This window comes from Thermobia domestica, chromosome 2 (genome assembly GCF_964235325.1).
Source record: "Thermobia domestica chromosome 2, izTheDome1.hap1.1, whole genome shotgun sequence".
Lineage (NCBI taxonomy): Eukaryota > Metazoa > Arthropoda > Insecta > Zygentoma > Lepismatidae > Thermobia > Thermobia domestica.
This window is the reverse complement of record NC_137455.1, coordinates 77,121,414-77,698,129: the sequence shown is the minus strand read 5'-3', so window position 1 is coordinate 77,698,129 and position 576,716 is coordinate 77,121,414. Positions and strand designations below refer to the sequence as shown.

At 35.2% G+C, this 576,716-nt stretch overlaps 3 protein-coding genes and 1 pseudogene across 6 annotated transcripts; all 4 read left to right on the top strand.

Annotated features, from left to right (window-relative positions):
* The first annotated feature begins 2,842 nt into the window (after nucleotides 1–2,842).
* On the top strand, nucleotides 2,843–82,806 carry LOC145672968 (uncharacterized protein C05D11.1-like). The gene is made up of 18 exons (XM_081742240.1): nucleotides 2,843–3,059; nucleotides 10,150–10,290; nucleotides 11,288–11,388; nucleotides 14,452–14,661; nucleotides 16,242–16,364; nucleotides 23,793–23,947; nucleotides 29,826–29,925; nucleotides 38,157–38,426; nucleotides 43,117–43,371; nucleotides 45,306–45,479; nucleotides 47,549–47,785; nucleotides 53,033–53,213; nucleotides 59,393–59,666; nucleotides 62,639–62,819; nucleotides 63,999–64,142; nucleotides 65,493–65,653; nucleotides 73,922–74,074; nucleotides 82,236–82,806. Exons 1-18 carry the CDS (start codon nucleotides 2,888–2,890, stop codon nucleotides 82,294–82,296), a joined length of 3,093 nt encoding a protein of 1,030 aa, XP_081598366.1. The 5' UTR covers nucleotides 2,843–2,887; the 3' UTR covers nucleotides 82,297–82,806.
* Nucleotides 82,807–91,276: 8,470 nt separating this feature from the next.
* LOC145679083 (protein GVQW3 pseudogene) lies at nucleotides 91,277–91,762 on the top strand (annotated as a pseudogene).
* A 22,218-nt stretch (nucleotides 91,763–113,980) lies between these two features.
* Nucleotides 113,981–454,238, top strand: LOC145672973 (long-chain fatty acid transport protein 4-like). Of its 4 annotated transcripts, none has more exons than XM_081742263.1 (13): nucleotides 113,981–114,070; nucleotides 359,224–359,480; nucleotides 417,391–417,541; nucleotides 426,854–427,091; nucleotides 428,881–429,115; nucleotides 433,370–433,571; nucleotides 438,449–438,641; nucleotides 440,252–440,395; nucleotides 441,611–441,748; nucleotides 443,108–443,174; nucleotides 445,687–445,777; nucleotides 449,322–449,475; nucleotides 452,361–454,238. In XM_081742263.1, the coding sequence occupies exons 1-13, from the start codon at nucleotides 114,032–114,034 to the stop codon at nucleotides 452,513–452,515; spliced, it is 2,064 nt and encodes a 687-aa protein (XP_081598389.1). In that variant the 5' UTR covers nucleotides 113,981–114,031; the 3' UTR covers nucleotides 452,516–454,238. The 4 variants fall into 4 exon arrangements, with proteins under 4 accessions (XP_081598389.1, XP_081598397.1, XP_081598380.1 ...); XM_081742271.1 differs by lacking the exon at nucleotides 113,981–114,070 and adding an exon at nucleotides 246,888–247,045; XM_081742254.1 differs by lacking the exon at nucleotides 113,981–114,070 and adding an exon at nucleotides 247,112–247,591.
* Nucleotides 454,239–481,749: 27,511 nt separating this feature from the next.
* LOC145672960 (long-chain fatty acid transport protein 4-like) lies at nucleotides 481,750–575,202 on the top strand. Its single transcript, XM_081742227.1, has 12 exons — nucleotides 481,750–481,943; nucleotides 531,431–531,581; nucleotides 534,805–535,042; nucleotides 536,024–536,258; nucleotides 539,163–539,364; nucleotides 541,701–541,893; nucleotides 547,225–547,371; nucleotides 547,820–547,957; nucleotides 561,704–561,770; nucleotides 564,881–564,971; nucleotides 571,153–571,306; nucleotides 574,508–575,202. Exons 1-12 carry the CDS (start codon nucleotides 481,789–481,791, stop codon nucleotides 574,657–574,659), a joined length of 1,923 nt encoding a protein of 640 aa, XP_081598353.1. The 5' UTR covers nucleotides 481,750–481,788; the 3' UTR covers nucleotides 574,660–575,202.
* The last annotated feature ends 1,514 nt before the right edge of the window (nucleotides 575,203–576,716 follow it).

Sequence of the window (576,716 nt, the reverse complement as noted above, 5' to 3'; positions counted from 1 at the left end):
AAGGATGTCTATATTATCAGGCTGAATTTCTTTAAGGAGTTAGTTTATACTTACACTTACGTCTTCCCGAAAATTTTATTTAACGTCTAGTTTTCACGTACAGGTTTTGAACTAATTCTCTGCTGTGTAACGTCACAATATAACCATCAATGCTAATTTTATGAGGACAATTCTGCCAGTGGGGTTTAGAATGTTACAACCTAGAGAACGCATCAAACGTCAGAAAATTGCAAAATGACACACGCAATATATTACAATGTGGCTAAACTCAGAAAGTGGCTATAGAAGTGAAAAGCATATGGCTAAAAAGCCACTATTGGCTCTTTGGAAATTATGTGACTAACGACGTTCTCAAAATGGCCAGATCTCGTCACAAAGTTTCTAAATTGGCAACCCTAGTCGCAATACGAAACTTACGCAGAACCATGCCATGGTACATGGGGTATGTGCCATTCACATTCCTCACATTCCAGTGAAGCATGTAAAAGTACCTTTCAAGTGTCAGAAATTCCTCGAAAGGCACGTACCTAGCGACACGTGCTATGCATATGAAATGTACATTTTTCAAGTACCAGGTACGTAAACGGTACATATGGAACTTAAATGGCACGTTCCTAGAATGTACCTGGTTGGGTGGGTAAGTATTTTCGTTTTCTTTTTAAGTTCATTACAAATTGTGTGGAATTATTAGTTTTGAAACATTATTATCTTTGGGATTTGTTGACAATTTTGGATGGCACTTCCTTTATTTAGTTAAATTACTCGCATCACATGAATTTTGTCACAGGAGTTGGACAGTCGACAAAAACTAGGGGAATTTTGGTAAGAAAAGGGGAAAAGTTTTGAGTCAGTCGAGGGAAATTTTCTTAATAAAACCTACGAAAACTGTTTCACTGTCCATTCAGTTCATATGAGATATTCTTCTTCTGCACCAATTGACGCTCCAGGCAAGAAACAACTTGACAGTTATCAAGTTGATTTTGTATATAATAAATTAATAAAATCGTTCTACGTAGTAAAATATTAAAAGGATATAGTGGAATAGTATTAGATGGGTGGCGTTTCCACTTTACTCGTCATCACAAAATTTTTGAAAGATTTTTGGTGTAGTTTGGGAACTCAATAAACCTGTTTAATTTTTTTCGTGTTTTACCCTTTTAAATAAACTCCACAGTAATCGATACTGTGATGGATCAGTTTTTAGAAATCCTTTTTTTCTAAGATAGATATCGGTTGTCTCAAGTATTATATAAAGATGTAATCATGCGGTAGAATGACTATTTTCGTGCAGGTCAAGTTTTGGCACTCGAAACAATTGATAAATTCACTTATTGTTCTCCAAATTCAATAATTCATTCACTAATTTCCTTCTTATCGTCTTCCAAATGATTTGTACTTGGAGATATATGAACTGATACTGAACATAGATAAGATTCAAGGGTCTCATCATAAGTAATTCTTGAAAAATTACAATTATTTTACAATTTACGTAAAAATATGACATAAATCCGTAAGTATGACATAAATACTACAATGCAAAAACACAAATAATCTCTGGTAGATGGCTACTAAAAGGACGAACGCTTTCAAACTGAAACTGGGCAGGCCGTAGCTGTGAAGTGTGTTTCCGAAGGAAGCAAGCGCGTCAGCGAGATTGAGTGTACACATAAGGAAATGTAGCGGAAACAAGTGGATTTTAGGAATGATACCAGAGAATTTTCACATACCCCTAACACCTTCCCTATGATAGGTGATATCCCCCTGGCAAAACAGGCCTATACCCCAACGGGGCGTGCGTACAATTTTTTATATTATTACTATCATTGGTATATTCAGAACGATGACGTGAACATGTAAGCAACTGCAATTTGCTTAGCTATGAACATGTAAGCAAATTTAACGAAAATATGTACAGAAAGCCCCTGTATGGTAGAACAGGGGTCATATTCACTTCGGTTCTGAAGAAAAACAAAGGCTAAATGAACTGATAGATAAAGCTTGCGACATCTCGTTAAAGCAACCTCGGCGTAGAAAGATACGTAAAGAATGAATGAACATGGTGCAAGTTTGGTTGAACAGAAGATATGTATGAGGGCAAGTTTATGTCTGTAAGAGTGAGAATAACGAAATGTGCTCATATAATAGCAAATAAAAGTGAAAGGAAAAGATTTTTCTTTTCTTCTAATCATAACTAAAGCAAGTAATTCAATCCTTTGCCAATGATATGCTACATTTGTAATGTGCATGTAGTATTAAGAAAATATACGTTTAAGAACTTCTTTTTTATATAATACGTGTTGTTACAATCAAGGATGTTATGGTTACAATTCCCCCCCCCTCTCTAATTCATTACTCACTCCCAAAGTAAAATTTCTGGCAAATACCTTGAATGATACGAGTTTCAAAACTATTTATCATGGTTTCATACTAGTAATTCTCTCCTTGTAAACACAAAATATAGCTTCTGTAGACTGCAGAAATACATCGCCAGTAGAAAATAGTATCTTATAGAGTTATCTTTCAAATGTTCTCAATTATTTTATCCGTAGTACAGCACGTGTAATGATTTTACACAAGAAATCTTAAATTTGTAAACTAAAACATTGCTGTATTACTTTGTATTTAATTCAGTCTCCTCCAGAAATTTGTTTCTTATAAATATATTTTTTTACGCAGAGTATTGAATTTTACTGTAAATTTTCCAAACTGTGGTGTATTGAAACTTTAGCAGCACCACTAATTTGTCTTGGTATACATTTTCTCTTTTGAAGTGATCGATTATAATTACTGGAAGAGTGTTCTCTTTTACTTTTACATTCTGAAGAAGAAGAAGATGAAGAACTGGTAACATTGGTTCGTATCTAATAACCGGAAGAAAACATTGAAAATGGCACCAGTGGATACGTCTCCAGATTCTCGGGGCAATGGAAATTACGAATTAATTTGTGCATTAAGAGCTAGTGAGATACCTGTCTATAAATTTAAATCCCGTAGGACGGGACTGACAGTTGTGGTTGCGGAAGTTGAAGGACCAATTGTAAATGGGTACTTTTGTCTAGGTAGGTAGGCTTAGCGGTATGTTCGTGAACAATAGATAGCAGTTTAAGTAACGTGAAACTTCTTTGATTTTAGCAATCATGCTTAAAGTTTTAGTGTAGCGAACCAGTAAGAATTCGAGGTGCTTGCTTAGTTTATGGATCCGTGAATTTGTGCAGTGTATAGAAGAAATACATCTAATGTTTTTTTCAAAAGAGGAGTGGAAAATCGAAAATTAAAAATGGTCAGGAAGACCAGGGAGAAATTTCAAGTTTCGTCAGATGTTTTTGTTTTGATAACAGGAGAACACTTAAAATTAATAAAAGGTTAATCTTCCGGAGATGGCTTCCCGGATAAGGCACTCATTAACTTATTTTCAACGCTGTGTTACTATTAGCCTGTTCTTATTTTAGTATATCTGTATACCGGCATGTAATTTTCCCTGTCCTGTTAATAACTAATGTTATTTTCATGCTTGCTTTGCTCTTTGCTACATTCTTATTAATCTATATGGCATTATAGCGGAAAATTAGTAACCTTCAGGTGTTAAGTGTTGCAAACTACGTATTACTCAGAGATTACTAAGACAATTACAGTATTATGTAAATCAACTTTGAGAAAGGGGGGGATCGAGATGGTGCCTCCTATCAAACGTATATCCCTGGGGCATAACAAATACAAAACTCATACAAAGAAAACCGGTACTTGTTTTCTGTGCGCTATCTTATTCTATGGATACATACATACATTCACGAAGAATGCATTTCTTTCAGAATGATACGCACTATATTAGGAGCTCCATTACTACTTGCAAATTTACTTCAGGAGAGCTGGTTTTAAATAGTGTGGACGCTTGGCATAAAACACGAACTAACTTCTGCTAGGAGGCCACTAAAAGCACAAATGCTTCCTAACCGAGTGAGGGCAGGAGCGCAAGGGTACTCGAGTGGAAGCGAGGGAATGCGTGTGCAGGAAGCAGGCGCTTTAGTGGCAGTGGATATACGCATAAACGAGGCTAGTGGAAAAGCACTTTAGGCCATATATGGTCTTATGTTTTTCACAGCTTTGCTACACTCGTATGATCACTTTGTATACTGCCTTGGCATAGCATTTTATTTCATTCATATTTTGCTTATGGAGTACTATGTGATAAAGATCACGCTTTCCTTTTCGCATTTCTACCTTAGTATACATGTAAGATCCCGATGTATATTCATTACTTGTGCAAGCGTGTTGTGATATCAAGTATTTCTCCGGTGGATTTTAGAAATTTACACCCCCTTTTTAAAATGGCATAGCATCAAAATTTTGTCTCATTTCATTGCATTCGATTGAGATGCAATTCCCTTCTTATTAGTTTCCGCTCTAATTTCCGTATTTCCCTCCATTACAGCAGCATATACGTTCTAGGTTAGTTAATAAGATAGTGGGTGTGATACGCTCATTCTCTGTTGCTTGTATACCATACCTAATATCGCATCAATCCACAAACTCACAGCTGACATTTCGTCGGATTCTATTCATTTCTCCATGTGCAGCACTTAACCCTAATAAAAATGTCTTTCGAACTGTCCTACTTTATGGGGACATACGTATATTCATGAAATATGAACTTCTCTTAGCGGGAAATGCATTCTTACTACCTTAGTGTTTTTTAAGGTAGGAGTTGCATTAATAGATGCAGATTCACTTTAGGTTTGCTAAGTGTAAAACACGAACTAACTTAGGAAACAAATACCAATTTTTTGTTAGATTGCGTCTAAAAAGTATGAATACCATCTAACCGAGTCAGGGAGTAAGTTTTTTTTTTTTTTTTTTTTTTTTTCACCTTGGTGTTATTAAGCAACAACCAGGTTATGCTGGAAGGGGCCACATAAGCTTGAAGAGGAATCCAAACCGCCTCTCGGCGTACATCCGAGAGAAATTGTCGTCCATTTGAACTCGAAACCGGGATTAATTGGCCACAAATGCGATACGTCTGCCGACTCACTCACGAAGGACTCCTGATAAAAATACGTTGTACTGATCTTTACATACTTAATATAATTGTCAAGAGTCTTTTCAGAAGGACAAAATGATAAACAATTGTACAAGTGAAAGCATTATACAGAATTAAATATGGACAATTTCAAAGTACTGCAGAGTACAAAAGAAATAATTTAGTCCAAGTTAGTTTACTACGACTTTTATTAACCCAAGTAAAAAAAAAAAAAAAAAAAAAAAAAAAAAGACTTAATTTGAATATCAGTAAGAAAAGTGAATAAAGATACGAATTATTTGAGAGCACTTTGACTCAGATCCATTTATACATAAATAGATGCCAAAGGTACTTCTGATTTCAATAAATACCTCTCGTAGGGTTTATATGACTCCCCCCCCCCCCCGCAAGAAAAAGTACGGCATTTCGATGTATTTTCTCAATAGTAAATATTATTAAAACGAAACAATATTTAGAATTTTTCTTGACTGTAATTGCATAACAATAATTACAAATTATAAAAAAAAAAAAAATCACAAATGGAACTTATACAAAAAAAAAAAAGTTGCTCTTGTAGTATAATCTCTTTGAGTAGTGAATGGGGAATTTAAGTCTGAATATAATACGAATAATATACGGGAGTGAAACGTGATAACCCACAAATGTGTGTTCATTAAGATTTTACAAACACCTACACTTTTGCGAACGCTTTTCGTATTTTGGTTTAAACTTTTTTTTTTTTTAATGGTTTAAACCTGCCAACCGAGACAGTAATATGACAAAACAAACGTAAGTTCCAGTGAAGTTTTCACCAATCCTTTCTTCTTTTCTCTGCGCCTTTTCGCTAACAAATTTTTTCTTTCTTTTATTTCGCGTTTCTCCACAGTGCCGAATTAAGCTGTGAACTGATTCGTTTTTATTAGAGTCTACATTATGTTTGAGTAACTTACACTCTTGCAGAAATATGATAATGCATATGAGGAATTGAAGATTTGTAATTCCTTGAAATCCTAACGTTTTATGCTTTCCCACGTCAAATAATTTAATTTTCTTTGATATTTGCGTACGCACCTTTGGCATGGGAGACATGGATTCAATTTGTGGCGGGGACTCATGTGGTTCTGATTCCACATTAAGCTGTATTAGGATTCCACGTCTCATATAACCTCGCTGCCGAAAGGGACGCTAAACTGAAACCAATTCAAAGTTTATTTGATATTTGCACATGATATCAGTCAATTTCGCCATAACTTGGTACCTTTGTCGGACATGATCAACACTGCTAGTACGTCGCTTCAAACTGTTCACTGGTACGAGTCGAACATTTTTTGGACACCTTTCGGAAACTTCGATCTTTGAGGATCACGACTTACAACACTGCCTATTATCGCTTCAAGTTTAACAGTGCATTTGTAATCGCTTTTTCACGAAGCTTTGCAGCCCTTGTAAACAACGCAGACGACAGTGTGTAAATGTTGCCAACTAACAGACTAAAAAGTTTATAGAAAACCTCGAGCTAACAAGTTAAGAAACAAACCGAAGAGCGGGAGATTGAAAATGAAATGGCATGGACTTCTGATATATTACCAAGATGCATTTTCTTTCTCCTGAATCTTTGAAGTAGCATATAAATATAGGCACAGAACACTATGAAGCATGGCTACCCGCATTAGGGAAGGGGGAAAGGGGATGTTGCCTCCCTTTGTTTTAAAAGGTTTTTGGAAGTGCATGTCAAGACATACTAATTTGCTTACTTAAATGTTGTAACATTTAATATATTCATATTAAATACTATAGTATCTGGTATTATAGATTATTTACTTTAGTTAAAAAGCATACGCGCGTAAATAACTGTTGTTTTACTTGATGTATTATGTGCCCTCGTGTATCAAAATATTGTGTATTCGCGACTGAGTTTGTGTGTCGGTCTTTTGTCCTCCCCTGGAATCGGTATTTTACCCCCTTGAAAAAGTCCTGCGGATGTCCATGCCTGGAAGCCGGGCTGAACAATCTCTTAAATTTTCCCTGTAACTGCAAATCATGGCTAATCGTGGTTGACGATAAATCCTCGTCCTTTGATATCAGGGAGTTCGCATTAATGGTTCAAAATATTCAATTTATCACTACTAAATTTTATTTAGCCTGCCCATAGCGTCAAGGGATAACATGGAAAATTAGAATCAGAGCTATTGGATCTTACTATGTTCTCTAATCTCTGTTGTCTTACTATGTTTATTAGCTTGACTAGCAGATCTACTAAAACATATGCTCTTTACTCCTGTCCATTTCAAGACTTTCGGATCACTACGTAGGCCTAACTCTCAAGTAGACGCAAGAGAACATGAGGATCAAATAATTGTTCATTTAAAAAAAAGCGAAAGAGTTTATTTATTGAATATATTACAATTTTAGTATCCCTTGAAGATTTTTTCAGATATTTTGTTACTCCTGAGAACGGACAATCATTCTTGCGACTCTTAAATGTTCATTTAACCCTTACCGCACCAAGCCTAACTCGTCAACGTTGTTTACAAAGCTGGGGTCTTCTGGCGACCCCAAGTATTATTTTAATTTCTCAACATAGTATTGTAACTCAAATTATTATTATTATTATTTTATGTCTAAAAGCTTACCTAATTTAAATGAGCATTGATGACATCAAATATTATGTTTACTTTAACAATATTCAGTTTTTCGTTCAATTTTATACTTTTGTGTTCGTAAATCTGAAATACAAGTTTAACAATGGAGCTTTTACATTTTCAAGTATGTTTTTATTTTTTGTATTTTTTTAACGAACGCATCGTTGATCTAATTATGTAATAGATAGTATATCCCAAACGGATGCAGGACACACATAAAAATCGAGAATAAATTGATTCTTATAGTTGCAGCAGTATCACCAAATATCACTCTCTGGGGTCCCTAGAGGGTATGTTAAGGGTTAAACCCGATCGTTTCTTTTAATCGATATGCGAATTATAACCAGGGGTAAAATTGTGGGGGAACGCGGAAGAACGCCATCCCCGACCTCGGAAAAATATGTACGGCGTCACCCAGTTCCTAAAAAAATAAAATGGGCAAGGATAGGCGGGGGGAAGGCGTGACGTCATGCCGCTTGCTACCGTCCCCCTACCTTTTCAGATCCACTTTTACCCCTGATTATAACATACAGAATTAACATCAGACGTTACGCTACTTCGAATCGGGGAAATAGCTTTTATCTTTCTTTCTTACTTATCTTTAAAATAATAGGCCTACAACTTTTTATATCCAATTATCCGAAGTATAATGCATTTAATATATTAAATAGACATTTAGTACAAGGGCTCAGTTTTTCTTTTGAGTAACATAATGGACTCAACTGCCCAGTTAACTGAAACTGACTAAACAGTCTACGATTAAAAAAAAAAAAAAAAAAACGAAATATAATCAGAAGTGAGCAACACTGACAATGAGCCAAATGACCATTATTCTTCCATAAGAAAATAGTCCCCAAGAAATTCCACTTGTTCAACCTAGGTAGCAATTATTGTATTTTTAAATCACACTAAGAACATTTTAGTTTCAATTAAAAGCACATCCCTACATTGCAATTGATATCTTACACAAAAATATTAAATTTAACAAGAAAACAGCCACAACCACTGACAAATACGCAGTGCGCGCGCTATAGTTGATGATGGTCATGCAGGCAGGAAGGTTACCAGTGAAGGAGTACATGCACGTGCAGAAGCAGAAATATTGCGGGAAACAGACGAAGCATTTTCTCCTGCACCAATCACTGAATACTCGTCCGCGGAGTGATACAAATTGAGTTACGCGGTTTGTTTTTGAAAGGTGCAAAGGTACGTGAAAAAGCGAGTATGTACTTACAAGTACACTTTGTAGTAGACATTAACGTGTTTTATGCATGCTACAGGTAAGATTCACGTATATTCCGATTTACACGTTTCTCTTTCGAAATCAGAATTTATATTTCTTTCGTAAATTTTACAAAACTATCTGTCTATAAAATAGGATAGCACCATACCTTTAACGTAATATCAAAATTCTATGCACATAATACCACTATGTATCATTAATTCATTGTTTCAAGCGCGTGAAGGTATTACATATTGTGAGTTCGTAGGTTACGGGATACCTGCGTTGAGTCTGGCTTGCTTATGCACTTTTTATTTTTTATTTATTTATTTATTTTATTTTATTTTTTATGTTCGTTTTTTTTAAAATCCTTTTCTGCCCAATGAATAAATAAAATAGCTGTTTTCCAGGGGTATGTTGTTTATTTGGAATCCTCTGCTATCTATCGTCCTCTCCCATCTTTATGAGAACTTCCTCTGGACGTTTTTTCGTTCTTTCTTTCTCACAGGAATTCTCAACTGCTACTACATCATCCTGACTGGTTCTTAGTATACAGTAGGTGAACAGATGCCCCCTTTTACCAAAAAAAAAAAAAAAATCGATGTCCCGATAAAAATTTAAACGGTACGGAAAATAAACTTTTAATAAGCATCCCGATTTTGGCTCATTATTACATGGTACCACAAGAAAGAAAGAAAAATTACGCTTGAACTCCTATACTGACATGTATGATTTTGTCCAGCTCAATGATGTCTTCTTTCTTTCTTTCTTTCTTTTTAAGGAGAGATTAATTCTTCTACAATACGTCCAGTCATTAAAAGTGTACAACATTCAGGTGACAATCGACGCCCGTAATTCTGGTTCCTGTTAAATGTTAAAAGGTTATGTAAAAATTAAAATTGAATAAGATTAAATAAATAAAAGTCTGGTTATTTACAAAAGCGAGAGACTTTCTCACTGGCATGAATAACGAAAGAACAATGACTGTGCCTAGGTGGGTTGTCAGATTATGCCCGATTGCTAAGTGTCTGTTTTCTTATTATCTAGATGTGGTTGTTCTAGTATACAGAAATACAAAAACTCTACTTTAGACCTTAATATGTACATGATAAAGCTGTAAGATATCCAGAATTCGAGAATCCGGACTTTTGAAGTACTGAAAATCAGCCAAATTTTCAGTTTTACCATGTATTTTTATTGTTTGTTGATTGTATTTTGCATTATGTATTGAATTTCGGAAAGCACTTATGATGCTTGGTATCTTTTAACAGCAACAGAAGCTCATGATGATGATGGTCTTCCACATACTTTGGAACATTTAGTTTTTTTGGGAAGTGAAGATTATCCATATAAAGGAGTTTTGGATCTTGTGGCAAATAGATGTCTTGCATCTGGAACCAATGCGTGGACGGGTAAGTTATTATTTTTTTATTACAATGTCAAACTCTTGTGCAACATTGAAGCTGGCAACGTACGGTATCATCCATGCTATTACTATTATGTATGGCTGCTTGGTTGACAGATTGTTCCACATATACACGATGGTAGAAGATAGTTCTAATATTTTTGCTGCTAAAACTAAAATTACACAACGACAGTGATGGTTACACAGATCATAATTCGAAACCGACTGAAGTACGCATACCTTTATAGTCATTAGGATTTATAATCTTTATCTTACTCAATTTACGTTCTTTTTAGCGGTGAAACTTAGAAAACATAATACTCGGGTTTGCGTCCGAGAAGTTACCCCTCCCCTATCTCCACTTGGGATCAAATCCAGGACCATGCATATACTGAAAGAAGGTGTATTAATTAAACTAAGCAAATTTATTTGCGTGTATGTTACACAGATTACTTGAAAACCAGGCCTGCGTTGTATCTTTTCCATTATTATTCAAGTTTCATCAGTATTAGAACTTGCTTTTGAAAATTACTTCTTTCTGTACTGCCTAGTAGAATAGGTGGTAGTTTGCCTGGAATTCTGGATTCGATCTTAGGGCCCGGTTTTATCCAGTTTATTATTATTAGTTATTCTGCTTACAGGCTTATGCAATTTCTGAATACCACTTGCACTTTCGAGCTTTCAACTCTTCTGGAGTATTAATCACGGAGGACGAAAACAGGAGACAAAAATAAAATATAAGGGAAGGATAAATGCAACGGCCTTACCAGCGTAGAGAAGTGCTGGAGATTGTCAAAACCATAGATCACATCGGATCTCCAGATAGTACGATGTCCAGTCCATTTTCAGGCCAGCTACATTTTTCTTCATATTTATCCTCCCTGTTTGTTTACATTATTAATTTCATAGATTAGTTTCCTCTTAAAAAAGAGATATTACAAAAATTCAGTGATGGATTTTCATTTCTATCTGATTTTCTATAATGTTCACTTATTTCATTTCAGACACAGACCATACATGTTACACAGTAACAACTGCTGGCAGTGAAGGATTTTTGACGCTGATGCCAATTTATTTGGACCACGTTCTGTATCCTACTCTGACTGTAAGTTCAGTTAAAATTTCGTATCATGTCTTTATTATTATTATTAAATACGCATGTACCTACTTCCTGTCTTTTGAAAGCCACGAACTTTCATGCATATGTAGAATTGTGTCAGATGTATCACTTAAAAAAAAAAAAAAAAAAAAAAAAACCTTTGTAAGGAATTAGAGGAAATTCCATGTTATATCGTCTGTGCTCACACCACCAACTTAGAATTTGATGAAATTTTGTAGATAGAACTACAGAGAAATATTAGAAACTGTATTTTTAGTTGTTTATTTTTTGCTTTCTATATCACCTATAAACTTCGAGACGCGTCTTCATAAATGTAACCTGTAATTTTTTGAATGCAGAACATTCTGAGAACAGTGACAATTTCGTAAATTAGAGTTCAGAGTTTCAATAGGAGTTCAAAGAAACTTGAAATAATAGTTTCTATTTCTATGGTTTATTTGTGTATACTTTTATAAATTTGTGTAAGATTTCATGTTTCAGTAAATTGGCACGAAAGTTCAGTTAGATTTTGAATTGATATTTCAAATACAGGAGAGTCATTATATTTGGTATCTGTTTCATGTTTTTGATTCTGACGTATATTTGTTTCTCTTTAACATACCAGTATATGTCGGAAAACAGCCGTAAGTGGTTTAGTTAACTTTCTGATGTATCCAAAGGAGAATTATTAAAGGAATTTTTGTAACATTTCAAATAATAAATAACAACATTGTATTTTTAGATTTCTAAATTTGCTGTGTATAAGTATCGAAAGTCTTACAGTACGACTCTATTAGTCGACAGGTATCAGTGCTAAACGATAAGAGATATCGATTTTTTTCAATCTATTCAGCGTCCCAAGAACAGGTTCTATTTCATAGGTTAACTCTATTGAAACCAGAAGTATTTGAAATTTATCGGTTTCGACATAGATCGCACTAGAACGAGAAAGGTGACATCTAACGAGAAGCGGTTTTTTGGAATCGATTCAACTCCTGAAAAAAAGATGCTATTTTTACCAGCATCTCTCTACTAAAACTAGAAGTGGTATCCATTTAGGCTTACTACTACTTCTGGTTTCAGTATGGATCTTCAGAGAACAAAATCTGTAAGAGATACCGGCAAGCGGTTTTCTAGAATCTATTAAGCTTCCCAACAATAGTTTATAGCGTTCAGTTTTTCCCCTACAATATTTTGAGTATTCTGTTCATAATGTTTTTGTCTGTTTCCATTTGTTTATGTAATTATTATTGTTCACTCTTCTGGTTTAGTGTGTTTTAGATTGTTTAAACTAGTGTCTTTACAAGTGTCAAAATTAGTCTTTATAATTTGTATACTGTGCTTTTGAAAAGAATTTCCGTAAAGAAAGAGGGTAAGTGGAACTGTTCACCGTCCAGAATTGTGCGGCAAGTAAGGCAGAGAGATTGGAGCGTGTTACTTATCTAATAATTAGTCTTAAAACTCATAATGCATTAACAGGATAAGTATATCTTTTAAGGAAATAGAACATTTAAAATACAACATTCCTTGTGAATTTTAATCTTCAAAGTTATGAATAAAAACTAACGGAAAATCAAAGTGAAAAAGAGCAAACGGGTATTGATATCATTATAGTGCTGCTAGCATGTGGTTTTTGCACTTATAAATAATAGTATTATTAAAAAAAATCGGAAAATACTAAAGACTCATCTGCATTCTTTAAGTATTACAGCACAGCTGCAAAGTATTACAGGTGTAAACTTACTACGGTAAGATTTTCGGCGTACAGTATAACCTGTACAGTAAGTGTTAAATAACTGATATTTTATTGTCCTTCAGGAATGACCGCTAGTATTTTTTTCAATGACTATGGTTCAGATTTAATATAAAGTGTCATGTGGCAACGAAATTATAATAGCACAAGTCTTGAAGCAACGAACCTAAATACGTGAAGTAAAAATTAGTTCTTTGATAAATTTTTTCCTTTTTTTTATAAGAAGTGGCGACCCATGCTAAAAATATAAGTAGTATTTTATGTCTGGGCTAGTACGTTTATAAATAATAAAAAAAAGACAACGCAAAAACAGAATATTGCCAAGCGTTTTCCAAATTACAATTTACGTAGCAGTACAAGTTTTCGTGTTAACCGCTGTGCAAACCAGAAATGATAGAAATTAACCTTTTCGTTTCAACATCGCTCGCCGTGGAGTAAAAACGGTAATAGGTAGCGAGAAGTAGTTTTCTCGATTTGATTAAGTGTTTCAAGAGTAAAAGCCACCTCTTCCATCATGTGCTCTCTAGTAAAACCGGAAGTGATCGAAATTTGTTACTGCTTCTGGTTTTAATTTTAATTTTCTTAGTGCAGAAAGGGTAAGAAATAGCGAGATTTTTTTTTTTTTTTCGAAAAGATTCAACGTCTCAAGAATAAGTCCTGTCACCTCAACCCTCTATTCAAATTGGAACTAGTGGAAATTAGCTATTTTTGGTTTTAACGGTGATCGCCATAGAGAGAGAAAAAAAACAACGTTTAACAGATAGGGAGAAGCAATTTTTTGAAATCTTCCTGAAATTTCTTGATATGGATTCAGTACCGCAAGAATGTAGTCCATCTATGAACTTATCTCCTTATTACAGATGAAAGTTATTGATCTACCACATCTGGTTTCAGTATTAAGTTCGCATAATTTGGAACTCTATCGTAGTTTTACATTATGAAACTAAACTCACTTGTTATATGTATGATTATTATTATTATTGCAAGAGGTATTAAAACACTTTTTTGCTGTTCCCTGTATGTCTTATTTTAAGAAGGAGAACTATTTTTCGAATTTGACAATGTTCTAATGCTATAAGTAGGAATAATTTGTCTGCGTATGAAATTCGTAACTGAAATTATTTATGTGTAAGTTGGATATTTATTCGTTCCTATTGAAAGAATGTTACATGATGGTAAATATTTTGATACAAATGGATGTATAATTTAAGAGTTGTTTGTAAAAGATGTCTGAAAAGAAAAGAAAGAAAAATAAATAAATAAATGTAACTGTTTTGTTTGTGTGGTTATTTATTTATTTTTACTTCTGTTTTTAGGATTCAGGCTTTATTACGGAGGTTCATCATGTCACTGGTGAAGGAGAAGATGCAGGCGTTGTCTATTGTGAAATGCAGGGCAGGGAGAACACAGGGGAATCACGCTCGTACCTTGCAATGTTGCGAGCTATGTACCCAGGAGTTTGTGGATACAAATCGGAGACGGGTGGTATTATGAAAAATCTAAGGGAAAGTACAACAAATGTAAAGGTTAGTATTTTTGTAAATTTAATTCAACACGTTTGATGGTCATTTGTTTATAATAACAAATTACATATTCTTGTTCACGTCAGTTCTTCAAGAAGTAGTTCTATATCCGAGGCTTCGAGTAAATGTGATTTTTTTTTTTTTTTTTTTTTTTTTTTAACTGCACTTACGATATGCTGAACTAGATACAGGAAAGCTATAGTCCCGTTATTTTTCCTCATTAGGGTTGCTCTTTTGTTGTCATGAGGAGATATGATTAAAATTTGACAGAAAACTTCAGGATTAAGTACTAAGAAACAAATTCAGAGAAAATGAATTCTCAAATGTCAAAATACGAATAACTTGGAAATAAATTTACCTTACCTTGTATCTGTGAAAACAAATTCTACTAGACAATTTCGTTGCTTGATGACTATAACTTATAGAGTGGTTCTCTCTTCTATGTGGATTCCTTTTAAGAGAAGAAAGTAAATGTAATCTGTGTTTCAAAGCATGGCCTCTTCATAAAGGTAGGAGATAAGTATCACTCTTAATGTTGAGTTTAATTTTTTTATATGCTAAAATGATTATTAGCAGAGTGTTAAAATGGTGGAAGAAGAAAGGAAGACATGTAAAGAAACCTTGGTAAGGGTATCAGAAAAAAAATGTAAAAGAGTACTTGACAGAAGAAAATTAAACTCACTGCTGAAATGACAGAATACGACTTGAAGGAGTGAGAAAACAATGAAACTTGGAGAGAATGGCTAAGATATCCAAATACTGAAGAGTGAAATGTATGAAAATAGTAAAACAAACCAAATGAGAATTTAGTTCAAAGTTGAAAAGAAAAGTGATATGAAAGAAACGCTGTATGGAATGATAGTGTGTGTTTGAACAAGGACCAAACAGTGAACTGAAGGCAACAGCAGCAAAGTGGCCACATGATCGAAAGATTTTAAAGATGGAATGAAAGAATTACTTAGCATCCATGCTTATATTTCGAGAAACTGTTAAACCGAACGAAACGGGAAGATAGTGACTAATTAGGCTAAGAGAATTTAAAAAAAAAAAAAAAAAAAAAAAAAAAAACACCTGGAAACGTTGTTTTACAGTGTCATATGTGGTTAATATGCATGCTTTCCTCTGGGCGCACAAGCAGTGACTCAATAAGTTAAATTTGATACAATCGATTTACTTACTGTTTCATAGTATCTATGCTTTTCTCTGGACGCACATGCGCTATAAACATTTTCAGATGCGCGTGCGATTCTACATTAGCTAAACATTTTTAATTCCACATATGTTTCTTGCTTGAAATGTTACTTTGGATTGAAAAAAAAAAAAAATATATATATATATATGCAGTGCAAATATTTTCCCGTCAAAATTGAATACAGATAAAGGGCGCGTCTTATATGGCGCCAAACGCGTTATATTGTGATGAACCTCCTTTGGAGTAAGTAATATCAAGGAGATATGTTGCTTGAGAGTAGGATTTATGTTACGATTATTTAATGAAAAATATGTGTATTTACTGTAAGGAAGATATATTAACAGTTCTCCATGTGTCCAAAGACAAATCTAACATTTTTGCTTTAATTTAGGTAAGAGATTACCACAAGAAATTCTACCGACCTGAAAATTTGACTTTAATTATAACTGGACAAGTAAAGACTGAAGATGTGTTCAAAGCACTTACACCGTTTGAAGATAAGATCGTGGCTAAGGTAAGTTTCAGCTACATTTGTCTTCGTTTTATTTTAATTTGAGTTGACTTGAACGTCCCGTTCAGCAGCACGACTATATGAGACGTGAACCTATTGATTAACGTGGAATCCAAACCACATGAGCTCCGCTGGGAATCGAACCCGTGTCTCCCACGCCAAAGGCGCGTACAGTAGCCGTTTAGCCACGGAGGAGCTCTTTTATTTTAATTTACGACATTCAGCTTAAAGCAAAATTACCGTACTATCCATGTTGTTTAGTAAACCTTTAAGAGGAAAAAAAGTGATAAGAGTAGCAGATAAATAAGGTAAACACCAGGAAGAACTTTAAATTTTAAAGAAATTACCAGCATTTATTTACAAGAGCATTCCTGTTTATTATTTTGCTGTAATGGATTTGAAGCCGAATTTTCATCACTTGGTCAGTCGGTAGTTTTGTTGTGCCCTTCTGTGAACATTGGTTTTCTTCTATCATGAAGCCCACTGTACAAGCTTGTCTGAAGTTCCAAAGCCAAGCCTTCTTCAATATGTTGTTCAAAATTTTTGCTACAATGTTATGTGAAGAAATTTCTAAATGCTCAGAAATGCATAAACTGATTTTCCGATAGTAAAAATGTTGTTTGATTTATAATACCTGCTATTTTATTGCGAAACGTTGAGCATAAGGGCTTTTGTAAATAAATAGTGGATATTTCCTTAAAATATATCTTTTTTTTTTTTTTTTTTTATCTCATTTTTTGTGTTACCCAGTCATTTCCTTCGTTCTTACAAAGTTGAAAAGGTGATAATATAAGTTGTAATTTTGGTTCTTAAATTTACTTTGATTAATTCTGATAGAATTGAAACAGGTAGCTTCCAGTTACTCCAAGAGTTTTATTCAGTAATGTATTTTGTAAATGAGATATAATTCTCGAAATCTGTGTGGAAAGTATTAACTGAAAATGAGTAGGGAATACAGTACTCCAAATTAGACGTTTATGTGAACAATTTAGAGTGTGATGCAGATAAAATATAATCAGTAGTTTTTATCGGATATACAAATGCTATAAAATTAACTTGCCTCAAATTTAGGATCAGTTGAAACCTGTTTCTTTTGCAGTAACGGAAAAGAAGTTGATCATGGATATAATAATTTAAAAGTCGTTTTTAAAAATCAGTTTATAAGAAGTTTACCACATTTTTCAGAATCTTTTTTATATGAACAAAAAAAGGTTAACATTTTTACCCGAATAGCGCAATTCCTATTTTATTTCAGCAATAATTTCTTTAACCCTCGAGAAGTCGCGCTGAAAAAGTAACGCGAGTAGTCGCGCGCGGTCAAAAGGACCGCACGAACATAATGTGTTGCAAATATCGTTTTAAATATTTTTCTTGTATTAGAAACGTAATTTTATATATTTTCTGATTAAGAGGGAATAACATTTTTATTATAATAATAATTTTTACAGTAATAACTATTAGAGAAACCTACAATTAGACATGTCATTTTTTTCTCATTTGGAATAAAATGTTTTTTCGTTACATATTTCTTTAGATAGATAGCTACGCACTGCTTTTATTGAAAATTCTAAATCTGATGATGATCTTTTGTTTTTGCCAACTCTGGTTCGTCTAAAATTAGAGATGCAATAGTAAATTAGTTAAAAATATACTATATAAACATAACACTAAAACAAAGCTTCACACCGCATTTTACATTGAATTAGAGATCATTCATAGCTAAGCGGTTAGCATACACGCCTTTGGCGTGGGACTTCCGGCTTCGATTCACGGTGGGACCTCATGTGGTTCGGATCCTTCGTTAAGCAGTAGGTCCATGTCTTACATAGCCTTGATGCTCAAAACGGCGCTAAATTGAAATCAAATCAAATTTACATTGAATTATTTTATGCTCCTGTTATTTTGAAACTTCACCTATACAGCACTACATTGAATTATTTTAGCTTATCTTCAAATTTACACTGTTCTGCACTTCGTCGTCGCTTATTTCATCCTCTCCTGTTCTGAGTACATTCTGGGAATCGCTGGTTATTTCTGGGTTTAAGATCTTCAGTTTCGCTCGCCGACTCCTCACTTCATCTTTCGTGTTCACTCATATATATATATATATATATATATATATATATATATATTTGTTATGATCTTCCTCAGACAAAGCTTCCACGAGATCATCTCGGCTGACTTATCCAAATAGTCCATTCTTAACATTTCCCTCCGTTGCTTTAATTTGTTCACTTCTAATTTTCTCTTTTTTCATACTTGGTATCAGTTTGTTAACACTGTCGATTTTTTTTCCTTTCATTAAAATAATATTTATGCTTATAAAGCTTAAAACATCTCCAAAGCAAAGGTCACGTGCAGAGCGAAACACTGAGAAAAAACATTACACGGTTAGTCGCGCGCGGTGGAAAGCACCGCAGAATCACTAAACAATCACTAGTAGTTGAATTAAACAACGGATAACGGAGTGCTTGAGCAGGAATGTTCGGGAAGGTGAGGGGGAAGATTAGCTAGACGGAGAAGTCTGTCGGACAAACAGAATGGACACACGATCGAAAATAATTTTTCTGCGGTGCTTTTGACCGCGGCGCGACTAATCGAGGGTTAAGTAATATAAGGTTAACATTTTTACCCGAATAGCGTAATTCCTATTTTATTTCAGCAATAATTTCTTTAAGTAATATAAGGTTAACATTTTTACCCGAATAGCGTAATTCCTATTTTATTTCAGCAATAATTTCTTTAGCACAAGTCTTGCTGACTTCTTCGGGTTGATTCTTCAAAGTTGTGTTGAAGAATTCTTCTACTTTATTTCATCTTATTTTGACTTCTTAACTTGAACTATAAAATATGTTGTTATTCTTGACCATCAACCAACCATGCTAATATAAAGGAATCAAAAGTTGAGAAATCTTACAATATTATTAGCGTAGAAAAGAAACCGAATATCTAAAAAGATTTATATCAATCGATAAATCTTCCAGAGTTGAGAATAATATTTGGGTGAGTATAAGCTCTCATACGTAGTTTTCCAAAAGATCGAGGAAATTTTTTTTTTCGTAAACCTAAAAATTGAGTCTACTATAAGCACGCCACTTAGTGGATGAAACTGATATTGAAATATACCTTAGTTCAGGATTTTATTATGACATGGCAAGAGGATAGTATACAAAAATGAAATGAAATTAAGTTTTGCGTCCCACGATTATGCCGGTGAGGCTAAAGGAGACGGTAATAATGAGAAATGAAGGAAATGGTGCATGAAAAAAGTGGGAGGAAACGAGAAAACCCACGCACACGATGTATGTCCACCACAAAACTCAGTTGGCGCGAGCTGAGATCGAACCAAGGACCCCATGCATCACAGGTGAACGCTCTACCACTGAACTACCACGGCCCCCAGGTTAGTATACGGTATTTGTTAATGTGATATATCTCGAAACTATAATTAATTCTTAAGCTTTAAGTTCTGTTTAACAGTTCATAGATCACATTGAGCTGATTAAAATTACATACTTGCGGGTAAATTCTGATGCTTAGTTTTCGAGAAAATCGACAAAACTAATTTTTATGGCGCTAAAAAGGTATTACGTTCGATGCTAGTGCACAATGATTGATAGTGTTTACTCTGATGGAACAGATTATTTACTTTATAGTAAAAAAAGTCACTGTTGAACTGGCATTTTGTTAGAGGTTTTCTTGATGCTCAATTATTTTCAAACCGGGGAATTGAACTTGGAACCATTTCAACACATTGCAGTGATATACTTCTCTTGTGCGCACATGTGTCTTAGCGCAGACTACTAGTACAAAGACACTTAGAACATTCAATGTGAAGAGATTACAGAAATATCGTAGTTTTCCTTGGATCTCGCCACAATGAATACCAATAAAACACCAAGCACAGGATATTACTTTGAACTAATATTTCAGCAAAAGAACGTATAACAGAAATGTTCTGGGTGGTATGGAAACTCTACACACCTATGTTTAGTGGAGATGGGAAAAATTGTGCATTCAAATCGTAGTCCAACTGATCCACCTCTAACAAAAATGCATTTACTTTGGCTTTTCTCAAATATTCCATACTTACATTACAGTAAGATAAATATAGTATATAAAATAGCATAATGAAATAAATGGCACGTTTGTCATTAACTATGCATAATATAACAGTTCGACAGTCGGCTGCAATCTGGGTATCAGTCCTACTCTTTCATGGACCATTAGTCTTAAACCCAGGATGATTTTTGGTAAAAGTTACATTCTTGAAACCCTCAAACATTATATTTTTTTCACTTACGTCGTCTGCAGAAGGGCTTAGTGCAGTTCTGCTGCTCTCAGCTTAATTGCTGAAAAACTCGTTATTAAAAACTTTCCACGACTTAAGGGACAATTTCTTACACGTGGTTTGGAATGCCGAAAATTTATACTTCTAACATAATACGATTATTGAACACATCCAGTCATATAAAGAAAAACTATATTAGCGGACAACGAAGATTTATTGAAAATTCCATTTTTATTTATTTACTTTTTGAAAAAGAAAAAAAAAAAGAGAGAGAACACGACACAAAAAATTTTCGTAAAACTTATAGGTCACATTATCAAAATAATAATTAAAAAAATATTTCACGACTTTCAATTAAATGCCTTCTTTATCGTTTTTCATTTTCAAAATCACAGTTTTCCACACTATATTTCAAGGAGGAATAGGAGCTCCAAGGGTTTATCTCCTGGCGAAGATGCTGTTATAGATAAGAATTCTCCTACAATCCATAATATTCTTGAGATGCTACTTACTTCTGAATTTACAATGCGTCACAGTTAACTACCCTTGTACTATAATCCAATCTTAGTATGAATTTTTCGGCTCATAGAGTGTTCTACAGAAAACAATCAGTCGAGGTTGCTTATTTGAATTATAGATATGCATTGAAAGTTAAGAGAATGGTTTTTCAGAGCGGCCGATGCGTTGTTCTTCCAGTCGCGTAATTCCCGAAGGGTTGAGAGTAGTTCTTTTAAATACGCAAAGAAAGTAAATGCAGTTGCGTATATAAAGTATATTCAAACTATGCTCTAACGTAAGTAAAATATCCAGTTTCGGCAACATTGATTTTCTTATCGGAGAACTACGTTTCGTGAGACGATTGCTGATTATACTTTCTCAAGCATGTAAAATGTTGCTAACTCACTACATAAAAATGCCCAAAAACCGTAACGCCGTAGTTAAAAGAGTGTTTTAGTTCAATAAATTTCGATCAGCAATATTGTCGACTGGTGCCTGCCCGTTTTGGCTTATCTGATGCGATGAAAATAGAATTGCAAACAAAAGATGTTTTGTTCTGTGGGCTACGACGACTAAAGGAAATTGGTGTCTCATCATTATTCATCAACATACAGAGAGATTTTTCTTTTCTTTTCTTTTGAGCATACAAAATATGTTAAAATAAATTTTTCCTTAAGTTACCTTGTGTATTCGGGGCCAAAATAATATATGTAACAGGAAAGCAGTTATAAATTTTTTGCATTGAGCATCTGTCATGTTGTCCGCTCACAGGGAAAGTACTTGGGCTCGAAGGGTGAATACGCACAAAAAGGAAAGCATGTGTAATATTAGCACCCCGGAAGCAAACAGTGATGTCCGTTTTTTTGCAAGATAGTGTACACATCCGTGAGAGCAGGACAAAGTAGAGGACGTCTATAAAGCCTGAGCCCGGGCCATTTTTGCGGAAACGATTGGGTGGATGGAAACCTCGGCGCACACGTATCCCATTATTTTTCAGGACACATATTTTGAATGTAAAAGTTTTGTCACACGGTCCCCCGAAGGGTTCCAGACAGGGTCCGACTCACAATTTTCAAATGGTAAGGTGGAACAAGTAGTAAGTATATCGTTGGAAGGTATGTGAAAAGAAACAAGATGAAGCAAGTCCCAAGTCTCTACGCTCACCATGTACAAAATGGTAAGCAGTCAAAATGTCAACACAGTTGTCATGAAAGAGTATGTGACCACCATTTTGCATAGAGTGCGTATACAGACGCGGGACTTGTTACAGCTTGTTGCTTTTCATAATACCTTTCAAACGATATATTACTTGACCCCCCCCCGCCCCTTACCATTTGAAACTTTTGGTTCGATACAGTGGCGAATCTAGCCCGGGGCCGGGGGACCTAGACTCCCAGTTTTTAAGTAACAAAAATAATTTAAGCTAATATTTATATATTTTTGAAGGTTTATAGTAAATTCATGATACTCCTATCATAGTCTGGGTTCTGGTTGGCCCCCCAGTTTTTACCTTCCATATCCGCCTCTGGTTGGGCCCTGTGGACCCTCCGGGGACCCTGGAATACAACTTTTTCATTCAAAATGTGTGCTCTTAAAACAATGGGATACATGTTCGCCGATTTTTCCATCCACCCAACACTTTTCCGCAAAAATGGCTCGGTGTCATACTTTATAGACGCCCTGAAGTTATGGCACATGCTCTACTTTGCTCTGCTCTTGAGGACTTTTACGCATCTTGCAGAAAAACGGACATCACAGTTTGCTTCCGGGGTGCTAACATGCTTTCCTTTTTGTGCGTATTCACCCGTTCGAGCCCAAGTACTTTCCTTGTCAGTGCAAACAATTCTAATGTAAGTACGTTATTTCTCAAAGCTTGGTTCTTTTATATTAGTACGATTGATGATCCACAGTATCAGCACATTTTATGCTAAGAAGACGTAAAATAGGATGGAATGAAGGAGCAGTCAATAAATACCTTTAAACTAATCAATCCGAAGAAGCTAGCAGGACTTTAGATAACGAAATTATTGCTGAAATAAAATAAGAATTATCTATTCAAGCAAAGATATTATTCGTATATTACACAATAAGCATTAATTACATTCGTTAAGATAATTAAGGTTTGTGAATGACCTAAATTAACTCATGCAAATAAAGCTATGATGCGAGTGGTCCCGGGTTCGGTTCCCGGTGGGGGCACTCGGTCGAAAAAGAGTAAAAAGCTTTTTCAGGCGAGCCACCCTGAATGAGGTTCTCCTCATTCAGACTAGGCAATTGCCGGAATGGTCCCAGGCCGCTTTCTTTCTTCTCCAATCCTTTCTTCCTTCCCTTTCCTCAGATAGTGTGCTCGCCGAGGGACGTCATCCCTCATACGTGACCGTCTAAATGGCCACAAATACCAAAAATCCAGAAATCTAAATCCTTAGCCTTAAAGCTGTGATGTACCTCCTGGCCAAACAACATGTTATTGGCTTCAGTGTGGAAAATCCGAGTTAAACATTCATTGGTGCATGCGGTTTGGAGCTCATTTTTAGGTACGTATTTTCACACCTCGTAACTTTTTAAGTAGTCTCAGCACTGAAAAGAACTAGAAGCATACACAGGGTAATTTTGACACATTAACTTTGATATATTCTTTGCAGGGTGACAGAGGATCTTTCCAAAGACCATGGCAATCTCCTGTCCCGCCTTTATCGCAGCCAGTAGATGAACTCGTTCCGTATCCTTGTGATGAAGAGACTAATGGTATGGTATATATAGGTTGGCGAGGGCCGTCTGCGGTGAAAGAATTATATAGGTAAGAAGTGATTAAATAACAGGATCTACTAATTAACTTCACATTTAACTTTCATCTTTTAAAATAAAAGTTACAAAACTTTCCCATCTGAGACAGGTTAATCCATTCTGTTATGTTGTTGCATATCTGTCAACTAATCTGCATTACCTCACACCTTTAAAGCATTTCAGCCATTCTACGCCAAAGTAAACATTTGAGTGAAATTTTAATTTTGTTTGTATTAATTTGAAAAGTACCTGATAAGAGCGATAAATATTCTAATTATTGAAATAGAACTAAACTCCGCTTATTTTATTTGTTTTCTGAATGTTACACAGTCTTACTTAACATGGAGCCTGAAGAGCTTTTTCTGAGACATGTAGGGAACATTAGTTTGCGACACTGTTATTCAGTCATGTGACTGAACTTGGAACTGACAATTTTGGAGGGAAACAGTCATTCTGTGTTCTATTGCGAAACAATGTTGTTTGCAAGAAAAAGGCTTGTAATTCTCTTGGAAGTAACTCCGAACTTGTCTCTGCATTTAATGTCCCGTCCGTAAGAAAAGAAGCAAGAAACTTCATTTTACATATTATAAAATAATAATATCATTCTGAAAACATGTAAGCAAAGCAAATAACCTAATATCAATTTATACACGAAGTTTAAATCAACCAGTTGGTCGTTCTTAACAAATAAAAGGCTTTTGAAATTGTGTCCCTTCCCTAAGTATTATCCGGCATTAATAGAATTGTTGTTCAATTACATTTATATCTGCCTCAAGAGATTGGGCTTTTACTTTTAGTGCCTTCACTTTTAAACTTCAGAAACCAAATGTAATACAATGACCTGAAACCAGTTGCTTTTACTAATAGATGGCAGAAGAATCTATCTTTCTCATGTACTTTCTTGTGTCTACGAAAAATCAAAATTGCCCTTACAAAATTTGACCAAGAGAATTCAAACTTTCACAGAAGAACCTTCAAAGCCAATCGTACCGATTTGTTGATTTTACATTTTCTCATTGTTGAATGTTTACTTGTTCAGTGAAACAAGTAAGCTATTTCAACAATGAAACAAGTATAAAGTCAAAACATGTAACTGGTGAATGGAGTTTCTGCAACCTCACACGGGAAAGGAGCGGTCGCGGGATAGATGTCACATTGAGGAGAATGGCCTCGGAAGTAGTAAGGACCGGCAAATGGATGTTTTCCCAGCAAGAGATTTTTACAAATGTTGCAGTGGACTTTGTAAACCTCAAGAAATTCAACTCTTCTTTGTTGGTGACGAAACTGTGGGTGAACACCGGAAAATATTAGAATAAAGGTGAATTAATGTTCATTCTGAATACCACTCATTCTAGCTTTGGAACTTGTATAAAAGACAAATTCTGATCAAAGCATATATTAACTAATAAATAATAGCGTTACAGTTTCGGCAAATTAACTTTGCCTTCATCAGACACATTATGAAATACAATTTCTAAGATTACAGCTTATATACTTCTTAAGATGAGAGGAGGTCATTCCATGAACCAATCATATTCGTCCTTTCCTTTAACAGTTTTTAATTAATACATATGCAACTTTTAATGATCAACTTTCACTTAAGAGCTAAACTTTTAATTGGCACACTTGTGTATGAATAACTTTCACTTTTTGAAAAACATAAACTTTTAATTGTCTATCCGCTGTTCAATACACCTGTTTTTACCTCTTCTTCTCTGTTTTATGCAATATCTTTCTCCATACATCATGTATATTTAGTTCGCTATTCAATTCATAAGTTTCTCGCGTCCTTCCTTTCTTATCCATTCTGCCTCTTTCCATTTTCTTATAATGCTTCTTTTCTTCCTTTCCAGCCCATCTACGCCTTCCCAGTCTATTTCATGTCCTGTCTCTCTTACATGTTTATATATAGCGTTACTATCTCTCTTCAATCTAACGTCGTCCCTGTGCTATTTAATCCTTTCTTGTAACCTCTTTCCTGTTTCTCCTATATAACTCATATCACATTCTTTGCATTTAATTCTATATACAACCCCTTCATCAATTATTTGTATCTCTGTTAATCTTCCTTTTCCTCGTTCCCAACGCATCTAACATTCTTCTGCTACCTTTTCTGTACGTTCTTACATCTCCTTTTCTCAATAAGTTTTTTAAGACTTCCGTTTTTTCTCGTATGCCCTCTATCCCGAACCATCTTTTCTTTTCTTCTTCTCTATCTTCTCACTCCCTTCTGCCCTCTTCTTTCTTGCTATTCTTCTTCAATCTATCCTCACTATATCCATTCTGCATTAATAAACTGTAAAATTGCTCTATATCTTCTTTTCTCTTCTCGTATGTATTAATTAAAAATTGTTAAAGGAAAGGACGAATATGATTGGTTCATGGAATTACCTCCTCTCATTTTAAGAAGTATATAAGCTGTAATCTTAGAAATTGTATTTCATAATGTGTCTGTTGAAGGCAAAGTTAATTTGCCGAAACTGTAACGCTATTATTTATTAATTAATATATACTTTGGTCAGAATTTGTCTTTTAATTTAATGTTCATTCTATTCCGCAAGTTCAGTCTCGACATTACTTTCGCCTGTTGATGAATATCACATTGAAACCGGGAGAACTGTTCACTCTGAGAAACAGTGCACCGTGTGGAAGCACAGCAAGGAAGTATAATAAGATTCAGACTCTATTGACGATCACCTTTAAACAGAACGGATGAGAGTTAGTAATGTTTATTTGTACTCTAAAGAAGGTGAAATTGTACAACATGTTTAAGCAGGGTGACATTAGAACATTAGAAGTTGCAGAGTTAGTGCAAATGCAATTTCACATGTAAATGATGTGACGCAATTTTTGTAAGACGTTTCGACTGTATAATATCATTCTGTAATTTAATTTTAGAAGTATTAAGTGTAGTTTTACTTACTTTTAGGGTAACAGTTAAGATAAATGCAACAAAGAGCACGTTAAAGGAGACTTTATGCATTCAATTCGTTTGTCCCGTCCGTAAGATTAGTTTTTTTTTTTTTTTTTTTTTTTTTTTTTTTTTTTTTTTTACAATTTAGTAAAAGTAGTTTTTTCAGTTAAACGTTGGTCAATATGTAGGAAAATATGTTCCACAAATAAAAAAAAAAAAAAAAAAAAGCCTACTACGATTTTATAACTCGCAGAAAATTAAGCTAAAATCAGTGCGTAACAAAACGTATGTCATAAAAATGTCCCGTCCGTAAGATTAATTACTGATCATTATAAATGTGGTAAAATATTTTCGTTATTAATAATAAAATGGCTGTAGCTGCAAAATGTCTTTGGTGATTACTCTGAGTTATCTTAATTGTACATTTTAACAACTATCAACAATTTTTATTAAATGTCTCGCAGAACTATAGGCCAGAATGTCCCGTCCGTAAGAATGGAATGGCTGATTTTTTTTCTCTTCATTGTTACTTTTTGTTAATAGCCTAAAGTTTTTTTTTTCTTTCTTTTAAGTGTGTAAGTGAATTCCAACGGTTGTTACGCGACAAAATGATTGAAGTGTTCAAGGTGAAATTTTATATATATATATAATTTTTTTTTACTTTAGCTTATGCTTTATGTATTTATTTTCTTTCTTGAATGACAATTCAAAAAATTCGTCTCTCATTTACAGAAAAAAGTTCTTAATTTCTAAATACATTAGCAAATTAAACATAGATTTCTCTGTTGTAACTTAAATCAGTTTGTCTTTAAAGTATAAAGAACTGTTTGCCAATTGTTGAAAAGGCCATCTATAGGAAGGGTATTGAGTGAAGTTTATCAGACGGAATGCAGTTTCCAACATTTCAATATGAACATTTACTTTTGTGTGAATATCCTAAATTCTAATTGGTTATCTACCGTAAGGAACACATATTACAGAATTTGAAACATGCTCTCTTTTTTTACATTTTAGAAATTGTGCAATTTTTAGATACAAATTCGCCTATTCTCAGGTGAAATTAGTTGTTTTAAAAGCCATTTTCTATATAAAGTGGATGTAATTATATTTTTCAAAAACGATTTTTTTCAACAACCTAGTTGAACAACTGCGTAACAACAACTTTTTTGTACTTATGTATATAGATTGGAAAGAAAATTGAATATTTTATTTTTTGTTTCCATATTTTTGGAAATTGGTACACATTGTTGTCAGTTTATTTTGCAACCTTCCCTTTTCATAATTGCGAATAGCTGATTGCTTTTAGCCAGTACATATAATTAGGTAGTGATCGTAAGGAACACATATTACATATAATTACGTACAGAGCATAGGGAACATCTACTGTTCCTTTTAGTAGCCAAATACTTAATAGCTTCTAAATACTCTGAAAAGCTGCTTACCTATCCTTCAACAGCAGACCAAGGCTTCTAGGTAAGCATGTGATAGAATAATCTGTCGTATTAATTCCTGAATCAACTTTTAGTGGAATTATGTAGGGAATATTTTATCAGAAGTTAACTCGATCTTAAAATTTTGTTTTCTCGTGTTACATAATGTAAATCTTAGCTTTTATGTAGTTTCTTCTGTGGTGTTTCGAGGTAGAAACGCACGCCATCCTTAGTCAAAATTGTGTACTTTTTACAGAAAAAAAAGACGATAGGGGCATTTCTCCCTAGAAGTATTGTATAAGAAAATACTCAGATTTCTAGAATTATAAGAACAAATTTGTTTTGAATTATACCCTTTATATTCTCTTTAGTGAAAAGTAGTTCAGCTTTCGTCTATTTCACCAGACTACTAATAATTTGACATTGATGATACCATTTTTTGTTATATACAGGAGACTGTAATGTGGCGGAAGGGCAGGCCCGATAACGAAAAGCAGGATAGGCTGGTGTTCTATAATTACTCACTTCTTGCTCTAGCCATACTACGAAAAACACGCTTTATATGCCAAAATCTGCTCTTAATCATATTTTCTGTCTCTATTTCTTAATCATATATAGGCCAGTACTTGATAAATGTTTATGCATTGTACTGTATTGCGAGAAAAGTCAATCCAAAAATAAAAACATTCTACACATTTTAAGATAAATTTTGTAATGTCCACTTAATTGCAGGGAACATAAAATAGTGTACATTGTACAGTCAGCAACAAAAATTCTTTCCGTTTGATGAAATTAGTTTCGCAAATAACTTCAGAATGGAAGGACAATTTGACTACCATTTTCAGTAAATTGTAAAGATTGTAATTTTCTGTACGTTCTAGCCTTACCACAGTTATTTCAAAATAATTTTACCAGACGAAAAGAACTTTTGTCGCTGACTGTCCATACATACAATTTTTAAGTAAATTAAACGTGAACTTAGCCCTAATCCTTAAATGATTTAAACTTGTTTTACTGTTCATTCATAAATTATTACACAAATGTGAAAAGTTAGATCTAAAAGAGTCAAAACTTGTAATTAGGTTTTGAAAAAGTCCTTGATTGATGATTGCTTTTCCTTAACTAAATCTTGTTTTCAGCAAGACGTTACAAGTCGAGTAAATCATTCAAAAATTTTGTATTCTTTTTATTACGGAGTTTTTCTTCTTTTTTTTCTTTCTTTGTTGAAACGAGCCCGGATAGTCGAGAGTCTACTATGTATATATATGTATGTATTTGTTTCCAAATAAAGTATAAATGATAAAACAGGTGTTGGTCCATTCTTCCGATTTACAGGCAGTAAAAGAGGTAAAGATCTGTGTGACAAGTGGATTAATGGACTTATTCACGGACTTCGTTAATACTTTATAAAATCGGTATCGAAGACATAAGACCATAATTAAAAGTTCTGCATAATGATATTAAAAGAGGGATATCTTATACACTATAGGATAAAATTTCCTTTTAGAATTAATTTGTGTTTAAATTGTTCTCTTTCTATATCATAGGATGTGTGCCTGTTCTGTGCTTCTCAAATATTTGACTGATACAGCAGTTAGTCCTTTGCAGAAGGAGTTTGTAGAAATCGATGATCCGTATGCTAGTAAGGTAAGAAATAAATTAATCTACATTTACACTTCTGTGATACTAAAGTTCTAGATCTCAGGTGTTCAAACTAATAATTAGAACAGTGTAGTTTTTCTGTATCCATTCAAAGGAGCCTTACACATACATTTTTTTAATGGTATGGTAAATCTTATCAACTAAACCATTATTTTATATACGAGTTTGGTTCAACTTACAGCCGGAGTTCTGTGTATGTATATTCATCAAAATAATGTAAATAGCAGCGAACAGACACCATTGAACTATTCTCATTGTTATACGGCACATGTTGCTGATTAAATTCGATGTTTCTCAGTTATGGTATGCACCGTATTCAACTATTACATGTTATTAGTGTAACTGTTTCTACCGTGGTATTGTGTTGGTGCTCACTTAGCGTGTCTGTGACAGTAGTTGCACATGTCCTACGCGTATAGTGAGCGTACAATATAAGTGGAAAATACCTTTTCTATGAAACATAAAAGTGGACGAAAAGCAGAACTCTCAAATAGGAATGGGAGCTCTTAAAGCGGGTTCATCACCGAGAGGAAGAGGATAACTAGCACGAAAGTGACCTCAAAACTCAGCTACGACGTAGAAAATTGCGTTTACATGAAAACGAAAACAGTTTATGGGAACTTCATAAAATGAATATTCATGGTAGGGCTGTAGTCCAAGCTCACGTGGGGGGCGCGGTGGCTCAGTGGTAGAGCGTTCACCTCCTGTGGTTGGGGTCCCTGGTTCGATCCCAGCTCGCGTTGTGTGGACTTTGTGGTGGACAAACACTGTGCTCGTAGGTTTTGTAGGGGTTCTGCCGTTTCATTCATTTCTCATAATCACCGTCTCCTTTAGCGTAACTGGCATAACCGTGGGACGTAAAACTTAAAAGAAGAAAAGATATTTTAGGAACTTTCAATTTTTGTGTAGTTAAAGAATAACGTGAGAACTTCTTTATTTGCGAAATGTTCTCTCAATTAGTTTCAAAGCGGCTGACTAATATATCGAACCCTTGTAAGAAGAAGTAAAAATATGCTGGAATTGTGCTTCAATAGGTTAATTTTGGGGTTATTTTTTTGTGGCAATTAAAACCCAATTCTTGTAGCTTTCTTAACTCCACGCGAAGACAACCAATACGTACTCACGCAACGGCAAATATATGGCACCGTTTTCTGTATGAACCAGTAATACATACAAAAACTTATCATTTCCAAATGAAACTATATACCTTAATGGGCTTCTTCAAAAAAGTGGGGGGAACTGCTCCCCTTTGTCCCCCTAATCGCCTCCCATGCACACCCTCCTTTATTTTGAACAACCCACTAACTAGGAAAGTTTGCGGGGTGTTACTCTGACTTCATATCGATACTATGCTCAATTGACTCCTTTTTATATATGAAACAATTTCGCAAATCGAGAAATCCTCGATCGCAAATATGTTTGAAATACAAGGATTAAAAGTTCGAAATTGAACAGATTTTGCAAAAAGTTCGAAGAAACTATTTTTGAGATGGACGTTTTATTTTTGGTATTGGAGTGTTTTCTTCGGGCGGTTGGGCGCACCGTGTCGAAAAGTTAATAAAATGTATTTGTTACCCCTATTCGACTGTATTATTATAATATCCCGTTCCTGTATGGCCACCTTCAACTTGAACAATGACATATGTTTTCGAAACACTTTGCCAGGCGTGAGAAATTCAATGAAGAACGTCATATTATTCATATTTAATCTTGTGATAATCTATATTCCGATGATCTTGCGTTTTGTAGGGAGGAGTGGGACTCATATTTTCTCAAAAGACTCTGTCACCAATGTGTTTTGCCCGGATCAGCTGTCCAGCAAAAGATTTTGCACATTGCACACTACAACATAGTATCATATGTGGGAAATAAAGATCAGTGTAAGGTTAAAATGAAGTTAAACTAAATAAATTATCCACCACAGATAGGCTTTGACAGTGAATACGAATATCAGTTTACAACACCGTCATTTTATTTGTAGTCAGTCCCAAGGAACTGTCGCTTCAAACAGATCGCGCAGCGCCAGATGACTGCAGAACTATCCTAAGCGGTACTCCGAACCCTGTCGACCTATGCTTATTCATTGCGGAAAACGGTGTTTCAATACATTATCGCTTGCCATTTTGTTTCAGTGAATTGAAATGACGATTATGCGAAAATATTGATCAAACTCCAGTGAATATTTGAAATATTTAGCTAAAAAATTTTTGAAAGAAATGAATGGCGGGAATGTACACTCAAAGTTGTGAACGAGGTGGCTTTTATTCTGGAGAAAAATGATGTTTGCATACATCGTCGCTAGCTGATTGTTTGTTTCTTAGCCACATTTATCGCCGAATATCGTGAAATATTCCCTGAAGATTCGGCACTATTTTCCAACAATCGCCATTAAAATCCGATGAAAAATTTTAAAAAAGAAAAGAAATGCTAGAGATGAGATATTGAAACTCTTGTCTTCGAGAATGCATAAACAGAAGCCGACTGGGTTCATAGTTTCATTCTCGTTAGTTCCCCGGCCAAGAGTTTTGGAGGCAAATGTCATTGTTCAATTTGAAGGTGGCCACACAGGAAAGTGATAATTGAATTAAATGAATATAGTGGAATGGGGATGGCAAATACATTTTGTCAGCCTATCGACCCGATATGCCAAACAGGAGGCAATTTGCAAGTTGTAAGACACTATTACCCTTCACCTCCTCCCAAATAAATGTTCCCATCTTGCAAAATGTGTACGTTTTGACCTCAACAATTGTGCTGGGCATGCTGGACATTCAAAAAAAGCCCCCCGATACCAAAAATGAAGCGTCTATCTAAAAAGTAGTCGTTTCAAACTTTTTGCAAAAACTGTTCAATTTTGAACTTTCAACACGTAATTTAAACACGCTTGTGATCGAGGATTTCTCCGTTTGCGTAATTGTTTCATATATAAAAAGGAGTCAATTGAGCGTAGTATCGATATTAAGTCAAAGTAACACTCCGCGACCTTCCCTAGTAAGTAAAAGTTCCTGGTGCTCGTACTGATTATGTCGTGTGATACTACCGTGAATACCGAGATGGTGTCAAATAAATCAGCCTCAGTGGAACTTCTTTGCATATCCTTTCTCTTATTGTAGCTATATATTAAAGATACAAAACCAGAGGACAAACTTTGCCCTCTCCTGCGAAAAATCCCGTTGATGTTTTTTAAATCAAGCCAGGAAAACCGAATATATACTAGTGCATACTGAATAGATGGCTGCTTATGAAGGTTTATCTTCTAACTCGAATAATCCAATGGAAAATGTCATCCACCTTCCATCAGTTCTTTAAGGTTTGTGATCGTGTCATCACCATTTCATTGTGTCTGCAGTCGATAACGATTTCAAGCTGATTATACCCTTCATAAGTAGCTACCTACAATGTTTTCACTAGCATACATTAGGTTTTCCTGACTTGAATTCTTTTCAAAAAGATACAGCTGTTAAAAAATCTTGTAACCAACGAATTCATTTCAATGTGCATTTCGTTATGTCTTACAAATATAAACTTACGGAAACATAGACTTCGCCATTGTATTTCTCGTAAAATTCTAGTCCAATTTGATATATTACATGACCCCAATCCTATTTAAAATAGGAGAGCAAGATACAAGATGGCCGACTTCAAGATGACGGCCATGATAATCATACCCTGAAATAGATATCTGCTTCCTCCCAGTGTCGGTTAATGTGTTTTGTATTTTTCATCCTTTTGCCCGTTTTACCAAAAAAAAAAAAAAAAAAAAAAAAAAAAAACTTTGAAACACATTAGTTTTTACTGATCAATCAGGTTTTTGACCACTACGGCTGTCTTTATAGACGGAAGCATTTTAAATTTTGCTTACGCTCGTTTCTTGATATTCCACACTTCTCTACCTAGTTTGGTCAAAAAACTATATTTCTAATCAATAGGTTTATTTGTAAGACAAGAAAACTATTTAATACTTGCACAGAACCGTCTTGATAAATTGCGAGGCATAAGGGTGAAATGTATTTTAAAATCCATTCGCTGTCTGTATTTCCATTTGGATTATTTCTCTGAAAAATTAGCTGGTATAAGCAATGAACAGGGTGAGCGTTTGCACCAGATAATTTTGCAGATGGAAAAACGTTATAAAGGGAAATGGTTATAACTACTAGACCAGCAAGCGTGCATGAAACAATAATTGGCAAGACTGGGAGTCCATTTTGTTGAACCAAGTGAATCCAAAAATATTTAGAAAAATAAATCTTTACAATAAACTCTTCATTTGAATTTCGTCAAAAAGAACCCTCTGTTGGCGAGTCACGAATAGAGCCATCGGAGTTTAACTATAAATTTATCTTGGTAATAACTTTAAAACAAAATTTATACAAATACCTAATTAATGCTATAGTTAAAAGAGCTTGAATGGACAGTAGTTTGTGAGACTTATTTTGTTATGTATAATTCCTCCACTAACATGTGAAGGCTTAAAAATTACATTAATTAAATATATAGTTACACCAATGGTGTATTTTACAAATAAAGGGCAAATAACTTTTCTCACAGTCCCTTGTGAGCGCCCATATTTACTGGTTTACCTTAATGAATATCTGGTTCACAAGGAATGGACATGAACGTGTCATCCGGACATCCGAATCAAACCTAGTCCATTCGATAAACATAACAAAGACATATTTATGTACAAAAATTTAGGTGCCATGGACAACGGAGTAAGTCCCTGGACCCATTAACCCTGTTACTGTAAAGAAAATCGTAGACTCGCAGTGAAATAGCTATTGCATCAACACTGTTCATTGGAAAGTCATGGTTTATAGTTCATTCTCTTCAGCATGAAACAAGCTTTCTAGAGGTGCTATGTATTGGGGCCCATACGTACTTAAACAGGAAAAATTGGAAAAACACCGGGAAAATTCATTCCAGAAATCCCTTCCATCAACTTTGGACCCCTCTGGAGTGGCCCCGGGTAAAAGTACACAATCCAAATTTATCTCGAAAAATAATATAGGATATAAGAAATATGTGTACCAAGTTTTATATTGATAGACAGAATAGATATGAGGGAAAAGCTTATATACCAATACACGCTTTCCTCTCATACCTATTCTGTCTATCAATACAAAACTTGGTACACATATTATATACCAATACACGCTTTCCTCTCATACCTATTCTGTCCATCAATACAAAACTTGGTACACATATTTCTTATATCCTATATTATTTTTCGAGATAAATTTGGATTGTGTACTTTTACCCGGGGCCACTCCAGAGGGGTCCAAATTTGATGGAAGGAATTTCTGGAATGAATTTTCCCGATATTCTCCCAATTTTTCCTGTTCAAGTACGTTATGAGCCCCAATACATAGCACCTCTGGAAAGCTTGTTTCATGCTGAAGAGAATGAACTATAAACCATGACTTTCCAATGAACAGTGTTAATGCAATAGCTATTTCACTGCGAGACTACGATTTTCTTTATATTAACAGGGTTAATGGGCCCCAGGGACTTATTCTGTCCATGGCACCTAATTTTTTGTGCATAAATCATCTTTGTTATGTTTATCAAATGGACTAGGTTTGATTCGGATGTCCGGATGACACATTCATGTCCGTTCCTTGTCAGTATTTGATGCTTGGAAATTCTCTATTATGATAATGGGTTCTATAAATATGACTCACTGAATTTTCCTGCATTTAGAATATAAGAATGAATGTACGTATGCTGTGCTAATTATGATATTTGTTTCTTCTGAATAATTTTAAAATGAAAATGATTTGTTTTATTTTAACGAGACGATTATGCTCTCTAGGCTAAAGGAAACTGATTAAAGTGAATGGTTATGTAATGAAAATTTAGAAAACTGGTGAACCCCGAGGAAACCCTCAGAACCATAAAGTTACGGAGTTTGACATCAGAGGTTCCTCACAACAAGGGTTATCACTCGACAGCATGTATAAATCGGCCAAAATAATGATAGCTTATTATTGTAAGTTACTGACTAAATAACCAGCTGTAATTATGTAGTGAATCAATGTGTGCTATAAATCTCGTGAAAGTTTTGTGAGAAACGAATTTATATTATGGTGACGAGCTAACGCGACTTAATTATGCCTAAAAATTTCTTAAGAATTCAACTTCAAGAGGTAGATGAAACTTCCAACAGATATAAGGAAGGAAGTAGTAATTCACTGATAAAGCATTAAACCGGTCGGAAGTCCAAATGCAGCGTGTGAAGCTAAGTTTTTAAATTAAAAGACACTCTTTATCTTATAATTGTTTGCCAGATCAGAATCTAAGAAGAATACCAGACCAAGCATGTGAGATACTAGAAATGTATTCCATCAAACTTACTGTGTATTTCTGAATCCAAGATAAGCTTCCCATTTTTTAAACAAATTATTACAAAGAAAAATATCTACAGCACATATTAGGTATATTCTCTGAATTTAAAATAAAACTGCACTAAAAATCAAATCAGATACAGACTTCTTTAATCTCCTTTTCTGAGGGCCCACTGAATCTTCAGTGTTATTATGAGCTTGGTTTTCTTCCCATAGAAGATCGTCTTCAGTCCTATCTAATCTGTTTGTTACACAGCACTTCTTAAAGCCGTTCACAATCGATTCACTGGATATGCGTGTTCAAGCAGTCAGAATCCACTCCGCAAGTAAAGATACTTGAAGGCTTCTTCAACTTCCCTATTGAAGTCAAAATTTGATCACTTTGAAGCAATCAGTTGCTGTAGAGCTGTTTCAGGTAGTCTTTAAATGACTTATTCACCACCATATCTAACATTTGTAGTTGTGAACTCATGCTTTCTGGAATGATAAGATGTGTGTTTGATTCCAGAATTTCTTTCTTCACTGCTGGTATCAGATGCCTCTTGAAAGCTTCAAAAATCAACATTTCTTCAAAAGAGTGCTTTGCCTCCTGCTTCAGACTTACACAGAGGCACTATATAACCAACTCATTGTTCATCTATCCTTTACCGTGGTAACGAAATGTGAAATCAGGCGGCAGCTTTTCCTTTGGCATAGTTTTACGATTGTGGATGACGTATAGTGGTTTCTTTGCTCCATCTGCAAGCACGGACAGCACGGTGATTCGCGGAGTTCCTCGTGGTTATATGCTTAGCATATACGTCTTGAGCGCGAGAGGCCCAGTTTCGATTCCGGCGCGAGAGTTCACGTGGTTCGGATCCCACGTTAAGTTGTGATTCCACGTCTCATATAACCTTGCTGCTGAGGGACGCTAAACCTCATCTCAACTCATCACAATGATTCGCAATTTCTCGTTGCATAGAGCGTGATAAAGCAAAAATAGATACAGAATTGAATTTCTGAGAAAACTTCAGATGAAAACAAGATATCATAACGTATGGTTTCCATTTAAGAAAATTAAAGTGAATTCAAAATGGTGGATTTCAAGATGGTGACCATCAACATCACAGGTCCTAAAAGTTTTTCCCCTACCTGTACTACTAACCTACAGTGTTATTTTTGCAATTCTTTTAAATTCTCTTTTTTTTTTGGGGGGGGGGGGGTCACATTTTTGGACAATCTTGTATAGTACTGTGTATCACACTTCACTACCAAGCTTAAAAGTGAAATAAATTTTTTACCATAGCAATCACTACTTTCGTGTAACAATGGGTGAGTAAACAATGCTCAAGGCACACGCGGATGTTCAATGCTAAAACAACAACCAAGGAAGAGGATAGAGCGTAATTGAAGCTTGTGATTCTGTTCAGCAAAGAAAGCTCTACATCATATATCGCGAAATCGAGACGATTCCGTATTCCAGAGCACAAAATCGTACCAAAAGCCTCGTCTTGGATTCAGAAATATACGGTATTTTGGTGATTGCTGCTCATTCTGGCTTAGGAGTTACGTATAACTTAAAAGTAAAATGTAACGAAAGGGAGACTTAGTATTGCTGATCTGTGTCTGATGAAGATAGTGATGTATTGCCGAATGTGTAACACAGATTAGTAATAATAAATGTTTGCTTTGGTCAGATTTTATTTTTATTTAAGTTATATTTTAGCCCTTATGTATATTCCTCCTTAATAATTCGTAGTAGAAGCACTTGGCGCGAACGTTAGCACGTAAATTTCTTAATGAAATGACAGGGAAGCCAGGATGGTAATATTTTGTGTAAATTTTTATTGTTTATTTCTCATAGATTTAAACATCTTGCTTTCACATTTTCAGGTGTGTTATTCCTTGATCGAGAATTCTGAATCGACTCTCTATCTTATGTTCGAGAATGTTCCCGTGCAGAAATTGGATGCTGTGAAGCCTCGTTTGATGGAAGTCTTTGGAGCGTTAGTGAGGAAAGAAATGAAATTTGATATGAAAAGAATGAGAATTGTGGTGCATCGTCAGATACTGGAAACTTTAAGTCATTTAGAAAATAATCCTCATGACAGTGTGGCATTTATGGTTATAGGTGATATGTTGTACGGAAACACCAAAGAGGATGTAAGTATTTTTATATTTAAATACTCTGTAAATTGTTTTATATGTTGAAGTATCTATATATTAAAATGCTAGACAAGTTTGTATGTTTGTGGCCAATCATTTCGACAGGAGTTCTCGGGAACCATAGGCTCTAGAAAGATATCGTTTTCACTGATCGATTGCAAATTTTGTGTAGATTGTTCAGTTCTAATTGAATATTTTTAAAAATTGCCGTTATTTCTTTATTACATTTTTAGGGCTACACTGGAAGTGTTGGAAGTTTTAAAAAAGTAAAGCATCATATCCTACGAGTCATTTTCAAACACCACATATTTGTATATAAGGGTTGCATAGCTCTCAGGTATTCGTTTAATGGCCAAATCATAATTAAAAACGAAGGATAATCATTTCTCCAGTCTAAGATAATTCTTCATTGTTCGGAGTGTTTTGCCCAATGAGTCGACTTCAGATCGATATGCACTAAAAAAAACTGCAAAATATGCGGAAAAATGACGAAAATTTGCACTGAAAATATGCAAAAATGCACTAAAAATTGTAAATATGCACCATTCAAAAGCTAAAGTTAAATGAGAATTTTATTATCTGTAGAGAAAAAAGGTGCATTACATGAACTACTTATACTTGGTGTATAACTATGACGCATTCATGCTACAATACACAACAATGTAGTTTTCGGTGTTTTCTGGCAAAAACCTGCATTTATCAGTCAAAACATTACTGTACATGGAAAATGTTCCTTCCATGTCACGGGTCGTTGAGAGATAGTATTTCAATGAAGCATTGTTACTTGTCAATAAATCTGAAATTCGTGCGTCGTTGTTCCCAAGAACACTTTATTTACATTAGAGACAAGAATTTTATGCCAGGAGTTTTCGCGTCTGTTGACTGCGTTTCGAAAAAAATGCTTGTTCGATTGGTCTTGGTGGTATTTGTTTCGTTATTGAATCAAACCGTTCTAATACACTACAAAGTCCTAATCTCGTTATGATCTTTGAAATTGAACTGAAATGAGTATTGATAAACGCAAGGTCGTTTTTAATGTTTTTAGCCCCGTAAGCGTCCAAGGCTTCTTGAATATATTTGATTTCTTTGAGTTTAAACAGTTCATAGTCAGTATGTGAAAAGTCTACATCTACTTATATAACCTATATATATAACAAATGAAAAAGAATGCGCCAAGTATCTGTCAATAAAGAATAAATATACTCAAAGAAATAAATAAACATTTCTGGCATAAGCATATAATATAACCTACCTAACGAAATTGAACAGCACTCTCAAAAATTTCCGTTAAAGGTTTTAAAGTTAATGAAGATAGATGTAGTTTTAAAAAATTAAGTAATGTACATACATATAATGGACATAGTGAGATAAAATAAAATGTTGTACATACGCATACAGTATTTATGTGTGCTGCGAATTAATACACATAAAACTTCCAGTGAAAAAAAAAGTACTACCTACGGTTTGAAAGGCCAAGACAAAAAGTAGATCCTATGCCCTTTTCAGCGCTCCTCCCACTATTGTTGGCTCCCTTTTAAACTATTGTGTATATTATGCTCCTTGTTCCTTGTTTCTAAACCAGCTAGAGAACGAGTTATTGGTATTTGGAAATTACTATGTCAATTGCACTTCGTACAGAAAGTCGCATGGTATCTTGGGCCTTACATGGCGGTGGATTAAGGGTAATATATGTAGGGTAACAAGTAAACGAAGACCTTTACAGACAACGTAGTTCATATAGCTAACCTCTTACAGTATGTCGAAAAACTTTCTAAGTGCTACATTCCGGGACTTGAAAATTTCCGTTAAAAATTATATATTTTAACATCCGTTCTTCGCAACACAGGTCTGCCTAATCAAGATAATTTAGCCATGTTCTTTCACCTTTAAATTCATGGGACCGTGAAATATTTCCGTTTAATAAGGGACCTGTTGAAGGCAGTTTTTACTGTATTAAAATCCTGTATTCAAAAACCTTATGTCCTTGTGTAAAAGAAAATAAATCCACGTGAAATTACTTTTTTGTATCCAATTATATGTAAATCCTAGAATATTTTCTTCTAGCGTAACATTGTCCGTTTCAAACAGTAATAATGTACAATGTATAATATTGATACTTTTAAATGGAATAAAATGGTTTGAACGAGACATGGAGCATAAATGGAAAGAAGGTAAAGTTATCGAAAACGTAACAGAAGACTTAGTAGGAAAGTTACGTTTCCATAAACCGAGATGTGTATCAAAGCGACACAAGTTTATATTTAAATACTCTCATAAACTCCTTAAAGGAAAACTTGGGAACTTATCTTAGAAAGTAACTACTGTGACAAGTTTTAGATTTTGTAAAGCAAATATTTTAATTGATTTAGAGCTGATTTACAAAGGGTTGTTCATTTCTTCCCGAAATACATTCTTCAACGGTTTCTTTCGAATGAACTCTGTCGAGTATGAGAAAAAAAGTCACATCTGGGTTGTTTCACCGTTGTATAAACTCCTTATTAAACTTGAAACTGCTGTGAAAATATAAGAAGGCCAAACAATTGAGCGCTGCTGAAGTTTGAGCTTTTGCTGTCGAAAACATAGAAATATCCTCTTCTGAAATCAAGCTTGCTTACTTTGCAAATATTACTTGTTTAGCATACACTTTGCATGATATATTTTCTTCTTGAATTGTTAACGTCTCTCAATTTTAATTCATTGTTTCAGAAGATAACTTTTAGAAGATTTTTCGGGCCCATTTAGTTGTAGTGTGACATCTTTCTCCAATTTTTTGCCCACCCAAGAAAAAAATGTGTACCATTCAAGTTAACAAAGGAGGGACACTTCAAAATTTGGTCACTTCGATCACCTGTAGTGCGACATCTTCAAATTCTAATTTGAACTAGCTCAGAAACCAAGAAAAAATTTTATGGCATTCAAATAAATGACGTGAAATTTGACTACGTGGGAAACCTTATGTCAATTAAAGTAAAGTTCATATTAAAAATGCAAATGTAAACCTCCGTGGCTCTAAGTTGTATAGGTAAAACAATTTTTCAGGTTAGCTTAGAGGCTAATTGTTGAATGAAATGCTTATGGGTACAAAAAAGCAGGTGATGAGAAGTATAGTGAAATATGTCAAATTGTAATTAATATTTGTAAATAGTTGTGTGTAAATTTATCAAGATACCTTTAAGTTTTGACGTAAGTATATGTATGTGATCAACAATAGTTTTAAAAAGGTGATAGTGTTTTCTTCGAAAAGGACTAGGCTAAATAACAAGTCACGATTTTTGGGCAGTTTGCGTTCCTCAATTAGTGTCTGACAGTCGATGTCAATAGAATTGCTTGTCGAAATTATACTAGGAAAGTAACTATCCAATTAGGATTCCCATGGCCCATTAATAATAATAATTGTTAATGTTAACAATAATATGCCAGATGGTAAATCTTCGTTAAAGTATGTCTGTATGTAGAATAACTTAGATATAAACATTCTTTACCTTGATCCGGGGATTTAAATAAATAAATAAATACGTGTGAAAATATAAAACTTTTCGATGTTTACTGGCATGTTTGTCAGTATCGTCACATTATTAAGAACTTCGCTTCAACTTTTGGGGGCGCGGTGGCTCAGAGGTAGAGCGTTCACCTCTGGTGCTTGGGGTCCCGGCTTCGATCCCAGCCCCCGCCAAGTGAACTTTGTGCTCGTGGGTTTTCTCGGGGTTCTCCCGTTTCCTCCCACTTTCTTCATTCCACCATTTCACTCATCTCTCATCATCACCGTCTCCTTTAGCCTAACCGGCATAATCGTGGGACGTAAAACTCAAAGATTTCATTTCATTTTCGCTTCAACTTTTACGAATATCCAACCTTCAAATTGTGAAAAATTTGTCCACTATGTAATGCCAAAATATAAATATATTTCCAAGATGCCGAGTTCAAGTTTTGTGATAACCATTTCATTTACTTTTTCTTTTGTAAAGGATTCCACAAATAGGCAAGAAACAACCTGCACGTCACCAGCTCAGCAGCGAGTTTTGTGTTACGTTTATTTAGTTATATATATGTTTCATCGGTTTTCGTACTTGGAGCAACCGGGTGAGAAAAAAAAAGTGAGCAGCAGCGGTTCTCGAAATTATTTCGCTGAAATAAACACAGTGATACTGTAAGATTACTTATATCATTTAGTTTAAAAATCTGTTCTGGACGGTGTTCATATTTCATCTTATGGTATGCTGTGCTTATACAGGTTTTAACAGACATTCTGATTTTGATGTAAACAATAATAAAACTATTGTTTCATATATAAATGTAGTAAAAGTTTTATATATACCGTTTGTCATGAATTTGTTTCTTTGTGAATGAAGACTTTGGATGATTCTCAGTCAAACTCATGGGTGTAATTTGTATTCTCATTGGTTGGAATCTAGTGCTGTATATAATGAGTTACTTATAGTACATGTGATGTCATGTAGTTGTTAAAATGATTCTATGTATGACACACATCGTAACTTTTTGGGATAAAAGTTTGGAAAAGATTACGGTATTCCTTAGGGAAACTGTATAAAATGAAGGCATTATTACATTCTCAACTGTTGTGTAACTTTTCTCCTTTTGCGAAGCAAACTGTTAAAAGCATAAAATTATAAAATGTATATGCTGTTTCGAGGTAGTTATATATGAATATTTTGTTCTCTGCTTTTAGTTGGACCACCGACTGAATCAAATAAAAGATTTGGAACAAATGGAGAAGGAACAGGAGGATTTTTGGATTAATTTGCTAAAGAAGTACTTCGTGGATTCTCCGTCTGTCACCATCCGCGGGATGCCAAGCTGCGAAGAAGACAAGAAAATGACAGAAACTGAAAAGGCCAGAATTGAGGAGCAGAAGAACCGTTTGGGAGAAAACGGATTGCAGGAAATGTCAGTAAAATTGTTGAAAGCAACTGAAGAAAACGAGGTATGATTTTTTTTCTTCTTATGAAAGATATTACTATTCTTTTGAGCACCAACTATTCTAATGCGTTTAACGCTCTCACACTGGGCAGCTAACTAGGGACCATATGCACCAAAGGCGCGCGCCACTAGAGCAACAGGGAGGGGATCAATTCTCGATCGAGTCGTGTATTTTTTATTCTTCGTATAACATGGAAGGAATAGGAGTTTATATGACAATGATATCAATAAACACCGTCTTTTTTTCATTTCGCTAAAGCAGTTGAGTTGAGTTGAGAAGCAGTTTGTGATTTCTATATTTTGATTACATATTAAAAAGTGAGAAATTTTACTGTTGATATATTTTGTAAATTTGTAATCCTTTAGCTAATGAAAAAGGGGGCTTACAGTGATTTAAAAAAAAAAAAAAAAAAAAAAAAAAAGCTTTCTGACTAGGGTAATACATTTTATTTCAGTTTTAAGAAATGTGTTACTCTGATCAGAAAGGATTTTAATCATCGAATAAGTTCCAGAATCGTAATTAATAGTGTTATATGAGTATTTCTCATCGAAAAGATCTTCTTTGTTGTGTGAGTGTATTACCAGGTAAGGAGATAATTGTTTAATAAGAGGGAAGATAGTTTCAAGTACAGTTTTGTTGGATATCAGCTAGATAGGGCAGTTAGAATACATTCACAAGGAGACAACTATCATGAAATGTGAAGACAATTGGGTGAGGTTTTCAGTTTCATTTGTCATATGTCTATGGATAAAATACAAGTTATTATTAGATACCCAATCTTCATATTTAAAGACGCCTTAATGTCATAAATTAATAATAAAGTAATAAATTAGTTATCTTAATAGTGCTAAATTGACATCTTTATTTCCCACTATACTTCTTGCCCCTTTAAACTTCATCTTTATTTCTTGAAAAGGTGTTGAATACAGCCGAAGTATTGAAGAAGAGTCTTAAAAACCAAAGAATATGAGTATTAATTATCTTGTATTTTCTTGTATCCTCAGTGCATGCAAGAAAAATGTTCTTTAAGAAGGATGTTTGATTTCTTTTATAGTTCTTTCAATGTGTGTGTGTGATACATAAGTTATATATATATTGCAGGGCTCATAGGAGTCACTTTTTTTTAACTAAAAGTTACTTTTTTTGGGGAGGTAGAGTGACTTTTTCCTGTCATTTATGTTTTGCATTGGCAGTTTTCTAAGAAAAATATTATAAAAATAGATGGAAAAAGACAGAAACTTGTTACTCATTACTCTTCTTAAAGCTTCAGTACTTGCAGCCACATGTGAAAGAGTCAGCTTTTATTCTTTCTAAAGCACAGTGGATGGTTGTTGGATGCTTAAGCTCTCAAGGTGGGGTTGAGAACCCTTCTGTGTGTATTCTTTCTTCTGTCATAATAGTCTTTTAGTTTTCTTTCGTAATAGTTAACGCTTCGCTCAACGTTGTGTGTGTGTGTGTGTGTGTTTGTGTGGTTCATCATATTCGTCTTATGTTATGCTTCTTGTATGTTCTTAAGAGTAGGTGATGAATTTGAATATTTCATGGCTTTGAGAACTCACAATGCTAAGTTAAATATAGTGTCTGTGATGAAGAAATTCGGAAATAGGCAAGAACTGGTTCCACTTACTCAGAAGCTTCTTACTTCTGCTAAGTCTGCTTCCGTAGCTACAAAGCATACTTAGAAAACCTAAGAAAGAAGGAAGCTCAAAAAGAAAAAGTAAAGAAGGAAAGATGAAACAAAACAACGAACAAAGAGAGAGATAATGGAGAAATTGACAAAGAAAAAAGGGGCATGATGAGATTTTGGTCACTTTTTCGTGTGCTGGTCACTTTTTAACTATTTAGAAGAGACCAGACCACTACGAGTCCTGATATTGCATATTTCGTAAGTTATATATGTTTCGCTGTATATGATTATAATTGTTTATATATTTCAGAGGCCTCCTCCAAAGGAAATGATAACATCTGTTCCCATTCCAAGTATATCATCAATTAACTTCCACCCTATAACAAGCTATTCCACGGACTCAAACATTCAGCATGCACAGTTTGATTTGTCCGAAGTACCTGTGTTTATTCAGTTGGATGATATCCACTCTAATTTTGTTTATGTAAGTAGCATTCATAATTAAGTATGGTTAACAAGTCTTTTGAAAAGCGTAATTCCGAATGAACTGTAAAAAAGTTATATATATATATATATATATATATATATATATATATATATATATATATATATATATATATAAAATATTACTAATTCATTAAGTGGTTAAATATGACTTAATGGTCCGTTTTAGTGTCAAAGCTACTAAACATTTTATCTGCAATTTGTTCTTGAGCTCCATTTGTGAATAACTTAAAAACAGTAGAAAATATCAAAAATCTAGAAATTGAACCTGATAGTATCTACAAAGCGCTATTAAATGAACCAAGAACTGCTTTGTATCTGTTATATGCCAGAAATCTGAGTGCATAGTTTTTGACGTAATACTTGTCGAGCTCTCAGATTTCTGCAATATAATACCAAATTGAAATGAAATAATAGTCGTTTTTTGTTAACCGTACACAATTATGCGTAGTGAGGCATAGAAACATGGTAAAGTGGATAGCAGTTGCCTTGCACCATTAGACCAATGTCGTAACTATCGCACAACGCCTCAGAAGGTCTCGTATAGCAAGTACGAGTTGTTTGAGTTGTTATTGTAGGTTAAAAAGAAAAAGGTAAACCAGCCCTGCTATGTGTTTGTGGTAGAAATATGCACTATGCACTACGTAACGGTGGTTCAAAAGGTTTAAATGTGGGGCCGCGGTGGCTCAGTGGTAGAGCGTTCACCTCTGGTGCTTGGGGCCCCGGGTTCGATCCCAGCCCCCGCCAAGTGAACTTTGTGGTGGACAAACACCGTGTGCGTGGGTTTTCTCGGGGTTCTCCCATTTCCTCCCACTTTCTTCATTCCACCATTTCATTCATTACTCATCATCACAGTCTCCTTTAGCCTAACCGGCATAACCGTGGGACGTAAAACTCAAAGATTTCATTTTTTTTCAAAAGGTTTAAAAGAAGGGGACACCAACCTTCGAGAAAAACACATATAGGACGTCTACCTGCACCTGTTGATGGAACTAGAGTGTGCCGTAACAAGGAAACCAAGGACAGACGTCTATGATTATAGGTTTTCTCAGCACAGAACAGACAGAATTTGGACTAAAGGATAGTTTGGGTCGCTTTAATTGATAGAACGATGTCTTTCAGTGTAGTCAGTCACCGAGCCCCCTTCCTCCATGTGAGCGCTCAAATACAGAATAATTGATTGTTGGGCACAGCTGTACGTTTATGCGTTGCTCTCGGATGATTGTCTCTGACATATGCTCATTTCCGAGAATTTCTTCAATGGTGTAGGGGAAACTGCATTAGTGAGGCGAAACAAGTGGTATTCAGCGATGAGATTCAGCGTGTATGCGTGAACGATCACCGTGTACTTGTCTATAGATGTACAGGTGAGTGAGAAAACTAGTGAGTGTTCGTACTCGACTGCAGTACCCCAGTAGGTATGAAGGACAAGAATCTACACATCTCACTAGTGTGACTAGCATGACTGACGGTATAAGTTCGTGATCGACGCTTTTCTTCCACTTCTTAACTGTGCGGGACCTTATCATTCAGCATGATAATTCGCGTTCTCATAAGGTCGGAGTAAGGCAGTTAGTCGGACTTCATATACGCTTTCTACCCTGGCCTGCTAGGACTGCAGATTTAAGTCAGAATGAGCACATGTAGAACAAGAACGTTACCTGGCCGTCAGACGAGTTCCGGCAATGACTACTGCTCAGCTACAGTAAGCGTGGTATACCATACTACAAACAAATATTCAGCATCTGCATGACTGACTACGTGTTTAAACAATTACTTGTTTGGGCGCTCAAGGTGGGTACATGTACTATCAATATGTGAGTTCTGTGCTTTTGGACATTGAAAAAAGAGGTTCTAGTTATCCCGAAGGCACTATGTTGAAATTACTACTATCTTCTACTATATCAGGTTGTGTACCAACTTTGAACCAGATTTATAAATTCCTACTGAGTGTTCTTAGATGCATTTCCTCTAGTGTATGTTGACTCACTTTATCATCTTTTCTTATGTAAATGCAGATAATAAACTTCCATATTTGTAATATTTCAGCTTTTTGTACTCATGGATACATCTGCTGTTCCTCAAAAATTAAGGCCATATTTACCGTTGCTTGTGGAAACTTTGAGAGAATCGCCAGTGCGGCGTGATGGAATTGTTGTTCCTTACGAGGAAGTTGTTTCCGAATTAGAGGCTGATACAGTTAGCACCGGCTTTGGGCTTGGTCTGGACGGAGAATCAAGGTTTCTTTGTGGGCCTTACTGTCAAACTGCTTGTCTTTCCTTACAGGTAAATATTATATATTGCTTTGTAATGCTAAGTCAGTAATGTTTAAATTGTTTTACAATATATATGAGTTTTCTTTTTATTTAAGTTGGTATCTCTATACAGGTATTTTTGATACTTGATAATTATGTATTTCAAGTTCATTTTAAAATAAGTATCAACTTGATAGTTATTCGTGGAGCTACTTCAAGGGAAAGTAGTTATTGTTAATATTTACATTGTACTAGATCTTAATTCAGAGGTTGATCCATTTCCTTCTGAACAGGTTGCATTGGTGACATCTATCAAACCTGGCTCCACATACCATTACAACTCTACGCACATGTGTCGGCGGGAGCTCATGTGGTTCGGATTCCACGTTAATCAGTAGGTCCACGTCTCATATAGCCTCGCTGCTGAACGGGACGCTAAACTAAAATCACCTCACCTCACCTCTACGCACATGTGTGTCAGTCTCTCAGCTGTTGTACAGAGGTTATTCAGTCTACATTTGGCCAATTTCGACTTACCTGAAAATTTAGAAGAATCCATGGCGCCAGGTCCGTAAGTGCTCGATGTGTTTCCCTTGGTTCCTAATAATAGCCCGACAGCGTAATTTCCACTGTAATAGGCTTCTCTGAAGAACTGGGGGGGGGGGGGTTGTCCCATTCCCTTTGCACAGCTTTCCAAAGTCCATCCACAGTTGTCACGCCGTTTTCCTAAAGCCTGCTTCAGCAATCCAAATCCGCAATAGTCCATAGGACTTGCATCTGGAGATTTAACAGGTACCTCATTGAAAGGTATCACGTGTATACCACTTACCTCCTCCATCTCCCTGTAGAATGCGAGGGATGATCGTGAAGTATGATGAGGCCTTGTCCATGTGAATGCGCACCAAATTGGCATCATTTCCGTACATTGTTGGAATCTCATGCTCGTAGATCGGCCGCATAATCTGCTCCTGAAAATACTTCGAATTTATTTTGCAGTCCTTCGCCACCCTACAAATCTTCAGTTTACCTCGGTAGCAGTAGCCAGTAACGACCATGAACCCTTTTGAGAAGGATTCTTTACAGACACGGACCCACCTTCTGAAGTTCTTGGCACCTTTCTCTCGGTACATGATGGCTCTCGGTTTGCCGCAGTCGGAAAGGTAAATCGAGCTTTACGACGTACATCTACCTTTGTTTTGCCAGATGTCGTTCGTACAGTTTCCGGGCGGTACACTTTCGTTCCTTTTGGTGGGCATCCGTGAGAAGATGGCCGCGATCTTTCATGACTTTTTCCAGCTTGAGTTGATGGTGTAACGTCCAGCTCACAGTCCTCAAAGACACGTCAAGACGATTAGCCATACACCTTTGTGTTAGCGGATTTTATTGCATTGCCATTTTGCGAAGTTTCCTTTGCATGGTGGAGGTGGCCTTGGTGCATTCCCGCTTCCTAGGCAACTTAGTTGGTGATCCAAATGGGGGAGCTTTGTTGCCCTTGTACTTTTTAATAACATTTTTTATTCCACTTAAACTGATGTTGCAACCATTCTTCTTGCACTGTTTTCTAATGACAGAAACACTAAAGTGGGCGTCATAAAGAGCCGCAACATAGCCTTCCCAAAACCGGCTTAGTTTGGGCGGCATTTTGGTCACAGAGCGGAAACCCACACACTTGAAAACAAATTTAACACAACACTCACAACAATGGTCCTGTTATGCGTTATTGTCGTCCGCGCGGAAAAACAACTCCGTTCCCAGGAAGCCACTGCACAACACTGCAGGACGCCACGAGCCAGGTCGGGTGATCCATTCTGCCCGGGAGGGGGAAGGAACGAAATCGGCGAAACGTAGGCTGAACAACCTCTGTATAGTAAAGTGAAGGTATTTTAGGGGGCAAAATGCCACCGAAAAAATCACCTTTGGAATATCAGAACAGTGGCTTTGTAGTAGTATTAGCCATTATTTGTGTTATAATTTCGAGGTCTGCGCGGATATGGGTATCCGCGCCATTATAACTTTTTGCGGATATATTAGTTCCTGTGCGAATGGCGGGTAAAAATGCGGATATTCGTGAATTTTAGTGTTCGTTCTTCTAAACACTATTAATTATTTATATCTTGTAATGAAGTGTGATTACCCTTTCGGAACAAATAACCACCAGAATAAAATTTAGTTTCGGTAATTATTTTATTTTTTATTTGAGGGGCGCGGTGGCTCAGTGGTAGAGCGTTCACCTCGGGTGCTTGGGGTTTCTGATTCGATCCCAACTCGCGCCGTGTGGACTTTGTGGTGGACAAACCGTGATCTTGGGTTTTTTTCGAGGTTCTCCCGTTTTCTCCCACTTTCTTCATTCCACCATTTCACTCATTTCTCATTATCACCGTCTCCTTTAGCCTAACCGGCATAACCGTGGGACGTTAAACTTAAAGATTTCATTTCATTTTTTTATATTTTTTAATTTTTTTTTTAACCTTATAATCAATATGAAATGCTAATCTGATTTTATAGCAGCTTGTGTGAGGTTGCATATTCTTCCTCCTGGCAGGTCTTTTATCTCCATTTTGCCTATCCGTTCTAAGTAAAAACACTTATGTATTATCAGTTAGGGAAAACAGAGACAAAGAATTTGCTCTAAAATTAATTGACAGATAATGACATTACCAGCTTGTCAATTTTCTTGTTAGAAATCTGCAGTTGAGGGAATGTTATGTAAGTAGGTATATTTCCATTCATTTCGTATTTCTGTTTGCATGAATTTTATTTGGTGTAGTTGAATTACAATAGGAAAAAATAGTTTGGAATATTTAGCTTGAATTCTATTGATATTATATCATAGAATTCACTAAACTTTAAAGGAGATATTTAGAATTGTTATAGTGGGAATTATTTCCGAAATCGTGATTATCATAGAAGAAACAAGGTTTATATATTTGTTATCTCATTTGCGGATGCGATTTGTAATATTCGCGCAGACCTCTAGTTATAATCAAAAGTTATGCACAACATCCCCCTTCACAATTTACATCACCGACGAAATCACACGCAAAGAGTGAACCTCGTAAAACCTGTGCTAAAAAAAAAAAAAAAAAAGACCGAGGATATGGTAGTCTCTGAGAATCCTCCATCACAACGTATTATGGCCAAACGATTCCATGTGTCCCGATCAACAGAGGATCGTGCAGTGTGTTACAAGGCCAGGATGCATGCGTTAACACCAAGGCATATTGCGGAGCGAAAGAACAAAGATGATGGGCTATACAGGTGCTACCTAGCTGGTAACAGCTCGAAATTTGTTGTGGGTCTGAGATTAGTGGTTGGGAGTCTAAGTGCCTGGAAAGTTCGGACCACCACCTAATGCAAAGAAAGTTTCTTTTCGAAAAGTTTTATGATTGTTACTAAATTTTTCCAGGGAAGGAAACTCAAGATTCGGAAGGTTGAAAGAAATACCAAAATCAGTGTTGCTTAGTATCTAAGAACATGTCCTGTTCCCAGTTTACACAGACGAAATACCAGCAACCACACACATCGTGTGGACTTGCACGAGGACAAAGTTTCAAGTCACACAGCCAAAATATCACTGGCCTTTTACTTACGCATGATAGCTTCAATTGATATCTATGCGATTCCATTCGAGAATATTCCCGTTGAAAGAATCCAGATGTGCGTAGAGTTAAGAGAGTCTTGTGGATTACTCTGCTTTTCGACTTCTCAAATGGCGCCCTCTATCACGCCTGGGTCGCATGGTAATAGCATCTGGGAAACTTGCAAGCAGGACTAGGACAATGTACCCTGGTACAACTGCAACGAAGTATGCTACAATGTAAACTGCGATGTTGTGCAAAAGTTCTTACCAGTTACCATCGCATCAATATTGTTGGGGTAGAATCTCTTAGGTAAACAACAACTTCAATTTGTTCGTATGGAAAATGACGCCTCTGTAGTCAGAAGACAAGAATGTTATTCAAAATTAGTCTTGTTGAAATAAGTAAATTAGAATTTAAATAAAATTTTAGGTCTTGGCCAGAAACGCCCGCAGAATTTTTTCCCAAAGGAAGGCAAAACCGACACATCAGCGAAGTCGCGAATATATACATTTTAATACACACATTTTATGTAAAGCAATTGTTATTGATGCATATTACATAACTTTATTAACTACAATCAATATTGTAGTGGGCAGTAGCGTACGCAGGAATTTATTTCGGGAGGGATCCAAACTCAATATGAGGGTATTTTATATTAAAATTCTTAAGCTTGCCCCTGAAATTAGAATAAATTTACACAAAAGTTGAAATTTCGGGGGGGGGGGGGCGGTGACGAAGATTCTTACCCCCTGCGTACGTCCCTGGTAGTGGGTGACGAAGAATGTATTTCGAAGAACTAAACGCATGTGCATTCAGATGATGCTCAAACTATAGGAGTTTTTTGCAGATGGCAGTCGAGGCGTCAAGTACACTTCTTTTTTTGGTGGATCCATTGATTTGTCGTAACAATTCCTGAGTAAACTTGTCAACTTTTCGCCATCCTTGTTCACTTGTTAGAAAAAACAATGAAATGAAATCTTTAGTTTTACGTCCCACGGTTATGCCGGTTAGGCTAAAGAAGACGGTGATGATGAGAAATGAATGAAATGGTGGAATGAAGAAAGTGGGAGGAAACGGGAGAACCCCGAGAAAACCCACGAGCACGGTGTTTGTCCACCACAAAGTCCACACGGCGCGAGACAGGTAGTAAGATATCATACAATGCAGCAATATATATGTTTATCGTAAAGAATCATTGACTTACCAATGATGTTACTGCCAAAAAGCCTTTATGTCTGAGAATTATTAATTGTCAAAATAAGGCTTTATATATTACAAGATATCGTGTGTTTAGTGAGATCACTTCAATAGCAAAAATATCGTGATGTGTTTCGTAATTTTTTTTCCTCAGAGAACTATTGGGACCTTCTTTAAGGGCAGGAACGTAGCTAAGGGGTGACCGAAGGGAGGGGTGACTATGAACCTGTTTAAAGGGTTGTAATTTGTTCCATATATTGTTGGATAGAGTCAGTAGAAATATGCCGGCCCTAGAAGAATTATTATCTGTACTATAATAGGCTGGCGGTTCCATTGGTTCAAATTCTGTTTAGGATATGGATATTATGCTTTTTCTTTTTACCATTCATTTCATTATCATAATTGATTTCGTCTATTTTTTTAACCTGAATAACCGAACCATGGGACATAAAACTCAAAAATACTATACAATAAAATTTCAAACGTGTTATTTCCTGCAGGTTGAACCTGGCAAATATGAGAGAGGAGTTCGTTGGATTCGAGAGTTGCTATTTCAGACAGAATTCACTCCAGAACGATTGCGCATCATAGCAGCTAAAATGGCCAACGATGTTGCTCAACTAAAAAGGAAAGGCAATAGAGTAGCTGGTGCCTTAATGAAGGGTCTCTGCTTTAGTGAAGGTAAGGATTTCACGTCTGAAAATTATCTTTTAATCCTAGTTATTTAGAATAAAGGAATCCTAAGTTTCAAATATGAGAATCAAAGCGAAAGATACTCAAGTGATTTCTTTAGAACACAAAAATATTGAAAGCTCTAAATAGACGTTTAAATTTAAAGTTTCGAACAGCTTATGGACGACGTGTAGAGAACAGAAGAGAGAACAAATAGAAATCTAGAATGAGAGATAAAATCGTATGTCAATCAGGGTCGGAATTTAAAGAAAAAAATAAATAAAAGTGTGTTTAAAACATGAAAAAGATGTTCAGAATGTTTTAAAACACACGAAAGAAACATGTGTTTTAAACATTTTGAACAATTAAAACATAATTTTAAACATATATTTCAAAATCGTATAACTTATTTGTTAAGACTTTTTGCTCTCTACTTGCAACCGATTTTTTCATTTATTTTATCCTAGTTAAGACTACACTGTGTTGGGTACATAATATTTCACTATAGGTGAGTAATTCTCAACTTATTTCATACCACGAGCCCATTTTATTACACTTTCCTCCCAGTGGCTCTCATAAGTACTTTCTTGGTTGTAATAAGTTTTTTAGGTAGCTTTTAAAATCTACCTACTATGGAGATTCCACACAATCTGTCAATATACATGGTGAAACAAAAGTCCTCACCACTCCTGTACGTTGAGAACTGGTTGAGGGAGAATGATGGAACTTGGAAGTAGTCTGACACATCAGATGGTGCTATCAAGCATCATGGCGGCCATCTTTGATTGGTATTCGAAATTGCAAGTACAGTCATTTTACATGTTTTAAGGCTAGAATTTTACCAGAAATACGCTTGTGCGGTTATTTTAGCCCCAAAACAAGTCATTTCGGAGTTACTGCTTAAAGCTTCTGGAAGGTTCCTAATTATGCCCTTAGGGGCTAAGCTCGCGTTTCGTGGAAGCGGGTGAGATTATAGTTGTAAAATTTGATTACTATTTCAGAACACTGATGGTAGTAAAATTATTTTAAAATAATAAATTTTCGAAAAGTAATGTTTGAAGCACACTTCATGTTGTGCTAACTTTAAAATATTTTCTTCAAGCCTGTGTAATTGGTTGTTTTTTAAGTCATAATTTATTGAAGAAGAGTAATATTTGGGTCATTCAGAATACAATGGATCCAAGTCCATTTGCCATAAGGTTCAGATTTGCTCAGCAAATGAATTGTATTTCAAAACGTAATATCTTCACACTCAAGAGTCCAACATAAATGTAACTAAAACCACGTGAAATTACGTAGGATAGTTTCATATGACAGCCGCTGGACGGGCTTCAGTGGGGCAGGAGGGCAGCCGCTCCCACCTTCATCCTGAATTTCAGATTTTGGGGGGCAGTAAGGTAGTTTTAGAAACCTTTTGATAACAGAACAAGTTTGAGGTCCTTACACTGAACAAATACGGAGGAAATACAGATTTTCAAAACTGGAAAGTTGCTTAGGCCCAAGTTCCAGAATTTTAAGCAGGTCCGAAACCAGAAAGCCACCTTTGGAATCCTTGGGCCAAAAAATATACAAGAGAGCAATATAGGCCTTAGCTCCTTGCGGCCAATGGAAATGGATTATAACTGATCAAAATCCATATTTATTCGGTGTAAGGACTTCAATTTTTTTCTGTTGGACTTTGCTCAGCAAAAGGTTTCTATATATGCATTTCTGCCCCCAAAATCTGAAATTCAAGGTAGGGGCGGATGATCTCTAAACGGATGCCCCTCTAGCGGCAATCATATAAAACTAGATTGCACCTTGTCACGTAGTTTTTCTTTTTTTCATTTCGGATTCGTGTTTGCGAAGATGTCACGTTTTCCATCGGTGTATTCTTTTTGACACACCCTACATTTATTTAACTTAATTATGCGTCATTGATTATGGCATTCGGAGCTTGACTTGTTAATCATTCCCACACTGCAGCGTACACAATATAATGTTAATGTCTTAAATTTATGAGGAAGGAGGAGGAAATTAACCCCCCTGTTATTCCGTTCCATCGACGCCCTTGTCTAGCGGTTGTCCTATGAAACTCTAGCTCACACCCTTTCATGTGGTTTTTGTGTCATTTATTTCGTTCTCTTGGCTATGAAGATACTACGTTTGCTGAGCAAAAGTGAACCTTGCTGAAAATGGATTTCGATCTCTTGTGCTCTGAACGTCCATATCTAAAAATATTTTTAAACAACTGCGTTGGAGCCAAATTTATCCTGCAATCTAAGTTTGTTCGAAACGCATAAAGTTAGTTTATTTAGTTTGATTGATTACAGTTTTGCATCAGTAGCAAGGATATGTGAGACAGAACTTATTGTTTAAAGTGGGATCCGAACCACTAATTTTGAAATTTTACGTTGAATCGCAGTCAAAATCTATTCAGCAAATTCCGGACGTCTCGTGCCTCTACCTTTAAAATTCAATGTTAAAAGACCGAAAATTGCGCTCTGTAGCGTGGTGCATACATACTGACAGACAAACAAATGTAGATCAAGTCGTCCCAGGAGCCTCACTAACGTTTGACAATGATATGACAATAAGTATCACGCTTTAATGATAAGTTAGGCGGGTGAGTGCCATACCTTGCGCTTTCTTGCGTGGTCGCTTCATACAAGCTATTCCAGGGTGTAAAGTTTTTAAGAAAATTTAGGACTGAGGTAGGGGAGAGAGACGAAATAAAATTTTCATAATATAGTGAAAAAGAAATTGGTGATAAAAAATTCTTACCTGAAGTTCCCAGTTGGATCTCAACCACATCACTGACGTTAGAATCATCAGATGCAATTTTCAGATCAACACTTCTACCATTTGTTTGGGTTTATAGTTTTCTTTCACAGCATTGCGTTTTTCATAATGATTCTTCATTCTTTGAACTAAACCAACTATTTCTGTCTTACACGTTTTTCAGCGAGCTCGTATGGTCGGTTTATATATATATATATATCTGATAGAGTTTGAGTTACCTTAATGAATTTTCTCCAAATGATGTCCTTTTTTCCTTCCCGTAAAACTCATGTTAAACGATTCCAAGTTGTACGGAGACTGAGAACCAACATGTACTGTATCAACGAATGCCTGCGATATTTTGATTTCAGAACCGCAATGTAGCAAAGAACCCTTTGTTTGTAATCTGAATACAACACAAAAACTTGTTTCCATGATAATTCTTTTATTTATTTTTTAATATCAGTTCTACAAGTAGTACGACTTTTGACTACGACACTTTCTTGCAAGTTAATTTATAACCATTTAAACAATACAATGAACATTAAAAGCAAGGGGAAAAGAGACAAAATAAATAGTAGATCACCACATTGATCTGCCGTAGCCGCGAGAAATCCAGACATTCACATGGGAAGAAAATAGTCTTCTGAACGAGGAGCATTTTTTGACAATTTTCTTTCTCTGGCAGATTTTTTTACAAAAAAATAAAATAAAGTAAAATAAACGTGTTTAAAACAAGTCTTAAAAATACACGTGCTTAAAACAAAATATTTAAAACTTATATAAAATTTGTTTTAAACAAAACAACCCTGATAGCAATGTGAGCCATTTTAATGACACAACTTTGTCAGTATCACCTCTCTGTTCATTTTTTCTTTCTCTGAGTACTTTGTCGATAAATTGCTGCAGGTTTCCAGGCTTGAAAGTAGGGCTGTGATATTTAGATTTGGATATCGAAAATCAATACGGAGAAAATAATGTGAGGCATTTTGAACCTGGCTCGATATATCGAAATATTGATTACTAATAGTTTTTTAGCATCGAGTTTTCGATATATGAAAATAGCGATCGCCGTATTTCAAAGCTGAATGTACGATATCGGTTTAAATAATGTCTTTGTATTTGAGTCATAATTAATCATATTCCTTTAAAGCATGATGTGATATATCAATGTATCAAGTAGAGAATCGATGAAAGTGCCATAATTCTAGCCAAGTTGTGGTTTGCTGTAGACTTGTCTTTTTTAACGAACAATTATTCTGGTCCATAGATAAAATATTGTTTTTCGTATTGTGAGGTAGATTGAGATAGCAAATAAATCATAAGCCAATCATTTCTATCTGAATACTCTGGGACACCAGTTTGCTGCTTCATTTTTAGGTAAATCGCACGGAGAGGGAAGGAGTTGGTAGGTAATCTAACATAGGTAAAAGACAATGGTGATAGGGTTAGACGATAGTTTTGCCGATATGTTACCCTTGTATCCATGATTACTGATGCACTACTAATACCTGTTTTATGTCATTCTGTTACGTCGAATCCTCCCCTCCTTTACTCCACCTACTTCTCATAGCCCTTTATCCGATCATTCAGTCAATGCTCTTACGTCATACATTGTTGAATATGTTTGCTACAAACCTTTAATAAAGACTTTTAAAAAAGCCATAGTCTTTCAAAAATTAAACACTATCTGTTCGTATTTTACTTTTGTATCCAGTTGCATGAATTAAAAAAAAAAAAAAAAAAAAAGTAATCTAAAAGTATCTTTGTTTAATGCAATTATTCATACAAGAAGAGAAATTAGTAATTTTGAAAGAACAATATTTATGGAAGAAGGTAAACAGATCGAATGCATTACCTTCTAGCATCTGAGAAAGCGTTTCTGCGCATACCATTTCGATCTTGCCGTTATAAATTTATCAGTGCAGTCGTAGGCAGTTGATCCCATCGTTTCTTTGAGCTACCCCAAGGGTTTGTAATAAGACTGTCAGAACATCACAAGTATTTTGCTTTGGTTTCAAATAATCTTTTTAAAAGTATCAAAGTGAATGATCTCTTAGAGTATATTTTTTAATATTAAAAGGAGAACCCAGAGCTTTTCCTAATACTTAAAATTATGAAAAGAATACTTCTTAAAATAAAGAGCCAGGGAAAATTTTATTTACATCAGTGAATAATTTTATTGGTGGAGAAACTTACAATTTAGTGTTAATGTAGAAATCTGGCTCACTTGTAGTTAAACAATGTAAAACTCAATTCTAAGAAGTGAAATGAGTTGTACGTGAATTGCCCAGATCTGTTGACAGATGTGTCTAGAACAGGGGTTTTCAAACTTTTTGCAGTTGAGACTCCCCTCAACCACCAAAATCTGAACGCGCCTCCCCTGTCAAAAATGAAATGTGTCAACAACATAAATACATGTATCCCTAAAAGAAAGACTATCACTATGATAAACTATGTTTCATTTGTTAATCACTAATGGAAATATCTCATTAACACAGGTGATCAACATTGTACACACTGACTGCACCTTATAATGTTATTACCCGGTGTTAATAATTATTAATTGAAGGGGTAATTTGGATAAGGGCGTATCGACCTATTTCCGGTAAAATGAGATATACATATTTTCTACAATTTTAAGCATATCCGTATGTGTCTGGATGGTGTTAAGGTAATATCTCTGATCCGGAACGCCTGTCTCCGAAAATAGTGTGTGAATACGTTGGTTAATTGGATAAGGGCGTTTGTTTTTCTGCTCTCCTGAAAAATTTAAGAGTTGCTAGTTACGCCCTTATCCAAATTTACCCCTCAATTGTGATAAGTCAGATATGTGAAAATTGAAAAACACGAGCAGAGAGGGAATTTAAATAAGAAAAACCGACACATTTAAATATTCAGCAAAGTCAATGGGATAGTCCATTATGTATTATTAAAAAAGAAGGGTATAGACTTTAGTATGCGTGTTGCATTATAAATATGTTCTTTTGTAGGATATTTTTTTAAAAGTCCTCGTGCCTCCCCAAGAGGGCGCACCGCATAGTTTGAAAACCTCTGGTCTAGAAACACCTTGTCAGTACAGTTAATAGTGTAGGTTGATGTGAAAGAAATGTTCGCTTTGGCGTTAAATTTAAAACTCATCTTAGCAACACAACATAGGAATGGACTAAGGTCACAAAATGTGTACGTGTCCAGCAAACAGGCTGGAGTACCCAGGCAGTCAAGAGGTAGTGTGTTACACTTTGAAGTTAATGTAGTTAAAGCAAAAGTTGTCTCTGGTGCGAAGGTCCCTGGTTCGATCCCAGGGGATGTGAGTTTGTGATATACATGTCTATGGAATTCGAGTATTGTTGATTGCAGAAAACACATTCTGTGACACTTTTAATGGTCTTAACAACATTTTTAAATTGTTTGTGTTTATTTTGCAGAGAGTAATCATTATACATCTGACATGATTAGGCAGCATAAATTTTTGACTTCGTTGTTGGAAAGTCTTGACCCTGCTCACAAGAAGGGTACCTGTTGTTCCACGGAACAGTGCAATGTAATGGAAGACATAAAGACAGTTCGTGATCTTCTAACTTCACCTCAAAATATCGCTATTCACATGGCAGCCAATGTAAAAAATATTGCCCAAATCGTGGACCCAGTGCATCCGTGGAAGAATTTCCTTCCTGAAGGAAAAGAGTCTGTAAAGAAAAGGTAAGTCGGTGGCTGCGTGGCTAGTAATAATACGAATATAATAAGTAATTAACTATAGGAAAATAAATAAATAACATGTACACAGTCTGATCAAAAGTGTTGTCCCAAACATCTGCGAAAAATGACAGTAGTTAGAAATGATGTATGAAAATAATCTAGCACTGTTATAAAACCTTGATATTAGTTGAATTACAACACAATTATTGTCCTTTGTTTCGTGAAGAGTGATGATGGAGTGGGGAAAGAAAGAAGATCGTGTTCCAGTTTTGTTGCAGTTTTGACCCTATACAAGCGCGGACACCCTCCGACAACTATCTTTAAGTTGCTGCAGAAACTGAATATTACACAGAAATTCGTTTATCGCATCATACAGTGATATCATGAAACATCATCTGTCGAAGATCAGCGTCACAGTGATAGACCTCGCTTCGTCAGGACACTAGGTGTCATTAAGGCAGTGAAGGCTAGAATCACTAGAAATCCGGTCCGTAAGCAGAAACTTCTGGCCCTGCATAAGAACATGTCGCTATCATCAATAAAGACTTAGGACTGCATGTCTATCGCAGAAGGACAAATTAGCAGTTAAATCTCCGCTTAATGAAAATGCGGCGTGACATGCTCTTGCAGTAGTACGCGGATAACAAATGTCGACAAATTTTGATCACAGGTGAGAAATTCTTAGCAGTTAAGGAACACCTCAACAGACAGAATGATAGGATGTATGCTACAACCAGTGCTGCAGCATGTGAACAAGCTCTCCGATTCCATAGAGCGTTCACCTCTGGTGCTTGGGGTCTCGGGTTCAAACCCTGCTCCCGCCAAGTGAACTTTGTGGTGGACAAACACCGTGTGCGTGGGTTTTCTCGGGGTTCTCCCGTTTCCTCCCACTTTCTTCATTCCACCATTTCATTCATCTCTCATCATCACCGTCTCCTTTAGCCTAACCGGCATAACCGTGGGACGTAAAACTCAAAAATTTCATTTCTCCCCGATTCCAGCGAGGCCATCACCCTGCATTAGTGATGGTTCGGCTAGGTGTGTTGTACCTGGGTCCCACTGACGTCCATTTTTGCTAAAAGAGTGTGAAAACGGGGGCCAAAATGTACCAGGAGAACATTCTCGATAAGGTGGTAAAACTTCTTGGCACCACTATGTTAAAAAATAAGCCTTGATTGTTCCAACAGGACTCAGCACCAGCTCTTAAGGCGAAGACGACATAGGGGTGGTTTCGTCGCAATAAAATTGCGTTTACCACCACCGAAGAATGACCCTTGTCCAGTCCAATTTTAAATCCTCTTGACTACAAGATCTGGTCCTATTTGGAGGAGAAGATGTGTGCTCAACCTCACATGACTGTGGACTGCTTGAAATCTGGTATAGTGAAAGCAGTGGTTGACATAGACATGAATGTTGCGCGTACTGCCATTGGTGATTGAACGCGTCATTTACAAGCCAGTGTCCTGGCATAGGGGCGACAATTTGATAATTGCTGTATCAATTGATTTGTCACTTACCCTTGTATATATTGCATTACACATTTCTTTCTCTCCATACGTAGTTTCATTTTTATTGCCTGCTAACCTTGAGACAGAACTTTGGCCAGACTGTGTGTGTATATAAATGAAAGATTTTTGTAATAAGTTTACATTCTTCATCGTCTACGGAACTTACGAAGTTTCTTGTGATTGTAGCAAAAACATAGCATAACTAGCGTAAGAGATTTGATAAGTTCTCGAAATGATCTACAAATGAAAATACTAATTCCAAACCACGCACATTATTGTTATGACAGTCTTGCTTTATGTCTGGATCAGTTTGTTTTAAAGGATGACACTTTTGACACCCAAGTGATTATTAAATACTTAATGATGAAGAAATATATAATAATATGAAAAATACTCCGAGTGACTCAGTTTTGTCACTTAAGCTGGTGCCAAGCGAACGTCTGAGTTTAAACACTGTCGTGAAAGTCTTTTAGGTAATCTGCGAAGTGTAGATCAAAATTTGCCACAGCACCAGACGTTATTGAAAGAGTGTGCTGTGTGGTTTTCCAAGGTCGAGATTTAAGGTGAGAGATATTGCAGCTCTAAGCATTTCAAATGAATTAACATTGAACTTTTCACCAAGGAACTGTACATGGAAGAAACTGTGTGCAAGATAGGCATCGTGACTGCTGACACATGACCAAGAATGCATCAATATGCCAATCTTTAAAGGTAACAGCTCATTTTAAGAAACATCCAACTAATTTTATTTGTCAGTTCATAAACATGGGTACATTTCGCCACTCCACAAACGAAACAGCAGTAAAAACAATGGAAGTTACCTCCATCTTCAAAGGAGGCCATATGTATAAAGCCTGTCGGGAAGGGTTTTTTTTTTTTTTCCTAAATGCAAAAGATACGTCTATCTCTTGTACTATCTTTCGCGTGATACAACCATCATCCCTGAATACTATACAGCTTTCAGATCAACTTGAAGAAAAAAATCAAGAAAAAGACCGGGTATATATATATATATATATATAAAAGCATCACGACAATGCTCGTTCCCATACAAGTATCGTTGCAATAGAGAAAATAAATGATTTACTGCAACACTCGTCTTACTTATCATATTTGGATCTACCGGACTTCCACTTCTCAAAGCTGAAAAATATGTTGATAAACTTCAGTTTTCTTCGAAGGTAGAGATTAAAAATCAGTGGAGGAGTATTTTGCAGGCATGTCACAATGAGGTTACAGATTTGTGTGTCATTTATATGGGACGACAGTGTAACATGAGACATCCACATGCCTTAGTTTCTTTGCCATCCTGATCGGGGTGTATTTCTTGGTTATTCACAGCTAACCTTTATATCTAGAGGTCGTTCCACTATTCGCCACTGTATTATTATTATTATTATTATTATTATTATTATTATTATTATTATTATTATTATTATTATTATATGTTTATATATTTATTTAAAGGGTTACAGTAACACCTGATTGGACTCTCCTAACGGAACAAGCAAGAGTACGAAACTGCGTTGTTGGACTTGGTTCAGTTGAGTCAGCATTTTTATCACATACTGCCCAGTGTTTGAAAGATTTTAATGATCCAGATCTTCCTGCCTTGCTAGTGTTTCTGCAGTACCTAGGACAGCTTGAGGTAAGAAAAAGAAATGTGACACTTTAATTTTATTGTGAAAGCTGTCATACAGCAAATTAACTTGAGTTGCAAAAACCAGGGTGACGCTAACGAAAGTGAGAAAAGTCGATATGATGTTTGAATTAGATTTGTGAAAATTTAAGTGAATTTGCAGTTTCAAATTTTTAAGTGAAACGATGTGGTGTTCTTTACATAGCTAATTTCCAATTTGATAATTAATTAGGAACTTTTAAATATATTTATACAATAGTAAATTTGAAACATCCTTAGAATGGCGTATATCGAAAGTTTGAAATTTTGGAATTTATGACTCAAACAAAAATATACCTCGAAATTAAGAGAGAGAGAGAGAAATTGCAAGTAGGCTGAGAATCAAACCCAGTCCTCGGGCGTACGGTGCGCTAACCACTACGCTAATTAATTTTTTATCGGACCAGTCACACATTTTGACTCGGCACTGGTGCTTAGGTATTAACGCTCTGACACTGTAAGCTAGAAACACACTTGCAATCTTAAGCACGGTGGTGTTTTTGTGTTTTTTTCACACTTATAATCTCATTGAATTTATATATAATATAAAGAAAGTGTTCGTAAAATTCGGTTATTTTCCATTATTTCTCAGATTACATTAAAAGTTTCAATAAAAGTACTACGATAAGTGATTTACTTGATTCGTCAATTATAACAGTGATTAACTTACTGCGAAGTCCGGTGGACTAAGTAATTACATTTTGGCTAGGAAGTTACAAAGCAGCTAGCATGAACAAAAGAGGACATAAGATGAACAATAAAGACCTTCCTGATATTTGATATTGTCCTACACAGAATTAATTCTGTGACTAAAGAAAATTATTTTTTAAATTTTTCTCCGTGTTATATATGCGAGCTACTGGCGGCTTTTACCTACCGAAACTAGGGTGCACATAACACGAAAAATACGGTTATAGCACAGTAGTCCATTTTTTAAATGAAACAAATCAATTCATTAACTTAGTGTGGATTTAATGTTGACTTTCTTGAAGGTTTCAAATTATAGAATGTCAAAAACTTGGATTAGATAGAAAATAATTATCATGATTCTGTATTTGTAGTCGACGTAAAAATTTATGTTCATATTTGTTTTGTGTTCATTTGTATATATTATGATCGTAAGCATTGTATTCGTTATTTTCCATAAAGGGTCCTATGTGGCGTCAAATACGAGGTCTTGGATTGGCGTATTCATTCCACGTATTTCCTCGACCTAATGAAGGCCTTCTTCACTTGACCTTGTATAGAGCAACGAATGTCGTTTCTGCGTTCAAGGAAGCAAAATCTATTATGGTAAGTTCATAATATTTGGTTATGCTACTTTAGGGTGAAAATGCATCTATATTCACTTCATAACGTACTTCTACAGTTACAGTTTCGAAATAAACTTTTCTGTCGCTTTCATTGAACATTCAATATTAATCTGTTATGTACAGAGAATCAATATTATACAATAAAAGGAAACGATCTAATAATACCAATAACTTAGTTTATCACATATCACTAGAGCAGTGCTTCCTAACCTTGTTTACCTGACACCCTCTTCGTAAACGCTCATACTTTTGCTTCCCGGTGGTTGGTCTAATAAACCCTTTTTGTGATTTCAGATGCAGCATGGAATTCTCATATATTCAGTAATCATAATGATATTTCCATGTATGTATTTTCACCAGGACTTCTGCCTACCATTGTAGTGCAGTATTATTTTTTTTTTTTTTTACAAGCTTTGTTCTTAATGAAACCACAGTTCTTAGTAGTTATTTTGTACTTGTACGGTATGTAGAGTAACGTCTTTTTGTTACAACATTCGTTACTTTATAAGTTAGAATGGAGTTTATTTCCCAGTAGCTTGCCCTCCTCTCTAAGTTGGGAATCACTAGAATGTTTTCATGTTTCAAAGTGCAGAGATCATCAGTGGCATTATTTTAAGAAAAACGATTGGGGAAAATAATAGTTTGATAAATTAACTACAATTAGTGGATGTAAACATTAATTAAAAATGTTAATATATTATACATACAAAGCAAAAGTTTCTATTCAGAGTTTTTTGTTTTTAATCTCATTTCATCTTTCTTTGGTTTTATAAATACCTGTTGAAGGATTTCTTGTCTTTCTTTCCTTTTTACTTGTTGTAGCCAAAACTTTTTGTGAAAGCGTTAATGATTTGTATTCGACTTGAATCAAATGGTCTGAATGAGTATTTATTATTTAACTGTACTAGACTCAATAAATATAAGTAAATACAGTAAATATTAGACTCAGTAAATAAAATAGTACGTTTACAAATTATTGTTGAGTTGAGTTGATTTTGAGTTTAACGTCCCGTTCAGCAGCGAGGCTATATGAGACGTGGACCTACTAATTAACGTGGAATCCGAACCACATGAGCTCCCGCCGGGAATCGAACCCGGGCCGGGCCTCCCACGCCAAAGGCGCGTACGCTAACCGCTTAGCCACGGAGGAGCTCTACAAATTATTGTGACAGTAGTTTGATAGATATAAGTATTCTGGTTATTTGTGATGATACACTATTTTGTTGTGATGGTAATTATGTAAAATTTCAATGAATGCTCAGTATTTTTATCAAATAACCTCTTAATAAAGAAATCTTGATTTTACGAAAAGTGTTTTGTCCATTTTCAGGAATCATATATGTCAGGTACAGAAGAATGGGAAACTTCTTTATTTGAATCAGCCAAGAGTTCCATAATATTTGAAATAATCGAGCGAGAGAAAAGTGTAGGTGATGTTGTGGACCAATCCTTATTGTCTTACTTTAAGGGCGTGGACCATAATTATAATAGGTAAGAGTTGTATCGGGTAAAACAATAGAAGACATTTAATTAACTAACTAACTAGCTCTATGGCGTATGGAACCCGGAGGTTCAATGCCGCGTTCATAAAAGCTCTCCACTACTTTTATTACTTACGTGGCTAACTGCATCCAGTTTCTACTTTGTATTCCAATCTCTGCGAGATTCATCTTAATATTGTCCTCCCATCTGCGCCTAGGTCTTCCTAATGGTTGTTTTCCGATTGGTAGAAGACATTTAAGAAATCACTGATAGAATTGCGAAAGTAATATATGCCATAAGAATGGGAAAATAATTGAACTTACTTTTTTAAAATTTCATTAGAGTGAGTGTCATAAAACTAACATATAGGAAGGTTTGTTACTTCCTTCATTAGTTGAAACAGCCGAAGCTTATTGTTCACTCAGGTATTTTATGTACAGGCATTTCTCATCTTGACTTATTTTATCTTGGTAACAGCATCGTAAATGCACATTATTGCCTATTTTGGCCGTGTGAAACTGGAAATAGATGTTAAAAGTAGCATTGTCATTTACAGCTTTAATCCATGTATTATTTTGATAGGTTACTTCATTGAATGTTACATTGTTTATAATTATTATTAACGGAATTATGCTTAAATTTAGAGATATCTTCTCCGTTCAATTTAATTTGCGAAAATCCAGTCAGTGAAGTTTTTTCCTCTTTGTGACAGCTTCCGTCCATTTAAAATTTATTTATTTTTACTCATTACAAGCTATTATGTTTAATCCATAGCAGTTAAGCATACTTGAAATATTCACTAGAGGCAGTATGGGTGTTTTTTTTTTTTTTTTTTTCGATTCGGTATCAGTTCTGTTTGCATTCTGTTTCAGTACAATGAAACTTTCGGTTAATCTCATTAGTTAAAACAATAAGTAATCCGGATAGCCATAGAAATTCTAACGAAAACATAATTATTCAGCATTGTAAAACAGTTTATTTTTTTATTGTATTCACCATTTATTAACTATTTAAAAAACCGTAATAATTTTAATTACACTATAAAAGTTAATTTTTGTAGTATTCTTTATGACACATGTTTAAGTACTGTTTTATTTAAAAATAAAATAAGCATTATCATTACTTCCATCTTAGTTTTACAAACTTGCTGATGATTGGTACGTAGTATGTTTAGAAACATACGCTGTCAAAAAAGGACTCAAGGAAACGAAGAACATAGAAGAGTTTTAGACAGACAGATTGGTATTCAAATTGTTTGTACACGAATTAAATATTACGTATAGTTAAACAGAGAAAACTGTGTAAATAATGTTGCAGTTCACTCCAGATAAGCGAAAGTCAGATTAATTAGAAATTCTGATATATTCTTCATTGAATCTTAAAGATTATATTTGTTATGAATTCTATTGAGACGCTCTGAAATTTATATATATAGTTAGTCTGGTCAAATGTTTTGTCCCAAACACACATACGAAAAATGCCAGTAGTTAGAAATGATGTATGAAATGAATCTAGCATGGATGTGAAACCCTAATGTTGGTTGAACTTACACCACGATTATTGACCTGTTTCTTTTATGGTGAAGGTAGAATGGGGAAAGATGATGGTGTTACTCTTTTGGTCCTACACAAGTGCGAACATCCACCAACAACTACCTTTAAGTTACTGAAGAAACTTAATATTACAGAGAAATTCGTTTATCGCACCATACAGTGATATAATGAAACATCATCTGTCGAAGATAAGCATCGCACGGGTAGACCGCTCCATCAGGACACCAGGTGTCATTAAAGCAGTGAAGTTAACAAATGCTGGAAATCCGGTCCGCAAGCAGAAACTCATGGTCTTGCAAATGAATATGTTGCGATCATCAATGAAAAGGATTACTAATAAAGACATAGGACTGCATACCTATCACAGGACAGGCCAGTGGTTAAATTACCGCTTAATGGAAATGCGACATGACATTCTCCTTCAGTAGTATGCGGATAACAAGTATCGACAAATTTTGCTCACAAATGAGAAAATGTTTACACTTAAAGAACACCTCAACAGACAGAATGATAGTGTGTATGCTATAACCAGTGCTACAGCATGTGAACAAGTTTCTCGAGTCCAATGAGGCCATCATCCTGCATCAGTGATAATTTGGCTGGATACGTCGTACCTGGCTTCCACTGACATCCATTTTTGCCAGAGAAGTGTGAAAACGGAGTTTAAAATGTACCAGGAGGAAATTCTCGACAAGGTGGTAAAACCCGTGGGCCACCACTATGTTCAAAAATAAGTCTTGGTGTTCCAACAGGACTTGGTTACAAGGCGAAGACGACTCTGGAGTGTTATTTTTTCGCAACAAAATTGCGTTCATCACCACCAAAGAATGGTCCTCGTTGAGTTGAGACTGAAATCCTCTAGATTTCAAGATCTGGTCATATTTGAAGAAGAAGGTGTGTACTCAGCCTCACATGACTATGGACTTCATGAAGTCTACTATAGTAAAAGCATTACAGACGAGTTCAAATTATTAGACTCAACATTCAGTTTCTGAATATTTTACTGTTCTTAGAATATTACATGAGAAAATACGTTCGAACTTAGTCCAAATTACTACCTTGTAACTCTTTCCTAATTTCTAGTGGGTGTGGAATATGCTTTTTAATATCAATAAAACAGATGCGTTCATGACATTCAAATTTAATTACTATACAGTGTGTATATCCAAATTGGAAATAAAAAGTGAAATGGAATACTTACAAGAAAATTCTCTCACACACAAAGATTAATATTTCGTATGAAATTCCTTATTCTTTATTAATTCTTCTATCCTTTGTGGCATCCTATGTACGAGTTTAGCACATTTTGCCTTCAATTCAGCATCATGATACCACAAATTGTTGATCTCCTCGATCAATTGATGTTTGGTTGTAATGTGCTTCTTCTTTAGCTTTTCCTTCATGAACCTCCAAAGATTTTCAATCGGTTCATATCAGGGCCACGGAAGAACACTAATTTCGTTGTCCTAGAAGAATTTTGTCACAGCTTTGGCACAGTGACGTGGGGCTTTATCATGCATAAAGATGAATTGTACATCAAATCAGACTGCAGTCTGAGAAAGCAGTTCTTCTTGAAGAACTTGTAGATATTGGTCGTGCTCCGTTGTCCCCCCTACTATATACAGTCTTCCAAACTCGAAGACAGATATCGCACCCCAGACCATGACTAAAGTAGGATGCGGTTTATTAAAGACATTCCAACTTGAATTCCTCCCAGGTCGACGTCGCACATATTGTGAACATTCATCAGACACGAAGACACATGATTCATCAGTGAAACACACCATTCTCCAATCGTCATCAGTCCAATATTCTAGGCCTCGTGGTCATTCGAGGCGCTTCTTTGCAATGATTGGAGTAGACTCTAATTTTTGTTTTCTTTCTTGACCGCGTGCTTTTATTTCCTCGGCACAAAGAATCCTTCGAACACTTTCAGGCCAAATGTCTGCGCCGTACTCAGCCATTTTTATGCTTAAGTCTATCAGAAGTTTCACTTCTGTTTCCCGAAGCCAGTCTTTTTAGTTTTCTCATACCTCTTAGCGATAGCTTTGGTTTTCGCCCACACTTCCCAACTCTACTAGTTATGTGTCGCCGTGTATATCTTATTTCCACCAGAAGTATTTTTTTAACTTCCACTTTATGCGGAGAAAGGTCCTTTTCCTTTTCCCATTATGCTGCGATTACAGGACTTTACAGAATAAAAGATTGTTTCACGAAACACGTCATGATCATTTTAAACTGGCCCCTTCGAGCTGTCGAACGCTTTGAATGTTGTAATTTCTTAGTGTGTGTAACAGCAACCACACTACTTCAGACTGTAACTTGTTGATAGGAACCACAATAGCTATCTACAACTGAAACATCACTTTCACTATTTCCCTCCGCACCAATGCCATCTGCTGTTCAACAGTAATATCACCACTTCAACTGTACAGTAAACAAATGAAGGATCCGATATTTGTGGTTTAACCATTAAATTAAATGTTCTAGAACTCTGAAATTAGGACTCCTACATCAACTTTGCGTTTTTCGAGAGTGAGTCTAATAATTTGAATACGTCTGTAGCTAACATAAACATAAATGTAATGCGTGCTACCATTGATGGTTGACCGCGTCGTTTACGAGCTTTTGTCCAAGCACAGGAAAGATAGTTTGAATAACTGCTATAGCCATTGATTTGTCACTTACCATTATATATATTGTATTACACATTTCTTTCTCTTCATATTTCGGGTCATTTTTATGGTCTGTTAAACTTGGAGACAGAACTTTTAACCAGACTGTGTATAAGTTTCTTTTGTTCAGCTTGCAAGGAATGTATTCAGGGTTTACATTCAACTTGAAAGTCCGTTATAACTTTTAAACTAATAGGCAAAAAGCCACGAAATTTTTGACGATGCAAACATCTACAGGGGACATTGTTTGACATACTCCGCATTACAATCAGATTAACAGTGTTGCTACCCAACACAATTATTTTTTTTTCAAATGGCAGTATGTTAGATTATTACATATGTCAAATCTACATGCTAAACGAAAACTTACAAGACCATATTTTATTGAGTGTTACAAACTAAGGACGCTACAGTATCACAATTAATCAAACTTTGGAAATCTATAGAACATTAATAATCCAAGTGAGACGGGCAGGTCAGTACACATTTATAAAGTACTTTATTTTTGAATATTATGGTCATAATATGACTATTTCGAATAAATAAGCGTAAAATTAGAAAAGACTGATTTTTTTCAAAAGGTTTGATTCTACTATTTAGTTGAGTATCACATCTAATCACATAGGTGATTTTCAATACACATAAAGATCATAATAACATACACAACTCCCATAAGTGTTTGATATATCAAGCCGTTCCACAGATATGAAAAGCATTAGTAAAGGTCATAATACTGCTTAACATTATAATTGCGAGAACTTGTAATTACAGTTATCAGAAACTGTTTTTGCTATGATATAAAAGCAAATGATAGCACCAGCTATTATAAAAATGTCCCACAAATACGTCATTTAGGGCCGCGATGTCTCAGTGGTAGAGTGTTCGCCTCTGGTGCATGGGGTCCTTGGTTTGATTTGAGCTCGGGCCAAGTGAACTTCGTGGTAGACAAATATCATATGCGGGGTTTTCTCGGGGTTCTCCAGTTTCTTCCACTTTCTTCATTCCACCATTTCCTTCATTTCTCATCATCACAGTTTCCTTTACCCTAGCCGGCATGACTGTGGGACGTAAAACTTAAAGACTTAATTTCAAATGCGTCATTTTAAGCAATATCTTTATTTTTCATATTTCCGGAACGGTTTGAGACGATACATTACTGCAACGATAATACCATTTTTACATCTTTTGAAAACTATCCATGTTACTAAATTTTATAATATCCTAGCACTTTTTCCAAATAAAGCGTTTCGAAAAAACTCAAATTTTCGTTTCCTTTTAACTTCGGGATATGCATAACTCCGTCAACTTCACTTGCGTTATTACTATTCTTAGAAGGCTCCAGAGTTTGTGTCTGTGATATTGTAGCGTCCTTAGTTTGTAACACTGAGTAAGTATGGTGTTGTAAGTTTTCGTTTAATATGTAGATTTCAAATATGTAATAATCTGACTTAAAGAAAATACAACTTTATGTTAGGTTCACAACACTGTTACCGAGGTTGCATTATAGGGTAACAGTGTCTCACCGTTGATATTTGTGTTTCAACATAAATGGCCCACCCTGCGTATGTGTATCATTCTATTTCTTTACACTATTCCCACTTTTCTTCGTTTTTTCCATTTCCATTTAGCTTGCTATAATGTTTCGCACCATATATATATATATATATCGTCGATCTACTGCCGAAACTGCGAATGTGCTAAATTTGACTTTGAGCTATAAGAATTTTAATATTCAACTTACCCCGAAAAATCAGAATATAGACTTAGGTACATGTTTTAGGAATTGACGATAACTTCAATGTACTCATACTTCATAAATGGGACTTTGGTATTGGAATCTGTGTGCACCAAATAACAAAACTGCACTTAGATGAAAATAGCAAAATTTGCACATTCGCGGTTTTGGCATTGGACCGACGATATATATATAAAAAAGTGAAACACGTGATGGGGTTTGAACACGGATCACATGATTACCACTTACGCATGTTACCCCTAATTCATGCCAAACAATTTTAATTTATCTCTGTTAGAAACTTATCTTCAATGCGCCATGTGGTGTTATCGCCATATCTTTACCAGGTCCTATCGTCGAAACAAGGCCCCGGAGGTTAAAGACTATTTAAGTTTTTCGTCTTTTTACATCTAGCAGCACCCCCTTCATTTAGCATAAATATATATCATGCAGCATATCTAGCGCCCATGCTCATAGAGGGGTGAGATGGTGCTAGATGTAAAAAGAAGACGAAAACGTAATATGCTCTTTAACCTCTGGAACTTTGTTTCAGCGGTAGGTTCCGGTGTGTGTGTATATATATAATATGTATATGATGTGCGAGACTCGGGTTCAATTCCCGGCTGGAGCTCATGTGATTCAGATCCCACGTTAAACCGTAGGTTCACGTCTCATAGCCTCATCGCTGATAGGGATGCTGAACTTAAATCAATATCTATCTATCTATCTATCTATCTATCTATCTATCTATCTATATATATATATATATATATATATATATATATATATATATATATGCACTATGTGATCAAAAGCCCGGATCACTCCCCAAAACATACGTTTTTCATATTAGATGCATTGTGCTGCCACCTACTGCCAGGTACTCATTATCAGCGACCTCAGTAGTCGTTAGACATCGTGAGAAAGCAGAATGGGGCGCTCCGCGGAACTCACGGACTTCGAACGTTGTCAGGTGATTGGGTATCACTTGTGTCAGAAGTCTGTACGCGAGATTTCCATACTTAAACATCCCTAGGTCCACTGTGTCTGATGTGATAGTGAAGTGGAAACGTGAAGGGACACGTACAGCACAAAAGCGTACAGGCCGACCTCGTCTGTTGACTGACAGAGACCGCCGACACTTGAGAAGGGCTGTAAAGTGTAATAGGCAGACATCTATCCAGACCATTACACAGGAATTCCAAACTGCATCAGGATCCACTCCAAGTACTATATAGTCAGGCGTGAGATGAGAAAACTTGGATTTCATGGTCGAGCGGCTGCTCATAAGCCACACATCACACAGGTAAATGCCAAACGATGCCTCGCTTGGTTTAAGGAGCTTAAACATTGTACGATTGAACAATGGAAAAACGTTGTGTGGAGTGACGAATCACGGTACACAATGTGGCGATCCGATGGCAGGGTGTGGGTATGGCGAATATCCGGTGAACGTCATCTGTCAGCGTGTGTAGTGCCAACAGTAAAATTCGGAGGTGGTGGTGTTATGGTGTGGTCGTGTTTTTCTTGGAGGGGGCTTGCACCCCTTGTTGTTTTGCGTAGCACTCTCACAGCTTAGGCCTACATTGATGTTTTAAGCACCTTCTTGCTTCCCACTGTTGAAGAGCAATTCGGGAATGGCGATTGCATCTTTCAACACGAACGAGCACCTGTTCATACTACACGGCCTGTGGTGGAGTGGTTACATGACCGTAACATCCCTGTAATGGACTGGCCTGCACAGAGTCCTGACTTGAATCTTATAGAATCCCTTTAGGATGTTTTGGAACGCCGACTTCGTGTCAGGCCTCACCGACCTACATCGATACCTCTCCTCAGTTCAACACTCCGTGAAGAATGGGCTACAATTCCCCAATAAACCTTCCAACACCTGATTGAAAGTATGCCTGCGAGAGTGGAAGCTGTCATCAAGGCTAAGGGTGGGCCAACAGCATATTGAATTTCAGCAGTACCGATGGAGGGCGCCACGAACTTGTAAGTAATTTTCAGTCAGGTGTCCGAATACTTTTGATATATATTATACATACATATGCAGTTTACAGCATTCAAAGCCATAAACGTTTATGTATATATTAACTCATGAGATGTACTGCTACAGTAAATATATAATCAGGTTCCTGGTTGAACAGAAATGAAATTTACTTTCAGTGCTATTGACTTTCACAGTAACTGTGCAAAGAAATTTGGATAATCTTAAGCTTTATTATTATATTATTATTATTATTATTATTACTTTATTTCTTTAAAATTCATATGTAAGAGTGTATGTTATTTCCATTTCCATTTGTTACAGAAACCTAATTAAAAAGCTAGCTGAAGTGACTGTAGAAGATTTGAAAAAGGTAGGACCTCGTTATGTAACCCCATTATTTAATCCGGAACAGTCAAGAACTGCAATTGTGTGCCATCCATCGAAGGTGGAAGAAGTAACATTAGGATTTAAAGAGTAAGTTGTGTTTTCACGTTTTAAAAATTAATGCATAGTAGAAATTAAGCTTTCAATAGGAACAACAAAAGTATTGTTTTCACATAATCTAATGTCAAATATTTCCTATTATTTCAACCTTCAGTGAAAGTCATTCTGAAACGTATAGGACAGCGTTTCCCAACCTTTTTCAACTTGCGGCACACTACGGGTGTTACTTGGATTCTCGCGGCACACTTATAGATATTATTATTTGTAAATGTAAAACACAGTGGTATTTTTCTGTGATTATTGATATCCTTCTTACAGAGAAGACAGCTTTATCACTGGTTTTTCCCCGTGGTAAATCATTATGCTTATTTTCCATTCTAATTTAAGAATAGAAAACAATTGCAATGAAATATTGGACTCAGGTTTTTAAAAATACGCTTTCTTTTTAAAAGCTGTATCCAATCTTTTACTAAGAAGGAAGATCACTAAATAACGAACGAATAAACACAACTCTTTTACTTTTAAAAGACAAATGTGGGTAATTTGTCGAAAGGATTGAATGATATTTTAAATTTTCAAGTTACGAAATAGTCTGCAATAATAAAGAAGCAATAATGGTCATAACAATGATAACCATTTTTTTCAACATTAGAAATATACAGAACAGTAACCTGGTATGAAACTTAAAATTGTAGATTCACAGTAGAGGTTTATATTAATGTGAAATACAAATATACATTTTTCCCTACGTTTTGCAATTTGATTACTATAAAATTAATAATTTTGTTTCGATTCCTCGCGGCACACCAGCTGTATCCAATTCACGGCACACCGGATGGGAAACGCTGGTATAGGAGGACAAAAGGATAAGGAAAAAATAATTGTTAGGAAATTTTAACTTTCATTGACATTTCATTTCTTAGCTGAAGGCTTCATCATAGGTCCACTAAGATAGGGCATTCGAATATGTAAAGTGCATAGAGCTTTCAGAAAGAAACTACCCCTTGAGAGCCACTCCATGTCAAATGAACACACAGTTTCGGAATGACCCTTACAAATTGGGGTGATATTTTATATTCTGACCGCTATCATCAGTGTGAGAAACAGGCGGAAAGTTGATTTGTAACCCGGTTTCGAAATAACAGACTCCAAGTTCTCAGAATTTACGAAAAATTGCTTGAGTGATATTTGTTCAATTAACTTTTACAGCTGACTTAAAGGATCGAAGGAGTTGGTTAGTAGATGTGATTTTGAAGCTTACGAAAAAAGCCTTCAGATGGTATATAACACCATAGCGTTAAAAAAAAATCGAAATGTCACAATTTTGAATTTGTCTCAAAAAGCTGTATATTGAATATTTTCAAAATAAATATATAAAACCAGTGGCGGATCCAGGATATGATCAAGGGAGAGCCTAAACCATAGTTTGCCGCTTTATCCCGTGTAAAGCAAGATTGAAGCTCATTTTATACAGTGTATACCTGAGCATCGAGGGAAAGAGGCTATAGCCCTCCCCTTGGATCCGAGCCAGTATAAAGCAATATACAGATAGTTATGAATGGTGGCTTCCATTTCAATTCAGGAAGAGCATGTACCATCACCATCTCAGATATTGTTGAAACTTTTTTTATAGCAACTACACATGTTTTTAAGAGACCCATATTTTTTTGTTTTATCGAAAAAAATTTTCCCGCCAAGTAATGGGCCATCAAAGACGGGGAGTACAATTTATGAATTGTAGAAGACATGGAAAATGGGTCAACTTCGGAGCCTCACCATTCGGCTATGGAGACAGGTAGAGTTATAATTCTTGTTGTGGTATGTACATAGGGATATAAATAAACTATATTGTATCAGAGTTTGGTTTGCGCATGCGTATCTTTTTGTACATAAATTAACAAATAAACGTCAATTTATCTGAAAAGTCGGAGTTTGCGAATTTTTTTCGAGCACTTCCGGTTCGAATTTTAAAATTCTGTTTTCGCGGTTGGTAAGACCTAGCTACCCGCTTTCCGAAAAAAAAAAAAAATTGTATCGCTTCTGTGTGCAACCGTTTTGTCGTAAAAAAATTCGAGAAATTGTAAAATTTTCAAAAATCACCATTTTTGGGCGCCATTTTCTCGAAAACACCATCTTTTAAAATTCTGAAATTTTGTCAGATGGTTCAACTTTACATGAATAATAAACACACCAAATACCATTCTCGACCAATGCTTCATGAATTAACTGCAGCTTTTTGAAGTTAGCGAAGTTTCGTTAACTTTGATGTCACAGTTAGCAACACTGGGAACAATAAAAGTGCAATGATTTGATGATGTTTGTGTTTCATATTCATTAAATGAAGAATAAAAACTTTTCTTGACTGTTTTTTTCATTATTTTGATCAAGAAGGCTCTCTGAAATAGTAAAATAAGCCTCCCCCTACTCCTCCGTTTTCTTAAACCGAAATAATCTGAGGTGGAAATTACGATTACGAAACACACAAATTTTAAGTTTACTTGAAATGATCATCCAATAAATTCTGATAATCTACGAAAAGCCTGAACATATACCTCAGTGATGATTTGGAATGCTCCAGACAAAGTCTCAATTAAATGCGATGTCATTACAGTGATCGAAAAAGGACAAAAAGTTTAAAAAAATCGAAACGTTTTCTTACGCGTTCCAAAGAAATTTACTGACTTTTTAAACAGAACAATCCCAATACAAGAATGGGTCACTCGGAATTTTACAGTATTCGACTAAAGTGGGTCAGTCCGCAACCTGCGAGGGAAGTGTGTATATATATGTGTGTGTGTGTTGTACAAATTTTAAGTTAGCTGCTACTGCGTTGCTACAAATCAAAGGTGCAGCCTGTATTGAAGCTGTCATGAGTGACATATTTCCTTTAGTAGTATGATCCGTAGAAAATGACAACTGTCTTCTTCAAGAATGTGGGGAATGTCCTGGAGTGGAAGGAATAAGTGTAGTCTTTAATTATTGATCCTGATGAAAATGAAACTGTTACGTATGCCATATGGGAAAACAATAATCTCGTTAAAAAAACTGTGCGACTTTTTTGTTTTCGTATGGTACATTGCTGGATTAACTGTAAGAATTGTAATTCATGACTACATCAAGAAAATCCAAAGAGAATTAATTGCTACCGAAAAGCACCGTATAAAATTTCAAGATACAAATTCTAATTTACTTCATATGGACTTCGCTGAAAACTGAACTGTTATTCTGCAAAGTGAAATTCAAAGTTATCACCGGAATATGAAACAAATGACAGTTTTGTTGCTATAAACGACGATAAAACACACGATTCGGCTCATGTACTCATAGCCATAGACAAGATTCTAAAAATACTCGAAGAAAAGCGAAAATATATTTTATAGAAAAAGATTTGAATACGAGAAAATAAGTGTCTACAATTTCCCAAACCGTGTCAGTGATTTCTGACGGTGCTGCATCCCACTTTAAAAATCGCTTTCAGATGTTCGAGATGCAGACAGGTCCGATAAACCAGTGGTTTTGCAGTGAAACCGGCCATGCAAGGGTCTGTGTGACGGTATTGAGGGGGGGGGGGGAGGTGTAAAGGATGTGGCAACGCGGCATAACCTTAAGCAAAAACAGATACACAGTATTAAAACCGCAGAAGAAAAAAATGAAATCTTTAAGTTTTACGTCCCACGATTATGCCGGTTAGGCTAAAGAAGACGGTGATTATGAGAAATGAATGAAATGGTGAAATGCAGAAAGTGGGAGGAAACGGGATAACCCCGAGAAAACCCACGAGCACGGTGTTTGTCCACCACAAAGCCCACACGGCGTGAGCTGGGATTGAACCAGGGACCCCAAGCACCGGAGGCGAACGCTCTACCACTGAGCCACCGCGCCCCCACTAAAACCGCATAAGAATTCGTGAGTATAGTGCAAGTACAAACTCCGGGTATTACTCTCGTTTTATTGCCTGGAACTGAATTCGACGACTTCCGGAAGAAAAAAAGGGAAAGTATGCGACCGGTAACTAATATTCAACGAAGTCATCTTTGGCTTTCGGAAAATGGCGAAGTTTTGATGGCAGTAACGGGTCACCATGAACTAACTTCATGCTTCCCCCAAAATCGAACTTGTGCAATTCAAAGTGTAGATTTAAGAAATCTCCAAAAAGGAACTTTTGTTACATACATATATGTATGATAACCAGTGGTGCGTAGCAGAAATATTATGAACAAATCATAAATTACGTGAAGTTGAAGTGCTGTTTATGCTTCCACATGGATCTTCAGCATTTGTAACTATCGACAATGTGCTACGCAGGGGTGGACCCAGGACGGACTTCTGGAAGGGGGGGGGGGGTTATACTGCTACTTAGAGTTACTTTTAAGAGCTCCAAACTCTGAGATTGGTTTTATTTATAAAAAAAAAATTAAAAAAGTTTCTTCCCCCTAGATCCACTCCTGGACGAGTTGTGAGCCAACATCTATTGGAGCACCTGCAAGGTTACATGCTATTAGCGAAGAAAACACCAACCAAGCAAATGATTGGTCCATGTAAAAATAATAATAATAATAATAAATAAATAAATAAATAAATAAATAAAAAATCAGTGAAATTTTGTTTCCGAAGACCATTTTAAGTAAGTGAACTTGAAATGTGTGCGTTTCGTAATCGTAATTTCTACCTCAGATTGTTTCGGTTTAAGAAAACGGAGGAGTAGGAGGAGGCTCATTTTACTATTTCAGAGAGCCTTCTTGATCAAAATAATGAAAAAAAAAAAAAAAAAAAAACAGTCAAGGAAAGCTTGTGTTCTTCATTTAATGAATGTGAACCACAAACATCATCAAATCATTGCACTTTTATTGTTCCCAGTGTTGCTAACTGTGACATCAAAGTTAACGAAACTTCGCTAACTTCAAAAGGCTGCAGTTAATTCATGAAGCATTGGTCGAGAATGGTATTTGGTGTGTTTATTATTCATGTAAAGTTGAACCATCTGACAAAATTTCAGAATTTTAAAAGATGGTGTTTTCGAGAAAATGGCGCCCAAAAATGGTGATTTTTGAAAATTTTACAATTTCTCGAATTTTTTTACGACAAAACGGTTGCACACAGAAGCGATACAATTTTTTTTTTTCGGAAAGCGGGTAGCTAGGTCTTACCAACCGCGAAAACAGAATTTTAAAATTCGAACCGGAAGTGCTCGAAAAAAATTCGCAAACTCCGACTTTTCAGATAAATTGACGTTCATTTGTTAATTTATGTACAAAAAGATACGCATGCGCAAACCAAACTCTAATACAATATAGTTTATTTATATCCCTATGTACATACCACAACAAGAATTATAACTCTACCTGTCTCCATAGCCGAATGGTGAAGCTCCGAAGTTGACCATTTTCCATGTCTTCTACAATTCATAAATTGTACTCCCCGTCTTTGATGGCCCATTACTTGGCGGGAAAATTTTTTTCGACAAAACAAAAAAATATGGGTCTCTTAAAAACATGTGTAGTTGCTATAAAATAAGTTTCAACAATATCTGAGATGGTGATGGTACAATTTTATATTTTTTTGCCTGAATTGAAATGGAAGGCACCGAATATATTTCCAAAATTTTTATTTTGAGTTCTTCATGGGCTCATTTGTTACAAGTATTTTTACTTCCAAACGTGGAATTGAAAATCATGTTAATTTTAGTTCTTCATTAAAAACAATTATCACACAAAAGAAGGAAGAATACATTGAAATCAAATTAATAACATACTGCAGTATCAAAAAAAGAACATTGACCAGGTTTCTGTCCGTATATTCTAAAGTTCAAGTTTCTATTCGTATGGAATATAAACAGTTCACAGTAAAATCAGAAACTTAAAGAACTAATTAGTAATTAGCAACTAGTTTCTCCGCTTGCTGACTTCTCCAAAAAGGTAATAAGGACTTAAATTAATGCTTTCGACATCTAGTCCAGTGTGACGGTCGGCTTGATCAAACATGACGCCAATACAGGAACAATAATAATTATCGAAATTCCACAATTTCTTTTAAATTTTTACACGTCCTTTCTTCCATTATGAGAAGAGGTCTTCCATTATAAGAATATCTATTTGATAAAACTTTAAAATTACATTTTTCAGCAGCGGGTATATGTTATGTTAGCACTCGTGCCCGAAACTCGAAAACGTTACAAAGAGATTCTCTATAATAGGAGAAAACTACCCTCCTCTCGGGAGTGAGGAACAATCAATCTTTACTTCTAAATTGAAGTATACGTAGATTAGTTGCTACGCCAAGACTGAATAGCCAATAGGATGTTAAGGATTATTTTCGAAAACCAATAATCAGAATTTAGGTTCTTGAAAGTAATTTAGGAGAAGTGGAATAGGGTAAAATCGATAAAACGTCTCTTGAACCCGAACGAAAAATTCTAATAAAGATAACCTAAGATATGATGCCTCTTTGGTGTAACAGAATTTTATTAAAGATAAAAATACACTAAGCAAAATAGAAATATGAACCTTATGAACCAAATTAAAGGGAAATAGATACAGTTTGTAAAAAAAAAAAAAAAAAAACGAAAAAGAGGATTTTATGTAAAGAAATGCTTACATATTAAAGAACAATTTATAAGGAAAATTTAGTAGTCATATTCAATCCCATAAAGGATTTCAAATAAAACAAAATTTATAATGAAGATAAATTTAAGAAATAAATCGCAATATGTCTTGTAAATTTACTAGGGGTACTTTTAAACAATCAAACTATTACAAAGGAAACCGTAAAATTTACAAATGGGATATTAATGGTACCTCAGTTATAGGAATTAAATGTGGAAATGCTAACAATTGAAATAATATTTTACTTTTTCTGTTTCTCAAAACAACATACAACCTGGAAAGTTGATATATTTGGACAATAAATCTGTCCATCTTCACAAGAAGGCAAAAATATAACAAGTAAAAGGATATACTGAATTTTACTTACGAGTATATATTAATACAGAGAAGAAATAAAAGAAAATACTCAAACTTAAAATAGAACAACTTAGACAGGGAGTATTGTAATACATAAGCGATACGAAAACTTCATTATGTGTCGCAAGCTGAAGCAGAGCAGGTATCATATTTTATTCTATTTTATTCCATATCATGATACCGAACAGTTTTTTGACACGCAAGAAAATTATGTCACTATGTCGACTTCTTTTGGGTTTTGTTTGCTTAAAAAACCTGCTGACACAAGAGAATACGTACCAGCTAGCGGAGAGAGGCAGGTGCGAAGCACACAGGACTATGTATCTATTTGTAGCATTTCTTCTCTTGTATTCTATCCTGATGTGTTTATTGAAATACTTTTTATCTGATACTTAAGAAGAGAGCAATTTTTTATTTTATTATTATTATTATTGCCATTACTATTCGTATTATAAATATTTATTTATTATTGCATTTCGAATGCACCCCTTTTCTCCCTGTCTATGATTTCTGTTTTCTCTTGGGAAGAAAAGGAAGCTAGTGTCGTAGCCAAATGTAGTTTAGGCGAAAGAAATCAAAGAGGAGAAGGACTGGTCATTTTCTGCAGACAAAATTCATTAGTAAAAATTAAGTACCAGTCTGCTGCTGTTGTTTCTCATGGACGGTCTTACTCTGGCCTCTATCACACAAGGGGGCTGTGTAACCCCCTCCCCCCTTTGTGTCTGTTTCGCCTGTGGCTCTACATGGCATAGATTCCACTATACCATGCTGTGGCGACACATTAGTCCTCACATTATAGTGGAACATTACTGGGGTTCGATATGGAGTTTTCGTTTCATGTCATACCGTTCAATGTGGTTAGTGTGTGCGCCTTTAGTGCGGTGGTTTTAGATTCGATTCCCGGTGGGAGAGCACAAAAATTTTAATTTCATAGTCAATCTCTTTTATTAATGTTCCGCATTCTTTAGCCTAAGGGACATAACCGTAGGACATTAAACTAAAAAAATATCATTATACCGTTCTGTGAATCATCTGACGTCATACCTGGTTCTGCCATACCTATAATCCTATAAATATACAGTTTGTTAAAAGAATGAACAACCTTCGCAAATATATTACTGTTGCCCAATTCAATTTTATTGTGTCGAATTCGTTTGCTCTCGTAATTTCTGACAAATGTATTCTCTTCGATACAATTTAGTAATGATTACACTTTTTCTTTCCCTTTTCAGATTGGGTTGTAACTTAACTGTGTTTGATTCATTAGAAGAAAGCATTTTGAGCAAATGGTAACGAAAGTACTTTTTATATGAATCGAATGATATTATTGAGTGCAGTTTGTGAAGAAAAACATGGGAAATTTCAACTGTTGGAAAGAGAGTGCATCACCATTACTTTGACAGTTTAATGATATATTTTGCGTGCAGTGAGAGTTTTAAGTGAATAAACTGATGATAAACTATTGTTTGTGTCACCTTTCTGTGCGAAAATGTTCATGGTGATTTTAGTATGCTTCATTAATACCTCAGTACTTATTTCTTACAGAATGAAAACAAAAAAACTGAAATAAAACAGCTAACAAAAGAATCCGTTTAAAGTGAAGGGTTTTATGTAATTAAGTCTAGCAACTGATAAGAGTTCACACAAAATACCTTGCCTTTGGATGTGTAAAATTGAAACGAAAAGAATCCTGATGCCTATTTTTATGAATGTTAGTATTGATTTATTTAATGTCTTTTTGTTATTATTTTTTATAGAACACTTTAACAATTGCCAGGCTTTAAAAAAAAAGTCACAGTAAAATGTTTGTTTTATTTTTCTGTTTCCTTTTTTATTATTATTATTATTATTATTATAGACTTTACGTGTATTTATTTGTTTGTTTTCCGGAACGTTTATCACGTTATTGGAAGAAATAATTTTCTTTGTTATCTTCAGCATTAGTTACCAAGTGTCTTAAGCAAGTCTTTTCATAATTTAAAGATGACCGATGTATTTAGGAGGCATATTTACATCGAGAATCATCATCCGTAGAACTGATAAAACATTGAACGGGTTGTTAAATGACTATCAGAGGAATTTCTTACTCGAATTTCTCGGTGAGACACTGATAACAAAAGATTGCAATATATGAGGGCGTTTTCTGTGCCACTACAAATAGTTGATTGGATGAGTATTTCTAATCGAGAAATAAGAAGCAAAAATAAATTGAATACAGATCTAAGTCTTTTGGTTTGATACATCTTTTCTTTTTTTTAAATATTTCTTTAAAGACTCAGTTTACTTTACGAATCCCTTACCATCGTAAATGGCAGTCTATGTTTGTGCGTTGATCGTAAGTGATACTGTTTGTAAGTAAGTTAATGTATCTATCATTAAGATCTCGCAAGAGGCCATTCAAACAACTATGAATATCGTGTACCTAACACATTTAATATTTAAACTTCACGTAGCATCCAACACTATGCAAGTCGAAACGTAGGAAACTCACGAATGAAGTGCATACAAGAAATTTGTACATGGAAAAACTTCACAGGGTTGATTGACCGAGGCTATGTTAACGTGGACCTACAGGTTAGCGTGCGATCCGAACTACGTAAGCTCCGACCGAGAATCAAACAGGTCTCCTGCTCCCAAGGCGCGTACGCTAATCGTATACCCACGAGGGAGCCCGACTACACAGGAGATTGTAGATCACGAGTGACTATTTAAAATTGTAACTTTCGAGCTTCACGAATTGCTTATGTTATACAACAATTTCTCTGTTACCTTTTCTCCTTAATAATGCTGTACACTTCCCAGTGAAAATAAGTTTAAATATCGATTTAGGAGAAGTTTTATAGTATACAGATTAAATGATAGTTATGATTTAAATCGAGTAGATGGAACACATTATAAGAGCTTCTTCGTATATAGAACACGCGGAACCAGAGGGACACCAATCCACAGTATTTGTCAGTCTCGGCATCTGTTGTTGGTTGATGGTGGATGCCGACGATCTCCTGTTGTACTTGCTTGTACCACTTCAGTAATTAAGATTTTTGAAATCAATTTTCTGATCCAATTTTAATTAAATATTGAATTTCCTAATTGAGGTTACCCGGGAGGTCTGAGAGTAAAAGAGCTTTCCTGAAGAAGTTTTTTCAACCATTTAATTTCTGAAGCCATGACTGTGATGATTTGAAATAAATGCACTTGGTACCTGCAGAAGGTTTGCAATATACCCAAGTAACAGACTTGTTAGCAGGTACAACAGGAGACCGTCGCACCCACCATCAACCAACAGATTCGGAAACTGACAAATGGATTAGTGCTACTCTTTGCTCCCTGTATTTCGACAAAAATTAAGAAGATACTGCGTTAAGGTTGCAGAAATTCCTCCTAAATCTCTAGAAAAATACGTAACAAATTTTAAAGCATTTTTTACTGATCCTCAACAAAGTAGTGACGTTTATCGTGTTAAATGTCAATGTGACAAAATATACCTAGGTATATAGGTCAAACAAAAAGGAATATTTGTACCAGAATAGCTGAGCACATCTCGTAGTTTACAACCACTATCTGGATTGGCAGCGCATCTTAAAGACAATAACTAATTCATGTTTGATAGAGAAAGCAAAAACAGCAACTGAACGAAAAATTAAGGAAGCCTATTACATTCATAAGGAGAAACCTACGCTCAGTTTAGCTAAAGGAAACAAATGCGATATGGAGCAGCCTTTTTACTACTTAATTCCGGCGTCTGGAAGGTAATAAAAAGCCGTGAACAACAGTGAACAGTGACAGTGGCCATTAATATTAGTTCATTTCCGACAAGATTTGTGCTTCGTATTTCGTAAATCCTTTTTAACCATTTTTTATCTGTCCACATCTCTCCCCCATCTTTTTAAATCATCCGCGAACTGTGTCTAGGTTGAAGATGGAATAGAGTTTTCCGAAAGCACTTGCTAGAGTAATACCTTTTTTTGGGTACTAGCCTTATATATATTTTGTTAAATATTATAACCGGTCTCAGTACTGTGATATTCACTTTATATAGTTTATAAGAATATCTGTTAACCGGTCATGATTAAGCTATGAAAGAACCGGTGGTATTAAACACCAAAATAACAAAAATAAATTTGTAAAATTGATATTAACAAATTCGTAAACTCGTAATCAAAAGAAAATTCCTGCATACAGAAACTACTTATCCGCCATGATACCCAGATATTTCCTAAAATAGTTTTTTCAACTGTCTGAAGAAATTATACATACTGATAAGTTCTGGTTGGTTTAAACATTTTTGTATTAACTGGTGAAAAAATTGAACCTTAAATTTTATTTACTTCGTGTGTGTATCGTTATTATTCATGTATTTCGTTTTATACCAATTTTTTTCCAAATTTCCTTTTCTGATGTTCATTTTTCAATTTTCAGTGCTTTTGTAGAAAGCCTCGAATATACTTCTGTCAATGAAAAAGACCGTCCTATGCAAAACTTGTCAATTTTGAATGTTATACTATAAAGAGTTAGAGGACTCGATAACCCTGACAATCTGCGTAGTTTCTCGTATGCTCTTCGGCTCTACTACCAATATATAGTGTTTTTTGACTTTACGTGTATTTATTTGTTTGTTTTCTGGAACGTTTCTTACGTTATTGGAAGAAATCATTTTCTTTGTTATCTTCAGCATTAATTACCAAGTAGCTTAAGCAAGTCTTTTCATAATATAAAGATGACAATAATATTGTTAGTTTTGTCATTCACACTCATATTTCACTTTATGTGCACCAACACTATGATGAATTTTGTATGAAGTGAGATTTTTTTTTCCGTGTTTATAAGTGGTTTCAGGATAAACCGTAAATCATATTTTTAGAAATTTTAGATGAACATGAAAGTAGGGTGAAGGAAACCTATTTTGAAAACAGTATATTTTTTTCAGTTTTGCTCCTTGTTACGAAAGACTTTGAGCTAAATTGCGCCATTTTTAAAGAATAATTTTTTCATAGCTTACGGTACCGATTTGAATCAACTCCTTTCTGTGGACATACATATTACATGCAGTTGGCTTCGTCTAAATTGTGAAGATAGATTTGGTATATATTTTTTTAATGAACTACTAAATATAGGAAATTCTATGCGTTACCCTTTTCATATCTGATCGTGAATTTTAATCTTAAATCAATTTGGTTGAGATAAGAAAGCAAACATTATAACTAATCTTCGTCCTATAAAGTATGAATGTGTCATCAGCATATCGATGATATTTTAAGAATTTATAATGCTCTTGTGGCAAACCTGTTTCAAAATGTTGGCTAACAAAAGAATAACGGACTCCCCATCACCAAAGCATCTAAATTATCTAATTTAAAATCGTTGGTCTCTTTAAACACAAGTCCAGAATGTTTGCTATTTCATAAATTTTGGAACATTAAACTTATTGTTCCTGAGTCAAGTTTAAGTGCATGATATAGTAGACCAGGAGGTGAACATGCCTGCAATGTCAGTAGAGCCAATTTCAAATTGTTTGCGTTCACTAAAGTATAAATGTCTGATTTTTAAACTGTAACTGTTCTCTACAGTGTTTTCTGCAATAGTATAATTTCTTCATAGATAATTGAAGCTCTCTTCTAGGAAGCATGTAGATGTCATGCGAGATAAGTAATTTCTTTGTAAGAAATTCTTGCATGATTATAAGTTTACAGCTCTCTTAATATGAAGCGTTCCAGGTAGTAAGTGCAAACTCTATATCATTATTTATTTATTTATTTACATAAAGTAGTAATAATATTAACAAATTTCAACAATAATAATAAATAATTGGTAGAGAAACATTTTGTTATTCACCTTTCTGGCCGGACTGCTTCATATCGTTTTTATCAATAAATTTTTGTCATTCAACTGTACATTGTACATTGTTAGTGCTCGTGCATTACTGTATTGTGAACGTTCATTACCAACATATTTATTATCTGTGCTTTCATTAATTTTTATGTTACACCTACAAGCAGATACGCTAGGGAAACTATAACGTATGAACTGATTAACAAAATCATATTCGTCAATGGTACGAAATTTTGTTCTTTAATGTGATTATCAATCACTTGTTCTAGACGTAGAGAAGAAAGGAGGCAGTAATATTTCAAATAGCCAGGAAAAACAACAGTGAAATTTGAAGCATCCTTGTAAACACCAAATTTAGCTGTAATATTTTTATTTTAATATTATAATATTTTTATTTTTCGAGAAGTTTACGTTACTCAAATAGTTATCAGGACCATTTTTCTTAGAATTAATGTCAATCGATTTTAAAAACTAATGTTTTAAATTGATTTTACTAGTGCGTTTGTATATACCTAAAGCATTTTCTAAGGTTTTCTTTATATGGATCTCAGGTATACTTTATGTGTATTCAAAAGGAAAGTTCTTGCGTCAGTATGAAGACCACGGGAAACCATAGTTCACGGAGATTTACAGCGATAAATGACCTGCCAATGATTGCAGAATGATTGTGAGATATAGTGACTTATATTCGCTTAGATTTCATCCACTATTTGAGCAATTCCTCGTAGATTCTTGCTGGAGGCTGTAGGAAGTTTGGATAAGTAAAACTGAACGTTAGCGTCCATAGGCATTGGTGTAGATTAAACTAAATGTCATCACACTTTTCGTCTCAATAGAATTGTGTTGCATCTTTTTACTGCCTGTTGTTACAATTGAAATTAAAGTATGAAAACAAAACATACATTCTTATCTTCATTCATTATCATCTCGCCTGTGGCATTCTGTAAACATAATCGTTTTTTTGAAAATTTCAAGCCCGAAATCATTGACCATTTTCATAATATATGCATTAGTTCAAGTATTTGGTGAGCGACTGCCGAAATAATACAGGACTATAAAAATAAACCAATGGCAATACTAATTTGCAACATAGTAATTTGCAACAAGTATAAAACATACTCCACGTGTCGATGTCAGCATTCTCAACACACTTTCGTCCTGTGAGTATTCCGAATACCCAGTGCTGTGATTAATGTCTTTCGGAGATACTCGAATTTTGTATTTTTACCATATACACTCCAGGTTTTCAAAGTAACACATTTTAAAATTCAAGAACCTGAGGTCAAATTATGGTATCCATTCCATGAGCTTCCTCCTAATTCAATCTCCAGGAAAGAAATATCCAAGCTATTGCTTAGTATTGGTGAGATGGGATCACTGGCTGTACTTATATATTGTTTTCAGTTTGTGTTGGAATTGCCAACATTCTAGCCGTACTGGAGTACAGATTCTCATAAAATCAGTTAAGTTAAGCAATATTGGATCAAGTTAGAGGAAAGATGAGTGGAGATGAGTAGAGATTGATACCGACCAGATGGTTTTAACATTGTGGCGTCCATCTAGCGCCGTGAGGACAGTTTGGGAGCTACTTGAAAGAAATAGCGAACTCGAGTATAGAATGCTACTAGTATTAACAGCGACGGGAGCCAAAGTGCTGACCACACATCACCACGAAAGGTAAGAGTACTACAAACCCGATAGTTAGCCCTAGCCTCCCTGGCTAATATACAAGCGATGAGTGAAACTAAAAGTGTAGCTAAATAGCCTTCATAACTTTAAAGTGCTACCAGTATTTGTAATTCAGTATAAGTAGGAATTCCTACTTGAGGCAAATACTAGCGCAGTCAAAAATAAACCAAATTTGTATATATTGTAGTACAGGGCGCAACATTTCAAAGTCAGACGCACTCGCCAATCCAAAAATGATGGTCGCCAATATATCTCACGTACAAATTATGAGAGCCCTCACACACACACACACACACACACACACACACGGTCTTTGCTTTAACAAAGAAAGAGATTACATCAGGGTATAAAATTTTAAAAACCGACAATTAAATTCAGGATAATCAATTTGAATTGGACAACTCATATACATGTTTAAAAATATCTTACCTCAAGACTTCACGTTTGTGTAACGGTCTCTCTCTGCACAGAAATACCAGTTGTCGATTGCAGTTTTCGGATCAAAGTCCTTAAGTGAAGGGCCACTGATGGAAATTGTGAGCAAATCATCAGTGTGTCAGTCTTAAGTGGATTCCTGTAGGCAGTCAACTCTATTGAGACTGCTGAAACCTCTCACACATGAAGCAGTACTCATAGGTAAAACTGCACAAAATGTGACCATTTCAATTGAGGGTGGGAAAGGAGGGGCGAATTACAACGTTGTGAAGACTACTTTCCATGTCCGTTGTGAAGACTTCACACTCCATGTTTTCTCCCACTCAATGACAATTATTTTTGTGCGAAACACAAACTGCGCAGCCCTATGAGTGCAGGCAGAAATCACTCCTACTGAACAGTGGTCGCCAGCTCTAAATTTCTAGTCGCCAATGGCAGCCTGATGACTGGAAATTTTGTGCTCTGTTGTAGTATATAAATGACAGAGGAGAATGCAATTGAAAGGAGAGTTCGACAGGATGCTGTCTCTCGTCAACAATATTTAATAATCTAGAGAAGGTAGTGGAAAAGAGCCTACAAAATGCACACGGCATTTTAATAGGAGGTAGAATGATTAAGTGTATACGGTTTGCAAATGGCGCTTGTTGAGAATCTGATGAGAAAATCAATAAGATTTTTGAAAACTTGGGGAAAGACTGTGAAGAATATGGGATGAAAATAAATGTTAGAAAGACAAAAGGCATAGTGATTGGAACGAAGCGAGCAGTGTCAAATATAGAAGTAGGAGGGGAGAAAATAGGTGACTAGTTTTTGATATTCAATGAGTACTATTATTAATGATGATATGAAGTGCGAATGTGAAATAAAAGCAAGGATAGAAATGGTGGAAGAAGCCGTTGGACGGCCATTCCATCATAACGGGTGTTACATTTGGACGAATAGAAACTGTTATAATAATGTACTTACTGGGTCAAGATATATCAAATTGCCTCGAAACATCACCGTTTGTCTGTATATTTTAATAAACACTAAATTCGTACATATACATGATAACACAACTCAGTAATAGCGAAAAATGTGGCGTAACGGGCGTTACAGCAATTGAACATGCACTTTCAGGTGTATGTAAAGTTAAACTAAACTCTGCGAATGTCGAGCTCAAAATTTGTTTTCAATTATATGTGCACTTTTCTGAAGGCATGATGCTGTAAATATTGTAAACAAAAATTCCATAAGTTAATGGCTTTTATTTTAAAAATTGTTCAATACTGTAACGGGTGTTACACAATGCGAATGAACTTAAACCAACTTCACTTTTAATGAACATATTATGTAAAGAACAAAATAATACAATGTTAATAGATAAAAAGTTACATATGTAGTACAGTGCAGGAAATAAAAACACAAAATAATATACACATAAATCAGAAAAATGTGGAAAGTTTCAGTATTAAACATATAGGTCTGTTCATACACCGATCATCAACAAAAGTTATTCTTCATATGCTTCAGTAACATTAACTCTGAAACTAAACTGGTACACAACTTTACATTGTTTTTTAATTTTTGTAATCGGATTTGGCAGTTTACCAATCTCCTCATGAACATAAATTATACTTTCCAAACTTTCGCGTAGTTCGAATTCCTTTTGCCACAAGGTTTGAAGAACATAACTCTAATATCACTATTTTCATCCACAAGTCCTTGACAGGTTCCTACTTGACGATAGTTACTTGTTTCATCTTTCATTGCCACTGAGACAAACAATTAAAAAAAAAAAAAAATCTTTCAGCAAAGAGCTGATCACAACTTCATTCGCAGAGTGTATTTTATCTTCGAAGTCTGTGTACATGTGATTGTAGTGCAGGGTTTTTCTGGTTTCTGGATGGTAACTGTTTTGCTATTGTGCCATTTTCTTCTGTGTCAGAAGTATCATTTCCATCACTTTTATTCTCTGATTATGAGAAAGCAGTGTTCTTCTTTAATCGATTGAGACGGACAACAAAATAAATGCTCTAATTAAAATGGAACTGATATTTTGAGCATTCTGTTTTTGGGGTTTCTAATTTTACTATGCTTTTCTGAAAAATGCAAAATGTCATTTCGCCTGGAACTGAGCAACATGTAAACTACGAGATTTGTCCGGAAAATACGTATAAATGTTGAATAATAACTTTATTTTACAGGTTACAGTCACCGCCAGGTGGCACTACTGCTGTAGCCAATCCCATCAACGCTCAGTTCGAGTCAGAGCGCTCTGCGTGTCAGTAGGAGTGTGTGGCTGCTTGTTGAAAGTTACCCTGTTTCACCTGCCGTCGGCATGGAGCTCTCTCTGATTGAGGAACAGCGCATCAACATCAAGTTTCTTGCAAAGCTAAATAAGAATGGCCGTGAGATTTTAGAGTGTTTGAAACAAGTGTGCGGAGACAATTCTCTGGAGGAACCAACCGTGAACAAGTGGTTAAAAAGGTTTCGGGAAGGCCGAGAAGACGTGAAAGGAGACCCTCGCCCAGGACATCTGTCGACATCGAGTTCTGATGAAAATGTTGAACGAATTCGGACTTGTGTTCTTAAAGGCCGTAGATTGACAGTCAGAATGATTGCTGACGAGCTGTCAATTCCCAAAACAATCGTTCACGAAATTCTGACACAAAAACTTGAAATGAAGAAATTGTGTGCGAAAATCGTACCGAAGCTCTTGACTCCAGAACTGAAAGCAAAGAGGGTTGAGTGCTGTGAGGATTGGTTGGAAGCAGAGGAAAGAGGGGACTTTCTCAACCGAGTCATCACTGGAGACGAGTTCTGATTTTCAGAACTCGATGTGGAGCTCAAATCTCAAAGCAAGGAATGGAAGCTACCAGGAGAACCGAGAACAAAAAAGTCGCGAAAAGCAAGATCCAATGTGAAGACAATGTTGATTGTTTTCTTTGGTTCTAGGGGCATTGTTCATAAGGAATTTGTCCCTCCCGGCCAGAGTGTGAACGGGCAGTTTTACGTGGAAGTTTTGAGATGTCTCAGAGCTCGTGTGCCCCGAGTTCGACCGGATTTGGCACAAGGGGGCAGGTGGATCCTTCATCACGACAATGCGCCCACTCACACGCCGCTCGTTGTGCGTGAGTTTTTGGCCCGAAGCTCAATCATCGTGACAGACCACCCGCCTTATTCACCCGATTTAGCCCCTTGTGACTCCTTCCTGTTCCCGAAATGCATAATGGTGCTTCGGGGGCGGCACTTGGGAGATGTGGAAGCCGTCAAGACAGAAACGACACGGCAACTGAACAGCATCCCAACTGAAGACTTTCAACAATGTTATCAACAGTGGAAACTGCGTTGTCAAAAGTGTATCTTGTCTAAGGGAGAGTACTTTGAAGGAGACCATATTGTAATACCTGAATAATTGTAAAATAAAGTTCTTATGCAACTTTTATACGTATTTTCCGGACAAACCTCGTACTCTGCTACAGTTGCCATCTAAATTAAATTATGTGCTGTTTGATTCATACATACCGAAATGTGACCAGTTTTGCGTTTGTAATAGATAGTATGTCTACCGTCTGGATGATACTGAACGAATGAGGGCTGATCCTGTTTGGTCAATTAGCTGTACTAGTATTAAATTGCACGCATACGTATTTCTACTAGAAAAATACTATCAGCTTTGAAAATCTGTCGTATTGGAGCCCCTAATGATTTGCTAAACGAAGACTTTCAATAGCAGCGTATTGGGCTTCTAATGAAGTAGACTTCTAGTATGTTATGAGTACTCAATTGAAATACAGAGCTTTTATGCTATTTAATCACTACCCTGAGTGTGCGACTTAACGGGGAGATGAGAGGGAGTCCCTCATCCCACGATATCTCCTAGATGTATTTTCTCTTAAGTGCATTTCATCACCTCCGGTGCAACTGTCCCTTGATTCTCACACTGCTCACCTTACCATAATTCATGTCTTCAGAAGAGGACCCTCTAATAACTTTACTATAACCTCAAATTCCCTCTTTAGAGCCTTAGAGCTAGCCTATGTGCACAAAATACCACTGTTAATCCAACCTAACAATTCACATTTAACACCCGTTACGCAGTTTTTGCCTATTAAATTAGAAATATAATGATGATATTTTCTCTGTTGTATTGCCCATGTGCTCGATTTTACTTTTGCAAAAGATAGACTACTGACTTTTAGTACAAGTTGTATAGGAAAAAAAAAAAAAAAAAAAAAAAAAAAAAAAAACATCTGTATTGTAACAGGCGTTACATAATTACATTGGTACCAAAAGTAATCAAATAGTAGACTAAATATATTTATAGCTTTAAAACTTCTGAGCTTCAGTTCCCAAAATGTACATGCTTGTTTACACCGTAGTGCAACAGAAACAAATGCTTATCGCGTAATAATCAGGGTTGTCCAAAATTGCTGGTAAATTCTCCCTTTGGCTGGCTTCGTGCAGCATGGAACTTTAATTGCTTAAAAAGACAAAAACTAAAACTTTTAAACAAGAAATCGATCTGCATTTAAAACAATTTTCTGCCCTTAAGCTCATATTTACGTGGAATAGCCGAGGAAGAAAATACTATTTTATGGAACCATGAGTAAAGAGTTGAGAAAAAGAGTTTAAAAAAATGCTTCGTATGGAGTATTGTACTGTCTGGGTCAGGAACGTGGACATTATGTAAAAATGAAAAATGACTGGAAGCTTTCAAAATGTGCGTGTGGAGAAGAATGAAGAGAATTAGCTCGGTCGAGCAGAAAAGTAATGAGAGGAGGAGAAAAGAACAATTTTAGATATTATTAAAAAGAGGAAGACAAACTGGTTGGAATATTGGCTAAGAAGGAACTGTATCATGAGAGACGTACTAGAGGGATGGTGGTAGGAAAGAGAGGAAGCGAAGGAGAACAATTAATGGACGATATCAAAACAAAAAAAAAAAAAAACGTGGAAACGAACAATATTTGCATTGTTTTTATTTTATGTATAATATTTCAATATTACTTTCACTAGAAAAATGGAATCTTCTGCACGTCTTGAAACATGGCAATCCTTCATATGCATCCATGTTTTTCACCCCTACTCTTTTCAGCTGCCTTCCACCGAAAAACATTTTGCAATAACTTTTCGACTGGTAAAATTGGTTTTACTTTTCTAGATGAAAGGAGAATGATACGGAAACTTGGAATTATTCAACTTATCGCAACCGAAGGATTCGTCGAGAGCGGATCGAATTATTGTTTGGGGACAAACGCACCTACAAATGTTTGTTGGGAGGAGTCCAAAGTTTGGAGAGGTCCAGTACTACACGACACACGTCTATTAAAGCAATCGATTTAGTCGATACTCGAAAAGACAAGTAATTGTTAAGTACTGCTGCCTATATTCTCAGAAAAAAATTATATAACTTCATTGTTTTTATAAGAAGAGTACAAATAAAGACTTTTTTTTTTTTTTTTTTGCTGTATCAAACATTTCTATGCTAAACAAGTATAGTTTTATTAAGAAAATGCACAAATGTATGTCGAGTTACGGAGATTGAGGAGGGGGTCTGGACCTCCCGCGTGGAGGGGATCAAATTGAAGAACGAAGGAACTTAGAATCATTCAATATTGCGAAACCAAAGGATTCGATCCGAATGAACGAATTCTTGTTTGGAATGGATTGAAAGGAATCGATTCCGGAAAAAGGAACAAACTACCCACCAGCAGACCCAAAATGGCCCAGGGAGCCAGACAGGGCTAAACCAAAAGAGGGATCAAATGAAAATTTTAAAGAGAGAAAAAACATGTGCGACAACTATTCTTGTGAACAGTCACGGCGTCAATCTGCATACATCAAGCTCTTTCAGCGTTTCATTAAAATTTTGTTGCGACTCACATCCCCTATAAAGTAAGAATTTTCAGAATCATGTCGGTTGGTGTAAGCAAAAATCCAACACGTTTCCTATCGCGGAATATAAACGGGAGCCGAAAGTATAGTGGCCTGACAATACAAATCTTGAGAGTTTAGTTTCTTGGCCAAGGAAAAATAATAATTTGAAATCCAACAGGAAGAGATCTGAGATCACTTCCGTGATTTATGACATCACGACGTCGTGCCGTCGCCTCTGTAACAAAATCCCTTGATTTTGGATTGTTGAGTTACTCATGAGTGTTTGCTTTCATCTTTCAGTAGTTGCCAATTTTATTAGCCAATAAGTCGAGCCGCGGTCAGTTATTCAAAGTCTGTGTTACTGTGAGGTAGTCTATCTGTGTCCTTATCAGTCGTTTAGAAAATTACCGTGGGAACGGAGGCTAGTAGCTATTGTTAGGAATGGATTATGAATTTGTACTTGAATCTATAGCATTAGTAAGTGAAAAATTATTAAATTCTCTGTACGAAGGTGTTTCTTTTAGATAAAACTTCAGCTGCTGTTGAATCCGGCTTCACGGTTTTGTCGTTGTGGAGTTATTCGTATACTACAATTGCTATTACAGTAAGAGCTGGATATACACATAAGTTTTGAATAAAATTACGTAAATCGAAATGAAACTTCATTTCACCATTTTCTGGTAGCAATATTAAGATTTACTATTGATAATTTCTTTCCTGATCTTTTATCGCATCGCAACAATAGTAGGTACTTTCATTACGACCACCCTGTAGGCCTGTATGTGCACACGGTTTGTATAAATCCACCCAATATGAGTACTTGACATAATTCGAGGACCACAAGTGCTTACTGATATTCATGTCCTTACGAAAATATTTTGTCGTGCTCGTTCCGGAAGGTATATACCCGAAAAATATTTAGGGCTACGTGCAGAAGGCACTGTTTTGCAGTTTATCGTACCAGGGGCGTCATTTCAGACTACACTTGAGGGGGGGCAAGAGCACCACCGACATAAGACTTTCACGTTTTGTACTAGTATATTAGTAGACAATCGATTAAAATATATATATTCCTCAAACTTTTGAGATGGGGCAATTGCCCCCTCCTGCTCCCCCTAAATGACGTCTCTGTATCGTACCCCTTGTTCAGGAATACTGAAACTGTTAGTGCTGACTTAAAATTAATTTGTCCGAGTTCTTTATCAACAAATCACAAATTTTAGCCATTCCAAGGCGGGCTGAAAAAAAATATCCTAATTATTATTAATTTACTTGTATAAGATAATGTTTGATTTGATAAACTGGACAATTTTTCACACGCTTACATAACAGAATATACATGCCATATTAATTTAGCTGATTAGATATTTCCATTTATCTATGTATTAAATACTAGGTTTATATGTTTGTCCCCAATCATTTCGAGAATGAGATCTCCAAAATCACAAGTGCTAGAAATAAGGATGGCCACGAGCGAGTTTTCTTTGAAATTCGACTCGACTCAAAACAAACATCTTTGAGCTCGACTCGAGAACTCGGCTCGAAAAATTTCCTCCAACTCGACTCGAATTCGGGTCGAGTTTCGAGTCGAGTCGGGCCAAAACGAGCTAATTCGAGCTAAACCATGTGTGTAGTTCCAAGTACTCTCTTCAAATGTCCCACATAGACGATATCATTATCAATGATACTACTACTACTACTAAACTTATTATTATTATTATTATTATTATTATTATTATTATTATTATTATTATTATTATTATTATTATTATTATTATTATTATTATTATTATTATTATTGACCAATTCCATTTCAAATCGTCCAGGCAAACCACAATTGGTCCCCATCATAGTCTCAGATTTAGTTCATTTTTTAAAATAAGAAACTACATACAAAATTATTAGACCCATATTTTTTCTTTTTGCTGAAAAAAAAATATTTCTTCGATATACAGCCTTCCAAAATGGCCGCACTCCTCTCGGATTGCTCGAAAAACTGAAAAACATGTCAAATTAAAACTTTTATTGTAGAGAAACGAGTGTACTTAGTAACGTAATCGCAATAGCAGGAAGAGTATAAAGTTGTATGTTTCGTTGGAGGGCCAAAATTTGTCTATTGGTCCAATAGGAATCGCGCAATTCACTCGCAATGTTGCCAACTTTGATGAAATTTTTGCTAACTTCAAACATTTTTTTTCTGTCCTCACGAGCAATATCAACCATCTGCTTCTAGCATCGAAATCTACTCCATAAGGTCTCTTGAAAATGTAAAGGACTTACGTTTCTGATTATTACATCCCACGTTATAGCATGATGAAAAGCTGAAAATTTCATTAAGACGCCATGTTTGGACGCCATTTTCTCAAAAAACCCACCTTTTAAAAATCTGAATTTTTTACATGTATTGGAGAAGTACCTAAGTATTTAATATCCGTTAACCGTTCATGCGGCTACAGCCCCTAACATTCGCAATTAATTATTGAAATTTCGATTTTTGTACTTGCAATGTAAATATTTCCAATGGGCATTTAGGTCCTATACAGAAGGCGATTTTAAAGGGAGTATGAAAATTTTGAGAGATGAATCCTGACATCAAATCCAGTAGAAAAGTTCCTATAAACATGGGTCGAATTCCGCTTAGTTTTCGAGTTACAGGGTTTCCAACTCGGGACCCAAAATCGGTTCGGGAAAATAGAAAATAATATATATATATATATATTTCGCGTTAAATCAGAAACTATGTGTTAAAGCTTTGATAAAGTTCAGAAAGTTGATTTGTATCAATATGATATTTTTACGGGTCCATTTAGTTGTAGTGCGACATCTTCAAATTCGAATTTTAACTAGCTCAGAATTTTGTCCAATTTTTGTCCATTTTTGTCCACCCAAGAAAAAATTTTGTACCATTAAAATAAACGAGGGAGTGCCATTTCAAAATTTGGGGCACTTCGATCACCTGTAGTGCGACATCTTCAAATTCGAATTTTAAGTAGCTCAGAATTTTGTCCAATTTTTGTCCATTTTTGTCCACCCAAGAAAAAATTTTGTACCATTAAAATAAACGAGGGAGGGCCATTTCAAAATTTGGCCGAACCATTTAGCTGTAGTGCGACATCTTCAAATTCGAATTTTAAGTAGCTCAGAATTTTGTCCAATTTTTGTCCATTTTTGTCCACCCAAGAAAAAATTTTGTACCATTAAAATAAACGAGAGAGGGCCATTTCAAAATTTGGCCAAACAATTTAGCTGTAGTGCGACATCTTCAAATTCGAATTTTAAGTAGCTCAGAATTTTGTCCAATTTTTGTCCATTTTTGTCCACCCAAGAAAAAATTTTGTACCATTAAAATAAACGAGGGAGGGCCATTTCAAAATTTGGGGCACTTCGATCACCTGTAGTGCGACATCTTCAAATTCGAATTTTAAGTAGCTCAGAATTTTGTCCAATTTTTGTCCATTTTTGTCCACCCAAGAAAAAATTTTGTACCATTAAAATAAACGAGGGAGGGCCATTTCAAAATTTGGCCGAACCATTTAGCTGTAGTGCGACATCTTCAAATTCGAATTTTAAGTAGCTCAGAATTTTGTCCAATTTTTGTCCATTTTTGTCCACCCAAGAAAAAATTTTGTACCCTTAAAATAAACGAGAGAGGGCCATTTCAAAATTTGGGGCACTTCGATCGCCTGTAGTGCGACATCTTCAAATTCGAATTTTAAGTAGCTCAGAATTTTGTCCAATTTTTGTCCATTTTTGTCCACCCAAGAAAAAATTTTGTACCCTTAAAATAAACGAGAGAGGGCCATTTCAAAATTTGGCCAAACAATTTAGCTGTAGTGCGACATCTTCAAATTCGAATTTTAAGTAGCTCAGAATTTTGTCCAATTTTTGTCCATTTTTGTCCACCCAAGAAAAAATTTTGTACCATTAAAATAAACGAGGGAGGGCCATTTCAAAATTTGACCGAACCATTTAGCTGTAGTGCGACATCTTCAAATTCGAATTTTAAGTAGCTCAGAATTTTGTCCAATTTTTGTCCATTTTTGTCCACCCAAGAAAAAATTTTGTACCATTAAAATAAACGAGGGAGGGCCATTTCAAAATTTGGGGCACTTCGATCACCTGTAGTGCGACATCTTCAAATTCGAATTTTAAGTAGCTCAGAATTTTGTCCAATTTTGTCCATTTTTGTCCACCCAAGAAAAAATTTTGTACCATTAAAATAAACGAGGGAGGGCCATTTCAAAATTTGGGGCACTTCGATCGCCTGTAGTGCGACATCTTCAAATTCGAATTTTAAGTAGCTCAGAATTTTGTCCAATTTTTGTCCATTTTTGTCCACCCAAGAAAAAATTTTGTACCATTAAAATAAACGAGGGAGGGCCATTTCAAAATTTGGGGCACTTCGATCGCCTGTAGTGCGACATCTTCAAATTCGAATTTTAAGTAGCTCAGAATTTTGTCCAATTTTTGTCCATTTTTGTCCACCCAAGAAAAAATTTTGTACCCTTAAAATAAACGAGAGAGGGCCATTTCAAAATTTGGCCAAACAATTTAGCTGTAGTGCGACATCTTCAAATTCGAATTTTAAGTAGCTCAGAATTTTGTCCAATTTTTGTCCATTTTTGTCCACCCAAGAAAAAATTTTGTACCATTAAAATAAACGAGAGAGGGCCATTTCAAAATTTGGCCAAACAATTTAGCTGTAGTGCGACATCTTCAAATTCGAATTTTAAGTAGCTCAGAATTTTGTCCAATTTTTGTCCATTTTTGTCCACCCAAGAAAAAATTTTGTACCATTAAAATAAACGAGGGAGGGCCATTTCAAAATTTGGGGCACTTCGATCACCTGTAGTGCGACATCTTCAAATTCGAATTTTAAGTAGCTCAGAATTTTGTCCAATTTTTGTCCATTTTTGTCCACCCAAGAAAAAATTTTGTACCATTAAAATAAACGAGGGAGGGCCATTTCAAAATTTGGCCGAACCATTTAGCTGTAGTGCGACATCTTCAAATTCGAATTTTAAGTAGCTCAGAATTTTGTCCAATTTTTGTCCATTTTTGTCCACCCAAGAAAAAATTTTGTACCCTTAAAATAAACGAGAGAGGGCCATTTCAAAATTTGGCCGAACCATTTAGCTGTAGTGCGACATCTTCAAATTCGAATTTTAAGTAGCTCAGAATTTTGTCCAATTTTTGTCCATTTTTGTCCACCCAAGAAAAAATTTTGTACCCTTAAAATAAACGAGAGAGGGCCATTTCAAAATTTGGCCAAACAATTTAGCTGTAGTGCGACATCTTCAAATTCGAATTTTAAGTAGCTCAGAATTTTGTCCAATTTTTGTCCATTTTTGTCCACCCAAGAAAAAATTTTGTACCATTAAAATAAACGAGGGAGGGCCATTTCAAAATTTGACCGAACCATTTAGCTGTAGTGCGACATCTTCAAATTCGAATTTTAAGTAGCTCAGAATTTTGTCCAATTTTTGTCCATTTTTGTCCACCCAAGAAAAAGTTTTGTACCATTAAAATAAACGAGGGAGGGCCATTTCAAAATTTGGGGCACTTCGATCGCCTGTAGTGCGACATCTTCAAATTCGAATTTTAAGTAGCTCAGAATTTTGTCCAATTTTTGTCCATTTTTGTCCACCCAAGAAAAAATTTTGTACCATTAAAATAAACGAGGGAGGGCCATTTCAAAATTTGGGGCACTTCGATCGCCTGTAGTGCGACATCTTCAAATTCGAATTTTAAGTAGCTCAGAATTTTGTCCAATTTTTGTCCATTTTTGTCCACCCAAGAAAAAATTTTGTACCATTAAAATAAACGAGGGAGGGTCATTTCAAAATTTGGCCGAACCTTTCAGCTGTAGTGCGACATCTTCAAATTCGAATTTTAAGTAGCTCAGAATTTTGTCCAATTTTTGTCCATTTTTGTCCACCCAAGAAAAAATTTTGTACCATTAAAATAAACGAGGGAGGGCCTTTTCAAAATTTGGGGCACTTCGATCACCTGTAGTGCGACATCTTCAAATTCGAATTTTAAGTAGCTCAGAATTTTGGCCAATTTTTGTCCATTTTTGTCCACCCAAGAAAAAATTTTGTACCATTAAAATAAACGAGGGAGGGCCATTTCAAAATTTGGGGCACTTGACCAACTCATTTCGAAGAATTAACAATATCAGTGTCATCTACGAGTTTTGCACCCTCACAAAATGTCGATATTTCATTTTGTACCCTCACAGTTAATGAGAAATCTAAAATTCAAAACGTCGAATTACCATTAACTTTTAACGCCACCAATTCGTATTAAAGAATTAAGAACATCAGCGTTTTCTACGAGTTTTGCTCCCTCAGAAAATACCAATATTTCATTTTATATCCTTACAGTTAATGAGAAATTCCGAATTAAAAATTCCGAATTACCATTAACTTGGAACGCCACCAGCTCGTTTCAAAGAATTAAGAATTTGATAGTTTGTATGATTCGATGTCGTGAACATTGTCCTAGTGTTCCCTGGAACCATGAAAATTGTTTACACTGGTAGCATGGCATTGTAGTGCACTAGTTAAGTGTTTGTGTGAATAACAATGGGGAAGTCCTATTGCAGTAAGGACTGTATTAAATGTGTTGATTATGCTAAAAGCCGTAAGATGATTGTGCGCACAAAGAATTCTAAACAAAAAATTTATCTTGCGGTAAAATATATGGATTGCGTACTGCGTGTCAGCCCAAACTTACTATTAGGGGAGGATTATTATTTGTGTCTTGTATACAAGGCGATTTGAAATGCAGTATGAAAAATTTTGAGATCTGAATCCTTCACCGTAGTCTAGGTGTCACCGATAACGGCCGTTTTAATGGGGGCACATTCATGTTTAGCATGTTAACTGTCTGGTTAATGGTTTCCAAATCTACATTCAGAGGAACAAATTCTTTATCTTGCTGGTGCATAATTTCACATTTAAATCTTCTTTCGTGATCACCAATATATCACACACATTCACGTTGTTCACGGTAAATATTCAAAGCACCCTTTACACGAATAATCAATCTCTCCTAATACTACGTTTTGGCAGACGCGCTGCACGCAATACATATATTTTACCGCAAGACAAAATGTTTGTCAAGAATTCTTTCTGTACACATTATCTTATGCCTTTTAGAATTATTAACCCATTTAATACGGTCCTTACTGTAATACACTGAGAAAAAATTATTTCTATAGTAAGCAAGAGGATACCGTATATTTGTACAATATACCGCTGTACGGAGATCGTATTTTTCTCTGTGTAAAACTTCCCCATTGTTATTCACACAAACACTGTAACTAGTGCACTACAATGTCATGTTACTAGTGAAAACAATTTTCATGGTTCCAGAGAACACTAGGACGATGTTCATGACACCGAATCACACAAACTATCAATAACGCACGAGATAAAACCTTTTAATGAAATACATGTGTTTTCGAAAACTGTGGTAATGTGAGGGAAAATTGTGCTTCGTGTGATGTTTGCAATTATTAATGAATACCAAATATCAAATAAAATCCACGTAGTGTCATTTGAAAAGAAAAAAAAAAATAAAAATTCTAGCAAGTTGGCAACACTGCCAACTGAATTGCAATGCACGTAAAAATCATCATATTGATACAAATCAACTTTCTGAACTTTATCAAAGCTTTAACACATAGTTTCTGATTTAACGCGAAATATATATATTATTTTCTATTGTCCCGAACCGATTTTGGGTCCCGAGTTGGAAACCCTGTAACTCGAAAACTAAGCGGAAATCGACTCACGTATATAGGAACTTTTCTACTGGATTTGATGTCAGGATTCATCTCTCAAAATTTTCATACTCCCTTTAAAATCGCCTTCTGTATAGGACCTAAATGCCCATTGGAAATATTTACATTGCAAGTACAAAAATCGAAATTTCAATAATTAATTGCGAATGTTAGGGGCTGTAGCCGCATGAACGGTTAACGGATATTAAATACTTAGGTACTTCTCCAATACATGTAAAAAATTCAGATTTTTAAAAGGTGGGTTTTTTGAGAAAATGGCGTCCAAACATGGCGTCTTAATGAAATTTTCAGCTTTTCATCATGCTATAACGTGGGATGTAATAATCAGAAACGTAAGTCCTTTACATTTTCAAGAGACCTTATGGAGTAGATTTCGATGCTAGAAGCAGATGGTTGATATTGCTCGTGAGGACAGAAAAAAATGTTTGAAGTTAGCAAAAATTTCATCAAAGTTGGCAACATTGCGAGTGAATTGCGCGATTCCTATTGGACCAATAGACAAGTTTTGACCCTCTAACGAAACATACTACTTCATACTCTTCCTGCTATTGCGATTACGTTACTAAGTACACTCGTTTCTCTACAATAAAAGTTTTAATTTGACACGTTTTTCAGTTTTTCGAGCAATCCGAGAGGAGGGCGGCCATTTTGGAAGGCTGTATATCGAAGAAAAATTTTTTTTCAGCAAAAAGAAAAAATATGGGTCTAATAATTTTGTATGTAGTTTCTTATTTTAAAAAATGAACTAAATCTGAGACAGTCGTGTGGACCACCCTGGACGATTTGAAATGGAATCACTCTATTATTATTATTATTATTATTATTATTATTATTATTATTATTATTATTATTATTATTATTATTATTATTATTATAACACCGTGTATAATCATGAAAGGTAGGCGCTTTTTTTATCTGAATACTGAAAACTAGTTGACTGTCGATCTCGGTCGTTGAGTGGTCTTCAAGAGGCAAGGCCATCAGTCACGAGGTTCTGGGTTTGAGTTTCGGAGGAACAAGTATTCGGGCTCGAGCTAAAAATTGTTAAAACTTATAGGGCACCGGCCAAACATGTTCAAAACTGCTCCGCCCGGGTCTAGGGTTGTCAACTGCTCGAGCGGCTCGGCTCACAGCTCGCTCACTATCGAGCCGAACCGAGAAGTGACCCGAGCCAACAGCTCACCCGACCGAGCTAGCTCGAACCGATGGCTCAACAAAGGCGAACCAAATTGAGCTGATTGCTCACCGAACCGAGCCAGTTCGAGCCATCGACTTAGTTCAGCTGAATCAAACCGAGCCGATGGACTCATTTCAACGGAGCTGGCTCGAGCCGATGGCTCACATGAGACGAGTCGGTGGCTCATCCCAACCAAGCTGGCTCGAGTCATGGGCTCAATTGAGCCGAGTCGATGGCTTATCCCAACCGAGTCGATGGCTCATCCCAATCAAGGCATCACGAGCAGTTCGCTCAGTTGAACCGAGCCGAGCCGGTTGACATCACTGCCCGCGTTGGGCTTCTGCTTGGGCTCAAAAATTCGACCGTGCAAGTCTCAGCCTTGATGGTAAGAACTACATACTTATATTGGTGCTCACGACGTCTCGTTTGAGGCTATCTCGTTATAAAAATCTATTGTCGTTTCGTTATCGAGACGAGACGAGACATGTTAGAAGTACCCCACAAAATGCTGTAAAAGTACGAGACGAGATGCACCCCTATCGTGAGCAATACTAAAAGTATTCCACATTACTGCTTATGTTTCTCATAGCTTTCGCTTTCCAGCCTAATTAGGTCATGATTTCAAAACGAGCTGAACGAGCGAGCCATTTATCAAACACTCGAGTCGAGTTTTAGCTCGACTCGTGCCCATCCCTAGCTAGAAATGTGCCGTTTACACTAGTCGATTCCAAATTTTGTGTAGATTATCCAGTTCTCATTCAAATTTTCAAAACCGTGTCGTTATTGTTCTATTCAACATTTTAGGTGTGGTAGACAAACACCATGTGCGTGAGTTTCCTCGGGGTTCTCCCGTTTCCTCCCACTTTCTTCATTCCATCATTTCATTCATTACTCATCATCACCGTCTCCTTTAGCCTAACCGGTATAACCGTGGGACGTAAAACTCAGAGATTTCATTTCATTTCAATATTTTAGGGGCCGTTTTGAGCCCATTCTTGCAGGCCGAAACTACGGTGTTAGGCAACCATATAGAAGTTACGTATGGCGGGATGACGGGCAATACAGGCGCTTTGCTTAAATCTGATTGGCAAAACCTATTGCATGCTGGCAACTTCAAAGGCTTCGAGAGACGCAATGAGGAGTACTCAAACGAATATGGATTTATTAGAAAAATATTTGCACTTGATATCGTGTTACTTCTACAAATTTGCTACAAACTCACTCCAACATCTATACATAGCAATTCACTTGCTTTGTGAGTCTCCTATCCTTTACTTGTGTGAGTAAGGAGACATGCACAGTGGGAAGGAGATTCATGGTCATAACAGAACGATGCGCTGACAGTGAGTAGACAGCACAGGTTCAGCTAGTATATAAAAAAAATGGTAATGGTGGTTGGGGGAATTGAGAATTCGGGGCCAACACATATGTCAGCCGCCGGGTCCAACAAGTAGCCAGTTCGCCCTGCCCACCACTAGTAGTAACTGTCCAGTTAATGTACTTATTTATTAGACTTACTTAGAAGGGAATTACCATTGCGAGAATAGCAATTCTGTAAAGTTGTGCTATCACGTGATTATTACATACCATTGCGTAATGATTATAATATATAAAAGATCTGCTTTACGTAATATCAAAAGATTTAACTTTTTTAAAACTCTTCAGTAGGTAACGATAATTCAGTAAATCTACCGAAAAATCATTAAGGTTAGCAACACAGAAGGGAAGGAATAGAAACATTATGGAGAGCAGCTTTATATATATTGAAAATTGATCTGCATTACAATACAACTTGTCTTGGAATTAGTTGAAAGGCGGACGATGCTACTGGGGGACCCAACTCCATTGCCCCCTCAGACGACGTAACTGATTTTTAGATTGTATCAGTAGCGGCTCAACAAGCTAATTTTTCGCGTTTGATTCCTGGTGGAATACGGCCATTGACTATGATAACAAAATTCAAGAGACGCTTGAATTAAGGGGATGAAAACTTCGGTTAACAAAGTCAGGAATAAAGGTTATGAATCAACGTGCTGACCCACATCATCTAGCTAAGAGCTATCTGGCTGTGTCTTTGGAGAACTGATTTTATTTATTGAATCAATACATTTTAACTCGTCCTTCAGACATTATTATCATTATTTCTTTCCCTCTCTTCAGTTTTCGGCTTATCTGCTAATTGCCTGAACGCAAGGGACATATTCGGATCTCTCGACGTCAACTTGGAGACAGCACAGCTAGAGATAACCATTAGCCTGAACAGATTGAGACGTTATCCTAGTTATTCCAAAGAAATACATGTATTTGTTTACTGTTTGTTGAAAGTGGACCTCGTTTCCCGACTTTGAATAATGCCAACACTACTGGCTGCTGTTTACCCTCACAATCACTAAAATAAATGTTATAGACAAGTACCAGCGTCACAGTGTACATCACGTGAAGGAATTTGATTTCCTACAGTGTACACAACGTGAAAAATTGAAATTTGCATTTTTGAATGCTCCCTTACCCTCCTTTTGCAACTCAAAAACGTAAGGTGAAAGTTTTTAGATTTGTCAAGTAGAAAGTGATTTAGTTACATTTTAGCGTTGTGTTCCACGAACAGATTAGTATTTTACATCTGAAGCATTATACTAACCCACTAATCTCAGTAGCCCTGTGAGTAGTCTATCAAGCAAGGATAACCGTAATTACTTCCATAGATTTTATGTGGAACCAACTTTAGATTGTCCCAGTGATGCCAACCTGTGGGGAAAATCCCATCTTGTGAGATTTTTTGACAAGTTTTCGAACAGGAATAAAGGAAATTTTCGTCAAAATTGGCAGCACATATTGGATTTTTTCATATATTTATTTCATCGTCGCTGCCAAATTCTCTATGAGCGAGAAGTAGACTAATGAAGCTTGAATAAATCATCTGTTTATTTCAAGAATGATATAACTCAAAATTCCTAACTTTTCAGGAGAAGCGTTTAAAGTTTCGAAACGCAATGAAAACAAATGAGCGTAAGAACGACAGAAAGTGCTCTCTAGCGCTCAGTTTTAGAATCACATCTGTGAAATTTTTACCAGAGATAGACATCAAGATTAGCTTTCATTTTCTGCCCATAAGTCAATAAGGGCGATTTTTGAGTTATGTCTTTCTTGAAATAAACAGGCGAAATGTGAAATCAATGCTGCATGTCGAATTTTGTTACTAGAAAGTGCATTTAAGTGTGAATGCCATTTATACAGGAACTTGTGAATCTCAAAACACAAGCAACAAGGTACGTAAATTGTATTCTGGAGGTTTTATTTTTATTGTGAATGGAAGAAAGTAAATTACGAAACGATAAATAGCCAATTTCTAAAACGTTCCATACGGAAAAATCGGAGAACCAAATTCGTCTAATTTCATTATGTTCAGTTGAACATTATGGTGTAAAAGCGTAATGGAAATATTAAATTCTGACAACAAAGTGTGCTTGTTTTTATCGACGATTCCAATAGTGTATTTTAATTAAGGAAAATACTTATTAAGAATTTAAAAGATTGACATTTACGAATAATTCACTAAAATATTGGTAAGTAACATGCAAAAGTTTCAGTTTTCATATTTTATAAATTTTTGAGAATTTTGTACTTAGTGTAGCGGGTAGGAAATTAAGGAGCAAAATGGGAATTTCTGCTTTTCAGGATGGGATTTTATAAGTTTTCAGGTTGGTACCACTGGCATTGTCGATATCTTGTGATCAACGTAATAGCATGTTCATAAGCAAACTCAATTCCTAACTTTTGAGCTTTTACACAGGCCCATATCCAAAGGGGAGGTCTAAGGGGCCGCCCCCCTAAATTTTTACTGGCCCCCTCTAAAATTTTCACGACAGGCTTGCAAGTGAACTATAATATGATGATGAACTATAATATGGTTGGATCGGGCCCCCTTAACTTCTACCAGCCCCCCTTACATTTTAGGGCTGGCTACCGGCCTGCTTCTACGCCCTGACCAAAATTGATAGTGATCCATCAAGTATTGTTGAGATTTTGTCACACACACGAACACGTAGAGTGATTCTACGCACGAACAGACAGAGTAAACTAAACTCTCTTATAAAACAAGTTTCTTTTCTAACTTTCAGTAATGGTTGAATAAATCTGCCGAAAGGGGAAACAAAAATTGAGAAAATATCTTTTTTTTTTTCTGTAGTCCGTAATGCTTTGAAACTACGGAATATACTCGTACATAGTGTACTTTTCATTGTGTACTGTTTATTGTTTTGTGATTGTTATAGTCGCTCAGAATAGAAGCCATTCGTATTCTTCGTGGCTTTTAGCACTTCTCAATCAAGTTTGCCCTTCAATCTGGAGATAATAAATTAAATTAACAACAATCTGTCAAGGTCAGTAATTGTTAAAAATCCAACTGCTTGATCATCAGAACTTTTATTAGATGATACGAAGGAAATCTTTCTAGTGGGATGTAGCAGAATTACGTCAAAACGCCTTGATCCGCAGGTCAATAATACAACAGTATTAATCAAGTTGGAATAATTTCTGCGTACAAACTGTGATCACAACTTTGTTGTTATTTTTCGCCTACTAAGGGAGGAGAAGAAAACATAATTTGCGTTAAGTAATGTTCCTTTTGTTTTGAAGAGGAAGTTATGACACGATAAAGATTCCAATTTTCTACTTGCATACCATACACAATTCAAAGTATAGTAAAAGTATAAAAGACAGCGTTTCCTATTCAAAATTATAGCAATAATCATAATACTAGAATTAAACCCATCATATCACAAAATAAGAGTTACGAAATTAATGATTCTCATTTTAAAGGAACATGATAGTTAAACATCTGGCTAGCTTTATAGACGAGTTTTTCAGTGTACGACAGTATTGGCGTACGCAGGATTTCTTTTCTAAGGGGGCTGTAATTGTAAAGTGGATCCTAATAATTAAAGCAACCCACATTATGCTTTATTTTTTGTTTAATTATGCTTTATTTTTTCCAAATTATGTGTTATTATGCTTTATTATTAATTTCAATCATTGTTTTACATTAATCGTGTATAATGTATTATATATATAATGTATAATATTTACTATACATTAAATATTCTAAATATTTTGATCTCTTTATTAAGATTGTATGCAACCAGTTTCTTTCATATTTAATGAACTTTCTACTTATTGCACTGTAAAGAGATGCTTTACTCAAGTCATTTTTTTTTTTTTTTCACTTGGTGCACCTTAGAGGTGTATATATACAGAAAGGGACAGTAAAAGATGCCACCAAAAAATACACAATGTGCTCAAGTTCAAGAGGTGCACAAAACAATATAGTGTGGAGTTCTTGTGTATTATTCATTGTTGGCGGAAGTTTTTTTCTTCTCCTTTTTTCTTTTCTCCACATCAAAGGTTTACACCGAAAAGTTTACAGAAACAAAAATAAGCTTTTCATTATTGCATTGTTTTTCTCAATGCTTTTGTATTGTAAATATTGGTTTTAAAAACTATTAATACAGTATGTTAAACTTGTAGTTAAAGAGATTTTTTAAGAATTCTGCTATATATTTTAAATTATGCTTTATGCTTTATTTTCTAAAATTATGATTTATTATGCTTTTAAAATTAGTTTTTTCTGGACCCTTAAACAACCACAACCATGTTCAAGGTACCAACCATATGTGTATTGCTATTATGCTTTTTATGCTTTGGGTTGCTCTACTAATAATCCTTCGAATCATTTGTCGTAACGCGCTAGAAATCTTTCATCTTGCGAAGAAATAATATCTGTGCAAGAAAATATTTCTTATATTTGGGCAACTTATTAAACCCATTCTTATAGTATAACTAACTTCTTAGAAAACTTCAACATATTTGGTCTAGGAATTAATTCGTGCGGTTGGTACGCACACATTGAAGCTGTAGTACAAACACAAAATACATAAATACCTTAAGAAAAATATTGTCCATCGCTAGCCACCACTTTCGCCCATCTGTCAGGCAATGTACGGATTCCGTGGCGAAAGAAGTCCTCATCCTTGGAAGCGATCCAGTCAGAGACCCATGTTTCGATATCTTCTGAAGAAGTAAACCGCTGTCCAATCAAATCGTTGTTCATGCAATCGAACAAGTAGTAGTCCGAAGGAGCAACGTCTGGTGAATACGGCGGGTGGGGTAAAACTTCCCATCCGACATTTTCTAAATAGGTTTTGACCGGTTTTGCGACATGTGGGCGAGCGTTATCATGTTGAACAATAAGTTTATCATGTCTGTTCTCCCATTCTGGTCGTGTTCTGGCCAGAGCTTGCTTCAAACGCATTAATTGTCGTCGATAACGTTCTCCATTCATAGTTTCACCCGGTTGCAGCAGCTCATAGTACACCACACCTTTCATATCCCACCATATGCACAGCATAACCTTTGCACAGTGAATATCTCGTTTTGGTTGTGATGGACCTGGTTCACCTGGTTTCACCCAGGCCTTTTTTCGTTTAGGGTTCTCGTAATGGATCCACTTCTCATGACCCGTAATAATTCGATGCAGAAACCCCTTTCTGCTCTGTCGTTGAAGCAGCAATTCGCAAATGGTTTTTCGTCTTTCAACGTCTCTGTCTTTCAATTCATGTGGAACCCAATGTGACATCTTTTGAATCATTCCCATGGCTTTCAAGCGTTTGGAGACTGTTGTTTGATCAACGCCTAATGCTGCTGCAAGTTGTTCCTGCGTTTGACACGAATCCTGCTCGAGCAATGCTGTCAATTCTTCGTCTTGAAATTTTTTTGGCTGTCCAGCTCGCTCTTGGTCTGCCAAGCCGAAATCACCACTTCTAAACCGTGCAAACCACTTCTGACACGTTCGCTCAGCTAGAGCATGGTCACCATACACTTCCACCAAAATACGGTGACTTTCAGTCGCACTTTTCTGCATGTTAAAGTAATGCAGCAGGACACCCCGCAAAAACACTTTATCAGGCACAAATTGCGCCATGTTCACTTAACTACAAACTGGTGTTGTTGACGCTTTGATCCACTGCCCTATACTACGAACGATACGCGATGACAGGGGTTTGCAACACATGTGTGGATACACGGAACTGTGGGACGCTCCGTTCGTTGCGCCATCTCTTGTCCACCCGCACGAATTAATTCCTAGACCAAATACCTCACAAAAATTACTTTCGTTGAAATTGTACTTTTTAAGAAATGCATACACATATTTCTTCTACAAAGTACAAACATCAGCATATTCGAAACAATAGCGTCATTTCAGGTTTTGCTTTGAGGAGGGGGGTCAAATCGACTTCATCGACATAAATACAGGGTGCGGCTGGTATTTGAAAACAGTCACGTCCGCAGGCAATAAGGAACGGTACATTTTAACGTGTTGTACTGGTGATCATTACTACAATGGACATTGAATGAAACCAACGTCAGCTGCAATAGCAGTCTCTATACGTTGTCTATAGCCTACCGGCTACAGGCAGTAATAACATGGATCTGAAGAAAATTTCTTCACATCCGCCACAACTGCTCTGAGATCCGAACAGTGTTATATGAATACTTATTGGAGTTCCACTGCACTCAACCACATCCCATACGTAATAGTCCACTGAGTTACCATCTTGGGGACTGGTTAACATCTGGGAGGCCATATATTAGTGGAGTGAAATGGTCATGAAAATTGTCGACCAGCCATCCTTGGGTGGTATGGGCTGTATGGATTGGAGCGGAGTCCTGCTATTAAAAAAAAAAAAAAAAAAAAAAAAAGTCCTCACATATGCTACAGTAATAATCCAGGGCTATACAACTGTGTTTAACACCTCGGTGTAAGCAGCGATGTTGACTCTGGCACTTTGACGTAAGAAATGTGGAGGCATCACGTCACCTTCACGTTCACGACCCGCATAACCACCGTTGAGGCTGGGAATTTGTTGTGCCTGACGGTCGGAGCTTCTTCGTGGCTTGTACACAGCCACCAACCATTTCTATGGTTCAACTTCTGGTTCTGACCAAAGTTTGTCTCATCGAAGAAAAACCAGAGTATTCCGAGTTCTTCCAGACATTTCAGCTTGTTCAGGAGGCTCTTGGTTCTGCCAATTTGTCCTGGTTCTCTCGGACAAGAACAGCTTTCTCCGCATAACGTATGCTTTGTAACGAAGGTTCTCATGAACCACACATCGGATGGTGGCCTCGTCAATCTGCAGACCGCATTAATCTCCCATGATCCCCACCTATGGAAGCTTAGACAGAACGGACGAAGACTGTTCGGCATTACCCCGGCCTAAGCTTGGGCTTAAGTGTCATAGGGTTTAGCACCCAACAGCTAAGCGGCTCCTAAAACATAGTAATCGACTATGAACCCTGATGAATTCGACAGTAATCTCAATTATCTTAGGCATTTTATTTTCCAGCCCGTCTCACTCCCAATATCGATAGGGACTGAATTTGGATTTTAACAGTTTCTGAAGTGTAACTATTCATCTTAGTGACCCGGAAAACAATAGATTCGGCACTAATATCTGTCGTTTTTGATTATTTTTGTTTATCACTCCCTTCCCACTTCTTAAGTGCTAATGAGTTGGACGTGAACTTATACGGCATTGGAAATATCTATTCACCTCAACTACCCTGAAAACTAAGGACTGAACACTAATACATTTTTATTTTTACATGTCCTCCCTTTCTACACCTCCTAGGAGCGCTACACTGGGAGCTAAACTTGCACTTAAACGGCAGCAGAACTGTCACCAATTAATTTAAAGTTCTCGAAAACTATGGACTCAACACTAATATCGCTTGTTTTCGATTATTTTTACATGTCACTATTTCACTCCTCATACCGATGGAGACTGAATTTGGACTTTAACGGTATCTGAAGTCAACGGCGCCGACTTTCCAAAATTTATATGGGTGCATGTCAATGGCGGAACGTGTTAGCCTATGTTTTCGTCTCGATATTTGATTGATTTATTTTTAGTTAAAATCTTTTATGAACACTGTCATAAAGGGCTGTGCTGTGTTAAAGTAAAATATGCCGGTACTATAAGGGTAAGTTGGGGCTGCCCTAGCTCAGTCGGTAACACGGCTGATTTAAACGCTAGAGAAACGGGTTCAAACCGGGGTCCAAACTAAAAATCTTGTGGGTGTTCGAGCCCCGGAGCACCCACATTGTCGGCGCGCATGTCTGAAGTGTGACTATTCATCTAAGCGACTATAAATTTGACTCTAATATCAGTTTTTTCGATTATTTTACGTGTTACACCTCCCCTCAGGCGTGTTAATGGAGACTGAACTTGGACTTTAGTCCCATCGGGTGTGTCGGGAGCGGGACTAACCTCCCCGAAAACTATGGATTCAACATTAATGTAGATCATTTTTAATTATTGTTATAAATCATCCTCCGACTCCTCCTTAGGAGTGATAGAGGTCTTTTACCCCCCACAGTGTGCTAGACTTGGATTTAAATAGCATCGGAACTGTCACCAAATAACTTAGCAACACTGAAAACTATTGATTCGACACTAGTATGTTTTTTTTTTTTTAAGATTATTTTTACATGTCACCATTTCATGTCTTTCCCCTGGGTGCTAATGGAAAGGAGAGAATTGGATTTAAACGGCATCGGGTGTGTCACGATTCATCTCAGCGATCCCGAAAACTATGAATTCGTCTCTAATGTCGGTCATTTTTGATCATTTTTATATATCATCCCCTCCTCCTTCCTCCTACGTGTGCCAAGGTGTTTCCCCACAGTACGCTGGAACATACATACACACAGTGGTGGATCCAGATATGATCAAGGGAGGGTCTAAACCATAGTTTGTCGCTTTATCCAGTGTAAAGCAGGATTGAAGTCCATTTTATCCAGTGTATAACTGAGCGTCAAGGGACGCTGTAGCCCCCCTTGGATCCACGCCTGCATACGCATATATCATACGTACATCATATATGTAATAACTTTTTTTGGAAATTGAACCGAAAATAGTGTTTTCTATCCAAAAATTTCGACTTAAGTAATAATATTTTAGTAGGAAGAAATACATTTTAAAAATTAAAATTTAATTGTGAATTAATGTTATTTCTCTGTTAAAGGCCGTTTTTATCTCTCCGAGACACTGAGGTCAAATGATAAGATTTTTTTTCTCGGCAAATGTACTAAATTTGAACAGATAAGTATATTATAGTGAAATTTTTCTGCGAGTGTTTAAGAAGTGTGTGTGCACACTGTTGTGTTTTTAATGAGTGAAACGAAGACGGGTGGTTCTGGCGCTCAGCAGGTAGGAATTGCTTCATAAGTAACGTATTCAATAACATCATCAATCTGAAGTGAAATTATAAATATGTTGATTAACTATTTTATTATTAGACCCTATCATTTGAAGATTATTGCTACAGTTAACTGTTTACTCATAGATATGAATTTACAGAGAGGAGAAATAAGAGAAATTTTCATTTCCAAAAATTCTACAAATGACCAATTGTTGAGGTGTTTGAAAGTTATATGATCATAGCAGTACTTAAATTTTCGAAATTACGATTTTACTACCCAAAGAGTCTATGGTAGAGATGCAAGGGCTCGGAAAAAAACCGGATTTTTTGGAAAAAACTCGGTTTTTTCTGCTTTGCTTTTTTGCTTGGGAAATTTTGGGCTTTTTTCAAAATACTGCTTTAAATTGATAAAACAGACTTTGTATCGCTTCTCTATAACACAAAAAATCATTTAATTAGTGGTTGATGCTGATAATAATATAAAACATCGAAAATAAACTATGAATTTCGAAAAAATATTTCAAACAATTTTTCTTCAACATATTTACATTATGAATTCCACAGGATTAACCAATGTATATAATAAGAATTTTTTAACCTCCTATATACAAAAGTAAGCAGAGTTGGCAAAAACCATGGTTGTTTTTGAAAATGCCAAAAACCCGTTTTTGGGGGGATGTTTAAACCAGGCTTTTTTGGTTTAAACCAGGCTTTTTTGGTTTAAACCAGGCTTTTTTGACTTAGATTTTTTGCTTTATGTATTTATATTACATATTCACAGAAATAGCCTAAGTTTGTTTCGCCTTGATGTTACTATGCAACAGCGGGGTTATGCCGGAAGAACTCCCATAAGCTTAAAGAAATGCGGTCAGTAAATTTCTTAAGTTGAGAATCTCCCGCCCTAGCCACTGGGAAAATCCCGTCATTACTTGAAATGTAAGACAATAACGGGAAAATCCTGTTATTGCTTTGCATGTAAAATTTAAAGGTCAACGTACCATAATCAGTACGCTAAAACTGAGGTATTAAATTACAAATTTAGTACCAGTACGTAGATATCATTGAAAGTCCAATCCAAGCTAATGTTGGAAGCTACGTAGGCAATCGATAAATTTTGCCAATTTCTATCAATATATTTAAGCAATATTGGCTTCTTTATAAAACAACACGCATTTAGGCATGCAGAAATATACAATTTGGTTTGTTTCGTATATTTAGGCTTAACATCCTTACGAAATACCGAGGTTATCAAGGAGAAGACTTTCGCTTAAACTGACATCCGAACCGCTACTTGGGTTACGCATGAAAGAAGGTTTGTGGTTCGACCGAGAATTGAACATGGGACACCTTGATTAAAAGGTGAAAGGGAAATAAAACTATTGCAGGTGGTTTGATATCTGGAAACGTTACCATGAAGTTCACACGATTCGCATTTTTCATTCTTTTTATTTCTGTGGTTTAAACCAGTTATTAAAAAAAAGTTGGTGTAAACCAGCCAACCCTAAAAGTAAACACTTCTTTTTAAAGAATACACAAATAACTGGCAAAATAGTATGTAGTATTTTTACTTCAAAATGTTCCATACCCTCTTTTTGAAACAAAATAAAATTAAAATAAAACATAAGAGAAATACTTAGATTTATATGATACACTTAAAGGCTGCACATCTAGAACTTTTGGTTCTGTATATTCTTGAAATTCTACAGTTAAGTTTTATAGAACCACCATCACAGTTTACCCAATCCTCAAGTTTTCTGAATTTTTAACAAGAGGGATTCAACATATCATTACGGAACTCCCCCCCCCCCCCAAAAAAAAAAGACTACGGAATATATTTAAGTTAAGCTAAATACAACTGCACAACAAACATGACTGAGTGATTAGCTTTTGCGCTTCTATCGGGAAGTCCGGGATTCAACCAGCATTCGACCATTCTGACAAAGCTTTTCTTCATTCCATCTATGAATGTAGAAATAGTGTGTGTACTGTGAGTTGGGCGACTTCCTTTTTTATTGTTTTTAAATCGTTATTATTACTAATTACCAGCAGTGACGGTTTTGCGAAGGTTAGGGGGGCGGTCTTTCGGACTGAAGCCCGTTCCCCAAAGTTACGGAATGTCTGCAACAAACGAAATATCTATCATTTATGCCTTTACTCATAAACTTTAAGCTCCCGTCAAATAAAAATTACGAATGTTTAAAAAAAACTAAACATTAGTAAGAAACCCTTCCCAAAATACTTTTCTAAATCCGCCACTGATTCTCAGTATAAAATGATTTTTAAAGTTGTATCCGAAAGATTATTGCTAAACATATAAACGAAACGAAATATTAGTTATGCCTGTACTCATAAACTTCAAGCACTTCCCAAATAAAATTACGACTTTTTAGGAAACGAAACAATCAGAAAAAACCCTCCTAAAGTACTTTTCTAAATCCGCTACTGATTATTTGTATAAATTGGTATTCAAGGTTGTGTCCGGAAAATTATTGTTAAATCACTTCACAGCTACAGTATAACAGAAATGTGGAAGTACGGTTTGACGGATATATTGAAAAACGTACGCTTTGACGGATAAATAGAAAAACGGGCAAGTTTAACTTTTGCGCTAGAAGCTAGAGTACTAAAAGCTCTTAGAAATGAAACACGGATGACAAACTAGAGAAGAAAAAAGATATCGATAACTCAAAAGTTAAAATAAAGTTAAATAGCCTCTAAAATTACCCTCAAATACTACATTCTTCATGTTAGCTTTAATTCGTAAAACATGTGCACCATCCATCTTGATGGTGAATTTCAGAGCGAAATATCACATTCAGGTCATGGAATTTTTATCTAACTATAGAATATACTATAAGAAAGCTATTTAGATAGAAAAATCATGAAGTTGAAAAAAGCCAAAATTTCCAAAATTCTCGTTTTTTTCCCAAAAAAGCCGGCTTTTTATGTAAAAAAAACCATCGATTCAAAAAAGCCGGCTTTTTTGCATCTCTAGTCTATGGTGAAGTGCCAAAACACTTTATAGCATTATAAGAATATTTACGAATTCACAAAGAAAAAACTAGTCATCGACGTGACATTTTGGAGCAATTCGCTCACGAAGATAGTCCTTATTCACAGACTACACTTTGAATTTTAGCCAGGGGCGCACCCAAGAGGTCTGCTGGGTCCAGACTCCGCCCAAATGTTCTTATTTTTTTAATGATAATATACTTGTACATTATGTGCTCCAAGAGCTCATTCACAGGAGATCCTTTTGTACCTCCTCCAGTCTTGACTTTGGATTCCTCAATTAAAAAAAAAAAAAAAAAATTCTTTGATGCGCACTTGGTTTCAGCTATTTATACACGAGGAAAACTTTCTTTTTCTTATGGATTTCCTCAAGCCCAGGGAAATTTTCCTGCAAATAGATACAGTACTTCTAGCTTCACCACTTGTCTGTTGAAGACAACAGGGGGCGGGCACTACGGATATAACACTTGATTTACGAAAATTCTATACAATGAACATATGTATAATTTCAGGCGTAAATTATTTCTTGTCTTTTTAAATGTATACATTTAAATTAGCAGGGCCGGTTCTAGACATTTCTTAAGTGTAAGTAAACAATATTTAGGCGCTCCCACCTAAATGATATGAAAGAGTAGAAAGTTGTAACAGACAAACGTCCTTCAAATAATTGTTGCAATTGCACATTTTTTCAATATATGTAGTCTCTCTGTGAATATTAACGAAATTATAACTAATTGACTGTGGGTGAATACTCAACAAAGTTCTAATTTTAATAATTAATAACATTTTTTTATTAAATAAGCACAAGGCACAACCAAAAAATGTACCTAAGATGTAGTTTGACAAGTACAATTGAAGCACAAAAGCCGAAACAGAATAAAACTCATGAGCTTGAAGTCTAACATTATCCCTAGAAAGTATGTGCTCGCTTCTGCTACGTGAAGGACCAAGGAAAAGGGGGAGGATCAAATTTGCCCGCGCTGGTTTTAAGTAGCTTTGAGAGTATATTTGTTTAATTTGAGTTAACGTGTTGAACTAAATTTCAGAAAAGAAGCTTTTTAAGGAATTGCGCTTTTTATTTCTAAAAAAAACGGGCTAAATACAGTGGGTAAAACTGCTTATGTATTATACTAAATTTCTTATAATACTATGCAGAAAACCAGTATTATAACTAACACTCGACAAATTCTACGAAAGCCTAAGTGTTCATATGATGCAGTATATTCCAGTTGAGAAAAAGCTAAAAAATGAACCTTTCATCAAAAGGAATAACAAAAAAAAAAAAAAAAAAAAAAAAAAAAAGAGAGAGAGAGAGAATCCTGAATACATATTAATCCATATAAACTCAATAAAAAAAGAACTAGTGGCCAAAATTGACCTCCCTTGGTCTTTCTAAAGTTAACAGAGTTTTGATTTTGGCAAAGAGGAATGATCTTATGCTTCATTAAAAGCATATTTACATAGTATTTTCTAGTGATACGATTATGGTAGTTAGCTTAATTTCTCGTTTTCTTTGTTACTGAAAAGTTCATGTTATAAAGACACTTTTCTGCCCTTCAATTTGGCAAAATCTCCTATTATTGCATCCGTATCCATTTCATTGAGTATAACATTTTCAATGGCCATCAAAGCTAGTCCATTTAATCGTGTTTGAGATATAGTTGATCTCAAGTAATTCTTTATTAATTTTAGCTTAAACAAATGGCAAAAGTGTGTGCCTTAATCGATACTTAATTGTCTTCGATCCAGTGTCGAAACTACAAAATTAGGCTCCCCGCAAAAATTCGTTTCAGAGCTCCTTGAGCCTATAAAACAATTCAGTCCTTCCATGTCTCTTTCCAACATAGACATTCGAAATCAGGCAACAAGTACCAATGTGAACACAAACTGGCACACCCAAGATTACTCTTTTGGGTCCAAATATTTTTCGGAGTAGCATACAAAATGTAAATAATTTTGTGTATTTGCCCTTGAAATTGTGCTAATTAAAAGTTCTGGAGGTTCCAGACTCTTGGACCACCTCTGTCGGTGCATCCCTGAGCACAAGTAACTAATAATCAAAACTGTACTTTGCATTAGGACTATTACCAAATGTTAAAAAGTATCACTCCATCTAAACTCAATATGAGAGAATGGATTGATAATGATTGTTGTTGATGATTTTAATACAACGAGCATATGTACGAGGGTAAGTCAACTGAAAACCATAAAAGTAGAAATAAAAATCCGCATATGGCGCTAGTGAGCTCTAAGTTGGCATGCCTGTTTACGATAGTATGCCGGATGTCTCCTAAGTGGCAGCAGCCGGCAGATGCACAAACACCGGCGCAACAACAGTTTCAAAATGGCAGCCCCACTAGCCACATGCACCAGCGAGGAGCAGCGTTCTGTGATTCGGTTTTTGCGAAGTGAAGGTGTGAAACCGATTGACATTTTTAGGCGAATGAACGTTCAGTATGGAGATGCGTGTTTGTCACAGCCACAAATCTATGAATGGTGCCGGAAATTTGCAAATGGTGTTACGTCTGTGACCGATGCTCCACGCCCCGGCCAGGCTCGGCGCGTAGTGACTCCAGAGACCATTGCAGCCGTTGAAGCCATCGTTTTGGAAAACCGCCGTGTGACAATAGACGAAATTGCAGCATGTGTACACATGAGTCATGGATCGGCACATCATATTGTGAATGATGTTCTCCAGTTTTATAAGGTGTCTGCAAGATGGGTGCCCCGACAACTGACGCCTGAACTGAAACAGCGACGTGTTGATGCATGCGAAGACCTTTTGTGCCGTGCTGAACGTGACGGTAATGCCTTCCTGTCACGAATCTTTACTGGTGACGAAACATGGGTGCATTACCATCAGCCTGAAACAAAGCGAGCGAGCAAGGAGTGGGCGGCAGGAAGTTCCACTCCGATGAAGAGGTACGCAACGCGGTGCACGAGTGGTTGCGCCGTCGCCCAAAAGACTTTTTTTCTGCAGGTATTCAGGCTCTTCCGAAGCGCTGGCGAACTTGCATTGAACGAGGAGGGGACTATGTTGAAAAGGGATTTACTTCTGCACCCTGTGTGACCAACAAATAATATTTAAAAAAATAATTATGGTTTTCATTTGACTCCCCCTCGTATATGCAGCTGTAATTTACAGTTAGAGTTCTGAAAAGAAAATGTGTTACTTATAATCCTAATGACCTTTCAGTTGCAGTTTTGATTTCGATTACAGTTACCCTTACGAGTTATATACGCATATACTGCGTAAAAATTAATTGTATTCAAACAAATTTTGAAATACATTCAATTTAACTGAGACCTGTAGCCGAAGAGGCCGTATCCATTCCATTTTAATTTAACAATTAAATTACTGCATTCAAGTAAAATAAACTTACAGTTTCAAAAGTTTGTCGACTTGTAAATGCTTCGTTAACAGTAACTATTATTGAAAACTTACCACCTGAACATTTTTAAGATTATCACTTTCAAAATTTTGGCCGGAAATCGAAAGAAAATTTTTAAAAAGCCTTCGCTTGCCTTTAATCTTCTCTCAAGTTTCGTAGCTTTCTTTTCTGATAAAATGCTCCACTTGTTTTTGTTTATCATCGGCCATTATTACTACATGAAAAATAAAGTACTATTGAAAATGAAAACACACATCATTATTAATAATAATAATAATAATAATAATAATAATAATAATAATAATAATAATAATAATAATAATAATAATAATAATAATAAAATGACAGGATAGAAACTAAAATGTTGACGAATGATTGATTTGATTGATTGATTGATTTTAAGTTTAGCGTCCCGTTCAGCAGCGAGGCTATATGAGATGTGGACCTACTGATTAACGTGGAATCCGAACCACATGAGCTCCCGCCGGGAATTGTACTGGGACTCCCACGCCAATGTTGACGAATGACAAATGGACTATTACACATTAACAAAGTGAGCATTAAACAGTGAGCAGCGATTGTGAGCGACTGATATTAGGAACTTAAATTAGAATTTCCCGTAGAAATCATCAAGAATTCCATTTCTACATCCTTCTTTCCTTAATATTCGCTCCCTCCCTGTACCAATGGACAACAAAATCCTAGATGCTTGAACTTCGATAATGTGCATTTCATTTACGATTATCTTTCTCAACCTTTAACTGTGGTCATTGAACCGAAGCATTATACTGTGACACTGTTTATGATAAGGTGGAGCACCCTCAAAGACATTTCTTTCTACTGTGATAGTGCCATCCAGTCCATAAGCATCACGTGCAGTTGACTTCCTTTTATTTGTTGATCTATTTATATTTCAAAGACATATTTGGCAATTATATTCTCTAGCAAGATCTAGGAAGGGTTGTTGATAGAGAAATGAAGAGTCTCTATATTTTGTGCATATGGTGGGATTGTGGAAAGAATGCCGCTATCTTTTGTCGTACTGCTGTAGTGCTTAATATAACATCTATTGAAAAGCTAAATTTCCCCATATTTTATCTCATATTCGTAAAATCTCCTTATTTTTTCTCTTTAAAAAATCTTTCCTAAATCTCCCTGCGCAGCGGGAATTTTTTCTCAAACTAGCATCACTTGTGAGTGTGTCATTGGCGCCAACTGATGTACAAGGCCGCTTGAATTCTAAAGAAATGTTTTACAGCCAACCACGCAAAGATTCAACTTGATTGTCCTTTCGATGTATTTGGTCTAGGAATTAATTCGTGCGGGTGGACAAGAGATGGCGCAACGAACGGAGCGTCCCACAGTTCCGTGTATCCACACATGTGTTGCAAACCCCTGTCATCGCGTATCGTTCGTAGTATAGGGCAGTGGATCAAAGCGTCAACAACACCAGTTTGTAGTTAAGTGAACATGGCGCAATTTGTGCCTGATAAAGTGTTTTTGCGGGGTGTCCTGCTGCATTACTTTAACATGCAGAAAAGTGCGACTGAAAGTCACCGTATTTTGGTGGAAGTGTATGGTGACCATGCTCTAGCTGAGCGAACGTGTCAGAAGTGGTTTGCACGGTTTAGAAGTGGTGATTTCGGCTTGGCAGACCAAGAGCGAGCTGGACAGCCAAAAAAATTTCAAGACGAAGAATTGACAGCATTGCTCGAGCAGGATTCGTGTCAAACGCAGGAACAACTTGCAGCAGCATTAGGCGTTGATCAAACAACAGTCTCCAAACGCTTGAAAGCCATGGGAATGATTCAAAAGATGTCACATTGGGTTCCACATGAATTGAAAGACAGAGACGTTGAAAGACGAAAAACCATTTGCGAATTGCTGCTTCAACGACAGAGCAGAAAGGGGTTTCTGCATCGAATTATTACGGGTCATGAGAAGTGGATCCATTACGAGAACCCTAAACGAAAAAAGGCCTGGGTGAAACCAGGTGAACCAGGTCCATCACAACCAAAACGAGATATTCACTGTGCAAAGGTTATGCTGTGCATATGGTGGGATATGAAAGGTGTGGTGTACTATGAGCTGCTGCAACCGGGTGAAACTATGAATGGAGAACGTTATCGACGACAATTAATGCGTTTGAAGCAAGCTCTGGCCAGAACACGACCAGAATGGGAGAACAGACATGATAAACTTATTGTTCAACATGATAACGCTCGCCCACATGTCGCAAAACCGGTCAAAACCTATTTAGAAAATGTCGGATGGGAAGTTTTACCCCACCCGCCGTATTCACCAGACGTTGCTCCTTCGGACTACTACTTGTTCGATTGCATGAACAACGATTTGATTGGACAGCGGTTTACTTCTTCAGAAGATATCGAAACATGGGTCTCTGACTGGATCGCTTCCAAGGATGAGGACTTCTTTCGCCACGGAATCCGTACATTGCCTGACAGATGGGCGAAAGTGGTGGCTAGCGATGGACAATATTTTTCTTAAGGTATTTATGTATTTTGTGTTTGTACTACAGCTTCAATGTGTGCGTACCAACCGCACGAATTAATTCCTAGACCAAATATTTTATCTGTATCTTTGTAGAATATTTATTTGAAGGTATTTGGAAATCTTTTCATCATAATATTTTCTCTAATAAATATTCACATTTAAAGCACAAAATTCATTTTCCAGTTTGGAGCCCTCTTCACGTGACGCTTCCTGCAAACGCGTAGCTCGCAGAATTCAAGATCTGGCCCTGTAAATTAGAAGAGACCAAAAATAACTAGATACTTTAGACGCTAGCTTCTTGAGATATTGACTAAGTATTGGTAGCGAAGATTCCCATCTCAGATAAGTAAAGAGAAATATATTTAGAGGGCTGTAGATGAAGCTAGTGTATTTCCTTGAGACGCTGAATCGATTTCAAAAAGGCAGTTTTGTCACTATTTGTTACCATTTTCGTTCGATAGCAATCAACGGTTGAAACCGGAAGTGGTTAATTTAAACCATTTCCGGTTGAAACTAAGGATTCGAGAATAATGTCGGTAATTTTGAACATGTTATTCCTCCGCCTCTTTCATGACGATGGAAACTAAACTTGAACTTGAACGGCGTCGAGAATATCACTATTCACTTCAGCGATCCCGAAAACTAATTTGATACTAATATCCGTAATTTTGGGCACATTATTTTTCAGGCCTTCCTCCAAACCCCCATGATGATGAGGGTTAAAGTTGGACTTGAACGGAGGAGTAGGAATGTTACTATTTATCTCGGCGACCCCCGAGAACTATGAATTTGACCCTAATGTCCGGTTTCCCGAGTGTTTATCATAAAATTTTATGTGTACATTTTTACCCCTCTCCGTAATTTCTCCGAGCTAAAATTTAAGAAACAAAGCTTCATAGATTATTACATCTCGTAAAGATCTATCTATTACAAAATTTGATTACCATGTCACTCCTTTCTATGCGAAAACTTAATGACACCCCCCCTACACACACACACATACACACACATTATTTTAATATTATTAAAGAAGATAATGTGTGTGTCTGTGGACAGAATTTTACATAGAAAGGAATCACCTAAAGGTTATTTTTTTAAAGAACGCCCTGCTTTATATACAACCCGCATTATATATTTGTTCTGCGGGCTTACATAACATTAGATGATAAATATTCTGGCAATAGAGTAGATAGTCATCTTAGTCTCTTTTTATCCAGATTCTAAATTAATACCCGGCAACCACAGATGCTTACAGCTAATAAAAAAATAGTAGAAAAAATACAAATTTAGACCAAAAACACACGAAACAAAAAGCTCGTAGCGTCAGTTGATTGGGGGTTAATTGAACACAATTTATGAACTACTGAACGGTCAAAGAATAACATCACCGGTGGTGAGAACCATATCGATATCTCTATAGTCATATGTACACAAAGTGGATCGAAATGCACAAATGTAAGTAAGAATTTCTGTCACATTTTGAAAGCGTTTTGGATAAATTGGCCTCCTATCATACAATGCGTTCCTATCTGTCCCATAATTTGTAACTAGTTTTGCTAATTTGGCGTCCCATCATATAATGCGTCCCTATCTGTCTCATAATTTGTAAATGGTTTGGATAATTTGGCGTCCTGCCATATTATGCATTCCTATCTCTCCCATAGGCCTAGTTTGTGAATATTTTGGATAATTTGGCGTCCCGCCATGTAATGCGTCCCAATCTATCCTATTTTGTAAGTGTTTTGGTTAATTTGTTGTTCCGCCATATAATGCGTCCCTCTTGGGCGTAATTCGGGACACTGCAAAATTTAGGAACTCCCGCCTAATTTTGGGAAGGTGACGCAGACCCAAATATACGCACTCAGCTACATGGTAGGTACAATGTGTTTTGCAACCAAAATCCTTTTATTTTTAAAGGTAACCAAGAAAGTTCTGTCGCTTTTTGTGGAAATCTATGTTCCATTGGCCCTCACACACAATGGGCGTGAGATGAATGCGAATGGAGATAACGAGAGAGTCTTGTTGATATGGGTATTTCCAAGATACTACCTGGTTATGGCAGTACATTTACGCCCTGAAATTGTATAAGGACAGAGTGAACAGGGCACCTCTATAGAGCGTCATAAGGGCATGTATGCTGTACAAGTTCAAAATGTTGTCAAATACCACTGCAGCGTGGCGGAAGATATGGCAGGACTTTGGTGAGGATGTCGTGACACGCGAACAGTGCAACGTGGTATAATAAGTTTAAGGACGGTGACGAAACACTCGAAGACGCATCACGTGCAGGAAGACCAACACATGTACAAAATGAAGTTCTTTAGGTAGCAATTGAGGCAAACAGTATCCAGACATGTGACTGGGACTACAGTTCAGTGTGAGTGGAGAAACCATTCGGCAGCACCTTCATCAACTTTGGAAGCACTAAAAGTTTGGATGATGGGTCCCACATGATTTGATTTCGGGCCAGAAGGCACCGCGAGCAGATACTTGTGTTTGTTTACCGTCTCGTCTGAGAAAGGAGCCATTTCTGGACAGGGTATTGACATGTGATGAAAAGTGGATCCTGTGTGAAGCTCCACGGCGCCATCATCATTGGTTAGCATCCCATGTACCGGTTCCAAACAGCCGAAACCAGCACTGAACCAGATGAAGTTCCTCCTGTGTGTTTGGTGGACTGCTTGCGGCATCGTGCATCGGGAACTGCTGCCAGCTGGTCAGAGCATCAATGCAACTGTGCCGTGTTCAAGAAAAACTCAAAACTTTGGAGCCAGCACATCTGAATTACAAAGGGGTCCTGTTACAGGACAAAGCTAAGCCCCACGTGTGTCTAGGATGACCCGGGACACAATTCTACGCTTTGGATGAGAAACAGTATTGCATGCACCATACTCCCCGAACATTGCAGCGACCGGTTATCACCTGTTCAATTCCTTGGACAATCACCTTAGAGAACGCCAATTCAAATCCTTAGTATAGGTGCAAAATGCACTTGATACCTTCTTCGCTGTACGGCCCACCAAGTTCTACCGCGATGAAATACATGGCCTTCCAAAACGTTGGTAGAAGGTCGTCGATGCTGACGGCGACTATTTTTGATCTTCCAGGTACGTCTTAGGTGATATATCGATGTTCGAAGATAGTGGGTGAAAAAGGGACAGAACTTTCTTGTTTACCTTTATATTTTATTTTTTCTTCAATAGGAATACACAGAGAACGGGACATGCTTAATACTAAAAATTTTATGATAGTAGAGCTGTACCATAGAAGATCCACTGCGTGTTGTTCACCACTGCTAACGTCGTCAGACTTCGTTGGAAACAATTTCCGCAAAATTGATTTTTCTAGTACTTCCTATTTTTTTGGAAATTAGAAACAAAAAAACAAAAGTACGCAAATTTCCTGCTGTATAGAACTTTGAATCTTTGAAATTTCAAATCTGTAAACATCGTCCAAAGTCAGGTTATTATAACCAAGTCATTATGTATACTATTCTTTGTAACTATATTATCATGTTTATTTCACATAGAACTTTAATTCTCAACTATTATATCATAGTTCTTTACAAGGGCGCCGATCCTGGGGGGCCAAGGGAGACCGGGCCCCCAAAGCTCATGTGGGCCCCCGCATTGTATTTATGAATATACAATATTTGGCATAATTTGAATGCAATTTGTCTTAAAATCCTCATATATATACCTTCTGCATCTGAATGGGCCCCCCAAATTTACAGAAAAATCGGCGCCCTTGGTTCTTTACTACAATACGTTTTAATTTTCTGGAATCGAAACAATAGTTACTGCTGTGCTATAAGAGGTTCATCGCGTGCCGTCTATCTGCATCAGCATCACTTCATTAGTGGATCCCGTTAAATATCACATTTTTCTGAAAGTTAGAGAATTATAGCTGTAACTATATTCAAAAGTACTATAGAAAACATTTTTAAAATGAACCTGTAAAAATCTCAAGAATCGGAAAGTTGGAAATCAACTAGTAAGGCGCTCTTTCCAACGTTTTATAAATGAAAGTAAACCTTCAGCATTCCAGACTTGGCACCAGATATACTAATTGCTTACGTCCCAGATTCAAGTCCAGGAACACGTGAATTTGTGATGGACAACGTCGTGCTAGCGAGTTTTCTTGGAGTCCTCCCTTTTGCCCTACACTCTCATTCCACCAAATATTTCATAATCATTCACTTCCATTAGCCATGCGTCTCCTTTAACCTAATGGGTTTAACTCTGGTACTAAAACAAGAAGTTTCACCTCATTTTTTCAGTAATTATTTACTGCAGTACAAGGTTTAAACTTTCATAATGTTAGGCTATGATGCTGAGAAGTGTCCAAATCCATCAAAAAGGGGAGGAACGGTTGAAATCATTTTCAATTTTTTAAATAATGTGACTTATGTTGTTTCACGTATTGATCACAGTCTATGATATATTTGCCATAAAATACACTTGATTTGAGTGCAACAGACTTCGTTTCCTTTCATTTTTTCTTCTATCTTAGAGGCCAATTCTAGAAACCAGGCGTACTAATATATAATACAAATCCAATTTGATGTACTCCTAAGAGTTTCTTCGTGGCTAAGTAGTTAGCGTACACGCCTTTTGCGTGGGAGACCCAAATTCTATGTAGTCCGGATTCCACGTTAAGCTATAGGTCCACGTCTCACATTGCGTCGCCGCTGAAAAGGATGCTAAACTGAATATAAAATCAAAATCATATTTCAAACCCTGATACGTTACTGTAAAATTTGGATGAAAACTCTCGTGCGACTCACAAGAAACGGACATCAACGTGTCATCCGGACATCCGAATGAAACCTAGTCCATTCGATAAACATAACAAAGTTATATCCATACTCAAAAAATTAAGTGCCATGGACAACGGAGTAAGTCCCTGGGGCCCATTGACCCTGTTAGTATAAAGAAAATCGAGTCTCGTATCGTAAATCGTATATATGAGGAAAAAAACTTGTATACCAATACACGCTTTCCCTTCATTCTTATTGTCTATCAATACGCTTTGTACACACATTTCTTATTCCCTATAGTATTTTTTGAGATACATTTGATTTGTATGCTTTTACCCGGGGCAACTCCAGAGGGGTCCAAAGTTGATGGAAGAGATTTTTGGAGGGAATTTTCCGGACCTTCTCCCAATTTTTCCTGTTCAAGTACGTTATGGATAGCAATACATAGCACGTCTGGAAAGCTTGTTTCATGCTGAAGAGGATGAACTATAAACCATGATTTTCCAGTGAACAGTGTAGATGCAATAGCTACTTTACTGCTAGTCTACGATTTTCTTTATACTAACAGGGTTAATGGGCCCCAGGGACTTTACTGTGTTGTCCATGGCACCTAACTTTGTGCATGAACATATCTTTGTTATGTTTATCGAATGAACTAGGTTTGATTCAGATGTCCGGATGACATGTTCATGTCCGTTTCTTATCAGATTTCCAGAAACATACTGCTCGCGTGTATATATAACGTTAAATTAATAATTGCTAGTTTTAATACATATTAAGTGCATATTTTGATATTGTAAGCAGCACAAATGCATATTTTAAGAATTTTTGTTCGATACACATTATGCCTACGTAGTGAAGATTCTTTGATTAGATAATTTCGTCCTCTTTATCATTAAGTAGCCCCACAGATATCTGAATAATTTCCTCGTTTCCAGTGGCTTATTTTGTGGGCTACCGGGCCTGCAGCAGAAAGAATCTCTGCGATCAAGAATCGTGTAGCTATGTGCGCATTCCCCTTCGCTCCACCTACACCTGCAGAGTACGAATGGCCTACCAGGTAGAACTAGTTGCCTCTAAACAAATCGGTTTCTTGGGCGTGAGCAAAGACTACAGGAAAGTTAAACGAGTAATGACAGCGCATTTTGAGGTCTCTGGAGCCTCGTTCCGTACTGGTTTGCGTCAACGCAATTCAACATTTTTGTTTTACCGTATTTTGCGAGAATCGGCATAGCTGTATAATTACTTGTTTCATTATTTGCGTTACGTTGCGACGGCTCTTACAGACTGAGCCTCCTTCATTGACTAATCGCCTATTTTAACGTTCTTTATTGCTCGCACAACTTCCATATACTCTGGAGAGTAGGGTTACACCCTATGCAAAGCATAGGTGTAACTAGAGGGAAACTAGGCTAGCTAGCAATTACTCATTATTCCAAACAGGGAGAGCTATTATTATTATTATTATTATTATTATTATTATTATTATTATTATTATTAATAATAATAATAATAATAATAATAATAATAATAATAATAATAATAATAATAATAATAATAATAATAATAATAATAATAATGTACAGGTGTTATAAAAGGTTAGTGGTAGCCCAAGCCAGCAAACCAGTATACGCCACTGCTCGTTTCTTTACAAATTATATAGTATCTTTCTTTACAAGTTCCCATTAAACCTTTATCATCTTTTCTTTCGTTATTCGTACTTCATGCCTACTTCGTACTTCATGCCTCTTGCTGATGTCATAATAATTTACTTACTTAATTACATATACATACCATGCAAGTGTGTGAACTATGCTTGTTTCTCTTATTACTTGTGGTAGAATAGGCACGAAATCGTTACATAAGTGTGTGAATGTGCACTTTCTTGAAGAAGAAGAAGAAAGAAAGAAAGAAAGAAAGTGTATGTAGAGCAGTATATGTAAGACTACTAAAAGATTAAAGACAAAAAAAATGTTGACTTTTAAAGGGCATCCAGGAAGAGGAAAGTCATTATCTCCGAATTGCTCGCTCGCAGTGAAAGCAGGACACAATTACCAGATCAACGTGATCATGATAGAGTACAACATCGCCCTTTATTGTGATAATATTTTTTTTTTTTTTTAACCTTTCGTTTCCAAAAGTGAATGTAATTGATATGCTATATTGAATATGTCAATATATAGGGAACATATTAAAAAAAAAAAAAAAAAAAAGCAGAAAGGAGTAGTACTAATAAACTTTTATTCGCGTTACGTACGAATCATACTTCTCATTTTGCCCTTAAGCTCAGATTCATAATTTTCAATTCTACGTTTATTCTTAAACCACAAGGGAAGGAATCTGTCCATCCTACCCTAGTTCTACTGATCTAGTAGTTCAGCAGCTCATTTAGCTATATTGGCTAGATGACGTAGAAGTAGAATACCTTCCTGCATTGCCCACGCTCACACGCATCACTCCCTCCCATATATACATATAAAATCATTGAAACACCTGAGCAAAATGCAACTTACTTCATTCATATGGCGTTAGACTATACTCCAGCTTGAATATCTTTCGCAGAATTGAGACATATAACTGGTGAATCGTTTCCAGAGGAATAGGGGAGAGTACGGTTACTCAATAGTAGAGCGCTTATCTCTGGTGCTTGGAGTCCCTGGTTCAATCCAGGCAAGGGCGCCGATTTCTCTGTAAATTTGGGGGGGGGGCATTCAGATATATATATGAAAATTTTAAGACAAATTGCACTCAAATTATGCCAAATATTGTATATTCATAAATACAATAGGGGCCCACATGAGCTTTGCGGGGGCTCGGACCCCCTCGGTCCCCCTGGATCGGCGCCCTTGAATCCAGAACCGCAACCAGAGGGGGCTGGGGGACCTGTCCCTCCTAAACTTTTCGTGCCCCTCCAGACCTCAGTACAAAAAAAAAAAAAAAACAAGATATTTGTAAGAAAATTTTTAATGACTTGTTTCCCTAACATATTCGTGCCCCCCCCCCAAACCTCTGTGGCTGGTTTCGGGCTTGGTTAAATCCCTGGCCAAGTAAGTTCGCAGTGGACAATATCGTGTCCGTGTGTTCTTTTGGGGTACTTCCATTTCATCGCACATTCTCATTCCATTGATTTTTCCGTCATCATTCACTTGCCTTAAATCTCTCGACCAGAATTGTGCTACAACCAAGCCATACATGTGAGGATACAAATGTAAATTTAGTATTCGTTATGCCTTATTCTCCACGTGTGAAAAACGGAACATCTAGTTAATACATAATTCACGAAGGAGATTGGGTACTACTTACTTGCTTGTGTATATTTATCCGAATGAAATCTTGCAAGGATAAGTAATGTTCTATGCGACCTTGACACGTGTATGAAAGATCGTGCTTGAGCGCAATAAGGACTACTATGTTCGGTAATATAATACTTGCATACATTTGAATTGGGAGAAGGGATACACGTATTAGATGGAACTACCAAGTTAAATTAATGCGAATTGTCACAAATAATTCCTGTTTATTTCCTCATCCTAAACAAACTTGAACGAATGTTCAATTTTTTGCGTGAAAGTAGTAAGCCAGAACAGGTTTTTGTACAATTATCGTGTTCGTGACAATTGACCAACAAATTTAGTGTTACCAACTTTGAAATTGTAAAACTACCGGCAGCTGCTCATAATCCTCGAAACAGCTTTAAAATAATTGTATTAAACCTTGAAATATATAGTTGAGCGCCTAACAAAAAGTACCAGTCAGCGGATAAAATACCGGTCAGTTGACAACTCATATATATATATATTAAGTAAACAAATTGTTTATTGAATCATAATGGATGTAGGGGGAGTACACTCTGGCTGATACAATAATGAAAATCTTCCTCTATGAGAATTCCTTTAGTAATATTTACTGTAATTTTACATTTATTTAGCATTAAATTTTAGTATAAGATTAAAAGAGTAATTTAAATAAAAATTACTAATATTATAAGTTGATCCTTTATCATAATTTGTGCGCAGTTCCAAAGTACCTGTAATGTACTGTGTAGAATAAATAATATGGATTTTAAGTCAAGTACTCAAGATACGCATTTTACCTGATATTGAGGCAATGTATACCGGTACATATAAGAGAAATAAGCGCATCTGAAAGACAGAATATTAATAAATCAACTGATATTGTAATTACAAAATGGAGTATGTGTAAAATAGAAAACAAAATGTGTGGGTGAGATAGGGCAGGTACATGGAAAGTACGTTTAAAAAACTTACCTATGCACACTAATGTTGATAATAACGAAATGTAATGATAATGTGACTATTACACAGAAATTCATTTTTCCCGTATGAGCTTTTATCCCGTATGCGCATTTCGCCCCAAAATACAATATATAATTTTAATAATGATCAAATCATGGGCTTAGTTTAAGGATACTTAATCGAAAGAGAGTAATTTAAAAGCAAGCCAAACTTAAACGCCATATCCTGCGGTAAGAATAAGTACACCCTAAATACTCATATGTAGGTCTAGAAGGACTTCTTTGAAGATGAACGTAAGCTTCCGACACGTAATGCAAGTTTTACATCAAAACATAATGATGTTGTCTATCACAAAATTTACATGTCTTGATTTGAACAAGGAATCCCTTGCACTAGAGGTCAGGCCCGTAGCCAGCCCAAAAATGTAGGAGGGGCGGCTGAAGTTAGGGGGGGCGATCCAACCATATGATAGTTCATCACCATATTATAGTTCATTTGCAAGCCTACCGTGAAAATTTTAGGGGGCCAGCAAAAATTTAGGAGGCGGTCCTCCTAGACCCCCCTGGATACGGGCATGCTAGAGGTAAGAGCTCTATCATATTAATAATCATAAGCATCATTTCCCTATATTATTAACGAAGTTTTGGAATGTATTAAAATACTGTTTTATAATGCATTATTATCACTTTGCTCTCAGTGTCATTACGTACAAAGTGGTCAACAGTGCCATCATGTCTCGTCTGAAGTCATTTTTAAATAATTTGATTATATGAAATATATATAGGATGTATATGGATTGTAAATATTGTCATTATTTTATGCGGAAAACAGTAGCAAAATATTTCATAAATGAACTGTGCATGATTTTTTAAAGTTAAATGCTCGTGTTGGAGATTTGTCACAAATATTTTATGTAAATAATAAATTTACCAAGAAACGTAAACTTTGAAGATAAAAGTAATTTTCTTAAGATTAAAAAACAATATTTCAAAATAACACCTACAATCACTGTAGCATAAATACTTCATGACATTTGGGTAACTGATTGATTTTATTAGAGATAACAAGACTGAAGTTACCATTTCCTTCCATCTCGCCTAAAGGATTATGAGCCACTGATTTCTCCAAGATAAGAGTTTCCACAGTTTTAGGCGAAATGGGAATTCCCATCTTGCCTAATCTCACCTCGTCTAAAATCGCGACAAAAAAATCTGTACTGAAAAGGGAATTTGTGTGTTATAAGTTACCAGCACTACAAAGTTGTGAAATCATGTAGCGAGATCATTATAATTCATTGACCTTTCATTCGATGATGAAATATTGCCTGCAAGTTATAAGTAAGGACCCAAATAAAAATTGTAATCGCTTGGATTAATTAAAAATAAATATTATAAAATGTATTATATTCGCAGTCTATTTACAACGCAATATTTTGATATAGTCAAAAGAAACATAATACAAATAGTGTTGTCGACGAAACTAGACGAAAAATAAATCTTTCTCGTCTCGTCTCGTAAATTTGTCAAATTCCCGTCTCAATTTTCGAAGAAATGTTTCTCGTGTGGTCTCGTTTTGTAAATCTATGTACAAAATTTATGCTCGGATTATCTTCTTTCCGCGTCACGAGTAATTCACTCGTATAATGTCATTTAATCCATATTTATTATTGGAGCACATTGTGTAATAGCTTGCATATTTGACCACGTTGATAAATGCTCTTCATTGTATTCGTACAATCACTTTATCAGTTTATAGGTTTTTTTATACTATGGATCATTTGAAATATAATAGTTGGAAGAACTAGTGTTGTCTACGAGACTTGACAAACTTCTCATCTTGGGTCGAAAATGAGATAACAATTGTTGTGTTTCTCGTCACATCTCGAATTTTTCGAGACAAGACGAGAAATTTCTCGTACAAATCAAAACTTAAGATTGATTAGAATTGCAAGTACTAGTTACAGTTGCATATATTAATTCAGTTTGTTAGCTGCATAATATCAACTTACACTGTTAGAAACTCATTGACTGACTTTCAAATCGTTCAACGGGTTCAAGCGAGTTCAAGGGTTAAGTTCTCCAAAATTTAGAAGTTTCCTTATCTAAATTATATGATAAAGTAAGTTTCCTAGATATTTTTTTACATAAATTATTCTATTTTGATGCAATATGGCGTATATTTTTCCTGAACCTTTCCAATAATCCCCTCTGCTTAGGTGTTAATGTCTGTCAAAAATGAAAGAGCAAATTTACTTCCCCTCTATCCGCCATTTGACAATGTCTTACAAGATAATTTTCATTAAAAAAAATGATATTCAAGCAATATGGAGGATGTTTCCTTTGAGATTTCCCAATAACCTTAACTGCATGAAGGGAAAATCAATAGAGAATAAAGGAGTAGATTTATCTTTCACCCAATTAAAAAGGAATATGTTCCACAGTAAATTTTGTAAATAAAATATTCGATTAAAAAAAATATATGGGATAATTTTTCCTGAGGTTTCTCAATCATACACACTACTTGGCTTTAAAATTAGTCGAGAAATTGAGAGCAAATTTGACCCCGCTCTCTTGTGATCTAGGAAATAATGTTTCTTTACAGTTTTATTAAAAATGATTCGATTTTGATAGAAAGGGGTTATGTTTTATGGGGCTTTTCCGTGGCTAACCCCTACTGCTTGGAGTTAAAAATCAGTCAATAATTTGTGAGTTAATTCACTCCGCTTCCTATATATACCTGACAGACTTCCAAAGAGGCATGATCGTTGGTGCCCGTCTGGTTGGAGTTTCAGTGGCAACAGTGGCGAACATTGTAAGGGTATCGAAAGGCACTGTGTCCTAATGTCACGAGGGCATACACAATTCATTTGCAAACGACGTCTGCAAAGCACAACACTAGTCGAAAGACAATCCTGTCAGATAGCGACCGGAGGGCATTAAAACGGATTGTAGCAGCTAAAAAGACCACTGCAATGAAAATTACGTTTGAACTCAATTTCGGCCAACAGAACCCGGTTTCATCGAAAACAGTGCGACGGGAACTTCATAAAATGAAAATTCATGAAAGGGCCGCTATCGCCAAACCACTGGTCACAGCAGTAAATGCGAAGAGGCGTATCCAGTGGTGCAAGGACCACAAGGCATGGACTCAGGAGCAGTAGAAACACGTAATGTAGTCCGATGAATCGACCTTCACCTTGTTTCCAACAACCGGTCGTGTTTACGTATGGAGAACACTGTCGCAGGCCTATGATACAGACTGTCTGCTCCCAACTGTAAAGCATGGGGGTGGTTCTGTTACAGTATGGGCAGTGATATCGTGGTTTTCCGTAGGTCCCATCATAGCCCTGCATGGAATGATGAATGCTAAGGCGTATGAAGCCATTTTGGGAGAGCAGGTTCTACCCATGGCCCAAGTATTGTTCCCTGTTACTGATGTAATCTACCAAGATTTGGCAGCCTGTCACGCTGCAAAAACTGTGAAATCGTGGTTTGAGGAGCATGACCAGGAGCTATCAAACCTCCGCTGGGTCCCACAATCACCAGATCTGAACATAATTGAGCCATTGTGATCTGAGTTAGAAAGGTGTGTTCGGTCTCATTGCCCTCCACCAGCATCCCTTAAGGAACTGGAGCATGTTTTGGAGGAACAATGGTACAAAATTCCACACACCAACATGGGCTTGACCAGGATGGGGATACTCAGTGGTGTGTTCATGCCCCTTCCGAAACATTCAGGCCCAGTCCACCACTGTTGTTTTGGAGACGCATGCATCACCGTACACGTCTTTCATACGCCGGAACACTTCAGCTGGTTGACAACCTTCTGCACTCAGAAACTGGGTGACGACACGCTGGTCCTGTTTGAACGGATTGGGGATACTGAAAGCCATCTTTCACTCGTTATACCTGCAAACGGAAACACGTATCAACAACATTCCTACACCCAGCACACAGGTACATTAGCCATTACACTAAACAAACAATATCCTCCTACACACTATACCAATAATACATGGGACGAACGGGTTCCAGTTGATCGCCCCTTATATAGTATATGTATATTGACGTATTCGTAAAAAAAAATTCTATTTACATAAAACATAGTGATATTAGTAGCGTAAGACGATAAAAATCTTCAATAATAGTAAAAGAAGAAGAAGAAGAAAATAACTATCACTTGCTTCCATAATTCACGGCATCACTGGATTTCAAAGAAAATAAAAATTTCACAAAGTACGTAAAAAAAGCTACAGAGTTGGTCAATCCTAAAATGCAGAGAAACACTGTCTTCAACGGTTTCTCCATCGTCTCCTCTATAACTTGCAATAGATCTCAATCAACATATTTGCGAATTTCTCACTTGTTCCTTCTGAACGAAAGTAAGAGAGATGATAGTGAACAAAATATAATTCGACATTTCAACTGATTTACATGTTTCATATCCTATACATGATGGAAATGTTATTTTTGCTGTCTGTCTGTCAGTTCGTCAGTCGCCTACTTTTTCGTTCGCTCATTAGTATGTATACATCCCAGATGACAAATCTTCTCGAAGTTCTACCGATTGATTTTTCGACTTTCACCTTTTTCTCCAAGAATAAAGGTGATACTCGAATACTGTAAAGTGAAAATCGAAATTCAATTTATTCGAAAGAATATATTTAAGAAATGAATCTTTTATGCTACCTGTATTTGTGTAGCTGACTGAAATTGTCAATATTGAAGTTAGGTTATTGTTTTTGACATGTAGCTACTATCCCTAATGTTTTTGGTTAATTATTCGTGATTTCACAATTTTGTAAAGTTGATGGTTGATAATAATCTACTATGGAAATTCGCTCATTAGTACAGAAATTTCTTCGTGCCCATTCTAGATGAGATACGATTAGGCAAGATGTGATTCCCCATCTCATCTAAGAGAGATCGCTGACTAATGAGCAGTAGCATCATTTCAGATTTTGCTTTGAGGGGAACCCTAGATGTAAGTAGATTTTCATATTTGTTATTGGTATAGTATTATCTTATGGATTAAAATGTTTACAAATGTCAAACTCAGGGGGAACAATTACCCCCTGGATCCCCAAATGAGGCCCTGCTGATAAGCTATTAGATGAACTGGTATTAGGTGAAATGAGATTGTTTCGAAATTACAACCAGCACTGAGTTAGAGTCATTGAACTGAAAACCAATTAGACCCTACATGGAAAGGGCGACGATTCTGGGGGGGAGCCAATGCTCATGTGGGCCCCATGCATTTTTGAATATGTATTTTTATATGTACTTTTTATTATTGCGTCTATGTTATATGTAATTTTGTGAATATTCAATATTTGGGATATTTTAATTCAATTTATCTTAAAATCCTCATATATGCCTTCTTGGACCCTTGTCTGCAACCACACACACATCTGAATGCCCCCCCCCCCCTCCCCAAAGCTACAGAGAAATCGGCGCCCTTGATTACAAGATCTACATTTTAAAATCATTTTTAGTTTTGCCTTTGCTTACTTAAAGTATCGTAATTTGATATAAATTGAATTAAGTTCATTTACTGTAAGGAAAAGAAAATGTATGATGACTCCCGCGTGAAGCAAAATTTTCCTCCACGTGGAATATAGCCACGTGTAAAATTGCATTTGCTGCCATTCAAGATTTGAATTTTAAACATGTATTGTCTTTTTATTTCTTCTTCTTTCTTGTACCATCCTCAAGTCTTTTTCTTTAGCGAAATACGTATCTTCATCATTGCTTGCTTAAAAACAAACAAACAAAAAAAATCTAAAAATCTGGTTTTAATGCCTTCAAGGACAAACAGTGACCAAATAAAAGTGGAATTCATTTACAATTCGCTTCCTTTGCTTCCGTAAACAAAGCAAACAAATAAAAGTACGATGAACATTTTTCTCGTGTTTCACTTTTTGGAAAGAAAAGGAAAAAAAGAAGCTGTAGTTGCAAATCAAGTTGGTTATCACCTTATTTTTCACAGGTACCGTTATCCGTTTCTCGACGAACAGTTTTTATGTTCCTCAGAACCAAGCAAGCTTAACAAGTAGGTATTTGTAGGTTAGGAGAGCGTCCTCTAATGATGGTATACAATTTTACTTCTTCTAATCAGCTGTACTCATCATCACAACCATTACCAATTCTTTATAACTTGTTTGACAATTGCTTAGGGAGGTAAGGACTAAGCGTCAAGTAGCCTACATAATCCTTCGAAGAAAATAAGGAGATGCCAATTCATGATTTCTTTCTCTAATAACAAAATGTGAAAATTGAACTTCTAAACACCATTACTTTGAAGTTTGAACACTATTAAGAAATCAAATATGAGGAAAAGTTTTTAAAATATTCACTAAATTTGGCACATGTAAATGCTCAAAATAAATGCACAAATTGAGCAGATATAAGCAGTCACCGATCCAGAAGGCGAAACGGGGGACGTTCCCCTGAAGGGAAATATAACTCTGTCTCTGGTATTTCAACGAGACGTGACAACAATAGTTTTTTTTTTTTTTTGTTACTATATTAGCAAATCATCTCTCGTTCTATTTTTATACAAAGTAGTTAATATACCTAATTATAAAATAGTTAATATTTTGGGCCCCTTCTGAACTTTCCATCTATTTGCGCAATAATGAAGAGATAAATCATCCGTAACCCAGTTACAGGTCTAGAAGAGACGCCCGTCCCTCAAAGAAAGATGTAACTCTTTTATGTCTTTTCAGCCAGACGAGACGAGACGACCAGCTCTCAGTCTATTTTTCGTACAAGTGTTGCAGCGCGTAATATTTTACGCTCCCTTCGAATAGACAATCGTTTTGTGCACGAATGAAGAAATATAAATCTTCCGAAGCCGAAGGTCGAACTTAAGAAACTAATTCTATGACCTAGGGAACCAGAAGGTTCAACGTCGCGTTCATAAAAGCTCTCCATTGACTTATGTCTTTAGCCAATTGGATCCAGTTTCTACTTTGTAGTCCTATTTCTGCGAGATCCATCTTAATATAAAGGATATGTTAATCTTAATATCCGAAACCGTTATTATAATTTAAAATAAAGTGTGTTTTAAGCTTTGGTCAGTGTTTCTTTTGTTAATATTATCGTCTCATCTTCACTAAGGTCTTCCTAATGGTCGTTTTTTTATCGATCAGATTTCCAGTTAAAATTTTGAAAGCGTTCCTACTTTCTGGCATTCTGGCTACAGGACCTGCCCACCTGAGCCTGCTAGACTTGATGACCCTAACAATGTTTAGAAAACGGTATAAATTATTCAGTTTTTGCTTATGAAGTTTCCGCCATTCCCCATTCCTGTTCCTCTTGGATCCGAACATTCGCCTTAGGATTTCATTCTCAAATACTTTCATTCTGCATTTTCCCCTCAAACTAAGCGACCATGTTACGCAACCATACAACACAACAGGCATGGTTATCCTTTTATATATTTTAAGTTTCAAATTCCTCGACAGAATTCCTGACGATAATAGATTTTGAACTGAATAATAACACGAATTCCCTACTTTCAACATTCAGTCAACATTTAATTTCTTGATGGTTTTAATCTTTTAATATTGATCTTTGTAAAAAGCATTATTTGATATAGTGATGCGTCCATAATTTGCATAAGAATGTAGTACAATGTTTTCCTCCTAACCGAGTCGTAGGCCTTTTTAAAATCAACAAGTGAGTATTGTTTCACAATGTGAAATTAATACTTCCATACTATGCGAAATCAATACTCAAACTTAAAGTAGTGTACCTGTGATAATAATAATAATAATAATAATAATAATAATAATAATAATAATAATAATAATAATAATAATAATAATAATAATAATAATAATAATAATAATAATAATAATAATAATAATAATAATATGTAAATTGCAAAAAAATATGAGCATATATAAAAGTTCTCCAAAACGATAGTCAATTTTAAAACTGAGCAGATATAAATGTCAAAAACTGGGCACATGTATGAAAAACGAAATTTGGGGCGTGATAACTAACATCGTGGTTGAAGGAGGAGTCGCCTGAACTTAGCAAAGAGTGATAATGAAATATCTACTACTAATTGAAACTGTAAAAATTTTCTAATAAAGTAAATTTTGAATAAATTATATTATTATTCTTAGTCTCTGTACATATTCATTTTAGAGGTAATTATCCCAAATCGGACTTCCGAAGAAACTAATCGAATCGAATTTATTGACCGTGCTGATAGCGACTACTCCCAGTCACGACCTAATTAGTTTTTCAGTTTTGTTAGAAATAAGAAAAGAAAGAGTGAGAAGGGAAAGGAGGGGAGAGAAGTAGAAAGAAATAAGAAAAGAAAAGGAAAAGGAGAGGGAAAAGGAAAGATTGAGGATTTTAAAGGAAAATGGATTACTGGATGATTTAGGAGATATAGTAATGAATTCGAATGGTTATTATCCGGTAAACGTTACAAATACTATTAGTGGAGAATCAATTTTGAAGTGATGTGGAATAGACACATGTTCCCTCATACCACCCAGACCTAGCTCCAGGCACCACGTTCGTGGGGTTGCCCAGACCTAGACCTGGAAATGAGAAAAGTGAAATTATTCTTTGTACTGTTATTCCAACCGGTGATTGATAACCATCCAGCATCTGAACTCTGTTCTCTAGGATCGACCACACATATGAATTAGCCAAGAAAAGAAAAAAAAATCAAACTTATGAACTCAATATAAATTTATGTATCGTATCAATAAGAATGTCAACTTCCTGGAAGAAAGATGTCGTATTTAGGCTTATCCTGTTATCTTTATTTCACTCTCAGAGCCGATTTAAACCATTAGTAGCGGTCCTTCATGACCAAGGTTATTTACCTTAACACATATATTAAAACATGACACATATATTATAGATATTAATACAACAAATGATATCACTGAAATTACTTAAATTAAATCTATCATGCATTCACACGCTCACTCACTCAGGACAGTGTATATATGTTCAAAGGAAACCAACTAACTACAAAGATACAAATAGTTTATTACATTCATAGTGAAAAGGAAAAATAATTACAAAGAAAATCTTAAAAGTACAAGTTCTTGGTTATATATTAATAGAATACATAGAGTTATATTCTAGTAAATTCGTATATATTCAATCATCTCGACAAATATAAAAAAAATAATTACATGTATTATATCTTAGGCATGCTAAAGCAAAATTATGATTTGCGACATACGCAAAGAAACACTTATTTCACTTAAAGAAATATATATATATATATATATATATATATATATATATATATATATATATATATATATATATATATATATGGACAAAGAGGAAAGAAAAGGGGAAAAAAACTTTTAGATGTATTAGGATTTATATGAGTCTCTACCTCACATTGAGAAATAAAATATTAATAATTCTGAGCGTTCAAATCACAAATCACGCACTACTCGTAGTGTCCAAAAACATTTCGCTCCATTTAACTTAGTTTGTGTATATATATATATCTATATATGTATATATCTATTGGTTTATAAAAACCATTCATTGACTATATTTAGTTTATAACTTTTAGCAGTTTATATCTGCACTCGCACACTGCGACGTTTATACCCATCTTGGGATTTCAAAAAAAAAATCACTTTCGGCAGAGGATGTTTCTCCTCTTAGATAATCCATTCACAAATTTGTTAATCGAATAAATTCAAGTTATTTGTTCCACACTGGGACACGTCATGAAACCTTTCCTTAGGATCACTTTTGTATATATGTATACACGTTTCGGATTTGAAACGATCTTCCACAGGTGTACGGAGTATGATGGTTTAAATTGAGGAAAAAAAAACTGGTCAAGTCACAGGATACATATGCAGGTGAGAAGGATTCAAGGTACACTTTCCACAATGGTTTTAGGTTGGTAGTTCAGGGATAATATTCATTATTATGTGGATTACGTTTAGACCTGCCGTTACTTTTTAATACATGCCAGTAAATAATTACATAGGTTATCATTTACATCTATTCAGAAGAAAAGGAAAATTACGTGAGTGCACGGCGGTATTCTTGACAAAATCTATATTCTTATACTCGTCGGAAAACTTACTGGTAAACTATAGCAACCAATACACGTTTGGGGGGACAGACACGAGCGCTCTTACATATATTCATATAATACATTTAATATCATACTTTTACTTTAAAATCATATTCACATACTAAGTACATATACATTTCGACGTATTCATTTCTCTCTCTATATATATATATTTATAATAAATGCGCACACATTTAAATTAATCACCCCAACAATAATTTTTGAAAAGGTTGCAAGTACAAGAAAACAAATGACTTCCGACATTACATATGAAAAAGAAAATTGATTTTTTACCTGATACCGCGCGTCTATAAATTTCAACTTTTATATAATCAATTCGTGCTTAAATAATAAAAAAAAAGAAAACTTTGAGAGGCAGGCACGTAACACAGAACATTCCTAAAGATATAACTAGATAACCTAAAATACAATTTCTGGGCCCAGGTCAACTACAAGGTAAACGAAAACCAAAACAGAAAGGAAAGTGACCAATGGATTGAGCAAAACTTAAAAGGGACGACGGTGAAAGAACGTAATTTAAGTGTCGTCAACTACGAAGTCTTTGTTCATTTCGGCGATAGGTCAAAATGTGATGGAGGACCCAATCATTATCTACTCTATCCATGAATTTTGTATTGCAACATCTCAGCTGGTAATATCAGATCAGAGTTGTACGCTAAATAAATCGTAAGCGACAAGTTCAAAATCGGGAAGGGGGGGAAGGTTGAAATAAAAAAAAAATCTCGAAGTAAGAAGGAAGAAAGAGACAAGAGAGAGAAAGCGGCGCCAACGAAAGGAGAAAGATTAAAGTACTACTCACTACACAGAAGAGTGATCGAATTTAAATATATAACAACTCATAGCCAAAAATATTCACATATGCCGAAAGAGGGTAGTTTACTTAAATACGTAAACTAGGAGGGAGTCCCTGCTGCCAAGGATGCAAGTTCTGTGTCCATCAGATCCCAATCCCACAAGAGTTTGTTTGTAAGATTGAAATCCGAGCCCCGTATCCGGCCCAGACCAGCAGGATAAAAGGAGAGGGGGAAGGGACCAGGTAACTGCGTCCCCAATTTTGAAATCTCTAAGTAAGAACAAAAAAAATATTCGACCCCTCAGAAGAACTAAGAAGGTTCTAGGACAGTAATGAAACTAGAGTAAAAGTATTAGCTAAGATATCCCTAACTAATGATTTGCCGAAAATAAAAAAAATTAAATAAACTGAATTTTGGATCGGTGATTTCAATGACCAAACATCACCGATAGCTCCCCTTCGCAGAATGCGCTAAATTCTGAGGCATCGATTAATTTCCATCACTATCTAGTTTGGAAACTAAGAAAAGAAAACGAAAGTACTTAAGGGGGGAGAGGTCGATGCCCGGGTACGGGATAATAAATTTCAATAACTAATTGTTTTGATTCTGTAACCCTGTCAGAGCTGTCGCCTCCATGAACATTGTAAGCTAGCCCGAGTAGGTAACGTGAAGGAAAAAAAAATCTCACGGAGCAGGATATTCTATTTTAAAACCGACCAGAAAATATAATTCACTACAGCCCTGTTGTATAACTACTATTGTCTTTTCATAATTTATTATTCAATATGTCTAGTCAGCGGTTATATGATGCTACCTATTCTATCAGACGGTATTACTATGGTTGATTAATATTATAACACATAAAACTACAAAGTATTACCATAGTCCGACTATATATCGCCCTCCGGTCCGCGTGATATTATGGTGCAGGGGTCAGAACCTGAGATGTTTGTAGCTACACGTATCTATTCAATATTTATATATCAACACGCGGCGAAGTATTCACTGGGTTACTATACATTTAACTATATGGGTGTCCTATCTTCTATATTCATTTACTACAATATTCATATACTTCATATTCATATTCGTATTAACATTTATATAATATTCATGTCATCATCTTTTTCATTTACTACGTCGCTATATTCCACAAACACCCTGTCTCCTCTATCTACGCCCAGCCTATATACACATTTCATCATAATACTTTAACATCTATAGTCACTACAAACATTTCCCATTCCGATCACCGCACGACAACCTCACTCGAACTCAAGACTCTTTCACCACACACACAAAACTATGTAATACCTGGTAGCTTTATTAAGAACGGAAAAAAATCCTACGTATGTTCACTGAAAATAGAATTATCTGCGATAATATTTAATGTTTACGAAAATTCTGCAGCAACAATGAAATTCTGCAGCCACGAAGAAAAATGAACATTTAATATAATTTCAAAGCGAAGAACTAGCATCATATCGCCCGACTCCTGTTAAAAAATTACGTATTGTTTATTTACTTAAATATTTCGACTTCTCGACTAAGCAGAATGTTGAAATTTTCAGGATATATTGATTTTGGGTCCGTTAACCTAACTGTACATCCATATAGGCTGTGAATTATACCTTCTAGGTTTTATTTCGAAAAGAAAGGTCAATTCCATGAAAACTAAATCACTAAGCACGTCGACATGAGAATGACGGTTAGTACTGACTTTCGACACTAGAGGCTAGCGATAGTATGATCAACCCTTGAACAACTGAATGTGACCTTGTACACGGAATTATTGTACTATATTACGTTCATTTTTAAATATTGTGTATGAGTCCATTTAATGACGGAATAATAAAAAATATCGCATAGTAAATACTACACTGTCCATATTTAATTATCTCACACACTCTTTCATCACTTAACTACCACAATTACTACTACTAGAAAATGTTTACTACATTACAAATATACACATACATGCCACATCCATACTACACACTACATTAATACATGTTATACTAATAAATATACACAGAAAACATTCAGATTTTACCATTTTAAATCGGCTCTATGCAAGGTAACGAAAGGAAAGGGAAAGAAAGGAACAGGGCCAACTGGCCCTTGTATTTACTAAATCACATTCTTAGGCTGTTTAGTCAATGCCCCCGAGGGGACATATCAAAGTGTTGACTAACAATAGGACCCCTGCCCTGAAGGGGCAGGAACCCGAAATAAACTACATGTTCAACTCATTCCGCTGGAAGCCGTACTCCCAATTTGGGAGTCAGATAGGAGCCCTTACTGTAAATTTACACGTGCATTATTCCACCTATCTTAACTACAACAAAATTAAATACCGCCATATGTGTTAAAAAAAAATCACTCGCTACCTACATAAACAAATCTATATACGGACAGGTCTTATAACCGGACAGGTCTTATAGCAGGAAATTTGGAAGGTGAAAATATCAGGGGAAACACTGATCTTCAGAACCGGTTTTAGGAAAAGAACAACGGAAATCACACTACTTCTGAATCCTGTCCATAGCGATCAGTAGATGAAATCATGGCGTCCCTATATTGCACTTCCTATTTCAGCTTTTTAGTCCAGTTTTCTACTATGAAATTTAATAGTTCATGGCTCCTCGAGACTTCCAACGATTTTACATGTTAATAAAATTCAACTGTTACCTTTATTTGCAGCTTTTCTAACTCCTTTTTTTTACTTTCTGAGCTGGGAAGATCTTAGTCCGGCGTCTTCAGTGAAATTCTTGCAAGGAATGGGAATAATCGCGCCCTAATATCATAGCGTGGGTTTATCCTCCAATCAAAACTAAGCATTTTGGCGGTGGGGCTTTGAAACGAATAAAATTTGGTAAAATCTGGATTAAACTAGATTTTAGAAGGACCTAGGTATCTAAAAGAGAGGTGACGGGTGGTCCTGAAAATTCTGTCGAATTTTAGATTGGTTATTTGATCTGAAAAGTTCCGTCCAATAGTGGACCTATGTTTTCAGATAGCACTGACACCGTAAGAATTGTAATAATCCATTTACATATCCATATACAAGACTTATAACTAGTTTAAAATATAAATAAAGGTATTGACTCCCAAAACTATAATTCCTAATATTTTTTTTTTTTTTACAGTTTTCCATGTTAATTTGAAATAGAATAACAAATAAAATTACGAATTATATGAACAGCCAGAAATTTTTTGTTAAACGTCAAGTACAGTCGGTGCAAAAAATTTCGGGCACCCTCCTATTAAAAACATAATCTCATTAGACTGTAATGGCATATTACATGTAAATTATCAAAAGTGAGTAAATTTATTTTAAATTTCAAGCAGTATTCACTAACATGAAACAAATTTGAGTACCAAATACTTGCTCATATTTGAATTTCTTTAGTCAGCGTTAGAATTTTTTCCTTAATAAATTTTTCCAACACTGAAATTTTATGAGATCCCTGTTCAGACACCATGTAATAAATTAAACATTTAAATAAAAAAGAGAATTTAATCCATTCTCAAGGGAAATATCAGTATTACGCCCTTCGTCCATAAGTTTCAAATTAAACAAAATCTTTCTTTACTTTTGAGGGCAATTGTTTAAGCTTGTGTGCAGTGGCGGCGATTGGACGTTAAAAGTGGGGGGGGGGGCAAGACATGATCTGAATATTTGTATATCAATGTTAATATACAAATTTCCCTGGTTGAAACTATATACATTACAGGCCATTTCAGAAAAGTGGGGGAGGCAACTGCCCCCCTTTGTCCCCCCTAATCGCCGCCCATGCTTGTGTGTAATGTTTAATGAATGAAAGCAAATAGAATTTCGTCTTTAAAAAATGGTGTACTACTAATTTGAACTATTAAACTAAAATACTGGACCAATATTTAATTATTACTAAATAGTTAATAGTTATTAAGCTCTATAAACAAGCAGGTTAGGTTAAAATCAATGTTATTTATCTTCAGAAACAAGTATACTTCTCTTTTCAACTGCAAAGCAGAAATTTTAAGAATTTACGCATATTTCATTTAACATGTTATCTTTCCCTCGGACATTAATTTTCTTTCGTTTTCATAAAAGATAAAACGATTCAATGTAAGACAAACATATAGTAGTTGGCTTTATCAATGTTGCCAGTTAGTTAAAATTGAATTTAGCGTCTCTTTCAGCTCTGAGGCTATATGGGACGTGGATCTACTATTTAACGTGAGATCCCAACCACGTAGATCCCCACCCATAGGCGGAGCTATGGAGGCATTGCCCCCCAACTTTTTGACAAAAAATAAAAATGCCACCTATAAGATTCTTTAATTCTCATTTGTATTTACCGTGCCCCCCAGCAGACAAAAGGTCTGCCTCCCGAGGAGACAATTCCTAACTCCGCCCATGTCCTCACCGGGAATTGATCCTAGGTCTCACGCACCTAGATATCATCAATGTCGTCAATTTTATGACTACAGATTTACATTTGATTTAGATTTGATTTGGCAAATGTTAAAGGAATATTAACCCATTATCAGCCATTGTCCCTTTTTTGGGACGGTTCTTTTTTACTATTTTTTGAAAGTGTTTGGAAAGATATTCTTCAAATATTTCATTTCCTTTCATTTGTTTACAGTCTCCTCTGCATGATACAGAAGTTACTTGCAAACTTTTAATAATACGATGGCCAAGATATGGCGCCACGTTATGTCGAATTTGCATTTTTCAGCTGTGCAAACGTTTTTCCGTTTTAGCTTAATATTTGTACCGCATATTCAATAAAATAACGTTTGTTCTATGACAACATGTATCTCAAAGTAATATGATCGTCATCTATGCAACATAAGTGCATTTAGTTAAATTTCTCATATATTTTTTCAAGCGTCCCAAAATTGGGACATTGGATGGTTACGTTAGTATTGTTTCCTATGTGAGTTATAATTTAGTCTTATCCAATATTGGTAATTCTAAAGATATTATTAGATGTTGGTGCTAAGTAACGAAGGTTGTATTTCGTAGAACACTGACATTGTACAGTAAAACCTGCCTTCAACGGACCCTTTATTAAACGGAAAACTGTCTTAAACGGAAATATTTCACGGTCCCATGAATTTTGGAGTGCAAAACGTGTAAAAGTTCCTTCATTAAGCGGAAACTGTGTTATGCGGACAACGGAAAGCAAAATAAATCTTTAACGGAAAATTCAGAGTTCCAGATTACAGCGTTTAGAAAATGTTTTGACATTCTGTGAGAGGATAAATATATAAATTACATGTCTGCGATAAATTCTTCGTTCTTTTGTTAATTTTTTTTCTGGGCATTGTTGACCTTCCCCAAGCACTACTCATATTCACCCCCACAATTTGTCCGTAGTCCCCTCACCTTAATCAAGAATGAAACGGAAAGTCGGAGGAGAAGATGAGGTGGAGGAAGAAGAGGAATACGGTACCGAGTTTGAAAAAGAGTGTAGAATAAAGACGTATCAAGATGATCTGAGAAGTTTAAAGGAACTGCAACAATTTGCCTTACGGAAAAATGACTCTCATTTACGTAGTGTAGTTTCTCAGGCTAAAGTCTGTACGGAAAGTAGAACAGCTAAGCAGAAATGTATACAGAAAACTCAGCTTTACTACTGAAATAATAAAGAAAGCATGTGCATAGCATATTTTGTATTAATTTTAAACTTTTTGTGTATTAATTCGTAGAAAAAAGAAGCATTGTAATTGAAAAAGGTACGTACAACGTACGTAGAATATTTTCTCAGTATGTCCGTTATATGCATTAATTAAAAGAAAGACATTGTCTACCTCCATTAAGCGGAAACCTGACTTTAACGGAAATTTCTGCGAGTCCCGCTTGATTCCGCTAAAGACAGGTTTCACTGTATAAGCCTGCCCTCACAGTGCGTGAAATTGTGAATTTATTAGAAAAGTAAGATAGTGATGAGATCGACCCCTGTCCTTTGATGAACAGCAATCAGATGGGGAAAGAAACAAAATGTGGTTTCATGGACCAAAGATTTGATAAATTAAAATGAAATTCTCATTGTGAAACGGAATCATAACGGAGATGAATTAGCAAATGCATAAAGATAAGTGCAATATAAGTGTATAAACTCCTTTAGGATAACAATAAAGTAATTTAGAATTACATGTTTGTAAAACAAATAAGTGTGCAAATGTGTATTCATTTGGAACAATTTCATAAATTTCCCAATTTCAAGGACATGTGTGAAATCTATATATATAAAAGAGAACGCACAAATCCTTTGTTACCTCATCACGCTAATACGGCTGAACCAATTTCTTTTATTTTTGGGGGGTTATTAGGATTTGGACCCTAGATGGTTTTTATCATATCACTTTAATTTTTAATTACCAGTGTCTTGAGATAATTGACCATTCAAGTGTCCATAACGTACAAATCCTTTGTTAGCTCATCATAGCTAAATCTAACCGTATTTATATGCAACCCACATGACCGTGTCACTCGGCGGGTTAACATAAATGACAGGCGATATAATGTTAACATTTACTCCAATCTTCTATGGTTTTTATCATATCACTTGAAAGCGAAAAAGTAAAAATTATCTAAGTAACAAAGTTTATTGCGTTCCAGGGTGACCGCAGCGAAGCGGGGTGAACGCTGCTAGTACAAATATAAAATGCTTACGTATTCTGCCATTGTCCCAAAAATGGGACAGGTTGTATTTCCTGAACTATATCGGCTATTTCTATTTTAATACTAATTTTCTTTATATCTCACACGGTTATTAATAAAAACATTTTATGGCATTAACAACGATACAAGAGTTTTGGCGGGTAATGGGTTAAATACTCAACAGACAGCACGTTGTAATAAACATGAAATACCAAATTAAGCTTCAAAGTTTCTAGATTAATATCTTACTTAAAATTTCAGCTTCAGTTCTCTGTCAATGCAAGTATTAATAGCATATTTGGCTCTGAGAGATTGTGATTGCCTATAATAATAATAATAATAATAATAATAATAATAATAATAATAATAATAATAATAATAATAATAATAATAATAATAATAATAATAATAATAATAATAATAATAATAAAATTATTATTGTCGTCCTAATAATGAGTTCCCTTAGTTTGCGCGTGCCAAATTGCAAAAGGAGCAACTTGCATTAATAAAATTGTAATTAAGGCTTCTAATGAATAATTAGATTAATCACTCGTTTAAGATAAGTAATCTGTAGGGTAATTACTTTATATAATAACATTCATAAACATACACATAATTTTATAGGTTCTGCTTAAGCTTCAGGTCCATATCAAAGATATAAAATCATAACAACAGTAATTACCTCTTAATAGCATTTTATTCAATAAATTGAGAATCTTTTAGAAATGACTCTCTAAATAGAGTATTTGAGAAATACAAATTCTTATCTCTAAATTCTCTAAGATATCTTCTATGTTTTTGTTTCTCTAAAAATTCTCAAAATATAGGGGCCTGTAGAAAATTGGAAGCTTGGATTTCATTCAGGGCGCCTGCTATTCTTCTTAGTTTTCTAAAGGATTTCGACTCACTAAATCAAAATCCTAGCTTAATCCTACTCAGTGTCTCCCTTATATTGGAAGAAGCACTTTCAAGGGGAATCCATCTAAACTTTAATGAGGATAGTTTAAGTCAGATAAAAAGTTTGGCCTTATGTAGCGAGAATCTTTGTATAGATCCAATAGGTGAGGTAAACATGAACTAATTCTCCCTTATATAGGAGATAGATTCAAAAACAGCAAGCTATCCGTAGTCTCGTAAATAAGACTACTTCAGTTGAATCGAACCCAGTACATTGGGTTCGAGATCAAAACAACCTACTATGTTCTTCACTAAAGGAACCATGCCACACGGCTTAGGGTATTTAATTCGATATCTTTAATGTGCCTAAAAGAAAGGAGTCCCTATATCTTAGTACAATATCCACGTAAACATGGAGAAAAGCTCTATTGGACGTAAACATCCATTTCTTTGAACTAAAAAGAAAGGAGCTATTCCTATCATATTTGCACTTACTAGATGCAAAATAGGAAACACAGTGGCTCAGTCCTTATCTTTGGTGCATGGGATCCCTGGTTTGATCCCAGCCAAGTAAGTTTGTGCTGGACAACATCGTGCTTGTGGGGTTTCTCGGGGTACTCCCGTTTCCTCCCATTTTCTAATTCCACCAATTCTTCCATCATCATTCACTTGCTTTAATCATAGTCTCCTTTAGCCTAACAGACATCGTGGAACGTTAAGCTCAAAGATTTCATTTCATTTTCATTTTTATAGAATGAAGAGAAGCTCCTTGATTATCTCTTCACCTACAAGACCTAATATAGTCTTCGAGCTAGAGCTAAAATTACCCTCTCTCAAATGACAATCGCTCCAGTTTATAAGCGTGAGAGAAAAGGAAACGAAAAGAAAAAAGGCGAAAACGTGTGTTTGTGTGAGTATATATATATATATAAAGGTATGGGTATGGAGAGAAAAAAATTCATTACGTAAAGAATCGCTGGGACACCGTTACTCAAAGTAATGTTTCTAACTATTTGACTAGCTATCTAGATAATAAGCAAAAGAATTTTTTTTTTTTTATTTTAAGTATGAGAGTTAACTATAAGAATATAAATACAAGATAAAGTTAGCACATATAAGAAATTACTAATATGGTTCTTAGCATCTAGACAGTTTAAATATGAATTCACTTTAAAATAATCAAACCAGATCTGACCTTTTCACCCAAAATATATACAATAGCATATTTACATACTCGATTAACGTAAGTACTATTACTATGTTTAAATAATTAATTATTCATAATATAATATGGTATATAAATATCACAAAAGATATTAAATACCAGCAAGTGACCGGAAGAGTCACTTTCAAGATGGCTTTATTAAGTGAAAGCAATTACTTGAATCGTCAAGCTTTTACAAATCAGCTCGAAACAAACTTTTGAACTCTGATATAGGAAGCTTATGGCAGTTCGAATTCTGGTCAGATTTCTATCGTAGCAAGTCTGATTTCCAAAAGAATAATCTAATACTAGTTAACATAATAATAACCAAACAATCTGAGGATGAATGTTTCGGAGTTGAAATGTCATATTGCATTTTTACTAAAACATTGCATATATATATATATATATATATATATATATATATATATATATATATATATATATATATATATATATATATATATATATATATATATATATATATATATATATATATATATATATATATAATCTTTACTCTCAAATTTCCGTATAATATAGGAGGGTTATTTTTAAGTCAGATACAGTATGTTTGTGTTCAAATTGCACATGTCTTTGAGAATGTGTGCGCATGCAAGTTCTCGGCATATCTTGCGTACAATTGAACACCACTTGATTCATTGGGTCAGTCAGTCAGTTTGTATTTCGTAATGTGATCAGTCATCCTGTTCCTAACAGGAAGAAACATTACAGCTACAAATATTTATCACCTGTGGTGTATGATGGCAGGAAAGTGCGTGGATGGGTCATAACAATGCAAGGTCGAATGCTGCTGCTCAAATTCAAGATCCGTTTAAATGTTTTGACTGGGAGGAATTCGGTCTCTATACAGTCCAGAATCTTGCACCTATTGATTTTCGTCATTTGTGCGGCACCATTTAGACGCTGATGTGATGAAGAATTGAAAAGGATCTTTAAGAAGTGGTGTACGACCTGTACCTCCACCGGTTCTCTGGGAAGGAGGATAAATATTTTTTCTCCATTACTGTTTATGAGGCATCAGACTACTATTTGAATTTAATAATAACGAACTCTGCTTAAAAGGTGATATTTTGATCATTCATCACTAGTTAAAAGTTGTCTGTTTAAAAAAAAAAAAAAAAAAAAACCTTTATAGGATGTAACCCTAAGGAGACTTTAAAAAAAGACACAAACCACCGTTATTTTTCAAAAGTATAGAAACATTTCTTCGTACAGTCTTATTCAAAAAGTAGGGGTGTGTGATAAGGCTGAGGACTTACCGAATTTCGGGAGTGAAAATGTATCGAGTTGTTATCGGTTACGCGAAACAGTTCAAGTATTTGAAATTATCGAAGTCTTAGGTATTATCGAAAGTTCGAGTATTATCGAAGTTTTGAGTATTATCAAAAGTTCGAGTATTATGAAAGTTTCAGGTTTTATCGAAAGTTCGAATATTATCGAAGTTTTAAGTATTATCAAAATATCTAATATTATCAAAGTTTTGGGCATTTGAAACTTCTAGTCAGCGGTGTTTTCAAGGGGGTATTCCGGACTTTACTTTAAAACAGCAAAAGGAGCTAATGGTATTCTGGATTTAGACAAAATTGCTTAAAACCGTGATATGTTGTAGATATTGTGATTCTGAGAAAAAGTTTTAATGGGCACAACTACCAATCACTGACCGTTTGGCCACTACAGGGCCTTTTTTTTTTTTTTTTTTTTTTAAAGCAGAGAAAACCGATATTCTGGATTTTGGTGAGAATGACTGAAACCGTGATATGTTGCAGATATTGTGTTCCTGAGGAAAAGTCTCAATGGGCACAACCACCAATCACTAACCGTTTGGCCACTACAGGGTCACCTTTTTTAAAACACCTATGATAACTTCGATTGCATTGTTTCTTCCAAACACTCCGATAATCCCAAACTTTTCAAAACATTCATACGATTCGATAAATTGCGATCATACTGAGATCTTTCAGTATTTGCTGCATTCAAACAATTCGAGACTCACGAGTACCTCGAACACTTCGAGTGTCTCCAACATTTCGAGAGTCTCGAACACTTGGTGTGTCTCGAACAATTCGAGAGTCTCGAAAGTTCAATAATTTGATAAAATTAAAATTCTTTATCAACGAAACGGTTTTGAAACTTTATCGAATTGTTATCGATTACTCGATTATCGGAACAGTCCTGTCAAACAGTCCTAGTCATTTGTCTTTCTTTTAAATGCTATATTTCTTGCAACCGTATGTGTAGGAACTTTTAATACTTTGGCTTCAAATAGAGAAGTCAGTTGAACCAAGAAGATGTACTTTTTATTCCATTATATAGCTCTCTGAAGCTATAGAAAAGCGTTCTTCCCTTAGGTCAGTTCTCGCATGGCTGTTAGCGTGTGCGCCTTTGGTGTGGAGAACCCGCGTTCGATTCCTGGCGGCAGCTCGTAGTTTGGATTCCACGTTAAGCTGTAATTTCATGTCTCATATAGCCTTGCTGCTGAAAGGGACGCTAAACTCAAAATCATTATCTTGCTCTAACTCGTAGCAATATTTCTTTTAATTTTTTACTTCCCTCAACAATCGGCATTGTTCAAAGAGTTGTGGATGGCCAGTGTTTCTTTTTTTTAAGTATGACTACTCGAAATAATCATAAAAATAAGAAACGTGTTTTGAACGCAAAAAGAATCGCGTTCAATCTACCGCAAGTAACTGCTGTTTTAATTACATGTTCGAACAATTAGAAAAATAAATATCATGAGAAACAAACTTTGCCCACATCTATTAACAGCTACATTTAGTTACTGACAACTAATGATTATCCACTTCTTTACGTCCCTGAGTGTCTATTTAACAAGTGTTAAAATGCTTAATTAATTCAGTGGTTAATGAAGATACTGGATGGTTCCCTCTTATCTTTATATCATCATGGAACACACTTTTACGCTTCTTCAACGTTACACATTGCAACAGTGCATAGAAAATCAAGTGCAGTTTCTGGTTACACAGGGCCATATATCTTTTTATTTTCTTTCTTATCTTGCAAACCAATTGAGTTCCTAACGGGATGAATTAGAATTAATGCTCTTGCACGCAATATAACGGTGGTATTTTTTTTTTCTAATTTATTCTTTATAATCAGACTTAAAGTATCACTCCTTAGAATATTTGATCAGAATCATATCTTATATCGGCTCAAAAAATTATGGGAGCGTTACGAATATAACAATTTTGAAGAATGTGCAAATATCAAGAGTTCAATTGATTGTTGTGTAATTGATCGAAGTCATAAGTATGCTTAGAGCTCTGGTGACGCCTAACTACGAACCGAAAGCCACTAGATCTAGGTCCAGTGAGGACAGGATTCTTTTCTCATTATACTCTTTCTTGTTCCAATGTGACTTAGGGGGGTTAATCCGAACTGAAATTTAAAAAGCTGATTTTGGTCTAGAAAATCCAGAGAGGCAAAATTTAACAGAATTCTGTACCACACAAGATTTTCTGTACCATATTTGTTTGTTGCTTGGCCAGAAACAATCTGTGTAGACATAAATAGATGGAAATAATGTTGTCGTCCGAAGTAGTATTATTTTAGGTTTTGCTAGGGAGGAGGGAGGAGTTATCCTCCGACTTAAGGGTTTCACGTTTTTATAGTATAAAATTTATTAAAATGCACGTGTTTCCTGAATTCAAAGGGGGGCTCAATTGCTCCTCCTACCCTTTCCAAACGCATGGCCTCCCCCAGTACATGCAGGATACAGAAAACCATGGTTATGAACTACAATAAATATTATCTAGTTAGGTATGGACACTACACAGCCCCATTCTTATGTACAATCTAGATTTTTCTTCTGGCCTAAAATATGCGTAAGAGAAAAAGAATTGAGTACGAAGCAGCATCTAGAAAATCTATACGTGACATATATTCAAAGACAAGAAATACGTAATAAGAATTTAACTTTGGATATAGAATTTTACATTCCAAGAGTATAAGTTAATTTTAGATGACTCAACTTTCCGTTGAAAAAGCTATCTGGTGAAAAATTAGGTTTGTCATTTATGTCCCCATGTCATAAAGGCGACGATATAAGCTCATAGTACAATCGTTGGAAAATAGGAATATTTATTCCTTAAGTTCCTTACCACTAACGTCGAAAGGAATGAACTAATTTATGAATGATTTTCAGTGAGCTACAAAAATTTCAATTTTTCATTTGTTTCAAATTTACTATCAAGAGAAAATGAAAGAAAAAGTATCTGTTTTGATTGGTCACTGTACATACACACCATCCAGTCTTGACACGTGAGTCGTGGCAACGTCACTGCGAGCTGTCAGAGACCTCTTGCTGGTTCCCCTGTAGGACGCTTGATGATCTGCGAGAGATCCTTCACTTGTGGGCTCCTGGTCCTCGCAGAAACCTCACCACTCTCTAAGACCCCTGATCTTTGAGTTCTTTCCTCCTCTCTGGGATGTTCAGTCTCCGAGAGGTACCTTGGTCACAAGAGGCCTGGATTCTGTCACCCTAGGACTCTCGGTCTCTGGGTTCCTATATCACCAACAAAGCACCAAATATCTAAGAAGAACTTAGTATTTGAGACTGTAGTTATTATTGCTGTGCATAGGAGAAATGTTTATAATAAAAGGTGATTGGGGAAGACTAAAATTCCCGTGTACCACTTTCAAGCTAAAAAGAGAATTTTACAGTATTTGAAAGCTATTTTCTCTGTTGAAAACAAGTAGTTTTTACACTTGCTGCACATATTATATATATATATATATATATATATATATATATATATATATATATATATATATAGTCTTTTTATGTATTCTAATATATTCTATGTAACTTTCTTGTGATTTTACTGTTTTGCAATGTCTCCGATTAGTCTTGACGAATGCTTTTTAATATAAAAATATAGAATACGGAACATTTCGTAAAAATATTTTTTCAAATTTAACACGTCTTTTAGTCCCATATGTGTTGCATTATACATGTATGACTCATAAACATATATTTAGTTGTTCTTTGAGGGCAGTTCAGAATCTAGTGCTATTATTATACGAAAAGATCTTATACATATTTTATCTAAATACAAGACAAACCTTAAGCTTAAAAAAGTAACTTTCTTGTAAGCTATTTAAGGATGTTATTATATCATACTTGTGAATTAGCTTTCGACATTAGAAATTACACACAATATGAGAAATATATATATAATAATACTTTCACAGACGACTGTCTTTATTTGAATGAGTACAACTAAGTTTACAAAGAAGGAAGAATAGTCAACACAGAAGTCACGATTTGTCCTTGAAGGATTAAACATTTTCTTTACTTTCGAAGATGTAAAAGAACTTCCCTTTCTGTGAAAATGCTTTCGGTCAGCAAAAGATGTCGTTTATTCAACATGGGACACTCATAACAGATTTTTCTTGCTTGTGTGTGAAAATTTAACAAATTAAGTGAAAGTATGTGGGTAAACATATGTTATAGTCCTTCATATGCACTCGCTTTCATGCAATACTAGTACAGTGTTTTCTTTTATTTTGCTGGTTCTATATTGTACCCAAACCAGGTCGTTTGCTTTTTTGATATTTCTGTGAAAATTAAGTGTCTTTATAGTTCACATTTTACTTTGGCTTTATTATATTACAAAGGTATAGATATATATTTTAAAAAATATTAGTTAGATTGACTTTACATTGAAGAAATGCTGATTGACTTGTTAAAGTGATTGTTTGTATAACGAAGCCATAATTATTTATTTCTTGTATACATAATATCTCTCATCTTAATTCTCAATCATCCACTACAGATCTGGATGTAGCTAGGGGGGGGCATTTTCCCCCCGCAACTTTTTGACAAAAATAAAGTTATTCCTAACTCCACACCCGTCTAGGAAGTATTCCACAGGTCCGAGACTGACCAAAAGGTCTACCCCCCCACCCCGCAGACAATTCCTAACTTCGCCCATGACTACAGATTCTAATTTCCAGTTTACCAATGTATTTTTGAATTACAGGGGAAAGAAACTGGACATCTTATGGCGTCTCTAGCTACTAACGTTGTAGTAAGAGAGCTAGAGTCTGACTTCAAACAAATGGCAATGCGATTCGCGATATATTCTTACAATCAACAGATAATTATTTATTTGTCCTAGCAACAGAGATTATCCTCTCTCGTTTCCACTTCAAATGCTTCATGGAGACTATATCTACCCTAATTTCGATTCATAGGATGATCCTTACCTGGTTTACTTTTCAAATGAACTAACTAACTCTATGGCCTATGGAACCCGGAAGTTCACAAACGCTCTCCATTGACTTCTGTCCTTAGCCAACTGGACCTACTTTCTACTTTGTATTCCTATTTCTGCGAGATCCATCTTAATATTGAGCTCCCACCTGCCCCTAGGTCTTCCTAATGGACGTTTTCTGATTGGATTTCCAGTTAAAACTTTGAAAACATTCCTACTTTCTTCCATCCTGGCTATAGGACCTGCCCACCTGAGCCTCCTATCCTTGATGACTCTAACAATGTTTGGAAAACCACATAAATTATGTAGTTCATCGTTTTGAAGTTTACGCCGTTCCCCATTCCCGTTCCTCTTGGGTCCAAATATTCGTCTTAGGATTTTATTCTCAAATACTTTCAGTCTGCGCTCTTTCCTCAGAGTAAGGAAACATGTTTCAAATGAAATTATTCGAAATTACTTTCGTGAGACCATATGAATAGGCTTCCCTACAGAAAATTACGGGGATAGGGAGGGAGTTGCATTATATATATATATTTATATCAAAGAAAAGTGAAAATTTGCAGCCTTCCCCATCAGGATCCTGCCGCCTATAGTCGGACAATTTGTGCATGCCGACCAGATGCCGCGGTCGGATTGCCGGCGCCGGACACCGGCGTCTTTCCGCTCGATTTTCGACCGCGACGAGCAAAAAGAGATTCGTTCACCAATAGGAAACAAAGAGAGTTAGAAGGTAATTTGTTGCTTTAAAATACGAATTAGGGCTTATATTTCCCTCGTATAAAGCTTTCGCGAAACAGTCGGCAGACAGTCGGACGACGACTGCAAAAAGAGACTGCCGGCAATTCCTTGAAAAGCGACGTCGGCACGACGTCGGCGAAAGTTGCAATAACGCGTACCAGCGGCAAAGAGTCGAATTTTGGAAAATGAATAGAGCCTGTATCTTCTTTAATGATGAAGTAAAAATTGAAACTGTCCGAAGGTTTTTCTTGTGGGTGGGCACTAATTCCATAAAATATGTCTTGTGAAAACGGAGTCGGCAGAAAGTCGGCATACAGCGGACGGAACGACAGCGTCAAAGGATGGTTGTAAAGACGTCGAAACGTTGACGGCGTGCCAACCACGAAAAAGGTAAATGCATGAAAAGAAATGTAGTAAAGGGACTGCACGTAAAGGGTATATGAGAAGTAAATACTTAAAATAAATTACAAGTACGAGAGGATCCTTGACAAACATTTTGCAAGGAGACGGCAAACAGCGGACGGCGACCGCGGCAAATATTGTCGGAAAGACGCCGAAACGTTGGCGGCGTGCCGACAAGTAAAGGAGCCGAAAGAAGGTCGGCAAACAGCGGATGGACCGACCTTGAAAAGATGCTCGGACAGGCGCCGAGCCACCTTTGCCGCTGAAGAGCCTGATTGCAGAAATCGTAGTCTGGTTGCGCTGCCTGTATGTTCGGTTCGCGTTCTTCATTTGTCACATTGTGATGCAGTGTGGGTAAAGTCCTTCAAAAAAAATTCGTTGAGATAAGTTTACAAATGGGGAAAATAATGTTTATCATAAAAATATTCATTCATTGGAACTGTACGCAGTTGCTGGTTAAGCAAATACCACGAAAACATGAAGTGAGAGAGTGGTGAGTTAATTTAATATTATTCATATACATTTGCATATATTATTGCACTTATTATGCATATACATGGGGTGAGTTAATTTAATATTATGCATATACATTTCAAATTGTCATGAATTTTATATGTTGTGTTACATATGTTAGTTGTTGCTGCGCATGAAAAAGATTCGGTTATAGTATGTTCCCGCGCACTGGCGTCTCTGGCATATAAAATTTTTTGGGGGCGGGTATCAAAGAAATTAATTTAAATGGTACTACCTAGCCCAACCTGTGTATTAACTTCGATTCTATTTGTTGCCTTGCTGCTTACCTTCACGAACCCCCTAAGGTATATCGGCAAGTCATTACTTTAGGCAAGGCAGTGACAATAACCAAGTCATCTGAACTGGTTCCCGCGATTATAGTTACAGTTCCCAAGAAGGAAACACAGAAAACAAAGTGCCCTGCGGGGCTCTAACCCGCCTTCACTCGCTAACGCTCGTTCGGCAATACTATGTACTGACAGGATATCATTGCCTTGCACAAAGTAAAGAGTTACTGGTATATCAAGAACTCGCTTACAATTGTAGGGTCCGCGCTGGCTCAGTGGTAGAACGTTCACCTCTGGTACTTGGGGTCCCGGGTTCGATCCCAGCCATCGCCATGTGAACTTTGTGATGGACAAACACTGTCTGCGTGGGTTTCCTCGGGGTTCTCCCGTTTATTTACACTTTCTCCATTCCACCATTTCATTCATTACTCATCATCACCGTCTTCTTTAGCCTAACCGGCATAACCGTTGCACAAAAAACTTAAAGGTTTCACTTAATTTTTATTTACAAAACGAGGGACAGTTAAGAAACTGTAGTACATTATTTTCTTCTTGAAATTGCAAAAGTTTACATGTCTTAGTTTTTAAGATAAGTGTCTTCTAACTCAACGCCAATGTATTTCTGCACAGTGTACGAAAGCTGTATTTTATGTTTACAACTGAAGCGTTACTAGTATGAAACCATAAAAAGTGATATTGAAAAATGTATGATTACCAAAGCCCATATGTTTTCACTACCCTCGCTTACGCGTATACCCACCGTCGCTGACGCACTTCTTCCCTTCGGACACACCCCCGCGCTACCGCACAGGCCCATCAGCGTTGCCCTGCTCTGACTCAGTTATATAGAATTCGTGCTCTTTAGTGGCCAACTAGCACCTGGTGCTAAATTATCTTAGAGAAACGTGGACAATTTCTCATAATGCTTGTGCCATGACAAGGTTTGTGTTCCTTTAGTATTCTCTAGTATTTAGTGTATCTTTAGTAACCTAATAAGATCCACTAGATTATATACTGCAGGACTTGTTTCACATGTGAGCGAAAACTTCCAATTAAAAAAAAAAAAAAAAAAAAAAAAAACAGGAGAAATGAGGTAGTGGTTAAACGCTCTTGTGTACAGGTTTACTTGTGGCGCAATACTAAAAAATAATGAAAAATTATAATTCTTTCACCAGTTTCTTTTTTATTGTCCCCTAGTCGGTTTCAAATGGGCGGAATATATTTTACTTGGCATAAATAAAATTCAAGGGGACCTCTAGAAGTAATTGTTGAAAAATTATAATTCTTTTACTATTTGCGTATAAATAAGGCTTCCAGATGTCTAGCATAAAAACAGCGCAAAAAAGCACAAAACAATCTGTGCTGGGTGGCCACTAAATAGCACGAATGCTATCGAACCGAGTCAGCTAGGGCGAAGCTGGTGGGCCCGCGCGGGAATACGTCCGAAGGGAGCAGGCACGTCTGCGATAGTGTGTATGCGGAGAAGTGAGGGTAGTGGAAGGAAGTGCGTTTTGAGAATAATACAAGTTTCAACAACACTTGTTGTTGTTTCATACTAGTAACTCTCCATTTGTAAACAAAATACAGGTTCTGCACGCTGTGCAGAAATACGATGCCGGTGTACATGGTGCAGAAATAAGCCGCCCGTGGAAAATAACATCTAATAGAGCCATTTTTCATATGCACTCATTTGTTTTATTCGTCGTAAAGCACTTGTAATGGTTTAACATTAGTAAACGTAAGATACAGTTGTATTACATTGTATGTAATTAAGTTACCTGTAGAAATTCGTTCCTTATAAACATGTCTTTTCATGGAAAGTATTGAATTTTACCTGTAAATCTTCCAAAATGTAGTGCACCAAAACTACACCTGCACCAGACTGTCTTATTTTGATTTTTTGCTGGCCGCGGTGGCTCAGTGGTAGAGCGTTCATCTCTGGTGCATGGGATTCCTGGTTCAAACCCTGCTCCTGTCAAGTGAACTTTGTGGTGGACAAACACCGTGTGCCTGGGTTTTCTCGGGATTCTCCCGTTTCCTCCCGTCAAAATTTCATTCCACCATTTTCATTCATCCCTCATCATCACCGTCTCCTTTAGCCTAACCGGCATACCCGTGGGATGTAAAACTCAAATATTTCATTTTCATTTTCCGAGTGTTAACCCTTTCTCCTGACACTGTTTCACGATGTGTAGGTACAAAAGCTTGGACATCGGAAGTTTGAAAAAAATTAACAATTTAACATTAACATCTGTAGAAAACCATTAGCGACTACTATTAAAACTTTTTTGAGGAGAAAAGCTCATCAAGGAACGAGGGTTTGAAAAAACCCGGGCTTTTTTGAAAAAGCCAAACCCACCTGGGCCCATTTTCTCGAGTGTTTTTCGAGTTTAATTGGTTTTTTTCGTGTTTAATCGTTTTTTTTTTCGAAATATTTCAATGTCTTTGGGGTAAAAGTGTTAAAATGTGATTTATATTTCAATATTGTCATTGTCACAACTTGCAACAATTTTCTACTCACTGCCGTTTTGAAAAAATGGCCGCCATTTTGATTATTTTTTTTTTTACATTGGACCGCCGAGAAAATCTACACAGCAAATTTAGCATATCTTGTGCTTCTACCGTCAAAATTTCAACTTAAAAGACTGAAAATTGCGCTTGGTAGCGTAGATACTCGTTCATTTGACAAAATGGCCGCCATTTTGATATATTACGTTGGTATGCCGCCAAAATCTAAACAGGGAATTTAGAGTGTCTTGTGCTTGTACTCTGAAAATTTTAACTTAAAAGGCCGAAAGTTGAGTTGATTTTGTGTTTAACGTCCCTTTCAGCAGCGAGGCTATATAAGACGGAACCTACTGATTAAGGTGGAATCCGAACCACGTGAGCTCTCTCCGGGAAGCAAACCCGAGTCACCCACGCCTAAGACGCGTACACTAACCGCTCAGCCATAAAGGAGCTCGGCAGACAAACGAACAAATGTAAAGTTATAGTTTTGTGATTTTTTTTTATAGCGTTTCTCAAAGTTATGTTCATTCGATTGAATTCTTATTACAGATGGTTTGTGTTTTAGATATGTTACTCAAATTGACTCCTAGGAGAACATAAAATGTATTTGTTTTGAAACTTTTAACATTTTTGCCCACCTGATCGATTTTACCTGTAGTTTATTTAAGTATATGTGCATTTTATTTGTTCCATTAACAAGGTTTTATTTTAAGATGTAATATTTTGTATTCAGCCGAATACAAAATTCTCAATTGCCAATACAATAGTGTCGCAAAACCCTGACGCGTATCGAAGTTCTATTTCAAAGTAATATAATGCTATCTTCACTAAATATAATATTCTATTTCAATACATCTTTTTGTCTGGTGAGGGACTTAGGGATTTATTGTTTAACTTGCAGCTTCAAGGTAATGTTTCAAAGATTTCTCAATAAACTCAAATTCCTACCATTGGATATACGGCAGGATTTCTTTTCTTTTCTGATTCTCGTTTGGGGTGGCGACCGTACTGTTGTAATAAAGATTAACCTTTTGTCACTCGCGCCAAATTTAGTAACATAACTACTCGCGCGTTTGCTTTTTTCCAACATTGACATTTTGAGATACAAACAATATATTTAGTAAACTTATTTGAAGTAATGCATGCAATTGTTGAGTAAATACTTAGGATATTTGGAATTGTTGCTATAGTGCTGTCAAAATGTCTTGATCCGTGGCAAAAATGCGAACTAAAGTTCAAACCATCGACACATCCACGCGTTGAGCCAATAAGGGTTCAGCTGTTGCTAAACGAGAGAGCCTTGGCGAAAGGGAGTGAATTCCTTCAGCCGATAGCAACGCTTGGAACAGAAAACTAGGTGTCAAGTCAATGTGGTATATCTATAGCTTGTCAATATCTCTTCTCTGAGATCGGCTTTCGAAATCATCGAATCTAATGCCCTGAGTAGCAGTAAAAAGCTCGTGTAACTCATTGCTGCTCTTATGATTAGAATTCCTGTTCCGTCACATGTCCACAGTGATCGTACATCATCACGTGCTCCTTTCTTTTGGCAATCAAATAAAGACGTCGAAATAAAGTCATTAATTTTGCTCTTGAAGTTGCTGTACAGTTGCAGTGCGTTCTTCGCCGAAACTTGTTCGTAATTTATCCAAATAATTGTTAGTACATTTTACAATTTCATCAATCACGGCTATATCGATAAATTTCGAAAAAAAAAAAAAAAAAAACTGTTTACTCAGTGATACCCTTAGCAGTAAACTTCGGTTCTAGCATCTTTTTCACAATGTTTTTACACTTTGTCTTTACTGATGCTGCCAGTTACTATTTACATTTTGTTTTCCTGTCTTTCCAAATGAAACAATATTTTCACTGTAACTGTAATTCACATCCATATCGTTTGCATCTGAATCTGCATCTACACTGTTCTTATCTGCTTCACTATTATGATCAATATCATCTTCATTCACTTTTTCATTACTTCAATTCGCATCACTTTCAGCAGCCACTAATTTTCGATAGTTAACATCAGACTCATCATTAATATTGTCAAGCCACTTCTCTATCTCACTTCTATTCAAGAAGCGAGACGTTGCTTAGAAAAACAAAACTTCACTCATAAACAATAATTATCACCTTAACGATCGCGCGTTGGAAAATTTCAAACTCCATAAAAATATATGTTTGCTAGTGTTATCACGGAACTACTCGCGCGTTTGAAAAAAGCAAACGCAGACAAAACTATTTCCTCAACCTGTACTGGAAGCTACTACAATTGCAGCACGTCAGCGAGCTTTAGGGTGAAAGAGGGGAAGGAGCCACTTGAGGAATAGCAGTGAGGGTGACTCCGCTAATGCGACCCCATTCGTAAAAATAATTAGTCTTTACTCACCTGTTTGCTTTTTTCCAACAGCGCGAGTGACAAAAGGTTAAGTAAAAGTTAACTGTTTCGACGTAATTGAATTCTTCATCAGTGACTATAGTTTTCACTACTCTTACAGGTTTTCTTGTAACATATAGCGTTGAAGCCGGTTCATTGCAACAAGGTCTATTACACTGTGTAGTTTGGTTTGGTTTTGGTGTGATGAAGTATATTTTCGATTGTAATAAATATACGTGATGTGCCAACGCCGTACACATTGAAGAGTATATTTTACAAAGCATTATATTTGTTCTATTTTAGATAGTTCATTTATTTCTGGAAGCAAGGGGAAATGTTGCTCAAGAAATACAGAAGTGTTGCAATGGAAGAAGACCCACAGAGAGCAGTAGCGTAGCCAGGATGTGTGTTTGGTGGGGCAAGTGCTGTTATAGGTACATATGGAACAATTCCAAACAAAAAATATATAAACATAAAAATATATAAAAAATTACAAACATCAAACTACATTGTCGGACCTCTTTGGGGGCCCGGCCTCTCTGGGCCCCCCTTCCCTACGCCACTAACTGAGAGTATTGACAAAAATCATATGTACTAACATCCTTAAAGATATTTGTGAAGAGTGGTAGGATATATGTGGGACTACAGTTTTTTTTTTTTTTTTTTTTTTTTTCCTTTTAGAACGGGTGAATTTCATTCAATCATAACATTTGTAAAACATTTCCCATTTTCATGCGGTTTATTTCAAATCACACGGGAATTATGGTCATCACTTACCTTTGAAGCGAATATTGAGAATTACGGCTTTGAAATTGATTTTTGTTTTGCCAATATTACCTTAGTCTTCCTATCCCAGTTTTTGTCGTTAAATTCTTTTTTTATTATTACTTCATCTTTTCTATGCAGTGTTGTAAAATTTTCTGTATCTCTCTATATTCTCACAATGCTGATTCTGAGCTATTTAAATTCTACATTGCTATTTCATAGGTTTGAAGTTTTCTTCAATTATAAAGACAACTGTTGTTTGATATTGTTCTTAACTTTTTTTTTTTTTTTTTTTTTTTTTTGGTGGAATCAGTTAAGAGAGAAAGTGTAATTATATTTCTCAGAGTACAAGCTCCTTAACGGTGAGGTTCAGTACCATCGCCTCCTTTCTTTTCTATCCCATTGATTTGTAGGGGAAGTATTCTTCCTTTTCTTTGAAATGAATAAAATTTTTGATTTCTGATTTTACTGATTTCTTCTGAATATCTATTTAAATGTCCCTTGCTTTGTCAAAATGATCTTTTAGTATATATAAGTATATTATTATTTAAATTAGATGTCATTTATGAATATTAAAAACATACAACACAGAATTTTATTTCCACAAAGTAAGAGACATTTAAATAGACCTGAAGAAAAATAATAAAAAGTAAAACCCTTAAAATCTCAAAGAAACAGAGGAAGATTTCCTTGTATATATCAATGGGCTAAAAAAGAAAAATGGCTGAGTTATTCAAGACAAAATATGGATAACAGGAATTCTTTAGAATAATATAGTGCTTTTTTGAACATTGTAATCACTTCATATATATTTGCTTTTCTGATTTTACATACTGTATGAAGGCTATCTGTGTTAAAACTCAATGTTATGGAATGCTACAAATTTCTGTTTAAAAAAAAAAAAAAAAAAAAAAAAGTAGTAGTACATCCGAAGGTATATTACATATAACTTCTAAATGATGATAAGGTTCATTACATAGGCTAATGTATATAAGTTAATACGATGTGCATTGTATTTTCTTAATACAATTTGGTGTGTTTTTAGTGCTAATATAGACCAGAAAAAATTGTGATCTTCCCTTCATTTATTCTCTTAAAGAATTCCTTTAAAACAAAGGATCTTTGCAAAGTATTATGTTAAAACACTTCATTTTTTATGTAAATGACTTCATTAACCTTTTTTTCTCTATATAATGGGTATGCACTATGAGTATACTGTACATGTGGCTGTTTCATTTACGATATAAATTATTTTCTCACATTTTTCTGTTTCATTGTATACAATTAATGTATAAATCATATAGGAACGCATTAAATGAACAATTAGTTACCTACTTAATTGTTATTTTATCTTAATATGATTTCCACTTTTAAAGTGTATTTAAATAAATATTTAAGGCATAGAGTTAGAACTGACAGCTTAGTCGTTAGAACTTGTGTTTAGTGCATTTCAGTGTTTGGTTTCTACGAATATAGTCATGGGTGTAAGCAAATGATCGCTCCGGCCACCTCTTTTTTTTTTTTTTTTTTTTTTTTTTTTTTTTTTTAATACCAAAGTTACAACAAATGCAGAGACATTTTGGCTTGGCTGCTTGGATACACGTCTCTGTTTTCCATATATTGACAAACTAACATGGTTACTGTCCACCTTTTTCTTGTTTACTTTAACCTTTTTTTTTTTTGTTTGTTTGTTTTTTTGCGTGTAGGCTCGGTTTGAGTCTCTCCGCCACCACATACCTTTTATTACAGTATTTTTATTTATAACTTTTACTTCATTAATTTTCATTTAAATCTTATTTTCCATGACCCTTGTACTTTAAAAAAATTTAGAAAATCATTGACGTTTAAAATCCTTTTCCAATAGTTGATGGGAAAACGACAACCTAAAAAGACCGTATTTCCGACGGTTTGCTGCGGCTTTTTTTTTTTTTTTTTTTCGAAGAAAGCGTTTGCAACTAGCAAATTTTGATTGCATAGAACAGTGTTGTTCCTAGTGGTCGTGATAGTGAAAGATGTGCTTTCAGGGGGAAAATGTACTGACTGTTATAAGTTTTTCACATTAGGCGCACAGACATGTTAATTGAATTATTCTTAACGTTCATTATTAGCTGTTCAGTTGTTATTTTTAGTTCGCTTTTAAGCATTTGTAAGTCATTCCCAGATACTTTTCCTCTATATAACACTTAAATCGTACTGAGAATTGTAGAAATGTACTGCGTATGTACCGAGTGCAACATTACTGGTGGGGGGGGGGCGCGGTGGCTCAGTGGTAGAGCGTTCACCTCTGGTGTTAGGGGTCTCGGGTTCAAACCCTACTCCCGCCAAGTGAACCTTGTGGTGGACAAACACCGTATGCGTGGGTTTTCTCGGGGTTCTCCCGTTTCCTCCCACTTTCTTCATTCCACCATTTCATTCATTATTCATCATCACCGTCTCCTTTAGCCTAACCGGCATAACCGTGGGACGTAAAATTAAAGATTTCATTTCATTTTTATTACTGGTGGGAATCCGCCAATATTTTTCATTGCAGTGCTACGCATCTTTTCTGCTGTCTGTCGACTAGTCGGAAAGGCAACTTTCCACCGGCGGCGCTGGCGCATTTTATGCGCCTTTCCGGTTGTTTGCCGACTGCTCGAAAGGACCTCTTTTCGATGTCAGCTTCTCAATTCTCCCACAGGCGGCATTCGACCTCTTGCCGCAGTCGAAAAGTAGCCCTTTGCCGACTGGATATCAACCCTTCAGGAAGGCAAAATTTTCACCACTTTTTAGAGTAGCTTTGCCTAAGTTTGCCTCCGTGCTATGATTTCTCATGAAGGGCACAATTGCTAGTTCTGAAAGTATATAATACTTCCATGTCCCATTCAATTTCTTGTTTTTTGGCTGAAAGTGCTGCAAAAAAGCAAAAAGAACAAATTTTGTACTGGGACACACAATAAAATGCAAGTATTATACTTCAAGAACTTCCAAGGGTGCTCCTTGTCGAGAAATCATAGCATGGGGGAAGACTTAGGCAAGACTAATGTAAAAGCTGATGAAAATTTTGCCTTCCTGAAGCGTTGATTTCCAGTCGGCAAAGGGCCACTTTTCGACGGCGGCAAGAAGTCGGATGCCGCCAGTGGGAGAATCGGGAAGCCGACGTCGAAAAGAGATCCTTTCCAGCAGTCGGCAAACAGCCGGTAATTAGCATTAAATGCGCCGGCGCCGCCGTCGAGAAGTTGACTTGCCGAGCAGTCGGCAAACAGCCGGAAATGAGCAGTAAATGCGCCGGCGCCGCCATCGGAAAGTTGCCTTGCCGAGCAGTCGGCAAACAGCCGTAAAGGTGCAGTAAATGCGCCGGCGCCGCCGTCGAAAAGAGGCCGGCATAAGGAGTTGGCAGAGGGTCGGAAAGAGGTCTTTCCGACTGTTTTGCCGACTCTGGCGGTCGGCAGCAGTCGGCAAAGGGCATTATTTTTTACGATTTTCGACCGCTTGCCGCCTCGGCAAAAGGTCGGCAATTTTGAACAAGTAGATCGTCGTGCCGCCGCGGACGGGTGCCGGCTGCCTACCGGCGGCCTGCCACCGTCGACGGCGGCAATCCCTCTTGCCGACCGCGGCATCCTGATGGGGTTAGCAAGGTTGGTCTAAGAAAGGACATAACGAATGATCTTTTGAAATTACGTGCTAAACAACGTGCTCTGCACAGGAGTGAAAACGACAGTTTCATTTATCTTAGCTCCAAGGGGCAAGGCTCTGCGAAAGTATGCGGAGAAGAAACACTGCATTTGAAACAGTAACGTCAGTTCATGTTTTGATTCGGGGGGTGGGGTGGAAAACTCTACCTACATAAATAGTTTTTCACATTCTCTATTAGTGTATTGCTATACCATTGATTAATTGATTTCTCAAATTCAGGCGAAGCAAAAATGCCCTTTTCTGACGTCCTAAATGAGTTTCCTGGTCTGAAATCGATAAACCTTATCATCGTTTGAACCTTCTCCTAAAGAAGAAATTAAAACCAATTTTTTCTGAATTTCAAAGAGCTATCAAGAAATTGGTATGTTGTACGTAGGGAAAATTAATTCAATTTGCTCTGCTGGAACCATAACCTTCCATCGGCAATCTATACTCTTGCTCAACCCTTTAACTGCCACAATGTATTAGCAAAAACTTTATTCCTGGGGCCAAAACGTAATTTTGATTTTTCTCATTTTATTTTGATCGAGTCTGCGTACTGCGTGTGTATAATCTTTGACAACATAAAAAAAGTTCTTCATTTTGTGTACTTTTATATATTATATGTTTTTTTTTCTGAATTTAGATTGTATATTCCACTTTGTAGGGGTAAATGAAGATTGCAATGTCCATTTTTCAAAGTATATTGAAGACTGGAGTTTGGGCTTTCTTATATTTGTAAAACCAAAGAAAGAATAAGTTTGTATAATAGTGCAATAAATGTACTTGGAACATTCGAAATTCATATGTATTACAACAAGAATTATGTCATAGTAATATACACTGTGAAACCAATACTGTGCCAAATATACAGTAGCCAATTACATAAATAGGTCTACGGGGCCACTTGCTTAACATTTCAACACATTAAAACGATTCCCGTGGGCTTTCGTGATACCACATAGCATACGAAAGCAATCAATGTGAGGCATCCATAAGTGTCACGCGGCACAAATTTATATAAAACAATGAGGCATAGTGTTGATGCATGATTGCGGTTAAAAGGTTAAGATCCCGTTCGATTACAGAGTTATGCCTTGGCCTTAACTTAAACCAATTTCGTCTGTAAGAATTTTGACTCTAAAAGCAAGGAAATGATGAGATTTGTAAACCCGAAAGACTATAAATAAGGTATGAAGTTCGGCCTTGACCTGCGAAGTATGGAAAGAGTGCTCACTTTTATCTTAAATTTCAAAATAACAGGTAATACAAACAATATACGCAGTGTGGCAATTTGAAATCTAGAAAGTTTCTTACGTTGGTTCATTCATACAGTGTTGCACATTGTCTAGCAGCGCATGGAAGGATTCCTAGAATTCGTTTTTTCGTAATGATGTTTAAAACTTTTGTCATAATCAAAATACGAACTTTTATATATGGTTTTCAGTTTAGGAAATAATAATAATAATAATTTTAAAAAGTGGAGCCAGTGAACCAGTTCCAGTAAATAGGTAGAATGGGACAACACATAGCTCCCTTATCGGGCAAAAGCTCCTTCACAATCAAAGCTTTGTGACTAGGGTATTGTCATGCAGCAGATACCAATTGCCATCACTCTGATATTGACCTTACACGCGCTATTCTTTGCCATCAAACGTTTCCTTGTTCACTTTAACTCTCTTCATTGAAGATTTGAAACGTAGTATCTCAGTTTTTAGCATTGATTCTGCACACTTTCTCAACCAATTCTAGTGTTGTCACTGTCCTTCCGATACCCGAATGCTCTCTGTCTTTACATAATTCTTTCCCGGTTTTTTTACTGAAACGCCTGTATCATTTAAATACATATGTATGAAATAAACAATTGTCCCCACATACTTGCTGTGACATGTAAAATGCGTCCGTAGCAGTTGAAACTTGATGTTGACTTATTATTATTATTATTATTATTATTATTATTATTATTATTATTATTATTATTATTATTATTATTATTATTATTATTATTATTCCATGTTTGAAACCAAGCCGAGCCTTTATGACACGTGCCCATACTCAGTACCACCACACATGGCAATATCGCTCAAAGTCAACGAGTTTTGCATCGATTATGGCGAGATATCTCTCACTTCTTCGCATCACAGAACGCCAGTGTAGTTACCTACCGTGAGAAAACCATCAGTCTCGATTTAAAATTGCCGCATTGTGTATATCAGTATCGAATATTGATACACTTTATAAAAATAAAATGGCTAGTGCCTTTGAGATATACTTTATTATGAAAATATGTCTATTCGTTATCTATATCATTAGAAACACTTGGCTCATGACACGCTCCAGAATTTCATTTGACACTCCCTTGAAAAAAGAACTAGTTGATCTTACACTTATTGAAATTTCCTGATCTTAAATACCCTGCCCCTGTCCATGAATACGGCCTTAATAAAAGAATATTATTCATGTATTACTAGTTCCACATATATTTACGTAACTTTTTAAATTTCTGACTAATTTTAACTAATTTCCTCTCGGCATCCTAAAATTCCAATGGCTCACTTTACGCCATGTACTCCTATCCTCATCATTAACAGCAATATAAACCAATCGGCAATAAACAATATTTCAAAAATAATTTATTACTTTGCTTCGTAGAACTTCGCAACAACAACTAAAATTCGTCTTGATCTGAAATTAGGGTGGTAATTGAAGGGAAAATGGGATGGAATCCCCGGAAACTTTTGAAGTACTTTCTTTAGGTATCTTACTATCTCGTTAACTAACTTAATTCATTTCATTGAAAATTACTTCAGTGAGTGTCCAAGGGATTTTATAAAACGCAAAATGAATATAGTCAAAGGGCTGAATGGACCTAAGAAACAAGATAATATCTTCAAATGCGGTGGGACCCAGTGATAGAGCATTCACCTCTAACGAGCGAGATTTCTGGTTGGACCGCAGCTCGCGTCAAGTGAGCTTTGTGGTGGACAAATACCACGAGCGTGGGTTTTCTCGGGATTATCTAGTTTCTTCCCACTTTCTTCATTTCATTCATTATCACGATCACCGTGTCCTTTATTCTACATAGTATAACTATGAAACTTAAAACTGAAATCTTTCTTCTTTTGAAGAACACTGAAAATACAGTGGGACATCAACTCTATTGTTTAGGAATAACGTCTTGTATACCTATTTATATTTTATAACTAGCTGAATATACCCATTCTTCGCATGGGGGCTGTATTTGGAAGTCAACGCCTGTGGGAGTATCATCATTCATTTCAGCGACTGCGAAAAGTATGGATTTGATACTAATGTCGGTCATTTTGGGCTATTTTTACATGTCTCGGTCCCTCCCGCTGACTCCCGGCCCGCATTCAACGGTAGCTGAATTTGAAGGTCATAGCTGATGGAAGTGTCACCATTGATCTCAGCGACCGCGAAAACTATGGATTTGACACTAATATCGATCATTTTGGATTACTTTTACTTATCGCAGTAACCCTACCCCCGCGCTTATTGTATAAATAAATACAATATTTAACTCTGGTTTGAAATAGTGCTCATTATCTTCAATTTTTGCTACCGAAATGTACAGGATGTCCCGGGAGAAAGTTGCAATACTTTGGGAAATTGTAATATGAGTGATTTTAAGTATTAAAAAAAAGTTCGTATGACCATGTGTCCCACGATTGGGATGGTATCACTAATTCCCAAATTTCTTTGAATAATTTCCACAAACCCACAAACTTCCTATCCTCATCTTAGAGTTTCAATTACAACACTGCCTACAGTTACGATATTATGCATTTTCCCCTTAGTATTAAAATTGTATGAAAATTGAAAGTTGACTGAGGCGATATACATTTTAAAATTAAACATTTCATTCGTTGTTAAAATTCATCGACAGTTCTACTGCACAAAGCATATTAAGCACAAAAATTACTTCATTAAGAATTAGTATTTTACAGCTGTTAGAACTATACATTGATCAACAACAGAATGTCCTGTAGAGAGTAGGCCTTCATTAAGAATCAAGAGTGTTGCTGATTTTAATTTCCTTTCCCTTTTAAGTGAAACCAGATTGTTAAAAGAGACACTCATCATCCATACTAAAACAATATGAAGTAAAAACCTTGGTGGATTTGTATACGAATTGAATACAATGACATTGAGAGACATGCAAATCATCACTTATTGTCTTTTAAACCGTATATACACATGATTGGAACCGTTGTCATCACTGTTGCCAAGTTTCAATTCATCACGATAATAATCGGATGCTTGTGCGAAGTGTTTTAAGTCACAAAACTCCATTTTGCACTCACTTCCAGTTCAGTTTCATTATGAACTTATTATGAACTTGTGTATTCTGACGTATCTCAAGAAATCATAAATATGCTTCAACTTTTAATTCAATTTGGTCAAGTAAATTTGTGGTGGACAACATCGTGTCCGTGAGTTTTCTTAGGGTACTCCCGTTTCCTCCTACCTCCTCATTGCACTAATTTTTCCATCATCATTGACATGCCTTATTCATTCCTAAATGAAATAATCGTGAAACGTTAAATTGAAAGACGTTTCAGTTTTTCAATTTTCCCCAAAACGTGTATATATATATATATATATATATATATATATATATATATATATATATATATATATATATATATATATATATATATATATATATATATATATATATATATATATATATATATATTTATTACTTCAACAAGCACCCGGGAATTATGTGTTGAACTGTTAAGCTCCAATGCTCTGTTCCAATAACTGTAAAATTAACTCCACGTAGTCAAGAGATCTGATACATTTATTAGATCTTATAACTATAAACTAGGTATGGCTAATGAAGGAATGAAGAAATAAGAGAAAACGAAATGATTATTATCGGATAACATGAGTCTTAATGGGCATATTGAAGTTGTAATGTATTATTACCTAAATAATAGAAAATTCCGTAAAGAAAGCACAAAAATATAAATACCTTAATTTTAGAATATGCAAGAAAAAATACTACTTGTGTAAAATCCTTCTATAAAAACATATGAATAATCATATGTAAGATTTATCAGAGAAAGCAATCCTTTATTTAAATGGAGACCAATTGAAATAGCTGAAGAGTTTGCAACACAATGTAAATCGATATTTATGAAAACATCCTTTTCTCGTGATTCGATCTCACACAAGATCAATTTCATTTTTATATATTTAGTTAAATTGCAAGATGTTCCTGTGTAATGACTTGCGTATCCTTAATATTCTGGTGCACAATATACCTATACTTGTATTTATTACAGTACAATGAAGGCAGGTTAACATCCAAAATATAGCATCACATGTTGGACTGTGTGTAGTTACCTTCCTGCTAACTCCTCGATTGCACATCGATAACACGTCTTGTTCTTAAAAGCAAAAAAATGTCAGTCACTGTTGTTCCATCCCTGGAGGCGCGGTGGCTCAGTGGTAGAGCGTTCACCTCTGGTGCTTGGGGTCCCGGGTTCGATCCCAGCCCCCGCCAAGTGAACTTTGTGGTGGACAAACACCGTGGTGGACAAAAGGTTTTCTCGGGGTTCTCCCGTTTACTCCCACTTTTTTCATTCCACCATTTCACTCATCTCTCATCATCACCGTCTCCTTTAGCCTAACCGGCATAACCGAGGGACGTAAAACTTAATTTCATTTCATTTCATGTTGTTCCATCCCCTGTTGATTGGTGAAGCATCGTGATTTCAAGTCCGTCATGGATCGAAACGGTAGTAATCCAAATGGACAAGGTCAGAACTATAATACAGGTATGTCGTCAGTTTGATAACATCAAGTTACTGCATTTTCGTTAATTTTTTTTTCTTCGAGCTAAGTGTGGTCTTGCGTTATCCTCTTGCAGCAGGGAGCGCTTCCAGTTCACCAACGCAGGATATTTTGACATAGTGCGACATTTATCCATCCCAACTGTTCAAAATAAAGGCCAGCATTGATGGTACGTCCTTAGGAACGAACACAAAGTGAGTTCCTTCGTACTTCCACCACATACAGAGCATGACTTTGTGCTCGAAAAGGTCCTGTTTGACGGCCAGTTCTAGTCCTGTTTGACGACCAGTTCTCCTCCCACTTTCGTCATACAACCATTTCATTCATTTCTCATAATCAACGTCTCCTTTAGCCTAACCGGCATAACCGTGGGACGTAAAACTTAAAGATTTCATTTCAAAATACTAGGTGGGCCTAAGCCGCCCCGGGTTAGATCCGCCACAGTGAAAAAAAAAAAAAAAAAAAAGATTACAGTTTCATGGAAATGGCTCGACTTTGTTTATATTTTATTAATATTCCTATAGTATGGGAGGTTTAAATCCTACAAAAATCCTTAGTGGGGAATTTACTCGTGGAAATTATTTTCTGAAAAACTGATGCAACGATTATGACTCATGCTTCATAAATATTTCAATAGTGGCCGTACAACACGAAGCCTTTTGAAATTATTTACCATGTCACTAGTTGGGTTAGTTCTGATCCGAAAGAGAAAGTTTAGTGCGGGGACCAGTACAAAGTATATTAGTTTTATCCCTTTTCAATTCAACCAAAATTATGAATTGAAGTTCCAAAACTTCAGCTTCCTTTTTAGCAAATGTAGTGTGACTGTCAATTTTAATCCACTAGGTCAAGGAACTTCAACGGAACACAGTCAATCACGCATCAGTTACTTATTTAGTCAGCCGGTCGTAAATTTCGTATGTATATAGGCTACGTGGTTTTCCCTGAGAAACAAATTCTGCAGGCACTCACGATCTCAATGTCATGTCCTGGGCCATATTCATAACTTATTTTGCAATCGTTTCAATTTGTTTCCGCCAAAACGAAAGATTTTTCCTAACAATAACCTAAATTTGAAACTTCTTCTTAATCAGTACCATTTGTAATTGGCCATATATTTTTTTGAAAAAACTTTAATTCGTGAGGAAGATTAGGTGAGTGGTTTGCGCACTTGTTTCGCAACTGGGATGCCTTGAGTTCGAAACCACGTGTGATCATGCTGGCTGACTGAGGCTCTTCTAGATGAATGCTGGAATCGTGCTTTTCAATTAGACACATTTAGACACTGACCAACTTTTTCCCAAAACTTTTTTCTACATATTTCTCTAAGCAGTGTTTCCGAGAAACAAAATAGTGCCATTCGGAGAAACAAAATAGTGACCTGGCAACAAACAATTGCTGCAGTACTTTAGTTCCTATTTGCAAACCATTCGGTCATGGCTTTTCCTTTAACCTTCTTTCCTGATCGAAATATACATGTATACCACAATCAAGTAAGTTACTCAACCTGTAATTCTAGTTAAAATTATGAGCGTTCCTTCTCTGTATTTACCATAAACTACATAATAAGTTGCTTTAAAATTCTAGGACCGCGATTTCCAACCTGGTGTACACGCTAGTCCAGTCAGAGGTACTTGGAAAATAATTAGTTCGGATGGAAAAGATGCCTTAACTTTGTTTAAAGTGTAGACAATGCATAATTATTTCAATTAGGTTAACTATTTTAATTTCGAATAAGGAAGTTTATCAAAATTACACAATCAGAATGGAAACAACTTCAATTGGCATTAGCTGCATTCCGAACTATCGCTATACACAGCTCCATATGCGTTTTTAAAGAGTTTTCGTTTAATTGATTACAATTTTTAACCACATAGGAACAATTTCGCATCTTACTTTTCTCTTGTGTTTTATTTTCAGCCTCAGAGTGCTCAGTATCGATAAGAACCAAACAGTGGCGTAGCATACTTTTGCGCCCCCCCCCCACAAAGTATAGAGAAGGGGCCCTAGTTGTAAAGCCGACAGAAGTAAGATTGAAGTTCTACTTCTTTAAATCTTTATTCATCGCAAGACTTCGGGGCCCCCTATACCTCGGCCCCCCCGCACTGCGGGGGTTGCGGGGGCAGCTCCTACGCCACTGGAACCAAAGGTTATACCTGTGCAACACAATTTTCTTCGTAGTGTCTTGCGGGTTGCATAGCCACAACTATAAAAATATTCAAGTTCCATGAGGCAAAAAAGAAGGAGTTGACCCCCACCAAAAAATCCAAATTTTCTGTTTGACTATCACTAACACGAGGCAACTTTTCTGCAACTCGGCCAATCGAAATTAAAAGAAAAAATTCAGTCCACCCTGTGCATTTGCTCCATTTTCTTAGCTCGAATCCTTGATATTACATTGGGTGAGAAGTTTACTCTTGAACTGAAGGATGCCAGAAGTATTTCTCAGAAGAACCTATGGGACTTTTAGGCCTACCTTTATTCTTATCAGCGCCCTGTCAGAGCTCCCCCTCCTCTCTCTCTCTTTGTTACAAGACGGGGTCAAGTAATTTGATAGTTATGAAAAAGGAAAGGTATGTTGAAGTTTGTGCAACAAAAAAGCAACTGTTAAAACTTCTGTTGCCTTTCGGTCAGTACTACGAACTATAGATCATCTTTAATGTAGGGAATTTCATTTCAATTCTTGCCTTTGCCATTATTAATACCTTTACAAGGACTGAAGGTACTGAGTTTGTTATTTACTTCTTTCACTTGCATAAAATGGGACAAATACTACTTTTTCCCATCTATTGACGGGACGGCCGGGACACGCCCCTAAAAAAAAAGACTGTCCCGGTCAAAACAGGATGTATGATCGTCCTATCCTTAAATCTTTTGTATCTGACAGTCATCAAGTTCACCAGTCCCACGTAGGCACTATTGTCATATTATTTCTATTCAGTGGCGTATTTACAATTTTGTTTCGGAGGGGGCTTTGCTAACATTCGGGGGGAGCTTTGCCTGAAAATGTGAAAATTCAGCAAGATATTTCATATACTTTACTCTAGTAAGTAAGATTTCGGGAGGGGTTAAGCCCGGAAGCCCCCCTAAATACGCCACTGTTTCTATTACAAAATGGACTCACAGCTGCATATAGAACCTGCATCAACAAATAAATGAACCTGTGTAATATTCTTTGAAATATGGCAACCGTGTATAGAGAGAACGTTTTATCGCAGGAAAGGTTTCTAAATTGCATGAAGTCTGATTAGATTTGACATTTCTGGTTTATCGTACATGAAATTTCAATTATTAGCCTTTCGGAAACTTTATGTTAAACAATAAACATTGGAAATTTTGTTTTCTTTCTTTTCATACTTTCCTTGTAAGACTTAGAAGTTATCATTCATGCTTTACATTTAGAAGTGCAATGAAAATTGTTTGCAATGCAGAGGTATTGAAACCTGAAGCATGTAAGGTAAACTATCAAAGGTTACGTAACATAATTTCTACAATTAGGTTCAATGTTGTGCTATATTTATTAAATTTTGGAGTAATTGGTATTTAGTGTTATTTTTTTTATGAAAAAGATAAAGAAGGAACAGCTTGTATATCAGGGATGCAAATAAGCAACAAAATTTCACTCGCCCAAGAAAAAAAATTACTGGTCCACATCTCACAATAGAAATAATTTACTTACCTTCCCTGATATATATATATATATATATATATATATATATATATATATATATATATATATATATATATATATATATATATATATATATATATATATATATGATCTGCTTATCACATAAAACCAGTTGTACCTAAGTATAATAATTTATTTTATCTAGGCACAATTGGTTTTATATAAGTTACCTTGTAAATAATGATCACTGCAACTGTTCTACATGAGTTAAATTACAATTGAGGAGTTTGATGTAATAAGGACGTAAGCGATGTTTCGCCCTTTTTGCATCAAACGCATAAGTGGCTTTTACCATGCTTGTTTAGCCTCCTGTCAAAATTTCAACTCAATATCTAGATTCTAGAGGTTAGGACAGTTCTGTGAATCAAGAGCAATATCAGCTAGAGTAACGTGAGAACATCGTTTATCAGCTGCAAACACTGTTCCTATCCCGCCAAAAGCAGTTCGTTTCCCTCCAAACACCATGATGCAGTCGTCCACCGTCTAACAACGGGAATAAAATGCTACATATTATTGTTTTATGTAAGAAAAAAACACTACTTAAATTTTCAACATCGTTTTTCTCCAAATGCCTATTTCAGACTTACGCCCTTATTGCATCAAACTCCTCAATTATTTCCGAACAGTAAGTGCGATTTTGTAGTTGTTGGATTGGAAGTAATAAGGTTGAATATTGACCAAGGTAAGAACTTTTCTTTCTTTCTATTATATCAAGGTTCCTCTATGCTTTGCTTAGTCCACTTTCATTAAAATTATAATTACCAATCCGTACAGTTTATTGCTGTTAAGTGTGAAAATGCCCTTATGAATAACTTCAGCCAGTACAAAACTCAATCTATGTACAGACTATATACAAATGCGTTCCGTTTTACATTATGAAGCTATGGTAGGGTTCCAAATTATGCGAATTTAATACTGGTACCGAAAGTGATAGGTCTACGTATAACTTCCGGCTTCAGTAGAAGGATAATGTAAGAGATGGCATCTGTTTCTAGGATGCTAAATCCATATCAGAAATACTGTTTCTTGCTATCTCAGTTACTATTATGTAGGTATCAACATTGAAACTGGAAGTCGCAATAATTCTTACTATTTCCGGCTTCAGCAGAGGAATAACTCTGAGATTAAATCTATACCACAAAGCATTCGTCGCCTCTTATTACCATTTTCACTCTATGAGAATCAAAATTAGATCTACATACAGAGAAAAAAACGTATGTGGTGTACGTAAACACTTAGGTTACATACGTAAATCCTGTACTTTTTGGACTTAACGTACGACTATAGGTAACATTATGCAGCAAATATATAACTGAAAACGTATGTTTTATAATATTTTCTGTATAAGTGTTCTATCTATACGTACTTTCCGTATGAAAGCAAGAACTTTATATAGGCAGTAAGGATCCCACATACAGATAACATAGAGCTATCGTGTGAAACATACGTATACGTATGTGATGCTATACGGAAGACTTAGATGTCACACGTTCTCCAGCGGCATGATGTAACATCTAAGTGGGAAAAAAGGCAGTACGTATGTAGCATATGGATAATATATGTTTCTTACAGATTTCCATAGTAAACATAAGGATTCCGTATATTTGTACAATATACTGCTGTCCGGAAAACAGATTTTTCTCAGTGCAGAAGTAGCTTGTTTCTATTACTTTCGGTTACGGTTGATGAATAACATCGGAAATGGAATCCATTCTTGCATTTTAAAAAATACATTTTAAAAAAATGCTTCCCCTATTTATTACTTTTTTTTATGGCAATCAGTGTTCAAGCTAGAAACCTGAAACTTTTGATTTGTATAGACGAACAAAGGTCGAGATGAAAGTTCTTGGAACACTTTATCCATATCAAAAAGTATTTTCTCGCTTCCTCTTACCGTTTTTGTTCTATAGAGATCAATATTGAAATCGGAAGTAGCAGTAAGTTACTTCCGGTTTCAATAGAGAGATATAGATGGAAATACTGAATCGATTTTTTAAAAATGCTTTTCGTTATCTATTACTGTCTTTATTCTATGGCATTGTTCTTGTTATTGATATTTTGTCATAATTATTAATTAGTAGTTTTTACAATTCTTAATATTACTTTTGGGAAAAGTATGATAACAAAATACAATGAATAATACATTTTTGCAACATATACTGCTATTTTAAAATGTATTTTGCTATAATCGCCGATCTTTAGTTATAAGTTATAGCTTGTCGATGGCGATGCAGCTTACGCATTGTTTACTAACTTTTTCCTTGTGTCTTTTGAAGATTAGTGTTTCTGTAACTGTGTGTCTTTTATTGTTTTAACAATAACCCAAATATATTTATCTTGTTTTCTAGTTTATTTGAAAGAAGTCCAGGAAAATTACCCTCCCCCCAAAAAAACTCGAAAAAATTCCGAACAATTTGGATTTTTTGTGGACTTTTATTTTGATGTCCTCAGCATATTTTGAAAATATTCTTGATTTCAGATGTGAGTTTTTTGTTTTTTAGAATTCTAGTTTACCAATTTTTCGAAGAAAATAATAATGAGGAAAATTGTAGTTTATAAAATTCAACTCGAAAATGGTCCTTACGCTGTAGAATAAATCATTTCAATGATATAGATTGAATTATGTAGAAACAGAATTAGGATAAGGTTTTAACTTAGGACTGCAAAATATATTTTAAACATATAGCATCGTACCACCTCTTCCTCTTTATACTTCCTCTTCCTTTCTTATAGTACTCACCAAAGACTCTAAATAGCCTACTGTCTCTTCGTTACAGTGACTTAGGAGTATAACAAACAAACGGTATGGATTTGTATACCTACAAACAAAAAAAAAAATTTCATTTTACCTATAAAATGAACCATCTCTTCCTCTTTGAGCTGCCCCTTCCCCTTTAAGAAACGCATCAAAAACTTTACATAGCCTACAGTCTCCCCCGATGCAATGTACTTAGAAATTGTCAAGCAAACAGTGTGGATTTATATACCGGATAAACAAACAACAAACGAACATTTAGTTCTTTTTTTATACCGTATAAGATAAACCATCTATTTCTTTTTGAGCTCCCTCCTGCTCCTCTTAGAATATGCATAACATCTAATTAAATAACCTATGGTATTTTCCAGACTATGGTCATAACTATTCTCGAAAATTGACAAGTTTCAAGATAATTGAAAAAAAAATAGAATTCGCCTCCTTTCAGCTCCCTAAAAAAAAAAACAACAACAACAACAACAAAAAGAGCTCAAATTAAGGATACTTTTCAGGATAGGCTTATGACATCAAACTAGAGGTCTCTTAAAAGTCCAGCTTGTTCGGAATTTTTTGGAAGTTAAAGTTTAATTTTACTGGGGTAAAAGGGAGTGAGCAAGGTTTAATCAAAGTAAAAAAAAAAAAAAAAAGAAAAAGAAAAAGAAAAAAAAAGAAAAAAGAAAGAAAGACAGAAATTTAATATGCTAAAGATAATTACTTAGAAATACTAAAAATTGTACATTTCTATTAAAACCGTAAAGATTTCTGGGATGTACTATGTGAAGAGATGAATTTGATTTTCCATATTTGTGCCTACATTTTCATCTCCCCCAATAAAGGACAATTCATGTTTTCTTCTCCTTCAGACGTGAAAGCAACAAATCTTATGATTTGTATTAAATTTGCTTTCACAAAGAGATAATTGAAAATTCACGCATATACATATTAATATAGTCTACTGAAAATGATGAACCGTTATTTTGCATAAAATAAATTCTGAAAGAAAAAAGATTTATTATAAGAGTAATCTTAAACATACGACACGTAATTTAGAAAATTATTGCATCCATTATGTTTATTTTTCAACAGCTAGCTAATAACCGACATTAAACGTATCCGGAGGCCACGAGCGTACTCAATTACATGGAGAATTTCAAGAAGTGCTTCCGTTAGATCTAAGTACGCAAATGGACAAAAATGTCTCTAGCATATTTTCCTGTATTTATGTTCCTGGTTAGAATATTACTCCTAACACGAAACATCAATAATTGTGACTAAAAGTTTAACATAGAATACAGAACCGTGTACCTGTGAGTCCACGCGTAGACTGAAAAATTATTACTGAATGTCCCACGTTGGTACGAGTATATACTGGTATACACTGACCAGCCAAAACATTATGACCACATGCTGCTTTTTCAACGAAGTCATTGGGCAGATGTAAAAGTCACGGGGCACAACAGAACCGCTTGCCAAACGGTGACTGGAATCTACCTCGATCAGTCAGTGTGATGCTTATGCGTAGAATTTGGAAGGCTGGCCATATATATGAGAGTTTGAAAGAGGCCAGATTATGATTACGAAATGGCTGGAAAATGCCCCACGTTTCGTGATGGCATTACAAACTCCTAGATGGCAGTATGATTACTCAATGTTTTATTTGTTTACAATAATCATGACTAAATTATGTTTCTAATTTTATTCTGAAGTTTCTAATATACCTAATATTTGGAAAAATTATGCCATTGTCCCTATAAAAAAACCTCAAAAACCTATAGGCTCTGCAGATAGTTATCGTCCAATCGCATTAGCGTCATGCGTTCAAAAAGTATTTGAACAGCTACTTTTAAACAGATTAACTTGGTTCATTGAACACAATCAACTATTTCCTAAAACCATTTGTGGATTTAGAAAAAACTTATCAACATTAGATGCACTTGGAAATTTAATAATAGATATTTGGTCTGCCTTTCAAACGCGTCAATATCTAATATTATTATCAATAGATTTTTCGGCTGCATATGATTCTATTATACTTGAAAATTTAATTTTTTACATGAATAAATTCAACATTCCCCAAAAATTTATTCGTATAGTCCATAATCTCCTCATAAACAGAAGAATTTACATAAAAATTGGAAATTATATTAGTACACCCAGAGAAACCTCACGGGGGATCCCTCAGGGCAGTAAATTAAGCCCCACGCTATTTAATATATACATTCTAGATTTAATTAATATTCTAAGTCAAGAAACACACCTTCAATTCAATATCTTTGCAGATGACCTGATTATTTTTGTCAAAACACATGACATCCAATCAGGTCTACAACACCTGCAAAAGGGACTTAAAATTTTAACTAACTGGAGTGATCAAAACGGTCTTTCGATAAATTGGCAGAAATCCAGTCTCATTAATTTTACACGAAAAAAACATAATCCTCCCATTCATCTTCAATTAAAAGATACTATTATTAAACAAACACATCATATCAAATATTTAGGTTTACATTTACATGAAAAGCTAAAATGGCAACTTCATATAGAACATCTTAACAATGAGGCCTCAAAATTCTTTAAACTATTTATTGGCCTAAATTCCAAAAAATGGGGTGTCCACCCATCAATTTTGCACACAATTTATAAACAGTGTTTAGAAACGAAATTAATGTATGGTTCGATTTTTTTATCCCCCATACCACAAGATAATATTAACTCGTTAACTGACATTCAATATAAAGGTCTTAAATTAATTTTCTCACAACCAAGTTTCTGCCCAAAAAATGCATTACTAGAGGAAGCCAACACCATCCCAATAGATTTACAAATAAGGCAACTAGCCTATAAGTTTATTCTTTCACGACTTGCAGTAACAGGATTACCGATCATAGAAAAGCTACAACAGATGGTAAATGATAATGAATCAAAAAACTTACCATATTATAAAAGGCTCCCGTGGATTTATGAGGCCTATATGGATTTAAGACATCTACAAGATCAAATATCAAAAGTACCGTTATTACCCTGCTTCTGTGTTTCATACAACACTGTCTCATCAAGAATAGCACCCATTATCCCTTGGTATCCTACCAAATTATCGCATGATCTCTCATCCAAGATAGTTCCAGCAATTTGGCAAGCATACATTGACAGACTTCCAGCAAATACTATGATAATCTGTACTGACGGTTCAAAAACTCAAAACATGGTGGGTGCAGCTATTTACATACCACAAGAACAAAAAACTATAAAATATAAACTTCCAGCATACACATCTATTTATGAAGCAGAAACATTTGCTATCAGGCAAGCCTTACTTTATGTAAAATCGAACCGATTTAATAAAGCTTGTATCTGCTCTGATGCTCTTAGTGTTTTACACAGCTTATCCTCCATACATTGGAATAAACAATCAACTTGGCTTCAATTACAAATTAAAAGTATCATGCTATCCCTCAACTCTGATGGAGTAGAAATTCATTTTTTATACACGAAAGCTCATAATAACATAATTTTTAATGAAATAACTGATACAGAATCCAAACTGGCAGCTCGAGACGGCTTATCTGCAAATATAAAACTCCCATACCACAATTTTGTGCCTATTATCAAAGAAAAATTTAAAATATACTTAGATCAATATAGACAAAAAATCAGGATGGGGCCCGGTATATATTATTGGAACATTACAGACACACAAAATACTAAACATTGGGATCAAATTAAACACTGGAAACGCTCAGAAATAATAAATCTTTTTAAGCTTCGGCTACATACGGAACTAACCCCAGCTCAATTATATAAAATCAATAAAAAAGACACTCCTGGATGTTGGTGTGGGAATGAAAAGGGCGACATAGATCATATTATCTTTAACTGCTCTTCCACCAATAAACATAGAAATATTTTAATTGATGTAATCACGAAATATCAAGGAATCGGCCCACATAAGATTCAAAATCTTTTGTCATCAAATAACACAAAAATCAATAAAGCTATAATATCTTTCTTACAAACTAATAATGTCAATATTTAAAATAAAAATGATTGAAAAGATTGAAAACAACAATAAAAACATGTAAATTTAATCTTTATGTACATTGTATTTGGTGTAAATTTCAATCCGGTGAAAAAAAAAATAAATAAAAGTAATCATTTTGCAATATATACATATATGTATAAAATATAATACCTTAACCACAAATCTATGGTGACAATCCTATAATTAGGTATAACAATATAATGTAATTATTTCACCGGATACTTAACAAGTGTGAAAATTTGATCAACTTAGTGGAATCAACTTAGTGGAAGCAACTATCTAGTGCTGTTGGCGAGACGGATTTAACATCTGCGCCAGTATAAAACACCTCTTTGGAGGTGAACTTCAAGACTTCAAGACTTCAAGTTTCAACGTAATGTTATCAAAGCTACAATCATTCCAAGTATTGACGAAAATGTACAATTCTGCACCATAAAATTCTAACATACACACAAAAAAGAAAGTAACTAAGACCTAATAAATTATTCTTTTGTTGAATAATAAACAAACATAAAAAAGAAGAGATTTTAATATAGATATGAAGTTGAAGTTTTGGCTGTTTTAAATAATAAATCGTGGAATTGGAAATGTTCGTAAGATTGTCTCAAATATATTACGATTGAAAGCGAGATGGAAACTGAAGAAATGAGGTACTAATAGTTGAACCCACTCCGGGTTCTCACTAATAAAATCAGATGTCTTGTAATATGATCTAAATTCTGGTTGGTACTTTATCTAAATTTTAGTAATTATAACAAATTATCTGTCCACGGATCAGCAAATGGTTTGGAAGTTCCACATATAATTTTGATGAAAACCAAGGAAGTATGCCTTCTGAAAGATCATTGATGTTAATGGAAGTATTTGAAGTTTACTAGAATATGCTGCAGAGGTATTTTAATTATAATTCCACTTTTATTCAGTCTATTTCATACTGGAGCTATCTATTACTAATTGTTTGGTACAAGGGTGTTGAGATATGTTTAATTATATATATATATAAAGAAGCAACAAGATTATAGAAAATGATTTATTAATGTTATTAATGATAATGGTACAAAATGTGGAATACCACTATTGAATAATTTTACGGCTTGTGTATAGCCCGCTCCCCCCAGTTCTTTGTCACCGGAACTGGAAGAGTCACTACTACTGCTACTGCTACTACTACTACTACTGCTACTACTACTACTACTACTACTACTACTACTACTACTACTGATAATAATAATAATAATATTACTGCTACTCCTACTACTGCTACTATTACTACTACTACTTATATCGAGAACAGAACCCAACAAACCCCTGCGGGGCTTCTAACCCGTTCCTACTACTACTACTACTATTGCTACTAAATACCAGTACTACTACTTCTATTGCTACTAACTACTACTACTACTGCTACAACTACCACTACTACCGCTACTACTACTACTACTACTTATACTAAAGCTTCCTTACCGCAAGATTTACATCTTAAATCTTTATAACATGCGATTCCGATTCATTATGAACTACTGTGAATCGTTAGAATCACTATGATTCGTTAAAAATCACTGGGGGGAGCGGGCTATACTCAATCCAATTTTACGAATATAACTAATAATATTTAGAAGATGATAATATATCAACCTTATTTACCAATACAGACAACTGTAATAAAATAATAAATATATTACTAACAGCAGTTTAACTGATGCTAGCATATTCCAAGTATATATACTCGTAAAAGGAAAATAATCTATACAAGTTATACATAATATTATCATAAAATTTTAGAACATCCTACAACTACTCTAAAACTACCAATGGTAAAATAAAGTAAAGGAGGCTTATATGTGATACTGTCCGGGTGAATTGTGGAATTCCGCTGCTATTCGTGAAGGAATAAAATTGGTATTAAATGTCATGTACAGATAATGTGATTTAGCAATGTCATCGATTCATGTACTGATTTATGTTTGTATATCTATCTGTATATGCATGTATTGTTACCTAGTTTCTTTTTATTCAATAATATCATAAATCTAAAACACATTTTGATATTTTGATAATCTAATTGATATATGTTTTTTTAATGTAACTATGGCAAATGTTCGATTCTTCGGGGTACGGGCTCCCTACATTGAGAACTTGGATGCGTTACTGTTGCTTGGAGCTATGCTCTAAGCTGGCGACTCGGGCCATTCAAAGTCGCCTAGCACGGTTATCTTTGGATTGTGCGTTGGACGACTTTAAACCAAAAAATCTATTTTCCGTTGCGCGTTACATCAGAAGGAAGAGCAGGACAAAAACAACGTATCAGAAACAGCGCGACTTGTCGAATGTTCACGAGCTGCTGTGGTTAGTGTCTTCCAAAGATGAAAAAGTGAAACTCAGCACCAAACGACAACGAACAAGACGGCCACGCCTTATTGAAGATGTCGGATGTCGTAGAGTTTCAAGGTGCAATTTAGGGTACAATTAACAGCAAACTTTAACACTGGACAAAGCACAAGTGTGTTTGAGTGCATAGTTTACCCTATTATGTTAGATATGGCCCTCTGCGGTCGATGTCTCACAAGTGTACCAGTGTTAACCGCACCGCATATTCAATTACGACTGGAATAGGCACGTATCCAACGTCATTGGACCTTCGAGCAATGGTACAACGTTGCATGGTCGAAAGAATCACGATAGTGCCTTCATTGCACGGTAGCCGGGTCAGAATACGTCGTCTTTCATTGGAACATCTGATCAAGATGTGCAGAGTAGACATTGGTAGGGCAGATGTGGCTCCATTATGTTTTGTGGAGCCTTCACATAGTCATCCATGGATAGGGCGCATAGAGGGCATTATAACTGCTCCTAGCTATCGGCAGATCATTGCTGATCATGCACAAGTACAATTTATGTTTTCAGCTTGCAATGGTATCTTTCAGCAAGGGCGCCGATCCTGGGGGCGGGCCCCCCAAAGCTCATGTAGGCCCCCCTATTGTATTTGTGAATATACAATATTTGGCATAATTTGAATGCAATTTGTCTTAAAGTTCTCATATACTGTATATACCTTCTGCATTTGAATGAACCCCCAAATTTACAGAGAAATCGGCGCCCTTGCCTTTCTGCAGAACAACTTTTCTTGTTACAAGGTAAGGTTGTAGTATAGTAGTTCGAGGAGCACAATGGTAAGTTTCAGTTGCTGCAATGGCCTCCAAACTCACTCGATCGTAATTTAACTCAATACCTTTGAAAGTTATTGAACATCAGATCCGAGTACATAACAGAATTTGCAAGAATTGAGTGACGTGTGTGTGCAGATGTGCTGCACCATGTCTCTAACCACCTAAGTACCTACCAAGGACTCATTGCTTTCACACAAAACAACAAAGTTGATCTTGTGAATGAAAGGGAGACATTACCTAGGTGGTCATAATGTTTTGGCTAGTCATTACATCTGTTTATGTGAGAAGGTGCAATAGGAAAGTGACTGATTCCTTCGTTGACTACAGTTGGCAGCACAAAGATTAGTGTCGGGAAGGGAGAAAAGCTATTTACCTACCACCCTTCTATCTTTAACGCTAATAGTCACCATTTCATCTTTTGCTTCTAACCTTTTGGCAGATAGTCTCTCGCGAGCGCTAAGAACCAGGTACTAAAACAGTGGTCGCCAAATTTATGAAGCTTCTCAGCTACCGAACCGTTTTTAAATCCTACTGTGAGCTACCAACCAAAAGAACTACCAACATTTTTTTTAAAAAAAATCTTACATTAGTTTATGGAGGAGTTAATGGAGGAATCAAGGTTAGCCAACCGGAGTGTTAACGCAATCTATTGAAAACGTCTTCCCGAGCTCGCTCGCTCGCGATCGACAGTTTGGTGATCACTTGACTAAAATAACAATCCTAAATCCTCTTGTTTGCACGCATTCCTTGTAAAATTACAGTATGGACACAGAAAGCTAAATTGAGTTATGTGTGCGGAACCTGGTACTGCGAATTCTTTGCTGGATAGAGCTCTCTCGTGGCTATATAGTTACTGTATGCGTCTTCGGCGAGGGAGACCCGGGTTCAATTCCCAGTGGGAGATCATGTGGTTCGGATTTGAACCATGTGAGTTCCCGCTGGGAATCAAAATCTGATCATCTGGGCCAAAGGAGTGTTCGCTAACCACTTAAGCACGAAAAAAGCTCGGAACAGAAGTTGATATATATATATATATATATAAGGAAACAATACTGATAAAAGTACTCATGCTCAAGGCGAGGCAGGACTCGAATCCTATCGCAGTGCAGGTCGAGAAATGTCTCAGAATTGTTTCGAAGCAAACTTCAATTTCACGAGACATCCTAGCTCCTACCCGATTCGTTTTCCCTTCCAGTAAGTTCCGCACGATTGTTTTCTTCAATTCGAGACAAGCCAGGGCAAAGCCTAGAAAAAAGTAAAACACAATGATTATGATAAAACTTCAGTTTGCTTTTAAATACACACATACATACATATATAGGGTGTAACAATTGTCCCTTACCTATGAAATAATATGTCCCTTACCTATGAAAAAATGTAACGAGACAAAACTTACTGGAAATAGGTTTTCAATCTAAAATGTTGGAATTTTTCAAATTGGAGCAGCGGTTTCGACTACACTGACAGTTGCCCCAATGGTAATTGAAAAAGCAACGTTGCAGGTCTTAGTACTATAATAGAATCATTAGTTCACGCAGTAATTGAATGAAAAACAAGCAAAAACTATGCCGTAGGGAAGAAACAAGAATACTATAAATCTCAATTGCAATCATTAGCATCGTGGAGTGCAGAGGCTGGTGGGAGGTAGGAGAGATAAAATTTGTAATGAATTCGTTCCTCTCGAGACAAAGGGGCGTATCTCATTTTTTTTCGACTTTTCCAAGAGACAAGTTTAAAGATTTTATCATAATTTATTCTATCCTGTTCTGTTAAAATTTAATTTGATCTCGTAAGTTATATACCTGAAAAGAAGGAGATCAAACGAAATTTTAACAGAACATGATAGAATAAATAATGAGAAAAGGTTTGAACTTGTCTCCTGGAAATGTTAAGAAAATGAGATACGCCCTTTTGTCTCGAGAGGGACGAATTGAAAGTCGGTTGTGAAATTCATTAAAGATGCGAAACCCATAATGCAGTTAAACTATATCTGATACTATTGCTAACAAAGTTTATTGGGATGACTGTACATGTTACTGAGAATAAATTTACGTACCTCATACATGCACGATACACGCTTCCAGACAGAACAGTCCTGGGCACTACTGCAACGAGTGTTCAAATTGGTTTCCCTCCTGCTGGTAGCATGTTCCAGATGTTATTGTATTACACATGTGCCTGATATTCTTCTTCAGTTGATCAAGGTTCCAGATGTTATTCTTCTTCAGTTGACTTTAGATATCCCCACAAGTAAATGTCTAGTGGTGTTAGGTCAGGTGACCTGGGTGGTCATTCCACAGGACTCCTGTGAGCAATCTATTGACCAGGAAGCAATTCTCTGTCGTACTTCACATCCGTAATGTGATGATGGTATATCGTAAAATAAAACTGGAAATAAACGCTTTGATGCCAAGGACATGCCATCCAGATACGGCTGGAGTGTGGTCTTCAGATTATGTAGGTATTGGTCTAATGTTAACCTGTTAGGCAGAAAAACAGGGCCTAATAAAACACTGCCGTGTATCTCACATCACACGTTCACTTGAGAATTAATTTGATCAGTTTCCACAGCTATGTGGGGTTATCAATAGACCAGTACACAGCATTGTGCCTGTTGACTGTACAGTTAAGATGGAAAGTAGCCTCATCGCTGAATAGAATGTCAGCCTCTAGATTAGGATGCTGTATCTGTGTTTTCTGGAACCATTCACAGATTACTGTTCTTCTGTCTGTGTTATCCTTATATAACTCTTGCACCAAGTGTATCTTGTAAGAATGATGTTCACGTGACAAAATTCTGAAGAGACATGTGGCTCATGCCAACCTCTTGCGTAACCTTAAGTGTTGATCGTTCCGGACTAACTATTACCGTCACAATCACATCAATACTCGTGCCTAAGGAAGTTGAACTTCGTGGCAGTCCACTATTGATCTGTCCACCACGTCCTCTGTGCCTTTCAATCATACCATGCGATGGTGGGATGGTGCTACTGATTTGCATGACGCCTGTGATATTCTGCTGCTGCTTTCCGTTGACTTGTTACAGCTGCATGTAGGAGCACCATTTCAGCCTTTTCCTGCATTATATACATTTCACTTCCTGAGAACACGTTCGTAAAGGAAACCGTTAGAATAGAACTGTACAAGATTGTTCCATAGTGGTAGCATCAGACACGGCACGGCCAGACAAGTATATTGCACAGGCACACAACTCCGATTGATACGTAACTTGGTCACCAGTGCACTCTGTCGATAATGATCAAACTTACAGTCAATAAGACAGGTAACTTTTGTATACCTTCCCAACTTTGTTTAGTTACCGGTATCTTACATGTTACCATTTAATCGAACTTACCTATTCGCTGTTTGTTCTTAAGTTTGAAACTAAAACAACTGAGATCCACTGCTCTGAAGATACATCTCCATTGCCTTTAGGAATGTAAAATATTTTGAAACGAAATAATGACCAGTGGCGGGGGTGAAAGTGTTCCTCGTGCGAAGCTCCATGTCAAGAAGGGATATAGAAAAGATGCGGATTAGAGTTCCACATTTTCCTAACCTCGGCCATAATGGGGGTGAGTAATCAACACGACGCTAAGGCCTCCTTTCCTTTTCCAAGGCTGCCCTCAGGTATGCATATTATCTCGAGGGTGAGTGAGCTCCAGAGCCTCTTGGTGCGGAGACGACGGAAAATTTATTCGGTTCTGATCTGCCTGGAATTGAACCCGTGTCCGTCGCGTTATAGCCAGATAATCTACTGCCTTGGCCAACGAGGCCAGTGCTAATAACGATTGTATTACTGAGCGTGTTACAATTGTAAAGATATGACAAGCAAATAGTCTGAGTTTGTATCGGATTCAAACTCAGGCGGTCCCTATAGAAATTGTTAACATTTTTGACCCTTGACCGGAAGTAACTCTTGGGATCACGTCTAAAATTTTGCTGATAAGCATACTTTTCGATGCAGATTGGAGTGTCGAAAACAGCATGTTTCTATCATCGTTTTCAAGAGCAGAGAGGTAACAGAAAGGAGAGGTATGACAGACAAACAGACAGAACAATAGTGACTGCTAATAAAAGAACATAAGCTCATAACGGAGAGCTCCTTTACGATTCGAAGACGGTAGTTGCAGAAATACATACTTTGTATGTCAGTGCATTATTTCTTACTTAACTCCATTCTTGTATGAGATAGTAATATCCATGGTAAAGGTATGAGACTGTTAATGTTAGTTAGTATTAGTTAAAGTAATAGAGGAGATAATAGTTGCAGTAATCCGTAGCAATAGCTACATATTTGTCACGACATCATGGATACCTTTTCCGGACCAGTTTTCAACTTGCTACGAATTTCATTTCCCCTCTCTCCTATTCCCACCCGCCAGGCACCCAATGTATTTAATGACTGGAAAAAATGAAAAATGAAATCTTTGAGTTTTACGTCCCACGATTATGCCGGTTAGGCTAAAGGAGACGGTGATTGTGAGAAATGAATGAAATGGTGGGATGAAGAAAGTGGGAGGAAACGGGAGAACCCTGAGAAAACTCACAAGCACAGTGATTGTTCACCACAAAGTCCACATGATGTGAGCTGGGATGCTAATGATTGGAATAGAAATTTGTAGTATTCTTATTTCTTCCTTTACGGCATAAGTTTTGCTTGTTCTCCGTTCAATAGACTGAAATAGTGTGACGTCACATCCTTCTCGTTTCCATGGTGATCGCCATTTTATTTTCTAAACAACAAGTAGCCTAAATATCTAAAGAACCTATGTGCAAAACGAAAACAGTGATTAAATATTTTGGAACTGCAAACATTAGAGTGGAACAAATACTTATGTTTCTTTTTTAAATATTTCTAATGATTTTCAGGTTAAATTAAACCTTAAAGTGTAGGCTACTCACCCTGTTCATAATCAGATATTCACTTTAAATAATTCCGGAAAATTTTTGATTCAGTAATATGAGTATGATATACTATTGCAAATTTGAAGAGGGTTATTGTTTAACAGTTGTTTAAAATATATACTGAACCATTCATAATTGGATGTGTAATTATTGTACGTTTTCTAATTTTTTTTTTTTTTTTTTTTTTAAGTTGATAGACAATATAAGAAAAGATGCTACTGATGGTCTGGATTGAATATTTCTAAGGGCTAGCCTTTTCTTTCTTTTGTAATGTATACTTAGAAATAATATTGTGCACTCCTATTATAAATAGGAGAAATTAGAGGTGTAAATGCCCCAATAGAATTAACATTATTCTAAAAGACTTTTTTTTCTTTTTTAAAAATCATATATTTTTTACAGCTTTCTCTGTGCCGACAGTTTGTCAATCTACGCGTTAGGAAGTTTATATTGCGTATAATTGCTTTCTATGGTGGATTACATGATAATTGTGCTTACATTAACTATTCGATTTCTACCTTATTACTGAGGGATGTGGGGCTTTTAGAAATAAGCTCTTTAGCTCCATTAGCTTCACGAAAAAAAAAAAAAAACATGGCGATCACCATGGTAACGAGAAAGAAATGACGGCATCACTATTCCAGTATATTATTGCTTGAACTAATGCTTCTATTGTAATACTATGGCTGGCAACGTTGCTTTTTCAATTACCATTGGGACTACCAATACAGATTCAAAACTGCTGGTTCGATTTGAAAAATTCCTAAAATTTAGATTGAAACCCTATCATTTCCAGCAACTTTGCTCTCTTTATATTTATTCGCATCTGCACTCATAACAAAGTTGGCCTACGGCAAGGGACTTTTGTTACAGTCTATATAATGACTTTTCTTTAAAAATGTACCCAAGTTTCACATCTTAAAGTATTTTTAGACTTCCAAAGTATGTAATGAATAAGTATCGGAAATATTATAACGGCTATATCCTTCTTTCTATCGTATCATAGCAAAAACGGTCAGAGATATCAAGAATCGACTTTTTCAATCGATTCAGTGAACCAAGAAAAGATTCCATCTTCTCCGTTAAGCTGTTATTCAAACCGGATGTAGCTGACCATTTCCGATTTCAATATTTTTCGCGTACAATAAAAACGATAATAGATGGTGACAAGCGCTATTTGCAATCGATACAACGTCTCGAAAATAGATTTCATATAATAGGCTAACCCTCAATTCAAATCGGAAGTGGTAGAAATCAATCATTTCTGGTTTTGATGTCTATCGCCATAGAACATAAACGGTACTAGATAGGGACAAGTGTTCTTTGCAATCGGTTCTGTCTCAAGAGAACATATCATTACCATCTGCAACACTCTACCAAAACCGAAAGTAATTGAAATTTACTAGTACGTCCGATTTCAATACTGATTTCCGTAGAGCAAGAAAGGTAAGGGATACAAAAAGAAAAAAAAGTTTTTGATACAGATTCAGCGTCTCAAGATTCAGTGTCTTTTAATCTGTTGAAACACGAAGTTGTAAAAATCAACGTTTGTTCGATTACAATGCTAATCGCATAAGGGATAAAATGAAAATGATAAGACAAGCAGATTTTTTGATAAGGATTTAGTACCACGAATATGTTTCATTTCTGGTTTAATTTTTTTTATTGCAACCAGAAATGGTAGACATCAATTACCACTTCCGGTTTTAATGTTAATCTCTATAGACCAGATGGAGTAAGAGAAATGAAATGGAATTAAATGTTTCAGTTAAACGTCTCACGATTGTTCCTTTTTAGCTAAGGAAGACGATGAATGATGATAGAAGAATTGACGGAATGATAGCGTGGGAGGAAACGGGAGTACCCCGAGAAAATCTCCGGACATGATGTTGTCTACCACAAACTTACTTGGCCGGGGATCGAATCAGGAACCACACAGATCGTTGTTAAGCGCTCTACCACTGAACTACTGTGCCCACTGAAGGAGTAAGAGATAGCAAATAATGGCTTTTTAATATGGATTCAGCGTCCAAGGAACAGAATCTACCTTTGATTTTATTTCTCTATTGCAACCAGTAGTTGTAGATGTAGGCCTGCTACTTCAAGTTTGAATATAGAATTCACCTAGTTTAGAAGTCTAGTTGTAGTCTGACACTGTGAAACGAAACTCACCTATTTCTAAGCATAAAGTTATTAGATAAAAGTGGAAGACTGTTGCAAAGTAATACAATAAGAATCTAAAGAGTGAAGCATTAGCATTACAAGATTTTTTTTTTTTTTTCATGATAATGTTATTCTGACCTCGTTTCCTTGGTCGTGAACTCAAGGCTGTTGACATCTGTTGTAAATTATAGTATCCTCTTTATTCTTACAACAATACTAATGACCAAAGTCACGAAACAACATCAGATTTTACTTGCATGATTGACAGGAAATTCACCTGAGTTTATTGTAAACCTTCTTTTGTAATACAGACACAAGGTGAGACAGTAAAATACAATTGGACTAGTAAATAATTAAAAAAAGAAAAGAAAGCGACATAGGCTATCAGGTGCAGACTAAAATGCATGCATAATATATTTATTTTCTGTGGCATCAAGTACAAGGACTTTTGTGCAAGACTTTGTCGTTCGTGAAAAGGCGACATTATATATATATATATATAATTACGAGAATAGCAATTATGTAATTCGTACGAGACGGTTAAGTTTGGATCTATAAATTGAGCTTCAAACGTAATTCATTCATTTGCTTTACGTGTGGAGTAATTTTTTTCTTCCCCTTTTCATTTTAAACACTAAGCACCTATCTTTTGATATCAATGAAACATACGAAAAAATCACGTAACTATCGTGAAGGTAGGATAATTGTAAGGGTACAAGGCGTACATTTTTCAGAATCTAACGGAGAAAGGAGCTATTTATATGTGGGATCATAATTTCGACCAACCAGACGAAAATGGAATCATATTTTAGATTGACCCTACGTACCGTTTTAAATAGGGCAATGCCGTGTTCATTTTATTTTCCAACCTTTTAATTTTTTTTTCAAGTTTGTCCCATATTTATGGTCAATAGTAAATTATTATTCATGAGCTATAATCTGTGTTAGTTTATCAATAACGCGGATACAAGAGCTTGTATAACCGAGGAGTTCATTTTTTATACTTTTTATCCGTGTCTGCAGCGATTTATTCAAAGAAAATGAGAAAGAACATAATGTTGACAATACTCGTGAAGCTGCTATTGTTTATTATTATATTGTGCGCCATGTCTAATATTTTCACTCAAGTGTCTGTCTGCCTCTCGACGTTGATAAAGTGAATTTATATGCCAATGTTCCATTTCCTTTTCTTTCCCAATTCCCGTTTTTATCTTTCAAAAAAAAAAAAAAAAATGCCAGCCTAATCATATTCTCAACTTAAGTGTTATAATAGACTTGATATAACACTGTAAAGCAAAACTAAAATGAGAGCTAGCCATCTCCCTGTCCAATTGATTGTCATCTGTGCCCATACTAGAAATCTGCACGAGCCGAAATTTTTAGCCCAAGCTCGGCCTGGCCCGTGAATTTATAATACGTGGCCCGACCCGAGTCCGAAATACGTTTAAGCATTTAGGCCCGAATCCGGCCCGAGCTCGTGTCATAATCAAATGAGTCCGAAATAAGCTCGAATTACATTAACGCAAAATTGCATTTTTATTTACAGCAATTAGAGGTTTAATTTTGCAGTTGTGATTTGAAAGTTCTCCAGAAAGGACTGTCCAATAAATAACGTTTTACAGTATATCTAGGTATTTACAAAGTTAGGCCTGAAAAGGTCCGAGAAATATGGTTGTATATTTAAAGATTTACAGCCAGAGCCCGGGCTCGAGCCCGAAGTGATATATGCTGTAGATCCGAATCCGGCCTGTGTGCTCGACCCGAACCCGTTCAGACCTCTAGCCCATATATAAATCTAAAGGAAACCATCATCAAATATTAGTATCCGTTATAATAACTTATTCCGTCATCGATAGACATCTCTAGCAAATCGAGAAGCTTGGAAAGACTGCAGTTCTCTACCGACGATATTGTACAGCGGTGGACACTTCTAAATGGTACAGCCATATGGAGATTTACGGCTAAGGTGTACCATTTAGAAGTGTCCACCGCTGTACAATGTAATACAAATAGTAAAGAAGTTGAAAGGAAAGTAGAGGTTTGGGAAGAAATCTTTGGAAGATAGAGGCCTGAAAATGAAAAGAAAGGAAACTGAATATTTCAAGTACAACGGAGAAGGAAATAGGGAAGGAAGGCCACAAGAAGAAGGATTGGATTAAGTTAAATATTTTAAATATTTAAGCTTTTCTGTTACCAGGAACGGCTACTTGAACCTGAAAATAACACACAAAATACAAGAGGGCAGCGAAATCGGAAGAAAGTATGTGGCCTTCTACGTGATCGCAGAATCACGGTAATGAATAAAGGGATGATTTACAGAAGAGTGATTACGCCAGAAATATCATACGGAGCAGAAGTATGGCAAATTAAGAAAGTACAGGGGAAAAATGAGTGTTACCGAAATGATAATGCTGGCATTGAATGACAGGATAACACGAAAACAGAAAGCAAGGAATGAGAGAGTAATGGGAACAACAAAGGTTGTAAACGTTGCGTGGCTTTTGCCCGTCGTGGGTGTTGCCCGTGATGGTTTTCTACTCGTGATTAACACCCGAAAATCACGAGTCCTGGAGTACGTAAATCACATCAGTAATAAATTATAGATCCATCGCAATTTCATTTTTCGTTTGCATCTCAATTCTGTGTAGCGAATTGCGATGCGATACCGATTTAAGAAACGCTATCCCTGTATTATTTGAATACCTGAAAAAGCAGAATTCTTGGTTGACCACAATGGGGCATTATCACATTAATCACACACTTGAAGAGTGTATGAAACCAAACACCATAAACACTTCAGAACAATATACACCACCGCTTAGCACAGTTGAGAACTTCTATCTTTTGAGTTTTAATACCTAATGAAGTAGGATTAGGCTATTTAATTTCAAATTAAACAACTGGAAATACGCATATTTATCTAACACGGTACTATGAAAAAATAAAATGGCTTTTGGAGCATCTACAGAACAAGAAAGCCATGCTCACTGACAAGGGTTCCGATCCTGGGGGGCTCGAGTCCCCAATGCTCATGTGTGCCACCATATATATTTATAAATATGTATTTTATTTGTGTTTTTTAATGAATACAATATTTGGGATAATTTGAATTCGATTTGTCTTAAAATCCTCATATATGCCTTCGTAGACCCTTGTTGCAACCAAGGGCGCATCTAAGGGGGGCTACGGGGCTATAGCCCCCCTTGGCGCTCAGGTTTACATTGATAAAATGGGCTTCAATTCTGCTTTACACTGGATAAAACGGCAAATTATGGTTTAGCTCCTCCCTTGATCATATCCTGGATCCGCCACTGGTTGCAACCAAACACACATCTGAATGCGCCACCCCAAAGTTACAGAGAAATCGGCGCCCTTGCTTACTGATAGATCTGTGTGTATATTTGTTTTAGAAAATACTTAACAGACTCGTAAGTTTTATTCCCCTTCCCACAAACGTTCTACAGTTGTAATCGTCGAGAGCGTCTCCGAAACTTATCAACAAAGAGCTCCATGTAAAAGTTGATCGAGTATTGTTTTTCGTATGCCAATAGAACAAGCTTGGATTTTCTATCGTGAAGCATTGATTTTCTTGCCTCCTTTTCAAGGCAAGAAAATGTGTTCTCACATGTTGCTGTTGAAGCACCAATTTTTACAGCTCCAATTTTTACATATAATTTATACATATTGGGAAAAGTGCATTTATACAGTTACAATATGTCTAAGATCTTTAAAATATTGGTTATTCTTGTTGGATTTCTGTATTTAACAAACTACAACTTCCAGTTCGAAAGTTTGTTTATTGCAGCTTAGGAGATCCAATTGTGGTAATTGTTCGGAACTGTTGCAAGATGTTTCTATCTGTAGCAACAAACAAACGAGGAATTTCAAATACTGTTCAGTATCCACTGCAAATCTCTATTTGGTTTCTAATATTTTATGGTCAATTGTCACATCAAAAAGTTTCTTTAGGTGACGCTTTATCTTAGGTAATATTTATTTTCTTCTTCCTTTGTTTCTCTTTTTGTAATGACATCCACATTCTTTTAAAGTGCAGTTTCATTCCCATCCTAAGATGACCGGGCCACAGAAGGTTACGCCTTCTCTTGGGCCAGTGGCATCAAATTAACCCTTTTGATCCTAAACCCGAGTCAGAGTCGGGCAGTATGTTTATTCCAAAACGCCGGAGCCGGAGTCTAACTTTTTTTTACGTAATAGCCCCTATGTAACTTATTATGGGTTGCAGTCGGTTGTTGGCCGTGTTAAATACTTAATGAGACTCAGTCCTTGAAGAAATACTATTCTCATGACATCCAGCGAAGAGTAAACGAACTTTTGCAAGTTGATTCTTGTGATCAACATTTTTGCGTTTGACTGCAGGACGTTCGATAAAATACCTATAGAGAAATATTTTGTTTCGAAAACTATTTCATCTTCAGTACCCGTAGATTTCCCGTTCCTTATGGCACACCATTTTCACTGCTCGCACTTCACACGCGGCGGGAGTATAATTTTTCTATTGTAAAAATTGTTCAAGAAGCACATATTTCAAACAGCAGTGTAGCAAACTATCCCTTTGTATATGATTTAACGTATTACTACAACACCTTATTGGACTGTATTATTAAAGCTGATTCTAAGATTTGGCTTTGTTATTCTCATACTATGAATTTATTGCAGTTATATATGATTCACACTATAATGAATACACGTATTAATTGCTTCATTGTAAACAAGTCCTTATACAACATACTTTGCAATGATACAAATAATTCTAGTTTGCACTTACAGTGACTGCTGCATTTTGTATGTATGATAATTAAAAAAAAAAAAAAACTACTTGTGTTATGTACTGCTTAAACTGGTAATGAGATGTCATTGATGTTTATGAACTGTTTTGACTGCAATTATAGGAAATCCTCTTTGCTGCGTGGTTTCACACTACATTTTCAACATTGTCCTGTATCCAACTAGCAGTATTGAATTATGTCAATTAAATGCACACTTACACACACACACACACACACACACAAACTCAACACCCCTCAACACCCTTCTTACATCACCAAATTATATAATAGTAATAAAATCCAGAATCAAAAATGTGTTTGCAATGTCTTTAGTGCCTCTATTATTATTTAGCAATATTCTATATTTATATATATTTTTTTAAAAAGTCCTAAACACCCCAGGATGCTGGGAAAAAACAAGATCAAGATTAGCCCCACATCGAAAGTATTGACAGTAAATAAGGAATTTGGGATGGGTCCAGCATTTATTATATTTATTTACTTATTCATGCTTGTTATTCAGACATAGTAACACAAAGATATGTATGTTAGTTTGAACGAGACGTTACTCTTCTGCTCGGGGGCTACTCAACTCACATCTCAGAGCAGGTGTAGACACTTGGAAACCTCAAATGCAGCGATGTCGATCTGAAACTTTATAAAATTCCATCCCGAAAGGCAGAAATTCCCATTTTGCTCTTGAATCTCCCATGCTCTACAAAATTTTCAAAATTTATAAAATATGAAAAGTAAAACTTTCTTCAATATATGAGTGAATTCAGATTTTCTATCTTAATGAAACAGTTTATGAATAAGTAATTGAGAGAGAGAATTGAAAATGCTTACGAAAACAAGTACCTTTTGTTGTTAGAAATTAGTATTTGCATCACGCATTTGTGTCGTAATTCGAAACTAGATAAGACAAGTTTCATTCTCCAGTAATTTCGTGTGGAACGTTTTGGAAGATGGTTATTGTTTTCCGTTTGATATTTTGTTTAAAGTACCAGAGTTGTTAATAAGTTCCGTGGTGCTTATTTATTTATTTATTTATTTATTTTAGATTCTCCAGTTACTGTATAAATCACTTCCATACTAGCATGTATTTTACAGTACCAATAACAAAATTTAACAATTAGCACTGATTTCACACTTATTGAAGACTCATTAGTTTACTTTCCATCCATAAAGAAGTTTATTGGCGTCGATGAAGTGAATGTATGAAAAAAAAAAAAAAACATATATGCTGCTAATTTCTACGAAAATTCCGTTTATCCCTTTCGGAGAAATAAATGTCAAAAATACAAAAAAAAAAAAAAAAAAAAAAAGATTTTTTCCATGGATTGGCATCACTGTTACTGTAAACGAAGCAGTGCAGTTACGAAATCATGCGCTATAAATGTATGATCAGTGTGTTCGTAAGTTTCCTTAAGAAAGTTTCTCTTGACTGATACAAAAGTTTCCCTTTTCCTACTAAATTTTCCCTAGTTTGTTGAGTGTCCAATTCCTATGACAGAAGTTACCTGATAAGATTAATTTAGCTACTTCTTTCCTTCATGTTTTTACCAACAAAAAAAAAAAAAAAAAAAAAAAAAAAAAAAAAAAAAAAAAAAAGAAAAAAAAACACCCATCATCCAACAATACGTGCAAATTATGCTACTTTGAACACACACTATTGCTATTGTATTGTTTTATTTCTGAAGAACAAAGAGAAAACAAAGGATTTATATTAATAAATCAGTCAGTGCGAAAATTTCCCTGGATTTTCCTGTTCCCTTTTTGCTAAATTTACCTACTAAATTTCCTTAGATTAGGGAAATTTCCCTCAAACTACGAACACTGTGTATGATCTGCACACTTTATATGAGTAATATACAAATCACATAAAATAATATACTTTGAGAATTTCAAAGAATTATTCTTTAGTTAGTGTTAGTTTGTTCCAAATTAAGAACTTTCTACACTGATTCAGTTGCCTATTATGAGTAATATTTTTTTTTATTCAAAAATACAATTTTTAAAATAAATTTTATAATACTCGTACATTTGAATCTAAAGAAATTATTTTCACCATCTAAGATTCTCCAATAAAACTATTTAACAGAAGTAGGGATGCGCACGAGTCGAGACACTCTTTGTAAAATTCGAGACGAGTCGAGACAAACGTATTTCTCGACTCGAAAATTCGAGTCGAGAGACGAGTCGAGTCGAGACAGCTCCTAAAAATCTCGACTCGACTCGAATGTCTCGAAAATCTTTCTATAACTTTTAATATTATTTTGAAGAAAATACTCATTCAGAAACACTCGGCACGAGAATTTCGGAAACTGCAGGACGTGTCAGGTGTTCGAGGAGTATAGTGGTGAGTGTCTTCAACAAGTGGCGAAACTAAGGGGAAACGACGTCCAAACGTCGAGGGGTTGGGCGCCCCCCACCTCATTACATTTGTCCGACGTCGTAGGCTGGGCAGACTGGTAAAACAGGACTGGCAGCTAACTGCGTCGGAACCAACACCAGAGTTTAATGCTGGGCAAAGTACAAATGTGTCTGAACTAGTGATGTAAAATTTCCGGAAATTTTGAACGTATTGGTAAAAAACCGTTTTTTTTCGATTTCTTTCTTGAAAAATTGGAAAAATTGAAAAAATAAAAATATTTGTATTAGGTTAATTTTACTAGTAATCATTTCTTTTTCCTTCAAACGCGTGAAAAATATAAGTTCAAAAATTTCAATATTGCGAATATTAAAAAATAGCACTAGAAAATGAAACTATTCCAGCCATTATCTATATATTAAAATACTAGATTTACGCGTATATGTTTGTCCCCCACAGAAAAGTTTATATGTTTGTCTCCAGTCCTTTCGACAATGAGATATTGAACCCACAAGTGCTAGAAACGTGCCGTTCTCATTGGTCGATTCCAAATTTTGTGTAAATTGTCCAGTTCTAATTGAATGTTAAAAAAAAAAAAAAAAAAAAAACATGGCCAATAGTTCTTTATTACATTTTTAAGGGTACAGTGGAAGTACTGAAATTTTTGAAAAAGTAAAGCATTATACCCTATTAGTTATATATTCTAACATCGCATAGTTGTATATAGGTGTTGTATATCCCTCAGACGTTTATTTCGTGGCCAAATTATAAGAAAACGAGGTATAACCATTTCTCCAGTCTAAGATGAATCTTCATTGTTTGGAGAGTTTTTTTCACAATGAACTCAGTATATCTCTGACATAATTAATTGTGTGTGTAATTTATTTACTTATTACATAATGCATGCAAAAAGAAATTAAGCACTGGTCATGAATTAGAAATTCCAACTATAAGTGGGCTCAAATCTTGCAAACGGTGCGAAATATTTAAAAAAAAAAAAATCGAAAAAATTCCCGTTTATGATACCCCCCTGCCGATTTTTATGAAGGCGTCCTTCACTTGTATCTGTAAAGGGACATGTACAGATATGAGTAGAGGTCTGCGCGGATGCGGATATCCGCATCAAAATGGGTTTTTGCGGATATATATCTCTTTCTAAAAGTCTTTCTAGCCTGAGAGGTCAGGAACCAAAACCTTAATTTAAAACACCGCATCCCCTTCCATAAACTGAAAACTAGTCAGCAGAATTATCTTTGCCTTTTGTGACAAACTGGTGAAGCGTGTAGGTCACTGAAATAGTAAACAAATAACATCATACGCTCATCTTTCTCTCTCTCTCTTTCTTAAAAAAAAGAAAAAAAAGAAAGAAAGAAAAATCTTCACTGTTTCCTTTGAAGTACAGCAGATACTGAATGCATATTTGCGACCCCACAGATTTCTCTCTTCGGAGAGGTGCCACGGACCTCAATGAACATTCCGAGGGATTGGAGTTTTATAACAGCAATTGTTTCTCTCTCTCTCTCTCTTCTTGTGTGTATGTGTATATATATGTATGTTCTGGGCCTCTCGCAAAGAAAGAAAGAAAGAAAGAAAGAAAGAAAGAACAACCAATGCTTTGTTTCTCCTACCCTAAATGTGTCCAACAATGAGTGGAGGCTGCAAAGAAAAACAGTAAATTCTAAACTTCCTCCATTGCGTCTCCCCGAAATTAACGGAATAGACCTCCAATTTGTATTCGAAGTTATTTTCACTTCTAGTTTCAGTAAAAGCGTGGTCGTGAAAACTTGAGATGATTTTGAGTTTAACGTCCCGTTCAGCAGCAAGGCTATATGAGGCGTGGACCTACTGATCGATGTGGAATCCGAACCACATGAGCTCCCACCGGGAATTGAACCCGGGTCTCCCACGCCAAAGGTGCGTACGCTAACCGCTTAGCCACGAAGGAGCTTGGTCGAGAAAGCATGCATTGTATTGCGTTGTTAGTTTCGTCAATTATTTTTTAAATTTAGTGCAATTACTGGTGCTAGTGTAAGTTCGGGATATGTGGATGTGTTTGCGGTCCTGTGATTAATTTTTATTTCTTAATAACGATTATTTCTATTTCGCCTTTGTGTTTAGAACAAATGCCCTTTTTTAAATGAGTAATAATGAAGTTTAAAAACTTAATGACGTGCTCTAAAATTAGTCGATTGAGGGGATATTACCTACGTGGCACTATTTTGGTCCGGTATCTGCATTTGAAGATCTTGGGTAAGTACATAAATCGTTCATTAATTTCTAATTTCTATCTGCACGGTTTATATTGCATTTTATTTATCGTAGTTGGTATTTGATCACGAGGAAACTTATATAATATATTGTTTCGTTTGATTCAGAAAACTACATGTATTATAGAATATGTAAGTTGTATATATTTGCTACCTCATTATCTGCGGGTGCGGATAGAGATGTTGCGGATGTGGATAGAGATATTGTGGATGCGGTACGGATGCGGATGCCATATTTTGTATCCGCGCAGACCTCTAGATATGAGGAATGACAAGAAGATTCATGCTTATATGTGAATGATGCGCTTTGTAGAGAGCGCAGGTTCAGCTAGCTGAAAATTATAATAATAGTCTGCACTTATTTCTATAATGTCATTTATTCGTCTATGTGCATTAATTACAGAACTGTCTTTTACAGTTACATACAAGCCTACTAACATGAAGTGTTTCTGTTGCAACAAATAGGTCTCTTGAATGATTGAATGAAACTAAGTTTTTAATTTGCTCTTTAATCTAGTGAAGTTTTGTTAATTTTAACCAAATCACTTCTTAAGAGAAAGAGCAGTAGGCAAACTTCACTAATACTCATGCACTAAAACATATAATTACTATTATTTAATATTTAATATAGACACTTATATAAACTTTATGTACAAAATCCTGTATGTAAACAAACATGTTTTCTAGTGAGACAGATTTTCTATTACAATCAAAATATAAGTGACTATGTTTCTAACTTAATAACTCCTGAATGATCAGACCGACCTTGATAAAATTTTGAACATAGATGAGGTTCGGAATGATTTTTATCATTTCACTTTAAAGGTGCAACTTTAGGGAAGGGGAGAGGGGAAAATGACAGATATTAGTGTCGAATCCATAATTTTCGGGGTCGCTGAAATGAACAATGACTCTTCCGGCCCGTTTAAATCCAAATTCATATATAGGCCTATATATATATATATATATATATATATATATATATATATATATATATAGAGAGAGAGAGAGAGAGAGAGGGATACATGATCGAAAATGGCCGTCGAATCCATACTTTTCGGGGTCCCTGAGATGAACAGAAGATGCCGTTTAAATCCACAAATTCAGCCCCATTAGTATTCCTAAGGGGGGACGGGAACATGTAAAGGTAACTGAAAATTACCGACAGTAGTGTCGAATTCATAATTTTGGGGCTGTATAATTTCGTTAGTGACAGTTTTGGTGCCCTTTATGTCCAAAATGAAACGTATTCTCTCCGTGCAAGGTATTCGGCTAGTCTGAAATAACGAACGGAACTTTCACATATTCAACCCTTTAATATATTTGTCGCTGCTCAAATTTACTCACTTGTGCGGTATATGTGTGTATGTGTAAATAAAATCCTCTCTCTTTTTGAGTTTTTCGTAAAATATAGGAAGAATAAAGAGGGATTTTATCAGAAATCAGAAAACTAAAAAGTAGAATTAAAACCTGTTGCTTTAAGTATTTATCCGTTAGCGAAATACATTATATATACAGTAGGACGTCGATAATCCGAACCCGGTCATTCATATGTAATTGTTTGTCATACATATTTTTATTTTTATTTTCTCTTAGGCCTATAAGATTTAAGTGTGTCTTACAAGATCAGTGTAATTTAGTGTACGAGCAGGTTCTTCAGAAACATTAAATGTAAGTAGCCCTACGTTCGGTATTGTATTTAATGTATGTACTGAATAACCACTGTATCGATTCAAGAACATACCGTACAGTATATGTAAGCCTAAATGGATTTTTTTTTGTCATTGTAGAAAATCCGAACTAACTGTGGTCCCAATTAGTTCGGATTTTCGACTTCCTACTGTATATGCTGCAGACATATTACATCAAGTAAGATTACTAGCGTCAGGCTAAAAAATAGTTTTAAACTATATTTTCCTGTTTTTGTCAATATTTCCGAACAAATTATTTTTTTTTTCTAATGGATTCAAAATTTCAGGAAATTTTACAAAGAACAAGGAAAATATATCTATAAAATATATGTTTGATTTAACATATTAACTAAAATGATTCTGGCCCCGTTATTTTTACACTTCCTTGCCATCAAGGGCGAACTTCATAAGATTGCTCAAGATAATTTTAATGCGTCTATACTAATTAAGCTAAATAGGATTATATTTTAGTTTCTTATGTAGTCATAACTCCATTCTATCACGGTGCCAACTTTGAAGTGTTTGGATGAGTTGTGCACAAAATTTCGCTATTCTAATACAAGAAACATAAGTACTCAACTTTCTTAACTCTAAACTAGTAAATATAAAACACTTTTAATTTTGAAAGCATAATATAATAATATATTCGAAAATTTCAATTTTACCCAAATTTTCCGTTTTTTTCCAAGCTCGGGAGAACCGTAAAAAAATTGTTCTTTTAAACCCTAAATTTCCGTTTTTTCCCAGGCTTTCACAACACTAGTCTGAACACACATTGCACCTAACACTCCTAACGATGGACCTCCGCAGTCGATGACCCATTCATGTGCGAATGTTAACACCACGACATCACAACTACGACTGAAATGAACACGTGATCATCGCCACTGGACCTTGGCACAGTGGCAGAGCGTTGCATTATCTGATGAATCCCGATACTTCATCATGACGATGGGAGGGTCCGAATCCGTCGTATCCGTCTGTCCGGAACAGCTCCTTGACACTTTTACTGCAAGATGGAGACAAGCGGGCTGCGGCTTAATTATTATCTGGGGAACATTCACGTGAGCATCCATGTGTCTAGTGGAGCTCGAGCAAGGCATCATGACGGCCGAGGCGTATCACACACTGCTTGCAGACTACGGACACCCCTTCATGACGATCATGTTTCCCAACGGTAGTAGGATTTTTCGACAAGATAATGCACCATGTCACAATGCCAGGAATATGATGGAGTGGTTCGAGGAACACAGGAACGAGTTCCAAGCGATTTGCTGGCCCCTCGACTCGCCGGATCTGAACACAATCGAACACATCTGGAATGTGATTGAACGTGACGTCCCTGAATTTACGGGAATTAGGTGACTTGTGTGTGTATATGTGGTGTCAACTCTCTCCGGCGACCTACCAAGGATCATTGCGTGCATGCCAAGACACGTCGCCGTTGTTATCCGTTCCAAAGGTCGACATACTGATAATTAGGTAGGTACTCATAATGATCTGGCTGATGTGTGCGTATATTTTAACTCGTACATTTTGTCTCGACTCGAATTTCGAGACGTCTCGACTCGAATTCGAGTCGAGTCGAGACAGAGACTGTCGAGTCGAGACACGAGTCGAGACAGAAACATATTTTCGAGTCGAGACTCGAGTCGAGACAACATTTTCTCGAGACGAGTCGAGACAGGCTTAAATCTCGACTCGACTCGACTCGTGCGCATCCCTAAACAGAAGCTGTTTATACGGTATTAATGATATTAATCACTTTACCTTTTTATGCAGGAACAAATGTAGAGTATCAATTTAAAAATGCTACAAAAAAATTCTCTAATCTAATAATGAATCCAAATATGGATTTAAGAGTAGTTGTTTTGTTTATTACTATGATCGCTCCTACCTAAAATATGTTTTACATGCTCAATATCACCTAGTGAGATACGAACTAAATTCACAATATACAGTAATATAAAACTACTAATGTAATACATGGCGGCCTAGAATTTATCCTAAAAGGTTTTGTCAGTCAAACAATACCTAATGTAAATATCAGTGAATAATGTTGAGATGTGGTTAAAAATCATTGTTATTTAGATTTTGGTTCTTTTGGGTCCCATTCTTCTTGTTTACTACATTCAATCTTTGTCCTATTTGACTCCCGAAATGAAGATTAGCACCGATCAAGGAACGATATTTCTAAACTAATAAACCTGACATAAAACGTATCAATTTGTGTTGATCTTTCACTTAAGGAACACGACTAAATTTTGCGGGGACCGACCTCCGTATGTTTCTCCTCTCTAGTTACGAGTCTACCCCAGACATATTGTATTATAATATAGGTTAAGTAATATAAAACTACTATTTTCGATATACAAAAAAGTAACTGTCCCCTAAAAATGTCTGCCCCTCCTCTTGCCCCTCAAGCACTGCCGTGACGTGAGGGGCGAGCGAGGCGACGGTCCAAGGCGCCGAAGTAAAGGGGCGCAAAATTCGGGAGGAAAAAAGAAAAGATACATATAAAATAAAAGGAAAAAGTAATAAAAAGTGCTCAAATTCAAGGAAAAAGGTTATTTTTGAAAATATTCTTACGCTTTGCGCCAACCATGGTGACGTTTCGCGAGTTGTCTGTCAACCTCGCTCATATGTACGAAGATGTCGTCGTATAATCTCGCTTCGGGCGCTGATTTTCCACGACACGGCACTGCCCCCAATACATTGAAGCTGTCTTCGTCACTGCATATAGGGTATATGTAGTGTTGAACTGTTGTTATTCTACGCCCGATATAAGCAATAAGTAATTTTTAAATATTTCACCTATATTCTGAGAAAAAATATAATAGAACGAAATTGTTAAAGAAAATAAAAAAAATGTACAAATGAAATATAAGATCATATCTTGAGCCTGCATCAATCATTTCTCTGCTAAAGCAAATTTATTTTATTAAGAAAGGAAACACATGCCTGTCGAGTTACGAAATTTGAGATCCGGATCCTGTGGACCCCACGAGTGTGTCCCTGACCCTCTATTTGTAGAATCTTTCATTAATTTGCACAAAATTTAATATTGGTGATGCAGAAAAAAGAAGAAAGAGCGCAGAACGTTGATTGGCCCGTGACATATTAACTGCATTCCCCAGTATAACATACAATACAGGGTGTCTCAAAAGTCCCCGGCATAGGGTAATTCTGTTATTATCAGAGTTACAACAAAATGTAAGAGGGGAAACCGTTTCGAAATATGATGTTTTCAATTTGAAGTGAAGGATTTTTTTTTTTTTTTTTTAATCGAAAGAGTCGTTTGGGCTGTACACTCTTTATGCCCCCAATGTTAAATGAAAAAGCAACGTTGCAATTTACCCTGACTCACAACATAAGTGAATGAAGTTACTATCTTTTACGCTAACGTGACGATGGCCAGCCCCATTTCAAACATGCCCCATTCACCGTACTCTTACAAAATGTATCCACCTCCCGGTATATGGCAACATTGCATTTTCATTTAACATTGGGCGCATAAAGAGTGTACAGCCCAAACGGCTAGTCCGATTTAAAAAAAAAAATCCTTCACTTTAGATTGAAAACATCATATTTGGAGACGATCTCACCCTTATATTTTGTAGTAACTCCGATAATAACAGAGTTACCCTATGTTGGAGACTTTTGAAACACCCTGTACAATAAATGTTGATATACTTTAACGAGCAATTTCAGTTGAAGTTTAATTAGTAGTAGGATATACTAGCTCTTGGGTTTAATTTCCACGCTTATTAAAACAATTCTTAAAGAGGTAAATAACATATTGTGCTTCAATTGTGCTAAGCCACAGCCATCGTCACAAGAATCATGATTCAAACTTTCATATAATTACGTAATACAGATGCATGTTGTTATTGTTTCTCTATTCTGGAGTATGCCTATGTATGTAATGTCCACCTTTGACACAAAAGGAAACAAACAAGGATACGACCTTTGCACAATCAAGGACAAGTATAACATGTATTTTCCTTTTTGAAAAAAAAAATAAATAAAAGAAAAGAAAAGAAATAATCTCTTTAGATTATACAAATCTCTGTAATTAGTATTGAGTTCTTTTTAAAAATTTTCACAGATATTTTTATATAGATTAAATGCATGAGAAATTCGTGGGAAAATTATTCTAATACGAAAATATTTCTCACTGTTTTATGGTGCTGTATCGCAGTGGCGGATAGCCAGAAGACAGACTATGATAGATATATCATGAGCTTACTATAAACTTACAAAAATATATAAATAATAGCTTCAATTATTTTTGTCACTCAAAAACTAGGGGGCCTAGGACCCCCCGGCCCCAGACTAGATTCACCTCTGGTTGTGTGTACATTCATGTCCAAAATGATTGTCGCATATGTATAACTGTCTTCTTGTTAGAATATAATTTGAAAATGATTTTGCAGGGTACTTTTAATACTGATACTATGCGTATAATCGGGAAATGTATATTTGTGGTAAATTTCGTAGGAAAAGAATTATAAATACGAAAATTAGACCAAGTAAATTTTGAATAAAACAAAATGTTGCTAAATGGACAAGAAAGTTTTATTTTTGTTTTATTGTTCTTATTTACTACTCTTTTGATATGAAATTTTCCACATTCATGTCTTTGCCGATTGTACACATACTAACATAAGAAATACCGGGCGAATTCGTTATCAAATCATATTCCTACAACATATTTATAGACATGCGACAATAATTTGGACATGAGTGTACCTATTCATTTTGACCTTGTATATAATAGTACTTAACAATAAAAATAATAATAAAAATATAGACACATAAATGCATTAATAAAATAAAAATGCAGAATGCATATTTATTGAAAGTTCTACAAGTAAGAATACTATTTGACTGTAGTCTTAAGCAATACAACCAAACGACTTTGCTACAAAATTTCTGTAATCGTCTAGTCTTGCCAAATCACTTTTTGTACTCCAATCTATATGATCAACACATCCATTTTCCATTTCCATTTTAAATTTTAATGTTTTGAAAAAAGTTCGCTTTTTTAGACTCAACAATACCTTTTATGTTGTGCGAAAGGAGTCTTCGTTGGTGTTACGCGAGGTTTCTCAATCTGGGAATCGGAGCTCCTAGAGGTCGTGAGAGGAATTGCATGGGAGTCGCGAAGAAAGGTGAAAGAGATAATTGTGATTAAGATATAAGCGTAGGAGAGGAAATTTATTTTTAAAGATTGTTTTGAATTTCTTATTTTGATAGATGTATAGCTATTGATTTCCATACTTGTCAAATACAGTATGGACTATTTCTAAAATAATAAAGAAAGAATAATAAAAGAGAAATGAAACTTTTAAAAAAATGAATTTTGAAATGCAAGAAAGACGTTAAGTACGACAAAAAACGGCAGAAGCCTCACTTGGAGAGCCCCATTTTCCTTCGAGTGGTGGCTTTTCTTCATAAAGTTGTCAGCTTCATATTCATGCATGGTAATGGGGCACTGGGTGGGAACCTGTTCTGTTTCTTTATGGTGTTGCAATAACTTGTCAAACGACTAACAGAGAGTACCAGCAGGACTTTATAAAAATCAGTCTCATTTCGGCATTCATAGGGCCCCAATCTTCATATTGTTGAAATATATTCTTATAAGGCCACAAACGAAGGGCCCCAAACAAGACTTTATAATACTGTTAGTTTTAATTCTAACAATGGAACTCCAAGACTACATTCAATGCTGGGGGCCACAGAACTCTGGGAACGCGACTAACTATAACGAGTAACTATGCTCCAACACAACAGACATCTTATATCTTAGTTTCCATGTTATTCAATATTCATTATGTATATATTTAGAGAGGGCCTCGGCAGGGATCCCTGCCCTCCTGCCCTGGCCAGTCCGAGTCTGATTCCGGCAATGGAACTTAAGGAAGAACGTGAGTTTGACGGAAATATATTCCATCTAATTTAAAATATCTCAATCATTTATGTATGTATTTGGGTGAAATCTTAGAATAACATGCTAACTTAAAAAAAAAAAAAAAAAAAAAAAAACCTAACATTACTTAAAGGTCTTCACTATTTCACACTACCAACCAGTTTTTAAAAATGCTGAAAAACTTAAAGACAATAAATAATAATATTTAAAATATAGAAAGTAAGCTAGATGGTATCTACATTATACTGCTATATAAATTAATTACTTTTTCAATTCTTTTCTTTTCTTATAGTCTAGAAATATTACGTTAGTAATTACGGGATATACAATCTTCTACGCTATATGTGGAATGTCTTGAAAACCTATTAATTCATCTCATTACATTTTAAAGTCATTAGATAGCCTACTTCCAAAGATTACTTATTGTTTGTCATTATTGAGTAACTAACATATAGTAAAACAATAAGTGTTACAAATCATACTGATGACTCAAATGAAATAAATGATAGTAAACTCAAAGCAACAACTCGTTAAATGTAGAAACGTAACTTTATCATAAAACAAGAGTTTCCAAAGTATGCCCCGCCACAGTTTATTTTAATTAAATTGTAAAATATATCGAGTAAATCATACATAATAATAATCAAAAGTTTTTATACGACCAGTTAAGAAGAACAATAACTGATTTACATAATGAAATTGAAAAGTTTAAATGTAATTATTAAAGATATGAGATTTAACCTAAAAACTTACAATAAGTGACATACAGTAAGTGACACACATGTATACAGTCGTTCGTTCAGAAAAAGTGTTCCGGGGGGGGGGGCACAGTAGTATTCCGCGGGGGCAGTGCTGGTACTATTTTATTTATTATTATATTATAGACGTATTATTTTGGTCTCGTCTGGGGAGACACTCTCAGAACTCCGGGGGGCATTGCCCCCCCAAAAAAAACGTCTGGAAGAAACATTGCATAGGTATGATTAATGAGATTTATGTAGCTGTATCTTTCTACTGAATTGTTTGCAATTGTGGATCAAGTTTATTAGTCGAAATTATCAACAGCAACTTTAAATGCTTATCAGTTAACTTGGATCTGTAAATATTTATTTTGTATATCAATTCGGAGAATATTTTTCCATACAGATAAGTAGTTCCAAAAGTAGAAAGAATACCACTAGCAAATTAATGCAACTAATCAAACTGTGTGTGGGAAAAACTCTTTAAAAATTTCAGCAATCACGAATTTAAATATTGTCTTCTTTAAAAAATATCGCTGTATTGTAAATCAATCGTTTCCATTTGAAGTTCTGGGGCAAGAGTTTCTATGTTCTAGTTAAAAAGATTTTGAGAATATTGTTTCCAATTGCATCAAAATCTTTAAAAAATGAGGCTCAAAATTTATTTTTATAGCACCCAAAGCTTCAACTGTAAAATCTACTGGAAATGGATTCGTAGTTTACTGACTGTTTGGCATAAATTGAAATTAGTGAAATACCTTTTTATTCATTTGGGATTAAAATAATACTTTTTTTTTTTTTTTTTTTTTTTTTTTGTCGAAAGGACTTAATAATGTGAACGTATAAATCAGGCAGAAGCTGGTTTCTCGTCATTTTAAATTAAGGTCGTTCATACGTTTAATTAAATCTATATAAAATTCTAACTTCCATAATCACTCATTGTTGTGTAACTCAGAAAGAGGACGATTGTATTAATTCAAGAAAATTCCGTGGAGTTCAAAAAAGGAACTGGAGAAGAATCTGAAGCAACAAACTACAAAAACAATTGTCACAACTCAAGCAGGTACGCAGTAATTTATTTCGGGAAGAGCCGAAAGCTTTTAGGGGGGTACAAACAAATTCAATATGAGGATAAGTTATATTAAAATTTATATCATCAATAAATTAGACTAAATTTACAGAAAGTCGGGATTTCGGGAGGAGAAGTCCTGATTCCCAGGACCTAACCCCTGCTTACTGATCATATGTACCAAGATAGTCAACCTCTATATTCTCAATTGAGCTCTGTTACCAATACGATAAAGTCCACGTTATAAAAACTATGCACTTGAGCTTAGAAAATGTAGACAAATCAATGAATTCCGGAAAATATGTGCAAACGGAAATTTGCTCTAAAAATGAACAAGAGTGCATAAATGATGACATGTCGCAATTCTGATGTGTACTCTCCACGGAAAGCTGTTCACGCTGATCATTTAAGTCTCCAAGAATTATCATTTGAGCCTTGGCATGCATCTACCTTTTTTTTTAACGACTACAAGATATCAGGGAACTTAGGGGTCTACCCAGCAAGTTTTTCTTGGGAGGCCCAATACTTTTACATACTAAAAGTGAACCGAAAGTTCTGTTTCAGAATATGACAGCATTAATAACTCGCTGTGCATAGACTACATATATATTGCATGTATTATTATTATTTGTAATTGACATAGGTTTTGACACTGTGGAAAATTAGAATTTCAGCTAGTAGGAAATATTATAGAGATGTTCTCGGGATACCAGCCAGGTGGAATCTCTAACAATAGAGCCAACGTTTCAATAACTGACATCGTTCTCGTCTTCAGGGCGACTATACTGAGACTAGTTCGTGTGTACTATATATAAGAGTGGTAAGGGGGACTTAAGAATCTATGTCTGATTGGATACTCTATAGCTTGACGCTGATTGGTCGTATTCATATGTGCTTTCTTTATGACTGATGTCCATGTCTGGCTGAGTTGAAATTCTGTATCCCTGTTGATATTGTTGAGTTCTTGTAGTATGGCAAGAGACTCTTTAATTATCCTATCCCAGTGGTTTGAACTCTTTAAAATAATTTTAATGTCTGAAAATAAAATTGTATGTCCTGTTATACTGTATTCCGGGCTGATTTCTCCGGATAAAACAGCTTGATGTATCTCTCATGCTCCTTGCATCAATGTTCTATTGTCCGTCCTGTTTGCCCTATGTAAGTTTTCCCGCATTCGCAGGGAATGCAGTATAATCCTGGTGTTTTAAAACCCAAATCGTTTTTAACTAGACAGAGTAGATTTCTGATATTTGATAGCGGTCTGTGTATGGTTTTGATGTTGTGTCTCTTCATGATTCTTGCAAATTTTCCAGATAAATTCCCAGTGTAGGGCAGGACTCCGATGTTGACTGGATCTTCAGAGTCTGTGGTGGTCTTTTATTGGAAAAGATCCTTTCTAGGAGCAATCGAATGTCATTTTCCTTGTATCAGTTCTGTAGTAAGGTCTTCTTGAGATGTGCAAGTTCACTGGAGAAGCTTTCTTGGTCCGAGATGTCTTTTGCTCTAAGCGTAAACGTGCTAATGACTGCATTCCGTTGTGTTTTATGGTGAAAGCTGTTTCCATTAAGATAAAGGTCAGTGTGTGTAGGTTTTCTGTAAGCCCAGACCCAGACCAGACTTCCATCAGGTTTCCGACGAATGAGGATGTCTAGAAACGGTATGCAGTCTTCTGTTTCTATTTCCATGGTAAACTTGGTGTTGCTGTGTTGATTGTTAAGAAATTCAAGGAACAATTGCAGTGCATTTCTTCCATGAGGCCAGATGACAAAGGTATCATCAAAATATCTATAGCAACACGATGGCTTTAATGGTGCTGAGTCTAATGCTTTCTGCTCGAAGCTTTCCATGAAAAAGTTTGCCATTGCTGGTGAAAGAGGTGTCCCTATGGCAACGCCATCCGTTCGTTCATAGTAGTCCGTCGAAGAGCAAATATGTGGAAGTTAATGTAATCTTGAATAAATCAACAATCTCCGGCGGGAAGTGCTCACTGAGTAAATGTAACGTGTCTTGTACTGGAACTCTGGTAAACAAAGAGAAACATCAAAACTGGCTAGGAACTCGTCTGGAGAAATGCGTATTGTCTTCAATATTTCCACGAATTCATCCAGTAGGAAATATGCCAACAAACTATTCATAATAAAATAAAAATTATTATAGGTAGTGCACTTGTTTGACTTCGCCTTTATATGTGCAAATAAAAGATACAGACCATCGCACTAAACTTTTTTGATGTAATTTCTTAAACTAAATCATGCTATGCTGCAGTTATTACTGAAACATTTATTTACAATATATCAACAAAATCGTAGAGTTGTATCTGAGGAAATAGTAAATAATAAGAACAAAAAGGAAACTATCTTTGTAAATTTATTCTTGACAAGTGATTTGCGCAAGATTATAGAGTTATTAATGACATATAAACAAAATCGCTTGAATCTTTTGTTTTTGTTTGTTTGTTTGGAAAAAGACCTTCAAGAATAAACTACCTCTTATGAATTATTTTCAGGGCAAATGAGTTGTCATATTGTTAGGTTATTAAGGAAACATCTATTAATGAAATATGAACAAAATCGCCTGAGTCATTTTTGAGAAAATCATCCAGGAGAAACTCGCTCTCAAGAATAACTACCCTTTGTGAGTTTTTTCGAAATAAATGAGTTATGCCATATTGTCAAGGCAGGCCCGTAGCCAGCCCAAAAATGTAGGGGACCCTGTAGAAGTTAGGGGGGCTGGAGCCAACCATATTATAGTTCATCAAATAGTAACATCGGCAATTCATCATATCTGCTCTTGAATGTTTAAGTATTTTCCTTCTACATAATTCTATTAACCCCCTCTACATACACACATTAAGTTAACATTCTGTAATCTACATAAAAAACGTAAATTTTATTAAATAGGTATTGTTACTAACTTTATTTGTTTGTAAAACCCCAAGAATAAATAAGGTAAGAGTAAAGGCTGCATTTTCACAACACTAACACTTAAACTCATTTTACTAAATCCAGCAACACATTCTCAGCAGCTTCTTTGTGTACGAATCAATATTTTCTTTAAAAAAACACAACTGTTAGTAATGAACATTGAATGGGGGTCAGAAATATACAATGATTATCCCTCTAAACGTAGCGGTAAAGTTAATGGGAATATCTATGAACATTAAGATCAAAAACGAGAGATGATCTACTCTGAAATAAGGAAATTAAACTTTACTTAGGCTCTTGTTTAGGGTTAACTTGCGAAGTTGCCCGTCCCTTTTTATCAAAATTTTGAAAATTTACCTAGAAGAAATGGATAATTTGATTGCTTGTGTGCTTGATAACATATAAGTAAAGCGTAATTTATGTGTAATATCTTTTGATAAGCGGCTATAAAGACGGGACTAATTCACAAGTAGAGAGAACTACTTGTCTCTAGGTTCAGGACGGTTGGATTGTGGATAACTTTCGAGTAAACATGACTGCAAGTGTACAGGGTCTTTGCGCTGGATGTGAATTTACAGTACTAACATTTGTAAAACATGATGTTGATAATGAGGTTAATCTTTGAATATATGTAAAATTCATGGGTTAATGAATGAAAGACCAAAGACCAATAACAATCGTTCACGATTTTCTGCTTGAGATAGGAGAGCTCTACAAACCTAAGTACTAAGGTAAATGCGAAGTAGACATAACCTAACCCAGTAAAACTTTAGGCCCCCTTGCCCCACCCGTGGATACGGGCCTGTGTCAAGGTACTAATGAAATATGAACAAAATCTTCTGTATCGTTTTTGAGAAAATAAATTGGAAAACTTACCCCAAGAATTAACTACTGTTTCTGGATTTTCTTAGAAAACAACTTATTATAAAGTTGAAAGTGTAACATTGATTTATGAAATATTAGCGAAGTCGCTTTTGAGAAAATTGTAAATTTTAATTCTCACCCTTCAGTAATCTACTCGTAATTTTAACGGTAGAAATGGAATTAAAAATGCAATCCTAGGGAATATTATAAAAGCTTTTAAGTTTTAAATTTGATCTCGATACGCTGAAAGGTACGGTCTCTAGGCGAGTGAACATCTTTGCATCGAACGAGCGGACGGACGTTCAAAAATCCATTTTTCGGCATACAGAGGCCACCGATATGTAAATCCGTCGAAATCTCGAATTCGATTTTTTTTTCACGATCACTAAACTTTTTCGAAAGTAAAAATGGTAAAAATAAAGAAAAACCGAAGAAAAAATAAGTTCACTCTCAGACAGTTATTCAATAGTATATTAGGCTAGTAAAAACATAGGAATTGTGTGCGTGCATCCAATTAGGTAAATAAGAATAACAAAGTTGATGATTAATCAGTACCAAGGCGTAGGCAGGAGGCTGTCGCCGCTCAAGCTGTCCCCCTTTTAGTACAGTGATACCGAAATGATTTTTGCTTTTATGTGGTACTTTCCATTTGTAACTCTTTTATATAGATAACTAGCAGCGTTCACCCCGCTTCGCTGCGGTCACCCCGGAACGCAATAAACTTTGTTACTTAGATAATTTTTACTTTTTCGCTTTCAAGTGATATGATAAAAACCATAGAAGATTGCAGTAAATCTTAACATTATATCGCCTGTCATTTATGTTAACCCGCCCCGCTTCGCTGCGGTCATCCCGGTGCTGGCATATTGTAAAAGTGTCTGTAAAAATAAGCAAATCAATTAAAAAATTTTAAACAGAAGATTCAAGCTATTTTCCGCTGTATATCGCCTGTCATTTATGTTAACCCGCCGAGTGACACGGTCATGCGGGTTGCATATAAATACGTTTATTTTTACCTATGATGAACTAATAACAAAGGATTTGTACGTTATGGACACTTGAATGGTCAATTATCTCAAGACACTGGTAATTAAAAATTAAAGTGATATGATAAAAACCATCTAGGGTCCAAATCCTAATAACCCCCCAAAAATAAAAGAAATTGGTTCAGCCGTATTAGCGTGATGAGGGAACAAAGGATTTTGTACGTTCTCTTTTATATATAAGATTTGTCTCGAAAAACAAACTTTATACACACATATTTAATGGAAAATTTTCTTCCCGTAAACTCTATTCTTAACCCTACACAACGTTACAGCAAATTAGTTATAAGGCAACTGTATGGTATATACGCCAGTGTGCAGTTAAATACGCCAAGTGTTCAGAGCTGGGATGTTTCCGACGAAATCCACTAAAATGAACCTCCAATATGTATCACGGTCTTGAACAAGTCCGATTTGACGAATACTCCGGAAGACAGCGCTAACACCGCCACGCTATGCAATCTTGTTAGCTTCGGGAAGGTTCCGTGGAAGGACGTTATTATTTCAATAGAAGTAAGAATCCTTAACGTGCTAACTCAGAACATTGCCGATGTTTACAGCAATTTTCGCCTTATTTCGTGCCTGTCTAGGAACATATTGTTTTGTAAGTGTAATTTCAGTATTTGTGATTCCATGGCTACTAAATCAATCAAACGCACGATACAGCGAAACAGGCCAGGGCTTGTGCAGGACTGACTGCAGAAGACAAAGATGCTTTCATTTGTCTCACATGTTCATGTAATATCGGTGTAGTTTTTCAAGTCAGAATACAGTGACACTGGACTAAAACTTTTCAGTTTGGAACTTCATTTCAACATTGGGGAGGAGATTATCGTTTTTACATTTTATCTTTTATCTTCATCTTGTACTTTGGTTATTCTTGCTTCAGCCATGTTGTGTAGTAATATTTGAGCTCTATAATACAGACAATTTAAGCAGTTGCAAGATTTCTTACAGGCTTCTAGTAGTATCCTAGACTTGGCATAATTACCTGAATACCCCACTTTGAAACACTTCTTTTCTTTTACCTTGGGTACAAAATAGAAGTGAGTCGCATCATTGCCACATTTTTTCTATACGCGGAAAAGGCTACTTTGCAACGCACATGTCTTGTTCTTTGTGTTTCATGAAAATTAAGGCCATAAAAAAAATCAAACACCCTTAACATGACGTATTTACCTGCATCTACCTTACCTTATACCGTATTTGTTAGTCTTTTTCAACTCATTTTCGTTACTATAGGCATTAAGATATATAATTTGCAGGTGCTAATAGAGAGCATTGAAAAAGAACATGGATATTTAAATCTTATTATAATTATTATTTACCTCCAGTTAGGCGCATTCTTAGCGTGGGCGACCTCACTATGCATAGTCCTTGGTTCTACTCTCGCTGGAGCACTAACATTTTCTGGTATTAACCCTACACCATGAGGCAACTGGGGAGCTACTTGAATTACGAGGTAACAAACATTGATCCAGGAAGCCAGAAATAATGTCACTTGGGAAACGATGCGCTAGCTATTCATCACCCAATTGGACGTGAGCCATCTGATTAGCCATAGTCTTTCATCGCTATAGCGTCAGGAAGCTTAATTTAGTATTTCTTAGAAAATTTTATAAGTATTTCGATACTGTTAACTAAAGAAAACTGAAAGGAACGTAACTTGTTTCTTATCTGCAATTCGCCTCACCTCTGTGTACTGAAATAAAATACCTAACTTCATGACGCAAGAGCCCATGAAATAGTCTGGTCGACCATATAGCCCATATTTCAGCCGGTGACGCTACACAATGTTTTGTATATATGTATGTATATGTGTAAGGGCATTTCTTCTTTACGGCAATTACTACTGATCTCCACAGCACTAATTATTGCATTTGGGAAGTTTGTAATTATTATAATGTGTTGACACAGTTTAGATTTTTTTCCTTTCATATCTATACTATTACATAAAAGAGTAAAAATAACTCATTCATGAAATTTAAACAGGAATATCCCTTGCCATGAGAACGAATCACACGAAAGGATTTCTTAAATACGTATCTTAATAAGGGAGGTAAAAGGATATTCAAAACTTTTTCCCAAGAATGAAATATTTCATATTAGAAAGAGAAAATTTGGTATAGTATATAAGCTTCCCATTAAAAATGACTGAACATGTGTTTCAGCAATTATCTAAAATTTCTGCTCGTGAATAGGGATAAGAGGTAATTTCTATTTTACAAATATCCACTCTATTGTGAAACTGCCAAATGTGAGGATGCACTGAAGTTAGAAGTGCTGAATTCAGTTTTTTGAACTCTTAACTAAAAATAATAGAAAGGGAGTGATAGGGAAATGGAACAATTTCTATAATATCCAAATTTCTGATTCTTAAAACAGAAAAATTTTCTGTGAGTATTCGTTAAGTTGGTAAATTTCAGCCTTTTCATAACTTGGGCTCCTAAAGGGGACAATTTCCAGTTTTATAATTTTCAATTCTTTATTATTCAGAAAATGCTTGATATGAATATTCACTTAAGTTGGAGGAGTGAAACTCGATATATAAACTCATAACCAAAAATGAATAAATGTGTGTGCAACGTTTTTGACAATTAAACTTCTAAAGAGAAAAGAGGGACACTTTTACAATATTCAAATTTCCGGATTTTTTGTTCGTTAAACCTTATTTTTTGCGTGTGAAGAATGGGTACTTCTATTTGTTCTGTTATAAGTATGCGACATTTGCTTTGGTGAACATGTTTAAATAAACGCCTAACAGTCGAATTTCATTTAAGGGGCCAGGAAGTCTTTTGGGGAGCCGGCTCCCCATTTGCCCCCCGTAGGTATACCCCTGAGATAATCTTATACTAAAGAAATATTAATTGACTTGTGCATGTGAATTTCTGAGTAGTGTAGTTAATATTAGCACCTTATTTACGTTGTATATCTTATACACATCCTCCATCTATACTCTCACTACAGCTGCATAATTTCCAGTTTTTCACGTGCGCTTGCGTTTACTTCAGTATTAAAAATTTTCCCTGACCTACTTCTAGCAGTTGTAGGAGGTTGTAGTTGTACACAAAGATGCATGTGTATCTGTCACATAGTACAAATGATATCCTTGAACTAATAATCGTATTTGATCCATACTTATGAAGGTATAGAGAAATGTAAGGATAGAGTAAACTACTAACTCATTATCAAACTACTCCTTTCACAAGATAACACTCATAAATGAAGTTTCTAGGAGGTGACGATTGTGTATTGATCAAACATCTATCCTATGATGTTATAAGTACTAGCACCTACAATTGAAGAGTCTCGCAAGACAAGATAATTCACAACTTTTATGTGACATAAATGGAAGCACGCTCTTATGTCTGTAACATTCTTTACTATTCCCAATTTGCCTTTACTGACTCAACTGTCGCCACCTGACTTCCATCTCCATTGGCGTAACTAGGATAATTTCCTAGGGGTGCCATGGCCTCTTAGTTCTGAAAACTAGAAAAATCTTTGTTAGAAGACTTTATGATGTTATATATATATACTCCCTCTGAGTCCCCCTTTCCCCGCACTCATTATCAACTCTTCAAGTTATTTAGTTCTCCTAACACAACACTGTCATGTAACAGTACAGTGAAAATCTATTATATCATAAATTTGCTTAAAATTGTATATTCCCTATATTCTGTTGCTACTAAATAACTACCTAAAATCTACTCTAGTTATGAAAACTCATAATTTTCTATTACTGCTTTACTCGTGCAATTCTGAGCGAAAATACGTTATTCGTAAACATTAACCGTCATGCTGTCAGTTTACTTTTACACAGGGGTAAAAGTAGATCTGAAAAGGTAAGGGGACGGATGACGTCATCCCGTGCCTATCTTTGCCCATTGTATTTTTCTTTTTATGAAGTGGAGGGACGCCGTAGATAGTTTTGGAAGTAGGAGAACGGTGTCCTCCCGCGTTCCCCTTTACTTTTACCGCTGCTCTTACTTATTTCTGAAGAACAAAGAAAAAATTAAGTATTTATATTGGCAAATCAATAAGCGCGAGAACTTCCCTGGATTTTCACATTATATCGAAAAATGCCAATTTTTCCCTTTTAGCTAAATTTACCTACTAAATTTCTCTAGATTAGAGAAATTTCCCTCAAACTACGAACACTGTTTGTTATTGCTGCGATACCCATGTAACTTTTACAGCATAAAACTAAAATATCAGGTTATCAGGAACATTTTTTTCTTTAGCTTAGCACAAATATACTCTCTTTTCAAAAGGAAAATATAAAAAGTGTTCCTAGGGTGCACAACTTCCGCTACTTGGAAATTATTTATTGTTTACTCGGATCGGATGCAGAATAACGTAGTGTCTGTGTCTTGCAATATTGTACCTCTCCCAACTTTCGACACCCTGAACAAAAATTTCTGGGTCTGCGCCTAATTGCACTTTATACCTTAAGAATGTAACTACAAACTTCAGTTCATTAATAATAATAATAATAATAATAATAATAATAATAATAATAATAATAATAATAATAATAATAATAATAATAATAATAATGAGTAGGAGGAGGAGGAGAAGGAGAAGAAGAAGGAAAAGCAACAAACGATATTGAATATTGGCTTTTGAATGGGTATTATATGCTTGTATGTAGAAAGTAATTGCTTGAGTTTAGCAGTTCAAGAGTTTGGCTTCTTTTTAATTTCCTTTTTTGCTTTTTTAGTGTTCCTTAATAATTTGCTCTGAGAATCTTAACTATTCAAACATTACTATGCTATAAATAAAATAATAACAATAAGACTGCAGACTGGTTTTTCATACATATGTAAACAAGAAAAACTTACTACGTCAATGTAAAAATAATATACATCATTTTTTTTTAAAAAAAAAGCCGCATATAGTGCAAATTGAGAGGTCGCTATAATGCCCACTATCGCATTGGTCCAGGGATTTTATTACATCCAGGCACCAGACGATATTTTTAAAAAAAAAGTCGATGGGTGGACGAAAATGAAATGAAATATTTGAGTTTTACGTCCCACGATTATGTCGGTTATATTAAAGGAGACGGTGATGATGAGTGATGAATGAAATGGTGGAATGAAGAAAGTGGGAGGAAACAGGAGAACCCCGAGAAAACCTACGCACACCGTGTCAATGGGCGGACGAGTATAGAGACTATTAAACATGTCGAATGGCGAAACATCATGAAAATTGTTATGTGTAAATTGAAGTAAATCAATAACATTATTTTCGTCCAGTAGAAAAATTCTGGGGAGGGCCAGCTTTGCTTCTGGGGGGCACCCCCTGGCCCCCCTCTAGTTCCGCCTATGTTCATTTCGTCTTGTTTTCTCCATGAAGTCATTTTAAAAGACATACACTTCTTAGATGGTGGTACTCTGATTACTGAGGTGCAGTCATGACTTCATTCCTAACCTAGTGATTTTACACTGCGGGTTATCATAAGATGGTTGACCCTGGATGGCACTACTACTTGCATAGTGTGTCAGGGGAAATCGTTGAATAGCCTACCCATCTTATTACTCCTAAACTAAAGGGGAAAAGAAGTATTGGTGTCACGCTGTCATACCAGAAGTCCTAGCCCTAAACTGCAAAAGTCATGAACTGTAGTTTAGATTCTCACATGCATAGATTCTTAAGTTTTTGTAAGAACGATGAAAACACAGATGTTTTATAATATATCACCATTACTTAAACAACAAGCAAATGCTGAAGAACATGCTTAAGTCCTAAGTTACAAAAGACCCATTTAAAACTCGTGTTTAAATTGTAACGATTTGTAAACTTATGTAGTCCTATGGTAAATAGCCCATCGACTATTCCGTTACACTTCTCGTAATGGCTTAATGTAGACCCGCTAGTAAAGTGATCACAATGGATCACTTAATGTCATACACAATCTTGGTTTTCACTTGATGTGATATTTTGATTAAAGTTGACCCAAATCCTAAATGAAATTTTTTCATAAAATGATTTATTAAAAATATTATCTGCATGTATAGTAATGCTCTGTTGGAATTTGAATTGAATTTAACTTTATACAAAATGTCTAACTACCTCGATGACCTATGGAATCCGAAAGTTTAATGCCACGTTCGCAAAAGCTTTAAATCGACTTGTGTCCTTAGTCAACTAGATCCAGTTTCTACCTTGAATTCCTATTTCTGCTAGATCCATTTTAATATTGTCCTCTCATCAGCGCCTAGGTTTTCCTGGTCGTTTTCCGATTGGATTTGCAGTTAAAATTCTGAAAGCGTTCCTATTTTGTTTCATTCTGTTTACATGATCTGCCCGCCTGAACCTTCTAGACTTTGGTAAGCAATATAAATTATGCAGTTCCTCATTATGATGTTTCCGCCATTCCTCATTCCATTTTTTTTGGGTCCGAGTATTCACTTTGTCGGAAGTATTGTTTGACATTTTGACGTATTCATAATTTGTAGTTTTACGATCCCATCGAATTTCCATGTATTCAGTTTTCTCTGAATTTACATCTAAATTTATGTTCCTGCAAAAGTTTAAACCTTTGCATTTCTTTCTATTGTTCCTCTAGCATTTCTTGCAAAAATCTGATGAGTATCATTCAGCTCTAGGCCCTGGTTGGTATCTGATTTTCCTTATTGCGTACAAAGTTGAATTATAATGGCGACAACTCATCTCCTTGTTTCAGACAATTTTCGACGTGGGAACTAGTGGCCAAGTATTTTCCTACCCGGACTTTACTTTGAGATTCATTTAAACACATCTTAATTAATCTAAGCTACTTTCCTGTATTTCGAATTCTGTAAGAATGTTGTATATACAATCTTTCCCTTCTAACCGAGTCGTAGGTCTCTAAAATTAATAAACAATTAAATCGAAATATTGTATTCTCATTTCTTTTCGAGTATTTGTCCAGTGGTAAACATTCAATCGATAGTTGATTGATTTCGCCTAAATCCACACTGACAATCTCCAATAATTTCATCTGCGTATGGAATCAATCTTGCTAATAGAATGTTTGAGTGGATTTTATAGGATGTTGACCAAAGGGAGATGCTTCGATAATTGAATCGATTTCTGTTAGAAGGGCGTATGTAATATTATTTTTACGATTTTCATGTTTTTTTTAAATGAGTATTTTTGAGGTAGATGCAACGATTTGTGTTAAAACGAAGTGTATTCCTTGGAATGTGTTGAAAATATAAGCCATTGAATTATATTATTATATTATACTGTGATATAATATAATATATTAATATGTCCTGTTGGTCGGTCTATCAGCTAAACTGGAATCTGGACAAACGCTCAGGAATTTGGGGAATAAAAGTTAAAGAAAACTTGTTTGGCTTAAAAATAGAAATCCCACAATTAAGATAATATTTTCTTATGCAATGCTACTTACTTGCATTCCCAATTATATCTCGTCCCACAGCAAAGATAGTAACCACTTAAATTTATATTTATAATTGCCTTCTTTGGCGTTAGACCACCTGAAGTTCAGTCTCTGCTTTGTCGCCACAGTTACTGTAAGAAAATTTCACCTTTTATACTGGCACAATATTAAGATTTCTAGGATTTTTATTTAGCATGTAGGTGGCCAAGGTATATTCCAGCATTAACCTCAATATTTCCATATATGGATTCAAAGTACTTTGCAAGTCGGAGTGAGGCAAACAGTAACGACAAGTGTTAATTCAGAACTCATCCTGTCAGAGATTTAAAATTTTTTGAAAAAAGTAATTTTGGGGAGAAAAATGTTTGCTTTCAAATTATTATTAGTATTACTAATTATTATTATTGGTATCTCTGTCTTTCATTAATATACCACCAATGTAACTGTGTCTAAAATTTTAGATATATTTCAGAAAACCCCTGGTTTCACATTTTATGCCACCATGTTTTATGTTAAAAGGGCGTGTGTGTCCAAAGTTTAATATTTTTTGTAGATTAAACCATAATTCACCGTTACATCCTATATAGTTAATAAACAATCAGTAACCATATACATTTAAACATATTTTTCTTTTTTTCATCAACCGAACCGACTCATGCAAAAACAGTTTTTTGTCATTTCCCGAAAATTGTGTTTATTACACATACACTCTGTTAACAGAAATCGATTCAATTATTATAATCAGTTTTGTCGTCTTTCTTGTGAATTGGAACAGTGATTTTTTTTTCACTGTTGTGGCAATTCCTGCTTGTTTCTGATCCAGAGAATTCACCGTGGGCCATTCTTTATAGCAATTTTTATTCCTATTTCCTTAGGCTCTGGATACTGTATATGGTTCTGCTGTGTGAATTCTCCATAAACATTAGTTTTTGGCTGCGTGTTAAGCAAATCGTCAAAGAAATCTGTCCATCTATTCAAAATGCTATTCTCTATCAGTTGTAATTGTTCCGTTGACTTTCTTTAATATGTAAGCGTGAGGTCGATAGCCTTTCTTAAATTCGTTGATGCCCTTATACATGTAACGAATGTTTCATTTTTACTATTATCATCAAGTTCATTAATTTCAATTTTCAAAAAATCGCGATTTTTTTTTTGTTCTAAACGTTTTGGAAATTTTCCGCCTGACGTCAACAAAATTTTGTATATTATATCGTTCTGATTTTGTAGCCAAAACAGTTTTGCCAGTTTTCTCTTCTCTGTTAGTTTAGTGCATTCCTGATCGAATCATGGTTTGTTCTTATGTTTTCCCGCGTACACTAATTTTTCTTTTGCTGAAATTTTAATGGTATCCTTAATTTCAACAAAAGCATCTTCAACCCTACTGCATTCCGATCCTTCTAAAAGCGAAAGTCTATTCGACCCTTCAATCTGATATTCTACTCTTGCCTGATCCTCTCCTAATTTCTTTAAATTAAATCTTTCTGTTTTCAGATGTTAAATATTTCTTTTATTCATCAATAATCTCTCTTACTATAGCTGCTACCATTTAAAATGTTAAAAACTAATGACTGAGCTCTACAAGAAACCAGCTTGTTTATAAAACCACAGCATGCCAATTGTACGCAATTATCAGACGAAATGACAATTAAAAATAGAATCTAACATGCCACTAAATGACGGATTGAAACACGTCATTTAGATTTGTACCTTTATGTTACAATTTTGATAAACCAGGCTTTAAAAATATATTTTTTAATGTAATTGAATGAAATAGAACATAGGGTAATGTGATCCAGTGTTCAGTTTTGAAGACAATTTTCCACCCAGCTAATGTTCAATAAGGTTCCAAAGAAATGATCTGGGTACAGTATATACTATTTATGGTATGGTGGATTTACTTCGACATCATAGGAGCGCATTGGCTGCTCATGAGGGAACCTACATGTAAAATAATAACAAATAATAAAATAAAATAAACCTTGTGTACAAGAAGTAAAATATTATGTAAAATTATTAAATTTGTGGCGATAACGTACTTTTTACCGATGTGACCTCTCACTAGCCACCTCTGAAAATTTACTTATTTTTACTGATGTTTCGCTGATATTTTTAATTTTTTACAGATGCATTAAAAATACAAGTAAATATCAAAGAGACTCTTCAGTAGTGACGACACCAGCTTTAATTTCCTTAGGGGGCAAGTGGAGGAGCAGAGAAATTTTAAGCGATAGTATCTTTTTGTATACCGAAAATAATAGTTTTGTATTACTTACCCCACCGCACAACGCTTCATTTCTGCGGAGCCCACATGATGCCCGCCCTCTTTGCAAATTTCTAGCGGCATCACTCCTCTCCAGCAGTATTCTTATGATCAGAGTACATATTTGTTCAGAAACAGGTGATCGAATATAGCCTAAAATAAGTGAAGATTAAATTAAATTAAAATAAACTTATAATAATATAATTTGTGATGTGTTATTTCACTTCTGTAATACCAATAGTGTAACAAGCTTCTGGGAGAGAGACTAGGCTGGTGATAGTGTATTTTCGAACTGTTATTTTTTAGTAGTCTAAAGATTAATACTTTAATGAATCTTAAGAAAAGCAAGTTCACTTAAAACCCTTTTTACTATGTTCTAACGTCTAATTTATTTACAGTGGCGGACACAGGGCCGTGAGGCTAGACTTCCCAGCTTTTTAAGTGACAAAATAATTTAAGCTATTACAGTACTTACATTTTTTTTTTGAAAGTTTATAGTAAGCTCATGATATACCTATCATAGTCTGGGTTCTGGATGCTCCCCCCCCAGTTTTTACCCTCTAGATCCGCCACTATTGATTTATCTACTATCTTCTAAAGCGGCGTACGCAGAATCTCATAAGGGGGAAGATTCATGCATTCAAGTATTTTAGGATTTTTGTATATACAGTATATCTTAATATGGTAAATACGGTTTTTCAATATCTTATTCAAACGGGGACGAGAATTAAACACTACGAACCAACCTATGCGCCGTCACTAATCTTTTCTTCCTATCTATCTAAAAAAGGAATTCGATATTCTTTTTCATTCTTCCGAAATAGTTCTTACGTATATCACCGAGACAGAAGCGTTTGCTGGCAAAGCAATCTGGTGTTTAAAAAGCAATCTGATTTTAAGATTTAACGTTGCAGCAGGGAAAAAAGAATCTTGTGCTACTGGTCAGTAAACATTTTATGCGAATTAGTTCTCGGCTGCAGGCACCAAATGTATCCGGTTTTGTATACACAATTCGGCGAATCCTTCTTTGAGAATACAAGTAGAATGTGACTTCGTTTTTCTGGTATTTGGCACACTTTGTGACCAACCGATTTTGGTGTCTGATTTTTTTCCTCTTTTAGTTTTGATTTGAGTTTAATAACAGTTCCGATCAACATTTTAACAGTCTACTGAAAGTGGCATTTCATTTTAAAATATTTCTTAAATTTTAGCTATCGTAATTAACATATTTTCCTTTTTTTAATTATAATTCCTTTTTTGTTTTACTGTATACAGTGAGGATGGAAATTTCTCTATGTTAATTCAGATTACTAAGGTAACATTTAAAAACACACACACAACAGAAACGTCTCTTGCATATCCAAGGGACGTAAGTACCGGAAAATCGGAACGTCCAGGAGACGTCTCCATTTTGCCACTTTACGTCCATTGGACAAATGGACATCCTGTGGAAATGCAGATGCCCGTTTATGTCCCGGGAATGACATTTCCTGTGGGATTGCTATGGGACATTTTGAGGCTCTTTGTGGGATAACAACATATGAATTTTAGACATCCAAATATTGTATCTTAACAGGCACATCTCATTGAAAACCAAGGGAGGTTCCGGAGATATTTTTATAGTTCTTATGATTTCTACTGTGATCCTGAATGTCCCAGGATAGGCATGAGATATGTGGGGCATCCAAAGTATGTCTCTTGGACATGTTGTGTTATGTGAGTAGTAGTATCAAAGAACCAAAAATCAATTGTTTGTAAGTTGTACTCTGTATCTTTCGGGTAGAAGACACTCCTCTTATTGTAGACAAAACAATATATTGATCTAGTACATATCGTTGGTGGCTTTGATATAAACCATAATTGATTTTTAGACAACCTGACTCAATAATATTAACAACATCTACATCTACATCTACATCTACCTAACGTACTATTTTAGTTTTCTATACTCTGAAGCGAGCGATTCTTAAGTATATGAAGGGCTGTTCCAACTGTAGCTATCTCACGCTTCTTTCGTGTACGGGATACCGGATTCGATTCCCGGTTGGAGAGCATTGAGCACATTATGGTGATTCGGATTCTACCTTAAACTTCAAGTCCATTCTCGTACAGCCTCAATGCTGAAAAGAGACGCTAAATGCCAACTAACTTAAATACACGAAGGATTGTATGAATATTAATATGTTTAAATGCATATAAATTCATCTTGAAATGGATTTAGCAGTTTCAGTTAAATAGAGTAAATGTATCATTTTCTGTTGCGAGAAAGCGAATTTGTTACTATAAGAAAGTTCAATATGTACTGGATAGGGTATGCTGTTTTCTAGTGAGAAGAAACAGTTAAGTTAAATCTAGGCTGACTTAAAAACTTCAGAGAATCCTAACTATTTTCGTGAAATCGATTGGGTTAATCTACTGTTCGTTGTTTGACTTGAATGGTTAATTTGTACTTACATCCTTTGTCGGCCTGTAGGGCAATACCTAAATTTAAAGTTAGATATGAACCACTGTAGTGTATTCAATACATCCTGCCAAAAATCGAACTAAGGACCTCATGCACGAAAGGCACGCATGCTAGCGAATAGACCAGCAATAAATATATACGAACAGGAAGTTATCACTCACTACATACGTACACTATAGACTCTACAACTGGTAGTTCTACATAATTTAGTCGGATCTCAATCTAGTTGTTGACCTCCATAGCAATTACGTAATTAATGTTTCAGCTTCCTAATTGCCCAATGTGCTCAGTAAACTTGACATTAATGTTGCTCAGTGTAGAGACTCCTTAAAGTTAGCAAGACCACATAAAATGTATTGTCAGCAATACTATTTAAAGTCTACACCGTATGTACAAATGAGTTTTGTTTCAAGCGAGATGTCATTGATATCCTATATTGAAATCGATTGTGATGTCAGCTCTTGGTTGCACTATAACACACTGCAATATTCGATATAATTTTCAAGTTATGACCTTATCACTCAAGCAAATAAAAATACAAAAAGCTATATAACTTTCTATTAACACATTCACGACAGGTACAGTCTTGTTCAAGGAAACCTGGCTACCCACCTCTCTTTGGAAAGCTCTGCACTCAGTGTTCGAAGTGGAAAAAAAAGCAGAGGTGGTATGTCTTATTATGATTTTGCCTCAACGTACCGGCTATTTAAATATTGTCTTGATCACTGAAAAACTAGAGACGGTATGTCCTCACTACTGAAAAACCAGAGGCGGTATGGCATATCACCGAATACCGTTTCACTTCGACCACTGACTATACTCTTACCTACAATTAAAATTAAATTAAACAAATGTGCGTTTCCTTTCGGATATTGAGATCTTTATTTCAAACCAGAGTATTAGAATATTCAATTTACGGTTATCAGACCTCTGCCTTCTAAGACAAGGTTGGTTGTCAAGATTTTTTGAACAAGATTGTACATATTTAAACGTCCACAGGCATATTCCTAATTAAAACCTCCTTAATCTGGAATTGGCCTTGCTCCTATACTATAAATCAGAAAAATCTGAAGTTTTGTACATATATATCTTGTGATAAAGATCTACCAGTAGGATTTGTCTTTCGTCGGATATGGTAGGCTATACACAATTCAAACCTGACCAAGGTCGGATATGGGAGCGAAGGCGTTAACATGTAAAGAATTATGTTTTTCTATATGTGACGTAAAATTACAAGTTCAAGGACTTACGACTGGTAAGCCACTGACTTGCGTGACGGCAAAACCATGATTCAGTTGCTCAATATTCTGCCGACATTTCTCAAATAGTTATCCGCTCTGATACCCTTCTTACATAAACTAGCTTAAGAAACCAGTAGCTTATAATGGAAATGATACAACTGGGTAGTGTAGGTTTTGTTTTTTTAAAAATCACAACCGATAAAAATATTAATAATATAATTGTTATTTGGCGGAAGGGTATTTACAAATAAATATATATTATTTTTTAGCATAGTATGGTTAACAACTTTGACGCTACATATTCTAGTAAGTATAGCATTTAAAAAAAAACAGAGGGAACATGGTGGTTCATTGGTAGAAAAATAAATGAACTTTTTAGTTTAACATCTCATGATTATATCCTTTAGGCTAAGAAAACGGATGATTAATGAAAGCGAACGATTAAGTTTTATGTGCTCTCCCACCGGAAATCGAATCGGAGACTACGTGTACCAAAGGCGCACGTGCTAGTCACTAGACCAGCGGGGAGGACTGGTTCAGTGGTAGAGCATTCACCTCTGTTGCTGGTTGTCGGGTAAAGAAACAATATAATTTCATCATCTCCATTAAATATTAACTATTAATATTTATTTAATTTTGTATATAGTCTATTATTATTATGTCTTTTACGTAAGTAAAGTGGACAAATATTGCCATTACAAAGTACTGAAAATAGGTAACTATCCACAAGGCAGCAGCGGATCCACAGGGGGACTAGCAGGCAACCGCTCCCCCAAAAGGCTACCCTAATCTCAGTTGATTTTATAGACCCAATTTTATTCTCACTCACAGGACTCGAAAATTCTTGGATGCCAGATCACCATGACGACTGGAAAAATGAGTCTGTTGCCTAGATAATGTAAGACAAAACATGGGATTATGTATCAAATTGAATTTATATTAGTGTGTCGTCTGGTCTTCGGACCCACGTTAAGTCGGAAGAACATTTTTCGAATAGCTTTGATATATACGGGAGTTTGATGACAAGCCTTGCTACTCGATTTGATCTATCCCCAAATCATCGTTTTTCAGTTTTTCATCTATAAGAATCCAACACTGCCAGTCTTGTCACATTTTGATCTTCTGTAATAGGATATGAACGTACTTCATCTCGATTAGTTCATCTCCTTTTCTTGTTATTTCGCTTAATCCTACGGTGTTCCAGTTGATCTTCCGTAACTCTCTCGCTTCTGATAACAGAAATTTCACATTATACAAAGGTGTATCAAAAGATAAGGTAAATTTGTCTCTAAAACCCACAGTTCTTTGTATAGCTAATTAATTTTTTGCATGTTGCAGATATCAAGGTGAGGGAAGTCTGATGGCAATTACAGCCTTCTACGTCAACGCATATGGTACCTAGAGCAATTTAAAGATAGTGCATCGACTTGAACATTACTCCAAGGAGAAGGAGTGCATTGTTATTCTTTTTTTTTTTTTTTTTTATGGACAGGGACAGAAACTATCTGACATTCATCGAAAATATGTGTAGGCCTATGGAGGGAGTGTTATGACACAGACTCAAAGGTATGTATAGCGCAACGCATTCGCAGATGATAGAAAGACTGACAGAAGTGGCAGACCAGCAATGTCCATCTCTGACGGGAATGTATGTGACGTCGATGCGATAGTTCATGAAGACAGAAGAGTGAGGTTACATGACATTGCAGATGCATTGCAAATCTCATGTGGTTCAGTGAGGATGAGGAGTATCGTTCATGACCAACTTGGCTTCAGCAAAGTGTGTGTGCGCTGGATGCCAAAACATCTGAGTGATGACCAAAAACACTTCGAATGGGCTTTTCCCTGACCCACATACGATATGCCCAGAAAGGAGATTCATTCCTTCATCGTATTATTACGGGCGATGAAACCCCAATATCCTATGGACACTTGGACAAAAACTCCAGAGCATGACATGGAAACATTCTTCGTCACCGCTGGCCAAGAAGTTCAAGACCACAACATCTGCTAAGAAAACAATGGCTACTTTGTTTTGGGACTGTCAGGGTGTTATTCATGTTGAACTTCTGGCAAAGGGTACGAGCATTACCTGAAACACGTAAGGGAAAATGAAAAAATGGTGACCACACTTAAGGGAAAATTTAAAAATCTCAAAAACTGTACGCAATAAAATAATAATAATAATAATAATAATAATAATAAAAAGAAAACGTGCGTCTGAAAAAGGAATGTTTTTACAAATAGTACATTTTCGCGTATTACTTTGTTGCTTATCATTAACACTTATTTATGCAAACTTCAAAAAGTAACAATGTACGTTTGAGCGCAGTTGTCCTATCGGTAAGGTAATGACACTCAGTGTCCACCCTAATAGTAAATCAGTTCTATTTCTTGGACTATAGAGAAAGCATATCTTTCTGTACATATATTTATTAATATGAATATACAAATTAAAATAAATAGAACGAAACATGGTTTCAAATTCTGCCCTTTTACGTAGTGAGATATTCTCAATTAATTATATTCATATAAATAAATAAATACCGAAGGAATCCTCAGAAACAACTACAAAAACAAAATGTCGAAGGCATGTTAATTATAGAGTTTGTTCTAAATAACCAAATACAAAATAACACCGGAAAAACTCAAACTGCTGCATCGAAACAAAGAAAAAATATTTTGTGCATCTCCGTAACCACAAAGTTCACAAATATATTCTTTAAAATTAGAAGGCGCACTACAAGCAGAGTGTGCCAACTACAAACAATTTTCACACCTAAATCAAAGCCCATTGTTTTTACCAAACTCTCCATATATTATACAAATATCATCAGAATCATTTTCATCATCACTGTCTGACGAATTTTTGAACTGAAGACACTTTTCTCTCCTCCTTTCTCCTAATTGAAAACCTTTCAGGTTTCTTATTCCTTTTTTCTGCGTTCTTTGTTTTCGTGATGACCGTTTCCTTCCTTCTTTAGCCTGTAATTTGGGTTTCATTAGTGTTGCTGTCAAAATCATTGATAGCCCTGGTTGCCCAAGTTTCGGCTTTATGTATTTGACGTCTTCTATATCATAATTCGTAAACATTTTGTATGATTAAGTATAATGTAATATCCCAAAGAAAGAAATAGATTTAAATCTAAAATATGTTTTAATAATAAATAGTTGGGAAATGGCGCTCGCACTAGGGAAATACCGCTCAGCCTGAGCGTCATTACCCAAAAGGCGCCATTTCATATTGCATTTTGTCTCATGAAAAAGGTAAAATATTTAGCTTATAATAATAATGAAGAAATGCACAAGAAACACTTTTATTATGCAAGTAAAAATTGCAAAACTCTATCGTAAACGTGGTCCCGGGTTCGATTCCCGGTCGGGTCACTCGGTCGAAAAAGTGTAACACGCTTTTTCAGACCAACCATCCTGAATGAGGTATTTCTAGGTTTTCCTCATTCACACCAGGCAAATGCCGGGGTGGTACCTAACTTATAGGTCCCAGGCCACTAACTTCCTTCCCCAATCGTTTTTTCCTTTCTTTCCCCGGTTTGTGTGCTCGTCGAGGGACGTCATCTCTCAAATCGTAAAGGGCTAAATGGCCTTAGATGCCGAAAGCCCAGAAATCTAAATTCTAAATCCTAAATCTATCCTACACTTTGACTCCACTGTTGTTGCACTTTTCGTCTTCTCAATTTTATAACAAATAATCCAGAACTTGTTTTTCTCATGTTGCTTCGCCGACGTCAATCCCACATGTACCTTCTTTTTTCCAGTGCTTCTCTGTACGGGGCTCTAGATGTTAGTACAGGTTAGATTCCAATATCACGTTTTTTAATGGCTACAGAGGGATGAGCGTCATTGCACTCTGGTCGCCATTAGCCGACTCTTCTTTACTGGCTTGTTAGTGGTAACACTCCCTTCCTGCCCTCCTATAATCAACTAAACCTGTAAGTTTCACCTTTGTTAAAGTTCCCTGATTCTTAGCCTCTTATTCCTGTAAAATATCAGACATCCTTTGCAGGCTCCCACAACATGCAATTCAGGAGAGAAAGTGCATGAAATTAGTTAGACTAATTGACAATAACAGTGGATTGACAATAGTTGTCTATGAATATATATATAGTGCTCGAAAAATTTATATGCTTTATTCTGGTTCAGAAGTACCCGTAAAATTGGTTTCCGTACCTTAAGCCTACGTTCATCATCGTAATGATCCCTGTCTCTCTTTCCCCCCTCTCCTCGAACGATTCTTCTGGATCCACTACTGTCAGCAGATACCCAAACTCCGGCACCACTGTACTGTACTGTATTACGTGTTTTGTCTAGACTCAGTTTAATAAATATCAAAGTTTTACTAAAACTTTATTTGTTTCCACGCCCAGGAAAGCATAATAACACTCTCAAGTCACACACTTTCTATTTATGAAATTATTTCTGGCCTCGCAAAGAGCTTACGGACAAAAACAAACGAAGCGATATAAGATAAGTGTAGTTTTCCTGCCTTGCATTTCCTCTTGAAAATTATCACGAATAAAAAACTATTTATACTCATGAAAAATACTTTAAAACATATTATTATAGTGAACTCTACTTAAAAAAAAAAAAAATACCACGTTCAAAACAGTTTGCCACAAGTGTAGGCCTATTGCCTTTTACTTCTACACGCCCTTCTGTAACAAGATATCTTTAAAGATTATAATAGTTTCTCAGATTCTTTTCCTTTTATCCTGGTTGTTTTGCGCTAAGCAAGGCCACCCTCAAACCAACTCCAATTGCTTGGCTTTACTTGCTTTGCTTATAGCATATACAAGCGCGGATCCAAGGGGGGGAGCGCTTGATGCTCAGATATACACTGGATAAAATAGGCTTCAATCCTGCTTTACAAAACTATTGTTTAGCCCCTCTCTTGATCATATCCTGGATCCGACACACACACACACACACACACACACACACACACACACATATATATATATATATATATATATATATATATATATATATATATATATATATATATATATGCGTAAAACACACACATCCATATTATCGCAGCCACTCTCTGCTCTTTCCTGGCAACACTTGCTTCCTCTCTCAACACCCATCCGGCAGTTTGCCGCATATATGTGAAGAGCTTCATTGCGTGTAATGTCCCGCTTGGCTATATACGGCAATCTGCCGCTCCGGATTCTAGCAGCGAGATCCGGCTGTTTTTGCTGGCCGGATAAATGTCCTGCGACCGCCGCACATATGTGAAAAGCTCAATTCCTTGCAATGTCTTTCTACCTTGTCCGGCAATTCGCCGGAAATGGATCCGGCAAATCGACGGATAATGTGAAAGGGCGGGAAGAAATGCTGGTGGAGGGTAATGAGGCCGAACACACCTTTCTAACTCAGACCACAATGGTTCAATGATGTTCAGAACTCGTGATTGTGGGATCCAGAGGAGGTGTGATAGCTCCTAGTCATGCTCTCATGCTCCTCAAACCATGATTTCACCGTTTTAGCAGCGTGACAGTGTGCCAAATCATCTTGGTAGATGCCATCATCATCAGGGAACAATATTTGAGCCATGGGTAGAACCTGGTCCCCAAAATGGCCTCATACGCCTTAGCATTTATCATTCCATGCAGGGCTATGATGGGACGTGCAGAAAACCACGATATCACTGCCCATACTGTAACAGAACCATCCGCATGCTTTATAGTTGGGAGCAGACACTCTGTATCATAGGCCTGCGACGGTGTTTTCCATACGTAAATACGACCGGTTGTTGGAAACAAGGTGAAGGTCGGTTCATCGGACCACATTACGTGTTTCCGCTGCTCATGAGTCCATATGGTTCTTGCACCACTGGATACGCCTTTTCGCATTTACTGCTGTGACCAGAGGTTTGGCGATAGCGGCCCTGTCATGAATTTTCATTTTATGAAGTTCCCGTCACACTGTTTTCGATGAAACCGGGTTCTGTAGGTCGGAATTGAGTTCAGACGTAATTTTCATTGCAGTGGTCTTCTTTTTAGCTGCTACAATCCGTTTTAATGCCCTCCGGTCCCTATCTGACAGGATTGTCTTTCGACCAGTGTTGTGCTTTGCAGACGTCGTTTGCCCATGAATTGTGTATGCCCTCGTGACATTTGGACACACTGCCTTTCGATGCCCCTACAATGTTCGCCACTGTTGCCACTGAAGCTCCAACCAGACGGGCACCAACGATCATGCCTTTTTGGAAGTCTGTCAGGTCGCCCATTTTACCGCACCACATTCACACCACGACACTCACAGGTGAACTGGTTACTGCTGACGGAAGAGGAAGGTCCACATGACACAATAAAAAAAAGAAAGAAAGAACGATCGGCAACCGTAACACGTGTTGTACAGTGGGTGCCAAACTTACGAGTCCTGTATGAAGTATTTTTAGATTTTTGTCTACCCCTGTATATATGTAGGGTGTTTCAAAACAACTTTGACAACGCTTGGGAGGTGATTCCTCACATCAAAATAAGACAAAAAGTATATACCAACCTGGGTGTACAAATGCTTCCTTTTGAAGTTATAGGCTGCCGAAAACATGAAAAAATGAACTTTAAAGGTCCATAGCTCCAAAATTATGGAACCTACCGTAGTCAGGTCAAGACTTCACTTTGGAACTAATATGTGCGCTATTCAAAAGTACATGTTTCAGAATCCTAAAATACTTACGAAGCAATTACGCAGCAACTTACCAAGGGAGTTTGGCTACGGGCTTGTAATTTGAAATACTCTCTAACTACCTCTCTAAAAATTGTTGTGAAAGTACCACAGGATTCTGAAACTTGGATATTTTTATAAGCCACATACTAGTTCCTAAGTGAAGTCTAGACCCGATTGCGGTAAGTCCCATAGTTTTGGAGCTATGGACCTTTAAAGTTAATTTTTTCATGTTTTCAGCAGCCTATAACTCTTAAAGGAAGCATTTGTGCACCCAGGCTGGTCTATACGTTTTGTCGCATCTTGCTGTCAGGAATCACCTCCCAAACATTGTCGGTGTTGTTTTGACCAAAACCATATATATACAAGCAAACCTATGGAAACAAACTAAAACTACACGTTTAGGCAACTAACAAGGAATACGGAAGAAAACTTTCAGTGTAATCCACTTTACTATTAATATACAGTTTTAAACAGCGTTTAAAGTGGACCAGAGCTCACTAAGAGAACATTCCTCAAATGTATTTGATGAATGAACTAAATAAAATATTACTGGGGCTCTTCTGATTGGCCTAATTAATATATCACCTCTATTGACCAAAACTATATGAATAAATATATAGCTTTAATTGGTTGTTTAGAGTAAAGTTTATTGACCATTTCAGCAATGAGGCTGTATGAAACATGGATCTATAACTTAGCTGGGATCCGAGTCATATGAGCTCCCTCTGGGGAAACAAACCCGGGCTCCCACTGCAAAGGCATGTATGCTCATCATACAGCTACGCTACGTGGAAGCTCGTATAGATTTCAAATTACACACGTATCCGTTAGTTGTAATTCTCTTCAATAGATTTGTTGTTTACTCATCTCGACTAGACAAAATGCGTTTAATTTACTTTCAGAACTAGATATAACTACTATGGAGCTACATCTGGTAAATATTGAAGATGCCGTATGACTACAAAATTTTGACCGCAAGTTAATGCATTGCGATCACTGTCAGATCAGGGGGCGGAGGGGATACCCCCCAAAGGTCTGGTTTTTACTTCCAGCATTTATCGTTGGGAAATACAAATATGGTCTTTTCCTGACAAATCCAATCTACACCGTGTATGTGACTACCCGAGCAGAGACTAATCAAAATGTGTGGTACTTAATAGTACTTAATACAGACATATTTGAATTATGAATACTTCTGTCCCTAGTTTCTTCAGGTGGTCACCATAAGCCCCAAGGGAGCGAGAATATGATTCATTCGTTGGACGAACAGTTGTAGGAAGGAGGATAAGACGGCTCACTCTTTGAACGAAAAGGGTATATTTTAAAATTGTGTCCTAAGAAAAGGATATGGCAATAGAATTCGGGTCCCGTTACCTTGAATAAAGAGAAATATAGAATCTTCAGCGCTCCTTACTGAAAAGCTCTCTGAATCTGAGACTTTTCGGTTGGTTGATTTATTGATATGCGTAGTGCGTTCGATGCTCACTCACCAGGAATCAAACCACAGAACCCGAAGATCGAAGATACGTTCGCTAGCTACTAGATCAACAGAGAGAGCCGTGACTTTTGGGGTTCAACACGGAACCATTAGGAAAGGACCACGAATTCATTGTGACTTTTAATGGCATTTCATCTTTTCTTGGGAAATAGCACAAGCTGTTATATAAAAGAGGAAGTCCTGAGTGAATAGCTGATCGCACAGGCCAAATCGCTCAAGCTAGAAACTTGGAATTCGGACAGTAGGTAAGATTTGTGACGTAGGGTATCATTAAGGAAGGATTTCTTGGAAATTCGAAGAAAGGAAGGGGTGGCCGTCTCTCAGAATCTCTTAAGGACGGAGACTTGAAATTTGGAGTTTAGATTTCTCATTTTAAATAATTTGACACGGGTTTCAATGTTTTTTGATACATTAGTAAAATGGGGAAAAAACAGGTGGAATGAAAAGGGGTCAGGGATTGCAATTACTGTATTATAATACGATATCAATATCTAAGAATCTTTAAAGGTTAGAAACATGAAATTTGGTGTATGGACTTCTCACTCAAAATAATTCAATGCGTATTTCAGCGTTTTTGATATTTTGCCAAGAAGGAAAGAAAAGGGATGGAAATTATTATTATTATTATTATTATTATTATTATTATTATTATTATTATTATTATTATTATTATTATTATAAGATGACCATATCTCTAGATCCCTTACGGTTAAAGATATGAAAGTTGGTAGTTTAATTTTTCATTTAAAATAAACATGTTTTTGAGCGTTTTTTGACAGTTAACATAGAAGGGAAGGAAAAGAGGTGGGGTGGTTCACTAAAATGTCTTACAAGGTGTTTGAATTTCATGACAGAGTTTTAGTACAATTCAATTCTTTATGGAAGATACAGAAGGAAGAACGCGAAATATTGGGCCACAATAGCACGTAGGAGCAATTGTTATATTGTGCGGTTATGGGTCTGAGTCTAAAGTTGAACTTCTTGGATGTATCTGAATCGCAAACAAAATCAAGAAAGATGAACGAACTCGAAAAAGTTTTTGAAATTGCTTTCTTTTAATTTTTAACTGAAACAAAAAGGTACAACAATCGTAAAAAATGTGTACCGTCTATAGGCTATATTATATTTTTAATAAATAGTTATATATTATACACATGATAGTTGTTTGTTTAACGTCCCACGGTTGTGTCAGGACGGCTAAAGGAAACGTGGACCTACTGATTATAGTGGAATCCGAACCACTTTTTTCGTTCAACTGTACCCCCACCAGGAATCGAACTCGGGATCACGCACACCAAAGGGAAGCATATTAGCCATTAGGCCAAACGAGGTCAATGTTATATCTGAGATGAAAGAAAAGCAACACGTTATACGTACTTTATTCTCCATTGGTAATTTCGTTCAAAGGTGAGAATTTTTCAAATTAAATTTTAATTTGCACTTTTTTTCAAATATCTGATATTGTCAAATAGTATTGCCAGTCAGTATGTTTTAGGAAATATAGTTTGTATGCAGTAAAGAACAGAAAAATCACTTAGGTTTTACATTTGTGATCTTCTTTCGTTCATTTTATTGTAGGCCTTGCTAATCTTTCAGAGTTTTCTTTCTTAATAGTTTATATTATAGTGGCTTATATTGTGATACTATATAATTCTAATTCATATTTTAATTCATGTAAAATTTATCGTGCTAGATCTGACAAAATTTCTGTTGAGTTTGTATAAGAGAAAAATTTAGTATTGATATTTTTATTATATTATTTGCAGTATTTTATTAAATAAAATGTGCATTTACCATCGTAGTGATTTACATGGTTAAGGAGTGCTGCAATATAGTTAAATAGAATTTATATTCACAATTCATTTCTTTATATGTTACTGCTGTAGTTTAACTTCAAAACGTCGCTCTGTGTTACTGTTAGTACAGTGCAAGGTTTAAATGCAGTAAGGATTAGTATTATGTATTAGGTAGTGTATCCATTTCATTCTCCTGTACTTGATCTGTGCCCTTGAGTGCTTAGGCCAGTTCTTTTAAGGCAAAAACCGTAACATTCTTATTTCAGGGGAAAGCCTCGAAATTCATGTTCGGGCAATCATTACCACGGGGAATAATCACATACATATTTGTTTTCAATTTTCAATCTGCTGAATTATATCCTGATATAAGTATAAATGGAAGCAATATGTAAAGATTGCTCACCCTATATTTTGGCCCATTTGAAACACTGTGTGTCATTACTTTATAATTAATTATTGTATTATTTTTATGCTACCAAGAAATGTAGGGCATAGAAATATCACGTCTTTTTTTTATTTGTTAACATTTTGTATTATTCTTTATGCATGTATACTTTTGTTATCTATTTTTCCTAGACCAAGTCTGTCTTTTTTTTCAACTGTTGTAAAATGAAGTGAAATCTTTGAGTTTTATGTCCCACGATTATGTCGGTTAGGCTAATAGCTCTAGCCCCATAACGCTTTTCTGGTTCTCCAACTGCTGAATACGTATTAAATTAATGCTTTTTGATATTATTTTATATTCTTATTATCTAACCTATTATTTGGTATTCCTGAAGGTATAATTTTCTTATGGGAAATTTAAGTTTGCAGCTACATGCTTCAGTGTTTCATACTATGTTAAATAATTTTACTCAGTTACGTACTAGACTGATTCCATTACAATTTTGATTTGGTTCAGGATATCCTTTAGATTTTCTTGAAAATTTGTATTTGAAAGAAATATCAAGTAAAACCAGTACCTCTGACAACCCTACCATCCGACTAGGCTACGTCACTTGTGAACAAGGAAATTAGTTCCCAACTTTGCCGCACGCACAGATATAAGAATTATTTGATTTGTATACATAATATGGTATATATGTTCTTTGAGTTTTTCTCACAATCAATTCATCTAGATTGAAACATATCAAAGAAATAACCTTTGAAAATGAAATGTTTCGGTTTTTCATCGTACGCTTGTGCCGTGTATGCTAAAGGAGACGGTGACTATGAGAAATGAATGAAGGAAGTGGGAAGGGGCCGAAGAACAGCGGGAAAACTCACGTACACGATGTTTGTCCACCACGAAGTCCACTTGACGCGAGCCGAGATCGAACCAGGGACCCCACGCATCAGAGGTAATAACTGTTAACCCTTATAATTAATACGTGCTCATATTGAGAAACATGGTCCCTAGAATTTATTGTGTCGGTTTTGATTGTGATGGAAACATTTCATTGAGTTTTTGTTAGCAAAGAGGTATCTGGTAACGTGTGGATGCTTTTTTTTTTTTTTTCGTAATCCGTCATTATTGTTCTGTACAGTTTACCAGGTACACGAATTTATCAGAAATATCAATTTTAGTGATATTTTTCAAAAAATGATTTGAATCCATTTGTGCTTAGATTCATACGCCTGTATCTATAAATTTTGTTCGTGACATTGCTCGTATTATTGTCTGTCCCCTTTAGCACACAGGTCATGATTGTTGGTCATAAACCTGCAGATGTAATGGTTTAGTTTAGTTTAATTTTATTCATTACATTTAGTTCTTGTACTTATGCGACCACGCACAGCACACAAAAAAAATTCACCATCTTGATTCTACTCAAAATATTGATGGTTTTTCAACGACCAATCTTTGATAACGGAATATCCGGGACCTCCACTTCCTGTAGAGGGACTCCCTTGCGCCGCCACTGGACGGTTCAGAAACATGCATTTTTGGATAGAGCAGGTTACAAGTCTAAGACAATAAGATGCCACCTCAGCTCAATGGCTACTAGTTTTAGAGATATTCGCCTTCGAAGTCCATTTTCCCACGATTTTGGACAGCCTTTAGCCCTGAAACTGTACATTTCTGACCAGTCCATATGAACTTTTACTCTTATTTTGGTGTAAGGAATCACTGCTTCAGTTTGTCGATCTAGTTCATTAATACCTTGTATCTGTATGTATGAGTTGATATATATACAGGGTGAACCTGAAAGATGTGCAAACACTCCGGGAGGTGATTCGTAACATCAAAAGAAGACAAAAAGTCGTCATGCATGTTATCGAATTCCGCGTCGTGTACGAATGACAAGGGTGCCCACTTGGAATCGACAATCGAATCTTGACAATTGGAACGGAACAGAAAGATGTGCACACACTATCTCTGTCTGCGCAACTGCCTAATGTACCATTGTGCTTATGTTCATAGCCACATTTAACTAGTTTTGATGTCACCAATCACTTCCCCCTGTCACTCGTACACGACGCGGAATTCGACAATATGCAAGGGGACTTTTCAGTCTGTAACTGTCCAACAGTGGATGTTATAAGTAATATATGAGTATTTCATTGTAGTTAATGGTTAACACATTCTTTATCATACCCGACTCTGGTCGGATTTGAATTTACCTCAGGGGCGCATACGGAGGAGGGTGATCGGGGCGATTGCCCCCCGCAGAAGAGAAAACGTTCTTATTTTAGATATAAATAAAACCCATCCCCGGAGTTTGGAGCTCTTAAAAGTAGCTCTAAGTAGCAGTATTACAACCCACCGCTCTCCCTGAAGTCCGTCCTGCTTTCGCCCCCGATTTACGTACTATATAAATTACCATATCCAACTAAAGTCGGATGTGAGTAGATTTTATGCTTTAAAAATTACGTCAGAGGATTTTGTTAGTCCTAGCTCTCAGAGACTGTTAATAGAGGCCAGTAGTTAGCCCAAAAATGTAGGGGGCGGTAGAAGCTAGGGGGAGGCCGATTCAATCATATTATAGTTCATTGCAAGCCTACTATGAAAATTTTAGGGGGCCACTAAAAATTTAAGGGGGCGGCCCCCTGTGCGCCCACCCGTGGATACGGACTTGTAATGATAAATGCTCTTTCTACTAAACAGTTACTAGTTTCAATCTTAATTTATTTGCTTTAAGGCAGCGGTGTCCATCATCTCAAGTCTTTAAGCACAATCCCCCAAATTTACCATTTACCCTCCAAAGAAAGTAGGAATGGAGAGAGGGTCTGGTTGTGACAAAGCTAAAATAACTTGCTTTGTGGTCTAAATTTTATTCAATTTAGCGTTCTTTAAAGCATCGTTATGGAACAGAGTTGTATAATTAAAGTTCGAATGTGTCATTTTCAATGAAAAATTATGACCATAAAAAAAAAAAAAAATCATGCGCTCAACCATACGCTCTAAAACCCGACTTTATTCACCTCTGCTTGTCTGTTGTCTAAATATTCTATCAGCTTCCCATAGGCATTTAAAAATTGTTGGTCTGTGTGTTTAAATACCGCTGCTGTAACTGCTGGTCGTGATGGTATTAAGATAACGGTCTAATTGTAAGACAAAGAAAATTATACTAAACAGTGAAATTTACATAAGCTTGTAAGGTTACATTTTATTACCATTGTGAACACCATATCACAGTTTAAGGGTTAAAAATCCGTTCTTTATCATTTCGGTGTTACCGAAGAGGAAAATATCAATTGAAAACTAAACGAAATAATCAACTTTATGTTATATAGAAATGTGTATTGTATATACATTATGTGATACGTATATGTTTCATTTTGTACTTTAGTATGCATCAGAGTCTTGTAGTACATTTTCAATGTATTATAATTCAAGTGAATGGAAGCGTAGCTGATTATAAAGCGAGCCCAATCTTCGTACTGTATCCTGTCAAAGCCAAGTGACTGATTCACCGTCTCACGTGCAGAGGTCGATAACATTCAGTTTTACTTTCTTTTTCATTGCCATTTGTTCATACAAACGGGTACATTATTATTACATACTGTACAACAGCATTCTGTAAGAGGTTATGTAATACGTGAGATTTACTTTTATTTTCCCGAATGAGTTTGCCTTGTTTTTGGAAACGCGAAATGTAAACAAAAACATCTAACTTTATCTGGCAATCTTGTCGCTGCGGAAACTCGTTCGTCATTTGTTACCCAGCAGAGAGTAAATACGCGTTGTGACAGTTCGTAAGATAGTGACATTTTTACATCATTTATTCAATATTTAACAGATGTTGGTTGGAAATTTAACAGCATAAGAACGGGGAGGTATGCAGTAACAAGATACAATCGTCACCCAAGCGCAGGTAAGATATTTGTCCGTATGTGCATGACGTCACACGACGATGTTTGTAGCAGACCTACTTCACAGGTAGGGCAAGCAGTCGCTAGCAAGCACCAGCGTTCATGGGGTGCTGGTACGGGAGTTTGTTCGAAGAAAAGAAAAACTTACGTTTTAATGAATGGTGTTGATATGTTTTTTCATGGTAATTTATGTTACAGGCAGGAAATATTATAACCTGGGTAGAAACAGCGAAAATATTTAATTTATGTTGTTGGAAGAGCTAAATTTATGCATCACTAAAGAAGAAAGTTTTGTGTTTTTGTTTACAAATAATCTTTCATGCGAGGAGAAATATTTCTGAACACATATCTTCTCATTTAATTGTTGAAGCATACTGATGCTGCTGAGGGAAAAGTGAATTGATTCATTAGTTTGCTAATTGTTAAGTAAGAAGGTGAAAATATTTTAGTTAAATATATTTAACGAAATCGTTGTGACGGAAGTTTTAGTGAGCATGGTGAATACCGTTGGAGATAAAGAGCGTGCAGCTGAAAATCATGAAATTCAGGTATGGTTTATGTATTTATATTTTTGATTATTTATTTTTTCTTTTGCTTGGCTTTTCTAATGAGAGTTTACTAATCACAGTCGATTACTTCTAGATTAGTATTATAGTCAGCAAGTTAGGATAATTATTGAGAAGTATGAGTACATTTGATTTTGAATACTCAGAGACGACTCTTGTCTTAACGTAAGCCACATCGGTAAAAAATTAAATGTATGTTTACATAAGAAAAAGCTGTATACAGTACAAGAATTAGTACATTAGGTGCGCTTTCTTCTCTTAACAGTTTGTAGAAATACATTTTCAGTTTTTATATATGGGACTTACCTCAAGAATCCCTACAGTGAATAACACAGTTTTTCATCAGAACATTAATAAAATACAGAAAAAAAAACTGTGGTGACTACTTCTTCTGATCACATATCTAGTTTAATTACAATTATTTCGCTTTGTTTTTTGTTTTAAGGAGGATTAACAATTAAATAGGACTATTTAATTTTAGTGAACAGATTTATTGTAAACAATCTATTTTGGAAAAAATGAAATCTTTAAGTTTAATGTCCTGCGATTATACCCTGTAGGCTAAGGGAGACGATGATCAATGCAAGTGAATGATGGAAGAATTGGTGGAATGAGAAAGTGGGATGAAAGGGGAGTAGCCGAGAAAACCTACGGTGACAATGTTGTTCACCACAAACTGACTTGAGCGGGGATCGGGCCAGGGACCTCACGCACCAGAGGTAAGCACTCTACCACTGAGCCACCATGTCTCCCTTAATCCTTTTTGGTCTCAGAGGATACGTGTCTCGTGAATCCTGATACAGTACCGGTATTAAGTAAAATTACAATAACTCCCTGATTGCAGTCTGCACATTTTGCCAGAAGGGTGGCAAGGGAGCGAGCGCCCTCTGATGACTACGTCTGACACCCCATACATATAGTGTTGCAATGCAGGTCTACTAATATAAAACTAATCTGTCCGGTATACAAAAGAAAAGCTGTCTCCAATGTTTTTCCTGTCCGCCCGTTTTCTTCCACCCCAAGAAATTTAAGCTGACGTTGTCACTGACCAGATAACGCTGGGCAGCTGCAATGACAACGCGTTTTAATTTCTTGAGAGGGGTCAATTGAGGGCAGAGATAATTTGGGGACAGCTAATTTTTGTACATCGAGATTGATGGTTTTATATTACTTCACCTATATTACAATACATGTCCTATGACCTATATTGATTGGATTTGAATTTAGCATCCCTTTCAGCAGCAAGGCTGTATGATACGTGGACCTAACGTAGGAACCAAACCATATGAGCTTCCACTGCGAATTGAACGCACGCCCCTCCCCCCCTCTGTAGACGAGTACACTAACCATATAGACATGAGGGAGCTTAAGCAGGTATAGCCATCGGGGAGTGTCTCTCGCCCGATGGCTCTCCTCTGGCGTCGTCAGTGTAGCAGTTGAGTTGAGTCGATTTTAAGTTTAACATCCCTTTCGGCAGTGAGGCTATATGAGACACTACCTACTGATTAACGTGGAATCCGAACTACATGAGCTCCCACCGTGAATCGAACCCGGGTCTCCCATGCCAAAGGCACGTACGCTAACCGCTTAGCCACGAAGGCGCTCTGTCAGTGTATTAGTTCAGACGACTTTTAGTTGGATGATAGTAGCCAGCATACCAATTCCCAGTGCTGCGTTTTTGGGCTTCCTAGCATTGATTTCGTACCTCGCAATTTAAGTAGCTGGCTGAACCAACACCGAAAATTGTGTGTTCACCGGAAAGCGATTTCTTACAACGCACAAAATACACACGAACGAACCATTCGGTTGGTTTTATTTCCAACTATGTAAGAAGTTCTCACCAAACAACTTGCTGTGATTTAGTATCATGGTCTTGCAATATATTGAAAGGTTCTTGATTTTATACTCACTACAATTGCTGCCAAGAGGGAAGTTTATCAGATTTTTTTTAAAAAAGGCTTCTACTCCTTCGGTCGTAGAGAATGAGGAAATAGAGTGCATTCAAACAATATACGAGGTTGCCTATTCCGAATACGATTTGCCGAAGATACTTCTCACCAGGGCCTGAATAAGGGGAAGGGGACTTGGGGAGGCTATAGCCCCGGTCCTCCAGGTAGACAAAGGACCTGATCAAAATCTCAACTGGCTATATAAAGCAACCATGAAGATACAATCATGATCATAAAGTAAAATATGATTATAAAATTATGAAACATATTTCCTTAACTTTCCTACTGTACCTTCACAGAAATGTATTAGGTGAAATCAGCAGAGGCCACTTTTTTTTTTTTTTTTTTTTTTTTTTTTTTTAGCCCCGGGCCTCCAGATGGGTTAATCCAACCAACCATGCTTTTCACTACACTCATTTCATTACGTAATGTGATGAAATAGTATTAAACAGATAATTTACTTAATTCATTTGCTCATTTCTTCCGGAATTTTAGTATACGAGAAACATCTAACAAATTTAAGGAAGAAAGAAAGCAGTATTTGAGTTACTAATACCAATAATCAGTGATAACAAGTGATTTGTTAGGGGTTTGACTGTTTCCGTCGACATTTACAATTTCACATGGATAAAATAACAATTAAAATGATTCAATTTCAATTCATTAATTTAATTTAAATTTCAGTACCCCCTAATTAATTTTTTTCCGAACTATTAGTTTTTTTCTGAGTGTCCCCATGACAAGAATGAAATTAAACTATTGTATATAATTACCCGTCCAAAAATAATCCACGTTTACTTTCCTGTAGGCCTACATAAAGGAAATTTTATGCTTCACACCCTTCATCTATTTGTTGGAATGGCCGCGTAGAGTATAGGGTTGTGAGTTCGAGAGCAGTGATTGCCAGCTTATAAGAAACCGCGGGCCAGAACAAAATACGAGCCATGCTTGAACGATAGGGAAGTAAAAAGTAAATAGACACATGAAACACACACGCACAACGCGATGTCAATTTAAGAACATATATTCCAGTCAGTAAATCTTTGTTCTGATCGTGTGATGAATTTTCCTCTATAAGTGGGCATGTCTTTTAATCTAGATAGGTTTTGATATGAACAGACTCAGTTCAAGTCCTGTTGTAGGCATGATTTCTATTATCCTATTTTACACGTAAAATTAGTTAACAAAATCCTTACATGGAAAGTGGCTTGATTTTATATTTTCAATATTTAATGGATAAATTTACTGATTATGGTTTATTTAAATTTATATATTTAGAAAAGTTAATTCAATTTATTTTAAAACATATTTTGTCCTAATCGAATTAGATCAACATTGATAGGCGTGAAGTTTTCATGCAGTTGGCACGATCATTGGCAGCCAAGGGCGCCGATGCTTGGGGGGGGGGGGGCGATGGGACCCGGGCCCCCCAATGTTGATGAGGACTCCTATGTATTTTTTATGAATGGAATGTACAATATTTGGCATAATTTGAATTCAGTTTGTCTTAAAATCCTCATATATGCCTTCTTAGACCCTTGTTTGCAACCAAACACACATCTGAATGGGCCCCTCAAAGCTACAGAGAAATCGACGCCCTTGTTGCCATTCTATAGTAGTATTTCACTTCGTGTTCATATTGTATCCAGAAAGGGACAAATAATTGCACTAAAACAATATCTTCCTCTACAGTTCTCTTTGTAATCCACAGAAGATTTTTTTAGTCTGTGACATGAATTTTGAAGTCGTGATTTCATTATTAGTAATGTGCGAAAGAGAAAGCTATATATATATATATATATATATATATATATATATATATATATATATATATATATATATATATATATATATATATTATTTTCTTTTATTTAAACAAAACTGCTAAAGCTATTTTCTTGTTCGTTAGAGATACAGCTGTAATTTTGTAATAATCTCAAAGATACTGTTTCAGTGTAATACGTGTTTCTATTATTATGATATAATGCCAGGCTGGTATGCAAATTTTCATTAGTAGCGTGTTACTAATTAAATTCAATTATTATGTGCTCATACGTATAAGGAAACTTGACATCATATCAGATGTCATAACGCTCCTATTAAAGAATTAGGAAGAGGAACTGGAGAGTTGAAATTTTATAGAAACAATGTCTCGTGTGTAGACCTGGGCTCTGAGCTCTCTTCTGCAACATGTTTTCAAGGTCTGCCGGTGACGAAATGTACTGTTTCACTTGGATGCGGCACAAACCTGCTTTGTAAACTAACGAAATTTCGCCTTCGCAGTAAATGAAACTTGGTTGGGACCAGTCACATGATTTTGTAAGCTTATTAAACATTTGATTATCTACTTCGAAGATGTATGGCTGATAATGCAGGTTAGTTTACGGATGTATATGACAAACAGCACTATGATTTTAGAGTTTGAAGTGTTAAAATTAAAGCAAGTTTCGTGGGAAGCGAGGAATTCAACAATTTATAATTTGACGGAACATGTTGTTAGGCATAAACTCTCGTGCGATCTGCACTGTACAATAGGAACAGTGTTAATGGTGTAAGAATTTTGTAATATCCGTTAAGGTATATTTTAACATAGAGAAAGATATAATCACACTGTTAATTAGTCAATCTCACTTCCACACACCTTCGTATGCACGTGTTACCAGCTGTACGTATTATGATTCAAACTCGGCATACTTAATTAAGTTCTAAAATACTTTCACAGGGAAAATATTACGTTGTTGTAATCAGTGAAGTCTTGTAAAAATATTTCTTTTCCTCGGACCGTATGTCTCAGACAACTTTTTGTGATACATTCTTAGTTTTGAAGTGTATTGACATCACCTTGAAACCACTGTATACGATGGGAACTTGTTTATTCAAAATATCATAGTACACACAAATTTGTCAGTCATAGCAGGGGCATCATCTGAAAGGCAGGGGGCAATAGCTCCTGAGTTGATGAAATATGTATTTTACTATATTAATAATGATACTCTTATTAGTATACTATATATACAGATGGTGATCATAAAAATGGAAACACCTGAACGAAATTGCAACTTACCAGATTAATATGGTGTCGGGCCACCTTTCGCCTTCAGAACAGCCTTGAGGCGACGTGTGATGGAGGCATAGAGGTCGTGAATAGTAGCAAGTGGAATTTTACACCATTCCTCGTGCAGGGCATCGGCCAGTTCTGTGAGAGAGGATGAAAGTGGAAATCGTCGCCGGAGTCCTGTTTGCAAGACGGACCACAGAAGTTCAATTATGTTGAGATCTGGGGATTGGGCGGGCCAGAGGAGGTGTTGAACTTCATCCCGATGTTCCTCAAACCACGCTGCAACAACGCCAGCTGTGTGAATGGCTGCATTATCATCCTGGAAGATGGCGTCATTGTCCGGAAACAACATCCGGACCATAGGATGCAAATGGTCTCCTAAAATTGAAACATAATCGTTGGCAGTGATTCGTCCGCTAAGTGTGACCACAGGACCCAATGAAAACCATGATATGGAGTAGAGACCTGCACGGGCCGAATTTTTCGGCCCGAGCCCAATCCAGCCCGAACGTACCTAGGCCCGGCCCAGCCCGGGCCCGAAAAGTTTTGGAGATTTTCGGCCCAAGCCCGGCCCGGCCCGGCCCGATAAGTTTTTCAAAATTCTTGGCCCAAGCCCGGCCCGGGCCCGATAAATTTTAAAAGTTTTTGGCCCGACCCCGGCCCGATAATTTTTTTTAAAAAATTAGCTCGAGCCCCATTCTTTCTCAAAATTTAGTACTAAATTTGACCGAACCCTCAGAAACATTTTCTAAACTTTGGTTCACAACCTGACGCTTACCTCCCGAATAGTACCATTGCCTCCTAGAACTTTGCCTGTCATCGAGAGAACAAAAACTCCATTCCCTGTAACAAAAATCTAACCTTATTGATTTTTAGCATACAGTGAAGATGGCAATATTGTTTAGCGACAGGCAAAACATTCCCACCCCTTCATTTTATATTTTGAGTTCAGTGAAGGTCAAGGTCAGAGCTCAATTTACCGCATAATGCCTGCAATCCTCTATAGTAGAAGTGGAGCCGCTAAGCAACACAAAATGTAAATAGATATTGCATTCTTTGTAACATTTTTCACGGACACACTTCTTCAGCGTTTGGCTTTGTTCCAATTATCGTTTAACGAAAGTCAATAATTATTAAAGAATTGCAATTGATCGGCCCCAGCCCGGCCCAACCTCAAGAGAAATCAGTGTCGGCCAGCCCAAGCCCAGCCCGGCCCAAAGAAATAACAGTGTCGGCCCGCCCAATTCCGGCCCGGCCCAAAGAAATAACAGAGTCGGCCCGCGGGCCGGGCCGGGCTTCGGGCCAGGCCCGGACCGTGCAGGTCTCTAATATGGAGGCCCACAGCATCACCGAGCCGCCTCCATGTTTCACAGTTCGGCGGAGACACTGTAGATCATAAGCTTCTTTGTAGCGTTCTCCACACATAAACACGGCCCGTGGTTGGGAATAGGGTGAAGGATGACTCATCCGACCATATCACACGTTTCCAGTCCTCAACGGTCCAAGTTGCATGGTCGCGGCACCATTTGGGGCGTGCGAAAGCGTTATGGTCCTTGATGAGCGGTTTGGCCCGTGCAACACGACCCCGTGAGTTCATGTCATGTAATTCGCGGCGGACTGTGATTGTCCAAACAGGGTGCGGGAGGTGCTGATTGAGTTCCTCCGTCACTTGCTCCGCAGTGTCACGACGGTTCTGCGTGACAATGCGCTTTAATATCGGCGTGACCTCTCACTCATGATTTTCTTCCGCCCACTGTTCCGTTCCCCAATGTGGTTTTCCCGTGTGTTGTGTAGGCCGTCATCACCTTCGACACTGTCCCACGCGACACACCTAACACAGTAGCCACTGCCGTCACACTCACTTCACATAACCGCGCACCAACAATTTGCCCTCTTTGAAAATCTGAGAGGTCTCCCATTTTACACTACCTCCGTCTGCTGCAACCACTGGACACTGCTGTTCCACTGCGCCTGACGTAGTATGGAGACCGATCTAACACACCACCACCAGCGGTTTGGCGCTGCGGGCGCCACAACACCACTGCCAACTCATACATCTGACGTGTTGCCAACTACAGGTGTTTCCATTTTTCTGATCACCATCTGTAGCTCTTATGCCGATGGAGAATTTTGCCTCCCCCAACAAAACCTGAAATGAGGCTACCATAGGCGCCGACTTGAAGGAAATATTGGGGGGTCCAAACAATGAATAAATATATCATCATCATATTAAGCCGTTTTCAATTTACTGTTTGATGAAGGCCCCCTTCCCCCAGATCTCGGTCCGCTACGCTGCTACAAAATTCACGCTGCATTGATTTTCACTTGTCATATCAGTGCTGCCAGTGTTGGTTGAAGCTTCAGTGCTCTGTTCAACACAGTTTTGAAAACGGCCCTTTCTATCGAATGGAAAGGCTGTTTCTAACGTTGAATTAAAGGAACGATTAAGTTTACAACAGAAATTCTTGCTCCTCTTTGTTAATTCTTCCTCGACCGGATTATATTGGAGAGGCGAGGACCCCACCTTAAAATTTGGAGAGTTGGCCAAAAGTGTCCTGAACCCCAAAGTCGGCTCCTATGGAGGCTACTGTTTTATACGCCGCCGTCGTTTAGGAACATCCACAAGATTTTTTTCCAGATGGGGAAAGACCAATACACAAGCATAGTTACGAATATACACACACTTTGATGCACGAGTGAACATAATACTTGATGTAACATATTTACGTAAATTGAATAGCTTTATTAACTACAGTAAATAAATGTGTGAGTAAGTAAATGTAATATGTTTTGAGATCTGAACCCTCTTCGAAGATTCAAGGAGAACAATTTCCCCTCCTCTGCCTCACCCTATGGGCCGGCATGCCATCAGTTCTTGGTGCGGTTTTAGTGTGAGCTAAGATCAACTTGGATTAGATTAGAGTTTAGTTTTCCGTTCAGCAGCGAGTCTATATGAGACGTGGGATCGAACGGAATCTTAACGAGAGAGTGTTAAGAATACCGGGGGATGAAAGAACAGTTGGTTGGATATGTTTCAGCGTTCCTTTCAGCAGCGTGATACATAAAAAATGGACCTACAGCTTAACGTGGGATACGAACCACATGAGCTTCCGCCGGGAATCGAACCCGTATCTCCAAACGCCAAAGGCGCGTACGCCATGTGCATAGCCACAAGGAAGCTCTGAACTAATGTAAGAGCCAGGATGCTTTTCCCTTCTGAGAGCTGCGACCAAAATCATTCAATTTTTATAAAATCATTTTCATTTATATTGTACTAGCAGAATACCCGTTCTTCGCACGGGGAGATTACGTTCCGTTTTGGACGTAAAGATCAGAATTTGAATTTAAACAGCATCGAAAGTATCACTGTTCGCTTCAGCGACCCCGAATACTATGGATTCGACACTGATATCGGTCATTTTCGATCATTTTCGTATATTTCCCCCTGTCCACTAAGTTGCGGGGCTGAATTTGGATTTAAACGGCATCGGAAGTGTCACTATTCATCTCAGCAAACCCGAAAACTATGGATTCGGCACTAATATCGGTCGCTTTTGATATTTTTTTTAAATATCTCAGTCTAAGTTGCACCGTCAAAGTGAAATGATAAAAACCATCCCAGGCTCGAATCTCATCTATGTTAAAATTTTGATTGAAATCAGTCGAGTGTTTCAAGAGTTACGAAGTCATAAACATAATCACTTTCATTTGATTAGTAATAACTATTTAAAAGAGGCTACCGTTACTTGACAACGTGCAATCCCTTTAAATTCTTAATGTAGTTTTACGTTAATCCAGTGGTTCTCACTCTTTTTTGACTAATGACTCATTTTAGTGAACGTCTACGATCTCATAACATAACTTATTTGTTTATTTTTTTAAAAAATAATAATAGTATAGATTAAGTTTCCATAAAGTAGTGACTCTGCAGTACTGATCATTGTTTCTCCCGCTGGAGGCGTTGACTGGTAGTGTCTGTGTCAAAATTGATTTTAATTAAATATATTTATTTTAATTATTAATTATAATGCTTCATAATTTTTAAATTCTAAAATTTCACAACACACCTTATACGAATGAGCGACACACATACACCAAAGAGAATGTACAGCACGAAGTCTATATAAGATATGGACGTTAAATCTGAATCGCATGTACTCCCTCCGGTAATCGAACTCAGATCTCCCACAATGAAAGCGCAAACGCTATCCAGTCAACTTAGGAAATAAATTGATATCATCTAGCAAATTTTCACTCCGTACTTTGGGTGTAGGTTGCAGTTTATTTTAACAGATATCTTCGTAATTGAACTATAAAAAAAGTTACGTTTTAACGATTTCATCTCTCTCTCTCTATCTATCTATCTCTATCTTTTTTAAAAGTTTATTTTTGGAGCAATGAATGAGAGAAACGCATTTCAATTACTATTAAGTACATATATTGTCAGAATATTAGGTACGGTGTTGTATATGAGGCAAAGATAGGTTCTGGTAATCGAGCCTGTGAATTCTAAATTGAAAATAAGAATACAAATTACGTACTCCACTCAACTCGAAAAACATAATACAGTTGTTTAACATTTTATGCAGTATGTTTTCACTCAAGAAAAAATAAGCATATCCTCAAGATTAATGTCTACTTTAACTATAAAAGTTAACAATCCGTGTCGTATTTGCGTGTAATTGTCATTTGCTTCAGACGCTACTGTTATGTCAGGCATGTGCAAATAGACCATATGATAGCATTTAACCGTGGAACTCGTATAACATTCCAATAAGATTATTATGTTTCCAGTATGTTGTGTGTATGTAACTGAAACATTTATTTATTTATTTTCCTTCCATTCTTTCTTTCTTTCCTATTGAACTTACGCTCTGAAAGACATTCTACGTGTTTCGTGAAATTGTGATAGTTTGTTCTGTGAAAATAATAATAATAAAATGTGCATTTGTGAAGCCGGGAAGCTATTGGAGTTAAGAGAGATCCAAGTTTGGTCAAGAACAGTGGTTCTCAACCCGTGTCGCGCAGTATCGTGCCGTGAGGGGGCGAACGGGGCAACGGCCCCGGACACCGAAGTAAGGGAGCGCAAAATTCGGGAGGAAAATACATATGCTTATATAAAATGGAAGGAAAAATGTAGTGAAACGTGCTCAAAATAAAAGAAAAGCAAGGTTTTTTGAAAATCTTATTACGCTTCGCGGCTGGTCTGTCGACCTCACTTATATGTACGGTCGCCATCGTATACTCTCGCCCCCGGGCGCTGATTTTCCACGGCAGGCACTGGTGTCGCGACACACTGGCTGTCCCGCAGTCCTCTATAAGATGTGTCACGAAATTTTAGAATTTAAAAATCATGAAGAATTTAGTAATAATTAGTTAAAATCGACACAGACTGTACCAGTCAACACCTCCAGTGGCAGAAATAATGCTCAGTGCTATAAAGAGTTATTATAAAAACTAATAGGTTTCACTATTATAATAGATATTATTATTATTATTATTATTATTATTATTATTATTATTATTATTATTATTATTATTATTATTATTATTATTATTATTAAAGTATCAAACAAGCGTGTCGCGATGTCCTGGACGTTCTTCAGTAAAGTGTGTCATCAGTCAAAAAAGGTTGAGAACCACTGGTCGAGAAATCCAAAAGTATCGACGATGAAAACTGATATGTTATTGGTTTATCTTATTGGTAGCGCACTTTTGTTGCTAGAAATAGCTTTCTGTGTATTATAACGCAGGTGAATTAGGCAAAGTAAGACCTCACTCTGTGTTGAGTATCTCGAATAGCATTTTATTGGTGGCATGCGCAACCAACTCCTTTTTTTCTTTTCTTTTCTTTTTTTTTTATTTCAAATTGATAACAGAAATTATGAAATATTATTCCTTAGTAACGCAACAGTTCCCAAGAAACTTTCTGACTTCAGAAAAACAGTAAATCACTCTTGATCTTTCCTACTCTACTTATTGAATGTAACACTCTGTAGCAGTGATTCCCGACCTGACCCGTCCATAATTTTTAATGGCCGTCAAGGTAATCCCAACCAGAGCAGTTGGTGGCAGCTTGGGTTTTTAGATTGTTTGAAGGGTCTCGTGAATAATAATCAAACGAGAAACTGAGGTCGAAAGGTGTTATTGCAGAGTACGGTCATTCCTCGAGCAAAGTGAGTAATTCTACTTCGTGTAGAATAAATTTTACTTCTTATTACTTGATAAGACGAGTTATTAGAAAATACATAGTAACAGGTTTTGAACATTTTATGATGTGTCATATTAAAGAAATAGAAATGGGATGATAGGCTAAGTAAATATGACGACTACGTGGTGTGATCCATTCATCATCTTTAATGGATTCCCTAGGTAAAGCTAATCATAACAGTTGGTGGCAATCTGTGATTTTAGTTTTCGTTAGTATGTCATGAAGAGAGATGCAAGGGCTCAGAACAAAAGCTTTTTTCCCCGCGGCGTTTTTGTCTGGCAAATTTTTGTTTATACGTATAAAAATTTTAGTGGAGAGATAACACTACGTTCCATCTTGGTTTTGCTATTGTAAATGTAATACAAAAAGGCATTTAATTACTGCGTCTGAAGAGAAAATCCTGAAAAAATCAAGAAGTAAGGAAAACTGGTTATTCGTTTGGACAGAAGTACAAATCGGTGAACGCACCCTAGTTGGAACGTATTGTTTATAGAGCAATTAGGATTACTTTCAAGGACAAAGTATTTTACTGAAAAAAGGTTTAACAGTGTAAGCAATTACTGCTGAAAATGTAGTAAATTTCCTGGAACAACATTATCATTTGAAATTTATAAATAAATTAAAATTTCATTCAGGGGCCGCTGTGGCTCAGTGGTAGAGCGCTCACCTCCGGTGCTTGGGGTCCCTGGTTCGATCCCAGCTCGCGTCGTGTGGACTTCGTGGGTTTTCTCGGGGTTCTCCCGTTTCCTACCACTTTCTTCATTCCACCATTTCATTCATTTCTCATCATCACCGTCTCCTTTAGCCTAGCCGCCATAACCGTGGGCCGTAAAACTGAAAGATTTAAAATTTCATTCCCAGAACTTGATATGGTTGTTAGGCAACCAAAACGACATTTGGGATACGGTGGTTTCATAACGTAATCTTGCTGCAAACAACTGCAATGCCAGTTTGAAAACCAATCAAGACAGCTGGGCTTGAGTTATGAACATAGACCTGACTAGGGAGGACTAGAAGGCCCAGCCACCTGATAGAACGTTGGATCAAATTTAAAGTTCTTTTGATTCTCAGAAATAAGGGACATGCCCTCCAAGCAAGATAGTCTAGTTATGCCAATGGCTAACGTAAGTACGAAATAAATAAAAAATAAAAGTGAAAGGAAGAGAAAGAAGTTGTATGCGTAAGTGTTGCATAACGCATAATAGTCATGCAGTAGGTAAATAGTAATTTTATTTAAATGAGGATAATTTTGCTGTTTACTTGCAGTTACTAATTTCATTTTTTTTTAAAAAAATAATAGTAGACAAGATTTTCAAAAAAAAAAAAATACATACAAATTTTTGAAGAACATTTTTGCATCCAAGGTAAACCAGACCACAATAGACCACTTTTTGTATGATTTGTACTATTGTTATGAATAAAAATCAGAAGAGAAACCACATCTAAAATTTTTTGTACACACGTACACCACTAGCACCTACTCTTAATACCACTAGAGAATAATTAAAAAAAAAATAAAAATAATGAAGCAAAATGTTACAAAGTGAAACAAAACGGCAAAATTAGCTTTTCGTGTCCATACATAGAGACAAAAGTGAAAGTTCCTTGCGGAAATCCACCTAAGGATGCTTTCTTGAATTAAGATGCCCTTTACGAATAACCATTTATTAAGTTGTAGAGTATCACGAACACCTGTTTCTGTTGTTTTTATGTTATGTTCACACCACTGTAATAGAAAGAACTTAGACTTGTCTTTACTTTGAAAGCTGACGAAATTAACTACCTGATTTGCTTTAGTAATTCAACATAGGAGGGGACACCATAGTCTACCTGCAGTATCTGTTGTTTTTATGTTATGTTCACACCACTGTAATAGAAAGAACTTAGACTTGTCTTTACTTTGAAAGCTGACGAAATTAACTACCTGATTTGCTTTAGTAATTCAACATAGGAGGGGACACCATAGTCTACCTGCAGTATCTGTTGTTTTTATGTTATGTTCACACCACTGTAATAGAAAGAACTTAGACTTGTCTTTACTTTGAAAGCTGACGAAATTAACTACCTGATTTGCTTTAGTAATTCAACATAGGAGGGAACACCATAGTCTACCTGCAGTATCTGTTGTTTTTATGTTATGTTCACACCACTGTAATAGAAAGAACTTAGACTTGTCTTTACTTTGAAAGCTGACGAAATTAACTACCTGATTTGCTTTAGTAATTCAACATAGGAGGGGACACCATAGTCTACCTGCAGTATCTGTTGTTTTTATGTTATGTTCACACCACTGTAATAGAAAGAACTTAGACTTGTCTTTACTTTGAAAGCTGACGAAATTAACTACCTGATTTGCTTTAGTAATTCAACATAGGAGGGAACACCATAGTCTACCTGCAGTATCTGTTGTTTTTATGTTATGTTCACACCACTGTAATAGAAAGAACTTAGACTTGTCTTTACTTTGAAAGCTGACGAAATTAACTACCTGATTTGCTTTAGTAATTCAACATAGGAGGGAACACCATAGTCTACCTGCAGTATCTGTTGTTTTTATGTTATGTTCACACCACTGTAATAGAAAGAACTTAGACTTGTCTTTACTTTGAAAGCTGACGAAATTAACTACCTGATTTGCTTTAGTAATTCAACATAGGAGGGAACACCATAGTCTACCTGCAGTATCTGTTGTTTTTATGTTATGTTCACACCACTGTAATAGAAAGAACTTAGACTTGTCTTTACTTTGAAAGCTGACGAAATTAACTACCTGATTTGCTTTAGTAATTCAACATAGGAGGGAACACCATAGTCTACCTGCAGTATCTGTTGTTTTTATGTTATGTTCACACCACTGTAATAGAAAGAACTTAGACTTGTCTTTACTTTGAAAGCTGACGAAATTAACTACCTGATTTGCTTTAGTAATTCAACATAGGAGGGAACACCATAGTCTACCTGCAGTATCTGTTGTTTTTATGTTATGTTCACACCACTGTAATAGAAAGAACTTAGACTTGTCTTTACTTTGAAAGCTGACGAAATTAACTACCTGATTTGCTTTAGTAATTCAACATAGGAGGGAACACCATAGTCTACCTGCAGTATCTGTTGTTTTTATGTTATGTTCACACCACTGTAATAGAAAGAACTTAGACTTGTCTTTACTTTGAAAGCTGACGAAATTAACTACCTGATTTGCTTTAGTAATTCAACATAGGAGGGAACACCATAGTCTACCTGCAGTATCTGTTGTTTTTATGTTATGTTCACACCACTGTAATAGAAAGAACTTAGACTTGTCTTTACTTTGAAAGCTGACGAAATTAACTACCTGATTTGCTTTAGTAATTCAACATAGGAGGGAACACCATAGTCTACCTGCAGTATCTGTTGTTTTTATGTTATGTTCACACCACTGTAATAGAAAGAACTTAGACTTGTCTTTACTTTGAAAGCTGACGAAATTAACTACCTGATTTGCTTTAGTAATTCAACATAGGAGGGAACACCATAGTCTACCTGCAGTATCTGTTGTTTTTATGTTATGTTCACACCACTGTAATAGAAAGAACTTAGACTTGTCTTTACTTTGAAAGCTGACGAAATTAACTACCTGATTTGCTTTAGTAATTCAACATAGGAGGGAACACCATAGTCTACCTGCAGTATCTGTTGTTTTTATGTTATGTTCACACCACTGTAATAGAAAGAACTTAGACTTGTCTTTACTTTGAAAGCTGACGAAATTAACTACCTGATTTGCTTTAGTAATTCAACATAGGAGGGAACACCATAGTCTACCTGCAGTATCTGTTGTTTTTATGTTATGTTCACACCACTGTAATAGAAAGAACTTAGACTTGTCTTTACTTTGAAAGCTGACGAAATTAACTACCTGATTTGCTTTAGTAATTCAACATAGGAGGGGACACCATAGTCTACCTGCAGTAGTTAGAGCGTTCAATTTATGTCCGTGTGGTACCGGGTTCGATTCCCGGTCGATGCTTTTCAATTTTTGGCGTCCACCCGGTGTCGTGAGGCAAACTGGGGAGTCACGTAAAAACAAGACGTGACGGCGACTAGGTCTAGAAAGCTCCTGATGCGCCTGTTAAGAACAAGGCGTCGCATCGCGCTGACCACGTGCTCGCCACTAGATTGGAAGTAGTTCAGCGAGTCGCTAGCGGATGGCGCTGGAGCAGGCTTAGGCTCACTAATGGGCCGCTACGCCAAGTGATTTGGTTTGGTTTGGTTTAATTCAACATAGGGAAACGCAATATATGAACGAAGCACAATTTTTTAAATTAAGATCCTGGTGAAATACGTTTCGTGATAGGCTTCACTTAAAAAAAAAAGTAAGATTTTAGTGCAATATGCTATATATATTTTTTAAAAGGCTTCACAATTATTCCCACCACTTGGTTGAACATCAATCAGGAATTTGAGTGTAAACCTACATTCTCTTGCCTTCTGTTTAAAAAGGTGCTGTAATATAAATTTCATAACTAACTAACTAACTCTATGGCCTATGGAACCCGGAGGTTCAATGCCGCGTTCACAAAAGCTCTCCACTGACTTCTATCCTTAGCTAACTGCATCCAGTTTCTACTTTGTATTCCAATCTCTGCGAGATCCATCTTAATATTGTCCTCCCATCTGCGCCTAGGTCTTCCTAATGGTCGTTTTCCGATTGGTCTTCCAGTCAAGACTTTGAAAGCGTCTCTACTTTCTTCCATTCTAGCTACATGACCCGCCCATCTAAGCCTCCTAGACTTGACGACCCTAACAATGTTGGGTAAACCATATAAATTATGTAGTTCCTCGTTATGAAGTTTCCGCCATTCCCCATTCCCGTTCCTCTTCGGTCCGAATATTCGTCTTAGGATCTTGTTCTCAAATAAATTTCATAAAGAAAACAATATTCAATTTTGACACAAGTGTTGCCTACGAGGCGAGAAACGCGATCGAACGATCTGGTCTAATGTCGATCAATTTTGCATCCATGATTTGGGGGGGGGGGGCAGCAAATGGGTTTACTTGTTAGAACCTTCTATAAAATTGTACATATTACATCATTGCTCGTAATGATCAAACTGTGATTGTTCACAATCAAACGACGATCAGACAATCTGACCCAATTTCAATCAATTTTTCAATCCATTGAAGCGGGGGGGGGGAATAACAGGTTAACTTGTTAGCTCCTACAAAATTACGTCACTACGCGTAGCGATCAAACGAACTAGTTCAATCTCAATGAATTTTAGTTCCATGAAGGGGGGGGGGAATGAGAAGTCACTAGTCATAGATGGACCCTATTCGTTATGGAGAAAATGACTGTGTGTGTACAAGAGACATTTTCTTGGCGGGGTTTTCCTTTGCTTAAAGTCTCGTGTATGGTAAAAGTGGGTGTTCACTGGAGGTTACCCTTCAATGAGGTTCAAGTCAAGGTGATCAGGCGACAGCGTACAACAATAAACTGAACATAGATCAAACTTTGTAAGGAGAGTTGTGGAAGCGTGAATGAGCCGGAATTCGATAGTGCGTAATTTCAACAATAGGAGTTTGTAATATTTAGCGTTCAGCAATAAATTTAGACGCTTGAAAATTAGAAAATGATATGATAGAAGATAGATCATGTATAGGGCTGTATAATGCGAATAGCAATGTGAAATATGTTCAGTTCGAGAATTAAAAATTTATCGTAATAAGAAGCTGATGCGTAAATCCAGGCACAGAGTCATTGGTGTCATTGGTACTCCTACTGGCGTAAGAAACACTTCATTAGCGTGTGAGTTTTTGAAGAACAAAATATGATCTTAAGCCCTAGGTTATTGATCCTGAGATTGAGGTGATTTCGTTCTGATTACACAAATAGTATGTAGTATTTACGTTAAATGTTGGGCAAATACAATATGTAAGTATATGACTGTGTACTGAAGTATAGTAATCACCTTTTGAAATAACATGATGGTGCGGTGGGGAAGGTTTACTTGGAAACATAGAAACTGTTTTGATTGCATTGATTTTGAGATTCCGTTTGCATCAGCAGGTGGTAAGCGTTTATTATATGAATTTACCCAGAGCTAGCAAAGCTATCATCAGCATACCGAATCAAATGAATATATGTAGCTGTAGTAAATCAACAAAAAGATACGATAACTGATCACAGGGGCGGATCCAGGGGGGGGGAGATCGGGACGATCGCTCCCCCAGAAGAGGAAACTTTATTATTTTATATATATAAATAAAACCCATCCCAAAATTTGGAGCCCTTAAAACTAGCAGTATGACAACCCCCCCCCCAGAAGTCCGTCCTGGATCCGCCCTGATCATTAATAGCAACAAACATAGACGATGACCAAATTGATGTGTGATTCGAACCCTTGATTATGTAGTAATGCTCTATATCTTTTCAATTTGTTAGAAAACCTGTTAAAGTAAAATAGAAGTAAATCTGGAATCGAGAACCCCAATCACTGTATCACTAGTCCCTTTTAATCTGACGTTGTACTCCCAGCAAGATTTGAACTTACGAACATACACACCGAAATGAAACACGTTGGCCCTGAAACTATTAGGGAAACAGTAATTGATTAAGGAAACTACTGTGAATAATGTGCTCGTAAGTCATGATCTTCAATAAAAGTACTAAGATATTAAGAATAAATGGATGTCTGCAATTTCAAATGTAACCAAGGCAGGTAAAGCGAAGAAGATAATATAGCCCCTTCATAATTGAAGCTTTTGGATTTTATGTTGTCTGACTGGCTGAGATTTCTGTCTAGAAACTTGAAGCAGATATCGACTGACACGAATGATAAAAGAAAGATTTGACTTCATAGTCTTACGCATGAAATGCGTAGTAAAAATGGAAGCCGCTGGATATTAAAAAAAGAAATAACACATCTGAAAGCATGTGTAATTTTTCCTTGTAAAAAAAAAAAAAAAAAAAAAAAAAACTATGAAAAGGAAGCTGTTTGTGGCTTGGAGCATGACGTTCGTTATTTTAGGAAAGTTTTTCTTCAGCACATCCTCATTTTTGCCATACCATGAAGCATGGTAACGGATGTTTCATTCCCATGGACACAGAATTAACTTGTAAGACGTAAAGCAAATAGAATTTAAGCTTTCGTGATTTCATTTACAAACTACAAGTATATTTAAATTTATATCTGTTGATCATATATGTTCTGGAAGTTCGTGAGGATGGCATTAACTTTAATTAATTACATTGATTAGCCACTACTTATGTTAACGATTTCACTCTCTCTCTAACGATTTGTTCTGTAAAGCTTTAGCAAGTAAATCGAGGGTGTAATATTATATCAATTTAGTTTATTCTTATTCATAGAGGGAATGAGAGTAAATGAGGCTTTTGTTTAATTTGTTTATACTCGTATTATTTATACACTTTCAATGAAGGATACAGATGGTAACTTTACACTCAACATACTGTTACACTATAAACATTTCTTTCGTCTATTGAGTTTCTTTCCCTTGATGAAAATTAATGAAATGAAGAATATAAACCTCGCGTGCCTTTCAGGGACTTATCCGATCAGTGACAAATTTGGTATGTACATATACATGACTTCATTAGTGTGAACAGTATATGTTCCATTTTTGAACGGAGTGTTTCAAGGTTATAATGGTCTAAATTAAATATTAATTGGGATTATTTTGATTTTAAAAGAGAAAGAGTATGTAAAATGTAATCATGTTTTGAGACTACTCATTTAATCTTGACAAAATTGATGAGTAAATTGGACTTTATTTCATATGAAATGTGTGGTAGACTCTTTTATTCTCGAAGATACGTTGGTCCAAGTTTGGCTTTTAGACTTTTTTAAAAAAAGAGTGATGGATAAATTGCACAAATATTCGTCTGATTTTAGTCAAATTTGGCATGTACGTCGACCCTGACTTTCTCAGTACAAATGTAAAATATATATTAACCAAGTACGTCCAAAAATTCTGTGTTAGAGTTCTAGCTTCTGTCCGTAACTGGTTAACCTCTCCTAGGTAAGTCCAAGCCTAACTTTAAAAAATGTATTAAAAGACGACTGTTTCATCAAACGTCGTATGCCACTGGTCTTTATTTTTAAACTTTTTCTTTTAACATTAGAACCAGTGTTGATTTCAGAAGATTTTCTCCGGGAGGAATTTCAATGCACTGGGCGTGAAAAGTAATATTACAAAAATAATGAGAATCCACATTGAGCACTACAAGATATATGGTCCTGGGGGCAATTTCAGGACTCTGTATTGGGTCCGGAAGCAGTTTCGTACTGGGCAACCTCCTGAAATCATTACTAGTTGGAACACGTACGTTGCAACTTCAAATATTTTCGAAAGAAATAAACTCGTGGTTTGAAAAATCCGTTAAAATAACACCTGGACGGATGCCTTCTTCGGGTTTAATTTGATTTTTCGGATTCCCTTAAGTTTTTGAGGGGTACAAAAATGTTAAAAGATAGTTTACATATCAAAAGAACATTGTTATCTTTTACAACAATTTTGTGTTGTCTGGCTGATAAAGAACTCAAGATTTTCCTTTATTAGCTCGGCGTAAGCGTATGGAAGCTTTTAGTTACGCCCCAGATATATGTGTGTCTGTGGTACTTAATTTCTCAGTAACTATTTAATCTTAATTTGGTGGGCAAGTAGCCCATGGTCTAAGGAATAGAGACCGCTATATATTTGATGACCGGGTTTGGCCAGGGACAGGGTCGGCTCGGCTGTGCTCACCGTGTATTAGTACTCTATTTATCGATAACTACTGCTCGGATCTGAACGAAATTTAATGGGCAAGTAGCCCATCGTCTAAGGAATAAAGATCACTATAATTTGTAACCGGGCTCGAATCACCTTGTATGTAGTACTTTATTTCTTGGTAACTATTGGCCGTATCTGGATCAAATTTGGTGGATCAGTAGCTCATGGTTTAGGAATAGAGATGGCTATATTTAGTCGTCTGGTTCGGCCAAGGACAGGTTCAGCTCGCCTTGTATTTGCTACTTTTATTTCTCGGTAAATACTGGTCGGTTCTGAACGAAATTTGGTGGCCAAGTAACCGATCCTCTAATAAATAAAGATTGCTATATTTCGAGTCCGAGCTCGGCCAGAGATTGGCTCAGGTCCCCTTGTATGGAGTAATTTATTTTTCGATAACTATTGGCCGGATCTGAACGAGATTTGGTTAGCAAGAAGCCCATCGTTTGAGGGTTAAAAATCGCTATATTTGGAGGTCAAGCTTGGCTACAAAGGCTGTGTTTCACAGCTTCACACACCGGGAGTTTCTGAGTTCGGTTCACCTAAGCTAGTTTATTATTATTATTATTATTATTATTATTATTATTATTATTATTATTATTATTATTATTACTAGTAGTAGTAGTAGTAGTAGTAGTAGTAGTAGTAATAGTAGTAGTTCTTTCCGCTTATTTAGTAGCTAGCGGGTGCACCTTTGGTGCCCATGGTCCTGGTTTCGATTCCCTATGGGAGTTCAGAGAAATTTAATTTCACAATCATTCATTTCCTCTCCTTGAGTCTGAAAGGCATAACCGTGGGGTCATTAAATTAAAAATTATTCTAATGGTTGAATTTCGTGCATTTCGGATGTTCAGCGTTCGTTTATTATTGAATTTATTTATTTATTTATTTATTTATTTATTCAACACAACAGGCTCTAGGCCCAGTTACAGTGTTGATCTTTACAAATACATTTACCCTTAGTTATATATACAGTATTAATAAGGTTATACATTTATATATTTTCATTATCACATATTTTTAAGGCTATTCTTGTATACTGTCTCCGACATTCTAAAAACATCTATAGCAGTTATCCTTTCAATTGCATTGTAGGGAGCACTCATTCTCCATATAGGAGACTTAGCGAGGATATTTGTTCTTGCCTTTCTGCAGTAAAATGTACTGCTATTTCCTACTCGGGTTTGACCTGATGGGACATGCAATTGAACCTTCAAAGTAAGATTGGGAAAGTCAATTTTACCATGTAGTAATTTGTGTAAAAGTAAAAGATCCGTATGTTCTCTCCGTTGTTTCAACGTGTTCATGTTGAAGTTTCATACTATTTCTGAATACGACTCGTATTTTGGATACATGCCAGGTTTTCTATAAGCAAATAATCTCAAGAATTTTGATTGTATTCTTTCCATCCTATCTATGTGTTTTTGTGTTTTTGGTGACCAAGACATATTCTAATTGCGATCTCACAAAACAAAAGTAGAGTTTCATTAACGTAGCATCGTTTTGAAACTCCTAACCTATTCTCATAACAAAGCCAAAATTTCGGTATGAATTATTAACAATTGTTTCAATATGATAAGTAAAACTTAATTTAGGATCAAATAGCACTCCTATATCTTTAATTAAAGTAGGTGTATCTAAAATACTTCCTTTAATAGAATAGTCATATTTAATGGTGTTGTTTTGCGGGTAAAGGAAAGCATTTTGCATTTATTTACGTTCAACTTAAACTTGTTATTGTCACACCAGTTCTTAATATTACATAAGTCTGCAGTTTTGTATAGTCTTCAAACGAATTAATTTTGGAGAATATTTTAAGGTCGTCAGCGAATAGAAGAGTGATAGAATAATGAACATAAGACGGTAGGTCATTTATCATTAATAAAAATAAGAGTAAACCAAGATTTGAACCTTGAGGGACTCCAGATAAGGTTGTGATTTTTTAAGATACATATCCTTTGTACGTGACGGCCTGTTGACGATTTTGCAAATAGGATGCGAAAAAACTTTTTTTGCTTGCATAGAGAAAAGCTTTTGCAACAGTACATCATGGGCTACCAAATCAAAGACTTTTGAAAAGCCAGTATAGATCACATCTACTTGATCCCCTCTATCCAATTCATTTGCAATAAAATCTGTAATAATGGCTAAATTAGTGGATGTTGATATATTCTTTAAGAAGTCATGATGATATACTGACATGACGGGTTTTACATGACACATTATCCTCTTGAATATTACTTGCTCAAACACCTTGGCAAATTCTGATAAAATAGAAATAGGCCTAAAATTCTGTACATTTTTCGCATCACAAGATTTAGGGATACACAAACTATGGCTTCTTTCCACTTGTCCGGAAACACGCCTGTCTTTAATGACATATTTATAATTGTATGTAGACGATGCTTAAGAATGTCTATAAGACCCTTAAGAATGTACGATGGGATACCATCCGATCCGCAACATCTTTTGGGTTTCAACATTCTTATGGCTTCCTCACCATCCTCTAGAGCTATTTCATTAACGCGCTCTGCCATTACTATACACCGAATTAAAATAGCTAGCAAATTCCTCTGTAATATCATTATTGTTTCTCAGTTCCTTACCATTACATATTAGGAAGCCTGTAGAAAGATGCCTAGTTTTACTTTTTTATAAAATTCCAGAATTGACTAGGATCCCTCTCTACCATATGTTCCGATTCAAAAACGAAAGATTTATACGCTAACGCTATTTCTGCTGTCAATTCTTTCCGGAGTTTACAAAATTCCCATTTGTGAAACGAAACATCACCCATACCGTTTCTCCATTTTTTATGGTGATAGGACTTATATTTAATTTTTTAAATAATATTGGACGTAAACCAACAGGAATAATTTTTGTTCAAGAATTTCTTAGAGGGAACACTTACATGTATCGCATTATAAATAATTTCATAAAACTTATCAACAATCACGTTATCATTCAGATCTTTGAGGCAGTCCCAGTTAGCATTTAATAATTCATTGTACATTTTAGTAAAATTTGCCTTTCTAAAGTTAAAACCTTGCAAATTGTTTTGCAGTTTATCTCTTATTGATGGTTGATTTAGGTACAATAAGCATTCCAATGCAGGATGATGCCTATCTTCAGAAACCAAAGGGTGCTCTACTCTTTCAATAGAAATGTCATCAACATTAGTAATCACTAAGTCCAATGTGCGACCATTCTCATTCTGTACATTGTTAATCGAATTTAGACCAAATAAATTAATAAAGTTGAAAAGATTTTTGCAGGCGCCTGATGAATTCAAAAAGGAGAAACCTGAATTTATCTCTGGAAGATTAAAGTCTCCCATACAAAGAATAGTGCTCCCTACTTTAGCGTCCCTTTTCAGTACTGAGATTATATGAAACGTGAAACTAGCGTGTAAGGTGGAATCTGAACTCCCATAATACATTCAAATTTCAATGTGCTCCCACCGGAGATCACGTGCATTAAACCTGCGCCTTCACTATTAAAGCAGTGGGAAGGGTTGTTCAGCTTTACGAATATGGGAAAGTCAGTATATAGGTTTATATATATTATATATCTGACCGAAATATTGAATATGACGAAGAGGTATGGATAGTGTTGTAAAAAAACGGTTTTTTTTCTGTGAAGTTTTTTTTCAATAAAAAACATCGTTCTTTTTCATGTTTTTTTTCAAATGTCTGTTTTTTTTCTGGCAACTATTATTTATTGATTTATGTTGCAGATTATTGAAATAATCAACAGAACTTGAGTCGAAGCCCTCGTAATTTACAAATCGTTTGTTTCTTTGTACCTATACGAGCAAAATTGTGTGATTATTCCTTTCGGTCCCAGGTCATTTTTGGCGTATTCCTACATTTCCAGTTAGTGACTTATTGCTCAAAAACTATTCATTCGATTGATATGGTTAAGGCCTTGTTTTTTAGAAAATGGATGTGGCTATTTTTTGGTGTACGTTGCATTGCAGTGTTGAAAACAGGTGGGAAATTATTGAGGGAAATGTAGGAATGAAAATTTACAAAATATTCCCTAACCGAATTTCAAAATTTTTTGTATCTAGCACCACTGCTCCTATATGGGTTCAAGTCACTCAAACAAATCTTTGGTATGTTGACAAGGTACAGTGAAATCCTGAAGTCGCTGGCTTCCATTCAAAGAAGGAAAGAAAAAATTCTGTCATACACATGAAATTTTGACACTTTTTACGCCTCAGAAGCAAAAATCAAATATGCCGGAATACAGCTTCTCTAATTATCCTATTGAAACTTTTTATGGTGCGTTCTGTAGGTCAAAGAGGAAGCTTTCAGGTAGTGGTACGTTTGTTTCAATGTAGCCAGTAAGAGGGTAGTAATAGAGGGGAAAAGGGAAATTTTCCGAATTTTTCACCTAATAGCGGGAATTAATTGTTTTGGCTGGAAACTCTGCCATCAGACAGACGAAACTATCTGAAAATAAACCGTACTACTCCAAGAATATATCCTGCAAGTATCATGGCGACATATAACAAAGTAAGCATGAAATTAAAAAAAAAAATCTCATTCTATCCAGAAATTCACCATTTTCTTATCATTTCCAGAACATGGTTTATTATAAACCTCAACTGTACTTCCCCTAATTATTCTAGTGAAACTTTTTATGGTGCGCTGTGTAGACTAAGGATGAGGCTGTTAGACACTGTACATTTGTTCGAATGTAGCCAACAAGAAGGAAATAATAGACATAAAAAAAGGGAATTTTTTCCCAAATTTGCCCCTAAAATCTGGAATTAAAATTTTCTGTAGCTTGTAATACTGCTACCAGACAGACGCAAACTATCTTAAATTAAACTTTGGTACACCACTAATATATCCTACAAGTATTATGGCGATATTTAAGGAACAAAGCTTCTAATTGCCGAAAATATATTACGGTAAACAGAAAAGTAAGGAAAAACTAGAAAAATCAAGGGTTAGAACCTAAATACGAATTTTACGTGCGCCCCCTAATTACCCCATTGTAACGATCTGTACTTTCGTTTGTTAAGTAAGGACAAATGTTCGATTGGCGTAAATTGACTTGCACTCGGACATATAGGTGCGGATTTATAAACAAAAATTTCTAATTTTTTGCCCAAATATAGGAGAATTTTAATTTCCCTAATTGACAACACTGCGCGCAGGCCCGTCCAATTGATGTCAAGAGTTAGGTATCCATCTTAGGTATCTACCTGGCAAGTCTTAAGGATGTTTTTCTACAACGAAGGAAGCTACAGGGAAAAAGAGTAAAGGAAATTCGAAATTAGAAAATTCTCGAATTTTTTACTGGGGTGAAATTTGAGAAGGAAATTCGACACCAGAAGAAAAAGAAATTAATATGATAAACTATAGTCCAACCATATTTTGCAAGAATAATATCCCGATATCTTAATTAGTTCCACACAGGAGCGGATTAAACAAATGACACATCCGTGTGTGCCACTTTGGCCACCTGGGCCACCGAGTATACATTTGATTACATTTTTCGTGTTGTTGTTGTAGCTATAGTCTCGACTAATAATAATATCGTTGTAAACAATAACTTTATAAGGAAAATTTTCTTTCATTTTTACATCTTAGTTCCAACAGTGTTGGTGAGAAATGCAGGGTGTTTCAAAATAAATTTTGGGGTTTTAACTCTTCGTAGTACTTATTACATTTTACGTACAATTGTAAGCAATGCATCAAGTAAAAGAGCACCTCAAACAGTCTTTGCTACAAGTGTTCAATGTGAGATTCATTCGTTGCACGGCACACATCCAGTCGATAGGCGAGAAAGGCCCATAACTTTCCGCCATATGGCACATAACACATTCAATTTAGGGGAGTTTCGCTTCAAGTGTACCATCTCCTGAGGATTTGTTGACGGCCAGATGCAAACATTATGAGTGTTCACATTAGCTCTTAGGTGAAATGTCGATTTATCACTGAAGACGACACGATCCAGAATATCTTCATTGTTATGCAGGAATATTTTACTTGCGAAATTGGCACGTAAACCGTAGTCTGTAGGCTTTAAACCTGTAGCAACTGCAAACGATAAAGACGTAGTTGAAAGCGTCTCCTTAATATTCTTCACACAGACGGTTGCACTGTACAGATTCAGTCTTTATTAAAACACAAAAAGCTTTCTGCTCTCTAGTCTACATTTTTGCTACTTGCTCTTTCTAACGGCAGACAGAAAAAACAATGCATGTACATGCGTGCGTACAAAACTGTTTGAGTTGCTCTTTCATTTGAAATAATATTTATAATTGTAAGTTAATTGTAATAGATACTACAAAGTTTCAAAACCCAAATATTAATTTTGAAACACCCTGCATTACTTCAAATTGAGTCATCCTATATTCATGTCTTGTATATACATATCATCAGGGCCGGTCCTAGTCAATTTGTCTCCTCGTGCAATGGCATAATTTGCCGCCTCCCCCTTTCTCCAGCATCCTACTCCAGCATGAACAACAAAGGCGAGGGTAAGTGCAGTCGCACTCAGAAAGGCTTAATCACTTACTAAAAATGCAATTCCGTTGTGTCTGTTTTTTTCTTTAAATATTAATCTATTATGTTAGTGAAAGATAAAGCAAACACACCTGCAGAGGAAAGATGGTAATCCTTCTTATAGAATTCACTATCGAGCTTCAATGTATCAGTTTGCAATTCCAGTGCAACTAGCTCTTATCTTTATTTCTTGATTTTTTCTTCTACATCTTCTAACATTTTTTTTAAAAAAAAACTTGTTTCTATCTTCAATGATAAGGAACTCGTTTTTGACAAAAACAAGACTAGTTTCATATCAAAACTGTGATAACTTACTAAATGGAACAGATATTCACTACTATTCGAGAATTGAATTCTTGCATTTGACAACAATCAAGCAATTTGTGCTCGGATTTATTCGACCATTTGCTTTAGCACTGTCCATGTGGCCTTAAACTAATGCAATCTAAACATAATTTATGAATGTAGTATTCAAATAGAAGATCAGCTTAATAAATGTAACTACCATCATCATGAAGTCTGTTTCCAACAAGAAATATTTAATTTAAATAATATACTTGTGACAGATTTTGCCGGACCATCCAAGCTTGCCGTTCCACGCAAATGCACGTGTTGCATATATGCAGTGGCGTATTTAGGGGGGGGCTTCCGGGCTTAAGCCTACCTCGAAATCTTACGTACTGCAGTAAAGTATATGAAATATCTTGCAGAATTTTCACATTTTAATCAAAGCCCCCCCCCGAAAGTTAGCAAAGCCCCTCCCGAAACAAAATCGCCGGCTCTGCATATCATATATATCTAGTCGACAAATTATTTATATATGACATTTAGAAAAATACTATTAGGCAAATTAGTATTAGTTTTTACCTTTAGACAAGTTATTGGAATTTTACACTGTTTGTGACATTATTTTCGTACTTATTAAAGGCCTGCTTTCACAAAAAAAAAAAAAAAAAAATTTTCATTTCTACTTTTATTTCTTAGTTGATATTGATGAAAACTGCTGAAACCCGAATTGTTAATAGGTATGGTATTCATGTAAATTGTAAAATATTTGTAGCGTATCAGTATCTAGCGTTTAATTTATGTTGCATTTTACGGTGATTACACCAACATAAAAATATTTCATACTTAAATAGACGTAAGATGCATTACAAATGACTATTTGAAAAAAAACGAAATTTAGAAAAAAAACGAGAGGCAATGTTTTTTTTCTAAAAAAAACGTACATTTCTGAAAAAATACGAACCGTTTTTTTTCTATTTACAACACTAGGTATGGAAGTCAAAATTACTTTCGTTGTTTTTCACCAATGTGATTGTCTTCTTGTTTTCGATCGTGAAATCTATTATTTTCTTTCTTTCTTTTGAAAAGAAGTTTGCTTTTTACTATCATCGGTATAGGTTGTGCACTATAAATCTTCAAAAAATTAGTAAAATATAACACGTACTACAAAAGTGTTGCGTTTTGAAATAAATTTATTCTTATACCGCATATAAATACAGAAACATTCATTATTTTTGAAGTTGTACAAAAAAAAAAAAAAAAAAAATCTCTGCTGCAATAATACCTAAGGTAGACTCAATTCATGTTGTGAATTTTGAGCACGGTTTAATTAACTAAATAAATCTTTAACAGCCTTTCTATTGGAGTGAAGTTTTTCATTGTCTTATCTCTCGGAGATAAAAGTCAGAAATTTAACTTCTTTGAAATTTTCCAACTGTATTTGCAGTTTCTTTGCTTTCTTTAAGTGCAACGGCCAATTTATGCACTAGAGCTAAGAGAGATTGATGATATGAAAATGAAGTGGAATAGTGGAATGAAGGAAGTGGAAGGGAACGGAAGACCCCGAGGAAAGCCACGCACACGATATTTGTCCACCACAAAGCCCACTTGGCGCAATCTGGAATCGAACCAGAGACATGAAGTACCAGAACTGGGTGCTCTACCACTGATCCACCGTGGACCTTTGCGTCCTCAAAGCACCTTGAGCAAGATATATTACAAAGAGCCTCTGCCAATCCGCATGGACTCGCAACAGCATGTCCGGGTCGACGGTGTCACAACATTGCAGAATTCACTGCATATCACGGATGGGTTTTTGATAAACCAGTTTCTTGAGATGGCCCCAGAGGAAGAAGTCTAGCGGCGTAAGATCTGGGGATCTTGGTGGTCACTTTGTCGGTCCCCGTCGCCCTATCCAGTGTCCCGGAAATTGTCTATCGAGCCATTGGCGTGAACATAATGCATAGTGAGATGGAGCCCCGTCTTGATGGAAAAAGGATGGGAAATCACTGTCCTCATTCAAGGGAGCAGGGAACACATCATCCTCGAGCAGATCATGATATTTCTCACCAGTCAGGGTGCCGTGGATAAAGTACGGTCCAATAATGCGCATCCAAAGATTCCACACCACACCATCACATTTTCCTCACCCACCTATTCGCTGTCTTGGCGCCAATCTGGTTTTGTGTCACTCCAGTATCTGTGATTTTGTTTATTGCCCTCTCCGTGGACGAAAAATAATGTCTTATCACTGAAAAGAACACGTTGTGGGATAATGGGATCCTCCTCACACCTTTCTGTGGCCCATTCAGCAAACTGCACTCGCCTGTCTGAATCATGCTCTTTTTTTACCGCTTTTTAAGTTGCAGCTTGTATGGGTGTCACTTGTTCACATGCAGTACCCGTAGCACTGATCGCTGACTGATCCCTGTTATGGTGCCACACGACGAGAACTGCTTTTTGAACTTTCTACAATAGCAGCTTACACTTCTGTCGCCTTGTCGTCGGCAGTAGCGGTCCTTGGGCGTCCAGATCGATCCTTGTCTTGCACCGAGCTCTCTCATGGAACTTCTTCAACAACTTGAACACTGCAACGTGTGTGAGGTGTTCTCCCTCTCTGGGTAGGATGCATTAAACTCAGCCGCAATTACTCTGGCAGATCGTCCACCACTCTTCTCCGCGATCTCGATTCGTTCTGGGATTGTTAGCGACGTCGTACATCACCTGGAACAACAGAAACACATACTGTACTGCCAAGTTGTCACCCTTTGTGACGCAATAACATCTTAAATAATAACGACAGGTGACAACGGAGTGCACCACTATTTCTCTAAGATCGAGCTCGTGCCAAATGATACCCCACATTGCCCCCTTCCCATTTAGAAACCCAAAGTTGGATCCAAAATGGCGGCTTCCAAGATGGCCGTCAGGGCAACCATGTCGTGCAATATGGTCCACTACCCACCCGAACAACATATACTATGAACCGAGTGTGAACGCCAAGCCGTTCGTGTGCTACAGGAGTATTAACCGACTTATGCCTCACCCTGTATGTATATAGGCCTAAGATTGTAGTATTTCCTCATATCCTGAAAACGTTGCTGTGTTAGAATTTTTGTCGTATGAACTTTTATTTTCTGTATGAAAACAACTAGAAAGCTTAAACTAGTTTTTTCACTAATGTGCTTAAATTATTATTATGTCGTTTACAAGGTCAGCTTGACTTCATTCCAGGAAAATGCACATAGCCAGCTAAAGAATAAAGAATTCAATTTGAAATCTTGATGAGTTATTTAATAATAAAATATGCTCCTGCGGCTATCTTACGTGATATAATGCTATTACATGTTTTATTATAGTTGCTAAAAGATATTACTTCCGTGTTTTTCGTTAATTTCTTCTTTTTTCTAATTTTAACCATAGGTCGAAAGGTAACATATTTCTTTCGTACTGGGTACTGTGTAAATATGTTTTTAGTTCTTGTTTAGGGTTTTATTTCATACTTATTTGCAAAATACAGTAAAACTTGTTCATGATGAACCACCGTATCTTTAATCAAATATATGCGTATTGAAAAAGTAAAATATATCGCCGAAAATTTTAGTGTTTAATTCCCTTTAATAAAACCTTTGCATACTGTCCCCGAGTTATGTGAGTTTAACATACGTATATTCACACTTAGATAAGAATTTCAATAGTTCGAGACGAGACGAAGCTCTTCCAGTAAAGACGTAGGCATATACATTTTTCGAGACAAATTATAATTTTCACAACATTTCAAAACGATACATCGCTTTAATGACACATGTTCGAGACGAGACAGCCTTAATTCTTGTCTCGTACGCATCGCTAAATATTTTCATTTTTAAATTTTTCATTCATTTGTTTAAACGTTCTTTCAACTTCATAGTGACAATTAAGCCTACATGTCGTACAGAATAAGTAAAGCTGCATAGTAGAGAAGATATCTACATAGATTATTATTTATTTTTAACGTCCCTTTCGTCTGAGATGTGAACCTGAACCAAAACTAAAAATGACCTATGTTTCTCCATCCAGCATTCGAGGTGCGCTGGAATCTTTTGACACAGACGAAGAGGCTGAAATGAATGAAGAGTTTGGTTCTGATTTTGACGATGGCACAGGGAAGATGCCTAACTTTTGTGTCATAACTTCATCCAATAAACTCTATGAAGTTTGTAGAAACTCAAACGAGAGCTCTGTTATCGTAAAAAGGCGATTTTCACGAATATTATCATTGATTTCTGCGACCATTTCATCTGTCATGATACTCGATCGCCCACTTCGGTCCTCATTGTGAATGTTTCTGTAACCTTTAAGCTTGAGATTCCAATGCCTCCTTCACTCCATTTTCACTCATCACGTCTTTATCATAACTTCACACAACTGTCGATGAATGTCAATCGGTTTCGTGGTTTTCGCTAACAAAAATAGCATAACCGACCTCACTTCACAACTAGTGGGATTTTCAATTGTAGCACTCATGTCAACAACGTATTGTGAACAGAACAGAAACAACACGAACTTTATAAGTCCACATACGTATGTATGCACACTAAAGGCCTTAGCGGCACCCTGTTGAAACGTGAGTGATTTTCTGAATAGCCCTCGTAAAATTATCAATATTTTTGTTTCATTTATGTTTAGTGATGTATATAGTACATAAGGCGCGGAAAATGTGCACTGAATCATAATCAGGTGAAAGACGTAAGCATATTCCGATAATCTTGTCACCGACCCCAAGCTCATTTTATCAAATTTAAAAGAGATTGGAAAATACATCGTTAATTTTGAACTTTATTAACCGAGCCTCGTATATGAAGGAATAATCTCGAAGCTTCTTTCATCAGTTTGGTATGGTTTTGTATATGTGTTGGTAAACCTAGCTTCGACTCTACGGCCATATATGGTTAAACGGCAGAGGAACTGATCACGTGATCACAGCATTTCTTGTGACTGTTTTCTTGTGTCTGATTTTCGGGACTCTCACCCGTTACCCACGCACTGTTGTAGTTGAGAGTTGATTGGGCAATGATCCTCTCTATATTTGATTTTCGGGATTCTTACCTTCACCCACGCTAAACTATATCTAAAAAGCCATAGTTAGCTAAGGGAATCTCCAGTGGTCTTTCTGCTCGTGTCGACGTACGATCCGTGTTGATCGTTGCTCTGTAGGCCGCCCTTAAAGTCGGGCGTGCCATTCTAAGTTTATTCGCACGCCTGCCCCACTGAGAGCCGAACTGCTTGTGTCCGTGTTTTATCAAGAGAGGTCCCCTTTGTTCGGGTGAATTCGGGTTCGGTTCGGACAAACGTCAATTTGAGTTAATCAAAGATTAAAATATAACCTTTAAATGTGAAAAGGAACTCAAAGTCAATTTCTACTATTGGCAATATACGTTATGTGAAGGTACTCTCATATCCCAGGACACCAGTCTATGTTTTCATGTTGGGGGTTGTTACACATCATTTGGGATCCTCACGAGTGAAATCCTAAGTGATTATCAGGCAGTTGGTATTGGATTAGTGCGAACCAGTTTAAATTTTCGCCTGTGGAACCTGTTACGGACCCTTGTATCCAGTTGAGATTCGACACCTGGACAGCATCAGCAGCGAATCGATTGACCGGTCGAAGAACATTGTGAATGAAGCCAGATATGAATTGTTGAACATACTAAAAAGCCACCACAAACCTTTATAGTTGAAATCGAAAACGACCGTAATAATTACAAAGTAAAAGTTTCTTTGTTTAAAAGTTTCAATGTTGTTTTAAAATGTAGGAATGAATATTGTTAAATATTACGTGCATAATATATCTTTAAATCAGGTTTTATTATTGGCACGTAAAATTGATTTTTAATTCGTTTGCATGCTTATACTTAATTACAAGCACACATTCTTATCAGGCCCGTAGCCAGCCCAAAAATGTAGTGGGGGGGGGCGACCCAACCATATTATAGTTCATTTGAAAGCCTACCGTGAAAATTTAGGGGGAGGCTAGCCCCCCGTGGATACGGGCCTGATTATTATTATACGGTACTTATATCCACGACTTCCGCTTTCCAGCTCCGAGTTGGCGAGGATATAGGTATGGGTGAGTTCGTGATTCGTCGAGGCACAGCTGGGACAGAAACGAAAACGTGAGAGAGAGAAGGGGGAGAGAAAAATAAGTTAGGTATAGAGAGAATAAGATAAAAAGGAGTGTTTCGTACACTACACAGTAAATTCTACCACGGCGAAAACCACGAACTCAATCCTCTTGATTTGAAGTGCTCTAAATAATGAATTTAAATACGCAGAATAGATATAGCTATTTGTGTGTTTGTGTTACATTTTATGTTTATGCTCTATAGACGATGAAAAATGAATTGCAAGGTGCCAAATATACCTACTGTGGGCGAGATTCAAACCCATGACCATTAATTTTGGGCTCGTTAGGTTAACTCATCCGGGACACGTGACTATAGCAACTGGTCAGCAACCAAATTTGTCGGGAACAAAATGCAATGACCATTAAATATAAATAAATCGTGCAGTCAGACTAACAGAGATGCGAGTAAATGTCGAAAAATATACACCAAGAATGACATAAATATTGAGTCTTGAAATAGCGTGAATTTTGAAGTAGATAGTTTTACTAAAAATAAATCAGAAGAAATCGTGTATAGCGTAAGATTATAGATTCAAGAACACAGATGATATAGTATATAGTAATAAGCGTATGCAGAGAAAACTACGTGAGCAAATAATCACGATTTTGACAGTTTAAAATACTTCAAATTGTAAACTTTTGTGTACATATTCTCCAGGGCATTTGCATGAAATATAATTGTGCAAGATATTGATTATGAGTGTGTCTAATCTTCACTTTAACCAATATTATAATCTTATATAGGTTCATTGATAATTAGTAATACTCCATTGTCTTTCATTCAGTACCAATAAGTAATTATTATTCCAATTTGATACTGTGTACATACAGCATACAAACATCTCTAGGACACCATAAAAATAATAGGGATAAAACAAATGCAATAACAAAGTTACATACATGATACATGTAATAGTTGTTCAAGCTTATTTTGTAAGTAAAATTCCATGCACAATACGTACGATAGTAGAATAGATCTCATTATACTAATTACTAAAAGAAATGGAAAGGAAAATAATATCAAACAACGTAAAGGGTAGTTCAAAAGTATGGAGACATCCTAATAAATGGTAAGCGCAGGGGTGTAGCCACGGGGGGGGGGGCATCGGAGCCAGGCCCCCCCAAATGATTTCCAGGTCCCCCAAATGACCAGCTTTTAAAACATTATGGTGAGATTACCTCGCTTCAATCATTTAAAAGTAACAAAGTTTACATATTAATAATTTATGGAAAAATAGTATTTTACCATACCAATCGAAAAATAGAATGGTTTCTCTTCCTTATACCGATCGGAAAATAGTAAGGTATACTTTGTTGTGACAACAGATTACACAATTTACTGTGATTTGTATTAGACAGTTTGAAGACAAACGTTCTAACAAATACCATAAAACAATGGTATTAAACTAAGGGCGTGGGTGGATAAGTATAGTGAAATGGTACGTCTTAGGTGACATATGGATGTTGGAAGGTGGTGGATGAGAAAGCGATAGAACTTTCTTAGTTACCTTTATAGATATGTTCTGTGTACAAGGGCTTAGATTGAAATAGTTATGCACAAAGGTATAATGTTTGGTTGGGGGCAGTATTCTTAGTTAAAAATAATAAAAATACCAGGAATATAATTTATGAAGAAAAACGATAAATAATAATAATAATAATAATAATAATAATAATAATAAGCTAAAAACAATAAAGGAAACCAAAATTTTCCGGTTTTTTCAGGCCTCAGAAACACTAGCTGTAACACATTTTTTTAAAAAAAAATTTGTACATTGCTGCTGGCCCCCCTTCAAAAACGACGGGCCCCCCTACCAAAACCTGCTGGCTACACCCCTGGGTAAGCGCTCCAAAATACGACCAAAGTAACAATGTAGGTGGAAAATAGTAATGAGGGAGATGCTTGAGAACACATTACAATGATGTGCACCATCTTCAATTTTACACAACCCCATAGCATGTAGTATGTCATTTTAGTGGCAAATGTTTCTAGAAATTGAATGATACTGTTATTTTTACTCTAGCGCTAATCATTACGAAATTACGGCTTTGTGTATAACGTCTTTTGTGTGTATTCTGAACAAAAGAGTTTAGTCATACGGCAAGAACCACTCACAGTATAGGACGTGTTTAATGTATTCCCGTTTCCAGTCGATTGTCTAATACATTTTGAGTTCCCAGTGACACAAAACCTTGCGCAGAGTGTCGGCTATAATGTTGGAACATGCTTCTGCAATTCATTCCTTGAGATACGGATCATCTCTAATTTTCATTGCATACACAGCAAACTTCTCATAGCCCCATAGGTAGTAATACAGTTATGTTAGGTCAGGAAAACGAGAAGATCATTCCACTGCACCTCGCCGACCAATCCACGCATTAGGAAACTGCTGATCGAGGTACTGTCGGACACAGGTGTCGTATTAGCGTGGGGCACCATCATACTGGAGAAACTGACTCATCCTCCAACAGCGGTGATCAAGATGTCATCTAACATGAGCCGATAACCCATTGCCGTTAGGGTTCCGTCAGTGCAATATGGACTCACAACACGAACCCCCACATCCCACTCCACTGTCCTGGTGATACTCTGGGAACCAACCAATGAAACCAATGAGAATTACTATCCGACCAGTGCCGCACGTTCTGTTTGTTAACCTCGCCCAACATGTAAAGGTTTGCCTATTCAGTAAGCAACACGTCAGAGGCAAATGTGGGATTTTATCGTAGCTATTCTGTAACTCATTGACCAAATTCCAGACGACGTTCTGAATCATCTAATGGTGAAGTTAAAGCTTATAAAGTGTCATTTATGCACTGACATAATTTGCATGATTGAGGTACAATTAACACCACTTTCACGGGCTACACTACGCATGTTTCTCTTGGAACCTAAATGATGCCAACACAGCCACAATTCTTGCCTTGTCCACCGCCATGCGTTGATCTACCAGTCTTGGGTCGATGTGTCATAGTTTCGGTTTCTTTGCATTTCTTCAGGACTTTCAATATAGTACTGTTGCTGATGGGAATCTTTTCTGGATTATGGCGGCTAGAATCGTCTCCATTCACTCTGATGCTTCATTCTCCAGAGATCGGCAAAATCTCAATGCGCTCTACATGCGTCAAGGACACCTTCTGCTAGTAAGTCTCCTGAAACGATACAAAGAAGCAGTCATAATTTCACAATGGTTAACGTTAAAGCAAGAATAACAGTGTCATTAAATTTCTACGAAATTTTATATTAAAATAACATATTACATACTACTGTTTCCATTTAAGACAGTTTAGTAAAATTCAAAATGACAGACGTCATTGTGATGTGTTCTCAAACATTTCCTTCCCATCCCTATTCCCCACCTACATTGTTACTTTCGTTGTATTTTGCAGCGTTATTGAACCACCTTGTATAATACGTTTACTGTGAATGAAAATTTCTTGATATACCACTGCCCATACATATGGTTGTTCACATGCATGTGTCAAATTTAATTTTGATTTCCTGATCTTTGTATAAACAGAGGAAATCATTTCTAAGTTGTACAACGTAATGATTATACAAGTACAATATACAATTAATAATTATATATATTACAATAAACGAATTCATTTGGTTGCTTGCTGTGTGTTGAATATTTGGAAGATTTTACTGATGATTCAATAGAGAGAAAGTAGTAGAATCTCTATTCATTAACTTCCCTCTTCTTTTGTAAACACGTTTCTCCACATATTTTTGTTCTAACTGTAATGCTTACACGTGACTTACATTTTTTCATGCGTTCCAAACAGTCGTTAAATGTGTAATAAAATGTCAATTATTATTTTGGTTGCTGTAACTGAACACCTTGATTTTAAATGGTTTCGTTATAGATTTGTGAATGCAGCCTGCACAGAAAAAAATGTTTTGAACATCTAAATGCAATGACAATTTCTATCACTTATATGTAGAGAATATATCATACGTAAACATTTCGTTAATGCAAAAGTTTTATAACGAATAATCTGTAATATTTTCACAACTTGATATGTTTCAACTCGTCTCACATTTTTAATGGTGGGAATACACGGAGAAAAATAACAGTTTAGTGTTATGGCAAATACTGACTTGTAACATTTTTTGTTGACAAATTTACTTTAATAGAATCTTTTTTTTTTTTTTTTTTGCTTAAAAAATTCCTTCGTTAATGTGTTGTAGCAAAACACATAGGGACACAATATAATTTTATCATCTCGGATGAATGTTTGTAGATGATTTTATATTGTTTAACTGGAGTTTTTGACAAAAAGCCACTTGTGTGTCTGCACTGACCAAGTGATGTCTGTGTATGTTTATAACAACTAAATCTATCAGTGACTTTAGTTTGTTTACAACTTAGAAATACTTTTCGAAATAGTGTCTTAAAAAAAATAGAAGAAAATCTTTTAATGAAAATTACAAGTGGTGCAAGTTATTTGTGAGTTATTTCACGACGTTAAAATTGACACATCGTTAGAACTGTGCAAAATGAAAAAAAAAATCCGGAAGTATTTTTTTTAGCATAAAATTGAGATGCAGTTATTTGATTATGATGTAGGTGTATTTTCGAAAACTTGCTTTTTCTATTTACAACTTAGAAATGTATTGAATAACTGATTGACAAAATTTTATATATAGCAAAAGTCTATCAGCTATTTCAAATGCCTCGTCCAGTCTACCGAGAAGTGTTAATTTATAATTTAACATACAAACTCTAGCTGCAATTGTAAATTTTTTCTGTAGTGTCCAGTCTACCGAGAAACTTTGTGACTAGCATATAAACTCTAGTTATACCGTAAACTAACCACTTCCTATATATGCAGTAAAAATGTAATGAAATCTTTGAGTTTTACATCCCTCGGGTATGCCATGTAAGCTAAAGAAGACGGATGTTTGAAGAAAGTTAATGATTATTAAAAAATTAGTTTAATGAGGATGTGGGAAAAACGGAAGGACTAAAAGAAAGCCATTGCACATACAGTATGTATGTAGGATAGAGATAGGTTACTTATTCAGTTATTGAGTATACACATTTTTCATAGTCTAGATGAGTTTCACTGTGCATTTTGATATTCATATTTTTAATTTTTCCTATTAGTATGTTATTGACAATTTGTTTTGCCATGTTTGAAATGTACTCAGTTCATAACTTCATGAAATGGCAGGTACAATATCAATTAATATTTAGAAAAGACATTGATTTTGCAATTATTTATTTATTTAAATGATTCGACACTATTTTGTAGTGTATTTGTATCTGTAAGACTTGTAAAATGTGGTTTGTTTGATGCTTTCATTTCCTCCGTGCTTCTCGATTTAACTCTCATAGACCATACACACAATAATGTTTAAATGAACTAAGTTTCAACATCTTTAAATTAATGAAACATGTTCTAACATCAATACAGAAGGTTATAAAATGAACTTCTCGATTAAAATTGAAGACTCTGTTGTGTTGTCTTTTGTCTGAAGACAGTTCTATCCCATTTAATCGTGATATTACTGGGTGGAGCTACTAAACCATCACAGCAGGAGTAGAGGAATCAGATTCTTTCCACTTACGTTCAAACATGTATATGAGAACCGGAAAATGCGGAACTAGAGTGTAATAATTAGGGATGGTTAGGATTAGGAATAACACTTATGTAAAAACTGAATAATAATAATTATGGCTTTGGTACAGAGATATTCACCTGTACACGTCAATTAATATTCAATCAATATTGTCTTTGAAGGCAAACACAGGAACTCCAGGAGGATTTTTTCCAAGGGCGATAAAAGACCCGACACACGAGCTCAGGCGCGAATACACACACACTTTGATGTATGCTTGCATGCAGATAATACTCCACGTAAAACAACAGATGCACATTGCATAACTATTATCTACATTAAGTATATGAAAAAATGATTTAGATAGATATCAGGGCTGCATTAACAGGAAACAACTCACAAATATACGAGTAAATAACTTAAGATTATACCTGTTGTGATCTATATGTAACCTTAAATAAATAAAGATTAATACAGAGTGAGGTGCTAAAACACCAGCATGGAGTATGAGACATTTTACATTAATTTTAGGCATAGAAATTCAAATGCTCTATTTATATATTATTTTCTGGTATTCGTCAAACAAAAATTACAATCGACAAGGTCCCTCGACTTTGCGTGTCTTGTAATGATTTGCTCTATAGACATAGTTATCCTACTTTGAAAATTAAGGAGTAGACCTTTACCCCTTCCTCTTGCCCCACTCTACGGACGGCCATGGACATATAGGCTTATAGCTACAAAAAGCCACATTCTTGATAGTGAACTGTGTTGCTTTAATATAACTAGGCACACCAATTTTTGAAAATACTTTTACTGCTGCTAATAATACTGCTCATAATACGATTTCATGATCAAAACAATGTATTGTAATGGATGCATTTGTACTTATATGCCTTCCAGTTTGATTCCAGACCATAGGCCTTATTAGTTTGTAGTGATCAATATTGTGATTTTCTCGGGATCAGGTTTTCGTGCCACCAATTCTTGCATCATCATCATCTTGTATTTATCATCGTAATCGCAGGATGTTAAACTAAACTGAAAACTTATTTTATGCTGTATTATGTCAATGTAATCATTTCAGTTTTTGTTTTTGCTTGAATGACGATGCAGAAAGGGAGAGACTCTCCGATCTGCAATCCCAAACGTGTCATGTGTTAATTACACAACTTTATTTCACTTGAAGTAGCACGGGAATTTATTTACATTCAGCTTTGCGAAATGTATTTTAATTTTCTTTCGTAGTATTACGTGAAGGCTTGTGGTACATATTATTCCTTCCAAACTTAAATTTGTTCAATTGAAATCTTATTTGAATACAGGCACACGGTTATATTGAATGTTAGCTGCGAAAGATGAGAGCTTTGTGGTTAAAGAAAGAAAAAAATAACATGAAGGTAAAAGTAATAACAAAACCACAGTATAACCTTTGTTGTGGTTTGAAATCGGAAAGTAATTTGTGCGAAGAAGCATGAAAAAAAAATGTTGATTTACTACTAATAGAGCTATTTTGCACAATTTAATAGCATTGAATAATACTTGTAACACAGAGTTCTTGGAACTTGTATTATTTCCGCCAATTGAAACATTATAAAAATTAAGTAAATTATATTTAAAAAATCCAATTTAAAAACTTTCCCATGTGAATTATACTGTGGTACTGTTTGATGATGAAACAGTATCTTGATCTATAGCTTCTTCTTTAATTTCATGTCGCAGCTTATCAGATACTGATGTGTGATGAGATTGTTGTATGTAACTATATAGTCATCGGCAGAAGAACATATATATTTTATATTCAGATTATGTATGAAATGTATTATTTATATTTTATTGCCAACTGTACAAATATTATTCCTGAACCGGCCAAATTGTAAATTATGAACTACTTGTAGACTATAACTCTTTCTCCATATTTTGGGAGATGGGGAGGAGGTAAACTTTTGCGACATAACTAACAATTTTGTATATCAATTATTGTAGTTCTTTTATTTTTCCTCTTTTATGTCAAGTTCTGCTTTCGTTTCTTTTTTCGTTGTCAATTACTTGGAAACATAAGACTTGGACAGGTTTATGACTCTTAATACCCTTAATTCTTAGTTAGAAGTTGACTTATAATTAGTTGAAAATTCAGATTCTAAGTATTTGTGGATAGCTCGTACGATTACTACACTATAATTACTCGTAGTTGATGTAAATGATAGTTGAAAATTTGAATTACTCCTGTGAATAAAATGAAAGAAAATATATACATATGTGTCAAGCTAAACTTCTACTTTTTTAAGAAATAATCACGTTTTAAAACGCATTATTTGATGCAGTCCTGCTTAATAAAAATCAGTTTAATCTAGTTTGAATAGTATTTTAATATAATACAGACTTCAACTGATATTAATGTGCTTTCATTCGAACTCACTTCTGTGCGATTTAACTTAATTTTTATGGAGAATAACATTGCATCCTGTAAAATAAAGATTGTCGTGTTTTGTGCTACAATAAAGTAGAAAAATGAAGACCTTGAATGAACATATGAATGCTATCTTAGGAAGCAAAATTAGCCATATCTGAATGAAGTCAAAATGCTATTCAGAGGTCTTTCTTTTAGTTTAGAGTACAATACCGGTAAAAAAGAAGAAAATATTATTTCTTCATTGTTTCCGAATGTGAAAATCGTTGTTGTTAAATAATCTGTCTGTATTATCTAATTGTAAGAAACCAAAAAAAAAAAAAAAAAAAAAAAAAAAAAAAAAAAACTGAAAATCAAATTTAAACTGAGAGCCACGGTTAATATTCAGTATAACTCGGTGACTCCCATTATCAGACTCAGTGATACGGTTCATTCGATATCAGGAAATAGAGAATTACATTTTTAAAGTAATAAACTTTTGAAATTTGAATTATGTATTCGCTCTAAAGGCAAAATTTTCTTCAAATTCCTACTTAAACCAAGTTGAAATTCATATTTAGTTGGATTTTTTTTTTAAAAAAAGTGAGAGTTATTTTTGTTTCCAATGTATGTTAGCTCTACCTTTTTATTAAACAAAAGCGAAAGAATCTTAAAATCTCAAAACAGTTTTTGAAATTGTTTCTCCAATTACCCGGTTATTTGCATATTCGGATTATGTGCAAATCTCAATAATAACTGAAGTTTTCCTCTATGTTGGTAATTCTTTAACAGCTTGTTAATTATATTTTATTCTTTGTAATAGATCTTTTATTATTGTCATTATTAAAAATCTAATTAACATAATGTTACATTAGATTTAACTCTTGTACATTACGAAGTGCTGAATACAGATGATAATAAGACTTTCTGGAGGTTACTTGACACAACATACATAAACATAAGTTCTTTGAAATGCAATACGAGTGACAACACATACTATCGTGTAGTGTGACGACGGATATAACGGTATTTTGTTCTCCATAATACGTCAAGCTCTGTATGTCACGCAGAGAAAGTTCTTTTCTTTATACTAGTTACAAAACAGAGCAACCTTAAAAACATTTCTTCTTGAAAGAAATATAGTATATATTAAAAGAGAAAATGGATGCATTTTATGTGGATGGTTTCACGTCTGTGGTTACAGCAACAATAAGTGTAGGACCTATACTTAAAATCCCAAAAAGTGCATCGAAAAAAAATTTACGCATGTTTACGCTTTGATGCACTCTTCTATCTAATTGTTTTGTTTTCAACAAACAAGTAGTGCATTAAATATAGTACTTAAAATACAGCATAAATAGCTGATACTTTTCAATGAAATTAAAATAGGTCTATTTATGTTAATACTCCACATTTTAAACCAAATGGGAAAAGCTTAGTGTTCGCAATAAAAGTAAGATTTTTTTTGCCACCTCCCTTACGGGAAATTTATAAAGAAAGTCCCAGCCATTAGGGCCTTGTGGACTACGTCACTATATTTGTTTTAATTATAAATTGTTTCAAATAAGTAAATGTACTAAAGATTTTCAAGTTAAAAGTAATAATAATGATTGAATATTTGCAGATTTGGTACGTCATTGTTAAATTACAAATTTTCTGTTTCATGTCCCACGTTAATACCCTGTAGGCCAATTAAATAGACAGTTAATGAAAGTGAATAACAGTGAAATAATTGGTAGAATGAGAATGTGGGAGGAAATGGGAAAATCCCGAAGAAACTCACCGATGTTATCCACCCCATCGGACGAACTATGGTCCTCTCACACCAGAGGTGAGAAATTTACCATTGAGTTATTAAATTACAATGAATCACATCTGCAAAATATTTATTATTCTAATGTTTACCGTATTCTTAATGTTACAATGATTTTAGGACAGAAAATTTGCCAGTGCTGTGCTGTGATTTTTCTGAAAATCTTATGCACCAAGTTCGTTTATGTTTCTTCGTCAGTACTTTGTTTTGGTAAAATGTACGGTACCTTCCAGAAAACTATATTTTCTATATACTGTACGTCACCATTACTTTCTTATAAATTTACCATACAGCATATTAATGACTTCGTATCATCAATCTTTTCTCTGTCGTCTGTTTACCGTTAATTCTATGTTATTATCTTAAATTTGTAACCCTTTATTGTCGCTTTGTCAGATAATAGCCTAAAGCTAAGAATTATTAATATATAGTTGACCGTGGAAACTGACGCTAACACCGATGTAAATATTTTCTGTTGCTATTTTTTTTTACTGAAAAATAAATGTAAATTACTCTGGGACTTAACTAAGATAATAATAATACTTCTTTACGCTCTAAGTTTAACCTAGAATTCCCAAGTTACGTAGGTTCAGTCGCCAGAAAAAGCGAACACCTTCCTTCACATTTTTTTTTCTTTTAAATTATTGTTAAGGAAATAAATGAACTTATTTGAGGATAATTTACTATTTCTTAAAAAAGAAAACCTATTTTTCCTGTAAGTTACTGAAATGTTTATTCAAATAATTTTATTCCTTTGGAATGTGTACCGGCATAACCGTGGGACGTAAAACTTAAAGATTTCATTTCATTTTTTTCCTTTGGAAGGTATTTTCATAAGAAATTGAATAGGCCGATTTCATTCTTACTGTTGACTGTACCAGGTTATTTAAAAGATAGTTATATATGGATAAATCGTAAAAAGACAAGGAGTCTCTTTATATATCAATATTAATGTTTTCTTAAACTTAGGTTTTCTTTATTTAATGTTTATATTTTCTGTCCACGTTTTCGTAAGTTATCAGATCAGAAAGAGATTGACCTGTGCATTCCCCATTGGTCGGTTAGTAGTAGAGACACGTCAAAACAAAAACAAAATATCTCTTTTCTAATTGATACGAAGCATAACATTGGTGGGTTAAGAGGAAAAGTTTCGTAAAAGAAATTTTTGACGTAGCTGAAAGTATGGATAATTCCCTTTTCTCTATGACTGTAACGAGGGCGCAGTGGCTTAGTGGTAGAGCTTTCACTTCTGGTGTGTGGGGTCCCTGGTTTGATCCCCGCCCACACTCTGTGAACCTTATGGATACCCACCGTATGCGTGAGTTTTCTCGGGGATCCCCCGTTTCCTTCCACTTACTTCGTTCCACAATTTCATTCATTTCTCATCATCACCGTCACCTGTAGCTTAGCCGGCATAATCGTGGGACGTAAAACAAAGATTTCATTTTCATTTCCGTGACCGTAACTTTCCAAAATTCTCCCCTTTCTTGCTGAAAATTCATGATAGACCCAATTTTCCTCCAAACTTAATAGCATTCCAGAATTATTATCTAGGAAATGGACAATCAAAATACTGTGTGTATGCCCTAATATCTAGGTACCTCACGAAATTTCCCAACTATGTGGTTCAATAATAGCTCAAAATACACAAAGACAGGCTAGAAATGAATGATGATAGGTGATTATAATACCTACCAATGAATTTGTTGTTTACTTTTAAATGTGTAATTTTATTTTCTTCATACTGTGAGAGAGATAAAGAGAAAGAGCTTTTAAGTATAAAAATACCACATTTGAATCCAAGTACTCTACCATCGCTAGAAAATTTTATTGGTGTTTATTTTCACTAATTGAGGTTATAAACACTTTCACAGGAGCCAACCGAGTTACTATGCCTTCCTCACTTTTATTTACATTATCTTGATGGAAGCTGAAACAGTTTCATCATGATTAGAGGTGCTTCGTGCGTGTTCTTATAGCAGTTACATGAATTGAACGGAAGGTCGCCGACCATCTTATTTGAATAACAAATGTGATCCACGTTCTGCTTCCGCACACACAAAAAAAGTACTTTCGTTCTCAGAAGTTTTTCATTTATCTAGCTTAATATTCATTTTACAAGTTCATTCACATATACCAGATCGGAGGGAGACTTGGTTTTATATCCATTGAAACAGAAACCGATACATATATCCCCTTTCTTTACTACTTAACTAAAGCTTTATTTATTTTGTTGTTTAACAATTATTGCTTTTCGTAGACAGATTTTCGTAGACACGTTACAGATTTTAAGTTTAATGTGAACTAACTATAGTGATTTTGTTTATCTCTGGTCGGTCCCAGGTCTATGACCTTTCTAGTGAACAATTTTATAGTTTTAGAATTAATGATGAACACAATCTTATCTCTTATTGCAATAGTTGTCGTTTTAAGTACACTTTGAAGACTACAACAAACCAAAATATAGTAAGTCCATTGGGTTTTAGAAGTCCATTTTACCACTCCATTCATTTTTATTATTCACCGGCGACCTTATTTTTAATGATTTAACAATCTTGAGCTTGGTTGTATACTTTGTAGTTATGTGTAAATAAACAGAAACAGGTTTTTTTTCGTGCTCTTTACTGGTGACTGAGCAGATCATTCTTTCGCTGTACTTCCTGCTTCCTTTTTTAACTGATCCTTATATGGCCCAGATTTCTCTGCGTCTTCAGGGACCTTGGCACATAATGTTGCTATTAATTTGAATATTATTTTAACGGCCGAAAAATTTGTTCCCATCTGGTAAACTCTCACGATTGTTGCCTTTGACATTGTATTTTCTGCCTGCACTTCTTTAATTGCCAAGCATGCCTTGGATTTGCTTACAAATAATAGACCATGAGAGGGTGCAGCGGAGAATTTCTGTATGAAAGTTGCTTATTCTTTTTCTTCTAGTGATTGTTATTGTTGTTTTTTTTTTTTTTTTTTTGTGGCTAGAATTTTTAATAACGTCGAATACAATGTTTTATTCTAGTTTAAACTGTTGTGTGTCCAACATCGTCTCTACGTGCGTTGCAAGCGGGGTATTTTGAAACATGCATATTTGTGTATAGTAGCTAAAGTGCATTAGGGAAACCTGTCTTGTCCCATCAGTGAATAGCATTTTATGTGCAAAGACGCTGGTACATGTTCAATCATTAGTTTCTCTAGATTTGTTGTTGTTACAAAATGTCCAAAAGAGAAAGGTTAGGGGAGGAAGATATTCTTGAAATTCTAAATTGTATTGATGATTCTAATAGCCTCTGATTTGGATTTGATTGGAAGTGATGAAGACAGTGAGCCTGAAACCGTGATGGAACATTTGGATGATGATATCTACAGTGATATAAGTGAAATAGTGTATTCTTTCATAGCAAGTAGTAGTCAACCTGGAACTTCAAAGGTATCAATGTCCAACGCTGGCTTCAACAGTGATGAACGACAAACACTCGTATCACAGACCTTGAGAAAGGATTCTGGACATTCGGATCATTCTACCAATGTTCCCGATACAAACCTCGAGAAAGAATTCTGCACATTCCGATCAGCTCTCCGTGCCACAAACCTTGGTAAAGGATGGTGAACAGAATACAGGAACAGTACAAGGGACTTCACCAAGTAATGCAAAGAAACCAATATGATACGCAAATAAGGACAACGACTTTGCAGGGAACCCGCCTCTATTCAAAGGCACTACTAGCTTCAGCTTTATTGAGGTAGAGAATCCAGAAACGCCTTATTCATTCTACCGCAATTTATTTCCAGAAGATGTTCTATTTTATTACATAAAAATGTAAAAGGTTTGTACGTACAAGTAAACTATGTTCGAGTACTAAGAGTAGTAAGGATTTGATATTGTCTTTTTTATATATATATATATATATATATATATATATATATATATATATATATATATATGTGTGTGTGTGTGTGTGTGTGTGTAGACAATAAAGTTTATCTCTGAAGTTCGGAAAAGTTTTTATGTTTTACTAAATTTGATGGAATGGAATTTATAGCTGGTAAACACGACAAATTTAATAAAACATAGTTTGCATAGTCTACTGTCATTTCAAGTAGACTCTCTCTAGGAGGGTATAAAAAGTAAAGCAGGTATACAGCCACTATTTCAACACTTTTCTGTAAATTCTCCTTATTTTGTTACTTCTTTACATATTTTGTGAATTTCAATATGTTACCACATCTGCTACAAGTACACATTTGTGGCCATTTGAAAATGGCCTTGTGATTTGCTGGAATTGGAGAGAAGCGGAAACAAATAACTTTTTACGTTAAGATAAATGCCAATAACCTAGGCTAAGTATAAAAATATAAAAGAAATCCGCGTCTTTGAAAAAATTCGTCCCTGAAAAGGTTAACGCCTTCAGATCTTTGTGGCTCACGCAGTTACCGGGTCTGTTACAAGCAGGAGTGCCATCCTCCCAACGGCTTTGGACACAACCCCCAAAATTTATCTTTCTTGTCCTACTGTCATTATTCAGCCCCCCAGTTATACTATCTCTTCCCCTAATTTACTGTCCACTTTGATTGTATCATTTATAATAATAATAAAAACTATGTTACCCTAAATATTCTCTGTAATCTGCGCCGTAAAATCTGCCTGTGACTACCCCTGATTAGAAGTCTAAATCCACCTCCACTTCTACTAAACAGCCATTACCGTACAGCCTGTAAAGGATTATGATTACTCAAATGCCTCATGCGCAGCTAGGTGATTTGTGGTCATCGCATCAATTTCCGTCATTACTATTTCTCACAAATGTCCTAAGTGTTACTAAAGACAATATTTTGCGCCATTTCATCTTCTGCATCTCCACAGGAATTAAAAGTTTTGCCTTCTTTGAAGAACCTGACCGAAATGACAGAATACTTAACGATACCGGTTATGATAGTCTTTCTATGAATTAGAGCAGTGATGGGTCAAATAGTGGTCCGCAAATATATATATAATATAGGATTGCTACATGAGAAATATAAGTCGACTTTGAAACTCTTGTTAAAAAAAGAAGTTGTTATTGTTTCTACTAAAGGCATGTTCTTGTATTGTGCATTGAACTTTTCTTTTAGTTTTTAAATTGCTATATTTTATGTTTAGGTATTTATTTTATGTATTTTTAATTTATCGGGTCCCCAAGTCTTACTTTTTTTTTTTTTGTCCGGCTCGCAGCGAATTATAAACTGACCTTAAACTGGCAAAATAATGTTGCCCTATGTTGAAGTGTCTTCTTGTTTATTTGTTGTTTTCGCAAGTTCTGTTAACCAACTTCTGCAATAAGAGATAAGAATTGTGTTCATAGTAAATTTTGAAACAGAAAATTGTTATGAATTTGAATCACCTCAAAATATTTTGCTGGTTCATTTTGTTTTCAGTTTCCTTCTCTTTGTTTTAAAAAAAAAATACATTTGACCTAACAGAAAAGCCGTTAAGAATTCCTATTATATATATATACAAGCAGGCTTTCAGCAGAGTAAGTTTAGTGTTATTACATTCTGAAGAAAACTTGCAAGCTAATAATATTCTGCACTGCTTTAGGCATTAACTGTACGCATCACGGTAGCCTTTTCAAAACAAGTTGATAGTTTATATCTTAGTAATTATATGATTTTTTTTGTGGAATATATAATTGATGTCATTATAGAAAGAAAGTGTCCTACATATTTTCTAATGACTGTCTGTTTTACAGCATTATAATAATTTATTTTAAGGATACGTCAACGCATTTGATTACAGTTCAGGATTGATGCGGTAATTAGAATATTCTTGAAAGTATCAGCGCATTTTTTAAAACATTGTATTGCCCTATCTATATTCAACGTGAATATATTATTATTAAGGATGCGTCCCAGCTTCTTGTGATTAGAGATCGCTTTGGCGGTAAATACCCGGGATTGATTGGGTGTGTGAGTACAGGTTCCTTCATATCCAAACTGTGTCCAGATCTCATATAATCTCGGTACTGAAAGAAATGCTAACTGTAAGATAATACTAATAGGATGGAATTATAATTAGGGTTCCCAATTTAGCCACTTTGTGGCTTGATCTGGCCATTTTGAGAATCTGGCTAGACAAATTTTCAAAAAAACACTATTGGCTTTTCTATCCATATGCTTTTTGCTTTTATACCATTTCTAGCCATTTTCTGAGTTCAGCCATTTTTTGACATATTCTGAGTAACATTTTCCTATTTTCTGAAGTTTAGTTCGTTCTCTAAGTGGAAACATTCTAAACCCAACTGTTAGAATTAATTCCCTAAAAGGTAGCATTGATTGATTTATTGATTCTTCGGCTTATCTTGTTACTCAGTAGAAAATGAGTTCAAAGCCCGTAAGTTACCAGTAGACGTTGAGAAAAATCTTCGGGGAAGAAGTGTAAGTTTGAGGTAAGAAAAAAAAAACTCGTTAAAGAAATTCAGAATAGACTTCCTGATTGTATAGACATCCTTAGAAGATGACTGTTTTCAGTATCAATGAGGTTTTCAAACCAGCGAAACAGTCTTCTACTAACTTACTAGGGAACTACATGAAGTGGTACGCGGGGATCTGCATGTGTTATATATCGTTGGAAAGGTCACACCGAGTATACTTCACATGTGAAATATCTCGCTTGAATGTCACCTGTAGGAGGCGTGGCGGCCATTTGAAGATCAGAACAAGGCTCACTCCGAAACACCAGAAAACGTGGATAAAATAAGAAGTTATGACGTAATTGTTTTGAGACGTGGTATATATAGGTTAGGAAGGTAACTGAATACGAATCTGACATCAAATGTTTACAAATCAAAATGACGGATCCAACATGGCGGACACAAATTACAAAGAAACATGCTATGAATCTGAAATCAGGTATATGGAGATATTCGACGTCGCTGTGTTTGAATCAGATACTAAAAGTGTAAAATTCAATATGGCGGACAAAACGTAAAACACTGCTGGAACTGAAAGCAGGTAGGTAGAGGTTTTCGTGGTCGCGGTATACGATTTCAATGTTAAAAATGCAAAATGCAATATGACGCATCTAATATGGTGGACAAAAGGTGCAAAAGTACAGAATAGACGTATGAGTATCGAGACGAGCCTGGGCTCCGTCTCGATCTCTTCTCGATTTGGAAAAGCACACAAGATCAAAATTACTCTCGGTATCAGTACCATCCCTACTACGGAGAGTGGACATTTATCATACATATTGCTCACAAGTGTACATGACATAATGTGAAACTGGAAAGACAGTTATGGAAGCATAACGATATTTTAAACGCTTACTTTCCACTGTCATTGTTCGAATCTTCAGATGTTATAAGAAAATAATTGCAACATACCCTACAGAAGCCATTCAAGCGAGATATTACAGATGTGAAGAGTAGTCGATGCAGCTTTTCAACGATATATAACACATGCCGATCCCTGCGTATCTCTCCGGTGGCGGGGGAGGGAGTTAGTAGTAAAATAATTATTGCTTATGATTGCAATCTGTTCATATCATAAAACTTTCATGTGCACTACAAAACCTGCCCTGCATTCTTTGCCTCAATGTTGGCATGATTGTATAGCAAAACACGTTCCCTGTTTATTGTAAAACATCGTCTACTTTCCCCCTTATGCACTATAGGTATTTTTCTACTACATGTGTAAGAATAATATATGCCCGTTCTGCACATATCTTTTTTGCATTTTTCGTCCGCCACATTCGATCCGTCATATTGCATTTTGTACGTTTAACATTGAATTCGTATTCAGCGACCACGTAAACCTCTTTCAGTTCCATAGCAGTATTTTACATTTTATCCGCCATCTTGGGTCCGCCATTTTGAATTTTACACTTTTAGCATCTGATTCATACACAGCGACGTTGAATATCTCCATATACCTGATTTCAGATTCATAGCATGTTTCTTTGTAATTTGTGTCCGCCATGTTGGATCCACCATTTTGATTTGTAAACATTTGATGTCAGATTCGTATTCAGCTACCTTTCAAACCTATATATACCACGTCTCAAAACAATTACGTCATAGCTTATTTTATCCACTTTTTTTGGTGTTTCGGAGCAAACCTTGTTCTGATCTTTAAATGGCCGGTACGTCCCCTACAGTCCCCATTCAAGCGAGATATTTCACATGTGAAGTATACTCGGTGTGACCTTTCCAACGATATATAACACATTCAGATCCCCGCGTACCATTTCATGTACTTCCCTAGGTAGCTTTAGATTTCACTTTGGGATTTGAAGATAATATCGATAAAATTGAAAATCAGTGGCGAAAATAAATTACGTGAAATAGGTAGATAAATCTTCAACTGAAGAATTTTTGCAAGAGGTAAATCAGTACACGGATGCTGAAAGAGAGAGTTCATTTTCAGAATTAGTTTCGTTCCACATTCGAACGCGGAAGTGAAGTGTGTATTCAACTAAGGAGATATAATCAAAAATATTACTCAGTAACAGGTTGAAAACAAAAACGCTTTCTTCAATTTCAAGAGTGAGATTTACTTGTGAAAAAGTCTTATTTTCTTTTGAAATTTTCAGGTACAGTTTTGCAACTAGTTGAAATAAAAGTAGCCCGGTACACTCCGCATAAAAAAAATTGCGACACCTAACGCCGTGCAGCTAGGCCACCCAATATACACCTTCTTATCCCATAATCGTGTCTGGTAAAGAGACCCCCTCTCTCTCATCTTTTCTTCTCTCCATTACTAAAATTAGCTAACAACATGAACGCAATTCTAATTTCAAACTACACATGCATTAGTATCGATAAAATGAAATAACAAAACCAAGACGAAACAAGATTCATAAGTTGATTTAGGGAGAAACTGAAACACACACAATGAAAAATTGAAACCAATGGATGTATATTACACAGGTTCAGAAGTGAGGCAGAGAGAGAGAGAGAAGGCGAGAGAAGAAGAAGAAAAAAAGGGAGAACAGATAAAAATGTGGACTTTTAAACTTAGTAAGAAAACAACCTAACATTATAAAGTTGCGTTACCAGAAATCCAACAGTAATATAGAAATAACATTTGTTTTTATATTTTTTCAGGACTATTCGAATATATAAAGGATGCTTGAAACATTCATTAAGTCACTTTCATGAAGGATAGCATACTCAATTTCCAGTAGAGCTGTAGATCTCACAGACACATCTAAGATAATGTCAACAGTTTAACACATGCTTTGTTTCCGCGTGGTTCGGTTGTAAATTCGGTAGTGTTCATTGGACGTATTGATGCAAACCACATTCTAATAAACCCAGTAGGTACCGTAGGTCATATCTTCCATTCCAGACTACTAATGCAAAGTGTACAAAAAAAAAAGAAAAAAGAAAAAACGAAAAGAAAAAGGAAGGAAGAAAGAAAGATAAAATTGCATGAGTGCTATTTTACTGGTAAATTTTTATCAGAAATATCCTATATTAAAAGTCCAAACCGTATTATTATGAAAAGTTACAAATGATGAAATGGAAAATTGGATGTTCCTTACACATATAGCAAACCTTGCATGTTTCAAATTTCAACGTGAATAAATCACATTGAATTATAGGATGTCAACAAATTTGTGTCGAACTAGTATAAATAAAATTTTGTTTTCAAATATCCAAAGAGGTTGCCATTTTCTAGTCTTTTCCGAAGATTTATCTGTTCCGAACATCCAGCATCACTTTCATCTCTTGCGCATACAACGTTATAATTTGCACAGATAGAATGAACACGCTAGAGCTCAAACAGATCATAGTGTCAGTCGGATGATGTTGGTTAGCTTATAAACCACCACCTGGTCGTGAATTCAAAGCCGTAGTGACCCAGTAATTCGACTGAGACTCGATAACCCAGATGATAAAAAAGATATTTTGCTTATTCCCTTGGGTTTAAACAGTATTTCTTTCAGAGATGACCAGGACTGGAGGGAGATGTTTACCTCAGAGCACAAAACCTCGACGCTGAAGTTGGCAGTTAATTACATTTTCCAGATCAGGTCTATCGGTCTCTTGCTCCGTTTTAACTTTGGAACAGGCACACGCACATGAAATGCGTGTATATGTGAGAGAGAGGGGAGAGAAGTGAAAGACAGGATAGGGAAACGTCAAGAAAAAGAGAGAGAGAAACGAATATAAATATGAAACATACTTATCATTACAGTGTATGATGAAGAACACACACACTGTTCTTCGAATTTTCGCCAGTGATGCTTTGTAAGTTCTCCAACAGAAGATAAATCTCTGTTTGCAGCCATTATTTTATGCGAAAAAGTTATATTACCTGACGGGGAATCGAACCTAGATTTTCTGCTTGAAAGTCTGGTATTTTACTACTACACCACCGATTGCTTTAACCAAAGTGTGTCCAACAAATGCTGTAATATTTCTTTCTAAGAACGATAACACGAAAAGTGTTTACTGCAGATCAATGAAGTGTTTCGAATATCCTGACAAATCCCTTGCCCTTTCTCAAACAGCATTCGTAAATCGTGTCTATCATAATAAAAGTGTTTGCTTCCACATTCTTAAGCATTGCACGTCTAATATAAGAAATCGATTCTTCACTATCACTTTGTAAAAAATGGAAGTTTGGCGTGAATAGGATTTGAACCTATGCTTGTCAGCTTTATTAATCGTAACTCCATTACGTTACCGTTACACTATCATGCCACCAGAAACTAAAACCGAAATTTACTTACTTTAGCTTTGATCTTTGGAACGATCAAGCTTCTTCCTGTAATTTTATTTGCACTAGAATATTAAATAGCTATATGTTTTTATTTGATAATTTCCCCCTGTACTACCTGTAAAAATAATAATAAAATAAATAAATAAATAAAATAAAAATAAAATATTTAATTATTCTCATGTACACTTGTTAAAATTTCAATCTATCCTATAAATCCCAATATGATAGTGTCACTCACATTCAGAACAGAATAAACGTTTTTTCTTCTTTCTTTTGTTTGTTCTTGTGGTGATGGTGGATTGGAGTCTATTGAAAGACTCGACAAAGACTTAATCGCCCTGTGTTGCTTTAATAGAGCGTTTTTCAACCCTTTTCTTCGAGCAGAGAATTTTATTAGTCAGACGGGAGACCCGGGTTCGATTCCCGGCGGGAGCTCATGTGGTTCGGATTCCACGTTAATCAGTAGGTCCACGTCTCATATAGCCTCGCTGCTGAACGGGACGATAAACTCAAAATCAATCAATCAATCAATTTATTAGTCAGAATGTTCTTTGAACCACCTTATTCTTCTCTATTTCGAAACCAAATTTTTAATTCTTTTATATTTTGAGCATTCACCACTTTATCAATGTTCTCATATTTTAGAAAGTATTAGCGTCATTTACCCGCTTCCCTGAGTTAAAATAAGAAAAATTAGTTATGTGTTCCGTTAGTCAGTCACTTTTTACTATTACTGAAGCGCTTTCTGTTAATGGTCACTTTCGATCATTTTTATAAATCTCCCCCTCCCGCAAGTCGCGAGGCTGAATTTGGATTTAAACAGCGTCGGAAGTGTCACTGTTCATCTCAGCGACCTCGAAAACTATGGATTCGACAGTAGTATAGGTCATTTTCGATCATTTTTATGTATTTCCCACCCCCTCCCCGAAGTTGCGGGACGAATTTGGATTTAAATGGCATCGGAAGTGTCACTGTTCATCTCAGAGACCCCCGAAAAACTATGGATTCGACACTAATATCGGTCATTTTCGATCATTTTTATGTATATATCTCCCGTCCCCCTCCCGTACGTTGCACTGTCAAAGTGGAATGATAAAAAAACATTTATGTTGAAAATTTGATCGAGATCGGTCGGATGGTTCAAGAGTTATTACGTCACAAACATAGTCTCTCATTTTTATTTATGTAGATTAATTAAACTTTCCGTAATTTACATTGTTGTTAATGGAAGAAAATATATGTAGCCTAGGTAGTTTAAAAAATAATTGGAGGTTATCACAATATAATAATAATTCATGTCTATAAACCATTAGAATTTGCGTAATTTTTTACGATATTAATTTGTAATCTATACCTGTTTGAGATTCTCAGCTGTAGTGTGTGACATGCAATTTACTTGATTTTGTTTCTTTTTGGATTAATATTCAGCTTAAGAGGACCATAATGATAGACCTCGAGAACCACTTGTCATCGGCGGACCACAATTTTAGAAACACTCTCTAACATTACGCCATTAGTTTCAGTGTGAGTTGTGGAATATTTGTTATGTTATTCTGCGTCTGGGAATAGTGAGTGAGATCGTGGAATTGGCAAAAACATGTTTTGTCTCTCATTTCCCGTTGTACTGTACACACAGTGGAGGAGAGGTTCAGTTCTTTCTGCAGAGCGGCACAAATTGCTTGTTGGTTGCGTTACGTAACATGTTTTTCTATAGGTCAAACTTTCTAACCTTTTTTTATTTCCCTCTTCCATGCTTCCTGTTCAGGAAAATGATCTCGTCTCGAAACATTCTGTATCCGTCTAGATGAAAAGCGAGAGAGGAAAAAGGAAGTACCAAAGAGGAAAATCTTGGTTCTTCTTAAATATCTTACTTTCACATTCCTCTTTCATATTTTCTTCACCCGCATTTTTAAAATTTTTCTTTTCGTATTCCTAGATCCACAAATGCTAAAAACAGATTTATTAAACTTATAATTCAAAAAAGTAGATTCACTTGTTATTATTTCTTTTTTCTTTCCTTTTTTCCAAAAGAACGTGTGAATCCTCGTTACTCATACGCTTTTGAAAATAACGGAGAAATAGAACAAAAAAATTCGGGCTTATACTACCAATACTTTAAAATAAAGTATCATTATGATACTTTGGTTTAATTTAACAGCCTGTTAGAGTACATGGTGCGTCAGTAATAGAACATTTACCTTAGAGGTCTTTGGTTTATGCCAGGTCATGTGAGTTTTTGCTGGACATCATGTCCATAGGTTTTCCCATGTCCTCCCATATTCTCAATCCACCAATTACTTCATAATGATTCAGTTTCGGTTTACTTTAGCATAGAACAAAACTATAGGAAGTAAAACAGAAATATTTTTGAATGCTGTTCATTCTAGCTTTGGATATACAGTATATGTCGAGCTTAATGTCAAAACGTCTCTTCTGCACTTTTCTAAATTTTAGGGAACTCAAGAAAAACGTTTAATGCCTTCGTTGTGTCATTAAGTGAGCATTTTATTACTCAGAAATTTTTTCGAGGCCAATATTATTTCATTTTCCTGCTAAATATCTTGGCAGTGCTCACTATTAAAGAGAAATTAAGTGAATTTGTTTGGATAAGGGACGTTTTGAAACTAAACTCAGGGCAAAGGACGGTTTGAAAACAAAAACCTTTTGGTAAGAAACATTTTTCGTTCAAATATATGCAATAATAGGAAAAGGGTTTTTATTTATCGGAAATGTGGTGTACATGTTTACCATTACTTTAAAACACAATAATTCCACGGAGGAAAAATGGCTCGTTTTGAAAGAATGTCACTAAATATGTTACAAACAAACAAAGAAACAAAAAAACACCTTGTAGTATAAGAATTCTCACGAATGTTTTGAGTAGTTGAGTATGAAACTAGAAAATATACAATGGAGTGTATCTACTTTTACACTAGAGGTCTTCAAGATCTTCCATCATTCTGCCTTCATCTTCAAAAGCTTCTTCGGTTTCCCTATGAAATAATTCCTTGTAAAACTGCAACTCCGGTATAGCTATCCATTCTTCTGCAATTTGTAGTGTCAGCAATCTCCCAACTTCTTCTAGTTCCTTCTTTTTCACAGGAGCTCCTTTCGCAGTTTGCAATAAACGATTTAACTGCATTCCTTTTAGCTTCAAAAAGGAGAGACTTGCGGTCCCCTCTTTAGTTTTCTACTGCCGTCGTACCAGTGCTAAAATAACGTTTACAAACACGCTAAGCCCTTTTCTCACATACACCAAGTATATTGCAAAATGTTTTCTTACAAACCTGTACAAGTGATTTCTTACCTCCTTCTGATTTGGGAACAAAATAGCGAATCCAGAGTTCATTAGTTTGCTTTGGTTCACTCCATACTCGCTTCCGTTTAGGGATTTGCATACTGTATGTTTCAGTAGGAAATTGCCTTGGACCACTTTGCTCTTCTCCTCACAACAACACTGGTGGAGCTTCCTCACATCTTGTAGAGAAAATTCTTTACATTCAAAAGTCCTTCCCACGTGGATACGGTCATACGGTGAGGTAGCCGAGGTAATGCTCTAGACAAATACCGTTGTCTCTTTGCTATATTTCGTTGCCACATTGCAGGGTTGACTTTCTTCTTTCTTCCTTTTCCAGGTTTGCATGCAACAATATACTTTGCTGCTGGCCTTCTTCGATACGTTCCATAACTAAGAAACCACATCTGATCTTTCTTGAAAATAACGTATTTTACTCACAATCGAACAAACGAACATAAGTTAACAAGCCTCCTAAAAACACTACAGCAGAAAGAAAACCTATCGTTGAAACCTCAGGTATTTTGGCGCGTAATTCAAGGAAATCCCGCGAAATTCGTCTGTATCAACGAATAGAGCATCACTAATTTACAAAACAAAAATTTAATAGTATTTAAAACTCTATTGACGGTCAGTTAAGTATAAGGGAAAAGAGACGTTTTGAAACAAAACAGTTGAAACCTTGATGAAAAATCATTGTAAAAGGGACATTTTATTTTGAAATTATTTTGCTTGAAAATGGCCGCCATGTTGCTGTAAACAAGAGACGTTTTGAAACTGAGCTCGGCACTATATATATATATATATATATATATATATATATATATATATAGTGTTTTATTTGTAAAAGGTGCCGGTACGATGGACCTCAGGTTCAAAATGTTAAAAAGTTGCATCCTTTCAGGTTATTGTTATTTTATATTATATTGTATTAATACAATAATAATAATAATATAATAATGTCCAGTAGCACATCAGTGCAATCCTATAAAACTCTTTAAGTACATATACTTAAAGATGCTTTAAAAATGTCTGATTCTTACATCTTAATTTAATTGTAAAATAAACATAATGATAATATTTCTTAGTGATATGTGTCTTGCTTTTTTTTAATTTTTTGTAATCGGGCGAAAGTAAGCTGCTATTGTTTGTTTTCAAAAGGCGTCAAGAGTTCCACAAACACTAAATTTCAATAACAACACACATACAGTACATTGTTCACATAATGTTCTACAACAAATCTCCACTAAATTAATGAATAAACTTTGGAAAAAAATCTAAAGGATGTTTCCACTTAATCCTCTTCCTAATAGTGAATAAAAACAATTAATTGGATACATTAAAATAAGAATTGATCACAGGCTTCTCTGTAGACATTGACCGCTGAAGTGGAGTCACAACAGATTTTTGTACTGGCTTTCAGTCTAGTAGAACTTCAGCCACTGACAAATTTACTAGGATTATTTCGTTATGGGATGTCAATCTTTTCAGAAAAAAAAATCTGGTCGGTTCAGAGCCTTTATGGTTTATGTTATCGTGCGAAAAAGAAATGAGAAAAAGGGAGGCGTGAGGACGTGCTAACGAGCGAGACAGAAGGGCCCAAATATTTCTAGTTCCTGAAAACAATTAACTGACTTCAAGAAGGAGCAAAAATCCGCAACTCTTTCTGCAGAAAGAAAAAAGGAAAAGGAAAACAATAAAAACTCTCATTTTCAATAAAACTATATATTTACTATTTGACTAGCAGCGTTCACCCCGCTTCGCTGCGGTCACCCCGGAACGCAATAAACTTTGTTACTTAGATAATTTTTACTTTTTCGCTTTCAAGTGATATGATAAAAACCATAGAAGATTGCAGTAAATCTTAACATTATATCGCCTGTCATTTATGTTAACCCGCCCCGCTTCGCTGCGGTCATCCCGGTGCTGGCATATTGTAAAAGTGTCTGTAAAAATAAGCAAATCAATTAAAAAATTTTAAACAGAAGATTCAAGCTATTTTCCGCTGTATATCGCCTGTCATTTATGTTAACCCGCCGAGTGACACGGTCATGCGGGTTGCATATAAATACGTTTATTTTTACCTATGATGAACTAATAACAAAGGATTTGTACGTTATGGACACTTGAATGGTCAATTATCTCAAGACACTGGTAATTAAAAATTAAAGTGATATGATAAAAACCATCTAGGGTCCAAATCCTAATAACCCCCCAAAAATGAAAGAAATTGGTTCAGCCGTATTAGCGTGATGAGCGGACAAAGGATTTTGTACGTTCTCTTTTATATATATAGATATTTTAGAAGTTTCTTGTCAACCACTTTTTAAGATAGAACGTTCTCATTTAAAAGGTGCCGGCTCGCCATACCCTTACGTACCGTCTGAATATATATATATATATATATATATATATATATATATATATATATATATATATATATATATATATATATATATATATATATATAGAGAGAGAGAGAGAGAGAGAGAGAGAGATAGATATAGATATAGGGTGTTTCAAAACAACACCGACAATGTTTGGGAGGTGATTCCTGACACCAAAATAAGACAAAAAGTATAGACCAACCTGCACAAATGCTTCCTTTCGGAGTGATAGGATGCCAAAAACGAGAAAAATTTAATTTTAAAGGTCCATAGATCCAAAATTATGGGACGTATCGAAGTCGGGTCAAGATTTCACTTAGGAAATAGTATGTGCCTTATTCAAATATATATATATTTCAGAATGCTGCGATACTTCCGCAACCATTTTTGTAGAGGTAGTTGTTGAGTACTTCAAAATTATATACCCGCAACCAAACTCTCTCTAGAACAATTGTTGCGTGAGTACCGTATATATATATATATATATATATATATATATATATATATATATATATATATATATATATATATATTGTATAATTCGACCAAAGCAAATACTTATTATTACTAATCTACAGGAACTCAGTAGTAAAGCGCTCACCTGTAGTGCCTGTGTGGTCCATGGTTCGATCCCTGCTTGTATCAAGTAGGTTTTGTAGTGAACAAATACCGTATGCGTGGGGTTTCTTCGGGTTTTCTTATTCCTTCCCACCTTTTTCATTCCATATTATCATCCGTCTCATCATCACTGTCTCTCTTGGACTCGGTGCATCAACATGGGATGTAAAACAAACAAACAAAAACATGCATAATCTTTTATTGATTATGAGGAATGCATAATTGACATTCTTTGCCATGTCATTTACTTTGTGGCACATGTTAAAAAGGTTTACATGCACCACAGTTCCTGCAATTCTCTTCGTCTTGATATAAAGAATAGTCGATTAGGTATTTTATTTTTCTTTCTAGAAACAGATGGAATTTGCAAATGACAATAAAACGTTTAGATAATACGTGTGAGTTACCTTTGAATCAGATCACTCGTAGGAGTGAACATAAGAACTGACATGTGACACATTAGTCCTTTCAGCAACTTAGGAAAGTATTTATTGGTATTTTGATATGATTTGATCTGTCGCATTGAGTGTCATGATGTTTTAGGCCTTGAAGTATTTACGTCGCATAGATTGTACTTCCAGAACCGTGCTGAAGGGTAGCCGGCGATGGGTTAGACCATAATTTAATAGTGTAGATCAAAGTTAAAGATAAATGGGCACTAGTTAAAGGAAGCCAATAAATTGGATTGAAGATGTAGATATGAACTCTAGGATATAAAAGGAAAATAAGAAAAAAATCGATTATATGTTTTATATATAATTTCGTTGGGAAATACTGGTGAAACTATGAGATGTTCAGTTAGATTATTATTTGTCTTAACAGCTGTCTAAAAATCAGCTAAAATTACCAATAAAAAGCTATAACGTTGGAAAAGCTATTAATTACACGTTGCATCCAATAACTTGTTTATCTACAAAGTTAAGTTGTAGTTAGGTAAATATTTTTTTAAAAAATGTGAAATGTAAATTATTAGTTGGTTTACATGATACCATATAATCAGGTTGTTAAAGTACATAAAACAATCTTATCCGAGCTTGTTTGTAGTTAAATGGTTAGAATATGCGTCTTCGATACGAGAGAACTAGGTTTGATTCTCTATGGGAATTAATCTAGTTTGGATCCCGCAGGTCCAAGTCTCATATAACCTCGCTGCTGCAAGGGACGCTAAACCGTATTCAACCAACTAAGCAAAACTATCTTACTCCATAAATAATCATATTTGTGTATATCGTTGTTTGTGGGCAGCTAATATGCAGTAATCCTACCCTCTGCACCGCAGAGGTCTGCGTGACACTTTTAACTCTGCCTCTAGATTTATAAGAATTATTGTATTTTCGGCGCAAATTCTTCACTTTGTAGCTGGGTTTTGATTAAATAAAAGGAGTTCTTCTAGTTTTCGAAAGTCTATAATTTACTTTATTTAATTGGTTTTTCTTCAGAAATCATCTACTCAGACAAAATAAACGGTGTGCATATTTAAATAATATTGTAGTACTGGCAGAGGTGCAAAACATGTTAAAAATGTCATTGGAGAAAGAATTCTTCGAGAATCGAGAAGAGACGAGACATACAAAATTAACGATATGAGACGAGACAGCCTTATTTCCCATCTTTTCTTGTCCCGGAGGCGATATTAATTGCAAATTTGTGTATGGCTGTACAGTCACCGGCACAAACGGATATAATTCCGTTATATTCTTTTGTCAGTAATATCCAAACGAATTGACGACTTGGAATATAGTTTTCAGTATTGTACAGAGAATTACATTTTCTGTGCATCCAAGAAACTGTCTCCTTTAACCTAGCCGGCATAACCGTGGGACGTAAAACTTAAAGATTCCATTTCATTCCCAAAAAACTGAACTTAAATTTCTGACTATATTGGTGACAGAGCAACAGGTACTATATGTAGAATGCATCCACTTTTGCTTAGGATTTAGAATTTATATTTCTGGGCTTTCGGCATCAATGGACATGTTAGCCCGTCACGTTTTGAGGGATGACGTCCCTCGGTGGGCATGGGAGGAAGATTGGGGAAGGAAGGAAGCGGCCTGGGACTTATATATTAGGTACTACTCCGGCACTTACCTGGTGTAAATGAGGAAAACCTCATTCAGGATGGCTGGCCTGAAGAAGATGTTTACACTTTTTCGACCAATTGCCCCACCAGGAATCGAACCGAAGGCGAGAACGTTAGCAACTACGCTATGCAGGGCCACCCACTTTTGCTTGTAACTGTACACTACTATATTTTAAACATAGTTTTAGGTAAATTGTCAACTTACAAGGGATACAATCTGTGAGTTAATATTGTATTTTGTTAAATAGAGCAGTACGTAAGTAAGTAATAATTTTCTTCCAACAGAATAAAAACTTCAATTATCATTAACAACAAACAATATAGTTTTTTTTAGCGCCACAAGAGTTGGTTTCTTTTTTCAATTTTCTGAAAAACTACACATGAGAATTTATCCTCAAGCATCTCTTTTAGTGCAACTCTCCTCGATTTAATCTATTGGTTGATTTGCGTCTTATATTTGAACAATATTTTAGTTTTTAAAGAATAAGAGCAAATGATAATTTTAAGTTATTGTACTATTGTGTTGCTAATATCATAATGGAGAACTTAAGAGACTGTATCACTGCGAAATTAAAATACCGCTAATTTTACAGTAATTACGTTATATCTTCAAATAGATAAAAGATAATTGAAAAGTGGAACAAGACCTCCCTAGACAATGTTATTTTGCATGAGTTACCGTTATCACGAGTCACCTAGTAGCTTTCCGTTTGCAGTTATTTAGAAACGCGAAAATAAATGCCGATTTTTTAAATGGTTGGAAATCGAAAGCAGATAAGTGAGTCGTGATAACGGTATCTCACGTAACATAATATTGTCTAGGGCAGGGGCGGATCCAGGACCGACTTCTGGGGGGGGCAGTGGGTTGTCGTACTGCTACTTTTAAGGGCTCCAAACTTTGGGGTGTTTTTTTTTGTATATATAAAATAAGAAAGTTTCCTTTTCTAGGGGGGCGATCACCCCGATCGCCCCCCCCCCGGATCCGCCCCTGGTCTAGGGAGGTCTTGTTCCACTTTTCGGTTATCTTTAACCTATTGGAAGATATCACACAATTACTGTAAAAAATAGCGGTATTTTAATTTCGCAGTGATAGGCCCTCTTAATAAGGGTAAATTTCAATATCCATTTCACCTCAATACAATGTCATAGTTCTCGTACGGCATCAGTTTTCAGGTTTACAAAGAAATGTTTGTTTTCCACTTTCTGGGAAAGAGCTTTTACACTCAGTATACAGATTTCTTCAGCTCAATAAGACCTATTGGTTGGAGTATGATCTTTCGATTATTTTTTCGTTAATGCTAATAGTATTGTAGAACAGTATGGCTAATACTTGTTTGTTAAACCCGTAAATATATGTCCAATACACAAATCATCATACTGCCTTGATATTCCACAATAGCCCTATGCTTTGAGAGTTCGCGTGTTCTCGGTTGAGAGTTATCCATTATTAGAGACAAACATGAATTTTATTTGTGAAAATTGGATGAAAATAATGCTCTTAATCGCGTTACCACTAAAATATGCGAAACAGAAGCTCGATTTTTCTCAGTAACAAGGCTTCTCATTCTTTTCCCAGTGTCTTTCACACCTTAGATGGGAATTACCGTTTTGTTCGCAATGTGGTATTATTATTATTGTATATGTGTACATACGTTTATATAGATAAAATATGAAATGATGATACTCGTCAAACATGATTAGAAAGTTGTTGACACCAGCCCAATAATAAAATCTTCCCATGTCCTGTAGAATGCAGGTCATTCTGTAAGTCTACTTCCATGTAGGTCAAGTTCTTTCAATAACAACAACAACTGACGGAGTGGACGAATTCGTATAGTTTCTGCTGAGCGATGCTTGTTTGCTTGTCACAGTCATTTCACGCATTGCCTTCCTCTACGTGTAAAATATATATGTACTTCAAATTCTTTATTTCTTCCGTACATGCTTGAACACAGAAAATATATTTTGCGTATAACATGAAATGCAATAGGAAATAATACGAGATAACCTCGTCAACTATATCATTCCGTACCGGAATTATCATTATTATTTTAGCGCACATAACGATTTATGCACTTCTTTAGTCACAATATATTTTTTGTTGTTAATAACAATAATGAACAATATATCAAGTCATTGGACTACTTTCAGTTTTGTTCTTTTTCTTAGTTTTAGAGTTTTACGTTTTTCAGAAACACCGGGGTTATGTATAGTGTTACCTACCTCTTTCACACATCTTTATTTATAAATAATATGTCGGAGGGGAAAATAATGTCTAAAATGACAGAGATTAGTATCGAATTCATAATTTTCGGAGTCGGGAAAATGGCTGATCCGTTTAAAATGTCTTGTAGCATAGTATCTACCTCAAGCTGTTCATATATATATACAAGGGACAAAATTTCCGGTCGCCAGGTTGCCATTGGCGACTAGAAATTTAGAGCTGGCGATCGGTGTTCAGTAGAAATTGTTTCTGCCTAATCTCACAGGGCTGCCCAGTTTCTCGCACGAAAATAGTTGTCACTCAGTGAGTGAAAACACGGGATGTGAAGGCTTCACAACGTTGTAATTCTGGTCTTAAGATAAGATATTTTTTAAACATGAATATGAATTGTCCAATTCAAAATTGATTATCCTGAATCTAATAAGACAAAAAGTATAGACCAACCTGGGTGCACAAATGCTTCCTTTCGGAGTTATAGGCTGCCGAAAACATGAAAAAATGAACTTTAAAGGTCCATAGTTCCAAAACTATGGGACCTGCTGTAGTCGGGTCAATAATTCACTTAGGAACTAATACGTGCCCTATCCAAAAATGCATGTTTCAGAATCCTGCGGTACCTCCACAACAATTTTATAGAGGTAGTTGATGACTATTTCAAATTGTATGCCTGTAGCCAAACTCACTCTATAAAAATTGTTGTGGAAGTACCTCAGAATTCTGAAACATGCATTTTTGGATAGGACACATATTAGTTCCTAAGTGAAGTCTTAACCCGACTACGGTAGATCCCATAGGTTTGGAGCCATGGACCTTTAAAATTAATTTTTTCAAGTTTTCGGCAGCCTATAACTCCAAAGGAAGCATTTGTGCAGCCAGGTTGGCTTATACTTTTTGTTTTATCTTAGTGTCGGGAATTGTCTCCCAAACGTGTCGAGGTTGTTTAGAAACACCCTATATATATATATATATATATATATATATATATATATATATATATATATATATATAACATCAATTCGATTAAGGAGCGTATTTTAGGTGGTAAAGTGTCTCAAAATTTATGCAAAAAATAGGGTATCTTCTGTGTTTTGTTATTATATTTTCATTGGAATATTTATCTTGAGGAGGAAGAATTCAATTATTTTTATAAACTATTCTTCCCGTGCGAAGAACGGGCAATTCAGAAAATAATAATAATAATAATAATAATAACTATTAATAATAATAATAATAATAATAATAATAATAATAATAATAATAATAATAATAATAATAATAATAATAATAATAAACATCTTTCTCAAGTTATTTTTCCCATGCTTATGCAAGTTTCCGTCACTGGACAAGAAACATGTTTTTGCTCCTCGCTTTACATTTATATTTCTAATTCTTATGTTTATTTTATGATTATTTTTATATGCATTGTCAAAAGTACTATTGTTTCCTGAGTTTAGTGTTGCCCACGAAACGGGACAGAAATTTATATGATGAGGTACGAAACGAAACAAGAGCTCTAGCAATAGAAACATATACAGTATATTTTTGAGGCGAGACAGAAGTTTCACGGCACATTTTCGAAACGAGACAATTCTAAACAGGAGCGTCATTTGGAGAGGGAAGCGGTCAATTGCCCGCTAAGTTTGCGAAACAAATGATTTTCAATAAATTATATAATAATATATTAATAAAAAAAATGTGAAACTCTTATGTCGGTGGACAATTTTGCCACACCATCCCTCCCTTTGCAAAATTTGAAATACTACTCGTTCCAAACCTCGTGTCATGGACAACTTTAACTGTGTTAGTATTGAACTACGTTAATTCTTTAAATAATAACTTTACTCTTTCCGTTGTTTATTTTTTTCTTTATTAAGTTAGTGAAAAGTGCATTATTTTATTGCCAATTAAAAAGTTGAAAACATAACAGGAAGTCTCATGTTTATTGTCTCTAAACACGAACGTGTGCTATTTTTAAATCTTTCACGTGTACACATCCACTTTGTTTACACAAGAAGAAAAGTGTTTTGTACTTAAAAATTCTTATTTTCTTTGTACTCAGTATAAACTATAATACATTCCTTACCAGTGACCAAGAAGTACTCGTGGCTGTATGACTTATTTATTTATTTATTAAAGTAGGATTTCATGATTCATCTCATATGATAGAAAACCTTAACCAGGCTCGCAGCTAGGGTTTGTCATCCGGTGCAAACACGAAATTCGGCGCCGTCCAATTTATACATATATTGCCCTTTGTGTACCCCTCGAACCGCACGTCTGAAGCTCGAGCACATGCCCCGCTTGCTCTTCCTAGTTTTGCGGCCTTCACCTAAATAGATTTGTCGGCAGCGTGGATTGAAGTCGGGGTATTTGGATTTCTGACTTTTTAATCAATTTATTTGTGTTTTCTTACTCTGCCTCGAACAATTCAACCTGCAACAGTTATACTTACAAGTATCTAAAGGGGAATGCATTACGATGAAATACACATTCAGTGATTCGAGAAGCGATAAAATTAAGATTAGCTTTCTGTAAGCAAGGATTGCCATTGTATTTAGACTGAGGGAAACCTAGTTCATAATACTTACTAAGTACCTAATAGCATATGTCCTATGTGAACACATTTCATAACTTAGTCGCAGCAGATTGCAGCAAGTTCTCTTGTGCCAAAATATTCAACTAATAATATTAGACCGGTGGTTCCCAACCTTTCGTGATTGACGATTCTTTCCTGAGCACTTACGGCATCGCGACACACTTGTTTTTTTTTTTTAATTAATAATAATACATTTGATTTGATTTGATTTGATTTTTAAATTAGCGTCCCTTCAGCAGCGAGACTGTGAGACTTGGACCTCCAGTTTAACATGGAATCCGAACTATATGAGCTCCCGCTGGGAATCAAACCCGATCTCCTAAGCCAAAATAATAATATAAACTATGATAGTGTATGAGGTAGTTACTGTAGTACTGACTACTGAGCATTGCTGCCGTTTACTAGTACAGTTTGTCTCAAAATTGGTTCTAATTAATTATTAAATGTTTCACGATTTTTGATTCTAAAATTTCGTGACTTATAAGAATGCATGACACTGTTTGGGAACCACTGTCTTAGAGGAAAAAGATTACAATTCATACATTCCAATTATTATTATTATTATTATTATTATTATTATTATTATTTAAAGTTCAACGTTCTATGAGTATTCTCCGGTGCTAAGGGGGCGGTGAGAATAATAAGGAATGAAATAGCGAAATAAAAGAAAGTGGGAGCAAACAGAAAACCAACGCACACGTTGTTTGTCTACCACAAAGCCTACTTGGCAGTAGCTGTGTTCTAATCAAGGACTCCACGCACGGGACGTGAGTACTCTACTACTGAGCCACCACGTTCCTCATTTCGAATTTAAATTTGACAGAAAGTTCTTCGTCACAGTTTTTCGTAGTAGTGAATCCTTATACCGTGGCTATTCATAGCGTTCGCAAAGCGTTTTTATTGCTCATGCGTACGCTTGGAGTACGCTGACCATGTATTTAAATGTGGATGACTAATCACAATGCGCTGCAAACGCGAAAGCAATAAAAACGAGAAGAAAACGTCAGCTCAAACGTATTTGGTGCGTTTCGGAACAATAGACCGCCTGCTGTTTAAAAGATGTGTAAAGGAAGGGGAAAAAAATGAAAGATGTGTTGCCAGACAAGGAGATTTTAGCAAGAAACATCTGCTTGGAAGATGCTTTGTACAGAGTATTGGAATTCTGCTATTATAGACCTGGACCTGGGAAAAAGACCTGTAAACCCCGACTGGCTCACAGTATAACTCTGGTAAAAGTAAAATTAGGTCGCGTTCGCTGAAGGGGATAACTTATCAAAAACGCATTCTCAAATAGCCATACGCTTAAACTCTTGATGTGAAATAAGCCTTTCCCTCGGTGACCTCTAGCATCATGCAAAATTTGTTGAAGACTACTTTAGCGAAGAATAGTATTGTAATACTTCTCCCTCCTCCTCCCCCCATAAGACGCTTAAATAAAACCTAAAGAACTTCAGTCGCTCAGTTGAATAAAGAATATTGTACAATGAAATAACGTAAGTAAAAGGCTAATAGTCACCGCAAGAAACAAACCACATTACTAGGAAGTACTTGCGGTGACTATTAGCCTTTTACTTACGTAATTTCTAATAATTAACGCTTGCAATACAGTGATAATACTATAATACATTGCATGGTTGTGTTTACAAATACCCAACATTTACTTTTATTTACAAACATTAATCACGTACGTTTTACTATGGATTACTATGGCTGCAAACGACAGAAATAACAGCAACACCACTGGTCACATGACAACAAGAAAACAGCAGCGCCACCGCCTTACCTAGAGCACCTATATAACCAAGAGGATTACAAGGAAAGACATTATTTGCGACTGATCATTTTTCCTTTAGGTTGCTCTGAAACTTTAGGAAATACCTATCCCAAAGCCTCTAGTTTACTTCGAAATTCTAGGCTTCCCATCTGCCTTCTTACCTTGCTCGGAGCTCTGTCAGGCATCCTAACTTCAGTCGCCTTGCTTGCACGGAGCTCTATAACTCTTAACCCCCTCACTGCTTGCATGGCGCATTGGGAATCCTGAAATCCACTCATTTAGCTTGCTTCGGAGTTCTGTGGAGATTCTGCCCTAGGTTGCTAGGGCCTTGGATCACCTCTCTATTAACCAAATATTTAAAAATATACATTATAGTAATATTATGTAATATACTGTTTATAGTAAATTCTGTAATAAAAGGCAATAGTGAAAAAAATAATTCCAAACTGTACTTTGCTCTACCTATGCTCTACCAATACCTACGTACACAAGCAGAACTTTACAATATAATGAATTAACGTGTACTGCCGTGTCATGTTTGCGTATGATTTTAATAAAAATAAAATTGACCACAGAATGCATTTATTATTAATAATAATTTGTGTTACAGTTTCGGCAGTATATCATTGACTTCATCAGACACATTCTGATATCAGAGTCCTACGCTGATCTAGTGGCTAGCACGTGTAGCTTTCGTTCTCGTGATTCTGGGTCGATTCCCGGTGGGAGACAAAAATTTTAGTTTTACAGTCATTCATTTTCATTAAATCATCCGTCTTTTTTAGTCTAAAGGATATAACAATGGGATGTTAAAGAAACGAAACCCGTAGTTTTCATTTTACCTTTAAATGTCTAATACATTACCAATAGTGTAACACAGATTATTAATAATAAATATATATTTTGATCAAATTTTATTTTTATTTAAATAACTAGCTGAATATACCCATTTTTCGCATGGAGGCTGTATTTGGAAGTGAACGCCTGTGGGAGTATCACCATTCATTTCAGTGACCGCGAAAACTATGTATTTGACACTAATATCAGTAATTTTGGGCTATTTTTAAATGTCTTGGTATCCCCCCTCCCGTCGACCCCGGCCCGCATACAATGGTAGCTGAATTTGCAAGTCATCGCTAATGGAAGTGTCACCATTGATCTCAGTGACCGCGTAAACTATGGATTTGACACTAATATAGATCATTTTGGATTACTTTTACATGTCTCGATATCTTCCCTCCCGGTGACTCTCGGCCCGCAACCGAATAGGGTGAATTTGGAAATTAATGCGACTGGAGTTTCACCATTGATCTCAGCGATCACGAAAACTATGAATTCGACACTAATATCGGTCATTTTCTACTGCTTTTACTTGTCCCGGTAAACGCCCCCCTGAGACCCTCCCTGGTTCGAATTTTGACAAAAACGCTTCGTCTTGATCTGGGGCCTGGACCAAGGTACCCCTGACCAAAATTGGGTAACTCTCGGTCCACTTGTCTGGTCCCCAGGCTGCACACAGACAGACGGACAAACAAGCACACAAACAAACTCTTTATTTTATTTATATTAGATTAGATACGCGTAGTTCCAATCAATTATGAATCAAGGAGGTGTCCTATGGGGAAAAATCCTCTCGGAGCTTCATCTCTGTTCTTGTCTAATATAAATAACCAGTATTTTCGCAGTTATATTTCCTCCTCTTTGTATTGAAATCACCCTCCTGTGGAGGGATTAATCTTCTGAAAGCACCATTGGTTGCAATGCTAGAGTGAACAGTATTGCGTAAGATATTGTTGGTTTCTTACTAATGGGAAATCCCTATGTCGTCGTTTCATTCTTTCTATGAACCGTGAATATAGATATAATGAAATATTTAAATCAGATCATAATAAAAACGTGACTTGTTCTTGTATCTTAAGTGAAGTAATGACGAAATTGGAGTAATAACCAACGAAATCCATTATTATCCCTCATAACTACCACAATATAAAGGTGATTGCATCAGTGTAACTTATTTGTTAACCACTATTGGAAGAAAAAATTATCTTTTTTGTGTTTACAAAGAAACCATAATAATAATGGCTCGTAATACGTAAGTAATACTTTTGTGGTAGGGCTAAACAAAAAGGCTATATTCAGTAATTAAAGTGAACAATAGTATTCTGACGTCATTTGTAGAACGTCTCTTCTATTTATAATACAAAATCATCTCAGTTTGTGAGTAACACTAATTCCTAATAGTTAACAATGGTTCTAATACGTATCGCTACGTACACTGTCTGCCTACCGATAGATGGCACTAACATGCGAAGAATTTGAGGATTTAAAACTACTTAAGTCACCGCTTGAGGTATAAACCAACATGTAACAGTATTCTTGCAATATAAAATAATTCATGTAGTGAAATGCAACAAATTTTGTATTTTATATGTATAATTGTTACGATTTAATTGCAACTTAAAAACTGAAATGTTCCAATTAAATTACTTCAAAATATGAAAAGAATCGTAAGACTTTGCGTAACTGGATGTTTATTTACCTAATAACATAATTAGGCTTATTTTGTACAGATATGGTTTAGTTACTACAAGCACTATCATTTTATGGATGGCTGCAGGATAAAAATAATATATAATGTATTCTTTGGAATCACACCTATTTTGATTTGTCGCTCTTTGATGAGGCATTATCTTTACTGAAACATTGTGACGATTTAAGTACAACGTAGTACAATAGTACTACGTTAACAAATAGTGACGACTTAAATGCAACTTAATCTACAGTAACATCTTGTGACTATTTAGTGACAACGTAATCTCAGTAATAGATAGTGACTATATAAGTACAATTTAATCTACAGTAATTAGTGTTGCCACGAGACGAGACGAGACGAGACTTCAGCCTGTCTCGTCTCGTCTCGTGCAAAGCATGTCCCGTCTCGCGTCTCGTCTCGAAAAAATGTGCTCGTCCCGTCTCGTGTCTCGTCTCGAGAGGTTCTGTCCCGTCTCGTCTCGTCTCGTTTGTCTCGTTTTGTCTCGTCTTGTCTCGTAAAAAATATAGCAGCATACCATGGGAACGAAAGTAAAATCTAGCAGGCTGCACTATGCTAATCAAGATACAACTAAGTTATTACCCTGGACACACAAGAGAAGAACAGAGATGGATTAGGTCAGTGGATCGGTGGGTCAGTGGGTCAAGTGGGTCAAGTTTTCTGAGTGGATCAGTGGGTCGTGGGGCAACAGCATGTGACCCATTGTGACCCACCACCCACCGTGACCCACTGCGACCTCCCACCCACGGTGACCCACTTCGACCCACCACCCACCGTGACCCACTGCGACCTACCACTCACCATGACCCACTGCAGCCCACCGGCTCAGTATGATCTACCGACCCACTCTGCTCACTGCACTGTAGACAGAATATTCTGAAGAATGTTAGTTTTTCTTCGTTTTACTTTCAAGATCTTCATTTCCCTTTCTTTTTCCATTTATTTCTGTCTACTTACCTGAGATGAGTAAATCTAACCAAGTGCAAAAAAGGTCTTCAGGCACTTTTGGATATTGATATTTTTAATTGTAATAATAGCAATAGGGCTTATACTACTACTTGGCTTTCGAGACCTGTGGCTTTTAGAGGAGCTAACTACTGGAAAAAATACATTTTTGAATCACTGTAATATATAAATTATTATATGAAAAAATGAATGTAACTATGTGTGCCTGATTATCACGGTCAAATTGCAAAGTCAAATGAAATGACATTTGGTATATAGTTAGGTCTTAATCCAAACTGAGATGTTATATTGCTTTCATTATAATACATAATATCCTAAGGAGGTAGTGAGAATCCGAATTTTTGCGAAACAAAATGAGTATTTCGCAAGCCGTTAAACTTACGGAGCTGAAATTCAGTGTATTAACTGTTTATTGAAAATAAACATCCTAGCAGTTTTTAAAATTCTCCTTTATGGGGGAGGGGGGGGGCACATTCTATATATGGAAAATTGGTAGTGAGTTGGTTTGTAAAAATGATCGAAAACGATCGATGTTATTTAAGAAAAAAAATCAGAAGCAAAAAATACAGTGTTTGGCTTCATATATCCATTGCTTTCTACTATAATAATTGCTGAAGCTTATGTTTATTATATAGAGCGCTTACAGCACAGGACAATCAACCCATAAAGTTGTGACTAAAATAGGCATAAAATTTGTACTGTAAGATTAATTACACGGAAATTTTAAGTTTGGATTGTACGCATAATTATATGGAAAATTTTGCACTATTTTTTCTTTACGTTCGTACACTTACCTTAATTTGGAAGTTTCAAATTTCATCCTTTGTTCCACTCAAAAGTATCGATGATAATTTAATTGAAATTCATCGTAATTTGGCACAGGGTAAACAGTAATGTGGTAATTGAACAGGAAGAAGGAGGGAAATTCCTATTCACCTATGAACACTTTCCAGGAACCTCGTTCCCTTTCGCTTTCTAGACGGGGGAGGGAACTTGGGAATGGCATCAAACCTCCATGTGTAATTACAAAAATTAAATTTATAAACAAATAAGAAATCATCAGTTTATCAGGCTTTAATTGATAATTTATTCACAAGATTCCCTATCGAAGGCGTGAAGTTTCTGTTCTCCATGAGTCGAAATTGACAACTAACATGGTCGATATGGAAAAGATGTTGCATGGTGATAGAGAGATGATACTTCTTGCTGAGTATTTCAAAACTGACCAAGAAATATCGTTATCAGACTTAAGTCTAACAAGGAGATTGTCGATGGCTCAGTGGTAAAGCGTTCATCTCTGGGGCCTGAGTTCTCGGGTTCGATCCCAGCCCCCGCCAAGTGAACTTTGTGGCGGACAAACACCGTGTGCGTGGGTTTTCTCGGGGTTCTCCCGTTTCCTCCCGCTTTCTTCATTCCACCATTTCATTCATTACTCATCATCACCGTCTCCTTTAGCCTAACCGGCATAATCGTGGGACGTAAAACTCAAAGATTTCATTTCATTTCATTTTTCGAATGTGTGTGTTTTCTCGAAGTTGTCTAATATCCTACCACTTTCTTCATTCCACTAATTTTCCCATCATCATCTATTTGGGGTGAGCCAAAGTTGCCTAAAGATCTTAAAAATAAAATCAAATAAGCTCACAAGGCAAGGACAAATAGTTTACAAGATAATATATCTCTGCTGTTAGTTGTCTGAGGCTTCTCGACCCTGGCTTTTTTTTTATTATTTTTACATTCTGAGACATTGAAATTTGTTTAACCAGTTTCAATACACGAATATACAGTAAGTTGCTCATAGGTACGTCGAAGATGAAGACACTAATGTCAAATAATGTTTACAGGACAAGCAAAGTTCGATCTAAAGGTGTCACCATCCCCGACACTATCGTATACTATCAGTCCACTTGCTTTATAGTGTATATATATATATATATATATATATATATATATATATATATATATATATATATATATATATATAGAGAGAGAGAGAGAGAGAGAGAGAGAGAGAGAGAGAGAGAGAGAGATGGCAAGATATATAGATAAATAGAGAAATAGATATGTGTGTACACTTTGATTTCATATATTCCAGCCTTTAGGTTTCACAGTGTTAACCACACCAAACCAAAAACTACTTTCCACTTTAGCATGTTTAGATTTGTTGCAATTATTTTTTAAAAAAAGAAAGCTCGGAACCAAATAATTTTATTGAGTAATGGAAAGTATTTGATTGAAATTTTATATGTTACTGTACAGTAAGCTCTACTTAAAGTGCCATAGTAATGGGAGCTGAACGACACATCGGACGAAAGAATGCTTGGGACCAGTCTTCACCTCCATGGTACAAATCTGTTCCCATAACAGCGGGGTTGTGTGACACTATATGGTGGTTGCCCCGTTTGTGTAACAAACTCATGACAGTACACCCAGATTAGCTAGTGGTCTAAAAAAAGTTGATTTTTGGGTGGCCATTTTGGATTAAAGTTTCTTATATTGTCGTGATCTATTCGCAATCATACAACGTACATCTTCATACCAAGCCGAGCGGTCTGCGGCGATAGACCATCGGCTTGAAGGACCTGGGTTGAGTCCCGGAAGGGTCATGTGTATGGATTTTAACAGCATTTGTTTCTTCGTATTATGTCAGGGGGCGAAATCGTACGGGATAAAAGGATTTCAGTCTGAAAAAAATTGGAGAGAATATCCTCCCCAGGATATTTTCATGGGAGTAAGGAATTAGTAAAAATATAGGATATACATTTTATAGCAGGTTTAAAAATATGGTTTGGGTATCCTATTTCTTTTCTGTTAATTATGTTCTTCAATGTTTGAATTTTGACCATTCTCATGATATTTTCTGCTTTCAACGGAGTTCCATGAATATTATACCAAATGTTCTTTACACTCTGTAAGAAACCATTTCTGAAGATAATTCAGGTCCTAATGAATATTATTCACTAGGAAAGGGAAGTATTTCCCTCCTCACAACATGGAAGCAGAGGGCAATTTCGCACTCTGGTCAGATGAAACATTTCCGCGTAACAAAACGAAGATCCCCCTGTAAAACCTCTTCACTTCCAGTGTTATTGTTAGTATCATAAATTTGCTGAAAGCAAACAATTTGAAGGGTTCGTCAATAATATCTTTGCTTTCTTTGTCCTTCGCTCGCCTTCCAAACGAAGAGGTGAATTTTACAACATGACTGCTGTATAATAAGCGAGCGATTGGTAAAATGGTAAAAGTGTGTTTTTATGTGTATGTGTGTGTGTGTGTGTGTGAGAGAGAGAGAGAGAGAAAAAACAAAATTTTAGTTGCAAGATGACGTACTTCAATCGCCGTTTTCGGTTCATTTCGGTTCATATAGCAAAAAGAATACCGTCACCAGAGAATAAAGACAAGTGTAGTCTGTTCTGTTCTCTTCCGCCATCTCAGCCAGAACTTTGAACTACAACCTGTAATGAGTATAGACCTTACCCAGTTTTCAAATTGAATAGATGGTGGTGGTAGTTCGGTTTCTTGACCTTGTAAAAAATCTTCCCTGTCTTTGATTTTGTTTGTCATCATTCCAGCCAGAAATGAAAAAAAATGAGAATTCCTCAGTTTACAACAAGGGGAATTGCGGACAAGACATTAAGGATGATATTCCTGGAAGCTCATGTATCACGATTGTTTCATTCAATAAACCGAGGACACTTTTCTATGAAGGCTTTTCAACATGTTTTCTCACAAAGGGGATTTTCCTTTTGCAATCTATATGACCACTGGCAATTTCAATCTTGGCCATTCCCGCCAGCATTTTCATTTTCGAGACACGAGACGAGACGAGACATTTCACGAGACGTCCCGTCTCGTCTCGTGTCTCGTCTCGTTTTCGAGACGGGACAAGCAGTCTGTCTCGTCTCGTCTAAGAGGGTTCTGTCCCGTCTCGTGTCTCGTCTCGTTTACGAGACGAGACGAGACGAGACACGAGAAATGTCTCGTCTCGTGGCAACACTAACAGTAATATATTGTGAGATTTACGTGAAACTTAATCTACAGTAATATTGCGAGATTGACTTGCCATTTAAACTGTGTTGTTTCGATTAAATTGTTTCAAAATGGATAACAATGATCAGGCCCGCACCCAGAAATTTTTGTTGGGAGGGTTTCAAGCTTTGTGTGTAAGTGTGTGTGTGTTGGGGGGGGTAGCAATACTGCAAGCTACTACGTCTATGTAGTATTGAACGGGTATATTATTCTGCACCCGAAAAGACGATAAGTAATTGTAAAATACTTTCATCGGTATTTTCAGAAAAAAAAAATTATAGAACTAGAGTGTTTTTTAAAGAAAAAGGGTATAGATGAAGAGTAAGAGCAAACTTTCGTGCTACATCAGTCATTTTCCTGTTAAACAAATAGAGTTTTATTGAGAAAGTGTACAATCATGTTGAGTTAGGAAGTTTGGAGGGGGTTTCGGACTCGGTGAACCCCCCATCGATGCGCCCCTGGTGATGATACTGAACATTAACATGCTTTGCTGTTTAGAATTTGGCTTGCACTTTGCGCTCACCCAGTTTTATTACTTTCTGTTAAGAGGCTTCATCCCGGCGAAATTAAAATACCGCTAATTTTACAGTAATTAATGTGATATCTTCAAATAGATAAAAGATAATTGAAATGTGGAACAAGAGCGCCCTAGACAATATTATTTTGCATGAGGTACCATTATCACAAGTCTCCTAGTGGCTTTCCGTTTTCAGCCGTTTAGAAACGCGAAAATAAATGCCGATTTTCAAAATGGCTCGAAATGGAAAGCAGATAAGTGAGTCGTGATAACGGTATCTCATGTAAAATGATATTGTCTAGGGCACTCGTGTTCCACATTTCGATTATCTTTTATCTATTGGAAGATATGACATAATTACTGTAAAATTAGCGGTATTTTAATTTCGCCGGGAGGAAGCCTCTTAAGAAATATTAATCCGTCATTGGGTTATTGCAACGGAACAAAAGTAATTGTAAAATCTCTTACTAGAGTACTTTTATACGAAGTGCTTTATGAGTTTTTCTCAACTCTTTATTCAAGGTCCTACAAAATAGTATTTTTCTTCCTCCCAAAGGCTTCTTTCGCCATTCCTATCCTTGCTTTTATCTCACGTTCACACTTCATATCATTACTATCGAAAACTCATACAGGTGAGCAATACTCAGTGATTGGAAAAATAAAAACCTTTGTTATTCTGTAGAAATGATTTTATTTTTAGATTGTGATTCATAAGATAAGTTAATGGTGTAGTGGGCTTCGTGTCGCCACGTTTTGCCTAATCCTCGTTTCGCCTAACCAATTATCTGACACTTTTATGACAGATAAATGATAAAATTTATGACAGATAAATGACTGAAGTCTGCCATTTTAGGCGAAGAAAGGATCCTCGTTTGGCCTAATCCTCGTTACGCCTAAAGTGGCGGACAATAAAAAAATCACGGAAATTCAAGTAGAGGGTAATTACAAAAGAAAATTCCCTAGAAAGAAATGCAATTTTTTAAATTAATATTGATATTATATTAATCTGTGGTCAATATTTTCTAGCAGTTAGGATTAGCAAAACTCCTTTATGTAATTACCATCTCCGTATATATAATGTGTGTGTGTGTGTATCTGTATCAGAGAGAGAGTGAATCCGCCCGGGAGATAAAAAGATCACTATTATGCAATAAGGATGTTAGATTCACTATTCTGCACACGAGTTAAAGGATTATCCTTAACTAGTATAATTAAAATTTGTTCAATTTTTACACCATCTCCGACACGTAGCAATCTTAATCAGAGACTTATGCTATGGAAGTTCCGGTAGTATGTCAAACGAGTGAAATTTGAATTCAAAAGTTATAATTTCACCAATGCAAATAAAAAAATAGTTGATTAAGTGCTTTGAGAAAATTCAAGTTGTAATGTATTGGAACGACAAAACTCTAAATGAACCAGAGATGTATAAAAAACTGCTAGAGTATAAAGAATACTTGTTTATCTTGAGCTTCTTTCAGATGTGTTCTTGCACATCTGACTTTAATGTACTTCAGAACATTTTGCAATAAAAAATACAAATGTTGAAAGTAGTGGAAGAGCTTTGTAGTCATTTCCTGCATTCGAATTTCTAAGATTTGAGCAAATACTGTACTGGGAAATATTCCAGTATCATGTGAAATTCACTTGCTACAAAAAAAAAAAAAAAATCTATAACGGAACATCATATAACTAAATAATTACACAAATAGCAAATATGTTTGAATCGAATGAAATGCCATGTTCAAGTGCACGTTACAAATTTTGTGTAAGGGTTATCTTGGGCTTCATGCGTTTCCTTCCACTTTCTTCACCCCACCAGTTTCGTTCATTGTCATCATCACCGCCTCTCTTAGCCTTGGAGCATAAAAATGAGATTTAAACCAAAAGAAAAAATAAAATATTATGCTTATTTTCAATAGTGAATTCTCAGAAATGTTGAAAGGAAAATGAGAAACCTATTATTTTTTCAGAATGAACGTTACTTTTATTTCCCAAAATTTTATGTAAAATGAGTAACTAAAAAATAAGGTTTGCATTAAAAGTAAACAAGTAAAACACAACTTAGCATTTCAGTCATCTAGCATTCTAAATGAATGCAGTACGACATAGCATCCAAATAAGAAACTAACTAACTCTATGGCTTAGTGAACTCGGAGGTTCAATGCCGCGTTCACAAAAGCTCTCCACCGACCTCTATCCTTAGCCAACTGGATCCAGTTTCTACTTTGTTTTCCTATCTCTGAGAGATCCATATTAATATTGTCCTCACATCGGCACCTAGGTCTTCCTTATGGTCGTTTTCCGATTGGTCTTCCAGTCAAGACTTTGAAAGCATTTCTATTTTCTTCCATCCTAGCTACATGACCTGTCCACCTAAGCCTCCTAGACTTGAAGACCCTAACAATGTTTGGTAAACCATATAAATTATGTAGTTCCTCATCATGAAGTTTCCGCCATTCCTCATTTCCGTTCCTTTTTTGTCCGAATATTCGTCTCAGGATCTTGTTCTCAAATATTTTCAGTCTATGTTCTTCTCTCAGAGTAAGCGACCATGTTTTGCAACCATATAGAACAACAGGTATGATTGTCGTTTTATATATTTTAAGCTTCAAATTCCTCGACAGAATTCGCGACGACAAGAGATTTTGAACTGAATAATAACACGAATTCCCTACTTTTAATCGACATTTAATTTCTCCGTGAATATGATTTTCGTCTCTTAATATTGATCCTAGATATTTGAAATTATCCACTTTATCAAAAGTATTATTTAATGTTTTAAGGCATCCATAATTTGCTGTATTACGGTCCACTCACTTCCATGTATTTAGTTTTCTCTGCATTTACTTCTAAACACATGTTCCTGCAAGCGTTTAATAAGATCTCTACATTTCTTTCTATTGTTCTCTTGTCATCCCCTATTAAATTTACATCATCAGTATATGCCATAATCTGGTGAATACCGTTGCTATCTTTGATTTTCCTTATAGCGTATTCCAGAAAAAAGTTGAATAATAAGGGCGACAACGCATCTCATTGTTTCAAGCCATTTTCGACGTGAAAGCTCGTGGACAAAAATTTTCCTACCCGGACTTCACCTTGGGATTCATTTAAACATGCATCCAAATAAGAAAATAAATAATAGTTTCATCAGTAATTGATAACATTGCTTTTAAAACTTAACATTAATTTAAATAACAATTTATATAATAAATACTGTATATATAACAAATCTTTTTCATAGATCCTAAGAACAGTAATTAAGATTTAAACATAAATATAAGGATTATTTATAGAAAAGTAAAAGGACAGTTACTTGAATACATGATAGACACGCCTGAAAGATGTAAACAAATACTTGCTTCTGATTGGCCAAAACTGGAAATTGTAAACAAATCCTTATCTGTGATTGTGCGAATGCCTATCCACGATATTTGAAGGGAATGTCTAGGAATACTTATATATATTTTTTGTTTATACAATTTTATTTCCTTAACAGATTTTCAATAGCTTTTTGCTAATTGTTACTTAGAACTCAAATGTATTCTTATTTTTTCTTTGTTAGTAACACATTGAGATATTTGTATTGTGGAATTATGCAAAGATCAACTTGCCAGTAGAGCGATTTGTCCAAATCACTCATTTCAATCACAGTTGTCAATTTTTATGAGTTGAGATATCTCTTGTCAGATCTAGCTCGAAATGTTTACAAATTTCATATTAATTAAAACAATCTAGTATCACAATATGATCTCTTATAATGGATTAACAGTTCTAAAAAAGCATTGAAATTGGTATGAAATCCTCTGAAAAACCAGCAAAACCTACAATAATATAATTTCTGCATCCACATTAGTACGAAACAGAAATATAAAATCCACATTTTCGTAATACTTATATGCAAACTATATTTCCTTTAAGATGCCTATTAGCAGTACCATTTGACAATATCAGATATTTGGAAACAAACTGCAAACTAAAACACACACCTTTAATCGAAATTAATAATAGGGAATAAAGTATGTGTAACTTCTTTTTCTCTCATCTGAAATATAGCCACTGCAAATGCTCGTACTACAAATTAGTTTTGTGGACATAAAATATTTCTCAGTTCTTCATATAGTAGGGAATAATCTTTCGAAATTTACCTCCAGTCTTACTTCCGGGAATATTTTTATAGTCCGGCATTTTAGGCAAAACGAGGATTAGGCCAAACGAGGATACTTATTTCGCCTAAAATGGCGGACATAAATCTTATAATTCATCTGCCATAAAAATGTCAGATAATTGGTTAGGCGAAACGAGGATTAGGCCAAACGATGCAAGATCAGTGGGCTTCTAAGAAGTGTGTGTATTTTCTGGAAAATTATAAAATGGAGCTTATGACTCCTAACTATTTGTTACGTTAAAAGTAAAGGAAAATATCTCGTACTCATGAAACCTTCGCACTGTCAGTACTGGATATCCTACAATATTATTAACATTAAACGAAAATAATATCCAAAGATGAAATACATAATAATCGATAGACTTCAATGAACATAACAGATTGTATGGATGAATGTAAATCCTTATGCGTCGTTTCCGATAAAAGTCAGTAATAACTAGATTCTTTTTTGTAAGCCTAAAAGTGTATGCTGTACGATAATGATGTCACGTATTAAAACAGAACTGATGGTGAGATATACACAAATCAAGTTTCACACTAGCTTTTCATTACGATGCTATTTTCACTTCTATGGTATAAAGTAACGCACTCGAGCCCTTCTTCGCCAGCAAATGAAAACACACGTGGTTGTGCAAATAGAGAGTGTTTTTATCAATAAATTTTCTGACCAGTTTTTTTTTTATGTAGTGTGAAGTAGTTTTTGAAACAAACGAATTTTAAAACATGAAGTTTTTACAAAACTAGTAAAAAAATAAAAATAAAATATAGACTGTTAATATTTAGAGAGCTTCGAAATGTGGTGCTGGAGGAAGATGGAGAAGGTAAAATGAACAGAGAGAGTAACAAATTGAAGATGTTTTGAAACGGATAGGAGAGAAGAGAACGCTTCTACGAGCAACCATCCTTCGTAGGAAAGCCAATTGAATTAGACACATCTTGCGAAGAAATTTTCTTCTTCATACCGCTGTAGAAGGAAAAATGGAAGGAAAGTGGGGAATAGTAAGAAGAGAAAGATGAAGATCGAGAAAAATGAAAGAAACATTTCCAAACCCAAACCTAAAATTGAAAAAAAAAAAAACAGTCCCAGGACCTGACAAGAGGTAGAATACTTCACACAATTAGTGATCATTTTCTAAATTATTTTCATTGATCATTTCTAGATCAATGGCACGAAAGAGTAATTTATTTCATATATATATATATATATATATATATATATATATATATATATATATATATATATATATATATATTTTAAGTAATTGGTATGCGTCTTCTAAAGTCTTAAATACTTGTAATGAATCTTGTAACGAATATATGATTTTGGAGAAAAAGACTGAGTGAAATTTGAATTTGACTAAGTTCGTGCTGTTTGTGGAAACTGCGTTTCAAAATGTTACTAAGGCGTGCTTTAACACAATTTTTCTTTTTTGGGTACACTACTGTTTGCCATTATCATCAAATTAAGGGGAAAGGATTTCTGGTAAAATTATCTTAAAAACTACTAAAATTCATTCTTGCTTTCTTCTGGAAAGTAATGCAGATCCAGCCATTTCTCCTTGTTGCTTGGTATTTATATTTCATGGGGATTTCCCAGTTCCCGCTTAAGATGTCGGACCGGTTGCATTGACGTATTTACATAAAAGGGAGCTTTGTTCTAAACTTCTTGTCCATTAAGACAAGGAAACAACTAGTTACGAAAATAATTTACTCAACTTTAGAGCTGTTAGCGATAGTCGTTAAATATTAATAAATAGTACTAATAAAAAGAATATGAGAATTTTCAACCAACAAGGAAAAGTAGCTCCGTAAAGCCACTGTAAAGGGTCAATGTACTGACAATATCTTTCTTTCATTCTCTTGACAGCTCTTGAGCAGGGCCGAATTTAGTTTTGCCGCCCTTAGTCTGAAATTTGTTTGCCACCCTTCACCACGACATACAAAATGTTAGACTAATTCTGTTTGTGATTTCGTACCTCTTGAAGCACCCAACCGACCTCGATGAAATTTTCAACGTAGATGAGGTTCGGGCGTGGGATCGTTTTTATCACTTCACTTTGACGGTGCACCTTAGGGGAGGGGTAGGAGGAGAGATACTTCATCCTATTTTAGCGTCTAATTCATAGTTTTCGTAGTCGTTGAGATGAACAGTGACATTTCCGATGCTGTTTAAATCCAAATTCAGTCCAGCAACTTCGGGACGGGGAGATATATAAAAATGATCGAAATTAACCGATATTAATGTCGATTACATAATTTTCGGGGTCGCTGAGACGAACAGTAACACTTTCAATGCTGTTTAAATCCAAACTCAGCCTCAATTGCCCTTTATGTCCAAAATGAAACATATTCTGCCCGTGCTAAGAATGGGTATTCTGCTAGTACAATACAGGGTGTTTCAAAACAACACCGACAACGTTTGGGAGGTGATTCCTGACACCAAGTTAAGACAAAAAGTGTAGACCAACCTGGGTGCACAAATGCTTCCTTTCGGAATTATAGGCTGCCGAAAACGTGAAAAAAAGAACTTTAAAGGTCCATAGCTTCAATAGTATGGGAGTCGGGTCAAGACTTCACTTAGGAACTACTATGTTCCCTATGCAAATATCCATGTTTCAGAACCCTGCGATACTTCCGCAACTATTTTTATAGAGGGAGTTTTTTCTACTGGCATATAATTTGAAATACTCACCAACTACCTGTATTTGAGCTATGGACCTTTAAAGTTCATTTTTTTCATGTTTTCGGCAGCCTATAACTGCGAAAGGAAGCATTTGTGCATCCAGGTGGGTCTATACTTTTTGCCTTCTCTTGGCGTCAGGAATCACCCCCAAAACGTTGTCGGTGTTGTTTTGAAACACCCTGTATAAATTTTAAATAATAAACTTATTATTTTATGCGTATCTTTTATTTCGACATTTTTGTGTACGTTTTATGAATTTTGATATGATGATAGATTGTCGTGAGGCGCACATGCGCGTCGGCGGTTCACGCACCAGCACAACAGCATTGCGCGTTCTCCCTTACACAATTGTCTACTGTAAGTACAACGTTAAAATTCCGCTCAACTTCAACTACCAATGATTAAAACCAATAGACTCATTAAAGAAATTATTACGTGGGGGGTGTATACTATGTCTTTGTCATTTTTATTATTATATTATATTATATTATATTATATTATATTATATTATATTATATTATATTATATTATATTATATTATATTATATTATTATTATTATTATTATTATTATCATTATCATTCAACTTCTGAATTTTCGTCCTGCTTATTAAGTTTTCGTCCAATGTGTCTCCCTAGGCCTAGTGAAAAGCCCGGTCATACTCTTCAGGGAAGTCATATTGGTGAAAATTTTATCACTTCGTTCTGGGAGATAAGGATTTGTCTGGTGTACCAATTCTTGTACGAATTGGGATATTGGGGTGCTTTTCTTCCCTTCGTTTGTAGCGGTAGAATTTTGATTTTTGCTGATGTGATTTCTCTCAAGGGCCGCCACTGCTTGTAATCCAATTTGCGTTTGTGGGATTCTGTCTTCCACGATTTCGCATCTCGCAGATATAAGTGGTTTTCAGGGACATACGAGTACTCAGCACTTACTCTTTTGCGTAAGGGTACCAGTAATCGTTAAGAATTATTGTTATACTCGTAGCATTTGCTTATTAGACAAGGCTAGTATCCCGACCCGAGATTGAACTCGAAACATAAAGCACTGGTCCCAAGAGGATGGTTATGTCCTTTAGAAAACCCACATTCTATTACAATAAAATTCTTGCGAAGGAGATGTCTAATTTAAAGGATTCTAATTTCCTAATTTAAAGGATCATTCTGGTGGGGACAAAAATTAGGAGAAACTTGGAGCAATCAACTTGAGATAAACTGAAATTAACCGTACCTTTCTTTGACACGAGTTGGCTGCGTAAACTCCTTTAAATAAGTTATGTATTGTTTTTCCTGCTTCTGAATATACATAATTCAGTTGTCGTAATTCTCTGCATCAACAATATTTATTTTACATTTTTACATAGCTACCAAGAGAAATAAGATCACTCTCAACAGGTTCTCTAATTTTCTCTCTTTTCCGGGTCATTTACCTTGTGCAAATAGTTGCTGGTTTCCTCACCAGGTGACGCAGCAGTACGTTTGTGTGAGGCGTCATCTGTCGGCAGAGAGTTGTATCATCACTGTTCGCAGTGAAGTAATCAGAATCAAAGGAGTTGCATGACTGTTTCGGTGGAAAATGAAATGTTGAATTCGAAAATTGAGTACAGTCATTTAGGTTTGAGGACAAGTCCATTGGAAAAAATAGAAGTTTCTGGATTGCAAAAGGCACTCCGGTAAGGAATGTAAAAACATTGTAAATTTTATGATGAGGTATATGAAAAGTTGTCATACATTGCCGAATTTTTAGGACCTTATGTTCATGTCAGGAGGCTGATTTCAACGTATGACGTACTCTGCAAGTATTATTTACAAACTAAAATGGTGATTGTTGTTATTTGTGCACAAATAACATTGTAAAAAAAGTGTTGTTCTGTTGTTACCTCTATTAAAAAATGAAATTTTTAAAGTTTGACGTCTCACGGTTATGTCGGCTAGGCTAAAGGAGACGGTAAGACGAGAAATGATCGAAAAATGGTGGAATGAAGAAAGTGAGAGGAAATGGAGAACCCGAGAAAACCCACGCACACGGTGCTTGTCCACTACAAAGCTTCCTCGCACGAGCTGGATCGAACCAAGGACCCCATGCACCAGAGGTGAACGTTTTACCACTGAGCCACCGCGGCCCCCTGTTAACTCTGTAGTTCGGTATTTGGCGACTGATAGTTACACGTCATTTGCTTTTCTGCCACTTACTTAAACAATCTTTTCATTGACTTTTTAAAAAATAATTGTGACTTGTCATTAATTACATAATTCAGTTTCAGCCAAACAGGATTCGAGTGATGATGCTCAAGCTGTGCTTAAAAAATATATGATTTCAAGTTGGAAATCAGAAATGCAGTAGACCTATTTACTTCTCCACGAAATTCAATCGTTGGCTGAACGATGGCAAAAGTATGTGATTCAAGACAGAAATTATTTTTATTGACCAGATATTGTAGTTTATATATTTAAAACTATTATTATTAGTAGTATATTGCAAACACGCGTATTTGTTTTGTGTAAACGTGCAAGAAATAATTTTAAATCATTTAGTTTTCACAATGCCAAGAAGCGTCGTCGGATTTTTTCTAGTAATTCAGTGATAATACAAGAGTCGGCAAATCAGAGAACTGGGTTCAATTTTCAGCCAGTTAAACGATAAGATGTTTGGTTTTGAAATACATGTATTTCTTATAATGACCAACTAGATAACAATCGTCAGCTCTTTTTATGCAGAGACAGTGTAGGTCAATGAAAACTTGACCCACGACCTACTGACCCACCACCTACCGTGACTTACGACCCACTGGACCCACCACCGACCGTAACTCACTCTGGCCCACCATCCACTATGACCCACTGTGACCCACCACCCATCATGACCCACTCTGATCCATGATCCACACCCTCCTCTCAACTGAATAAAGAGTTTGCACTTGTAATGAAACAAGGTTATGAAATTATCAGCAATCGAAAGTTTGAATTTCTACGATCAATCGCTCAAACACCGCTCTGTTACAATACCGGTGGATCTGACCTTCGCAATATGAAATGGTAATGTGTTTGATATGGGCCATATTACGATGAATTTCCATTTAATGATCATATATAATTATTTTCTTGTTGAATTACAGATAATTTTTAGTGAAAAATAGGATAAAATTTGAAAGTCTCAAATGTAAATAAAGTAGGCCAACGTAAAGAAAAAACCCTGTAAAATTCGACTTGTCTCCAAAGACAAGTAGTAAGTCATATTACCATTATTACAGTTACAAATATTAATATCCAAAAGTGTCTGAAGTTTCTTTTCCACTTAGATATACTCATCTCAGGAAAATAAAAGAAACAAATAAAAAAGGAAGAAAAATGGAGGCCTTGAAAGTAAACCGTAGACAAATTCACCAGTGTTCAGAAGATGCTGTCTACAATGCACTGAGCAGAGAAGATCGGTGAGTCATGGTGGGTCAGCATGTGTTACGATGGGTGGTGGGTCGCACTAGTTGACCCACCCAGTGATATTCACAAATCGTGACCCACTTGACCCAAGACTCACTGATCCACTCCGTCTCTGCTCTTATGAAACAACGAATTTGCAGATAGAGGCGATTTTTAAACTCAAAGATATTACGTATTTTGATCATTTCATTCTTAAGCAAGAACAAATTAGTAAATACAGTTTTTAAACGTTACCTAATTATATTTTAATATCGAAATTTAATCCTTTCTTCCTTCCCTTTCTCCCGGGTAGTGTGCTCGCCGAGGGACGTCACCCCTCAAAAATGTGACGGGCTAAATGGCCTTAGATGCCGAGAGCCCAGAAATCTAAAATCCTTGTTTGTTAATTCCAGTTTATTACGAAATACTTTTCTTTGAAGTTAAACTATGTTGTGTTGGTTGCATAACTAAAATAATATTGGTTGTTACATGAAAGGGAAAAGTGATATTAGTCATTCTCGATTACTAACGGAGAAATGAAATGATTTTTTAAAATAACAACTACATGAATATTGTTAATTAGTACTCCCCGTACCCCAGCTTCCTCTATAAAATTCGTTGCACCTTTATCGGAGAATTCTGGAACAAGGTAGGGAATATACTAATGTCATAGTTTTTTTTTTTTTTTTTTTAAGCTATGGAGGTTTAAAGTCGCTTCCGGCAGCTTAATAACCCGCCCCGTTCACCACACTTTTTTTTTTTTTTGCTTCTTCCGAGTTCTCCTACAAGATGACTATATCCATTATCTCAGCACCCAGTATGTTTATCACTGGGTCACCGTGTCCATAGTTTCATGGTATATTGTATGTGTATTAGAATAGTTGATACTGTTATTAAATGCCTGTCAACAAACAGCATGCCTCTTTAAATATGGGAAATATTTTAAGAGACTGCAAACAAATCTTTCCTGTAAACGAAAATATTGTTAATAAGTAATCTACGGTAATACCTTAGAAGCAGTGAAGGTTGCTAAAATGTTCAAGGTTCTTTTTTATGTGTATTTGCTTGTTAGAGGATGTTTTGTATATATATATATACACACACAATAACTTGCATAATGCATACTTTCGCATCAGATTTTGTTGACTTTTCACATCGGTGCTCGGCATTGCACGTTCCCTATTACTTTGTAATTAGTTGGAGTCAAAATCCGGTTTCTCATATCTAACGTGTAATGTTTCTTAATTAAAATGATATAGTTTTCGTGTAATTAGAAATGAGAATAATTGCTTATGTAATGTTGACGTCATATCTACACGAAACGGCGAGACAGGAAATACCAGCATGTTATATAAAATGTTAGTTCCTGAACAATCGGTAATAGTTAGAAGAGAAAATGAAATAATAATTGTGTCCATGAAACCTTGAATCATAGTAGCAGCTCTTGTCAATATTAGGAGGTTTCATAGGATGAAAGCTTAAATTTTGAGGAAATTAAATTAAAGAGATGGAATACTTATTACTTCCTCATACTATTTTACTATTTTTCATCAGGAAAATAAATAGAAGAATGTATGAGCCGAGATAACTTATAAGAGCCTGAAGCACATTCCAAAGACAGAAAAAATCTTCATAACAATTTGACAATTTCTCATTTCGCTTCTCGTATTTCCTGATTATTATGTATACCATATAATGCACTTATTATGTACTATTCTATATGCCTCTTTTACTGAGAGCTATTTACGTTTAAAACTCATAATTTTATATAACATTATTTATAACCTGGAGCGACTCCTGACACTTTTCTGCATTGGGTGTGCCATGGAGTATTTGTGCGATCCACGGAATGTTCAATAACAAATCCTCAATATAAACTTATCAGAACAAGTAATGTATAGTATTAGTAATCGTGAGTTGAACCATTTACGCTTCTGCGATTACTATCGTACACGAGTATAACCTGCATCGTTAAGAACAACCGTCTAAATTTGAGATATCTTACCAGCAGCTCGGAATTTCCATCTCATTCATTTTCACAGAAATATTCAAATGCAGAAGCATTTGCATAGCGCTAAATGGACAATTCTACAGAGTACAGATGACGACGACTCTTTCGTGACCATACCGGTCGCCAGATTTATCGTGGTGATGAGATTTTTCTTCTGAAGAATTGTTTGGAACACATTTTAAGTTTTACTAGTACTTACTAGTCATATAACACGTACACTACTTGCCATGACTTAAACGTGGTTCTTCGAAATATGACAGAATTGATTACCGGAGGATATCTTGTGCTCCAGGCCTGTATGCAAAATGTCTTTCCCAAGGATATACCTTCTCCGTTAGATTAGAAATGGCAATACTGACACCATTCTTGAGTTATGAGCTTTCAATATCGTCCATACATGTGTCATGCAAGAATTGACGTAGAAGTTGCAGCGCCGATTCGAAATTCCACCGATTGCGAAGTGCGTACCACGGTTTATGCACATGAAAGGTGAAGTACTGACGAAACTTATTGTGCAACAATGCGATGCTTTGATTTGCTTTAAAACCACTGGGAGGGGACTCGATACATTGTGACTGCATCTTTCATGACAATGTTAGAAACCATACTACACATGTCACCATGACTCGTACTCAAAGTGTTTTGAACTACCTGCTATACAGTCCACTTGTCTCATCAGCAGTTATTACTTGTTTGTCTATACGAAGTAACTTGTACACTTGTCAGTAGCCAAGTGTTCTACTACAACAATGGGGTGAAAGAGTTGGATCGAAAATGGTTCTATGAATGGATGGTTCGCAGGAATCCAGAATCTAGTACTACGATTGAACACATGTTTGAATGCTGGCGGCGATTCTGTGGGAAAATAGGGATGTTATGTAATAAACAGTTGATACATATGTACGACTATATTTAGGACAAATCTACTTCTTGGATATGTTTCGCACTTGACCAAAGATACCCATATTGAAGGACTATGATTTCGTCTCAAGTTTAGAGAGCCTTTCCAACAGCTGACTGACATCCACACAAGATTGCAATTACTTATAAATCTCACTATTCTCCTATGAATTCTCTGCGCTGTATATAGTTCATAGTTGCGTACAAAAACAACGCGGATGTGTTTAGCGTTTCGATTCTCAATTATTGTTTGTAAATGAACTTTAAACTATAAGCATATGTATAGCAAGTTCCCAGCGAGCGTTAAAGATAACATAATTTACATTGAATTAGTAGACAAAAGCCTTGTGTTATATTAAGAACACATTGTTTGTGTTAATACTTAAGAAAAGTAAAACAAAATAACGGACAAGAATGGTCGAGTCAAGCTAGACAACTCTGTTGTGCAATGCGTAACTACTTCGTGATTTTTTACGTAGCTATAGTTGAACTTCTTAAATTGACTGCAGAATGTAAAGGAGCTGTAATTGCGATTAAGAACTATTATTAGGTGTTTCTTTATATAAATCAAGTCACTGATAGAATGTTAAAGTTGACAATAAGTTTAAGATTATTGCACACTTACAAAATATTAAGTAATATCTACCCACGCTACTTATAAATTATTCAAATAGCGTTAGATAGGAGAATCAATGGCTACTGTACTGTTATCTTTCTGCCGAGTTCTCAGGTGCTGAATCCCACCTTCGTTCTTCTTTTTAGCTTATCACATATTTAAAGCAGAATATCGTTTTCATTTCCTGTTTGACTCGGTTAATTATTACAGTAAATGACAAAATTGTATTTAGGTTCGGTTCTACAAGATAAACTTTCAATTTGTTAACTGACAAACAGTTATATTTGATATTACTAGCTACTACTGTTAGACAATTGAAGCGTTCGGTGTACAAGGGAATCAGGCCCAATTTTTTTGGCAATTTTGGACATCTTTAAGATCACTATCTGAAACTCCTTTTAGAACTTTAAGGATTTATGTCCAGATATTGCAAATACTTTAAAAGGAAGAAAAAAGTGTAAAGTTTTCCGTGTAATTAAGCGTTCTGTACAAACTTCATGTTTATCTTTCTCAAAACTCTAGTAGTTGAACTTGATTCTCTTGTGCTCTGAACGATCCAATTGTAATACATACATCCAGTACTTAATTCTCTACTAACTTACCAGATGATTTTAGAACTATCTCTTACAAGGGATGTATGCGAAACGTGACAACTAGATATTTATGACAATTTTGTACCGTGATTAATCGTGGATCGCTAATCATCGTGGTGATAGTCACTCGGTGCGGAAATGCTTTATTTACCTGCTACGTATAATACATATACCAAACAGTGACCGAGTGGGGCTGTGCCGAGTTATACTCCAAAAACGCCGGAAAAACGCAGAAAATGAAAAATGTATGTAGGTAGCCTGATACCTACTGGAGGCGGACACGCGACCAAGAACACGACAGTAGTATCACGCAAGCAGTGTTACCATCCCAATACAAATTTTAGCTTTTCAAATAGAACGTATATCATTTTATGGCATTAAAACAATTGGCATAAAACGTGAAAGAAAATAAGCAAAAAGTGGGTCATCATTGTTGCCAAATAAGTGAGATATGAGTCTCTTAAAGTTGAGAAATTATGGGGTCCGTACAATAAAACGAAAAAAAGAATGTATAACAACAACAAGACTGCAGAAGGATCAAATATACAATAGGAGTAAACCACTGCATGCATAGCATCCAGTGACTAACGGGCTTGATACGTCATGTCGAGTGTGCGGGTAGGACGAGAAATGTACGTATTTTGCCATACTATCTGTGGCTTCTCTGTTGTATGAATTGGTGTATTATATTAAAATTTTTTGCACCTGTACACCCTCCATTCCAAAAGAAACCGAACTTTTGAAAACAAATAGTACCACTAGTGCCATCTGTTGTAATATTTTACCGGTAGATAGCGTAGTCCCTCATTGACAACTGGTATAAATGTCATGACATTTGGATGCACGGCAACAAAGTTATTGCGTTTCAACTGTCAGTGTGTTGTGTACATCGGTCGGAAAATGAGTTTCAAACAACGAGCTGCAATTGAGTTTTGTGTTAAACTGGGTAAAACTTTTAGTGAAACACACCAAATGGTACAAAATGCATATGGTGATGAGTGTCTATCCCGTACGCAAGTTTACGAGTGGTTCAGGCGATTCAAATCGAGTAGAGAGACGCCTGATGATGACGAAAGATCAGGCCGTCCCAGAACCGGATTATCGGAAGAAAACATCGAAAAAGTGCGTGAGTTCATCAAACATAACAAAAATCGTCGGTGAAAGTTATTGAAATGGAATTAGACATTCATCAAACAACCGCATACCGCATTTTGACCGAAGTTTTGGGCCTTAAGAAGGTTAATTTGCGGTTTGTACCACACAAACTCACCGAAGACCAAAAAGTTGATCGAATTGCGCATTGCAAAGACATCGTTAAAAGTGCTCGGCAGGATTGAAACTTCTTGAAATCGATTGTAACTGGTGACGAGACGTGGTGTTTTGAATATGAGTCCGAAACAAAGCGGCAAAGTGCTGAATGGAGAGCGCCGGATGAAGGAACACCCAAAAAAAGTTGCTTGGTGAAGTCAAAAATTAAGGTGATGCTGATTTGTTTTTACGATTCAAAAGGAATTATCCACAAAGAATTTGTTCAGCCCGGCCAGACAGTCACTGGAGAGTTTTACTTAGGCGTCATGAAGCGTTTGCTGGCAAGAATTCGTCGTATTCGGCCCGAATATCGCGAAATCGGCAGTTGGACTCTTTTGGACGATAATGCACCATCACATCGTTCGCGACTTGTAACTGAATTTTTGGTCAAAAATCACATTATTCGGTTGCATCATCCGCCCTATTCACCAGATCTCGCTCCGTGCGATTTCTATCTGTTCCCGAAACTGCATATGGCGATGAAAGGAAAGTGGCACGCATCGATTGATGACATTGAGAAGGCGACGACCGCCGTCCTAAAGACCATTCCAATAAAGGACATGGAGAAGTCGTTTGACAACTTGTTGGAGCGTGCAAATATGTGTATCGATGCAGAAGGGGAATACATTGATTAATAAAAATGATTTGTTCCAAAATGTACATTGCTTTTTTGTTTTTTTAAAACGTTCGGTATCTTTTGGAATGGAGGGTGTATATTACTGGTAACGTGAATGCGGTGTGTTTTATTTTGATCGTTGTCCCACATGCTAACTATACGTTTCCTATACTCTCGACTGACACCAATCGCAGTTCATTAACTTTGCGAATCGATTCTGACGTACTTTCTTGTTACAGATTTGTTGCTTTTCGTTCCACAGCTTTTCTGTACTCTTTCCAGGCGCTAAGCCTTCGTTTGTATGGCTCGGACAGTGTTGCAACCCCACGACAGTTAGTTTTATAGCTCTCGGGAACGGTTCGAGATATCGATTCCACACAAATGCTATTGGAGTTGCTGCGCTACAGGAAGACTTTTCTCACATTTCCGTATAATGTCTCATAAAACTTCTTCTTTCTACGGCAACTCTACCTGTGTCCTTTTTGGATGAATCCCGTATCAAGTCAGTTAGTTATTGGATGCAGCGCATGCTATACTTTACTCTCTACTGTACATTTCGTCCTTTTGCACTTTTCTTTTTGTTGTACATTGTTCATTTCTTTGTACGGACCCCATGATTTCTCAATTTTACAACCTCATATCTCCCTTATTTGGCAACAATGATAACCCACCTTTTGCTTATTTTCTTTAATGTTTCATGGCAATTGTTTTAATGCCATAAAATGGTATACGTTCTATCTGAAAAAACTATAAATTTGTGTTGGGATGGCAACACTGTTTGTGTGACACTACTGCAGTGTTCTTGGTCACACGTCCCGCTCCCGTAGGTATTAGGTTACCTGCATACATTTTTCACTTTCTGCGTTTTTCCGGCGTTTTTGGAGTATAACTCGGTACAGCCTCACCCGGTCACTGCTTGGTATAGGTATTATACTCTCGTACGTAGCGGGTAAACAAGTCATTTCCGCACCGAGTGACTATCACCACGATGATAGCGATCCACGATTAGTCAGGGTACCAATTGTCATAAATAGCTGTCACGCTTCGCATACGTCCCTTGTTAGTAAAGCGTGGTTGGTTTGTAGGGATGCGCATGAGACGAGTCGAGACAGGATTTTCCTGACAAAATTCGAGTCGAGACACGGCTCTTCCAATAGTAAAATATGCATTTTTCGAGTCGAGACATCACTTTTACAGCACATTTTCGTGACGAGACAGCCACAAATCTTGTCTCGTGCGCATCCCTATTGGTTTGATAGTCTATCTTCCGTCATTCTGCATTGATGCTTCACTTGTCATAATCTCTATAAAAATCTTTTTCACCTTGAGTGTGTTTATCTATGTAGTTCCAGATTAGGACCCAGTTCTGTAGCTGGTATCGTATTATGTCCCATTAAAACAATATAGGAAAAATGGGGCAACGGAAGGCAGAACAGATGTATTGAATCAGTAGAAGAATACCTTTAGAGTTTGAAACTCGAGGCAGAAGAAGAGAAATCGTGAAGAACTGTTGTAAGAGAAACCAAGAAGAATGGGCTGTAGTGGCGAATAAGAATGGAAGTTAGATAATTACTCCATTCTTCTTTATTCCTGATCAATATATGATTTTAGTCACTAAAGCATAACTTACCACTAAAGCACATTAAATTAAATCAATATACATTAGGAACAACTACAACAGCTACCATTTTTGTATCAAAAGATCCAATATATTTCAATTAAAAATTCTCTTGTAGACCTTATTTAATAGTGTAGCCAAAACTATCAATTAATCCACTATGATGTGCTTATCCCGTAAAAAATACGAAAATTCGATTTAGGTGCTGTTCAAAAATTTTGTTGCCCCTGATCCAGAAACTAATTATTGGCCAAGATCTCAATATTTGGATCCATTTTTGATTTTCCTAAAGTTCTTGTTTTCAGTAAGTGCTTTATTCTTTATAATTTTTTAATATAGACTATTTTCTTCAAATTAACACTAAAAAGTACTAGAACTACTGCTTTTTAAATAAAATTAATTATTGACATACGTCACGAGTTCCACTATACTTTTTAAAAGCCATCCATATTTTATGAAACATAAGAACCGAATTACTTTATATACAGTGAAACCTGTCTTCAGCGGAATCGAGCGGGACTCGCAAAAATTTCCGTTAAAGACAGGTTTCCGCTTAATGGAGATAGACCTTTCCGTTAAAAAATATATATGCTTATAACGGACATAACGAGAAAATATATTGATGTACGGAACTTGTTCAATTACAGTACTTTTTCCTTCTACGGATTAATACCCCAAAAAACTTAAAATAAACACACAATATGCTGTGCACACTTTCCTTTATTTTTCCCAATAGTCAAGCAGGATTTTTTGCATACATTGCTACTACTTGGCTGCGGTATACTTCAGGACACAGAAAAGCTATCTCTGGAATTTTGAAAGTCCTTTGAATTCTTTCCTCCTTGTTTTCACGACACGTGATGGAGATATATAACTTCTGCTTTACCTCAATTACTTTTTTCCAGAACTTTGTTTTGTCAGTTTTCTTCTCATTTTTGTTGGCTGTCGCTAGTTGCTACACAAGCGGAACAGAAGTACGCCTACAAAGAAGACTGACAGCTGACATGCTACGTAGGACTAGCGAAAAATTGTGGGTGCTGAATATGAGTAGTGATTGACGAAGGTCAACACCTCCCATAAAGATTTAACAAAAGAACGAAGTATTTATCGCAGACAGTATATGTTTACCCTCTCACAGGATGTTTAAAAATTTTCTAAACTATGTAGTCTGAAACTCAGAATTTTCCGTTAAAGGTTTATTTTGCTTTCCGTTGTCCGCATAACACAGTTTCCGCTTAATGAAGGGACTTTTACATGTCTTTTATTCCAAAATCCATGGGACCATGAAATATTTCCCTTTAAGACAGTTTTCCGTTTAATAAAGGGTCCGTTGAAGGTAGGTTTTACTGTACTTTTCTTTTTGTAGCTTAATTATTTTTCTTTAAATTACAAAATCTCTACTAATAAAATTATCACCAATCTGCAGTTGCATTTCGCGAAGTCCTCGAATAACTCTATATGACTTCGCAACTGACTGTGAGACAGTTTTCATCATTAAACGACATCTCGAAAGCTATCTTCATTCTGTATAAACAATGGAATTCGATCATCCGACGTAAATCAGACCGTCTGGTTGTTGGAGTAATTGATTTATTGATGGGTTAAAGTTTAACGTTACTTTCCACTAGCAATCCCATATGAGACGGAGATCTGTTGTTTGAAGTGAGATACGAACCACTGCTCGGTGTGCAAAAATCGAAGCTGTTGAACACTATGAACTTGCATTAAGTGTGCATTTAGCAACCCAACTTTATAATGATTGACATTATTGACAAATGAGTATAACAAATTGCTTTTCGCGGATTAAATTCCAGTCCTGAAAATGTAATTTTATCTTATTCATTTGACAATCGAAGAAACTACGAAAAACTACTGGCAGAATTTCATACTATCTCGAACACGTTAGATGAAGGCCGGGCTTCATGGGAAATATTATACAACATACTAGATCTTAATTTATTATATATATTATATAATTATATATATATATATATATATATATATATATATATATATATATATATATATATATATATATATATATATATATATATATATATAATATTATAGGGGCGGATCCAGGATATATTTCATTTACATGACGAATGTCGTGCATATGGCAGTCATCTGGAAGTCAGATAGTACTATATTTTACAATTGAATTGTTGTGAATTAATCATGAACCCAAGTAAGGATAAGCACGAGTCGAGCTAAAACTAGACTCGACTCGAAACTCGAAGCGAATTCGAGTCGAGTCAAAGGTAATTTTCTCGAGTTCTGAACCGAGTTACTTTTGAGATCGAGTTTCGAGTCGAGTCGAATTTGATAAATGGCTCGCTCGTTCAGCTCGTTTTGAAATCATGGCCTGATTAGACGGGAAAGCGAAAGCTATGAGAAATGTAAGCAGTAATGTGGAATATTTTTACTGATGCTCACGAAATGGGACACTGCTCGCATCTCGTCTCGTCTCAATTAACGAGACGACAATGGATTTTTATAACGAGACAGCCTCAAATGTCGTGAGCACCAATATAAATATATACTGTAGTTCTTACCACCAAGACTGAGACCTGCGCGGTCGGAATTTCGAGCGAAAGCAGAAGCCCAACCTGGGTAGTGATGTTGGGCGGTGGGCGGTTAAACTGAGCGAACAGCTCGAGACGGCTCCGTTGGGTAAGCTGTTGGCTCGGCTCGATAGTGAATGAGCTATGAGCTGAGACGCTCGAGCCGTTGAGAACCTTAAACCCGGGCCGAGCAGTTTTGAACATGTTTGGCCGGCGCCCTCTAACTTTTAACAATTTTTGGTTTGAGCCTGGATACTTGCTCCTTCGGAATTCAAAACCAGAACTCCGTGAACGATGTCCTTGCCTCTTAGACTTCACGACTGCCGAGGTCAGCTCTGTTTTTTAGTATTCAGATACAAACCGTCTATCTTTCATGTTTATACACGGTGGTGTTATAATAATAATAATAATAATAATAATAATAATAATAATAATAATAATAATAATAATAATAATAATAATAATAATAATAATAATAAGTTGTAGTAACTATCATTGATAATAATTATATTGTCTATGTAGGATACTTGAAGAAAGTACTTGAAACTACACACAGCATTTGGTTCGTTTTAGCTCGACTCGAGTCAAATTCGAGTCGAGTTGGAGGAAATTTTTCGAGCTGAGTTCTCTAGTCGAGCTCAAATGTGTCTGTTTCGAGTCGAGTCGCGTTTCAATGAAAACTCGCTCGAACTCACTCCTGCCCATCCCTAAACCCAAGTGACATTTAAAAGTTCTTCGTATTATGTGATGGTGAATAGTGCTCATGTAACATTTTCGTCATATTTTATCGTACTTGCAAAATAGTAAGCATACTTTCAGGGGCACTTTGTATAGTGATTGCGTAAAGCGTAGCATAATTATAGGCGTTTACTTTCGTTTGATATTTAGACATTTATTTTAGAACTGCGTAAATTTCGATTCAGGGACAACGCATTAATGTTACAAGACATGCTAAGTGTTGTCAACCATATAAAAAATTTCACTATGATCCGAAAAAAAAAGATAAATTATTTAAAGTTAAAAGCAGAAAGTATCTCTTATTCAAATTAACATAATTGACGTTAGTATTAATTTTGTGTTTAAATAATATGTGGTCAACTGTTCGAGTGTGAATTGTATATTGAACGAAACTTGAAACAGATAGTCTAGCTACACACTGCTAGAAAAGAAGAAACATTTTACGCGTCATTAAGTAGAAATATCAACAACTGAGGATTGTACACATATGTTGCTTCCTTGAACTTATGGTTTGCTAGCATCATGACTATGGATAATATTTATGTACGCGCAATAGCTTTTCCTTCTCTCTCTCTCTCTCTCTTTTCTGATAATGTGAATGTGCTGATTCACCGTCCAGCAGTGCAACAACCGCAGTTACATAATGTCAGGTTAACGGATGTGTAGCTGCCGGTAGTTCAGAACAAAAATACGAAGCCTATTTCTTATGCTTTTGCACGTATGTATAAAATATGCTTTTAACCATCATTCATTATGTAAATTTGCATATTAGTATCCCATAAAATACATAATTAGTCTATAATGTTGTACCCTTATTAACAATTTATGTTCTTGTGGTTCAAGCTTTATATCAATTTGAATAATGTAAATACTTAACTTTTGGATATCTGTTTGTTTGAGAATTCTGTTCAAAGACGAGTTCTATCATGTTTCCCTAGCATGGCAAGATGGGATAACTTAGGGAGGAAAGGAAGGGTACGATGAACTAATCCTTTCCACTTCTAGTTCAAAAGATTATATGGAAAACTAGAAATTGGGGAGTTGGAGCAAATGAGCAAGGATACCATGCATAGAGAAACTGACTAGTTATACAGGGTGTTTGAAGACAACACCGACAAAGTTTGGGAGGTGATTCCTGACACCAAGATAAGACAAAAAGTATAGACCAACTTCGGTGCACAAATGCTTCCTTTCGGAGTTATAGGCTGCCAAAGACATGAAAATATAAACTTTAGAGGCCCATAGCTCCGAAACTATGGGACCTACCGTAGATGGGTCAAGACTTATAGTTTTGGAGCTATGGACCTTTAAAGTTCATATTGTCATGTTTTCGGCAGCCTATAAGTCTGTGGCTATTTGAGAATGCGTTTTCGAAGCGTTATCCCCTAGAGCGAACGCGACCAAGGTGGCTATTTGGTAACTTTACTTTTGCCAGAGTTATAAATCATACTGTGAGCCAGTCAGGGTTTCCAGGTCTTTCTTGCCAAGTCCAGGTCTATAATAGCAGGCTTCCAGTACTCTGCACAAAGCATCTTCAAAGCAGCTGTTTTTTGCTAAAATCCCCTTGCCTGACAACGTGTCTTTCCTTTTTTTCCCTTCCTTTTGACATCTTTTAAACAACAGGCGGTCTGTTGTTCCGAAACGCACCAAATACGCTCGAGCTGACGTTTTCTCCGCGATTTTATTGCTTTCGCGTTTGTGATTAGCCATCCACATTTAAATACATGGTCAGCGTGTTCCAAGTGTAAGCATGAGCGATAAAAACGCTTTGCGATCGCTTCAAATAGCCGCTCTGTAACTCCGAAAGGAAGCATTTGTGCACCCAGGTTGGTCTATACTTTTTGTTTTATCTTGGTGTCAGGAATCATCTCCCAAACGTTGTCGGTATTGTTTTGAAACTTGCTGTATATCTTAACCGACACAACTATGGATCGAACATTGCCCTAAAATGTAGCGTAAGCCATTAGTACCCAGAGAGAGAAAACAGAACTGTTCAATTTATTATTTGTTCATTTGTTGAAGTTTAGCGCCCCTTTTAGCACCGAAGCAAAATGAGATATGCATTTACCAGGGGCGGATCCAGGACCGACTTCTGGGGGGGGCGGTGGGTTGTCATACTGCTACTTAGAACTACTTTTTAAGAGCTTCAAACTCTGGGATGGGTTATATATATATATAATAAGAAAGTTTCCTCTTCTGTGGGGTCCGATTGCCTCGATTGCCCCCTCCCCTGGATCCGCCACTGGCATTTACGCTTTTCCACATTAAGGTGGAATCGGAACCACCGTAATGAGTGAATGATTGATTCATGGGAATGATTGATTGATCACAAGTTAAACATTTTTAGGGTAAAGCTACGTGAATCTACAGTTTAACGTAGAATACCAACTATATATACTGTATTTCCTCCAAGAATCTTCTGCATCAAGTGGAAGAACACTAACGGTTTAGTTACCGTGTGCATTCCTGAAAAAAAAAAAATATTTATCACCTACATCTCTTTTTTCGGAAGCTCTGTACTATTATTTTTGGTAAACTTGATGATGATATAAAATATATTCTTTTCTGTTTCAAAGTTTTCTTGTAATCCTTTATGTGACAATTTGTTATCCACGGGTACCACTAGAGAACTTGCAAAATGAAGCTGAGTGTATCAGGTTTTGGAACATGGCTATACACTAACCCTATCACTAACTCACTCTGTCTCTCCATTTCACGGCCATTGGTATACTAATGATAATGTTTTATAATAGTATACACATGTACCCAGTGGCGGATCCAGCATATGATGAAGGGAGTTGCTAAACCATAGTCTGCCATTTTATCCAGTATAAAGCAGGATTGAAGCCCATTTTATCCAATGAATACCTGAGCATCAAGGGGGGGGGGCTATAGCCCCCCTTGGATCCGCCACTACATGTACCTATTATGTGATTCCAGGTGCAATTCACGGTACGTGGACAAGTTGAGGATTGATATTCATGAGAATTTCTTTCGTATGTTTTACACTCTGAGTACTACCGTTTTCTATGTTTATACGTAGAACGATTTTGTAATATGTGTTAAATTTATTATTGTTCTTTCTTTTTCTTTTAAAAGGAAACTGAGTGAACCTTTTCCAAGGTTTTACATGTTGAGCAAGTTTTTTTTAAATTTTTTTTAAAAAAATTTAAACAATCTTCAAAATGGAGAAGGCGAAATCCGTTGCTTAATTTCTATGCGGTTAAAAAACATTGTAAAGTAAAGATTTTTAAATGTGTTAGCAGTCTAATACTTATCGAGTATTATGAATGAAATTAATGTGCACTTTGAATTATTGGTTATGTGAGAGAAATATATAATAATAATGATGATAAAACGCAATCATATACAATGTAGTATGGAATTAGCTGAAAGATTTCCTATCATAATCTCTTGTTAGTATATACTGGATAGCTAATGAGACAATATTGCAAATTTTGTTTTACATTAATATTACAGTAATATGTGTTTGCGCCACTGTTACGATTGTGGCACTGTTAAGAGACATCAAACAACTAGATACGGTTTATTTCTCAACAGTGTTTATTTTTCATATACAGTACATAAATTTATAAATAATTAATCCAGCAGAATGAAAAAAAAACTATCAGCTGCAACAGATTGACAGGACCATGGTGGCTCAGTGGTAAACTGTTCACTTCAGGTCCATAGGGTCTTTGGTTCGATTCCAGTTCGCGCCAAGTAAACTTTGTGGTGGACGAACACCGTGTGTGGGGGTTTTCTCGGAGGTGTCTCGTTTCCGTCCATTTATTCATTCATTCCACCATTCGATGCATTTCTCATCACCTTCTCCTTTAGTCTAGGCAGTATAAACATGGGACGTAAAACTTAAAAATTTCATTTCAGTTTTTGCAACAGATTGGCAACGAACGACGTACTTGTAATCACGATTAAGATTAGCTTTTTTTTCGTAAACGACGCATAAGAATGTATTCTGAAGCACGTCATTTTGTTCAGCACGATGTCATTTACCGATTGATAATCTATAGGTCTTGTCACCTTGGATAATATTATAATTAAATGAAAATTAAAGCGCAACAGTTATTGACAATTTTGGCGTGCATTTCATTGACTACAATGTGTACTAGCGTATTGGTACTGTCATAATGAAAAAGCATGAACGAGAATATACTTCATCATCAGTTTCGTCTCTCGCCACGGGGACAAATAGCCTAGATGCTGACGTCCTCGTTAAACCTGTCAGTCAGTTTCGTCTCAATAAGAGGTGCGGTTATCTTTCAGCATCAGATTTACAAAAGAGTTCATTTTCATCGATTTTCACGAAAATCACGAATGAGTATTTCCACTTAATCATGTCATTTTATCCAGGCCAATAAAATCGATCGATTAATATATGCCTCATCTTTGGACATTTTATCCCGTTAAACCCCAATAATATTGTAGAATTTTAAAATTTTAAGGAGAGGAGACAGTGGCGATTTACTAAAGAAAAAAATAATGTGTTGCATGTCATGAAAGATAAATTATGCTGTGCTGTTACTATTATGAGTCCGAATCTACAAAAGAAAATTCGATTTCAGGTTACTTTCGACTCGAAACAATGGCTACTTGATAATGGAAATATAGCCTGTCCTTTATAGGACCTGACAGAAAAATATGACGATTTTCAAATTGGTATTGTAACTACATTAATCGTTTTACAAATGTTGTTTTATTTCCGAATAGAACTATAACTCAAAGCGTTTCGCTTATATAACAATCAAGTATCAAACACACGGCTTCTACTTTTTGAAAATTATATATTAAAAATAATTTCCTTTCTTGTCAACCCATTCTTCCCCGTTGACGAACGGTATGGGGTTTTCCCGAAGGACTCTACGACACAAGCTAATTCCCGAAAGTGCCTAACACACAACATGAATGTATTGCAGCTTGGAACGATGTGATTCCGATCAAAAGCACTTTTAGTTTGCTAGTCGTAAATACGACCGTTAGATATTTAAATTGTCGGATTTTGTATACTAATCTGCCGAAAATGTCCAACTCATACAAATAGACAAATTATGAAGTAATATACTACCACTTAGATGTGTCTATAGGATTCCTCACATACCGGTCAAGTTAAGTAGATGGTCAGGGTTGAAGGATGCCAAATTACAAATTTTTCTGTATTCGTGTCCTAAAGAGTTAACTTACTGATGTATTCTACTGCAGAGAAGACCGTAACGAATTTTATAAAGAATTGAGTTAATGTTGGAAGTGTAAGCACTCAATTTTCTCAGTAGTGTGGGAAAGGAAATACGCGTTTCGCCCAGAATGTTATACAACCCACTGGTCTTAATTAATGTACTGGTTGCATATTTCTGAGGATATGTACGTTACTACGTAGTTTTATTACCGTCACTTTCGAAATTAGAAGGTTAGGAATGTTAGCATCAACCAGTTGAAAGTTTAATAGGTGAAGTGCTGCAAAGAAACACTGCTGATGTAAAATTTTAGAGATGAGCTACGCCATCAAAAATACTAATACAAAAATACAGTTTTTGTTAATAGAGTTAATCTCTTTAGCTCTTGCTAAAGCATTTTAACTATGCAACACACTTGTTGCAATACATCATGTGTCAATACTACTCAGTAAATAGCTGCTTGCACTTTACTCTTTTCATATATTGGTATTTTAAGTTTGCGCTTCAAATTATTAAGTTCATAATTGCATAGTTCTATTACACTTTTCCTCAGTTTACTACAAGAGTTCAACAAAATGTAATCAATGCGAATTTATTAAAGTCGTTCACGTTAGCAGCAAGAGTATTTTGTGGCAAATTTATCCAAAAGAATATATTTTTTGGAGTCAGTTAATTACATTAAGGTAAATTAATAAATGTTATTAACATAAGGGTAAATACAGCAATTTTATTAGAATAATAAAATATTTTGACATAATAATTTGCAGTTAAACAGCTCCGGAAATGAAAGTTTCAATTATCCTGCTCGTCGCTTTCATCCTTTCAACTCATAGAAAGAACATATATTTGCATAATTTACAGCTCAAAAACCCAATTTATGTGTGGTGACTTGAGAATGCCTTGTATCGCTTCACCATGAATTCTTTTATGGTAACCTACTCTATCGTACAGTGAAGAATACGATCTTTATATGTTTATTTTTAAATTTATTGTCATACATAGATTTTATTATGAATTACACAGTCACACATATTAGCAAGTTAGACATCTTTTTCATTGCTGTGTAAGAATTTCAACTGTAGTTTGTTCTTCTATTGATTATATCATATGTATTAAGAGTACAATTATTCTTGTGTAATAATAATTGAGTCCTAAATAAACTTAGTATGTAGCTATTATAGATAAACTAATCATATTAGTTTGATTTGATGAATCAATTGTTTCAGTTGAGTGCCACAAGATGATACAGAAATTAAATTAATAATAGCCAACGCTCTAGCCGCATTAAAATACTGCTTCTCGTAAGATCAGCAAAGTTAAATATTGCCTGTTCTGGCCAGAAGAAAGACGAAAGACCATTCGTATTTACCAGATGGTGTTGGTATTACGGGTCCAACATCGTGAGGACAATTGGGGAGCTACTTGATAAAATAGCGAATTTCGGTGTGGAAAGCCTGTGTTAACGGCGAGGGGAACCAATGTGCTAACTAACATAATCTCAAAATCATGAGAGGTACAAGCTTGCTTGTAAGCCCTTGTACTCTAAGGGGTGTTACTCTAGGAGTTTAGATATTTTATAAATAAATATTTTACAGCTTATCACATGCTCTGTCCCGTAGAAAGCCTATAAAAAAATCCATTATATTTTACATTATAGCATAACGCTTATACCATTTTATGCTAGGAGAAATAACCGCATCGAGAAATAAATGCTATTGTGTTGGTTTCAATAAATCATTAATATCTTGCTCTACCATTCCTTGCTGAATTTCTCTTGTTTCTTTTCCTTTTTAAATTCCAAGAAATAAGAATCTTCATTTGTCATATACAACAGTTGTCGAAAAGTGACGCCCTAAGCCTCCTTTTTATTATTAAAAAAAAAACACTAGGTTAATAAAATTTGGTGGGAGGAAAGTTAATTTCATTAGCTTCAAACCGCGCTCTAAAGTTTTTTTGTTATTTTAAGTAATTTACCCATATTAATTATGTCCATCTTCGTAACACATGATAAACGGGTAATTTCTGGTATGTCTACCTATGATGGGACGTATCACTTGTGTCAAGACATTATTTGTCCGGGTATAAGTCTCGCTTCTCAGCCGGAAACTCAAAGCTGATGACCCGTACAGACTTTCGACCCAGATAGACCCAAAGAGGCTAGAACAGGCTCGATAACACGTAAGCAGCCAAATATCATCTCTACAACACTACTATAGAATTTTATAGTGGATTAGAAATGTCCACTACTCGAACTTGCATTTCCCGAAGTGACATTTCTTAATCAAGGTACCATGTCTTGAATATTTCAAATACAATTTCATGTTTATTCGTCTTCCTGTACTGAAAAAATAATGCGGTTGGTTTGAGCACAAAAGAATTTTACAGAACATTGTTTGAGCTTAGCGGTATCACTTAAATTCTATATAACAAGTTTTTACAGACTCCCTCGATTAAATTTTGACGATTCCTCATAAGAAAAAATGTAGCTTTTCTTTTCTGTGATCCTCATGCGTTTTATCCTGCAGTTACCTTTCAGTGCAATGCTTTGACATACATGAGACACATAACATGTTTTAAGAAGAAAAGAGAGATAGAGGAGATTTTTTCTTTTGTTAGAAACATTAAACATACTCTGCATGTGTGTGACGATGTTTCGTCGTCTCCGAGTTAGAACAGGTCATTCAGGGTCACGAGTCTGATGGGTCACCGGTCTGACTGCTTCTGAGTCACGAATATGTATGGACCTGCTAATATACGTATTTCCATCGCTGGTGTCCACCACATGTGTAAATCACTATTTAAAATATTGAGATAATGTCTGTACGTTATATCTTTAATTAAAATAATACTTTTAATTCTGTAATCTTTTTTTAAATTTATATTTATTATTATTATTATTATTATTATTATTATTATTATTATTATTATAGTCGTGTACAATGTTGTAGGTAAATATATATTTTCTATAAACAAAACTGATATTCTGTATAGAAGACACAATAATCTTTCAATAGTTCAAGTTTCTAAAATATAAATCTACTGACAAAATCAAAATAACAGAATATTAATTATTGTCCGTAACTAATTATTCTGTAATCTTATTTCTTTTTCTTAAAAAGGTCTTATTTTTATTCATTTATTTATTTAATACATTTCTTGATAATTTCCTTTCAAATGCTTAAGATAAATATAAAAGTAAATGAAAATAAGATATAAAGAAAGGTTATGTTTCAGGCCGACATCTATGTGTGTTGTTGCTTTTCTTTGCTAAGTTTTTCCTAGTTTGTTTACCGTCTTAAATTCAAAATCACCAGCTCTGTTGCAATCTATTGTGTGGTATTTCCATTGCCTTAGGTCACATTATTTCACTTTATGCTGCCACTTACTATATCGTCATTTTCTTCTTATTCTTTCATTGCAAACTAAGCATTCAATTTTTTACTGTATTGTGTAAGGAAGTTGCTCTTTTCTGAAGTGTGTTTGTGTGTGTGTTAATTGTACTAAATTACTCCATAATGGTTTACAATGGATGAATTATCTCACCAAATAGTCATGAATTATCTCGAACCAGTGGTTGAGCCGACACTGCCCCCCAAGATAAATCAACGAAAGGGACCCTTTTAGTCAGTGATTATCACAATAATAAGGAATAGAATATATGAAACAATTTTTCTGTTGCAACATTGTTTCGAGAAAACTCTTTCACCACCTTTATAAAATTTAACGAACTTGCAATTTCCACCGCAATAGTTACCATAGTAAGAGAAGTGGTTCTTGATTTATTTTTATTTAGGGAAAAACAAATCTTAAAAGCTACCGTTAACAAACAAACAAAAAGAAAGAAAGAAAGAGAAATTATACTGAGACATCAGGGTGCCGCTCTTTTCTTCCAAAGCGTTATCCACAAACCTAAATTAATAATTCTAGATATATCCACACAATCAACAGGTAAAATAATGTAGTTGTCAGCTAAAATAATGTATTTTGCAAGTAATATATGCATTATTATTAGTTGTATTGTGTCACTATTAGTATTTGTGTTACTGTTAGAAGATAAATAACAACTGAACCAATCTCTTAGTTAACACTGTACTTTCTACATATAATGACTAACTATAGTCCGCGTCACCCGAATTGGCATGTGGCATCAGCCAATATGCTCGCAGTGCACTGTTACTAAACCTTCAGGGAGGAATCTAATCATTCAAAATTGATTGTGTTCATATTTGTGGACAGTTATGAATGATTAGATTCGTCAGTGAAGGTATGGTAACAGCACACTGCAAGCTCATTGGCTGACGCCACACGCCAATTCAGATGACGCGGAGTACAACTCTATGGCCTATGGAACCCGGAGGTTTAATGCCGCATAAACAAAAGCTCTCCATTAACTTCTATCCTTAGCCAACTGGATCCAGTTTCTACATTGTATTCCTATTTCTGCGAGACCCATCTTAATGTTGTCCTTCCGTCTGTGCCTAGGTCTTCCTAATGGTCGTTTTCCGATTGGACTTCCAGTTAAAGCTGAAAGCGTTCCTACTTTCTTCCATTCTGGCTGCATGACTTGTGCACTTGAGCCTCCTAGACTTGATGACTCTAACAATGTTTGGTAAACGGTATAAATTATGTAGTTCTTCGTTATAAAGTTCCCGCCATTCCCCGTTCCTCTTGGGTCCGAATATTCGTCTCAGGATCTTGTTCTCAAGTACTTTCAGTCTATGTTCTTCCCTCAGAGTAAGCGACCATGGTTCACAACCATACAGAACAACAGGCAGTGATTGTCGTTATATACACTTTAAGCTTCAAATTTTTCAACAGAATTTGCGACGACTTTCTATATATATATAGTACAAATAAATTAACAATCTCTTCGAACAGAATAAAAACTTATGAATTATTATTGATTACGAATAACACACGAGTACTGTTAAGTGTAATAAAACTTCGTTTCACTTAATTTTCTCTAATACTACGCTTGAAAATTCGCCCTCAAGCATGTTATCTTGTTCAATTCGATATGATTTATCGATTGATATAAGTGTGCCATCTATGGATAATATAGTAAGACAGAAATGAGAGTTTAGGAGTTAAAGATGTCAGTACATATTGTTATCTTTCTAGCGCCATAATGAAAAGTTTATACTTCAGTGACATTTTCATCGTAACATGTGCCGTCGTTATTGTACAGGATCATGTTTTCAGATTTACAAGGTAAATGATTTTATTCAGTTCAATGAAATCTATTGAATGGGAAAGGTCTCGTTATATGCTTATAATATTGTCGAATTTCCCTACTAAATGTTAATGAAGTAAGTTGATAAAAGCGAAAATAACCACTCGAACTCGGGCAGAGTTGAGTAGTAGAAGGCATACATAAGTATTTCATCAAGGGTATCTAACCTCCCTTTAAATTATATGATCCACTTCCCGAAGTTCCCCTCACGAGTCAACGCAAAAATAATATCTACTTTTAAAGTTTTGTAATGGTTTTCATCTCCATTAATCCCTTTCAGAATATGTCCTTGATTAAAACATGTTACTATTGGCTAATTTATACATGTTTTTTATTGAAATTTGTAGTTCCTACCCGGCTTAGACCTGAATATTTTAGCTTACCATCCTAAATTTTTTGTGACACATCTTGCATCATGATTCCTCCTTGTGGGCAACTTTCGATTTTGTAGAAAGTTCGTTCTTAACAATGAATTTAAACTATGTATCCGAGTACTCTTTTTTTTTTTAAAAAAAAAAAAAGAAAGAAAGAAAACATAAATATTTTAATTACTGTATTACAAGTAGAATATGGGTCAGTGGTAGGGTTGTGTACTCCAGTGTTATAGAGAAGCCAGTAAGAGAAGGTCTCTGACAGCTCGCAGCGGTGTTACCCTTACTCACGTGCCAGGGCTTTTTACGGTCCATCTATAACACCAATTTAATTAATGATGTAAGACAAAGTGACCGTGGTTGGCAAAACTACCAGTAAAGTAGGTGTTGCATTGTTCCTCCGCATGTGGCAAGAAACTTTAGAAACAATCTCTTGTTGGCCCTGCTATAGGACTATGCAGTACAGTATATGTCACTGTTAGAAGAAACGAAACAACAATAGATAAAATACTTTTTAACCCTTAGACATGCTAGTTTTTTACCATCCTATTTTATTTCGTTTTAATTGAACTATTATGGAAGCATTGCAGTTTACTTTTAGCACGTAAAAGATAAGCTTTTCAAACCCATCTTAACGGTCTTTAATTTTCATTTTAAACATATCGCACGAAACATGTCACGTAAATATCTTACAAGGTTTGAAACTATGTTCGTATCCTTCCATATTTGATGTATTATTATTATTATTATTATTATTATTATTATTATTATTATTATTATTATTATTATTATTATTATTATTATTATTTTATTAGAGGTCTCCACGGATATATAATATTGTATCCGCATCCACAGCATCTCAATCTGCACTTACATCCGCAACATCTCTATCCACACCCGCATCCGTAGATAATGAGATAACAAATACATTTAACTTGCTTGTTCTACTGTAGTTATGATTTCAAAAATAGTTGCTAACGTAATAATTGTGAATATTTCGTTTATGTGTTTTTCAATTCTATGGTATAATACAGTATCAATAAAATTAAAGCTAAACATTAAATACGAGTCTTCCTTTTCGTAAGTCAATTATTCGAAATAAATTGGAATAAAATGCATGCAGAAACAACTCACAGAATTAATAGAAAACATACACACTTAACATCCCCTCAAAAGCAGATTTATAACAACAAGATTGTCAAATTGGTAAGACCTTATCTGTCAGTTAATTTCAGAGTATTTTTAAAAAATCTATTTCATTACTTATAAGACATGGGCGTCTTTGTTTAGAACGCAAAAGTGAAACAGAGATAAATTGTTCTTCAGAAACAAGAATAAGTCACTCCAAACAAGCTTACATAGAATCACATTACCGTTATATTTACAAAAAGACCTTTGAAATCATAGAAAATCCAACAAAATACAATTTTCGTTTGGCGGTTATTTGCTCCTTAAAGGTCAAAGCACTAATTCCCGACGTCAATACTAGTCTTTGCACAAGTATCTGCAATTTTGTCCGCCATCCTCAAAGGAACTAAAACTACATCCGCAAAAAGCTATATTGTTGCGAATACATCCGCATATACTCAAATCTCTGTTATTATAATTGATTAGACTGATATTGATTATTGATAGTCCGATGTTATGATCAAATATTGAATTATCATTAGCAGATGGTGTGAAAGATATGTCAAATAGAACTTTTTATGTAAAAACAGGCATGTATCACATACTGAAGGTCAAGTACGGAAGGGATATACCCCAAAGGCCTCCCTTAGAACCGCTTCTTTTCTCCTTATTTATAAATAATTTACCCGAAAAAATCAAATATTCAAAAATTTTATCTATGCGCAGATGACATAAATCTTTTCAGAATAGTAAACAACGAATACAATAATTACTTATTAGAAAATGCATAGATACTGGTACAAAAGTAATTTATTGAAGATTAACTGTGAAAAAACTAAGTGTACGACATTTACGAACAAGATTCAATATTTTGTTAGTACATATAGTATAAATGGAGTAACAGTAAACAAGGAAAAAAAATAAAATATCTAGGTATTGTATAAACAGATAATTGAAATTTGGCACTCGTATAAATAATATGGTACAAGGGGCAAGAAAAGTTTTAGGATTTATATTCAATCAACGGCGTGATTTTAAAGATAGTAGTTCATATGTTTATTTATACAAGACACTAGTTAAATTTAAAACTAGACTGTAGCAAATATTGTTTAGAAAATGTAACTAGAGATTAAATTAGAGAGTAAGGAATCAGTCGACGATGATCCCGTTGAATTCAAAATATGAGAAAAAAAAAAGTGTTACAAAATGTTATAATTTAGACTGACCGTAATAATATATTTTAAAAATCTTACAGAGTATCTGTCACATAGATTAATAAATATATTAAATTTATGATAAAGAATTATCTACCAATCTTTAATAAAAATATTATATGTATCTCAGTATATTTTAACTAATGTAAGAAAAGTTAGCTTGATGAGCGTGATAATTTAGAAAGTAATACTATCTTATTTTAAATGAAATTTTAAACTGCATTGTTTAGAAAATACTGTTTTAGTATATTGACAATTTTTTATTAGATGAATTAAAGAAGAATTAGAGAAACTGTATTTTTACTTTCTGACCTAACCTGCTAAGTTTACAATTGACTTATAGTTGAGTTGAGTTGATTTTAGTTTAGCGTCCCTTTCAGCAGCAAGGCTATATGAGACGTGGACCTACTGATTAACGTGGAATCCGAACCACATGAGCTCCCGCCGGGAATCGAACCCGGGTCTCCCACGCCAAAGGCGCGTACGCTACAATTGACTTATAGTTCATTATAATTATTATTTTACTTGTAGCCTATTATGTCAGGTCTTATTATGTAATACTATTACAATTATTGTATTTTTTGCTTATGATCTTTTCTCAGCACTCAAAATAAGGTTATTATTATTATTATTATTATTATTATTATTATTATTATTATTATTATTATTATTATTATTATTATTATTATTATTATTATTATATGAATAACCCTTGTAAATGCGAAAACGTCTGTAGCGAAGTGACTGTATTGTTTATGTGGGTTTCCAGGACCCGGAGCGCCAGCAGCAGCCTGATGAGATGGTAAGACTCGGCACTTGCACCTCAGTACGTCGTCAGCTTCGGAGCGCGGCGGTCATTATGGCGAAGGTGGCTGTGGTGATAGCAGTGGCAGCCATCATCGGCTATTTCATGGGTTGGATGTTTCTACTGCAATTGGGACTTGTAGCGTTGGTGGCGTATTTGGCAGCCGGAGGAGGCTACAGATTTGTGTATGTTATGCTAAGAACAGCCCCACGAGATTTAAGGTAAGAAAACTTTTGTGTTTTTGGGTCATTCCTCTTTATACCGTTATTACTTAGCTGAAAAGTTGTCTTCCGGGCGATTGTCTCTTGTGCTTTTCTTCGTTTCAAGTGCGCTCTATTGTATAAGGTATTTTCACAGCTCACAGAAGTGTGTCACACCTGTACAGAGAACTCATTGTGCTGAAGATCGTGGATAGTCTAACGCCAAGATGAATTACAAATCTTTTACGATATTCTTCAAGAAGTGTTAAGATGTCCACAAATTGTAGCATACATCTATAAGAGTGCAGATTAAATTTTCGGTTTGGAAAATGTAAAGTTGGAGGTTTCATTGTAGGTTTTCCTAAAAATTTGAAACTTCAGTTTAATTTACTCACAGGGAAATTGGGTAAGGGTGAAACTGTGTCCTAAAGGAGTGTTTAGTGTTTCAGATTTTTGGATTGTAAAAAATTCTAAGAACGCCAAAATTGTTTGAGTCGAAAATATTAACCTACTGACAAAAAAGAAACTCTGAAAATTATGATTCTTTTTGCTAACTTTAGTGCGAAAGAGGCGGTCGATTTCCAGTTTAAATTTACATGGTTATGATTTCACATTAATGTAGGTCCAGGGACGTTCAACTCCAAGCAAACAAAAAAATAACACCAAACCGAGTGAGATTGTCTACTTGAGATCCCCAATGCAGATTAGCATGCACCAAATTCTAACTATGCCGGTTGGCTTATTTTTATTCACAGTATACTGCTAATACAAGTATATACTTATAATTTTTAACAGGCAGGGAATTACCCCTAGACATTTTATTTAAACGTCCTAGACATTTTATTTTTAAAATTTATTTAATGTATCCCAATTTGGAAGCAACAGACCCATTACATCCCAAATACCAAGGGGTTAATATCATTTAAGAATACTGAAATGCTCCCACATAATATTTCAGATTATTCCAAGCTCATATTTTAGATTCCATTTCTATTTCTAGAGGGTTATGGACAAGAATGTAAAGCTAATATAGGTTGTGACTACTGTATATAGTAGCAATAATTTAATGATCGTGAATGAATATTCAAGAAATATATAAAGAATATTCGTTTACATTATATAGGAAATAATGCAGTTTACAAGAGGGTCATTGCAGATTTTGCTTGGATGGGAGGGTTGTCTACTGGTATAAATAGTTTCACGTTTTTTCATTAATATATCATTATACTATTAATTAAAACAAACATGTGTGTCATTTCTGCTGGTCTAGTAGCTAGCGCGTGCGCCTTTGGTGCGCGCAATTCCGAGTTCGATTCACGACAAGAGAGCCTTGAAATTTGAACTCGTTATGGTAGTTCGGGTTCCACCATAAATTCTTAGACTTCAGTGCTGAAAGGGTTGCTAAACTTCAATCTACTATCCAATCAAACATGTATGACTCAAACTCAAGGTGATATTACCCTTTTGCTTCCCTAAATGAAGCCCCTGTTATCAGGTACGAATATAATAATGATAACTAAAATCATGTTGAAAAATATGATTCCTGCTTACCAATATTCTCTTGAAATACGGGGTACTTTCAGATAAATACGTTATTTGTGTAGGAGATTTTGTTTTATAATTTGAGAATTTTAAGTCTACTTACAGGCTCGAGCTTAAAGACCCAGGGCTCCATTTTGAAAGTTTAGAAAAAAGTAAATTTTCCTTTTATTTTTAAAATTTATTTAACGTACTTTGACCTTAGAAAATAGACAGCAGACTTAGAAATGAAATAGACAGGTACCAACTATACATTTTGAACTTCGTCGTGGCTATATGGTTACTGTACGCGTCTTCTGCACGAGAGACCTGAATTCAATTCCCAGTGTGATTCGGATCCCATGTTAAGCTGTAGGTCCCTTGCAGAGGCCATATTTCAGAAAGATTGTCGAGAGCCACCAATTTCTTCAAATTTCTAGTGAGCTTTTAAGTCTAAATAATTTAGAAATTTCGTCTAAATTAAAGCATTTTGAAGATTTTTCATAGCAACTATGATTCCACCTCCACTTCTGAGTAAAATTATGTATGTTGAATTTGAACAAAATGACATTATCTATATTTTCTGTCACTACACTAAGTTCAAAGGAACCCTTCTAGTTGTTTGGTAGAAGAAGAGAATCTGATAGACATAACATTTCATATCTTCATTTTTTTCGTTCTTTTCCTTGGTATAAAGAACCTACAGCAATGCAAGAAAGGCTGTTGATGGAAAAATAACCTTTGGACATTGGTATGTGAATGTTGCGTGTGTCATACGTTCTTAGCCATTTTATTATTGTTGTTGTTGTTATTATTACTATCATTATCTTTCGAATGAATTTCACAGAGACCTTTGACCATGATACCACATACAAAATGATACACAAATAAATTTTATATATATATTGATGTTTTGACTCATCTGCTTGACATGATTTTTGCAATGATCTATTCATAACCTCAGGTCGCACACACTATTCAAAGTTCATCAAAAGAAAATTTGATAAACATGGATCATATAATCTTATGCTATTTTCTTTTATTTATGGAGAGAAGTAAGGATTAGGCCGCGGTTGCTCAATGGTGGAGCAGTCACTTCTGGTGCATTGGGTGTCTGATTCGATCCCGGTTAGCTAAATTAGTTTTGTGATGGATATACACCGTATGCGTCGGGTTTTCTCACGGTACTTCTGTTTCCTCTCACTTTCTTCATTCCATCATCTCGTTTATTATCATCATCGTCTCCTGTATCCTCGGTGCATAGTCGTGGGACGTTAAACTATAATAATAATAATAATAATAATAATAATAATAATAATAATAGCAGAAGCAGCACCAACAGTAGTAATCTAATAGTGCTTCTACCAACCAAGATCTTTGGCCGACTAGAAGGCCTTTGAGTTAAGTGATGTGTGATGAACACTCCACTTCAATCACTGTCGTAAGCTTCTACATCAGAGTTCAACACCTGTTAATTCTATTCATTTCGCCGTTTCCTAATTTTAATGGAACTGAAAATATAGTATTTTGTTCTTTGTGAGTCGAACCTGATATACGTATAAGGAGGGAGACATTCTAACTAGAGATGCATTGCATCTTCCTCTTTTTTTAAAATATGGTTTTCTTGTTCAAAAATTAGTTTTGTTTTCCTGTACTGGATTCTACAACTAAGAAAATACATTTACAACATCCAGTACTTGCGTGGATTGGTTTTTAAACTGTCATTGCAGTTGTTGCCAGCTTGTGCAACGCCCACACGCTAAGTTCGAAATACAAATACCACAATCGATTTGGCACACGCAGTTTCAGACATCATGTTTTTGTGTCAAGAGTTTACGTGCAACTTTGTGTGCGACACTATTTAATATCAGCTGAACAAATTTTTCTCATTGGTTACTCTGATATGGAACCGTTTTAGGGGGTGAGACTTAAAAAAAAATTCTGAAATCGGAAAATAAGGACCACTCTAGTGCGGTAAGAGTCGAGTGAAAAGCCTGGTAAGCGTTAAAGTCTAAAATTAGGTAAAGGTAAATATAGTACAATTACACCTTTCCGAATTGCTCCTGTTCCCTTCGATTCGAAGCTGTAGGCTAAAGCAAGAAACAGCAACAAATATATATATATAGAAAGGCCTTTTTTTAATCGAATATGTATTGTAAAGAAATTCCGAAGGTTTTACGAACATATCTAATTTCGAATTAAAGTTTTCAAACGAACAATTTCTGAAATCCCATTGATTCTCGGTGATTCTTTACAACTAATACTTGTTCCAGATTCTCCTCTGCGTACACATAAACTGTGCCAATCATCAGATTTGTCCACGAGTAGGAAGTCTTTTTCCATATTCGAAAGAAAATTATGAATATCACGTTATTTTCCTCGTGTCCATATCAGGAAACTTTTGATATGCCTGTATATGACACTGTCCGCAAATGGGAATTTGCACTTTCGAAAAGTAGTCATGCATATAGCACGTCGCAGTTGATGATCAATGACATAAGTGAGTTGTCTGAAACCAGGCCGCACTAACTATATTTTCGTATTGAGGAAGATTCGCCCCTATAGAAACAGTGGCAGCTTGACACGAATTGCTGTCAAACACACACACACACACGTATATATATATATATATATATATATATATATATATATATATATATATATATATATATAATTGTATGTCTACGTAAAAGAGGGAAAGAAATAACAATTACACTTTGTTATACTATTATTTATCAGAGCTATTCGAAACACGAGTGCATCAACTACATTTACACCGATTGCTGACTGTGAGTTTAAACATGAAATCTTTCGCGTCTCGCGTATTTCACATCGAACCTTATGCCTCAAAAAAGTGTAGAAATTGACGCAAGTCACTTGCAGCCCATTTTCCAAGGCACCAGTTCATGTGAAGTAGTTATTGTTTTTATAAGGACCAATTTCCCACAGCACGAAAAAAAAAAAGAGTTCAGTCTGGCTTTAGATGGAATAAAAAGAAAAAAAAATGTTCACTATCTACAAGTTTGTATGAGGACGTAGTGATGGGACTAATAAACAAAGGTTCTCTTGATAAAAAGGAGAAGCATACTTCCATTAGCAGTTTATCTTCTGTTTCATAGTTACTGAATTCATAAAATAGTAACCTGTTTCGTCCACATCAAGAAAGTTATCTTCGTGCGTAATAAAGAGACTGTATTCTTTTGCTGTCTGCACGCAGAGAAAAAAACGAACAAAAAACGTGTGTTACATGCGTAAATCCTGTAGTTTTTGGACTTAACGTATGACTATAAGTAACATCCTACAGCAAACGTATATTCCGTAATATTTTCCGTATAAATATCCCATCTATACGTACTTTCCGTATGAAATAAAGAACTGTATATAGGCGGTAAAGATCTCACATACAGATGAACGTATGTAATATAGGCTATAGCTGACGTATGTAACATACGTATACGTGTGTAATATACGGAAGAATGTTAGATATCAGACATCCTGCAGCAGCATGATGTAACATCTAAGCGGGTAAAAGCCAGTACGTAGTATATGTAGCATATGGATAACATATGCTTCGTACAGATTTCCGTAGAAAGAATATTGATTCTGTATATTTTTACAATATACCGCTGTCCAGATAACGGATTTTTCCCAGTGCAAATTGTTCTAACTTTAAACTTATTGGAAGTTTTTGAGATGACCACTAAATTTCATACAAGACAACAATTTACGTACAATAAGAGTTTCTGATTGATTGTGTATTCATAAGTATAATTGTCGCATATTAGCTGCAGTGAAACAATAAAACTGACACTATCTGTATGCCAAGTCAATATTATAAAACAATAGACTCATACCGTCTTCTCAATGAAGAAACACTTCTTATATAAGAACTGAATAATGAGAATGAAACAATATATTTAAGTGAGGAAGTGTCATGACTGATGTTACGAAAAAGAATCAGATCATGGTCGAAGTTACGTAAAATGAAGCATATGGTATTCTCATGACATCGGAAGCAAAAGTACGACTTGAAAGCTACTTGTTTTCTTACCAACAATAAATGGTTGCAATATGTTTAAATTACGTTTTTAAATATAACTAAAAAACTGTTAATTATGTCTGGATGTTAGTTATCATCACGAAATAAATTATTTTATCTTGCAAGAATTTTCGATACCACACATATTTCTCATATCTTTGAGATCAAGTTAGTGGATTATATGCATTGTACAGTGTTAGTGTATGAGATTCATAAGTAAAGTACAATATTTAAAAGACAGTTCTCGGCTCTACCGAATGTGAGTAAATGTTATAGTTGACACATAATGCATATTTGAGTCCATTGCAGTGATATCGTAAGGATATTAAAGAGGTTTGAAGCACTCCTGATCGCTATAATGACAGCTACTGAACTAAACAACAGACGCTTGATTGTAACTGGTATTGAAACCGGAAGTAATAGTAAATTTGAACAACTTCTGGTTTTAGTAGAATGTTTTTTGTAGTCATGATATGTTGTCCTAAGACGCTGAATCGTTTGCAAAAAAAAAAAAAAAAAAAAAAAAAAAAACTTGTTATATGTTATCGTTTTTGTTCTATGACGATAAACGTTGAAACCGGAAATGAGTAATTTGAACCAATTCCAGCTTGAAAAGAGAGTTAACGAAGGAGACGAAACTTATCCTTGGGACGTTGAATCGATAGCAAAAAACCGCATCTCGATGTCTCTTACCATTTCTTCTCTGATACCTATCAACAGACGGACAGACAAAAGCGTTGCATAGAATAGTTTGGAAGTCTAAAATGGTAAGCTTATTCTACGTGTTGACACTTCTATTACAAACTATATATATATATATATATATATATATATATATATATATATATATATATATATATATATATATATATATATATATATATATATATATATAAACAATTACCAAAAACAACTTCGAAAATTCCAATTGAACATACATTTTAACATTGGCCAATAAAATAATTTCAAGAAAATTATACTTTTACGAATACAGTTTGTATATCAATAAGTTTCATTTATTCATTTACTTTTTAAAATGTGTATATATATTATTTCTTGATATCGATCCAGGTCACTGGAAATCGGACTAAATAGTTGGAATTATACTGTCTATACAAACTTATGGCCTTATAATATTATGATTTATATTATAACCTATAAACATATCAAATAAACGTGTTTTTTTATTTTAGAATTGCTTACAAGACAACTGTTGAGGCTGTCTCGTCTCATATCTTGTTACGAAAATTCTGTTTCGTCTTGTCTCGTGGAGAGTCATATGTGTTAGTGATATCATGAGCGTTTAGTAAAATGTGTTATCAGTTAAAAAAAACGTTGGAAACCACTGCCTTTAAGCTAATTAATTATCAGTAGCAGATCATACACTATTAATTAGTATTCCTTATACCCGTATTTACTCTTCTCGTCTTGGTCATTTCCTTCATGAAATGAATGTGTTACAAGTATTTTGATTGCTGGGGATTGAAGGTTAATTATTCGATGTTATGAAGATTAAATACTGTTATTATTTTACAACAGAAGCTTTAAAGACGATTAGTTACTTGTAGCAGTTGCAATAATGAGTACTCTTGTTGGTTATATTGTATGGAATAAAAGCCTTGCGAAAGACATACAAACCAGTAATTAACTGCCTACTATGATAAATATCCTATATATGTGACGAAAGGGAAACAAAATATGTAGTCAGAAAATACAATCTGTAATGCAATCATACAGGAAAAGTTGTATCGTCTAGGCATCAATTAACACTTGGCCAAGGTCAGTAATGTGAAGCCAGCATATTTACATCGAAAGAAATATTCATGATAGTTCCTGAATCATACATTTTTAATAATAACTTCACGGAAATACCTATCTGAAATAATTTCTCTTCCGCTGCAGGTGCTTAAAAACAGCGTCAATAATATACAGCTTTTCAAGCTAGATATGTAGAAAAAAAATACATTTAAATTTAATAAAAGGGAAATTTGTTTTCGATCTCTTATATAATCGTTTCCGTCCTTCACTTAATTAAAAATATCATAAAGACAGTATATGTATATAAATTATATATCGCACTCAGTCGTTGCAACTCAATCCGATCTTAATCAAGTTTAGCATATGATAGATCTTAACGAGCTTATTATCCATATAAAATATTATGGTATGCAGAGCTTCTTTTTTTCTCGAGTGATGGGTCATCAAAGCTTAGGTAAAGGTTTCTAAGAAAAAAATGGAATTTAGAACATAAATACCTGGAACAAAGCTGCTACTAAACGTGAATTTGAGGAATAAAAAGCAAATGGATAGACGGTTGATTAGGTATTTGTAAATTACAGAAGTATGTACTTATTTGATTGCCTGAAGATTTGCCTTTAAAAAACACGAAAAACTTTTTTTTTTCATAATAGGGGCTCTTACTAGTGTTCGGAAAAACTTCGATTAACTTCATTGTGTATTTTCTTTTTCAAAATACTGTAAAAAAATATATAATTTTATAAAATATCATTTTAGTAATTCAAATACTGTAATATAAAGCAGTACGTGGTTTCACGAGAGTAATACGTATCTAAATCAATTTCCAGTCCTATGTATTCGGCTGATCGCCAACAATGGGGAACCTCCTGAAAATGGTGCCTCTTTTATGCTCAAATTGTTAAGAAGTATGTTTCGAGTATGTAAGCTCGAATTCGATTCTTAATGAGTGTTTTTGGTCTCTGATAACTCGAGTAGTGGTTCGAATCCCAGTAAGTCTCATATAACCTTGATGTGAACAAGGAACTCTGATTAGGGTTGCCATATGTCCGTATTTTGTACGGACTGTTTGTATTTTTGGGTCCGTGTCCGTATCGTACAAAGCATGAAATAGGAAAATGTCCATATTTGACAGTTTTTGGAGCTGCCCGAAAATTTCGGAGTCGGGAATCGCTAAAATCTCGGGCGAAAAGAATTGGGTTTTCATAATATATTTTAGTTACTATTAATAAAGTAGGTACTGTTTTTTTTTTTTAAAGTGTCTCATTTTTGCATTCCAGGGTTGTTTTGGTTAGATTTAATATACGCAATTTAATGGCATGATTTATTATATTTGTGTTAACGAAAAAAAATATTATAAAACATGTTAGTTTCCAATAGTGTTTTAAGTATTACAGTAAACAATTGTGTGATAACCTAAAAAGGTGATTTTTAGGTAAGAAATTTAAAAATATTTATTCTGTGTTTGGGTACCGTATCTTGGATGGGTCGTCATTTTAAGTTTGTTCGTATTTTGGATCAAAAAATCATGGCAACCCTAACTCTGATCAACAAATGAATCGAAGTAATTTCCATTATTCTACTATACACACTGGCTATTTTCAAATAATATTAATTGTACTGAATACGTTCTCCATTACTTCTAAATACTGAGTAGTAATAGCGGGCTTGGACTTACGGTATGTCATATTTTCATTCATTCTTGACGGACTAACTGCAACATCAGAATCCAATTTGCAGTAGTATAGTGGCTAGTAAGTACAAGTAATATGCTAATATCACTATGAAGTCTTGGATTACATATATATATGTGGAATTTGTTTGAACTTTGCTCTGGGTGGCCATTCTAACAAGGTTTCTAACCGACTTCTTAGTCATATGAAGCAAATTGTGAGATATTATTTTAAACAGACTGTCCATATCTTTTTAGTTTGAAGCCTGCTGCTTGTGTAAGGAATGTCATTCTTCGTATTTGTGAATGGCTTAAGTCTCAGTAACAAAACAGTATGCTAGTAGCAATTTAAATACAATACGTTTCGGTTTTGTAAATTGTTTTTATACGTATCTATTATTTCATTTCGTCACTTCCTCAGTACATACAAAGGTAACGAACTACCTATATGGCATAGAAACCGGTAGACTCATCATGGCAGAAAAAAATCCATTGTATCCTATCATGTTCCAGTTCAGTTCATGCAGTATATGTTACCCACGTTCCTTAGATTCATCTTTATACCAATGTTATCCTCCCTCACCTTCTTGACTACTTAAAGGTCTTAGTCAAGGACTTAACAATTTAGAACTCGACCTCGCACTATTTCCCATGCGTGTGACCTATCTTGTTCTTCACGCACTTCAATCTTACTATTAGCTAGTATTGCATGAACTGTAGCTGTTGTGAAATTCCGCATTATGTAATCTCCTCATACTGTTTATACTACATGCTAAAACTAAAATTTCTAATTGTAATATTGTACGGTTATGCCACAGAGGTTAAATAATAATTTCGTTTTGATGATATAATAGTTTAAAAATTAATCCTTTAATGGGCAAGCATCGATAGCATTATCATTAAAATATTTAGTTTGCTTTTATGGTTAAACCATGTCTTCCTGATCATAATTTCGTTTTTAAAGTATTTTTGTACTTTGGTTACAAAATATAGTGTGTTTATTTCAAAGCAGCATTGCCATAAAATAGGTCTTATGTGTAGCTACTGAGCAGCTGCCCTATTATGGTAAAATATCATAAGAATACTCTCAGTAATTACCAACAGTTTCGTTGAAATATTTTCCTACAAAGCAAGAAGCCACAAATAAAAAAATTAAGAGAACTTTCGCGGAACGTAGGAGATGAAGCTTCTACAATACTAAAATTGACTGTCCCCTGTTGACGAAGATTAGAAGTATCTAAAGAAGCGACCCGCAAATCATGTATATGAATATTGTATGAAAGCAATAATGCCAATTAAATGATCACTGAAGTTATAGTTCGTGCGGATAAAGCAGTAGAATGCGATGTTGCTTCAGAGCAACACTGCCCTGGATTTTTTTTTTTTTTTATCATTTCACATTGACGGTGCAGCTTAGGGGAGGGGGAGGTAAATAAAAATGAGAGTGACTACGTTTGTGACTTAATAACCCAACCGATCTTTATCGAATTTTCAACATAGATAGGTTCGGGCTTGGAATGTTTATCATTTCACTTTGGCAGTGCAACTTATGAAAGGGGAAGGGGGAGGGAGAGACATTTAAAAATGATCGAAAATGACCGATATTAGTGTCGAATCCATAGTTTTCTGGGTTGCTGAGACGAACAGTGATACTTCCGATGCCGTTTAAATCCAAATTCAGTACTTTATACCCAAAATGAAACGTGTTCTCCCCGTGCGAAAAACGGCATTTTGCTGGTAGTTTATAAAAATCAATTTTGAAATAAACTGTACCAGCCAAGGCTATCAATAATGCTCAGTACTACATCGAGTCACACTACTACATACTTACACTATTATCATTTATCCTATTATTATTAATAAAAAAAATCAAGTATGTCACGACACGATGTCACAGGCGTTCAGTAAAATGTATCATCAGTCAAAAAAAAAAAACAATAATAGTAATAAATAAATAAATAAATAAAAATTAGAACCACTGGCATAAGGCACTGTATAACAAATGTTCGAGCCAAATAATGCGTCTGTTTATTACGAGCGGCAAATAATTTGCAAAACCTTTACTTTGCTGTGTGAAGTAGATATTCTTTATGAGATTCTCAATAGTGACCGTTTCATTGTATGCTTTATATAAATAATAATTTCATAAAAAGTGTGATTAGTGATCTGACATAATGAAGCATTGAGTATTAAAAACAATGTGGTGTTACAGATAATTTGCCATGGATTTCCAGCTGCAAATCATACCACAAGAAAAGAATAAAAAAAAATTATGTTGTCAAAACATAATATTTGTTTCTGTAGTGTTTCAACTGAGTGATTTGTACCACATTAAAGAGACATTAGAAAAATTATAACTGTGAAGGTAAAATATGTAGAACAATGTATTAAAAAGAAAGAAAAGAAATACACATAAAAGCAAAGAACAAAAATCAAAAGAAAACAGCAAAAGAACATTACGTTTCAGTAGTCTCTGAAAGATTACAATTCCAGAAAGGAAGAGAATCTTACAAGATATTAAAAAAGAAGAAGAACCAAGAGAAAGTTTCTCGTTAACTAGAAGCAAAACGGGAGAAACTGCTTTATTTACGAGAACTCAAATCTTTTTTCTGCAGGAGAAAGTAAACCAACCACTACAAGTGTTGCATTGATCTCGGTGTTATGGAATACTCCGAAAAGGTCAATGATCCTAAAGTGAAGTGTAATATGTTTCTCTACCTACGTACGATCAGCACGAAGGTGTATCCTTGTTTCTTGATTCACCTTGTCGAGATAAATAGAAATATTTGAGTAAAGAATTTCAGTTAGAATTATGTATTCCGTCCTTATTTTTCGGTCAAAAGATCCATCCTATTTCGATCAAAAATTTTCTTGTAGGTCTTATATCTGTAGGACTACATATAGTGTAGCCAAACCCAAACTATCACTTAACTCAGTATGATGTGCTTAATCCGTAAAATAATACGAAAACTCGATTTAGGGGCCATTCAAAATTTTTGTGGACCCTGATCCAAATGCTAATTATTGGCCAAGATCACAATTTTTTAATGCATTTTTTGGGATTATTCCTAAAATTCTTGGTCAAGGTCGCAATCTTTTGATCAATTTTTTATCATTCCTATAATTCGTAGTATTAATATTTTAAAGGACCAAAGTAAGTGAGCTTTTTGTGGACAAACACTATGTGTGTAGGTTTTCTCGGGTTCTCCCGTTTCTTCCCCATTCCTACGTTTCCACTTTCTTCATTCCACCATTTCATTCATTTCTCATCAATACCATCTTCTTTAGCCTAACCGACATAATCGTGGGAAGTAAAACTTAAAAAGATCAAAGGGCGAACGTTTTACTTTCTTACTTCATAGATTTGAAGGTCGTAAGTTCAAATCTACGATAGGACAGCCTCCTGAAAGTTTTCACTTAGTTCTGTCAGTGAAATACCGGAATAATTACATATATTGTAGTCGTTTTTCTTCCAGAATTTCGTGGTTTCCTCCACTGTTGATGTTCCCGTTGTAAAATCGTTTGTAAACGGTACCTGAAATTGTTTTGTTAAATATGGGTCATTTATAAAGTGCATTAGTACCTTTTTACAAAAAGTAATAATCCAGGGGTTTTCAAACTGTGCGGCGCGCCACCCTGGGGAGGCGCCAAAGGTTGCAGGGGAAGGCGTGAGAAGTTGTAAAAAAAGATCCTACAAAGGAGCATATTTATAATGCAACATGGATATTTGAGTCTGTACCCTTCTTCTTTAGTAATACATAGAGGATAAGCCTTTGTATCACCTCTCTTCCACATACGATCAGGGATGACCCTTTCACCTTTGGCTTAAACGTGTATAATGCTTATTAGATGGCCACTAACGATCTTTTATTTATCTCTGAACAATAATATGTCTTCTTAAGACACCTTTATGTCCAATTCGAGAAGTACTTTTCAGAGGACACGCAGCACAACTGGATCGTGAATTCATTTAACGCAGAGAATCCACCAAATTCCATCACCTGAGAAGAGGGACAGCTCATTGATCTCTCTTCAGACAGCACATTCAAGACTAAGTTTCTCTTTACATCGTTCCTGAATTTTGGAGCTTAGTGAGAAGTGAGTATCCGGAATTATAAAAGGCCTTGTGAGTGCCCCTTCCTTTTGCAACTTCTTATCTCTGCGAAACCGGATTTTCAGTCATGGCGGTGATCAAATCCAAGTGTAGGTCAAAACTAAATCTCCAGAAAAAGATGCGTCTTGTCATTTCAAAATATCTGTCGAGATTTGATAAATTGTGTGACTCAAAACAAGCTCATACATCCCATTGACTTTGCTCAACATTTAAATGTGCCGCTTTGTTATGTAAATTCCGTCTCTGCTCGTATTTTTCAATTTTAACATAAGTATCTGACATAACATTAAAAGATGTAGTCAGTGTGTATAATGTAGATCACCTGTGTTAATGAGATATTTCCATTAATGATTAATAATTGAAACATAGTTTATCATAGTGTTAGTCTTTCTTTTAGGGAGGGGGGCGCGGTGGCTCCGTGGTAGAGCGTTCACCTCTGGTGCTTGGGGTTCCGGGTTCGATCCCAGCCTCCGCCAAGTGAACTTTGTGGTGGACAAACACCGTGCTCGTGGGTTTTCTCGGGGTACTCCCGTTTCCTCCCACTTTCTTCATTCCACCATTTCACTCATCTCTCATCATCACCGTCTCCTTTAGCCTAACCGGCATAACCGTGGGACGTAAAACTAGAGATTTCATTTCATTTCATTTCTTTTAGGGACACATGTCATTTTTGACATGGGAGGCGCGTTCAGACTTTGGTGGTTGAGAGGAGCCTCAACTGCAAAAAGTTTGAAAACCCATGTAATAGTCTCTTTCCGAATGTATGACACGCTAATCTTTTAAATTGTCTGCATGTAACAGCTTTTGTGACTTTATTACATAAGGTAAATCATTAATATGTAATAGAAAATGCAAAGGTCTTAAAATTGAACCTTGTGAAATGTAAGCCTGCTAGAAATTAAGAAGACAAAGCATTTCTGATTTCGGTAGCGTACAAGGCTGTCTGCGTTTACGGAGATATGATTATAAAAATTAATATACAAGTGTATAACCATAAAAGATATGTACAAGTATAATTACTCTTAAACTGCAAGGCATTGAAACTTGCCACCAACTTCAATTTCATTAGTCATTTTTATTATTCTTTTTGCAATTCTTTCCAAATGCGCTTTAAGCAAAACACCCTCATAAACACACATGCATAACTGTAAATTCTTGTCCTTTATCTTAATATTCAAGCATTGCTGTCACTTCACCTGATAGAAACGACGATAATTATTATTTAATTGACTGGTCGTTTTCTGTTGTAGTAAAAATTTCAAAATGCAATTCGAAAGCTGTGAACATGGATACAAAATAATTTAATCTTTTAATCTCCATGTTTTCTTTTGTCTTTTAAGAGTACGTATATGCAATACATCCATATGTTTTGTGTTTGTGTAGCTACTAATCAAGTAGTTTGTATAACTATACGTCAGGTTAACGTAAAAGAGAGAGAAAGAGAAATTAGTCTGAAATTGAACGCAACGAGATTTACATGTTGAGGAGTTGGAAAATATGTTTAACATTTAGACGGCGTCGTGAACATGTTCACTTTTCGGAGGTAAGACCAAACCACAAGACAAAAGTACATTTCTCTAAGGAAAAAGTTTGAAGCAAATAAAATTTATGTGGATAATCAATTGGCCATTTATTCCATTGAGTGTTATGATACCGAATCGTAGCTTCTGAATTGTGTGAAACAAAATAGGTTCAAGTGTACTAATCATTGTGTTGACGGCTTGGAGCATTACTACAGCAGCTGCGACGGTGACTTCACTTGACGTATTACACTAGCACTTGCATGGTTTCATTTCTTGGGATTTATTTTTTACTTGTTAATTCTTCGCTACAGTGTTGACGTCACAAATTAAAAATTGACCTTGAAGTACTGTACGTGACTTCTTTTCTTTTAGTTTCTTTATACTTTCATGAAATATTTTTTACAAATACATGAATAATACACAACACTGAATTTTGGATTCAGTTGCACCATGACTTGGATAAAGCAAATCATATAAACCGTAGTAGCACACTCAACACGGCCCACGTAGGCTAATTGGGGCGTTCAGATTACAATTGAATTAAGTCACTTTACCAAAGTTGTAAGAAAAAGAGATAGAAAGTATCTGTGGTACGCTTAAATACCACTATATATATTTATATATACAGTATATAGTGGTATTTAAGCGTACCACAGATACTTTCTATCTCTTTTTCTTACAACTGTAGTAAAGTGACTTAATTCAATTGTAATCTGAACGCCCCAATTAGCCGTATATATATATATATATATATATATATATATATATATATATATATATATAGAGAGAGAGAGAGAGAGAGAGAGAGAGAGAGAGAGAGAGAGAGAGAGTAAAGGCTCGCGAATCCGGACAGCTCATCTATACATTGTTCAGCGTAAGCTCTAAACTCCGATAAACAAAATATTTTTATCCTTCTGCTTGTCACAAATACGATTGGTTAGTGACGTATCACTCCCACTCCCCACGGGGAGGAGCAACTTATACACGTGCATTTTGACAATCCTGTCTTGTGTTGTCCAGATACTTACAGCAGCAGCGGCAAAGAAAGAAAAAACTCGAAAGATTAAAAAAAAAAAAGTATTTGAATTTCGCTGGTAAACAATTGTTGCTTAGTGAGTAAAGTTTGCCTTGTTCGTGTTTCACCACAACACTCGCGGAACCGGGATTTATGCCAGCCATCTTTCAGACTTTAAAAGCAGAACACCTGTCCACATTTGAGTTGGCGCCATAATTACTGCGCATGCTTAGTGTTTATTTCTATTGTTTCATTAGCCCCACACGATTGCAGTTTTATTAGATAATCCGTATTATATTTTTGTCATTTATAATAATGTAGCAGTTTTATATGGAACTTCATAGTAAAAATAATAATCCAATCACATGAACTATTTTGCGGAGGAGTACAAGCGTCGGTAGGACAACAGCAAATCAGCGAGATTTAGTTTCACGTGGCTTTGTTTATCGCAGTTTAGAGCTTACGCCGAACAATGTTTAGTTTGTATTGTAGCCATCTTAATTCAGCGCAAAGAGCCACTAGTGATAATATAGTGCTAGCCTGTTGCTCTTAATAATGGCATCCAGGAAAAGAGAATATGTCATTTTCCTGGAAATTGCAAAAGAGGTGGGTGAATACAGACACTAAAGGAGGTGAATCCGGACGAAACACAAAATATTCTTAAAATCAAAATATAGTCACAAAATCATCAGACACATTAATTGCGATGTTTTATTAATACAAATCACTTATAAGTAAGGATAAGTCTAATAGCTTTTGTTTAGTTAAACGTGAATCACACAGTCAAGTTAACCACAGTATGGTTACAATACATTAGAGATTATACTACATAATTTCTTGCAATAAAAACGCTGTTGAAATATGAACAATTCAAGTTAATTGCACTTTCCACATACGAATGAACGATTAGATTAACATTACCAACAACATATCTTACATGATACCATATTTTGCAGTTTGTGCATTCTATCCAAGGACCATATTTATGAGAGTCGCATGCGTAATAATTTTTACCACAAAAGCTACAATTACCACAATCACTTGTTTTGGTCGATGCACTAGGAATTTCTTCTGTAAAATGCAATTACTTTCCACAGGTAAATCGTTCCAATGGTGCTACGTTCCCTTTCTCCGTGCATTAGTTGGACAAGAGATTTTTCTCCACCTTTTTCTAGCAGTTTTGTCGACCTGTTTGTGAGTTGCAAGCCCGATTCGTCCACATTATACATCCGCTCGGGGGTGATTCCATAACGATGTTTCTGTCAGTTTCTCTCAACTACTCATAGAAGCGGACCATGGTTTCTCTATTAAACCTTTGCGCCCTTGCAATGGATAAGCCTAGTGTTTTTTCTCAGAGACAAAATGTGCCTCTTGACGAAGAATGAGAACCATGAAGAACCAGCTAATCGTTTGTTTGTGTTAAAGGAATGCGGAATATTTTGTACTTAAAATCAAAGGCCAACTTTCACATATCGTAGTGGGTAAGGTCAAATCCTCTCTTTTGTAAAGTAGAAATTCTTTCTGTAAGTACTTTTTTCTGCTGCAGCACTAATAACACTTTCACGTCTAGCCTTTCTAATTGGAAGCTCTTGTTTGATTTCTTCCGGTAGTCAGGCAAAGTAGATTCGGTAACTTTAAACAGTTCAGCTGTTTCCCGGATTGACATGCCTTCCCTAGATGCAGCCACAGTATTGTGAAGTCATCTTCTGACCATGTCTTATGTTGTTTCCTTACGTATTGTCTAATCATCTGAAAAAAAAAAATAGTTTAATTAGACGTCCCGAAATTATTTCAATGTATTGTGTAAAGTTTAATATAAAGTAGAATATAACGTGTACTGTCATCTTCCCTTCACAGAAAGTAGCACTTTATGTGCCTACAAAATTTATCAGTGTACACATGTAGGTGCACGATTTAAACTCTACTGCAGACACACTTTTAAGTCGTACACAATTATTCGAAATGCTTATCAATAAATTCATGAATGTTAGAGGTAGTCAGTTCGTGCACTTACTGTAACTGAAAGATGAGAAGTGAAGAGCTATACCAAAAACAATCACGCCTATACTAAAATAACGTTCAGAAAACAGGTTCCGTCATATAAATTTTATTACCGATGAAGCATAACTAAATAAAACAAGTATTTCTTCACTGAATATTCCTTGCAGAATATAGAGCCATCTAGCACCAGTCATGAAGAAGTATAACTCAGATTGACATTCTTTATTGCACATTTATTCTGAAATGACAACATGGGGATTTCCAATTGAAGAAACCTTAGTGCAACTAGCTTTTATTGATTAGAGTGCCATTTGCTTATCGAATAAAATTTACATATTTCCCCCCGTAGAATCCGAATCTGATATAAAAAATGGGGTCCCTATTTAAATTTTCAAAGTGGCTCCATACCCCACCCTAGGAAAGACGGGGTGGGCTAATTTTATAACAGATTTTATAATTTTTCTCTCCAAAATATTAAATTTTTATTTCGAAGCTTTTTCTCGCTTTGTTTATTATTTCTAGAAATATTTTGCAGTGTATATGGTCTTATGTATATGTGTACGCACCTTCTACAAAAATACATAGTCTAAACTATTTTTATTTTGGTCTCAGATTTCATATGAAAATGCCCGAAATAGACCCAATGGAAAATAGATGTCCGAATTCACCTTCATTTATTGTCCGCATTCGCCCCGCCTGAGCACCGTTAACTTTATTTATTACCAGAAGTGGTGTCGAGGAGTAACTGGCCTCTGACCTTGACATAAATGATAAGCATAAGTGACTCTTCACTGACATGAAACTGCACTTCGAAAAACTCAGTTATGTTCTAATAATACCTTAAGAAAAACTGTTCAAAAATTAGAAGAATCAAATTTTATGGTGTTATTTGCCTTCAGACTTGTTTTACACAGTGCACTGCTGCGTTACTCTGCCTTCCACGAAGTTCAACTCTACGACTGAGCATGAAGGGAAGTACGGTGTTTCAACTGGCAAATTCGTGTTACGCTCCGTATTTTACTTCCCAAGAAAATGTTCAAGAACCTTAGAATGTCCGGATTCGCCCCCCTTTACTCTCTATCTATCTATCTATCTATCTCTATCTATCTATCTATCTATCTATCTATATATATATATATATATATATATATATATATATATATATATACACGATAATGCTCTTGCGATAATAGGTACGATACGATAACACACACACACACACACTTTATTCTTTGCAAGTTTGACTAGACAGATAAATTGTAAACGTGCATGAAATAATTTTAAAACACATACTCGGAAATTTTCAACAATTATTCCCGCTAAAATAAATCAATAACGATTTGAGAATTAGCAAATGTCAGCCCTGCATTCAATCTTTAAATTCAGTAACGTTTGCGAGGGGATGGAAATGTTGTTATTCAGAGCAGTGTCAATAAGGGCTTTAAAGAAAATGATGAGGACAGTGACACTGATTTGGATTTCAAACTGAAGATTACTAGATAACTATATTATATATTGTTGTTATTATTAGTAATATTATACCTTTTTCTACAATTATCACATGCATAACAAATATACGATTTGTTTTTGTAATATACGATATTTTTAAACGCGGTGATCGATAATTTTGTTCTTCGAGGTCATCCACCGGGTCTGGATCCCTCCCCCAAACTTCATTACTCGACATACATTTGTAGGTTTAAAAAAAAACTATATTCTTTAACAGAGAAACTATTGCTGTTACCTAAAGATTTGATTTTACACCTCATATGCGCTCTTTTATACATATATATATATATATATATATATATATATATATATATATATATATATATATATATATATATATATAACGTATAGTTCTAACATTTTTCTGAGAATATAGGTGACAGAAATTAACAATTGCTTATCGTCTTTTTGGGTGCAGAATAACACAGATTCAATTCTACATAAATGTATTGAGCCTCCCCAAAAAGTTTGGACCTCTTCGAACAAAAAATTCTGGATGCGCGCTTATCTTAGCGTTTGATAAATCGGTACGAATATTGTTTGCCTTTTATTTCTGAACAGCAGATTAAAGAAGAAGAAAAAAAGAGTTGTCAGTCAACACAATTGAATATCTTGTTAGACTTAATTATCTGAAATTGATATTCAGTTAACGATATATTTAAATTGCATTGCCTTAGAGGTCATACCTAGTCATTTATTTCCCGTTTTATTTAATACTTCCTGCTTTGTCCTGATTATTTAAGCTGAATATAATTAAAGGATTGAAACATGTAGATATAAAGTAAGATATAAATATATATGTACGTTCCTTTCCAAATATTTTACCTGATGTGAAATTAAAGGGTAAATAAGACCATCTTGAAATTTCATTTTTGTTGATTTATATAAAAATCATAATTGTTCTACTATCATTGAAGAATCACTTGGATAAGTAAACTGGAAAGCTTATATGTACTAAGATTTCTGCTAATCTCTTTAGTTTTACTGAAGAATTATCCTAGTTAATTCTCTCTATCAGTTACAATCTTATTCATCCACCATCCAAGGTTGCTCAATGTAGAACGTTCGCCTTTGATGAGAAATCTCCCTGATTTGATTCCAGGCTATGTGAGTTTGTGATGAAGAACTTTTGATTTTATTTTTTTTTTTATTTTTCTGGAGCTCTTCTGTTTCCTCGCTTCTCTTTTTTCATCCGTTATTGTCCAGTATCATTTATTATATTCATTGATATCTATTTTTGTGCGTACTGGGATTATTGAGGAATATTAAAATTTTTATTTTCTCCCTATACATTACCTTCCACATTACTTTACATTATATCCCTGGGAATGCAGTTTTTTTTTTGTGCAATTTTAGAAAAAGAAAATAGATCTATCTTCAAACCTTTCTGGTATCAAGTCCAAATTAATATATATTGTTATCAATTAAAACAAAAAGAAGATAATATTTTGAGACGGAAGAGGTTTTCTTTATATATATATATATATATATATATATATATATATATATATATATATATATATATATATTATATATATATGGTTTCCCTGTCATATTTTATATTATATTAGTAATTTAGATGAGTATGTGGAGACTTTAAACAGTCAAAATTACATAATATACCTAGCTAATTTGTAAAACATGACGCGAAAATTAAGCAGAAGGAAAAAAAAAAGTTATCCACTAAAATTTCAAATGTATTATATGAGACTTTAACCCAATGAACTCTTCAAATGACCTCTTGGCAAGTATAAGTCATATGAATTAGTAATAATAAATTTATGACACAAAATGTATCAAGTAAAACTTAACGACTTTTTCCTATGCGTCATATAAAACAATTTCATTACTCACTTTTCGCTTTTAACAGTTAATGTTTCACTAAAGTTATGTACATTATAGTATTCATGATGATGCTTGAGCTAATATACGCTATATATATTCTGTAAATAACAATATGTATGAAAAGCATAACAACTAATTTACAAACGATTGAAGATATTTCAACAAATATTTGAAAGCATCAGTGTCTATATATGTTAACTAAATCAAAACTAAACCTATACTCTTCGCACTGGTAATAAAATCATTAGTTCTAATCCGTGTTTAGAAAGAAATCAATAAATGTTAGGAATTGTGCAAGAACGTTTATGAAACAATTTTGTGGATCATTGAATCAATAGTAAAGAAAAGGGCTCACGGAGTCTTTTTTCGCGGGTATTGACTGTAGAGCCTATACTTGTTGGTTGTAGAAATACGGAAACTAGTAAGACCAATGAAAAACTGCTTTATATATATATATATATATATATATATATATATATATATATATATATATATATATATATATATATATATATATATATATATATATACAGAGTGAATCAAAAGTCTGGACACGGTGGAATAAATCGAGAACTTAACTTCGAATCGAAAAACCAAAAAACACGTGTTTAGTAATATTAAAAAAACTATCTGATGAAACCAAACTCGACCCTCTAGACCCATCCCCTGGGGGCTGGGGTGGGGTCAACTTTGAAATTTCAAATGGAAACCCCAATTTTTGATTGCAGATTTGGATTCTACGGCCAAAACTATGTAAGGTTTCATCAACACTTTTCCGTCGATGCATTACATGGCGCCATAATCGGCGAAAGTAAATTAACTGTTTGGGGTGAAAAAGAAAGACATTTTGCTGTTAGACCGAGAATCGTTACCAACAGATCCGTCACCGTTAACGACCTGCCAGTTATAAACGAATCGCTCAGGTGAACGTCGCTTTAACATGTGAATGAACGAACGAGCAATGCCATCCCAATGTTGCAATCCCATGTCACGTGCCACTAAACGTGTTATAATTCTCACATCCATACGTTGCATGTGAGAAGAGAGAACAATAATGAAATGAATAACACACACACACACTCACACACAGGTATCACTTCTTGTACAAATGCTCCACTATAATGCCCAAATTACAGGTTACGCCTATAACCTTCGTCATGTCTATCCCGAACGAAAGTTCGATCAACGTACTTAAGAGGACTCCATGCCACGAAAATGAAATGAAATTTTTGAGTTTTAGGTCCCACGATTTTGCCGGTTAGGCTAAAGGAGACGGTGATTATGAGAGAGATGAATGAAATGGTGGAATTAAGAAAGTGGGAGGAAACGGGAGATCCCCGAGAAAACCTACGCATACGGTGTTTGTCCACCACAAAGTTCATTTGGCGGGAGCAGGTTTTGAACCCAGGACCCCAAGCACCAGAGGTGGACGCTCTACCACTGAGCCACCGTGGCCCTATTCATGCCAAGAAATTAAGGTGCTACCATTCATATGTATTGAAATGTGCACTCTGTTCACACAATGCTCTTTAGTAATAACTCCTTTAGTTTTGAAATTATATTGGAACGACAGAATCTAATCTTGTCTAGGGTCCGATGTGATCAATTTATTGATGACACATTAATAATGTCGTATTTACGATTTTGTTTCGGGAGGGGCTTTGCTAACTTTCGGGGGGGCTTTGCCTGGAAATATGAAAATTCTGCAAGATATTTCATTTACTTTACTATACTAAGTAAGATTTCGGGGAGGTGCTTAAGCCCGGAAGCCACCCCCCTAAATACGCCACTGCACATTATAGACATTTAAAAATTAAAGGATGAAAGAATTAAAAATAAAAATAAAACATACTACTACAGACTGCTATCCTTTACAGACTACTACTACTACTACTACTACTACAACTACTAGCAGATAATAATATAATATACTATAATAATAATAATAATAATAATAATAATAATAATAATAATAATAATAATAATAATAATAATAATGAGAAGAAGAAGAGAAAGAAGAAGAAGTAAAGAAAGAATTCAATAATAATTTCACCCATCTAAAACTATGCGAGACTGCGAGCAGTCTCGTGAGTCGCAGTCCGACTATTCGCAAAAGTCAGGCGAAATGATGGCGAAAATCATGATGCCGTCGCTTCGGGGGACGACGTCGTGCCACTGCTGGACCAAGACAACCGTCTGTCTCATAGCTGCCGTTCCTGAACAGCGCCGGGGCCGTCACGGTGTTCGCTGCCAAGCCGACAAATAGGCAGCCGCCTTTGAACCAGCACTAGCACATCCTTTTCGCTGCTGTCACCCAATAATCGACGACGGTTGGACAAACTTCGTCGGCAATTGTTCATGGGGAACGTCTCGGTTCCGAAACCTAATAGAGGTTCGGATCTCACTTTCAACTGTAGGTCCCATCTCTCTCGTCCCACTGCGGAAAAGGAACGATAAACATCCTAACAAACCCAATAGTCACACATTTTCTTTTGTTTTTTGATCACATGTATACTTCTTTCATCACGTCCACAGCATTGAAGCTAATTAAAGTTCATATAGGAAGTTCTCCTGATTTCGCCATTACAGCGCCACGTCACACAGCGACAACGATGTTTCGACTAAATCTTATACAGGTTTGAGCGCAGAATCCGACTCTGCAATAAGAAATAAAAGCTTCCATTTCAAATCTTTCAGCTAACCCCACCTAGCGGTATGGTGGGCTATCGTGTTTGGTACCATTGAATAACTTTGTTGATCCGACGCGTATTTCTCAAAATACTGCACCTTGTACAGACGGTCGGAGCTAATATCAAGCTCATAAACGAAGAGGGGAGCATCTAATTTCGCCGATTACAGCATGATATCACACATCGATGAAAAAGTTTTGATTATACCTTACATTATTTGAGATGCAGTCTCCGAATCTTCAATAAAACATTGGAGTTTCCATTTGAAAAATCAATGCCCCCCCACTCCTTTCCAGAAGGTGGGGGCGGAGTGTTGCGTTTGATATCATCGGATAGCTTCTTGAAACATATTAAATACGGTTTTTTTTTTTTTTTTTTTGCGCTTTTATGATCAGAAGTGTATTTCCCCAGTTACTCTACCGTGGCCAAACTTTTGGTTCACCCGTTATTTCAAACATAAATTAGCTTGACAGTTACAGGCTATTTTTGATAATTTCACACCATTCGAACATTTGCACATTATATGGCCAATTCTACACTATCCTGATACTTTTTAACCGTCAGATAAGATAACACTGGTCGCAGTGGTCATGTGTTATTTTGTGTAAGATGAGATCTACTACCGCGACAAGGTTGGATCATTCCGATAATTTATCTTTATCAGAGAATGGTACAATCGACCCTAATGAATGTCATATTTTAGCGATTAGAAAACAGTTATATCAATACATTTTCATCTTAGATACAGAAGTCAAAAAACACCATAGTGCAATAAGCAGATACTTCAATAGCTATACTTTTCTTCAATTTTCCTTTTACTTTTAATTGTTTTATTTTTTGTCCTCTACTCGCCGCTTTTGAATTTTCTGGTTTGCAACACTGATACTGCCCGAAGCACGAATGAAGAAGGTGTGCCTTTCTCTGTGTCTTCTGTCTGTATGTAGTGTGCTTCTATCCAGTGACGAGAAGGAACAGAGAAGTGAACCAGTGACACTGAACGAGAACAGAGGTCGGAAATACCACCAAGCTCATGAACGAAATGGGAGTATTTAGGGGCCATTTATTTTCGCCGATTACTGCGCCATGTTATGCATCGACGGAAAAGTGTTGATGAAACTTTACATAGTTTGGGCCGTAGAATCCAAATCTGCAATCAAAAATTGGGGTTTCCATTAGAAATTTCAAAATTGACCCCACTCCAACCCCCAGGGGGTGGGTCTAGAGGGTCAAGTTTGGTTTCATCAGATAGATTTTTTAATATTACTAAACACGTGTTTTTTGATTTTTCGATCCGAAGTTAAGTTCTCGATTTATTCCACCGTGTCCAGACTTTTGATTCACTCTGTATATATATATATATATATATATATATATATATATATATATATATATATATATATATATATATATATATATATATATATATATATATATATATATATATAGTGTTGTAAATAGAAAAAAAACCGTTCGTTTTTTTTCAGAAATGTACGTTTTTTTAGAAAAAAAAACATTGCCTCTCGGTTTTTTTCTAAATTTCGTTTTTTTTCAAATAGTCATTTGTAATGTATCTTACGTCATTTAAGTCTGAAGTATTTTTATGTAGGTGTAATTACCATAAAATGCAATATAAATTAAACACTAGAAACTGATGCGGTACAAATATTTTACAATTTATATGAGTAGTGTACCTACTAAGAATCCGGGTTTCTGTATTGTTTCACCAATATCAACGAAGAAATAAAAGTAGAAATGAACATTTTTTTTTTCGTGAAAGTAGGCCTTTAATAAGTACGAAAATAATATAACGAACAGTATAAAACGCAAATAACTTGTCTAAAGGTAAAAACTAAAACTAATTTGCCTACTAATATTTTTCTGAATATCATATATAAATAATTTGTAGACTTTATATGTGATATGCATTGCTGGCTCTATCACATGTGCAACACGTGCATTTCCACGGGGCTGCAATATCTGTCATAAGTATTTTATTTAAAATAAATATTTCTTGTTGGAGACAGACTTCATGATCATGGTAGCTACATTTACTAAGCTGACCTTCTATTTGAATACTACATTCATAAATTATGTTTAGGTCTCATTAGTTTAAGTCACATGGTCAGTGCTAAACCAAATAGTAAAATAAATCCCAGAAAAAACTGCTTGATTGTTGTCAAATACAGGAACTCAATTCTCGAATGCCTGCCCCCTTTGGTTAGTTAGCAGAGCTGCTCTTGTCTTTGTCGCAAATAGGGTCGTTATCATTGAAGGTGGAAACACTTAAAAAAAAAAAAAAACAGATGTAGAAGGAAAATCAAGAAATAAAGGTAAAAGAGCTAGTTGCACTATAATTGCAAACTGATATGTTGAGATTGAAACTTGATATTGAATTCCATAAAATGGATTACCATCTTTCAGATGTATTTGCTTTATCTTTCACTAACATAATAGATTAATATTTAAAGAAAAAAACAGACACAACAATATTGTATTTGTAGTAAGTATATAAGCCTTTCTGAGTGCGAGTGTAGTTTTCCTCCCTTTCGTTGTTCATGCTGGAGTAGTATATTTAAAATCGTGACTTTTAAGATTTGTTCTTTCTGGAGAAAGAGGGAGGCGGCAAATTACGTCATTGCGCGGGCGAAAAATTGCCTTGGGCCGGTCCGATGACATCTACACTCATGTCCAAAATGATTGTCCCATATCTATAACTGTCTTCTTGTAAGAATATAATTTGATAATGATTTTGCAGGGTACTTTTAATACTGATGATGTGTGTATAATCTGAAAATGTATATTTATGGTAACTTTCAAAGGAAAAGAATTATAAATACGAAAATGAGAAAGAGTAAAAGAAAATGTTAAATGGACAAGAAAGTTTCATTTTCGTTTTATTGTTCTTATTTACTGCTGTTTTGACATGAAATTTTCCACATACATGTCTTTGCCGATTATACACACACTAACATTATAAGAAATACCAGGCGGATTCGTTATCAAATTATATTCCTAGAACAACACATTTATAGACATGAAACAATAATTTTGGACATGAGTGTACATACAAGACATGAAATAGAATGACATAATTTGAAGTAATGCAGGATGTTTCAAAATGAATATTAGGGTTTTGAAACTTTGTAGTATCTATTACAATTAACTTACAATTATAAGCTTTATCAAATGAAAGAATGACTCAAACAGTTTTGAACACACGCATGCCATGCATTGTTTCCTCTGTCTGCCGTTAGAAAGAGCAAGTAGCAAAGATGGAGACTAGAGACTAGAAAGCTTTGTGTGTTTTAATTTTGCAAAGACTGAATCTGTAGTTACAGTGCAACCGTCTGTATGAATTGAATGTTTTGTGCCATATGGCGGAAAGTTTATGGGCCTTTCTCGCCTATTGACTCAATGTGTGCCATGTGACGAATGAAGCTCACATCGAACACTTGAAGCAAAAACTGTTTGAGGTGTTCTTTTATTTGATGTATTGTTTATAATTGTGCGTAAAATGTAATAAGTACTACGAAGACTTAATTCCCCGATATTCATTTTGAAACACCCTGCATTTCTCAGCATCAGTATTGGAACTAAGATGTAAAAAGGAGAGATTATGATTGTTTACAACAAAGATATTATTATTAGTCAAGACTATAATTACTACAACAACACAAGTTAGTAGTCAAAAAATGTAATTAAATGTACACTCGTAACCCTTTCGGACCCACATGGCCAAAGTGGCACATACGCGTGTGTCACTTTTTTAATCCGCTCCTGTATGGTCGCTAATTAAGATATCGGTATATATATATTTTTTTGCCAAATATGGTTGGTCCATAGTTTATCACTTTAGTTTCTTCTTCTTCTGTGTGTCGAATTTCCTTCTCAAATTTCACCCGTCAAAAATTCAAGAATTTTCGAATTTTCTTTATTACTTTTCCCCTGTAGCTTCATTCGTTGTTGAGAGACCTCCTTCAGACTTGTCAGGTAGATACGTCGGATGGATACCTAATTGTTGACATCAATTGGATGGGCTCGCGCGCAGTGTTGCCAACTACGGAAATTAAAATTTCCTTAAATTTGGGCAAAAAATTCGAATTTTTTGTTATAAACCTACTTATACGTCCCAATGCAAGTCAACTTACGCCAGTCGAACATTTGTTCTTACTGAACAAACTCGGGTACATATCGTTACAGTGGAGTAATTAGGGGACGCACAAAAAATTCGGATTTAGGTTCTAACTCTTGATTTTCCCTACTTTTCTGTTTATCGAAATATATTTTTGGCAATTAAAAGCATTGTTTCTTAAATATCGCCATGATACTTGTAGGATATATTAGTAATGTACCAGTGATTATTTTAAGATAGTTTTCGTCTGTCTGGTAGCAGTGTTGCCAGCTACGGAAAATTTTAATTCAAGATGTTAGGGGAAAATTACGTGTTTTGTCTGTTATATCCCTCTTGTTGACTACATAGGAACAAAAGTACCATTTTCTGAAAGTCTTGTCTTTGCCCTTCACAACGCACTATAGAAAGTTTCAATACGATAGTTAGGGGAAGTACAGTTGAGGTTTACAGTAGACCTTGTTCTCTAAGTGGAAAGATAATTGATTTTTTTTTACGTAGACTGGAATATTTTTTAATGATCTGCTTACTTTATTAGATATCGTCACAATACTTGTAGGGTATATAATAGGCATACCAAAGCTTCTTTTAAGATAGTTTGTGTGTGTCTGCTAGCACTGTTGCCAGCTACAGAAAATTTTGGAAAAATTCCCTTTTTGTCTCTATTATTTCCCTCTTGTTGGCTACATTCGAACAAACGTACCACTGTCTGAAAGCCTCGTCCTTAGCCGACACAGCGCACCATAAAAAGTTTCGGTAGAATAATTAGGGGAAGTACAGTTGTGGCTTATAATAAACCATGTTCTGTAAATGGTAAGAAAATTGTGCATTTCTGAGTTAGAATGAGATTTTTTTTTTTTTAAATTTCATGTTTACTTTGTTAGATATCGCAATGATACTTGTAAGATACATTCTTAGGGTACCAAGGTTTACTTTCAGATAGTTTACGTATGTTTTATGGCAATGTTTCCAGCCAAAACAATTAATTCCAGATTTTAAATGAAAAATTCGGCAAATTTTCCTTTCCCCTCTATTATTTCCCTCTTGCTCGCTACGTTGGAACAAATGTACCACTACCTGAAAGCCTTCTCTTTAGCCTACAGAACACACCTAAAAAGTTTCAAATAGGATAATTAGAGAAGCTGTAGCGTCGGCATATCTGTTGATTTTTGCTTTTGAGGCGTAAAAAGTGTCAAAATTTCATGTGTATGGAAACAGATTTTTTTCTTTCTCTCTTTGAATGGAAGCCAGCGACTTCAGGTTTTCACTGTACCTTGTCAACGCACCAAAGAATCTTTTTAGGTGACTTAGACCCATATGGCAACAGTGGTGCTAGATACAAAAAATCTTGAATTTCGGTTAGGGATTTTTTGTAAATTTTCACCCCTACATTTCCCTCAGTAATTTCCCACCCGCTCGCAACACTGCAATGTAACGTACACCAAAAAATAGCCACATTCCTTTTCTAAGAAACAAGGTCTTAACCATATCAATAGGGTAAATGGTTTTTGAGGAATACGTCACTAACTGACAAAGTAGGAAAACGCCAAAAATGATCTGGGTCCGAAAGGAATAATCACACGATTTTGCTCGTATATGTACAAGGAAACAAACGATTTGTAAGTTACGAGGGCTTCGACTCAAGTTCTATTGATTATTTCAATAATCTTCAACATACATCAATAAATAATAGCTGCCAGAAAAAAAACAGACATTTGAAAAAAAACATGAAAAAGAACGGTTTTTTATTGAAAAAAAACTTCACAGAAAAAAAACCGTTTTTTTACAACACTATATATATATATATATATATATATATATATATATATATATATATATATATGAAGAATGGGAAAATTAAGTGGGTGGGACGAAAAACTAATAGGGAGAGAAAATATTCGGAGATGTAGAAGAGAAAAGAGTTGAGTTGAGTTGGTTTTGAGTTTAACGTCCCTTTCAGCAGCGAGGTCATATGAGACGGGACCTACTGATTGACGTGGAATCCGAACCACGAACTCCCATTGGGAATCGAACCCGGGTCCCCCACTCCAAAAACGCTTAGGCACGAAGGAGCTCGTAGGGGGAAGAGAAGAAGAGCTGTGATTCGGTAACGTAAACGGTAAGGAAGCTGCCTCATTAAACGGGCAGCCCAGATTCTATCTGCAACATTTTTCTCGTTCTAACCTTGTCTAATGTGTATCTGAGGATCACCCATCTTCTTTGAAATGGGTACCGGGCAACCTGCTGTAGGGATAACATCAAACGGCTTTGGCGCACCTCCCAAACTTTACCATTCGCCATTTTATGCTATTTGCAATGGAAAATTTTGTCCTGATCAACCTCGTGGGCAGAACTTGTGCCCTAAACCTGCCTGTGTGCACCCCTGGCAACCTGTAAGGCAAATGGTAAAGAAGACCTGAGCGTGGGACTGATGCTGATTACGTCACGTCTCATGAGTACCAAGTCGCGGAAGAGTGGAAGCCTTATTTCCACCTAGCCATATGGTCTACCCCAAAAAAGAAGAGGTAACCTTTACTTTACTAGAGAAGAAAAGAACTGGAAAGAAATAAGTTTTGATGGGCATATTAGAATATATGGTAAGGCCAGGGGCGGATCCAGGGGGGGGGGCGATCGGGGCGATTGCCCCCCCCCAGAAGAGGAAACTTTCTTATTTTATATATATAAATAAAATCCATCCCAGAGTTTGGAGCCCTTAAAAGTAGCATTATGACAACCCACCGCCTCCCCCCAGAAGTCGGTCCTGGATCCGCCCCTGGGTAAGGCAAACGAGGAAAAGAAATCAAAGGTTACACATGATGTACAAATGATGACGATAATCTCGTATGATATTAAATAATACTATTGTTTTCTCAGGACAATTAGGTTGGAGATGACGTGCTACAAGGAAGATACTTAATTTGCGCGGCAAATTACCTGGTTGTGATGAAAGTTTCTCTTGAGGTTGATTTACTGTTTTAACTATACAGGAAAATCTAACATTCTTTAATAGAATGTGTGGAATTATTATTGATTTTGGTTTATACCACTTTCGTTTCATAAACTATAGTTTGGATATAAAAGTCAAAAAGACTCAAAGAATAGCAACATTTTAATATAACATTTCTAATAACTGAGCGATTTATTTACAACTTGCTTATTCGTGTGTCCATGACACCAGCAAAAAACTAATAAAATGGAGGAAGCATTTACAATTAACAATTTTACAGTTGCAATCCTATTCTACGTGCTTGTCTTCAGGTTGTCTTATCAGCCAAACCATGAACTATGAAAGACGCGTTTACTGTTTGCCATGTTTTATGAACAGTCCATATTATTGTCTGTATCACTGCAGGACATTGTTCTGCTTCTTTTACGGTAATGGTTCATTAAGCGTACAATATTGTTATATTACACACTTGTGGAAAGATTATTTTGTGAATGGCAGAATGTCGGTATGTATATGTAATATTGTATATCTTAAAAGTAGTACAAGTTTTAGACAAATTTCTCAGAGGAACAAATGTAAAGTGTGGAAGAGTGTGCAAGAGTAATCCGAAGTTTCCAGATTGGCATTTGGCTCACTTTTTCGCTGAAAAGGAAATAACCTTCATTGAAGGGGATAAGAGGAATGAAATTTGTATTTCGTTATCATTTCTTATTTACGTAACAAATTTCCAGATGTACTGGAATCATTAACAACCAACAAGAATAACAATGGGAAGAGACATGTAGGAAATCGTTCAGGGCCTATTTTTAAAGATAATAAATATCCCTGCATTCACCTGAAAACTTAAAATCGAGCAAAGCTTATGTTCAAAGATGGTATCCTGGCATTCGTCTGATGAGATTATGAAAAACTGAAAATCGACCAGTGCCTATGTTTGAAGATAACATCCTGGTATTCATCTGATGGAACTGTAGAAAAAACTGGAAATCGGCCAGAGCCTATATTAAAAGATAACATTCTGGTATTCGCCTCATGGGACTGTGCAAAACTAGAAATGAGCCAGAGCCTATATTTAAAGATATGATCGTGGCATTCGCCCGATGGGACTGTGAAGAAACTGGAAATCGTCCAGAGCATATATTTAAAGATAACATCCCAGCATTCGACTGATGGGACTGAAAAGTCTAAAAATTAGCCAGAGTCTATATTTAAAGATAATATCGCGGCATTCGCCCGATGGAACTTTGGAAAAATTGGAAATCGGCCAGAGCCTATATTTAAAGATAATATCCCAGCATTCACCTGATGGACTGTGGAAAAATAAAAGTTGGGCTGAGGCCATGGGCGGCGATTAGGGGGGGGGCAAAGAGGGGCAGTTGCCCCCGCACTTTTTTGAAGTAACCCATTAATGTATATAGTTTCATTTAGAAAAGTAAAGTTTTTGTATATATTTACTGGTTCATAGAAAAATGGTGCCATATATTTGCCGTTCCGTGAGTATGTATTGGTTGTCTTCCTGTAGAATAAAGAAAACTACAGGAATTGCGTTTTAATTGGCACAGAAAATAACCCCAGAATTAACCTATTGGAGCACAACAATTTCAGCATACTTTTACTTCTTACAAGGGCTCGATATATTAGTCAGCCTCTTTGAAACTAATTCAGAAAGCATTTCAAAAAGTCTTTCACAAGTTATTTTTTAATTGCACAAAAATTGACAGTTTCTAAAATATCTTTTCTTCTTTTTTTCTAAAGTAAGGGGGAAAAGCGTAAAAAGAAACAATTTCTATCTTTTCCATTGTTTTGTATTGGAATATATGAGTGAAGTGGTGTGTTAGGGTGTAGAAAATACGAGTGTATATACAATGAAATTTAGTAAATTCAATATAATTCAAATTTTTAGGATTATTTTGTATAACTGGAGTATGGAGTGACCCTAAGAATTGTTGTGTTTTGATGTGCTCCAAGAAAGTGAAAACTGTACCTAATGGTAACGAACATGTTTCGGAAAGTTGCAAAAGCAAATATTTCTTTAAATGTCGTAGCATATGCTTGTAGTATTTACTGTCTTTCATTTTCTAAGAGTAATAACATACATTTAATAGCATGTGTGGAATTAAAAATTAAGTTGTTCATTAATCCCTGTTTCAAGATGACTTTTGCAAAACAAGCGTCATTATTTGCTACTATGATTAATATTATCCTTTCTATTTATTTGTTTTGCATATTTGTTTTTCAATAATCTGATCACACAGTTTTCCAGACAGAATTTTAAGATGTTCATGAGCAAGACATCAAATCTCTTCTTACACTTTTGTTGTTTAAGAGTACAAATGGCTACTACCTACTGGCGTTGCTCTTGTTCTTGTCAATTTACTTAATAAAATATGAAATACTATATACGGTATTTTAACTGAAAAAGATAGTATCCTATTAGTTATACAACCTTTCGTCAAACAAAATATTAGAAAGGAGGAGGAAAACTAACATTCATATGCAAATATTCAGATCATGTCTTGCCCCCTCACTTTTAACGTCCAACCGCCGCCACTGGCTGAGGCTATATTTAAAGATAACATCCCAACATTCGCTCGTGCTCTGAAAAAAAAATCAATTGCTGTAGTTAGGAATTTAAAACATGGTAAGTTGAAAAGAACAGTTGTAAGGGAAACTGAGTGACAAGTTATGGAAGATTTAAGAAGCAATAGCCCTATTGAGATACATCGTACGCCAGAGTTTAATTCCTTCTTTAAAATACTAGCGGAGGATCAACTAATGTTAAATTTAATATAATATCAATATTTTGTTTGAATCAAATTTAATTTATAGAATTTGTATTTAGTAAAATATTTTCTACTCCCAACATGTAATGGTAGCTTTTGTACTCTTTACACTCACTACGATCTGTTTCTTTTACTATCCTTATTAGTATTCACTTCAGTGCAGCAAAATGCACGAAACCAGTTTTCCTCGCATTATTTTACCTGGTCAACAAACATATTTTTTGCTGATAGGCTTCCATATGGTGTGACGACACCCTATTCTTTTCCTTCTAACCTTGTTTTGATGACACAACCGTAAGATGAGGATGGTAATTGTGGAAGAATAGTTCTGTACACAATAATCAAACAGTCTATGTTGGTGCAAGAAAATAAGTCAGTTGTTATACGTATGCAGTTCACCTTCAAGAGAAATTTTTGCACTTATTTTGGCTACGGAGTCTGGTGTTCTGTTTCAGCACGTGGATCGAACTAGAAAATCCGTGGAGAAGGTGAACTCATCCAAGGTTATCAAGTGGCCTTGACTATCGAGGTATTACTATTATTATTATTATCATTAATAGAACATTTATTATCTGTCTTGTGTAATTTCCCACATGCTTGGAAACATAAAATGATATTAAAAAAAAAAAGCATACGTGGACTATTCTTCAGTTTACGGATTACTGGGAAAAAACGTCGTGCAAAATTATGACTGTACACTTAAAAACGACTGCTTTCAAAGTAAGCATGTACATTTCTTTTTTCTATTCTATTCTTTATTTTTAAGAAGAGAAATAAATCTACTAATTATGCACATAATAATTATTATTAGTATTAATAATAATACTATTTTCTCAGAGGAAAGGTGCCGATACTCACCATGAATATGTTATCAGTGTAACTCCCATACTTTCAGCATGTCCACCATACCTGCACTTCTCATTTCATTTGGGATGTTGTTAAAGCAGGCATTTGCAGAACGTAGCTAGAATATACGCAGTTGTTTTTTAAAATAAAAAATAGCTAGGGTAATAGCATTTTTCAGTTTAAAGAAATTGTGCATACTGTTGCATACCACCAGAAGAAAATTCTGATTATTATTATTATTGAAATTTATATATCTTGCAAATGAGAGAGTAGAAACAACGAAATATTTTTGCTCGAAAATTGTAGAAAAAAGAAAAAGAAAGAAAGAAAAAGAAAAAGAAGAAAAACAGTAAATTGTAATTTTTCTTGGTTACCTCCTGTTTCTCAGGATGCCTTAAAGCTGTGCAACGTTGCCAAGTTTGCAGATTCCTGTTTCGCAGAATCGTATGAAAAGTTTTGATAGGACCTCAATATTAGAAATATTTGGTGGAATGAACAAAATACTATAAGAGGTCCGGCTCGCAATAGAGCCTTGTCGCACAAGTGCAATCGTGATTTACTGCAACAAAAACGAATTACAAATACAAAAACAATAATGGTATGAACTTTACGTAATAAATTTAGTATACAGGTGAGACTCTTAATATCACCGTTTTTCAGTGGATTGTAATTTCAACTATCCGAATGAATGCAATGAGATACTGCATTTAGGTATGGAATAAGGCCAAACTCGCCAAACCTAAACCTACTCTTAAGAACCCGAGTACGACTGTCTAAAGGTCTCCACAATATTCTCCGAAAGTTAAAATGCCTTCTTCCAGCAGCCGCATTCTCGGACAGTGCTTGCTTCGAAATTCGAATTAATCAATATATATATATATATATATGGATGATTTATGTCTACTTCCTATTAAACTTGAAATGTTAAATCTCGGCATGGTTCGTGCTTTTATCGCTGTTATCAAATTGGTTTCTTATTGCCATTTAACATTAACAAAAATATGATTAGTACAACGTAAGAAGTCAAATAACAATCCAATATTAAAAAGTAAACTTTCAAATATTGGTGTATTAACGGATGGAAGGTTGCATTCAGGTCAACATAGATGTCTACCAAATAGTCTAGGAAACCTGTGCCTCTGGGATGTCGGGTGCATCGTCTTGTATCTATGGAAATGCATCAGGAATGTCTTCAAGATGAGTGAGTGGAAGTACATCTGCTCTCCTAACCTATTTTTTCATATTATCAGCCTTGTAAAATGGAGCCAATCCAATATCTTGTACTTTTCACCATATGGATTGGGTAAAATGAAACAAATAAACGCATAATGTCGCTTGCTGGAATGTTTCTCTTGTAGCCTTTATTGCCACTTGTTCAAAGTCAGTCATAAATTCTTGCACACGAAACTGGAAGCAACAACCTTCAGCTTTTTTCTTGATTTGCTGAAGCATGAGTGTGTACAAGGACTGAGTTTTGCTTTGTAATAAGCAGAAGAGGAGTTGAAAAAAATGTCCGAAATATTTTCCTTGCAATGTATATACGAGGGCGGGGTGAAAAGTTCTCGACCTGATCCAGAGATGGCACTCCAATCTGCAAAATTTTATTGTTCTTGCCTGGGAGCGCTTTTCAGTTGTTCGTATAACAAGTGTCAACTTGTTCTCTCAAGTAGTTTGTTTGCAGGCATTGTTGCAGTTAGACGTCTTGCGTGTTAGTTGTGAAAATGGATAAACTTGAATATCATGCACTAATCAAATTTTTCGTTTTGGATGGATTAACCCCTACGGAAATTCATCCGAAGTTAACAAAAGTTTACGGGGACTCTGCTCCTTTCATGTCAACCGTTTAAAAGTGGGCCGCTGAATTTATACGTGGTCGCACATCCCTCGAAGATGACCCACGTGAGGGAAGGCCGAAAACTCAACCACACCGGAAACAATCGAAAAAGTGCAGGATATCGTGTTGGACGACAGGCGAGTGAAAGTGAGTGAGATAGCTGAGAGTGTGGGGATATCGGGGGAATGGGTGCGAAACATCTTGCGCAAAGAACTAGGGATGCGAAAGCTGAACGCAAGATGGATGCCTCATTTGCTGACTACCGACCAAAAGCAAATGCGAAAACGATTTTCACAGCAATGTTTGGACCAATTCAAAAGGGATCCAACCGATTTTGTGTGGCGATTTGTGACAATGGATGACACATGGGCTCATCACTACACGCCAGAAATGAAACAGCAATCCAAGCAGTGGGTGGAAGCCTGTGGTGCAGCGCCGAAGAAAGCGAAGACGATCGTATCGGCCGGAAAGGTCATGGCCAGTGTGTTTTGGGATGCGAAAGAGATCCTGTTAATTGATTACCTTGCAAAAGGGAGAACAATTATAGGCGAATATTACTCCAACCTTCTTGACCAGCTGGATGCCAAAATTCTCGAGAAGTGGTCTGGCTTGAAGAAGAAAATCGTCTTTCACCAGGACAACGCACCTGTGCATAAGGGTGTGTTGACGATGGGAAAATGCAGGATTTGGTGTATGATATGCTTGGTCATCTCCCATATTCTCCTGATTTGGCACCATCGGATTTCTATCTGTTCCCAAACTTGAGGAAATTTCTTTCTGGGAAGCGCTTCACATCGAATGAAGAAGTTGAGAGGGTCGTGGATGACTATTTCCACAACCTCCCAGACTCTTACTTCCGGGAAGGAATACTGATGTTGAAGAAACGCTGGACCAAGTGTATTGAAGTTAAGGGAGATTATGTCGAAAAATAAAATAATTTTTGAACTGAAATTCGCAGTCTTTCATTGTCAGGCCGAGAACTTTTCCCCCGCCCTCGTAACTATGAAAATAGATATGGACAAATTTTAAGTGTTCCATTGTCACTACTTTTTGGTTCCTTTCACTTTACGATGTGCTGATATACCAGCCATCTTGACTTTCACAATAATTTATGAAATATTTTTTGTTACAATTTGGATATGTGATTACAATATTACGATGGAATCAATTTCTCAACATCTAATACAACTATCGGCGTACTTCTGGTGCAGTACAGGCTTTCCACAAACGTATGTAAAAAGTAAAATTTCTCTTTCTGCGAAACAGGAACACACGCATTGGATTATTTTTCTGTTATTTGAAACATGGCAACGCTGAGCGTGAAAAACCAGTTTGAACCCCTTTCTGTGAAACAGGAACACTCTTTTTCTTCGCATTTTACTAAGTAAGATTTGGAAAGTACTTAAAAAGTGCAGAAGTGTTTGTATTGCATATGAAGATAATCGGAGCAAAAGTGCTAAAAAGAAAAAAGTGCAACTTGGATGCTGCTACAGAAAATCCAGATGTACAATAGTTATTTAGCAATGAAGTATTTGATAGAAGTGTCCCGTAGATAGTACTAGTGTAAAATTAACTATACTTCTTAAATACGATTATTCTGGGAAACCGTTATAATTTTAGGTTTTGTAAAATCTCTTAAAAACATTGAAACACCTAATTTTGGAGGAATAAATAAAATTTCAGTCCAAAGCCCCAGTTAGTACGAGTAACTATTATTTCTTTTGCTTTTCCACTACTGCCACCTGTACGACAATTCTCAAAAATATTTGAAGCCCGTATATTGCTGTTCAAGCACTAGTTGTTCATATTTGAGTTATTAGTAATCTTGCTGGTCGTAGACAGTCAAGTCTGTAGCCAGCCCGATCTCTTAGAAGGGGCAGACACAAATGAATATTGAGAGAGCAATTTCAAACAGATGAAGGATCACCTCGAAGCTGTTTTGGACGTAAAACTGAAAGATTTTTTTCGAAGCTGTTTATACTAGCAGAAGTGACCTTCGTCAGACGGAACAGAATGCAACCTGCAACACCGTAAAGTTATTTGGGTTATCTAACTTGAGGGACTTCTGAGATACTCTATACTTTTTGAACCTCCAAAACATGTGACCCTCCCTAACTCTCCCGAGTCGTAAATCGAAAAACGGCTTCGTATGCGATTAGCCTTGGTATCTGTATACAAAATTTAATGGCTCTAGATAATCCTTTGCGAAAATCTGTTGACAGACAGATTACGGTGATTACGAATGTAACATTAACATGTATATATATATATATATATATATATATATATATATATATATATATATATATATATATATATATATATAATATATTAAATATATATATATATATATATATATATATATATATATATATATATATATATATATATATATATATATTAAATATTAAATATACTCCATGGTTCTGGATAATCACAATAACATTTTAAAACACATTTTTCTGACCAGAACAAAATGAATTATTTAATAATTATACGATTTTTGTTACAGTTTCAAGGACCTAACGTCCTCTTCATCAGACATTGAGAAAAGACAGATGACAGCAAATCTTATATCTTCCTCAGCCGTTAGTTAGCATTTTTCCGTTAGTTAGTTAGTTAGCATACTGTAACAAAAATCGTATAATTATTAAATAATTCATTTTGTTCTGGTCAGAAAAATGTGTTTTAAATATATATATATATATATATATATATATATATATATATATATATATATATATATATATATATATATATATATATAAAGTATGATGTCATTTTGTAATTCCGTTCTGGATAACTTTCTGAAAGTCTGTACATGGTCTTGTTTTAGAGTCGACAAAATATAATGTAAGGCGGGCACCGCTCGCTCTAGTCCTTCCTTGAATAAAGACTTGTAGGCAATAAAACAACTATCGTGAACGGATAATCTGAGAATGGTTAAACCAGTGTTGAGTACCCACGTAATCTTTATTTGTTAATCCATTGATTTATATGGGAAAGTATTTTTCTGTTTTGCTTGAAATGAACGGGGGTTTTAACGGTTTTACTGTTCTCTTCTACAGGTCTTAATTGTGAAAATTAAATTCTGTTATATGTATTACCAATTAAAATTAAAATTATACTTTGCTTCATTATCAAAGGCAGGCTTTCGAAAGGTCATATACTATTAAATTTATGAAAATCGTTTTCTAAAGGGGAGAGACCAGGGTCATAATTTATGCAGAAATTTAGTATTTCACGAGCCTGTCAAGCTAGGTAGATGAAACTGGGCATATGAAATTTTGAATAAAAATAAATGGGTCCTATCCCAGCGTTTTTCAAAAGTAACGTGTTAAGGGAGAAGCGGGGGTCATAATTTATGCGAAAATTGATTTCCGACATGTAAAAATAATCGAACACAATCGATATTAATATTCAGTCCATAGCTTTTGGGATTGCTGAAATGAATGAATAATGACGCTCTAAATGCCGTTTAGGCCAAGATTGAACGTTCAGAAATGACAGGCTAATTCAGAGGATATTAATTTTAGACAAGTCCATTCATTTCAAACACGATGTTAAAACTCTAGGGAACTTACAGTTTCTGATTACTGTAAATTAACACTTCTAAAATTATTTTCCTGTGAATTCGCAATCTCTTTCTGAGGATCTAATATATTGGATGCTATGCACTAATTGGTTATTAATCTAACATGCTACACTCGTTTACTATTCTACATTTTTATGTTAAACGTTGTCCTCTGTACAGCAACAAGATAATGGTTTACAAGCCAGGCTCAGTGTCAAGTTGTATGCGATGCGTCTAGTGTTTCACCGTATAGCGATCATACATGCGATAACAATGACGTGGGAACAGATTTGTTGCAAAGCTGGAACGATAATAGTTGCCGTGCATTAAAAGAAGAATCATATTCTTTGTCTCGACTTGTATTTTTTTTTTTTCTTTTGTGGCATTTTTGTTTTCCCTGTGCTGTCAGCACATGCATGGAATTCCATGCAAGTTGTTTTCTTGTGTGCCAATGACATTGTTATTCTTCTTCTGTGAAGTATTAAGCGCAGTTCTATTGTCTTGGGAAAAGTTGTAATCAAATACATAGGAATCCAAGAAACTCCTACTGGAACAGATTTGTCATTCCTATAGTTAACCCAATAACAGTGGAAGCAGAAGCGGAGTTTGAGGGTGGCTGATGGGGCAATCGTCCCAGGCCCCATGTTCTGAGCATGGGTCGTCCAAGAAGTAGATACCAAAGTAAGCACGTCGCGATTTTTACCAGTACTCTGGCCCCGTGCGGTCATTATTGGCACTAGGCTCCGCGCGCACCTAATGCAGCCTCTGAGTGGAAGAATACAATATACGTATTCATAGCAATGGTTTCTTAAAACCGTTGAAAGCTATTGTTTATTAGAACTTATTAATCAATTGAATCTAATGTTCCTATTAAAGCCAAGACCGTCTAACAAGAAAAAATCATACTCTGTATTGAACAAGGCTACACTCAGAAGAAAATTATTTATTTTGACGTAAATTTAGTTAAAACTTGAAATAGGTATTGATTAAAATGTCTAATTAAACAGCCATTGTAAGTAAATCCCGTGCCATTTTACTTCTAGAAAAAAAGAATTGGTGTAAACTAAAAGACAGCAATAAAATAATGTGGTATGCAATATCGACTGTTCTATAAAATTTTAAAAAATACTATGTACTGCTAAGAATTTCACAGCTGCAAGTATTATGTTCAAAACTATGCCCATATTTCGTAAAACTTTCTAAGTTTCAGAACAGTATGTAGTTCTACAAATAAATTGATTTGCTTGTAGAAGAAGAGAGAAACAATAAAGAATTTGAATTCTACATGTAGCAATTTTTAAACACCGTAAAACCTCTTTAATCCAGACTAATTAGGGAAAAAATGAAATCTTTAAGTTTTACGTCTCACGGTTATGCCGGTTAGGCTAAAGGAGACGGTGATGATGAAAAATGAATGAAATGGTGGAATGAAGAAAGAGGAAGGAAATGGGAGAACCCCGAGAAAACCCACGAGCACGGTGTTTATCCACCACAAAATCCACACGGCGCGAGCTGGGATCGAACCAGGGGCCCCAAGCACCGGAGATGAATGCTCTAGTTAGGTAATAAGTTGAGCGTATTAACGAAAGTGCGGATTAAATGAAATAACCTAAAAGAACAGTAGAAAATGCACTAAACTCTGTTTATAACAACAAAACAAATTTATATGGTGCATGTCAAGAGCATAGGCCTAAATTTATAAATTTATATACTACTGTTTTGTACTACAGTTTAGTAGCAATTTTATTATATACGTGTACTGTATTTGTCAACAATAGACAAACACAGTACACTATTTTCAACCATCACGAAACTATGTGACGAACGTGATTGACTTCTAGCCGCATTACAAACCTTGCATTCTACCTTTTTTACCTATCCGGATTAAGCGAAGTCCTGCTTATCGGGGTCCGGATTTACGAGATTTTATTGTACATAGGTAATTGCCATAAAAGAAAGATAAAAAGCTTTAATGATCCGTTCGGGAATCGAAGCAGAATATCTACCAGCGAATAAGCTATATTTAACTCGTAGGGAATTCGATTCTCCTCTGTTCATAGGTTTATTTGTAATTGCAGATTTCCTTAGTGAAGGCTTCAAAATTTTTAACAGAGTTGCCTGAGAGTCGGGTGGTTAGCGGGTGTATAATTGAATTTCCGTTTTAGGCACAAAATTGTCAGTGTTGAACAAGCATTTTGAGATGATTGGGAAGCTACACGAATTAAGAGGTAACGAACTCTGGTAACGAAGGGTCAACGCATCAATCTTGCGTCATTCCATTGAATGTGCAGTATCTGGCTGCTTATAGCCCTTCCTGGGCTGCAGTGCATTTTTCTACTATTGTGTGAGAAGTCACTGAATGTACTTAACGCACATCCTCTGTTTGTATAGTTCGTCTAAGGGAAAAAGAACTTACCTAACAGAAAAAAGAAATCTTTCATTTTCTCCTGTATGGAATGCAACTATGCTACAGTATACAGACTCAACACAAAATATATCAATTAAGGAGTTTGATGTAATAAGGATGTAAGCGAGTTTACGCCCTTTCTGCATCAAACACATTTGTGGCTTTTGCCATGCTTCTTTAGCCTCCTGGTAACATTTCAATTCAATATCGGAATAAAATGCTGCATATTACATTGTTTTATGTAAGAAGGAACACTACCTAAATTTTCAACATCGTTTTTCTGCAACTGCATGTTTCAGACTTGAGGCCCTTATTGCATCAAACTCGTCCATTGAGAGTTTGAACAGCTTTATTCTGCGTGCTGTGATACACTTGTCTATATATTCAATAGGATAATATTTTAGGGTTTACTCTTGACTTCAGTGGTACTTTAATTTCGATCAAATAAATAATATCCTATATCTAGATAAAACAGTTTTAATAATTCAAAACACTCGTACTGTCATGAAATGTTACGCAATAGAAGCTCAATGGCTAAAATATTTAACCAAGATAATAATTTAGCACAGTGGTTCTCAACCTTTCTTGACTGAGGTGACAGTTTATTAAACTCCCATAACATCGCGGCACACTTGCTTGATTTTATTATTAATAATAATATAAATTACAATAGTGTAAACCTATGTTTCTATAAAGTAGTGAATATATAGTGCTGAGCGTGTCACTGCCGCTGGAGGTTGACCAGTACAGTCTGTCTCAAAACTGATTTAGTTAATTGTTAAATACTCCGTGATTTCTAAATTGTAAAATTTTCCGGCACAAAGTATGGGACTGAGCTGTTTCGACACACCCGGTTGAATTTTCGTCAGAACATACTTTATTTATCTTTACAGAAATTATCACTGAGAGTATTTATATTTTATGTGTTTTACGGTTTTTGCTGTAGCCCCTGACATGTTATCTGCCCATAGTAGATAAACTAATTTATTATTTGAATTCATGAGAATAAGAATGTCGATATCTAGATACAAAATTGTGAGATTATGAACACGGTTGTAGCTATGTTAATATTTTTTAGTAGATCTACTTTAAAAATTTACTGTTTGTACATATTTTATAATCACATTTCAGTCGGTCGTTTCTTGATTTTTCTAACACTGGATTTACGTAACATCAAAGTAAAGAATATTTCCTCTATTTTTAAGAGATAATTGCTTTAAAATATACAGTGGAAATTACGAAACCGAATTATTAATGCCCTTGTTCTCCTCTCAGTGGAGATATCGATTTTTACTGTTGTCACATTGTAAAGAAAATAAGAAAATACTTAAATTACGTAGTATCGAACTCCTGCCAAGAAATCCAGGCAAATGGCGTCTATATGAGAGATGATGGCGTTGACTACACATCTCCGTTATAATAGAGAATGCAAATTTTGACCGTCCAAGTGATGGAACGGGTCACGAATTTCGTGACCCGTGACCCGGAAGACCCAGAGGTAGTCACATCCATGACTCACCAGAACGGATCTGAGCCGGTAAGATCTAGAGACGAAATGTCGTCATACACATTGAGAGTGTGTGAAGCTACTGATGCAATTTTAACAAACATTGCACTGAAAGATAACAGCAAGGATCATGAGAGTGCAGACTCGTCAGAATCACAGAAAAGATAAGCTCGATAAGTTTAATCGACTAGTAAAACTTATCGTTTAGAATATAAAAGATATCACTGAGCCCAAATAGTGTTTTGTAATTCGTTTAGAATATAAAAGATATCACTGAGCCCAAATAGTGTTTTGTAATTCTTTCTCCATAGGCTGTTCAAAAACCACATAATAATCATGGGAAAACGAATAATCATGAATTTATATTTGTGAAAACATGAAACATATTTTAAAAAATATTTTATCTTGATTTAAAAAATGCCATATCGAGAATCAAACAAATAAATGTTTGAGCTCGAGAAGTGAACATCATTAAACAACTATGAAATTCTGCAGGAATGCCGCAGACATGATATTTCTGTTCCATCTGCGTCGCCTGATTTGATTGGGTCACCGGGTCAGGCCGGGTCTGAGAAGCAAGGCCCAGACCCGGATGACCCGGACAGAAAGTCATGACCCATAACCCATTCCATTACTGAAGCGGCCACATATGTTCATGTGCTCGTATGTTGTAACTTCAGAGAGACGAGTTAATGAGAAACAAAGATGTACTTTCAGTACGTAGGAATTTAGAGTAATATCGTAGTATTTTGTAATTAAATAATGCATTTTAAAAGTGAAATTAGGTGATTTTTGTTATACTCTGTGTTATAACAGTGTTATTTACTTACTTTAAATTATGTTAATTATTGCAGAGTGAAAACTTATTAATGGTGTTTTTACATGTATATTACATGAGATTGTGTGAAAGTATCAATAAAAGTCTTAATGAAATATTATATATACTATTCATGCAGTGATGGCCTAAGCATAATTCCTGTGTTTGGATTGCAAACAAAAACAAGTTACATCATCAACATAATATGTTAAAGATAGGCAATATTTATGTAACATAATATACATCATTGTTCTTGTCAGTGGCGTATTTAGGGGGAGGGCTTCCGGGCATAAGCCCCCCCCGAAATCTTACTTACTATAGTAAAGTATATGAAATATCTTGCAGAATTTTCACATTTTCAGGCAAAGCCCCCCTCCCCCCGAAAGTAAGCAAAGCCCTCCCCGAAACAAAATCGTAAATACGCCACTGGTTCTTGTGTATTGAAAATGAACGAGAATGCAGTATTACTCACTTAAATTATCAATAATGCCATATAATAAAGACATATTTCTACAACTATGTTAGTGTCAAAGCATTATGCAACCATAATGATAGGAAAGTTTAATAATAATAATATTGTGTTACAAAAAGCAAATGGAATTCTAAATAACCCAGTTATTATATAACCTTGAGGATATTAAGTATTAAAGGCAGTGGCGTATTTACGATTTTGTTTCGGGAGGGGCTTTGCTAACTTTCGGGGGGGGCTTTGCCTGAAAATGTGAAAATTCTGCAAGATATTTCATTTACTTTACTACACTAAGTAAGATTTCGGGGGGGCTTAAGCCCGGAATCCCCCCCTAAATACGCCACTGATACAATGAACTTTACTAATTAGCTAAAAAAGGAAAAAGTACTGAAACAAGTTATGATTTCAGGAGTTGGCCTGGGGTGAATATCCTCCAAAACTACGAAATTCCCCCGTGAAAAATCTGAAATCGTCACTGCTCAGAACTGCACTAAATGAACTCCCACTGCACTCTGGTGCGTGAGGTCTCCGGGCGAGGGCGCCGATCCTTGGGGAACGGAAGGCCCGGGCCCCACAAAGCTCATGTGGGCCCCCTATTGTATTTATGAATATACAGTATTTGGCATAATTTGAATGCAATTTGTCTTAAAATCCTCATACCTTCTGCATCTGAATGTGCCGCCCCAAATTTACAGAGAAATTGGCGCTCTTGTCTCTGGGTCGATCCCAGTTCGCGCCAAGTGGGCTTTGTGGTAAAGAAGCACTTTGTGAGTGGGCTTTCTCGGTGTTCTCTGGTTTCCTCCCTTTCTTCATTCCATTATCATTCATTTTCATCAGTAGCGCCGTCTGCTTTAACCGACACGGCATAACAGTGGGTTTCAAAACTGAAAGATTTATTTAATTTTTAATCTTTCCTTCAGTTGACAAGAAGGGTTGTCAGTTGCAAATTACTACTTTGGAGTTAAAGTTCATACTGTTCCTTTCTTTCTTTTTTTCTTTTTTCTTATTTAATCTTAATCCAATCTTGATCATTTAACTTTTTAGCAAATGAATAGAATTCATTCGTATTTATCGTGTGTTTACTTTTCTTTCCAACGAGGCACATTCAGTGATTTTTCCAGAATTTTTGAACTTAGGGGGAAGTTCAAAAAATCTGGCGGATGCAATCTTGCATTAAGATCCTATACCAGCGTTTCCCAACCGGTGTGCCGCGGCACACTTGTGCCGTGAATGGGTCGCTGGTGTGCCGCGAGGAATCGAAACAAAATTATTAATTTTATAGCAATCAAATTGCAAAACGTAGGGAAAAATGTATATTTGTATTTCACATTGCTATGAACCTCTACTATGAATCTACAATTTTAAGTTTCATACCAGACTACTGTTCTGTATATTTCTAATGTTGAAAAGAGTATTTGTTGCCATTGTTATGACCATTATTGCTTCTTTATTGTTACAGACTATTTCGTAACTTGAAAATTTAAAATATTCAATCCTTTCGATAAATTACCTACATTTGTGTTTTAAAAGTAAAAGAGATTTGTTTCTTCGTTCGTTATTTAGTGATCTTCCTTCTTAGTAAAAGGTTGGATACAGTTTTTAAAAAGAAAGCGTATTTTTAAAAACCTGAGTCCAGTATTTCTTTGCAATTGTTTTCTATTTTTAAATTAGAATAAAAAATAAGTATAATGATTTACGACAGGGGAAAACCAGTGATCAAGCTTTCTTCTCTGTGAGAAGGAGATAAATAATCAGAGAAAAAATCACTGTTTTATATTAGAAATAATATCTATAAGTGTGCTGCGAGAAACCAAATAACACCCATAGTGTGCCGCAAGTTGAAAAAGGTTGGGAAACGCTGTCCTATACTATTATCGTCTTTTTTAATTAGCTTTTATTTATTTGCTTGAAAATTTATCTTGTCGAAATTATGTTGTATTATTCTATTGGCACTTAAAAACAAGACTTCAAAATCTTTTAAAAACCAAAATAGCAAGAATTTTAATGGTGCCTTCCCGTTCTGCCTAAAGGCCCTCCAGCACTTTGCAGAAAATATTCTGAATGATCTTATATTCAGACAAAACGAGAATTCCCATTCTGCATAATCTTTCGAAACGAGGATTTCTGTCCACAGAGGGATTTCTTCAGAAGAATTTTTCTTTAGTAACTGTAACAGATTCTGTAAAAAGAATAACTATTTCTCTTTTATCATAAATTTTAGATGTTATTCTACTTGTTCTTCTCGGAAAAATGACTAGATACAGTTCTGTTATTAACAGTGTTATTCACATCTATTTCAGTAAAAATGAATGTGATTTAAAAAAATAAAAAAGAAAGAAAAAATAAGCTACCTGCAGAGAAATGGAAAATTGGCTCAATTGCAAGAAAGTCATTTGGCATTATACCTGAAACGAAGATAAAACAAACTTCCTTGGGTCTAGTATAGTCATTTCTCAACAAACTTTTATTCAGTTTACCAGTAGTTTACCTCCAGCATGCTAAGGCTCGTAGTCAGGGGCGGCTTTAGGATTTTAATTTTGGTTAGAACCACTCCATCACTTACGGATACATATGCACATGTGATTGATTATTGACAATATGAAATTACTTTTACAGTAGTCGTTGATGCTGTTTATTAAATAATTATTTACCATTAATATCAAAAGTGGAAAATATATTTACTATTTATTGTACTATTTATTGTGTTTATATATTTTTCAGAATTTTTGGGTAGGCCCGTACCTACCCGACCTATCCGCTAAAACCACCGCTGCACGTAGTACGTAAAAGGTGCCAAAGTTCACATCCTCAAGACATGTTTGGCCATATATTAAGCAAACAATGCAAAAAGAATAGTAAGACAGCCATTATCCCCAACTATCTGACCTTTTGATTTGATTGAAACTACAAAAGCATACAAGTATTTCAATATTGATATTGACATTTTGTATTGCTGCTATTTACATTGACAATATAAATATGAAAATAGAAGTACATATGAAGAGTGTGGTGCAAGAACATGGTAACCCACAATTTTGCAGTTGCTGCATTTTGCAGCACCCGATAGAGAGCAACGCATACCGTTTCGTTTAACTTTGTCCGTTTAATCCTTCACATATATTATTATGTGAAAAATCAGCTTTCCGACTTTGAAAATGAATTGTGCAGCAGAAAACCTCCAATTCCTTATAATAGTAAAATTGTGGGTTACCATGTTCTTGCCTCACACCCTTTATATATACTATTTCATATAGTATAGAATTATGTATATAAGACATATATATAAGGTGATACTGAAAAAGTAGTTGTGATGTAGATCACTAACATTCTTTCTTAAGAGTCGCCTTATGTATCCTCTTGCATTGTTTACTTAATATATAGCCAAACATGTCTTGAGGATGTGAACTGTGGCACCTTTCACATACTGCGACTCTTAGCATGTTAGAAATGAACTACTGAAAAAGTCTTGAATTAAATCTTGATGTGAAATAATTTGATATTATACCGAATTAAGTTTATTTTATATTCGTTTCGGTTACACTGTCAAATGGCTTTCTTGCAATTGAGTCAATTTCACATTTGCCCGCAGGTATTTAAACAAAATCACATTCATCTCTACCAAAGTAGATGTGAATAACACTGCTGATGAAGAACTGTATCCTCGTTATTTTTCCGACAAGAACATGAAGAATAACATCCAAAATTTATGATGAAACTGGATAAAATAGGTATTCTTCTTACAGCCTCTGTTAGAATTACCAAACAGATTATTACGAATGCAGGACAAAATTCAAGAGGACAAACCCCAAGGAAAATTCAGACAAAACGGACTAAATTCAAGCGACAGAATCATAGGCGCAGATTAATAAAAGAATGATTATTTTTTTCTTCAACTGTTATGCATCTATTGTAAAATATTATCTGAAATTCTTCACTTTACGGAAATAACCTGAATTAAAATCCTGAATTTAAATCAGGAATTTAAAATCCTGAAAACCCAATAAAAGACGTTAGACTGTTATACTAAGTACATATTTCACATTTTGATCTTTTCTAAAAAAAAAAAAAAATCTTCATCAGTATTTCAGAATTAAAATAAATATATCATACATTACTCAAAATAAAAGACTGCTACATGTTACCACACAACAATGACTTTTTAAATATTAAATAGTATCACAGTTACTTTTCGTAACTAAAATAAATGGTCTTACTGTAATATGTTAAACGTATTTCAAATGTATTAAAGGTATAATAAATAGGAATACGCAGAACTTTTCATATGGGTATGTGTGAAAGTAATTAAAGCTAATCTGCCCTTTTATGATAACATTTTTACTTTTTATTGAGTTTTTAGCATTTTAAAAGAAAGAAAAAATTATTTCAGTTGAAAGAATACAGATAACATTTTAGAATATATGACAATTGAAGGGGAAAATAATCATATAGGGTGTGCACTGGTATATCCAATATGTACTCCTGTGATTTTGTCGCTTGGGTTATGTCCTCGTCAGAATTTTCCTTGCATTTTGGCCGCTTGGATTTAGTTCCCATTCTTGTTACTACAGCCATTTTATACATGAGTTCCGATCTGCATACAAACACGCTAGGAGTCAAGCTTTTCAGTGATGCATTTCCGTAAAAATTTCCTCCTCGCATAGAATTCTCTGTCTCCAAACATTAAACACAACGGGAATTCCCGTTCTGCCTAAAGATAAGATCATTTAAAATATTTTCTACAAAGTCCTGGATGGCTTTAGGCAGAACGAGAATGAATCTTCTTAATATTACACCCCCTCCTTGAGAGGGTGTAAGGAATTTATTTCCAGGGGTGTCGGAAAATTTTAGGAGGGCTGAGGGTTGTTAGGGGCGTGTAGATAAATCACTGGGCAATTCCATTACGACCAGCCAATTGGGAGAGATCAGAGTTTGTTCTAAGATCATCTTATGAAAGAATAATGTATATTTATTTTTCACTTGAGATTATTTGTGTACATTGTGCTGTTTTCTCGCAAATTAACATGGGATCAAAAGTTGTTTGTGGAATATGACAAAAGTTAAAAACCTTGGTATAAAAGCATACGATCTTTCAGAAACGTTCTCTGTTTTTAAATTAGTTTTGCATTATAGGCTTCTGATTTGTTGGCTTGGGTATTCCGAGTTTTGAAGATTATATGAAACGTATAGTTACAAATGAGGTCCGTACCACATGTTTCCACTGGGAATAGACCCTGGGTCTTGCAACACTTAAGGCTAAAACGTAAACATTTAGTGAAGTGTCATAACGCCCCGTGTCAAAACAATCCCCTCATAAAAATGCATGATTTCTGAAATGCCAGAATGCCTTTCCTTGCGCATTATTCATAGTTCCATAGAGTACAAGCAGATATGGAGTGTCTTCTCTATTGTAATTAATTCAATTGATTTGGCATAATGATTGACTTAATGTTAACTTGTTAAATATTTGCATGGGATTAGCTGAATAGCTTGGATTTTCATCATTGTAAGTTTTGGTCAGGTTAAAAGGCTGTATAGGCACTATTTATCTTTTGCTTGAAAATGTTTGAGGAATAGTTTAAGACAGCGAAGGATGCAGGACTTGATTTGTTGTGTATGATGCCATCTTATTCATTGCATATATGAAGCATATACAGGGTATGAAGAAAAACACTAGAAGTTCCGCCTTCAGTAAATTCCGTAAATGAAATTAGATTTGCAGGTTCCAGTGTGAAAGATAGTAGAGAAAGCTTCTTACTGACAAATGCATACGTTAATCCCCAGGGGAGAATTGTTTTTGCCATCAAGTTGGATATTGACAGTTTAGTAAATAGTAATCTAACCATAGCCAACGGTACGTTTAAAATTGTTTTAAACATTTCAGCCAGATTTATTTAGTTTATGCTGAGGTCATGAGATTAGCAAGGCCAATGTACTCTGCTGTCTCTTCCTCAACAAAAGCTGGGAGACATATGTTCGTCTATTCTTTTGATTAGGTCTCTCATTTCTACATAGATATCACAAATAATAAAAGTAAACTTTGAAATATCGGCGATCCAGACAATTCGAGAAGTTTTTCTCGTTATGTGTTGTACTGGGGTATGAATTTCACTTCAAACATTACTTATCAGAAAGGTACAGGACCTCGGCATTGTGCCCTGTTCAGAGGCAACGAAGTCGTTAGGCAACACATTAGGAAGGTTTCAATCTTGGTATGTACCTACCACCAACCAACATACAAATAACTGAAAAATAAGAGAATTTCTCTGCTGTAAAACAAGTGACGAAGTTTAACGACTGTTTCGTGGAGAGTTTGCATGGAAGTAGTGAGAAACTGAGTGTATAGCGTAATTTAGTTTGAAAATCTTTTTCCTTCGTGCGTTACTCACAGTTTACTCTTCTCGATATTCGTTGTTAAGTTGATTAATTGGTCTCATATTAATGCTCCTTTTCATCACCCAAGCTATATGATACAGAACCTATTGCTGAAAGGACAAAATAAATAGAGTAATATTTAGGAAGACATTACTGAGTTAAAGAAATGGCATTTCCACTTCTTGTAATGAAATCATGTTTATCTCCTGGGAAGAGATATTTTAACTCAAATCTTATTATTATTATTATTATTATTATTATTATTATTCATGAGGGAGCATTGTGGCACTAAATCAACCATTTAACCACAAGATGGCTCAGTGATGGACAGCTTATCTCGAGGGTTCCTTGGTTCAAAGCTCGGTCCTTTGAGCTTGTAGTGTACAAAAATATGTCCTTTGTTCTTCTCGGGTTTTCTCCTACATTCTCTTCTCACCATTCTTTCATTAATCGTTCATTTGCGCATATCAATCAATGACCTTTTGCGTTTATATAATACACAAGCGTAGGATTTTAAACTAAGGATTATATTTTGTTTTCGAAAATTGTATTTCATTGTGATATTATTATTATTATTATTATTATTATTATTATTATTATTATTATTATTATTATTATTATTATTATTATTATGCACAGGAAAGCATCATAACATTCAGAGATCTCTTTAAGCAAAATATGGCATTTTCATTAAAGTGAGGTGCAGTAAACATATAACCAGCTCCTCAAAGGTGTAATTTAGTAACACTCTTACATATTAATTTAGGAAACGAAATCTTTGTACTCGATTTCTTAATTATTGATCGTAAAATAAACTTAAGTAAGGCTATTCGGAAACGTGGCTAAGAGGATAATAGCTGGAAAGTTACACATCCTGTTAAAGTTCTAAAATAAATAAATAAAAAACACAATAATTTCCTTGACATTTATTTGTAGTAAATATTTTGATTACATAGAGTTGTTAACGAACAGTAATAAGTCAATTATCCACTAGTATCAGAGATTTATGTAGTTGACTAAGGCTTTAAAACAGGAAAATTTTAGTTAGATAATAATTGATGTTTTAACATTCTTGTTATGTAATCTCTTGCAACATGTCTATTAAAAATATTTATTTAAAAAAATATATAATTAGCTTAAGAAACGAGTATTTTTGTTCATGCAATTAACATATTTCTGTTTATGTCAATGAATACTTCTATAATTTGTATTTGAATTTCAAATTAAATTCCGCATTTTGTGGTACTTTTTTTTTCATTACTCACATGAGTAACTATAAAAAGAGTTGTTTGGTGACTAGGCCAAACCAATTTTTAAAAGCATGCAAACGTATATTTTTGAATAATAAAGCATTTTTAATGTTAAAAATATTGTGTATGTAAATCTTTTGATAGTAATCAATTATATAATAATAATAGGTTTCACTATCCTGGGAAAACAACGGTAGATATTTGTGCTTTTCAAAGCATTAAACATAAAAAAAAACTCGATCACAACAGCTGCTACATTTTTATCTACTCGGATAATATGTGAGCAAAATCTTGCATCTGTTCCAACTCAATTTTTTTAATGCGTTATTTCTAGAGTTATTACAGAATGAAAATGATAGTACACAGTTCTTCCTTATAGTATGTATTTCTCCTTTAACTCAAGGTCTTCACTTCTGTTTTTATTTTAATTTTTGTTAAGAAAACGAGTTTGTTATTGTAGAACGAAATCAAAATACGCTTTTACATACGAAGGTCATGTTATTTTCACTTAACGTTTATTATATTAAAGAAAAGTGTAAGTAGAAGAATTTAAATACTATTTAATCTACTTTTATTGTTTGCTATTCCGTTTTATTTTTTTTAATTTTATTTATTTATTTATTTTTTGCTACTACTGGTATATCTGTGCATTTCTCCCTGAGTAATGCAGTATCTATATGTATGTTTCTATGTCAAGGGTGATACGAAAAATATTTAAAAATAATGTATTTATGCATATAACAGTTGTTGACTTGCGTCAGACTTTTGACTCAAGTACAGAGCACAAATTAGCATATAAATGCAAGGAACAAGACTTAAAAAAAAAAAAAAAAAAAAAAAAACAATTTAATGTAAGAGGCGTGCTGGTGCAGTCGGTAAGACGTCTGACTGTCCGGGGTTCCATTCCCGTTGAAAGCTAGATTTATTGTCTTTCTACCCTTGTCAGCTGGCGGCAGAGAAAATCTGGTGATAAAAGCTGCCAAAACGTGGTCTTGGACACACAACCTTCATATGTTGAGATCATGGAAGAGTGAATCCGTATCTTCTCACACACCTTTAATTTTACATTGGTCTGTTTCGTTTATCTTTTGCTTTTCTCGTAAGTTCCTTTCTGTGAGCTTAAACTAGATAAATTAGGCCCGGTAACTGACTTTGTGATGCCCACCAAGTTCGAGTTTTTAAAAAAATACAGTTACGCTTTATGTAAAATTTTATTCTTTTCTCTTCGAATTATTATCGGGGTTCCGAACTCTCTAGTCAAAACATTTAATGTCTTTAGCTACGTACGAGTATATGAAGTGATTTTCAACTATTGAAATGCATACAAGTTCTACTATTTTCTTTTCTTTTCTTTTCTTTTTTTGGTTAAATAACATTTTCTCTACGGACTATTTTGCTAACTTTCTTTTATTGTATACAATATTTAAAGCTTCTATAATGTCATTTTTAATTATTACTACGCATTACTCGTTTAACCAATACACGTAATGAGCCCTCGCAACTTTTTGTGTAAGTCCATGTGAATAGAAAGTTAAAGAGTCGTTGCTCTTTAATTAGGTATTACAGCGTGAATAATGCAAAATTATGGACTTTCTATTTACAACGGAAGCAAAAGATAATTATTAATATTAAAATAGTAATTGAACTGCAGTTTAACGTTCCTTTGAACATCGAGGCTATATGAGATGCAAAACTACAACTTAATGTAAGCTTCGAGCCATAAGAGTTCCCATCGAGAAACAAACCTGGGACTACTGTGCCAAAGGCGCGCAAACTATGTAGCCACGAGGGAATTGAGTATAATAATAATAATAATAATAATAATAATAATAATAATAATAATAATAATAATAATAATAGTAAATAAAATTCTGAAAAATAACTTTGGATTATCTCTGCATTGAATTCCATGCTATATTATACTATGATGTATATATTCTCTTGCATGTGTTAGCTTCCATTGTCCCATTACTTTACGTTGTGGCTCTATTAAAAAACCTTGACTGCTTATTCAATGAGAAAGTTAATCAGGAAGCAATTTGTAGTTACCCCTCCCCTCCTAAAGAGATAGGAAGCTGTAGTGCATATGTAAAAATTGCACCCAATTTAATGTATGCAGCGTGCTGGAAAGAGGGGGCAGTGTTAGTTAAGATTTCACGGAAGACATTGATGATCGTGGAATATAAAATGATTTAAAAAGAAAGAAAGAAAAAAAACTTTTGTATCAGTCTGTTGGGAAAAATAGTACATGTATATGTAATAGTAGATGTTATCAGTGAAAGTTCTTAGTGATTTTATTCACATGGATACTTGGATACTGTTAACTTATTCTAAGGATACTACTGGATTATGTTGCATTTAACTTACGAGACGGGGATCCCTTTCAGCAACTAAGAACTTCGTTTACATAAACTCACAAGTGATGCTAATTTATACTTGTATAACTGTAACTTGTTGGGAAGAGTCTTTAAACCTATTTATTGCAGTTACTCAAAGCGATTGACGCCCGTTAGTTAAATATAATAGTGTAGATACAAAATCAGATATCAGATATCGTAAATAGCCTATTAACAGCACTTTTAATGAATACCTTTTTAACTGCAAAATAAATAGCATTGGTTCTTTTTCTCTGAACAAATGACTATACCACACAATAGTAACTTAAAATAGTAAATAAATAAACTTTTTCGTTTCATAATTATGTAACTTAAATAATTAAAATTATTTTTTCGTCTTATTAAGTTTCTTTTATGAAATATCTCACAGCGAAGGTAAATTTCTCAACAATTAACAATGCCCTGAAAACTTTGTTATTATTTCTAGTATTTTCTGTTTTAATTTGAGTTTAGTGTCCCTTTCAGCAGCGACGCTATATGATACGCGAACCTACAACTTAACATGGGATCCGAGCCACATTAGATCCCGCCGGGAATCGAACCCGAGTCTTCCACGCCAGAGGCTCGTATCTACCATTTTCAAATGTTTTAAATATGTGTAATATTTCAATATGAAGTAGAAATAAAAGCAAAGATATGATAAACATAAAATATTCAGCAATGAGTTTATATATATATACGAGGGGCATTCAATAAGTAAAGAGACAAATTGCTATAGCTCAATAAAGATTTATTTCAATCTTTCAAAACTGAGGCTATTTTTCAATATAATCACCCTTTACAGTTATGCATTTGTCCCATATTTCTTGCAGCTTCCTAATTCCCTTGGCGAAGAAATCTTTCGATTTACCCCGAAGCCACCTTTGCACCGCTGCCTTAACTTCCTCATTGTTAGCAAATCTTTTTCCACGTAGGGCGTCTTTGAGTGGTCCAGTTCCAACACTTACTTGAACTTCCTCAGCTATCATTTCAACAGTAATCCTTCTGTTATCCCGAATAAGTCCGTCAATCCTCGATTCCAACGAAGAACCAGAAATTTCCACTGGACGTCCACATGGGTTTCATCACCTACACTTGTTCGGCCACTTTTAAACCGATCAACCCACTTGTACACATTCGCACGGTTCATACAACTGTTACCGTACTGTCTCAACATTCGAGAAAAAATTTCACTTGGTTTTACACCTTCTGCGACTAAAAACCTAATGACTGAGCGCTGTTCTTCTAAGGTGCAATCTTCTAGAGGACTTGCCATGGTGAATTGATATTTTTGAAGTTATGTTGACATAAAATTGCGAAACAGCAGATAAGAGCATATCCCAAGGTTGCCAGCTAACACCCCTGAAACAAAAAAAAAAAAAAAAAATGATTAGTGTTAAAAATATAGACTGTCTCTTTACTTATTGAATGATCCTCGTATATATATATATATATATATATATATATATATATATATATATATATATATATATACATAAACTCGTTCGTGAGTACTTTTTTCTTCGTATAGGATGAACAGTCAAGAAGTTCCCGGAATGATTGTTGTAGTTTTGGCATTTGTGATGCAGGCACAATGGATCTTGTCCAGTGCAACCCTAATTATAAATTTCACATTTGTGAACAGGTCATAATAAACAGTGTATGAGTAATGTAGCTGAATGGAGGAGTGTGTTGTGATTAGTTGGCGCAGTGTCGCAGTTCGAGCAACGCACAAACGTAAAGTTCATGTGCAAATTGGGGAAATTGTTTCAGAGACTTTGATCGCCTTAAAAACAGTTTAGCACCATTGAATATTTTTTGGCTCTTTCCAAAGGTAAAAATAGGCCTTAAAGGTACCCGTTTCGCCACCGTAGAAGAGATCAAAACCACCGCGACGGATGAACTTCGGAAGATATGAAACGAGGACTTTTATCGGTGTTTCCAGCAATGATAGGAGTGGTGGAGCAAATATGTGTTCCAAAGGTTCCTACTTTGAAGGGATTAAGTAACTGTGTATTTATATTGTGATAATGAAGAGCTACAACAAGATTCTTCGTGTGTGTATACAGTGGCGGATCCAGGATATGATCAAGGGAAAGGCTAAACCATAGTTTGCAGCTTTATCCAGTGGAAAGCAGGATTGAAATCTATTTTATCCAATGTGTATCTGAGCGTCAGGAGGGGCTATAGCCCCCCTTGGATCCGCGCCTGTATATATATAGTTCTTGACCAAAGTTACAAAAAAGAGGTGGAAAAGTTTAAAGGTCTTTGAAATGTATGTATGGCTAAGAATAAACACAGCTGGATGATTTAGTAAAGCAATGATGAAGAAGTGCTGAAAAACCTTCATGTGAAACTGAAAGAATCAATATTGGAGTTAATTGAAAAGATGAACAAAAACTGATTACAACATTAATTAAGCACAAATTGTATTCTAGAAGATATGGTACTTTTACCCTAAGAGCAAAAGAATAGAGAGAAATAATGGCGTACTTAAAAGGGAGTCAGGGTCTGGTCCCCTTTCAGCAAATTATAATGTAGAAATAAACATTTGCTACAGTAAGATATGTGTACAGTCAGTAGCGTACCCAGGAATTTATTTCGGGGGGGGTTCAAACTAAATATGAAGCTATTTTATATTAAAATTGCTAAAATTGCCCCTAAAATTAGGCTAAATTTTTAAAAAGTCGAAATTTCGGGGGGGGTCCGGACCCCCGTGTCCTCCCCCTTCCGTACGTCCCTGTGTACAGTACAAATTTCACGTGTGTCCTGAAACCATACTAGCTTGGGTGCATAATCCCCCTTGATGAAATTCTATGTATGCCATAATTAAAGATAATTAGCTGTTATTTTAAATACTTCTCTAAAAAGTTTATGTGATTTGAGCTTCTGTCTTACTTGATTTGACAATAACGAAATACTTTTTGGTTGTCTTTTCAGGGCTCTTTATAAGTATTTGAGACTGCAGTTAGAAGTTGGAGCTTATCACAGAAAGAATTTGTCAGTCGCGAAGGTATTCGAACGACAAGTTGCAAGAAATCCAAACAAAGTGTGTTTTCTCTTCGAAGACCAAACATGGACTTTTCAGCAGGTAAAATATTTATATAATACTATTTAATGTGTTATTTAATTATATATATTAGGGATGGCCAATTCCGGAATTTTTACTTTCCGGAATCCGGAAAGTAAAATCGGAAAATTCCGGAATTCGGAAAAATTCCGGATTTCGGAAAAATTCCGGATTTCGGAAAAATTCCGGAATTCGGAAAAATTCCGGAATTCAGAAAAATTCCGGATTTCGGAAAAATTCCGGATTTCGGAAAAATTCCGGAATTCGGAAAAATTCCGGATTTCAGGAAAAATCCGGAATTCAGAAAAAATCCGGAATTCGGAAAAATTCCGGATTTCGGAAAAATTCCGGATTTCGGAAAAATTCCGGAATTCGGAAAAATCCGTATTTCGGAAAAATTCCGGAATTCGGAAAAATTCCGGAATTCGGAAAAATTATTTTTCTTTTTGTAATCCTAAGAATTTTGTTCAAATGCAAACGAACAAATTTCCTTTTTGTAATCCTAAGAATGTATGATGCAAGTTAAGCTGAAACTTACATCCTAAAGTATACACTACTCAATCTTCCCATGGTTAATGAAATGTAGTCCAAAAGTACGATGTACTCCTAATATTTAATTTTCGTTTTACTGTGATATTGTCCAGATGTAAGACATATATCACACTGAGATAAACAACTTGACATAATGAAGATATCATACGTAGTTTTCCAGAAAATCGTGAGAAACGATTTTTTTATGAAGTTAAAATATGCGTCGCTTGTTGCCAGTGTGATGCAATTGATAACTTTTATGCTGGAATAGTCTTATTATTATTATTATTATTATTATTATTATTATTATTATTATTATTATTATTATTATTATTATTATTATTAATCGTTTATGTACTGTAAAAGAAAAATATGAACCATTAAGTAGTAGATTTTATCTGTTGTTTTTTGATATCTTCTAACAGTAATAACAAATTGCTTGTAAATACGCAATGATTATCAAGGACAATGGCATATTAATGTAAGGACTACTCTGCAGACTAGCAATAAACAATAAACAATAACATAAACAATAGTCCCCCCCCCAAAAAAAAGTAACTAACTTGGGCACGTCAGAATATTCGCGAGAATATAGGGACGCATTGAGACTAGCAAAAAACGTGGTGTTATTATTACTCAAAGGGCCGTACGATGGAGGCTTTAACGTTAATGTTAATGGCACCAATGAGCACTTACTTGCTCTAACGGTTAACTTCATTTTTGAGATGATTCTTAGAAGTGGGCGTGTTGGCATGCAGTTGGAGTACTAACGATTTGCGTCACTATCGAACACTAGCGTAGCACTAGCGACGTTTAAAGTCGAAATTGGAGTCTGACACAAGTGGCTTGTCAACTTCACGGACATTATATTTTCCTTGAATGCGAGAATTTTGCGCCCTACCACAAAAATAGGAAAAAATGCGCTCGCAATATATTTGCACTGGAATGTTTGTGCCCTACCCCAAAAAGAGGGGAAAATGCGCCGGCTATATATTTGCACTGGGATGTTAGCGCCCTACAATTCAACTTATCAGGGATGTAATGGGGCGTATACGGGAGTATACGGCGTATACCCACCTAAATTTTTATACTCCAGCGTATACTCACCTTAAATTTACGAAAGAATGAGTGTAAATTGGCGTGAGTATACGCTAAGTAATCTTGCGTATACGCTATACTTTTGAAATCGATCGAACGTATACCTACCAAAAATTCTAGCATTACACCACTGCGTGTAAAGTAACTTCCACTCGCACTTGAGCTAGGCTTGCCTCTCATCGTCTCAGTGAGTTACTCCATCCGTTATAATATTCCGAACAAATGAAAAAAATACAATTTTAGTTCACTAAAGGGCAATCCATACAAATACAATTTTTCATTATACTACAAAATTTACAATAAACGTATAAATGACTGATATATAATTATTTATTAATATAATCAAAGAGTATAATTTAATCTACAAAAGGCTGTTTGGCTCTACCCAGATATCTCTGTTCACAATCCTTGAGAGTTGTTTGGCTTTTCAGGACACAAAATATAGAAAAGAAAATGTAAAGTGAATGTAAAATCAGTTCAGTAATATTATCAAGAAAACTATGTACAGTGTGTTTACTTGCTGGAATTACACTTCAAACACACAATTGCGTTCAGTCGTTCTTTCAGGAAAAATGTTCCGGGGGGCACATTTAGTATTCCGAAGGGGGGTCACTGCTGGTACTATTCTATTTATTATTATATTATAGACGTATTATTTTGGTCTCCTCCGAGGGGGCACTCTGAGAGCTCTGGGGAGGCCAGTGTTTCCCCAAAATCATCTCTGGAAGAAGCAGTGATTGCGTTGATCCGTTGTGTTCTTTTGGCTTATATTGAAGTTTATTCTCCCCTTATATAGCCACAATGAAAATAAATCACAAATGGCATGGTTGTGGGGGGAGGATTGTTTATGCTGTAATGTCAGCCCCTCCGAGGAAATGCGTAAGCTCCAATAGGTTCTTTTATTTCGCAGGGCTCAAACTTCCCGGTGGAGGTACATCGCAGGCGCAATTTTCCCTGTTCTTGAGGTAGGGCGCAAATTTCCCAGACGCAAAATTCTCGACACCGTTCGAATGACCTCGGAAGACGATATCTTTTTCAATACTTTTTTTATATTCTTTTACTCGAGATTTCTTCATAGCTTCTTATTAAAATACTTACTAATATATCCTCATTTTATTGTCCTAACCAATCAATATGGGTATGTTGTCAGTAAAATATTTAGATTGATCGAGCCTCTGGTGTGTAACCACAGTATTTCATATCATGCCCCCATTAGAAATCTTGGCTAAACGAACCAATATATGTTGCCAATAAAATAGTTTAGAATGATTGAGCCCCTGGTAAATAACCACAGTATTTCGTGACAGATCCCCCCCTTCCTATTACCATATTCTAGCTACGTGCCTGACTCAGCTAATTCTCTACATTCTTTACCAAGCACACATTTTCTAAAGCGGAAAATGCTCTCTAAAACCTAAGCTCATTATTTTCAGCAGATGCACAAACTGGGTAACACTCTATCTACATGAATGTTATATATGTCGATTACTGGAAACCGCTTCTCGCTACCTATTACCATATTTACTATATAATGATTAACGTTAAAACCGGAAATGGTTGATTTGTACCGCTTCCGGTTTGAATATTACATTCATCAGGGAACTCGATTCTTAACTATTGATTCTGTACATCATGGCCAAAATTGATTGGTAATCCATCAGATAGTTCTTGAGACTGTTTGTTTCACTGACGGACAGAATGAATATATGGCTATAGAGTTTTGATAAACTAAATTCGTTAATGAGTGATGATGGAACAAATATAAGAAAGGGAACCAAGAGTACCACCGGGAAAATTTTCGAACACAAAATTAGCCATCGAAAACCCACATGTCCTGGGTTAGAATACCATAGATGAAAACTCTACCACTGAGTCATCAATCACCCGCTTATTAGTTTTGTTAACTATTATATTAATATAAATTAATGAATGCCTGCTTATGTTAATTATTGAACAATTACATTGTATACTTCGTAAAGTCAAAAATTATAAATTTGTAAGTCAAAAATTATAAATTTGTATTTACTGTACATACAGTGAGCGCAAAAAGTGTTCGTACACCTATGCTATTGAAACGAGAATGCCTGCGAAAAAGAAACAGAAAATTTAAGAAGTGTAATAACACACACAATATGAATAATGAAAACTAAGCTTTATGAATATATCAATAAAGAAACACAAAGAAAAGTTTAATGGTCAGAAAGTAAATAAATTCCGTAGAAAATATATAGAGTAGACGCAAAAAGTGATCGTACACTTGACGTACGAATACGAAACAAAGATACCACAACTGGGGTTCACTAGTATTCACCTGAGTATACACCTCTGTATAGCATGACGAGTAACAGAATGAGTTTAGTTGTGAATAGGAGTGAAAAAACTGCACGGTGGGCTGTCGAAATGGGAAGCAACCGAACAGAAACAAATGAGGAGACAAGAAAAGTAATTTTTAAAGTGCATAAGAAGGGTAAGTCTTTGAGAAAGATAGCAAACCTCAGGGGCAGATCCAGAGGGGGCGATCGGGGCCATCGCCCCCCCCCCCCACATGAGGAAACTTTCTTATTTTATATATAAATAAACCCATCCATAACAAGTTTGGAGCTCTTAAAAGTAGCAGTATTACTGCCGACCGCCCCTTCCCCAGAAGTCCGTCCTGGATCCGCCCCTGTATAGAGTAGCCACAATCGAGTATTTTCCGCTGTATGTTTGGAGTCGTTGTCTTGCTGAACAATAAATTGTTTTCAAGAACCATCTTCTGCGCACTAGTATGGAGATATTCCTTTAATATGTTAATATACACTTTGTGGATCATCACTCCCTCGATAAGGTGGAGACGACCGACTCCTGAGGCACTCATACAACCCCAGACGAGCACGGACCCTCCTCCGTGTCTTACTTTAGAGACGAGATTTTGAGGATTCATCTCTGTATTCACCTTGCGCCATACCATACGCCTCCCATTGGACTCGATAAAATTAAATTTATTTTCGTCAGAAAATATGACCCTATTCCAGAAAGAAGCCTGATCCCTTATCTTTATACTCTTTTTCAAACTTTAGTCTCTTTATACGATTTGTCTTGTTCACCCAGAACATTTTCCTGGCTATCCGACCATGATACCCTGCAAATATTCCGCACTGTACTGGCTGATACTTTAACACCGCGTGTTTCCAGATCCGTTGCCAATTGCACAGCACTACTTTTTGGAACCTTTTTTCTTTCCCTAATAATGTAACGTTTAACTTGTTCACTCAACACTCTTGGTCTTCCAGTTCTTTTTTTATTATTATTATTTTTTTATTATTTTTTTTATGGTTTCGCACAGTGATAGAAACATTATACATCGCAATTATTGTTTGTACTGTTGAACAAGGCCTGTCTGCAAGGTTTGCCAGGGCGGATCCAGGACGGACTTCTGGGGGCGGGGGGGCGGTCGGCGGTAACACTGCTACTTTTAAGAGCTCCAAACTTGTTATGGATGGGTTTATTTATATATAAAATAAGAGTTTCCTCTTGTGGGGGGCGATCGCCCCCTCTGGACCCGCCCAGGTGAAATCAATGCCACGAAGACTACAGACAATCATTAACGCACAGGGTAATCCCACAAAATATTAAATAACGTAATATACTTTATAAGCATTAATTCAAGCATAAGTGTACGGTGACTTTTTGCGTTTACAAAAAAGGAATTCTCTCTTTTCTTCTGAACAAAACAGTGATTGTGTTTGTTTGGCCTTTCTCTTGTATATAGAAATAAAATGTATGAATCTGTAGTCTTAATTCTGGTTATATATATATTTTCCACCTCCCGTTCTCATGCTAGCTGTTTTCAATATAAAGTAGGCACGGTGTACGAACACTTTCTGCGCTCACTGTAGGTATGTTGACAATAAGCGAATGTTATTAGAATATTTGTTGAGATTTATTTTCCTTCACTGCCTTTCGCCTGATTTAAAAGTAGTTTGCAGTGCTTTGGAGCAGCTGCAGGTGGGAACGCGATAATGTTTGAGACATACCGGCGACTTTTTTGTGTGTGAAAATAAGATCTTTCTCATAAAGTAGTAAATAACTGCAGTAGCAATTGTCTACGTAAATGATAAAGACATATCCAACTACAAGAAATTAATACAGTATATATAGCCTATTCATTATTGTGTTTCTCTTTTAACAACTACTAGCTAAGGATGGCCAATTCCAGAATTTTTACTTTCCGGAATCCGGAAAGTAAAATCGGAAAAATTCCGGATCTCGGAAAAATTCCGGATTTTTTCCGAAATCCGGAATTTTTCCGAATTCCGGAATTTTTCTAAATTCCGGATTTTTTCCGAATGTCGGAATTTTTCCGAAATCCGGAATTTTTCCGAATTCCGGAATTTTTCCGAAATCCGGAATTTTTCTGAATTCCGGAATTTTTCCGAATGTCGGAATTTTTCGGAAATCCGGAATTTTTCTGAATTCCGGAATTTTTCCGAATTCCGGAATTTTTCTGAATTCCGGATTTTTTCCGAATTCCGGATTTTTTCCGAAATCCGGAATTTTTCTGAATTCCGGAATTTTTCTGAATTCCGGAATTTTTCCGGATTCCGGAAAATTTTGGCCATCCCTAATATATATATATATATATATATATATATATATATATATATATATATATATATATATATATTGTATTGTATTGTGTGTGTAATCCCTTCTGTATATTTAAAATCTAGCCGCTATGTCAATAAAAAACTTAAAATCAAGAAGCTGTAGGACCTGATGGAATACCCTTGTATGTAATCAAAGGCTGTATTGACATATTTAAATATTCTCTGTGAATTGCAACAATTTCTCCAATAAAACGTGCACCTTTCCTGATAAATGGAAATTCTCATTAGTCTACCCCATACTTAAATCTAATAATAAATGTGATAATGATTTTAGATCCATATCAATTTTATGTATTGTGCGAAAGTATTTGAATAGATATTGTATAAACGTATTATTGACTATGTTAAACCAGCAATTTCAACCTATCAACATAACTTTTGTTAGTTGTAAATCAACAATAACTAATCTAACAACAGTCGCCGACTTTATAGCTAATTTGTTAAATGAAGGATGGCAAGTTGATGTAATATATATTGATTTTGTGAAGATTTTTGACAGAGTAAGTCATAAAATACAGGGCTAGCTCAGGAGAGTAATGCTCCCAGAAGTAGGAACGAAAAACAGTTCTGATTGGTTGGTGTTATCCATTTTGTGCCACATGGCATTCAAATAGCAGAACCTCCGTGGCTAAGCGGTTAGCGTACGCGCCTTTGGCGTGGGAGACCCGGGTTCGATTCCCGGCGGGAGCTCATGTGGTTCGGATTCCACGTTAATCAGTAGGTCCACGTCTCATATAGCCTCGCTGCTGAAAGGGACGCTAAACTAAAATCAACTCAACTCAAATAGCAGAAATCAAACGGTGGTTGCTTTCGGTCTTCGTGGCCGAGTGGGCTAGTGCTATATGCTAGTAACGAATATCGCTTTTGGTGTGAGTTCAAACGCGACCCAAGGATTTTTCTTTTTACATTTTTATAACACGTTTTAAATTAAAATAAGACGAAAATAATACTCAAAAAAGTTATTTACTTACTTTTGTGCAAATAAGTAATAGTAGCAGTAGGAACGGGTTAGAAGCCCCGCAGGGCTCGTTTTGTTCCCCTTGTACTCCATGGTATAAATTTTGTGTAACTTAAAACAGCTGGCTAGGATAGCGCGAAAAAACGTTCTTGGAACATTACTCTCCCGAACGGGTCGTTAAAATACTGTTAAACAAACTAAATCATTATCATTTTTCATCAGCCCTCAGCGAATTCTTTTCATCATATCTAAGTGAATGTGCATACACGTTCACTTAGGAATAAGCGCATAATTGCACTTTTGGAATAAGCACACAATTGCATATAAAGAATTAAAATCAAACAAGTGTTTTGCGTTATCAGGAGCTCCACAGGGCTCCAATCTAGGCCCTTTTCTATTTCTATTATTTATCAACAATCTCCTAGATCACATATTCAATACTGAAAACATATTGTTCACTGATATTCTCAAAATACTGTATACGCCAAGATAAAATCCATGCATGATTGTCTTGATTTACAACACGACTTAGAGAGTATTGCGAATTGATGTTTAGTCACTAAACTTGGAGTAAAAATAAAGAAGTATAATGTATTATCGTGTAGCAGAAACAAAAATATACTTAAATGCGATTGTAAGTTTAGTAATACTTCTATCAGCAGAACTAATACTGGAAGCGGTTAAAACTGGAAACGGTTGATTTCTACCGCTTTTGGTTTGAATAAAGGGTTAACAGGGAAGATGAGACCTACACCTGGGACACTAAATCGATTTAAAAAAGACTCTTGTCGATATGTTTTACCTATGATATGCATAAGTGTAGAACGTCTTATAGAACGGTTTTGTCCGTCCGTCCACAAGTATCAGATCAAAAACGGCAAGAAATATCGAGATGTTTTTTTTTTTTTTTTTTTTCAAACGATTCAGCGTCTCAAGACAATAGACGCTTTAGACTCTACCGAATCGCAAGCAAAGTACATCTATCGCATGGATGAAAATTCGACCTAATCCGCACCCAAATTCGCTCTTGAAAATGTTAGGAAATTTTATGATGTGGTAAAGAAAAGGTCACGAAGTTTCATTTTGGAATTTTAGTAGATACCTTGAAGAAGAAAATTGAAGTAGGAGGCGGCCGTAAGTCGACCTAGACTGATTTTTTATATATAAAAAAGTAGGCAGTGAAGTAAACTTCGATGATTTTTTTTTTTTTTTTTTTTTTTTTGGGAAGGAAAGAATTGTAAATTTGGAGGAATTGCGCCAAAACACTTAAGAGAGGTGGGCATAGCTTGGATAGAACATAAATGTTTTCATATATTAGTATTTGTAAATAAGGAAATTTTAAATTATTGCGTTGCCAAGTCCTAATTAAGATACTGGATAAAAAGAGAAGAATGTCGTTAACGGAACGTCTTGTAAGCAATTGTCCGAGTATTTATTCTGTGTTGTTATGTAAGCCCGCATAAATGTGTAATATTGGTCGCATACATGCAAGGCATTCTTAAAAACAACCAGAAACGTCCATAAAATTTGACCCCGTTCACTAACCTTCTGGACTAAAAAAAACAGCTTCGTACACGATTAGATCTGATGAAGATCTACATGTGTACAAAATTTGGTGGCCCTAGGTGACTCCTTCCTATGCGAAAAGTATATAAACACATACATTTTATTATTATTATTATTATTATTATTATTATTATTATTATTATTATCTTTCCTCCTTAATAAGATTGTCTTAATATTACACTACGCTACATTGGCATCGAGTTCATTCAGAATAATAGTTGTTTAAATAGTTTATTTCACAATTAATTTTATTTGTCACTTCCTTGGTGTTGTTCATGTTGGTAAATAAGTAAATTTCTAAGACTAATTGTCATTGCAGTGAAATTTCCAAAATATTTTGTGCCGCCCCTTTGAGCCAGCAAAGGCGCACAGTTTCGCAAACAGTGAAACAATACTTTTTCCATTAATTAAGTATACAAATACTCTGTATGTATCGTAACTGATTCAAGGTTCAGTGATCACAGATCAAGTTGAATCATTGTGAAAAGGTTGTATTTCTCTTTGTCATGAGTACTTCTGTTTTTCTTCTAGGTGAACGATTATAGTAACAGAGTGGCCAACGTGTTTAAAAATCATGGCTATCAAAAAGGTGATACCATTGCTTTATTTATGGAAAATCGGCCAGAGTATGTGTGCATATGGCTAGGTCTTTCTAAGTTAGGTGTTACAGTAGCTTTTATTAATTACAACCTACGATTACACACGCTCATCCATTCAATCAATGTAGCTAACTGCCAGGCTATTATATTTGGAACAGAAGGAGCTGAAGGTAAGTTAACTAGATGTAAGATTGATATTTGCAATGTGTAGCATATCGCTACATGCGGCGAGTAAATACTGTTCTGTTGAGTTGAAAGAGGAAATTATAATAGTGTGGTTAATAATCGTAAGATGTTGTTAGATCAGCATGATTGTATAGTGGCTACCAGTGACGACGCCGGCTTTACTTTCTTGGGGAGAACAGCTATTTTTTGTGCACTGAAAGTAATAGTTTTGTATTATTTGACTTGCCTTACAATACAACATGTCTGGGAGGGCAAACGACGCCAGCAGGGGTTACCCGTCCCTTTGCCCCCTCTAGCGTCGTCACTGGTGACTGTACTCGTAACTTTTCCAGACGGAAAGATTTGCGGATGAAATTTCAAAGAATCCATTGCATAGAGCGGAATTCCTTTGAAATAAAGTAGAAACGTTTAGACAATACATCAAGATGTTACACAACGAATTATTGCAATTCGAAGAACCTATTGAATAGGCCGGAATTCGGTTGAAACAAAGTAGAAACCTTTTGCGTTAGGCTATGGTATCTTAAAATATGTAGTCAAACGAACTACTGTAATTCAAAGAACGTACTGAATAGGGCGGAATTCGATTGAAATAAAGTGGAAACATTTTGGGTAAGGCTACTATACGTAGGGATGCGCACGAGACAAGATTTGTGGCTGTCTCGACTCGAAAATGTGCTGTAAAAGTGATCTCTCGACTCGAAAAATGTATATTTCTCGATTGGAAGAGTCGTGTCTCGACTCGAATTTTGTCAGGAAAATCCTGTCTCGACTCGTCTCGTGCGCATCCCTAACTATACGCAGGATGTTACGAAAACGACATTTTAAATTAATTACTTGGATAAATTACTGCAGTGCATACATTCTTCCAACTGAACAAACACATTCTCTCGTCGAAGTTTATTCAACCTTATTTCGTAAGAAGACAAAAATCTTGTGTTTTAACTTTAGTTAAATGTGGGATTCAAGTAAAGGTAAACAATTTTATTAATTACGTTTAAATAATTTTTGAAAAGAGTTTGGTGGTAAAATGACACATACAAGATGCAAAGAAAATGTCCCCCAAAAATATAAAAAGCAAAGGAATAATTTAGAATAACGAAGTAAATAATCAAATTGTTTGTTTCTTGAGAGTAAAATATACTTATTGTTTTCTATCTAGTATTTTTTGTTATTATTTCACTCACATTTTGGTTAGCATAATCAGGAAACGTTAAAAGCAAGGAATTAATTTCATCTTTCAAAAAAGAGAAATAATATTAGAATGTGGTGACAAAAGTACCACCACAGTACTCAAATAATATGGTGAAAATTGTAATAGCAAATTTAAGTAGATAGAGAATTTTATAATCATATTAAAAAGTAATACCAAATTCTATTGGGATTTTAAGCCTTATATAATAAACGATATTTTAAAAATATTAAAAAACGCTAATAAATCTTGAAAGTTTAGAGAAACAAGAAACATTTTGAATCATTGTAAATCTCTATGAGAGCTCTCAAAATGTAAGCAAAGTTACTGTTATTGGCATTGTGATTATACGTTATGTATCTGGTAACATTTTTTGCAAACATTACCCACTGTAATAAAAAACAATATATTATAGTGTGATTATCTCCTTTCGGAATGCATAGTCAGTTTTTCTAGAAAAGTGTATATTACAATTACATCTTCCATAAATTGATATTTTACATACATTTAAAATCGTAAATTTAAAATGAAAACTTCCTTAAAAATAGTATGTAAATATGCATTTGTTTGTCTGTTTTCAGCGATAAGGGAGATCTCATCATCTCTTGATTCCAACATCACTCTCTACCATTCTGGTTCAGGCTCAAATGCGCTCATTAGTGAGCTTGGCTCAAAGAATCTCAATGCTCTACTAGAAGAAGCTACTGCATCTGATCCCGCTGTCACGGATGTTGTAGGCTTCTCCGACAAGCTCATGTATATTTACACATCAGGAACTACAGGGTTGCCCAAAGCAGCAGTCATTTCAAATTCAAGGTGAGTTAGTCTTATGCAATAATTCATGCAATTTGGATACTCTTGTGTTATGTGGTAACATCCACTCATCATTAAAAAAAAAAAAAAAAAAAAATGCTTTCACTTGTTTGATACATGCTGACGAAAGTTTTAATGCCATCAGAATTGAGAAAAAAATGTGTAGTACTTAACTAGTGACTGACTAATTTTTAACTAATGACTTGACTGACTTATTCATTGACTGATTATTGTATCTCTGAAAGTTATTTACTCAGTAAAATGAAACTTGGCATGGTTGTTATTCGTGACTAAGGAGCTTGCTAAGAAACGATCTAAATGGAATTTCAACATAATATTGGGAAATAATTCAATAGAGTGTTTCTTCTCAGAATTACTTACATTGTATAGTTGTGTACTAATAGTTAATTTTCCAGGCGAAGTACAAGTATCATGCCAATTTAATTAATAACGTACCTCCCATCTTAATTAAACGTTCGATTATTGTCAATCTCTGGTATGTGTATTTCTTTTTTAAAAACTGTATGAGGGTGTCATTTTCACCCTTCATTTGTTTTTCTCTCTAAAATCTATGAGAGGGACACTATATTTCTTTTTTGTTTAACCAAACTCATCCAATCTGGTCAAATTTGATATGGTGATAGACCTTGAATCAATCGAAAAACAATTTTTTACAACTATTCGTAATATTTATTATTGGGTTCATGTACTCATGTAAAGTAAACCTTGTTTTCAAATTTTAGAAAGCATGTTGTAACTATTATTAAAAAAGAATAGAAAACATGAGTCTCGACAGCAGATATTCATTAAATTTCACTTGCATATCAGAACCTTATAGACACTTACAGCAACTGTTTTAAACTTCAGTGAAAGTCGCTTAAGCGGAAAAGATCGATTTTCAGTTTTTACGCCACATGTAAGGTTTGTTGTATGCATCCATTTCTATCAATCAGTGAATGGGATTAGCTAATATACAGTAAAAGGGTTACTTTCGGAACAGGGGTGTAGCCACGGGAACGCCCATCGGGGCCAGGCCCCCCCAAATGAACAGCTTTTAAAACATCATTGTAAGATTACCTCTCTTCAGTCACTTAAAAGTAACAAAGTTTACATATAATTAATAATTTACGCTAAAATAGTATGGAAAATTACTATTTTACCATACCAATCGAAAAATAGTATGGTATCTCCTTCTCATACCAATCGGAAAACAGTATGGTTTATGTTTTATTTATTTATTTATTTATTTACAGCAGATTACACAATTTACTGCGATTCATATTTGGCACTTTGAAGACAAACGTTTCAACAAGGTACTCTAAATACTACCATAAAACAATGGTACTAATGGCTATGCATGAGCACGGGATTCCCCAAAGGAACGGAGGGATTCCCGGACATGCTGTAAAGGAAAGAAGTGTCACATGTTGTTAATCTCGTGCGCACAAGTAGCTGCGTTTTCATATATGCATTTTTCAATAGAGTAAATACGACTTTATAAGTGACGTTTTTAACCGCACTCTCTACGGTGTGTTGTTTTTAAGCTGTTGGCCTATGAAGTTCATGTTTCCACGCTTTCAACACACTGTCATTCCTAAACGGGACGGAATTTCCTCCATGTTCACTAGGACTTTTTTTGCTTTTTTTTTAAAGATGTACTATCACCCGTCCAAGTTCGTCCACGTAGTTACCGTTCACCCTGTATATATAGATATATAGATAGATAAATATTTCCATTATTTTGAAAAGTTGCGAACTATAGCCTATATAAATTGAATCATACAGAAGGGATTCGAAGACGCACTAGACACTAGCATGACTGGTGAAGAACCTTGTGTGTATTACAATACAATAAAACTCCATTTTGTGGCTATCGCAGCATTGCATTCACGCCACACGCTTTTCTGGAGTTAGTTGTTAGTGATCGTAGCCACCGCTTTAACATTCCTTCGCGTACCCACTTGTATCGCTATTTCTGAGAATATTACCGGTATTTAAAACTTCTGATTCGAATCATTGCCCACTCTTTTCTTCGAAAAAGTTTCGCATGTGAAACAAAAGAAACTTTTTTTTATGAAATAATATTTTCCGCGACGGAACGATACACGATTTGCAGACCTAAGGATATTAAAAACCTAATTCGTCGGATATTAATGTTGTACTACTCTTTTATTATTATTTTTGGATTTGAATATTTCTGAAGAAATCGAGTTTATTCGCATTCTCGCACTGATTTAGGAAAAAAGGAATTTGTAAAGTGGTAAACTGAAGTCTGAAGATGCTCGAAAGCTTGTTCACAAACGAGATGTCCTGCTCCTTCATGTGTTCAGCCACTCTCAATCTATGGTCGAGGAGGAACAGAACTTTGCATCGTTGACACTGGCATCTTCCGCAGTAATTTCTCCTTGCCAATTACCAGTGACCTAAAATGATGGGTGCGATCTCCTTGGGGAAACCAGGGGCGGATCCAGGATCGACTTCTGCGGGGGGCGGTGGGTTGTCATACTGTTACTTTTAAGGGCTCCAAACTTTGGGGTGGGTTTTATTTATATATATAAAATAAGAAAGTTTCCTTTTCTGGGGGGGGGCGATCGCCCCGATCGCCTCCCCCTGGATCCGCCCCTGGGGGAAACGACCGTAGTATGGAAGAATTTTGATTGGTTAATTAAACAACCTTATGAGAATAAAATATTACGAGTCTACCATTTTCTAATACTTCGATTTGTTGGCGAAAAACGCTACAAATATATTCACAATAATATAAGCATTTTGTAATAAAAAGTTCTACCATTCAAAATAGTTTTTTTATTGTAATAACTCCTAAAATAATCAAAATAATGAAAAAACAAAAATCAAAAAGTGTTACGTAACAAAGGGGAGGGCTTTGGCCTTGCGTTACGGATGTGACAAGTAGGAGGGAGGGAGGGGGTAAAAATTGGTCAAAATAGCGTTACGTAATATGTGGACGGTTTCTAGAACAGGAAATGAGACATAGATGTTAATAAAATAATTATGATTTTCTTTTAGTTACGAATAATAAATAAATATATTTGTCAGGAAATCTTAAAGAAAATAATAACTTAAGTGAAATTTCAAAGAAAATCAGCTTTATGTAGATTGAGGGCCTGTGCACAAGGGCTTAAACTAAAATATTTATGCACAAAGATATGTTTGGTCCGGGACAGTAATTATTGGTTAAACATAGTAAAAACTGCCTGGAATATAATTTATGGAGAAAAAGCTAATAATAATAATAATAATAATAATAATAATAATAATAATAATAATAATAATAATAATAATAATAATAGCTAGAAACCAGTGTTTTTTAGTTTCCCAAAATTTTCCTTTTTTCAGGCCTCAAAAACTAGCTTTAGCATAATTTCTTTTGGCTTTCTAGCTGCCCCCTTCCCCCTGAAAAACGACGGGCCCCTCCTACATAAACCTACTGGCTACACCCCTGTTTCGGAATGAAAAATTTCAGAGGATCATCGCGATTTTTGTAAAATTATTACGAAACTTATCCATAACTTGTAAAGAAACACATCAACGCCATCTACCGTAGTCTTGTCAACAAGAGTCTTCACTGCAATGTTCATTGAATTCTTGTAACACGTATTACTTCCTGTATAAAATTCTTTCGAAAAGGTCAATCGAAGAACGAAAACCATGTAATAAACTATTTCATAACATCTATTTCTATAATATTTAAGAACATTTAGGTAAGAATTAACTACTGGAATAGGATGAACGTCTTCGATACACTGTGAAGAACAGTTAATTCGCTAGTTGCTTTTAAATTCGTGTGAAAATATGGAACTGAACTGCGTAGGTGAACTGATACTACCATTGCATCATGTCAAAAGCTTTCTAGATTTACTAACACAATAGGCTTCCTTTTTATACAACCCGTTGCGTACAGTTTTGTCTGTAACTTTTTCTGTTACCATGTATTGTTAACAAAAAATGTGATAAAGCTTTACTTAGTGTCTTCTATCTAAATACAAAATAATAATAATAATAATAATAATAATAATAATAATAATAATAATAATAATAATAATAATAATAATAATAATAATAATAATAATAAAAATAGCAACAACAACAACAACTAGAGCAGTCTAATGCTAATTAGTAGTATATGTTTGCTGAAAATTATTGAATTACTGTTAATTGATTTGATTGCGTAGACTTTTGTCACTTTTGGAGAAACTTTTCGTGAAATGAAATAACGAAATTCATTGTCGTTTTCAGGTTCTTTTTCCTGGCAGGAGCTATTCATTGGTTGGTAGATGTTACTCCAAAAGATAGACTGTATATGACTCTTCCGCTTTATCACACAGCGGGTGGAGTGACAGCAGTAGGACAAGCCTTGGTCTACGGTGCGTCTGTGGTTATCAGGAAAAAATTCTCCGCATCTGCTTACTTTACGGAAGCCAAGAAGTATGAGTGCACGGTGCGTATACTTTCCACTTTCTTTGTATATTTAGAATCAATTACTGTAAATATGTTTTGTCTATGTAATTATTTTAAACTTAATAGGATATACGTTATAAAATTGCATTTATCTTAGAGTAATAGATAGACGATGTTATATATCTAATATTAGAAGTAGTATGTGCTTTACTATTAGCAGTACATGTGTCATCATTAGGAGAAGGCAAACAACAATGCACACAATCTACTACAGTATTTCTCTATTTTGTATAGAAATAACTAAACAATTTGTTTCAACACGATAAAAACTAACAATTACACACCCACTCCATACAAAAATAAAAGTCGTGTGCACCAAAGCGCAGGGTGTGGATTCGATATAATTTGTTACTAACTAACTAATTCTTTGGCATATGAAACCCGAAGGTTCAATGCCGCGTTCACAAAAGCCTTCCACTGATTTCTATCCTTAGCCAACTGGATCCAGTTTCTACTTTGTATTCCTATTTTTACGAGATCCATCTTAATATTGTCCTCCGACTTGCGCCTAGGTCATCCTAATAGTCGTTTTCCGATTGGTCGTCCAATTAAGAATTTGAAAGCGTTCCTACTTTATTCCATTCTGGCTACATGACCTGCCCACCTTAGCCTCCTAGATTTGATGACCCTAACATGTTTGATAATCCGTATAAATTATGTAGTTCCTCGTTATGAATTTTCCGCCATTTCCCATTCTCGTTCCCCTTGGGTCTGAATATTCGTCTCAGGATCTTGTTCTCAAATACTTTTAGTTTACGTTCTTCCCTCAGAGTAAGCGACCATGTTTCGCAGCCATACAGAACAACAGGCATGATTATCGTTTTATAAATTTTAAGTTTCAAATTCCTCGACGGTATTCGCGACAACAAGAGATTTTGAACTGAATAATAACATGAATTCCCTGCTTTCAGTCGACATTTAATTTTTTCGTGAATATGGTTTTCGTCCGTTAATATTGATTCTAGATATTTGAAAATATCCACTTTATCAAAAATATTATTTAATATTTTAACGCAACCATGATTTGTGGCACCACGATCCCGACGAACTTCCATGTATTTAGTTTATTCTGCATTTACTTCTAAATTCATGTCCCTGCAAGCGTTTAATAAGACCTCTCCATCTTTTTGTTGTTCTCCTATCATCCCGTATTAAATTTACACCATCAGCATACGACATAACGTGGTGAATACCATTCAACTCTAGGCTCTGGTTGCTATCTTTGATGTTCCTTATAGCATACTTCAGGACAAAGTTGAATAATAATGGCAACAACGCAGCTCCTTGCTTCAGGCTATTCTCGACGTGAAAGCTCGTGGACAAAAATTTTCCTACCCAGACTTTACTTTGGGATTCATTATACATATCTTAATTAATCTAATTAGCTTTTTCGGTATTTCAAATTCTGTAAGAATATTGTACAGTGTTTCTCTCCTAACCGAGTCGTGAGCCTTTCTAAAATCAATACATAATTGATGTACCAGAGTATTGTATTCCTACTTGTTTTCGAGTAGATGTCGAATGGTAAATATTTGGTCGATAGTTGATCGCTTTCGTCTAAATCCGCACTGATAATCTCCAATAATTTCATCTGAGTATGAAGTCAGTCTTGCTAATAGAATGTTTGAGAGGATTTTATAGGGTGTTCACAGAAGAGAAATGCCTCGATAATTATTACAATCAGTTTTGTCGCTTCTCTTGTGAATTGGAACGATGATTGATTCTTTCCACTCTTATGGCAATTCCTTCTTGTTCCAGATAAGGAGAATAAGCCTGTGTGTCTTGTTCCAAAATTTTTCGTCTCCAGCTAAAATTAACTCAGCCAGAATTTCGTCCACACACGAAGACTTATGTTTCTTTAATTTCCTTATAGTGATTTCTACTTCTATTCGGTTAGGTTCTGAAGTATACGGTTCTGCAGTGTTCATTTCCTTTTCTCCACGCACAGTTTGTGGCTGCGTCTTAAGCAAACCTTCGAAGAATTTTTTCCATCTGTTTAAGATACTATCTGTATCAATGAGAACTGTTCCGTTGGCTTTCTTTAATATATAAACACACGGTTGATAGCCTTTCTGAAACTCGTAGATTTCCTTGTACATGTCCCGAATATTTTTATTTTTACTATTATCTTCAAGTTCTTTAATTTTATCTTTCAAAAAATCGCGTTCCTTTGTTCTAAAAGTTTTGGAAGTTTCCCGCCTAATGTCTACAAAATCTTGTGTAGTTATTTCATTTGGAATTTGTAGCTAACGTAATTTTGACTGTTTTTTCTTCTCTGCTCGATGTATTTTGTTACACAGAATCCAACTTTCGAAACCCCAGGACGATTGACCGTGTCAATTTTTTATGGGCGTAATATTTCAGTGATTTAGGATAGGGAGGAAATGCGTTTTTCGCCCATAAAATGAAATTCGTGCTTGGGTTTCAAAAGTTGGATTCTGTGTAACAAAATATATCGAATTCATGCCGAGGGATCCGCTGCACAGAACTTTTATTTTTTTGTGTGTGTGGCTGTTATTATTAGCAACAAACAACGTAGTCTACTGTTTGTTGTTCTCAATTTTCTCGAAAACTATGAGTGATATACAAGAACCTGTCACTTATTAATATAAACCTCATAGTAAAATACATCCCCATTAAGTCTTTCATGACACTAGCATGACGACATCGGTAGTGAGATATAACATAAAATTATCATTAACTTTTAATCTGTAATTTTTTAAAACTGGCTTCTGTTGGCATAGAGACGAAAGTTACATACTAATGAACACAAAAATTATAGTAGTCTTTTTCTTCTTTTTTCATGCATTTTTATGAAGCCTTTTTCGCCAGGCAATTTCAAAGAAAACGAAAGAGCTTGCCGGTGATTTAAAAAAAAATGTTGAACAGCCAAACTTATTAGGCAAAATTTGGACGGTTGGTAACTTTATAATTGACATGACATGTTCTTTGTAGTATCATGCAAATCACAATGTAGTATTGAAGTCAAAACTAAAAGAGAAAAGTACAGTGTTTTACTGAACAACATGTCTCATATAATTTGTTTTAGTATTTTATGCTCTGCGTAGAGAACAAGGTAGAAACACGTACAAATACAAAAACTACAAATATCAAATGATTAAGACGTGACGTAACAACATATAAAAGTAACGATACGTAAATAATGGTTTAGTCTGCTCACTGACAGGTCACTTGAAAATTAAAAAGTTAAATCTTTTTAATGCTGTAGTTGCCCTTTACTGTCCATGAATGGTAGTCTTCTTCTTCTTCCTATTTTCCTCTCCATATTTTATATCATGTCTCATACAGTTTTTGTCAAATAATGTCCTCACTCTAGCTTCCTTTTCTCTTGTAAATTACCTATGATAATGTTAATCTTTTCACAGCTTTTACTCAGTATTTCTAATATCCTGTTAATCTTTGATTCAGAAGTCGCAATAAGAGCCATATCGTTTGCTAATGAAATATATTTAATCCTTCAACCTTCCACCGCAATGCTATCTTCCCTAGCTAAACCTAATTCACTACTTTCTCCAAATATTATATTTAGTAAGGTTGTTGAAGGGCAACACTCTTATCCAGTGGCGTATTTAGGATTTTGTTTCGGGGGCTTGAGAACCAGTAAGAAGCATTTGTATTGTACGTATAACGCGAAAAAATAATAATGAAACTATTTCGGCGGGGGCTTGAGCCCGATAGCCACCCCCTTAAATACGCCACTGCTCTTATCAAATACCTGGCTAAGTCACTTACTCTTCTATTCTCACTGTTATTCCTTGCTTCATGTTCAAGTTCTCATTCTTGCATCCCAGCTTTCTTTACCATTTCTATCATACTTTCCAAGGAGGACGCGGCACAGGTCCTGAACTGCATTGACTCACACGTACTCTAGTCTTAAATGGCACAAGTCCTAAAAATCTCGTGTGGCGCTACCATCGCGTCCATGCTAAGAATACTATAGAAGCAGTACGCATAGATATTGAATAGTGCCGTGTTTTATCGAAAATTGAGTTTGTATTTTGTAGTAGAGGTTCGTCAATGAAATTTTTTTGTGTCTTTCAAAGGTAACTTAATTAAAATTAATGAGATTTAAAAATGTATTTAAAATAAGTATACTTAATACAAGAAACACATTTTAATCGAGACTATAACCAGGATTGAGGGGGAAGAAGCTATTGAATCACTTTAGAAGCAATAGTTGGATTTGAGTTTTTTGAGTTTCTGTGTTTTTCGCCCTTATGCATCGTTGTGATTACGAAGGACGAGACCTTTATTAACGTAGACTCCCAACCATGACTGGGGATTAAACCCGGTGCATCTGGGGTGTACAGACCATCTGCAAGATAAGCTCACATTATAGGTCATTCCTCACCACACTATATCACCGTCAAGAGAGTTGAATCACAGGAACACGACTCCGGCTCCAGTAGCAATATCTGCTGTTTTAGGAAACATGTGAGTTAATTTTAGAGGGGTGCAACATGTATCAAAATGGATGGGCATCCCTGGTTTGTAGCATAGCACAGAAACCAGAATCGAATTCTAGTGGAAAAAGAAACACATTTTTTAAGTTTTGAAAGATATTTTACTAACTAAGCAAATCTACTGTACATGTAGCTTTATATTTCAATACAGCACGAAAATGTTTCCAGCAAATATCTATCTCCGTAAAGGTGGTGTCTATCGCAGAGAACTGCAGTGTTGTAAAATACTATTTAGTGATTAAATATGCGTTATTTGTTCATTATGTAATGGATTATTATTTCTTAAGACAGCTGAAGCCATGATACTTGATGATGTTGCTCTTTCTTTATGAAAGAAGAGAAACGCATGTTCATTCTTTCATTTTCCTTACAGGTTGGACAGTATATTGGAGAAATGTGTAGATATATGTTATCCGTTCCTCCAAAGCCTGACGACAAAGAACATAAAATCCGAGTAATGTACGGTAATGGATTGCGTCCACAAATATGGAAGGAATTTGTGGATCGATTTAACATTCGCGGCATTGCGGAGTTTTATGGAGCGACAGAAGGCAATGCAAACATAGGTAAGAATAGATTATTCCTAATAATAATAATATGCGTAAAAACAATGTTAAACACGAAAACACTACGTAGTGACTAAATATTAGGTAAGCGGTGAAAATTTAAAGAAAGTTAGAAATATAAACTCCTCAGGAGAAAAATTTGATTAACAATTTTCATTTGATGAAGAAATTTAGATAGTGTAAAGATTAAGAAAACTATTTTCTTCTAAACCAATATAAGAATAAAAATATTATGACGTATGTATTAATTTGTAGAGTACTTTACTTTAAACAATATTAGAGTATACATCACAAGTATAGAACTCTATAGCCAAATTCATTCCCGAAATTTAGGGAAAATACAAGAGAGATTCGTCAGTTCTCAAACTTTCCGATAACGCGGACCCCCTGTTCATTCGGAAAGCGATCTGCGGACCCCTTTGCAATGCTATCTGAAATTTTACATGGTATTTAAAAAAAAAACATACTAATTAGAATTAGTAAATATTATTATTTCAAACTTGTTCTTATCTTTGTTGAAGGAAGCGGTTAAAAACCAATGTTGTATGTGTATGTCATTTTGATATTTTTTATCTTTTCACAAATTGATTGAATCAAAGCAACATTCTTGTTTTTCTGTTGCGATACATCTTCCAAAGCAATTTTACATTATCCGCACGCAATTTGAGTCAAGAGTTACTCGCAGTGGCGGATCTAGGAACATATTTTGGGAGGGGTTTCTCATATTTTTTAAAAAATCGCAGAATTGGGGGGAGGCTTGATGTTTATAAGCATAAGAATGACTAACATTTACTTTTTTTTTTTAAATCTGGAATTGGTGTTAGTGCTGAGAGCTTTCCGCCACTTGAAGATGAAATCCATGAAATTCCGAGACGACGTGCAGTTAATGTACAACTGCGTTTGAAAATTGCCGTAACAAAGAAGTAATTTTTCTCACTTGAAGTAATCCTATATAACGGTTGACCGGCTTCACGGCAGAAATTTAGTAAAGTAGGAAAATATTTAAATTTACAAACGTAGGTGTTATTTCTAATTGCTTTCTTTTTTGTGACTGAAAAACAACTTCTTGCATAACAGTTTTGAGTTCCATTTTAGTACAACACATTTCAATTTTTTAGGCGTTGCGAACCCCCTGAATAGGTCCCGTGTTAAATCCCAGGAATCCGCAGACCCCACTTTTAGAACTACTGGTCTAATACATACTGTATGTTTTAAAACCAGATATGATTTTATCGCTTATTGCTGTGAATAGTTGAGAAAAGTTGAAAGTATACAGGTATTTGGTTAAGAATTTTTCGCAAACATGTTACGTGAATTATATCTTCATGTATTTTAGTGTATATAATTCAATACAAGAGCTACAATTGTAAATTTTAATAGATCCGAAGCTAGGAGTAAGGAGGCAAACATATTTTATCTGTGTTTGTTAAATGTATGGAATTTTCAGTTTGGCCAAATCTTGTATCTGGCTGATTGGTAGCACAATTTATCACTAAAAAAATTGTTTGTGACTTTACTTTATGGTATATTTGAATCGTATACTATCTCTGTTTGTGTATCATGATCGTTTCGTATATTTGAACTGCTGTTTTATACTTTGTTTTCCTCAGTGAACGTCGACAACACTGTCGGAGCTGTTGGATTTGTTTCCCGTATCATACCTACCGTATATCCTATAGCCATTATTCGAGCCGATCCAGAAACTGGAGAACCAATCAGAAACGAGAAAGGACTATGCACTACATGTAAACCAGGTTTGTAACTGTAATTCAAAAATGCATTTCGTGATGGTAGAAATAAACTAACTAGTTCATCTAATACACCCTCTCTTTCTTTTCTATAGAATTTATTAATGTATTTGACAAACGTCCATCGCTCTTGATATGATCTTAGTATTGTTTTACTCCGTTACAAAGCTTTGCCATTCACTTATATATATATATATATATATATATATATATATATATATATATATATATATATATATAACTTCTACCCCTTGACTATTGAAGAGCGGGTACATGAGTAACTTGAGTAACTTTACATAAATTTCATATATATATATATATAAATTGTGAGAAAATTATTTTACATAATATATTAATAATATGATAGACAAATGAAGTCTGTTGATTTTACTTTCCAGTTTTTCTTGCCAATTGAAAATGTTAGCATAATTTTTAATACATATAAAACTGACAGTGTAAATAATAAATTGCAAGTTGCCGCAGACAATTTATTTAAACACCAACATTAGAAAGAATAATTTGTGATTTGTATAAAAAACAAAATCTTATTTTAAACTTAGTTTATTTTACATAGTCGTAAGATCAGTTACAATGTACTTTAAGTAATTAACTTGCTAACCGAATTTTATTGTACAAAAGATTTCGCATCTTAGGAAATGGTAATTTACACTTTGTAGCTGTGTGTATAATAAGTTTTACGATTTAAGATTTGTGTTTGTTATTTGAAATAAACTTCTAATTCGGTTGTGATTCAAAACTTACGAGGAAGTTAAAAGTTATGTTTCCAAATGTTAGATTAGTATGTCTCACTATAAATTGTTTTTGTAATAGATGTTTTGAGAGAGAGGGGAGGATACACACAAAAGTATTCATATAAAAGAATTAACGTGCATTTTACATAGTACGGAGCATTTTCTTTTTTCTTTCATTTTTTTTAGTACACTTGGTTATTCTCTTGTTTTTTTCTAAGAGTGTCTACGAGAATATATTTGTTGTTAAAACAGATTAGTATAGTTTTCTTCCAATTTTTAGACACAGATTATCAATAAATATAACGAAGTTATCGAATTCGAGGTAGCACTTGAACTGGAAGGCAATGATGAGTTAGTGTTGCCAGAAATTGATATTATTGTGTGCAGTCTATTCTGTATTACTTACTCATTTATGATGTTGATTTTGTAATAAAGTAATGTGTTACTTACTCATTTTCTTTCTTTATAGGTGAACCAGGGATATTTATAGGAAAAATCATTCCTAACAACCCTGCACGTGCATATTTGGGATACGTTGATAAAAAGGCCTCCGAGAAAAAGATTATTTATGATGTATTCCAAAAAGGAGACTCAGCATTTATTTCTGGTTAGTTTCACACTTTTAACGTCTTACCTTTAACATTATATTATCCGTTCGTTTTAATTCGTAAATTATATTCCTCATTTGCAAATGCTAGAACATTTCTTCATCTCACAAAAAGAACACAATCCAACAGTAATTTGTATAATATGTACAAGTTCAAAATAAGTTAGAGAGTAGCGTCATAAAATCAGACTGAAATTTTATGCCCTGATGTAATCTCTTTCTTCGTCAAACCAAAGGCCGTGAAAGGGGGTTGGACCTCTCATAATTTGTACGTGAGAGGTACTGACGACCAACATTTTTGGATTGACGAGTGCGTCTCACTTTGAAATTTTGCGTCTGTATATATGTAAGGTGATTGTCCAAGGAATGGGACAGGTGATAATCGGACGGTACAATGTCTGGGATGTACGGCGGATGCAATAGTGTTTTCCATCCAAGGCGTAGAATGGTATCACGGGTCATCCTAGCCAGGTGGGGCTTAGCGCTGTTCTGTAACAGGAGGACCCCTTTGCGATTCAGAAGTACTGGCTCCAGAGTATTGAGTTTTTTCTTGAACCAGTGCACTGTCAGCGTAGTCACGATACCCTCATCAAAGGTCTGGCATATATTCCGCTCCGCTGCAGCAGCGTTTGACCCCAGTTTGAACTCGTACAGCATACAACTCCCTTATGACGCTCTGTGGAGGTCCAATGTTCACTCTGTCCTTACGCAAGTTCACAGTGTAACTGAACTCCACAACCAACCCACACCAACAACTGACCATCGCCTTATTTCCACTCGCATTCAACTCACAGTGTGAGGGCTTGGGGTCCCGGGTTCGATCCCAGCCCCCACCAAGTGAACTTTGTGGTGGACAAACACCGTGTGCGTGGGTTTTCTCGGGGTTCTCCTGTTTCTTCCCACTTTCTTCATTCCACCATTTTCATTCATTACTCATCATCACCGTCTCCTTTAGCCTAACCGGCATAACCGGGGGACGTAAAACTCAAAGATTTCATTTCATTTCATTTTCACAGTGTGAGGGCCAATTGAACACAGACCTTCACAAAAAGCGACAGAACTTTCTTGCTTACCTCTATATATATATACCATTCGTAGCTTCAACAGAAGTTGATGGGTGGATTTTGTCAAACGGAGGGAATCAATATAATACTATGTACTGGTTCAATGATTCTGAAAGTGGCCTGTATTAAAAGTCTTTTTGTTGGTAGGTTAACTAGCTTTCGAATCTTTGAGCAGCTTTGTAATTTTATTAATTGGTAGCAGGCGTTTTGTTTGATAGTGTTTCGCAGAATAGCATTATATGTAATTCTGTACTAGAACATTTAATATTATTATTCTCTTTATTATTTCCAATAGGTGACATTCTAGTGATGGATGAATTTGGCTATCTATTTTTCAAGGATCGAACAGGTGATACCTTCAGGTAAGTTTTCGGAGATAAATATTCACCGTTTCCCACAAACAAATATTCATATATGTCCAAAAGAGATGTAATGTATTGATAGGAAAAATGTTACCAAAATTTTATTGGTTTTCCTCCGTAGAGGATGGTCGTATTTTCCAGAAGAGAAAAACTTTTTTTTTTTTTTTTTTAATATGCATCCGAAATCTGTCTGCAAATGAATCGTTGTATTGTCCCATTAATTTTCAAATAGTGTACAGTTTATTTTAACATACTGTACATTAAGGGGAATCAGTATAGCGGAAGTAAAAAATAACGCGCAGTGTCGTTAAAGATAGTTTTACTGCAACCTGCGTTAAAATGGATCTGAAATTAATTGTAGCATTCGTGAAAGGCTTTAAAAATAATACTTAATAACGAGATACACATAAATTAGCTCTGGAAACGACGATGCTGACTCATTGATAGAACATGCTATTCAACAACTCTCACCATGTAGATTGTATGGTAGTCAAAATTTTAATACAGCTCCAAGAATAGCTTACATAAACGTAACTATATAATATTTTTCTTATTTTGACTACATATAATCAAAATAATACAAGTACTTAATACTCTGTTACGATGCATATTGAATATTAATAATGTTTATACTTGCTTAAGCACCCGTTTTACTAATTTTAACTGTAGAAAGTTAATCTTCACTAGGAGGCAACACAAGTAAATAACGAAAGAAACTAGGATCATTACATCATCTTTTAAAAAGTAAAGGAGTAAATTCAAAGTCAGTACGAAGATAGTTTAAATAATAGTTAATTCTATAGTGCAGCAGTGTTACCAGTAATGTGATTCTTCAAGTAATGTAAAACTCCTTAAAGAAGTCGTACGAAAGAAAGCGACAAGCCAATTACTGAAACGTCTACGATGAAGATTAACGAAACAGGTGCTTAAATGAGTACAAACATGAGTAGTTAAAAGGAAACACAGTAACAAAATGAAATTTACCTGATTAATATGGCATTAGATCACTGGTAGTACATATTGTATTCGCCCAGAATTGTAGCACATAATTTGTGAATCGTTTCAGAGTAATAGTTGTTCGTTCTTTATGCAATGAAGCATTCGTTAACATTAGCGATAATAGGAATGGCTATCAATCTTTTTTCAGAGACGAAAAAGAAATAGACGCTCTAAAAGCCATCTAAGCGTATGATTGGGTATTAAATGACTTATTTAACAAATTAAACTCAAATAAGGCTTATGAACCACACATGTTCTCAACTGTGTGCTTCTATGCCACGCCTATCGTAAAAGGTTAATAATGTTCAAATCAGGAATGTGAGCGAATCATGGAAGTAGTCCAAGTTAATTCTGATGTTTCTCAAACCATCTCAATAAGTCTGGCTGTGCGTATTGGCGTGTTGTCACCTTCAAAGAGGTCATAGCATACTCTTAGACATCTAAATGTTCGAATAATCACCAGCAGTAATCTCCGTTAAGAGTAATAAGATGATCAACGGATGTTACTTGTATGAAATTGCTGCTCACACCAGCACAGATCGCAGCCATGTTTAACAGAAGGAATTTGGCAATCCGGAACATACTCGTCTGTGCATGTCCGCCATATATAAATTAACTGATGCTCGAACCAAGTAGAGAGATAATTCATAGGCATTGGTGCCCGAACTCATGAAGTTGGAGCTTAAGAGCGCAGAGCTCACGCTGATTTGAACTGAGCATGAACTTACATGTGCGCGACTTCCAAATCTTGATGTGAGATCGACTGAGCGTCATATTGAAATGATGTGAGTTTGAGGCGAGTGAACGTACGTAATGTCAAGTGGTGTTGTGAGCGTGGCATTAAATAAGTATGATATCACTGATGATGTTAGCTTGATATCAAGATGATACTATGAGTGTGAGGTCGAAATGGTGTGACTGTGAAGTCGAATGATCCTGATGTCAGGTTGATGGCGTGAGCGTAAGATTAGATTAAAATGGGCATCTCTGCTCATATGATCGTATTACTGTTTTGTTGCAGTACATAGATATTTCCATCATTTTGATAAGTATGTATCTAATGTAACTCCGTAAAAATAATTACGATTTAAACACTAAATAGCTCGAATAGAACAAAATAAATTGAAGGGAGCAAAATAAATTGAAAAAAATATAATAAATTATATTTTTGTTAGATCAATAGAGACATACAGCTTTGTTTTCAGCACCGTATTCTTGTAGGAAACTGTGATACTGGGTATAAAATCAGAACAAAAATATCTAAGAGCAGGAAATGGAATTCAAAGTGAAAGCTGTTTTTGAATAGATATGGTAATATGGATAATGTCATATAAGCATGTTAATAAATCAAGGTAGATTTGTACTAGGAGAAAATATCCCTTAATGTTTTGGGAGGAATATTTTTTTGCTTGAAAATTCTCAACAATATTGCTGAAAATTAAAAGCTTGATTTTACGAAAACCGCAATTCTTGTGTATTATTATGCTAATTTTGCTCTTGTTCACTATTTCAGGTGGAAAGGTGAAAACGTATCTACGTCAGAAGTGGAAGCTGTAGTGAGCAATATAATAGGGTACAAAGATGCAGTTGTATACGGTGTCGAGGTAAGGTCGCGTTTACTTTATTTTACAGAAAACCTAAAACTTTTATTTTATTTATTTTTTTGTACTTCCAAACAATTAGCAGTAAATCACGCAGGATTAGTAATTACCTAAACTGAGCTTGCTCATTGTCGATTGACCCAACTTTCGTGCAGGATATTCAGATTCGATTCTCATCGGGAGTATATGTGATTAGGATCCCATGTTAAAATATATCATATAACCTTGGAATGGAAAACGAATGCATTTGTAAGCAACGAACAATTCCTCAAATTTTGGTTCAAAGAGAAATAAAACGTGTGTGGGGATATGCATTAGAACTAACACTAGCATTAATTTCGTGAGATATTTCTTTAGGTCAGTTTTTTAAGATACTGAAAATAATCTATATATTAAAACGCTGCGTTTATATGTTTATGGACAATTCCTTTCGTCAGTCATATCTCGGAAACTACAGCTCTAGAAACGTGCCGTTTTCATTGGCCGATTCCAAATTTTTATGGATTTGCCAGTTTTCACACAGATTTTCAGAAAACATGCCGTTATTTTTCTATTAAATGTTTTAGAGGTCATTTTGAGCTCACAAAATTTACACTGACATTAGTATGTTGCTCAAGTTGATATTTTTGTATTAGGCAACCAGTAAAAAAGCTACATATAGTGGGTTGAGGGACGTAGCAGGTGCTGTGCTTTAATCTGAATGGCAAAGCATACCGCATGCAGGCAACTTAAAGACCTATAGAGCTCCAATGAGGCGTACTCAGATAAGGATTTATAAGAAAAAATATTTCCTCTTGACATCTATCACTATTTCAAGTCTCCCCTTAACTCACCTGAACATCTATATATACTGGGCTATTGTAAATGATCTTCCCGATTTCAAAGTTTAATAACTCACGTTTCTTAATTCACAACGACAGATAACTTATGTTAAATGAAAGAAAAACTCAAAACGTTTTAAATATATACGTGTTGTGTTCCACGTCAAAGATGCTCAATATGAGTGCCTTTTGTAATTCGGCACCCATCAATCCGATAGTCTAATCCTTGCCTCACTAGAGATGCAACTGCTTCTTGAATGCACACTCGAACTTCAGGTAAATTGTTAGATAGGGGTGGCTAATATACTCGATTTTTAACATAACCCTATATATATTTAAAAAAAAAAAAAAAAAGTCACCCGGAGTTATATCTGACGGGAAGGGGAGGGACAAGGTAGCAGAATGTGATCCTCACGATTAGCTCGTCCTATCCATTGATTTAGTAACCTTCTGTTGAGTTCCTTGTGACATCCCGGTGCCCATCCTGCTAAAAAATGAAATTTTCCATGTCATCTTTCAGCTTCGAGAAAAGCCATGTCTACAACATGTGAAAGTGGGGAAAGTCCGTTTAGAGTGTCCTCCTCGAAAAACATAGGACCACACACTTTCACGGGTGACTGCACAAAACACGTTCCTTTTGGGAGAATCACAAATACGTTTTTCATAACCATGGGGATTGTCCAAAGCCCAAATCTTCACATTTTGTTTATTTATTTTTCCCGAAAGATGGAAGGCATCCCTATCACTAAACACAGCTGACCCAATGAAACTCTCTCTTTCCATAAGGTTTTGCATCTCAACGCAGAACTCAAATCTCTTAGCCTTATCAGTAAGTTTAAACCCCTGCAATAATGTCAATTGTTATAGGTAACATTTCAAATGTTTTCACAGAATTTTCCACACTGTTGACTGCTTCAAGCTCAGTTATTTACTAGCATGAACGTTGATTTTTGTGGTTCTGGTGAAAGTCGCACGCACACAATCAACTGTTTCTCCATTAACTCCTGGCCGACCTGTTGATTTCTTCTCGCAGATACACCCACTTTCGTTAAATTGTCGGTATTACTTCGGAATTGAGTGCCCGCTTGATGGATCTAACCCGAACTTCGCCCTGAAACTTTGTAATTGCAGACAGTTTTACATAAAATTCTAGAACATAAATGCTCTACTGTCTTCGTTTCCTGCCATCTTGATTTACTGCCGCCCTAACAAATGTGTCATTTAACTTTGAAATCGGGAAGATCGTTTACAATAACCCTGTATTAACCCTTTAATCGAAAGTATTGAGAAATTGTAGTAAAATTGTTTGGCTTCTTTCTGTGGTTGAAACACGTCTTTCTGACTATGATTTCGTAAGTTTTAAAGTTTTTGTATTTTGGATACGAAATACTTGATGTTTATTTCTAAGCAACATTGCCCGTTGGTCACTTATAATTATTTTTCTAAAGAAAGTAATTAGCAGCACTTTCGTACAGACCAAGCAACTACAAATAAAACAATCTTTTTCGGAACTCGGTTAATAAAGCTTCTGCACTACTGAATTTGGCTGTCCTTGTTGACTAAAATTAGAACTATCTAAGCAAGTGATCTTTATTTCCTTCTTTTTAATTCGAATAATTTGATCGACTCTTTTGTAATTTGATGCGATGGTTTCTTTCAAATTACAAATCAAATTTGTAAATATAATAAATACCAATGACGGTTACCAATATACTGGTATTAAATAAATTTCTTCTTTCCTACGTTATACCGAAATTTCACAGGTTTTATTTATTTATTTATTTATTTATTTATTTATTTATTTATTTATTTATTTTTTAAGAAATGAAAGCTTTTGTATAATTCTCAAGTAGTATTGTCTATTAAATCTTTTATAATTTCAGATCTTAAATATAATATGCAAACATATTGATTCAATAGTTTTCGGAGAGCAAATAGCTATTTTGATAATATGGGCTGAAAAAATCTAACAACTGTCAATAGTCGTTATTTTGCAGTTGCTGTTACACTGATAGGCAGCAATAATTCTATATAATACAGTGTTTGAAACCTTCTTATTACTATCTAGATAAACGTTATGTGTCTGGACTATATGTAGTGATGTATTTATGCAACAATAACTGCTATATCGTACCACAATAATATTGATATAGATCACAGCGTATAATTTTTTTTCTTGATATTATTTATGACTTTCTTATTTCCCTTTCCTTTCGTCTAATGGAATCATCCTATTCGCCTACACAATCACTTAAAAAACCCTTATTTAAGAGTGATTTAAATCCGATTATAAATGAAACTTACTACTATTAACAAAACATGAGCTTGCCTATTTGTACAACTACCTCAAAAAAAAGTAATATATATTTTGCCAGTGGCATTGTGCAAATACAATTTATCATTTTAAAATATCAAATTATTGATATTTTTTAGTATTATTATTACTGTTAACGTATCAAGTAATCACAATCTTATAGTAAAGATAGATTGAGAACAGTTGAATACCAACAAAAATATGGAAACAAAGGGAAGGTTAATGACAATTTGTTACGATAGAAAAAAGTTCATTTTTTTTTTTTTTTTTTTTTGTTTGTTCTTTATTGTAAATTCATGTACATTTTCCTCATAACCACTGAACTGTGGCATAGACTACGGAGCTAATTCTCCTGAATTTGAATATAATAATTGTATTATCTTAACTTTTTAAATGTTACTTTTCATTGTAGATTCCTGGAATGGAAGGACGCGCGGGAATGGCTGCCATACTTGATCAAGATGATTCTTTGGACCTAAAGACCCTTGCAGATGGCGTAAAGAAACTCCTGCCCGTATACGCTCGTCCATTATTTATTCGAATAGTCAGAGAACTTGATATGACCGGTACGTATAAAGCAATGTTCATTTGCTTGATATTTAAGTAGTTTAGTACCTGTAATAATTTTTAGAGAATTATGGCAGACAGCATATTATTAGAAAAGATTTGTTAAATTCTTTCAACTCATATAATTGCATTTCCTTTTGCTGTTTACATTTATTCTAACAATTGTACAGTAAAGAGAGAAATATTTCATATTTTTTAATGTGCTATAGCTTTTAGTATAAGTCAGTTTTTTTAATTGAAGACAAAGGATTAAAAAAAAAGTTAAAAATGTTGTAAGAAACAAATGTTGAGATCATACAGTTTAATGTTTTGAATATTATTACTTCTTATCTTGTATAGTAAAACTACACTTATTTTACATTCATTCAAATAGTACTCATTTCTCATATTCCGTTATATGAAGTAGAAAGGTACCTAAATTTGTCATCAGTTCTGTCGGCTTCTCTCATAGTTTTGTGGCATTTCTCGTTTTTCCCTCCTCTGGTCTTCAATTATACTCATACTGCGTGACCAACATAAGTGAAACATCAATCCACCAACTTTCCTCTAGTATTTCTGCCTATTAGTCATATAGTTTGTTAAATTTACGACTGTTTAATAGGCAATAATTAAAAGTCTGCGCGGATATAGTCCCCCGTTTACATTCGCAATATTTCTATCCACTAGTGGAACATTTTTGCCCGCCATAGTATCTGCATCCACAGATAATGAAATAACAAATATTCACAGTTCTTCACACAATTAAAATTGTGTCCGTAGATTTTCTTGGGGTTTTCGTGTCTCCTTGAGCTTGTAGGGCATAACCGTGTTATCTAAAATTATAGATTTCATTTCATTTCAAGATTTGAAAGCTTCGGCTTAAACACTGTTTACGTATGCATTTGTTTAAATATTATAAGTAATGTTATTTGCGTAATAATTTTCAACTTATTAAAGTGTTTACATTCTGTGATCTATAAGCTGATTATTATGAAGAAAGTCACAAAATTTATTATTATTATTTATTTGTTTATTTCTAATATTGTATAATTAAAACTTCTGATGTAATTTGAGTTATGCCAGTTTCACTGTGTAGCTTATGGTTGGATAATGCTTTTAAATGATTGGATAATGGTATTTGAAGTGTAAAATTAAGATGACGGAAAGTCTGTATTCTGATAGCATGGCTATAGTATTAGCTGTGTCAGATAAATTAACTTCGTGAACCGCAAGTGTGCTGTGTAAGGAACGTTTAATCAGAATCTCAAAAGAAACGCATAAACAGCATTAATTGATTTCCACCCAGCTTGTTATGCGATAAGCCCTCCATGCTGATCTAGTGGTTAGTGTGAATACCTCCAGTGTACGAGCTTCCAGGTTCGATTCCCGATGGGAGAGCCTTGAAATTTGAACGCGTTATAATGGTTCGGATTCCACCTTAAACTGTAAGTTCATGTTTCATATAGCCTCGGTGCTGCAAAAGAATGCTAAAGTCCAACCAATCAAACCTGGTATGCGATTCATTATTATCTGCATTATTACTTGGTTACACATACGTAAAAGTTATGATAAAAATTTTAGTGTTAATCAAATGAGGGAATGTTTTGGGTTGTTAGTCTTTTAATACAACATTATTGAAAATCGTTTGTTCATAAAACTTGTCGCCAATAGTCACTATTATCCTGCAAAATTTTGATCTTTTTCAGTTTTCACATTTCAAAACGTTATGCATATGTGTAGTCTTATAGAACGAATACCACACATTCGAGCTTTGGAACTTCTTGTATAAAATGAAAAACAACTTCCGACCAAAACACACACTATCTAATAAATAATAACATTACAATTTCGGCAAAGTATATATTCCTTCAACAGATAATGTGTCTAATGAAGAGAATGATACTTTGCAAAAACTTTAACGCTATTATCTGTTGGATAATATACGCTTTCGTCAGAATTTGTCTTTTATTTTATAAAACGAATGTTTATCCGTGTGTCTGTTGGCAGGTATCAGAGCAAAAGCAAAAAGATTGTGAGATTTTTTTCCCTTTCTTGATATGGATTGAGTATCCCAAGAATAATTCCATCTCCGTTCATATCCCCGTATTGAAACCGGAAGTAATGGATTTATCATCTCAGCAGATGTTATCTGTAGTATTGAATCCTTACAATTTTTAAGTTCACCGTAGTTTCACAATCTTAAACGGAACTTACTTATAGGTTCTCGAGTTAAAGGGGTATAAGAAACGCAAAGTAATGACACAAGAGTTTCGGTGCGTCGACTAGATCAATATTTTTAGTAGTTCTTAAATTGAAATTACATTTGGACTTAGGAGTTGCTTGCTCTGACTGTACTAGCAATATTTATTAAACTACCATGCATCATTCTCTTAACCTAGTTTTACATAAAATTATTTATGACATCATAACCATAATGTAAAATGATGACACTCTGTAATTTCGATTTTAATGTGGTAGACTGAAGTTATATCAGTGTTGTTCTGATGGGGGCTGCGGTGGTCCAGTGGTAGAGCGTTGACCTCTTGTGCATGGGTTTCCTAGTTCGATCTCACCTTGCGCCAAGTGAGCTTTGTGGTGGGCAAACACCGTCTGTGTGGGTTTACTCGGGGTTCTCCCGTTTCCTCCCCTTTTCTTCATTCCACCATTTCCTTCATTTCTTATCATCACAGTCTCCTTTAGCCCACCTAGCATAACCGTGGGACGTAAAATCAAATATTTCATTTCATTTCAATATTGTTCTGGTAATTCTTTCAGTTATTCATTCACATGTGATAAATATTGTTCCCCATTATCCTATAAAATGAATTTTATAATAATAATAATAATAATAATAATAATAATAATAATAATAATAATAATAATAATAATAATAATATATTTTCAGGAACGTACAAAATGAAGAAAAAGGATCTTCAATACGATGGTTTCAATGCATCACAAATCAAGGATAAACTGTTTTATATGAGTTCCTCAGGATGCTATGAGCCATTAACCGAACAGATCTATGAGCAAATCATATCTGGGAAGATCCGGCTATAAAAAAGAAGAACATAGAGCTATTTAATGGGTTCTTGGTATGAAATACGGACACAAAACACAAAAGTTGAAGTCGTTCGAAATGACTGTAAGTAAGCGTTTGTAACGCTTTTGTGATGGATGGCTGCTAAACCCGTGTATCAATTTACTTCAGTCTTTCAAGAGACGAGAAAGATCTGTATGAGTGAAGAGAAAAACGAAATAGATTGGAATGAATTTTCCGTTCCACCTATGAATTGTCCGTCCATTCTGAATTTCCTCATGAAACAAGGAAAAAAAAAAAAAAAGTAAAATCAACGGTTGGTGGTGATATACGTCGCAGTCACAAGTGTGTTTCTTTTGTACTTACGTTTTATGATTGCTCGAACTTGTAAGAGTATTTGTTTTTAAATAATAGACCTGCATTTTTTTTCTTGACATTGTTTCATTCAATTCTTTCTGACTGATGCACTGAGTTGGAAGTGGCATATCTTTCATACTTTATACATTGTTGCTGTGTATTATAATGAAAATTTACTTTAATAACATTTAGTTTTCACGGGTGCTTGTTATCTTGGTGAGTGCTTCGAGGGTGTACAGTTGTTTATATGTATGTTTGTTCAGTATATTATTTCTCATCACACAAAGTTAATTGTAAAAAGAAAACAACACAAAGCTTCGTAAGTTGATTTAATGTGCCATTGTGATATATTTATGAGAAAGGAAATATTTGAAGATTTGCTATATTGTTATGTTTTTATTATTTTATACAAACGAAATGTACGTTACTAGGAAAATGGTACAGCACTGAGAAGAGATGTTACACGGGAATAGATATGTATCATTTCGAAATATTGCAGGCAAAAGCGTATTACCTATCAACATATTTTTTATAAAACGATTCAAAAGAATAGCATGTAATGAAGGACATATTTTATTGAAGACCAAAATAATATAATAAACCATTCCATCTTCGCTGAAATATATGAAAAAAAAATGGCCGCAACTTATTAAAAATTATACATATTTATACCTAAACTTTAATATAGATATCTTATGGACGGAATATCTTATGATAATAATTCGTATCTGAAATGTTATGATACTTCATTATGTCGAACAGTTGTTAATAAGTAATTACAATATATCGGTAATGCAATTGTCTGAATAGTGTAAATATAATTCTATAACTGACACACAATCATAGCAGGGGCGGATCCAGGGGAAGGCGATCGCCCCCCCCCCCCCCAGAAGAGGAAACTTTCTTATTTTATATATATAAATAAAACCCATCCTTAAGTTTGGAGCCCTTAAAAGTAGCAGTATGACAACCCACCGCCCCCCTTCCAAGAAGTCGGTCCTAGATTCGCCCCTGATTCATAGTCATACGTCTTACAAATAAAATCAGAAAAATAAACACACTGCTGAACAAGACTGCACTTATTTAATATAAAAACACATTTACACGTGACGTTTCGATCTTCTAGCCAAGATCCTCATCAGACGTAAACCCAGTGTACGTCTGATGAGGATCTTGGTTAGAAGATCGAAACGTCACGTGTAAATGTGTTTTTATATTAAATGAGTGCAGTCTTGTTTAGGAGTGTGGTTTATAATTCTATAAATGTCTTCATATTTGGTCCTTCAAAACTTCATTAAGAAAAAGATGTTCAAGGATCTGCACATCTTTGAGGAGAATATCAGTTTACAATATCATATATTAAAAATGACTTCTTTCAAAAAAAAACTGTTCGAGATACTTTTAAAGAATATTATAATATAATACTGCAGTCGTAATCACGGAACATACACGATGACCGATAGATTAAGAAATCAAAGATTCTTGATAACTATTAGTTTTGTATTTAGTAGAGCTTTAAATTAAAATTTTTGTATGAATTTAGACTCAGAAATTCTGAAACTGAATAATAAAAAATAATATATAATTTTTCACTTAAATATGAAAGAATTTGCTGAGTTCCTCAAATATCATATGTTTATTTTGATAAAATTTTAACTCGAAATTATATCTAGTACTGAGGATATAATAAACCTAAAACTCGATAGATTTATTGTCAACAAGTTCTAAATGTTTTCTTTTTCTCTTTTTTTCTTTTTTTTTTAATTCGCAAATAGTTTTTTAATGCTTAAAATAGAGTTTAGGAACTTGTTCGAATACTTTCTGAACTAATTGTATTAAATTTTAGTTATGAATTGATAATTAATTTTAAAAAACAACAAATTTGTTGAAAATCCTTATTTTTATTTAAAGTTCTGGTTAGTATTAATTCGGAACTGCGATTTCAGAATGTAAACCAAACATTTCTTTCTGTTAGGAAAAGTCCTTGTCAATAGAAACTAATTTTGCATTTTCACAGTAATTTGAAATTTAATACAATTGATTATTTTGTAAAAGTTTAACTAGATTTTAATTCAAAATTCTCTTCGTAAAAGTGATTGAATATATTTTATTATTGGGGAAAGAGTAAAGTAAACAATATATTTTATATAGTTCATATCATTCCAAAATGTATTTATCATAGAAAATTATTAGTGTTGCTGCATTTATATTAATATTTACTATCCATATCTCATCTTGCTTTTTTTTAATATTATAGATTCGACTGTTTCTTTTTTAAATTTATTTCATTTTATATTTTTCGTTAAAATTTTGTGTATGTAATTCTCCTCTCACTTAATAAGTGTATATTTTACTAAATCTCCAGTCGGTCAGTACTATCAAACATTTCGAAATGCATTAAAGATTGAAAGGAGAGTAGATTTATGGAATGTAAAGATTCTTTACTTGATGAAAATATAAGAAAAAGCGGCGGGGGTTTTATTTGATGATAAAGAAAAATTCGTGTTAGACATGTCGTTAGTTTGTTAACAATAATAATTCCAATGTTAAAACATGAAATTATTTATTTTTACCTTATAAATACTCCAAATGTACTCTCTACTAGAGTTTAAACATTGAAGACTGATTTAATCAGTTTTAAGAATAAATCCCAAATATTAAAATAATGTTATTATAAGCAGATCATGCTTGATAAACTATTAAAGAAAATAAAATTTAATATTACCTTTTTAAGAATAAGATATTAAGGAATCGAAAATGTAACTTATTAAAAAAATTAGATTTACTGTGATACTCATATCCTGTAAAGGTCTGAATTCATGATGTTACACAAAGTGTTTTAAAAATATTTTTGAGACTAAGCATACTTTTATGTTGTAGTATTCTTGTGTTGACCCCCCCCCCCAAAAAAAAAAGCAATATTATATAATTTTTAAGCAGATCAAGTGTAATCCTCATTTCATAAGTTGTAAGTTCATGTTCATTGATATGTTTATTCTGTCTTGATGACAATTTATATGATATTATGTTCTAATTGCTAATATTCTGCTACAATTAACAATTTCTATAATTGAATTGTCTCGAATATGTTTCATGAGTTCAAGATCTGTCACCACGTTGTTATTGTAAATGATTACTTCGGAATTATAATTATATGGGGGCATGAGAGGATGATTCAAATTAATCAAAAAAAAAAAAAAAAATGGCTACTTACCAATGAATCCTCCCTTGGAAAGTAGCCAATTTTTTGTTAATTTGATTACTTCGGAAATTTAGTATTATTTCAAGAACAGAATTATCAATGAACAATTGTAAATTATTACAATTACGTTTTATATTTTATTTTTCTTTATACTATATTATTGTACTCTCTAAAATTTTATAGTCACACTGCATTGAATTCCCAGGTATTATTCTCATTTTGAAGAATACAAATTAAGACATTTAGGAGTTGAAATATCCATTGCATAGTTTATATAATGTATAGCCAAAATGTTAGGACTTCCATATAAATTGTCACGAAAGAGTACTTCGTCTGTTTTTTTCATTTTTGAATAAGAGGTCAATATATTTGACTTGGTGTATAAAACATTCCAAACTCAACCATGACGATCAAATACGCACATATAATAAGGGCATTCGTGATAAACCTTATAGCCTGCAAGAGGAAAGATATTGCATATATCATTCAGTTTTTGCTCACGTAATAGAACTGTTGACTTCTACATGTGTTAGTAATTTCTTCTCCACTTGTACGTGGCCTGAAAGGAACTGAGTACAGGTACTTTCAAAATGAATCATTTTCAGGTATAAAGAGCGAATGAAAAGAAAGCTAAGGATGCCAACAAGCTTTAAAACTGTATATGTAAAAAAATAAAATAAAAATAAGAAGATGGGTGCCAGGATCGAGGACTCCAATAAACAAGAAACCTATGTCGCAGTTGTTATTCTTTATATAATATGTTAATCACTATGGGCCAAAGCTCGTTCAAGTTTTATGAGAATTCAGAAAAAGAGATTTACATGAAGATATTTCTCGATATTCTCCAGCGTGCTTTGCACCTAGTATTAATCCACGCCTGTGTTTTACCATATTAGAAAGGTAAATTCCTGATTAGTCATATTTATACATGTATATATAGAAATATATAAGAAGTCTCTATATACAATTTGGTTTTCTCAATATATTTCGTACATTTATAGGAATGGTTTTTACTTTATTTTCATGAAATGTTTGTTGTGGTAAAAGAAGTTTTACAGAACAGTATAGGCTATAATATATACATGGTTCCATGTTTAATTATTATTATTATTATTGCAATTAGTCAAAACTGTGATGTGCTGTGCAAATGAAGAAGAGATTATTTGATATATTGATAGTTCTATTTTTACAACTAGTGGGAGTTTTGTTTGTATGCGAACTAGAATTATACAAGAGTGAACAAGAAACAAATGTTAAATAAAAATGATTTAAAATATATTGTTTCCTTTCTAATTGCTTAGTTCTCAGTATAGCAGATCTTCTAGACATGAACGTTTAAAATTTAACTTTGTGTTACTTGTTACCGAGCAAAGATGGCATAAGAGCCCTTAGTGCTGGTAATACTGACATTTTTCCCTTTGATTTTGCATAGTCAAATTAGGTAGATTTTTGGGGTGGGGGTAAGTAACTCTTTTTTTAATTTTCATAGAAACAAATAAAGAAAATAAGTTCATGTTTGACATATTAAATCTTACAAAACGTTCTGTTGCCCTTTATGTTGGTGAAAGAAAACTGGGATTTTAAATTCACTATACATTTCACTGTTCAAAATAAGTATCATTGCAGAGACTTTCCGCCATTAACCACTGAGATTATGGATGCTTTTTCTGTAAAATATGCCACATGTGGACAGTCTCCGACTTCCAGAGTCTTTCTCTCTCTTAGCACTTTTTTCTACATTCCAGAAGGAATTATACGCTGTCAAGTTAATTATAGTAATAGTAGACCAGACAAAAACTATTTGATTCAAATCTTTGAATATTTACGTATTAATTGATTTTTTACTGAGAGCGGGTATGAATCATGTATAAAAATGATATACTTCTTTCTCTTCATGAAAAATTGTTTTCTGTCCAGCAAAATTGATTATGTGTTGGTGTAATATTGCAGAGAATATGATTGCAGTGATAAGGCCATGATGTAATGCCTGAAATTAGATGTCTTTCAGATATTCAGAGCACAGTGGAGGCAATCTACATCGATGTGATGCTTTGGGATCATACATGGCGAGTCGTCGCTGACAACTGCCGACATGAACGTCATTTAATTTGTAGATGGACTATTTTTCATTGCACTCCGTTTCGATTCAATGATGACGTCTTTTATGGACAAAGATTTCAGACGTGTCCTTTTGTTCGTTGAGTTGGGGTTTAGCGTCCCGTTCAACAGCGAGACTATATGGGACATGGATCTGCAGCTTAATGTGAGATTCGAGCCACATTAATTCGTACCCGGATGTCCCGTGTCGAAGACATACGCTAATTATATAAGTACGAGGAAGCTAGGTACCTTTTGTTGTTCTTAGTTACCATAAAAGAGTGAGTGTGTGTGTTCAATCTTGCACACCTCTCCCCATGCTTGAATTGTGTCAGACACAGGCAATACTTACGATTAATTCTAAAGAAATTATTTGTGGATTGATGATAGTGTCCCATAGGGTTGTTTATTCATAACTGAAAAAGTGTGCAGAGCGTATATTATATATAGCATGAAACTTCACAAACAGAAATTGCACTTTGCAACCAGTAACCAAACACCTGTTGTATATTATGGGCTTCCTCTATTTTATGTCTAAATTTGCTTAAGAAATTAATTTTTGTTTCATAAGATTTTTTCGACACCTTTCACTGTATGACTTAATGACAACTGTTTTTTTTTTTTTTTTCAGCTGTGATAAAAACCAATAGGTTGTTTATGCTTAGCATATTGTTAACATTAAAGTGTTTATTTACATAAGTGCTGCTACTGTGTAGATGACAACGAAGACAGAACAGTGAACATTGAGTGTACTGGAACTTTATTCTTAGTTCTTCTTCGTGGCCGTGGCTCCGGGTTCGATTCCTGAGAGATTGGTTGCGTCGGATAGAAATCCGACTATTGGTTTGAATCCTAGTCAATCCCGTCTCATACGGCTTTAGTGATGAAAAAATTAAATTCAATGAATTAGTTGTATTTAGGAAACAATAGGCCAGGACAGAAATATCGTAGTTATCTTAAAGTAAATAAATAAATTAATAACCAATGATGTAACTAGGGGGGGGGGGAATGGGGCTTGTGCCCCGGGCGCCGGATTGAGAGGGCGCAAAAAGAGGCAAATATTTATTTTTACTATAAGACAAGGAAAGGAGTTTTAGCAGACTAAAGAACATAAAAAAAATCTCAGAAACTTAACAGGACAACAATGACTTACCAACCTTAGGCTCATATCCATAGAGCATAAGTTAGCTTCAAAGCTATCTTTTGAGGACATTATAAAAACCTTTGCAGGCCAAGAGCCCGAAAAGCTTAACTTTAGTTTCCAGCTTTTTATGTTTAAGAGATTAAATTAAGAGATTTGCAAAATATTCGAGTATAATAATCGAGAAAACAGCTTGACTGTTTGCCATGATTAAATATTCTATTCTAAAGCAACAGACTGTTGGTTCATTCTACACTTATGCACACCCCGACATAATTTCAAAAGCATTGTAATTTGCAGTTATTATGGTATTACAGTTATTCTGGTAAGACTATAAGAATATGTCAAGCATGCTATTCTCAGATTATTTGACAATCAAATAATAGTAATTAGCTTGGTGATTTATCTTGTAATAAAAATTAACGTACTGCAATTTTGAAAGGAAGCATTACCACTTGAAGAAAAATGGAATAGGAGAATTAGTGTGTGATCCCAATATCAGGTGTAGTCGGAGAGCGTTTTGGTTTGGTTGGTCGCGGAGGGGAGCGGGTGAAGGCGAGTTCTTGCCCCGGGCGACAACTAGCTTAGTTGCATCGCTGTAAATAACCATTCCAGTATAATTTAGTCACCAGAATAGGTAATACGAAATTGAACCCAAAATTCCCAACTGATTTCTTTTCTTTTTCTTTTCTTTCTTTTTAGTGAAAAATTACACAGTTTTTAAATCCAAAACTTGTGTGTAAATCTGTTATTTACCGTCATCACTTATGGAAGTTCAGTGTTAATAACCCTTTTGATACTACACACGCTCCAAGCTCATAAGATTGTGTTCGCTACTCAAACACTCTCCTTTACTTAATTTAAGAGCGATTGTTGTCAAAATATTCGGAACTGCTTTAGTATACAGTGGGTGGAGAACGAATTATGAATATCGAAAAATTCTTGTGCTTTATGATTTTATTTAAGTTTGCAAATAATATTTACAAGTTTTATTTATTACCAGACTTAGTATATTTATGTCTGATGGATTTATTTCAGCCTGAGATGGAATTGTTAATGTTTTGTTGCATTCATTACATTTTGCCTTAATTACATTTTGAATAGTATTGATATGCTTTTAATTTTCGTTATCATGTTATTGTACTTGCTGTATACGCACTTTCACCAAGAAATTATCTACTACCTGATTTTACATTATAGATCTTATTCCCTTTGTTATATTAATGTCTACACTGTTCCTTAATCAATCCAATGCTTTTTATTCGTTGCTTCTGCTACAGTTAGAGACATGATAATTTATATGAGAAATTAGAAAAATATTCAGTACATACTTATATCGTTCCTTCTTTGTAGTATCCTCAACAGAAATAAAGTTGCCTCATAACTTGGTGCGAATGAAATATCCACTTTGACGTCTTGTGGGAAACTCAACTCAGAAACAACACGGATGAATTGAGGTCACGCGTCTAATGTCACAAGCACAGGTTGGAGGTATACAGACAGGAGGCAATGTGTTGTTTAACAGGATCGTATAGAAGTGTACCATGGGGAATACACAATTGCGAATAATTTTTCTTTACGACTTCAAGCTGAGATATTCTGCACAGCAAGCCGCGAAAAAAACATTTAACACTGAATTTGGGCCAGAAATAGCGAGTTGATATCTGGGTTTCGTTCCGGTAACCCAGAATTGCAAAATGAGTCCCCTGAGCACCGACCAATATGATGCAGGGATAAACTTTTCAAGAATACCATGGACACAGACTCGGAAAAGAGTTCGTGCCATTGGAGACGAGCTAGACATACACCATACCACTGTCGTTCGACTATTCTATACAATCAGGAAAGTGAAAAAGTTGGACTCATGGGTATCACATTATAACGTTATTTAAGATTCCCTTTTTGTTACATATATTTTGCCCACAATTCTAGTAAATTAACACGATTTGGTACTTTAATTTATACACTTAATTGCAAAAACTAACAATTACATACCTTGGAAATTAGGCTCGTCAAATATATATAGAACAACTAACTTTTATTCTCAAAATACCATGAATAATAATCTTTATGTTGTCATAGCAACAGGAAACAAACAATTATCTACATTTATAACCACTACCATTACATGAATATCAATCTATATCAACAACTATTTTACATTTTTTCTTCTTCTTCTTCATAATATATTGTGCACTTTTAAGCACCGTTGCCTAAAATAGCTACAATTAAAAATGGAAGTAATTTATAGGTCAAATATACAAACTCGTTGTATATATGGCTCCCGACGAGGACTTCTTAAATTGATTACAATTGAAGAAAGAATCCTGGATCGTTACGCATCTTACATACGTGGTTACCTTACTTTCCGAATAGCTCTCACAAATATAAATTATAATAACTAACTCTATGGCCTATGGAACCCGGAGGTTCAATGCCGCGTTCACAAAAGCTCTCCACTGACTTCTATCCTTAGCTAACTGCATCCAGTTTCTACTTTGTATTCCAATCTCTGCGAGATCCATCTTAATATTGTCCTCCCATCTGCGCCTAGGTCTTCCTAATGGTCGTTTTCCTATGGGTCTAGCAGTCAAGACTTTGAAAGCGTTTCTACTTTCTTCCATTCTAGCTACATGACCTGCCCACCTAAGCCTCCTAGACTTGACGACCCTAACAATGTTGGGTAAACCATATAAATTATGCAGTTCCTCGTTATGAAGTTTCCGCCATTCCCCATTCCCGTTCCTCTTGGGTCCGAATATTCGTCTCAGGATCTTGTTCTCAAATACTTTCAGTCTATGTTCTTCCCTCAGAGTAAGTGACCATGTTTCGCAGCCATACAAAACAACAGGCATAATTATCGTTTTGTATATTTTAAGCTTCAAATTCCTCGACAGAATTCGCGACGACAAGAGATTTTGAACCGAATAGTAACACGAATTCCCTGCTTTTAGTCGACATTTAATTTCTTCTTGAATATGATTTTGATCTGTTAATATTGATCCTAGATATTTGAAACTATCCACTTTATTAAAAGTATTATTTAATATTTTAACGCATCCATAATTTGCTCTATTTCGGTCCCGACGCACTTCCATGTATTTAGTTTTCTCTGCATTTATTTCTAAACCCATGTCCCTACAAGCGTTTAATAAGATCTCTGCATTTTTTTCTATTGTTCTCCTATCATCACCTATTAAATTTACATCATCAGCATATGCCATAACCTGGTGAATACCGTTCAATTGTAGGCCCTGGTTGCTATCTTTGATTTTCCTTATAGCGTATTCCAGAACGAAGTTAAATAATAATGGCGACAACGCATCTCCTTGTTTCAGGCCATTTTCGACGTGAAAGCTCGTGGACAAAAAATTTCCTACCCGGACTTTACTTTGGGATTCATTTAAACATATCTTAATTAATCTAATTAGCTTTCTCGGTATTCCAAGTTCTGTAAGAACGTTGTATAATGTTTCTCTTCTAACCGAGTCGTACGCCTTTCTAAAATCAATAAATAGTTGATGTACCGGGGTATTGTATTCCCACTTTTTTTCGAGTATTTGGCGAATGGTAAATATTTGGTCAATAGTTGATCGATTTCGTCTAAATCCGCACTGATAATCTCCAATAATTTCATCTGCGTATGGGGTCAGTCCTGCTAATAGAATATTTGAAAGGGTTTTATAGGATGTTGACAGAAGAGAAATGCCTCATAATTATTACAGTCAGTTTTGTCGCCTTTCTTCTGAATTGGAACAATGATTGATTCTTTCCACTCTTGTTGCAATTCTTCCTTGTCCCAGATAAGAAGAATGATTTTTTGTATCTTGTTCCAAAATTTCTCGCCTCCAGCTAAAATTAACTCAACCGCAATTTCATCTACACCCGGAGAATTGTGTTTCTTTAATTTCTTTATAGCGGTTTCTACTTCTATTCGGTTGGGTTCTGGAATATACGGTTCTGCGGTGTGTATCTCCTTTTCTCCACGCACACTAGTTTTTGGTTGCGTGTTAAGCAAATCGTCAAAAAATTTTTTCCATCTATTTAAGATGCTATCCGTGTCAGTGAGGACTGTACCGTCAGATTTCTTTAATATATAAGCACGAGGTTGATAGCGTTTCTTAAATTCGTTAATTCCCTTATACATGTCCCGGATGTTTTTATTTTTACTATTATCTTCAAGTTCCTTAATTTTAGCTTTCAGAAAATCGCGTTTCTTTGTTCTAAAAGTTTTGGAAGTTTCCCGCCTGATATTTGCGAAATTTTGTGTAGTTATTTCATTCGGATTTTGTAGCCAGCGTAATTTTGCCTGTTTTCTCTTCTCTGCTAGTTTTATGCATTCCTGGTCGAACCATGGTTTGTTCCTACGTATTTCCGCGTGTCCCAATTTTTCTTTTGCTGAAATTTTAATGCTATCTCTAATTTCAATCCAGGTATCCTCAATCTTCGCAATACTCCGAATCTTCTAAAGCCGAGAATCTATTCGAAACTTCAATCTGGTATTTCTCTCTTACCTGGCTCTCTTCTAATTTGTTTAAATTGAATCTCCCCGTTTTTGGACAATGAATATTACATTTATTCAACGATAACCTCTCTCGTATTATCGTTGCTACCAGGTAGTGGTCGGTGTCACAATCAGCCCCTCTAAACGACCGGACATCAATTATGCTAGATTGCCTTCTTCTATCTACTAAAACGTGATCAATTTGATTATGTGTTTTCCCGTCTGGTGATGTCCAAGTGTATTTATGAATGTCGTGATGTGGGAATTTTGTACTCTTCACGATTAGGTTTTTGGATGTTGCAAAGTTCACGAGTCTAACACCGTTGTCATTACTTTCCTTATGCAGACTTTCGTTCCCTATAATCGGTTTGAAAATATCCTCTCGTCCTACCTTCGCATTGAAATCCCCTAATAGAATTTTCATATGATATCGCGGGAGTTGGTCAAATATCCGTTCCACTTCTTCGTAAAAACTGTCTTTTATATCGTCATCCTTATCTTCAGTTGGGGCATGTACATTTAAAACAATAATATCGCACCAGCGTCCCTTAAGAGTAATAAGAGAAAGTCTGTCAGTAACAAATTCAACCCGTTTAATTGCTGGTAATATACGTTTATGAACAAAAAACCCTGTTCCTAACTGGTGATTTTTATTTCCTTCCCCGTAAAAGAACGTAAAATTTCCGGAATTCACAGATCCATTTCCATCCCACCTAACTTCCTGATCCATTTCCATCCCTACTACGTCCATCCTGTATTTCTCTAACTCACTCGTTACGGATTTTAACGCGCCTGCCCTATAAAGACTCCTAATATTCCATGTTCCAAATCTCATGTCCATTTTCTTTTGCTGAGGTCGTGGCAAGTTATCAGTCCCTGTCCGAGGCTTTTGTGAATATTTCTGAACAAGTGTTTTTTTTTTTTTTTACAGGATGAGGTTGTTAGCCCTACCCAAACCCCCAAGCTGGAGGACCACTCCTAGTCGGCTGTCCGCGACTGCTTATTCAGTATATTCGCAGCTAACCTCTATATCTAGAGGCCTTCTCCTCGATCCGCAACCTGAGGACGCGCCTTGCCGTGGTGTCAGGAACCCACGTTACACGGATATAAATTATAATACATATATATATTAATTTTATTTTGTATCAACAATAATCTTACATTCATTTAATAATCAATTTCATTTTAATTTTATAATATTATCGACGAAGAGGACTTATTCAAAATACGATCCTTTTGTTGATTACTTAGGTCTTAAATAGATTCTTTAATTCAATATCATTGGACCTCATAGACAAATTAAGTTAACTTATATTGAAATACTACATAACTTATTTCTTCCATTTGGGCATAATTAAGATAATTATAAAAGACTTTGAAAGCACAATATTGATAAGTGAAGCGAATTACAAAGAAATCCTAACAACACTCAAAGTGAAACAAAACAAGACTTGATTAATATCATTAACCAAGAATAATACAAATAAAGAAATTATTATATAAAAATCAATCTGAAAACTCAACATTATATATGTTAATCTTAGATAAAACTTCTGAAGAAACTAACGTTTTAATTAATTGTATCCATTTACCTTTGGTATACTTTGACGGACGCCATAATTTAAGCTCATCAACATTACCCAAACTCAAAAGTTTACCAATCTTTACGTCCATTAATTCAAAAACTTTAGGGTTAATTTGTTTAGTACACAAATAAGGTCCTGCGTATAAATCGCAAAACTTATAAATTTTTAATAACGCATCGCTTTGTGGATGCAACTTCACAAAAACTAGATTATTTGTCTGAATTCTAGATTTACCTACTTGTTGATGTTCTATTTTCTGATTTCGCAAACAAATTTTTGCGTCCTACGAAGATGTACCATACTAACAAGATGCGAATAATCCATTTCATCATCTTCATTAAGTTTAATATTAAAATGTTGCTCTATTGGCTTTATAGAGTAATTAAGAGTGTTAAGAATGCAAATTTTCTTTCTGTTTTTATATTTGAAGTCTTTAATCAATAATACGTCGTTAGACATTTGATACATTGTATCCCAATTGCGAGGACAACCACAGTCCTTAGGGCAAGATGTTAAATGACGTATAATTTTAGCATAACACTCATACTTCCTTTGTTGCTCTTTCAATTCCTCTATGGATATCTTAGCTATTTCATCTTGTAAGGTTTTAGAAACGTATATGGACAACATTCGATGATTGTCATCCGGAAATAACCTAGATAAGCTATTCACTGGGACGTTATTGGCTCCTTTAATGTGCTGTACTTCGAAATCGAAAGATTGAAGTTTTAAAGACCATCTTAACAAACGACTGTTGTATCCTTGTACTTTTTTGAGATGACGCAAAGAATCATGATCAGTTAAGACAATGAAATGGCAGCCACTGATGTACGGAGCGAACTTTTGAAATGCAAAACGTACAGCAAGTAATTCGATTTCTGTGGTCGTATATCCCTTTTCAGCGTTCTTCAATGTTTGACTAACACAGTGAATAACAGCTGGTTCATCTGTGGTTGGATTAGGTTCCATAATATACTAGAAATTCCAGATAACGAACCATCACACTGCACATAAAATGGAAGATCATATCTACGATGTTTTAGACGAATATTTTCCATAATATATTTTAATTGGTTAAAACTATGTTCTTGTAAAGTACCCCATTGCCACGGGATTCCCTTTTTGATTATAGAGAATAGAGGTTGAGCAATTTCTGCAAATCTAGGTATTGATTTTGTAAACCAGTTGAACGATCCCAGTACTTGACGTGTTTCTTTTAAGTTAGTGGGAGCAGGTAAATCTCTTATAGCTTGTAGCTTGTATCTGGAAGTAAAACACATTCCTTGTGCGTCGAATAACCCAAAAACTCGATGGACTCCCTGAAAAATTTGGATTTTTCTATATTAACGGTTAAGCCTGCTTTTTCCAAATGTTCCAAAATCAAATCCAAGTTTTCCAAATAGCCTTTAGGAGTTTTCCCCATAATTTAAATATCATCAGCATAAAAAATCACATTTGCACGAAGATTTTGTCCTATCACTTTACTTAAACATGATGCTAAGGCAGCACTACCATTAATTAAACCAAAAACCACTCGATTATATTCATATAACTGCCCTTCAAATGAAAAAGCTGTATAGGGTCTTGAACTTATTCCTAACAAGATCTGATTATACGCCATCACGAGATTCAGATTTCCAAATATGGTATTTCCTTGTAATGGACTAAGGATTTCTTCCACCGGGGAATATCTTGTAATTTTGTGTTTATTCATCGTTTGCCATCCTTTTTAGGTACCACATGCAATGGATTTAAATGCACACTCTGTGAAGGACTTATTATTCCGTCTTGCAACATCTCTGTAATTTGTTTTCTTTTATTCTCTCTAAATCTATAAGATATAATGTAGGGCTTTCTTATAATTGGGTTTTCTGTATCGACTTCAATATACACGAAATTTTTACATCCCGGTCTCCTTAAAAATACTTTTCTATGTTTATAGAGAATATTCCTGAATTGTACTACAAAATTTTCATCAGTATTCTTTACGGCATTTATAATTTCATCCACACACTTATGAAATGAATAATCACTGTTGTCTGTAGTAAGCATTTTACTTTCATGAACTATATCTTTTCCTTTACTATTGCATTCACTTACATTAAGAACATTATTTATAAAGGGTTGATACTGGCACGCAAAGTTGTCACTAACAGGAATTAAATTTTGTACTTTTTTGCAATAAAGGGTATGTATTGAGAAGGGTTTATTTTCAAAATCTAAAACCGCACGGAATTGAGTAGCGTAAGCTCTAAACTCCGATAAACAAAAATATTTGTATCCTTCCGCTTGTCACAAATACGATTGGCTAGTGATGTATCACTCCCACTTCCCACGGGGAGGAGCAAATTATGCATGCGCATTTTGACAATACTGTCTCGCGTTGTCCAGATACTTACAGCAGCAGCAGAAAACAAAGAAAAGAAACTCGAAAGATTTTTTTAAATAAAAAAAGTATTTGAATTTCGCTCGTAAACAATTGTTGCTTAGTGAGTAAAGGTTTGCCTTGTTGGTGTTTCACCACAACACTCGCGGAACCGGGATTCATGCCAGTCATCTTTCATACTTTAAAAGCAGAACACCCGTCCACAGTTGAGTTGGCGCCATAATTACTGAGCATGCTTAGTGTTTATTTCTATTGTTTCGTTAGCCACACTCGATTGCAGTATTATTAGATAATCCGTATTATATTTTTGTCACTTATAATAATATAGCAGTTTTATATGAAGCTTCATAGTAAAAGTAATAATGCAATCACATGAACTATTTTGCGGAGGAATACAAGCGTCGGTAGGACAACAGCAAATCAGCGAGATTTAGTTTCACGTGGCTTTGTTTATCGCAGTTTAGAGCTTACGCCGAATAATGTATAGACCTATCAGTACATTTTCGTTTAGTTCATTAATAATCAAAATGGGAATTGAAATTTCGTAATCCTGTATTGAAATTATCACTTGTGTTTTTCCCATAACCCTTTTCTTGTTTACCTGTGTAATCAACCAAAATTAAATTATCTATTTTCTGCAATCTAGGGTTGGAATAGTCTTCTGTAAGTTCACGACAAAATGAATATGATGGTAGTGATACACTGGCTCCAGTATCAATCAAAGCTTGAAGGGGAATATTAATTTTCACATTATTCTGGCTGTACTAAATGTTTTCAAGAAAACAAAATCATTATCGGGCGTACATACATCTTCTATCTCATTATCAAACATCCAATGACAATTACTAATGGGAATATTTTGGTAATTATCACTAAAATCCGAAGTCTTAAGGTTAGTTTCATTTACAGAAAAACACTCTTGCGAATAAATTGCTGACGTGGCTTTAACCCGTTCCAAGTCAGCCACATCTAGTTTAAATTGCCATTACCAAATGATTCGGTTAGGTTGCATTGAGTAGCGCAATCTTGAGTACCATTCTGTATATTCTGGTTTCCTCCAAATCTTTGGTTTCTATTTTGAGAATTACTGCCACCTATGAAATTGATACGAAATCCATTTCGAGAAAAAATAGATATAATGTTTACCTGATTTCTAAATATTGTACGATTACTATTTCTATTTCTTCTGAAATTAGGTTCGGTTCTGTTACCGGTATAATTGAATCTATCATTACTTCTTACATTAGAACTACATTCTTCACGCACATTGATATTTCGGATTGGAATATGATTGGCTTGGCTTCGGTTGTTATTAGTTTGGTTTCGATTAGTGTTACTTTGCACCATTGATTGATTTTCAAACTTTTGTACTATCATTATTAGATGATTGAAATTAATGTATTGTGCATAAATCAATATTTGCTGCAACCTAAAAGGTAACAATATCTGGATCAATGCTATGATTCGTGATTCCTGTTGGTATGGATTAATTAATTTCAACTCATTATATACGGAAATCACAAAATCAGTAAGATTCTTATCAATTTTTGGATCATACCATCTGTTTCGAACCAAAGCGTCTCAGTTTGCCAACATAAAATCATGTTCAAAATTGGAAAGCAGTGCGTTCTTAAAATCTAAGTAAACGCGTAAACTCTCCCTGATTGCTTTGAACCAAACAGAACAGGGTGGTAGTAAAACGTGTGGGAAAATATTATGAAATTTAGACTTGTCTACCCCAATTAAATCGCATTCTTCTTCGAACTTTTCTAAAAAAATACACTGGCAGATATGTCTTCTGACCTTCCACTAAATTTCGTTAAAGACCTTATTTCACTAAATCTGAAATGGTGATGATTATGAAGCTGTTTCAAATGATTAGATTTTACGTATCTGGTTTTCCGGCGATGAGATGAATACGGTCTTCTTTCTTCTTTCCCGGTGCTAGAAGCACTATCCTCCCTCTCAGTACAACTTTCCGGTATATCACTTTCTTTCAAAGTTAATCTGGGTTCATTCTGCCTATGGTCACTATTGTTGATCTGATTAGGTTGGTTGCTGTGCTCATTAACTTGGGTTTCAACCACTTCCACTGAACTTAGTACAATTGTAAATCTATGTAAAATTTGTTCCATCCTACAGTCTGTTCGTTCCAGTTTAGTGTTCATTTGCTGCGTAATTTGTTCAAATTTGCTGTCCATTTGTTGAAACCTAATATCCATCTGTTGTGTTTGCCGTGTCAGTTGTTGTGTTTGCTGTGTCAGTTGCTCAAATTTAGTATTCATTTGCTGGGTAATTTGTTCAAATTTGTTATTTATTTGTTGAAACCTAGTATCCATCTGTTGTGTTTGCTGAATCAGTTGCTCAAATTTAGTATTCATTTGCTGTGACAAGGATTCACTTAGCTGTTTTATAAGGTCAGCCACATTCATTGATGTATCCGATCCTGGTGTTCCAACATCACCAACTTCAGCATTATTACTTTCGATCTGGGTAAATCCATTTTAATATTCCTATAAATTTTCCTTTTACTTCTCAGTAAAGTGTACTCCGTGTTGACAGTTACTTATGAGCTTGCTTACTTTACTTCACACAATCTCAAGGTTCCTTGGCGGAAAACACCATATATATATATATATATATATATATATATATATATATATATATATATATATAACGTTATTTAAGATTCCCTTTTTGTTACATATATTTTGCCCACAGTTCTAGTAAGTCAACACGATTCGGTAATTTAATTTATACACTTAATTCAAAATCTAGCAATTGCATACCTTGGAAATTAGGCTCGTCAAATATTTTTTTACTCAATACAACTAACTTTTATTCTCAAAATTCCATAAATAATAATCTTTATATTGCCATAGCAACACGAAAAAAACAATTATCTATATTTATAACCACAACCATTACATGAATACAGTGTTGCCACATTCAAAGCTCTGGAGTGGGCTGAAAAATAGTACCAAATTGAATCAAAAAAGGGCTGAATTCATTATTTTATAGTAGTGTAATACCGGTACATGGCTCTATAACACGAAACTAAAAGAGGTGAAGTTCTAGAACACTCCCCCCTTCCAAGAGCCCAAATCAAGAAAGTGTTCTTTTTAGAAATTACTTTTTTAAAAGAAACATCCAAATAGGAGGACCCCGAACAAGCGTGGAAGTAGATGAAACTTATCTCGCACGTAGGAAGTATAGCAGAGGTCGTAAATTAAAATTTCCACTACACAGCTTCTTGCTCGACTCCTTCATGCGAGGCGCAGACAGGCCGGTAGCCACCCCCGAATTTTTTTGGGGGGAGGGGCGATCCAACCATGCTATAGTTCATCACCATATTGTAGTTCGTTTGCAAGCCTACCGTGAAAATTTTAGGGGGCCGGTAAAAAGTTAGGGGCCCGCCCCTAGACACCCCTTGGATACGGGCCTGGGCACAGATGCGCCCATCTAGCGTCATTTGCTTCCCGATATAGTTCGAATTACGAATTTTTCACACAAAGTTCGTAGCATTATGCGGTTCAACGTCACAGAATGAATGTTCAATAGCATCTTTTAGGAGTCCAACATGCAGTATGAGTAACGTGAGATTTAGGAAAAGTCTTACTGACACTTTTGAAAATGTGACAAGTATTTGTCAAATGGTGCTGAATTGGGTAGAATTGTACCAACTTTTTCACAAAAGGGGCTGAAAATGCCAGCTTGGTACCAACGGGCCGATGAATGACAAAAAGGGCTGAATTTGGTACAACTGTACCAAGTGTGGCAACACTGCATGAATATCAATCTATATCAACAACTATTTTACATTTTTCTTCTTCTTCATAATAATATATTGTGCACTTTTAAGCACCGTTGCCCAAAATAGCTACAATTAAAAATGGAAGTAATTTATAGATCAAACATCAATTTCGTTGTAACATAAGTTGACACCAGCCAACAAGAATCACTGTTTGTAAATGTATAGTCCCCTGAGTGTTAAGTATGACCGTGAAAGTGCCTTGTATCGAATTGTTACTTCAGATTAATAATAGATTTGCTATGACAATCGTAAATAGTCAGAGCGATGATTGGGTCGTGATCAACATTTAGAACGGTTTCCTAAACCGCCTCTCCATCTACAGAAAGTGTTGTTGCTAGTATGGTGGTCTATGGAGGGTGATCCATGATAACTTTCTCAGGCAAGTGAAACCATTAATGCAGATCGTTACAGTTCTGAATTCCATGACGCACTGCATATATCCAGCAATGTTTAACAGACATAGTGTCCTCCTATTGCACAACAATGCTGTTGCCCAAACGACGATGCAGGTTCTCCGTGAGCTGCAGTATGAAATTTTATCTCACACATCGTATTCTCCCAATGTCTCTGCCATTGCCCATCAGCTTTTAAAGTATCTGGTCACTTCTTGAGAGAGAAGACATTCCCTGATGATCGGGTGGTGCAACTTGCGATTGAAGATATCTTCGCATCACAGACTCCAGACTTGTTTTGCCACGGAATCCAATAGTTGGCTGAGCGATGGCAAAAGTATGTGGTTGCAGATGGCGACTGACTATTTTTATTAATCAGGCATTGCACTTTTTTTCCTTAGGAAATTACACATCTGAGATGGACATTTGGTTCGTAACACCTTAACAGATTTACACTCCTCTTGATAACATTATTAGGTATAAAACACTTATATATATATATATATATATATATATATATATATATATATATATATATATATATATATATATATATATATATATCCAGCGTGTGTGTGTGTGTGTGTGTGTGCATCTCGAAACTATTGAACTGAAGCGAGTCACCACATGTTGTGCTATCTATTTGCTTTTACAATATTATCACTATTGACTCATCAGGCGCATCATGGAAACAAATCCCAACTAGGAAACATATTTTAAAAATCGTTAGTTCATTTTTTTTACATATAAAAAATCCTTAGTTCACTTTGTTTTTTAAAATTTTGATTTTAAAAAACGTTAATAACAAAATGAAATGATGAGTTTAATTTTTTTCATAAATGAATAAACATTCCGTTGACTAATCATTTGCAACCTAAGCTTTATGCCTCCTGACCTGACCCAACATAAATGTTTATTTATCTATCTTTTGTTATGTTTGTCTTCTCTATTAAGTGACTAAATAATAAATTGAATTCAATGCAGAAATTTCCGAGCTGTTTTGTGCCAATTACCTTCGTGTGTCGATCAACAAATGACTCTTATCCTTAGTAATAGCCTTTCAGTTGTTTGTTACTACAATACAAAAGGATGTAAAGTTTTAATTACTACCATGAAGGAAAGTCAGTTTCAGTTTTTTTTTCTTCTTTTCAACAGCATCCAGAGGAACATATTCTCCTATTGTATCTTCATATGGAAGTCCTCCAATTGCATCGAAAACCACTGTTCTACTTCCTGAATGACGTAATCGAAATAATCAAATCACCGATCTATCAATGGATTTTTCATCTCCCGGAACACGAAGAAGTCACTTTGGGCGATATCGGCGGAATATGGCAGATGCGGCAATATTTCTTAGACATATCGCTTGATATACATGAGTGGATGCATTGTTGGGAAGGAGAGTGATGCTTTTGACGATCATACCATGGTGTTTCTCCTTCAAGACATGTCACAACATTTTCAAAAGCTTGTAGTAAATGATCTGATTACCTCAAAGTAATATCTGGGAATGACTCCACGATAGTCCCAGAAAACCGACAGCATGACTTTACAGCTGACCTCTGCACCGTAGCTTTCTTGGGGACGAAGAAAGAAAGTAAATTCGCTATTCGTTCTGGTTTTCGGATAACAGAAGTGGAGAAGTGGACTACCAAAGAAATCCTGTTCGAACATAGCCTGCATCTGCCTTGACATGTCCCTTTGTATTTGTTTCTGGAGACGAGTCCAACATTCTGACACCTTAGACATGTACAGTTCGTTATCAATAATTTCACAACCATTAACACAACTATACGACCAGTTTCATACTTGATCACTTGGAAGATTACTCATCGGTCGTCCAGGGTGAGATTATCCACTTTCTTCACTGTGGATGCATCGTCTGTGAGTGAGGATCGTCCACTTCTTTGCTTATCTGTTAGAACATGTGCCCAGTTGGAAATCTCTTTTCTGTCGTATTACGTACCACAAGATGAACGATCGTGGCCATAGCTTTAAATTCATCACGAATTTGTCAGACGTTGTGATCCTTCAAATGCAGAAATTTGATCACACTACGAGAAAGAGGGGAAGAAACAGAACGCTTTAACCCTTACCGTGATAATGTAAAAAGGTATACAATGGTAAGTTGGCATGTTACTAATATTTGTGTCAGTTTGTATCTTTACAGGTCCGATTGAACTGCTGTTACAACCAGAAATTTAGACTGCGGTAACTTGTTGGACAAAATCGAATACCGAGCTGTTATTAGGTTTCTTTATCTTTAAGAAAAATCGGCACAAACGATACATGAAGGGATGGCAGTTGAGTAAAGTGAGGAATGTCCATCTTATGACACAGCGAAATGATGCAAAAGAGAATGTAAATATATTTACTCAAGTCGATAACATGACCCAAGAAAAGGTTGTCCCTCAACGGCTACAGACTCCAGCGTAATGGTAGAAGTTGAGCGGCTAGTGCTTGAAGCTAGACGTGTGACTATTAATTGTGTAGCTAGGGAAGTGAAAATTGTTACGGAGTCCGTTCACACCATCTTACATGGCATTCTGCATATAAGCAAAGTGGCAGCAAGATGAGTTCCCCGATTGATGACATCTCAAATACAGCAACCTGTGCAAGTGCGCAAACCATCTTGAACCTATACCACAAGGACAAGGATATTTTTATAAAGAGATCAGTGACTGTGTATGAGCGCTGGGTGTATCTATTTGATTCTGAAACCAAAGAAATGAGTGAAACATGGAAACTTACCTCCAAAGACTAAAGTGCTGCATTCATCCAGTAAGGTCATGTTGTTCATATTTTGGAACCATAAAGGGCGATTTTCACTGATTACTTACAAAAAGGGGCTACAATCATAGAAGCATATTAGAACCTGCTGACAAGTTGCGGGATGCTATCAAAGGAAAGAAGTGATTTGCTCTCGAAAGATGTTTTGCTGATATACCACAGTAGGAACACCCACCTTTGTCCACCAATGTGGCTACGAACCTTTGCCTCACCCACCATATTAACTCAAATCTGGTTCCCGATCAGGCCTTCTTCCCAGATATGAAGAAACATTTGAAGAATATGGATTTTATGGAGGATAAGATCATCAAAGCAGTGGAAACCTGATTTGCCTCCCAACTCCGCAGACTTTTATGTAGATACTACTGTATTACGGACTAATCCGTAGATGTGAGAAATGTAAGGCAATACGAGGTAAATATCTAGAGAAGGACGCGTCTATGAACTAAATTTCGGATCCCCAGCTCATCTCTATCATGGTGAGGGTAAAACATTTCTGGCCTCTTTTCATATATGTTGCAAGTAACTAACATCTAGCAACAACTATAAAGAAAATAAGTAATGTGGAGAGACCATTTTTGCATCATCGTACTATTAAAGACAAAGTTTCGATGTTGAAACTGCCAAAGTTTCAATCATATACCTAAATAATTTCTAAGAGATAACCAAAACTTACGATACCCGCTCCTATTCATGGGCATCCTGACATTGATGTGGTTATCTTCAGTCCATTGCGTTAGTATTACCAGTTCGCCCTTCTCCAGCTTGCATAGAGTGTGTCGAAATTTCCCAGAAACTATCTCAGAGCTATAAAATTCTTGTAACATGACAACCCAGCTTAAGACACATGCACAATCAGTTCGATCATTATATATATATATATATATATATATATATATATATATATATATATATATATATATATATATATATATATATATATATATATATATATATATATATATATATATATATATATATACTATATAGAAGACCTCTTGAAAAACCGAATGAATTATCTTGGTAGAAGTTGGATGCAATCTAATGAACTGCAATGTTTGTATGCCGTAGACATCATCGTCGTGCTCTAACGGGCATAGTGATGAGATGATATCCTTATTGTCTCAAAATATGACAATTATTATTCTTTTAGCTCTGGTTAAAACCGACAATTTTTGGTGGTGGATGAGTCATCCACTGCATTATCATCATATATCAAAATCGTCTGATTCATCACGGCGTATACCAGCGCCTGCTGTTTAGGTTGTGAAAGTACTGTAAGATCTGTGACTCACTTTTATATATAGTTAGAACTGCTATATTTGAACTAGAATATTCAAATTCGATGTCGAAAAATATCCAAACATTGATACATCGAGGTATTGATTATTAGAAAAATAAAACTAAAAATATCAATGGCTGAATTTTGACATACACATTTCAATATCTGAAATTATCGATCTATCTATATATCGAAATAATCGCAAAGGAATCCATGTATACAATTGTAATTTTTGTTTATCAAAACGAATGTTATCAGCCGCCAGTGGCATAGCGAAGGAAGTCTTTGACAGATTTCCAAATACAATGTTAGCATTTTACTACTCTTCTTGAAATGAAAATAAATATACGGGTTGGTCTAGAAGTCTGTAACACTGGATTTTATATGAAGGGGACGTCGCACTTGATAATCAAGGTTTTCTTTTAAAATATTTGGAAATAAGTTCTTTGTAACGTGCTCATGGGATGAATGTCTAATATTTTCATAGCATAAACCATTGCTTTAAGCAAACCCATAGGCAGAAGTCCGATGGTATAAGGTAGGAGGAATGTGATTACCTCTCATTTGGTCGCCGACAACCTATCCACATTCCAGGGAATGCACATCAATGTACTCCAGAACCACGTTGACATAGTGGGGCTAAAAGAATTGGAGAAATGACTTATTGGACAAAAGTATGGCCCGATACTGACATAATGAACTGGTCCAATAGTTACAGATCTTCTGGATGATTGATTGGGTTATGGTCGAATGAGCTGGCTTCCTCATATCCTGCCATATCATACCAGGAGTTTTCCCTCGCCGCAAACTTTTGACGGTTCAACCTAATGAGGGTTTGTGTCCAGCCAGTACTGTACTGTACTGCTTGTTTACTTCGTCGCTCTCATGAAAATGACCTTCGTTATTCATGTATTCTACAAATTGCATATGATAATTGGAATCAACATCGATGAGAAAATGTGTTCGCAACTTATAGGGATTCGCCCAGAGTATCCTTATGATCGGTATCTGAGTGACCCCTAGTTTCGGCGGCCTGCCGACGAGTGCTGCGTTGTTGGCTCACATACAGTAACACCAGAACAGCAGTCACTCGGACCGGTATCATTGTCTAATCCGTTCACGTCTGTGGATACCGTGAACAATGTTGGTCAGCAATAGAACAAATCTGGTAGAACTTTCATAGCAGTTTGACGACAATACTCGGTAGGGTCACGTGGAGGATATCAGTGCTTATAAACTTCGACAATAACAGTGACCTTTTGCTTCCCAGACATAAGAATGATTTCAACTCGCTTCTCCTGGGTTAGTTTCATGGTACATTACATCACTGTAATGCAGGAGAAAACATCGATTACACAGCCAGAGATGCCCCGGGCGCCAGGGTATGGATTCGATGTATTTTGTTACACAGAAGCCAGATTTTGAAACCTTAGGACCAATATCCGTGTCACTTTTCGCCCATAAAAGACTGATACGGTCAATCGTCCTATGGTTTCAAAAGTTTGATCTTATGGAACAAAATACATCGAATCCATATACTGGGGTACACTGCACAGAACATTTTTTCTTTGTATGGCTGTGTTACGTGTATCCTCCCTCTACAAAATCGTTCAAGTTTTTCGCACATAACAAAAAATTGACGCTGTCAGTCGTCCAGAGGTTTCGAAATTTGGATTATGTGTAACAAAATGCATCGAATTCATATCCTAGGGTCCACTGTACAGTTTTTTCTTAAGTTCTGTGTTACGTGTATCTTTTCTATCCAAAGTCGGTTAAGTTTTTCGCTCATAACAAAAAAAAATTACACTGTTGATAGTCCTGAAGTTTCAAATTTGGATTCTTTGTAACAAAATACATCGAATCCATATCCTGGGGTCCGGTGCATAGAACTTTTGTTTTTGTGTGTTTGACTGTGTTATCAATACCCTGTTGACTTCCGATAAGATTTGATACTTACTTTTGCACCTTCAACAAAACAGAAAGTCTCAACCATCAACCACACAGTTGCCTTCAGGTAGCCTGATGCTATACTATCTTCTTCCTGATTGTTCCAAATAGGTCTAAATCCCTTCAAAGCTATAATTATAGTGAAGAGTGCGTCTTGGAGCCGATCCTTCAAAACAGCTCATGACTATTTGTAGTTGCACATCAAAGGACAAAAGTTACCGGACGCAAAAAGGACTAATTACGATAATCTAACTTAAGTAGTGTTGACTCCCTATCTATTTATTCTGTCCAACAAGTTTCATATTCTGTTTGCTCGCCTAGTTTACACATTCTGTTTGCCCGCCTATTATTTGTATCAATAGTACACATCATCATTAAAACTATTCTTCAGGTTTTTTGGTACGAATTCAAAACTTTGGTCCTCCGCGGATTTCCTAATTTTAATGTAAAAATTACCCTCTTTACTATCGCCCATTCATTGTAAAACATCTCCTCCCCTTTCTTGTCATATAATGTCCTTTGATTTGGTTGATTTTCAGTTAGCGTCCCTTTCAGCAGCGAGGCTATATGAGACGTGAACCTACAGCTTAACGTGTAATCCGAACCCGGGTCTCCCACGCCAAGGTTCATACGCTAACCGCTTAGATATGAGGGAGCTCTTATATCATGTCCTAATCAGATACTTTCCTCTTTTCAACTATCTCAAGTGTTGTTCTCCAGCTCGCTCCAAAGTGGATTTTGTGGTGGACAAACACCATGTGCGTGTGTTCACCCGTTTCCTCTCACTTTCTTTATTCCACGGTTTCGTTCATTCTCATTACCACTGTCTCCTTTATCCTAGCCGGTAAAATCGCGGGACGTAAAGCTGAAAGATTTCCTATTTTTAAGTGTTATTCTCTCCTTAACTTTTGTTAACATTTACTCAATGTAGTTTTTTTTTGTTCCACTTACCTAATTTTTTTCATTCTTCTTCATACCTGCGTTTCGAACGCTTCTGTTTTTTTCTTTTTTTCTTTCCTTTTTCTGTAATGATGAAGTATAGGATAGTACTTCATATTTTGTATTAGGATTTCCTATATGCATTATTACGTACACAGGTATCCAATCTTTAAGTGTGTTAACGATAAAAGTGTATCCAAAAAGATTTGTTTGTGTCAGGAGTTTATTTGTATTGAATCACAGTTTAACGTGGAATTCAAACCACCGTAATGCGTTTAATATTCTGCCACTGGAAATCGAACCTAGGCCCACATGCACTAAAGATGCGTGCGCTAGCCACTAATACCAGTATTAAAGAGACAGTAACCAAAAAAAAAAAAAAGTTTCGTATAAATTATGTAATATGTACCCTCATGTCCAAAATTATTGTCACATGTCAATAAATATGTTGTTGCGGGAATACCTAATTCGATAATGAATTCGCCCGGTATTTTTTATGTTAGTATGTGTATAATCGACAAAGAAATGTACGTGGCAAATTTCATGTCAAAAGAGCAGTAAATAAGAACAATAAAACGAAAATAAAACTTTGTTGTCCATTTAGCAACATTTTGTTTTACTTATTCTAATTTTCGTGTTTATGTTTTTTTCCTATGAAATTTACCGCAAATATGTATTTCTCGATTATACACATAGTGTCAGTATTAAAAGTACCCTGCAAAATTATTATGAAATTATATTCTTACAAGAAGACAGTTATAGGTATGCAACAATCATTTTGGACATGACTGTACATATTATAATAGCTTTGCTTAGAACGCGGCTACATTGAAATTACATCCATGCTATTCTTTTTATCAAAATTGGCTTGATCCTTCTGGATGTTTGTCAGTGTTGGGAAGTGCAGCAAATCTTAATCATCAACACATTTAGTTAAACTATTATTAATAGGGATATCGTAAAAGAAGGTTACAAATCATAGAACTTCTGTGATTTCACTGTGACTTAACGAAAATTATTTGTCTGTAGTTTAATGGCATGTTTGTCTTGTTACAGGTTTGAGGATTCTGAATTCTGACCATATATACCCGAAATGCGGACATGTAAAATGGGACTCGAGTGGAAAATTGGGTGGGTGGGTGGTGCGGTTACTGTGGGCCAAAAATACTATATCTGCTGTCATTCACAAGCAGATTGTGGAGGTGATTGGGAGGGCTTAATTTCAAGGCAACATTTAACTAAGTGATGTTGTGCCTTCAAAGAAGGAACGACCAGTATTGTTAATGACAACCCTGAACACAACAGTAGATCAGTACCTGATTTATTGACGTGAACTGTGCTCGTTTGGATGACTGTATTTGTGTAGACGTCCATAACAGCTGAGCTGTGACTACCATATGGTGTTATGCAGAACGTAGTTGATGTCCTTAAGTATAGGAAAGTTTGCGCGAAATGGTTGTTACGGGCATTATCCTTTAACTATAAGACATCATAAGATAACCATAATAGCGACTTCGCTGAACATTCTGCAGTGTCACGCATTGGAAGGGAACAATTTTCTTCACCAGGTAGTGACTGGTGATGAAACAATATTGCGTCTCCTTACTCTATCAAGGAAAGAGGAATACATGGAATGAATAGGCTTACACATACAGAAGGTCGTATTCTCCTCCACCGTGGTGTGATTCTACTGAATGATAATGCGAGATCCCATTCAGCACAGAAAACTGTTAAGTGTTTTCAGCGTTTACGCTGGGAACGACTAGATCACTCTCTTATAGTCCTGATCTAGCCCCTAGTGACTTCCACCTTATTCCTGTTCTAAAACAGAACATGGTTGGCCAGCATTATCTGACAGATGATGATGTCGAAACCGCTGTCTCACGGTGGTCATGAGAGCTTGATGATAATTTCTTTGGAACCGTTATGGAAAACCTCATATATTGTTGTTACAAGTGATTCAACACAAAAATAAATAAATACATACATAAAAAAGTGATTACGTCGAGGACTATTGTTGAGTGACCTTTATTATCAGGTGTGTTGATCTTCCAGCTGTCTCACACATAAGCCAAATAGGCTCTGTAGCCTTTTTATTTTTCGATAATTTCTTATACTATCAAAACTCGCTAACTGGAAATGTCATGACCATGGGTAATATAGGCTACATTCCATTCTTACCACTTGTTTTAACAACGAATATAAGAATAGAAAGAGACTTGAAGTTAACTTCATCTTTAACATATCGTATTATATCAGTATTTTTTCTTAAAGTAGCTCTTGTCTTAACGCTTTGTTTAATCGCAATACTTAATGGTTAACGTAGCATGAAGGCAAAGAAAGCTATGACCATGACGCACGAGACTCATAATTCCGTTTTTTTGTTTTTGTTTTGTTTTGTTTTTGTTTTTTGAACAAAACGCCGAATATAGTGAGCGGATATCAGAAATCGTTTTGATGTGAATTTTTCGGTCACTCCACTGACAATATAAACTAAAATCACTGTTATTTCTGTTTTATGTACTTTTTTCTTTGCTTTCTCGATGTACCCAAACAACTCTGAAGTCTGTTGTAATCAGGTCCATTTCTTCTCTGAAAAGTATTCATGAACCAAAAGAAGTAAATAATTGCAGGTCATGGAAATGAACCTGACCTTCACCTCGTATCTTGTCATGCTGAAGCTTCATCTTGGTGTTCGACACTCTATATCATTTCTTTCTACTCTCCCCCCTCGCTGCATATGTTGCGCATGCGTAATGCTGTAGAGAAAAAAAAAAATGTTTTCTTCGTTGTATTTATCTACATTATCCGAAGTTGCATGACCAAAGTCTTCAGTCCATATCCGTACGCTGCAAAATGAGGCAAGTGTTACCATTTGCTTTGCTAGCCCTGCTCTTGGGGATGGCATTAAAATTTTTCACTGCCCTGCAATTGGCGCTGTTGTTGGCAGTCACTGCAACTTTCTGGCAGAAATGGTCTATTATTATTCGAGTGTTTCCGAGAGATATAAGGTAATTTTAATGATTATTTATTTGTTTTTTTGGTTGCTACAATCTATTTAGATGCAATAGTTCGATAAGTTTTCTGTTAATAGTATAATGTTTATGATAAGTATATTGTGTGCGTGTGTGTTTATGTGAATTACAAAACACTCTCTTGACAGCGATTGATAAATATCAGAGATAATTTTTCATTGTATCGGTGCGAAGTTGACAGATAATACCAGTCGTAAGAGGAATTGACATGTTAAATTAAATTGACTAGCATTTATCTTTTTCTTTCTCTGTTTATGAGTTTGTACTATACATATAATATAGGATGCTTTGTGTTTATATATAGATGATGTTAATGAACTCAGTGTTATAAATTTAGGAGAATTCTTATGTAAATGAAATAAAATGTTCTAACAAACATCGGTGGAAGAACGCCTCTTTTAGTTATACAAAAGCCGAAAATGCGATATATCATGTTTTGAAACGCTCTTACTTGAAAATGGTGGAAACTTTCGAAACTGGCTCAAGGAATTACATAGAAACTACTATGCACTCTATCTAAATATCTCTGTTTGACAATCTCCTGGTACCAGGGTAATGAATTGTATACAGTAAGTTGGGGTACGGGGATACACTTTTAATTATTAATTGAGTACTCGTGGCGTGGATGCCAGAGGATTGTGAAACATTGGTATTTAAATAGCGAGCGCATTTTACGTCCTGTGTAATTCCTTGATCCGTTAGAGGTCTAATAATTTTCAAGCCAGAGCGTTTTGAAACGTGATTTTATCGTGTTTTCTGCGGTTTAACGCTCTAAAAGGAGGCGTTTTTAGACCCATATATTTTTAGAACAACTTTCTTTCACTTAATAAAAGGAATCGCTTCCTAAATTTATTATATAATAATGAACTCAATATTATAAATTTATATATTATAGAAGATGCTGTAATTACTCCAGGAGAATTCATATTCTTCCAATTTCTAGTTTTAACGGACAATGTCGAGGGTCAATTTAGGAGAAACCAGAGAATCTCTATTTACAAGTCACCACAAGAAGACGACAAACTACTCTTCACAGTAGCATAAACAGAAATTCACGAATTGAGGGCTTCGTCTATATAGAGTTCTAGGTTAAGTAAAGGTTTAGTTTTTCAAAGAAAAATATATGTAATTCAGGGGCGCACCCACATGGGGGTTTATCGGGTCTGGATGCCAGAGGATTGTGAAACATTGATATTTAAATAGCGAGCGCATTTTACGTCCTGTGTAATTCCTTGATCCGTTAGAGGTCTAATAATTTTCAAGCCAGAGCGTTTTGAAACGTGATTTTATCGTGTTTTCTGATTCTGCGGTTTAACGCTCTAAAAGGAGGCGTTTTTAGACCCATATATTTTTAGAACAACTTTCTTTCACTTAATAAAAGGAATCGCTTCCTAAATTTATTATATAATAATGAACTCAATATTATAAATTTATATATTATAGAAGATGCTGTAATTACTCCAGGAGAATTCATATTCTTCCAATTTCTAGTTTTAACGGACAATGTCGAGGGTCAATTTAAGAGAAACCAGAGAATCTCTATTTACAAGTCACCACAAGAAGACGACAAACTACTCTTCACAGTAGCATAAACAGAAATTCACGAATTGAGGGCTTCGTCTATATAGAGTTCTAGGTTAAGTAAAGGTTTAGTTTTTCAAAGAAAAATATATGTAATTCAGGGGCGCACCCACATGGGAGTTTATCGGGTCTGAACCCTCCCGTGCTTAAAAAAAACTTGGTAAGTCGACATATAGGCTACTTGTTTAGCAGAAAAATTATTGATGTAGCCTTAAGACTTACTAATGTTGGTACACTTTATTTGTACTCTTTCTTTCCTTATAAAATGAATCTAGTTCTATCATTTTTTTTTGTGAGTATAGGTGGCAGTACTTAACAATTACTTATTGTTTATTTTTTTCGAGTGTGCAATAACACTAGTTGAATTCTACACATACGTAGTATCTTGTAGTAAGGATCTCCCCCCCCCTCCCCCAAACTTTGGGCCTCTATCAAGAAAAGAACTCTAGGTGCATGCCTGATGTAGTTATTAATTTCATTTCAACGTTGTTATTCCCTAATAGCACTTGGAAGACTATTGGTCGGCATGGTTGGCGTCAGTAATTGCAATAATAAAGTTGTAATTCACATTAGCCCAACGTAGTTGCATGTTGGCCAACCAACAATTTACCGTTATTTATCCAACAGTTTCAGCTCAACTTAATTTTAAAGTGTATGTTGATTAGCCAACAATTTGCCGTCATTTATCCAACAATTTCGACTCAACGTAATTTTAAAGTGTATATTCGTCAACTAACAATTTGCCGTTATTTATCCAAGAGATTCGGCTGAACGTAATTTTGAAGTGCGTATTGGCCAACTAACAATTTGCCGCCATTCCAACAATTTCGGCCTCACACTTCCAATTGCAATTTTATTTCTTTCATAGGAGCTACATTGGCAATTTAGTTGGTTGGTAAATACTTGAAAAAGCTAAATTTCAACAGAACTCAGCATCAGAAAAAAACATCTTAAATTTCATTCCTGTTACTGCCATTGCTTTCTCGTGAAATCACAATAACTTGATGACATGTTCAGTACCTGTTTACATATTCAAATCTTTGTTGTGCAAGTACTGTATTTTTGAGTTACACGCAGAGCTGTTTCTACGCATTGGCCAAGATAAGTTATGCCCGGAGCGGCAGGTTTCGAGGTGCAACTTATTCTCTCACACTATTTTTTTTTTTTTTTTTGTACTCCAGTTCTAAACATTTCATAAATTTATTAACCGTTGTGAACCTGCCCCCCCCCCCCATCTCCCGGAACAAACGATTTGCGCATATCAATAAAAAGTACTTCGTTTGTACCGGTTTGTACCGCAGATATTTTTGTTTGTACTGTACTGCAGTATGACAAATTAAGAAAAGAAAGTGGGGGCAAAGTTCACGCAGCCCCCCATAATGTCCTAGGATCGATTTAATTGGCTCATTTGAAAGATTTTCGTTTGTACCGGATTGTACCGTAGATTGTTTCGTTTGTACCGTTCTGGATTATGAAAAATTAACGAAACAAAATGGGGGCCCAGATCACGCAGACCCCCAAATCACGACTTAATACACCGAGTACACATGACTTTTGTATGTCATATGAAAGTACTTGGTTAGTACCGGATTGTACCATAATGATTTTTAACTTAACCATAATAGATTATGAAAAATTAAGAAAACAAAATTGGGGACGAGTGTGAACCTGGCCCCCTACCACGTTGTACAAACGATTTAGTTAGCTCATTTGAAAGATTTTCGTTTGTACCGGATTGTACCATAGTTTGTTTCGTTTGTACAGTTCTGGATTATGAAAAATTAACGAAACAAAATGGGGGCCCAGATCATGCAGGCCCCCAAATCACGACTTAATACACCGGGTACACATGACTTTTGTATGTCATATGAAAGTACTTGGATAGTACCGGATTCTACCACAATGAGTTTTAGTTTAACCATAACAGGTTATGATGCCTTATCCCGGCAACACCACCTAGATTTGAGAAGGCCAGATGGCTGCTACAGTGACGTCACATAAGTGGTCTTACCAGCTGAGTAGAGGATTTCCCGAGTGCTACGAACTTCATAGCTTTCAGAAATGGGAAATTACAATTTAGTTTTACGTAGCACTCGTGCTCGATTTGTGCCCTTTTACGTGTTCTTTCTTAAACTACCTATATGCCAAATAAGAAGGTGCATCAGTAACATTGTGACATAAAACCCTAAAAAGAAAAGAAATTAGAGGAAGTAAAGAACTTTTCCCAGATTGCGACAAATAAGTTACTATTGTTTTTAGTCAATATTTCTGTATATTCCCCAAAAAAGTTTATCGCTCTGTTATAAGCATAAAAGTATCGTTAGTGCAAGCGAAAGTAAGTATCATGACTTCACGTTACTCGAATAACATTCATGACTCAATCACAATATTCATAATCAAATATAGTAAAAATGCATGATTTACAAAATTAAAGAGAAAGATCAAAACATCTATTGTAATTAAGATACATCACAAGAAATACATGCTACTTGAAATTAAGTAAGAAATTAAAGCATTACGACCCCTAACAAGGTGAATTAAATTTTGTAATTCAGTTTTATTGAGGAATGGTTTGCAATTGTATACCAAGCAGATGCTTCAAACCATTCTTTTTTCTTTTCAATTTTCATGAAAAAGCATAAAATATTTTACTATTCTGTACTAGCACTAGTTCATTTTGTGCACTAATAGACACGGCAATTTTCAACACTGTTAATTAATATTATGAATACCAATTACGCTAAGAGACCACATACACTTTGGAGAAAGGGTCTGTTGTTAACACATTCTACACTTTTAACCAAATTCAATATTGCTCAAATGCATACTTATACAATTTTAAATGCATGTATTAATACAACCATAGTCAATATTTTCGACATTAAAAATATCTTCATTTTCTGAGAAGATCATAGAAAAATTCAATAACATTTTTTTTAGTAAACTAAAATCAAGACTGTATTCTCTTATTACAATATTGTTTCTTATATGTTTTTGATCTCTTTGAAACTTTCTTCCATTCCTAGTTTCAAGTTATTTGAAAAAACCTAAACCAATGAAAAAAAATGCTATCGAAGAGAATCACTATTACTTATTATAAACAGCAACAAATTTCATTAAAATGGGAATATCCGCATGTGGATCTTTTATTTTTTAAAATAATAATGAAACATGAAACTAAACTAGAATATACATAACGCCAGTTTAATAGTAAAATCAAAATTATCTACTAAGCATCAATTGTTTGCTTCAAACCTAGATCTGTCGCATGAAACTTAGTTGGTGGACCTATATATTCCTGGTAAGAACCCCAGAAATCTCGCATGGAAGAGGGCTCAATTATTATTGATCATAATGGTATTGGATATATTGAGCAGTCTTATGTAATTGGAATTTCTCGCTTACTTTTCGTTTCAGTTCCATTAATATCAATTCAGATTAAATAAATATCAAGAAATATATGGAATGTTATTATTACACCAGGTAAACCTAAATTTGGTATGTTTTTCATAAATTTAAAGCCCTATAACGTTTGAATATTATAATTTGATGTTGAAAGTTATGATTGCAGTACACTTCATCCAATCATATTTAGGTATAATGATTTAATTTTCAAATAAGAGCTGCAGTCAGATAAATGGATTCTAATTCAGTAATGTGTGGTTATAGGCCAATGGTCTGTGCGATGACACCATGTAATTCCTACTTGTAAGTGGACATCACATATTTATTGTAAGTACACTCATGTCCAAAATTATTATCGCATGTCTATAAATATGTTGCTGTAGGAATATAATTTGGTAACAAATTCACTTGATATTTCTTATCATGTTAGTATGTGTATAATCGGCAGACATGTATGTGGAAAATTTCATGTCAAAATAGCAGTAAATAAGAACAATAAAACGAAAGTAAAACTTTCTTGTCCATTTAGCAACACTGTTTTATTCATTCTAATTTTCTTATTTATAATTCTTTTCCTATGAAATTTACCACAAATATACATTTCCCGATTATAAACATAGCATCAATATTAAAAGCATCCTGCAAAATCAATATCAAATTATATTCTTAAAAGAAGACAGTTATAGATATGCGATAATCATTTTGGACATGAGTGTACGTAAAAGGAAATTACTTGCAACTACTAGCTACTACTACTACTATTATTATTATTGTTATTATTATTATTATTATTATTATTATTATTATTATTATTATTATTATTATTATTATTATTATTATTATTATTATTATTATTTTAATGACAGAATATAAACCATCAAGCAGATTCAGAGGAAGCAACAAGGAAACACTATTAATATTAATTCTCTCTTTTGTTTTCCTATTTTAGTGGTAATAATTGTGGAATTATGTCACTTTCCTGGCACTCAAAGGTATAAAATACGGGGATTAGGGAGCAATTAATGCAAATTATTATATATATTAAATAATTTATATTACTGTATATGCAGGACTATATTTCAACTATAACTTTTTTTTAAATTCGCAGTCAAACAATGCCTCTTTCAGCACCTTGGTTCTTACAAATATTCAAAGCAAACTGTTTCTCATAGATTAATGTGAGAAATATAAAATAAATATGCTTTAGGTTAATATTACCATTTAGATCAGGAAAATGAAATATTGTCTAAAATGAGGCTGCAAGTAGTTGTAAAGCGAAGTTCAATTTCTTAAGAGTGTGGTAGGAGGGCCAGGTTCACACTCGCCCCCAATTTTTTGAATTAGTCCCAGAAGCGACAGTCCTATTAGCGACAGGAACTGTTATCTGTCCTATGTGCGACCGATTCATTTACATTGAGATGATGGAAGATGATATGATTCCCTCTCGTGAAATATGTTTGCCTCTGGCGTTATTAGCGTCCGAACAACCTTGCTACGAAAAATGTACGTGCCAGTAACACAGTTCATCAAATATATTTTCCCTCTACAGTGAGTGCAAATAAAACTTATTTTAATTTTGAGTTAGATTTGACATAAGACATATCAAATAACTTAGCGAGACAACAGGGACATTACCATGAAAAGTATATTCTTATGTAATTATTGAAAAGCCAGTTGTAATATCTCCTTTCTTCAAAATCTCTGTTTTCCGTACTTAATTTGATTCAAATCTCATTACTCACTAAGCACAGTAATATATTTTATTTTGAAAAACTTAAATGTGTAACAGTTTCGCCAACTATCTACTTTTTAGACTTCCAAAGACACTGAATAAAATGAAAAAAATAAAGTCAATGATAAAAGACAGCTTTTGAGATCCTTTACATCTGATTGGCTGTTCTCAACCAATCTCACCAATTACAATGCAGTTCACTCTAAACAATCCAAAAGGTAAACAAACTCTTTAAACTACCTTCCTCCCTATTGTAAGTTACTAAAACGTAAACTAATTGCTTAATTTGCCTTCCTTTCTTGTTTTGACTTATACATAAAAGCTTGTCGTACAGCAATCTGAAATACGAGAAATCTCTTATAACTAGACGAACTGTTAAGTCCTGCGAGAGATTTGTAACTTGTGTAATAATTTCTTCGAATACATTTTTTTTAAAGATTTCTTTGATATCCTCAAGTGGTGAACACCCTCTTTCCATGGGCGCCCGATGGGAAGGCAGGGATCACCCCCTTGGCTCACGAAAATGTATAAGTAATATAGCAAACCACGTATATTAAATACCAGATATACCAGACATGGTACAGCAACCATGAAGATGCCCCTCCCTAGAAAATTTTCTTCGGGCGCCCCTACCTCTTTCTGATTTCTTTCTTATGCCATAAACATATTCAATCTAAACTTATGCTCCGCATAATTTTAACATGAAATTTATAATTATATTAGAATCATAGACAAAGGCGGAGCTACTCTAAATATTTAGTTAGTTTTCCCCTTGATATAATCAGTGTATTCATAGAAAGTAATTCAAAAATATTTAGGAAAAACGTAGAAAATATTGTTAGTGTAATGAGAGTAGTCTTACATATTAAATTCAGGTAGAGCGAAATTTTTCATAGTACATTTTGTTAGGTTCTAAATTGCATTAGCATGTAACAACTTAAAGAAGAGAGAACCTTGTCTTCTTCCGTTATCTTATTATTAACGAATCGGTGACTCATAGAACAGTTAACAGATCGAATCGGTCGCTCATAGGACAGTTAACAGTTCCTGTCGCTAATAGGAATGTCGCAAGTGGGACGACACCAATTTTTTCTTAATTTTTCATAATCTATTATGGTTAAATTAAAACTCATTGTGGTACAATCCGGTACTAACCAAATACTTTCATATGACATGCAAGTCATATGTGCCCGGTGTATTAAGTCGTGATTTGGGGGCCTGCATGTTCTGGGCCCCCATTTTGTTTCGTTAATTTTTCATAATCCTGAACGTTACAAACGAAACAAACTACGGTACAATCCGGTACAAACGAAAATCTTTCAAATGAACCAATTAAATCGATCCTAGGACATTGTGGGGGGCTGCGTGAACTTGGCCCCCACTTTCTTTTCTTAATTTGTCGTACTGCAGTACAGTACAAACAAAAATATTTGCGGTACAAACCGGTACAAACGAAGTACTTTTTATTGATATGCGCAAATCGTTTGTACCGAGAGGTGGGGGGCCCAGGTTCACAGGGATAATTTATTATGCATATATACATGTTGATATAACACTGATTTTTACATTTGTAAATATTCAAGTGACGAGAATCTGTTTAGCTAGAGAAAGGTAATTAACATGTTAATTATGAACTTATAATTATTATTTCCAATTCTACTTAAATATTGATTATTTACTTCAGTGACACAAATTTCCTACACCGGTATTAATTGATATTGAGTGGAGACATTTTTTAATGGTAAAAAAAAATGGTTAATACAGCTCTGGTTTTACGTCCAATGATTTTTTCCTTTAGGCTAAAATAGACAATGAGAGATGAATGATCGTGATTAAATGAATATTAAAACAACGCACATAGCTTTCATGCCCTGAGTAGGGTTCGATTCGAACCCACCAGCCGCCTTGGACTGCTAGACTACATCAGCAACTTTATCGTTCTATGTGGATTCGTTGTTGATTTTGAGTTGTTGATTTTGTTGACTTTGAACAGCGATGCTATATGAGACAGGACCTACTGATTAACGTGGAATCCGAACCACATGAGCTCCCGCCGGCTATGTGGATTCAGTTGCGGCTGTGTGCACATAAATTCTATCGAGATCTCAAATTCTTGGTTTCTACTAATGCCTATAAATATGTAGAAAAGTGGAGAAAATGACCTAAAGAGCAAGCATTATGTAAAGATCCACGCGGTAGAGTAGTCGATAAGGCATTTATCTTATAACGGGACAGTTCGAGTTTGGTAACCAATGATGGTGGATTTTTTTTTTTTTTTTCATTTTACTTTCGTTCTAGTGCGTTTCACTGCTTCACGTACCTTATATAAAATAGAAATCTTGGGAAGCAGAAGGGAGATATAGGCACTCGAAGCGTGGCATTGAGTTCATCAACTCCTGTATGTGCTGAAGTCTAGATAGTTGAAGCTTTACTTTCACCCGCCTCTTGGGCTTCATATGGGTGTATCCCTTGCATTAATTCATATGTGAAAATAACAGATTAGTGGAGGGCTGTAGTATACGGAATATTATCAGGGAAATTTCAAATGATAGTATAATCCAATTCTCTATTAGTACGCACCCTTCCTTGAATCTAGCGTTACCCACAAGACGAGACGTGGAGGGAAATAAGGCTTTTTCATGTTGTCTCGTACTTTTTAGAAGTTTTGTCTCGAACCCTCTTCCATCTCATCTCGAAAATAATCTAGTGTCGTTTCGTAAATTTATGTACAAAAATTATGTCTTAATTTAATCTAGAAGTTATCAGCATCCTTCCGCATCACGAGAGGTCCACAAAGGATTTAAATATAACAGCATTTAAACTACATTTATTATTGAGTTATTTTGTGTAATGACTTATCTGCTTTTCATTGCGTTTATACAAGTACTTTATCAATGCATGGCTTTTTTTTTTTTTTTTTTTTTTTTAACTGAGAACCATGCAACACTAAAACAGTATTTGAGTTCCAAGACTTGGGTGAACTAGTGTTGCCGAAGAAATTCAAGAAATTTCTCGTCTCGTCTCGATTATCATCTAGAAAAATAGACGACAATTGTATTGCTTATCATCTTGTCTAGAATTTTATAAATATACTTATCATCTCACTGATTGGTTTGTTAGATTAGAGTTTCGTTTCATCTTCAGCAGCGAGACTATATGCCAGCACTACAAGTTAACGTCGGATCCGAACAACATGAACTCCCACCGGGAATCGAACACACGTCTTGTAAGCAACACTACTTTAACCCCAAATACTAAGACTATTAACCCTAGACTTTCTTTCTATAGGTCGTTATCTACAGAAGATAAGTTGAAACATTCACATATATCCTTCAGTTGCAAATTCAAATAACAACCGTTTTGTTTTCGTGATTGTTGACAAAGTTTTGTCGTAGTCATACTGAACTATTATTTGTATTACTGTTCTGTTCATGGCCTGTACTTACGTAATGCGTAATACGAGTAACTGTGTCAATGTGATAAAGGCACGTCAGAGTTCAACTTCGATGTCGCGATGAATTTCTAAATCATCTGGGTGTTTCAGCTGGATATTTATTTAGTTATAAAATACAGTATCCATCCGTGAAAGCTTCTTACGTTGGAAACAATAACCAACGTAATATGAGAGGGAATATTGACATTGAAATTGACCAGGGCAATCTATTCAAGGTACTATTCTAGCATTTGTTTTTGCTTGATGGAACTAAGGGGGAAAGTACTGGAAAATAGGGATGCAAACGAGACGAGTCGAGACAGGATTTTCCTGACAAAATTCGAGTCGAGACATCAGTTTTACAGCACATTTTCGAGATGAGGCAGCCACAAATCTTGTTTCGTGCGCATCCCTACTGGAAAACCTCCAGTAGCTTAGGAATTGAAAGTTGAAATTCCCGAGATTGGAACACAAAACGCTAATTTTTCTTCTATGTGGTCTTTACATCCTTTCTTTACTTTTATCCCATTGAATAATGGATATCATTGTCAATGTTTGAGCTTTGCTACTTTTATTTTTTAACCGACTTTTTAAAAAAATGAAGTTTTCAGTTTTATCTGTATGTATTATGTAGGTATGTTCGCAGTTATATTGAGAGCCGTTGGTCATATTGCGATATGGTTTTCAGTAATTGGATAAGCTATTTCCAACGAAGGTTCTTATGTATAGAATATTTGAAATATTGTAATAATTATTAAAGATTAAAAATATGAAATAACTCCTGGAAAATGATGAAAAATATCCTGAAATATACGGCAACCAGATAATCAACTAAGGCTTTGATGGGTTGCATATAACTAAGGGGTTAAGTACATTTTTGTAGATAGATTTCTCCTGCATAGTTAACGCCAGTCTTGTTCGACTTTTGCCAGAATCTTATCCACTTTTTTTTTTTTTTTGTCATTGCTTACTGTGAGAATAATCTTGCACACCTAAAGTGGAAAAATTAAACAAACTTAAAAATAACTGGCTTCAAAACTGGACTAAAAAGCAAAAAATAAAAACATTTTAAAAATATATGAACTGACTTTAAAAACACTAAAAACAGAGAATAATAAAAGCATTAAAAAACAGAAATATATTAATACCCTATAAAATTACCATCGAAATAATTTTATATTTGGTATTAATTTGTTCGACTTGGCACGACTTCATAAATAGTTTTATAGATAATAATAATTTTAATAAGTTATTTCTGTTTTCTAGCGCTTTTATTATGTTATGCCTTTTAGTGTTTTCTTTAAATTTGGTTCATATTATTTTTTTATTAGATTAAAATGCAAAAGAATATAGCAGGCAGAAAAAAATTTAAATATAAAATGGGTTCAATAATAATAAGAAAAAGAAGAAGAAAAAGAGGGGACAATGGTAGTGATGCGTGGGTTCCCTGGTTCGATACCTGGCCAAGTAAGTTTTCGGTAGGACAACATCATGTCCTCGATTTTCTCGGGGTACTCCCGTTTCCTCCCACTTTATCTTTCCATCGATTCCTCCGTCACAATTCACTTACTTTAATCATCATCTCCCTTAATCTAAAGACCATAATCATGGGACGTTGAACTGAAAGGAAAAAAAGAAGAAGAAACAGGAACAGTTTTTATTCGGAAATCATAATGTACAGTTTTTCAAGATGGAAAAATTTAAAGCTGTCGAAGTATCGCTTATTTTCTGTGTTAGAATCAAGGATAAATATACTGATATAACTGTAACGCGAGAAATTCATGAAAACACTATATTGTATACATCTGATTCCGTTTATAGCAAAATGATTTAGAAAAGTTCGAAAAGAATTTCCATCCATCATTTCAAAATCTGTTCATAAATTTTAGTATTAAGGTAGAAAAATTAAAATGTGAGAACAGGGGGGAAAAGTTTGAATGATTCTACAATATATGTACGAAAATGAAATATTTAAAAGTTCTACATGATAGTTATATTCTGTAGTTTAACAATGCAGCAGAGGATACTTCGCCTTAGTTCATCAGTGAAGAATCCCTGCTTTTATCCCTGGACTCAGCTGAGAACTTTCAAACCGATAATTTTCTCGGGATTCCAACGATTTTCATTTTTAACAACCTCTACATCATTCATTCATTTGCATTTCTCAGTCGTCTTCTAAAAGGCCTAATAGTATTAAAAAAACTAAAGCTCAATTAATTTTAATAATGTTAACAACAACAATGATGCTATATTAAAATTTATTATTTTTATTATTATTATTATTATTATTATTATTATTATTATTATTAGTAGTAGTAGTAGTAGTAGTAATAGTAGTAGTAGTAGTAGGAGGAGGAGTAATAGAAGTAGCAGAAGTAGTCACAGTCACAGTTGGAAAAAATAATAAAAATTTTAACATATTAAAATTTAGAATTAAGCCTATGAAAATATAATTGACTAAATTAAAAAATAATGCCATTAAAAGTAATGGCTAAAATCAAATTTATCTCAAAATTAAAATTAAAACAATTCCAACAACTATGCAATAAAAGAATTGTCTTGCGTTATAAAAGTTAATGTAAAATTGAATGGATAAAGTTAATGGGAATGGTGAAATTAGTATACTGTTATGAAAAGTTACTGTCTTAAAAACTTGCAATACTTGCAATGCAACCGCTCCATCTCTTCTTGAAAACAAAACTTATAACTTTTAATAAACAGTAAAATTAAACCAGCTGAGAATGCTCCAAGAGCATTGCCAGAACAAACTTAAAAAGAATGGAGAGATGGAGCGGGAACGATAACTGTCATTGTTCCTACATATAAAAGTAAATCTTTTTATCCGCACCTTCTTCTGTTTCTCGCAAAATATCATCTGTCTATGACTTACGATTCCCGAGATATGGTTCCTTAAATCTCACGAAATTCGAACTTTTTTGACCAATATCTGGGAACGGTGGCCAGCTGGCCAGTGGCCTCCGTTTACCCTTTGTTCACCATCCTCTTAGATATTGATCAACACCAATATGATCTCTCTATGACTTACGATTCACGAGATATGGCTCCTTATGTCTCCCGAAATCGCAACTAGTTTTTGGCCAATATCTAGGGAACGGTAAGGGTGACGCGAAAAATTCCATCACTTCTCAGATAGTTTTTGATATTCTATCGAATGGAGGGCTCAAAATTGGAAAAAAATCGCAAATAACAGACAGACACACAGACATTCACAGACACACAGAATTCACTAAGGAATTTTTTAAGTTCGTTGAATATGATAAAACTATATTCATTTCACATGGTTTATGAGAAAAAATATCGATTAATTGTTAATTTTAACGAACATCAATTAAAAATTAACTCCTGAAAATTTTAATTGAATAAATTTAAAATTAAAAAATAAAAATTAATTTAATCGATACTCTTTTAACGGATTAATTACAAGCCTGGTAGTAATAAACAATATAGGAATCGTCATACTTCTCGGATCATAATTAGGATATCTCAAGTCCATGTAGAACTTCCAAATATTTCGTAAAGTATTGTAGAATCATTCTCAATAAGATTTTCCGAATTCCCTTCCGCTTGTGTTTCACAATCATAAGTATTGGGATACTTTCTTTCAAACTTTGGCTGACTTCTATTACAAAGTTCTTTCTAACTTTCATTGTTACCGACAGTGTAAAATGAGAATTCGTATCGTCTTTGTTGGAAAATGTTGTTCTTATTCTTGTTCACCTCAAGCATAGGTTGGTGGGCAACATGGAAATTTTAAAACTTTTCTCTCGCTTGGGAGAGCTGTTTTATACTTTGATAAGGTCTCTTCTTCGTAACTGCATCTAGATACTCTATCCTTGGTCTTCCTCTTCCTGTTTTTCCTTCTGTCTTTCCCTCTATCAGCACAGTGATCCAATCGGAGTGTCGAATAAGATAACCAAGCATGCTGTTTCTCCTTTTTCCCTATTATCTTCATATCTGTCATCCTTCATTAGCTTTCTTTAGTACGTCTTCATTCCTTTTCCTTTCGGTCCATGATATGCGCAGCATTCTGCGCCAACACCACATTTCAAATGCTTCCAGCTTTGATATTCCAGCTTTTCTCAATGTCCACGTCTCTGATCCGTACAGCACCACGCTCCATACCTGTGTCTTAAATAAATCGTTTACGAACGTCCAGCGACACATTTCTTGACGTTAGTTGTCCTCTTTTTCCTATTGAATGCTTGTTTAGCCTGCGCTATTCTGAAACTTACGTCTTTTTCCCTTCTTCCGTCCGAGGATATTAGACTTCCTAAATAGGGGAATGTCTAAACAGCTTCGATTTTCTCTCCATCTAGCCATACGTTTGCCCTCTCCTGTCCTGCTCTTGTGCACTTTATCACTTTCGTTTTCTTCTTATTTATCGTCATTTTGCATGTTTTTTCCAGTTGGTCGTTCAAGTTTGAAAGTGTTTGCTGCATGTCCTCATCGTTCTCCGCTATCAATGGTATGTTATCAGCAAACCTTATTGTGCAGAAAATCTGACCATTTACTTTTACGCCTTTCTTGTTTTTATCGAAGAATTCTTTCATAGCTTCTTCTATATAGACGTTGAACAGGAGAGGTGAAAGCCCACATCCTTCCCTCACTCCTTTACTTATTCTTGCTTCCTTCTGATCTCTTCCTATAGCAGCTGTCTGGTTCCTATAAAGTTGGTATATTATTCTTCTGTCTCTGTAATCTACTCCTAGCTTCTTCAACGCTCTGAACATGATATTCCTATCAACATTGTCAAAAGCTTTTTCTATATCTACAAATGCTATCACAAGTTGATTTGTTTAATCTGATGTGCTGTTCCATGATCCACCGTAGACTCAGTATTGCTTTCCTTGTTCCTCTTTCCCTCCTGAATCCAAACTGGTTCTCCGATAGCCGTTCTTCGATTTTCCCTCCTATTCGTTGTGTGATAATTTTGCACAGTATTTTTGATGCATGGAAAAGCAAACTTAACGTTCTGTGTTCTTTGCATTTCCGTGCGCCTTTCCTCTTCGGGATAGGTACCAATATGCTTTTCTCGAAGTCTCTTGGTATTTTTCCCGAGAAGTACATTTCATTAATAAGATCAAATAGTTTCTTCTTTGTTTCTATTCCGTGATTCTTAATCACTTCCGTTGATATTTGATCTGTTCCTGGGACTTTACTCTGTTGCATTTTCCCCAAAGCATTGTGAAATTCGCACTATAAAATTGAATGGGTGAGTTGAAAAAGGTACATATTCCAAAAATATCACAAATTAAACTGAGATAGCCATTTTTTTCTTTGGACGTATCTACATCCATAGAGCAGAAAAAGAAACGTATTTCACTATTGCCAATGAGCTTGCCAAAAATATGTAGATGCGATTGAGTTGAAGAAGGAACATATTCCAGGAATATGTCCCTTCTTCAACTCACAGCCGTGCTAGTGTCGGCAGCACTCGCCACAGCGCTAGTGCTCAGTTATGTGTTATGACTTAACAGGTGAGCTCTTGTTTAAGGTCATGTTGGTTATGTTTAAATTGGAAACTGAAGATCATTGCGAAAAGTAGTGTAGTGAAGTTAATTAATGTTTCTTTGCTTTAACTTAGTAACAATGTCCGAAACAGATAGTGACAGTGGTGAACCAAGCCTTAAAAAGGGTAGACTTAACAAAGAAAAACGTGTACGGAAGATGGAAAAGTTAGCAAGGCGTCGAGGAGAGGAGTTTGTAACTTCAGCAGGCGTTCTTGTTCCAGCCAAAACAACCGGTCTAAGCTGTGAGAAAATGCATGGATAGGCCCTAGTTTCTCTATTGAGGAAAAGGAGAACATTATTAAAACCCTATATAGTGGCAGACCTAAGAACGAGCAGGACACATTATTAGTGAGCCTAATTGAGAGGCATGAGATTGCAAGGCTCACACCATCAAATCAAAACCCAAAGCAATACGAGTCCTCTTTCAAATAATTTGCCATGAAAGGGACGAGCAGAGTTGAAGTATATCGTAATGCGTACACAAGCCTTCATGCAGTAACACACAAAGTTGTTATTAGGTTGACAAAGATTTTGGCTTCTTGGAAATTCCCTATTGACATGAGAGGTAAACAGGAACACCGTTCTAATGCTATTCCAGCCTCACATGTACTTAAAATACATGACCGTATTGATTAATTTTATAAATAAGTTGCACATTATACGTCTACATCAACCATATATCTCGATGCTCAGTCTAATGCATGAACTTTTCATAGAAAAATGTCCTAACTTGAAGAATGTAATTAAGTATGAGTTTTATTAAGAATATTTTAAGAAAAACTTTGGTTACCGATTTGGCAGACCTCAGGTCGGTGTCTGCAGTACCTGTGAATACCTGAAGATCAAAATTAAATCAAACACGCTTAATGACAATGAAAAACATGTAAATTTTATATTCAGTATTTTATATTTTGTAAATTAGTTTAGACTATTTTCATTTTACCTGAACTTATCTATCCTAACTACAGTCTGAATATAACACGAAACTTCATAATACAATCTAACCTAACCTAACCTAAGTATTGCTATCTTTATTACAGACATATTTTATGGTAGGTTATGACATTGGACCGTGTATGTAACAAAAAAAGACTGAGTTGCAATGGCAAAGTAAAATAAATCGTTTTAATATTATTATCTCAGCACTTTTTCGCAGCTCGGTGTGTTTTAATCACATAAAAAAATTACTAATGATGGTCAAACTGAAAGGGAACATGTTTTTGTAATGTTTTTCGATCAAGGCTTTTTGTTTTTCAGCTGCTGATCCGCTAGATCAAGATGATTGACGATTGTCTACTCTGAAAAATTCATCAATGACCATTGTTTTATCGGAAAACATTGTTATTTTTGTCAATATGTGTAGCTAACAGTGTTGAAATACATTTGTTTGCCTTTATACAAAGATTGAATAATATTACTCACTTATTTCTGAAACCTGTTTAACATAATCCACTAATTGGGATAAAGTATTGCGCATTTAAAAACATTGAGTTGAAAAAGGAACATATTCCTAAACATCTTTACACAATTATATGGTATATATATAAAAAATTATGTACAGGTACCATGTGCAATAGGTTTGCTACACTAAACGACACAAATTGACAATAGTAAATGTTTTGGTAGAACAATTAGTTTTCTCACAAAACAATTTTTCTTAGTTTTCCGAAAGTTTATATTTTTGGAATGTGTACCTTTTTCAACTCACCGATTCAATTGATGGTCCTAATTCATTTTCATCGACACCTTCTTCCTTGTCTATCTCTTCTTCGTTCACTCTGTCTCCTTTGTAGAGTTCTTCAATATATTCCTTCCATCTTCTTGTTATCTGCTCCTCTTCTGTTAGCGTTGTTCCGTCCTTGTCTATGATAATGTCTGTGCGTTTCTTTTTCTCACCGAACTGTGTTCTAACCTTTCTATATGCCGTTTCTGTATTGCCTTTGACTACATTTTCCTCTATTTCTTTGCATAAATTGTTTATCCAGTTTTCTCTGGCCTTCTTTACTTCTGTGTTGATGTGTTTTCTGCACCTTCTGTATTCCTCTTCTTTGTTTGTTATCTTGAACTGTCTTCTTTTCTCCATCATTTCCAATATTTCTGCTGTTATCCAGGGTTTATATTGGGTTCTCGTTTCTCTTCCTATGTGCTCGTCGGCTGACTCAGTAATGAAATGTAGCTATTATGCATATATTGAAGAAATTAGTTGGCATGAAGAACCTAAACACTTCTTGATAACATACATACTTTCAGAAAGTAAGAGGAAAAAAACATAACAAGAGCTGAAGTTCAGAACTTACCACCTATACAGAAAGTTCGTAAAATACTTTTAGTAAAATGAAATAAAATTTATCGCTTTATTTCCCACGATTATGTCGTGCATGCTAGAGACGGATGATTAATGAAAGCGAGTAGCTACGAAAGGAACCGATGGAATAAGTATGTGGGAAGAAGCTGGAGAACCCCGAGAAAACCCACAGACACAATGTTGTCTACCACAAATTCACATGACCTGGAGTGGATCAGGAACTCTTTGCATTAGATATAAGCATACTACTACTGAACCCTCAATTTTCTTTAAACTATTATTTAAACTATTTATAGAACTCATTATCACTTGCTCGAAACTATTGCATAGAAATTACTCTATTTTGATTTTGGGTTCAAAAATAATTAGAACGAATGGATATTTCGTCGGTAATATTCTTCTCGTTCTGTCGTGTAGATGATCGGTTAGAACTCATGCGTTTGATGCACGTGACCAAGGGTTTAATTCTAGATTTCTAGGCAGAAAATTTCTTATATGGAAGCTTTGGATACACATGGCATGAAATTGTTATTCTCTTCTTGCATGAATTCAAGTATGAAGTAGACAGAGAAAGGGAACGTCTGCTGAAACATTCTTTTTTCTTTACTTTTTTTTTTCAAATGCATACAGTTGTGTAGCTAGAAAGTTGTTCTAAGGTTGGGGGGGTATAACTAGTCAGAGGATGGGGTATATACTCAAAGTAAAAGTTTATTTTTTTAAGTATCAAAGCATTAATAACTCACATACACACACAAATATTACAAACATTCAGTATTGTTCAAAAATTCTTTGCCAACTATTCGTAGAAAATTCAATGGCGGCGCTACAGGAGGGCGAGGAGGGGCGACCGCCACCCCAATATTTTTTCTCGGCCCTCCTTCGCCCACATTTTTCTATGTACAGCCGACGAATAATAATAATTAAAGCAAAACAAATGTGGTTGCTTCGCCTCCCCAAAATTTTTCTTGCCTCCCCTCTTGCCTCCTCTAATATTACTGAGGAAATTCTGATACTTCTACTCGAAATAAAGGCCTCAATAGATTTGATTTAATTCGAACTGTGGGTTAGAGTTTAGTGCTTTTTAAATGGAGGTGGGTGGCCAGGTTTTAAACAAAATTATTATTATTATTATTATTATTATTATTATTATTATTATTATTATTATTATTATTATTATTATTATTATTATTATTATTACCATAATTGAAAGATGGTTCTTAAAAATGAGTGACGTTAGAATTATAGGTTGTAGGAAATGTATCAATAAACTACTCGTAAGATCAAAATTGTTTATGAAAGGCCATTTGTTAACTTTGCATTTATATGGGCATAAATAAAATAAAACCGCGGTGGCTCAGTGGTAGAGCATTCACCTCCGGTGCTTGGGGTCCCTGGTTCGATCCCAGCTCGCGCCGCGTGGACTTTGTGGTGGACAAACACCGGGCTCCTGGGTTTTCTCGGGGTTTTCAAATTTCCTCCCACTTTCTTCATTCCACCATTTCATTCATTTCTCATCATCACCGTCTCCTTGGGCCTAGCCGGCATAATCATGGGACGTAAAACTCAAAGATTTCATTCTCATAAAATAAAACCATATATATATATATATATATATATATATATATATATATATATATATATATATATATATATATAAACTGAAAATAAAATCAAACTCACTAGTCAGACATTTATATCATCATCATCATCATAGGTATTCTGCCTTTATTGGCAGGTCACTTGCCGCAGCTGAGAAGCTTTCATGCTCCACGGTCCTCCGCTAACCTCTTCGTCTTCGCGCATGATCTTTCTGTTTTAATATCATCCATTAATTGTAGTCTCCTTCGCCCTCTCCCTCTCTTTCCTGCCACCATAACCTCTAGGACGTCCCTCATGATACAATCTCTTCTTAGGCAATGTCCCAACCAGTTTCTCTTCCTCTTCCTAATACTATCTAAAAGTGTTCTTTTCTCACCTACCATTTCTAACACTCTCTCATTCGTTTTCCGCTCGACCCAACTAATTCTTTCCATTCTTCTCCACACCCACATTTCGAAGGCTTCCAGTCGATTTTCGTCACCTTTACGTAATGTCCACGTTTCCGCCCCATACAGTACAACACTCCACACGAAGCATTTTATGAGTCTTTTTCTCAACTCTTTATTTAAGGTCCCACAAAACAGACTTTTCTTCCTCCTAAAGGCTTCTTTCGCCATTCCTATGCTTGCTTTTATTTCACGTTCGCACTTCATGTCATTACTAAGAATACTACCCAGGTATCGAAAACTATTCACTTGTTCTATTTTCTCCCCTCCTACTTTTATATTTGACACAGACCCCTTTGTTCCAATCACCATGGCTTTTGTCTTTCTAACATTTATTTTCATCCCATATTCTTCAAAGCCCTTTCTCATTTTTTCTAACATTTTGTATTTATATGTAATAGAATATTAATAGGCCTACTCTGTGAGTTCAGTTAGTCAAATAAGAGTGAAAAAATGAATTACCAATCTCATTCGTTTGAATTATTTTAAGCTGCTGCCTGGGATTCATATTTTTAAATATTTTTCTTTCACACTCTTTTATAATCTTCTTCATTTGTTATAAGTACTGTATTTATACATGTTTAATAAACTCATAACAGACAAACCTTATTTGGGAGAATCAGGAAATCATTTGGTGGGTCAGGCCGCCCCCCCCCCCCCGATGTGACTACACTGCTGTCCGTACATATCATATGAAGTTCATTCTTCCCCCTCTCCTCCATAAAATTATCAGCCTTCTGTAAATAAGTTGAACAGAGTTAAACTACTTGCTGACAGTCAAAATTATATGAGAATAGTTCCACATTGTGTTAGAAAAATGATTACCCCGAAATTAATTTTCATTAAAACATCTTGTTAGATTTATCTCGCGCTAGAAAGTGTAATTTTATCAAATTTCATGAAAACTCTTTAGTTCCATTTGCAACATGAGCACTCTTTAGTTCCGTTATTAACATAGATTTAGGACTCCCATTTTTTTTCTAAATTAGTTCAGAAGTTGATAATTATGTATTTTAAAAATACTCAAATTTCATGAAAATTATTAGAACCGTTTTGAAAATCAAATCAGGCGCCACAGTTTTATTTTTTTTACTGATGCCACGGAATGATATTTTAAAAAAAGTCAAGTCACAGCTAAATCGCTTTCTCATATTATATATTCTTTTGTTTTTTACGATTTTTTGGTGAAAATCTTTAGAACTATTTTCAAAATAAATATATTTGTTGAAGTTTAGCGCCTCTATTCAGCACCGAGGCTACACGTGACGTGAACCATTAATTTGAGATGGAATTTGAACCACAATAATGAGTTCAAATTTTAATGCTCTCACATTGGGAATCGAATCAGAGACCACATGCACCAAAGGTGCATGCGCTAGCGATTAGGCCAGTGAGGAGGACTACTGTCAAGAAAACATATACAAATATCCATGTACCGTATTTACTCGAACATAAATGCCCCCTTTTTTCAAAATGTTTTGTCTAAAATTATTGAAAGACGTTTATAATTAGTGGTGGGCACAAAAACCGCTTTTTCGGTTTCCGATTTTTAGGACAACCAAAACCGGTTTTTGAAAATCTTAAGAAGCGGTTTTTCGCCGAAACCGGTTATCGGTTTTATCAAAAAACCGTTTCGGTTTTTACCGAATCCGGTTTCGGTTTTCTTCAAAAAGGATTCAGTTTTTCATCGAAACCGGTTTCAGTTTTTTTTCAAAACTGGTTCTATTTCTGAATAGTGTTTCGTTGTTCACTTATTACTCAACTATAAAGGAGAAAACATAAACCAGTTTCGGTGAAAACCGGACCGGTTTTGAAGAAACCGAATATCGGTTTTCGGATTTCGATTTTTCTAGAAACCGGTTTCCGATTTTCATAAAAATTGGTTTTGCCCATCCCTACTTATAATCGCACATGTGCTGTTTAATTATTATATTTTTCCTTAAAGTTGCTTTGTTGTCGCTGATTTAGCTTTATTTTTGCGAAATGGGAACGACTGGTGAGAATGATCGTAACTCCATTCTCAATCACAAAATACCGTAAGAATAGAGAACAAAAGCGAGTTGAATATATTGACAAACATAAAATTAAGTTTTCTTCAGTTCATAATACTGCATATGTAAGTCTAAGCTTGTGTTTTTCATAATGGATAAAGATATTCCTAACTCTCTTTGGAGTGGGGGAACCCCCAGCGGACGTCTTTCCTCCAGTTTCAAAAAATATCTATGGCGTCCCCCAGTTTCTAAAAAATTACAATGGGCAAAGGTAGGCACAGGGGATGGTGTGACGTCAAGCGCTCCCCTACCCTTCCAGATCCACATTTACCCCTGCTTATATCCGCATATTAAACGAATTCTCAAGATAGACATTAAATTTTTAGGGGAGTTCTTATATTCAGGGGGTGCTTATATTCGAATAAATATGGTATACAAATTCCGAAACAGTGGCGGATCTAGCCCGGGACCGGGACCTAAGTCCCCCAGTCTTTTGAGTGACAAAACTAATTTAAGCTATTATTTATATATTTTTGAAAGTTTATAGTAAACCCATGATATAGCTACTTATCATAGTCTGGGCTGCTCCCTCAGTTTTTACCTTCTAGATCCGCCTCTATTCCGAAATGTGTTATTCTCGAAAATACTGTCATAAAGTGCTTTTTGTTCTATTGATATTAAGCTACGTGACTTTTATTTACGCACTGTATATGATAAATCTTTTTGAAAGAACAGTACATATAACAACCATTACGAAACTTGCATGAGAATTTTTAAAAGCTTTGGCCTTGTGCTGTAGTATTAGCAAATATATCGTGGCTACATGTAAACAGATTACACCTCATGTTTTTACAGCTATTACTAACTATTCAACGTTCTGTTAATATATTCTAACTCCTGTTCGTAAATATCAACCAGGAAAGTTCACACATAATGTATTGTGATTATTGAAAAATTTATTAACTTAAATAGGGATATCATACCATTAATACAATTTTTACTAGTACTTCTGTTACAAAGATAACAACAACTACTACTATCACCATCAACTCTATTGCTACTATTCGTGACGGGGACAAATGGCCATGCTGCTGACGTCTCCATTAAACCCTCATTCATTCATTCATTCATTCTATAGGGTTGCCATATTTCAAAAATGAAAATCCGGGACGCTACTAAATTACGAGAATCTTTGAAATGCTTAAAATAAAAAGAAGTGTTATATGCTAATTCACTTTCTTCCATTAGATAGAGTTGTTCAAGTATTACGTAATCACATTTTTAGTCATTTTAGTAGACCTTCTCATTCCTAGTTAAGCAAACGTAAGCAAATGATTTACCTTCTCCCCTCTGGTATTTTTTTTTTTTTTATTTCTCAGGATCTGTTAGGTTTCGTGGCTTTCAGAGTCTGTTTGAGTTTATTTAAGATATGATGTTTCCTTTCACACGTTTTGTCTGTTCGTGTTGTATCCTCTTTTAAGAACGGTTAATTAATTGGCAATATGTTCTGGCGGCGTTTGTTATCTTCAAATAACTTCTTTTGTTGAATTTTTACTTTATTTCTTTTATTTTCAACAAACTAACAACTCAATAACTCGCATGTATTCTTACGTCAGAGGTGGGAAAGAATAATTATGTACCCAATCCTGTGAGAAAAAAAAAGCAAACTATAATATTCCGTTCCTTTCTTCTTCGCTGAAATCCGGAACATTTAAGCGTCCCGTGAAATATTTCCGGGACGCCGGGACGTAGATCTTGATTCCATGACGGTCTCGAATTTTCCGGCACGAATGGCAACCCTATACTACTACTACTACCAGAAGCATAAGCAAACCTCCAAATTAGAAGGTGAAGTGAATTTGTACTGAAAGTCAGTAGCGTACACAAAGTGAAGTATCCTGGTTTTTAAACCCTTCCTCCTGAACAAAATATTGGTAAATAACTAACATTTATCCTATAAAGATATGTATTTAAAAAATCATGAAATAATATGAATCTGGAATCTTGAACTCCGTGCCCCCGTTGATATTCTGTGTATTTGTTTATTGATTGAAGTGAATAAAGTTCGTAATGGATATGCGCTGGTACACTGATAGAGCGTTTACCTATGACAAGGAGAAAATTTGTTCTGTTCCATTTGAGTTTGTAATGTAACAATATCGTATTTGTGGGTTTTCTCGGGATTTTTCCATTTCCTCCCTTGATCTCAATCTACCAATCTTTCCTTATTCACTTACTCTTATCCATTTTATTCATCATAAGAACTTATCAAAGACCGTTAAACTAATGAAATGAAATTAACCTTACAATTGGCAAGCATTGATAGCATTACCATTAAAATATTTAGTTTGTTTTATGGTTGAACCATGTCTTCCTGATTATAATTTCGTAATTTTTAAAGTATTTTTGTAGTTTGGTTACCAAATATAGGATGTTTATTTCAAAGCAACATTGCCATAAAATAGGTCTTATGTATTGCTACTGAGCAGCATTGCCTTATTATGGTCAAATATCATAAGAATATTTTCAGTAATTAGCAGCAGTTTCATTGAAATATTTTCCTCAGAGCAAGAAACCACAAATAAAAAAAAATTTAAAAACTTTCACGGAACGTAGGAGGAGATAAAGCTACTACAATACTAAATTTGACGGTCCCCTATTGACGAAGATGAGAAATATCTAAACAAGCAACCCGCAAATCATGTATATGAATATTGTTTGAAAGCAATAATGCCAATTAAATGATCACTAAAGTTATAATTCGGACGAATAACGCAGTAGAATGTGATGTTGCTTGTAAGCAACAGTGCCAAATAAAGAGTTAAATTATAAGTTCGTACGTTTTCGAGGTAAAATATTTATTTTTCTATCACGCGCTTACAACAGAAAGCTGTTCTGCAAAGCAGAAGCACCGGGTTTTGAAAATCAGTGAGGTGCTCCAATTTACAGGCTACAACCGGAATACTCCTAGGCTTAGCGAGGACCGAATATCTTCCCCGAAAACTTTTGAAAACTGATTCTCATGAAAATGCAGTGCTAGGAATTTTTGATCCCTGCTAAAGTATTTATCCAATCTTTATATCCTTCTCCCCAAGCTATGAAAAAATCGAGCCTTGCCATAATTTAAGAAATACAGTGAAATATTAGAATTTCCTCGTTTTTATTTCTTTTTTCTATTTCATTAGGAATCTACGGAACTCATGTGTGTCACTAAATAATTCACAGAAATTCTTGAAAGTAGATTCTTTTCCACAAGAACCACAGAAAGAAGCAACTGAAAGAAGTTAGCGCAAGGTCTAGGCTATACGATTAATATGGCAGAATCTCTAGGCTTTAATTCATTGACGAACTAAGTGTGACTTCTAGCATAGACAACGATAACTATACCACGTGACTGTTGTAATAAACTTTGATCGTTTCCAATTACAAATTTAGAATTCTTCTGGATAATGGAATAAGAGAGTCAGTAAGCTAATTTTTCCCAAATTATATTCTGTCCAGGGCTGAAAAAATCACGATTTTGTTTTTTTAAAAAATATTTTTGTTAATTTTTTGCAAATTTAAATAGCTTGTACTTGATTTTCTAAAAACGAAATACGATTTAAATGATATTCCGATTTTAGTAGTAAACTATGGGAGTTTCAGCTTTCTTTTATAATGTAATGTTAGTATAAAAATAAAATTGAGGGCTTTTTGATATTTAGGTTACGTTTTTCTTCAAGATGTTTCTCACACGTGAAACCTACTCAGCAACAGCGCATTATTATTCTTCCAACCAGGGACGTACGAAGCGGGTGGGTCATGAGGGTCTGGACCCCACAAAATCCCTACTTTTCTGTAAATTTAAACTAATTTTGTGCGTAATTTTACAAATTTTAATATAGTTTAATATATAGTTTAATATAGTTTAGTTTAATATAGTTTAGTTTAATAAATTTTAGTCATATTAAATTTGAACTCCCCGAAAATCTTTGGACACCCGAAATTCATCCCTGCTCCCAACATTTGTGAATGGGTGGTCATAATGATCCTTAGGATTCACTTCAAAATAGTTGCACGAAAGAAAGATACTTACGATAATCTTGGTATGTGTTTCTTTTTAAGCATCTTATTAGTAAAGAGCCAAAATAAAATAAGCTATCGTTTTGCATTACGTTGCATAGCGAATATATACTGTGTATATCCTTTTTAAAAGTATTTTTTAAATAAATTGAACATTTTTTTAAATACTACTTTTATCATCACCTTTTGCTTTAAAAATGTAAAATTATTCAAGGTAAACCTGCATATCAGCGTGAATTATGTATGAATATAAATATTTGATTTCAAGTTATCTGCACTCAATATAACAAAAATATTACAACATACAAGATCTTTTAATAGAAAGGTTTTTTTAATGTTTTCTTTTCAAATATATATTTCCTTTTTCTTCCTATTTATAGTATTAAACTCTTTCTGACCGTATGATTCCATTTGGAATCACAAGCTTCCTTGGCTTTTATAACGCATATATCGTGCCGAATGATTCCAAGTTGTCTCGTACGTTGTAGTTATAGCGCCCTGGCAATACATACATAATTTTGAGAAAAAAGTTGATTTCTTACTTCCTTAGATTTAAATATATAAATCCATTGAAAGAAAAACATTCTCAATTTCCAAAATATAATTCAGGTCAGAAAGGGTTAACGACAGCTGAATACCCAAGGATGTTATAAAATAGATCTGATACGTCACAGTTTCGTCACTCCTACTCAGCTCGCTCCGCCCAATAAGATCGCAATGTTTTGAGCCAATAATCATGGCGGAAACGAGAATAGCCAATGAACGAGTGTAGACGTGCCGATGCTCGGTTGTTTTATGGCTTCATTGAGTTAATAGGATGAAGATACATATGGGTCAATTCCTCTATTCTATAACATCCTTTGTGAATACCCGTTCTCAGCATTGAAAGAATAGGTTTATCGCAAATATATGAAAAGTATAATTCAATCCTCTTTTCCACCCAATTAGGATGGATATTTGAATCGAAATGAAGATAGAAACCCAACTCGACACAAGTGCTAACTACTGTATCTTCTTCTTCTTCTTCTTCTTTTTTTAACCATTCAAACGGTGTGTGGCACTCTGAAAGCTGGATTCACTATCTCTTAACTAGTTTTCCAGTTGTCTTATGACGACGATGACGGGAGACGATGATGATGAGAAAATGGTGGAATGAAGAAAGTGCGAGAAAAGAGAATCCGAGAAAAATGACAGAATGGTGTTATCAACACAGTACCCACGCACCGAGCGCGACTGGAATCGAACCAAAGACCTCATGTACCAAAAGTGAGAACCGTAGCCTTGCATGGTGATAGGTCAACGGGGCTTATAGAACAGTTATGCTCAGAATTTTTTTTTTTAAAAAAGTGCATTATTAGTGTTTAAATTGAATATATATATTTCATATTTTCAATTAACTAAAAAAACATGTATTTTTTGATAGAAGAGCAAAACTTCATATTGCCCCATTCGGTGGGGTAAGATAGGGTATAGAACAAAATTAATGGGATGATGAGGTCATTGACGGAACGTGAAATAGATGATTGTGACATAATTAATGGAGGAGAATGTAGAAGGAAGCCAGAAAACCTATAGAAAACCCACGGACACGAATTCCATCACAAACTTACATGGCTTGGGGTCGAACCAAGAACACCTCACAACAAGGGACGATAGTTAACTTATTTCTCCTATATGCATAAAAATGATACTAAGAATACAATACTATATAAATGGAATAAAATAAAATGCTTTATAATTTGGCGTAGTGATCAAATCACATTTCTTATTAAGTAACAAATATACTACGTATATTCCAAACGCTTACCCGATGTTGAAGCAGCATCTAGAGTTTCAAGATCAACTTAATGCATTGGTAAATAAAGCTTCTAACATTTCTATACGCTGTAGTGACCTCGTCTGTAGCTATATCATAATAACCATAAATGATAAATCATCTTAATTATATGCCCTTGAGCTTCGTCTACGTCTTCATTTACAATGAAATGAGGTCAAAATTCTTAATTTTAATTACTGTTCATACGAGGGTCACTACGAAACTTTTGAGATATGAAATAACTTACATACTTAAAATCAATTTAAGACTTACATTTTCTCAAAGTATTCACCATTACACTGTACACACTTTTGCATCCTAGAAAACCTCTTTTGGAAGCAGTGTTGCAAGTCTTTTTTTTTTCAAGTGTTGAAAGTTCATTCTCGTAAGCCACTACAGCTTCTTCAGGGCTGCAAAATCTCTTCCCACGTATACGATCTTTAATCCTGGGGAACAGAAAAAATCACACGGGGCCAGGTCAGGGCTATACGGCGGATGAGTCATAAGTTTGACCTCCATAGATTATAAAAACTGATTTGTGATGTTGGTCGTGTGTGCAGACGCGTTGTCATGATGAAGCAGGATCCCACGCAATCCAGTTCTTGGACGCCGTTCCCGAAGTTTCTGGAACACTTTTGTTAGGCAAACAGTAGTGTACCACTGAGCAGTAACAGTCCTTTTTCCTCAAGTGGAACAGTTGCAATATGGACAGATTTGGAGAAGAAAGTTGCGACCATCTTCTTCCCCACACTTTGCGGTCGCTTCACTTTCGTGGGTGGATTTTCGTCTGGAAAGATCCAAACTGTAGACTGGCGTTTATTTTCAGGTAACAATGTCAGAGACGCGTCGAGAATTGCCTCTATCAAATCTTGCAAGCATTTCTTCACACCATTCCACACGCATGCGCTTCTGCTGTTCAGTCAAAGTGTGAGGCACCCAACGAGATGAAACCTTTCTGAGCCGAAGATGATCATGAAGAATTTTTGTTACTGCTGGCGATCCAATGTTCACTGTAGATTCAATGTCCTTGAAAGTTGTTAGAGGATTTTCTCGAATCATTTGTTCCACAGCGGCAATGTTTTCATCTGACACAGTTGTTGCCGGACGTCCAGCTCTCTCTTCATTCTTAAGCGATGTCCGGCCTCTTCTAAATTCACCAAACCACCGAAAAATTGTAGCACGGGAAGGAGCAAGGTCGCCAAATGCCCCCTGCAAACGGTCAAGGCTTTGTGTCTCGTTCAAACCACTTTTAAAATCGTAAAGGATCATTGCCCGAAAACGTTCCCTTTCGAGCTCCATTCTGTAATGGACCAGTCTGGTCTCCATTACAGTACAAGATTATTTAGGGCATATTAGTTATTGTTAATATTGCATTCATGCCATTATTTCTGTTATTTCATTATGTAAGTTAATGTTGGGTTATATTTAATCTGCGCCACCGGTGTACTGGCGTTAATGGCCAATAAATTATAGCCAGTTATCTTTGTTTTCTTCTGGTTAATTGATATTTTCTGCTGTTTTTACAATAAGTGATTGAAACAGAGTAAAGTCAGAACGCATGTCTGCTGTGTGAATAAAACCTTATCAGCTAAGGAAGGACGTAAAATAGTAGCATCTGTAATATGTGCTACGTTGCTAGTATTATAATGAAATGCTTAATAGGACATGTTTTCATTTATTTGTTTTAAAATTTAACCTCCCATGATTATACTTGAGGGTTAAGGAAGACTGTGAAAATGATGGTAAATAAATTAAATTAGAATAAAATATTAAATATTTTGTACTTCAAAATATTGGGGGACGCGTCCCCTTGTCCTCCCGCCAGAGGCCCGTGACATTCCTTAATACTTTTACCCCCTTCTGCTCAAAAACATAAAACGCACTTTGTTGTGTGTTATGGTATGGTAAAGGAGTAACTATCCCCAAAATTTCACATATTTTTATCCAGGCCCATTGGAGATATTAGAGACAGTGAAATATGCCAAATTTGCATAATTCCCCAACTTTACAATATTTTTTCAGGCCTTTGGGGGCAGCTACAGATCTGCAAATTTTGGAGTATAAACTTATGACCCCGGACTACATGTACACAAAAATTCAGATCTCTACGTCAGTTGCTTCCTTTTCCCAAACATGTCCTCTATGTCCAAAAATATTGCTACTGTAGATCCTGATTTTACCCCTTTCAAGTGGTTTTAGGCAAAAATGTTAAGAAGACAAAGTTTTAGTTCAGCATAAGTTGGACACGCCCAGCAATTTTCGAATTAGTAGGACGCACTGGCGCAAATCCCGGGGGCACATGCCCTCCAATCTTGGACTTGGCGGGACTGTCCCCCCAATAATCTGAAATGAAAAGTGCTTTTTGGGATAAGTGTGATGATTTGTGTATGACTGCGTATAACAATATTTACGTATACTAAAGAACAAACTCGTTGTTAAAATTTCTTCTTATCATATTAAAGTATTAATATAAACAATAGTTCTTTTCTACTTTCATTTTAAAAGTTTTTTTTTCTATGTCTGTATTTCAAACATGATTATTTTTATTCTTTTTTTTCTTTACAAATGTTATTTCATTTTTTATAATTTACCTAATGATATTAAAATAATTATGTAATTCAATTTTATCCACAATTATAAAATAAAACCATGTATGTAAAATAAATTCCAATGCATGCAAAATTACAACTAAATCCGTTTGCACATAACAATGCAAACTATTTGTGCGTACAAAAATTACAAACTAGGTATTTTAAAAAAATCAAATAAAAAATAACAAAAATACTTTTATAGAAATAATATTTTTATTTTTCACATAATTTAAAACTGATTACATATAAATAAAAAATTTGTTTCAAAGTATATAATATAAATAAATATGTAATGTTATATTCTATTTTAATTTTAAATTCATACTAAAATTATAATAAGTATTGTTTTCAAATTTACTATATTTACAATGTATAACTTTTACTTCGTTTACTTATATCACTTACACATCAAACAAATTAAAAAAATTATAAAAATTGTACGCAAAATCTTTTTCTAACAAAAGCTCTGTAATTAAATCAACATAATTTTTGTTTAATAAAATATTATATAACATATAAACAAAGGTCCAATCATCTATTTCAATATCATGATATGATGAAAAAATTTCATACAGTTCATCAAAAGTACGCCCTCGTACCATAACACGCCACGCATTAAAGCACATCATTTCATATTCACAAGTAATACAATCATGGTGTTCTATAATATGAGAGTTTTCGAAACATCCTTCACATACAAGTTTATATTCTGGATTCCATCTTGAAATACAATCCATCACGCACTGTTCATTCACAAAAAAAGAAGTGCAATTATACAGACACGGTCTGATTCCTGTAGGCATTTTTGTCACTTTTTAAAAACACTTCCACTAACTCAGAAATATAACTATCACAAAATGTGAGTGATTCATATGATAAATTAAATCTATTTAAAAGCGTTTTGTTTTGTTTGTAATTATCGTGTAAACAATGTTTCTTCAAATACAGTTCAAACACTATGTCACGAGTTGTCTTCTTAATTACAAATTCCCACACAGCACGTTTCAATCGATTATTATATGCTAATAAACATAAATGAAGGCGCTCATCTGGTATTCTTAATGAACATGCAGAACAAAGTAGTGGTTCATTCAATTTATAATTTTCAAAAAGTTCTTTTATGCACAACTTACTTACTTTAAAGCGATTACACTTACAGTTTACAATATCTAATTCACGAATTTCAATATCTGTATTAGGATACACTTTTTCAAATTGTATTTCATCATCATTTCGATAAAATCTTCTAAACGAATTACAATGTTCTTCATTAGGATATAATAATTTCACCTCACAAATAACTTTCTTCCTATTAACAAGTTTAAGTTCTTTCTCTCGTGGCGAAATATACTCGGAATGGGATACTTTTCTACTACACATCTTCACAAATACTATACTATTTAAATATTGTTCCTGTGTATACATAAATAAATTTGCGCATGCGTATAAACTTTTAACGAATGCGCATGCGTATTACAAACTTTGTAATTACTTCCCATTGGATACCAAAGCTTTCAACTGCATTATGTGTTTTCCTTTTCATAAATAAATAAATTTGCGCATGCGTATAAACTTTTAACGATTGCGCATGCGTGTTATAAGTTGGTATTTTACTTTCCATTGGTAAACATAGTTTCCATTGGCTAACAGAGCTTCCAACTGCAACATATGTTTTTTACTTTTCATTATGCAGGTATGTATGTATGTTTACATGTATTTTTAAAGTATACTAACATCAAACAAAATAAAATTGTGTTGTATATCCAAAACAATAAATATTAATATATGTTTTGCACATTTTATTATTTCAAATCAATTTTATTAGTTCACACAACATGGTCGTGTAATTTATTACGCAATGTTAAATAAATACTTTTCGTAAAACAATTCTGATAATAATATGTAAGCTTAAAAATAAAAAATTAGTTAGTAAAACAAATTCTCCAAACATTTTCTACATAATACAAAAAAAAGTTTATCCAAAACAAACAATAAAATACAAATGTAAAGTTTTGTTGGCAATTTTTAACACGGCAATACAAAGTGTTCCAGTAATTTAGTATTTTCAAAAATCAATTCTTTTTAACATAAATTATTTAAGTATTAAACTTTTATATACGTATATATTTTATTATTATTTCTATTTATCTTTAAATATTTTCTTAAAATTTAAAATAATATTATGAAAAATTAAAAAAATGCAAACGTGTGAAACAATACTAATTGTAAAATAATATAAGTAAATGCAAAAGAAAATAAATATCAAACAAATGTTACTTGCAATCATTTTCAAATTTTTCTAATTATTTATTTCATTAACCATTTTAAAAAGAAAAACAGCAAAAATTATTATAATGCATAAGTTTATTTCTTTATATTTTCATCACAATACAATACAATAAAATTACATTAACAAAAAAACTCGATGTTATTTTCATTCAATACATAAAATAATAATAATTATTATTTCTTCTTTGTATACAATACAATTAATGTTATAAAAAATTTTTTAGATATTACAAAAATATTTTTAATACATGTAATTTTTCTACACCTTTACAATAAAAGGTTGTATCTTGTTTTCTAACAAAAAACGTAACATCAAATTCGGTGTTCACGCATTTTACGTGTAAAGTTTATACTTGAAATTTCACTATCATGTTCTTCATATAAATCAATCAAAGTTATATCATTGGATAAATATTCTACAGGAAAAGTTCCAATATCATAATGAAATAAACATTGTTCACAAAAAATATTATTATTATTAAAACGTAAGTATGCACTTGTATGTTGTTCACTATACAATACACAAAAAATTATTTTCAAAATACGTAATATGTATACATATATAGTTAAAAGTTTAAAATTTAATTCTTTCTTTCACTTTTATATGTCTTTACACAAACACAAACACAAGGTTCACTTTTCATATGTAGATCACTTCACACATGTTTTCTGTCTTTCATTCTAAAAATTTCAATTACATCACTTAAAAATGTCTTATCCCTTTCTTCAACCAAATCATAGTATAATTCATAAAACAATTCTTGAGTACATATGCCTATTATATGCGATTTGGCATATGTATAAAACAGTTCTTCAACTTCTATATCTATTAAAGTTGATATGGCACGTTCCATCAATTCTTCATCACTCATGAATAAACACTCATCGCCCATTTGATTGTTAACACTTTCATAACATCCGCTACAAATTAACATTTTATCTGTTTCCCACTCTTTAATCGATTTCACAATGCACTTCATGTCCACTTTATAATTATTACAGCGGCAATTCAGCCTCCAAAACCTTGATGTCCTCGATAATAAGGATGGTGAACCTCCCACAAATTCTTCATCTTCTTCAATATCAATAACATCATCATCCGAAGATGATGATAAATAAATAGTTTTTACACTCTCTGGAGAGTCTGCTCTGCTGTTTACCGATAAATTGCTATTCTCGGTCTTCGGGTTATTCTCCACACATGGCGGAGAAAACAACGTCTCTTCATCCGCGTACACAAAATCTTCTTTCTGTATAGCAGCCATAGCTAAAATACATACAACATTTTCCAAAACTCTCGTATTTAAACAGTTCAAACAAACAAGATGGCGTCCTCCAGTACCATCAAGTTCATACAAGTCACCTATTCCTTTTCAAAACAATATTTAAACATGTCAATAACACAATACAAAAACATAAAAACTTTTCTTTACATTAACAAAAAATCCCAAAATTCTTTTCATATATACGTTCAAGGTAAATCGTCCTCTCTTTTACTTCATTTTCAAATTTATTACCATCCACGCCAACCGTTCGCGTTTCCGCCGCCGCCGGGTTAAAAATCTTTTTATAACAATCCGGTATTGTTCATCATCTAAATTATTATTCTTTAACGCATACAGCTGCATGGTTTCTCTTTACATACACCTGCAAGGTTTCTCTTTTATTATTCTTTATATACACCTGCAAAGTATTCTATAGTTCTATTATTTCTTTATACCCTTGTTTAATAATTTTCCCAAGGTTTCTCTTTTATTATTCTTTATATACACCTGCAAAGTATTCTATAGTTCTATTATTTCTTTATACCCTTGTTCAACGATTTTCCCAAGGTTTCTCTTTTATTATTCTTTATATACACCTGCAAAGTATTCTATAGTTCTATTATTTCTTTATACCCTTGTTCAACGATTTTCCCAAGGTTTCTCTTTTATTATTCTTTACATACACCTGCAAAGTATTCTATAGTTCTATTATTTCTTTATACCCTTGTTCAACGATTTTCCCAAGGTTTCTCTTTTATTATTCTTTATAACAAGCTAGCATTGTTCAATATTTTTCCCAAGGTTTTTTAAAATCATTTATCTTTACAACTTTGACATCTTTTATTATTCTCTTTTATGTCACTCCTATACATACAATAGTACAACAACCATTACCTGTCATCATATGTCATTTAAACAATAGTGTATTTCTATACAACTATACTCTCTTCCCATTGTCTGCAGGGCACCCCACTGGTGCTTCACTATTACAAATACAATAGGTTTCTATTGTGTTTACCACCCCCCTTTTTGGATAGATTCAGGACCAAGTACTACTGACTGCCACAAAGGAATGTAAGATGAAATTGATTTATCTTGGCTTTTCCATTTTCTTAAAAAAAAGAATCGTATTCTGTAATATTTCAAACTGAACTTCCTGCTGTAGTGCGTTTAGTAGTCTTATCAATATGTATTAATTCCACTTCCACTACTTGGGCACAAATTACAATAAATGGCAGAGGAGGATATGCCCCTCTCCTCATGCTGGAAAGTTGTCTCAGCTGTAGGTACGGGCAAATGGGGACAATTCCGGTCCCCAATTCCGGGGAAATGGGGGGACATGTCCCCCCAACATTGGAACTGGAGGCTCTCCCAATAATCCGATTTGAAAAGTGTTTTTTGAAGGTAAGTGTGATGATTTGTGTCCGACTGCCACAAAGGAAAGTGAGATGAAGTTGGTTTCTCTTGGTTTTTCCATTTTTAATGAAAATGAAGGTGTGCGACTGTGCATGACGTAACCTGATGTGAAATCTTATCTCCTCCTCTCCCCTAGGCCCTAGCACACGAAGAGTATATAGACTACCCAATGTCAGTAGAACCCATCTTTTCAGTAAATGCGCATTTCATCTATTTGTAGTATCAGCCTAGGCATCTACTCATGCTTCGTAAGCTAACTCTATGGCCTATAGAACCCGGAGGTTCAATGCCGCGTCCACAAAAGCTCTCCACTGAGTTTATACTTTGTATTCCTATCTCTGTAAAATCCATCTTAATATTGTTCTCCCATCTGCGCCTTGGTCTTCCTAATGGTCGTTTTTCGATTGGTCTTTCAGTCAAGACTTTGAAAGCGTTTCTACTTTCTTCCATCCTAGCTACATGACCTGCCCACCTAAGCCTTCTAGACTTGATGACCCTAACATGTTTGATAATCCGTATAAATTATGTAGTTCCTCGTTGTGAAGTTTCCGCAATTAACCATTCCCGTTCCTCTTGGGTCCGAATATTCGTCTCAGGATCTTGTTCTCAAATACTTTCAGTCTACGTTCTTCCCTCAGAGTAAGCTACCATGTTTCGGAACCATACAGAACAACAGGCATGATTATCATTTTATATATTTTAAGCTTCAAATTCCTCGACAGAATACGCGACAACAAGAGATTTTGAACTGAATAATAACACGATTTCCCTGTTTTTAGTCGACATTTAATTTCTTCGTGAATATGATTTTCGTTTGTTATTGATCCTAGATATTTGAAAGTATCCACTTTATCAAAAGTATTATTTAATATTGTAACGCATTCATAATTTGCCGTATTACGGTCCCGACGCACTTCCATGTATTTAGTTTTCTCTACATTTACATCTAAATCTATGTCCCTGCAAGCGTTTAATAACACCTATGCATTTCTTTCTGTTGTTCTCCTATCATCCCCTATTAAATTTACATCATGAGCGTACGCCATAACCTGGTGAACACCGTTCAACTCTAGCCTCTGGTTGCTATCTTTGATTTTCCTTATACCGTATTCCAGGACAAAGTTGAATAATAATGGCGACAACGCATCTCCTTGTTTCAGGCCATTCTCGACGTGAAAGTTCGTGGACAAAATTTTCCCTTCCCGGACTTTACTTTGGGATTCATTTAATTATGCCTTAATTAATCTAATTAGCTTTTTCGGTATTCCAAATTCTGTAAGAACGTTGTGCAATGTTTCTCTCCTAACCAAGTCGTAAGCGTTTCTAAAATCAATAAATAGTTGATGTACCGGGGTATTGTATTCCCACTTCTTTTCGAGTATTTGGCGAATGGTAAATATTTGGTCGATAGTTGATCGATTTCGTCTAAATCCGCACTGATAGTCCTCAATAATTTCATATCGTATGGAGTCAATCTTGCTAATAGAATGTTTGAAAGGATTTTATAGGATGTTGACAGAAAAGAGATGCCTCGATAATTATTACAGCCAGTTTTGTCGCCTTTCTTGTTGATTGGAACAATGATTTATTCTTTCCACTCTTGTGGAAATTCTTCCTTGTTCCAGATAAGGAGAATGAGTTTGTGTACTTTGTTCCACAATTTTTCGCCTCCAGCTAAAATTAACTCAGCCGGAATTTCATCTACACCCGGAGATTTGTGTTTCTTTATTTTCTTTACAGCGATTTCCACTTCTTTTCGGTTGGGTTCTGGAATTTACGTTTCTGCAGCGTGTATCTCCCTTTCTCCACGCACAGATTTTGGCTGCGTGTTAAGCAAATCGTCAAAGAAATCTTTCTATCTATTTAAAATGCTGTCTGTATCAGTGAGAATTGTTCCGTCAGCTTTCTTTAATAGAAGCACGAGGTTGATAGCCTTTCTTAAATTCGTGATCCTTTTATACCTGTCCCGAATGTTTTTATTTTTACTATTATCTTCAAGTTCCTTAATTTTATCTTTCAAAGAATTGCGTTTCTTTCTTCTAAATGTTTTGGAAGTTTCCCGCCTGATGTCTACGAAATTTTATGTAGTTATTTCATTTGGATTTTGTAGCCAACGTAATTTTGCCTGTTTTCTCTTCTCTGCTAGTTTAATGCATTCCTGGTCGAACCATGGTTTGTTCCTACGTATTTCCACGTGTACCAATTTTTCTTTTGAGAGAGGATGCTTCGAAAGCAAAGAAAAGAATTCAAAATGAAATCGTTGAGTGTTACGTCGCACGGTTATGCCGGTTAGGCTAAAGGAGACGTGATGATGAATAATGAATGAAAGGGTGGTGGAATGAAGAAAGTGGGAGGAAACAGGAGAACCCCGAGAAAACCCACGCACACGGTGTTTGTCCACCACCAAGTTCACTTGGCGGGGGCTGGGATCGAACCTTGGACCCCAAGCACCAGAGGTGAACGCTCTACCACTGAGCCACCGCGGCCCCAGAAAAGAATTCAATTGGTGGAATATTTTTCTCCATAATAATAAGGTTACATCTGTTAACTAAAGAGTACATGACATGGGGCAGATTTCTGTAACGATTCCTGTAATGCTATTGAGATTATCATTATTTTGCTCAAATAATGTGGAGTCATACATAATTGATATTCTTTCTTCGTAGTTTTGGGGAAGTCATTATTTATATTAGGCATATTATAAAACAATTTTAACGTGGATCTTTGTGTATGTCTAATTAGAAATATACCAATTATAAATATGCATGTATTCGGATTTCAGAATGTGTTTATGGCAGTTATTTGTAATACTGATATGTACTACTACTTCATCTACATCGCCTAATATATAATATACTCTACAACAGGTTCACCTCAGATTCATCTACCGTAATATGAGTTTCATCTCCCTTCCCTAGAATAAGCCTCAAATCTGCCCACCTTCCAATGTTGAAGACAACCAATGGCGTATTTAGGATTTTGTTTCGAGGGGTTATGCCCAACACAGGGAAGGAAGTGGGCAATTGCCAACCTGAGTTTAGAATTAAATATATTTTAGTTTATATACGCATAAATTGAAGTTATAATGGCAAGAATTGCAGACCGATAAATCCTATATGTGATACAAAAATTTACGAGTGAATCTAACCCTTTATTCTATTCATACAAGAAAAAGGAAGCATCCTCTTGGCCTACCTAATTTTCCGGGCTCATTATTCCCCCGTTTTGATTTTCTTTAATTCAAACATTTCCTCCTTTTAAAAATAACTGAACGATATAATTTTTCCTTTGTTATAATAAGTAAAGTCCCGTCATGTGATATCCGCACAAGTAGGTGTGGAACACCAGTTTCACTTATCAACTCCTCTTAGTTTTGGTATTACTGACGACGGCCAACTTGAATCACAACTGACAACGGTCGATAAAGCATGATAGACGAAACGAAAGATAGTAACATCAAGAAAAAGAAACAGAAAAGTATAAAGGACGAAAGAAAGAACAAAAGGACGCAGTTCTTACATGAAATGAAATTTGACAAATACAGTAGCTATTATTTCTGAACAAAGACCATAAGAAAAGTCAATGACATTCTTAGAAATGGTAAGAAGGATTTTTGTTGTACGTGTAATGCGAAAACCAACAAAATTTATTTCGGGGGAGAGCTTGAGCCCGATAGCTTCCTAAATACGTACAGCATTGTTTTCAACTTCATAAATATTTTGAACATCGCATATATATATACTGTATATAATATGGGAACGGACTTACCCGTCCCCCCCAATGTTGAAGACATATTTGCGCTGATGGTAGGACGAATACATACTGATCAAAACAACGTAAACGCCTGAAATCGACAGAACACAAAATGGCGGCAGAATCTCCGTCACTACGAAATGTTTTAAAAAATAATTAATTGTGGTTTTGAAGTACCCTGATATAGTATAAACATTCATGAAAAAAATATTGTTCTTGGGGGCGAAAGGTCGAGCGGCAATTTTTTCTTTTTTCTTGATCACTTGGCATGGGTTGACCCCACTTTTCCAACCGAGTGCTCCCACCGGGAATCGAACCCGGAAACCCGGAATTTCGAAAGCCTATTAATGGGGTTATATCCAGATGCTATAATCGGGTTTTCTTTTAGAAAATTTTGTCCATGGGGATCATAATGTGAAAGGGGCTGGTATATGCTAAAAGACATGTAGTAACATGGAATAACAATTTCATTTATCTTCGCCCCGGGAAGCAGTTGGCCAACTCAGGGGTACTTTACCACCCCGGAAGTGTGCCTGACAGTAGCAATATCATACTGTATTAGCCACCTTTTAATTATATCGCAGTTGTGGAATATTTATTATTATTATTATTATTATTATTATTATTATTATTATTATTTCACATCAGCCCGACATTTTAGAGATGAATACTCTGCCATTGACTAATCATCTTCCCTAATTCCTATCTGTACTGAAACCAGACAGCTATTTATTTATTTTAACGAAATTTATCTTGTAGCAACAGTCAAAGAACGAAACAGAGCCTTTATGTTAATAACCAACCTGTCAGAGGTCACGTTTTTCTGCTTGTCTCCTCTTATCATCAGACTTGGGTTCAAAGTGTTATCCAGCGTCCAACACACACACAGCGTAGGAATGGAATGTTTTTCAATAGACTAAAAAGTAGCAGATCATTGAACGAGTTAGGGAATGAAAATCTAAAGCCAATTGGCGTGTATTAACCTCAGTTACACAACACGTGTGGAACACAAGTAGTAAAAGATTGGTACCAATGAACTGATGGACTATACTTTTATCAGAATGAATGTGTCTTCTTGTAGACAACATAAATATTAAGCTGATTGCTGTGATATTTTTTTAAAAAAAGAACGTTAACATGATCCGTCTCCTGTTGCATATGGGCCATGCAGAATGTATAACTATTTTTGGTATTATTTTCTTTTTCTACAGTGACGTATCTGGTCTACTTCAACCAGGCCCCAATAAATAGAGTTCTTCCCCCAACTGATAGAAAAATAACATTTATCATAACATATAATTTTTGCAGATAATGGATTAGTTTATTCCCAGTTGCAATCTTGCAATCCAAAAATTGTAGCTCTATTGTCTGAGTGAATACTTTATTCTACTTGAAGAAAGAAAGTTATTGAGTAGGTATCATAATATAAATTTATATTAGATACTGGTGTCAATTACTCGCTTCGCTGGGATAAATTAAAAAAAAAGCAATATGTTCCGTTAGTCAGTCACTTTTTACTATTACTGAAGCGCCCTCTGATATCGGTCATTTTCGATCATTTTTATATATCTCGATGTAAGTTGTGGGCCTGAATTTGAATTTAAACAGCATCGCAAGTGTCACTGTTCATCTAGCGCCCCGAAAACTATGGATTCGGCACTAATATCTGTCATTTCCGATCATTTTTATATATCTCCTCTCTCCACCTCCACCAAATTGCGTTGCTGAATTTGGAATTTAATAGTTTCGGAACTGTCACTGTTCATCTCAGCGACGCCGAAAGACATGGATTCGACATTAATATCGCTCATTTTGGATAATTATTTTTGATCCAGGATATGATCAAGGGAGGGGCTAAATCATATTTTGCCGTTTTATCCAGTGTAAAGCAGGATTGAAGTCAATTTTATCCAGTGTATACCTGAGCGTCAAGCGGGTGGGGCTATAGCCCTTATAGCTCCCCTTGGATCGGCCACTATATATATATATATATATATATATATATATATATATATATATATATATATATATATATATATATATATATATATATATATATATATATATATATATAGCCTCTTCTCCTCCCCTAAGTTGTACCGTCAAATTGGAATTATAACAACCATCCTAGGTCCGAATCTCATCTATGTTGAAAATTTGATCGAGATCGGTTGGGTGGTTTTCAAGAGTTATTAAGTCATAAATGTAGTCACTTTCATTATTTTAGGTAGATTTTGTCCGCAGATAAGTAGGTATTATTGAAAAGAAAGAATGGCGTGGATAAGTGTGTATATTACAACACGCGCTAAGAAGCAGAAATTTAAATGGAGAAATGTGTATGACACTGCAATACATTCTAAGATACAAAGTTTACAGGAAAATTTTACAAGAATGAAATAAATACATTGAAGGTTTTGAACAAATGAAGAAGTTAAATGGAAAGGAAGTGAGAGAAATGCAAGCACTTTTGACAACAAAATCTCACGTAGAAAATATATAACCAGAGAAAAACAGGGCAAAGCACAACGAGTAGAGTTGCGCACGAGACGAGACGAGACAGAATTCTCGAGATTCGAGAAAGACAGATTTCTTCCAATACAAACACATACCTTTTTCGAGACGATACATCACTGTTACATCATATTTTCGAGACGAGACAGTCTCAATCCTTGTCTCTTGAAATGAAATGAAATCTTTAAGTTTAACGTCCCACAGTTATGCCGGCTAGGCTAAAGGAGACGGTGATAATGAGAGATGAGTAAAATGGTGGAATGAAGAAAGTGGGAGGAAACAGGAGAACTCCGAAAAAACCCACGAGCACGGTGTTTGCCCACCACAAAGTCCACACGGCGCGAGCTGGGGTCGAACCAGGGACCCCAAGCACCGGAGATGAACGCTCTACCACTGAGCCACCGCGCTCCTTGTCTCTTGCGCATGTTTAATAGCGTTCCTCACAAGACAAGAAATAAAATTTTCTCGTTTCGCCTCGTATCGTAAATTTGCCGAGGTCTTGTCTCGTCTCGATCTTCAAAGAATTCTTCCTAATGTTGTCTTGAATTCTCGAAAAGTTTCTCTTTACGTTTTGTAAATTTGTATAGGCCAACGTACTTGACTTTTGGAAGTAGTCTTGGTAGAATTTTTGCATTTAGTAATAGGAAATTCAAATACTGTATAGGGATATCTGTTGAATAATTAGCATTAATAATAATAATAATAGAAAGGATACACATAACCGAGATTCCTTAATCAATGTTTATACCCAAACAAACATAAAAGTATTTCATAGCACCTAACTGCTAGTGACTAAACGTCTGGCCTCTTACAGTATAAGCGTTGTAACAGAATATATCAAATATTAGACAAAAGCGTTCCATTAAAAATTAATTCAAATTAATTTCCTGAATAAAATACAATTAAATATTACATGAATGGTTTAAGGAATTCAGTATAAATAGTATTGCATTAATAGTTAAAGCCAAGTCTTTCTCAACTTATTTCGCATCGCGATCTCACTTTTCTCACATCGTCTTGAACACTGAGAGAAACCCGTTATCCAGACAGAGGTATATTTTACAAATATACGGAATTCATACGTTTACTACGGAACACAAGTTATACATATGCTACATACGTACTGCCTATTTCCCGCTTAGATGTTACATTATGCCACTGCAAGATGTCTAACGGTCTTCCATATATTACATACGTCAGCTGTATGTTACATACGTCCATCTGTATGTAAGATCTTTACCGCCTATATACAGTTCTTTGTTTCATACGGAAAGTACGTATAGATGGAATATTTATACGGAAAGTATTACGGAATATACGTTTGCTGTAGGATGTTACTTATAGTCATACGGAAAGTACGTATAGATGGAATATTTATACGGAAAGTATTACGGAATATACGTTTGCTGTAGGATGTTACTTATAGTCATACGGAAAGTACGTATAGATGGAATATTTATACGGAAAGTATTACGGAATATACGTTTGCTGTAGGATGTTACTTATAGTCATACGGAAAGTACGTATAGATGAAATATTTATACGGAAAGTATTACGGAATATACGTTTGCTGTAGGATGTTACTTATAGTCATACGTTAAGTCCAAAAACTACAGAATTTACGCATGTAACATACGTTTTTAAGTACACCACATACGATTTTTTCTGTGCAAGCGACTCTTTTCGGTTTATAAACAGCTTTTTGAATATTGTTGCCTATCGCTTATAATTATATATATATCTATGTGTAGCATTTATTGTGAGTGAATTGTATTTTAATATGGAGTTTTTGTTGTACAGTATTTGTATTTATTTATATCTCAATATGCAGTTTATCATCAGCTTCATTCCTCTTTTTATTCTAATTGATTTTTAAACGATCATCTTTAATGGTTTAACATTTGTTCAATATATTTTACTGTATTGACACTAATTATGGAAATGAAAATATATCTATCAAAATAAGAAATTCAAAAGTATCTTTAAAAATACATTATTTTCCGATATTAGATCAAAATTACATCTATCCTTTTCACCTTCCTTCGCAACTCCCATATATTCATCTCGCGGCCCCCAATTTGATAAACTCTGACCTAAATCATTAAATTATGTTGTGACATCTGACGAGGGTTCAACTTCAGACTTTCATTATTTCATTTGATCTATTTACAAGAAGGAATTATATTTTCAGAATGCACTATATATAGCTACAAAATATATTTAGATGGTGTCAGGCCGGTAGCCCGCCCAAAAATGTAGAGGGGGCCCGGTAGAAGTTAGGGGGGCCCGATCCAACTATATTATAGTTCATTTGCAAGTCTACCGTGAAACTTTTAGGGGGGGCAGCAAAAATTTAGGAGGGCCCGGCCCCTAGACCCCCTGGATATGGGCCTCGATAGTGTTAAGTTATATAGAAAATAGAGTAATTACAGTTTATTCAATTGTAAGATCTACATTTAAACAATAATCTATACTATTATATAAAAGAGTAAAAGTGGCTGATTCATCATTGCTCAGGACTATTACAGATAGAAATATTAAATTTGGACATAATACTCTTCTTGTTGCAGTATGTTGTGTAATGACTTGAGTACCGTAAAACGGGGCTACTTTGACACTGGGGGTTACTTTGACATAGAACAGGGCTACTTTGACATATGAGTGATTCTTTCTTTCTGTAAGAGTCGTTGCATCTCAACGCATCTGCTTCAGCCCCTGGACATGACCGTGTATAGGCCACTAAAGAAGTGGAGAACCATACTGAGCTCATGGCGGAAGGAGACCCGATGAAGCGGATCGACTCTCTAGGAACATTCCCTTTTTGTACTGTTGCGATGCATGGATTCCCTGGTTTCCATCATAGGCGAGAACCTGAAGGCAGAATTCCGCGCTACAGATCTGGTTACCCTAAACGTTGAAGGTCCCCTCTCAAAGGTACCAAAAGAACCCGATAGCACACAGGTCAAGAAAGACATGGACGCAAGTCCCCTGCAGTTTCTTCACGAGTGGGCCAAGTACCAGAGCGAGGACAAGCGGAGGAAAGCAAGTGAAAAGATCTTGGTTTCACCTGGAAAGCGACTCCTCCCACGGGAAGAAGAACCGGAAACTGGGACTAGATATGAGGGTGGAAGAGGGAGACGTTGGAGACCCCTTGGTGACGGAAGAGGTGGTGGTCGAGCAACTCCTGATAGAAGATCTGGACACCTGACAACCTCATAGCTCCAAAAGGAACTCCGTCTGGGAAACAAGGCGAAGAAATAAAACGGTATGACGAAAACACCTGTGCCATCTGTATGTCTGACTTTCGAAACTTCAATGGCGGAAAAGAGTGGATTCAGTGTCTCAGGTGCGAAACATGAGTGTGTGGGTTTTGCCATACTGGATCCAAAAATCCACAATATGCTTGTTTCGACTGTGATGTTGACAATTAAGGTTTTCTTTCCGTTGTTACATGTAAAGGTATGTTAAAAGTAAACCTTTAAGAAAAACCTGTATAATTGTGTATAATGATGTAAAATAAATAAATAAATAAATAAAGATTTCCTGGCTAAAAAGCATACAGCATACATTACGCATGATCAAAACAGTGTTTTACACTGGATTTACATTAATTCCATGTTAAAGTAACCCCATACGTCTGGTTACTTGGAACTTTACGCAACAAATACATAAAATGTCAAAGATCCCGAGGGCTAATTATTTAATTTTTCCCGCCAAAACTTACTTGCAGGAACTTAAGTTCAGTGGTGGATGTGATAACCTGGATACCTATTGTTATGATGAGAATAGTATCATTGACTGGTTGCAGTCAGTATTCCCTGTACGCATTTAAAATAGTACAAAACCTGTCAAAGTAGCCCCGTTTTACGGTATCTTTAAACTTTGATCCATGCTCATTCATTGTATTTATAATCACTTTATCAATATATAGGTTTTATATTATGAGTCGTGTAATACTAGAACACAGATGGCGTGGATAAATGAAAACTTGACCCATGACCCACTGACCCACCATCCATCGTGATCCACTCTGACCCACCGCCCACCAAAACTCATTGTCATCAACTTTTACTCGTGATTCACACCCTCCTCTCCCTAACTAAAGAGTTTGCACTTGTAGTAAAACAAAGCTGTGAAATTATCACTAATCAGAATATGAATTTCTACTGTCAATCGCTCAAGCACCGCTCTGTTACAATACCGATGGATCTGACCTTTACTATATGAAATGATAAAGTGTTTGTAATGGGTCATATTGCGATGAATTTCAATTTAATTATCATATATATAATTATTTCCTTGTTGAATTACAAACACTTTTCAGTGGAAAATAGGATGAAATTTGAGTCTCAAATCAAGGTAAAGTAAGGCAACGTAAGAAAAAAATTGTAAAATTCAATTGTGTTTCGAAAACCAATTAGTAAGTCCTAATGTTATTATTACAATTACAAATATCAATACCCACAAGTGCCTTTATATATATATATATATATATATATATATATATATATATATATATATATATATATATATATATATATATATATATATATATATATATATATATATATATATATATATATACTCATCTCAGGTAAGTAAATAGAAACAAATGAAAAAGGAAGAAAAGGGGAGGCCTTGAAAGTAAAACGTAGACAAATTCACCAGTGTTCAGAAGATGCTGTCTACAATGCACTGAGCAGAGCCGAAAATAATAGTTTTATATTAGTTAACCTACATTACAATACAACACATGTGAGGCAGACTCATTGCTACGAGGGGCCAGGCTCCCAAAATTTAGCCGTGCTCCCTAAGTTAAAGACGAGCACAAATTGTTTGATATATTTTATATCAGGTGTATTGGTTTAGAAATATCGTTCATCGATCGGTGATAATTTTCGTTGTTTCGGGGCTCAAATGGAGCAAAGATTGAAGTAATGGGGTACTGTGGGTCACAAAAGGACCAAAACCTAAAAAAAAAAAAGAAGGATTTTTAACCTAATCTGAAGTTATTCATTGAGATTTACACTAGGCATGGTTTGACTCGCAAAAGTTTTTAGCATAAATTCTAAGATGTATTACATCAGAACAGTACAATATTCTAAATTAACTCATTGTACATTTTGTTCAGTTGTCCTTCCGAATCTCACTTGTTTTATACTGAACATGTTAAACATATTTTTGGTGGGAGCATTCATACTAATAAAGAAAATATAGCGTTTTACAACCACTCTTAAAACCATACTTGGATTTATGCTTAGACTAGTGACTATAAGTCATTCTTTCATTTGAAATGGATCCTCCATGTTTATTCCTTCATAAAGGTAATGTTATTAACATTATATTATAACTACTAAAAGTTTATTGGAGAATCTTCAGTTTCAGTTTTCTCCCTTACGGGAGATTTATAAAGGAAGTCAACCAGTCTCAATGATGAGATGAGCATTAGGCACCGAGAGGTTCGGATATCTTGTCTCGAAAATCTCACGGACGATCAGACGGTCATTCAGACCACAACGCACACAAACATTATTCATACATACAAGAAAAATACTAGATTAAACGACACTATGCTTATTTATTAAAATACTATAAAAAAAGAACGTATTAGAAAAACACACAACACTCAACACTGAATATATATACAGATTTTCACTAATAGAATCACACTGCTTTTTCACTACACTATAGCCCTTTATCACTTATATATATATATATATATATATATATATATATATATATATATATATTATATATATATATATATATATATATATATATATATATATATATATATATATATATATATATATATATATGGAAGATTATGATTGGGATTCCACTATAGATAGTTTTCTCACACCGTTAATGCACATGGGGAATTAGCACTATGAGGGTAATATCGGGATGATTCCATGAAGTAGTATGGTTGCTGCTTCAGAAAATCCTTGGAGGTCGACGTTAGTCTTCAGCAATAGTATATAGACAATAACCAAAATGGAATGAGAAAGTTGGAGGGCGCGTTTATAACTAAAGGTACTAGGTATGTGAACCTGGGATTTTACTGATTGGGGCTAACCATAACTAGGTACTTGACTGGCTAATAATGTATGCCCCTTAGCACAACAATATGCTTGATGCCCGATGCAACGTACGTGGTTGCTGCTCACAGTTACGGAGTAAGATTCCTGGAACTCAAAGGTTCGAGATACGAGCTGCGCTGATCGCCTGATCAATGTTGGCAGTTCATTCTCAAAAGCACTCAGGTTAAATCACCTGTATGTACAACATGCAAATAGAATATAAAAAGAATTGACGTTAATTTTAGTCCACTGGCCACGACGCACGAGACATTGCGATAACTTGATTGAGGGAACATTCAGATAACGAACTGGTAAAGGGATGTGACTGGCGTCGTTCTGGCGCTCAGACACCTGGTGTGCTGTAGGTCGCAGTATTTTTATAAATGATTGGAAGATACATTTAATTCAGTTCCAAATAACCATAGAACATACTGTTTACATATTAATAAGTCAGGGAGAAACACTAAGAACCTTCGTCGTTCACTAAAATGTTCTCACCACAAAGCAACATTTTAAATATATATATGAATAAACGATGAAAGACTTCTTTGTCCTATTGCTTGGGAAGAAAAACAGTTCCCATCGCAGAAAGAAGTTATTGCGTCGCAGAATAAAGTATAAATCGAAAAATAATTACTGTCTTTACGAAATATACAGAGTGTCCACAAAAAATATAGTTTAGGTAATTCTCCCCTCGAAAATACGGCATTTTTTCCTTCAGGTTCTTTTTCGATTCTCACTAATACATACCAATGCACATATATTATTTGAGTCTGACTGTAGAATTGACGACAAAGAGACAATGCGCTCTTCGACATTTTATACTATAATAAAAATAAAGCTCTTCAATGGTCTCTCAAAGTCAAGCCCTGAGCTTACGTTTTGGAGATTAGACAAAAACAGGTAACTTTAGCAATATCTTCCATTTTTGTTCTCTGGTATTTAATTTGTAAATGACACGCTACTTCGTTTTGCTTTCCATTGGCTTCCATTCGTTTACAACTTGAAAAAAAAAATGGAAAAATGATCTTGATTGAGATAGCGTTTGGCTATAATATGAATTAGGAAATTAACACTTGTGCGAATTAAGTCACTGTGTTTTTGCCATAAAAATCAAGGTTTACTTTGTGAACTACATAATGCCAACTCTCCGTTTCTTGACTATATTACAGATTTAGCAAAGAAAAAAGTCTAAACCAGCTACCACCTTATGCAATTCGTATATATGTTTTTGTTTTAAGTTATAAAATTTATTTGTGTTTGTTATTTCATGTCCAAAAATACATAGATAATAATTTCCTTCGCTTCCGAAAGTGCGATACAAAAAAGTTAAATTGCGGTGCAAATTTAAGTTGGATTCCTAAATTTACTACTTAAGAAACAAAATCTAAAAGAAGCGCTGATATGTTATAATAATTATATAATGAAAATAATTTTAGTAGGCCTTCAAGAAGATGTGGTTCCTATCAAATAATCCTGGGTATAGACCTGGTCTAGGGGGATATCAGAGGAGCGAACGATGTCATTAGGGGTGCTCGCTCGACCCCTTGCCACCCCTCTAGCGTCGTTACTGGCTGTAATGTCATGGAGATTTCTTTGTTTAAGTTAAACTGAATTGGTGAGATAATCAGAAGTTTCTTCTTTTTTCTTTTAGGTTTCTATGGAGATTCGGAAAAACATATTTAAATATGCTCTTAATGGTAAGAAGTAAATTGACAGCGCCATGGCTGTTTAGCAGAAGAGCAGCGCGCTATCCTAACCAAATTTGCTATTTATTTGAGGATCAAAAATGGACCAATAAAATGGTAAATATCTATATGATAAGATCATATACAGTATACCAATTGCAGATATATTCCACATAATTTTCACGGAGATGTTTTTAATTGAATAAATGTGACTTTTCATATTCCAACTGTGTTTATCTTATTAGACTAACTATGATCAGGGCCGTAAATTGTGGGAGGGCAGGGAGCAACTGCCCCCCAGGGAATCTCCCATCCGTTCGAGGGGGCCCATTTTAAGACAAAATTTTCTTACTCCATATTTGGTACGAACATGAAATTACAAATGAAGCTTCAAACAGGTTTACTACATTACATAAACAAAACAGCACACAAAAGGTAAATAAAACAAAAATGAGTATGGGGCCCATTTTAGTAAACAGCGTCTACTATTAGGGGCCCTATAAATAATATTTATTCGTATGGCTTTGAGATTTGTCAATATTGTCCCGTTAATTAATTTTGTAATGTATGGAACGGGCCCAGGGGCGTAACTAACGGCTCTGCAGACCTTGCCGTGCGGGAAGGCAAACAGGCTCCGGGGGGACCATAAAGAGTAAGAGAAAGATGGAAGGAGGAGGCCCAAGAATTAGAAAAACAACTTTTTCTAGGGGGCCCAAGACGCGTATTAATGCTTACCCCTCCAGAAAAAATCTAAGTTACGGCGCTGACTGTTATTATATTTGGAGTTGTACTAATTTAGGGAAATTTGTACAATTTTGATATAAGTTTAATTGTTATTGTTATAATTTTATATTTCAATATTTAACAATCAATGTTACCCAAACTCGGCTTCTGTCTATACGCAAATACGCGTGTGGATACGCACATTAATTTATTGGAACTATTTTTAAATTACTTAGTAAATGTAGAATAAGTTTTAATATAATTTTCATAAAATATGATTTTTCTTTAAATGAATCACAACACTTTCTACGAGCAGCGAGACATATTGCAAATACTGTTCGTTCGTCTTTATATTGTGTGTAGCACACTTTCTAGTTTGCGAACGACCATTGAAAACTCTAGATATCTGAGAGTCTATTCCACCTGTGCCCTTGGAAACTATGCGAACTATACTTCGGCCCCACCTCTGGCACACACTGGAGGATAAAACCCTCCCTTTGCGTAACGAAAAGAATTGAATGACATGAGCTTTGTTGCCAATTTGTCATTCAGTCGCTTGGTCTTGTCGAGTGAAGATCGTAGGCTACTTAAAGTGGCTAACAAGACAGAGCACAGTGAAGTCCGTGAAATAATTCATTGTGGCAACGCTTACGTATCCAACAATTGAAAGATTTCGGCCGCAGCAACTTGTTCCTCCTCATTTGAGGGAGGTACGCGAAATCACATATTGAAGCAGTGCCAGCAAGGGCACAGTTCAAATAGAAAGGCTCTAGGTGGGGAGCCTATCCATTTGACTACAAGCAATCGCACGGAGAAAGATGTGAGAACAGCCTTTCTAATTCAAGTGTGCCCCTGCTGGCGCTGCTGTCAATGTGTGTTTTCACGTACAGCCGTACCTCACTCGAAAGAGGAGGGACAAGTTGCTGTTGCCGATATTCTTCAATAGTTTGATGCGAACAGGATTGACACATCGAATTATTTCACGAGCTTCACTGCGCGCTGTCTTGTTAGTTATTCTACGTAGCGTATGATCTTCACTCGCCAAGATCAAACAACTGAGTGAGAAATTGGCAACACAGCTAGCTGAGATCATTCAGTTCTTTCCCCAAAGCAAAGGGATGGTTTCCTCCGTAATAGAGCAGCGAGGGTGGGGCCGAAGTATGTTTCACATTTTTCCGAGGACACATTTCAAATAGAAACGCTCTAGCCTCTTGCACATGCGCATTTCAGTAGGCTTTCTGCAGTTAGTATTGCCAAGTATAGGGAGCATATATGCAGTATTGGTGTGAAAGCTAAAATAAGTATTATAATGCACTTACCTCTAATACTTGTGTCATTGTTTAATATCAACTTTGTGATAACAATTTGATTGTGTATTTACCATCACATCATTATCGTGAGATTGTCGTTAACTAAAAGCGTTTGTGCTATGTGTCAGAGAGAAATATCATGATATAAATGTTTATAAATCCCAGATGACCATATTTCACAACGGTTTCCGCTAACGCAAAGCAAACTTTCCAGTAGTCGGCAAAGTTATAGCTTGTTGTATTACGATTCGCAATTTTTGCGAAGACCGTTACGAAATGTGGCCATTTGTTGAAAGACATTCGGGTAGATAGGGAAATTTTAAATATACAAATTGTAATAGAAAATTAAATCATAATAAAGCATAAAGTGTTGTTCCTTGTTTATCTGCTGTGTGTTTATTTAAAAGCTTGCGTAGTTAGTTGATCGAATTGGAGCTTAGAGTCCGTTTCAGCACCGAGACTATATGAGATGTAGACCTACAGTTTAACGTGGAATCCAAACCACATGAGTTCCTGGGGAAAATCAATATAATTATAATTGCTATGTATTATGTAGGAACAGTTATTAATATTCATGCAAACACAACATTTTTGGAAAAGTGACTTACACTTCGTCCACATAATCGTATAAGTGTCAGTTTATCAAGGTATCTTAGTAACAATTGTTATAAAGTCCTTTTCTCATTTCCTTGAATCATATTCTGGTAGAGATTATTTCTCTTTTATAATTGTACATAATTTTTCCACATCATCTTCAAGAGTTTCAGATAAAGTATATAATATTTTTCAATATTAATGGATTTTTTCTATATTAACTGCAGTATAATATAATTTATACTAGCAGTTATTGTTTGAAATTAATTAATGTATCAATCAGTCAAATATTCTATAAACTTCTTCCATAAAGTAATTGCAAATAATTTGTTACTTCATTTGTATTATATTGATAATTTATATTGTTTATATTTAATAGTACAATATAAGAGAAAAATTATTGAAATTTAAAACCTGTAAAAATAAATGTTCAAAATACTTATGGAACTAATCCAACTTTTCCCTCGTAACCATCTTGCATCTTATCAACATTTTCATCTCACACAGTATCGGTAATGAAAAGATATATTAACCTAAAATGAAGAAACTAACAAAAGCACATAAAATGATTTGCATGCAATTGATTGGAATTAGATAATTAGTCATAATAAGCCAAAGGACATTATATTTCATGGTAAAAGAATAACAGTTCAAAGTATTTTGTGTATGATTATATTGATACTGTATGTATAATATAGACACACATATTATAGGTTGAAGATCTCAGCAACAAGATAGCCAATGTATTCCAGGCAGCAGGGTTTCGCAAAGGGCAAGTGGTAGCACTTATAATGGAAAACAGACCTGAGTATGTATGTATATGGATAGGACTTGCCAAGATAGGAGTAACTACAGCACTCGTAAATACAAATTTAAGACAGCTTTCTTTGCTTCATAGCATCAAAGTGGCAGATTGCAGCGCTGTAATTTTCAGTGAAGAATTTTCTTCAGGTACCTATGATTTTTTTCTTATTAAATCTTCCATTTTAACTCAACAGGACACAAGCGCACACACACTTAGTAAGTAAATAATATAGAACTTTTTCATAGATATCATCACAGACATTTTTAACTTTGTATATTCTAGTTTTCACTTCATCAGAATAAAATGAAATGAAATCTTTGAGTTTTACGTCCCATGGTTATGGCGATTAGGCTAAAGGAGACGATGATGATGAGTAATGAATGAAGTGGTGGAATGAAGAAAGTGGGAGGAAATGTGAGAACCCCGAGGAAACCCACGCTCACGGTGTTTGTCCACCACAAAGTTTACTTGGCGGGTACTGGGTTCAAACCCGGAACCCCAAGCACCAGAGGTGAATGCTCTACCACTGAGCCACCGCGGCCCCCTTCACTCCATCAGAGCTTCAAATCATTATTATAAACGACAAATGTACTTTCTTGACTTGTAAAACAAAATAGTGTGTGTTTAGGGATGTTCCTGAATAAAGAGTTAATACTATTGTTTGTTTACGTATTTTAAGTTCTAAAACTATGACCAATAAAAAAATAAATAAATGAAGATTTTAAAAATGAGTTTTTAATTGCATAATAATAAAATGCATAGCTTTATTAAGTTTATAAAAATGAATTTCAATATAATTACTGCATACGGAGACTTCTCAAAAAACTGGTATATATATATTTGAGGTACGTATCTTATATAATTTATATATTTGAATTCTAAGAAATATAGAATCATTCAAATGTCTCATTGAAAGGACAAATGTTACAAAAGCAATACAACTAGTTCGTAATCATCAAATTATCCTTCGAGAATGTCGTAAAATAATTACTGTAGTTGTAAAGTTCTTCCGCGTAATTGTTTCTATAATCTGTGTTCTGATTTTATAATAATTCTCTGCTTCAATACCAAATACAATTCTGCTGTAAGATAAATCTGTAATATTTATGGTAATATTATTTTATCAGCTGTGAAAGATGTAGCAGACTCCCTCAATCCTGGAATTATTTTGTATCAGTTTGATGGTCTGTCGGAATGGAAAAGTGAAAATCATGAGATCCGGTTTCTGGAACAACTTTTGCCTTCTGCCTCGATTCTTCCCCCTAAACTTCAAGAGAAATCACATGTTCGTGATAAACTCCTTTATATATATACTTCAGGAACAACAGGCCTACCCAAAGCTGCTGTTATTCCCAATACAAGGTAAGAGGAAGTTTTATTTATATGAACTACAAACTTTGTAATGAAAAATTAAATAATTACTTAAGGTAATACTCGGAAAATATTTATTAATAAACGTTATAGAAACATTTCACATAAATTAATAAAAAGTACTTCCCTTTGTATTTTGTTGAAAATTTGAGTTTATATAATTTCGATTATCTCTGGAATCTTTGTCACTAATAATTTTCCTAATTACATTGACTTTCGTACATAATGATCTTAGAAAGAAATGATACTAGAAGATTTGAAGAGAACTGAATTAGCTGAAAAAAAAATTGGTGTATACTACAATTGTTGTTTTGGGCGGTTCAGTATCTTTCAAATATCTAGGATCACTTCATATGCAGTGAAGTCAATGTATCTTAGGAATGTTGTTATTGACAAAGATACAAGGAAGGATCGAAATCATATAAACTCAAATTTTCAACAGGATACAAAGATCGGTACTTTTTATTCATATTTGGGGACTTCTTTTCTTTCTTCTACCGAGTGTTCACGAAAAACATCTAGAAGTAATTGGGATCACATGGAAAAGATTCATAATACCATAAACTGAAGCATATATTGTGAATCCTCCTCTTAAGAAAGTACATAAAGTAATAATTATAGTTTTTGTAGTCTAATATGATAGGCTTATAACATTCCACATATAGATTTTCTGGTAAACACTACATCAGTGAATAGTAAATATTATTACCTATATGGAGCTCAAACAATAATCAGGAAAATATTGTTTACATAAATAAGCAAATAATATAAATATTGTAGAAAAATATCCCTTGATGCACCACACAGATAAAAATATTTGTTCTTTAATATAATTTAGTGTGTTAATATGCATACACTGATGAAGATAAATGAAATTTAAAATAGATAAAAGATGCACACTATTTTTTCTGCTTGCACATTATTCCAATGGATACAATCGAACCCAGGTCTCTAATTTTCCTTTTGTAATTGAAAATCATTCAATTCATACCTTTACTGCTTTTCAAGTTTTCGTTTTACACTTTACAGAATTTAATTTTCGTGAAACAGAAACCTTCCTTCAAATTGCAAAGAGCAAAGTGAAAAGTTGCCGAATTTAATAGTGGAATAGGCTCATGAAAGGAATTGATGTGAAAACAAATCAGATATATTCTTTATTTATTATTTAAACTTCACCAAGTTTGTTCTACATTACAAAATTAACTATAATGGGAAAAATCCATACAAATTTTTAACAAAGAGTGTTTTTGAACTTTGTAGCAGTAGTACCATGTTCGGAAGCGTTCTTGAGCAAACTACTGTATTCACAACTTACAATTCTCGTAGTCGCCGGGACATGAAACAACTTAATTTAATTTTTAGTTTTCTTTTAATCAAAAAGACAGAAGTTAAAAGCGCTCACTAATACCATTCTCGCCTTTCACTCTTTTTCCAAGTAGTTTAAATATCAAAGAACTGATCGACACTTCAGAGATATTCTAATGGGGCGATTATCCCAATCTTCTATCATATATGTCAGAATTCCTAATATTGAGTATTTGTGTTTGTGCTGAATAACATTTTCAATATTAAGGGTATTATTTTATTTCATATTACAGTGAAACCTGTCAACTTGGCCACCTCTCTAAGTTGGCCACCTGCTTATCTTGGCCTAGTTCGTGTTGAACCTGCATTTTCCCATAAGACATTCGTTACTTACTACTCTATAAGTTGGCCACCTGTCTATCTTGGAAGTTGGCCACACTGAAGCAATGTTTATCCTATGATGTTAATGATAAATTTACCTGCGCATCTTGCCCATGCAAAATACAGTTTTGTTATTTTTCTTAACTCTTTCGTATTCCTATATGAGAGGCAGATGTTCTGTATTTGTGACTGGAGAAAAGAAGCAAGGATTCCCGCGATTTGCTCTTGGAGGTCAATGGCCAGAAGACTACCCTAATAAAGGGGTGGTGAAGGAAGACGTGAATAAGAAAAAGCACGTACAGGAACAAAGGAAATGGTTGTACGTATTTGTTTACCCTGTCTGTTTTGTTAAAACCATTAGCTATATCAGCTTCTCTCATCAGTGGGTAGCTTTAGTAATTCCGGAAAATTCTCAAACCATCTCAATTGTCAACTATTGGCACCTATCAGTTTGTCAAAAGATAGCGGAGTTTTTGAGATATGAATTCCCTCAAGATTTTCTCAAAACATCTTTTGCTCCGAGGGAAACACTTCTAGCTCATTAACAAGAGGTAGTTAACTACAATATTAGAATGTGCATATCTGTCAAAAAGAATAAAACAAATAAGTCTAGAATGAACCACCATTCAGCAACGACTGAAAAAAAGTCATATAAATTGCATATGAATTTCTCAATTTATAACTTAGCTTTTCTTGTTTTCAATCTGAATAACTCAGTGTGCTATAATATCAATTTCAATAAACTGCGTACATACGCTTCTATTTCATGGTGGTTTGTGTTGTTGTGTTTTCAATCCGAATAATCCAATGTACCAGAATAGTTTTCAGGAAGAGTAAGGTATGCACATATATTAAACATACTATAGTAATGTTTTCTAGTACTGTATATTTTTATGATTACTCTATATGCATTATTTATAAGTAGCTGTCGTGCCACTGCTTATTAAAATTTTACAATCAAGTAGTACTAGAAATCCTATTCTAAAATTACACCAATCACACTTTTTTTTCTGTAAGTTGGCCACCTGTCTAAGTTAGCCACTTTTCGATGGAACCGATGGTGGCCAACATAGACAGGTTTCACTGTATTATTGAGATAAATATGAAATATCAATAGTAACATAATTTCCAGTTATTAAAGAAAACTATCTGTTTTTAAAGCATTGAGAATAAAAGCATCATTATTGGGAACGAAATCATTTCCTTTAGGTTCCTGATGATAGCAATGGCCACTCGTTATATGACAGGAATAAGGAAAGATGATGTTGTGTATAATGCACTTCCTTTGTATCACTCAGCTGGTGGGCTCTTGGCCATTTCCCTAGCACTCTTATTCGGAATTCCAGTGGCCATTCGATGGAAATTTTCTGCTTCAAATTTCTTTACAGACTGCATAAAATACAACTGCACGGTATGTTATATTTTCAGTTTCGGTAGTATAATTTGATTTGGGATTATATTTTAAATTTTCTTAAGGATGTGAATTTTTAAAAACATTACATCACATCTTGAATACTATCCTAGGAATTGTAATAACCTCATCACCTATTATAATTAAGTTTGGTTGAATATTATAATTATTGTGTATGAATATTATACTTAAGTTTAGTTGAATATAGAAACGACATTAGTTTCTTTTCTGTCAACATGAAGAATACATGGAATGAAACTCAATATGCACGAATACTAGGTGCAAGATTGAAACTTATTCAGAAATCAAATTCCTTAAGAGGCCTCATCCCGGCAAAATTAAAAAATCGCTAATTTTACAGTAATTATGTGACATCTTAAAATAGATAAAAGGTAACTGAAATGTGGAACAAAAGCGCCTAGACAATATTATTTTGCGTGAGATACCGTTATCACAAGTCACCTAGTGGCTTTCCGTTTTCAGCCGTTTAGAAACGCGAAAATAAATGCCGATTTTCAAAATGGCTCGAAATCGAAAGCAGATAAGTGAGTCGTGATAACGGTATCTCATGTAAAATGATACTGTCCAGGGCGCTCTTGTTCCACATTTCGATTATCTTTTATCTATTTGAAGATATCACATAATTACAGTAAAATTAGCGTATTTTAATTTCGCCGGGATGAAGCCTCTTAACATATACATGAGAAAAGATAAGCTTAGAACTATGCTAGAGGACTATATGAAAATATAATTCCAAACCATTTTTAATAGTTGTAACACGTAATTGCAATTCTGTAATTACTAGAATATATTTTTGTAATTTTTATTTAAGCTAATAACCCAATTAAAAGTTTCTATATTATTTTTCAACGTTGTTAGCTGTATATGTTTTCTCTATTGTAGAACTTTTCCGATTTCATTTTTTGAATTATTATTATTATTATTATTATTATTATTATTATTATTATTATTATTATTATTAGTAGTAGTAGTAGTAGTAGTAGTAGTAGTAGTAGTAGTAGTAGTAGTAGTAGTAGTAGTAGTAGTAGTGGTAGTAGTAGTATTGGCAAATTAGCTACACACTGCTTTGACAATCTTTGTTGTTATTGTGAAGTTCATTGATTTTTAAAATCCTGCAATGGTTTGAAAAGCAATAAGTGAATCTTCGACTTTGTACAATATTCTGTAGTTAGTAAATATCTTAGAATATAGGTACTAACCTAAAAAGTTTTTAATTTCCTTTAACTCGGTTGAATGATGTCTGGATGTATTATTGATAGCTCAATACGATTTAAGTGACAATGATGTCTTAACTGAAAACTAAGCATCGTGGCATGAAGACCTGAAGTGCTTAAGCCAATCAGATCCTCAGAATTTGCGTCAGCAAGTTTATAATTTTAGACACAATTGACTCTTAATATAGAGCCCGGCAGAAAAATGTATACACTCTTTGTCAGCCTGTATTAGGATACTGGCATTAACAATTGTTCTGAAATTTAAGTATGTTTTAGTATTGTTTTTCGCCCAATACATGTCAGTATTTGGCGTTGTCAATTGTTTTCAGTTAAAATTATGTTGTAGTACGGTTTTTCGCTTAACAGATGTCGGTACTGTCAGCATGGTTAGTGAGATAAGAAAATGGCAGGAGCACGCTTGACGCTCGAGCAGCTTAAGCACATTTTGAAGTGTATTATCAGGTTTAGGAATGCCATCGAAATGCAGCGTCAGTGGAGAGAGGCGTTTGGTACTGAACCACCAACCCGCCTAACAATCAAACGCATTGTTGACAAGTTTGAGGCACATGGGGATTTCAGAAGCAAGTGCATCGGTCTCCATTGACCGCTGTAACTGCAGCGACTGCTCGTCGTTCGGTTACGTGTTTGGCTGTCAAAGGCAAACATTTTCAACATCTAATGTATATATGCGCTTACTTCAAGGTTTGTAACACATGTTTGAACAATAATTAAATGTAATTAAGAAATATGATGTATAGTTTTTTTTTTTAATGATTAATGAAAACAGTATATACATTTTTCTGACGGACTCTGCATTAAGCTACCAGCAATATCTTCATCTACCAACAAAATGCTTATAACTGAGAAGTTACTGGATAAATAATTTCTTCGTTGTATTGCACTCTCAGGAATGTTTTATTTCTGCTCTTGTTTAAACTGAACGACTATTTAAACAAGATTTGGATTGTCAATTAGGAACTTTAAATTGATACGAACATCGTGGTACTTGGCCAAAAAAAGAAACTAATCTTGAAAATTAATAATATATTCATATCATATACATCTTGACCCATACTAGATAAACAGCTTACTTCATTATAGGTGGCATTTTATATAGGTGAAATGTGTCGCTATGTTGTTGGAGTACCACCACGTCCAGAAGACACTAAACATAAAGTGCGTTTACTGTTTGGCAGCGGTTTGAAAGCTCAAATCTGGAGACAGATGCTCGACCGATTTAACGTGTCAGACGTTTGTGAAATTTATGGGTCTACTGAAGGAAACGCAAATTTAAGTACGTATTAAATCCATAATTGAGTGTTCAAAGAAACTTCACGCTTATTTCCCTATCTGTAAATTTGCATGCTTGGTATTAGGCACTAAAACACAATTAAGGTAGTGCTAATATTATTTAGGCACTTGAATGGAAAGTTAAATTGTGAAAAACTACTAGGGAAAATGTGCAATTAATATTTTCTCTGCATTGTCTATAATGGCATAGGTTGTATACATACTGTATTGTAACTTGGATAAGAGAACCAATTATAGTAGTGTATTTGTTTCTGCTTTAGAAAAATTTTGTTTCTGGTACAATTTATGTAAGGGTTAATAAAAATATAGACATTTAGTTTGGATATGGAAATGCCGTATAAAGAGTACGTAGTATTTTTCGGGACTTACTCTAATGTTGACCTTTTAAAAGTAAAACAACTGTTATATTTTTATAAGTTTCATTTTTAAATAGAAACCTCAAATTCTTCATATTTTATTTAAATTATAATTGTATACAGTAGATTTTAGATAAAATATAGTCTATTTTAATTAATATTTATAGAATAAAATTACAATATCTGTTTACTTAGATTCAGTTGAAGCGATTTGCATAAGGGTTAAAACATTTTCATTTATTCAACGTGAAAAGCTTGTAACTTTTTGAAATCACTTTAACTTAGCTTTTCTTCTAGTAGTCTTCTTAACCTAATCTTTTATATATTTAGGTGATAATATAATATCCTTCGACGTTTAGTACATTTATTTATCACAAAATTATTGCTTTTTAAATATTTGTGCCAGAAACTTCCTTTATTCATAGTTCCTAAACAAAGTATTCTTCAGTTTTACGTTTAATAAAAGATTATATATACATAACTAACTAACTAACTCTATGGCCTATGGAACCCGGAGGTTCAGTGCCGCGTTCACAAAACCTCTCCACTGACTTCTATCCTTAGCTGATTGCATCCAGTTTCTACTTTGTATTCCTATCTCTGCGAGATCCATCTTAATATTGTCCTCCCATCTGCGCCTAGGTCTTCCTAATGGTCGTTTTCCTATGGGTCTAGCAGTCAAGACTTTGAAAGTGTTTCTACTTTCTTCCATTCTAGCTACATGACCTGCCCACCTAAGCCTCCTAGACTTGACGACCCTAACAATGTTGGGTAAACCGTATAAACTATGTAGTTCCTCGTTATGAAGCTTTCGCCATTCCCCATTCTCGTTCCTCTTGGGTTCGAATATTCTTCTCAGGATCCTGTTCTCAAATACTTTCAGTCTATGTTCTTCCCTCAGAGTAAGCGACCATGTTTCGCAACCATACAGAACAACAGGTATGATTATCGTTTTATATATTTTAAGCTTCAAATTCCTCGACAGAATTCGCGACGATAAGAGATTTTGAACCGAATAGTAACACGAATTCCCTGCTTTTAGTTGACATTTAATTTCTTCGTGAATATGATTTTCGTCTGTTAATATTGATCCTAAATATTTGAAAGTATCCACTTTATCAAAAGCATTATTTAATATTTTAACGCCTCCACAATTTGCCGTATTACGGTCCCGACGCACTTCCATGTATTTAGTTTTCTCTGCACATACACATAGACAGATAGATAGATATAGATATAGATAGATAGAAAGATATAGACATAAGTAATAAAAATATATGCGGATCTTATTTCTCTCGAACATGTAAAGGTAGACATACATAATGCAAAGTGTATACTTAACCATACATAAACCCATAAGAAAGCCTTGATGAAATCAAGTTCTATCTGAAGACAATGTCGAAAGTGACCATGTGTAACCATTCAAGTCTTCGAAAGCTATCCCACACGTAAGGCATCTGTTTTTATGCCATATAAAGATTTTTCCATTATTGGTGTTTATGTTCATACCCACCGTCGCTGACACGTCTGGTTCCTATGGCGCCCTCTGCTGCTCTCTGTCCTGACTCGGTTAGACAGAATTCTTTCTTTTTAGTGGCCACCTAGCACAAGTTCGTTATTGGTTTTTGTACTGTAGTTTTCATTCCATACGTTCGGGTCCACATTTTCTTAACTATGATATTTATAGTTTTAAATTTACAGTGTGATTTCATTTACAGGATTTTAAAAAGTATTTTAAAACGTTTAGTTTATAATATTTCATTTTCAGTCCAATAATAATAATAATAATTTATGTCAATATTTATAATAACTTGTTAGTGTTTAAAAAAGAGGCAGAAACTCAATAAAGTACTATATATAGCACAGAACAGATTGAATAAAGATATAAAAGAGAAAGCTATTATACATCAAGCGCATGAAAATTAATACGATCTATCTGGATAACATACAGTAGAATTCTAAAACATATAGTTACCTAAATAATACATAAAATAAAAAATATACAGATAACTGATGTGGCACGCACTGAGATTAGTTACCATGTATAATTAGCAAAAACTAAGATATACTGCATTTAGTAAACTCCTTTATATATTATTTAAACTTTCAAATAACACATACTTTTATTATTGAAATATTGAACATTGAAATATTTATCAATAAGATGGATAAAATTTTGGCGTATTTTCATGTTAAAAAATACTTTTCAATTATTGTAGGTGATTTGAATGTAAATTTTCTAAGTGAAAAACTCAATGAAAGCTTTGACTCTTTACTTCAAACATACAACTTAAATCCCACAATTAAATTACCTACAAGAATAACAAAAAACTCAGTATCTAACATTGACCAGATTTTAGTAAATCCATTAGTCATGAATTATGATTCAGAAGTTATAAGTACAGGTTTTTCAGATCATGAAGCACAAATTGTAAAAGTAAACATTTTAAATCAAACACCTGCAACTATAGAGAAACCCAATGAAACACCTATAATAACGAGATGTTTTAGTTCAAATAACATTAGTTATTTTGTTTATTTGCTTAGCTTGGAGACGTGGGATGATATTTATGAACTAACCGACGTGAATGACGTATATGAGAAAATATATGATACTGTAAAACATAGTTTTGAAGTAGCATTTCCAATAAAAAAACAATTTTAGTAAAATAAACAAGAAAAAAATAAAATGGATTACACCTAAAATATTAAAAGCAAACATGGTAAACATACAACTAAATAAAACTAGGAAGCGTTACCCTACCGGGATGAATGAATTAATTTACAGACAACACAAAACTAGTTATAAAAAATTGTTGAAGACAGCGAAACAAAATTATAACAGTAGGAAAATTCTTCAGTCACACAATAAAACAAAGGCAATGTGGAAGATAATTAAAGAAGAGCTCAACATGCAAACACGTAGTACCCATATAAATAGCATAATTTATGAGGGCGTGAACATGACAAATCCAAAGGACATAGCAACCTCTTTTAATAAATATTTCACACATGTAGGGCAAACTCTTATTAAAAACAAAGAAACTAGTAAAACTAACTTATCGGAACTTAAAATTAAAAAATGTGATAAATCTATATTCTTGAAACCAGTAACAGAGAGTGAAATAATCATCATAATAAGACAAATGAAAAATTCGAATTCGGCTGGGTCGGATGAATTATCTAACAATTTAGTAAAAAGTTGTTACAAATATTTAGTTAAACCATTATGTTATCTCTCAAATATTTCAATCGCCACAGGAACCTTTCCTGATAAACTAAAGATTGCTAAAGTTAAACCTTTGCACAACACAAAACTAGTTGGTGTGAACTCAATGAAATAGAAAACTATAGACCGATATCATTGCTACCCATTATAGGCAAAATTCTGAAAAAAATAATGTTCAATCGGGTTATGGATTTCATTAATAAATATTCTATTATATCCAACACACAACATGGTTTCTTGAAAGGTAAATATACTGAGACAGCAATTTTTCATTTTCTAGAAAACTGCAGAAAGTTACTGGATGAGAAAAAATTATCTATAGGAATATTTTTAGATCTAACAAAAGCCTTCGATTTAGTAAATCATCATATATTGCTAGAAAAACTTAGTTGCTATGGTATTAGAGGCTTAGCAAATAAATGGTTTGAATCATACCTTAAAGATCGGAAACAAGTAACTGAAATCACAGGAATAGTTAAAAATAAAATTCAAAAATGTGTGTCAAGTGAAGAAATTATTAATCGTGAAGTACCACAAGGATCAATTCTAGGACCACTTCTCTTTCTTCTTTATATAAATGATCTTTCTGAAAGTATTAATAGTTCATGTGTGACTTTATATGCAGATGATACAAACATAATAGTTAGTGGGAAAGATGAATGCGAATTAGCTTCAAACTACCAAACGGCAATGAACCAACTTTCAAGTTGGATGAATAAAAATGACCTAATCATTAATGTAAATAAAACATGTGCCTTAAATTTTAACAATGGTAAAAGTAATCAAGTCAATGCAATAATAAAAATAAATAATAAAACAGTTAAATATGTAGAAACTGCTACCTTTTTCGGAGTTAAAATATCTAATAATTTCAACTGGGAACCACATATAGAACATGTAAGAAGTAAGCTAAGCAAACTATGCTATGCAATTAGATGTGTAAGAGATAAGATTAATGTAAAAACAGCTAAGTGTATATATTTCTCAAATTTTCGTTCTACAATAAAATATGGCTTGATGTTCTGGGGAAATGCACCTAAAAGTATTGCTATCTTTAGGCTACAGAAGAAAGTAGTAAGAATACTTGCAGAAGTAAAATGGAACTCTTCTTGCAGAAATATTTTTAAGGTACTTGGAATAATGACTCTTCCCTCAATGTATTTGTTCGAAATATTAATGTATTTGAAAAAACATAGTAGTGAATTTATTGTTAACAAAGACATTCACAGTTATAACACAAGAAGTAAAGACGACATTCACTTGCATGCACATAGGACAAATATATACAATAAATCAGTTACGCACAAAGGTACTCTATTATACAATCTACTTCCATCATGCATAAAAAGTCAGGTCTCTGTCAATAGCTTTAGATCCAAACTTAAAAGGTACTTGATAGAACATTGCTTTTACTCGGTTGAAGAATATGTAGAAAATAATTCGTATACGTAAAATTAAATGTATAGTAAGTAAATTAGTGAAACCATAAGAATCTATATGTAATAATAGTATGTATGTTTATGTATACTGGTATATATATAAATGACATGTCCAATTTCGTTGTATGACGATGAACGGATGCAATAAATTATGATTATGATTATTATTATTATTATTATATTTAATAATAATAATAATAATAATAGAAAATATATCTTTTATCAATTACTCTTAACTTCAAGCAAGAAAAGTTACTATTATGATAATTAAATATTATGTATTTGTGTAGTTAACTTCGATAACACAATTGGTGCAGTTGGTTTTCTTCCATTATGTCTACCCAGTTTCCTTTATCCTACTGACTTGATAAAAATTGATGAAGATACTGGAGAGCCAATCAGAAACAAGGACGGCCTTTGTGTACGTTGCAAAGGGGGTAAGTAGAAATTTGTTGAAGTTTCGTACATTAAAAAAAATACAGATATCGCATTGCAAATACAACATTTTATTTATTACTGTCCGTCAATTTATTTCTTGATCTAGCTATTGAATTGAGAAAATTTCTAGTGTATTTGTGGTAGTAGCAGCTGACTACCGAACTAGTAGTACAAATGAATGTTGGAAGATTACACATTGCAGAACTAATTCCAGATGACTTATGAATAAGGATTTTTAAGGAATTGTATACGTATGAGACTGTTTAACATCACATATTATATTTTTAATTATGTAGAATTTTTCAAACTTTTCTAAAATAACGAAAGATATTTTTAAGTTCGTTGTCGTTTAGATAAATTAAACTCGTCGGCAAGAATATAAGCAGAAGCTAATAGTGAAGTAATCTTGTAACTATAAGAAACTATATTACGCTTCCTTTTGTTCAGGTGAAACTGGTATGATGGTTGGAAAGATAGTGAAGGGAAAATTGACCCAGGAATTCAGTGGTTACGTTGATCCAGAAGCAACGAAAAAGAAAGTTCTTCGAGATGTCTTTTCTAAGGGAGATTTTGCCTTTGCAACAGGTAAGAAAACAAACAAAAACAGAAAAGTAATAATTTAAGGGGCTGTGACATAAACAATATTTAGCAGTAGTTTTGTTAAGCTAAATAAGGGATAATTATTCCTGATATCGAGGCCAAATCTCGAGTTTGGTTGGTAGGTAAGAATATCATTATCCATTTCGGGTTGCCTTAAATATTTCATGGAGTTGAGTTGAAAATAATTAAAGAGTTTGTATTTATTGCGATTTGTATTGGTAGTTGAACCATGATGTGGTTTACAACACAAACATATTGTAGAGTAGTTACGAATTTGTGTAGAGTCTAGATGAAGTGGCCCAATTTAATGGTATACTACTTCACAATCTGAGTATTTTGTGGATAACAGTTGCACTAATTTATGTGTTACTACTCACATTGAGAATAAGTCAGCAACAGGTTTATAAATTGAAACATAGAATAGAATAGATCCCCAACTACGATCTGTACAATATACTATCACATTAAGCATGTATCATCATATCTATATAATCTTCATTGGTATTGTTGAAGGAAGAAAGTATCTCAACACTCTTTACATAATATCCCATTTATTGTAGTTTGAGCCATTTGACATCGAGACGTAATATATCATGCTGCTTGCAAAAGTTTTAGAAATTGTGCTTAGCATCTGATCTTTCTACTTATAAGCAGGTATTAACTTTGCTTGATGTTATTCGGCCCAAAAGCAAATACTGAAGTTCAAAATCTCACTTGACCAGATGCTCCAACTACCAACTCTTCGCACAACTCAAGCAAATTTTACAAGATCAGTATGGTGCTAAAGAGTCAATCCATACCAAGTGGTCCAGAGGTGGTTGCTCGACCATCTCCGAAAATTATAAAAATTTGAGTGTGATGGACCTTATATATGAGAAGATCAATAACATCATTCACATTGTCGTATGTATAAGTGTTCCTGAATAGCGGTCATCATTGTTGTTGGTGGAGTGCCAATTTTAGTATTTGCAAGCGTTTACGAAAATTACAGTTGCTCAGGACGTACGAATCAGACGAACACCAAACAAAAACGAATGTTTACAGGATAGACTTATAACCGCCACCAGGTTATAGAAGTATTTTTTGTGGACGCCCTGTATATTTCGTGAAGACAGTGATTATTATTTTTGATTTATACTTTATTTTGCAACGCACATAAGTTCTTTATTTGGTGGGAATTGCTTTTTTCCCCACACAATTGGACAAAGAAGTCTTTCATCTTTTTTTCATATATATATTTAAAACATTGATTTTGCTTAGAACATTTTAGCGAATGACTAACCATTTTAGTGTTTCTCCCTGATTCATTATATGCACAGTATATATGCTATAGTTATTGGGAACTGAATTAAGTGTTTTCTTTAATCGCTTATGGAAACATTACAATAGATTAGAGAAATACGGGCTGACCAGATGTCCCAGTGGCCAAAGTGGTACCAGCCTCACAGTTTTTGCAGTTCGTTATCTGTACTTTCTCACGCCAGTGTTATCGCCGTATCTAGTGCATTATAGGCAGTTGACTAAAATTAACATAAATTGTTTTCCGTATTCTGTTTGTATGTGCATACAGGTGAGTTAGCTGAGTGATTTTTAAAATGAACTGCCAACACTTTTAGTTGATCATTGCAACCCGTACCTTGAGTTTTGATGCTCAGGGAGTTTGACTCCAGGTCTGGAAGCCATAACCACGCATATCGCGTCGAGCTTCAAATGTAACTTTTTGTTAAGGGGCACAAGCTATTTAGCCGGTGAAGGACGTTTTATTACGGCTAGTCCCAACTAGTGAAGTCCCAGGTCCGCAGACCTTGTGCGTACACGTAAGTTATACACGCGCCCTCCACATCAGCATTCTACTTTTTTTAATTTGCTGAAGATTTATCCTTACGCCGCAGGATTGTCGGCACAGCAATTGGATTTATCGTGGGACGATCCAGACAACTTTTCCCCAGCGCTTATCCCCCAAGTGTGTCAATGGTGTGAGAGAAGCATTTGTAGAGATATTTGAATCATAATTATATATATATAAAGGGCTATATTGCCCGAAAAGGGTAAGCGTGATTTCAGCGACTAAAATTGTTATACATCCTCAGTGTTCAGTGTTGTGTTCATTTCTCTTCGTTATTTTTTTATTTTTTTTTTAAATATAATAGTGCTCTAATAAATAAGTATAGTGTTATTTAATCCAATGTGTTTTCGTTGTTTGTATGAGTGATGTTTGTGTGCGTTATGGTCTGGATGACCGTCTAATCGTCCGTAAGGTTTTCGAGACAAGACACCCGAACCTCTCGGCGCCTAATGCTCATATTATTGAGACCAACAAGCAATTTGAAAACAGTTTGTAACCTTTTCTTGGAGAGGTCCTTCATCGTCCTGTCCAGGTAAGTTAAAGTATCAGGAAAATACTTATTGGTAGTACCACAAGCCACGGACAGCAACCAGATTACACGGAGTGGTTACAGACTGAGGTACACGAAAAATATAAACTTTTGCGTCTGAATAAATATGTAGAGTTGCAAACCAATACATAAAATCACTGAAAAACTACAGAAAATTACACTTTTAAAGGGGCTGTATTTTGGAATGGCATAAAGAGGGGGATTCATAAGTTTTGTTCTGAATACTATTGCATGTAAAGAGTCTGCAGAAATATCCACAGCTATGATACTACTGACATCATAGATTTATGGGGGACCGAAAGTTGAAGTTTGTGATTTTGATGCCATTTTTGGGGCGTAATATCTCAAGAGGGCAAAGTGCTAAAAATTGCTGCTTATGCCACAAAGTAATTCTATATGTGAATAAACTATTGCAAAATTATCATGACTGATATTACACGTAGAAAAAAGTGAGGACATGGTAAAAACGCGAAGAAAGCACTTGCGTGACGATGGTTGTAGGCTGGAAAAAAATAAATATTTGGATACGTTTCATACTAGATCTCAAAAACTATGCATGGTGCAGCAATTAGGTTTGCTTTTGTTTGTATTCAGTTGTGTAGAGGCTTGCGAGTGGCATTAGTTTCATCTTTCTAGCTCCATGATCATTGCCATATCTATATGGTAAGGGGTTAGCTCCCCCTTGCTCCGACGACACACATGATCGAACTGAACCGCTGGTATTAAGGCATTTAATGTATCAGCAAAGTATTATTGAAATCCAATCACAGTTACGAAAGTAAATATGTTCACAAAGTTGTGTTATATTGGATAAACTAGTATTTGGCTAGCTTGGGACTCCGACCCCAGACCCCCTTGTTTGTTCGGCTTGCAGCCTCGAACCTCTAAATCCTACAATTCTACCAAATTTCAAGTTTCTTTTCGTTTTCAACTATCTAAAAGATAATATTTTGTATCACAAGAAAACACCCATTTAAATTACATGGAAATTACTTCATTCCTTCAATAGATATCTTAAAAACTAAAAAATTCTCTTTTGGCAATTTTCCTGTTGCTTAGTCCCGGAAATCTACAATCATGCCAAATTTCATTATTCTAATCCTGCAGGAAGCGCTAAACATTTTGGGGTGTAGAAGATGCCCATATAAGTAACATTAGGTAGACTTTTCAGTTCCCCATAAAACTTCTCTACGGTTTAATTTTTTTTTTTATTTTTGTTGTTTGACTTAAGTAATTCTAGCGAAAACATACAAGCATATCGAATTTCAAGTTTCTTATTCCAATTCCAAGTACCTAAAATATGAGATTATAAGTCCAAAAAAAGGGTTCATTTAAATAACATAGAGAATTTCTTCATCCCTCTCCCTTTGACCCCATAAAATTTTAAAAAAAAATAACTTTTGGAAATTTTTCTGTGGGTTAGTACTTGAAAGATATAATCATACTAAATTTCAACTTTCCACGTCAACCGGAAGTACCCCTTTATTTTATGTCACTTCTTGTATTTAAATAGTTTCATATATAGTTAGGATAGATATAACGCAACCTTTTGAACATATTAACTTCCGTAACTGGGATTGGATTTTAATGTCACTTTGCTGATACATTAAGTGCCTTAATATCGCAATCCAGTTCGACGATGGATGTTATGGGTGCAAGGGAGAGCTAACCCCCATACTATATAGACGTGGCAATGATCATGGAGCTAGAAAAATGGAACACACCACACTCGCAAGCCCTTACCTAACTGAACACAAACAAAAGCAAACCTAATTGCTGCACCATGCATAGTTTTTGAGATCTAGCATGAAAGATAATCCAAACATTAAAATTTTTCCGGGCTACGACCATCGTCACGAAGTGCTTTCTTCGCGTTTTTACAATGTCCTCACTTTTTTATGTAATATCAGTCATGATTTTTTTGCAATAGTTTATTCACATATAGAATTACTTTGTGGCATAAGCAGCATTTTTTTTTTTTTTTTTACCACTTTGCCCTCTTGAGATATTACGCCCCAAAAATGGCATCAAAATCACAAACTCAAACTTTCGGACCCCCATAAATCTATGATGCCAGCTGTGGATATTTCTGCAGACTCTTCACATGCAATAGTATTCAGCACAAAACTTTCTCCCCCTCTTTATGCCATTCCAAAATACAGCCTCTTTAAAAGTGTAATTTTCTGTAGTTTCTCAGTGATTTCATGTATAGGTTTACAACCCTACATATTTATTCAGACGCAAAAGTTTATATTTTTCGTGTACCTCAATATCTCCTATAAACATTCGTTTTTGTTTGGTGTTCGTCTGATTCGTACGTCCTGAGCAACTGTAATTTTCGTAAACGCTTGCAAATGCAAAAATTGGTACTTCACCGATAACAAAGACGGCCGAAATTCAGGAACACTTATACATACGAAAACATGAAACATGTTATTGACCTTCCCATACACAAGATTCATCACACTCAAATTTTTATAATTTTCGGAGATGGTCGAGCAACCATTTTCACAATTTTTGGACCACTTCAGATGGATTGACCGTAAAATAAGTCTTATTTCAGAAAATAAAAATCAGCTTTACAGAATTTTTCAACAAAAATCCCAGTCAGGTCTACATTGTGTAATAGTACTAAATACTTAAGCTACCTTCTGAGTCTGTGGTTCTTTTCCTGAGGAAATAAATGTTGAGAGACCAATTTGTTTATTTTCTGAATACATAATAAAAACTCCCAAAGACAAATACTATCGACTGAGGAATTAACATTCATAAAGCTATAGATGTAGCAATGACCATAGAAAACCCAAAATAAAACTAAGAAGATTCAAGAATAACTCTAATACGACTTAACTGTCGATATCTTGCTGTTGCTCTGGGCCTGACTGTACATCTGATAGAACATCTGATAGAAAGAGCAACAGCCTGACTGTACATCTGATAGAACAACTGATCAACTTAATCAGACAAAATATGTACCAACTGTGCTCTTTACCATCCGAACAACTTATGTCCTGTCACAGGGAATATATGTTTCAGTGGCCAATTGAACTATTTTTTGTCAGCATCTCGTAAGTTCTGGAGCGCACTACCAACTCAAGAGATTACCCAATCTTGCCCATCTACATCACCGGGCCACGTGGAATTTATAACTTCGAGAAAATAGAGTTCTCGCGATGGAACAGTTACTTCATTTTGATGATGAGTTTGTACTTAACGATACAGATTTTCTTAATATCGCAGGTCAAACTAAGTATTCAGAAAATGATACTGTATATATCCTGATAAAAATACCAGATACCAGATGAGTAGTGCACAATCAAGTATATTGGATTTGGAAGGCATTTTTATATTAATTACATTGGACTTACAGTAGATTCTCAGGAAGAACTCGCTACAGATGTTCAAGGTATTTGCAAGTTAGATAAAGACGTTAAGTCCAATCACAAAGTATCATAGAAGATCTGAATTTTTGTTCTATAGCAAGTCATAGTTGGGAAGTAATTACCACGTCGTCTTTGATTACAGAAGTTCAGGAGGAAGCAATAAGGAGAGGCAGAGGATAATACTTTACATGTGGACGTAATATCACAGCTAGCAGAGATGGTGAGACGCTGTTCACTTTGATTAACGAGGAGTCCTTTTATTTAAATACTCAATTAACGATAGAAAAATGTTTAAAAAAAGTCACTGGATATCAGAGGAGAAACTTACTAAAGGAAAATAAATGGAAAAGACAAACGTTAAAAAAGGTTCAATGTTGGCGGCGTAATTTTTATGAATGATTGAACAACTATTATGAACTCTTATAGGAGGATGATAGAAAAGATTGTAATAATGTCAGTATGTGGTATGAGAAATTGATGTAAAAAATAGCGAGGTGGATGTTAGGAATAATTTAAGGGGTTGTGACATGAGCAATGTTTACCAGTAGTGTAATGAGGGATTCTGACATCGAGACAAACCCTGAGTTTAGGGGGAGATAAGAATATGCTATTCATTTTGGATTGCCTTAAATATTTCGTGTGGCCGAGTTGAAAATAATTAAAGGATTCCCATTTATTAAGACTTGTATTGTTTATTTATAATACAAACAAATTACAGAGTAGTTGTGAGTTGTGAGTATGTATCTAATACATAAAGGAGGGATAAACAAGCAGAACTTTTATAGGAAGTGTCTTAGCAAAGTATTTCTGTTTATTATCTAAATAGAGAAGTCCAAACAAATAATGTGCTGCTTTACGTTCTAATTTTTTTAGACGAGTTACGCTAATCGTATGTGCCACAACTCATAATGAGAATAAGTCAGCAGCTGCTTCAATATATATACAATAGATGTGCTGTTTTCATAGACCTCAAGGGCTGTGTAACCACTCCAAAAAATAATTATGTTTTGTAAAATACAATGTACCTTTTTAAAATGGAAGAACTTCTGAAATGTCATGTAAAGGAAAGTACAATTACCGTAGTGAGATTATCAATTGTGTTTATTACACGCGTCTAGTCAAATACATCGAAAGAAACTAAGGGCGAGTATTAATGCCCAATTCTACAGTATAAGTACAAAACAAGCATCGAGCGACCTAACGTGAACCAACCTTGTCAACTTCGTGTGGTCTGTCAAAATTCTTTCCACAATGCAATGAGATAATCCAGTAAGGTTATAGATGTCCTTTCTTTCCCTATGATCAGGACCTCAGCAGGAGCAATGTTTTCTGAGGTGATTGCATAAATTCGGATCCCCGGCCTTGCCAGATCTTCAGTTGGCCTCCTCCCTCCGGTAAATTCACTCATCCACTTCCGCACAATACTGTCAATAAGGGCAGTGTACACACCGTTTTTCAACTGGTGGTGAATATCGATACCCTTTTCACATGTGAACAAAATCTTTATTAGACACCCTTATGGTGGAAATCAGTCATTTCAGGACAGTATCAAAAAAGGTTTTCTTTCACAGGTGAATATATTAAAAACGAACATAGAAGCTTTAAATCTGCCCTATACTCTAAAGTTCAATCATTTGCAGTTTCATTAGAGTTATTCCACGCGTTTTGGACATACGTCACACAACAGCATGTATTTTTGGTGTGTATCTCGTATAACATGTATCGACTACCCACCGTTTTTTAGAGAAATAATAATTACCTTTCTTCTTGAAAATATAATAATAATAATAATAATAATAATAATAATAATAATAATAATAATAATAATAATAATAATAATAATAATAATAATAATAATAATAGTTATTATTATTATTATTATTATTATTATTATTATTATTATTATTATTATTATTATTATTATTATTATTATTATTTGTTCTTTCTATCTTCAATTTTAAACAATTATGCTCTTTAAGCTAAGGGAGGCGATGATTAAAGCAAGTGAATAATGGTGGAAGAATTCTGGAATGACATGGTGGGAGAAAACAGGAGTAACACTGAGAAAACACGATGTTGTCCACCACAAACTTACCTGGCTGGGGATTGAACCAGAGACCAAACGCGCAAGAGATAAGCGCTCTACCACTGAGCCACCATGTCCCCTTTCTTGCTCCAATTCCTTAAACTACATCATGTCATGCTGCAGTTATTAATGAAACTTTTTCTGATGAAATACGAACAAAATTATAAGGCATTTTCGGAAAACTTCATCGAAAGAAATTTCCTCCCCAGAAGTAAACTAACCCTTGTAGAATTTGCCATAAGAAATAATTTATGCCATATGTTATGGTTCTTAATGAAATATTTGTTTACAAAACAACAAAATCACATCAGTCGAATATTACAAAATTGTCAGAGAAAAACCTCACCCAAGAGTAAGTTACCCCTTGTGATTTTTTCGTAAGAAATAATTTACACAATATTATAGAGTTGTTAATGAAATATTTATTTATGACATGTGAACAAAATCGTCTGTTTTTGAAAAAAAATCGTTCGAAAAACTCACTCCAAGAATAAACTACTCCTCGTAGAATTTTTAAAGAACAAAGGGTCATGCCTTATTGCCATAATATTAAATGAAACATTTATTTATGTAACATGAAGGGAATCGTCTGAGCCGTTTTTGAGAAAATTGTTCGAAAAAAACTCACCCCCAAAAATAAATTATCCACTTCTTTAGGATAAATGAGTTATGCCATGTTTTCAGGTTATTCTTGAAATATTTATGTAATATGAACGAAATCATCTGAATCGTTTTCGAGAAAATCGTCCGAAGGAAAACTCACCGCAAGAATAAACTATCCCTCCTCAATTTTTCCCAGAGAAATGACTTTCACCATATGATGGGGTTGTTTATGGAAAATCGCATTGTTTAAAATTTTTACCCTAAAATTTTTACCCTAACTACTCTTATTTTTAGTGGTAGGAAGAAAATTCGAAAAAGAAAACCCTGGAAGACATGAAAAAAAAATTAAAATTTGGTTGAGATACGTTGAATGGTGTGGCCTCTAGGTGAGTCTACATCAGGACGAACAGATGGACAGATGTCGAAAATTAACCTCTTCAGTACCTATAAGCCGTGAAACATGTAAACCTGTGGGCTATGAAACATGTGAACCCGTTGAAATTTGGGATTCGATTTTTTTTTTCACGACCACCATACTTTTTTCTCTCTCCTTTCGTCGCTGTAAAGTAAAAAGTTTAGAGTCTTGTACGAAATTATCTGTCTTTATACCTTGATCGAACGATGTTTGTTTTATCTAAACTTAAATTGATTATAAATACTTGTTATTGTATCACTAATCTATTAACAGAAGAAATGGGAAAGAGCAGCTTCAAGAACTTCGAATCTTGGGTTCTGAAGCTAAAATTTGTGTATAATATGAATAATTAGTTCAGTGTACACTAGTTGAAAATAAAAATCGTTAAAAAGCATGGTTCAACGTGAATGACATTTTAAGAACACACATCATGCACTTCCCACATAATGATGGCACAGGATCCTATGCCTATGGATGTGTCAAAAGAAATATGTAGGCCTATGTTATATACCCTCCTCCAACTCCAATTCAAGGGCTTCATTTTTGAATGGATACTATAATAAAGGTCTAAGATGTCCTGAGAAAATGCGTTTGACCCTCCTTTCAGCTGACGTATTGTGCAGTAGTTACACAAATCGGGTTTCCAGACGTTAGCAGATTTTCAGTTTATATCCCCCTTTCCCATGAATTCACGCACCCAATTCTGCACAGTACAGTCAGTAAGGGTCCCCACAAACATCCTTTAATTGGGAACATTGAGAATAGATAGCTTTTTCACACGAGCAGAAAAAAGTTTGTTACAAAATGTTGCGCCTCTACGGTGAAATCTGTCATTTCAGGTCAGTTTCATACATTTCCTTCATAAGGAATTTATTAGAAACGAACATAGAAGCTTAGAATTTTGCACAGTCAAACCATAAAAATATAAAATTAATTCATGTACATTGTATTAATCTACAATTTTAGTTGTTGAACTATGGCAAAACGGTGCGTAATTTTAGTATGCATCACATATGTTCTGGAACTTGAAGAAGAAATATTTATCCATTTCATGAAAATCGTTAGATCTGTCTCTTACAATAAGTTTTATAATTAAAATTTAGCCATCTAAATGAGGTTGTCTGTAGTAAATTAAATTAAGAGAGCTTTTTGTAGCCTTTTGTTTGATCCCAACGAAAGAGTTTTAAAGAAGTCGTTTAAATTAGTAACTTCATTGCACTCGAAAGAGGTAGATTCATCATATTTCGTAAAATACCATTAAGTCTTAGTAACTCAGTTACCCGAAGTTGCTTTCCTAAAATTACCTCATCAGATCCGATTAATACTACCAAAAAGTTAACTTGAATTTTCAGCTTGCTGAATATGCAATTTAAGAGGATAAAAGAATACTTATTTTAAAGAAAACTAAATGAAACTTTAACTTAACTACATTTTTCTGAAAATGGTATATTAAGAAATTGATTGTATTTTGTTTATCTTATTTAAAAAAACCAGCTTGAACCTTAGAAATTTGATATTTTAATCTTCTGACGAAAGCCTTATCCAGTACAGTTGAAATCACGCTATATTTCATTAAGTACTATAACATTTTTTTAGTCAATTGAAAATTATTGTACATTAATAGTTTACTAAGGAATGTATTTTTTGTCTAAGATATATTCACAACACTAAAAATAGTTAATAATAATAATAATAATGTAGAATAGTTATGATCATGATTTTACAAAATATGGTATTTTGGGGGAATTTGCCGAGCCTGAGATAATACCAATTGATTCTATAAAGCCCCTCAGCGCTCATGACCTACAAACTTAAAGCTATGGAAGATAGCATTAAGGTGAACTACAACCGAAGCTTCCTTTGCAGAGGGTTTTATTCCAGGGCGCTATTCTCCATCCCTCTGTTGTTTCTAAGTAATCTTAACAGTCAAGTTATAAACTAACATCTTTATAATTGAGTATTAGTTAATTTCTTCTTAGTTAATAGATAATTTCTTGTCCATTGCTAGGAACGTTTTCAGAAAATAAACGGGGAATATAAACACTTACCTTAGTCCACTTCATATTGCTACACGAATAAGATAAACTCAATTCTTAGCAACTGCTTGATTGTTGATGATGTAGAAATTAATAACAATGATAATATAACTTATTTAGAACAAAAATACAACTCAGCATATTATTAAAAATATAACTATAATTTTGCCATGATTTCAATTAGCATCTTTCGGAATTTACCGGGCCTCTGTTAGCGCAATTGGTCAAAATTTGTCATCAGGGTTGCGGACCAGACCAGATGAAGTTCAATCAAGCTCATACGTGCTCAAGAGGTGTTGGTCTTGTGATAGTGCAGATCAGGGGCGTTGTTATATGCCTTGAAGAATGATTAGGTAAAACGAGTGTAGATGGGCAGGCATTGCCCTGTTGCAAGAGACATATCCCTGATGGTACAGAAACTGCAACAAAACGGGTTAGATGTTCTAAATTACGTTGCACTGGCCAATCTTGCCTTATGGACACAAGAGTGTTCTATAGAAGAAATTCTGTCGATTCTTATGCATTTCACCTCATTTTTACTTTTCAACACCAAGAAACAAAGTATTATGCCAATGTGGGTTTCAGTTTCTTTATATAATAACACTCTACTCTAAACATATTTAAATAAATGTTATATAACCAAGCCGGACTACACAGGTCAATACTCTCCTATCATTAATAGCATAAAAGATTAATATATTGTCGTAAATAGGCCTATTAACTACCAGGTTACTACGAGCTTTAAACTGTCTTATGTATTTAATTGTTCGTTAGTAAAACGAAAGTTTAGCATAAGCTGTAACTATGGAGGCACAGAGCAAGGTCTGAATTGCCTGTTTTGTGCAGCTTTAATTATCTTAATTAATCGCCCTAAAAGACAATAATAACATTGTAAAGTCCACACAGGTATCAAAGTTCTTAATGTAAAATGTATTCAAATAAGTGGAATTAAGTAGGAGAGAATTGAAATAATTGTGAGTTAATAAGTCTTGAGTAATGCTGGGTGCCATGATGGTGCTGAAGTCCCAGGTCAATATTAAAACATCAACTTTCATTAATTAACCAATAGTTTATTTGTTTTGGCAACATATCTCCACAATAGGCTTGTACGTACACTTAGGTCAATCACTTCCGCCACATTGGTATTAGGTGTTCATTTACGAGCACTCATTGTAGGATATAGGTTTTCACACTATACTGCCTGACATTGACCGTGTGTGTTGCTATCGTAGTAAATACCGGGTTTACCGACCAGCGACGCATCTGCAAACAACCGTTATTACCGCCCGAGGTGGAACCGGATCACATTACTACACATTCACACGCCATTCACCATACCAATTGCTTCGATAGCAATACCATTGAAGGCATGCTACACGGTGACGGTGAGTTATGTACCACCAATGTCTGTAGTCCTTCGTCTATCAGACGGTTGTAATTGTCGTATCTGACATTCCAGGTGAGATATTGATCCTAATTTCGAATGCTGTGTGACATCCAGTAATGGAACAGCTCACAAATTTCGTGGCCCGTGATCAGCAAGAAGGAAGACCCGTGACCCATGAGCTAATGATCTTGACAGATCCGTGGCCCAATCTAACCTGAACAGACCCAGTGTGACCCAGAGACAATAAAACGTCGCCATACATGTGAACAGTATGCAGGCTGCTAATGTAATTCTAAAATGCATGATTCACTCCTCTCCCTCTTCTTATTAAAAAGTCTATAATTTATTATCTCTCTTATTGTGTACATATGTGTGAGTGTGTGTGTGTGTGTTAAAGCATTACACAGAAAGATAACTGCAAGGTCTATCAAAGAGTAAGCGGATGAGAATCACAAAAAAGCAATTTGTCTTCCTTATTAGGGATGTCAGAGTTTAAGAGAACGACTTTGTACAACTTGTCGCGTAGATTATGAGAGATGCTAGTGAGTCACACAGTGTTTTGTTAAATCTTTTATAGTCATTATTCAAAATCACCAGTGGCGTAAGCAAGGAATGTTCGAGGTTCTAATTTCTGCCTTGAACAAGATATTATGGAAAAATAAACATTTAGTATAGTAATATACTGTATATACACAACAATACTACGTGTTCTGAAAGGATATGAGATAAAGTGCTTGAACTCGTTGCACACTAAACACCAGTATAGGATTTTTTAATATGTGAAGGTGTATAAACGTAAAATTAAATTTGCAATATTCGAGACAGTACTTTGATTGAAAAATGTCACATAGCGAATTAAACACGAGAATATTCGAATTCGAGTAGCGGACATCATTAATCCACTATAAAATACTGCAGTAATACTGTAGAGCTGGTAATAAATATATCGGCAACTTGCAGGTTACGAGGTCTGTCCCAGTCATCAGATTAGACCAAGTTTGAGAAACGAGACCCAGAGCCAGATAACTAGGACAAAAGTGACCCACGTGAGCCTTGTCATTGCTGCGAGATGCAATAACACCTCGAAAAGTTCTGTTATTGTTGTATTTTGCCTTTGCAAGAATGCATGTACCTGTATTAAACATTCTCTGCTTGTATTGAATTAAGCTCTATACACTTATAAATTATGAACATATCAATGTACATGAATGACTTATCAAGAATAGTCGCTGCACATAGTTTCTTTTCAGCAGAGATTTAATAAAGAAAGTGAGAGTCATCATCAGAAATTTTAGGGTATAAATATTAAAATTAATGTTTAACTATTTCGGGTAGAGAAAGAGACTCTGATCATAACTGTGAGTGTAAAGTTATAAGAACAAAACTAATCCACATAATATTCTGAATACATTTTTTTTTCTTTAGGTGACCTGCTACAGCGAGATGAATTTGGCTATTTGTACTTTAAAGATAGAACAGGTGACACGTTCAGGTAATAAAACATTTTATTTATAAAACCTGTGACAAACATCTTGGCATTCCAACTAAACAAATAAAACGCAAGCTCTGGTGCGACGTTGCCAAGTGGTAAAGGGGTGTGGCTATGGCTAAGCAGACGAACTACAGCGCGATCAGGTGACGGGGGATAGACATGGATGTGTACAAAATAAACGTGGCAATACCGCTGGTATTTCATTTACTAGCAGCATTTAAAGGGAACTTGGAACGCCGCCTTCAAATGCTAAGATGTTTGTCACGCCGTTTAATTAGGGACGTGAAGTTTTTGTTTTATTTTATCCCTGAAATCGGTGTTATTTTTTGCCCAAAATTGGTGTTATTTTTCGCGATTTAATACAAGCCAATAGGGGTTATTTGCTTTAACAATATGGTTTTGAAAAGCAAGTATATTGTAAACATAGAGAAAGTGGTCTGTGAAAGCTAATTAAAATAAAATATAATTTTAAAATTAAACGAATAGTTCTAAATTTTCACATCTTCAATTTAAAAGAATAAATTATATTTTTGGACCTACCATCTGAGAAAAATGGTTCGATATTCCTCCCACACTTGGATTTAATTAATGTATGATTTAAATACATATATCAACTAAAAACCACACTGCAGTGTTTCTTAACATTTTCTTCATTAAAAAAAAAAAAATCAATTCACAATGTACTTATTTAAAACGCAATTCATATCATTATCAACACACATTTTCACTTAATGGCTAATTTATAGTTTATTCAATGTATTTTTCAAAGGACAAAATTGTCAATATTTCCACATTTTCTTCTTGAAGGTTTTGCCCCCTTACCGTAACTACGGAGCTGTATTTTAAAAAATATCTTTCAGAATCAACGTTGGAAGCTGGCAAAGATTTTGCTTCAAGAGCACAGGCAGCAAAATCTCAGGGGTAAACTTTCACTAACCAACTGGTCTAAAAATAAAAGGACTGATGGTCTTCTGTGAATCACATTTTGCTGCAAAGGAAACGTGTTATTTTATTAGTATTACCAGCCAACATGGCGATTTCGAGAATTTATCGCTTTATGCAGTGTATTCCGGTGTTATTTTGACAAAAGTACCAAATTCACGTTATTTCACGATTTAAAAACACCAAAAGAGGCCTTCTATAATATATTTAAGTATATCTATATACTTTACTTTTCCTTTTTCAAGTTTTCGATGTTATCGTTAAAACGAAAACTTCACGCCCTTATTCATAATAAATAAAAGCATGCTTTAGAGTGACTTATAAGTAATAGATAGTAGGTACTACGTATCTGATGCATTTCTGCATGTGTTTTGTACCTAGGTAGAGTCGCTGGTGTTGTATTTAGGATTGCTAGAATATTAAAAAATAATAAAAATCATTAGACATAGTCCATTTCTCATTTTATTCTGTTATTATATACGATTGTTGTGATTTGAAGTGAAAATTGGAAACGCGAGAAAAAAAATGCTACACAAAGTAATTTGCATTTTGGAAAATTTATATAAAGTATTGAAATTTTATAGAGAAGAAAAGTCCTATACTACAGATGTATTAGTGTTAATGATTTTAAAACATTGTTTAATATTTCAAGTTCTTTTTCATATAGAACAATTAAGTTAGCAGGCCTCTGCATGATTTAATGTTAAATAGTTTTGAATACTTAACACAGAAGGACTTAAAAGTATGTACACTATGTAGTGAAGCATTTTGTTTCCTTGAAATATGTATGCATACGTAAGAAATTTCACGTAAAAGCAGTACCTCTGACAACACTGTCATATATCTAAACGGAGAAATTTGTTTGCAATCTGGCCGTTTGCACAATATCCAGACACGTAACAGAGGAAGCTGCTTATCCCAAGGACTTATTTTTATATATATTGCTTTATAAATGTGGGTATATTCGTGCAAGGCTAAAGAAAAAGTGTTTTCTTGATAGTTTGATATTCCAGCTTCGTACTGTATAAATTACAACGAAATTACACCAATGAGGAGAATACCAGAACAATGTTTGTCGGAGAGCTCATTTTGTCTCTTGGAACATAATGGATATTTACCAAGGGAAAGTGATTGTTGTATCTAGGGACAATATTAAATCGAATGATAATCGAATGTTTCCAACAACTAATTGATTTGTTACGAAAGAAATGATACAGCAGATAGGCGTCTTAAATATGTAGTACCGGCATTCACTTGTCACCTACATTTATATGTAGCAAGAAAAATAGTTCCAAATGTTGAAATCAAAATTTACTTTTATACACTAAAACTATAAATGGCCTTCTCGCTAACTTTTTCCGTTGCGGTGTGCAATTATTTCATGGTATGCAGATCGATTTTAGAAAAATGACTTTATTTGAAGAAAAAAAGAAGTTCCTAAGTTATTACAGCTATTAAATAAGGGAATTATTATTATTATTATTAGTAGTAGTAGTAGTATTATCTTATAATAATAATAATATGAATATGAATATGAATAGAAGTCTTATGAATAGAAGAAAAATTTATGCATGCATGCAAAAAATCTACTAGATAATTTTTATACAGCGAAGGTTTTAAAGTACCCAATCATAGCATTAGAAATAGTACGATTTTAGTTCCTTTGAATTGGAAATGTGAAATTTTAAAAACATTGACAGATTCTTTAAGCACATTTTAGACTTACTGTATTAAAGCAAGTGAATGTTTTATGAGATCTGTCTGATAGTTTTTAAGCAATGACGTTTAGAAACATTAAGCAAAAATGTAATTTTAAGACTGCTCTTCTTAGCTTTACGTTGTTTTAGATAGAGAGAGAGCTTGATAATTTTTACAGCATTGACAAGGAATTATTTCTGCTTAACTGACTTTTATCGACATCGTGTTTTATATTAATAGTCATCTTTTCACTGTCTTCTTATTTTATTATTATTATTATCATTAGTATTATTATTCCATCTCAATGTAGTGTTCTGTGACCACATGCTGTATTTTTGCCGAAAAGCTGTTCGCGGCACTGAAATAATAATATTATGATGAAAGATTATTATTATAATGAAAAATTTATTTATTTATTTATTTATTTAAATTACCCAATACATTACAATAAATGCATTTCTTCTTTTCAGATGGAAGGGTGAAAATGTATCCACGACAGAAGTTCAATCAATTATTACCTCTGTTGTTGGGCTCAGAGATTCCATTGTTTATGGCGTGGAGGTAAGACTTTGTAGAAGTTATCTCTCTCGCATTTCTTACTTTAACTAGCAATTTGTTAATATGAACAATATTTTTTTATTATTTATAAAAAATTAAGAGAATGGAATATATTTTTAGAGTTATTTTTCGAATATTCTTAATTGCCTCATGTATTCGGAAAATTGAAGACAGTGGACGACTCAAGACATTAATTTGTATAATTTTCATTTGGATAATAATGTTTTTGTTCCTTTTTTACGAAATATGATTAAAATGAATAACGAATTATGAATATGACGAATTTGTTTTAAGAGGGTTTTTTTTTATTCTGCTTACAAAATAAATTGTAGCTTTTCAATAGGGAAATATATTTTCTGTTATAATTGTATAACATTAAAATTTATTCTTGGTGGACGAATATATATGTAATACGTCTTGTCAATGCAAATGGGAATTAATATTGTTTTAATGCTTTGATTGAATATAAAACTCAAGAAATATTAGAATCGAAAATTTAGTGAGAATTAAGATTAAATTTATATTTGATGATTTATATTTCTAAACGAATTATTCATCTATAAAAATAAGCATTACTCATTTACAAAAACGAAATAAATCAGAAATTTCCCCAGCTGACTTGAGATCGTGTTTAGATGTTATACACTACTAATAAAGTGACAATATAACATTTAAATGTCTATCTCCAGAAGTGTATATTGTACTACGTAAAACACAAGTCATGAAAGACGTATTTGCATATGAGTCTATGTTTTAATAGTATACATATAAGTCTATGTTAAAGTATTTTACATTTCATCAAACAGCATCAAAAAAGTATCAGAACATTTGTTTTGGTAAAGTTCAGAACTAGTCAGTGATTCTTTCGTGTAAGTGATGAATGAAAATACTGTTCAAAGTCACTGAACTAACGTTAAAATACGTCGTTGAGTAGTGAAGCACATATTATTATCAGGAAGAAGATTTTGCAGAATGTTGGCTAACTTACGTAAGCTTAAGAAAAGACAATATCACTTAGTTATATGTAAAGCCCGGAATTAATGGCAAAATGCCATAAGTGCTATTATTACAATTTTCATGATATTTTCAGGAAAAGTGCAATTTCACAATTTAGAAGCAATTTGTTGCCATTGTCACAGGTTTTCTCTTCCACTACTCTTTATTTACTCATGAATGACAGCATACCACAGATCTGAGTCGCTCTTATCTGGCCAAGTGATCTCGGTGTCTGATAATAGCTGGTCTATTCCCGTTGGAATGTGACAAGTGAAGGGGCGAGGCAAGGGCGCCGATCCTGGGGAGGCCGAGGGCCTCCCCAAAGCTCATGTGGGCCCCATGTTGTATTTATAAATATACAATATTTTGCATAATTTGAATGCAATTTGTCTTAAAATCCTCAAATATATACCTTCTGCATCTGAATGCCCCCCTCCCCAAATTTACAAAGAATTGGTGCCCTTGGGGCGGGGATGCTAGTGCGTATTCAGTTCTTGGAATTTTGAAGCAGTGTTCGGTTCTTATAATGACAAACGAAGATGCTTATTTTCAAGAAGTAGCCAGGTGGACAGTTATTGTGAATCTTAGGCGTGCGTGATACAGAACTGGTATTTATGTGCGTTTCAGAATTTCAAGATGCCGAAAGTTGGTCTTTCTAGGCAACAGATGTTGGAAAAATTTGTGAGTGAGTTCGGGCGTACTGTGTTTTTAACAGACGGTTCTGTACTGTTTTGTAAGTTATGTGAAACTGTGGTTTCCGCTGAAAAGCGTTATTTTATAACACTGCAAAACACAATTCTGCAAACCAAAAGTTCCGTAAAGACACTCAAACCAGCTGGTGAAAAGGTTCAAAATCTTCTTCGAACAGTCACAAATCCCGCTTCGCGTACTAACAGTTTTGCGAATGGTCTGTGTGAAGCTCTAATTAACGCAGACATTCCTATATGGAAGTTAGAAAATGTTTTCTTTAGAAACTTTCTCGAGAAATAAACAAAGCAAAAAGTTCCAAGTGAATCATCTTTGAGAAAGACTTACGTTGATAGCACGTACAGCAGAACTATTGACGATATCCGTAAAAGTGTTGCTGACGAAAATATATAGATTTCAATTGATGAAACTTGCGATATTCTAGGACGTTCCATTGCCAACGTTGTAATTGGAACTTTGGGAGGAGAAGGCACACAAACATTTTTGATTGCTTAGAAGTTCTGGAGAAAGTAAATGGCACGGCAATTGCACAGGTTTTTACAAAATCGCTGAGTATTTTATGGCCAGAATGTGCAAAATACGATAATGTTCTTCTTTTTGTCCTGCATACATTAAAAATGCAGCAAAAGCCCTTAAGGTTCTATTCCCACGTATGCTGCATGTCACCTGTCTGGCAGACGCGCTACATAGAATTGCAGAGGAAGTTCGTTCTCATTTTCCTGACGTTGACCTTCTTGTGTCAAATATGAGAAAGGTATTTCTGAAAGCTCCCTCGCGAACAAGTGCATTTCGCGAATTAGCCCCTGAACTTCCGCTTCCACCACAGCCTGTCTTAACGAGATGGGGTACATGGATTATAGCTGTTCTCTCTATTATGCTAACAACTTTGAACCTATCAAAAGAATCATTGATACTTTTGATGAGGATGATGCTTCTTTAATTAAGGTTGCTCAAAGTTTGCTTAAGAAGAATTCCTTGGGAACAAAAAAGCTTAGTCTTCATTGCAACACATTTTGCAAAGTTACCAGATGTTATTGCCAAGCTTGAAAAAAAAAAAAAAAAAAAAAAAAACTCTCGCTAGTTCTCTGAAAATCTTCAATGATACTCTCAACGATCTGAGTATTGTACCTGGTGACAAGGGCGAGTACAGTCGGCGTAAGTGTGATCATGTTGTAAGTGCTAATCCAGATTTGGGAAAATTGAAGGACATCGCTAGTGTTATGGAAGGTGATGCTGATACAACTGTTAAAAGTGACATGGATCCTTCCCAAATTACATGTTTCAAGTATGCTCCAATGACATCTGTATATGTAGAAAGATCATTTTCACATCTTAAGCGAATTCTTTCTGACAGGAGACAAAGTCTTTCCTTTGAAAATCTTAAAAATATGTTAATAGTTTTAGAGAACAAGAATATGAAAAACCTTTCGTAAGTGAAAATAAACTGCTAGTGTAGTGTAAAATGGCTTCACTTTAGTTTTTCTTGTGCTTTGAATGTGTGTGCTAATGTAACCGCGTGTGAGTAAAATGTGATAGTGTTTTTAAGTTATTGTTTCATTGTTACTACTGAAGAATGGCGAATGAATTGTTAGATGTCGTCCCTTCTCGGATTGCGCAAGTTTCCAGAATTTAAAATGGTAAGTACAAAGTGCAAAATGAAACATTTTATTCGATTAGTAAACGAATTATAGCCTATTATAGCTTTTACACATTTTAGTATCTATTTTTTCCCCAAAGTTCGTGACTGCTTGTTTATTTTATTTTGCCATTTTACCTGCCATTTTTGGATGTTTATTTTACAATTTTGCCAGCCATTTTCGGGCCTTTATTTCGCCATTAATTCTGGGCTTTAGTTATATGTTTCTACACACCACTTATATTAGACACACAGTCTCCAATTTGTATTGCTCCAAAATCTACTCCGAGATTCCTGTACCCTGGAACTGCGTAGAGCAATATCAACTCTTCAACTTTTGCTGTTTACAAAAATTCACACTATGCAATAATGAAAACTATATTATATATTTTAGTTCAACACTGCCACAAACTACGATGCAATATGTCAATATAATAACCTCCTAGGCTTCTTCTGAAAAATAAAAATGTATTTCTCTTCTTACAAAACATCACTAATTTTCCCAATACCTGTAGTTCTTCCAGCCAGTGGAAAATTTCATTTCTTACAGAAAATTCTGATTCAAGTATGTTTCTGTTTTTCGGCCTATACTCCTTAGCCAATTCCTCCTGATTCTCTTTCCCTTTTTGTTTGGGGTTCCGGGTTCGATCCCAGCTCGCGCCGTGTGGACTTTGTGGTGGACAAACACTGTGCTCGTGGGTTTTCTCGGGGTTCTCCCGTTTCCTCCCACTTTCTTCATTCCACCATTTCATTCATTTCTCATAATCACCGTCTCCTTTAGCCTAACCGGTATAACCATGGGACGTAATTTTCAAAGATTTCATTTCATTTTTTTCTTTCCCTTTTCATCGAATTCCTTCGTCTCTTGTCCCGCTGTACCTGATTTAAGTTCCATTATACCAATTAATTTGTCTGTCTTTCTTCTTCTTATGGTAACTTTCACTGATAATGATGTTTTTGGTGAATTGAGTATTATATTTAGCTTATTTTCTGATATACATCCAATAGCATTGCTTTTCTTGGACTACTGTTGTGACAGCAGCAGACTAATTATGGCACGTCATTAGAATAGCCGACTTCTAAGCATCTTCCTATACTTGCTTGAAACATGTTTTAATGGTAGTTTCATCATCTTTCTTATGAGAAGCAATGTCCAAAGCATTAAACACCTGATTCATACTGACCATTATTTTCTTCATACCAGAAACGCCAGACATATGCGAAGGGAGCTTTCACATAGCAGATGAAGTTACATCTCAGACGCGCTAGACATTCTTACTCGATGTGACAATGGTAATAAATTTTACATTTATCAAACCTTACCCACATGAACTATATTGGCCTACTGTGTTTATTCTTCATTCTTCTTGTAAATTCAGAATTTTCATTTCTTTTGAACGTGCTTATTTCTTTGGGCTAATTCTTTTAACATCCATTATTTTAACTCTGTTCCTTGTCGCTATAGACCCCTTTTATAGACTGTACCATATTAATTTTGTTGGGTGATGATACTTCACTGAAATAGTGCTAAAACGGAGTCATTGAATAATGAACCCAATACATTAGGATGAAGATTTCTCAAAATGTTAGCTAGGAATAAATGACAACTGAAGAAACTAAACTGACACAATGATTATAACTATTAAGTTAAATTCAGGAATGCGTATATATATATATATATATATATATATATATATATATTTTTTATTAATTTCGAAACTTTCAAGGGAATTCCTACTTTCGTCAGCAGCATATTTATTAACATAAGCACACATTGCTGCTTCAATCGTATCTCATAAAATAATTTTTCATTTTACAATGGAAGCCTGAGGTGAGATTAAAATAGCAATGTGTGTTTATATAAATAAATAAGCCGATGACGAAGGTGGGAGTTCCCATTGAAACTTTCAGCATTAATACAAATTTAGCCACATCTCGAGTTCAATTAATAGAACTAAATGACTTAGGTCTAAAGGAAGATAATAGCATTTAGTTCTCATGAAGGCTACTTTCATACAAAACTCCTACTGGATGAACATTCCCAAATCTGTCTTGCTTCCTAATCCACTCAAACAGAGACTTTTGTATCTTCAAAGTATCTAAAACAATGGCAAATGCTCAATGTTGGTTATTTACATAAATTCACATCCTACAATCATCAACAAATCATCTATTTCAGCTAAACATTAGAATGAGTTCTTTCATCACAACAATCACCACGATACACGAACCGTTTTAGCTTCTTCCGAACGACTGGAATTTCTGAGGTCAGCTGCTTCAAAATCTTAGTGAAATACCTGAAGATGATCAAGATCAACAAAGCGATAGTGATGATCAACACAGTAAAGTGTCTAGAGAATCAGAAGAGGGAACAAGTGCAAAGTGAATCTCAAATTGCATTCTTCAAAACCCCTCGTGTAGTGCCTACTCTAGTATCATTTGAATTCCGGGTGATCCATGCTGTGCATTCCAAGTGCATCATCATCCTCCGACTGAAGTCCCTCTTGCTCTGCAACGTACCCAATTAGAGTATGCACCAGTGGTTCAAGCAATGGTCGACGCTGGTATTTCGGATAAAGTGTGGTTAAATTAGCACCATTAATACTTTGAACTGCTAACATTGCATTCCTCTGACTACGTAATATATAATTTTGACATTAAGAAGTATCCTAAAGAGAATTCAGACAGGGGCTTATCTAGTTAATATGGTACAAGGAAAGTAATATTAGACTTACTTCGAGGTGACCCTAACATTATGTTTAATTATGAGTTAATTCATGTCTTGGAATATCATAAAAGTAGTTATCATAAAGTAATATATCATAAACATTTTCTTCATTGCAGGTACCCGGCAATGAGGGGAAAGCAGGAATGGTAGCTATCGTGGATCCTGAAGAAAATCTCGACTTAGAGCATCTTGCAAAGGAAGTCTCGAAACACTTACCCCTCTACGCACAACCTCTCTTTGTAAGAATCATTAAAGTAGCGGAATTGACAGGTAATAATTATTGGAAATATGGATGCAGTAACTGTACTTTAACTTGGTGAAGCTTTGTCATGACGCAAGTGAACTTCACAATGAAAGGAATTAACCAATTTCAGTTCTCCGTATTTCAATTTTATTCACAAATTTTCGATTTTTGATTTTTTTCCCCTTTTTTAGCGCACCTCATAATTTTTGTTTTGCTCTTGTTGATATTCGTGTTGAATTTGCTGATAAATAGCTGTTGCATACCGTTTACACGTGTCTCTAATTTTTTCTCACTTCTGCTAATATAATGATATCGTCCACAAATCTAATCGTGTGTACTTTCTGTCCATGAACAGTTATTTGTATGATATGAATGTTCTTTTTTTTTTTTTTTTTTTTTAATTTAGAGGTTCAATGTAATTGGTGAAAATGGGCATCCTTATCTAACCCCTTTCTGAATTGCTGCTTCTCCTCTGTCTCTCCTTTTACCTCAATTGTTGCCTTTTGTTGTCTGTACCGGTTTTATATATTATTCTTCGCTCCTTATAGTTTATTCCTGCTTTATTCAGAACTAGCAGCGTTCACCCCGCTTCGCTGCGGTCACCCCGGAACGCAATAAACTTTGTTACTTAGATAATTTTTACTTTTTCGCTTTCAAGTGATATGATAAAAACCATAGAAGATTGCAGTAAATCTTAACATTATATCGCCTGTCATTTATGTTAACCCGCCCCGCTTCGCTGCGGTCATCCCGGAAGTTTTCGCTTTCAAGTGATATGATAAAAACCATAGTAGATTGCAGTAAATGTTAACATTATATCGCCTGTCATTTATGTTAACCCGCCGAGTGACACGGTCATGCGGGTTGCATATAAATACGTTTATTTTTACCTATGATGAACTAACAAAGGATTTGTACGTTATGGACACTTGAATGGTCAATTATCTCAAGACACTGGTAATTAAAAATTAAAGTGATATGATAAAAACCATCTAGGGTCCAAATCCTAATAACCCCCCAAAAATAAAAGAAATTGGTTCAGCCGTATTAGCGTGATGAGGGAACAAAGGATTTGTGCGTTCTCTTTTATATATATAGATTTTGAATATTTTGTTCCATTCTACATTATCAAACGCCTTTTCCAAGTCCACAAATGCTAAGTAAATTGCTGTTCCTACTCGAAATTTTTCTTCTAGCAATCCTCTTAATGCAAGTATTGTTTTCCTCGTTCCCTTTCTTTCTGAATTCAAACTGGTAATCTGCTAATATTTCTTCTACCTTGGATTCCAATCTTCTTTAGATTATTTTCATCAAGATTATTGAAGAATGCACTTCATTATATTGGCACTGCATTGCATACACACTATAATAAGCATCCAAAACTGTTAACTCTTGTAGTTTCTTCAAGTTTTTCGGCATTGAAAAATTGGTTTGATTTTGAAAAATGAGAGAAATCTTGTCTATGCTTTCGGTGACACCAGGATATACAGGAATACTTCTGGATAAAGCACTTTCTTTTTCTGTGATGGGGTTACCTATTTCCAAGGAATTCGTGTACTCTCATCAACCACTTTTTCTAGTACGTCGCTTATATCCATTATTTTCATCTGCTGTTACCCCCCCCCCCCCCAAAAAAAAAGTGTTTCTCTGTGTATTTAAAAGTTCTGTGGAAAGAAAAAATGTTTCATGTTGGCGTTTATCAAACAATGGGAGTGAGCTGAGGTAAAGTTTAAACATTGGAATCTGATATCAACTTCCTGTACAGCTTATTATAGTACTCAATATTGTGAGATTCCAGCAATCAGTTTATTGTGGTTCTCGTTTTTCTATTGTAGCCTTTATATTTGGTGAATCAAGTATGGTTCCTTTACTAATGAATTCAATTGCCTAGACAGACGAAGAACATAGTCTATGTAATGCTAGTATCTAGCCTGTGCAACGGAACCCTTCTTTCCAGGCCACCAGCCAGCAGCAAATAGCAGGGGAGTTAATATAAAACTCATGGAGATACATCGTGTCTTGTATAATATAATTTGACAATTTACATGAGTAGAAAAAAAATTGGTGGTGTTGGGAGTCTTCATACTTTCCTTGGCTGCGAATCTGACAGTTTCATTAAGTCTTCATTTTAAGATAATGCGAGACGTTGTTAGCGAGAAAAGGAGGTTCTCACCGCCAGACCATCCTTATATAAATGTAACGTACGTATGACCTATGGAACTCGAAGTTTCAAGGCCACATTCACCAAAATTCTCTATTCTCTCCTTAGTCAATTTCTACTTTGTATTCCTATTTCTGCGAGAACCATCTTAATATTGTCCTCTTATCTGCGCCTAGGTCTTTCCAATGGCATTTTTCCGATCGGATTTCCAGTTAAAATTTTGAAAGCGTTCTTACTTTGTTCCATTCTGGGTACATTACTTGCCAAGGTTGACTTTGATAAAAAAAAGCCGTTTGCTTCTTCCGAAACAAATGCTAAACCGAGTGTCATACTTGAGATTTATCTTCGTTGCTAATACCATTAACATAGAATAAAATGCGAATTAATTTTAGCGGAAGGAGTTAATTTAGAAACATGTTCGTTTCTGTAGACAAACCAGAGAAGAAAATGATCAAATCATTGAAATTAAAACAATGCTCGCCTAGTGTTTGAAGATCTAAGGAATTCAATACCGGAAAACTTAAAATTTAATAAAAGTAGTATATGCGCTACATATGTAGGCTCCCAGAAATATTCAAATATCCAAATGAACAACATTGAAATTTGAAAATTTATGTTTTAAGTTGAACGTCAGAGTGAGAGTAACGCTCAAAAGATATAACTAAATTTGAATTTTGAAGGGGATAATTGTTCTATATGGACTTGAAAGAAACTGAAAGAATATGGAATGAACATAATCTCAAATAAGAGAATGATAAGGAGAAAAGCGAACAATATAACACGAACGGTGGGAATAGGAGATATCCAGAAACGGCTACAAATATGTTGTAAATATATCAACGTAGTCAATTGTAGGATTAAGCAAAAATTGAATAAGGTTTATTTCTGGCACAAATTGCATAGTGGTACGCTTCTACCAAGTATCGGGTCAAAAATATCTTTAAATTTGAAGATTTACCTAGAACTTTGCCTAGAGAAAGTTGATCTTTCAACATTAAGCATCTACAAATTACTTGAATGTTAATGAATGACCATTCTTTTATATTAATTAATCATGTTGTTTCAGGTACATTCAAACTAAAGAAAACCCAGCTTCAGAAGGAAGGCTTTGATCCAGCTGTTATCAAAGATAAACTGTATTTCAGAAACAAAGGCCAGTATCTTCCTCTAACAAACGATCTTCATAACAGCATTGTTACAGGAGAAATGAAATTATAATTAAAACTTGATCAAAGAAAAGAAAAAAATCTCACTTTTCAATATAGTAACGTTAGTGCTATTTTGTATTACGAACAAAAATTTTCGAAAATCTTGCGTGAAACGATACATTAAAGAAAGATTATTTTATAAAAAAATTTCTGTCGTTAGTTTTTTATTATTTTTATTATTATTATTATTTTATTTCCTTCGTTTAGTAACTATTGAAACTTGTGACACGAAAGTCTTACGGCGTGTAAAATGTCGCTATTCCCATGTATGTACCAATCACTCGGCTGGCTGCTGAGTGAAGATGTTCCAACCATGACATTATTTTCATAAAAAAAGAACTGTTGCCTTTTTTTTTCTTTAATGTACGTATCCATGAATAATAATAGTAAAAGTTTACACATGCATGTACAAAATGTATTTACCTGTTTTGTTATGTATGTGATTTGATATTATGTGCACTTTAAAAACTCAAAAGAAATGTATATTTCAGATGTAATATTCTATGAAACGTATGAATGTAAATAAGTGTTATATTAAATTTTTACTGAGAAATTATTCTTTCATCTATTCAGTATTCCTCTAAACCTAGACTATATTACTGCAGTCTCTGTTCAAATCTTACGGATATTTTAACTTTTTTTTTTTTTTTTTTTTTTTTTAAGATAACGTAAGAATATTTAAAATAGTACTTTAAAAAAAGGATGAACACGAGTATCTTCGTTATGTAAACTGTTTGCATTTTGTAAAATAATTCCATTACTCATCCAGTAATTTCTAGTTATATTACATATAAGTACATTTTTTTCTTTTTTTGAAAATGTCAACAGAAGACATTTTTCTTCTTCACCAAATTAATGCCCCAGGCAGAAATACCGTTGGGCAGTTAAGTGTATAATAAATTAATACAAAAGTATTACATAGTAAATATTTAAGGATGTTTACTCCACCCATCAGGATGTTTACTTCTTAATGACTCGTACAAGTGCTAGGTTATTGTAGTTTTATTCACTTAGTACCAACGAATGACAGATTTATAATCACACACACACACACCACACACATTATATATATATATATACACTGTATATCATATAAATACGGAACATTAAGCTTTAAATAAATGAAATTTACGGAATTACAGATAATAAAAAAAATACCTACTACATTTTTCTTTTCCTCATAATTTTCGGTTTGTTTTTCTATCATTAGTCACTTGAATTGAAACTTTATTTCATATTCAAGTCGTCTTCATTTTTGTTCATATAACTGCCTTTCTTTCTTATTCCAAGACATTTATTTTCGAGTCATTCTTCTTGATAATAAAAACTTGTTTGTTTGTTTCTTTACATGCAGGTGATAAAGCTATAGACAATTGAAACACTTCACTTTGTATTTGTCTTGCAAACTACTACTAATATACAATGTACTGTAAATCAAGGGTTCTGACGAATTTCCTTATTGCAATTAAGTCAAGATCCATGATGGAAAATATTGAACCAATATCCAACCATCCTGATAGTGCAGCGAATTTCAGTATGAAGTCCGTAAGGTCCAAATAGTTGAGATAAGCTCATGCACAAAACTAGGAACATTATATTAGTGGATACGATATTGCTTTTTGACTTAGGTTCGGTCGCTGGGTGGACAATGGACCCAGAGATTTTCCCGCTGATTGTAGACGTCTCAATCGTTGAGCACTTGTCGCGGCCCTTTGGACGTTTTCCACGGTGTCGTATCAGTCCCCCTTCAACGCGCTTTTCGTCCTCGGAAACAGGAAGTCATATGGAGAGGTCTGAACCGTATGATGACTAGAAAAGCGTGGTTATGCCTTTTCTGGTCAAAAAACTCCCTGATAGCACATTGAACATTTGCTAATGTTCAGTTACAATTTCATGAACTTTCGTTTTCGGAATCCCTAACTCTTCTGCAATCAAATGAACACTTAAAATCAATCAGTGTTTAATGAAGCAAGCACACAATTAATATTAACGTTCGTAATCATCGTCGATAGGAACCCGGACTGTTCCTCGTTATAGATGTCTTTTCAGTCTTCTGTAAAGACTTTG

What these genes read in the sequence shown, in the direction of transcription:
- LOC145672968 (XM_081742240.1), top strand. Translation starts at nt 2,888, where the DNA reads ATGGCACCAGTGGATACGTCTCCAGATTCTCGGGGCAATGGAAATTAC. An exon ending in TGGAACCAATGCGTGGACGG is followed by an intron (nt 10,291 to 11,287) that starts GTAAGTTATTAT and finishes ATTTCATTTCAG; the next exon opens with ACACAGACCATACATGTTAC. An exon ending in GTGGACCATAATTATAATAG is followed by an intron (nt 65,654 to 73,921) that starts GTAAGAGTTGTA and finishes CATTTGTTACAG; the next exon opens with AAACCTAATTAAAAAGCTAG.
- LOC145672973 (XM_081742254.1), top strand. Translation starts at nt 247,538, where the DNA reads ATGGTGAATACCGTTGGAGATAAAGAGCGTGCAGCTGAAAATCATGAA. An exon ending in ATGCACTACATGTAAACCAG is followed by an intron (nt 440,396 to 441,610) that starts GTTTGTAACTGT and finishes CTTTCTTTATAG; the next exon opens with GTGAACCAGGGATATTTATA. An exon ending in CGAACAGGTGATACCTTCAG is followed by an intron (nt 443,175 to 445,686) that starts GTAAGTTTTCGG and finishes TCACTATTTCAG; the next exon opens with GTGGAAAGGTGAAAACGTAT.
- LOC145672960 (XM_081742227.1), top strand. Translation starts at nt 481,789, where the DNA reads ATGAGGCAAGTGTTACCATTTGCTTTGCTAGCCCTGCTCTTGGGGATG. An exon ending in AAAAATGGACCAATAAAATG is followed by an intron (nt 531,582 to 534,804) that starts GTAAATATCTAT and finishes CACATATTATAG; the next exon opens with GTTGAAGATCTCAGCAACAA. An exon ending in TAAAGTAGCGGAATTGACAG is followed by an intron (nt 571,307 to 574,507) that starts GTAATAATTATT and finishes ATGTTGTTTCAG; the next exon opens with GTACATTCAAACTAAAGAAA.